We start from the raw sequence: 536,825 nt of genomic DNA on the forward strand, positions 1-536,825 counted from the left end.
CGTTCCCCTCTGGCAGTGAAACTGAGAGCCTAATTTCATTTCACATGCGCCCAGACCCCCATATCAGCACTTTTATAGCAAGTCTGAACTTTCAAAACAGTGTATAAACATTAACATCAAACCCTGCCATAGCCCATTGAGATGTTATCACCACAGTTTTCTAATAGGAAGGGCATGCAAGAGGCTGTGCCTGGTGCCACACAGTGACTTTGGCAGTCACAACTCCCAGACTATATTCTTAATGTATTAACTTTATGGTGGACTGTGACTTTAGAATAATATAAAATACATTTAGCACAAAAAACTCTACAAAACTCATTGAAATGCCTTGCTTTTGCCTGGTGGTCATAATTCTCAAAGAGCTTTCTGATGGAGGTGAGCACTTTTATGCCCATTACAAGAGTGGGTAAAAAGAAGCACTTGAAGGGGAAGGGATTTTCGCACCCACATTCAGTCATTCAATGACCATATGGGACGCATCCATGTCCCCTGGGTCCCTTCCCAGGTCCCGTGTTGCTTTGCACTAGCACTCTCATTAGCTTGCCTCAGTACTGCAAGACCATGACACACTGAGGTGCTTCCTAAGATCCACAACCCCATGGAAGTTTGTGATATTCAGCATCATGAAGAATTAGGTCATTAGTTTTAGATTCAGAGTTTAGTTTATGCTTGCTGTTCAGATTACTGTGTAAGGAGCATGAAAGACTCTCCCTGTATTTCCTACGGAGCTAAGAGCCAGTCCAGGGTTCCTCAGCTGCACAGCCAAAAGTGACTTTTTTCCTGCCCAAAGTACTAGAGGAAAATAACTCCGTGATATTTCCTTTCTCTTCTCATATCTCTCCATTTTCCAAAAGTAGAAGATCCCACTGCTTCTCACCTCCTGAGACACAGCCACCTGTCACCCCCACGCAGCCCAGCCCCATGCCGTCTCACACCAGTTCCTGTGAGAAGCTTCAGCCCTTCCCTCAACAGTAAGTTGTCCCTACTTCCCAGCCAGCATTGCTGTCACACAAGTGAAGAGGAGCAAAGGGAGAAACCCAAGCTCAGGCCAGATCTTGTTCTTGTCTCTGATGTTATCCCATCAGAGAAAGGGAAGCCAGAATAGAGAGCCAGCAGTGGAGGGGTGGAGTCTGCCAATCCTGTTGTCTTGGGGGATGTTAAAGACACAGACATTGTGCATATTGCTCCTAGCCATCCTGGTATGCTCCTTTCAAGCCTCCTCCTTCTCCTCCGGGGATGACAGCCACACAGTAGGAAGGGGGATGTGGAAGCCAGATGCCCGGCTCAGTTCCTCAGCCAGCACAGTACCAGGCAGCTCATTCTGACCTTCCCCAGCACAGGCAGTGGGATGGTGGCTGGTGCCACTGCGGCAGCCAGCTGGCCTTTATTGGGACAAATACTGAAACCTTCATTCTCTGTATTGCTTTCTATTCTTATCTTCCTTTTTGCATTCCGTATTGCTAGTAGACCAGACATGTCAAGTAGAAACTATTTGTAGAAACTATATCTCTTCGTTACCTCAAAGCTCTTGAATAAAATTCATGAAGAAAAATAAAAATCCCATCCCATTTTATACCCATTTTCTATCCTTCACAAGCATGTTTTTCTGTTTTTCATTAACTGTGTTATGACACCACTGCTGATTATTTAACATACAAAGGTTCATGCTAGCTGAAGCAAAGATGTAGTGAGGATACAACAATATGAAAGCACCCACCTTTCTTAATACTGCAACTTTAAAAGCCCCTTGTTTTGCCTGTTGTCAAAAGCCAGTGGTATACTCTCCATGCAGGCCTGAAGAGTGCCAAAACGGAGTGCAAATGTGATGCTTCTGCTTATCAGTTACCTGGCAGGCTTCTGCGGCATTTAGTTGCCAGAATTTGGATTTGGCTGGTCAGCTGCTGCTGTGGTCCCTATCTGTGCAGTATTTCCTATATAAGGAGACAATTTCTTCTGAATCCCAATGGATTTGCAGCTGTGAAGGTCACACTGGTGACAGCATCACTTTTATTTTCTTTTTTTTTTATGACTAGAAATCTCAGAGGATGCCACACCTGACTGAGGACGAGCAGAGTTTTGTGAGCTCAAGACAACTTTCAGATGTTATTTTTCTTGGGTCTCTGCTACAGTATCGCTTACAGAGTGTAGAGGGTCCCTGCCCCAAAGCATCCATATAATGAGATCCAGTGGATGAAGGCACTAGATTGAAGCAACCTAAGGATTCACAGCCATTGTTATGCCTTGTCCTGGCATCACAGCTGAAAGGTGTTGGAAACTGAAATATGATGTGGTTGTTTTCTTAAATATATCTTTTAGATGCTTCTAGATTCTGGGTTAGTTGGGGTTTTTTAATACGAAAGTTGAATCAGGTGAGGGCTACAGATCAAAAGAAGGAAAACATTACAGTCCTAAAATTAAAAATATAAAAAAAAATTCAGGACTAATCTGAAAAGTTGGAGAAAAACTATTTATTTTTAAACCATTGCAACTAAAGCAAGAGCTGCCACAGTAGTCTCACTAATAAATTGGCAGTTGGGTTGCCTCCGTATCTGAGTTACAATTGGGTCACAAAAAAACTGACTTCTTGTCAGCCTTTGGTGCTGACCCAAGGCCTTGACTGTAATACCAGTTCTTCCTACCTCCATACTATTTTTCAGTCCAAAGCAAAGAGTCCTTTGAGTTTTTTTACATTACTGAAAACAGCACATTTTTTAGCAGTAATAGCAACAATAATAAAATCTATTTACACCACTGGAGTGTAAGAACAAGTCCATTGGCTCACAATAAAGATCCAGCTAACTTTTAGAAGTCAGTGTTTAAGGAAGAGTCTAAGAACAGGACATGCATTGTGCCTTCCAAGTTTCAGCAGTCCGGAGAAGCTCCTCATCAAACAGTTGCAGTAGTAATTATTTCTGTTGTCAGTGGTTTTATCTTCTACAAACTCATGGAGTGAACTCATCATTCAGCATCCAAATACTCTGTGGTATGAGTTCCACCATTTGGCTGTGTGCTATATGAAAAGTACATAATTTTGACTGTTTGAAATTGAACAGTGTTGAACATAACAAGTTAATTTTATAGCTATGATTTCTGAATTATGAGAAACAGTGAATAACACTCCCTGCTTACCTGCTTCCTGTCACTCAGACTTTGTAGACCAATATGATATCACCCTCCCTCCCAAAGTTGTCTCTCTTCTACTTTGAAGACACTTGGATAATATACTCATTCCTAATAGAGATGCCTTTCCTTTGATCTCTTCTGCTTCCCTTCTTTGACTTCCATATCCTTGTTGTGACAGAGGGGCTTGAAGAGCCTACAATGTTCAAGGTGTAGGTGCATTGTGGATTTATTTGGCAATGTAATGATGCTTTTTGTGTTGTTTTCTATTTGTTTCCTAAAAATCCCTAATTTTCAATAGTTTCTCTGCCTTCCTGCAAAAGAAAAAAAGGGAGTGTTATGGGAGTCTCCAAGAAATCTGCTACGATGAGCGCTGACACAAACAATACATTACAATAATACCATCTTGATGGATGGTGGGATGATGCGCTGTCTGAACTAATGATTAGAAGAGTTGCATTTCCCAATTTAATGAGACACAATGATGTAAGCAGCTTTGACAGTTCTTTCCTGAGAGGCTGCCTGCCCCTTGTTTAAAGGCTTCCTTGCCAAATGTTTCAGAGAGAGAGAAAGACGTCATTTACGTGGGTGTTTTCTTGCTCTGCAGGCAGCCAATTATTACCTATAACATCTCACATAGCTGCTATTTTGCACACACAAGCCCAGGCAGATGTCACATCCTATTTTCACAACTCCAACCAACCAATCAAGGCAAACATGGAAATGCAATATTCCAGGCCTTGCAGGTGGAGTCTGTGTTACCACCAATTATAATATTCTCCCCTATGTTATGGAGAAATCTAACCATTAACAGTAACGTAGGCGTGTAGCTAATGTCCTACTGAGCAACAAGGTAAGGATTACATTTGCAAATTCTTATCCCTTTGAAGTTCCATAGTGGAGAAATGGGGCTTATTTCCAAATACTGAATGTAAAAATGGGCTCAGAAGAATATTTTAAACTATTCCTAGTGCTTAAAAAGTACCAATTCAGATTTCTGATCTGGGGGTACCTTGGCTTGTAATCACTGCACTGTACTCTGTAATCAAGTGCCTGCCACAGATACTTTCTTAAGGCCTTGATTATATGTCATTGGCTGCTCACCAGCTTTGATTGTGGATGGTGAAGTTCTTCCTGTGCATGCAGTGCCAATAAATAAAGTTTCTGCAATAGTATCTCGCAGTGTTAAAGATATTTTTCTCAAAGTTTGTAGAAATAAAAAAACAGTGGCACTTCTGACAGTCTGCGGTAATTGTCTGATAATTGACAAGGATCTCAAATCCCTTTCTTTTCCATAGTCAGTAGTCCAGCCTGAAATTAATGCCCAAAGCTCAACTTTTATTGCCAGACTTCCTAGGTAGCTCTCTGAGGGTTTTTCTAGCTCAGCATTTGTGTGGCTCTGAGAGAGCTGATCCTACTGTACCTCAAAGACAGCCCCTGCCTCCCTGGACCTGCATTCACACAAGGTTTGCAGGTGTTCCCATGCATAGCATCACTGCTGGGACAGACATTGGCAGGTTCTGTGGAAACAGAAGGCATTGGGGAAATCAAAACAGCAGCCTCCTGCGTGTACCCTGTCCCACATGGTCAGGCGGAGAACACGCTCCCTCGAGTGCAGCACTTGCAGACACAGGGGTTCAGTATCCAAAGGGAGCTGCACAGATCAAGGCCTTACAGACTGAATGCACACACATTGAGAAGCCAGTTTGTCCATGAACACAAACTTCTGACTGTTCCACAGGAACATCAATATAAATAAGAGTGTTTTAAGCTGTTGTAATACATCCCAGCTTGTACGGAATGAAGTACTCTCTCTGGAGGGCAGTGGGATCCATTTAATATACGGAACACCTGCCATACATCAGATGGAGTAGCTAAATCATTTTCTGTTTTGAACCTCAATGGAAGTACAACCACCTGTAGTGAAGAAAATCACTTTATGATTGGATGCATAGGAAAAGTCCATTAATATATTTCCTTAGTGTCATGACTGACTGAGTGGTTTTCCCAGGCAAAACTCAAAATGGTTCTATCAAAGTTTTTACAGACATTTTTATAGGTAATGTTCACATATTCTGATTTGATCAGGAAATGAAAGTTGGCACAGAGATGGATTTTTAGACATTATCAAGATAGCATCAGCGTACAGGGATTTTGTTTCCTTTTTTTTCAACAATATATATTCCTTCTATGCAGGGATTTTGCCAAGTATCACCAATGATTCCCATGGAAAAATTAAATTAAAAGGGAGGCAGATTACTTTGTTGTCTGGCCCCACTAGCTGAGTGGAATAAAGAAGGCATTAGCTTATTTGTTACTACTGATAACAATCATGCATTACATAAAAGCTCTCTCTACTGAGAAAATGTGATTTGAAGCTTGTTTTTAAATACAGCAAAACAGGGAAGATCATTCAGTCTTACCTGTAGTCATGCAGAGAACCAATGTATCTAAGGAAGATGTGTGACTGAATTATATTTGTAGTGCTGTCTACTTAGATTTCATAAACTCCCCTCTCCCCAACTCTAAGGGGAAATATGCATTCATTACTTTTAGATATTTTTGTTCTATGAAAATTTGTATTACAGGATTACAAGACTTAGGGTTGTAAAATACATCCTGTAGAAAGTACAGGGTGAAAGTCTCCACATCTCTGACCTAACTTGTCTTTTTGATTACAAATCTTTTTTTTTTTCTTAAATACTAGTTCATGGCACCTCTAAAAATCAGCTGGAAATCCAGTTGGTTCTCAGGACTTAGGATGGTACCAGCTTTTGAACAGCCTTTTCTCTCTCTTCTGTGGTCAATAGACTACTCAAACCATGCTGGTAATTTTTATAGCTTGTGTCATCATGATCCATTGCTTCTTCATTAAAGCAAGTAATAAGTAGGTCTTTGTAAAACTAGTCGAATCATATTGTCATAACTCTGTAGTAACTCAGTGATGAATCAGGTTACATGTTTGTGTTATACAGGATGAATAACCACACAGCAGTGACTTATAACCATCCTCTGAAGCAGCCATGTGTGGTGGGAATGTGCAGCTCTGATCATTAGGAGCCCTGAGACTAGGACAGGCAGAAGAATCACAGATGTTCTTCTCCCTTTCTGACAACTGACAGACACCTCACGAATTATTATTTTGACTAGATTACTTAGGTCTTACATGGATTACTAGAGGTATACAAGGTAAGACCATATCAGCTGTGGTTATTGTCACAGTTAACTACATGGGACTTGATCTTCAGCTCGTGTCGATCTGCCCAGGCTCATTGGAGAAATTAAGAAACACTCATTGATAAAAGCTGAGGAGCAGAAGTGTGTTGTACAAGATAAATAACTTCTTGTGGAAACTATTACATGGCTATCCCAAGCTATTTCCACGCCATAGGCATGAATGAAGTTGGAAGAAATGAATGTTACAAAATAAAGGCAACGTTGGCATGTTTTGCATTAGGTACGATTTTTTTATATCCAGTGAAACACAGAAATTACTTCGACTCCTTAACCTGTTAACTGGAGATATATTAATCCTGTCTGTTAGACAAAAGCATATAGCTTGGCCCAGGGAGAAGAAAGTGTCCAGAGTTCACCATTCTCAAGGGAAGGGTACACTGCAATGACACATTGCACAGCCAGAGCACTTGAGGAGCTCTAGCTAGAAAAGGGCACCTGGTTCTTCAGGAGTAGTTACAGAACGATGTCCTGGAGCAAGTCATCCCCATTGAAGTGAAGAGTGTGAGGTACATGGCTGAGGGGATAAACACTGTCATTTATAGACATATTGCACGGGTTTTATACCACAGAAAATATCACAGACTGTCAAAACTGGCATCTGGTTTGCATCACGCAGGAGTATTTCCAGGACTGTCCCCTTAACGTGATGGAAAAGAGTAGATAGATTTGCTTCAAATCTCTCTGAAGTGAGAGTGAAATACAATGACATTTGCGAGGATACAGCAAAGTAAGGCAACTGGTTAGGTCAGAACTTGAAGAAGGGCAGGACTTGTCATGCCAAAGCTCAGCAAGCGTATTGACAGTCATGTCAGATAGTAAACCTTGAGAATATGGTCTAGTAATCATATTAAGTTATTATTGCAGAAGGGGACACAGACTCAGTGACAATGCCTCATTTCTTGGCTTTTCTTTCTGCGATAACAGCCTCAATCAAACACACTCTCTCCTGGCATCACTGTGTCTTTTGATAGCTGACACCCTGGTAAGCTATGGGTGAAGCTGCCGGACTCACAGCCAAAGACCTTCGAGCTGGAGTGAAACTGTTGAACATTCATCAGCTGATGAGTATTTCCACTGCAAACTCTCTCTGCTTTTCCTGAGCTTTAAAATGTAGTCTTCACTGGGAGAAATGCTTGCAATACGAATAAACATTTTTATTTAAAAGAAATGATCCTTGAAATGTTCATCGTGTTGGATAATTACATATATGCACATTTACAGGAATATGTTATCTTTTCTTATGGATGAGATGGAACACTGGTTTTCTGAAGATAATAGAGCAACATGATTTTTCTAAAAGTGTGCTTGCATATAATAAGGTGTATTCTGCTCTTGATACCGCTTTCCATTAGGATGAAAGGCAGTCATGCATTCACATTTACTGGAAGGACGCCTGTCATACTTGATGCCTCTGTTAAAAATGATACCTTTAAAAAAATCTGCCTCTTTTTGGAACAAAAGCACGGTTTGAAACAAAAGCCTGTGGACAAAAAAGGCCCTAATCGTGCTTTACTGCTGCCATCTTCTGACATCCAGGTTAAATTGCAGGTTTTTGAAAGAATGAAGGTAGCCTAGACTATTTTTTCCTAATGTGCTTTCCAGTAAATGTCATTACATCGGTGATAAAACGGAGTAGGATTACAGATACGTGCCTTTGACTTGCACAGAATATTTAGCAAAGGGAGCAGTGGCTGCACGAAGTACATTCATATGCTCCAGAGACTCCAAGATGGGAAAGGCAGGACGTGAATTTCATTCTGAATCTTGTTGGTTAGATGCACTCCAATAGGAGCATGAAGTTACAAAGAAAGAGAGAGTCTAATGTCCTCTTTTTTATTCTTTTTATTAATCATTATGACCTAGGGTTGGGCTGTTGAACACATTTCTAAAAGAAACTGTGAATTCTAGTTGCTGATCATCAACCACCCTCAAAAGCTTTTTCTCCATTGGGAGCATAACTACGTGGTAAAACCAGCTCACAAAACAGAGAAGGACTTAAAAGAGGAGAAGAAAAAAAGCAGAAAAACTGAAGCCCTGCTACCACAGGGAGGGGAAAAGTCCATAGATTAACTACACATATTTACTAGTTTCCTAGTAGTATTGACTGTGTAGGGCTCAGATACCATGATAAGGGACGATATGAAATCTTAAAATAGAAATAGTTGGGGTGAACTTCATATAAATGGCATTACATTGAAGCGTCCTTCACAATTAGACACTAGCAATATAGATGCAGGCTTTCACAGTATCCATTTCCCATGTCCTACTCAGACAATTGGATTCCTGGTACTTTGGCTCTAAGAAGATGCTAGGTGATGAATTCAGCAAAAATCTGGGCCAGAGGCTATGGCATGTGTTGTAAACTGCCAGATTTGGGTCATGATCAACTCTCACCTCAGATTATTCACATTGCCCTCCTCAAGTGATGCTTGACTTGCAGCCACTTCATATATGCCTGCCTTGCAGCAAGCTCAATTAATGCAAGGTTCAATGCAGTCTGCACTAACAGTTTCCTTTGAATTCATTTGTGCTGGAGCCTTAGAAGAAAGAATAGCATGGGATTAATCTGTGCCTCTCAGCAAAGCAAAGCCCAAGGCACATTCAACCATAGCTGTGACCGAAAACCAAGAGCAGCTGATCTAATAACCTCTAAAATATGTTTGCCTTTGCAAAGGTGAATGGAGGTAAGTGGGGATGGTTTCGTTTCCATTTTTTAAAAGAATTACTCCCATTCTCAAAAAAGTTATTCCAGCCTTAGCAATGACACAAGGCAGCACATCAGACCTCCAGCAGAGCAGGCTTCAGTCAGCCCTTGCACTGATGTGGAGGGAGACAGTACCGGTCCACTTCTAATTCTCTTCAGTCCTGTTCTCCATGACAAAATCCAGTCCTCCCACTGATTTAATGCTGATGGGGATCATGATGTGTTTACTAGGAGTTTGGCTTGCACAAATTTGTTTCTCAGAGGATGCTGGTAAACATCTGTTGTCATGTGGTACCAGCTATGAGCTGTGGCTGTTTTCTAGGAAGCGGTCCAGCCTGGAGCCTCCCAGGGAATGTGGTTAAAAGGGGATGCTTCATCTGGACACCTGATTACAGCAAGCGCTAGTTCTGTATCAGTCATCATACCCATCAGCCAGGTTATTTTAGGGACTGTTCTGGCACTTCTGCTTCAGTATATTTTTAAGGCTCTCTTTTATATCCTATTTTTTACCATGTGTTCCTTCCTCCTCACCTCTTCTGCCTTTCTCCTCTGACATTCCAAATGCTTGTTCTCCTTTGTGTTCACATTTAGCATCTGTATGAAAAGAAAATGAAATTTTGTAGAGAAGAAATCTATGCACATTTGATTATTTCCCACCCTTTGTATGTCATAGTATAAACTGCATGGAGGAAATAATCCCTTATGGACTGGTGCAGCCCTTGTCAGACTCCAATCCTGTTTGGAAACAGTGGATTTAGAGTTTCATACGTTGTTAATTTTAGGGTTAAGGACTGGGTAGAGATTTTGCTTAGTTTTCCTGAAGAATCCTCAACTCCTTTGTTTAGCAGAAATCAGTTTCTACTTTCTTTTCTTTCCACACCAGTAAAATCTCTAGCGAAGTAATAATCCCACGTGATTTACTGGTACTTTGGACTGACGCCAGCTTTGTTTTAATCCCAGCTGTTGTTTTATCCTCTGGGTATTTCAGTTCGTAGTAAAGTGCACAGCACAGTCCCCAGAATCACGTGTGAGCGCAGATTTCAATATTTGTATTGGGTCCCTTTGTTTTGTCCCTCATGGCAGAGCTCTGCAGGTCCTCAAACTCAACCAATTTGATTACATTTAAACTATCTTTAAACAGATGCATCCCCCGGGTGAAACTTCTTCCCTGATTAGTCTGGATGGGAAGCATCTGTTTTCCCTCTGGTAATGAGAGTTCCTAAAATCAAAGCGCAAAGACAAGCACTGGTCATGTCGCATGGTGTTGGCTGAAGTCCAGCAAGCATGTGGTACAGCAGTAGAACTTGAATTTGGTCAGGTTGACCCAAAGACATTAGCACAACTATCCTAAAAATGCAAAAAAACCCCGTAAAACCACACCTACAAGTACAGTGATCTCAAGATGCAGTAATGCTTTTATCCTTAGTGACGGGGAGTGTATCAACACTGTGGTAAATGTCGCAATCCAAAACACAGAAAATGCCTAAAACCAGCAGTATTAACCGAGAGCTACTGCCACCATATCCACAGCAGCCTTGTGCTCCCTTCTGTTCCCTTCCCTGCCCAGGGTCTGGCCCTGGTCTGTCTTGGGATTCACTCCCTCCCCTTCTAGCGCCGAAATGTGCCCAGCTTCTCTGCATGGCAGTGGGGATGGGGAGGGGATGCAGCCAGGTCCCACTTACCTCTTCCTGCCAACACTGTGCCTTGCAGGACTCTGGCATTCCTTCAAGAAAAGGCTGGAGAAGTAGAGTAGAGGTGACTTGTGTCCTAGAGCCATGAGAAAAGTGGGAAGGGGGGAGCTGGGCGTGTCCTGTCCTCCAAGAGGGGATGTAGAGGAAGAAAAGAGGACCCTGATGCACACTACTGACCTGTGCTAGGTTTACCGCCATGGGATGATATTGCCCAAGAACAGGTCTTCTACCGAGGGAAATGGATGAGTGGAGTGAGAGGAAGGCCAACCCTTGGCTGTGGGTTTCATCTTGGAGGGAACCCGTTGGATTACTCTGGAGTTGCATCCGAGATTAAAATTATATACATGCAATGTGAACTGGGGTCTGTCATGGGGCTATGCAGATGTCCTCTGAACCTACACAATCCAGTGAAGAGAGCACTGGACTGCGTAAGCTTCTCCTTTTGACTCCAACCTGTCCTTTCAAAATCTCTTTTCCCCTTCACCTCTGGAAATAGCCCAGTCTTCTCTCTTGCAGTGATATTGTGACCCACAAAACTGGCTCTTTTCCTCCTCAAACTCTCCTGCTGTCAGGTGTGCACCCTCTCCCAGACCAGACAGGCCAATTACCCCAAATCAGCCCCGTTAACGGATATGCCATTGTGCTGCAAGCACACATGGGGACATGGGGAGGGAGGGAGAGAGGTGGTCCTGCTACTGTGCACCAACAGCTGTGTTGCTTATGGGGTGCATGAGGTAAGCAGGCCATTAGAAGACTAACACCTTGGTGCCCTAGAGCCATCCTGAGGACACGGACCACGTGTGGCCTCACATGCATGGCTCAAGCATCAGGAGGGAAGTTCTGGAGGGGGCAGAGCAGTGTTTTCCAGCCACCAAGATTTATGGATAAAAAAAGCCTTGCAAACCACAGGTTTGATTATAAACCAAATCCCTTGCTGGGTCTCGTAGCTAGGAAACTGTGAGCTGGGGATTCTCCAGGGCAGATGGCTTCAAGGGCTGATTGCTCCCAGGAGGGGTGGGCATCAGGAGAAGAACTCCCAACATGAAATTTCACCTGTTTTTCATTTTCCTAATTGTCAGGTGTGTTTGCTGTTGTTACTTAGTTCATGCAGATCTATACCCACGTCCCTGTGATTCCTCAGAGGCCTTCTTCACTTACAAGCTATTATTTCCTGGTATTTGTCTCCTGTCCTAGTTCTTTTGGTCTCCTCTCACATCCATTTCCCTGCAGTGTTGAAGCAGTCATTGAAGAGACAAGGTTAGCACAGACCGCGATGATGTGCAAACCTGGGAACCAACCAGTAATGCCTGCTGTGGCAGGAGAGTGAGTTGCAAGGAAATTTTCAACACAAAACTGTCATTTCAATAACACGGAACAACTCCAGAGCGACTCCAGAGCAAAGACTTCAAAGCTCTTTTAGTGAGGCAGCATCATGCTCACTTGAGGAGAGGGAAAGCCTGGGGGCAAGGAGGTGAGCTGTTTGCAGGCATTTGGTACAGAGCTCGGCCTCAGAGTCCTCCCCATCCCCTCAAAACACGAGATTGTGAAACTCTGGGTTATGCCTGCCGGCTCAAGCACAGTGCACTGGAGACAAACAATTTTTGGGAAAAAAAGCATGTTTTGTCCTTGCTGGAAGAGTTTTAAAGCAGCAGCAACTGCCATAAAATGGTAATGGGAAGCAAAAATAGTTTTAGTCAACTTATAAGTGAACACATCCTCTCTCTGTCCAGATTGCTTTTTACAGAGTACCTCTGTGGGTTGCATATTAGCAGGGGAAGCTTTAAGCTTGTCCAATAGGCATAATTGCACTGGGCATCTTTGTGCATCTTTCCCTAAGACACAATATGCTGGATGCTCTCATGTTTTGCTACTTGTCCTCAGCCTTGTGTCCTCCTACAGCCATCCCACCTGAATGAACAAATCAGAAAAAAAAGAAAAAAAATTTTGGATTAAAAAAAAATAACCCAGCAGCACCAGGCTCTGAGGAACATGGGGGGAGTTTCCACTGTGCAAACACATCCACAGACACATACACTGTAAGTATCATCTGATTAAACGCCTGCCACAACGAGGCCAGAGCCAAGTGTTGCTGTGGTGGTGACGGGGGATGTCAGTTCCTCTAGCCCATCTGGATCAGATACCACAGATCTTTGCAGATTCTAAATAAATCAAGATTATTTGGGAGAAAAACATAATAAACTGTACATAAAGAAGGCCACATCACAAAGATAATTTTTTCCAGTACTTAAGATGAGGTCTGATGTGGACATCTGCGTGGGGAGTTGGATCCGTGAACCAGAGCAGATCTGCTGGAGACTGCCAGTGCTCTTGTGACCAGGTCACTGAGGGCTGGATCCAGGAAGGCTGCATCGGTGCCAGAGCGCTCAGGCCCATGCCCGCAGCATCCCTGCACACAGGACTGTCTGCCTTGGAGGTCTCCCTGTCTGAGCTGGTGGTTCTCTCTGGTTTAGCTGCTGCTAAAGTCCTCAGGATGCAGAAACCAGGTGGATTGGTATGCATGGACCAGACCCCACCCCATGCTCAGGGGCACAGAGGCACTGCATGTGATTTTGGCCACACCGAGGAACTATCACACTACTTCAGATCAGATCCTGAGATGAATCAAGCACCTGTAACTCCATTTACTGATATCCATCACCTCTCAGAAAGAGGCGCCATGGCTGAGAAGCCATACATTAAACAGACACCCATTACATGACTCACGCACAGAATTACATTAATTCAATTAGATGCTAAGAAAAAAAGTCAGAAATTGTGCAAGGTTATTGTCCATGCCTTTCAGAGCGGCACACTGAGCCCATGCTCCCCGGCACCTAGGGCTGCACACAGCTCTCAGATCGGGGGACAGATGGATTATGTAGATGAGGACAAATCAAACGCCATGTAGCTGCAGGAAGATGCAGACAGAATTTACCCTGGAGCTGCTAGAATTAATGGACCAATGACAACCATCATGGAAAACACACCAAGCAATGTTTCGAACGGAGAGAATCCAAAATGTATAGGGAAAACAGCACAGGGCTGCAGGCATTTAATCTGTTTGCTGGAAAACAGCCCCAGAGTTTGAAATTATTGTGATTCCTTAAAATCCTTTTATGGCACTAAAATATTATTCAGATACTCAGTACAAGATGACTTGTGGAAACCCCTGTTCAGGTGTATGCTTATGTATATGTTTACCTTTATGTGAGAATGAATCAGCAGAGTGTGAGTATCTTCCAGAATGCTCTTCAAGGCAGCTGCCCTGGATCAGACGTTAGGACAGAAGAGGTAGCAGTGCTTATATGAAAGGGAATGTGGATCTCCATCACATCCTGAGAGGAATGAACGTTTACATGTAATCTTTGACAGATGGGGATATTAATGGATAAAGAAGACAGATATTAGATGACTGCTGTGTATTACACAGTAGTAAAAGCTCTGTGATGAGGATAAAATTCTGGTCTTTTAGAGAGGAAATATCTTTTCTCTAGTTCAAGTGGAGGGAGCCTTTGTGAAAGGGACAATTTGCAGAGGGGAGGCGGTAACAAGACTGGCAGCACTCACTTCTGAGGAAGGACCCAGGAGTGAATTACAGGAGAAGCAGTAGAGAGAGCAGGTCATAGGATACTGATATTTTAGTGAGATTCATGATTTTTTTAAAAAAAATAACTCTGGGTTTAGAGACAAGTGTTGGGAAAAGTAATAAAATTTCATCAGTGTCCCAAAACTACTTGAGATGGTTTTTCTGATGCAACAAAATCCTGAAACACATCCACACAAGCACATGCTGTTAAATTAATCACTGTCATGACCTGTGCCTTGATCATCCTTCTTCCTCCTTCCCCATCATTTCCGACTTCCTATCTGAATGCAGCTTGCCTCATGTTTAAATGACAAACTCTGCAGAAAATGGAATAGGTATGTGAAGGGAGTTTATAGCCAGGATGTTTATTACTTTACTCAATGTAAATTTATTTGCCCATTCTGACCTCCTTTCCCAGAGTTATCCATCCTGCCGGAATAACTAACAAAAAGTGGGTCTGGAGCCCTACTGTAACGTGGGAGAAATATGGCAAACTTGCAACCTCTGTAGCAAAAATGGGCTTTTTAAAGAGCTTCAATTCCCCTTGAAATAACAGGCAGGAATGTGCTGAAGAGGAAACAAATACTAGGGAAGGTCAGTGCTGCAGGCACTAAAGGCGCACATGGGTATTGGAAAGAGGAAACTTAAGAAAATGCTAAGAGGGAAAGAGAAGGAGAAAAAGTGCTTCTGGAGGTTAATGTTCATGTACAGCAACTGCTACTGCCATGGCCAACACACCAGCAATCCCAGGAAGTTTATAGGATTTGATGCAGCTGCTCCAGAGTAATAAAGTATTCTTGAAAGCAATGCTCCTAGCTGATCGGTTTGGTGCTGCTTGTCCTGTCCCTGTGGCAGTCACAGTTGAGGTAAATGAAGGCAAACCAGTCTCTGAGCTGAGCTTTGTCAACCTGGTTTTATTTGTGTGCTTTGAAAAGACTCCAAATCAGGTCAGGATTAGTAGCAGTTGCTGGGATTTCAAAAAATGCTCTGTTAGCAGTGACCTACCAAGGAAAACAAAAAAATTGGCTTGTGCTCTTGCTTGTGCTTTTATTTCTATATAAAAACAAGGCATAAGAGGATTGGGACTGCTTCTTATAGCTCTAAAAAAAAAATATATGTAAAATGTCAACTTCGGCTTTCCCTACTTTTGCTGAAGAATTTATGGGATGTCTCAGATAGTGGTTGCCCAACTCTTAGCTAAGATGGCAGAATTATCCAATCATTTAACAAGAGTATATTTTCTCCTACATATTTTTAGGCATTTCAATGAAACAGAATAAAAATCCCCAAAGGACATTAACAGTCTTAATGAAAAATCGTTACTCCTCTCAGCAAAGCAGTTTTCACATATATCTGTATTACACCAGTTATCCAGTGAGTCTATTAGGACATGCCCTGGAGTTATTATAAAAAGAAAGAAAGAGAATATTATTGGATAAAGAGGGGAAAACCTTTTAGACCTGCTCCATGCAGCATAAACAAGGGAAGAAAGCAAAGATAATTCTCTTTTCCCCTTGACAAGACACCTTTAGATGAAGCTCAAGACATTTACTAGAGATGAGATATGGGGGAAAAAATGGGTCAGAGCCTGAGAAAAGAAGGAAAAGAAAAACTGGGTAATTTCCATTATGGTCTGTATTTAGATTTCTGTTGTTTTCACTCTTATACATGACTGACACAGACGGTCTTTTGGCCTCTTTGCAACTATTGATGAAACAAGATGCGGACCCATAACTGATGTACTGAGGCTGCTCCGAGTGAAATTTAACAGGATGTTGATCTTGCTGACTAATGGCAAGTAGGGCTGAATATTAAATGAAACATTCATTAAAAAACTCCCAAAGCAAACAATAAATGCTCTATACATCTAGGCTGAATGTGATCAGAGCACGACAGCTGAAAGGACCACTACACAAAAGACACGCTGTAAAATCCTGTGTCGCAACTGACTAACAAAAGCTCACATGCAGAAGGCACAAAAGAATAAAATTTGGAGGAAATCATACATTTCGGTGTAAAACCTCTCTTCATGCATTTTAACTCTGAGAACTATATCCCAAAACATCAAGTTAATGCATGCACCCTGATGGACCTACTTCTATGGCTTCCCTCTACCTCCAGTGCCAGGACACAGAGGGACAAATTCTGCCTGTGGGCACAGGGCTGGGTTACATCACTGAAATACTGCCATCGTCTATGGTGTTCCTTTATAATGGAAATCAACAGATAATGGCCAGGTTACCCTTATTTCTCCACTGTTGTTTTGTTTCTCGGGCAAGTCTACAGCCCCTGAACCCCACACAGGGCAGCCTGTCCGCAGCAGGCTCTCTCCAGCTCTTCACTGCTCCAAAACCAAATGACCCAGGACATGACGGGCAAAAGAAAAAGCCCAGACAAGTGCAGCACTTCTCAGAAACCTGCAGAGATGATTAAAAAAAAAAAAAAAAAAAAGAAGAGAAGGTGGTCTGGGAAATAATTGGACAAGAATGAGCTAAGTTGAGAGAAGAATTTGGCCCAGCATGGACATTAGGTAAAATCTGTGCTCCTGCAAGCCAAGGCGAGGTAGTGCCTGGGATACCACCACAGAGCTGTATTCTGTTGCATTTGCATTACAATCAATTTCTAAGCATAACCCACTGATTCAAGCAGATTCTTTTTGGAGGGACATAGCACTTGGGTAGACTTACTAGCAGAGAAGAGGTAAATAGTTGTATTTCCCCTACCCAACGGCTTCCCCTTCCCATCCTCCTGCCTCCTGCTTCCTGCATTGCATCCTCGGCAATGCAAACAGCTGCCTGTGGCATGGCAGGGCGGCTTCACTCCAGCGAGATGGGAGAAGCCACAGCTCTGCACAGCAGCCAGGCAGAGAGGTCACCACATCGGGGCCCATCACTTGGCCACCCTTGCAAACCCCCCCAGCAGAGCCTTTCCCACCCATGAGGTGCTCTTACAGGGCGGTGGACATGGAGTGGGAGCTGCCCCTGAGAAGGGGCTCTGTGCACCTGGGCTACCTATTCCTCTGCGTGGCTTGCAAAGTGCAAACAGCCAGGCAGGATCATGGGAAATCATCCCATCCACTTCAAGCCAGACATTGGAAGGGACAACTGGAGAGTATCATAAGTCATTCCAACAGCAGCTGGAAGATAATGGCAGCTGCATTAATTTTTAAAAAAATGAGGGAAGATTCAGCTTGGAAGACTCAGCTTCTTCTCAGGCCTGTGTTCAATACTGGGAGAAAACAGTAATTCCTGATCCTAAACACAGAAGACACTGCGTGGGGCTGCTACCTGCGTACAAACTGCAGGAGTGGGAACTTAGCCACCAAGCAGGCAGAAGAGCTCCAAACTGAGAAGGGTTTAACTAAATGAGCATATATTTTTTCCACATTCAAAAATTCTCTTTCCCCATTGTGAAATCTATTATTAATTCCCCACCACGCTTCTTTTTGCAGCGTCTCCTCAAAAAGCCTTTGAACTCCTCTCCCCACCCTCATGGGGTTTCTTCCCCTGGGTATGCCCCTTGGAGCAGCAGAGGGAACAGAGTGCGTTGGGGTGCAGGATTGGTGCAGGGCTCTGGCAGCAGCAGGAGAAGGCACCGGCATTGCCAGGCCCCCAGGAGCAGCATGCATCAGGGAGCCGACCAGCTTAGCGAGGCGAAGAGACAGCAGCTTGCATGCAGAAGTCCGTCTGCCCACATCTGCCATCCCTCCTGCCGTGCCAGCTGCCGAGGGTCAGCTCCTGGGGTTTGGCTCCTGGGCTCACCGGCTGCAGGGGAGGAAAGAAACACTGCTGAAAGCATTCCCCCGGCACCTCCTCTTGGGTTATGGGTGCAGCCTGCACTCTGCAGGGGCACTTACTAAACAACCCTTTCACTGCTTGAACGTCTTGGGCACATCAGCCACAAGTCAAAACAGTTTTATATGAAAGGATATTTTTCTGCTTTCGACAAGCAGGACACGTGGTGGCTTGTGTGCTCTTCTTCCTCGGCTCAGAGACAGGAGCAGGAGCAGAGCTCAGCTCTCGAGCAGCCAGCCAGTGCCGGCAGTGTAGCAGGGCAGCATGGCAGGGCAGCGGTGTATTTCATCCGCATGGCATCAGTGAGAGGCTGGGTGAACTCTGCCTGCTCCACCAGCAGGAAGAAGGCAGCAAAAGGACGGTGTCGGAGCTGCAACCCCCCCTGCCAACTCCCAAAGGCCCTGGCAAAGCCCCGGCATGGTGGTTTCAGGGGAAACGGAGTGGAGACTACAGACGGCAGTAGAAATCCCCACTGCAGTCCTCTGGGCTATATAAGTTTTCAAGAATAATCAGAAATTCTCTCACAAATGCACTTGAAACGCATCATAAGTTAAAAAGAGGTGGGAGCACCAGGTAGACGTGTGGATGTAGGACAAACTAGAGTTGTGTAGGTGCAGGTCTAAGGGTTACCACTCCAAGCAGTGACACAAGGCACGATTATGCCAGGAGCTATAGAGTCACCTCCCTCGGGTGGTCTGGGCTGGGAGCTCCTGTGCAGCTGCTGTGCCCAGGAGGGATTCTCCACGGGCTACCTCCAGCCAGACTTCTATTGCTGGTAAAGAGGCTTTATCGTACAACAGGGTCCTAATACCTGGGTTTTGTAGCCTTTACATCTAATGCAGTTGCTCTTCAATGACCTGCAAGCTCGGTGAATGGAAGCTTTAAGGGAAAAGGAAAAAACAGTTAGTTTAGTGAAACTGAGAAATTAAAATCATGGCTGGCAAACAAAGCAAGAAGTGGATACCGCAATTCCCTGGATCCCTTGTGGGGCAGGTAGTGTGAAGTTTAATGGGAACATGCATTTTTGCGTGATAATATCATCAGCCCTTTTGATCCAGGGCTTTTTCCCAGATGAGACTTTCAGAGTCTCCTACATATTTTGTGGGGGTTTTCAGGGGTGTTCAAGAGAACGGAGATCTGCTCTAGAAATAACTGTAATGTCTCAGGTGATGTTTGTGATCTCTGACTGGGGTTTGAATTACAGGTGATCAGTCAGTAGATGAGACAGAAAAAATTAGACTGAGTCCTACTACCTTGGATGGTTGCTGGCAGCTACCTTCCAACATGCAGCCCACGTGCTGGGAACTGCTTGGACAGACTGTGTTACCTGTAAAACCAGCAGTAAAACCCTTAATGCAAGCTCCTTTACATCAGGCATAGCCCCGAAGGGAAAACAGGTTTATACAGAAGCCCAAGAATATTGTATGTGGTGGAAGGGTGTTGAAAACCATCCCTTCACCTGACTGAGCAATGTCTTCTCCTATGGTCTTAGGGATGCCAAAGATTGGTGCCAATTTGTCCACAAAGAGGGATTTCTGGAAGTATGGCAATGTTTTACATCATCTACAGCTGGCACTGAAGTTAAGGAAAAGAGCTATCAGAGAAAACTTCCCAAATCTGTGCACTGATTCCTCTTTAGCTACCTCCTATAGAGCGATTACAGAGCTCCCGGGTGCTCGGGAATAGCTCACATCTCTCAAACTGCATCTAATTCAATCACAAACCTAATTTGCAGCAGCAGCAGAAGCTGTCCAGGTTTTCCCTCATTTGTGGGGCTTAGATGTGACTGCCATTAATGTCCATGCACATATTTACCCAAACCACCTGTGAGGAATGAGAGCGAAGTGAGACATCGGAGGAGACACTGGTCAGCGTGGGACGCCTGGCTGCTTCCTCGCGGATGAGTTGGCCTGTGACGGCGGCACAAGCTGACAGGAGAGCACAGCACTGGAGATTAATTGCTTCTAATGAGCAGCACTGCAGCCCTCAGAAAAGGACAGACTCAGGACTGCCTCAGAAATTACAGCACTTTAACCCTCTGTGGTGTGAGTCCCCTCACTGGAAGCTTTTTGGGCACCACATCGCCATGCCTGAAAGGGAGAGAGGATTTCTGCAGAGGTCTGCTGCCCACAGCAAAGTGAGAGGCGGTATCCCAGCCCAGCTCGCTCAGGAGGAACGGCCACGGCACCGTGCAAAACACTGGTCGCGTCACAAACTCCCAAAACCAGTGGGAATTTGTATAAATCTCCCCTTTCAGGACAGGCTTATTTTCTAATCCTGATGCAACCTCCCTGTTCCCGGAGCACTTATCCTGTACTACTGCAGCAGCTCTGCCAGCCAGGGCTGCCCGCACGCCAGTGTAAATCTAGGGTAACTCCACGGACCTTAGGAAGTGCATGCTGGATTTACACCTCTGTGAAGGAGCCTGGGCTTGGGTATCTGCCATCTGGAAGAGCTGTATGAAGTGACTCTTACTCTCTCCCCTCTTCTTTTCTTTTCCCTTTCTGTAGCTCTTCCTTTGTCAGAACATCTTTCATAAAAAAAGAAAAAACCAAAACCCAGAAAGAGAGCGTTCCCACAGCGGGGCAGCTATCTGGGGTAGCCATGAAAATAGCAGCAAATGCTGGGTAGCTCGGGGTTTAGATCAGGTCCGTGGCTCAAGGTCAGCCACCATTTTTTCTTTTAGGCAATTTCTGCAGGGTTCATCAAGTTTGCCATCAGGTCCATCAGAGTTCATCAGGTCAGTGCACAGAATCACAGAATCACAGAATCACTAAGGTTGGAAAAGACCTGTAAGATCATCAAGTCCAACCATAAAAAAAAAAAAAAAAAGAAACCCCCCAAAAAAAAACCCAACCCACCCACAAACCACAAAATACACCACAACCCACACCAAAAGAACCCACCCACACCACACAGCACCATGCCCATCGAGCCACATCCCACAGCACACAAACTATTCCTGTGCCATCGTCCCATTGGAAAATCTCCTCTAAGCTTCCAGGCAAAGTGGGGAGAGGAGGCAGCGCAGCTTCATGCGTGCAGGAGGAAACCTGCCGACCAGCAGGTATCAGATCCATCTGCAGTACCCACATCCCCGGCACGTGTGTTCAGGGTGGGCTTGGCTGCCCGAGAGCTGGTGCCCCGCCACCGTGCCGAGCAAAGCCAGGGGGAGAGCCCTGCTGGGACGGGGGCTCCTGGGCTGGGAGGACCAGTCCTCTCGGTGGCTGTCCGCACTGGGACGAAATGGAGGGAGGGAAGCAAGCGAGCTGGAAGTGTCCACAAAATCAATATTTCTAGTTTCAGGGGGCAGAGGAAGACCCAAGCAACTTGATCATTTGAGTTAACCCAGGGAACTGTCTTAGCTGGAAAAAGAAACTGGGGAAGAAAAGTCAGGCACTGAGTTGTGACAGTTTGTGGAAAATCACTACAGCTTCTCTGGGCTGTTTTCATTTCAGAACTGACCTACTTTTTTAAATGCTAAAGAGGTGGGGGCATTACTGAACTGCGGAAGAACTGAGCTATCCCAGGCTGAGCCGAATTTGGGGGGAATTTTTCTCGTTTAAGTCAACTCAGACTGAGCTGTTGGGAAAGTGTAGTTGGTGGATCTTGCGTTATATTTAGGGATATGGGCAGAGGATCTTTTCTGGAGAGCAGAGCACGAATGGGTGATGAGAGGGAGCCCTGCGGAGGGAGGCTAGGAGCTGCGCGCACCACCTGACAGCTGGTTCTGCGCAGATGTCGGTCACTTAGAGACTGGGGGCAACAGAGCCCACTAGTTAGGGCACCAAATCATGAACCATAGAAAAGAGATCAATTCAAAACTGAAGGTTTGTGCTGTGCTGTTTATTTGGACACATTCACCTTTCTCTCTGATTGAAGACACAAGGCTAAGAAATTCACTTGGCAGTGCTAGGTTAATGGTTGGACTCAATGATCTTAAAAGTCTTTTCCAACCTCAACGATTCTATGATTCTATGATTCTATGTTCGTACATAGATGAGAACAATATTTTAATCAATTTCAATGCTTTGGTGTTGAAGTAATTTGGCTTTAAGCTGTAATATATATTTTTATAAAGCAAAACAATTTCAAATTATTCTTTACTCAAATAAAATTCTTTATAAAACTAATCTTTCAAAATAGTTAAAGTCCTTCCTCTAGTGATAAAAGCTACATATCTTTGACTAGATCAGTTTAGAGGGTGGTGTCTTCTTATGTAAGAAACAGCTGCTCTAGAGCATCCTAAGCTCCTCCTTATTTTACAAGGTGGCAGAAAAAACAAAACAGACAATTGCATACCGTAAGTTTCCTTAAATAATGTATCTTATAATACAGTCTCCAAGAAAAAAACAGGAAAACCTTATGTGCAAGAGGAGCTGTGTAATGAGATTTGCTTGTTTTGTTTTGGTTTTTTTCTCCATGTATTACTGATAAAGAATGTGCTTTTAAGAAACTACAGGCTAATGCGTGGACATGGGAAAATGTCCTCCTACAGTAAATGAGAAGTCTCTCATTAGCAAACTGCTTGAGTGCTACTATAAGGCATTAGTGCAGCTGGCACAGTTCCTGAGAATAGAATTATTCATTGCCATGGTTACTCATGCTAGAAATATTACCCTCTGCAATCATTGTAAACAAAGATCCTTTCACAACAGTGTAAAAATTAGAGTGCTTTAGGCAATTAAAGGAAATTATAAATTGTACAGAAGTTGAAGTTGTGCCTTGTAAGCACTGTAGCTTTTCTAACACTGGAGGGGTTTGAAAACCCTCTGCAAAGATCTGATCCTCTCCCAGCCTAAACGACTTGTGAAGCTCTCATCCACCGTCGAGAGCAGGGTCAGAGCCTAATGAGAGCCAGAGCACCTCGGCAGCATGCAAGCCCTTCCACGGGTGGCAGGTCTTCAGTGGAAGTACACTGTTAAAACCACACAGGAGGGTCTGATAACAGCTGCATAAGAGGTAGGAAGTTATCACGCATGTTGCTGATGGAGCTCTCCCCAAGAAGAGTATCATGGAGCTAATTTGCATCAGCTCTTCCAGACCTTCAAGTCATAGGGGAGGATGGTCCCTGAAGCCAGTGCAGGCTTGGACAAAAAACAGCAGCCACAAACTGGGCTCCTCTCCTGCACCCACGCTTGAACAGCTGGAGCAGAAGATACTCCAGCGAGTGACATTTACGCTGTGCAAACATCCAGCGAGGAGGTGGGCTGGTTCACACACAGGCAGGCAGCAGCTGAGTGGGAGAAGCAGGACTAAAATACAGGTGTCCTTTGGTCCTGCAAGTGCCTTTTCCACTTGAATACATTTCCGTAGGGCAGACTCAGTTTCCCCAGATGCCCATGCCTTCTGTCCGGTCTATTGGTGCGGTAAGGCTGTGGGAGCAGCGGCTCCGGCACAGCACCAGACAGGTGACGCTCTCATCCAGGTGAGGGTCCTCAGCAATGTACAAAGACCTCTTAATTAAATAATTTGCTCTTCATAGTCGAGAGCTTCCTGGGCTGGTGCTTCACCTTTCATAAAGACAATGAGCTCTTCATGGGAGTATCTAACAGGAAGAAGAAGGGTGAACTGGGGCTTGGGGAAAAGCAGCAGCAGCATTCACGTGCACTGCCAGCAGCAGCTGCTTCACTGTACCTGTTGCAAGGAGGTGCATGAAGCTCGTTTGGGCCATTATGCACCAGTTTGTGGCAGAACAAGCTGGTGCTGCTGCTTAGAAAGAAATCTTTCCACCCCTCCCACCACCCCTCCGTCACCTCCCAGCCCTAAGCCACTGTGCACAGAGTGAGGGCTTGTGTGTCCCTTCTCTCCCTGTTGGGACAGCACATGGTCCCAAAAGCTCTCTGGGTTCACCGAGCTCCAGGCAGGCACCCACACATGCCTGCTGTGTGGCAAAGCAGGGTGCGGGGCTGTGCAGGGACAGTCCCTGACCCCGCCACATTTCTCCAACATAGTTCTGGAAGTGCTGTGACCTGTGACACTTCTAGAAAACATCTCTCTTGTTCAGGCTGGAGAAGAGAAGGCTCAGGGGGATCTCATCAATGTATATAAATACCCAGAGGGAAGGTGCAAAGAGGATGGAGTCAGTCTTCCCAGTGGTGCCTAGTGACAGGACCAGAGGCAAATGGGCCCTAACTGAAACACAGGAGGTTGCTCTGAACATCACAAAACATTTTTCTACTGTGAGGGTGAGCAAACACTGGCACAGGTTGACCAAAGAGGTTGTGGAGTTTCCATCCTTGGAGATACTCAGAAGTCAACTGGACATGGTCATGGGCAACCAGCTGTAGGTGGCCCTGCTTGAGCAGGGCGAGGTTGGAGTAGGTGACGTCCAGATGTCCCTTTACACATCAACCCCTCTGCGGTTCTGTGTCTGTGTAAGGGACAGCCCAAGGAGACCCAAGAGGAGGGGGCTTGCCAAGGCAAAAGCCACACTCAGGCAGATACGGGCTGGGCTGGGGAGCCCTCAGGCCACTGCTCTGGGACTGCACTGAAATAGAGCCCACAGTAAAACCTTGTTAAATTAACTAACACGTCTCCCGTAGGATATAACATCTAATGAGCACACCTTGGCCCAGGGCGATTTACTGGAGAACTACGGCAGCAGCTTTCCCCTGCCAAGACGCTGCTGGAGGCGGCTGCTCAATGTCCCAGCCGTGGCAGTGCCAAGCTCTCCAATGCTGGCCCTTGAAACACAGGAGGAGAATAAACCCAGGCAGGAGCTGGTTAAAAACCACCACAGCATGAAGCACCATGTGATTTGGAAACAAACGTATTCGGAATTAGGTTTCCCAGCACCTCCATTTCATAACCCCACGCTCCTGCTGCCTGCCAGGCGGGAAGGGAAGGTGAAAGCCAGGGCAGCATAGCACAGCCATCTCTGCCCAGCGCAGGAGGGAAGCTGTGTTGGGTCAGCATCATCCCCAGTCCTGGCCTGCTGGCTGAAGGCCTGGAGATCCCTTTTGTCTCCAGATCAATATCCCTAAAAAAAATTGACTTTTCCCTTTGTAAATGCATGAGTCATGCATGAGTAACGAGGCCGTTTCAAACAACCTCATAGCAATATAATACACCTCACCAGGATGTTCTCCTTCTCTTACCTTTATTTCTTTTTGAATCTGCCCAATTAAAAATTTATTACCTGGCACCTAAAACTTCCCCAGCATTTTCCTTACATCTCATAAAGTTTTTTTTTTTTCCTTTCTCTTTTTAGTGAAGTGTAATGAATGTGCTCATAGCCACAGGATATTATTGAAGCAAAGAACCTCGAAAAATTCACTAGAAGTGAGTATTTATGCAAGTGGGAATCATTTCCTCTGTGGTAACAAGTGATACAAACAATTTTCATCAAAACAGAGACAAATCACTACCTGAAGTTACAAAGGTACCTCTTCTGCCAAACAGATACTGCATAATTATCCACAGTAGCGTCTTCATGTGTCTTTATAAAATACCTCCTCTGCCGGTATCTGCGGACAGCAGTAGACCGCTTGATCAGGTGGGTCACCAGTTCAACCAATATATCAGTTCCTATGTTGCCCTTTTCCAGAGCTATTGCACCACATCACTCTGCAAGGCTCAACACCCGGCTCATCAAATCCCAAGGATGGCTGCCTTCTGGCTGCATGGTGGGAGCAATGAATAACTACTGCTGCCATCCCTAGTGGAAAACTGGAAGCGAGGGAGGAAGCAGAACACCCCTTTATGACTGGTATTGCTTCCTACTCTGGTGTTTCTTCAATTGGTTTCATGAAAGTGGAGAGTCTGTGGCCATCAGCAGGTCAAAGCTGTGCAGGACACTGCAGAAAGGCCTTCTGGTGGCAAAAGCATCTGTAGCCAGGTCTGAGGACAGATATATCAAGAGACTCAAGACATTTTAGCCCCCACATCTCTCCTTCTCCTGCCCCTGACAGGGGAAGGGTCCCCACTGTGAGGCTTCGGTGCAGTATAACACCCCTCTCCCGCCCCTCCATGATGCTGCTGATTCCCCTGGACACCGTTCCTCTCCAGCTCTTTAATCCCACATTTGCAGAGTCCCAGGGGCACCAGCACCATAGCCAGGGAGATGGGAAGGCAGCTCTATGGCCTCTCTTCAGCCAAATCCTCACCCTGGGAACTTACCACTGCCGTCCCATGTAAAAAATATGGGAAAGCCACTTTTTCCTCCCCTCTTCTCATCCTGGTTATGGCCACATGTGCCCCTGGTGAATCTGGGCAGGATGGGGGAACGAGAGAGTGCTGCTGTTGTACCATGCCCCTACCCACATCTCAAATCGCTTCACAGACAGCAGGGTAAAATGTAAAGGATTTGGCCACATGAAACCTTGCCTGTAGAAGTATCACAATCCCCATTTAGAGGTGGAAAAAGCAAAGAGGTGGAGTTTTGCACTGAAGGTCGCAGAGGACATGTGTGAAAGGATATCACAGCCTGACTCCAATTCCCTGCCCTGTTCTCCAGCCATTCTCCTGCTTCTCGAGACATGTTAAACAGCCCTGTAACAGCGCCGGGGAGCCTTGAGAAGCCCTGGGGAAACGCTCTAGGGAGGAAAAAGTAAGTTCAGTGATGCAGAACAAGACAAGGAAACGAGCAGCCTGCAAACCTCAACAAAGTGGTCCTTACCTCTGCTCGGCAGCTGGGCCAGGGGCTGTCACACCAGAGCATTAGCGATCCTCACGGTATGGGGGCACTTCTGCAGCAGGGAGGTCTGAACCAGCCACGGGAGCTGCAGGTTGGTAACCTCTTGAAGAAGCATTACATCTCGTGCTCCTGCACATCATCTGACTGGAGAAAAACAGATGTGACAAGATAACATTGAAATGAAATCCCAAGGGGGAAAGAGAAATCAGGGAGCTTGTTAAGAAGCCCACTGCCATCTGGAAGGCAGGAAGGGGCACGCATCTGTGAGAAAGTGGCATCTCCAGGGAAAGCCTGGGTGCTTGCAGCTGGCACAGCGAGATGAAAGGATGAAGGGACTAGCTGATGGGCCTGCCCTGCCCTGGAAATCGGATCAGAGGGTGAAGGGAGGGTTGGTTTTCATTTTCACGAGACTTCAGGATATGTAGCAGAATCTAAAATAATCACCTCATGCTGATTGTTGTCCTTGGCAGGAACAGTAACTTTGTGGCCCAAAGGGTTTAATTGAAGATACAAGGGGGGAAATGAGAGCACATTGGGCTCTTGATTTGCTAATAGGAGTCTTTTGTGCTGTTTATTGGTTCAGAGCCATCTCCTAGGTCTTAAACCTTTACTCCTTAGTTGCCATGAAAACATGTAGTCTTCCTTGACTATGCATTTTATTTTTCAGAGGTAAGAACCGTTCTTTTTGAGCTTTCACTAAGCTCCCATCATTGGTGCTAAATCTGGGGCATGGAGAGGGAAGAGGAGACCTATGCCATGGTAACAGATGCCTTTGAATTAGTAACTGGTTTTCTAGTAACTGATAGTTTCTATAATTCAGCCCAGTGAACACCAGCTTCACACTGGCCTTCTCTTATGGAAACAAAGTACAAAAGGCTTTTGCTTTTGGTTAGTCATGTAAATCCTCCGATGAAGCCTATTCTAACAGAAGGGTAGTAAAAAGGCTGTGCTATAAATAGTGCTGCGTGTTTGCCTGCACTGAGGCAGAAATGTAAGGTTTCATAGCTTGGACTGAGGGTCCCGGTCGTTTCAGAGCCAGGGGCTGACATTTGGCTTTATGCTTGTGCTCTGATGTCTGTTTTATTTTCCAATACAGTCATTTATTTTAAATCAGTCTGAATACATGTTACATCTTGAGAGAGAATTAAGATTTGGCATAGACAAGTTAACTTAACCGTGTAATCTGGTCCAACTGTTTTTTCATAAAACTTGCAGATTTATGGGGTTTTCTGTCAGACCCTAGAAAAAAAAATACAGGCAAATTCAACATCATGTAGTGACGACAGACATAAATATTCTTAGCCCCTGAGAAAGCAGCAATAGGGAGCTCTGCGAAGGATGCAAGCACCATTTCTGCAGTTGTTGCATATGAGTATTTTTTACTGATTTGAACGAAGCTGTTCAGACACAGTGGCTGCGTAATCAGCCCCTAAATGTGGCATGATAATGACTTGATATGGTCTAATTGGAATGATCAAAAGATTAATTTGTTAACACAGGGAAAAAAAAAGACATCTATAAGCAAAAGAGTAGCAGGACCAATTTTTTCACTGTAAGTAAGTGCTGCGTTTTTGTACGATTTGTTATCTGTCAGTAAACAAAATCTATTAGTGTAGAATGTGAAGGGTGGAAACTCAGAGAAAAACAGATGTAGATTTAATATATCCCTACTGTAAAGATAGACTGAGACTAGTTGAATTCTTATCTGTCTTTATTTTTCCTTAAGAAATACTCAGAACAATCCATTTGATTTTTCTTACATTTTTCTGATCCTTTACATCATTTTAGTAGAACAGAAGTTTATTTCACGTCCACTTTAGATTGTGGCCAGTATCTTCACAGCCATAATCAAGAACAGGTTTTTCACTACTCATATTTACAAAGACACATTTATGTTCTTTATTCAAACCTATTTTGTTGCAAAATTAGGTTGTGTTTTCATCTTTACAGGTGAACAAATGGAGCTGGGCAGGAATGGAACAGATTTGCTTTACATGACATATGGATTTGGCATGATTTCTGTCCCTAAGATACTGTTTGGTCATAGGACTTTTGTTTACTTTGCAGTTTGCATGTCGCCCTGCATGTTCCCAGCTCCACGCAAGGAGCTCAGCACCATTTGTTCCCACCGTGCGGTAGCCTACAGCTGAATATGTTCTTGAAGCACCTTGAGCCACACAGGTGCCCTGGAGGCAACCATCTCCCTGTGAAGAAGACGACACTGCGGCCCATAAGGCTTCTGACTACCTTAGGTTTAGCTGCCTCAACCTCTCCCACCACCTGTGCGATGCTGCCACACTTCTACCCAGTCAACGTCTGCTCATTCAGGACCTTCACACAGATCATCTTTGTCAAGTCTCTCCTCTGCCCAAGGGACCTATGAATTTCAGCTGATACAAACAAAGAAGGCTGACGCAGGTGGAGGAAGAGCCTGTCCGTGACGCCCTCCATGATGCACAGAAGAGCAGACCCAGCCATGCAACGCTTTTGAGCCTGCCTGGTGCAGGTGCTTAAGTGATAGGGAAATTTTATCATAAAACCTCAGACCACAAGTTCTGAGCAACACCACAGCTTTGTTGGAAGGCACAAGCCCTCCCTTCACTCCGGTGGCAACCCTTGTCTGTAGGTCATCTCACCTGGGATCCATGTGGAAATGCTGCATAGAGCCACTTTGTGAAGGGTCTTTGCATAAGGACACAGCATCAGCATGGGTTGTTCTTTGTGTCTTTGGAGTAGCTGTGGGGAGTTGTACTTCAACAGACTCTTTGCACTTGTCTTGTTCCATTTAGAATAGTAGCTTTGGGACTCCATCTATATCTTTTAAAAAATATTCATTTTTCTTAAGCTGGAAAAAATACACATACTGGTCAAGGACAAGTCTCTTTCATTAGTCAGAAGAAGAGACTTCCTGTTCCCAGTCTAAGCCAAGAGCTAAAGGCCTTTGCAGAGCAAAAGGAGTGATGTGTCACTAGAGATGAAGCAGGTTCTTAGTCCTCAGCTGCCACAGCGGCATCCATGGCTGCTGAAATAACCCTTTGCAGAAACTTTGAGTCTCCTTCCCATCCCCCGCAGGGCACCATGGAATGGTTTTAATTGGAAGCAGATGTGCAACGTGGTAGGTAGGAGCAGGCGTCCGCTCAATGTGAGCTCCTAGTAAATAACTTCTGACGAGCACTTTGAAAGGGAAAAATACCACGATTCAAGGGAAAGGATTTAAAATGAGACTAGTACTCACTCACAGTCAGTTGACTGGTCCATTAGTCTTGCCAATATTCCTTACCATTTATTAGGACTCAAGAATATTCTCTTCTCTTTCTTGCTTGATAGATCTGCAAAATGGATGGAGCATTCATCTTCAGCAAATGGGTCACAGGGAGATTTCCAGGTCATCACTCCCATTGCAAATGCTTTTCCAGTAAGGCGGCCATGAAAATCATACAGATGCACTGTCAGGAATGACTGATCTTGGGTTTAATTGGGAAGGGACTTTTAGCTCAATATTAGAAATTTAGCCTCTTCATCTTGATTTCAAAAAGAATATTTGGGCCAAGTCTCCTGGTTTCAGGAGACTTTTCAATTTTTTCTGTCACAGTGGATCTGCCAGGCTACTGTAGTCTGATTTTGTGGCAGGTATTAACAGCTGCATCACACAGATCTGCAGTTATCAAGATTCATGAGGTTGCTGTACTTTTGCCCCCCAAAATCCCAGTAGCTATACTTGAACACAAGCAAGGTCATCACTAGGCAATCTTCTTCTGCAGCAGCGAATAATTTAAACCACAACTCCTTTACTTCCAGATGCATAGGATAAAAGACATGAACGTGCAATAGAAGACATCGGCTGAGAAAGCCTGAATGTAAAATTGCTTTACATTTAGGCATTTATATACAGTGATTTAATGGGAAATTTAATTTCCCATTAAATCCCTGGGAAAACATTTCTTCAGCCTCATTCCAGCTATTGGAAAGAGGAGTTATGCTTTTGTGAACATAGGATCAATTTATACTGTGTCACCATGTCCTGCTCCGTACTTGCATAACAAGCTTTTCATACCTTTTCCTTTGTTGTTCCTTGAAAACTTTTGAGCATATTTTATTCCAGTTCTTATTCTGGCTGGTTCAGTATCTTCCATGGACAAGTAGTAACATGGGAGGCTTCCTGAATCCTTATCAAGGCAGTGCTACTTAGCTAAGTGAAGTAAACAAACTTAAAGATTAAAACTAAATTGATGCAAATGCTTTATGCATCTTCTAAATGCAAGAAATTTAGAGAAAGTTGCAAACCAGAGGTTCTAATAAATACCACTTCATAGTCATAGCAGTCAAGCCTGAGTTTTAAAGGTGGGAAATGAAGCTTACAGCAGACTGCATTTTCGAGCTGTCACACCAAAACTGCAACTCCAAAGTCAATTTGTGCCAAGAGAACCAGCTTCCCTTTGGCTTCCCGACCAGGAGAACCAAGAAGCAAAGCTGATTTGAAAAAACAAATGAAGCTCAGTCCATTTCCATTGTCTTAAGTGGTTTAAAGGGGGGAAGGAAAAAAAAAAAAAAAAAAGAATATGCTGGTGAAACAAAAGACCAGAAGACCAAAACTCACTCATTTATTAAAGCCCTCCCCTAAGTAACTGATTTAGTCTAGTTATTCTATGATGTTATTAGTAAAACTGCTAAAGGCATTTCTACATAAACATGAAAGTGCACAAATGCCCAAGTATTGTCTTTTATGCTATTTTAGGGACATAATTCCCTAATGTCTTGCTTTCAAAAGCCTACTATTTTCCAGTGCACCGAATAGATTGGCTCTATCTCTAGCTTGAACATCAAAAAGTAACCTCCACATTCACCAGTGAAAAGTGACAACTGATTTTATTAACTGTATTCATTAAAACACATAATATGACAGTGGGAATATTTTTCACTGTAAGATTTTTGAGTGGAAGAAAAGTGCAGTTAGTCTGAGTTCCTTACATTCATTAGAAGCAAGACTATTGAAACCATCAACATTTACAATGACACATAAGCGAACACCAGAATCAGTGCCAATAAATACACAGAGTACCAAAATAAATATTTACAGAATTAAAAATATAATAAACACTGATTAGTATATCCTCATGAACTGCCAGGGAAGAAAGACATCTATTGCTATCAGTTAGGCTGTAAATACGTTAAGAATACAGTGATTCAAGGAGACACATACTCATTGAAGTTTGTAGAGATGGAAAGGAGCAGAGTATGTCTAACAGTCTGTTATAAAAACACCCCCCGGAGTGTTGTGAGCTTTCACTAAGAAAAAGTTGGTGCACACAGACTTGCCAGATTAATAGCAAACCATTTAGATAAGAAGAGCAGGGAGTTCTGGCTTTACTTGCTCATTATCTTGAACAGGTCATATGCTACCTTACTGGAGGTGGCTGACACAAAAAATACAAAGGCAAATTTTAATTAACAGTGATCTCTCAGCTATAACACGTTTTATAGAAACAGGTTAAGTGACTTCTAACAGGACACATCTGTCCCTTTCAGCACGCAGGAAACCCCGAGAGCATCAGTTAGTCAGATGCAGTGTGGAGCAGTTCCTGCTACATTTTCTTCAGGCACACCATGATATTTAAGCAGAGTTGGGCTGTGATAGAAGACTGAAGCCATCCTGTATTTTCTGGACTTACTGAATCTGTATTTTCCACCAACCACATTCATACCTTATCCCCCATTTCAACAGGACCACAAGCCTCAACGCTAGAGCTTTTCTGAGACAGACTCTGCTGACAAACAGCAAGGAAAATTCAGATGGGGCCAAATTATGGGATCTTCATTCAGTCTTAACGAACACAGCTAATAGATCCACTGTTTTCAGAGGGAATACTGGTGGACTGAGATATTGTCCAGCTGTTGCAACCTGTCCCACAGCAGAGGATTTACTTCAATTTTACACAAAGGCAACAGCTTTAGTCTTGCTCCCTCTTTTGAAAAGCAGGATAACATTTCTTTTATCAAGCCACGTGCTGCAGAAAGTCACTTGCACTCTGCCTAGGACTTGGTGGTGCTGCTACATGGTGTGTCTTACACTCCCTCCCCACTTGCCCTTGGGCTGCAAGGGTGCCGCCTGCACTTACCGCCCTGCCAAGCGCTTGGGTCTTCACATCCCGCGGGCAAAATGAGGATGGAAGAGCAGCGAGATGCCATGGGTCGGTGCTGGGCTACAGCGGATTTGTGGAAGTCTCTGTACTAAAACTGCCTTCAGAAACAAAGGCACTGAGCACTGCTCAGGTGTTGATGAGAGCAGTCACACTGCAGTCCACCAGCAGGAGCAATGGCTTCAGCACACCCAGACTCACACAGTCTGACTCTTAACTCAGTGTAACACAGCAATCTGAGCATCAGTGCAAGAAAAAAAGGAGCCAGATTTTACAGGCATATGTTTAACTCTCTTTTTCCACAAGGACCAGAGGTCCAGCCCTTGCTTTCATCCCATCTCCCAGCCACCCTATCAACCCTCCCACCCCAGCACAGCACCACCACCCTGGCTTTTCCTGCTGCTGTCCAATCTGGCAGACACCTCCACATGGTGACACCCTGCACCCCTCTGCTGGGACCACACGGCAGGGTCAGACAGCAAATTATCCCGGTGACAGTGCCTTGCTCCCCCAGTCTGCAGGGTGCAGGCGAGTTGGGGCAGACTTTCCCCTTTGCTGCTGTTAACCAGGAAACATCACCAGATGTGTAGCTTTTACATTTTAAGGTCAGGATTAATTCAAAGCAGATGTAGCCAATTTTCTTTTATGAGCACATTATGTTCAAAGCTTCCAATGCACATGCATAAAAAGCCCATGGAAACAACCTGAAACTGAAATAGCAACTGTTTTATCTACAACATCATCCAACATAATAAAAATTTGTCAAAGTTCCTACCATTCAGTCCCTATATGCTGTTCTCCCCAAAACCAGATTTAAGACATGGCTGTGAAACAATTAAAGGGAGGGATCATTAGTTACCATATCAAAAAACAAGAACAATGACACAATAATCAGGGGTTTTAGCGCTCTGGAAAGGATCTGGTCCTGGTTTTGCCATCACAAGTTAGATTAAAGGCAGCTGTGATTGTGTTAGCTGTAATTTAAAAGTGCTGAGCACTGGAGTTATGTGCAGGAGTGGTTGCTTGTTAAGATGGAAAAACAATGGAAAGACATGTTTTGCATCCAGATCAGTGAAAATACTACAGTAATATAAAAGATGGCATAATCACCTGAATAATGTTACTCTTTAAAAAAAGGGAAGACTTATTTAAGAAACACTTCCTATTTCCTTCAAGATTAAGAGATTAAGGACCTTTGCCAGTTCTTACTGGAGTCCGTGGAAGCTTTGCCACAGCAGAACTGGGCCTTGGAAAGAGATTGTCAGATCATGTTGGCAAATGCCAGTTTTCTAACTTTGTGACCATAGCTGGATTAGCTTCTGTGGCAGAGCATTGCTTGGATGCGATGTTACAGTAGGGAAAGCAATCTTCTTCTTTCAGCCATTGCTACAAGAAGCCTTTCGGTCTAGTAGTTCGAACTCCTTACCCTGTAAAGTACATAACCTTTTCCTCTCTTCACTACAGCTTTGGTTCCATTTATTTAAATATGTACAGAAAGGAAAAAGAGAAGCAGTTCTTACCAAAGATAAAGAAAATCTGGGCACAGTCTCCATAACAAACAGTTTCTGGGCTTTCCTACAAGAGTGACATGCTTCTCTGCTAGATTTGCTAAATTGTCCACAACAGGGAAGTGGAAGGATATATTCCACTCTATGCAAAATATCACACAACATCCTCACCCACGTGTATGAGATCACACAGCAGAGATCTCCATTTTAAGTATCTTTGCCACTTGTTCTGAAGGTGAATAATTTTTTTTCCAGACCGAGAAGTAGGAGCAAAGACCTTGTGAAGAACACTAGGTCAAAAGTCTCAGTTTCCCAAGCTACTGCAGTAAGGCTGAGAGGGAATGAGAGACACAGAGGAGAAAAAAAGGTGGTCCCAGGCAATAGTACTCACTGTTTTGGATGCAGAAGCCCTCTAAGGCAGGGAGAGCTTTAATAACCTGCCTTTGCAGGAGTATAGGCCCCCAGGATGTGGCTTGAGTGGTTATAGCTCTTACTCCTTTGCATATGGCAAGTTCTTACATTTCTCTTTACAAGAAATGGACCTAGGAAACACCAAATCAGCGCTGACCGTTCCTAGCCAAGATGCTCACAGGGAAGACAAGATGTAAGCTAAGGATGAGCTAAAAAATTCCTGTGAGTCAGATCAAAAATAAACTGTCCCCTGAAAACAAACAGTGAGACAGATTCAGATACATCCTGCTCACAGTAAACAGGGCGTGGACTCATGACAAGGGAATCCCATCATCCCATGCCTCCCATTCCTCAATGGAAGGGAGGGATGTTCAGTGGGGACCAGCCCCAGGCCACTGAAGACAACTGACAGTGTATTCTCAGCATTGAATCTCAGAAGAGTCAGCTGTTGTGCAATTCTGCCTGGACACCTGGGGTTATGTCATCATAATGACAACATAAACAAAGCAAAACTAACAACAAAAAAAGGAAAAGTCTAAATAAATAAATAAATAAAATCCTGCAGAAGCTATCACATATAAACTCTGCCAAGACTCATCTCTGCAGAGTCTTTTGAGTCGGTGTCGATTTGTTTTTCCAAGACAGACACCTCAGCCTTTCATATCAATAACTATGAAAATATATTTTCAGGCCACCTTGCTTCGAGTCCCCCATTATGGCTGTTAGATAACCATCTGCCTTGTAAGTGGCTATTGTTATTGTGAACTGTCTCTTTCATACCATTATCTTGCTGAAAAGCCTTTTCTGAAAGTAGTCCATTAGAGCAGGGAAAAAAAAAAACTCTAGGCAGGACCATGTAGCAGAATCAATGGCCCCCTTTGATCTGCAAGCTCAGACAGCGCTACAAATTTAAGAAGCAACTAGGTTTTGCTTTGCTAAGCAAAGCCTGTTAATTTGGCTCATCGGCAGTTATAGCATCTTACTGAAAATGCCATCTGTATCAGACATTTTGAAGACTTTGGTGCAATATTCGCTTAGCTTAGATAAATAATTTAGTAAGATTCATTAAAAAATAATCAGTGAATCAATTTTCATAGTGTACATCTATGCATGGAAGGAATTTTTAAAATTCAGTCCTCTACTACCCTGAATGGCGGTGAGGATATTCACAGTGGATGAAAAAAACGCTGGTGATTGATGGAGTAAGACTGAACATAGATTTTTCTTATTCTAGTCATGGAATTTCTTCTGATACCTACTACGTGTGTTTGAGTCCTATTACTGGCAAGAGCAAGATGTATACACACTACAGGGAAAATAAGACCCTTTATGTCTGTTGCAAGCCACACATATAGTACATAAAACTTAACTCCTATCATGACAAAAGAAGTCCACAAAAACATTTCATGCTACCGAAAGGAAATCTTTTGTGCTGATATATAGGACAGGAATGTATACCACTGAAATCACTGTAGATAGCTATAAAATGCTACACAATATATAGAAATATCCTAAGAACATACAAAATTTACCAGTAGTGACCTGAAAGTGCAAAGAGTACATATAACTAAATGCCAAGTCCCGATCTATAAAATCTTTTATGAATGACATACAAGCTGATAATTACAAAGCATCATTCAGACCACAAAATAACAAATAAAGAAAAGCATTCTTTAAGAAAATCAAAAATGACAACAGCATTGAGAATGTTATCTTTGGGACTCAGAACACAACTTCTACCTTGATACCTACCAAAACCAAGGAAAATATATGCTTGAACAGGGTAACATAAATAAGAACGCAAACCACCACAGAATGCCTCAGGACTATTACCTCTGTATGTCTCAGCCTTTAAATCCAGCAAGCCATTAACTGTTTGTTTTTAGGCATCTCACAGTATTTTACAGGGATCTTTCAGGAATTAAATATATGTCTAAAGAAAGCCTTTGAACCTCCTTCCAGTGATTGTTTTAGGCATTGTGTGGAGTTATACAAATATATTTCTATGAAAACTGAAAGCCCTAGTAAACATTACATTTTCTATTACGTTTCAAAATAAAAAACATAGATGGCTTAGAGACAAAAGTGAGTTTTATAAATACAAAGTTAATTTGAGCATTATATTGATTTTTACTCTCACACAACCATTACCCTGAATCAACGTCAGTATGTCGCAATGATTCAAAATACTGACGCCCTACGACAAGCTACTTTCCCATTTTCCTTTTAAGGATATGATTGTCCTTAAAATATGTACATAGCAAGCAGCCAAACGAACCGCCAAGAGATTTGCAAAATGTACTTACACTGGGTATGCGATAGAAAGCTTGAAAGAGCGACTGGGGAGCACCTGGCCGCCCTCCCACCCCATGCTCGGCTGCCAGCCCAGGGCTCCCCGCTTCGCACCAGGGGTTAGCACCGAGGAGGAAACCGCCTGCCAGCATGCAGAGGACAGAGGAAAAACGGGGCAGAAAACAAAGGAGAGAGAGAGAAAAATGAAGGGAAGCCAAAGCATTTTAATGATGATCCGTGTTAGTCATTACGTGAGAGGGGGTTAGTCTAGTGTCACTCTATCGGTTTCTTGATACAGACATGCCACAATGCAAACAAAATGCATATGATGAGTAATTTGCCACATACGAGTCCTGTAGAGATGGTAGCTGGTATCTTCTAGTGATTTTAAAGGTGCACCACTCCTACTACCTGTACTCACTGCTTCCAGTTTTTATGCTACTACCCCAAGTTCACCACATCCTCCCTCCCTCTCAACTTCCAGCACCCTATAGAAACTCTTTGCACAATTTGTCTTGAAAACAAAATGGGGAATTACGATTTTTCTGCAGAGTTGTCATGCAAGGAAAGACGTGTCCCTTACAGTCAGACGAAAACAAAAGAACAGAAAAAGGAATGTTAGGTTTAGGGCTGAGGACCAGGATACTACTACTCCATGTTCTGTACATTCATCCTTTTGAGGGTATTTCAGCTTGAACTTTCTAAAATGCACAAGCAGAGTCAGGCCAAATGCAAATCCCTTTCTCAGGCAAAGGGAATCACCGCCAGCGTGTCTGGAGACAGATTTACAGCCCATCCCCTCAGTCTGTGCATGGGAGCGTGCACGCGTGGCTGTGTTCGCGTGGGTGCAAGTGTGCATGGGTGTGCATGTTCACCTGTGTGCATGTACTCTAGGAAGAGGTGCGTTCTGACTACACATGCATATGTACAACGCGTCTGTGTGAGTAGGCATGTAGAAAACCACACACATATACGTTAGAAAGAAAACATATAAAATAATCTTCTTTGAAGCTTATTAAGGTTCTTACTCAAACCATGAGAACAGGGACTGATCATGAAAACTAACGCTTTCTCCCTATTCACTGAGGCGTTGCAGTTCAGTATTAAATCCTGCAGTAATTTCAGAACTAGATGCCAATTTTACCCTTGTGACTATAAGGTCATTTCCCCAGTGAATCACACATATACATACATAAAATTCTTATTATTGTGTTTCCTGGCTTTTTATGGTTTATCTATAACCTTAATATCCTTCAAATGTATATTCTGTATATTTATTTTCCTTTTTTTCTTTCAATTTAAGAGACAATAAAACCAACTGCTACGTAAAATCAGACCCATTAGCTTCAGTGATGTGAATTTAGGATTCTCTGCATAATATAGACATGTATATTTTAAAAATGTATATTATTATTCAGATACACTGGAGCATATATTTTATATTAACTGTGGTCTGATGATTAAATACTTATACCAAAATATTTTGTAAATACATAACATTTACCTTTAGACTTCAGTGATTTTTGGAGCTTTTTCAGTGTATCATAAAAATATGTCCTCAGGCACATTAAAACCCTATTAAATTTCTTTGAAATGTTGTCAATGCCCATGTACAGTAGCCACTATTCAAAAATGTCCTGGCCATTAATACATTTCTCATAAGATCCAAGATCATCAGACCATTTTATGTACCACTAGCTTACCATACTTCTTTTTCTCTCTTAAAGTAAAATTATTCTGACATTATTAAGAATGAAAATAAAAAGCAACGAGAACCCAAACTTTCTTTAAATAGTCAAAAACTAATTTTATATATTTTAAAAAATAATAATTAAAAAACATGTTTCTTTCCTGGGTTCCTTCTCTGTAAGGTTTAAGCCCAGAGCAACTTCGTCTAAACCCCTGAAAATAGAGGTTTGCAATGGCAATGCTGTCAGAACCTCAGCTCTGACACACGGAATGTGCCACTGGAATAAAATCAGCACTTCAGACTTACTTATCTGGGGATGCATGAGCCCATACAAAACAGAGTTTTGCTCTAATTTAAGGTACTTACACAAAGTTCTATCATTTCAGAACTGTAAAATCATCTACCTATAAAAACTAACTCTTGCTTAAACTCTAGATAATACAGACGGGTGATTTATTTTTTTTTTATAAAAAATCTGTAGCATTGAGTAAATCTGCTAAAATATGTATATATTTACACATGGTGAGCAAGTTATTGTATAAATGCGAACAGTGTGTATATATTGGCATTTAGTAAAATGTTTCCCTGAACCTGATTGTATGCGTTATCGGACAAGTATTGATGTAAACATCTGAACCTATGTCAGGTGTCTCTGTTACCCATTTACATTAGACCAGATCAAAACCAACGAGACAGACAGACTAACAAAAATATGTTTTCCTGTTAGACAAGTCCACCTAACTCCTTAGTTACCTACTGCACACAAGTCAATCAAGTCTGCTGCTGAGCAGTGCTCTCGTTCCTACAGCAGGTAAAATACCTGTTAGGTTGGTTGTTTTTTGCTTGGCATTTTTGTACATCTTGTAGATCAAACACCATTTCCGGAGCCAGGCAACCACCCTCCACTCCTCCCCCAGAAATGATTAAAAGGTAAGTGTATTGGAGAACCTCTCGTGTCGCTCCTTTTCTAACTCTGTTCCCTTGAAGAACTCATGGCACTGCTCTGCATGAGGAAGGATGCTCATTTAGGTTCATAATCCAAGTCCTGCTTCGAAAAAGGCATGTAAAAATGAACCTCCCCAGTGTTTAGTGCTGCAGAAAAAAGATACAAATGTAAAAAAAAGTGCTCAAAAGAAGTCGACTTTTTATATTCAGCCATACAGTCTAGTAAGAAGGGATTCAGAAATGCAGGCCCATGGAGTACAGTAAAGTAAGCCTTTTAGGTGCCTTTCTTCAGGTGATGCAAAACTAATTCATTATCTATGGTCTCCTATGCAGACTGTCCCACACCAACTTTGTTGTCCGTCTTTGTCTCCACCTCTTATTCAACTACTTTTTGGCACTGTCCTGGTATGTGGCAGCTTTCACTGTTGTCCCTGCTAAGCCCCTGTTACTGACCCGCCGTACCAGTACTTTAGAGACAGGGATTTTTGTTCTGTGCATCTCGCTTTTGGCCAGGTGATGGTATGCGACATGATGGCTGATACTGGCGTCTGCTCCATGGCTGGCAGGATGCGACGAAAGGTGTTTAATGCTGATGGGTATCTTGGAGTCCTTCACTGTGCTTGAGGGTGTTTTCAGTGAGCACGTGGTCGTTACCGGAGACACGGGCTTGGAGCGTGGCACGCAGGTGACCTCTTCATCCGTAGGCCCTGCCGGTGGGTTCTCATCTGGCTCGGTGTAGAGGTCATAGAGAGCATCCCCACTGTAGCTGTCCCTGGGAATGGTCTCCTTCTGGATGCTTGTGGAACCATCTTCCTCAGGACCAGGGGTGGTGGAATCCCAGTAGCCCTCGTCGCTGTTTGGGACGCCTTCGTGCTGCTCCTTCTCCCTGCCCTTCTGATCCTCCTTGTGGCTGAGGTGAATGGGGATCTGGTGGAGGCCACCACGTTTCACTGCCACCCTGTTCTGGGCCCCCTCGGTACCTCGGTTCTCCTTCAACCTCTCCGGCTTCCTTGTCCCTCCTCCACCTCCTCCTCCTTCTGTCTGGACCTCCTCTGTCTGCGACAGCATATCCCAGAACTCCTGCAGGTAGGTGTCATCCACCTGGTCCGGGCTGGCCATCTCCTCCCCTCCTCCCTGGTAGGCCACCATGGTGGGGTGCTTCTTGGAGCCACCCAGCTTGCCAGCCCCGGGGGTGCTCTTCTCGCAGCCGCCACTCCCGCCGCCCACATCCTCCTCATGGTCCGCAATAATATCTCCACAGCCTGTAAGAGAGTCAAAGCTTTTCAGTGAAGTCACGTCAGCAAACATCAAACAAATACGATCAATCGATTGCTCTGAGGGTGGATCAATAGAGGAAGGGTCAGGGGCGGCTGCCGTCTCTTGACCGCTATCACAGTGAGGTTCAACAGGGGGGATAGTCGTTATTGGAATGTCACCTGTTATGGCCGCATCCTTTGCAGTCCCAACCTCTCCGGCGCCCAGGTCCGGTCGCTCGTGGCTGAGCTCCTCGGGTTGCCTTCCAGCGGCGGCAGGGTCCTCCCCGGTGGCGGGGGCTTGCTGTCCTGGGACTCCCCACTTCCCGCTTTGGGCTCCTCGGCCGAGGCGTGGGCCTCGCCGCTGCGCTTCTCCCGCGGTGGTTCCAGCCCAACGCCTCCTGCGCTGTTGGGAGTTTCAGACAAAGGTTTTGGCGTCTCCTCTTTGATGCACTCCAGGCTGGCAGTCAAAGACCCCGGCATAATAAGACCTGACTGGATCTCCGAGGTTTCCCCCCTCTCCTCCTTGCCATTTTTGTCCTTTTTGTGCCATCGCATGCTGCTGAAGATCCCTTTCAGCCCCTTCCTTTTGTCTGCCGCCAGCCCGCTGCTCCGCGCTCTCCGCCTTGCCGTTCTCCGGCCTGCCGTTCTTCCGCAGCAGGGAGAAGAAGCTGTGCGACTTGGCCACCGAGCTGCCGGGGGAGACGCCGAGGCTGCCGGCCGGCCGGGCCCTGCGCCCTCCTTGCTCTGCGGGTCGCCGCCGCCCGGTTCCTCCTTCTTGCTGCTCTCCAGCACGGCGTCGGCCAAGCCGTCGTGCGTCCGGCTCCGCACCATCCCCGCTTTGCTGGCGCCCTTCCCTCCCCGCCTTTGCTCCTCACCCCGAAGATGCTCGGCATGGTGCCCCCGGATTTCCTCCTCTTGAACAGTTTGAAGGCGGTTTTGTTAATCCTCCCCGACGGCTGCTCGGCGGCCGGAGGCTCGGCACAGTCGCAGTGCGAGTCCATGTCTGCCGCTGCCGCTACCCGCCGCCGCCGCCGCCGCGGCCTCCCCTCCGCCGCCGCCGCCGCCGCCCCCGGTGCCCGGTGCGATCGCTCCACTGACAGCCCCGCCGCCGCCGCCCGCCCCGTCTCCATGGCAACCCGGAGGGGGGGATAAGCCGCTTTTCCTCCCGCCGCGGGCCTGCGCCAGGCCCGCCGTCGCCCACTCGGAATCAACCTGAGCCGCCGCAGCTCCGCCGGCAGCGCCCCCTGCCTCCACCCCTCCCCAAAAGGGCTTATATAACTTAACCCCTTTCCTCCTGCGGCCCGCTCCCCCGCGCCCCACGCCGCACGCGCGGGCAGGGCCGCGGCTGGGCGCGCTGCCTGCCGCATGGCGCCGGGGGAGGCGCCCCCGCCTGGGGGGCGAGGGCCACGCCGCCCCGACGCCCAGCGAGCGGCCCCGGGGGGCCGGCGGTGGTGGCAGCGGGGAGCCCGCTCCCCTCGCCAGGCGGCAGCCCAGCCCAGAGCCCCGCACCGCCGCACGCCCGCCTCTCTTCCCCCTTCCCACCCAAAACCGGGCCCTCAGGTCCCCTGGGGGGGGTTGTCGCGGCCCCTCACACGGGCGCCCGGGGCAGGCAGACCTCAGCTCTTCTTTACAAGAGCGTTTTTGCATCGCTTCTGTGTCTTCCCGGCACTGTCAGACGACGCTTTGGACCACGGCCTTCGGGCGACTAAAACCATGCGATGTGAGGCGCCGTGAAGCACCAGCAGCGCTTTTCTCTCACAAGTGGGGGGGGCGGCACAGTCTGCAGGTGACAGTGCACCACACGGCACGGGTGGAAACATGGGACGCCCAGACTGAACCCGGGAGGTACATACCCCCGGGGCAGATGCCAACTTCGTCTCCCCTCCCTTCCTTCCCCCTCTCCCACCTCACCAGGACAACTTGCACCGTCCCCAGTGTCCCCTGTTCCTCCCCAGTGCCCGAGGCCACATGTCCTCCCACTGCCGATGACAAGAGGGGAGCAGTGGCACAAGCTGGGGCACCGTCCAGCCCTCACTCTGATTGCCACCCCCTGCCATGGAGGGGGGAGCACGGCAGCAGCCCCCACACAGGCCTTTTCCCAGACGCCACATCCACTGCCACACAGTCATGGCACCCAAATCATGCCCATGGTGTGTTGCCAGCGGGGGATGATGGCCAGCAGCACAGCCATGTCGGGGTGGCTGGTGGCACCATGGTCACAAAACCCGCTCACTGGCTGCAAATCTATCCCAGATGCAAAGCGAATTGGAAGAGAAGAGAAGAGAAGAAGAAGAGAAGAGAAGAGAAGAGAAGAGAAGAGAAGAGAAGAGAAGAGAAGAGAAGAGAAGAGAGAAGAGAAGAGAAGAGAAGAAGAGAAGAGAAGAGAAGAGAAGAGAAGAGAAGAGAAGAGAAGAGAAGAGAAAGAGAGAAGAGAAGAGAAGAGTCAGAAGGGAGTTTACAACAGTCATGTAGTCCCACTGCCTGACCAGTTCAGGGCTGACCAAAAGTTACAGCACGTTGTTTAAGGGCATTGTCCCAAATGCCTCTTAAACACTGACAGGCTTGGGGCATGAACCACCACTCTAGGAAGCCTGTTCCAGGGTTTGACCACCCTCTTGGTAAAGAAATGCTTCCTAATGTCCAGTCTGAACCTCTCCTTGTGCAGCTTCGAACCATTCCCACGCATCCTGTCACTGGATACCTGGGAGAAGAGCTCAGCACCTCCCTCTCCACTTCCCCTCCTCAGGAAGCAGTGAGGTTCCCCCTCAGCCTCCTTTTCTCCAAACTAGACAAACCTGGCCAAATTAACCTGCTCTGAGCTCCAAACTCGCTAGACAGCACATCTACCTTGGCTTTTTTCTGGAGGCTGAGTTATTTCAGCTTGGGGGCAGTGCTCTGCGCCACGGCTATAGAGCAGACCTGCTTTCAACGGGAGCTGTAATAATGCATGTGCCCTGGCAGCCCGACTGCTATACAGCATTAGTCTGGGCTCCTCAAAATATAAATGCTTGTCTGGGTTTTAGCCCTAAATGCAAGTGAAAACCACTAAAGAGAAGTCATATGTGGGCCCCTGGCTTGGGGCTGGGTTCTGCTCCCTTTGAAGTCAGTAAAAGGTTTTGCCATTGACTTCACTGGTTGGAAGAATTAGTTGTGGGATTTTTTTTAACATCATTAGATATTCATTGCACCTCTCCCACGAGAGCAGGTTGAATTATCTGTTGTGAATAATTTATCCAATGAATTTAGTCCCTTTTTCTGTTCATGTATAAAAAGTGCCATTTGCATTCACAATTACAAGCGGTCCAATAAGAGCAATATGAGCACACCATTCAACTTACAGGTTTCTCCTGCCTTCTGCAAGAGACAGAGGAAAGGACAGATGAGACAGAAGCCAAGATTTTTGGCTGGAGGAGAAGGAGTGAGTTACATTTTACAGAGTGCACTTCAAAAACATTGCCCAGCACCCAGAAAGCCATGGAGACAGAAGGTCAGAGCAGACCCTCAACCCATAGGCATAAGTTGCTTACCTTGACTGTGCCTCCGTCAATTGTGCCACGTCATGAGTTCTCCCATCCCTTGGTAATATTTCTGCTCTTTAGACAGAGGAAGGAAACTTGATAAAAAAGAGAAAATACCAAATGCTCTTGTGCAAATGCACAGAGCCAGGCATCCTTTGGAAATGTGAAAGAACAAAACCTGGTCATATATCTTCAGAAAAAGTGGGCAAAACAGCTAATAAGTAAGACTTGGCCACATGTCTGAACTTAGCAATTTTTGCGCTTTCATATTGCTGCTTTGTTACATTTCACCAATCCTTTATCTTTCACCAATTCTTCTTACAAGCATTGAGTCCAAAGGAAGGAGATACAGAGGTACAAAAGGCAGAGGACAGATGAATTAATGATTGACAGCGGTATGGAAACAGACAATTTATTGTGCCCTCTTTCTTTTTGTGTGAATATCTGCAGCCGTGACAGAAAGGGTGGACTTTCAGCTTGTTTTTTCTGTCAACTTATAATCCAAGTGTTAATGGAAGAAAGTGACTTGAGGTTAACTTGAAATTACTACTTTAGAAATGTTTTTGACAATTGAATTTTTTTTTCTACACATTTGGCTTCAATCCTTTTTGCACATTTTAAAAGATGATTTAAATAACCTTGAAGTACCTCTGGAAATGGATAGTCATTCTAAAATGAAATATTAAAGCATTGAATTTTGAAAGTGACAAATGAAACATTGCCATTTTTTCTTTTCTTTTTTATTTCATTATTTTGTTTTAACCTAAAGACATCGATGGATTCAATATGAACTAATGACATGCTTTGGTCAACCTGCCCTTGCAGGACTCAACAGGAAAAGCTTTGGACAAAACGTTCCCCAACTTCTAACCGAAGAAGAGTAATGCTGAAAGATGGTTATATTCATGCAAAATAGCTCTTACATCTAGGGATGTTTGGACACCTGAGTGCTGTACGATCAAGGAAGTTGGCAGAAAATGTTCTCTGCCGCATCTGTTGTGCTCATGTCCTCATGTGCAATGGGAACTTCACACAGAGAGTTGAGTGGCATTCCCTTGCCCTTTTGGTTCCCTGTGCTTTCGGCTGGGATTTCCCCTGGCAGCAAGTGGCATGGTGTCATTTTTCCAAAACTGTAAAGGGATACAGGATCAGCTGCGTGAACGGCCTTCCAAGGTGAGCGAGGATGGTTTCTGGAAAATGAGGATGAAATGGAGCCAGAGACATTTTCTTCCATGTGGTCCTTTTTTATTCTTTCTGGTTTTACATTCTAGGAAGCTTGCACAAAGCCTATGTAAGCAATACCTACTACTTACTGGTTTTCTCAGAGGTTTAAAACTCAGTCCCCTGAATTATGGTAGGGATTTCTTTATGGCTTCCCTTCATCTCTGTAGGTCTGAAATGGAAGTCTGTATCTGACAGTGAAAAATGTTATAACTCTGTCTTCCTGGCAAGGGGGAAGAAAGACTGACAGGTACCTTGCAAAGTGAAAACAAGTGAGGAGCTGTAATTTAAAAGCAGAGAGACTCCACAGTCAGCTGGGACCTCCTGATGACCTGCAGACAAGGGGCAGCTGAGCAGCTGTGGTGGGAGAACTGTTTTTACTGCATCCGCCTGACCTGGCTTAGTCTGCGGGGCATCTGACACAGTGGAGGAGATCCCATGCAGAGCTGCACACAACAGCCACACCAGCGGGTTTATTCCAGCTGAAGAGGATATCAAAAAGGGTCTGTGGAAGAAATGTTTTCCAAGGTGGATTTTTTTCATCTTTAGAATGAATATGAATGAAGAAAAACAGACAAGAAATGCTACATAACAAAATTATTCAGAAAAGGGTATTTAAAAAACATGTAGCATTTATAGGTATACACTAAGGACTTTGAGGCCTATCCTCTCCTTATTCCATGGACATACCCTACAGCTTTTCTGGGCTGCTTACTGAGGGTTACTGTCACAGACTGCTGATCCAGCTCCCAGCCTTGGGTCCACCACTGATTTGTGCTGTGATCCTCAGGAAGCCACTGCTTTGCTTCGTTTCAGCCAAGGGTGCCTTCTCCAGTGACCCACAGGCACCAGAGTCCTGTCCCAGCCTCCCTCCCTCCCTCCAGAGCGCTGGAGCCACAGGGACACCACCGCAGCTGGAGCCATCAGGTGAAACAGCAGCAGTAGTAATTACAGAGCAGCAGGCAGAGCCTCACCCTGCTTTTCCCCGGTGTTTACACCAAGCAGACGCTCTCAATTCCCCTGGAGACTGCAGTATATGGCACAGAATGAATATTGAATAAAAATCCTAGGATTCACCAACTATGAATCAGTGATGGAAGTGACAGCTAGCAAACCATCTTGTCCCTCGTTTTGACAGAAGCCCCTGAGTTTTATGGTGTTTCAAGGCTGCCTCACATACTGAATGAGAGCACAGAGCACAGGGTGACAGGACAGAGGTGTCTGAAAGTCTCTGTGGGAATTTTTCACTTCATCCTTCATTTCTAAGTAGCTTCAGTGACTCCAGAGAGTCAGGGGCAGCCCTCTCAACATAGTACCCAGGATATGCTCAGTTTTAAGCCGGACCTTACCCATTTTCTACTGAAGTTCTTTAGCTTTTTTCTTTTTTTTTTGGTCAGCATTCTCTACAGCTGTGTTTCTACCATCACATATACTACAGTGTATGTATAATTCATGGGGCTGAAAGACACTACATCAGTTTAAAACTAGTACGTCTTCCTAATGATAAGCAGTGAATCTAAATTGCAGGAGGTGAATTGCAAGACCTCGGCCGGCACAGTGCCTGCATCTAGACCCAGGCTGGTGATGGGAGAAAGTCAGCAGTCTTTAAAAAAGCCATAAATAATTATCATGCCAGGGTCTAGAATTTAAGGGTGAGTACAGGGAGGCCCAGAGCAATAACAGGTTCATATGGAAAACAGGCCTACTACTTGAACGGTTATTTCATACACCACAGTTTCTTCTTACATGCTTAGGTGTGCTACTGCACAGAGACACTCTTCAATGCATTACAGTATCAGGAAATAGAAGAGATACTGTTTGCTGGATTACAAAATCAATGGGCTCATTAAGGAGAACATAAGTAATGTCAGATCTCTGCTGATACCTTAAGATCTGCTTAGGGAACCACTGGGACTAAAAAAAGGGAACTGGTAAAAATGGCAAAAAAAATTTCAGAAAAAGAAATGGGGGACTAAAGAAACTCCCTTATTTTCCATATGAACCTTCATGCTGTAACACATATCAGTTGGAAGTGTCTGCTCATACAGGTACAGTGGAAAAGCATCTGGATTTCTAACATTTGCCACTTGTTTGCGTTTGCCTCCCAACAGATCCATGTCCTCTAATACTGCATATTTCCTTCTTCCTTCTCCAGCCCATGCAGCAGCAACTAGCACCTCCTTGGGGCTCTTTGCTTTATTACTCTCCCTCCGTTTTCCCAGGTCAGACTATTTTCCATATACTTTTCTGCAAACCGAACTCTCCCCAGCTGCAGAGGCATGAAGAGCATAAATGTGCGGTTCAGCGTGTCCAGAGCCTGGCTGACCCTCACTCTCAGGCAGCAGAAAGTTGGGGGATATCTCAGGGAAAAAGTTCTTGAAGGAGTCTAAAAAATGCGGTACATGGAAGGAGCAAAAAAGAGTGGCAAGTAGAAGATGAGGGATAAAGTGAGTTTCCTACACTCGTATCAGACTGTCATCTCTCCACAGGCTTCATGCTCACCAGAAACTGCCTGATTAAGACATGAAAAATTGTCACTGGGAAAATCTGGTATCAGTGTAATGTACAGATAGCAAAGATCATCATGACTGGGAGATGTGCCTGTCCCTGTAAAGTATATCTCCAATCTGCTGGGAGATAATAAACTGTCATTACTTTGTTTTATTGGCTGAAGAGCTGCAGTACTGGGAAGTGTATGCTGAGCAGAACAAGACCTGTTTCTCAACATAGAGACCTGGACTCTCTTTTCAGAAAATTATATCTGAACCCCACAAACTTACGGAATTTGGAAGTGCCCACCGCAGAACTGTGCAATTTAAGTAACAAAAATGTCCTCTAAATCTCCAAGAAATCACACCAAACGAGAGCTGAGGTTCAGATTCTTAAACAGGTAAATGATCATGCCCTTCTGCAGCATAAATGTGGAGGAAAGAAAAAACAGCCACTGCCTTTTCACATATTTAAACACTGGTCCAGTCTAGCCAAAATGGGATGAAGTCCTATTTCATGAGCCTGGAAGACTGTGTATTAGACCAGAGACCTGCTAGTGAGGACTTCACGAGGAGGTTCTGACCGATAAGATGTTTTGTCAGCAACACCGTTGCATGTGAAAAGAATCCTGTGGCCGCTGTGAGGTTTTCTTTTATTACTGTCACTCAGCCCCAGCATCCCTTCCAGGTGCAACTGTATAGAAAAAAATATGTCCAGCAAGAAATGGATGTTTAGGTTGAGCAAACCAGTCGTGGGGTTTCTGAAATCAAGTAAAGAATCTGAGCTGAGAAAGAATGAAGTTATAGTACTTTGTTCAAGATTTTTGTAGGGTTTTCTTGTTGTTGAAACAACTTTTCTGTATAAATGGCTGTTTTAAAGAGCAAAATAGGAAAATAACACCAACCCTCCCAAAATGAAGCAAAGCACGAGTTCCACCCAAAAGAAAATTATTGAATGTTTTCCAGTTCAGCCAACAAACTGAAAAAATCGATTGTCTGCATACGATCTTTGTGTTACCCAACTGTTCTTCCCAATGCAAAACAAAAGGATTACAGAGAAATAAGGAAGAAACTGAGAAACTGAAAGGGGGGGAAATACCCATCATTTGTCTTAAAGCTAAATACGAATTAAAAAAGCAGGCAGTGCATGTAGACCCCCAAGGGACAGATTTACTTCTAATTAATAATATGTTAGTACCCTAGCCCTGTGCATTAAAAAAACCCCTCTAGATTAATCCTGCTGTAACATTGTAGCTAGAACCTCTAAGAATTAACTCAGCCCAATCCCAGATTTACTTGCACTGTAATTACTGGAAATGTGGAGAGTTTATTTTCTTCCATCTACTGAACTGAAAAGAGAAATGTTAAAAAAATCCCCATAAATACGTTTTTTTACTTGGATATACAGCCATTCACTTTCTTCTTTGGATGTTTGCAATGTCCCAGACATATTAAAAACATTTTTTTGCTTGTAATTGTGCTAGTTAAGTTTTTCTACTTCAAAAATAAATGAAAATAAAATCCTGGCTGTGCAGTCCCAGCAGACCTGGCAGACAATAGTAGCACAGGAGGGATGGGTCTTGCCCACTACCTTTAATTAAAAGCCCAAAGAAAAGCGTAAGCAGATTAGGGGGACAATGGGGAATACTGGATCAGAACATGTTTTTCAAACAAATGAGAATGATTTTTGGAGGATGAGGACATTTTTAGTGAGAGGTAAGCATCTAAAAATATTTTCATCTCATTGGGGATGCCTGAGTTTTTTCCTCAGCCTTGTACTATGTCTCGCACCTTTCCATTGACTTCAGCAGAAATACTTCTGATTAGTCTTAGTGGATGTAAAAGTCAGAATCAGGCCCTTAATTAAAGATGCAACCTCCCTAAATAGGATACCTATATAGATGTGATCATATTACTCGTGCTTTTTTTAAAATAAGAAATACTTCTCAAATTCACCATCAAGGCTATTGCTAGATTCAGCTGCTGCAGATTTAAAAAAAAAAAAGTCTTTTTATTATAATTACTGATAGATACATTATTGGTTTGATTTCAGGAGTGCTTTGTCTCATTTTCTTTCTCTCTCCTCATTTTGCCGTAAAGCAACCAGCCCCTGGGCAGAACATCAGTTGGAGCGGTTGGGTGCCAGCACAGCAGTGGCATGTGGCTCAGGTGAAAGGACTCAGAGGCCAAATAAGAAAGAGGGAAAAGAAACCTGAGCATGTGTGAAACATGCCGGCTGCAAGGGAATTACTGAAAAGCTTTGGAAGTAAATCTGGGCCTTGGAACATGGTGGGAGAGGAGAGAAATAATTGTGCTTTTTATTATGACAGGTTTCCAAAACTAATGACAGAATTCACTGTCAGGATTTTTTTCAGGGGCCCCAAAACTGCAACTGGTCCTATATGAGCTGCTCTTAAGCGGATAGATAGACATTATATATTATATATTTGAAACCGGGTATATCTCAGTAGCTTCCAAAAGGGTTGAGTATAAGATGCTATAGAAAACTAGGCCATGCCTTGCAAACCTGTAAGAACCACCGGTTTCCATCTCTTTCAAACCGAAGGGTAGGTTTTGTCTCCCCATGATTTAACCAGCTGCAGGGTAAACAGCCTCATCTCAGCTAGTTAGCTTAAATCCCCTTTCTCTAATGTGGCAAAAGATAGTTATTCTTGGGGTGCAATTTATTTGACCTGTTTTACATGTCAGCTTAAGCATGGATGAGGTAAATCTTAGCCTAAAAGCTCTGAGCCCAAGTTAAACATTCAGAAAAAAACACCTATAGTTGCTCAGATTAGCCCCTCTCCAAATGTTTCAGCATTCATGGATTTTAAGTTGTTTCCTCCCTTTCCCAGGAATATCAACCAACATTTTTCAGCTTTCAATTTTTCCATTTGGAGAAAACATTGTTACACAGAAATAAATCATTTTCCATCGTCTCTAATGCAAGCACGTGCGTTGCTCCATGTATGTGCACATGGCAAAGCCTATTTCTTGCACCAGGGGAGCTACTAAGATGGATGGGAGTTTGCAGGACTGGAACTCTGGTCAAAGTTCCACCATTGGAAAGGCTTGGTGCAGCCTGGATTTTGGTTGTATCAGTCCCTCAGAGCTGTGAGAGTTTCTAAAGAAATCTGACCCCGCTTGGTCTTTCTAAAAATGATGCCTTGATACACATCAGTGAACTTGTTAGTTGGAGACAGTCATAGGGACACTGGTAGCTTGTAGAGAAGCACGTGATTCATATCCCACATGGCACTTTCACTGATCTCTTTTTAATATTGGCCTCTCACACCCTGCTCTCACTAAAGAGCATTGTGTGGTACACGTGATTGATACAAATAACACCAGAGGGTTTTTTCCAAAGGGCTATTTTTGACAAGAGCTGTTGCTCTGACAGCAGATCGCTCGATCAATTCAAGCTGAATGTCAGCTAAAGGACAGCTTTTCAGTTTTCTCTTTTTCCTTTTTTTTCATCACTAAGAAAAACGAAGCAGTGGGTGTTGATTTATGACAGTTTTACTAAAAAATCTAGAGAGTACAGTTCAGTTTAAGAATAGATTAGTATCAAGGGGAATAATCACTGGGGCTTCCACTCCTGCTCTTCTTCTTGCTCGGACAAAACAGGTTTCCAGAGAAGCACCATTTGCACAAAGAGCATATAAGAAATGTAGGATGCCCTTTGAGTTGGCTGGTAGGGTACCCAGGATGGAAAGCAAGAATCTCCCAGCCCCTTGGCACCTGGAGGGCTCTCCTCAGTGGTGTTTCCACACACAATAGCTGGATTCAGCATCCACTGAGGACAACTGCAAAACTCCCGCCAAGCTCCATGATGCTGGATTGGGGCCAGGGCCAAGCAAACTGGAAACCAGCAGCACAGGTTTGCCTGATGTCACTGGCTGGTTGGGGAAAGCCCGTTTCTCTTGACTCCTGGCCAAGCTATACTGTTCCCTGCTTCCAGCAAAACCCAATGGGAAACCCATGCACCAATCCAAAAGATGTCATATGTATCAAATGGGACAGTCAAGATCATCCAGTCCTTTTTGTGGAGTTTTTCCATGGACCTTCACAAAAATACATTGACAGGTGGTCGCAGAGCTTTGCCTGAACTCGTGGATTACCAGGCCAGAAGGAAGCATCCTGTGACTGTCAGATCTGCAGTCTTGGAAGACACAAGCTGGAGGAAATGACCTGATTTTTTTTCAAAAACACGTGCCTATGGCCAGTCTCTCTTTTTACTTGCTCACTTCATGGCACACAGGCACACACATACGTACATATCTAAACACGCAGAAGTCCCAAAACATTTTTTTTCAGAGAGATTCTTCTTTTCACACTCTGGTTTTACTTAAACACGCCTAAGAGTTTACTCTCAAAATAACTCTCTATATTAGTTTTTTGAAATGCAATTGTATCTATGAAATAGTAAAGGGGATAAACGGACAACAAACTGCATCCTTCACTAACACTTATCTCAGATCAATTGATAATCCCTTGTCAGGCTGATTGCTGTCAAAACCAGGACAAGCAAAGGCATTTTTCATTCCCACCATTGCAGCGGTTGTCTTTTTCTGTTAGCCCAATTAAGCAAAGCGAAAAGGAGTAGCACCATATCAAAGCCAGTCTGCCTTAGGATATAAATTGTCGTCTTGTATTTGTCCATAGCCAACACTGCAAGAATAACAAAGCAATGCCATGAAACTAAACCACTGTGCTGAAAACACAAAGGAACCATTTTTTCCCCTCCAACTCAACATGGCATCCAGCCATGATGCCCCATGACAGGCGCCAGCCCTCCGTCAGCTTGGCAGATAGCAGGGCTATGCACAGCCACCCTGTGTCGCCTGTGGTCAGCCCTGTGCCCGTGCTGCGGGGGGACGGGGCTCAGCCTCGCTCAGCCTGAGCCCAGCAGAATCGGACTCCTTCCCCCCACCGCTCCAGAGCTGAGAGGTTTTGCTGGGTGCCACCATGAAAGCTGTTTTCCCTCCTCCACCTCTCCTCCACACTTGGGAGGAGAGAGCCCTACACCTTTCAGCTTGGAAGATGAGAGGGAATCAGTAATTTTCTCTGGCGCCGTTAGCCAAAGCCCTCCTGGAAGTGAGCTGACGCTATCATTGTAGAAGTGTAGCTGACTTCTGGCAATAAATGCCAAAGAAGTGCATCACCCTTGTGGCTTGTTGTCTACATGGCAGGACACCCTGCTGTGTGCTGGATTGTCACATGTAATCCATGCAAATGCAGTCATTAGCTTTAGCAGATGTTTTTTTATCATGCTACTTCAAAACCGAAAAGGGATCAGCTGGGATTTTTGTTTTCCTACCTAGATTTTGAGGAACAGAATAAATTGCAACAACCTCTTGTTAACGTGCATGCACCCTTCCTGGTATATAAGGCTGTGCACCTACTTCCACTCTACATAAGAACTTTTTATTTACTGCTTTTTATTTTCTTGATCTAACTTTTAACAAAAATCCTTGTAACAGCCTTAGGAAAGTAGGTTTGTGTTTATTGTCTGCCTGTGACACATGGAGACAAACAGATACCTTATCGAACTATCAAAGAGGAGAATCAATGTTAGCAGCAGATTTAAGTTCTTCATTCCTGGTCGTTGTTACCGGCCAGTGTCCCTCATTACAAAATGCCCTTTTTGCTCTCCTTAGGCTCATTCATCTCAGTTAGGTGCCTCTGATGATAGATATCAGAGCAGCAGGCAACGTAGTTGGGATGCAGCCACTTGGTTTGGGGGGCAAGGGGGTTTAATGGCACAAATGCAGTCCATTTTGTGCCTGTTGTCCCAACACCAGGCAGGACCCTGTGCAGAGAGCAGATATAACCTCAATGTCCCATCCTTGAGCCGTGGTCGGGCCATGAGAGCTCCAGGGGCACAACCGCCGTCTGACCACGAGAGCTTGCAGTGGGAATTGAGGCTAGAGCAGGGACCAAGGCAAGACCAACATCAAAGAGGCAAGAAAGAGGGTGAAGCTGAACTAAGAGGATTTGCTGGGGGCTGTGCCAGGGAGCCCCTGGAGCAGCCATATGGCTGCAGGCAGTGCCGGGCACCACCAGCCTCTGCTGCCCCTGTGACCGTACGAGCAGCTTCTCAGCAGCACGGCAGTGGCCCTGCTGGGGTGGCAATGGGCTCCCCGCCTGCCTTCCCTACGCTCTGCAGCTGCTCGCCCGGGGCCACCGAGCCTCAGCAAGGTGCAGGGAGAGGGCAAGGAGGGCTCGGGAGCAGCGGATGAGGCGAGAAGGGAGCGGAGGGCTTGAGCAGCCCAGCAGAGCTGTGCACTCCACAGCCCTCCCCATCAGCCCCCGAGCACGAGCCCACCACCCATGGCTGTGGCAGAGGGCATTAGGCTGCACTACGGTAATTAATTGTGGATCGTGCATGCATCTCCCGGATGTTTAAATGTGAACCAGTTTAACTGAGTTTTAATTAAAGCTGTTGTGAATTGGCTTAAATCTGTGTTCCTTCAATTCTCTAGGAACATTTTAACTGCAGAGGTAGGATGCTATCTCATGGAGGCAGGAGGGTTTCAGCTGGTTAATTGTTAGAGGCATGTGAAGACCTAAATATGCTGACCCAAATGCAGCTCTCAGAAAGGGCTCAACTCGGTGTCCGTGGAAATCAGTGAGCCCAATTGTTCCAGGAATGGAGTCCCACAGGGACTGGAGACGTTCAGCCTTACAACTCTGTCCCAAGTGCAAAGTACACTTTCTCTCTCTGTTTTCTCCAATATAAATAAATAGCTTTGTGTATCCTAAAGAAAACCAACCCTACCAAAATACTCCATTGCACAAATAAAAGGGAAAAGGTAAGAAAAAGACCAGATCACATCAATTAGCTCCCTTACTGAACAATTAGAAAGCACTTAGTGATAAGAAGGCATATAAAGTAAGATAGAGCAGAACACAGCAGCACAGAGCACTAATGTAAATTTGGTGCAACTCCAGCATCTGACTTGCCTTTTGCACTGCAAATGTGGTGAAGCATTTTAAGAGAATGATGCTTTTCTATTAATCATTTATAGTATTGGTAGGGTATTTCCTGTAAAAGTTTGTTTTGGGTTTTTTTTGTACACTGAACTTTATGGATGTTCAATTATAATAAAGTATTGCAAACTATTTGCTTCTAGCTAGGGAGAAAGATTTCCAGAGAAGTTTCTCTTAACATCAAAAGTGAAAAAGCATTTACACTAAGGAAATACATTAACCTGCTACCAGTTAAGAGAGTATAGTATTCTCAAGAGCTTTCTGAAAATTTTAAGTATCCTAGCATCAGATGGTAAATTATTATCTTGTAATAAGGTGTTTGTGCGTAGTTTGTCATGTTTCTTTTATACTTACTAAGAATTAAAGAGAACAAGAATGACACAGGATACTCTTAAAATGGCAGGAAGCAATAATCAAACACTTCCATTCGCTTTCATTTCACACTGGTAACATGTTTTTCCCTCTCCTTATTTGAAAGAGAGAAGACTAGAGCATGCCACTATGAACCTCTGTTCAGTGTGTTTCTCTTTATTGAGGGTTTCCTGCTATAAGCCATAGCTGGACAATCATACTACTGGGCTAAATTACAAAAGCAGGGCTTTAAAATGTAGTTATTTTTATACCACATCTGTAACACCAGGATCAAGCAGAACCCTGGGGACCTGGTTGTGTAAGACAGTGCTATCAGAGATGTAGAAAGCTGCACTTGCCAGTAATTTATACCAACATATTTTCAAGTGAGAAGTACAGATCTAGACAATGTATAAACCATAACTTGAGTGCCTACATTTGCATTTAAGCATCTTAATAACAGCTAATGAAAGCACCAAAAATCAAAGTCTTAATACAAAAATACCAGCTGACTTAACTCAGAGCTCAGCCAGACCCTGAAAGCCTGAGCCAAAGGCTGAGTAGAGCAACGAGGCTACACATTTTGGTGTGGGGATGCTGGAGAGGGGGCTGGATGCATTGTGGCCAGCCCTGGGTCGACTCAGGAGATGGTTCCCAAAATCCTGGTTCCCCACTGCTCCCTTTCCCTGTGGCTGCAGACCCCTGAGGAACACCAAGGAGATCCCTCTTGCACAGAGGCAGGGAAATACGGGGTTGGAGGTGCCACAAGGAGCCAGGAGAGGATTTCCCTTTCCTGTAGGTCTCATGAGGACTGCAGGAGAAGCGAACGCCTCTAACCCCAGCCCCTCAGCCCTCTCCAAGGGGAGGCAGGCACCTCCAGGGGAAGCAGCCAAGGGAAAAGGAGAGCTGTGGACAGCATGGAGGGAGATGCCAAACGCATCCTTCCTAGTAAGGCACATTGTGCCCAAGTTACACAGGACGCCTCCGGGAGCCTCCTGGGCCGCGCTTGATAGACCTCACTCTTACCGGTTTGGGGTCTTCGCCCCAGGCTGATACTTTCTGTCAGTAACAAAGAGGAAGAATGGGTTTATCTCATACATAAAAAAGATTGGATATTACTGAATTATAGAAAGTACTGACCTCATATGTATCACATCATTTTTTCCCTTAATGTGTGCAAGGACATTGCTATTAGAGATATACAAGCTCCATATAGTAAAGAGTGATTGTTGAAAAGGTGTTTTTCCTGTCTCTGTGCTCATTTAAGCAGTTTTCTGTAAAAACTCAACTGGGAATTTCCTGAAGAGACTAAAATTACCAGACCAGTTTAATCCCTGCTTGCTTTATCTGCATTTCTAAGTCTCAAAATGATTTAATTAGTAACCAGTATTACAGCACATGTGGATTAGTGTCCTATTAAGACAACAATTTTTTTAGCAGGATTAAAAAACCAAGATTTGCAAAACTCCTTTGCTCTGGCCCAGTCCCCAGCCATTCAGCTGGACAAATGGGGGCTCATGTGTTTGTGAAACAGTTTTATTTCTGAGCACATTTCTTGAGTTTTTGCACCAGGGAACTGCAGACTTTTGAAACTCTTTCTGTTGCTCCCCTAGAACACAAAGTGTATCACGAACTACTCTTATCAAAATAGAAACAGCTGATCCTTTTTTTCTTTTTCCATAAATATACAAATAAATTTATTGAACCCTGGGACAGAAACAGTAATCTGTCCTGACATCTTGCAAAGCACAAGGAGCTGGTGTATGCTGGGGTTGGTCCGTGTGAGTGGATACAGCGCCACACTCCTGGAGGCTCTGCAGGACCCACCTTGCCATCAACATTTTCGCTTTTGCAAATCTTAGCCACTAATTTTATTTGCAGCAAATGACACAAGAGTTAGTCAGTTTTGCTCTGGGGAGAAACAACTCTCACAGACAGGTCTCATATTTAGCATGATATCTTTTCAATTTTTTCCCACGTTCTCCTTGAAAGCTGAACAAAGCTGTAGATTTTAGCATGAAGTATAGCTGCAGTAGCCGTCTTCCCCATTTCAGTAGCAGAACGGTCACTAGTCACCTTGGAGTGGCGACACGTACATTAAGGGCTCTGGTTTATGCCAGTCTTACTGGCATCGCTGCAAAGGAACATTTGTGCCTGATTCTGCAAAACTTTGCTATTCAAATAAAAAATGCACAAACTGTGCTTAAATAGGAAGGTACCTGATCATTGGTGTCATGGAAAGTAGGACCAGAGTGGTGTTGGCTTTGTAGTCCACTGGACATAAACTGGAAAAGAAGCTGGAGGTAGCAAAGAAGGTCCTGTGGAGACAGAGCTCAGTCAATGTCACTCATGAGACCTCCATGGGCTCCGGTGGCTCTGCACCAAACTGAGGTGAGAGAGCAGAGAGCATGTGGGCTAAGAAATGAAGATTTTTTTAAAAAGCAGCAAGGATGAGGACAGGAAAATGAAAAGGCCGTGCCATGCAGAAAATACAGTATGCAGAAGTAGCACCTTGTCTTCTGTCTGTAACATATAACAGACCAGTTCAGCTGGGAAATACCCTGGGCTGCTGTAGCACGACCTGACACAGAGGCTGATACACACACCCCCGATGCTCCAGGAGGCCAGATCATAGGCGCAGGCAGACCCTGCCCAAGCCCCAGCACCTGCACTTTTGTGATAGTGTCAGCATATCGGTTGTACTGAACAGCAATCTGCTGCAAAGCAAAGCTGAGAACATGGCTGGAGCGCAGGCAACACAGACTGGCAGAGAAGCCAGCAGTCCAAAATAAGGTTTCGAAGGCAGGAACAGCCATGGGTGCTGCAACAGAAGGTCAATCCCAAACCTGGCTGCTCCAGAGGTGCCTCACCAGCACTAACACAGGTGTGACCTGGTGGGTCACAGATGTTCACGCAGGCACTTCCCGGCTGCAAACACTGCCCATCTGCTGCTTTCCAGAGAGAGGAGGCACCTTGCTGCCATGGCTGGAGCAGGAGGACAGCAATCCTCGGGCTGCCTTGTCCCATAAGAAGTGACTGAGACCCTCACTCCACACCGGTTTCCATGTGTGGCTGAAAAGCAAGGAAATGAAATATCCCTGAACTTGCAGGTAGTGTTGCATGAACATAAGAGGAAGGGAAAAAAACACTCATGCCTTTCTCTTCTGTCCTTTCAAGGCAAGGGCAAATCTTGGCCTTGGATAGTTGTTTTATAACTGAATTAACCTTGAAAAAAATACCCACCTTTGCATGAACTAAGACTATTTGAGTTCTCTCTAACACCCAAAGGGCTCCTGGGTTTGCCTGTCACCAACCAAACTCCAGCTGGCATCCTTATGGCATGTCTGATTGCAAAGGCATGGTTACTGGTGTGTGAGCTAGTTCAACTCACCAGTTACTGATCTTCTGGCCCTTCCAGATCTTTACCTCATAGTTTCCTCTTGCTGTTAAAAGGCAACACCATCAAGAGAGGAATCTGGCAGCGTGGGAAGTGGCTGAGCTTCACAAGAAGTCCCAGGTAAAACCCCTTCATCGATTTCTGTTTCTGATCACTTCCTTATTTACAGCCATTTCTCAGCTCTGTCCTTTAAAAATTCCTTGAGGGAAAAATATATCCTGTAAAACTAGAGTTATCCTTGATGCTCTTCAAAGGTTGAGTGTAACACAGGTGATTTTTTCACTTCTTTTCTTCCCATACATGCAGATGAGAGGCATGGTGTTCAACATTATTTTCAAACACAGACGCTTCATATTGTTGTCCTCAAAAGTAGCACACACCTTTATTTCTTTGTTTCTTTGAGGGAGTAAAGAAAACACAGGAAAGGACAAAGTTTTTTGAGGACCACCTCCAGGAGCAGAGGATAAAATGCAGTGCCCAAAATGGGCCAGTTAAAAAAAAGGAACAAGAGCAAGAGAAAACCAGGAGCAACAAGCGAAGGGCAGAGGAGAACAACTCGGTGCGCAACAGAAGTCTGACTAATGGCTGGATCTGATGAAAGGCACAGACATTAAACAGATGGGCTGGAAAGCCAAACGAAAGGCCAAAATGGCTGCACTGCAGCGCTGCGTCCTGAGACGATCCCCCAGTCAGTACCTGGGGCAACTCAAAGGAGAGAAGCAGGGGCATCTGTAACCAAAGTCAGCAGCTTCTCCAGCATGCACACTGATGGAAAAGTCATCACCACCATGCCCATACTGCAAAGGCAGCCACACCATTTCTCTCTGGAGCTGAAAAGGACATCAGAAACCCTTTGAAATTAAATAGCTAATGTGTAACACACACACAGATGTATGTGTGTGTTCCTTGCTTGAGGATATGATTGATTCAATGGCCATGTGTGATTTGAGTAACTACAGAATTCAGAGAGCCAAACTGATGTGTCTGTGACAGACAATTTCATTAAAAAATTAAGAAATGCAGAATTGCCCGTTTTTCTAAGTGGCGATGACTCGAAGAGTCAACAAGGGATTCACGAGAGCTCAGTGAAGAATAAAACCTCAAACCCGAGAGCTGCCAGCTGATAAGAGCAGCCTGGAATTATTTGTCTCAATTAGTTAAATTTGTGATTTCACTTCCCCCAGAGTGGTTCTTTGAATGTTTACAAAGTAACTTCCTTAAATCCTTAAATCTTGCCAGAACAGCTGAATGTCAAGACTCTCAATTTATATTACTTCTTCTTCCACCAGTTTTGTGGGAGAACACAGGCACATAATTTCAGTACTCAGATTTCTGTTTCTCCAGCTATTCAACAGATTAGTAATAAAGTTAATTTATGTTTTTATGGTAATTTAGGTTCCTTAAATTGATGATGCTGTGCAAGTGGAAAAATAATTAGTATGAGACCTCCTGGTACCCACAAAACTCACTGCAATTGTGTCTGTAGCAGGTCATTAGTTTTTCATTACTATAGAATTTGTAGGTTAATGTATTGAGACCTTTTTTTCTCGCTGTTATTGGTTTCATCTGTGTGAGAGCTGTAAGAGGCTGTGGCTGTTTCTTGCTTTCTAAGTACAGAAATACAGTCTGTTCCAGCACAACAATTTTTATATTTCTGTTAGTTGGTGTAAGGCTGTGCCTGTTTGCCCTTGATTATGTATTTAATCAGGTCTACAATATTCCATAATTAATCTCTTAAACAAGATCCGAAATGGAGATCAGTTCTTGTTAGGATTCTTAGCTTACTTATCTCTTTTTACTACATAAAAAAGCCAATCCATTTATCTCAGATACTCTGTTAACTGTTTGTGCTGTTACCCCAGTCCAAATAATCCTTCCAACACATCTGATCACGATGCACTAAAAAAGTTTGGCAATCCAAAAACCAAAAAAAGCAGCCAACAGCATTCTGAGATGGGCTGGATTTTCACTCTAGCCAGGCCCACACCTACAAAATTTCCTTTGCCAGCAGGTCTCCTGCATGCCCTTCACTCCCATTGAAGCAAAAAGGAAAAACAGCCTGCATGATCGCTCTGCTGCAAATTTTTCCTCTTTCCACCCCAGCTCCCAGCCTGAATGCGCTTTGTCTGGGCTGCTGCTTTGATGTTGCATCAGGCAGCTTTGAAACAATAACTTGAAGACAGCATTAAAGCCAGCCAAGGGTAAAGCATCCAGCTGCCACTGTGCAATTGTGCAGATACATGCCACGGCTTTGCAGGGAAGCTGGAGATGGCCACATAAGCCCCCAAATTCAAGACCACGGGCTGCCTGGCTGCCTCTCACAAGGAGCTCTGTGAAAGCCAGGCAGGAGCAAAGCTCCATCCTCCCATTTTGAACATTCAGTACTTTGAGTGCAAAGAGGATGGATACAGCCCTGCCAGAGCTGTTGTCATATGTTGGTTTTGAACAATGGAGGATGGGGGGGAAGTTGTTTGTGGATGTGCATCTGTCAATAAGAGAGCTTAAGTTGGGGATGAGAGACAAGTGCTGGAGAGGTACTCAGGGAGATTAAGTGTAGCAGATTTATAGGTGAAATCTGGTTAGTGTTGATGCAAAACATTGCGGGGGAGATTTTCTAAAGCACGTGTGGGAGGAGACTGCTTGCATACTATTGATTTTCTATTTTGGTGTCTAGCTCTCATCACTGTATGACAGTTTTGTGAAGCAGTGGAGCTCCTGGAAGATGCCCATGAAGCAAGGAGGTTGATGAGTCAACACTGACACCATCATCCACTGCAGAAAGGGAGGGGGAGGGAACCATGGGAAAGACACCCCTGTTCTCCCCCTATTGCAAAGTGAATGTAATGCACTGGTCCCTACTCCCCTTGCATTTTCCAAATAACTGGTAGCTCAGGTGGAAGTCAAAGAGGAGGTGTATCATTTAAGAGATGTTCATGTGTTTCCAGCTTTACAAGCAGGAGTCGTCACTGCATCAGGGAGCACTGACAGAGGGGATTGCAGCCCGAGTCCACTTTCCCTGGAATTAACCCATCCTCATGTGCAGGCAATCCCTTCTTCTCCTCTGTTTTGTCCAGACTTGGGTGATGGCACCCAAGCACCATGAGCAGAGATAGGGCTGCAGCAAGTGCCCACATGCACGAAGTAGGGAGAAGGGGATGTAAAAGCAGGAATGGCTTTAGCAAAGCTCTGAAACAGGGTCACTACAGGTCTCCGCTCACTGTCAGGAAAGAGCAGCTGCTGCTCCACCACATGCACTTTGCTTTTTTTCCTGAAGGCAGAAAAATAAAGTAGGTCACTATTTTATTTGCCAGAAGCAGAGATTAAGGATATTAGGAAAGGGCACAATATAGCGTAAGCTGCTGATGAAAACACTACACATCAAACCTGCATGTGTTTGATGAATTCATACATGACATGAATTAAAAACTCAGTTTCTGACATGAAAAACAGAGATCATGTCTAGATACTACATGAAGAAGAGTTGTCAGGTGTGCCACTAATGGAGGAAAATATGCATTAATTAGAGGCTATTAAAACAAAGGTACAAGGTTTCTGGCTCTTGAAAAAACAGTAGACAAAGTAGAAAAAGATTAGCTGTCACATAGGTTGAAGAGTGCTAATCGAGTCCTTGTTTATTTTCCCTAAGAGGTCTCAGTTTCTAAAGCACTGCACACCTACAAAGCCTCTTCAAGTTGGTGAGAGCTGTGGGTAACCAACAGCATTTAAGATGACTAAACCAGTGCAGGGAGCAGCAGGGCATTATCTGTAGGACCACCGCTATAAATCTATAGGCATTAGGCACACCAAGCATCATTGTATGCAAAGGACATGAGTGTTTTGCCATTAAATCTTCATGTAGCAAGGTAATTGTTCACACTCCCTGCGAAAACAGGGGATATTATATCTAAGACAGGCCCAATTACAAACAATTGGCAAATTCCAGGAAAATGAGAGAACAGAAAAACCTTATTCTTTATTTTTTAATAAGAAAACAAGACATTCACTGAGGAACTACAGGAGGTCATATGCACAAATTTTACAATGCAATGAGAATTTGTACACAATTCTCATAAATATGAATTATACCTTTTATTACAGTGTATAATTTGAAACTTTGAAGTTCTCTCTCCCTTGGACTCCTCTCTTGCAACTGTCCACATGAACTTGTCCTTACACAAGCAAGGAGGGAGTAGCAGTTGTTAAAAGCAGTAAAGGTGTTCAGAAAACAACCCACCAGCATTTCAATATTGGAACCTCTCCACGTCAAAGAGGAACAAAAGCTTTTGCGAGTCATCAGAAGGCTGCAAGACCACCACGCTCATTTCCATTGGTGAAAAAGTAAGGATTTTAAGACTTGACACTATTAAAATGTGTAATGCCTTGGACACAGACAACACCCCAAAGGAAGCGAGGGCAGAGACTGGGAAGATTTATCCAGAAGTCATCATTTCAGGGTTTTTCTTTCATTTCTAAATCCCCTTTCACTATTTGAGGAAGGGCTCCTGGGAAACAGCTAATACTGCAGTCTCAGCCTGCATCCCTGTGCATGTTTCTGCCTAAACCCTCCCGCTACAGATACAAGCTTATTTGCGATGTAAACCCAAACCAGGGCTTTCACATTGTCCAGGGCTCACCTACACAGCAGTGAAGATCCAGGCCCAGTTCCCCAAAAGCTGAGAGCCCCCTTGCCCTTCCCCCAGGACATGGCAGTAGGGGCAAAGTTGGGGGATGCCCCTACGTTCTCACAGGCAGCTGCAGGAAGAGGAAAAGCAGAATAACGCACACCTGGATTTACTGAGGGAGCCCGTAAAGGCAGGCACCAACCAAAGACACATCCTGGATATGGGCTTTGTGCTGCCCCCGTATGTCACGGCAGAAAAGCCTGGAGCTGGTTTAGCCCCTGGGAGACCAATAGTTTCACACTTACCCTACAGAAGGGAAGAAAAGATATTTCAGACGTGATTCATCCTTCATAGTCAGTCAAGAAAAATCTGAAGTGAGGTAGAGGTCTAAAATAGGTCACATGGATGGCTACCTAGAAACATGTCTTTCCCTGGATTCCCTTATAGACAATGGAGAGGACTTTCAAATGCTGTCGCTGAACATCTGGACATAAGCACTTAGATATATACTCCACACCCTTGTCCCAGCTACCCTGTGCAGCAGGAGAGAGATGACTAAAGCCATGCTGTGGATGGGCTAGGCAAGCTGGGGGAAGGCTCTGTGGCAGGACGCCAGACCTGAGGATGGTCAACATTACAACCCATCAGGAGGAGCTCACAGCTCCCATGAGCAGGATAATCAGAACCCAGGGTTTTGGTACCTGCTTCACCAAAAGCGGAGAAATCAGGATCTTTGATGTTATTTATCTGATTCTGAACAGCTTTATGGAAGTTTTTTTTATTATTCTCATCCTCATTAACTACTGCTTAATTTTGTACTTTCCAGTTTCTCTGAGGTCTCTAGATACAGTAATTTCAATCCTTCTGTTTACAAAGGAAAGCTAATGTGTTAAAACTATGTATTGACCTTCCATTCACTTCAGAATTTTGTTTTATGTGAAGTTCTTATTCTTCCTTAGTTTTGCCTCACAAGCTAATGGAAGAGAAAGATTTAATATCTTGATTTTCACTGGTACTTATCTTCAGCATTTTTTGTTACCAGTTCCAGCAGATCTATCAGGTAAGAAGGGGGAATGCTACTGTCTAGCTTCTGCAGAACTTTTTCTCCTTTACAAGCTTTTTAAGGCACAATGTTAAGACATAAAAAATACCAGCCATCTTAAAGTAAAAAGAGCACTTTGGCATAAAATATTCAGACTGTTGCTAACATTGGGGACCTTCATCTGCCAGCTGTATGCTGTTGTTCTAATCATCTAGATATAATAGTGCCATTCTGCAGTCTTATAGAAATTTTAAGCAGTTTTGGAAGACTTGTTATTCATTGTGATTCTAGTACCTCTTCATGGATTAATTGTAGATATTTTCCAGATAATTCTATTTTCTAACAGTATTATCTATAGATCAAGCTTCAGGGCCCTCAGTGAAATTGGTCCTTATAAATGCCATATAAAATAAGACTAAGTCTTTGACCTGAATAGATTGCAATCTAAGCAAACCAAAGGGAGAATTAATGAAAACAGGATATTATCTCAGTTTTCCACAGGCAGATAGGAGTAACACGGAGATTAAAAGACTTATCTGAGGTCAGAGGGACCCTGCAGCAGACCCTGCCATCCAACTCACATCTCCCAAAGTTCCAGATTTAAGTATGAAGCCATCTTCCTACTCTCATAATATCATAAGAGATAATTAAAAAAAGCTAGAGGATTAACCCTCACTTTATTACAGTCTGGAAGTTATTACAGTATCTCTTAAAAGAAACCAAATATCTTTCTCTGAATCATGTCTCTCTTAGTAATTTAACAGTTTTTCCAGAGACCTGGAATACAATAAAACTTTTTTCTTGCTCTGCCTAAAGAATCTGGCATATAGGAATATTTACGAACTGCTTAAGAAGCTTCGGTGAAAGCAAGTTGCATAATTCACATCATTTATTTTGTTAGACTGGCCACATCTTTGCTACATAAAAAGGAAATACTGCTCTCTGTACCAATTGCTACATTATTCCACACTTACCTTGAAGTGAATCTCCTTCACAAAGACCAAAATTAATAGATAACAAAATAGTATCTTCAGTGTATAGCACAATTGCTGGCCATCACACAGATGACAATTTATATCTGTGTGTTTCACACTCTGCATTTTGAGAGAGGAGAGGATTTCCTACATGCCTAAGGGAATAAAAGCATTACCTGTACATAGCACATGGGGCTTCATCACCAGTGAGGAGCACCTCAATGTAGTCAGCATTACAGATGCTATGCTTCCCCTTCCCAGTTCAGTGTATTCAACTACAGGCATCGCTTCTTGCCCTCAGACCTTGATATACCTATGGTATTGTGACGCATCTGGAACACGTCTTGGAAATAATGAGAATCCAGCACGAGTTTCACTGAGCCCTTTGGGAAACACAGGTGTATGGGGGAGCAATATTGCCTTGGAGACGTCACAGGTTAAGCACAAAAAGTGCATCTTTTAGCACTGCAAAGCTCTGCAGAAACCTGCTCTTCAGTTCTAGCCTGGCTTTCCCAGCAACATACTCACAGCACAGACCACTTCAGAAACGCTCCCCTTTTCAGAGCTAACTCACACATCCGTTTAGATTAGTCTCCTCTGGTCCATTAGGCTCTACTCTCCCTACTTGTGGTAGGGACTGTGGTTCAAAGGCTTCCCCCCTATCCAAGCTAGTCTCACTGCAGCTGGGAGCCCCAGGCAGTAGTCAGAGCACTTGGCCAGGAAGTTGAAGATCAGGGTTTTATGGTCCTCTTAGCCCAAGTACCCCTCTTATGCATCTTTCCTTCATGTATCTTGATTAGTTATCTGGAGGCCAGCTTTGCTTCCCTGAGGGGTTGGAAAGTATCATGGTGCTCCATGGCAAGCTTTAGTCACCACAGAGAGGCTCAAGGAGAGACTGTAGATGAGAGGGGGATGCTTTCTCATGCTTTCTGCTCCCCTGCAACCCTGCTCAGCCCAGCACGCAGCCCGAGTACCAGGACAGCCCTGCCAGAGAGGTGTCTGCCCAAATCTGCCCAGGTCTGTAATGAAAATGAAACAGCGGCTCCTATTTCACATGCAACTCCTAACCAGTTCATTAATAGCTAAGGCACAGGATTTGGCACCTGACCTTGCATCTTTCACCAAGCACCAGCACGTCTTCCTGGCAGTCTCTAACCAGCTCCCTGCTCAGCACACCAGTTTTTTGAATCCTGTTCTTCACTTTCTCTTGCCAGCCAGGCAAACCCATCTCTGGGCTACAGCTCAAGCGCTGCCACCAGTAGCATGAGACATCAGTCTCTAGTGTTTATTAGCCTCTGGTCCTGTGAGTCCCCTAATTCTCTGTGAACAGCACAGGGTGTCCAGCTGCCTTGCAAGGCTCCCCAGTGCTGCTCTCGAGGCCACTGCCATGAAGTGGTTCCATCAATTAACCACTGCAATGTTGAACATCCAGGCACCTTGCTCCTTCACCAGCCCTTATTTTCCAGGCATGTTTTTAAGCTACTCCAAATTTGACTTTTAACCTGTAAAAGCAGCAGGGACATGACTCAGTGCCTGACTTCACACATGACTGAATGGGTCACCCGAGGCTCCCTCACAGTCAAATGACTGAACCAGGCATTTTTGCCATGTGGTTCGTATGACCTATTTCAGACATGCACCTTAGCCTGAGGGCAGCTGTGCACCAGAAGCAGCTGTTTATCTCTGTGAAGAGCCAAGGGTCACCAGCTCAGAGGTGGATGTCTGCACAAAAGTGGGTACATAAAGCTGGAGATGAATCCCACCAGGTGCCACTGGGACCTGGGTACATGCCAGCAGCTTCCGATTCCTTCTTCGGGTTTGCTGGAAAGAGTGCTCAAGGGTTTTAGTAATTTCCATGTATACTGGCTCAAGCAGGCAGAGTAATTTCATCTCTCTTTCCATTGCTTGTCTATGATTTACAGCTTTGACATGTATTTCTGCATTGCCTCTGTTTTATTAAATTAGTGCTAGGATCTTTTGAGGCAACTTTACAGAATCACAGAATCACTAAGGTTGGAAAAGACCTGTAAGATCATCAAGTCTAACCATTAGAAAAAACCCACACAACCCCCCCCACACACACACACGAAAACCACCACACAGCACCATGCCCATCAAGGCACGTCCCACAATGCCACGTCCACACGTTCCTCAAACACCTCCAGGGAGGGTGACTCCACCACTACCCTGGGCAGCCTGTTCCAATGTTTCACCACTCTCTCAGTAAAGACATTTTTCCTAATATCCAATCTGTATCTCCCCTGGCGCAACTTGAGGCCATTTCCTCTAGTCCTGTCACTAGTCACATCGGAGAAGAGACCAACACCCACCTCTCTGCAACCCCCTTTCAGGTAGTTGTAGAGAGCGATGAGGTCTCCCCTCAGCCTCCTCTTCTCCAGGCTGAACAACCCCAGTTCCCTCAGCCGCTCCTCATAAGACTTGTGCTCCAGACCCCTCACCAGCTTCATCGCCCTTCTCTGGACACGCTCCAGCACCTCAATGTCCTTCTGGTAGTGAGGGGCCCAAAACTGAACACAGTATTCGACGTGCGGCCTCACCAGCGCCGAGTACAGAGGCATGATCACCTCCCTGCTCCTGCTGGCCACACTGTTTCTGATACAGGCCAGGATGCCGTTGGCCTTCTTGGCCACCTGGGCACACTGCTGGCTCATATTCAGCCGGCTGTCCATCAACACCCCCAGGTCCTTTTCTGCGGGGGAGCTTTCCAGCCACTTGTCCCCAAGCCTGTAGCGTTGCATGGGGTTGTTGTGACCCAAGTGTAGGACCCGGCACTTGGCCTTGTTGAACCTCATACAGTTGGCCTTAATAAAAATACCTTGCACAACTAATCTAACATTACTTACTCGCTCACGTTCTCATATGAAATTCACTTGTATTCCACACATCTCTTCTAGCCAGTATAAATCTGTTATTCTGGAAATGACTGAGAATTTCAGGATTGATGAACTGTTCAGTAACCTCATCATTATTCTGCAGGTTTGCAGTCCTATTTGTAGTCTTACAGGACTTGATAAAAAAATAATCAGTGAGCATCTACCCTAAGAAGTTATATAGATGGCTTTCCCTGCCATATTTGTGGCTTTCAGTTTTAAATTAAATCTATTTTTCAGAAATCAATTTATCCAACTAAATGAAGTCTGATAAAACATAACAAACTACATACTAAAGTCTACAAAAACGGCAGAAAGAAGGTAAGAGGGCAGTTGCTATTATCTTTGTACTACAGAAAGGAAAAAAGTAATTTGATTTATTGGTACTTTAAGCATTGCAGCTGAAAATTATAATGTAACAGCAGCATAACTGCATTATGTAAGTAGCCTCAAGCTCTTTCCATAGTTCTAACTCAGTCTAGATGGCACATAAAAGCTCATCTGACAAGGACAACAGTGAGTGCGTGCCCCCAGTTACACTGTCATTTAATTCCTTGTTTTTACTGCCATTCAAACACAGTGCTAAGAGCTGCCTCTCAAACTCAGATTAACAGTAGCTAATATTTCAATTTTCAAGTCACCATAAAGACCAGTTCCAAGTATTTTATGTTTTAGTAACAAGGTATACTTAGCTTTGCTAGAGTTTTTCTGTAGAAGCTCTCTTCTCCCCGACCCCACCCCCCCCATTCTGCTTAGCTTTACATCCAGAGAGCCAGGGTCCCTAAAGAAGAGTAAACAGCTGGATGAGTATGTCATTAATGCATTTCTGTGCTGAGCCCTTAACCCTCAATGAAGGTTTAAAAGTGAAATGAGGCTTCATTTAGTTTGTTAATATGAACCAGAGTATAAAGGCTTGACAGCTCCCTCTTCTAAACTTCAGTATATTTGAAGACTTACACTCCAGAATGGGCAATTAAAGCATTGTAGAGAACATGTCACTATCAGATTACCTTATTTGATGGATATTAATAAAAATATTTCACAACAAAGTAAAAAATAATTGGAAAAAACTAGAGATTGTGAATACATCACTTCCTTCACCCAGAACAAGTCACTGCCTCTGCAGAGCATTTGGGTAGGAACATCTTCAAGACAATGGATCGTTTTGAAACAATCTTTGCATGCAGGAAACCGTCCCATTCCTAACAAGGTAGCAAATGTTGAAGTCACAGTGTTCATTTTATTGTCTTCAGAAAAGCATTACTTACCCATTTCAAGGAGTGTGAATTCACTACAAAGTATTAAAAAATTACACCAAATACCCAGTATTATTTTCAGACTTAAGCCAAAATGTCTTTATTGGTTTTTTTTCCTTTCTTAAAAGTATATGGATTAAAGAGATGTTTTACACAAAGTGCTACCAGTTTTAAATTGCTACATTTAATTAAAAAAACTATTCAACAGACATAGGATCATCTTGGTTTGTTTGGGGTTTTTTCCTCCTATAAAGCATACTGTAATTTGGAGCTGAATACAGAATATTTTTTTATCCAAAGCAGAAAACTCAGTTTAGCCCAACCTCTACCAGAGAGCTGGGAGGAAGCTTTTCCTTAATTTGGAAACTGGAATTAATATGAAAAGTTATGGAAAAGGTGAACATGATTTAATAATGAGCCCAAAAGTCTCTCCGGAGCTGGTAGAGACTCAGTGGTATAGCTGTAGTTCTGTTTAATGGCTCAAACCCTGCTAGAAAACCAAGTTCCCTTGACCTTGTAAGACCAGAGATGCCTTTGCTCTTTCTAGGCTGTGATTACCAATTTCTAAAAAACTCCCCAGGGAAAGAGCATGTCCTCAACACACATGCTGCCTGTTCAACTAACACTAGAGGCACCCCATTATACTAATAAGCCTACAAAGCAACAGACTGAGCATGAGCAGCACAATTTCAGAACACCTTTTAATTGCAGTAAATCGGGGCAGCTCTCCCTAATCCTCCCAATGACAGAGCACCACACTCTCCACATCCTCAAGTGCTGCTCAGAAGTGCTGCTCTTCCAACACTTGCCTAATGGTCCTTTTCAGACCGGGGTCAGGTCATTAAGCTCTTCTGCAGACCTGCCGTAATACCAGTTTCCAAATTACTGCACTGTTCTGCAGCTCAAACCAAGCACGGTGTACTGTTGCTGGTAATCCCAAATGGTGGTTTTCTGCCTTGCTGACTTGGATAGCTGTTACCAAGATGAGCAGCTCAGTAGTAAACCACTGTCCTTTGGCTGACCTCTGCAGCTACATATGAGTAGCTCTTCTCTGCCTCAGTTGCCTGGAAGTCTGACTGAATATACACCGGTAAGAAAGAAAAAGCAAGAAAATAGCAGAAATGCCCAGAAACTGAATAGCCACAAGAGCACTAACCACAACAGAGCATATAGGACTCAATGCAAATCTGAGATAAGAGAGCAGTCTCTGCCAAGTTGTGCTCTTTAAATAAACTTTTGGCAAGACTTTAGGATAGCAAAGCAAAATTTTACATATGGATTCTCATCTTGAAATAGAACAAGCCAAACTGAGACCAGGGATTTGAATTCTTAGGGCTATAGCTCAGTTATAGGGTTATATAAATAGCTCATTTCCTCCATACGTTACAATACCTCAAACAGTACAGTAAGTTAAAGTAGTTCTTACTGCTAACACTAATCCTATCCCCACTGCTGAACTCCAGCTGACCAGTCTCTCCCCTGCAACAGCCTAAGTAGAAATTCATTCTCTTACAGCCTTATGACCCACTCTTGGTATGCGATCTCCTCCATATGATCTCTGCTTGGGAAGCAGCTCTCCTCTCCTTTTCTTGGTTCATATCAGCAAATACCCAGATACCAGTTATCTCTCTTCTCCCAGGCCGTCCTTTGGCACTGTGGATGGACCTGTATGCTACGGGATATAAGCAGCAGCAAAGGAATTAGAGTGCAGTTCAGCCTCAATTTTTTTTGCAGCTACCAAAACCTTAGTGCTCTCCACTGCACCATATTTCACAAAATTCATAGTGATTGTTACATTCAGTTGTGCTCTGTGTTCCCCCTTTACATTTTCCTGCCCCAAAATACATTCACCATCCAAAGTCAACTCACCATAAATTGTTAAAGAGAACTACTAGATTAATATTTACAAAGCTTTGTCTTGATAAAGCACCACACCAGGCACTAAGAGTGCTTACGCTTCTCTTTTGAGGTGCTACTGATTGCACACCTCTATCATTCTAGCTGCATCCACACTGGGATTTAAATAACTTGCGAAGTAGAGTTACAAAACAAAACCCTCCTTAAATGTAGATTTAATGTATGCATTAACATTCATCCTTTTTCTTCCACTAATCCTTCCTTTTCAGTATGCTTAGTAACAGCTGTCAGTAGTGTCCTTTGACATTTCTTCCACCCACAATGAGCATTTAAAAGCCATTCAAATAAATTATATAATAGCAATGGGAACATTTTCCTGCTCATGTGCTGTCCTTACCACATTCAAGAGAAAAAAGTAAACAAAGTTATTATCCTATCATGGTAGTCACGCTTTAACCTCTTGAATATATTGTTGACTAATGGGACACTTGCATGTCACCAGATAACCTACAATATTAGAAAGACAGTGCACATGCAAAGTCCAGCAAGTGAGCAGAAAAGCAAGCATTTGGTTTATTAATAATAATTTTTTCCACCAGCATACTGCTAAGAACAAGTTTACTAAAAGCTTAAAGTGGGATTAGAAAATGAAGGATCCAATCACCGAGAGCTTTTCCCCCACTAAAGAATTCTCACATGAACCTCAAACAGAGCACTAAGCTGCAGCAGTCTCATGCTTTCATAAAGGGACTCAACCAGAGCAGCTACTATCACAGCTGAGGAACATTTCTGAACATCCACACTCCTGAATATTCAGGGAAGACCCCTGTCCTCTGCCAAGCCATATTATTGCAATAACACAGCCACCTTTAGTGTTTTACCCAGGGCAGCTTCAGAGGGTGGAAAACAAACACAAAGCAGACAGCAACATTTTTAGGATCACTCAATCTTGCATCAAATTTTAGAACTAGCTCAGCCAGCGTCAAAGCCATCAAGCCACTGCAATATCAGCCCTTCCTCCCCATGGCCCAGTGTGGCCATCACAAACGTCAAGAACAACATATCCATCTCCATTTTTGGCTTTATATAGTTTTTATGTCCCACTTGCTTTCCTTCAACCATTCTGCACAGTAGCCAGCGAATTCTCACACATGCTGTCTATTCTCAGTTTAAACATGCATACACCAAGTAATACCTAAACTTCGGCAGGTTGTACTTATAGACAAGTGAGGTAGTGAACGCTCCCGGGACTAAGTCAATTAAATAAATTAACCAGCCTCTAGGCAAGAGCTGAAGTTAAACTTCGCTTTTCCTTCCACTTACGCGTGCACGTATGAAACCCTGCACTTTGACTACATCCAATAGCATCCACACACTAGAAGCACATGGGAACAAACATGTTCATGCACCAGCTACTGCTGCCTGATACAGAACCCAACTGACAGGTATTACGATTGTTGTGGCACATGGTTAAACTATACTGCTATAACTTAGCAGGAGTTTTGGCATTTTCCCCTAATGGTGCTAACCAGATTCTCCCACAGGGTAGTTCCAGCATACAGCCTGCCTACCTGAAAGGAAGCCACTTAAAAACCTCCAACAGATTGAAGAGAGCCCTTTAAGCTGTATCTACCTAAAGCAGGAGGGTCCCATTCTGTAATAAAGATCACAACAATGCATAGTCCAGTGCTCCAGTATGTTAGTTTCCATCTGTACTATGAACAGAAACCATATTCTCAGTGCAGATCAAGATGGAGCTGGATGTGGGTGAAATAAGTAAATATGAGCAAAATGCTGCTGGAAGAAGCTTGAGCATTGTGTAACAAATAGTTAGGGAGAGCTTTATTACCATGACAAAAAACAATTGCTCTCTTTACTAAATGAAGAATACAGCCGTAAGTCCTAAGAAGCCTCAGAACTAAGAAAACAGTTCTTAATGGAAAAGTCACTGAGAAGAGAAGCTGGTGTTTTCAGAAAATTATTCCAATTTCCTAACCAGATTTGTTGGAGCTGTTGAAAACACTAGTCTGGATTACCAAGCATAGAGTAATGGTAATGCTAAGTAAACACAGAGCTCTCTTCTCCTGACACTTAACTCTTAAATTAAGCACAGAATAGCGTTTGTAATTAATAGACCAGCAGTGGAGAGTCAATAACACAAAGCTGACCCGGTCTCCCATATCTAAAAGCTACAGGATTGTTCAAGAAACTAATAAACAGGCCAAGTCATTTCTGTACTCTATAGTCTGTACCTGATATGGCTCATCCATAAAATGAAAATTTTATGCAATATGTTTAATGTTCATACACTGCTATTATAAATGGACTATTTAATGCCCAGTTAGATTGGCAATATTCAGGTAATTTTATTTTAAGCTTTATAGATTTTCAAAACATGTACAAATAAAATACTTATTACAAAGTTCGATTTGCTAAAGTTTCTTCAGGAATATACATGAAGCATAATCCCAGCACACAGATAAATGACTTTTACAGAGAGCATTACAGAACAATAAATGCTAGTGAAACAGCCAGTCTTTTCAGATACATTACAACAAAAACAGTTCTCTTTCCCTTTGCCACATCCAACATTTGAATAATTTTTTATTTTTGAATAGCCAGGTCTGAAGTTAAAACATGTAAGTAAACTGACTGTGGAAGTCAACAGGCACTCAGAAGCCCTGAAAGGGAGAATAAGCAATATTCTTCAAGTTCACTAGTTCAGGGGTAAAAATCCCTGAGAGACAGAAAAACAACAAACCCGTTTTCTTTGATGGAAAGATGTTTGTCAAGGGACATTGCCAACAGACAGCCATAAAGATAAACTATAAGATTGAAGAGCAACGGTAAGACAGAGCAAGCTAACCAACCTGTAATGCTAGGTAATGAGGAATGCCTTTGTGGGACAGCATGGGACTTCACCAAGCCTGCCTACTTGCAAGAAAAGCATTCAGCAGAAATAAATGCAGAGATAGAAAGCACAAGATATGTACATGCTAACCTTGTCATTAAGATAGGAAACATTTTTATAGTATGTGTCAAAAACTATAATCCCACTGAATTATAAACAGTATATAGACCTCAAAACTATAAACACAAATAAACAAAATATTGCACCCCAATTTCAGTCACCACCAGGACATGTATTTCTTGAAGCCAGTAGATAAAGAAGCACAGATACGTATCTATTTTCTGTTGCTTGATGCCAGTGCAAAATTGCTCAGCTACAACTGTTTAACAGAGCAGGTCACTGAACTGCCTGGGACCTGGAAACTGATCCTGGAAGCAGCATGCCTCTGACCTTCCACCTCAAGTCCCATGAGCTGCTGCTGGACATCAAAACAGCTCTACTGCTTCTACTTTTTATGAGTCATACCCCAGCAGAGCCCTGTTCCTTGCTACAGGCTGTAACAAGCTCCCCAACTATATCCTTTTCCTTAAGCCTATTGTGCATACAGAAGTTGCACCATTGAATTATGACGCCATGCTGATTTTCAATTCTATTTAACATGTAGGTAGGTCAAGCTAGCTACATCAAACATAAGCTGACCCATACTCTTCACTAAGACTGATCCAAGCCTTCAGAATAGTGGAAGAAAGTTGCAGTACTTCCAGGTTTTTGAAACACCCAAAGCATTAAGAAGCCTGTTACGTCAGACAGATATCAAGCACCACAGTAAACAACACTTGGAGGAAAGTGTGGCATAAATGGTGAAAGCGAGTCAAAGCAGACTTCAGTCTATCCTAAAGATCTAATCCTAAAGGTTAATATAGACTAAGTATACTGGTTGTGAAACCTATGATCAGCTAGAGGTTTAGAACTATTAGCAACTAAACAAGAGTTTTAAGACCAACCTTTAGGCTCTGACCTAAAGATCTATAAATTACCATGGTGGAGGGATGATCTAGTTTGAAATCAGATTATCTTTAAACTAACTAGAAAGCAATTGTCATGCTTATGCGAGGCCCACATACTCACCACACTTGAGCAAGAGCAGGGCAGGACTCTTAAGAACACATGTTGATAGCATGGGCCCTGTGCTATTTTAACATCAGATTTCTTTATATTATTTATGTAACTTTAAGAGGATAGTAGTTATGCCAAGCTACCTCAGCCCCACTTCAGCCCAACCGTGCATCTAGTTACCAGAATGGGAGTAGCAAATTCTCAGAGATTTGCTGATGTGTTACTTTATCACAAGGCCTTAGGAAAACAGCAGCTACAGAGGAAGAACACATCACCTTTCCTAGCAAGGCATACTCCAATGTGCTTATCCTGAGGAAGAGACACATCAAACTGTCACAGCTTGATTTGCAATAGCTTTCCCTCTAAAACAACATTATATTAGGGCATTTGTTCCAAGTAGGGATGTGCGTTTTTATGGAATGACTGCTATTCCAATTCTCTAAATGGACTCTCCAGACTTCAGGCTTTTGCCCTAGATTTAGGTCACTAGTAATTGGACATGTGTGGAAAATGCACAGGCTCAGTTCAATGTTGCTTAATTAATTTCTTAGTCTGTTGATTTGGCAGTCATCCTACAAAACAGAACAGTTGGATATTTAAACTTGTATTGAAGAATACATTATGACAATAGCAAACCTCCCAAAAATAAGCCCAACTCTTTCTGTATGAGCAAAAGAAATCTTTTAAATTGCCTGGAGTACAAAGTTAAATCAGTTTTAGTTGCTCATGTGAGAATTGAAAGGAATTACTCTTCTGTAGCATTCAGATTAGAAAAAAAGATCAAGCACAGCATAAAACGTAGAAACCCAAAGACTTTACTAAGACCTTCTCAAGATGAAGCACAGAATTGACAGGTGCCGAAGTCTTGCAAGCAGTGGAGCAGAATCAAATATAGCAACTTTCTATCTAGGACATTATATTCCCAAGCAACTGGTGAGTGCACCAACTACACGTTACTACCGCAGCTTGGAAGAGAAAGAGTTCTGCGCATTATTTTGAGCTGTACCGTGCACCTTTCAGTATTGTAACTGCTCTTGAAGCAGCATGTTCATAATGAAGAAAAGCTCATCCGCAGAAATAAGAATTAAAATTCTCTCTGCTCCCAGAAGGCTTCTGCCACAGTTTTTTTAGTCAACTTGCTTGATGTTTCTTAAACCCTTCCTGAAGGACACAGAACAGCCCCACTATGCTGAGTCCTGGCGATCCTGCCAAGTTTTCTACTGGAGCTCACTTCGCTACCACCTATTTACTTTACCACAGGTCCCATATGCTTTAGGTAGTTTTGGCTTAAGCCTAAACAGCAAATGAGAAGAGACAGCTGCCTCTCTGCAGGAACTTTTCTCACCGGTGACCCTGGGGGCTGAGCTGGCAGAGCTATCTAGACTTCATAAGAAGGCTGCTCTACAAAACAGCCTTATAAAACTCTGTTCAAATACCAACTGGAGTAAAATACTTACTTCAGATCAGGAAGTATTTTTTTGAAGAAACAGGTTCTGTGCCTGAGCAGATAGTTTTACAGCATTTTAAAGCTGACCTAACATGTCTACCATGATTTAAAATGAAAAGGCATCCCGATTCCTTTCGCTAAGAATTGAACTCTGCCAATAAAACAGGACTGAAGACCGAAACAAACTCACTTTAACAGTACTGAAAGGGAACAGATTTTTCAAAAGCCTTGTACGCAGAGATACTCAGATGGCTGTTAAAGTAAAAATAATACTCAAACAATATTTGCAAAAAAGCTTAATATAATCTTTTGAGTCTGTAAATTCTAAAAAATAAAATATGAAAAGTGTACATTGCACACCAGAGCAGCTAAACAAACAAGTGCAAATTGAGAACGCTTATCTATATTGTCAGTGATAAATTTGTCACTACTGTGATACAACACAAGCTTAATATACAAGATGTTTTTCCAAAGGAAAACCACAGAACCAAGTTGATACAGAAGGTGAGGGAGAAGGAGAGACAATAAATAACAAGGCACAAAAACCTCTCTTGCTGCAACCCTGTAAGGCACCACTGTGCAAACATGAAACTATCAAAACCTGTAGTGGATAAATTCTAAACATGTTTAAATGACTGGATAATGCAATTTAAAGATGACACTATGCCCATATCTTCGGGAGTAAAAATACTTACAAACCTTTATTTACACTTATAGGCTTTTAAAAAAACAAATTAGTGGAACAGGTAAACTAACACTCAAATACAGGAGTCACAGTTAATTTCTCCCAGACAGCTTCACAAGTGCAACTGATCATGACCTATACTGGCCTTCTTAAAGAGAGTCCTGGTTCCAATATGGTGCAGAGGGAAATGCTGCCAATTATCTCAAATCATGTGTGGCACATGAGTAATTTTACCAAAACAGACTTTAGGGATTGGGATGAGAATAAATTCTTTTCACTTGTAACCAAGAATTATTTAAATCCAGAGATAAAAGGTCAGTAGCATTAATCTAACTTCATACCTACAGATCTTAATACACAAATTTATACCTCTATTTAAGAACTGGGCACCAGCATTTTTCCTTCCCGATTCTGTTATCTGCTCAGAAAATCCATCATGAGACAAACTTCAGCAAAAACCTTCTCCCTTACTAGAAGGTTACAAATACATAATTAAGCTTATAAACTGGAAGTTTACCCCTTTTTTTCTTGTCCCATGATCTCTACTGCATCCTGCTAGAAGATGTTTTTGTCCTCTCTCCAATTACATAAGTAATTTCAGTACAATCTGGAAATTTTTAAAATATGCACAGGTTGAGACAAGTTTTTTTGGGTTGGTCTTTTTTGTTGTGTTTTCCCGCCCTCCTCCCCCCCAAGATGAGAAGGGGGTTTCACTAAAAAGTAAAATTTTCTTCTAATGAAAGATTTAGGAGGCACTCAGTTCCTCATGAGCTTCAGACATAAATGAATGACTTTTTTGTACTTGGGAACCGTGTCAATAGACTACACTTCCAAAACTTCTGCTTCCATTCTTGTAACTTCAACAACTGCACAGCACATAATAAACAATCTGAATGAACTTGACAATTCAGTTATTGGCTAAGTTTTGTTTTCTTACATGTTTTCCTCTTTTTATTCTACATTTAAATACCTTGCCACAATTCAAAACACTTAAGGTCAGACGCAACGTGTAGCTTCAGTGATACTCAGTCTACCGAGCTGCCAGAGAACAAAGTCTGGCCAATTATTACATTTTAAACAACAGAGGAACTGGAAGAAAGAACAGTCTTCAGTGATAAGTTAACATTCATATAGCTATTTGCTGAAAGGCTGTGCCAGCTTAGGCATGCTTCATTCCTTAAATTCAGTCCTGTTTTAAGGAAATAACAATTTGAGCAAATGCAATGTAAACAGAGCCAGGTAGACTGCAATAGTAAAAGACAACAATATCATTGATCTGACAGGTTTAAGGCCAACTATTTATGATTTGAAATATATCGTACTTTTCCATGGCACTTAACACACTGAAAGTTAGTACTGGGTGACATTAAACAAGAGTATACATATTCATATCCTATGCAATATATACATGTAGCTTCAGTTCCTAAAATAGAAAGTTCAAGTTTTCTTGCCCAATAAAATCAATCTGTGAAAGATCACCTGTGTTTTCCTGTACTGAATAAAGTAATATTACTGTTTTAATCAATTTAGTGCAAACTGTCCTAAGTCCAAAGACACACCAATCCTTGATTTTTAGTCACTACTTACCAAATGCCCCTATTTCTTTTAAAACACAACTACACTTTTTTTTCTTAAAAGAACAGCAAACACTTGACAACTAGCATGCTGTTCTAGTCTACGTTAACAAAACTTGCCGATATACAAATCGTGTTTTGGTCATGCAGCACGGACCCATCCTCAAAATAATCCATCTCTTAATTCAATCAGTCTAGAAGAGGAGCACAGTGCCGGATTTTAATTAGCAGGTCATCCTGGCTACTCCGTACTCCAAGCTGACAACAGCAGGCTCGGCTTTCGAGAACTCTGCCACAAATTCACTGTAGCGATTGTCTGCTGTGTTGCTGCCCTCTACAGTTCTTACAGCCTCCTTCACAGGGATCAGTGGCTGCTCCTTCTTGAAGCACGGAGGGGTCTTCGGTGCCATGGGTGCAGGGTGAGCAGACTGCTGATGTTCCTTCACAAGGACTGCATCTGACTGCCCATTTCTCCGCTTTATTTTCTGAAATATAGGTAACAGTTACTAATAGTGAGCATGACTGCTTTACTGATAATATTCTGCTTTGCAAGGAAGTGAATCCACTTCTTTTGCTGGCCAACTCAGCGTCTGCAGAACCCTGTATTACATATGCTAGGTTAGATATTTAACAGCATTATTAAGTGTTAGGCCATTGGATAAGACCTTTCCCCTCTCAGTTTACAGCAGATGCTACAAGCACTGTATGCTTAAAATTTGCAGCTGAGAAAGCAGAAAGGTTTCCTGCTAATGTCTGTAGAGAAGGAGATGTTCTTCCAGGCTTGCCCCTTGTTTGGTTGCTATCAAGATAGAATACTTCATGAAGTACAGGCAGAGGAGGCCTTGGTACTATTAGCAAGCAGGGAGCCTGTAGTAGACCACAAGTCTCTTGAAGACAAACAGCAGTTTCATACCCAAGCCCTTATGTCTTTCCCAAAAAGCTAAAGGAAAAGTCTTTTAGAAGATCTTAAAAATGCCAATACAGTTTGTTCAAATGCAGGAATACACTGAAAGATGTCAACTAGAAAGCAGGACTGGAGGAAAGGACCTATCCTGCAAGCACTGAGCAACAGAAGAGGAAAGATTTGGATTAAGGGTTGTGGTTTTTTTTTTTTTTTTAATTCAAACAATCTCACCCAGTAACTGGAAGCTTGAGCTAGTTAACTGAAACACATCAACAAAAAAAATCAGTTGTGTTCTATTAGAGCCGAGACTGAGCCCAGAGATTTTGGTGTCTGTTGACACCAACTTTTTGAAGACGGAAACAGCCATAGGAAAGCCTACATCAAGATTTCAAACAACTATATCTCTTCATCACTCAAGTGAGAAATGTGGGCTCAGGTGAAGTTAACACCTTGGAACAAGGTTCTAGAAAATTTAAAACTGAGACTTCACTTTACATCTTGCTTATTCTTCAGCTTGCTTCATCTTTTCATCTTGCTGCTTCAATTGTATAAAAAAAATTTTCAAATATACAATTAAGATTTGAAACAGTTTAAGATTAAGTGACCCGCATTCATTACATTAAACTGATCCTACTCTAAAATCTTTCCTCATAGAAAAGTTGTACTTGCCCCCTCCTCCCCCCCCCCCCCCCCCCCATAACATACAGGAGTTGTTACCATTTCTAGCCTCACAAAGTAGTAAAACTGATAATTAGAAAACTTTTGCGTTTCTTAAAGGGTATTATTCTGAAGTTTTAGCACCTTAACTGACTATAATGACATATCAATTAAAAGCCACTAATCAAGTCCTACCAGAGTCAAGTGAGATAACACTGTTCAGTCTTTCCTGGCTGTTCACTGTAGCACATAGTAGAAGTAATTTACAGAAATCTGATCTCTGGATTTAGCCCTATCTTCAAATAAGCATTGCAATGTATATGCCCCATAGTTATGGTGACTTAAAACAGCATGCACCTGCATATGAAATTAAAAGAAGAACAATACTTACTGCTTCCATTTTAGTAGCTATAATGGAAATAAAACATTTTCAGTCTCCTTGGTTTAGCAACACAGCTGTAGCTATGATGGGTACCTTGTTATTTAAGATAAGTTTCACATAAATTTCACCTACATTAAGCCATTTTCAGTAATGCTTTGATAGTAGGAGTACTTTTACATAATACAGTTCATCAGTAAAGCAAAATAAGTTGTGTCTAAGAGCAAAGCATCAGCTGCATAGTCTGGCATTCAGCATAGAAGCATACAGTGAAAGCCGAGGTCAACATTACATAAAATAAGTGCTAGGCCATACAGTAGTGACATTCATGTGAAAGCTAGCTGCATTACTGCAGTATAAATGTGAATTTGAAGAACAAGTCACAAGTGCATACACTTATTTTGTAATACTTACAGCTTCCAGTTCTTTAATGTCTTCTTCCAGTTGTTTATTTTGTTCACTCATGTTCATTATAAGATTGAACACAGATTGCCTGGGATGCATACTGCGATCAAACTGATGGTACATATTTCTCCAAAACCTGCATGAAGCAGACAGTTTTAACTACACAGGATAAAGACAAAACTGAAGAGATACTGTATATAATTTAAACTTACTTAAAATTGAATGATACTGTATTAGGCTCCAAAAGAGTTAGTTCTGGAGAAAAGTCTGGATTATACAGAGGATTCTGATATTTCTTTTGCTCATTCAGAAGGAACGGCCACAAGGAATATGTCTTCTCTTTTAATCTTAAAGCAAGAAGAGATCAAGGTCAAAGACACTGACTGCAAGCAAAAAACAGCAGCTGTTCAACTCAACATAATAAATTGATCTTCACTTTTTAAAAAAGTTACCAGAAATACTTATAAATCTTGAATTAAAAGCTCTTAGTAAAATCAGTTTCTTCCTGGCATATGCTTATGTTGGATAGAACTGTCAGTTTTAGAAGTACTACCGCTTATGCTGTGCAAGTTTTGCCTAGTTGCAATAAATGCTTTTAAAATACAGTTTGAGACAAAGATGAACTAATGAAAACTTTACAGAAGTTTTCCAACTGAAAGCATTAGGAGACATCCTATTAATACTTCTAACTGGCAGTAATTAGTCTTGAGCAGGCAAGAATTTTGAGTTTACCTAAAAATAGATTGGGGGAAGGAATGAAGTGATACTTCCAAACTTAAGCCTACCTATTTTTAGGGGAAAAAAAACAAAAAAGGGAGAAAAACACCTTAACTTTCCCTATGAAAAGTGAGCATGGGATTTTTTCCCAGAATTAGAAAGATTGTCTTCAGTGTGCAAAAGCATGAGAAGCACCGCTGTTCCCTGATGCAGTTCAACATCATTTTCAGTACTACCAATCCTGCCTCTAATTCTGTTCAGAGCGTAAAATGAAGAAGGCTCACAGGAGTTCTTGGTCTGCCAGAACAAACACATTACAATAAGCCTGCTTACTTTAGTTCTTCTCGCTCTTTTTGGCAGTTTCCAAGGAAGTTACCAAACTGGCATGAATGGACATGTTCATGGATCTGAAGGAGGAAAGCTTCATTGTACTCAAAGGCTTGTGGAAACTGCTCAGTCAGATTCCACACACTTTCTAAAAACTGGGTGAACACTGGTGAGATCTCTTTTGGATCACCATCCAACTGACAACACCTGAAAAAGATTCCATAAACAGATTGAAACCAGTTTAAGTTAGAATGAAAAGTCTTAGTTGCACTTGTTTTTAAATGACAGCACATTACTTTGCCCCAGTTCTCAAAGTTAAGTGCTTAATCTCCAAACCAAAGCTAGTGTCAATTTTTTAATAGAAATAAGTCTATTATTTAACCTATTTTTCTGACCTCTAAGTAATCCCACATCTGTATTCAGTACAGAAGAGCAACATAAGACCGTTAAGTTCCTTTGTGTCTATTACTTCCATAGTCAACATTTGGAGTGTACCAGCTAAAAGCAAATTAATAAGCAGTAAATAGCAGCAAAGCTATTGTTGTAACTGATGATAGGCAGACCAAGGGAAAAAACAGAGCTATTAACATACAGGACTTCTAAAGGTAGGTGTGACTTCATCATTAAAAGTAAACATAAATGTAAATTTCATTTTTAAAGATATCAAAACTAAGTGGTTTATATTGCCTAAATAGCTGGGACATAGCTTTAGATTGGTTTTTGCAGTCTATGCATATGTGCAGACCTAGCTGCAGCCATCAACATCTGAGAGTGAGGCACCAGTAGCATTAGAAATTTATGTCTATAATATAAATCAATCATCCAATAGATATTTGAATAAATAGCAATACACAAGAGTACATTGTCACAGAAAATAGCTTGCTCATTACAAAATTTCTAGCAACACTGCAGTAATTTAACATCCACAGGTTGTCTTTTGTTTTTAAGAATACTTAGTTCAGTTCACTGTATACATTTTACTATATTGGAAGAGTGAACTACCTGTCAGAAAACTTGTGCCCAAAAGAGATCCAGTCTTTCTCTATCAAGACCTGGAGGGTAAAAAACAAAAACCTCATGTAAAAGTGTTACTCAATCCTACACCTATAGTATTAACCACACAGGTTATAGATAAATTGTATTTTAAATTTGAGTCAAATAAACTACAGTAGGAGCAACTATTTGTCACTTTGTAATTCCTTTATTTTCTTGGAAGTCTTGCACAAGAGATTCTCAAAGCACATTTCTAAAACTAGTAAAAAAGTTGATCACCAGACAACTGCTGTTAAGCCAAGCTCACTTTAAGCATACTAATGTTGTATGACTTCACAAGTAGATTATCAACCAACTTGCAAAAAAATTGCGAAGCATAGGAAAATTTTAGTATTGTATTCCTGCTGTCATGGTTTACCTAAAACCACAAAATATAATCTTTGTAACATTTTATAGCAATAAGTTTGTTAAGCTAATGTTGATATTGTTTTATCACTTCAGTCACATCATCAAGCCCTAAAAATATAATCTTTGTAACATTTTATAGCAATAAGTTTGTTAAGCTAATGTTGATATTGTTTTATCACTTCAGTCACATCATCAAGCCCTAAAAATATAATCTTTGTAACATTTTATAGCAATAAGTTTGTTAAGCTAATGTTGATATTGTTTTATCACTTCAGTCACATCATCAAGCCCTAAAAGGAACACAGGACTGTCTGCCCATTGCAGAAGTTTTCCCAGAATTCTAATTGACAGTAAGCACTAAAAAACCAAAAAGATTAAATGATTTCCCTAAAGATTACACACATTCTCACTACTCACAAGAAATGAATCATCTTCTAATTCCTCCTCAACTTCACTTTTGTTGCTTGTAATATTTATGGCAGTTAGTTCTAACCATTACATGGAACTAGTTTTATATACTATCTTTCAGGAGTTCCCATAACACCTTGTACTGCTACTGCAGAATACCGTTGATTTTCCTACTCTAAAATTTGGAATAATCATACCAAAATTACCCTTCCTCTCTATAGAAAGATGAAGAAATTCAGATTGTTTAAATATCTTCAGGTCTCTGTCACTGAGGGAGTTATCATTTTTAGATTATAATAATGTTGATTTTGGGACAAGTGGTAAAAGCACAGAGCTGCTATAATTTATTACATCTACTATCTCACATATGCACTTTGGAATCCTTGTGTCACTGATAAGGGGCTTTTTTGGATACAATCATCGCAACATTTCTGCGGGGTACCTAAAGCAATCCACTATTTATACTTCAGTTTGTTAGATTTTAAATAAATGGTTCTTCCCAGTAGCAAAGTATTTCTAAAAGAAAGATTTTATCAGTATACAAAATAAGATTTGCAGTAACTTAAAAAAAAAACATCAGCATGTTTACACTGCTCCCTCTTACACTCAAACATTTTACATCCTTTATTTACCAAGGAACAACTCAACAATGCAACAGCTTGCTTACCATGAATCCTTTGATTGTTCTGTAATAGGAATCTAGTAAAAGAGCTCCAAGAGAACAAACTTGGGAAGTCCTATCCCAGCCATCTGAGCAGTGCACTAATACACTCGCGCTCTCAACCGCTATTGCCTGTGAAGCACAGTTGTTTTAGTGAATGTTGTATTCTAGACAGAAGTCAAAGTTTAGTAAATACAAAAGCTACATTTATCCCAAACTCACAGCATAGACTTTTATTTAACAAAGCTAGAAAAATGTTTATTATGAGGAAAGGATTTGATACTATCAGTAAGCTAGGAATTTCTCTCCATGGAAGTATAGAAAATTCCTCATAAAGAAAAGAAATCCCACTACCACCTTTGCACAAGGTAACAAGAACATCTACAGTGGTTCCCAGTTCTCTTTCTACCCCTTATAAAACTAAACTTAGAAAAACCCCTTGCAATGCATATTAAGAAAGAAGTAGACTACACATAACAGACCAAACAGGTTAAAAAAACCAAAACAACATATCATTAAAGATACCAACTTGTTGATCATTATACTACATAGAAATTAAGGATAGGAAGTGCTTATTAGCTTCAGCTAAGAATTCAAATTCTGTTCGCCCAGATATTTTTTGAGGGTCATCTTTAGGAGAATCATCTACTTTTAACTAAAGTAATTCCTTGTTATTTCACCTAGTAAAAACAAAGATCCAAGTTTTTTCTTCACCCAGACCCACCAGGTCAAGGCCTTGGCTTCATAGGTGCCTCGCAAAGGCAATTGCTCCTCTGAATTCTTCATAGAGTCCCGTTTCCTTGCCAAATGAAGTCAGCATAGCCAGTTTGGCTTCTCTGCCATTACTACCCCAGGAGTTCTGTTTTTCAGGGTACACTAAATAACAGTTTGCTCCATCCACCTCCAAACTGGCTACACTTTTCATAAATACTTAAAAGAACCAGGGAGCATAAGAATCCCTTCATCTCCCAATAGGGTGACCAAACTGCATTAAAAAAATCCCAAAACATTAGCTGGCATATTTAACATCTCCAAACAAAGAAATACATAATACTTAAAACATCATATCAGAAGTATCGGTGTATACTAAGTATCTACCTCCACAAAGGTCAACTGCAGAATTTTACACATTACATAATATTAAGTATAATTTTGCCTGGTAGCAAGTCAACTTCCCATCAAATAAAGCAGCAGCATGCAAGTTACCTTGACTAGGAAGACAGCGGCATCCAACACAGCTTTGATGTGACGCAGCCATCCAGAATTCTCCAAACCAGACAAAAAGTCATTGACAGACAAACCCTTTGTGCCACTGACTGAAAGAAACCAAGAGTTAGAAAGCCTTAAGCAGTTGCAGCTACCTATACCCTGCAGTGGAGAAAGAAGAGTAACTGTGTATTGTTTCTAACGCCCTATGTTGTAAGTTGATTAGAAATCTTCCAGGAAACCACCACTCAAATTGTTAAGAAAGGAGTACTACCAAATGTTCTCCACTCAAAATTCAGCTCTGTAGAACTACAGTAACCATGAATGACAAGAGTAAGATCTTTGGGCCTTTTTGACAAAGTAACATTCAAAGTAAATACACTGGTTATCACCAATAGGGAGCCTCACCCTTGCCTTACCAAGGAAGGCAACACAAATGCCAAAACCTTACCAGAAATACTTAAAAATTACAGCTACTAGTAGTAAGTAGCTGCCTCCAGACAATATACACGGTTTAGTCAGACTGCCAGAGTTTCATCATCATCTCCACTCTGCTTAGGAGAATACAGTGAGTGCAGTACAGACATAGTGATGAACTGAAAACCATCAAGATTTTGTCTACCTCCAGACTTGACATACTACAATTCTGACTGATCTCTACCATTCTTCCCTAGTATACTTTGATCCTGTGACAATAATGCCAACTGAGAGGGCAGGGAAGAACTCAAGTTAAAGGAAAGATGCCTTGCAGTGTTGCAGCAAGAGGTGTAGAGGTAGACTGAAAGTTTCTCACATGGACAATTACCAATTCACAAATGAGACAGATAACCTGCTTCTTGTACGATTTTGAGCAGCAACTCACACAGTTACATTACTGTCCGAACATGACAAACTTGTGGCAATAAGAAAAGACATGTTTGCTGGCTAATATAGCTTCAGCTATGTGTGATTCTAAGAGAAGACACTTGAGGTTGCCATCTACAAAATACCTGCCCCTGCCACAGTGGAAGCCTACATTCTACCAAGCTTAATGGTTGGAGTCTATGATCTTAAAAGGTCTTTTCCAACCTAAACGATTCTAAGATTCTAAGCTAGTGGGCCCCAAGTGAAAATAAAAATGCTCTGTAGCCAGAAAACTATCAGAGGGGATATTCATACAGCAGCTGTGAAACAATCTTTATCTCTGACTATGGGAGGAAGCGAGTCAGCAGGGAAATAGAGAACAAAATTCACCAAGTCATTCTGTGACGCAGTTTCATGTTCAGTGAAGTCCCCTCACGTAATGAAGGCTATAAACTCTTAAACCACTGCTTCACAGAGTTTTCCTGTACCTTCACTACATGTTTCTCAGCTATCAGCCATACAAGTTTTGGTATACTCCCCGTTGCTCAGGAAGAGCAATAGTGCCAGTTGCTGCTGAATGCTGTAACAAAGACAGGCTTCCAAGTAAGTATCACAGCACCTTTTCTAAAGCCCATAGATCTTTGTCATCTACAAAACTATCCAGCAAAGCACAGCACAATGAGGTAACAAAACATCAAGAAACCCCTGGATACAAGACCTAATTTTAAAGGTTAGTCTGTAAATACCAGTAAAAGCAGCAAAAACTATGCTGGTTTTCCCTGGTCTTTGAAAGAGATTGCATCGTTAGGCAAGAGTTCTGCTTCTGAAAGGTCTAGAACATAGAAGAAATCAGCTAAGAACTACTTTATCCTTTCAGCTACCTCACACTCGCTCTACACCAGGGGTTCCATACACCTGTTCAATCACAACAGTACACAAACAGGTCCACCACTCTATGGTAAAGGAAAGAAGCTAAAAACATTCAAATATCTGGAAATTCAAACATCTGCAGGGAAGGGATTGGACAGATAAGGCAATGTCTAGGGGCACTATTCATGGCTGCTTACCCCTAACATTCTGTAGCTTATGGCTTAAAGCACAAGCTCTCAGCTAGAAAATAAACAGGCTTCCAGCCCTCAGTTTGTTTTCACCCAGATACTGCTGTCAAAAATCTGCTTTTGATGACAATTTTCAGCTTGGCAGAAATATTTCACCACTAGTATTTCCCCCTTCTAGCTAGATTTCTATATTTTTTATAAACCAAGGCAGAGATAAGAACACATATGTTGAGCCCAAAGAATTACTTTCCATTTCCGTGATTTAACACAGACGTTTTTATACTACTGTGATGAAAATAAAGAAATTGCATTGACACTGTTCTGACACACTCATATGCTGAAAAAAACCCAATAATCTCATTTCCAGTCCCTTACGGTCCCTAAAAAGATCAAAGATGATTTATGGTACCACTAAGATGTTTAGCTACTTCACAATAATTATCATTCAAGATAGTTTTGGCTATATGGATCCATCATAAAAACGCATGTTCTGCACACACGTGAGCCCCAAAACGCCAATGTTCCATTGCTTGATTGTCCTTACACACACTACCAGCAATGCCTCACTCAGGCAGCAGTTCAAGAGGTGACTAGAACCTGCAGACTGGAGCACAGTGGTTTGGGGGCAGAGGTTTTTTTTTTTTTTAAACAAACAAAACCAAACAACCCCATCCCCCATAGGGGCACTCCACAGAACCCACAAAAAGCCCTTAGTTAACAGACTTCCATCATCAAAATATACGCAGCAGACCACAGCAGCTATTATTGAGCCTTTTCCTCAAATATTTCCTACAGAAATGCTCTTGACATACGCAAAACCTTTTTGCTTATCAGAGTTCAATCTTTTCTGACATGTAAGACTGTATTTTTGAATATATTAAAACTGGACTTTATATTTAATACCACAGCCATGAACTTAGTCTGTGTGAAGATTCTTCCACTAGTGTTGTATAGATGGCAGACTGCCCACCAGGGGAGCAGAGAGCAGAGTCCACACTGAAGAAAACTATTTCAGAAAAATTTTGTTTCACTGCATGCAAGTTATTTAAATAACAGCTGAATCTGAGATGAATAATAGACTGTAAATCCCCCCTCACATGCTGCATAGTGTAGTCCCATTACAAAAGGATGTTGGGAAGGATTATGTCTTATATTCTTCTTGCAAATGGAATCGTTAGATTCTGAAGGAAATCAGGCAGATAGAGAGCCTAGGAGCAAGATATATGCTGAAGAATGAGTAACAGTTGTTTGTTATAAAAACTGGAGACCTGTCCCAGTTACAATGGCTCTTGAAAGAATAGGGTCACTGCTATCACATTCCTGATTTGAGAACATTTAGTTCAGCACATCCAGGGGAAGTGGGTACACAGAAGTTAAATGGCATTTTCCTCATTTTAAGCTATGAACCATTTTCATAGCATTTCCTTCCTGATCACCCCACTGACAGCACATTCCTACAGGGGTCTGAAGAGTAAGTTGTTGCATACGTCCCTAAATTTTAAGAGTCCTTCCCACCCCTAAAGATGCTTCTACTTCTAGACTGGCATTCAGCAAAACTCTAATGAATTATACAGACTGAACAGAGGTAGAACAACTGTGTTTATTTACCCCAAAACCTGATCTGGAGCACAGCTATAGACATTACTCATTATTTTGTTTCAGTTGAGTTTAAATAAACCAATCCTCCACGTAAGGAAAAGCTAAAACATATTCCATCCTTAATGAAAGCTACAGAAAGGTATTTGGTTAGTACTGTTGGTGAGATGCTAAGTCAAATGGAAGGAGTATGAAGTCTGTGAAGTTCAACTGTGTGATGCACACACTTCTGCATCAGACATTACCACACAGGAGCAGGCTTCTAAAAAAAAATAAATCAAGATTTATTAGCTAGTTTTCTGGAACTGAAGATATTAGCAAAAGAAAGAGGGATTATGCCCAACTTAAGCAGCGTGAGACTGTACTTCAGTTTATCTTTTCCTTCAAATAAAGTGCATGCAGGAATAACCACAAAAATACATATTACCAAAGCTCAGTAGTATTCCATAGAGAGTGCCTGAAGAATAGGTTAGCAGCAGATACAAGCTCAATGAGAGTGAAGTAAGACTACACCATTAGCCTGTAAGATTTCTTGACCAACGTAGCCAGAATGCCTTCATCAAAATAGGCTTCCATACAAGTGTAAGCCTTCTCTATGACTGGAAATATTTGTGTAATTCTAGAAGGCAAGCACTTACATATGTCTTGTTTGTCAGGTGTGGAAGCCTGACTTCTGCCACTGTACTCTAATCTCAGCATTAATACTTGACCAAGTGTCTTAAATTTGTTTGCAGCTGTTTACCCAAATAAAACATTAATAGAACTATTTAATAGACTTCTGCCTCTCCATTTTCACCACCACATGGCAGGCAGCGGTATGGTGAAGTAGTTCACTCCCCTCCCACCCCAAACACTCCAAGATGTACCTACAAGCATGGAAGTGGCTCACGGGGCCAAAGAGCTCAAGTTTTGTACAGACCATATATGCTTATTGTGAATTCTGTGGAACTAAGTGCTCCTTGAAGAATCAGTATTCTATGTGTGAAAATGTATGTACAGACAGACACTATTTTGTGTATTTATATTACACATGTATACATGCATGTGTACTTAGAAAACACAGAAGTCTTTCCCACAAGCCACTAACATACTAATCAAGTGCACCCAGATATATGTGCCACTCAGTTAATTTTCTTCAAAAATAACTAGATTCATTGGGTTTACTGTTTAAAGGTAAAGGTTTAACGTAATTCATTACCACAGAGCACAGCAAACTGACACTAAACATAGAGCTGGGATAAAATACAGAAATATCAATACAGTTTGTGTAAGTTATTATTAAAGACTTCAGAAAAATATTTATCCTATTTTCCATATACACTATTATAGTACAGTTAGAACATACCTTCCAGAAGTTTTTGTAAGCTGGATCTCATTACATGAATATTTTCAATGCCAACAAACTGGAACCTAATGTTAGAGTAGTTGTCTTCATTTTCATAGCCCTTCCCAGCAGCTCTGTTTGCCATTGCATTAAGCTTAAGAGAGCAAAATAAAAAAAAAATACTGAAAACCAGTACTCGAAATTAAAAAAAACCCTCAAATTAAGAAATTAAAGTCATGCAATTTCGATGGAACACACTGGGGAAAAAAAAACAAGGAAGAGCACATACTATAAACAGATGCTAATGAGTTAATAGTTTGTGGCAAATCAACTTGAATGCTTTCAAGTGTAAGAAAGGCATGGTACATAAAAAGAACAGGTAGTCTATATTTAGAGCTGACATATCCGAATAATGCATTTAATAATTTCCTATTCTCTTCTCCATATTCCCACCAACAAACCTTTACTTATTTCCAAACATTTTGAGCAAAGACACTACAAAGCAATTAACCTAAAAAGGAAAGAGTAAGACCCAGACTTAACCATACATGCACTTTCCAGGCATCCTAAAAATGTCAGTTTTGGGGGGAAGAAGCTAATAAATTGCTGCAACTATAAAATTATGACTATAAAAAAACCCAGCTGGCTCAGTTTTGGTCTGTAAGGCTGACCTACTGCTGAACCCTGCTCAAAATATGTGCATGCCTTACAATGTAGGATTTTCGCTTTACATCCTTGTTTTCCAGCTCCTGCGTTCAGAGATTTGAGTGAATTTAATACCAATTTAAATGCAGATGGTCTAAAGAGTGAAAGTTGCCCCACACATTCTAACACAGGTCAAAAACCCAACATAATTCAATTTAATTAGACAGTGATGAAGTATGCTACAACAAAATTTCTCCTACTTCTTCCTGGCTAAGACAGACAGCAATAGCAGTTTACACAGAACACAGTCCTCCCTCCCATTCTAAAAGAGACCCCAACACAGCTTACCATTTCATTAACTTAGTTTCAAACAGTTACAATGACTTGGATCGCACTCAACTATTCACTTAACTATGTTTTAAGTATATTTTTAAATATAGCTCCCCAAAAGGTCACTAGCTTATTCAGTGAATTCTAGCTGAGTCCTGAGAGGGGTTCAACTTCTTTATTCAGGTTTTTAATCACTTGCTTTCTTAAAGAGGTCTAACATTACCTTTAAAGAACATTTTTGCCCAAGCTGGAGTCATAGTTGACTCCAAATCTTTCAGAGTTACACTGTATTTCTGTACTCTAATGTTCAGGAAGACAGGCTAGTCTGTAGAACCTGAAGTACATACCTTCGGCCTGGTGTCCATGACATACATATAGCGATTTGAAGGATTTGCTTTACTGATTGCTTGCAACATGTGTTCATCTTCCAGGCACCTGGCACTGAAACCTGAGAGAGGTTGACTGCATCTGCAAATTGCAGCCTGCCATAAAAAACAAAGAACATCCATTTAATACCTGTAGTTGAAATGCTTTCTATAATTCTAAAAAGACACTGAAACAAATTGTTTCATTCAGCAGATAACAGAACTAAACTGAAAAAAGTTTAGGTGTTCCAACTTTTTCAGCACATCACTTGCAGACCTTCAAACGCAGTACCCACAACTTAAATCTAAAGGTTTAATCAAAACATTTTTTCAGGCTCATCTACATGGGCAACATACCAGTTTACATAATGTACATTCCCCAAATACAAGAATTCCAAAAAGTGTAAGCTGGAAAAAAATAATATAGTTTAGGAAAGCAAGTTACTTTCTTGGTATGAAATGCATTATGGTTGGTTTTACTACTGCAAGTACAATTTTATCATTGCAAGTACAATATGTTATCATCTGATGAAGTTTTCATCATGTCACTTTCAATGATATATTGTATTTCAGGTGTCAGGTGCATCTTCCAAATACCAATTATCTTCAAATTTATCCAGTAGCTTAACACTCATCCTTCATGAATTCTTCAACTCAGCAAGGTGACAATCCTTCTCTCTCTTCAAGGACACTCCCTAGCCAAGACAAGCAGATGCTACTTCACACCACTCTACCAAATCCTGCAAAATCTTATTTCTCATCCTCTGGTTCTTTAAGGAAGAATTTACAAGGTGAATAGAACTATTTCTATTCTTTTGGTGTTTTCTTTTTTAACCCCCATTTCGACCTAACAGATTTTATTCTTGATATATCAAGGAGGACAGATTACATGACAAAAAAAAAAGCCATCTTTGGTTATCTTAAGGTCAGCTTCTGAAAGCTTTAGGAGATTCAACTGATTACTTAAGGGCTTCTTTTAAACTGGCTTAGCTTAATTCAGCATCCTGTTAGACTCCACTAGTGTCAGCTGTATTTAAGGTTACCACGAGTTATGCCATTCTCATACAAGTCACTGTACTTACCTCCTTACCTACCCTGAACTACTGTCAAGTATTGAGAAATAAATTTTCAGCACATCTGCATTAAGAGGAAGACACACTGTACCTCTTTATCTTTATGATAATACGACAACACTGGGAATCTTCCTTTGCTTCTGAACTTGGAGCTACCAACAATTATGGGCTTGCTTGCCGTTCTGGGAACATAAAGTTCTCTAGGATAGGTTTCACAAATCTGGAAGACACACATACACAAAAGGAATTTTACGTACAAAGCACAAAGCCTATACTAGTTTTATTGCATCCAATTTGAGAGATGTTAGGTCAAATAAGAGACAAAAGATAAACGCTAACATGTTTATATACACATAAATAGCTCAGAAGAGGAGATAAACCATGGATAAAGAAGTACAAATTGGTACCCAAGTTATACAACCAAGCACTGCTATACTAGCGTTCACCTCAAGAATGTGACTCTTCAGTAGAAATGCTAGGAATAATTTCAGTATTTTATCTGAAACACATTTCCCTCATTTTTTGTATCTGCAGACTACAAAGTAATATGAAATCTAATCTGGGAATTAGCTGCATCACTACAGCCACTGTCTCCCACAGCCAACATTGCAAATGCTAAAGTAGAATCCTTCTCAGTTAAAAGAGATAACAAAGCTGCAGAGCACCAGAATTGCTAGGGCTGGCCTTCAAACAGGCAAGTATACTCTAGAAACAATCCCTGCACACATACTCTCTCAGTGTGGCCTTGGAAAAAACTTCAATTAGAAAGTTGTGAGACTGCACACAAATTAAGGAGTTAACTCTCTCCACCTGCAAGTTTTTGCTTATGCTGCAAGCCAAATGATTTCATAGTACTGGACTGTGTTCTATAGGACTGGAGTTAGAGGACAAAGCAGAAACAGATGCAGAGCAAAACATGATTCCATTACAACACTTACCTTATAATCACGATTTGCATCAGACAACTGCCAGTTAGCATTTGGCACTCCCATTCTCTGATATTCTTCCGCTAGATCAATAAGCTGCCAACCTTTGACTTGCTCAGATTCGTTTTGTTTTGGATTATAGGAGAAGGCGTACAGTTCTTCATATTTTGCTAAAAGGTAAAGAATAAGACTCTGTAATGAGTTGTCCTCAAAAATGTCTGAGTGGAGAAAGGTAGCACAGTTGACAAGTCTTGAAATTGCCAAGAAAGTTTCAGGCTTCAGGATTCTCAGAAGCAAGACTAAATAGATACTTGACACTCTTGAAATATTTATTCTGCAACTATCATACACTTAACTGACACAATTATAGATACTTAGTTAAAGGTAGGTCATGAGAGCTTTTTTGAGTGTGCTTGACCTATTTGAGCAAGGACATTTCTAAAGCCATAAGGGCAAAGCAGAGGTCACAAAACGAAGACTGACAAAATTAAACATGGCAAAAGGCAGAATTATTAGAAAACTTCACAAGAGCTAAAAGGACAAACAGTTTTGGGAGGTAAGAACAGAAAATTACATCTATTCACCTTTAAAAGCAGCAAGCTTTAAAGTTTTCTTTAAAGCAAAAAAGTTTTCAAAATATTTTATGTTTTTCCTAATACACTACTCACTTATCGCAGATGACGACATTTTACATTGTTCTAAATACAAAGCAGAAAATGCAAAAGACCATATGAAATGCGAAAGACCAGTCTCTTGTAAAGCTGAATGGTAGTGCTATTTTAGCATCAAAACTTCAGCTTTATTTTTGAAACCGCATGAAATCACTAACAAGTTTGTATTTGCTTAGCCACATTTTATCTATGGAACACACCAATTAAGGGAGACTATACACATTTGTGTTCACAATTTCAGGTATAACGCTAGAAATGCAAAAACATACAGGAATCTCACATTCTGTTAGTGAACAGTGACCTACAAAAGCCAGACAACATATCTTCTGAATTTGTATGCAGATTAATACTTAATCATTAAAATTCTTTTACATACCAAATCCATTTAAAAGAATTTTACATAATACACATTTAAAAAAAAAGCCATGGATTCTCCCCCCTCAACTTATTATACAGGCATATACTGCAAAGTCTTTTACAGTTAGAATTATTACCTGTTCTTGACAGCTGAAGCAAAGAGTTATAGATGTCATGACAATCTCTCTCTCTGGGAACGACAAAGTGAACTATCCTGAAGTTCTTGCACTGGATGACAAGGGGGCAGCCAGAAGTAGTCAAGGGAAGTTTTTCCACTGCAGCTATGTGATGATGTAGTATCTGTGGCATACAAAAACCTCACAGCTTAAGTACGCTGATGAAAATGAGAGCACCATATTATTTACAAGAGCAGATATAAGACACATTAAAAAATGCTGAATATGGATTTTGACTAACTTTGTTACTCATTTTGTTATAAAAGAAATAAAATTAGAAGAAGAAATCCAAGACTGGCATTTTGGTCAGGGTACCATTTCTCAAAATTTAATTTAATTATTCTCTTCCCTCACCTAATGTTTATAAGGAACAGTAAATACCCTTCTAAATGCAAAAGTGAAAAGTAAAACTCCACTGTGGTTGTTCAGTCCTCTTCTATAACTTTGCTAACTGACAAGCTTACATCCAATTCAGCAGGGTCCGACCAGAGTATCTTTTATTTACGGATCTACAGGAACATACTTCAGAGTTTTCAGGCAAAATAAATCAAGTCAAGGAAAGCAACTCAATGTATACAGAAGATGCTGAAGATTTTAGAAATCCAGTATTTAACATCTGCAGAATGAACAAGAGGTAAGAAAAGCATCTCCTATATTACCCATTGTATTATGTAGACATTACAGTCTCTCAGCTAAATACCTTTCAACCACTTTAACTGAAGACTGTGACAGGAACGGATATACAAAAGCCCTCCATAGATTTATCTGCGTGGCAAATCTACACAAGATTTAGGAAAATACATGAGAAAGTAACAGCTGTCCAACCATGGGACGAAAGCCACAGATACATTACCTCAGCCGGACAAGATGTTCTTGACAGAATTTCAATTACCTAACTGAAGCAATCATCTCCTCTTAAATATTGAGGAGAATTAGACAGGCATCTGAAAACTATGCTGCCAAATATGCATTTACAAAGAGACTATATCTTGGAGACACTATCATAATTATACTTGGTACTTGCATTATCATCACAGAAATACAATACTCGGAGTATAGGCTCAATTTCCCCAAAATGAAACCTTTAAACGTAGTGCACAGGGAGATGCAAGTAATGCTTCTGAACCACCTTCTCCCTAATAACCCATTTTGTATGAAAGAGTAACAGTTTGGTTTGTACTAAGTTGTACATTGTATCCAAGAACAAATCACAGAAAAATAACTTTTCTTGAAAGCACCATGAGGCATCTAGTAGGACAACCAGGATACAGGATTAAGGGTAATACCAGAAAAATACCTACAGAAAATTACCTACAGGTACTACACCTACAGAAAAAAAAATTACACGCAGGGAAATGAGATTTCATCCTGGAGGATGGCAGACCTAAGGCATTGATCTCCGTGAAGTAGCTGGGCTACGGTGGAAGCCAGAACTTGAAGTCCATTGTGTGCCACCAGGGCACTGAGCAGAAAAACTAATGGGAATTACTGTACTAGCCAACTTTGACTGTACAACATTGGTACTGGTCACCAAGAAGCTGCAGCCCCTTCTGAACCCTTTCATTACAGAGATGAACACTTGGGAAGAAACAGATGCTTACCACACTATAAAAGGGCACGGGATCTTCAATATTTCACCAAAGCCTAGATCTTTGGATTTTGCTATCTCATTTAACCTAGGCATGATCTAAATACAAGGCAAGTTAACGCAGAAATTTTAAACCTGATGCTTAAACTATCCCGCACTCTCCCACTCCTGCCTCTGAATTGCGGTGCAAGTCAGTTATTTAAAGAAAACCACCACACATTCACTCAAGAATACAAGTGAAGGCTACAGAAGAAATTATAGCAGCTTGAAGTGAACATTTTCAACATTACCCAATTTCAACTGCAGCAGTATCATGCAAGAGTACAATCTGCAAATCATTAACTTATTATGATACCATGAACAAGGAGAGTATAGGGAATAACTTACAACTTAGATGAACATTTCAGTAAACAAATTCAACCTTAGACCAAGAAGAACAAATGCATCTGGACAACCTATGCTTTTGAGCCGCAAGCATTCATTGTCCTTACCCACGTCTCTCTCTGGCTTGAATCTATGAATAACAGATGAGTTGCTGTAAGGTATAGAGTTCCCGTCAGTGACTTATTGCTTGTGCTGAATCTATCTAGTAACTTCACTTGCTCTACCTGTAAGAGAAAAGGGGAGGGGGAACAAAACTTAATTTTTGGTTTTTTTTGCAGAAAGCAAAATTCTAACTTTGCAAAAGCTCTGTCAGTTTGTGCAATAATTCTGAAAATAGTAGAAAGCATAACACAGCACACATAAGACTATTTGGGCCAAACTATTAAGAATCAATAGTGGTCACATAAGCTTTGAGAAGACTGACTGGTTAAAATATCCTGTTTCAATACAGAAGTGCATAATGAAGGCACAATGCTAGCCTCATCAGAATACTTACTCCATATACATAACCACTATGGTTATTTACTAGTAAAGGAGACCAGGATATCAAGTTTTTAAAAAATAATCAAGAATTATTAATTACTAAGCTTTTAGGCTGCTTCCCCAAAATAGAGCAAAAACACACTAAGAATTTCCTGTTATTGAGATGCCAGCACTGAATTAACAACTGATCTCAGCAACATGGTTTGTTGGCTGTCTGCAGACTCAAAGCCATAAAGATTATGTCCTCATGACTTCGATTTTAGTTATCTACTCTCTTTTATATCATCCCCAACTTTAAAAATCTAGATCATCATAACTTTGTCTCATAGTCAAAATAAATTCTAATGAAATGCAAGCATTATATTAATAACTGTAACAATCTCCTAGAAATTCAAGGACTGTGCTGGCATTTGAAGCAGATATTTCAAGCTCGAGTCTTGAAGGGCAAATTTCTCCTCCTGGTATTCCATCAACTTTGTTATCTCAATCCTATGGAAATAATTTCAGAAGAAAGTGATTTCTAGATAGCCTGCATTTTATCTGCTCATAACTTCACAGGCTGCACAGTTTGCTTTATTTGAAGCAAACATTACATGATTCTTTGTGCGCAACAACAGGAAAGGAGTGTGGTGAACGGCTTATCTCCACACATTCCTCTATTTCTTGGCAGCCCTGTCTCATTAATGCCAAGTTAAAGCTCCTATGCTTGAGGCTTGCTGCTACTGCTATTAAATGCATGGCAGAACTCCAAAAACTTCCACACCAGGAAGACCAGTACACCCAGATGAGGTGACTAAGAGAGCCCACATCTACTGTGCTGATATTAAGCCATTTTTAATTCATATGTACAAACTTATTTATCTACCAAAAGTACATATAAAACACTAAAAATTGTCTTTTCAATTCAAGTATTCCTTATAATCTAGCAAGGCCTGATTTTCTTTTTGAAAGTTAGAAAAGCAACTTAATGCACACAAAACAGAATGTAGGAAATACAAATAGGTACTAAAAGCCAGCACTACTATGATATTCTAGATTTTAGTTTAGAAAGCAAAAGAATTGGAAGCTGCATGCATCAGTACCTCAAAATACATTATGCTGTAACCAGCAAGGTATCAGTGCTCAAATACAGAGTAGCATAAATCAATATAGCACAGCCAAAACATAGAATTCATTTTGGGCAGTTCTGCAGCAGTAACTGCTCAAGTACCTGGCACTGCACCTTCCCAGCAAATTGAGAAGTGCACAAGAACTGCTCCAGTTTTGTTCCAGTAACACAACCCACAAAAATCACAGCATGCGAAGTTCCATTCTCCTCCATGTAACAAGACAGCTATTGTCAAAGCTGTACTTCTATGTTAGATGAGGACAGGCATTAGTGCTCCAGCCTCCTCTTACATAGGTAAAGTCTTCATGAATTCTGAAAGCTAAGTTCTATACATACTTTTCTTAAGGACAACCGAAATGTAACTTAGAGTCAGCCTCATAGATGACATGTTCATTTACACATGACCCAAGTCAGCTTTAATGGGTACTCAGCTAGACAGACTTTTTAATTGCAAAGTTTGGCAAATCCTTAGTTATGGAAAACAAGTCAGTTATCAGTTTTGAAGAGAATGGGTTCACAAGATTGAAGACTGCTACTGAGTTTTAGCACATTTGTAAACAAAGATCATGTAGGAGTCAGAAGTGATATTCTGACAGTAGCTAGCACTAAGAAATTAGTGAGTTTTAAGCCAGTAAGAACTTGAACAGCTACCTCAATAATATAGAGTACTTACAGCGAAAGAGTCACCAAATAGTTTATAGGGATTAGGAGTTACAGATTAAAGAAGAAAAACCCAACAAAATATTTCAATATAGTAGACAAGTTGGAACAGAAAGGAAGGCTGAAACTATACCTCTGAAATCTTGCATTAAAAAAGCTGAAGGATTAAATTAGAAAAATTAAACCAAGACAAAAACAGTTATAGTACATCATTCCAAGTTTCTTTTATTACAACTCTGTATGACATTCGCTGAAACTAAAAGGAGTTTTCCCTTTCCCATTTAAGTCTCAGACTTGCAAGCATAAGTTTAGGATTTAGCAGTCACACTAAGCAGAACTTTCCATCTCCAAGTAGATAGCTCATCAGTATTTTCACTAAAACAGATTTGACTTCAAATATACAAACAGATTTGACTGAAGAAATTCCAGTTTTTTCTACTATGTTTTGCTTTAAGATATTTTTAAGGACACTTTAGAACTAAAGCTTCATTGCAAAGCCACAATATTCTTATTTGCAATTTCACCACCACTTACAACATACTGTGAATTGGTTTTCATCATTTGTGCTATTTAAGTATATTATTCTCAGACAGAAGTGATTTTTAAGTTGACCTCACTTCTTTGTTCAACATAAATCTGTTGGACAGTTTAATTTCACTAAAAGCTAAACTTTATTTCAGTTAGTTGTGCTGACAGTTCTAAGACAATTTTCACTTCAACATTTCCAGCAAACTGAAGTTTCAGAAGAAATAAAACCTATTTCACCACATTCTCCTAGGGATGACAGCTTCTCTGCACAGCAGTTAATTTGTGCAAGACTACACTATTATTTCAAGCTTATTTCACTATTATTCTAATAAAATGAACTGAAAATCTGTAAACTGCTGACAGATTAGAGAAAGTACATGTCTCATAACGGACATAAGTCGGAATGAGATCCAGCTTGAGCCGACACATGCACTCAACTTTTAAGGCCCATAGTGCAGGCTGTACTTTAGTCTTCTTGCTTCCTATAACTGTAATACTCATAATTATTACCATCAAGTGTATATGCATTTTAATCCACCTGGATCCACCAACAGCTTACAAAACGTTAAGCTAGCATCATAATTGTAGTTAAAACCTCATACTATTTCTAGCCATGAATCCGATGTTTTTAGAATGGATACTTTTTTTGTACAAATAATAATTACTTCAAGTAGTAAGTCTTGTATCTTATAAATTGCATTGAGAGCTCATTTCTCTCTTCAGTTACATTGCTACATGAAGTATTTTTTCCCCAGCAAGGGCCCAAAATCATGCAGAAACACAATCACTTGCAAATGCAAAGTAGTCAGTGACCTGTAGCCTTTCTAGTCTCAATTTCAAGTTTGAAACTTAAACAGCTACTTATATCATCAAAAGACTTTGGTTTTAGTCTACTTTTTATTTTTATATTAGCTATTGACTATAACAATACAACATTAAGTTCTCAAATAAGGAGTTTCGGGTTTGTAAGTCAACAGGCTGATAAAGAAACCTTATCTCCAATCTGTCAACTTGGTGCAAGATTATTCTATCCAGTAAACTAAAGTGTCACTAGCAGTAGCTTCATCAGAGGCCTTCCTCCTGTTTCATATATACACATACAAATATATACGAAAAATAAAACTAGCTATACACATTTTAAGTAAAATTTAGATAAGCTATTAGTCAAAACAATTAAAAGCCTGTTTCTTTATGTCATTACTGGTTATGAATCTACTATTTCAGCTCCAAATATGAGCACCCCTTTTCTCCACACATCTATAAATCTAGCTTATAGTCAGACTGCCAGGTTAGGGATCTAATCACTTGACAATTTCCAGGACCCAATAGAGAGAGGCAGTCTTTTTAACAGCCTTTGCAGTGAGGGCTGATGAGCAAGATGAGAAAAATACTCTCAGAAAATTAATCCTGTAAGAGCTGTGAGTTAAAAAAAACCTTACTTAAAAATTACTTGGAAAAAAATACAAAAAAAAGGTGTAAGCCTTTCTTACATATTCATTATAGAGGAAAGACAAGCTAATAAACTAAGAATAGAAAAAAATTCAGAAGAGTGTAATAAAACTGCAAGTTAGCTGCTTTTTTTAATAGCCTAACACATCGCACATATACTGATAGTTCACACTCCTAACAACACTAACCAGAATCTTTAAAATGAAGGTGGAAAAAAAGAAAAGTGTTGTTTTCACAAGCGATTTGCCTCCAAAGCTAGAAAAAGCTGCATGGAACCACATCCCGAATACAAAAATCAACTGTAATCCTCTCGAGCTGGCCATCCTTTCATCTTTAGATATTGCTGCTTCTGTTCCCCCCCCCCGCCCATTACAGCCCCTGTTACACCAGGAGCCTTTTTAGCGTGTGCCCCTTATTAACGAGACGGTTGCTTGCAGCGGGGCCCCACCGGGGCAGCACGCACCAAGCTCCCCACGGGAGCTTTTACCCCTTCCAACTCCTCGGCTCGGAGGGCGCCCAGCCGAAAAGCCTCCGAGAAGGGCAGTGCCCGCCGCAGCGGGCCAGGGCAGGCCCCGCACCCCAGGCTGGGCCCCCTGCGGCGGCCGGGACGGGGGGAAGCACCTGAGCCAGACACCCCCGCTGCCGGCTGTCCCCACCGGGGCCCAGGGACACCCCGAGCGCACGGGCCGCCCCAGAGCCCCTGGTGGGAAGGCACCAGTTTCAAAATGGAAAGAGAAGGACAACAACATCCTCCTCCACAGCTGACAGCGGCGGAGCAAGGACTCGCCGAGCCGAACAGGCCTTCCCCGCCCCGCAGTTACCGGTGCAGCACCGGCAACGCCGCCGACCCCCCGAATCGCAATCGCCACCCTCGCCACCCCCACCCGACCCAACAGAGGGAGGCCGGAATACCTTAGTGGTGCGGATGTGCTCCATAGCGGTGCCCGCTCAGCTACGGCCGCCGCCCACCGTGGTGCTGCCGGGCTCGGGCAGCCGTCACCTAGAAACGCTTCCGGGGCGGGGCGGGACCGCCGCGGGGGCGGGGCAACGCCGACGCTGACTCCCTGCAGCCCCGCCTCGCGGCGGGCGGGCGACACTACGTCTCCGCCGCACTACGGGCAACGCGCATGCGCATTCGGGCGCGCACACTCCCTCGCAGTGAGGCGGTGCGATCCCCCGGGCGGGGATGGCTGAGGGGCGGCGTGAAGTGTCGAGCTGCGGCGGTGAGAAGCGGCAGGCAGGGTACGGACAGGGCCACGCTGTGTCCCGCAGTGCCCCAGGGATTCTCTGTGAGATTCGGGGGGCAGGGTGGGGCTGTGGCTGCTGTGCTGGGAGTGACGGAGCTCAGTCCCGGCCGTGAAACTTCACCGGCCAGCTGGCCCTGAGGAGAGAACAGGCCTGGGCCCTGCGGTGGGGTGGCAGTAGGTGTGTGGAAAACAAGAGCCGTTCCCTGGTTACCCAGGCCTCTGTTCATGTCATGGAGGGTTTCAGTCTTTTAGAGTCTCACGAATGAGGAAATTCCTGGAAGATGGTCCTTTTTGTTATGGTATCACAGAATCCCAGAGGGGTTGAGGTGGGAAGGAGCCTCTGGAGGTGTCTGGTCCAACCCCCTTGCTTAAGCAGGGCCACCCAGAGCCAGTTGCCCAGGACCATGTCCAGGTGGCTTTTGAATATCGCCAAGGATGGAGACTTCACCACCTATCTGGGCAACCTGTTAAGTGCTCGGCCCCATCATCCACATTATTAATGAAGATGTTAAACAAGACTGGACCCAGCATTGACCCCTGGGCTACACTGCTAGTCACTGGCCTCCAACTAGACTTTGTGGCACTGATCACCTCCCTGTGGGTCCAGCCATTCAGACAGGTTTCAATCCACCTTCCTGCTCATCCAGCCCGTACATCAACAGCTTCTCTGTGGGGATTTTACGGGAGACAGTGTCAAAGGCCTTACTGAAGTAAGAACTTGCTGGTAAAAGTGTGTTGGGGGGTTTAGAGTTTTAGGCTGTACAAGAACAAAGTAACAAGTTGCATAGTGCAGTGACTCATCCACGTTGTAGTTGTGTGGGTGCCAGCACACAAAAATCTTGCATGTGCTGTACACGTTAAGAGACGTGATAAAACTTAGGTTAAAAGGTGGCAGAATGGGCTATATAAGTCTTGCTGCTTTCATGATTATTATCTAAATTAGAAATGGTTCAGTAAGACAGATTTTATACAAAATTAACCTCTTTTACTAACATACAGACTTCATGGTCTTGAACTTAAGGTTTTTGAGTGGTGGCATTCATAGACTGTCATGAGTTATTAAAATCATGCTATGAAGGCATCACTCTTTCCTTGACAAGTCCCATTTTCCTATTATGCCAATATATCTTGTCACTTCTTGGCCTGTCAGATCAGAAGAACTTGTTGACAAATGACTTTGTAGAAATCACTCTATACATGCCATTTAACATTTTCACAGTTTTGGGGCTTTCCTTTTTTAAGATGTTCAAAGATAGGCATGTGCATGCAATATGTAAGTAGACACGGACTAAACCTCACAAATTGCATTTAACTGTATGCCTGAAACTCTGCCTTGTGTAAAGGACAGCAATCTAGTCACCCATAAATAATCTCAAAGATCTTTTCAGTAAGTAATAGTCTTCAGCTGCCACAGCACTGAGCAGCGGAGCATAGAGGTATTTACATTGTTTGGGATGCTTTGAGAAACTCTGGAGGGAATCATATAAAACCTTTCATAGCACTACAAAAGTGCTGTGATATCTGGATGTATAGACTGTGATATCTGGACTATCAGGTACATTTAAAAGAAAAGTCTAGTAATGCCTTTTCCTGAGCAAATATGGTGTGTAGGCTACTCTAAGAGACAGACAGATTTTGGCAGTGGCTTCTTACAGTTCCCCAGCTTTATATGAAAGATGCATCATGATCCAGTGACCGAACAGGGCAGGGATGGAACCGTTTACACAGCTTCATGCAGTGCCATGTGGCATACGTGTGTGAAGTACCGCCTGGTCAGGAAAACATGAGCAGTAATTTGTGCAGTAAATACAGGCAGTAATTAGTAATTGAGTTTGTGACATTCAGGTGCTGTAGTTTGTATAACAACATTAAAAAACGATGGGTCCCTGGAGAGGCACGTGAGAGCCATCTGCCATTGTGCTGGCTGCGAGCCCAGGTGCAGCCAGAAATAAAGTGGGTTTTGGGGTTTTCATGGAATTTGAGTTGGATTTTGAGCTGTTTTCCTGCTTCCTGGCCAGTCATCTGGAGGTAACCTTAGAGGTATCACAGCCTGTCCTATGTGCCTCTCAAGAGCCGCGGGGAGCCCCAGCAGAGCTGCCGCAGCACGGCAGCGAAGCAGGTGTCGTGACCAACAGGGTGGGCATCACAGAACCTTCAGAAATGTTCCCGGGTCGACACTCGACTAGATGCAGGGCTTTGGGGGAGGGTGGCTCCTGCCGGGTGCCTTGCTCAGAAAGGATCTCCATTATCTTCACCTCCTTTGTGAGGACTGTGCCCGGGCCCACAACCCCCTCCGGCCTTGCCCAGCTGCCGGCAGATGTGACACCGGGCAAGGGCGGTATCCGAAACGCCACCGGGCGTTGTGTGCCCATGGGGGCTGTGGCCTCCCCTGGTCTGCAGCCGCAGGTGCTTCCACCTTTCAAACCGAGGCTCTGGGGTGCCTGGGCCCCTCCAGAGCGGGACATCCTCGGCCGTTTGCACCAACAGCCTCGGGCAAAGGAGGCTGTACCCGCCGGGGACCCGGGGCGAGCGGCCGCCCCGCACGTTACTGTCGCTTTAAGGGTCGGCGGGCGGGGCGGCGCCGCGCCGGCGCCGCCGTCCCGTGGTGCATTGCGGCGGGCGCGCGTAGGGAGCGTGGCTGGCGTCCGGGCGCTTGCTGCCGCCGCTGGGTTCGAAGTTGGCGCCGGCTGCGATGCGGCGCTGAGGAGGCCGCAACCACTGACCCTGAGGAGGCCGCCGGCCCCCGCCGCTGGGACCTGCTGCCGTCTCCCAGCCCCGCTCTCCAGCCGTTCCCGCCGCTGCCGCCATGTCTGCGGCCTTCTCCTTCGGCGCGGGGACCCTCGGCTCCGCGGCGGCCGCCGCCGCCGGGGCGGGAGGAGGAGGAGGGGGCGGGGGCTTTTCCTTCGGAGCCGCCACGCCGAGGTAACGCGGCGCCCCCCACCCCCGCTCGGCTCGGCCCTGCCCGCAGGCTCCCGCGGCTTGGCGCCGCAGAGCCCCGCGGCGTGGCCGGCCACCGAGGCCGCCGTCGCTCCGCGGGCCTGGCCTGGGCCGGGGCGGCACGCGAGTGTGTGTGTGACTGAGTGCTGGGCGGGAAGCGCAGACCCTGGACTGCATGTCTCGGCGTCTTTCTTGCTGCCCTGTGAGGGGCCCGGAGCTCCGGCACTCTTGGTCGAAAGGGCCCTTGGTGCGCGGCTGAGCTGTCTTCACTATGTCTGCCCCGGCGCGTAGGGGGTGGGGGTGCCCTTCCTGCCTCATCTGCTTCACGGCCGGCTTCGTAAGTATAGACGTAGGGAATCAGCAGCTAATAACAAAGGGAGGTGCTCTCCTAATTTTGCTTTATTTTGGCTTTATCGGAGCAGCGTGTCTCCCTTCACGCTTATTTCTAACGTTCTGAACGCAGAGTGTGAATCATACGCGTATCTAGGTTTCAGCAGTCAGCCTGAGCTTATGTGTGCGGCATGGAGCTTGTTGATGTCGAAGCCCAAACGTTTAATGTTCAAATGTGAAATTGAAGGTTTTTTCGAAGTTAGGTGCAACCTTATCCTTTCTGACACAGATAACCTTGCATTTGGTGTATAGAGTCTTGGAGTAAAAGGAGAACTTTGCTGTGCTTTGATGTGCATGTGACATATAGCAGGCTCTGTACTAAAGGCATTATTAGTATTTAGGTTTCTCAGAATAATAGGTAAGTTTTTTCTGACCTGCTTGCTATTATGCCTCCATTGAAGATTAGGGCTGTTGTAGTGGAGCTTTGTATCAGAGTTTTTCCCAAATCTGATCAGGCAACATTGATCACTGGAACATAAACTAAATGGGCAGGGTGGGCTACTCAAGGGAACTTCACCTAAAGCAGATAAATTTGAAAATACTTATCTGTCAGAATTGTCAGGAATTAGCAGTGTGAGGGGAAGGGAACAGAACATGTGGCTCTGAAAGAGTATCTCTGGATTAAATGGCAGTATTGCTTTTTGGAAGCCCATATGAGAGGGAATAAGTTTTTTCAGTCTCTTCTAATACTCTTTAATTTTGTGGTCATAACAGATTGATCATGTGCTTGTGTTTTTGGTGGGGTTTTTTTTTTCCCCCACAGTGGAGCTTATATGGAGTATGTAAAAAACTTAAGTTTCTTTTGCTTCATGCTTGTTTAATGCAGATTTCCTGTGATTAAAATGAGCAAGTTCAAAAATACTTGTTTATTCAAAAACTTTCTTCTAAATGTACTGTCTGAAACAAGGGAAACTTTTTTTGTCATGTTGATCTACACTTGGTAAAAACTGCCTATTGAACTTAACTTTTTTGTTGTTGTTCCACCTGGCTTTTTAATTTATTAAAAATAATATGTCTGAGTTTAACAGGTGCTAATTAATAGCAGTATCGTACTCTGCATTTTTATTCATTTATTTATTCTTACAAGCAGGACAAGTCTTCAGGGCTATTGGTCAAGGAGTGTCACAGAGGAAGAAGCCTCTTTACTGCTGGATGATTGGTGAAAGGATCTTGAGCATCCCTGTGGGATGGTTTGCTTGAGAATATGTTTGAGACTATAAGAAGAAGCTGTTCTTCTGAGCTAGGTCTAAGACAATATTCCCAGGTGTTAGGAGGAAAGGGGCTTTATTGTGTAGTCCAAGCATAAGTATTGTTGATCAGTGTGACCAATCAAAGATTATATTCTGGTGTCCCAAAGCCTAAGGGGTGTGTCAGCCTACCTAATTCCTGCATTGCACCAATAGCTGTTCAGGTACTTGTGCTCCTTCTTTTTGTAAATTTGTGTTCTCTGTAGTATGCTTTAGCCAGGTGCAATGCTTTGTTCTAGTTCTAAAGTTAGAGTTAAGACCTGACTTGAGTGACCTGACCTCATCTTCCTTCCATCTGTGGGGAGTAGATAGTCCTACTGGCACTTGCTTTTTCCTGCTGGTGAGAACACTTCCATTGCTTTATTTCTACATTTCGGTTTCTTTCTGTCTTAAACAAACAAACAAACAAAATGCCACTTCACTTTATTTGGGGTTTTGGGGTTTTTGTCCTGTAGTGCTGAGTTGCATATTTTGTACCTTAGCTTTCTTCTACTGGAATGCTGAAAAAAAAATTTTCACAGAAGAATCATCTTTGTACTGGAAAAAGATGAGAAACATAAACTCTTGACTAGTGAGAGAAGCACCGTGTTATATATTTAAGTTTACAAGCAGTTAGGTCATGGTGCTGTAGTTTGGTATGTTGAAATTTTGGGACTAAAGAAAGCTGAAATGCTTTGGCTTCTGTGGAGTGGGACAATTAGTGGCTCTGTGTCCTTCTAAACTTCTTGGCCACTCTGCTTCCTGAATTAATTCTTTAAGAACAACTCACACCTAGATTTTGAACTTGAACCAACTTTTGCTGTGCTTGTCATGATAAGTTTTTAGATACTTTGAAAACTTTTAAAGCAGAAGCTAATCATAGCCTTTTTTTTAAGGATTTACTTTGTGTTTAATTTGTTATGCCTGGGAGGTGCCTTCATACAAAAAGAGAGAGGAGATGAGGGAACAAGAGAGAATACTGAACACCTGAAATGTGAAATATTTCTTGACAGTTGTTAACCTGAAGTCTAAATTGCATTTCGTTTCAGTGCTACTGTTATACGTATGCAAAATATTGTCTAAGTTAGAGAAGACTTACCTAGGTTCTAAAAAGGCTCACAAATAGAAGCAGGAGGTTACTACAAATAAATGATTCACCTGATCCTTTGTCAGTTTAAGAAGAAAATTTTTAAAATTGTAGACTTATCTGGCTGCTAGTACCTGTAATTTCATTGGTTAGAGATAATCATGATTATTGTATTCCCCCGTGTTTTGTACAATAACTTAATGCGTTCTCTGCTAAATGTAAAGCTTGTTCTATATTTGCCATGAAACTTCTGAAATGTGCAGTTAACCCAAATAAATTATAAAAGGCTTAATTTTTCTGGTGATGACTGATATCTTGATTCTCTCCTTCCCCTCTTCCCCTTCATCTGTGAACATAGCTGTGGAAGTTTATTTCTGTAACTTTCTGACAAGTATACAGTCAGAAAAGAAAGTATGGTGGGCATGGGTCCTCTGTGGTTTACACCTGTGGGGAAGGGTAGCATTTTGTTTAGAGAATGAATTCATGCATGGGTGTGTTTTGGTGGTAAGATAGGGCAGAGTTGTGCTATTGATGTGAATGGTTGTGTGTCTGTGTCTATCACTTCAGAATGAAATAAAATAACATTGGTTAAGGTTTCTGGTCAGAGGTATCTAGCTAGACTTGCAACCTGCTTTGAAAAGATGTCCTTGCAGGTTTGTTGTCATCTTTGTGCTGCCTCTAGTATTTTTCTCCCATTTCAGTAGTTCAGGGAGAATAATTAGGCACAACTAATAAGTTGATCTAGCGGAGAAAAGTTCAAATTTCCCACTGATCTAGCAAGATGTATCAGCTCAGCAAGGAGTAGAACAAATGCTGGAGTCCGTGTCAGGGAAGCGGTGGGAGTTACGAAGCTGTAGAAGGACAGAGGGAGATAGGCTTCCTCTTTCGTGGTAGTGAGCTTGGACTCTTGTCTTGTGTGTGGTTTGGGAAAATGAATGATGGCGTGGGAAAGAAACTGAAATAAGAGGGGTAGATTTTTTATTTTGAAAATTAATTACTGCTAATAGTCTTATTTTGTGTAATAGCTCAACAGGAGGACTTAGTTTTGGAACTCTGGGCTCTTCCACTGCTACAGCAACTACATCAGCTCCTTCAGTGGGCTTTGGGAGTGGACTTTTTGGATCAAAATCAACCACTGGATTTACGCTAGGAGGCACCAGTACAGGTAGAAAAATTCTTGTACAGCAGAAATTTGAATCAACAGTGAAGAAATATATGTACACAAAAACTGGGTAGTCATAATGTGCTTACTTTTTTACAGTAGTTCTGTAGCTCAGAATATTATTTACATAGTTTTGTGAAAAGGCTTCATTGAACAGTTTAAAAGGTCATTCATTGAGAATTAAGCAGTATCAATGCTGCAGAAACACAAATGCAATTACCAGAAGACTGTGCCTAGGCCTATGTGTAAATTGTTCCATAGTTTGAATTCTGATGTTTTCTAGCAATCTAACTCTTCATCCAGGATGCTCAAAATTATGATTTAAGATGGAGGTGTATTTTGATCGGAAAAATATTAAACACATTGTGATATTATTAGTATTTGTAATGTGATATTTGTACTCCAGCAGTAGTAAACATTTCTGGTTTTGTTGTTTAGGTTTTTAATGTTAGCAATACATGTGAAGAAATTACTAATATTTTCTTAGGTGTCTAATTCAGCCTATGAACATACAGATTCTTATAGGAGTATTGGAGTGCACAAGAATAAAACTTTTCTGACTGCAGTTATTTTTTTCCAGCCATCGTGCAGGCATAACAATGAATATTACTTTGACTCCAATATTGCTAGACAAAATGGTCTCTCTTCTTGTACACTTGTATGAGTAGATAGAGGAAGTTCTAAGAACCAATTCACTAGAAATAAATTTAACAGTAGTCTGAAAGCATGTATTACTGTGTTTGGCTACATTGGGGTAATTTTCTTTTAGTTCTCAATGATTCTTTTGATCTTCTAATCAGATGTTTTTTAAAATAAGAAATGGCATGTTCAAAATAATCTCTTTAAATTACCAGTGGGGCAGAAGCCCTAAACCAAGAAACAGGATTTTACAAAGACTTTGGACTCTATAATCCTCTTCATTGTACTGTAAATCTGCTGTTTTACATGCTAATGTTATGTACTGTCATATGGCTGAAAAAAATACTTGATAGAATTACTAGTTTCCATATTTTTGTTTACCTTCATTTATTTGAGATTTCAAACAATTTGCTATACGGCTGTGTTAACATCAGCTTCACTGTCAGCAGATTCTTATAAAGAAAAATGACTTTTTTTAAAGTCAGTTTTCTTTGGTTTGTGCTGCTGGCACTTAACAAATGCTGTTTTATATGTCAATGTTGCTTTGCTTTCAACATACTACAGAAAAAACTTGTATAATAGTCTACATATTGTCTCATGATGTTGCATTATTTCAGAGTTTTGTTTTGTGTGTTTTACTATAACTGCTCTGTGGTCTTCAATTACTATTCATATTGTTTGTTTTTATTCTTAAAGCAGGAACCGCAACAACTATTGCTACAGGACTGACACTAGGTAAGGACCTAATTTGAATTTTACTGTTATACAGGCAAAAAAAATACAGATAGATCTTTCTTGTAATGTAGGAAGTTGGTGGTCATGTGTGAGCTTTTTCCCCATTACTAATTGCAGTCTGTTTTGCAGCCCAAATGTTAAGGCTGCAAACCAGAGTGGAGCCCTGCAGTTCTGGGCACTGATACTTGTTGTTGAAGGATTATTCAATTCCTGTGCAACAGTGACAGTGGTCATAGTGAAAAGTTAGACTTCGTATTTATGTCCCCCTAATGAGTTACATCCTTCAGCAGAGGGGAGGTGGAATACATTATGAAAAAGTTCTACATACAGAATTTCTTGCTGTCATGAACTTTGTATGTACAGGTCTGCTTGGTAATTACCTCTTTTAGAAGAATAGAGGGTTGAACTGGGAAGGGACCTCAGGAATATTTTACTTTTGTTTCTCTGATGCATCTTTAGTGACTATTTTTCAGCTGTCATTAGAAATGTAGGAATATGTGGGTAGTTGTGGTGGGTTTCTTCTTTTTCTTTTTTTTTTTTTGAAACACCAGCAACTGAGATCTGAGGAGAAACTGAGCTTGAGCATCACAAATGGTGGGGATGGTGCTACAAGACAGACAGCTGTCCAAGAACTTAGGAAGCCATGCTGTGAATAAATAGGAAAAAATGGTGTTGGATAAAGAAGCAAATTAAATGGGCAGAGGAAGGGAGGAGCAGCAGCTAAGCCAGAACAGACTGTGATGCATAATCATACATGGCAGTCAGTACTATGCAGGTGAACATTAATTCCTTTCAGTAACTGAATGAAATTATGTCATCCAAAACAGACACACAGCAGTTACTGAGAATACCAAGCATGTGTTTCTTATGCTTGTTGTTGTGGTTTGTGTATGTATATGCACACCCCTCCTTTACTTTGGAGGATGCTAGAATATAAAATGTATTCTTATCATGAAAACAGCAGGAAGTGGAAGCTTTATTTGCTTTACTTTGGAAGTGTTTAAAAACTAAGTTTGAGACAATAACATGTCAACATATTTTTCTCGTTTACAAATTGAAGGGATATGTACATTAATTTTTGTAAGCACATCCAGTTGAGAATTTTTAGTCTGTATTTTGGGCAGTATTGCATATAGCTCCATCTACCAATACTTTGCTTCTGCTATTAGATACTCTTGGTGAAAGCTCTTATTTTTACAGGTTTTTTTTTAATTACCACTAGATATAATCTTCAGTCAATGATTAAAGCCGATTGCATCACTAGGAATTCTGGAGCAAAAATGCCTGTGCAATTAATGTAAACCTTTGAAATTTATCTGAAGGTGCTATGGGGATATTTTACTTGATGCAAGTGATCTTGCATGTTGTGGTGCTCGTGATGGTTAAATGGGAATAGTTGAGAAGATAAATTGAGCATTCAGTCTCAAACAAAATGTTATAAGAGTGATAATTCGTTCTGGGTTTCTTTTAGGCACGCCTGCCACCACATCAGCAGCTACCACAGGCTTTAGCTTAGGTTTCAACAAACCTGCAGGTTCAGCCACGCCATTTGCTTTACCTGTTACTTCTACCTCAGCGGGTGGCCTATCATTATCATCTGCTCTTACATCAACTCCTGCAGCAGGTAGGAAAATGTTTAGGGTTCGGGGTTGTTTGTTTTTTTTTATAACAATAAAACTTTATGTTAAAACAGTTCTACACTTTATAATTTTCTAGTATTGACATTTTGTGGTACTTCAATAAGCAGATTCACTGGACTTCACTAGTTCTAAATTTGGGTACCCTAATGCGTAGATTTATGTTTATATGGAGGGCAGTATACCATGTGATATAGGCAGCATGTAATCGAAGTCATTAGAAGTGTAGCAATAGCTCACTGGTCATGTAAACCCATTATTTTTGTTACTGTTAACCCCACTGAAGGTTGAGAGCTTCCTACTTGCACAGCTGAAAAGTTTGGAAAGTGTCTGCCTTTTGTAAATGGCCTGAAATGGTTAACTAGTAGTGGAAACAAGATTTTTGCAATGTAGTTCTCACACTGGCACACACCTGCCATCATATTTAACTCAGCTAAACTGCACCATGCATGATGATAATTAAAACTGGAATTTATTTTTCTTAACCTTAGGAGTCTGCATTTGAGCTCAGCTATCTGTGCCCTCTGTGCTCTGTCCCTTTATGCCTATGGTCTTTCTCTACTCAGTTCCTCCCTATCCTACCAAAACCTGGGATGCTTAATTCCAGAAGGCGGCTCAAACTACCAGTGAAATTTTCTTGTATTATCTCTCATGTGGAAAATATTTTAATGTTTTATGTTAAACATTAACACTTTAGCATTTTAATACAATACAATAGCACTTGTTAGATCCATTATGCTGTAAAATAAATTCTGTGCCAGGTTCTAGATTCTTCAGTGTTCTCGGGGACTCAAAATTCTTATGTAGTTGCAGGTTAAATGTGGACTGATCAGGACTGATATTGTAGAATAAAATCGCATATAATTCAAAAGTCTCTAGTGGCTTTGTTTGGAAAATCTGTAGGAAATAAAAACGATTAAGTTTATTACCCAGTTACGATAAAGATGCTGTTCAGACCTTTGATTTATTTCAGTTTGTCTATGGATGTATTTGAATGCAGTGTCTGCATGAAGCTGGTTTGCTTTCTCTGCAGGAACTACTGGCTTTACACTAAATTTGGGTGGTACAACTGCTCCGACTACAACTGCCTCCACAGGCCTTTCCTTAGGAGGAGCCTTAGCAGGTTTAGGAGGTTCACTCTTCCAGAATACAAGCACAGCAGCAACAGGTGAAAGTTATTTTAGTTTCTTCCTCCTTCTGTCTCAAAACATCGAAATTGAATGTGTGATTGCATAAATTCATAATGTAAGATTTAGTTTATATAAAATCTTAACACTGTGAAAGTGTAATTTTTAACAGTGTTACAGTTAAGAACAGTGTTGGCTATCCATGGACAATAAAAACGAAATCTGAAGTCATTGGCTTCTTTCTCATTCTTAAATTCACTTGTACTTAACACTTCAAAAAATGAAAACACAAGGCAATCTTTGTCATTAGCATAATTGACTCAAGAAAGTTGATTGTAAATGGGAGAGGGAAATGATAATACAAGTATCTCCTTTAACTGTGGAGAAGTTGAAAGCTCCGTATTTTCTTGGCTTTTGGTCTGAATAAAATCTTTAACTGTTAGTATTGTTTCACAGATTCCTGTCTTTTTCAGCTCTAGTGGAAAAATTTGTTGCACTGTGTTGTAGTGTTGGTAACACTGCTCTTAAACTCTAAATGAAACAGAAAGACACTTAAGATGCTGATAAGTTAACCATCTAATTAGCTACGTAGTTTTGTGAAGAACTACGTAAAACACTTGTGTACAGCTGTATGACACTTCGTGCAGTCTGTTCTCTTCTCTCTTTATTTTGCTTATTTTTTTTAGTCCAAATGTAGTAAATGGACACTGAAACTGCAAGAAAGGTTATGTGCTTTTAGTTTAAAATAAGTTATAATTATCAACATTTTAAATGCAGAAACTCTGTTTGGGTTTCTTCTAGGACTTGGGCAGAATGCTTTGAGTTTGACTCTGGGGACAACTGCGGCTCCTTCAACTACTGCCAATGAAGGTCTTGGTGGCATTGATTTTAGTAGTTCTTCAGACAAAAAGAGTGAGTTTAAGCGTGGAATTAAAGCTGACGACTTGAACCCGCCCCCCCCCCCCCCGGCCCCGGCATTTCAGTTAATTTCGTTCTTAGATATTGTGCTCGTATAGAAGAACAAGATTTTGGTTGCCAATGTAATGTACATTTATTTATTTAAAATAAGTAAAGCCAATACCATACTTGAGAACCAGGATCTAAATCCTGTAGCCTTTTGGGAGCAATGACTCATAGGGCCGTTTGCTGAAAAAACATGGCAGATTTCTGAACAGCTATATGTCAAATAGCCACTAGAGGGGGGGAGCAGAGCTATGTTTAAGTAATGCATTGCAAATATGAAAAGTACTCGTTTGAAACCAGCTTTCTCCAACTGTAACAGATCGTAAACTTGGCTTCTTTTTTTGAAAGCCTGCATGATAAAAATGTCCTATTTCTAGCTGTTATTCTTCAAAGTGCCATTTCTGGTGGTGGGTAGTTCTATCTGATACATTCTATCAGGTTGTTAAAACCAGTTTTAAAACCTTTACCTCTGTGGTAACTTTAAAGTACTTAAGTAAGGGAATATTGAGCATTGACATATGGACACTTACTTGTCTTGTTTTTATACTTCCAGAGTAAGCTTAACTAAAGCTGATTCTAGAATGTGCATTTTCTCTGGGGAATCAATGCTGTTCACTTAATCTCCCGATTCCATTCAGGAGCCAAATTTTAAATTAGGTATACCAATAGCTGGTAGAGGGAAATATAGAGACTCTGTGAAACCATTTTTACAGAGTAACATAGGTTGTGGAGACATAGGTCTTCATACTTGTAGAAGAGATTGCATATTGACTGTCCAAACTAGAGTGCTCTGCATGATGTTGATTGTTTTTGGAGATTGTTGCTGAAACGGGGAGTGATGAAAAAGCTCTCATTCCTAGGTTCTTAGGGGATTTCCATTACTATAATATTAGGATGTCACAACACTTCCATAATACACAAGTATCTTAAAATGAGGACCAGAGAACCGCAGACTCAGAATCTACTTCAGTCTGACATCTCCCAGCATTGTTTTGCCCAGCTCTTAGCGTGGAAAGTTGAATGAGTACCTGAATTCCCCATATGTTGCACAGTAGAACTGGGTGCATGGGACTATCACTGTCAGGATGATAAGTAAATATCTCTTAGCTAAGCAGTGGGAAAGGTCAAAGGAGACTTTTTTGAGTTTTCCTTTTTTGAAATTTAGGTTTTAATTTTGGAGTGTTCCCATAATGGATAGTGCTGGCTTAAGCAGTCCTGATATACCCTTATCTGTGTGCTGCTACTTAGTTCTGTCAGTACAATTGTTTGTACTACTCTATTAGGAACTGTGTTAAGGTTTGAGGGTGGTGGTTTTATGGTTTTGAGGTTTTTATTTCTTTTCCTTCCTGAAGAAAAGGAAGGAGGAGATGTGGCTACCAAAGAAAAGTACCCTAGGAGTCCCAGGACAGATAGGGACTAGCACATTTGTGCTCTCTTCTGGAACTGGTTATAAAAGCTTTTCTTTCTGAAGACTGTCTAGTATTTCTTTAAAATACAGCTGCAGGAAAAGAAGCTGTTCTTGCACATTTTCCTCATTTATTACTAAAAAGAATGTAAAAACTGGAGCACTTGCCTAGAAGGTAGCAAAATCTGATTTCAAATCTGTATCTTCTACTTTGTAAGTATTGTTCTGATGTACAGCACAAAAAAAAGTGGCTGGAGAGAGAAAGCAAAGTATAATTAGTTTTCTGCCTAATTTTTAGGTTAGCAGCAGAGAAAAGAGCCCTAAATTCTGCGGTTTATCCCTTTTTTCTTTCCTTCCAATTTTGTGTAGATTTTTTTCCCTTAGCAAAAGGCATAGGTAATGGTTGTAAGACTCCAGGTTCTCTAAATGTCCTGGTACTGGGTGACAGAGTCTGCAGACAATTTAAGTAGATGTTGCTTTTTAAAGTAGTAGTTTTTCTTGGCAGGGGCACTGGCTTGTGCAGCTTAAAATGTTTGTGGCACTAGTAGCTACATAGCTGCTTTCTGCCTTGGTATCACGGAGAGGGAAGTGAGGATGTGAATTGCATCCAGCTGAAGATGAAGAAGCTCACTTCTTAGGCTTTCTGAGTGAGTGTTCTTCCTAGCAGACTTCTGTGGTGTGGGATGTGATTACTGCCCTGTTATGCATGATATTGTTTTCAGCTCCGTTCTGTTACTGAGAGGCATTTGGCATCTTGATCCACAGATGCATAGCTTGTAGATGGTAGGTAAGCGGTAACATCTTCAGTTCTGTAAAGCCTCATTCATTACTGAATTTAATGCACTAGGAGAATTCTTAGGGAAGTCCAATGGGTAAACCTTCATTACCTTTGTATTTGAGAGGAGACTGCTATTGCTGAATTTAAATACTTGAGTGTTTTGTGGGTGCAGGTCTAAGCGAGTTGTGGTTGCATAAGCAGGAACAGATTTCTTATGCAACTGCAGTTGTTTATGCATTTGTAGTGACTTGTATAGTGATACAAGATGTTTTGCATTACTCTATGTGCCAAGAAATTAGCACCTCAACTGTTGAACCATTGTTCTTTAAAAGATACTTATCTGTGAAGAGAGAGTAAATTAAAACCTTCTTTCTTTTATGGCTAGCCTAGTCTGTTCCTCTTGTCAAGAGAAATCAAGCAGATTGTAGTCATTAGTTCTTCCCTAAAATCTCATTAAGGTTGTTTTGTTTGTTCTTCAAAGTTTTATTTCTGATCTACAGTTTTTATTTTGTAGGTGATAAAACAGGAACAAGACCAGAGTAAGTGTTCAGATTTTCTTTGCTTTCCATGTCTTATTAGAAAACAGCTAAACTAAATATGTTGGCTTTTCTACTATAAATGTACATAACCAACTTTTGCAGTATGGACAATTTAGTAATGGTGGTTCATAATTTTAAACATTGCCATTTTCCCATCAAATGCAATGCCTACAGCTTATCTGGCATCTGCTATAGACTGATCATGTGGTCTGAAAAATGGTTTCTGCAATGCTTAGACCACAGGTTTGGACCCTGTGTGCATTAATCCCAATCATTCCTAGTTGTGCAAAACTGTACAGTCACTTGGACGTTTTCATGATATTTAGTAGTCACACAATAATGTTTGGCAGTAGTAAAGCACCACCTAAACATGCATTGTCTCTTGTAGAGATAGCAAAGCGCTGAAGGATGAAAATCTACCTCCAGTAATCTGTCAAGATGTAGAAAATCTACAGTAAGTAGTGTTTTTTATTTGATAGTTGAATAGCTAAACTATTCTATGCTGTTGATGCTCTGTGACAAAGACCCAACTGCAGGCTGCATGCAGGATAACTTACTAGCCCAAGGCCTTTCAGCAGGTTAACCTTGGGAACAAAGTACGCAGATAGTTCTAGTATCTGAAGTCTTAAGCTTTTTTTTTTCAGCCTAGCTTTTCCGTGCATTTACACAAATAGGTATGCCCAACAAATATGCTCTTAGAATCTGATCCATCTCTCCCTGGGAGTATTGAGCCTGTTGCATATGCATAGTAAGTACTGAACCTTATGTCTATATTGCGTGTGCTTTGTGGATCTCGTATGGAATAGAGAGAACTGCAAAAGAGCCTTCTCTCAGGCAGGAAGGAGGCAGGTTGTAGACTAGTCAAAGAGGCTGTATGTCACTGTATTTGAGTTCAAAGTAGTAATCACTTTTACGTAGATAATATATATAAAATAATTGATATATATCTTAGTTTGTCAGGGTTCAGCACAACATGTTTAAACACTTGCTGTTGAAGTTTAGGGGTGTTTTTTCATGTTTGTTTTACAGTATTAGCATGCTAGGAGTTAAGATAATACTATGCTATACAGTAATTTTACTGTTCAGTACTTGATTTTGGAAAAATTAATTTAATAGATATTTAAATAATGTGACTAAGAGGTAAACACTTGGGTACTTCAGGTTCAATATATTATGTTTCTTTCCTCCCCACCCCCTTCTTTTTCCCTTGCCCAGGAAATTTGTGAAAGAACAAAAACAAGTTCAGGAAGAAATTAGTAGAATGTCCTCTAAAGCAATGCTTAAAGTACAGGAAGACATTAAAGCTTTGAAACAACTTCTGTCTGTAGTTGCCAGTGGATTACAGAGAAACACTCTTAATATTGACAAGCTGAAAGTGGAAACTGCACAGGTATAATTGAATATAATTGTTTTTATGTAGAGTTTGTATGTTGATTATTTCGTATAGGGTAACTAGCCTTCTTTATCAGTCAAGTTAACACATGTATCCAAACTAAAACAGTTGTAAACAAAGTGGAAAATTGAATCCCTTCTAATCTATTTGAAGTTACCGGAGGAGACTGAAATCTATGGTGTCAGTATTTTCAGATAAGTACAACAGCAATAAAATGACTTGTATTCAGGAAAGCACTTCTCCATAGCAAAGGCAACAGAAGGGAATGTGTGCCTACTTTTAGTTCAGTTTCAGTTATATATTCAGCTGCTAGTGAACACCTGTTTGTAACAACATGCTGGACTCTGGAGCAGCAGAAATTCAAGTATGTTTTCTTCTGGTGACTTTAAAAAAAAACAAACAAAACCACCCCATAACATTTAGGGACCAAAATATCTCAACTAGCACTAGTATTCCTTTATTGAACTTGAGTCACAACTCTGTCTACCAGTCTGCATCTTAACTGTGTGACCAGTTTGAGCTCAAGTTTTGAGGCAAGTGCTTTTCAAGTTGTTGCATACTGCTTTTTCTGTCATCTGGCATGTCAAGGCTGCTCATTATATAAATAAGTGTATTTTATTTTCAAGTAAAAATGTTGATGTTTTTTCTATATCTTGTGATACCAAAAGGAAATACTCAGTAGTTGTGCCTTGCCAACAGTTTTCTGTGAAAACAAAAACTTGTTACTGATACTCTCATATTTCTGTAAATGATGCAGTTAAGAATAATCACAGAACCAGGCGCTGAGAAATTCTTAATGGTAGAGTTATTAGAAAGTATTAAACAGAAGTGTATGCTGTAATTATCATGCATAAAAAGATAATTTCCATAGAAAAAGAGGCATTTTTCCACTAGTTAATCTTTTTTTTTAAGAAGGCAAAGTAATCCTTTTTGTTCTATTTCTTCTCTTTTAGGTGTGTTACTTCCTTGCATTTGACTGTTGCTTTTTTCCTCCTAGTCCTTAATAATTGTAACAGGATTTCTGAAGTACAATAGAAGTTAGATCTTATCTCTGACAGTTTAGCACAATATTTTCTCAACTTCAGAGAGCTCAGTGTGCTTTCAGTATGTGCTGTTGTTTGTTCCCTCCCCAGACTTCTATTGGTATTTGCAGTTGTCCAACTTCCTGGCAGTCTATTCTTTGAAGGATTTCTGGTCAGATTCTATCACAGTGTTAGCTTAAATATATGAAGAAAATATTTTATGTGAATGAGCAGTAGCATTGTAGCTATTTTTCTTTTTGAACACTTCATAGAAACCTTATCTTTTATTAATTTTCCATATTTATTTAGGAGCTAAAGAATGCAGAAATAGCGTTACGAACACAGAAAACTCCTCCTGGTCTCCAGCATGAAAATACAGCCCCCGCAGAGTGAGTTACTGTTATTGATAAAAAATAGTCAATATAACTTGGAGAAGAGAAGACTATAGGGAGACATTATTGCAGCCTTTTGATGCTTAAAGGGGGCTTGTAAGAAAGATGGGGACAGACTTTTTAGTAGGGCCTGTAGCGATAGGACAAGGGATAACAATTTTAAACTGAGAGGGTAGATTTAGACTAGGTATAAGGAAGAAATTTTTTTACGATGAGGGTGGTGAAGCACTGCAACAAGTTGCCCAGAGAGGTAGATGCCCCACCCCTGGAAACATTGAAGATCAGATTGGATGGGGCTCTGAGCAACCTGATATAGTTGAGGATGTCTCTGCTCATTGCAGCGGGGTTGGACTAGATGATCTTTAAAGGTCCCTTCCAACCCAAACCATTCTATGATTCTATGAATTTAATAATATGAATTTTTTTCTGCTTCTTGTAATATATGTACTAAATACTTCATAGAATTAGCGTTTTACTTCTACGCTTAATTTATCTTTATCTTGTAGACATGAGAAGTACAGGCTTTACTCTCTTTCCACTAGCAGAGGGATATCAATAATGTCATAGAACATAACTTGCAATTAATGAAATGAAAATTGGCAGCTAATATAGATCAGATTAAAAAAGTAGTGGCAAATTAGCGAAGTTTAATCATACTGTTTCATCGTTTTACTCAGCTACTTCAGAATCTTGGTCGAGCAGTTTGAAGTACAGCTGCAGCAATACAGGCAACAAATAGAAGAACTGGAAAACCATCTTGCTACTCAAGCAAATAATTCACACATAACTCCACAAGGTAAATGTTGCAATTTTAATGTTTCATACACAAAAATTAAGAAATCTTACACCTATAAGAAACTTAGTAATTAGTCTCCTCTTCTGTTATTATTGGCTTTTCTTATTTACTGTACAGAAATAAGTATTCAGATAGATTCTGCAGTTGTTCAATATAAAGATTTAGAATTCAAGTTTAAATTGATAAATGTTCTTGAGCTTTGTTAAGATGGATCCAGTTTCTGAGGTGCAATTCGTAAGCCTGGTTTGTTTTGCATAGAAATCTTGATACCTAGGCACGTAGGAGTAGAAATCACAACTTCTGAAAAATAGGAAATAAGGAGGCATGGTATGTTTTACACTCTTGTTTTGTCTGACTTAGGCACCATTCTTGTAAAAGAACTTGAGCTTTCTCTATATTTAGCTAGGACACTTGCATAGGAGCTGGAAATGGAAGTTTGGGGCTCTTAGTGAGGCCAGGGCACATCTGAGGCATTATTTTGCAAACACTTGAACTCCAGTTTTGCGCTGCTTTTTCTGACAGTGTCTATTCAATCCATTGCTTCTTTACAATTCCTAGTGAACTCATAAACATCAGAGAAAGCTCCCTACTCTTCAGTTTTTCATTAACTCAGCTCAATACTGCTTGGTCTATTGATTCAGTTCTGCTTCCAAACCATTTTTCTTTCTTTTGCCTTTGTCTCTGTCTGTTGTTCTTGTGGTTAACACAACAGTGAGAAAATCTGTTTTCCTTTCACTTTGGTTTCTGTCTGTCTTCCCCCATCCCCTTCCACTAATACAACTTTTCTGTCCTCCTGCTGTTTTAAGATGAGGCCTTTATACAACAGAAGTGCTTATCTATGGAAGATACTGAAATGTCCTCACCATTGTGGATGAGGAATTCCGTACCACCACCACCCTGTAAACTCTGAGAAATTGTGTAGTTCTTTGGGATGTAAGGTTCCTTTCAGAAGACTCTTTTGTCAAAAATGCAGGCATGAGGATGAAGACAGGTTTTCTGGGAAAGGTGTTCTGTAATCTTTCTTCTATAAATCTGAGTTGGATGGATGATCCTGACAAAACATGAGAGTGAGAGCATTGACATCCACTATATCCATCTCTCTCCCTTCAGCATCTAGCTCTTAGAAGGCTGATGTCTGGCACCTTCTGTCTTGCACTGGGCTGTCTGACCAGACAAGTATGGGTGTCTGCTCTGCCAGCTCCAGATCGAAGTGGGAACTTTTCCTTGGTTTGGAGCCTGTTGGCATTGCCTTCAGCTCTGACCAACTGAGAAAACTTAGTCTTGTTTGCTGTCGTGTAATTCAATCTTGGAAGAATCTCTCTGGTCAGAGAATACTGACCTCTGGACAGTCTCCTGGTTGGTTGCCGTTCCTGTGATCATAGAAATTTTTATCATTTGGGCCATTTTAGGTACAGGTCCTCCAATAAGCAGTGATTTAAAGTGCATGTCTTTTTGTACCAAATGATACTTAAACACCTTGTCATCACAGGATGGTACCTAGACCCTGGACTTCATATGTCAAAAACAAGAGAACTGTCTAGACCTAGCTTCCAGAATGGAAGATCTGCTGAATGCTGAGGGTCCTCTGTCTTTCTGTGTGATCTTCTTGTCTGTCCAGAGTATGAGAGGGATGCCTTCACAGATTTTCCTCAGTTTTTTCTGCGGTTTCTGCTATAATCTAAAGGTTTCTTGCTTGTGTGGTCAGGGCTCAATCTATTGTGCCAGCATGCGCAGACTGTCAGCAAATGATCTAGTGATCTAGTCAACACTGTATTGTATATGTAGCCTTTACCATACAGGAAACCTGACCCAGAATGCCTCCACAAACCTGCAGATTGGAGTGAGATTTATTCCCCGGCTTTTCTTTTTCGGAAAGAAATGCAAATTATAATGGAGAAGTTCCCCTAGGGAGAGGCAGAGTTCAAGAGTCATTGCTAGACCTACACATCTTGAAGAACTTGATAGCTACTATTTGTATTTCAATAGGTTATATGCATCCTTCAGAGGAAATGCAGAAGTTGATCTTGTCACAGTGAAAGACTACTTCAGCACTTTTCTGTCCTCCATTTTCCTACATTGTTTCAGTTCTTCTTTTGGAAAAGCATTTTTTGTCAGCAGATCCCTCATTCCTGTGATGCTTGTTAATCATGTCTTTAAAATGTAAATAAAGCTTCCCTTCTACTGCACTCTCTTTGGCAAAGTCAACTGAACACTTAACTGTGCTTTAAGTCAGAAAGAGTGGAAAATGTATACAAATGCAAGAAAATCTGATTTAACTACATTCATGTAAAAACCGATGAGGTAAAATGTGCCTGTGTGATTTGATAAAATTAGGTTAAGTATTTTTTAGCTTTGCTAAATGATAGAATCATAGGAAACAAATTACTATGTATATAAAAATAAATTTGAGAAAACAGTACTTTTCAAAATTTTGAAGCCCTTGCAAAAAGTTGTCCTTGAGTGACTTGTATCACCCAGTTGCTCTCAAATTCTGTATTTCTTCTAGTCATTAACTTGTTCTCATGCAATTGTTTTTGTGCTTTGTGCTGTATGGGTTTTGGGTGGGCTTCTTGCTGTGGTAAAAACACTAAATCTTTTCTCCTGGTAGTAAGATTGTCACTTACCAATATTTTATATGCCTCTTACAGATTTGTCTATGGCTATGCAGAAAATCTATCAAACATTTGTAGCTTTAGCTGCACAACTTCAATCAATACATGAAAACGTAAAGGTATGTTATTTTGATGTGTTCCTGTGTATTTAGTGAAAGAACTACAAAGAGTCACTTATTGAAATTATAATATATCTTTAGGTTTTTTTTTTCTGTTAAATTAACTGCTTTTAAAAATTTTCAAACCGTCCTGGAGAAGTGCTTTGATTAAAAAAAGTAACTTTCATTCAGCTGAAGTCTAATTTGAATTATTTACTTGTAGTGATGATAGCAACTGACCACAGTCATTTAGGTTACTGAATGTTTTTCATTTAACTCCTTTTCCTTTTTAATTGTTGATCAATTTTTGAAATGTCTGTCTTTGAGCTGATGCTTGTATGTTTTTCTTGTTGCTCAATGACCTCTTGATTTCAAGCAAAGATGATCTAAATCTGTTTTTACCCAAATAGGTAACAGAAAAAAAGTAGGTATTCATATGTAAGATTTTTCAAGGTATCAAAGAGTTCTGGTGAAAATTGTGTTCTGGCTTAATTTTTTTTCAACCTGTGTTTCATGGAAAGTCATTACATATAGGAGGGGAAAAAAAGACTACTGTGAAAAAATGCTAATGTATCTATGGTCCTAGCTAGGCTTATTTTTTCCATCATGGACTCCGGCTTGAATTTCCCATTTACAGTTCTGGACATACTGACAAAATGTCAATGTTCTACAATCCATAATTTTTCTTGAAATTATCAGGACCCTTCTTGGTTACAAAAAAACACTTGGAGAAGAGTACAAGTGTTTGGGATTATTTCTGCTAAGTGACTTCCTTAATGGGAGTAGCTCTTGTAAATCTTCTGCTTGTTTCCTTCTCAAAGCTTCTTCTGCACAGTATTGCTGGTTCTTTAAACATCTGAAACTTTCTACTTTTCCTGAATAAAGTCCAGGAATACTGAGGATCTTGTATGAACTGGATTCTTTGCATTGCATTGCTTCTCTCAGCATGGATATTCATTGGATTACAGCTATCTGCCATCAGATATTTGTGCTGCTCTTAGTTAACTTGATTTTGGTACCAGATATAGAATCTATCAGCTCCTTCATAATTTCAGCAGAATTACACAAAAAGGATTCCAAATGTGTTCTGGGCTCTGCATTTCTGAGATCTGAGTGTAGCCCAAACTCATGCAGTCATCTTTGTGATGATACATTTTTGTTCTTCTTCAATATGAAGAGCTGGATTAGTATGCAGTTATAAGCAACAGTATCTTCAGTACCTTGTCAGCGTGACTGAATAGGATAAAGACTTTACTTCAGCTTAAGAAGTATTCTATCACCTGAAACTAAGGGGTTGGTTTGAGGATTTTTCTTTCTTTTTGGGGAATTTTTTTGAGATTTAAATGTAGTGGGTGGGCATGAAGGCTGATGTTTTGGAAGACACAATTATAACTAAAGCTTCAAAAATCAGAAAAATGAGTGTGCTGCTTAAGTGGATCTGTCATTCTGACCATCTGTTTTAGTTTGTCAGCTAGGAGATGCTAAGAGAGGAGAGTAGTTTTGAAACTCCTGTCTCTGCCTTATTTGATGGTTGTGATATGGTTTGTGAAGGCAGAGCTGTGACCACAGTTCATTCCTTTGTCTGAAGTAGGCTTTCTGGTTTGCACGTTCACTTTGATTCAAAGGTCTGAAGTTGTAAAAAGATACGGCCTGAAACATTTTTGCACTGGGCTAGTTGTTAAATACATTTGTGTAATATATGAACGTATAGATACATTCTCTATCCAAGGTCAGTGAAGAGTAAAATGTGCTTAGCCACAGTTCAAGTAGAGAATGTCATTAAATCATTTCTGTCAGCTCCTATGGCAGTCAGTATGACATTGTATTAAATCTCATCATAGTTCTACAAATGTCTTTCCTCTCCAAATGCAGCACTCCTGATGTGATAATGAGGTCATTCTTTCTGTGTGTTTCCTGCTGTTGCTGATAGACATAGACTTACAGCTGTTTAAATCCTGAGTCAGAATTTTTGGACTATAAGCTCTGCTTCTCAGAAACAAGTATATCCTTAGCCAGGAACACAGGACGTAGTATGTCTTCCATAAAATTCAATTGAACCTGTTGTTTTTTGGTTTTAATAAATCTATTACATTTAAAGATTCTCTGTTAGAAGATGGAAATCATTCTATCAGTTCTTTAATTGAAGCCATTTATTCTTTTTGTTACCGAAGATATCCATAGTTCCCTCATCTGTGATGGATAGAAATGTCTCATGACGAACAAGTCAAGTCAGGTGTTGCTACAGAAGGTGGGGTTTTGAGGGGAAAAGGGGCATAGGCAAGGGGAGGGGGGACACAACACAACAGATTTGGACTACTTGTTAGTCTAAAGCAGAATGATCTGTTGCCTTACATGGTTGATGAAATGCTTCAGAAATAAGAGTGAATTATAAAATTCTGGTAGCTTCTTTGGCTTTGTGCTAAGAAAGTAATGTAAGAGTGAAAGGAAGGAAAGAAACGCAGGTGAAGATGATAGGGAAGCAAAAGCAGACTCCATGCAGAAAGGGTAGCACTGAAGAAGAGTGTGTTATTTTATCTTAAAAGCTAGTAATGTGGCCGTATTTTGCCTCTTAGGTCAGACAGTACAGTGATACAAATGGAATTGTGTTGATTTACACCAACTTTGAAAGATTTTGATACCATTCAGTATGTTAGTCTTGACAGCTTTGCAGAATATGAGTAAGGAGCCTGTTCTGGCTGTAGCTGATGTAAAACAGTTCTCTCCAGTTCATAGCCTGACTAGATTCTTTCAGGTTGTGATGTGGGTTTTTTTGGTGGTTGTGTTTTGGGGTTTTTTTTGTTGTTTGTGTGGTGTTTTGGGGTTTTTTTTTTAAGGAAATGTTATTTATAACTCAGTGTCTCTTTACCCTTATTAAGTTAAGGTTTTATGTGAAATACACTGAACTAAATTGGCTTCCCCCCACCCCCTTCAGATGCTCAAAGACCAATACCTTGGCTACAGGAAAACCTTTCTGGGAGATGCCATGGATGTGTTTGAGGCAAGACGAACAGAAGCTAAGAAGTGGCAGAGCGCGCCACGTGTTACCACTGGACCGACCCCTTTCAGCAACATACCAAATGCAGCAGCCGTTGCGATGGCTGCAACACTTACTCAGCAGCAACAGCCTGCTACAGGTCTGAGTGCATTCAAGTTATAGATTATTACTGTTAACAACAATAGTAAATTTGTGTAAAATTTTCTATGAAGTCTTCCTTTGTGTTAGACTAAGAATCTAAACATTGTGATGAGCAAAGTTACTGATGCATAGCCAATAGAAAAATGCAGGGTAGACTTAGCAATAATTATGCAAAGATACTTAATCTTGTGAATTTACTTGTATTAGTGATATTTACTGTATTGTTCTAACTTACCCCTTGGAATGTGAGTCTTCACTCTTAAGTAACATCTCTGAATACACATAGTATAGCCTCTTTCCAGAATTGTGTGGTTATAGTAAATTATTTCAAATCAGTGAGGAGAGAATATCTAAATGCATATTACCTTTTTCTTATGTACAATTAATAATGCATTTTTATATAGCACTTTGGAACTGTAAAATGAAAAATGCTGTAGAACAGGAAGGATAGTGGAGCAAGCATCTGTAGAATAGGAAAACAGGTGCCTGGCTGCTTATTTTATAGCCAACTCCTTTGTTAGAGTGATGTTGGAGCAGTTTTTGTTGGCCATTCTGCTGTTACAAATAAATATTAGAGAAAGTAGAGTGGATTAGTGATTCTGTCTGTGCATGTGTATAAGAGGAAGACCAGAGCAGAGGAAATGCATGACCCACTTCTAATGAAGAATGAATAAGTATGGCAAAGGAAGTAACTTAAGGCACCTTAGTTGACATTGTTATACTAACCAGTGCTTCTCAGAGAGGGATTCCTGAATGTAGAGAATTGAATTAATATTTAATCATTTAACAGAATTAAGATAAATTCCCTGTAATTTTACTTGAACGTGGACATGTCTATGTCAGCAAATTATGAAAAGCATAGTTAACTCAATTCTACCATTTCTTTTCTGAAATGTTTATCATAGGTGTACTGAAAGTTATGTTAGCACCTTTTCCTTCTCTTGTCTTAAATCATTCAAAATATGACTGCTGTTATTAATTGGAGACCTGTGCAGCAACCACCCTAAGCTTGACAAATTATTAGGCTGTCCTTGCCTTCTCCATAATAGGAAAATATGACGTTCTTCTAGCCCTGGCTCTTATAAACAGCAAGGAGATGTGTTTAAAAGACAAATATGCCAAAATAATTTTGAACGCAACAAAAAGGCTGTATGAAATATTTCTCTTCTACATTTTCATTGTAGACCACAGTCTTCCTGTTGCTGCTATGTTAATCCATGGAAATTCTGTTGAAGTGACATCTGCAAAAGAGTCTGGTTTTAAACAGAAAATATGAGATAATGTAATGCCACACTTCAGGGTTTTTAATACAGATAGAAGCGTGGCTTGTGTTAGCCTTAGGTTGCCAAAGTAGTTCTCTCTCCCTTCATCTTTCTCCTTGTCTCATGTTTTTTTTAAAATACTCTCCACGGTCATTACAGGATTAGTTGTGTATGAAAGTCATATACTTGGGATGTCACATTTAAAGTTATACCTGCATTTTCATGAATTGGGGTGAGGGATTTGAACTTCCTCTTCTTAGTCCAGATTCAAGAGAACTACTAATAACTTCAGTAAATTGATGCCACTTATGGCATGACCTCCTGAATATTCTCTTAGGAGTAGGAGTTAAGAGAGAAGAAAAAAAAAAAGGCAGAATAGACCTGTACCAACACAACCTGAGGTAAGGTGACTTTATACCTTGAGGTATTTTGTAACTTTTTGTAGTGAAAGGAGCAAATGGGAGTGTGTGTAGGTTGGTTTTTTGGTTTTTTTTTTTTTTTGTTGGTTGTTTTGGCAGAGTATCTCAAAAGCCAAAAATGTGCCACAAGAGTGATGCAGATAGAACAAAGCCATTAACTTAGATCAAATGTTGCCAACAAAAGTAGACAACAATTTGTTTACTACTTATTCAGTTGGAATATTGTCATCGTCCATGCAATTCACTTCAGGACCTGGAGAAATAGAAGTAGATTGATGTTTTGAGTGGCACTTCAAGAGTACTTAAAACTCTTAGAAAATAGGGTTAGATGGAACTTGGAAGTCATCTTTTCTGTTCCTCTAGCTCAAAAGCAGGATTAGTCGAGCCTGAACTATTCCAGAGAGATCTTAAAGTCTTAAAAGCTTGCTAGAAATAAAAATTTCACAGCTTTCTTAAATTACTGATTTCCATGTGTAACTTTATTCCAACAACTTATCTGAAACTTCTTAGCTTCAGATTAAGGCTGCCACTTTTTGTCTTATTCTTAGTGGAAAAGGAGAAGAATCTATTCTTTCAGTCTTGCAGGAATCTTTAAAGACTTCCTCCTCTTCATTTCCTTGTCCTTGTTTGAGTTTTCAGATGGCTGTTTGCTGCAGTAAAACTGCAAATGTTTGCATGTTTTAACTTTGTGTTACATTATGAATTCGATAAACTATCTGCTATAAGTTAAAGTAATGTATATTTCTCTGCAAGATCTAGATCCTGAAGAGTGGGGTAGATGAGGGATGGTAGAAGGTAATGAGAGAAAAGGTTATGAAATAAGGTGTAGGTAAAGGGGGGAGGGGGTGTCTGTGTAATACCTGACCTGCTGTTGTTCTTGAAGATAAGAATAAACCAAGAAAATTAATCTGGGCTTTAAATTTTTTTTTTACTAAAATCTAATATACGGTACTCTAGTATTGAGGGATCAGGATGGTTAGTGTCTTTTTAAAAAATATTTTATGTTTACATGGTTAAGTCTATTCCACAAGATTAATTTAGAGTTAGTTACTGTTCTTTCTCTGAAAAAGGTAAATAATTTATTTTAAATTTGTGTTCAGAAGTCAAAGGTTTAGTAGCTACATCTAAGCTGTGGGATCAGGGAATGTTTCCCCAGTTTCTGGGTGTAGATATGCACCCTGTTTAAGTTCTCTCTCTATGCCAAGACATGTCTGGCTTCTATTGAAAGAAATAAAGCCAGTGGATCCTGGCCATATGGAAGAAAGGGAGCAAAGATGCGCTCCACTGGTCTCCTGGGATGAATAATCAAGACACCAGGGCTGTGGCGTGCACACTGAAGCACCATTTCTGTGCAGTTTTTTGAAGCTAGAGTTGTTAAAATTATGCTTAAATCTTGTCTGCATACAACCCTCGTCCCTAGTTTAGCACTTTTGCTCTGAGCACAGCTTTATTGGTAGCAGTGAGGCTGGCCATGCTTTTGTGCAGTAGCAGCTAGAGTTTTAACTACTGGCTCACCTGCACCTTTCCTGAGCAATCTTGAACAGCATGGAAGTTAAAATGATGGTGGCTAGTCTGCATATTATTATTGATGGGACTAAAGTAAAAGGTTTTAAAGGAAATTAAAGCCTAGTGAACTAAGAGCTGTAAATGCATGAGGCTGAAACTGATGTTTTTGTGGTAAGGCTAAGTTGTCTTAAAGAAATGCTTTTCTTCAAGCTCACCTTTCCTCCTCTAAAAATAAAGTACCCCCAACAACTTAGTTACTCTCTCCTTAACTGGTGAAGTGCAGAGTTAGTCAAAGCCTTATCAAGCTGTTAGCACACTTTGTTTTGACTTGACTCTGTATGAGATTGAAGTGCTAATGGGAAAGGATACTGAAATCTTTATAGCACTTAAAATTTTTATTGTGTAATTGGATATTAACCTTGGTTAAAATTAGTCAGTGTATTACTTTGTCAGAATCAGGTCTAAGTTGTGACACTAAATTTGTTCACTGTTAGGACCACCTGTGATTTTAAAAATTGCAGAATGTCACTTTAAGAAATCTGGCTGACCTGTCTGGGCTCTTTGTAGTGGGTGCTATTCATTAAACTAAAATGCTCTACAGGGCAAATATATCAAGTTTTAAAATGTTAAAATACTTGTTATAAAGAATTTGCCTCGTACCTATAATAGCCAGAAGTGACAGTCTTTGCTAGTACTTCTGGCATCAAAGAATCTTTAGTACTAGTTTTTTGCTATTGAAAATTACATTTACTTACAAGAACTGAGTAGTGATGATGCCTTCAGAACATGATGGTACAAAATCAACAAATATCATTTGACGTTGCTCAGTGAAAAGCTTGTTAGCCTAAGGCATAAGATCCTGTTTTAAATAATATGAGGTGTTTTAGAGTAATGTTTTTTACTGGCTCTAAAAAGCATGTTGTATTTGGTAAAAAAACTTGGCCTGGAGGACTGTAGTGGTTTGGTTTAAGGTCTTCCACTAACAGTGCCTTCTACTGAGACAGAAACTTGTGCACTTGAGAAGGAACTGGATATGTGGTTTTGGGTGGTTCTTCTAGTTTATTAGATGACTAACTGACTTGTGTAGGGTTTTTTGTTTCTTTTTATTGATAACAATTTTCTTATTTTTAAAGAGCTGCTAGGTAGATGTATCGCTATTTAAACTGGATGTAAACAAGTTTAGTTTGGAACTTACGTGAAAATTTGTAATCACAACATCTGATACACCTTTTTTAGTTGAAAAAATAGCTTGGGTTTCCCAGCTATTCCCTGCTAAGCAGAGACTGAAAGCTAACAGCTTTAGTTGCCCTTAAAATTTAGTTTAACACTACTTTGAGTATACAGATGTCATTCAGCTTGGATCACATAAGAATTGTGTTCCTAGCAAAAATGTTACTTTTCAGTATACAGTGCCTTTCACTTGATTCAAAATTATCTTCCATTTAAATCCTCAAATACTGGAATGATTTTAAAAGCTTGAAATATTTACATTTTGAAACTCTAGAAATAAGTATTAGTAATAGGAAACTTTGTAGTACGAAGGAAGAAATTTTGAATGAAGATAAGTCCAAATGTGATAATGGTTTAGGAAAAAGACTGAAATAATCTGAGCTTTATAGTAATATTTGAATAAATCATCACTTTCACAGATATAGTACATAAAGTATGTTCAAAGATGGAGGAGGCTATCTTGAGGAAAGGTGTGAATGTCTGTGGATTAAGAGTTTGGCACTGTATTTCATCTTCAATGGTTAAACTTTTTAACTAGTGCACTGAAAACTGTTTGAAAAAGACAGGAATATAAGATTGTACTGTGAAAACTGTCAAAATATTTTAATTATTTATCAGAATTAATTATTTTAAAATGTGTTAGTAATGGGCTAGCAAGTTGATTCTTTATTCCCCAAGGTTAAGGAAAAAAAAAGGAACTGAGGCTGTAAATTTCATCTTGGCAGACTGAAAATGTTTTTTGACAGTCCTGCATCTTAGTGTGAATATGCAGGGAAAGTACTGTCACCTTTTTTAATTATGGGACAAACTCTGACTCTGAAATTTTGAATGTATCTAATTAAGGTACACAGAACTGTGCCTTTTGTAAATGTTTATTTAAACAGGTGGTTTGACTAGTTTACCTTATTGAATGGTGTTATGTAGCAGAGCTTAACAGAACTCAGTTATCACTTGTGTGGAAAAGAATTGAATTGTCATGTTACTGTGTAATTGACTTGCTTAAAAATGAACAATAAATTTAATAAAATAAAGTCATTGTCTTGTTTTTTATCTTAGTGTTCTGTTTAAATTTGGATGGAATATTTGAGCAGTTTTGAAGATTCCTGTTTATTAAATAAATTAACTTTTGGTAGTATAGTTTTAGTTACCTTAGTGTCAGTTCTTATGTTTTTAATTTGAAGGGCTTCCCTTATTCTGATTCCATTAGTACAGGTGGCAAAATGTTGTTACCTATGCGTTCTCTCAAGGTTTTGATTAATGTTCTGAACTTTTAAGGTGAGACTGGTTAACTTTTAAAAATACTAAATAATGTTATCATATTATTAGCTTTAACTAGTTTCACCTTATTACAATCAGTGTTTTCTTAGATTTTTAGCAGGTAGACAGAGGTAGACAATTAAGTGAGGAATTTTGAGGTAAAGTTTGGGATCTTAATGGGATTTGTTGAAAGTAATGATGTTCACATTATCAAATACTTGAATAAATAAATAAAGGACTTCTTTACTATGAAAGAGTAAGGCAAGTTTGTTCTCATTTTTTTTATACCAGGGCCACAGCCATCTCTGGGAGTTAGTTTTGGAACGCCATTCGGCTCAGGTATTGGCACTGGCTTGCAATCAAGTGGCTTAGGTTCTTCAAGCCTTGGAGGTACACTTTAACTTTTCTAATCTTTCATTGAATTATTATACCGCACATCTGACTCTCTTGCAAACCTTTAACTCCACTAAGAGGTTGATCTGTTTCAGGGAAAGACCTTACAGTTTGGCAGTCTGTGCTTTCCAAACTTCTTCGTGCCTTGCAGAAGGAGTTGCTAAGGCTAATACTAAGACTAATAAGCCATTGTAATGAAAACCCAGGATGAAGTAATCACATAGAAGTTCTGTTCTTAAAGCTAGGGAAGTACATCCTTTTGTAACTACAATCTGACTTAATTTTACATATATGAAGGTTAGGTACCTGCGACATTGGATCATGCTGTAGCTAATCCATAGAAGTTTTTCACCTGTATCTACAGCTGTTAACTATAGGGACCCATTTCTGTGTGGATTAAGATAAAAATAAATGCTAAAAACTTACTACAGTTCTGGGATCCTGCTTGCTAAAACATACTTGCTTTAGCTGTCACTCTGTCCCTCAGTGCTGAGGTGGGAAAAAGTCCCCCTCAAACTGAAAAAGCAACATTTGAAAGTGAGGGAAAAATATTTATCAAAATGTTAATAGTGCTGGTGGGGAATATATTCCAAGAGGACACATGACTGTGAAACAGTAGGTGGTAATAAATGACAACTTTCATGTAGACTTTTTCATTTAAATGTAATGAATTCTCAGTAGTAGAACTACAAGTAGAACCAAAGTGATTAGTAGAATCTAATCTGCATGTGAAATTCCTATCTGTATAGGTCAGGGGTTCCTACAGTGCAAGTCAAAAGACACTAGTGTCCTCTGAAGCTTTTGTATGAGATCTGAAAAGAAAATGGTTACATCTGCTGAGCACAAACATAATGTCTTGTGGTATTTCTTGTTACATCCTCTCCCCTCTGCAGCCTCAGTCCGCATCCCTACATTTTGCCTCTTTATAAGCTGAACATGTGAATCAGTGTTGTATTTAAAATACTGAAATGTCACTCGGTATTGGCAAGATGGTGTAACTTGAACATTATATCAGTTTTACCTTAAATGATCATCTTGAAATTATCTTTAAATCTACCAGTGTCCCTTCTCATCGGATTTTAAGTTTTTTCAGATAAAAGAAAGTCTGTACACCTAAACAGGAAAAATAACCGAGAACAGTAGGCTAAAAGGGAAGTACTTCTAAATTACCAGATCATTCCCACAATGTTTTAAATGCCTTTTAGAAAAAAACATTAAATTCTTCCTTTTCAACCAAAGAGATTGTAGACTAAAGATTGTTTATATATTTTCACCAGTCCTGACAATGTAAATTAAAGAATATTTTCTTTTAAATTGATGGACAACTGCTTCTAGTTTTGTCTTAGAGGCCTAACTTGTATTCTTTTTTTACTAGTTCTCTGCTTAGGAAGGCATTTGCTTACATTTCATCTCTGTAGTGATTTGCAAAATTTTTGTCTTCTTACAAACCAAGACTATCTGATAGAAGCAAGTGTAGAAGAATAAAGGAGCACATGCAAAATATTCTGCAGGTGTCCTCTTGGAAACAAATTAGCAGAATGAATACTTAAGTTTTTTTATTTTAGGGGTTTTTTTTCAACAGGACAATTCTCAATGTGTTACTCTTGAAACATCATTTTAATTGGGGAAATTTGCTCTTTTTCCATGACAAATATTCTGTGAATTTTGTCAGTGATAAACATAGAGGCTTTTACACTTAAGTATGTGAGACATGTAGCATATAGATCCTATGCTTCATTAAATATTTGCAGACACCTTGCCTGACCATTGGTAATTCATTTCGAACTAGATAGGACCAAAGAGTGTATCATTTAAATAAGCTATCTTACATTCAAATGATTCTTGCCATTATACACCCTTAAGACTTACTTGATTTAAAAATTGCCGAAGACTACAGAACACTGCTTCAGATAGTGTGTTCAATCCTTACTAGTTTTAAAATACAAAAATTATTTCTGTAAAGGAATGGTAAAGGCACAATTTGCAGTAAAATACAAGTATTTTCCCTGACACTTGCAACTTAGGATGGGGGCATAATTTCCTCAAATACAAATACTACTCTCATTTTTGAAAACCTGTTGAGACAGCCACAATCAGAGAATATATTTCTCTTACTGTTCCTTTTGTCTGGCCTCCATCTAAAACTGCAAATATCAACTTACTTTTCCTTTTGAAGTGATCTCATATTAATAACACAATTTGAAATCTTGAAATATTTATATTATGAAATTATAAATGTCAATTACAAAATTAACAGAATGAGTTTTATTATAGGTTTATGGCTGCCCTTTATATGATGATTTTCTCCATTAAATATTGTGAAATTGTGTTTCTGTTCTGTATTTAACCTATTTTATGGTGTCCTAGATAAAGTTGGTTCCCCAGTAACTTCTAAATGCAAATAACCTGCCATATGTAAACTCAAGAAAATGTTTACTCTGTTTTAAGCATGGATGAAGATAGAAGCTTTCTGTAACAGAAGTCATATAACTTGTGTCTGAATTTTCTCAGTTTTGGCCCACTTGGTTACCATTTTCTTGCCAATTTAACAGCAATTCAGTAGCAATTTCAAAACAAGTTTACTTCACCTGTTTTTATAGCTTTTCCTTTACGCAGTTTTGTATTTTGAAGGAAGTATTTTTCTCCAATGCTTCCCTGTTTGCACAGTTTTCTTAACGCAATGCTGTGTTGAGAATAAAATACTCTTGAGGCAATAATCTTAGGAATATTTATTTACCAAATAATGCTTAGAATTATGTTTGGTTTTAGAATACTCACTCAAAACCTATGTGTCTTTAATTGCTGTGTCTGTAATTTTTTGTTGTATGTCTTTACTATTATTCTACTAGGATTTGGAAGTAGCTCTGCCTTTGGAAGTAGTGCCACAGGAGCATCATCATTTGGGTTTGGAACTACAAGTAAACCATCAGGAAGTCTAAGTGCAGGTTGGTTTGTTTCTCTTGAATTCAAGTTTATCTTAAAGCAAAAGTGTTATAATCAAGCTGCTGCACTCGGTCTAAGCAAGCTACAGAAACAAATGTGCTTGAAGTTGCATGTGTGTATAACCATTAAAGTAACTATGTACTTGCTAAATACACATTTTCAGAGAAGTTTTTAGGTTCTGTTAAAGGTCTCTTAGGTAGACAGTATTGAGTGAGCATTCATGTTTTCCATTTGATGGTGTCTATCTAATTAGGAGTGGAAGCAGGAGATCAGATGCATCAGATTGGATCTGATGCAGTCTGAGGCACTGAAATGCAGTTACTTCTTCAATGCATAGGCTATACAGTTACTGAGCTATTGAAAATAGTGTATAAATTTGTGACAAATATACCAGTAATTTGAATTCCTGTATTTAAAAGTAAAGTTAAAATTACTTTATAAGCCCAGAAGGTTTCCTTAAAACTGTTTTATCTGCTTATCCTTTCTATTTGAATAGTAATATATCTGTATATATCCAAAATTCTTTGTGTTAACTACTTTGAAAACATTTCTGTGGCAATTGAACTACTCAGCACTCATTTCACTTTTTTGACTTAATTTTGTTGGTGGTGAGAAAATGAAAATATGGATGCAATTGCTCCTTAACTCAGATGTCTGAAATCTTAGTCACTTCTATAGCTTGCATCTCTATTTACTTTTTAAATAGGAGTTTGTTTTTGAGGCAAATAGACTGTAAGGCAGACTATAGTAAGCTTTCTTCAGTGACAGATTGAAGCAGTATTATGTCCCCTGGGATTGGCTTTTGGTAGCATGTTTCTTTTTTAAAAGCAAAATGTTTCTTTAACTGCTATTAACACAAACATAGCAAGTTGCTGGTATTTATTATTAAGTGCCCAGTACATTAGCTTGGACCAGTGTCTTGTTAGTTGCCATGCTTTTCATTTTGTTTTGTTTTTTCCTTGACAGCATAACCTATCACTAACCAAATTAGGCCTGTAAAGTACCTTAAGCTTTGTATTATAAGGTGGATTAAATGTAATTCCTGTAATTTTGTGTTTATAAAATAAACTGGTCATGAAATCCTGATCTAGACTGGAATTATGGAATAGAAACCTCCATAAAAGTTTAGTAGTCCAGAAGCACATTAACTTTTACTTTTTATACCCAAAATCCTATGCTGTGTAACTTCTGGATTGCGTATGATCTTTATTTGAATTCTTTTGAGGGTGTATAAATGGGTTTGAATGATGCCTCAGACTTCCCTCTGAAACACACACAGATACTGTGGAAAGCTAACTCCAAGTCCCAATTAATTCCTACTCTTATTCATTTGATGGCAACCAAAAAGGCTGATGTGAGTGGGATGTGTAAGGAGCATTAAGACTCCCAAAGTGATGGGAAAAGGAAAAAATCACCATTGAATTTATAGATATAATGTTAAGGGGGGGGGTGTACACACACGCTATTTTTGTGAAAACTGAGATGCTAAATATGCTTTGAAGAGCTGAGTTGAGAACTTGGGTTGGAGACTTACTTTTATTGAAGAATAGCAGTCTCAGTACATGGGATAAAAGATAATCAAGTGGGATCATGGCCAGACATACTCATACAGCTGAAAAATGGACCTGTATATAATCCATGTGTAACTATGAGCAGCTTTTAGCTACAGAGGCTATAGTAAATCAGTCAAAGCTGTGCTGGAAATCCTTTTTGATCTAGAGCACCTATTGTGGTGTGGAGGATGAGGGCAGAAATAGATTGCCTTTGAGATTTGCTGAACCACCGTTTATCCCTGTAGCATTAAAATAAAAAAAAATACTGTTGTGGAAAGGAGTGTTCCTTATGTTTGGCTTACCTATCTAAAGGGCTGGCTGAAGCAGAGATGCAAAAGCCCAATGAAAAAGTGTACTCTGAGGTCCTTCAGGGAGATGCTAAGTCTATGCCCTCAAAGGGCAGGTTGTCATTTACTTTCTGAAAATAATTGTTTACACATAAGTAATACTAATTTCAACAAAGAAATTGTTGATCACCTTGTAGCTATGATTCAAGACTTTGACGCTTCCCTCTAGAACTGAGTTATTCCATGACTGATTCTTTCTCCTTGCACAGGAGTAAGACTGAATGTATACCTTGTTCAAGGGTTTTTCCTGAAGATTTTTCATTTGAGTATTCTGCTTTAGGGTTTGGTTTATTTCTAAGAACAGAACTTCATACCATGGCCTTGTTCTCCTACCATGACAGGACAAAGCCATTTAGATGAATTTCCCTTCTGCCTTTCTACAGTTTCGTGGCTGCCCTAAATGGCATTTCTAACATAACGGCTATTACTTTCCAAGTTATATCTAAATTAACAAGCATGTTCTCAGTCTTCTATCACACAGGTTGTGTATCTCTTTTATTCTAACGTTACTCAAATAAAGCTCAGGCTGCCTTCCCTGCATGCTTCAAAATAATCCCTGCATCGAGAAGCAGCTAGGTGGAGGTAATTCATGAACACTTTACCATTGCTTACTGAACTCCTGACACTATAGATCACATACAGCTTTATTATGAATGGCATTCACGATGTTTTCTAGAGGAGGCAATGCTTACCTGTTATCTCAGATGCATACTTGAAGTAAAAAGGTTATTTTGGTTATTAAAGGTTTTTTTCATCCATGAGACTCTCTGATGAAGAACAGGTTTATTCTGCTGAAAAATCTTACTTGGGATTCAGAGTTAGCAGGGAAATGGAAGAAGAGTTGCATCTGTTTCACCCCTTACATCCTAGGATGTGAGACAAATTAGTCCACAAAATTTAGACGAGACCCGAATGAACAGTATCATTAGTCACATTCTAGATCTGCACACTCATTACATTGACAATGAGTTCTGCACAGGCAACTGCATTTTGAAGGACTGAAGTTACTCAATATAGATAATGGGGGATTTTCTTGACAAGATGATATGTGTAACCTGGGTCCAGATATTGAAAGAGGAAGAGTTTCACGTTATGTTTTGAGGTAGTTCTTGATGCAAAGCATCAGTAACAAGTGAGAGAACAGAAGACATCGGGCTTGTGAGAGCCATTTTGGGATTCTGATGAGACAACCAGTTGGGTTTTTATTTCTGTGCTTTAAAAATATTTAGGCATTGTGTTGAACATATTGATGTGATCAAAGGATTGCTTTAACTGTCTACTGGAAAACTAACGGAACAATGTTAAGTAATATGTATTGAGAATATACCCTTTTTTGCTTGTGAACCAGTCCCATTTTTTCTTAGTATTTTAATTGTTTACAGGTTTCCATGTGCACCTTGTATGAAACGGTTAAGATTTTAACTTGTTCATGTCATACTTGTTATTTTGTATGATTTGATTACCTTATTCGGTTTCTTGAGAGAACAAAAAGCAGAGTTATGAAGTTCTGCTTCTTATTAACTAGTATTTGAGACATTTCTAGTATTCTCTAATAGTTTCAATTATTATCCAAGTTGGTTGTACACAACTGATATAAACTCACAAAAGAAAGTAAAATGACTTGGTGTTACTGACAACTGTAGATTTTCTTCAACTGATCTTGTTTTATAGCTGAACCAAACGTTCAATTTGTTTACCTTGATAGAATAGGGTGGAGGAGTTAAAATAGCACAATTTGCTCACCTAGTCATTCAGTTTTTCCAAAGCTTTGTTGTCAGTGCTGCTTTTTGCTTTAAATCATAAAGGATGTTTTTAAATACCAAGAACTTAACAAGGATTTTGAGACTTTTCTGCCTCTCATTTAAGGCATGGTCTGTGCCATATACATTATAAAGCCAGGCAAAGGTAGCCTAGTCAGGGCACAAGGCTGGGAGCTCCAGCTTTGCCATTTACCTGCTGTGAGTGAAGTGAGAGGGCCATGGTCCAATTGTACTTCACCTTCCCTCCCACTCTAAGTATGCATTATGTATTTAGACTGAGAACTTGAGGAGTTATGGTTCTGCTGTTGTACAATTTCAGTGGGACTTTCGGGTGCTACTGTTGTATGGATAATGGTATAGTAGACTTGTGATTTAGGATATAATTGTTTACAATCGCTGAGGTAGACTGTGTTAGTGCTGTAATATCCAAGTTGTCATAGCAAGTGCAAGTGTGTTAGTGATCTGGCATACTGTTGTAAATCCGTGTTAGTATAAAGTATTACAAATATTAGTAATAAAGTGACTGGTGTTCATAACTCCAAGGAGAACGAAGTTGCAATCCTGATGTAACTTATGTTTTAAAATATTTTTCCCTCCCTCATAAGGCTTTGGCAGCTCGACTACATCTGGGTTTAACTTCAGCAATCCTGGCATCACAGCATCAGCTGGCCTGACGTTCGGGGTGTCTAATCCTGCATCTGCAGGCTTTGGGACAGGAGGGCAACTTCTTCAGCTGAAGAAACCTCCAGCTGGAAACAAGCGAGGGAAAAGATAGGCACCCCTTTTAGGGAAGGGGAAGTGAATCAACTTTGTTCATCTGAAAAGTCTATTTTTCTAGATTGATGCATTAATTAAATTGCATCCCAGGAGATTTATAAAAATTTTGCTACTTTTCCCTAGTCTGAAATACAAAATGAAATCATATTGAACAGCTATTTTCTTGTGAATAGAAACCTGTTTATGTATTTTTATTTTTGGCCCTAGTTTTAGAAATGTTCTATACTGCATTATTATTAAAGACTCTTGTAAAACCATCTATTTAACCTAATGTTAGTAGCAGAATATTTTTTGTTAATAAGCTTTATACCATATGAATATATGCATATTTGTTTTTTTGTACAGATAAAATATATTCTAGTACAAATACTAGAGTTCATATCTTCTGTTCCTGGATATGGCCTTTAAATCTACTTCAGGGTGTTTTTGTGTATATGGATGTAAATATATACAGTACAGTGCACACATCTGTGTGTATGTATGTGTATATATATAATGTATAAAATACAGATGTGCAAACCTTGCCCCATAGACAGGTCTCCTTTTCTTTGTGTGTTCTGTTTCTCCATGTTGCCCTGTGGTCCCATATCTTGATGTTCCTAGGCGTTTCAAATAGTGGGTCCTGGGCTATGTCATCATTGCTTCTTGTGTTTTGTTGTTTAAGACCAGCTGAAATACAATGTTTACTATTTCATAAAGTTTGGTAAATAGTGGTTAGTAGCTGTATTTTTTTTAAACCTTTTTCTTGACCCATTTAGCAGCCAACTCTGAAGAAGAATCTGAGATCTTGACACAGACATTTCATAGGTAATGTTGCCAGACTGTTTGGTTTTTTTTTTCCCTGAGCTGAACAGTAGGGCGTTGCAGGATTTCAGCTGAAAACTCAGGATGCCACAAGGTCTGTGTGCAAGCAGAGAGTTGTCGGGCTGGATGAGCTTTTCCCTGCAATTGGGGGAGGTAGGATATGCTATTCTAATGAAAACCCAAATTAGCTGTTACAAAACAGAGTTGATTCACTAGCTTCTTGTCAGTGCTACTAGCATTGACTCAAAAGCAGTTGCATATCTGCTTTCAATACGAGGTATAGTACAATAAGTTGCTGCTAAAGAATGGAGGATGAAAATGATGTAATTTGAAGGTTAAAGCTATTGCAACAGTAGTTTATGAATCTTGCATATTACAACATCATAGCTTGTGCTGCGTCTCCAATTTGGTGTGCACTAGAAATAGCTGGGAAAACATCTTAAGGAGGAAATAGCTCAATTGAGTATTTGCAAATAAAGATAGAGGTTGAAGTGTGAACATGGAACTTTGGAGCTGAGCTGCTTTTTATGTAGGTGATGTTTTGTATATACCATGCATCAAATGAATATTCACAATCACTTTCACAAAAGCACCTTTTCTTTCTAAAACAGTTACAGTGCATAAGATTTTTCTAGTACCAGGTCATTTGCTTTCTATTGTTAAAGTGTTATTACCATTTTGTATGTTTTGGAAATGATGTCTGCAGTCAGCAGTGATTTGCTCTTTGACAAATGTTCAGTTTGTCACTTGATCTGATAAAATTAAGGGAAACTGAGCACAGAATTCTTCACTTTTGTACTTGTATGTTATTGCATCTTTGTGAGCAGTCTCTTAGGAAGGGATATAATGTGGGGATTTTATGTGTTGGAAAAATAAAGCTTACAGTTTATTTTGATTTCAACCTTTTTTAAACTTTCATTGGGCTGCAGTCAAAACCGTAATGTTTGTATTCCTTTGTTATTGCTTTTTTTAATAGTTAATATGTTAAACCACTGGACTCTCTTGTAATGTATTAATTTGTGAAACTAATTCTAAATGTGTACTGTTTGTCCATATGTGCAACCTACCATTGTGCAAACAATAAAACAATAATGCTGTGATCCTTGTAATACATATGTGCCTATTTGAAAGATCTTTTCCTGTTGTTCTCCTGTGTTACAGGAGAAACAAAAGTGTCATCAGCTAGTGTGTAGAATTGTTTTTCCTAGAATGTATGTAGTGCAAAATTGTTCTTGCTGAAGTTAGGGCCTTAATCTCTGGATTGGAAGTGGGAGGGTGAAGGGAGGTATTATATTACAGGTTTGTCTAGAATCTCTTCATGGTGCGCTATATAAACCTGGATCGTGCTGTAATGTAACACAGCACTAGGTATGGCTTTGTAAATTTGAAAGCAGTCTGAGCCTCCTGGGTACTTGTCTTCTGTTTCTTTTCACATTAAAGCAACAGTTACGTCCTTAATTTAAGCTAAGTGAAAAAGTGATTATGTAATAGAATAATCACATGCTGGAGTACAAAATAAAGTCAAAATGGGATTTGAAATAATTATATTCCCAGAATATTACTTGGGTGGTTGAATTTAGCCATGATTTTCAGGGATCAGCATTGTATACACTGTTTCAAATTATTTTTTTTTCCAATTTAAAGATGCGTAATATAATTAGAGTGCAAAATACAAATACATTCAAGGTGTGGCTTGGTTTTCTACAAGGCAGGTTAAGAAGCTGACCTGTACTTGATTTCATTTCATGGTGTTTAAGTCTGGATTATTTGTTCTGTAAAGAAAGGAAAATATGTACTGGAGGAAGGCTGGAGTCACATGTAGGATGTGGTTCTCCATTAGTTTGTACCTTGTTGTACGGCTGTGGTGTAAACTTACTTATGTGACCTCTAGTAAAAGAAAGAAGTAACTTGTTTTTTCTTCACTGCTCTCCCTACAATGAACATAGCAGGAGGTAGGGTATCGTTATGCCTTAGGCTACTTGCTTCATGAACCTCTTCCTGGTCCAGCATCTCAAAACTTCCTTTACGCTCACATTTGTGTCTGTTCCTGACAAGCTGGCTAGCTAGATACCACCACACTTACTGCTTGCTTGCAGATTGGGAGGGAGGAGGTTGAAATAAGATGGAGTTCAGTAGAGTTATGTATCTTCCTCACCACAGGAAATCCAAATCCAGCTATGCCCCTTCCATCTACATATTCATAACATAATAGCATTTTGAACCGTGATTGTTTTTATAGCAGAATTTTAAAAATTAAAATGAAGTTCAGAAATACAGGTTTAGCGGCCTTTTTTCCCCCTCTTTGACATCAGTGGTTTTTATTTGTTTTTTTCCAGTCTGCTACTCATGTTAATGGTAGAAATAATCCAGAGTCAGTCATGTCAGCTCTTACGTGTTACTGGTTCTAATACCTGGAATGTCTCAGCAGAAGATACGAAAGAAGCACCTTGTAGGTTCTTAGTGAGAAAATAAGAGTAACTGCATAGAAAAATCCATCCATACTGTAAAGCGTAAATGCCTTATACTCTATAAAAGTTTGTTTCCCTAAAACTCTTACTCAAGTTTATAAGAACAAAGAACTGGCTATGTGCAAAGATTTCCAGCAATAAATTAGGCAGGTTTTGGGCTAATTGCTGCGGTTGTGCTGTCAGGCTGTTTCCCTCTTCCCTTTCATTAAGTACCTTTCAACACTGTGGCTAGTATCTCCAGACAATGATGGATGGTTTAGGTATCACAGTAGTAGATTTGAACAACTTCTCGTGAAAATCAGCAGCTGGGCTTGGGGAGGGGAGCGTCACCGAGCTGATGTCCGGAGCTGCTCTGGAAGGCAGCAGTGAGCTGCTGCGACAGTGCCTGTGGAGCTTCAGCCCAGCTATAACATGCAATCTCCACCCAACCGGACAGGTAGGTTGCTTAAAAGGAGGATGGAGGTGGTGAGGAGGAAGGAGAAGTGTGGGGAGAGATTAAGGGATGCAGAGCACAAGGCTTCCGATTGTGAATGGGACAACTTTGTTTTAATTCAGTTTGGGATCATTTCATCCAAACTTAATGTTGAATATTTATATGCTGGTATTTTTGTAGTCCCAATCAACTGAGTTTGCATTTTTTTGTATTGGTTGAATGTTGCATTTATTAGGTAGAAATAGATGATCATAGCAGTTTCATCTTCTACATGGGTGACATTTTTTTAGTTGTAGGGGGAAAAAATTATAAATTAATAACCAAAGGAATTAATAAAAAGAATAAACTTAAGGGAATCGTATCAGGAGTCCAATAGCTCTGTTGGAGAATGCTGCTTTCACCAGGTGGCAGGAGGCTGGCAGTTACATACTGCCACTACAAAGCCCTCGCAAGCATAGCTGTCATGCAGTATGTCACCTGTTGTTTCTGGGTCATTCACATTTTTTTACACTTTTTTTTTAAGGTGGTAGGATTTTGCTGAAGGTCAATATTTGAATGATAATTCTGACCCATTTGACTCCTGTTGTTATGAGGTTTACTACTTAATGCTTTTTTACTCCGCCCCAGGAATTTAATCTTTATAGCCCATCGCTGCAGTTGAAGTGCCACAGCAAGGAGGTGAGTGGACTATGTGTTGCTTTAGCGTTGATAACTTTTCCAAAGAATGGTTTGCTTTCTGTTTTCTCACCTTTTAGAAGTGAGGCAATTCTAGCTTATTATGAACAGGTTATGATTAAGTTTAGAAGCTTCTACAAACCAGAAAAGCTTCTGGGTTGATTTTACTTTTTTTGAGTATAGATCTGCCCCCACCAGGATATCAGGTCAATTCTGTTGAATACTTGCATGGAAAACTTGGAATAAATACTCCTGTCCTAAACAGGTCAATAGCTGAACAGGCGAAAGATACTTTACTTGTTTGTTCAACTAATGTTTCACAAGCTGATGGATTTCCCTCCTTCTTTTCTCTCCAATGCAGGTGTCACTCTACGGCGTGTGCTTGGGCAGCAGCAGGACAGCAGCCTTCTAGAACGTTGTATAATTGCTTCCAAAATCCGTTTCTGATTAGAGGCTGGTGTTTATCTCCTGGGCAAGAAATCCCTTGCTGGCTCTGTGTATTTAATGCGGCACGTTGTGGTAACAGATATGTTTTAGAGGTGATGATCCCAGTAACAAAAGCAAGCTGGGATGATGAGGTTTTGATCAGACACTACAGTGTAGCAAAAAGGGAAGGAAACACAGACTTGACAAATACTCAAAATCAATTATTCAAAATCAAACTATTTATTATATGAAACTTGAAATTCTGAGAAGTATCATGTACTCTTAATAAGGGAAGAAGGGGGTAAGTTCTCATGGGAAGAAAAATTGTGACAGGCAGCTTGAGTAGACTTTCAGCTGGGTGAAACCTTGGGGGAAAAAATATGCACGAACTATGTACAGTTAGGTAGCTAAAGCTAGTCTATTAACTCCTGCATGGTTACATACCCAAGTAGAAGATACTCTAAACCGAAAAAACACCAAAAAACTAATCCTGTTAACAGTGTTAGTATTTCTTGGCTGTTTGAACTACCTTTATTTCTTTATCAATATACACATAAAGGAATCGAACCTTTGAGCATAAACACTTTTGCTGTTGTTCTATCTAGGGATAAGGTAAGGTACATGTGATAAAGGAGTCCTTACTGAAAAAAAGTCCACCTTTCAAAAAAAGGCTTGGAATGGGTGGGCCCAAATGCTAAATGGATACAATGGCAGTGAGCAGTTAGGTCAGCACTGCCCTAGTCCTTAGTAGTCTGGGGACATGTCTCCATCTCTGCTGGAGATGGATGGACGACTGATGGTGAGCATACCTGTATCTTACCAGCATGCTGCCTTTGTTGTTTCGTGCAGCTGTGCTTGGCACAGCTCTCCAGTGTGTCGCCTCCTTTATCCTTAACAGCAAAGCCGAAGGCAGCTATGGCGGTTCTGATTTAGCATTAGGTCGGACAAAGTGAACCAACAGAAATGACAGCAAAAGGTACGTGCTAGCCTTAATGCCACGGAAGTGAGTCTTGGCAATGCACATTGTATCAGTTTCAAAAAGGAACGGTCTTTTTTTCTTTTATTTTGGCTGCTGACTAAGGGAACTGGTGGGTTTCTGAAGGAACTCACTGCAGCTAATGTCGCCATTGCTTACCCCCACAGTAGCAGAGTAATACTTAAACTACAAGAATAGCTTTCAGCGAGCAGGCAGGTGTTCGCATACCTCTGGCAGCCAAACCAGAAGCAAGCCTTATCCCCGGGGAGGGGGAGGCCTGCTTTGGCTCTTAGCTAAGCTTATGCAGTACAGACCACAAGGGCAAAGCTCCTACTTGATCCCATGGTAGCAAAGTGAAGTTGATGCTGAATTCTGCTCCGAGAGTGAAGAGGGAAGGCTTTTAATATTGTTTATGTTGGCTTCAGGCATGGTAATGCTCTGTCAGTGCCAGTAGCAACCTCCTGTTTGTATCAGAGATGTGCAGATGTGGCTGGAACTGCGGGGAGACTGGCAGCTCGTCCAGATTGCCCTGCGCAGGGCAAGAATCACTGTACTGAAGATGTAGGTCTAATGCAAATGCCTATTAGCTTAAATTTATACTTGATTAGTAACACTATTTAGCTAGAAATTATTTTCTGAGTAATTTATCGCTTTACACTTGAGAAGTGTCACCTTCCTTGTCACCTCTCCCCATGCTTTATTTCTAGTGCCGCAGCCGCCGGTACAGCTGTCATTTGTTGCTCTGTCGTGGTGATCCCCGCACTGTGGTGGTAAAGGGGTTTGCCAGGCTTCAGAGCTGCTGAGAAGTACTGGGGCAAAAGGGATACTTGGATAAGATTGTGGGCAAAGGGAGATGGATGGTGATAGCATTCCAGCAGCGACAGAAATAGTAACATTAAAAACCAGACACCGTTGGAGAGCGGTGGATGTATTGTTTAAAGTTAGCCCTGAGACTGGAGGGGGGGCATTGAAATCCAAAGCCTCGTTGCTAGGTTGTATCACCTTGAAGGTAAGTCGTATTTGATCTATGCTATTGATGTCAAGTAAAATAGTAGTGATGCAAGCAGATACAGTCTTTTTACTTCTTTTGTAAGCAGTATAAAAAAGAAGTCCTGATCTAGAAAATATTCTCATAAATATTGTTAATTTTCCGCACCAAGTTGCCGCTTCTTGCTCATCTGCACTAATAATCCCTATGTAAAATCAAAAACTGCAAATTAAGTTGTAGTTTAAGTCCCGTTCAACCATACCAAGAGGAGAAGCACCTTTTTCTTGTCTGGAGCTCATTAACCTTACTGTACAGGCAGCAGTCTGGGCTACAGCTGCATAGTGATGCTGCTTTCACTGTATTGTGCCTAAATCCTTGTCTTCCGCTCTGGCATTAGGAGGTGAGCAACAGTAAAATTCTGTTTCTCTTCCTGCGTTCGATAAAATGCTTATGCTTTATGGTCTGTGCAGTATAAACTGGAGTGTGAATATGGAAAATTCCTGCACTTTGGGGTTTTTCTTTTTTCAATTGAAATAACTTTCTAATAATGATGCCTTGTCAAATTGGCCAGTCTCACTGGGAGAGCGGGCTGTGGAAAGATGGATTTAGTCCATAATAAGTAATTCTTCCTCTCCTCTTGTCTGAGGAGGGGAAAAAAGCTAAAACTCTTTCCTTTTTGCTAGTGGCTCGAGTGGTTGGTTACAGCAGAAATAATAATTCGATTAGGAAACGGCACCCCTTTCAATCTGACGATGTGCACATCAGCTTTGTCTTTTATACTGTAACAGCAATCTGTTGTGTCCGCAGTAAGCAGGAGCTCCAAAAATCAACGTACTAAGACTCCTGGGAGAAGAGCGTGACAGTTGTATTGATCACAGCCGAGTAGTCGGACAATGCTAACAAACTCCCTAAAGCCCCGGTCTGACTGGGCTCAGTGTTGAAACTGTGGGATGTTTTCTGAGAAACAGCCTCCTCCTTAACTTGTTGCGATATTGCCCTCGTGAATTTGGAGGGAGATGTCCCCGAGCACTTACAGATACTCTTACCCGGTCACCCCGCTCCCTTCAGCCTGCATCCCTTAACACAGTTATCAAGACGGCGGTGTGTTTTGGAGCCAGCCATGCGATACTGGAGGTGTCTGCATTGGCTGTGATAATGTGGTGCCAGCGCTGATGTCTGGTGTCATTTCTGTGTAGGCCGAGACAGCGAGCACCGATAGCAGAAGCCAAATCTTTCCATATTGATGTGCTTGGTGCCGGTACAGCCCCTGCAGATTCACCGCCCAGCCCTTGAGGAGTGTGTGAACTTCATATCATTTCATTCAAGGTTATTTTTACAGTCCTTTGACTCTTTCTGTGAGACTATTTTTTTTTTCCTTGGGTCATCTTGTTCTAATTATTTTCCAGGAAATGAGAGCCAATAAAAGAAAGCCCTTCTGCTATGAATACACGTGTATGTTAAAATGTAGATATTAAATACGTTCCCTAAGCAGAAATAAAAACCAGCCCGGCTTATGCAAGTAATACCGCAATCGGAGTAGCAGTTTGGGCCTTTAAATATACTGATGGTGTAAATAATACTTACCACAGGTATAGCTGCACTAGCGTAAAAGGTAACTAATAACCAGCGCAGGAAGGAAAGCCCGCTAATTTAAGTTCATATATTCTGGTAACTATCTTCACCTGGGAAATTACATTAGTATAACCTGTCAGTGAAGACTGCACTCTTGATTACAACAGTTCTTTGTACAAAACCCATAGCGACGGTGTTTTACTAACGCTACCCTTCCCACTAACTTCACATGGGGGCAGCAAGGCATTGCTTTATCAGTGGGAAATACGGTTTTACCTGAGGAGCGACTGTGCCAGCATAAATGTACAAGATACAGGGATTTCTGACTCCAAGGTGATTTGGTTGTAAGTTTAAAAAAACCCCAAACAACAAAACCCCGAGGTTTTTTAAATAACTAAACTCCTCCATACTTAGCTTGGGTTTCAGATGGGAATTGATTCCATTATTTTGTATTACCAGGAGGAGGAATCTCTACTGATGAAGTGTTAAGCTGCAATATGTAAGTGTACAAACTGCAATAAAATCCAGCTCTTGCAGGAAGCATGGCCTGGCTTTTACATGCCAAGTGATCTAAACGATAGTACTGTGATGATGAATTCTAGCTTTTCTCTGGGAGAAGGGAGGGAGAAGACTTCAGGTTATGAGTTTTAATTTATAATCCTGATTTGCAACTTTGTGGACGCAACTGCAGAGCCAAAGTAATTCCCGAATCCAGTTTTTCAAGGTTTCTGATGAGGCTTCAAAATTGTTTGACAGTAATGATTTAATGGCAGATACACTAGCTAAATATAACGAGAAGGATACATAAATGCCTGTTTGTCATCCAGGGCTGGGCGATGAAAAGCAGGAAATCTCACTTGTACCCAAGTGACTAGGCTACCAAGAATGGAACAGAATATCCCAAAGAAGAAGAGAAGAAAGCATCCATCCATCCACCCTCCAAAGTTTGTCTCCAATGGGTTGATAGGAGTTGCTGCCAGTTTTGTGTCTCTTTTACCACCACGAGAATGTGGCAAGTTGCAGAGCATGGGTTGGAAATACGATAGGGAAAACAGAACATCCCTAAGAGCAAGAGCCACTTACACACCCATGGACACTCAATGCCGCTCAGAGAGTCGTGTTGCAGGGTTTTCCTTTTCCCGACTCTAAGAAGGTTCCAACCAAACTAGAGATACAGAATAAGGCAGCAGGTCTGTGTTCCTGCTTTATCTTGGAGAATTTGTAAGATGGACACCCAAGGAGGGGGGAGAGGGACTGTTGTTTCTTTCTTATTATTGTTACACCTTCCTCTAATCTGTCCTTTCTCTTCTTTCCTCCCTGCCCAACGCACGCTGGCACAGCCAGTCCCGACAGATGTCTGCGGTACCTCGCTGTGACCGGTTCAGCAGCTCAGACTCAAGGTGGGGTGTCCATGGTTTTCCCCCTGTTGAACTGGGAGCTCTTAAGGACAGAAGACATGCTTTTGTATTATCCCTCCTTTTGTGCCTTTCCTACTTCTGAGGTCTTGGTTTTTTGGTTTTTTTTTTTTTTTTTTTTTGATTTAACATGGAAGCAGTTGTATTTGCAAGGCGCTTTAGCAAATGAGGCCTGCAAACCTCAGGAAAGCGAAGCACAGTGTTCTGAAGGCATGTAAATACTTCTTAAAAATTCCCACCTGTAGAGGGACTGTAGTAGTAAACCAGCTGAAAGGTTTTTGTTGTAATAAGGACACAATCTGTCAATGCAGTCACTGAATGAATTTACAAGGTAAGAAGATACCGGTCTTACACAGCCACTTAAGCATACGGTGCCGATTATCCAGCGGCAGCTTTGCCTGCAAGGACCAGCATCCCGGGCCAGCCTCTGCGGGCATCGCTCTCCCAGGGCCAGCGCAATGGCTGGGCGCTGGGTCCTGTAAAAGCTGTAACGTGCTGTAGATGTACTTATCCCCTACGCTGCTGCACAGGCAGTTTGCAGTTCAGAGTGTTAAAAAGGATACGGAAAATGCACTTTACCAGTTTCAGACAACTAACGAAAGTAATTTTAACAAATCTTGTTCTCCCTGCTCTAAGTGAGAAGCTTTTGCAGGAAACGCAGAACAGCGTGTGAGTTCTTCAGCTGACTGTGAAATAAAATGTGGTGTTTGCTTTCCTACGATCATGATTTGGGCTTAAGAAGGGCAAAGAACATCTCTACTGAGCCAAAGGCCTCAGACAACTACAACTGGTAGTAGTAGAAGCTTGGATACTTTTAGAAAAAATAAATTTGAAGCAGATAATAGAGATTTATAGACTATGTGATCATTATTGACCATCTCTAGGCTTTAAAAATCTTTGCCCCCTCTATGTTAAGAGCTGCAAGATGCTCAGTTTGATGGGAAATGGAACGTGACGGCCTTAGTGATGGGTTTAGTTTACACTGAAAAGAAAAGGATTGAGTTAATGTTATGAAATTGCTAGACACAGGAAAGTAAGTGAAAAAGTTCCAGAGTAGCTACTTTTTGGGGGGGGGCTGGGGGTGTGTGCTTTAAATTTTAAATAATACAGCTATTAAGTGATCAGCTTGTAAAGTCAGCTAGAAAAAAATATCTTTGCTAATTAGCCTGTCACTAACTACATTCTAAAGCGCTTTGCAAAGTGCCGAATGTTTTAAGTTTTACGAAAGCAGAGTGAGGTGCGCCGTTATCTCTGGTTGTACCCAGACAAGTCGAGACAAATTCTGAGCTTGAACATATAAAGTACTTGTTATGGATAATCTCTGCAAAGGATCTGGTGCTGGTATTTTGCTGTGATCAAGGCTCCTAACTGAGAACACGTATGTGCTTGATAGGTTAAAAAGTAGACTATCTTCTAATAGGCTGTTACTGCTATTGAAAGAGATCAGTGAAAGAGTATCAGTGGAACCACTGACTTGAAGGCTAGGGCTGGGAAAGTATTTTACTTGCCACGTATAAAAGAATAAAGAAGCTGCTTTTCTTATTATGAAAATGTCAGTGCAACCCAGATTTAACGAAAAAGATCTTGCAGGAAGACCTCGGGGAATGTAGGCATTTAACAGCTGCCGTGCTGTCACTTGGGGCTGCCAGACGCCCCGATGGGTCACTGATGGGAGCTTGTGGTTTTAACTCCTTCCCCAGACACCCCCCTTCCCTCGCTGTGCCTCGATGCTGACCCACAGCATGGGGGTGTCTTGGGCAATGGGTGCTCTGGGTGCTGCGGGCTGATTGTATGAAATCTGTCACCGGTCACGACTGTCTGTGGTGTGCTCCTCACCCCAAACCCAACACGCTAGAGCTGACAGCTCTGGGTAACTGCCTATCAGGTTTTGAGATGGAGCATCTCAAACTCCATCATTCAAAACCCCGCAAGTTTCTTCTCGTTTGTCCAGCTGGGTTGATACGGGCGATGCGGAACCTGTCCCACTGCAATCCCGCTTTTCATCTTGATAACAAGCTTTTCCAAAGGTTGGCTGCTCTGGGTTACTAATCCTCTCTGGGGTAAGGCACGAGATGTGTGGAAACCACGGCTGCACCCTGCCCTTGCAGTGGGCTGGCTCTGGCTGTGGGCTGAGCTGGGAAAGGGACACGGCTGGGAAGTAACTTGCTGGGAGCAGCAGCAAAGCCGAGGGGGCAAAATGGAATTACCTGGGCTGTAATTTGACCAGAATCTTCTGGTCCAGACTAAATACCTCTGTGAAAGCCTGCAGCTGTCTAGGAGCGGCTGAAAAGAGAACAAAAGAGGGAGGTGAAAATGGAGGGGGAAGGATTGGTATGTTATTAGCGAAAGACAGGAATTTAATTGAAGAAGAAACACTTGAATGAGACAAACATAATTTTGCAGTCACCTTCCTCATGGTGAAATGACTTAGCAGCAGGACTGAAAAACAGCAACAGTTATCTCAGCCACCCCCTTTTCTGCCTTTTTAATATAAGAAGTTATTTTGTACTCGATCTACTGTCTTGTAAGCAACAGCTGTGGTTGGGAAGACGCGAGTTGTTTTTCATCTCTCCATAAAAGTCAAACTTCAGGGACGCTTCAGCAGCTCGGACCTGTTGGAGAGGCCATCCCCGCCCCGCTCCTTGAGCTGCTGTTAAGTCGGGAGGCAAAACCACCGCGCGCATTCAGAGCGGTGGCGTGTGCCCCTGCAGCCCGCGGCGCGGCGCGGCGGCCGCTCCTCGCGGGGGTCGGATGGCTGCTTTTTTGGGGGGGCGGAGGGGGGACTGGTTTCGGTCGTGCCGGCCGGCGGCGCAGCGGGGGGACGCCCGCCTGCGACGGCCACCGCGGGGCCCAGGGAAGCGGCGGCCCCCCCGCCCCGGGCGGCGGGCAGGGGGCGCGGGGCCGCCCCGTCGGGCGGGGGCGGGGCGGGCGCATGCGCGCTCGGCCGCCGCCGCTGCCTATAAGGGCGGGGCGCGGCTCCCCCCCCGCACCCAGCGGCTGTGCCGGGCGCGGCGCCGGACGGGGCGCACCGCGGCGGCGGCGGCTCAGCGCCCCCCCGGGCGGGCGGAGGAGTACAGCCGCAGCCGCCTACCTTCGCCCATGGGCGCAGCGCAGGGCGCGCGCCGGGCCGTCGCGGCGCGGCGGCGGGGAGGGAGCAGCGAGTAGCGGCGCCGCCCGCCCCCCCGCGCCGCCCGGCCGGTCCTTCCCGGCGGCGGCTCCGCACCCCGCGGGCCAGCCCCGGGCATGCGGCGGCGGCAGGACCCGCGGCGAGACTCCCCGCAGCGCGGCGGCTACATGCCCCGGGGGGCCGAGCGGCGCTGCCCCGGCGCGGGGGGGCTCTGACCGCGCGCCCGCCGCCCCCTCGGCGGCGCCATGCGGGGCGGGCGGTGCTGGCTGCTGCTGGCGGCGCTGGGCTGGCTGCTGCCGGCGGGGGCCGCGGCCAGCGGCGAGTACTGCCACGGCTGGCTGGACGGGCAGGGCGGCTGGCGGGACGGCTTCCAGTGCCCCGAGCGCTTCGACGGCGGCGACGCCACCATCTGCTGCGGCAGCTGCGCCCTCCGCTACTGCTGCTCCAGCGCCGAGGCGCGCCTCGACCAGGGCGCCTGCGACAACGACCGGCGGCAGGGCGGCGGCGAGCCGGGCCGCCCCGGCAAGGACGGCCCCGACGGCGCGGCAGGTGAGGCGGCCCCGGGGGTCCCCCGCGGCTGGGCGGCTCCGGGGGAGCCGGCGCGGCTTTGCGGCAGACTTCTCGCCCGCTCCTTCCCCTTGTCGCCAGTTCCCTCCACCGATGAGTCGTGGGGCGAAATGCACGGAGGCGGGGCAGCCAAGCCCTGCTGCGGGCGTTAACGGGGAGGAGTACCCACGCTCGGATACTTCTTCTTCCCTCCCGGTTATTTGAAAGCCTAGCCCTGTCTTCTCTAAAAGTAGGTGCCACTGCTTCCCGACGGCCTTGGACAAGCTGTTTGTCCCGTGCGGCTCTGCCACTGCTCTGAATTGGCTCCTCGGCCCTGTTTGTGCTCCCAATTAAAAAGGGAAGAAAAAATGAAACGACCCATACGAACGGGAAAAAAAAAAGTAACGTGACTTTTCAAGATGACTTCGGGCTGGTCCCCGCTCTAATTGTGTGTGTTCTTCCAGCTCAGGTACCCCTGCTTAGGACTGTTTTTTACAAGACTGAATTTCAAGGATAAACTCCCAAGTATTTCTACTGCTGTTTAAAAAAAGCCTCGGTGGCTTCCCAGCACCCTTCCTGCCATCCCCACGTGCTGAATGCGCTGGAAGTCGCCTGAAGTGATGTTATAATTAGGACAGATTTACTCTCGGAAAACTTGTGCGTTACAGCCTGTAGCAAGTGTGTGCACCTGCTAAGGAGCTGCTGTAGCACCAAGTGCAGAAGTAGAGGCAATTTTTTGCAAGCCTTTTGTTTAGAGAGTGCAAAAATGACGGAAGAAATGGGAGGAATGTGGCCTTTTGGTTGAAAACTTGCTCCACGTAATCAGCTGTGCAAGGAGGTATTCTGACCTGAGCGGACAGATAACCAACCCCCTTTGCAGTTCTGAGAATAAGGAATTTTTCTTAACTATCGATATTTACTGCTCAGCAGGTTTGGGAGCTGTTGCCCTGTGCTGGCACTGGTTAACTTGCAGGAGGGGCAGCCGCGTCCCCCGCCCCTGTGCCCAGGGCAGGTGGTGAGCAGCGGCCCCGGTCAGGCAGGGGTCCGCAGCCCTGCCTGCGTCTCAGGGCTGCCGGGGTTTGGTGGAAATGATGAAGCCCGGGACTGTTGTCGGGAGTGTTCGCAAGTGCTGAAGGGAGACATCTTCCCCTCGTTATTCCTGGATATATCCGTGCAGATTTCTTGCTGAGGCAGAGAAAACAGCATTTTCCCTGGGAGTGCAGAGCGATCGGAGCCCAGGTCCTTCCAAGGATGGTGTTCACCATCTGCCTCGTCAGGCTCCCGACCCCACCACTGAAGCATTGCCTGTACTTTCTGCTCCAGCCCCTCGCCCGCCCTCACTCCTCCTGCCCCGGTGTCCCTTCTTTAAGCCTCGCAAGGAGGCATGCTGGTAGCGAAGCGTTGGAGCAGGGTGCTGTTGCCCCACCACCCGCCCCGTGGTTTCTCCCCAGACCTAGGGCTGAAGCGCAGAGCAGCCGGACAATCATCCCCAGGCCCGAGGGGTGGCAGAGCCCCTGCGACTGCTGCCCGGGTGGGGTGCTGCCTGGCTGTCCCCCTGCCCTGAGGGGTGGCAGCGGCCAGAGACGGCTGATGATGGGGAGGGATGCGATGCAGCACCGGGGTTTGACTGCTCCATGCTCCCGAGCAGGGATCCTGCTCCCAAAGTATCTCCCTACGGCGCTGTTCAAACCCAGCGTTCTCTTGCCTGATTTTTCTAGTGGGCTGTGTTGGAGACAAGATCTGGTGAGGTGTGGAGTGGTGGTTGATGTGGACTGGACCACCATCAACAGGAGCGAATCGTCCTCCCTTTAGGTGTGAGCTGTGGGCTCTCCTGCCTGCAAATAACTTTAAAGATGCTTTTGGAAACTCCAGCTGTTGGTTAGAGCAGCCCTTTTCATCTTCCCTGTGCAAAAGGCTCGGCTGCACACCACAGCTTTTAGTGCTCACCCTCCATTGACCTGTGCTGGGGGGGAGGTGGGCTTGGCTGGGGAGGGATGGGACCTTCTGCCAGCGCTGCTGAGGTTTGTCCTTTTCCCCCGGTGATGACATTTTCCTTGCTGTTGCAGTGCCCATCTACGTGCCGTTCCTTATTGTTGGATCTGTATTTGTGGCTTTCATCATCTTGGGGTCGCTGGTGGCAGCTTGCTGCTGCAGATGCCTGCGGCCCAAGCAGGAGCCCCAGCAGAGCCGAGCCCCTGGGGGCACCCGCCTGATGGAGACTATCCCCATGATCCCAAGTGCCAGCACCTCCCGGGGCTCCTCCTCCCGCCAGTCAAGCACCGCTGCCAGCTCCAGCTCCAGCGCCAACTCGGGGGCCAGAGCCCCCCCGACCAGGTCCCAGACCAACTGCTGTTTGCCAGAAGGGACCATGAATAACGTCTACGTCAACATGCCGACCAACTTCTCGGTGCTGAACTGCCAGCAGGCCACCCAGATCGTGCCGCACCAGGGGCAGTACCTGCACCCCCAGTACGTGGGCTACGCTGTGCAGCACGACTCGATGCCCCTGACCCCGGTGCCCCCCTTCCTCGACGGTTTGCAGAGCGGCTTCAGGCAGATCCAGTCTCCCTACCCGCACACCAACAGCGAACAAAAGATGTACCCAGCTGTGACTGTGTAGTGCTGACGCCTTCCTCCCCCTCCCCGCTCGGCAGATTTTTAATATCTAAACTGAACGGAGGAGAAATACTTCCTCGGAAGAAAGCTCCCAGAACATCACTTGTAAATAATTTTGAAAGGCTCATGCATGTCAGACAGTGTTTATAAACCATTTATTTTCATCGGGGTCTGTTGCCAGAAACTGTAGGATGATATCTCTGAATTAACGTTGCCAGATACGCTGTCATTCCAGTGCATGATTTACAGCGGCGAAGGATTACGCTGAAAATGCATATGCATTTCAGATCGCTGTACTTGTGAGATAAATGCCAGAGCCATTAAGTGCCCTTCAGGTATGACATGATCAGAAGTATTTGCCTAATTAATTCGTAGAAAGAGTTTTGTTACACTGTACAAGGCCCAGTACTTAAGAAACCTCTTTTTTTTCCTCTTCCAGCTCCTTAATGACATTTCCCGTTGCTTTACAGACAATCACAACTGAGAGCTGAACAGTGCAATCCCTGCGTGCTGGGTGCTGGTACCAGCCCCCACGACTTCTTACGCACCTCCGTTTTGGGGTGAAATGCCACGAAAGGCTTAAGTCTTGCAAAGACGAATTTTCCTTGTCCCGGTATTTATGTAAGAGTGTATGACAAATTATTCGGCTCTTCCTTCCGGTTCACTTGAAACCCTTCTTGATTTGGTTTGCCTCAAGGTCAGGACCCAGTAGAGGATTGCACAGACTTTATCTTTGTGAACTTTTTACTGAAAACAGGGTACGAGGTGCTTGGTCTTCGCGACGCTCAGCGAAGCTTTTGGTACGGCTAGCAGCGTCTGAGCTCGCGCTGCCTTTGCAGAGAAAGGTCGTACTGCGACTCCAAACACGCCTGACTGAACCTCACTTCCCATGAAACAGTAAACCCGTGTGAATGTGCACGAAGTTGTCAGACCCAAACCCTGCTTGCGATCGAGTCTGACGCTATGAAAATGGGCTCCATCCCCCCTGCCAGCCTTCTCCGAGTCCCCAGCCCTGCGCCCCGGGAGTCGCTCGAAGCTGCCCCAGCCTGGGCACAGAGGGGCTGGCGAAGGCTTGAGATCCGTCCCCTTTTCTTCTTTCCGCGTGGGGCAGGGGAGTAGGAAGGCACATCTGTATTTCAAAACAAGGTAGAAGGCCCAACCAAAGGATGAAGGTGCTTGCGGCTCCCGGTGATGCCATGGGGGTCGGGGAGGAGGCACGGTGCGGGGGGGAGGGCGCTTTGCACTGGAGCTGCTGGCTCTGTCTTGCTTTGCTCCGTCTGAGGAAAAATACCTCTCCAGGCTGAAGAGGCAACAGCGTGCTGGGAATAATCTGACCGTGCTAATTGTAATATATCACCCAGGATGCAAGAAACTGTTTAAGGCTGGTTTTGTCTATGAAAAAAACTTAGTCTCTGCATTTCCATCCATTTGTTTTTCAGCCAAAACACTGCAACAGAGGACTGAGGGTATATAGCAAAACCGGGCAATTACTGTAACCAGGCCAGAGCTGATAAAAGGTTTCTTATTGTCTGATACTGTATCAGTATGTAGCAATAACTATAATACTACTATTTTTTGTATGTCTGTTTTTAAATTACGCATACTTGCAGAAGTGTTGCCAAATGCAATCGTTTACTCGTAAACATGCCGCACACAGGCAGTCTGCAGCGGGCAGAAATGGTTTGACCACTGACACAGGAAAATGAATAGGTAATTTATCCCAGAGCCGCTGTTCCTGGCTGCGATCGCCCATTCGGCGTGTAGCACCTGGACAGAAAGATTGGCTTACGAGACCGGGCTTCCCCTCCAGCCAGGCTGGGCAGCTTCAGCACGGCAGCGACCGGCTGCTGGCGGCGTTGGGTGTCTGCTCTGCCCACCCAGCTCGGTGCCCGCGGGGTCTTTAAAGGCAGTGGGCGCACCAGAGCTGGGTGCTGCCAGGCTTTTGAAGGACCCAAGGTGCACGCAGCTTTCGACCTGCCCACGTTGCAGCTTGGTCACGCTGACCTTCCACAGCTGAGTTGGCATGAGGCGCGGGGGCTCGGGTGCCTTCAGCTGCCGGTGGCTTGGGCAGGAGCTGGAGGTGCTTGGCCCCAGGTGAGACCCCGGCTGTAACTGTGTGGCCAGGCAGCAAGCCCAGCCATGCGTTTGTGATCCTTCCCAACTGTGAACCAGGGCAGCTCTCGCCCTCCCCGCCAGCCCGCACTGCCTGCCTTGCACATGCCCTGGCAAGGACACCTCCTCTGACCTATGAAATTCAGGTGAATCTCTTTGTATATTGTTTACTTGTTTAAAAAAAAAGAAAAAAAAAGAATAAGTTAAATTTAAGTCTGTAGAAATTAATTTACAACTGAAGGCAGAGAAACCTGAGTTGTAATAAAAGGAAGTTTGTGAGATGTGGTGGGGTTTTTTTGTTTTTTCTTTTAATGATGTCATGTACAGTAATCTAAAACCAATGTTACCATTTGATATAGCTTTTAAATCTCTGAAAGGGCACTTGCTTTAAAGTATTCCTTACAAATGAAGAAAAAAGCCCCCTTTGTTTCTTAATAAATACTTTATGGTGTGACTTTGGTTTTGTTTGCTTTGTTACTTTTTTTTTTTTTTCCCCTTCAGTTAATGCTTCACTTTCCTCTGTCTACAAGAGCACATCTGACCAGCCCAGTTCTCCAGACCCAGCAAAAAGCAAAGTTAGGATTTTTTGCTGTTTTTTTAAAAAGTAGCAGTAAAATCAACAAGTTACATGGCTGAACGCTGTGCCCTGGTGGGGGGCATGTCTGAAGAGGCTTCCTTGGAGGGAAGGGGAGCAGGGAGAGGCCATCAGGTGAGCTGGGGACACCTCATGTCCCAGCAGCCGCAGGGATGGTTGGGGATCAGCAGTGGGAGCAGGATGGGCAGAGCATATGGCCCCATCAGGCTCCCCTTTCCAAATAATGCCAAATACTCGGCAGCAAATGGCGTTCTCAGAGGATTTTGGTTTCTGTTGGATTCATGATTACCAGTGAAGCATTTCGGTCACATAACTCTCAGTAAGTGGCTGTGCTGTTCCCACCTCCCTCTGCACGGGGACCCTTTTCACTTGAGCAAACTCCATCCTCCTAAGTAAAATGAAAACCAAACCCCTGTTGTTCTGGGGGGCATAACTCAGTCTGGGACAAGCCCACTTTGCTTTCCTGGTGTTTGCTCCCTCCTGCTGATGCCAGCACCAGCGCTGCCGGCGCTGCACTGCAAGGCCAAGCAGGTGGGTAGCTGCGGGGGGGAGTGGAAAGTGGGATTTGTTGGATCTGCATGTTTATGGTTCAAATAAATAAGAAAGAACAGTCTGGGAAAAACCTTGGTCAGTCAGTACATAGCACGTCCCAAAGTGCCACAGCTTCCTGGCGTCCAGGGGAGGCGAAGGAGCAGGCTGGAAGCAGAAAGCTGGCAGGAAAGGAGGGGGTCAGCCACAGCTCAAAGCAGATGTGCTGAGGTGACGAGCACTTTGCAGCAGGAGAGGCCAGCAGTTTGTGTCAGAGCTTTTTCTCGTGTTTTTGTATGTTGCTTTTTTTCCCTTGGCAGTTTTTTCCTTGGTTGAGGGGGGTGGGGTTTGTCTTGCTGCACGTGGTGACTATGGATGGCATGGGGAAAGCGAGCGTGGAAACTGTTGTTGATAAACTCTGAGCAAGCACAAGTGGTGGTTAGGAAAGATGCATTGATTTACTTTTTATAGGCTACAGTGCTAGTTGAGAATAGGGACTAGTAGGTTGCAACTCAGAAGGAAGAGTCTTATGTGTACTACGATAACTGGAAAACCCCGGTGCAGTGCTGCGGCGTAGCACTGTGCCATGGCAGTCCAAGGATGGGCTTGGACCAGGGACTGGGATGGGCGCGGTGGCTCTCAGGTCCCGCCAATGAACATAGGAGAGCTGGTCTCCCCCTTTTCTTTATAATGCAAGAGCCTAAAATCTGAGGATTAAAAAATTGCAGCCACACTTCTGAACCTGCTGTGTGGCCCGTAAATACAGTATTAGTGTTATATGGCTGTAAGAAGTGATGGAAACACTCCTGCAGTCACTTCACCCACCCTGCAGCCCTGGCTGAGTGCTCCCCATAGTGCACCCCTCCCCGTGGTGGGTCATGCAGCTCGTGTGAGATGACACATGGCTGAGGAAACCTGCTCTGAGAGGACGTACACCTTTTGCTTGCTCAGTTTCATCCCATTACTCAGTCCCATCTTCCCAGGCTGCCCTAAACAATGCCTCTTTTTTCCTGCTGCTTACACCCCTTAAATTTATGTTCTCGGTCACTTGCAGTTTAAAGTGTATGGTGTACTTTTTCAGTGCCTGTTTCTGAATGCATTGCTACCTATTATAAGGTACTGAAGTGCTCAGTACTGTGTCGTGCCAGAGACGGCATGCACGGTAAGCAGTAATGATGGTGGGGAGAAGCCAGCAAAATGCATACAGACTGGACTGGCCCTGGTTTGCCCATAGCACACACCAACATGCTGCTGGTGTCCTCGCAAGGGGAACCATGGGCACGGTGGTGCCCCCAAGGCAGCCGTAGGCAATCCCGCCGGGCTCAGACAGCGCTGACCCAAGGCCGTGCCTGCGCCCGCCAGTGCTGGCTCAGACCAAGACGTCCACCCGGCCGACCCACAGTGCCCAAACCACTGAGCCACGTAGGGAACAGCATGAAACCATCACCAGTGACACGATGCTCCCCCCGCCCCGCCCAACATGCACATGGAGAACCACTTTGAAATGTCTTACCTATTAGCGAGGCATGATCAGAGGAGAAAGCCCATTCTTCCCCATTAGCAGGAGGTTTGTGTGCCCCCGTACAGCTGTTATCAGCCATCACCACATTTATTAGGAGAAAGTGGAACTTTCAGTGCAATTAGAGGCCATTGCTTAAATGTGGCCCATAACGCCCACAGGAGAGTGAGCCGGGGTTTGGGTCCCAGCTCAGCACATTAACCTTAGCACCTCCCTTTCTAAATATCTAATTTGCTGTTCACTTTTGGTCTTGCCAGAGCTCTTCTTTCCCCTCCAGATTTTCTGCTTTCCCATTCTTTTCCTCCCACTGAAGTTGTTACTAAATATTATTCCCCACATGTATTCCCTTGTATTTTTCAACGCTGAATCTCATTTTATTGTTTTCTGCTCGTATTTCTTGCTTCTCTGTAGGTCCCTGTGTATTATTTCTCTGTCCTCAGTGGGCTTTGCAATGTTTTCCTGCCCAGGATCATTTACAAATGGACTAAGTCACTTAAGCCTGTGCCATCCTTTATCCCCTTCCCCATCTGCACTGAACCGAGACAGTTCAGTGAGACCCTGCCCTCCCTGGGGGCTTAGTGTCCCCTGTCCTGTAGCAGAGCATTTAATCCCTGTGACAGAATTTCTGTGCAACCTGAACAGCCAGATAACACCCGTCAGTGGTGCTGTAACAGGCTCCTGTGCCTCAGCAGTGGGGAGGTGCCCACCTCGCTGGCCCATGTGGCACAAAATATCAGTGTGGGCTTCACCCGTGGGAAGCCCTCACGTGAACCAACACCACAGCGTGGCTGCTTTGCACCAGCCAAACACTATCACAGCGTTGGCCCATCTGCAGCAATGCCTGGAGAGAAGGTTGGCGTGGGTGATGTCTCACCTCAGCACCCCGGGGTGTGCCAGTGCCCACAGCTCCTGGGCTGGACCCAGCCCCGGGCGCAGCTGCCCCCTCAGGAGCCACTACAGCCCCAGCACAGGGCTAGCGTCCCTCTCCCTGCTGCAGAGGTAGCCCTTCCCATCCCGCTACTTACCCGTCTTGTAATTTGCCCACAGAAATGCTGTCGTATTTGCTTGACTTAATTTGTTCTTTGTATCTGGAAAATCTCAGCACACTGACCCCTGGCTTTCTTCACCTGGCTCGTGACCCCGCACCGCTCACCTTCTCCAGCTTTTCCATGCTGGTTTGTTCACAATGTTTTCCCTGGGCCTCGTGTCTTTTCCATCTCTTGCTTGCCCCCGCACCAGCCCTGCACCCTGTGGGGAGCCAGGCATCGCGCTGCGGTGGCTGCCCAGCCAGACGTCTTGCAGGGGCAGTTGCGCTGGATGGGGGCATCTGGGGCAGCTGGTTAATGAGCAGAGGCACAGCATCCTTTTAGCAGAATTTGTGCCCATTTAAAATCAAAGGTGATGTCTTCCTGGTTTTCCAAATACTGAGAGCAAGAGGGCAAACATTTCACTAGGCATGGCTAAGAAGTTGCTAGGTGTGTCAGAGGCAGAGTGTCTGCCTACTCCCTGATTTTCATGAGAAGACGGGAGAGAAACCTCTCTGGAGCGTAACGTGAATCACAGCTCTCAGACTGCAAGTGCCTCCAGCATTGTAGTGACTGCTGGTTTTGGCAAAAGGAGGTTAATTTACTTTTTCTTAATATTTATCAATTTTGGTGGTTATTTCTGATGAGATGAATCCATGCAGGTAACAACTCCGTCACCCTCTGCACTGGGCAAGGCCCAGTGCGTACATGCAACTTGCCAAGGACAGACGTCCTTTCCTGCTCTCATTTGCATTGTTGATATACGTCAGGAAATACGAAAGAAAACTCACCTTAAACTTCAAAAACAGAATTTTGTCTGCCATCACAGGCTCTTTTCACCCACTTAGTAGGCTTATAATAGCAAAAGTAGAACTTCACTTAAATATTCAAGAAAGAGTAGAAATAACATCCTTTCTCCTAAACATGACAATCCTTCACTTTCAGGTAAGCAATCCCTTATTGGCTGTTATCAGTCCTTCAGAAAACCTCCAGCAAAATCAAGGCAAACAATGACACATCAAACGTTGTTTAAAATGTTGTTTAATTCAAAAGATGAGTTGCTTTCCATCAAGCCTTCCTCATATTTAATGCTGAAGCAGCTGAAGTAAACCCAAAATGATTTGTCTTTGTAGGTTAACTTGAAAACAAAAAAGTAGGAAGGCACCACTTTGGATCCTATCATCAATGCTATTAAGCTGGGGCAAGCGAACATCATGTCAGACAGCAGTAGTAACACAGCAATAAAATAAAGTTACTTATCTGTCTCATCTCCCTTCCAAGATACTGAGCAACTTCCTTCAATCAGATTTGGAAAGTACTTCGAAAGCTGATGGGGAGAGGCTGGCAGAGTGTTGGACGCTGCTGGGCACAGAGCCGAGCCCAGCTGGGCCACAAACTTCTCCGAGCTCGAGCTCGATGGCGTTGCAGCCACTCCCCCGGGGCAAGCCTCACCCATTACAGGACATCACTCCTCTGAGACAAGGATGCCAGCGTGTTGTGCAGTCTCTGCTATGATTTATTACCCGAATGGTAAATATTGGCTTATGCAGCTGCTAATTCCCTCAATATTTACTTTTGAGAGAAAGAATCCTATTGGCCTCACACATCACACAGCCTGCGCGTGATTGTAAATGTTTCATTATGGGGGAAAAAAATGATTCTCAGTTTACATCGGTACAAACCAAAAGCAACTGCTGTAGACCTACTGTGCAGTCAGAAACAGGCTCTCAGTTTAAAAGCTAAAATGCCATTTTCACTATGTACGAGTAAATACGTATAGTCTTTTTAGAGGATTTAATTAAGATGTATGACATACATAGGTACGCAGTTCAAGCTCTGACACCAGGCACATCCAGATGAACTGACACTAGGACCACATTACATTTTTTTCCAGCCAAAAGCCTGTATTAGCATGCTTGCAAGCAGTTCCTTCCACAACGTGGAGAAAGGGCGGGGGGTAGATGGTCCAGCACAGTTACAAAGACAGTGCATTATACAAATCCAACCAATAGTCCCTTTCTTCCAGTCCTCCTTCTCCTGAGGGACTAGGAGGTGCTCCTGCTGTCTGTACTGATTACCAGCAAGTACCACCAGCTCCACAGTATCCATCAAGACCAACGAACCAGTCTTGTTTGTTTTACTGTGACAACTGTGCTGGACGTTTCTGATCAGGCTGTAGGTCAGTGCTAGCCAAGCCCTCAGACACAAGGTGGTGTGAGTGCTGAGGCTCCCAGGCACTTCACTGCAGGATTTAAGTGACAAGATGCCTTGAAAGCTTGCAGCCTCACCACTCAAGGGCCTGCTTCATCTGACCCAGCAAGCTAAGTGTCCCCACCGCTGCGGCAACATGACACTCTCAGGGGCAGCACCTGATACCATGGAAAATGCAGAGGGGAACCCGGACCACCTCTTCCACCATCAGATCAATCATGGCGTGAAAAACGCAGCATGAGCTTCCTCCTATGAAGATTCCTCCTATGAACCTTCCTCATGGTGTGTGTCCTGGCTGAGCGTGGCCACTGCAGAAAGGTCTTGCCAGCATGGTTCACCATTTCCCCACCTTGGACACAGCCCACTCCCCATGTGCCCTAGAGCTTCCTCCTCAGCGCGGACAGGCAAGAACCAGCAGTGGCTTTCAGTGGTGTTTCAAGCCTCATTTCTCTGTAGCCCCATATTTCTGCCGAGGAGGAAGCAGGAGGAAATCCACTGCTCCTTCCAAGTTTCTGGAGACCTGCTGCACCCCAAATTCTGGGGGAGCTCAAAGAGGCTCAGGGCTGTGCTGGAGGGAGGGCCGGTGCTAAGTGGCCAAGTAGTGCCGCAGCAGCACGCAGAAAGGGATTATGTTTCTGAAATCTTCTTGCTTAACATTCCTCAACTGGACCTTTCTCAGTTACACTTTTATTTTTTAATGCTCCCTTTTCAGACTTGAGCATTAATCTACGGGTTTAGGGACTTTGATTCTCCTTTGGTCTGGTATGAGGCACCGAAGACTGCCAGCAACAGACCTAACAGCTGCTCTGGCAAATATTTGGCTCTGGGACATGAGCACTAGACGCTCTCACAGCCTTGCCTGTCAAACTGTTAGAGGGAAAGTCTCTGAGGTGATTAGTCAACTAATATATCTAATAAGGGGTTTAAGCAGCAATCCATTATATTTAACAATTCTGAGAATCATTTCCCTTTCAGTGCACTGTACAAGAGACAACAGCGCAGGGAGCAGTTGGCTAAGCACTGAGTTCTCCCACCACGAACCGAAGCTTATTCAAATTTATCATCAGTGTTACTTTGGCATAATTGATTGCCCAGATGTGCAAGAAGCTTTTACATGCAGTGAAGTTCCTGCTGCTACACGCTTGTGGGCTGGACTGCTGCTATGGAGGCCCAGGGAAGGAGCAGGCGTTTACCGCAGCACAACAGGCATACACAAGGAGTTCATCGCTGGCTTTTTATTTCTCTGCAAAGGAAAAGCAGGTACTAGGTCTGCCTTCTGGGGTAAAAGTGTTTTGAAATGTGCTCAAACAATGACTCGTAAAGGGAAGAGGGGAAATTTGGCTTACACCTCCTTTTTATTTCCTAATTTAAAAAACCCAGAAGTTATTTGTTTTTTTAAAAAAGTCTCTCTATGCTCTTAAAAGTAGTTCTGTCGGCAATCTATAAGGAAAAAAAACATTATCAAGTTATAGCACCCTAAGGAGGAAAAGTTTTAGCCATACTATATATAAATGTGCATTTTGTTCCTGATAAAATCTGTTTAATTCCAGTGTCTAATAATATTTGGACAAAAAGATGTCTTTGTTAAAGCTCATACACTCATACTTTCTATAGGGATCTTATAATGTGTGTTCCCCATGGTCACCAAAACTCAAGTAAGGCCAATCTTTTCTGCAGATTTAACTTCAGCCATGACTTGAGTATCACTCCTGACTCTTGTGCACGCATGAAGATTATGTTCAGGAAGGATGCTGCTGTTGCCTTGAGTTGGCTGCGTCCTGAGGTCTTAACGCCCAGGCTTGCCTGGCTGAGCAGCTGAGGGTCTCCAGTGTGGTATCCCCCAGCTTCCCAGCAGGCCCAGCACAAGGGACAAGGTGGTACACAGCTCACTATGAGAAAAATATTCGTTAAGTGGAAAGAACATATTGTAGCAGAGAAGATCACAGCACGTGTCCCCTGGAGCATATGCACACAGAGCTATTGGGGAAACATGAGCCTTTGTGTGGTGCTTCATGCTGTTGGTCTTGCTTGAGGCAAGTGAGCTTGAGAGGTACTTCTCTGGGCAAGGCAACACGAGCGAACTCGGCAGCATCAGCCGAGGACCATCAGCAGCGACTGATCAGGCAGAAGCAGGAGAGATCCGGCCCCTGCCCTCAGGATGGTTTGGAGAAAGGCATCTCTCATGGTCTTGCATGACCTTGCATCTTGATGCATCATCAGACCACTCTCCCCCCCACAAACACAAGAGTGTGCAGGCCCAGTGTTAAAAAAGCCTCTTGCAAATTTAGCTGCAAAAAGGGAGGAAAGGAGATTTTAGGGCTTAATTTTCCCCTACTGTGTCTACATGACTCAGCTGGGACAAAAGATTTCCAAGGTTTATGTTGGTGAAGCCTTGGCGAGATCAAATGTATCATCTATCCATCTAGTTTATATGAAAAGATGGTTTTCCTCCTGGAGACGCTATTCAAGTATCAGGTACCTGCTGTAAGGTCATCGGTACCATTCTTATTTTGCCATACTAGTCTCATGTTTGGGGCCTGATTCAAGACCCATTAAAGGAACCCAAGCCTTGTCCTTAGCACTAGCAGAAGCAGGCCCTTAAAACTCACCTAAAAGGTCATGAAAAAAATAAAAATAATCCACTCGCCAGCTTTGCAGGCTAAATCTCAAATGCATTTAACATTGAACTCTCACTGCAAAACCCGCGGTGGAGGAATAAAACAAACAAGCCTCCGTCCATTCGGTTGCTTTAATAAAAGGTTTATTGGAAATATTTTTGTGCAGACATACAAGTCAACAATGCTTTTCAAAGCTACAAATTTGCTAAGTTTTCCGAACCTTCTAAAAATACAAGTAAATGACCTTCATTTGTATTCAGTCTGGGAGGGAAACAAACTCCACTGTAATGCGATGCTGTATTTAAACTACCAGAGGACATTAATAGGACGTGAAAATGGAAACACTTCTAGAGGAAAAAAACCCACACACCACTGCTGCTCTGCTGGGAGCCAATTAAACATCCCCCCCAGCATTACTCCTCTCTGCATATTCAGATTAAAACCTCCCCATCTGAAACAATATTTAAGCAATTTGAGTACAGATATGACAGACAAGCAGGCACATGACTTGGCTTGCTGAAGAAAAAGATGCTGTTAAAGATCCTGTCACTCAAGCCACCGAATATTTGACCTCCCAGGGCAATGGGCTGCACTTCGGGGGCAGGAGGAGGGACGGGGGAGGTTTTCAAGTCAGACAACTTTCCAACACACACATGCACACACAGTCCCAGAGGGCTTGGCTGCCTCATTGCTTTATATCTGGAGCCCTCTTTTTTTCTTTAAAAAAAAAAAATTTGATACACAACTTTGAGCAACTTTCCAGTCTATAAGCTCTTGACGGTAAGAACAGCAAGTGCCTGCATTCCCTTCCTGAACCAAAATATCAGTCAGAAGGGCAAAGGAAAGCATATGCACTGTCTGTTAAATTCCATGTTTTCTAAGAAACTTTGCAGATGTTTTGAAATTGATTAATTTATGCCAAGACAACATCTGGAACATCTTCGCAGGGAAGCCACCCAGTAAGGTGGTCAGAATTTAAAACAATCATGTCTTTCTGTTGATGTTGGCTTTTTCCCTTGGCTTCATCACTCCATAGTTACAAGGGTGCTGACCTCTCAGCTACGCACAGTGACAGTTTGGCAATATATTAGTCTTCTCTTCATCGTTAAGACGTCTGCGTGACTGCCCAGAGCCAGGCTTGCCTACACAGAATTTGCCATTTATCCACTTCTATTTCTTTTCAGTAGCTACAGAGATGCTGAGGGAGAACGATCCCCTCACGGCAGACTTCAGGAGAACTCGTCTCACCTTCTTCATACGTAAAGGAAGGCTTTGGAGAAACACCAGCACTCAGCTATTTTACCTTCTGTCCACACCGCAAACGAGCAGGCCACAAATCCAAATGAAACAACCCCTAGGCCTCACGCTCTATCACAAAAAGACCCAGGTCCCCAGAGGAACAAGCCCCTTCCGCTGGCCTGGGGGACAGGAACCCGCCCAGGAGCAACACCTAAGGAGAAGTCCTATTAACTCTCCAGGAAAGATAAACCCTGTCAGGACTGAAATAATTTCAGGGCTCAATTCCTGTGGGTCCATGAGGCAAACAGCAGCCAGTAAACAGTTTAGCCATCTGTCAAAACCCAGAAAACCACCAAGCATGGTTGCCAACCAGGGGAGCTTCTGGCAGGGATGCGTTCCCTTCCTCCAAGCCCAAAACTCCACTTGGGGCCAGAGAAAGCTCAGTTTCAGGAGGTAACTGAGCAAGCTCACAACACAGCTCTCTTACTCTCTTCCCAGAGCCACAGGAAGGAACCAGAGAAGTAAGCTTTATCACAGCTCTTCAGGGAAGCCTGAGGAATCCCTCCCCTCTAACAGCAGCAGTAGTCTTGGCCAAGCTATTTCATTTCCCAGTCCCTTCACCCCTCCAGACAGCCCATCCAAGAGCACATTCCTGGCCAGATAAACCCAGCCAGGCTGTCTGGGCTTTCTGCAGGTCACCAAGAAGGGATCACCTTTGGGATTCACTTGCGTGGCCAAGCAGCACAGGGCACTTTCTGGTTTTCATTTGCCAACAAGGCTCAAAGCCTCCATTAATCTTGCTGCTAGGTATGGAAAAGGTATGGAAAGAGTTATTCTCTGTACTCATATGGATTTATTTTGTTGTCATCTATTGTACTGACCTGTTCTGTGGCCTTCTCCAGACACACAGCTCTGGTGACAAGCGCTGAAGGGTAGTGGAGGCTGTCTTAGGTGTCTGGAAGATAATGAAGCTTTCAGGTAAGAGGATCTGAGCTCTCTCCCTCCTGGAGCTATTCAGTTCTGAGAAGTCAGTGTAAGCAGTATTAGAAGACTAGTGAAAATAAAATGGGAACAGGGCTGTGTTAACTGTGTAATCAAACCGAGGAAACTTGCCCCAACCCCACACAGAAGGAGAAAGCTCTAAGAAGAAAATCAACACGTCTGGTTTCACCAAACAAAGCACTGAGCCTTTCACGTATAGTACAGAAAATGGATAAAAGCATGTTTCACTCTAATGTGAATTGCTTGCAGTCAACCCAGAAAGCTCAGCACCAGGAAGAATAAGCTCCGGAAAAAACTACCTGTCCGAAAGCTCAGGTCATGTCAAAGGCCTGACCTCATCAGCACCAACAGGGCTCTTCAAAGAAGCAGGGGCTGTGCTCCTGGAGAAGCTTGTTTTACCCCTGCTGCTGCTGGCAGAATTCCACCGTCTATGATACAAAGGCAACCATGCCACCATGTTACGGAACGGGCAGCTCCTTGGGGCTGCCTCTCAGCCCTGCTGGGGAGCGGCCCTTCAGAGCGGGATCTGGGACAGAGCTCCTGCACAGAGGGCTTCTGAGGAACTGTGACATGGCTGCAAATAAGAAACATGCTAAAGAGAGTGTCATTGCCCGTTCACTCACTTGCCAAGTGACACAGTTGCTCACACAGGACCTGACCAGTGGGATGGGAATGGGCCATGTACAAGTCCAGTCATCAGGCTGATAACCTGCTGAGTCTGTATCTCTTGTATACCTCTTTACAGTGTCTGCAGTGACAATTATGAGTTATGGCTAGGAACAACACTTGGATTTGAATTCAAAATTCTCCCCATTTGATAGGCACTTCGGCTGCGCCTCTAACAGCTGCCTGCAGGCCAGCCTCAGGGCTGTGCCCAGGGGACCCTGCAGGTACAAGGTAGGGAGGAGGGTCTGGATCTGCTTGGTGCTCAGCATCCTTGAGGAGGTGCGGAGCTGCAGCACAGGCAGACTCTGGAAGAGATGCGTACAAGAGTCCTTCCTGATAGGACAGAAGGAGCCCAACTGTCTGAGGAAGATGCACGGTCAGTGCCATGTTTCAGAAGCAAACTGCTTCCCCAGATGCATCAGGTAGCATAGACACAGCCAAATTACCCTCCAACCCATCAGGTATTTCATATCATCACCATTTATTGTTAGATTCAACAAGACACAAAAGAGCTCTCCCTGCAAACTGACTGAAATTTAAGGCATTGATACCATGTGATGATCCAAAACTAAGGTAAAATACCCTCAGTGCCTTAAAACAAGGGAGAAATGTGACAAATCCAAAGTGTTCCTCAGAGGTGAGCACCCGCTCAAGGGCTGTTCTGCTTCAAACTTGAGCTGTGAGGCATAATGGCAAAAGTGTAGTCCTCAGAGTATTTAAAAATGAAATTAAGTAAGTCATTATTTATAAAACCAAGGGAGAATGTAAATAGGGCATCACTAGTCTGCACTGATGATTGGAGGCAATGCAAAAGAGCAGGTTTGGTGAGTTAGCCCAAAAGGACAAAACAAGTCTGCAGGACAGGGACAGCGACAGCATAAGGACCATGCACCTCTCAAGCTCTTGGGGATGTCCATAGAGGGCCAAGTTGCACCCAGTGTGGCCACTGACCACGTCATAGTCCCTGCATTTCACTTATTCTGGTCCATCTGAGCCTTCTCTTCTTTATTTATGAGCATTGACTGTCTCCCAGCAAACACACTCCAGTACCTGCTGTAAAAATAATGCAATCTTGGTAACAGGAGACTTCCCTGCAGCGTCTGCTATTAGCTGCTCGCTGAGGGAGGGGAAAAGACTGCACATTTTTGGCATGCACTAAGAGGCGTGTGGTCTAGTGAAGTGCAGATTAGCAAAGGTTGACTGTTATCTTAATTTACAGCCCATATAGCTCATGTTAACTCCACACACATTTTTAGATACATTAGCAGCTTAGTTTGACTTAGATACTTTTATTGGTTATTCGCCATTTCTCCTTGACAAGTTATTACTGACTTCCCATGCTAGCTCCCTACAGCAAGACCTGAAGCCCTGTCAAAGAAAAGAAAATGTCAACAGACTTCTCAGCAGTGCTCAGCTCAGGCTCCCGCTCGCCAGCTTTAATTTGCTACTAGGAAATTGTTAAAGGAAGAGCAGCTTCTACACAAGCAGCGATTATGGCGTTACAAAAAGCAGCAACCAGATCCAGGTTTAACTCAGGAAAATCACCACATCCTTCTGAATATTCAAAACCCCCACCACCCCTTTGGTCAGTGCAGAGAGCTACCCAAGAAACCCTTTTCTGATCAGCCCGAGGTGGTTCAGTCTGGACAGTCAAGCAGAAATCTCCCATTCCTTCTGCCCCGATACCCTGTCTAGTTGATAACACTTTCACACAGCGCATTCAAAGGTTGCTGTTACTGCTACATGCATTTACATTAATGAACAAGTAATTCTGTTGATGCAGAGCAGCTGCCGTTCTCCTTTTGCTAACACACCACCCGAACACACCTCATCATTGTTCACCAAGACAAGCAACTCCAGCAGTCAGGCTACAGCATATTACAATATATTAATTCCTGTAATGACTCCAAAGAACAAGAAGAATGACAGGTCTTGACCTGGGTGGGCTCTACAGGCTTAACTCAGCTAGAGATTAAGGCCTTACAGTGATGATAAAGTCTGACCCGCTAGCCCCAGTGTCACATACTGTATAGCCCTGTGACAAACCCCATGTGTAATTCCCATTGAGCTGACATCCAACACACGTACCTCAATCTAAGCCACTATTCACTCTAGGGAGGGTTTGTGTTTGTGACACACACTGACCTCAATTTACAGAGAGGTCAAAATGATACAGCCCATAGTCTGCACTAATAAAATAAATCACATTAGATGACAGCTGCTCTGCCCCAGCATCTCTCATTATGTTCTGTAAAATTTTGTTGCACTAAGTTAAGAACAGAAAAGACCCCAGGATCCTTTCTATTTTCTCCTCAACACATTTACTTGCCCTTCTTCATTATCCAGAGGTTTTAAAAAGTTTTTTTCTGTATCCTCATGAAAAGTCTCCAAATTGTTTACATACCAATGTTTAGTGTGTGGCTTAGAGTACAAAGACTAAGCTGATCTCACTTTGTCTCGGTGAGAAGTTAATTTTCCTTGTGTTGTTACAAAAGGAAGAAACAGTTAGCAGTTTTGAGGGCAGGCTTACACCGCACATTTCCTAAACAGATTTTGTTTCTAAATAAAAGAAAGTGTTTAACAGGTTAGATCAGCATTAACATTTAAAAGCTCCTGGGATCAGGTTTACCCTTCCCTTATTTATTCTCTGCACTAGTATTCATGCCTTTAAACAAAATTAATCTCCCAGAAAATACAAACACCCACACTTGGCCCCTTGACATTCATGCCTATGGCAAAATTATTTGCATGTTTCCCTATTGCATAATTGTCTCATTAGCACTGCAGAAAGAAGGTGATGACTTTTCCCTCTGTGCCATCAGCCTAATCCAAGAGCAATCCTGCCTGGTACTGCAGGAGCAAAATTTGCTTTTTGACATGGAAGGGGACTCCGAGCCTCTGAGGTGGCACTGGGAGTTGAACTAGGACACTTCAGCACTGGCATTTACTCACAACCCTTAAGGAAGATTAAGCCAGTGGGCCAAGCTGGCGTTTTCCTTTTCCTTGCTAAATAAAAATATTCATATTCAAATTGCTTTCAGATATATTTAAATCAACAAAAAGTTCTGGATGACAGTCAATAGGGCAAAAAACAACGCCAACTTTTTAAATGCACAGATGTAGTATATACATTAACCACAAAACCCAGCTAAAACACAGCAGTATTTACTTTATGCTATTCAGAAACGTGGCTTGGCGACTAAAATTAATAGAACTTGTCTGGAGGACAGCATAAACTTTCTAAGAGCTCTTTCAGCTTTAACTTATGCCCCAGTTTTTGCTTTTTTTCAAAATTCCAATCTATGCAGCAGCACGCCTGTTCCACTGGCACAGCAAGGCCGTGAAGCCAGCATTCCTTCCAGGGCTCATGGGTCTGAGTGTGTCAGGAAGCCTGTTGATGGATCAGATCTAGAAGAGGGACTGGTTTGGCTGAACAAACAAACAGCAGGTCTTCTCTTCACAATGACCAGCTCTGTGTGCGTAGACATGTGTGTGCACACGCGTGTGTAAACCCTTCCTAACTTTCCTTTGCAAGCCTATCCTACCTGGTCAGAGGAATGCTTCTTTAGGGTTACAGTATCAGCCTCCTGTGCCGATGCACATCATCTTTCTCAACATCTGACAAAGCTTGTACCTTTTAAGTTCTCACTGTTTTGTTCTATTGTTAAAGTGGGAACAGAATCATGGAGGGAAATCCCAGGCTACATTTGAAGTGCACGTCCAAATACATCATGAAGAGTTACCAGGAGGCACCTATTTGAGTTCATCTTTGTGCGCAATGCCACGCACTCAAGACAGCTGCCCTGCCGAGCTCTCCGAATTCCACATCCTGGCTTTGTGAGTAAGCTATTAATTGGGTTTTAGAAAGCTAAGATAGAGCCCTAATAAATCCTGTAAGAGGGCAAAAAATACTTTAAGTAATTCATTGCTATCTTGTGTTATTCTGTCATAAGAAGGTAAATAAGCATTTTTAGCTACAGACTGCGTTGCAATCAAAAATTCTATGCCAAATTGTCTGTTAAAAACTTCAGCCAAATTAGTAAACAGTGAGTATTAGAGGGAGTAAGGTCTGCATGCAGTCGTGTGCACTTGGCCTGTGTGTAACAAAACAGGAAATCTCAGCACCCCATTCCAATTAAGCAAAGGCTGATGTCTCATGGAACATAAATTTTCTTCTTTTCTCCCAGAACAACCTTATGCTGATGTTTTAAATAGTGGTAAAACATTGTTTTTAATTTCACACCTCACAGAGCACAGTCAAATGCTTCATAACAACATAAACAAAACTTTAGGCAGAGCTTTGCGACTGAATTTAAACAATGATTTCCCCCCACAACACGTGCTCAAGGTTTGCAGGGAGAATACAGAAACTTGTTGGCTAAGGCCACAGAAATGAGTTCTCTGGTGTTTTGGCTGCTGCTGCTGCCAACCCTCGTCAAGAACGTGTTAACAGTGGATGCATTGATCCAAATCCCATTATTCCCACCACACATCAAGTAAAGAACCATTTATTCTATTTCTGCTCTCCTTTTGGTTGTATCGTAGGATCGAACAACTTGCGACTGGGAAACAACACCGTGTTCTTCTTGAGAAAATGCATACCCATCTGGAAAAACAAAGGAAGAAGAAAAATAAATCACTGGAGTCCATCTCAAGGGCACAGCCCGTTTTCAGGAACAGTTTTAGGCATCACTAAAGTTACATGACACACTGCAACAATCTTGATTTCTCTGCTGCGCTTCTGACATTGACAGCTGTGCACTTCATTGCTCACGTGGCACAGAAAGGATGTCTGCTGCCAGCTCTTGTCTTACTGCTCCCCTCCCCAGGCCAGGTTAGTGTACACAGTCAACTTTTCCCTCTGAGTTAACTTGACTAATAAGCTACAGATTGATTTGGACACTATGTGTACTCCCATAGTGGCAGAGCTTCTTTAAAGACTTAACAGACAGGTAGAGATATGCTTTTTGGCTTGACTCCTCTATAGTCTGCTTGATATCAGCAGTTTCCCTGGCGAAACATGGAAACGTTGAGACCACAACTGGATCTGAGTCACATCTTCCTCTTAACTCTATTCAGGATTTTTTTTTTTTTTTTTTAACAAGTTTCCAGGTGGCATCTGACAAATCATACCAAGAAACCCTCGATTCCCTTGGCCAGTCACCCGTATCTTGAATAGAGTAAACTTAAACATATTCTGGAGATCTCTATTTTACACAAGTTAATCCTGCTAGCTAGCACAATCCTTTGGTCTCCCTAGAAATTACGCAGATGAAAATAACCAAGTGCCTGATTTATTTTAAAGTACTGTGGACAAGGCAAGTGACATTTCTGACATCATCTGCAAAACTCCACGTTATTGGTAAAGACGTCACAAGAGCTTATGGGCCAACATGGTGAAACACCAAACGATCTTTAAAGCAGACATGATCCTACAGAAAATTCTGAATGGAAAACTACAGCAAAGTACAACAGACTGTGACACCAAGGAAAGGTGATTTTCAGGTGTAAACGGGCAACCAGAAAGGAAAAGAAGGGCAGATTAGCATAGTTATAAAAATGGAGAAATAGGGAAGTCACAGGCTATACAGAACCAGATAATGCTACGTAGTAGGAAAACAGGCAAGAGTTGACGGATGGGAACACCACCCGGGAGAACCCAAGAATTATACCATGTCTTACTCTCCATGGGCAACTCTGCATCTCCCCCAAGAAGCTCTGGAAGCAGGAGCTTGTGAATTCTGAAATCCTGCCCCAGATTCACCCAGGCTGAAAGACACAGCATCGGATAAGGACGGATGTCCCAATTACTACCCAGAGACCTAGCAAATGTCTTTCAGGAGTCCTCCCTTAACAGGCTCAAGGCATATCCCCCCCCCCCCCCAGATCAGGTACTGAGGTGAGATTAAGACTGGAGGGACAGAGGGACCCTGTGACAGAAAGGCAGATGGGGCTGAACACCCTCTTACGGCAGGAAAGATGTGAGGCCCCTAAGCACCTTGGTGCTGTAGACTGAACTTGCTCCCCATGGGCCTGAAGGCAGCCTGCCTTGAAGCAGGTGACTAATGCTAGTATCCAGAAGGCCAGTGAACTGTATCCCCGGACTGAGGCTTGCTAAACCTTCATGTTGACAACCAAGTTGGGACCATGTGAGCCAAGCACAGATGCTCAAGCACTCCTAGATCTTTTCCTCTGGCTGATGCCTGCATAGGGAGGGTGGTCAGCAACTCCTATACAGCTGTAAGCTGCTGGGAAGAGAGTCCCAACATTAGGGATGACTACTGTTCAATTGAAGTGGAGGGTCTTCTCCTCTCTCACAGAATGCAGGTAGATGTCACCTCTGAAGCCACAGGGACTTCGCTATAGATTCGAGCTCTTAAGGCAGAATGCACACTCCCTTAGCAGGAGAGCACACTACCAGCAGGTTAGCTGACCTGAATCACAAGCGTGGTCGGAATTCTTTGCCAGTAAATGGAGGGGATTCAAACAGAACTAACTCCAGTCACATCTCCCTCTTGGAGTGATTGCAGGAATTTGATTACGTGACCGATCATCCCAGCATCCCATTTTATTTTCCCTGAGCAATTCCATGCCAATATACATACAGCTACAGAGGTAGAGGTTGGTTTTTCCTGCCTTTAGCTGAAGGTTCACAGAATACATTCACAAAATGCAAACAGCCTTTTGGAAAAAAGTATATGCACACTGGATAATTGCAAAGGAAATATAATTTACAAAATAGGCTTTCACTTAAAAAAAGGGTAGATTCACACCTAAACAAATACCTTCAGTGGGTTTGTTCCATGCTAAGGGCCAGCATACTGTTGGCTTTTTTGGCTAAATTCTCAACGGAAAGTCAACTTGGTCAAAGACAGCAACCTTAAGCTGTAAAAGACTGAAGCCCATGCCCCATAACCTGGCCCGCATCAAGATGGCTTTTCTAGATTTACTTATCCAGTAAGATCATTCAGCGGAGTAGATTCTTCAATTGCCATAACTACTACAAATCCAGCACTGACTGCACCAGTGTGTGCCGCCCATCAGCCCCCGGTATCTTCCCGTGACCTGCTTATTTCTAGTGCTAGCACAGGCCTATAAACAGCCAGGTAGCCCAAGCACTCTGCAAAGCCAATGCAAAATGCAATCAAAAGAAATACATTCACCTCTCTCACACCAGTAGAAAACACCTTAACATGGCAAAAAATTTCAGGCTAAGATGATCAATGGTTAAGACTATCAGGGGTATCCTTACATCCTCATGTTCTTGATCCATCCCGAAATATCAGCAATGAGGGTTTTATGCATACATCATGGGAAAGGCTGCAATACCCATGCTTACACACTGCCCTACATAGTTGAAGCTCAACATTTGGCCGTTTATTTAAAACTTTTCCTGTTGATCTCTACACAGGAAGATGAGTTCATACTACATTTTTTTTATTCACATTACAATTAAAATTGAGCTTCAAGCTGTTCAGGCAGCTGACTGCCTTGTGGAGTCAGAACACTGTGAATGCTCCAGTCCCATCCGCACTCCCCAAGCATTTCCACTATTTTCAGACCTCCTCCAAAAACAATGAAAGTTTCCATCTGCCAGTTACTAGGGAACTTTTCGGAAGTTTGAACTTTTCCCCCAACTCCAGTTTTAAAACCACACCTATGAGCTTGCCCTGGGAACAAGGCCCTCATTGTTCAGCTGTCCTGCAGCAGCCCAAGGAAGGAGCACATTTCTTTGGGGCTTTCTAGGCACAACCCACTCACGGCCATCACAGAAGGAAGGACCTTTGTACTCGGAGACTTTCTCTTAATGGAGGAAAGGCACACTTTTGAATATCTGTCAGTGAGGCTCATTTGTTAAGAGGAGATTCACGTTCTCATCAAATCTAAGGTTTCACTCGTACCAGATACTATCAGGCAACCTAATGAATTTTAAAAGCATTGTGTTGGGTTTTTTTTTAAAGCTTTGATATTCTATTAGTAGATCAGGATCTAGTCTCCCATTAGGCTTCTAATTCAACACGCTTTTTCTGTTCACTGCAATGACTATTCTGGTCTGTTCAATGCTCGATTAGAGAAACCGTCTCCATGCATGTGTCTTGAACACAGGCAGTAACGCTACGCAAGCTCAACAGTGCACTCATATGCAACAGCTTCCAAGACCAGAACCAGAAAGGGTCCAGAGCGCTCTTTTTATTCCAGAAAATCTGCTCATAGAAGGACTGCGTACAGTTTTAGTCACTTCAGGGATTTATTTTAGAGGCCTCCTGCTCTTTATGCTCTCCTCTGATACACCTGAATTGTCTGTCCCAGCCAGCAAGGCGGCAGTTCTCACTGGAAGCCTGTCAGAAACACTCTTCCGCAGTATTTCACTATTTCATACATGCAGTGGTATTACGGTTTAGTATACTCCAAAGTATAAAATGCATTTTACCATCATGTTGTTTGCCTTTGGAGAAAAATGTCCAGATTCCAATCCACTAAAATTAATTTTTAGGGTTTGGGGGGATGGGAGGGGCTTTTTTTATTAAAAAAATTTCTATCTTAGGAAATGTTGCTTCTTAGATAGCAAAAATCCCTCTGACATTGTAAAAATCAGCGTTAGGGTATCACTTGGCCCGCCAAATTCTCTTTCAGGCCAAATGTCTGGTTCTGCACAGTTTTTAAGGAGATTTGCTATGATGTTGCAGTTCACATTTACCAATTAAAAAGTAAATGTAACTCAGCTTTGACTTCTCCAGCAACTCTCTTCCACTTATCCTGGGAAAGTGAGAGCTGCTTTAAGTCTTGAACATTCTGACTAATGCTTACAGAATTCATTAATTTCTCTGCTGATAAACTATGCCTGTTTTCTCTAAAGGACCCAAGCGGAATTCCTGACAAATGGTCCCATCTCTTTCGTCCCAGATACTAATCTACCGGTATTTGCATGTAGAAAACAGAGCCAGATGCCACAGCATCAATTCTAAACTAATTATTCTTATTTCTTTTTCTTAAATTGGTTTTAAAAGATGGCAAGTCCACTTGACAGTCAACAAATACGTAGCTTAGAAAAAACCACAGAATGTATATTACATTTCAAAGACATGCAAGGTAAGAGAAAATGGAGTTTAAAAAGCATCTCAAGTAGCTACCCTGTTGTTTTTCAAATGAAAAATGCACCAGCAGAAAAGTGAGAGGAAGAAGGTGTCTGCTAGTGGAGAATAAATGGTGGGATTAGAGCCCTCAGCATGAACACATTATTATTATTTATTATTCACTAGCCCCCATACTGTGAAATGAACCTCAGATGACAGGTGCTTTTTCTCCATTGATTAATAAGGTGCAAACCATATGCTCTGCATTCAGATTTACTCTATGCAATCACCATATTCTGCCAAAGGAAGAGGGATTTTCTTTGCTAGCATAGGAAATCTGGGCCAAGTGCAGTAATCCTCATTCAGGCACAGCTCTCCACATTTCAGGGGGAGTTCTGCCAGAGCAGTGCTTAACGAGAACGGGATTCAGCTGTAAGAGTATGGCTGAGACAAATGACAACTAAACACTGGCAGGGGGTATTCTGAATTACAGGAGGGAAACTGCACTAGAGGGATGGTATGGGACTTTCCTTAAAGATGGTCAGGTCTGAGGGTACTTGAGCAAGTGGGGAGCATCACCCTTCCCATCCTGCCGGTGAGGCTCTGGGGGCACAGGTGATACAGGTCAGTCATGCAGGAAGAAAGGGGAGGTCAAGAACCATCTTTTCTATCTAAAGAGCTTATTTAAAGAAGATGCTACTTTCACAAAGTCACAGGAAAAAAAAAAATATTAACTTGGATGGAGACTTGGAGAAAGCTCAGCTGGAGAAAACCTCATTGCCAGCAAACCCTCTGAGAGGGAGAGCTTTTGGGAGTCATTATTGCTCCTTTCTTTGAGTGTGAACCCCACAGCACACTAAAGGGAAGGGTCCAAAGACACATCTGAGAGGAGCCTGGTGGCACTTCCTGCTCATTCTTAAGAGGCTTTAGAAAGCAGATGGCCACGAGCAATCTCCAATTTCACTAGGCACCTTCACCAGGAGCTACACCAAGCCCGGAGGTCAGCATCACCACTGTTGCCTACAAGATTCCACTGAGATGGTTTTATGTTAGCACATGGGCTCAACAATGATATAAAACTCTTCCACTAAAGTCTCATGACAATGCCATCCAACAGGAACGTTACCTTTTTAAGTTTTCATAAAGCTTCACAGAAGTTATACTGGTAGGAAGGAACCACGTGATCTTTGACAGTACAGTTAGTAGATAGATTTCATGTTTCTGACAGTTCTAGGTGATTCAGGAACACAAAACACAAAGCCAGAGCAAGAAAACCATCCACGAAGGTCTTTCTTACACACTTAAAGAGCATACCCTTCCAGATAGACAGGGGCTGCTCTCCAAGGCAGTCACTCTGAGAGTTTCTTTAGTGGGAGGAGACGTTTAAGAGATTAATCCTGGCTGGCACTCCTGTATGGCACCGACACAGCACTGGCTGTGTGGCTCTGCCCCCCATTTCGGGGGCTGGATCCACCAGAGACTGGTGCTGTATAGGAGCACCCCAGCCATGCGTCCTGCCTGAAGGTCCTGTGCTGTGCTAATGCTTTTGAAGAGGGGCTGGCTCACCAACAAAGAGCAAAGGAAACACACAGAGTGAGCTTCTGCCTTTCAATACAGGGCTCTGCAGACTTAGTCACCTTTCTCCTCCCCCCCCAGACCACTAGGAGTAGCCCTGAAACTCCCCATGAGATTTTTCTCCTTTCCATGTGATTGGAAACAAAGTATTTAGCCATTGTTTACTCTCCAAAAATTTGAAAACAGTTGTTGTCAAAAACAAAGTGACTCTCAAACCAGTACTGCATCTTTACAATCTGTGCTAGGAAATTTAATCCCATTTTCCTTCCTTGTTGGGACCGAGGCAATTGATCTGCTTAAGCCTTTGTCAGCTCTAACTAAAGAAATAATTTTCCTGCTTTATATGCAAGTGTCAGATTCTGAGCTGAAGTCACACAAGCAAATTTTGGAAGAAGTGGCCTTCACAGGCTGGGAACTTGGAGCCTGGTGGAAAAATATGAACAATTCAAGACTTCAATCTGAGCGCTTGTAGTGTGATTTAAGATATCAGCCCAGCATGTCAAGGCTACTGCCCTATTCATCAACTCTTTGCTTTGAAGATTTCTAGCATTTAGTAAACAATGGTACAATTTAGGGTTGTGAAAACAGCACATATGTTTCCTGGATTTCACATAGCCTTGTACACATAGCAGCTATGCAACACTGGAAAATAACATTTGACAAGAGATGACAGAAGTTTTGAAGAGTCGTGGATAGGCTGTAAAAAGGGTCTTGCAATCCTAACAGCTTCACAATCAAAATTTACATTCATGTGAAAAATAGATGGTTGATTGTAACCTGTCCTGCCTGGCTTGACTCATTTAGCACTTAATCATTTGCATTTATAGGGAAGCTGGTTATCCAAATTAGGGTTTTTTTTGATATCTCATTTTTCTTTCCCAATATTGGGAAATAATAGCTATTCATCTACTAATAACCAGACTAAAAGCATGTATTAAGTCTGACTAGTCACCAGTGGTGTATCTCCCTTCTGCACTGTGGTAAGTCTCTACAGCAGACTACTTTGACAGCAGTTTATTTATGCATTTTACGGATTGCTTCTGCCAATCATTGACTTTGGAATCTTCTCAAAGAGTGTGTTTGCATGCCCAAAGCCATGCTGCTGTCAGCATCCCTGGCTCCTTGACACAAAGGATTAAATCCTGGCAGCAGCACATGGTCCACAGGGCTGCTCTGTGCACCGGCCGCTTCTCCCAGGAGCAATAGGATTGATCACTAAAGGCCCTACATCCCTGACAGTGATGGCCTTGCAACAGCTCTATGAAGGACAAAGACTAGCAGATCCGTCACTGTTCCACCCCTTCTAGTCAAATTCCCTGTGGAAAACAGGAATACCTCAGGCATTTGGGTTCTCAGATCCCAGCCCTGCCTCCATGGCCTGAACCACAACAGTTCTGCTACAGAAGAAGTCACAGCCAGCAACGATATTTGACTTCCCTGGGATTCTTAAACAGGCAGGGGTGTCATTTCTCACTGCAACGGCAATATGAAACCCAAATCCTGAGTGCCTGCTCCTTGCCCTGTGCGCAGCACTACTGCACGCTGGGGGGCTATTTTCTTTAGTAATATGAGCATATTTTGACCACCAGTTTAACCACAAGAGAGACTGCATTTTACTACCAGAAGGGGTTGACTGGACTCCCCGGTCCCTCAAGACAGCATGGTCTTTCAGTGTATCTGGCCTATAGAGCTGTTAGATTATTTTTAATGCTGTGGAAGCCTTTCTAACACTGACAAAAAATACATCAGCTCCAGCAGATCAAGGCCTGTCACACATTCCTCTAGGAAGATGAATAAATGGATGACCTCTACACCAACAAGAAATGCAATTTATTCCAAACAGTAGCAGCAGCAAGATGTGATGTTGCATCTCTTCTCCCAGCAGAGGACAAAGAGGGAGAGGAGAGAGACAGCTCTGCACGCCATGGCTTTCCTCATCAGAAACACACAGAAGCCCTAAGTGGCATCCCTGAAACGTTACTGTATTCTCAGCTAACCATGGCTAATACAACTTTTCATAAAGAAACCATTTCTATTTAAGCTAGGCTCTACCACAACATTTATTTTATCCTGCAGAGTTTTTGATTTTACAGTATTCTTGAGACTATCAGGATTTTACATTTAGAGAACCTGCGTATCGGGATTTTGTCATTTAGGCCTGTTGATTGGATCCCAGGGAATTATCCACATTTGAGCTCCACTTGCCTAGGGCCAAATACACTAATTCCACTTCCAAATGTATGTGTCTTGCTTGGCAGCTCAGCCTCTGCACTAGATTATCTCTACCTACAATTTAATTAAAAAATAATCACCCTTCACTTCACACATCTGGGAGTGACTGCTGTGAAACACACATGCATACATGATCCGCTACTTACGTGATACACTTTGCTGGACAGAATGAGCACGGAAAAGGCTCGGAGGAGTTTTCCTGCCGAGCCTTTTTAACAAATGATCACGTTCGTTCACGCTGAGGGAGAGAAAAAAAATATACCAGTAAGTAACCAGATAATTTCAAGGTAAAAGTCACCTGTATTTCAAGTACTTGGCAGCTTTGACTTTGTCAGCATTTAAGATGGTTGTAGCATGAAAAGGAATTTTTCTTTAAACTGCACATTATCAACAGAACTCTCTAAAAATGGAAACGCCTCCTTTCTAAGACTATTTTGTATAAGTTTACATTTAGTTAATCCATCCGTAATATTACCAGCATTTTGATTTCTGAGTGCCTGATGCCTATAAATTATTACAAACCACATCAGAAGTCTGACATCAAGTGATACGGAATATTAAAAAGCAGATTTCTCTTTAGTATTATGTGCATGAATCACGGCATCCACAAACTGCCTCAGAGAGAAGGAGCAAAGCATTGTGGCTTAGCACATGGTAAAAGGCTTCTATCACACCTGCAAAATGGCCTGAAGCAACCAAAGGTGGGACCCATAGTTAATTCTGTCTTCTAAAGACGACTCTCATTTCCACCTCCCATACTGGAAAGAAAACTTTCTATGCAGTTTTTCATTAAACACCTCTTTGGTTTACACAGTTCCTGTCAAAGGTCTGAAAAATTATTACTAATTTACAGAAAGTGAAAATACAAACTTAAGGTGAAAAATACAGTATGCTTACAATCGGTTTAACATATGTACACAAATCATTAGAGACAGTCTGCACTCTGATTTTTATTAAAAACACAACTCATTTCATCAAGAACTTTATGGCCAGAATTAACAAACGATGGCTAAGATCCTGACCTTTCAAAGCACTTAATTACGTGTACAAGTCCCACTAAGTTCAATGGGGTTTTAAAATAACGTAGCTGTCCAAATCTTATTGCACTGGAGCTTCAAATAACTGTTATGTATCAGATTATTTTGAAAAAATATTACAGTCTATTTTAGTTCAAAGCTCCTCTGCGATTACGTTGGTTTTTTCCATCTCACCCTTGTTCCCACCACTGAGATGGAGCCAGTGCACAGAAGGGATCTGTTTGTTAGTGTAGCTCCTTGCAGCGTCTTTATCGCATTTGCACCACATTTTCACAGTCTGCTTGTTCTTTCACGTCTTTATTCACAAGCAGTAATTCCACTGGTTATGCTGCAAACATGGATACACATCTGAAAGCCAACGCTGATATCTTTTTGGATTAGATTACAAATTCACATACATTTAGTATATGGAATGGAAATCCCAGCAAGCACAGCTGCTGCTGTCAACAAGCTTACAATAGCTTTAAACAAACAACTCCCTTTCATTGAAGCAGTTTGCTAACTTCAAACAAGAAAGTAACCAAAGAATCTCTGAGATGCCTATAATAAGTAATCGAGCCACGCAGGCTTATATTCCACTTAATAGTTCATTAGGGTAATATCCAGGCTCACAGTCCTCAGTGCATAATGAGTTGTCCATGAAAGAAAGGGAGCAATCCTACTCTTTTTCGTGTGGTCTCTAAGCTCAGACACCTGAACTAGCAACTTGTACAGCCTATGGACCCCTCCTTAAGAATCTTTACACTTGTCAGCATTTTTAGACACTTGTCTCTTCCCTTCCTTCCCTTGGCACCACAGAATTACACCTGCAACAGATACGCCAGTGTATTGGGTTTGTGTGGCAAGGTTTTGGTAGCAGGGGGGCTACAGGGGTGGCTTCTGTGAGAAGCTGCTAGAAGCTTCCCCTATGTCCAATAGAACCAATGCCAGCCAAGACAGACCCACTGCGGGCCAAGGCTGAGCCCATCAGCGACGATGGTAGCGCCTCTGGGATAACATATTTAAGAAAGGGGAAAAACAACTGTGCAACAGCAGACAGAGAAGAGAGGAGTGAAGATACGTGAGAGAAACAACTCTGCAGACCCCAAGGTCAGTGAAGAAGGAGGGGGAGGAGGTGCTCCAGGCACTGGAGCAGAGATTCCCCTGCAGCCCGTGGTGAAGACCATGGTGAGGCAGGCTGTGCCCCTGCAGCCCATGGAGGTCCACAGTGGAGCAGATATCCACCTGCAGCCTGTGGAGGATGCCATGCTGGAGCAGGGGAAGACTGTGAGGAGGAAGGAACAGCAGAGGCAATGTGTGATGAGCTGACCGCAACCCCCATTCCCCGTCCCCCTGTGCCACTGTGGGGGAAGGAGGTAGAGAAAAATCAGGAGTGAAGTTGAGCCCAGGAAGAAGGGAGGAGTGGTGTGAAGGTGTTTGTAAGATTTGGTTTTATTTCTCATTATCCTACTCTGATTTGATTGGTAATAAATGAAATTGATTTCCCCAAGACGAGTCTGTTTTGCCTGTGACAGTAATTGGTGAGCGATCTCACGGTCCTTATCTTGACCCACAAGCCTTTAGTCATATTCCTGACAGCCTGCAGAATCAATCATTACCAGTGCATGTGCAAACTAGCGATGCTGTATTGTGCAACCTCGTACTGATTGCGGAGGACTGCTGGGTAACTTTAAGTCCGCTGACTGGTAAGTGTAGCAAAACACTACCTGATTCTACTGCTGTCCTGTGAATGACAGAAGTGGAATACTTGTTCATATTCTGCAGGTAAAGAAGAATACATACCATACAGGTAGGGTCTTTCCCATCTCAGTAGAAGAACCAGGAGGTGGTTTTGGATAGATGGCTTAAAAGAGTAATCTTAAGCCAATCGAAAATACTTGTTCTAAGGGACAAATAAGCAACATCTGCCACAAAATCCTTACACTGAGAATGGAGTCAACCACAGCAGCAAAAGGCATGAGGAACAAATTCTTCATCTGCCTGTCTACTACACAGCAACAGATGAAGTGCAGGATGGTATCTACAACAGGACAACAATGGTTAGCTCCTCAGGCTTCTATGTGCAATGTGTGGAGCACAGTGAGCTGTCAAGGGACTTCTGAACATGAGTGACAAATTGCAGCTCTAAGGAAGCTAAAGCCAGACTGTCTTTGATATTGCTAATTATAATCAACAATTTCAAAACTGAAGTCACATCTGATTTTCCCATTTGGAACATTATATTGGATTGTATCTATGCAGAGAAAGAAAAACTCATGGAAGAATTAGACCATTTGTGGTTTAAGTACAAGGGATGATGAAATAGACTGCAAGTCAAGACCAGCCAAGTACTATAAAATGAGCTCTTAATACATAGAGGTAAATGTAACACAGCTCTTCTGAAATGGATGAGTATTTGATTTATTAACAGATATTAGATCTCCCAATACAAGTCCTAAAAGGAAAGAAAAGCGAAGTTAAGTAGGTTTATTAACTAAAGTGTTTGCACTGATACCAACTGAGTTCCTGCTTTCAGAAAAGGTTTTTGTATGCTACAAACAGATAACAAAGTGAGGACTTCTCGGTCTCCCTCACACTTTGATGCAAAACTAACGACGATGTCAAACTCGCAGGTAGCAGGTTAGGCCTTGCTCACAGAAATACTGCTTGTAAATCAATCCTGGGTATTAGCTACGATTTTAAGTGTTAATTCTGCTTTCCAGGGACTCAGGGCCAGTGCCTAAGCCCTCCCACAGGGTCTAAGGATGGCATCTTAAGATGCATCTGCGCCAAAGGGTAAGAGATTATGATATCATACTCTGAATATTGGATATAGTTGTGTTCATACTCAGGACCTCAAAAATGGTGTCAGAAAGGAAGACATCACAAAGCCAGACAGCCTTATGGGAGTCAGTGACCTGGAAAGTGACAGTGAAATATGCTTAAGTTGGCTGGTTAGTGACCTCAGAAGGGGTAAGGCAGAGAACCATCTATCTGTAATTATATGAAGGACAAAGGACACAGACAAAATGCTTTGAACTAAACAAAACAAATAGTAGCTTAGAACAAAAACTATAAAAAAGCCCCAATTTGAAGGGTTACTATGAAAACACAGATTAAAAAAGTCATTACTCAAGTCATCCGAAACCAGGTTCAGTTGCTATCAACAATAAATACCACCTTGTGCCAGGAATACCTTTGCAATGGCTTCCTAAGAGGGTCAAGATGATTTCTGTCTGCCTGGAAGTCTGCGCTAACAACATTACACAAATTCATTAAGTGAATGACAAATCAAAAGGTAAACTAAAGGCAACATTTTATGAAATAGTATTTTTCATCCCATGAATAAAATGAGTCTTCCATTTTCATATCTGAACTGCTCTAAGGTGTCAACAGAGACCTTAATTTTATTTTTCTGTGTTCCCTTCTTCTCATCCCTCACAAAAGCAAACAGCCCTTTAAATCTAGGCAACAAACATCTGGCTTTACACATTCAAATGAGGTGCATCAAAACAAACAGAATAATTCAATGCTGACCACAAGGTCCCACTGGCTCATTTGCTCAAGTAATTAAAAAAAGATGAGCTTCACCACCAATTAACCTACTAAGCACTAATTAGCGTTAATGAGGATTTGTGGTACTTGGTATAGCTTGACCCAGAATGTCCTCCCAAGTCCACTAATTGGCTGGTGACAAAAGCAGGGCTTACAAAGAAGGGAAGGTTAAAGTGGATGCAGGTGTCTCAAAATTGGATCTTCCCTGAGAAAATACACACATACCCCAGTTAAAAAAAAAAATGCAGGGCTCCCCTTCTCTTACAAGAACTGAGCTCTTAAGAAAAGAGTTTGTGTTTTGTTATGATTTACTAGAGGAGATAGAGAGCACAGGCACACCAAATGGGCAAAGGCACTTAGTTACCATTGGTTTTAACTTGCTGCCCTTCTGGATTATTCAGAATTCAGTCAGACAAACACATATTAAATGATTTGGGTTTGTTTCTGCTTTTCCACTTTCTAGAAGGAAGAACTGAGCTACTGGTGAAGCCTTACCAGGTCCGCTAAAGATGACACAAATAAAACACAGAAGCACATATCCCAGCTGCTATCCCTGTACCTTAAAAAGACGCAAAGAATCGGTGGCAGAGGCATGGCTCTTCAGTGGAAAATACCCAGCATCCATGGGTAAGCCCAGAGCGCAAGCAAGATACATATGTCCGTGGGCAAGCCCAGAGGACAAGAAAGCATGCAGCTGTTTTACCTGTCATCTGCATAGCTATGAACCCCCTCACCCTACTGCCTGCAGGTGCAGTGTCACTGTTTCAGCTATCCTACGGTGCTGCCGCAGCATTGAGCAACAGGTAAATCATTGTACAGCTTGGTTTAAAACACAAAACCCTCCAAAGCTTAAGCTGAAATTCTGCTCTGAAGTACACAGCCTCCCTCCTACCCATATACTTTTTCAAACGGAGCAGCAGATAAACCCTCGTTCAGCCTCATTCCTTCCACTGTCACATACTCTGTTAAACACACATTCCTCTCCTGTTGTAAGAAATGTTTTGCAACATGTCCTTGCACTGCAACAGCAGAGGGAGGGAGGGCAGAAGAAGAATTTTTGCAAAATATCCAATGTGGCTAAACATAAGGTAAAGGATCAGGAAGTTTCTGTCCTTGTCATCTTTACCTGTGGATTAGATTTTGAGGGGAGAATACTCTTCTCTCCCTTTTCAAACTTTAGAATTAAAACATAGTAATTGATTTCTTCCATACATTCCAAACAGTAACGTACATAGAATTTTGCTGTTTCTTTGTTGACATGTTTCTGTCACCAAAAGTTACATCAACATAAAATACAAAGAGCAAGAAAAAAGGTCCGAAACTTCTCCACCTTTGATCAACCCTAATCACCAAACCACTTACAAGCAGATTGTTGATTTTCATTTCAGTCTCTTGGTTCTCAAACTCCATTAAGTTTCTTCTAAAGAAGAACCAGAGGTTTGAGCACTATGACTTCACCCGAAGTATGACCTGGCAGAGGGGACTCACAGATCCCTCTCTACGACACACCAAGTATTGCTGAGGATTTATTCACAAGTTCCACCTCCCACCTTTCATGCAGCATAATGCTGCTTAAAGGCTTACAGCATCAGTCGTGGTCCTGGTGGACAAAGAGCAAGTACCATAATCCAGGCAGAGTCTGTGGCCACACCTTTGTAATTGGCCAGAGGAGACCTATTTTTCTTCCTCAGATACTCCCTTTTGGCTGAGTACACTCCCCCAGCACAGTCGCAGGCCTTGGTTTAACTTGTTTTCTTTTAGTTTAGACTCAAGTCCATTACCTGAGTTCACATAAGGGAGTTGTTAGAGTTATGCAGCACGCAGAGAGATGATAACGAACACAGACTTGGTGTAAAGAAAATGTAAAAACAAAATTATTGCAGACCAGTAATTCAAAATTAAAGCATGCAAAGCATCTTAAATGCAAGTGACACTAATGCTGAGGGTTCAGCAAAACCCTGTATGCTCAAATACCCAGAACAACCCCGGGCTGGGGAAGAAAGTCCTGACTGGCTGATTGAGCAAATATACCTCCGTCCTCTGGGTTTCGGAGACACTGTAGAGAGGAATCACGCTCCTACAGAATAGCAAAAGTAGCAAATATAGGCTTCTGCTGGTTTCTCTCTTTTGATCCACAAAGGGGATATGTTATTTTTGGTTATCAAGCATTGGATTGCAGGAATGTTTTACTATGAGGTCAGTCAGGGTAGGGGATCATCTTAATTTAAAAGGCAAACAGGCATTACTGATAATAAAGCTGCAGCGTAATCAAAGGAAATCTCCAGAGCATTTCACAAGGAAGCGTCTGAGGCATATAAACAGTAAAACACAAATCAGCGTTTTCTTTGCAGAGTCAGCGTCTACACACACACTGCTCCTTAATCACTCAGGATCCAGCTGAAATAAAGAGACATCCAAATCCATGTTCCTTTCGCATTTTTCTGTAAATATTCAGCAAGCCATCAAAAAACCCCAGAGCATGGCTAGAAGACCAAAGGGTCACCAGGCACAAAACACAGGGAAATGAAGACAGAAGCACGGCCTGTGCCACTTGCAGGCTGAGAGGTGCAAGAAGTTACATATCAGAAGTGACTCCTGCACCAGGCTTTAGGGAGTACCAAGTCCTTGCTGAGGGTTCAACAACAGCCAACTCTCCCAGGAAGCTGGGGACCTTATGCCCTGCCATGGTGTAACATCTCCAGGCCTTGTTAATCCAGCAGCTCCCCTCCAGCTGCTTCCTAAGTACATGTCACAGGCACAGAGGAGAAACTCCCGTTCCCTAGATAGGAGGCAACTATTTAAGGAACTTTCCCTCTTTCAGAATTATATTTGACATTATCCAGCCAAATGCTTGTCTGTTAAGCATCAAATGTATCTGGATGAGCGGCCCTGCAAGACTGACTCGGAGCATACTTAAGGCAGCCATGCAGTGGTGAGCTCTCCAGGCCTGCAACATGCGGTACGAAGCTCAGCTCACAGATGGCTGCAAGTCATTTATCCCACGTGGATGTGAAAAAGTTGAGCGTCACACAACTTGAGCGGCAGCTCCATTCATGTCCTTTGTGGTGACCGATGGATAAAGCAGTTCCTGCCCTTACCAGTTAGTTGGTCAGAGAATCTGACAGTGTTCCCAACACCATCCCATTTCCTTCAGCTCATTTATCACATGGACCCACAAACAGTTGAGCTTTTCCAACTGAGGAGATAGGGCAAAGATGGGCCAATATGACCACGGCTGGTAAGGAACGGTCTGGGGAATTGTTAAGCCAGCCCTGCAGTCGCATCAACAAAACCCCACGGATCCACAACCCTCGCCAATGCCCTGGAGAAACACTGTTCTTACAGCTTGTGATTTGGCCTGGTAGTGTGCTACTTAACCAAAACAGCAGCTTTCCTTTCCCACTACATCTCAGGGGTTTGAACGCAGGAGCCCAGCAGGAAGGAGAGCCTGCAGCCAGCGTGCAGCAGCAGGCCCCATGGCAGGTGCATGCAAGTCTACCCGTGCTGCCACATCACCTTGTACCAGTGGCAGAACCACCCACCAACAGCAGACAGAGGCCAAGGCGTGCCGCAAGCTTCAGCCAGCCCTGTGTGCAGCACCCCGCCTGTACGTAGAGTTCCGGGACCGAATTCTCCACTCTAAGCCCACAAAATCTTCAAGTTGGTCCTTAAAGTTGTATGGCAAGACAAAGCTTTTCCTTCTGGTGACAAGCAAGGCTGTTTTACGTTTTATTTTGTCATTAAGACGTCCTAAGGCAGAAAAGCCAAACAGACCCCTCCTTTGACTCCCAAAAATCACTTGGACAATCCATTCTAACCTCCATTTTTGAGGCTGTTATTCCTAAACTTTTTTCCAAGACTCCTTCTTTGGACATCATTACCAAGCACTTTTTAAAAATACCATCTAAAAAAAGCAGACACTAAACCATCACATGCCTCTCTGAAAAGCAACAACCCTAAGAAAATAATAAATGAGATCTTTCTCTGCTTAGAGTGCTTTCCATTTCTAAGCACTGCAAGCATTAAGCATATGTTTATGCATTTCATTAAATTGCGGGGGGTGGGTGGGCAGGCATCATTGTCAGCTTTCCTAAAGCCAACTAACTTAACACAAAGTTGAAACCACCCAGTTTTGCCTTCAGCCTTTCAAAAATGTGGGAATTGACTCAATTTAAACGTCCGAGAAGCAGAAAAGGCTAAGTGTGGCTTGCTGCTTTTCAGCTATCCTCCTTTTGGTATCAGTGCTGTTTACTTCTTGTCCATAAGTGCCTCACTTTGCACTTACTCTAACGGGTGCTTGGTAGTATCCTCTGAAGATAAGGTGGCAATAGAGTTGCAATTATAACATTCTTTTCCTACTCACTCATTTTTTCAGAAGTAGTCACCTTGGAGGTTGAAGTTTTCTCTGCTTGGTCTCTATGTAATAGTGGGTTTTTTTTGTTCTGTTTTTGTGATTTTTTTCTTTTTTAATCCAAACTTTCTGGTTTTTAAAAAGTCCACTTACATACTTTGACTAAAGTTAAAATTACTTCTGTGTTCAAAAACTCTTAACTCCTACAAGTTTTTTTTCCCTTTTCTTTAAAACAAAAGAAGCTAAAGAACAGCTCAGGGCAACAACAAAAACTGATGAACTTTAAAAGTGTCTGGATACAATTCAGAGCGAAGTCCAGGACATTTGGTTGATCTGCAAAAAACCAAATTGCTTTTCTTTAAGCTTTTAAGTATTTTGTAATTGTCCACTAAAAATCTAGTATTAGTACAACTTCAGTTTTCTTGTCCTTGCTACACGTAACTTAGTACTTTATTCTTTGCCATGAATCAGAGGCGTGAATGCAGGCTGTCCTGCCTCTCTTCCGAGATGGGTTAGCCATCCAAGGAGCTGAGGCCAGGGCAGACTGCTGAAGCCATTATGCTGGAATAGCTGTTATGGAGCAGTTCTCCTGCTGTGCAGCCTGGAGGGAAGATTTCTTCTCTCCCCTGCAGAGATCCCCTGTGCCCAACCTAGTAACTCAGGATTAGGCATCAGAGAGATTGGCCCCTTAATCAGTTTTAACTCTCGTCTTGTTATGTTCTCTTTTTTCTAATCTTTGCTTTCAATTTACAGCTTCATTTTGGCCTTTGTGCTGATACTGTACCTCTGTCAACTTTGACTTCGCTAGCAGATTTGATCACAGCTGTAAATCCTTCTCCAGGTCACCAGGTTTTAACCCTATTTGTGCACTGGATTTCCCTCAAGGTTACGTGATAGGCACCATCAGGATGTGAAATAATTAATTGCACTGGAGAAGGGGCATGTCAGCTCCAACTGGTTTGTGCTAGCAGCTGGGCACTTACGTCCCCAGTGCCAGTGGGAGCATGACAACTCCCCCTTCATCCCTCTGGCCAGCTTCTGAAACCCTCTCTGCCCTCCGCTCCTTCCCACCTCTGCCCCACGGCCTGCCCACTGCTCAACTTGGAGCAGAATCAAACCTAGTAATTTCAAGTGCCTCACACGCAGGGGTTAGAAATGCCGGAAATTAACAGTACGTATTAAAATGAGGAAATAATGTGATGATTCCTTACTGATATGGGACAGGAGGGAGAGAAAAAGGGACAAGTGTAAAATAAAACAAAATTATGCGTTTTCCACCTACCATACACAAATGTTTACCATATGGAATCAAAGAATTTAAAAAACCCAACTGATATCATTTTATGTGCTTTTTGCTAGTAAAAGGAGTCTAATATCTTTTTACTAGAAAAGCTGCAAGGAAAAATCGTAAATATGCCAGTCACTTTGTTGTATATGCTGGGGGAGAAATCTTGCCTTTCCTTCCCAGAAATGGTGTGAAGAACATCTGGAAAAATTGATAAAAAGACTCTGAAACCTCAAAACCAAAATATATGGCTCCCCTCTTCAACCTCATTTTACGCTCAGCTGCACTGGATGGGCCGGATTCAGATCACAGTCATGCATATCCTGAGTAAATACGCTGAAGTCAACACATTCATGAAACAAGAATTTGGCTCCAGACATGCAATGCCATTTAACCAGTTGAAAATACAAGACAGTTTGTTTCAGATAAGTTTCATTGTACCCACTGATGTGAAGGGGCCTTACTGGCACTGTCTCCCTATTCAGGTGGATGTAATTTGAAATGCACCAAGAAAGAGACAAAGTGCTTTGAAATATAATAAGCCCAAGCCTTGTTTCTCTTGAACTTAATGAAAAAGCTCGCCTCTTCCTTGGGAACCATGAGATCAGGTCCTCAGCTCATTCATGGGTTCGTTAAGAGAAAAGTTGTCTGTTTTCCCATTTCTGCTTCTGCCAGCACGAGGCTAAGGGCTCTGCTGCTCTCGGCTTTATGCCCAGCCGCAAGCCTCAGTCAGGTTTCCCACATTCTCCTCTTGCTCCTCACCAGGGACCTGTGGAGTGGTCAAGTCTCCACGCGTACCTGTGTCAGCTCACAGATTACCCACTGGGTCGTGCAGCTATTGAAATGAGATAGACACCTGCCCCCACCCACCAAATAAAACGGAAGCTAAGATAAATAAGATGGCTTGGTCTCAGCATGAGAGCTGGTCATGTGCATTTCACTGAAGCAACAGAGTTAGATTGGTGAAAAGCACTTAAATGAAAGAGCATCTCCACCAGTGGGTCTCCTTGTTGAAAGCAGCAGTTCCCCACAGTCTCTCCACTCTGTTTCAGGTAGACTGAAAAACAGTATTTGTTTTATGAAATGGAGATGAAAGAAAGAGGTGGCAGCAGGCATCTGAAAGCAGCAAGAGTAAAAACGCATACTGAACAATGCTGCGCAAAAGCACACTGCAGTGCTTCCTTGTTGCTCACAGCTATACCTCGCTAGTTCTGTAGTCACCCCCCTTCCCCTTTGTTAGACACTGCCCCCCAGATTTCTGAATAATTTGAAAAAATTTCTTCCCAATACTTCAGTGATGCAAGCACTTCTCTGCAGCACCCCAGACAGGCCCTTCAACTCCTTGTAAAGTACGTAAATCATGAAAGCTACATTGTTCTTCAGTATCAAATAATTTTCTAATCCCAGTCATCAAGCAATTAAAAACAGAACAGAAAAACAACAAAAAGCTACTTTGAAAGGGAGCGCTCTGGCAATTCCAAGCCAGAGAAACCCTCTGAAGCAGGAAATCCACTGTCACAAAGAGGGTGCTGCACAACTTTGCTTGCTCTCCATTAGTTGGCCAGTGGAGCGATAAAGTGACATGGGTTTCCAAAGTAAAGTTTACTTTGGTCCCTAATCAGGCTTTACTCCACCTGAACTCCTGCTGACTTCAATCAGAGGTTAGATGGAGTGAAAAGTGAATAAGGACTTGAAGATTTGGCCCTTTATGAGCCAAGATTTAGTTGTAAACTTATTTAAAGACACAAAAACCTCTGCAGCTGAACTCAATGCCACTTTTGAACACAAACCTGTAGAAAAACTGTTTGTTTTCTTTGTGTAAATCTTGCATGTTAACATGATTAGGTCTGCTGGGCAGGTGTCTCCACATGTCCATGTTTGCTTTGGCACAGGAGCTGCCCCTCTCACCTCTCCAAATTCATGTAAATTTGGTGTGAAATCCTGCCCTTTGTTACGTGAGAGTGCCAGGGAGCCCCTCTCCCTTCCCGCACCAAGGCTTGCTCACATCACGAGCTGGGCTGGAGTCCAGCCCAGCACCGCCGGGTGCCAGGCTGGGGAGGGCAAGCGCAGGTACTCATCTTCCACAAACAGGCAGGCGAGCATGGCATGGGATCCATCACCAGCCCCTTACCGCGCACTGCTTCCTCTGCTTCTCAAGCTATTTCTGGAGTTGCCAGTTTTCCAGATACTTGTTTCCCCTGATAAAATCCCCCGCTCCTGGAATCATCTGATTTTGCGATCATCCCATCTTCCGTGAAAAATAACTTTTTAGCTGTCCAGATGAGATATACAGAGAAATGAGAACATGACCCTTTACAGCTCAAAACAATACACTTGCTATAATCTCCAAGCATCACTCTAGTGCTATTTGCAAGGTTTTTGGGACCCAGCTGTAGTGCTCAGAGAGCTGACACTCTCCCCCGCACAGACCAGGCACTCCCGGATCTACCACTTGCCTCGCTGTTTGCTCCCTGCCATGGAAAAGTCAAAAATTTGCACCTGCTTTTTTAGATCAGTAGAAGCGAATTCTATTTTAGAAACTGCTCAAAGGGGCTAAGATCCAGAAGGATGTAACTAACACTAGTGAAGACATTTTTTTATTAACCTGGAAAAATGTGTCTAGCAAGAACAGTTGGCAGGGTGAAGATCCTCTAAGACAGAATATGCACATTTAGGTATGAAGTGGCACACGCAGCTCTCCCAGCACTCCTTCCCCAAGTGCAGTGAGGACCCAGGTGCTATCCTGCTCGTGTTTTACAGAAATTCAGCTGAGCCACAGCAAACTGTTGGCACCCTGTTGTGCAAGCCTAGATGCACTCACTGCTTTCTGGGCTTTGTGAATTGCTTTTTGTTTAGCAGATTAATCCTAAACATCCAGCTCTTGCACCTTATTTTTTGTCTAAGGTCTAGGCAATGATAAAAGCAATTAGCTCCCTAAATCCTTCTCTTATCTGTAATTGGGTGTGATTTTTTGTTGTTTGTTTGTGAAAAACACTGAACAAAAATAGCATTCGCTATGTGGGCCAGGAAAATAGACCCTGATGACAGCCAGCTTATCTTCCACAGCTGCCTGAACAAACCAACACCTAATGGATATGTTTTCAGGAACGCTTCCAACCAAAAGCTAACACTGTTACTTGGAGGTGACAGACAGACCCGTGCAGTTTTAAACGCAGCTCTCCACTTCCCATTAGAAATGAGGAGACTCCCGTCACTCTGCCTTCCTGCATAGTGTCACATTGCCAGCAGTATCCCAAGAGCAATGGGGCTGCGGGCAGGAGGGGAGAGCAGTGCACGCAGCTGAGCACTGTTCATTTCCACTGGCTTCAAGGAAATTTTTAAAAAATAAAGAGCGTGAACCAGAGAGGCTCTAACTGCAGAAAGCTCCCACTCTGCCTCTTTCCCACCCTCACCCTTCCCTTTGGACAAGCACACGATTTCTAGCAGGTGTGAAAGAGCCAGGAGACAAACAAAAGAGATAAAAGACAGAACAACTCTGAAGAGCACTCAGGAGGCCACATCACAAACACAGCACACCAGCTCCTAGCAGGCAGAGGCACTCTACCATTATCTAGTTCACAGATGGACCACCCAGAAAATCTGGGAGCAATTAGGAAGGAGAACAAACAAATGCATGGAAAGAAGGGGGAGGGAGAATGGGAAGGAGGGCCAGAAGGGATTCCTTACATCATCTCCATGCAAGCGTTTCGAGAATGAAGTGAAGCTATATGGAGGAGGAATGCAGATGAAAGAGTTTGCAGTGAGAACGCAATAAAATAAAAGGCTATGAAAACATGTAGCATATGAATGAATTACAACATGGCTATTAAATTTACAGAAAGTCAGGACAGTGTGTAAACAGAGAAAAAACCCACCAAGGTCTTGGAGACACATACACACACACATAAACAGATCAAACACTAACTGTCTCTCTCACTATTAACAGCACGTCAACCCGCCTTGCAACCCAGAGATTCATCAGGCAAAAAGCTGACTCACTCTCCTCTCCGGCTGTCAATAACTGGCACTAAATACTGGTAGGAAAACACAAATGCTCCAAACCAACAGCAGTGCGACTTTACATCCTGTGCATGGATAGGAACCACAGCAACAGCCAAGAGGCTCATATAACCAGAGCCGCATACCTGGCAACAGCAGTTTTCTGCTGGCCTGGGTTCCACTCGCCTGGCATCTAATCAGTCCATCAGTCAGTACCTCACAACACCAACTTACACCTTTCTTGCCTGGGAGGCTGACCTGATTTTGGTACCAAGTGCTTTGGCTCCAACTGACTTCAAGATGACTGCTCAGCCTGCTAAAAACAAGGCCCATTTTTAATTAAATGCCTGATTTCAGGCATCTTTGGGGGTTTTTATTGTGGCATAGAAGGTTGCCTTTGTTGACCAGTGCTGCAAAGTTTGCTTTTTCTTTTTAAATTATTTGATGTGCAGTTTGTGACTTTTGCAAGTAAGCACAATTTATAAACTGTGTTTCGTAGGATCTGAAAGTCACAGCAGACAAATGACTCAAAATAAAAACTGAACATACCAAGTGTTTTGAAGTGATCTTAATGAATAACACTGTCTTTACTTTGTCTTGGCCTCTGAGAAGCAAACTCTGGTCACTAAGGACGTCTTATAAACACATTTAAGTTCACACAAGCATTTTTTAAAGCTTTTCAGTCTACTATAATCTTGGTAAACTCACTCCCTGATAATTTTCCCTAAAAATAGTGCTTATTAACTCAGAAGTTCAGCTGAAAAAATCTACTATCTGCTTGTCTTAGCAGCAGCTAAAATATGGCAATTAGTTTACCTTAGAATAGACATCAAAGGCTCAAAGGATGACCCTGCCCCAGAAGAACAAAATCTTTTAAAAGCCCCATTCCACTCAGTTTGCTAGTTTATAAGGTTTGCTAAAATCCAGTTTAATGATCATGTAGTTTCTTAGCAAGTCATGTGGTGCCATATTATGTAAGGAACAGAAGAGTTAGTTCTAAAACCTTTTTAAAATTGGGAAGCTTTTCCGACCAGCTGATGCAGAACCACATTCTGAGATGTTAAATGAAACTGTTGGATGCTATGATTTTCTTTAGCTGCTTTCAGAAGAGACAAAAGTTCCCACACAACACATACTCTCCCCTTACAATGAAAGATAGCAATATGTTCAAGTCCATATGGTGTGGATATAAGGGAGAGGCACAACAAGAAACTGAGAACCCTGAAACCAGGGGCCTGTAAACTGCAGTGGAAAAAAGCAAAAGCATTAAAAAACCCTTAAGGTGAGACTGAATGAAGTTGTAGGGCACACTGGCTTGGCCAGTTTTCCTTTTAGCTGCAGTCTAACTCTCTTCATACCCTGAGTTGCTGACAGTTCCCTCCCCTAACATGGTTATCCGATTTAATTTTTTTTTTTTTTTTTGACATACAACAAAGTCCTTTCAAAAACAGTCTGGTCCAGTGGCCAGGTAATAGCACTATATGTTACCAGGCAGGAGACTGAGCAGCCATTTCTAGTACAGCCTCACAGCAATAATGCAGGAGAAATGCAACTGGAAGGGCTGATTTTGGTGGGGGCAACAGACATATACGAAAAGGAACAACAATAAATGAACAATACAGGAGAGAAGCCTTCTTAGCCTGTCTGAAATCAGATTTCAGGGAGGGGAGAGGACAAGAAGGGTCTGTTTTAAAAATTAGCATAGACTTTCCCCACCTCTTTCCATTACTATCACGAAGCATGGCTTTTCCCAGCTCTCTCGTCTTCGTCTCCAACTCCTGAACTTGCTCCAGCAAAGTTTTATGGTAGGTATGCTTGGCCCTGTACCACAAAAGACAAACAGAGAAACAAAACAAAAAAGCCACATGAACATTTGTTTTGCTACAAACCCCCAATTTTACCTCTCAGATGAGAGACATGGGGCCTTCCCTTGAAGGATGTGGGAAGTACGGCAGTGTATGCATGTCAGTCCAGGTTCACAATACGTGGGAAACATTACATAAGAAATGAGAAATCAGAAGGACTTGCAATTCAGCAGAGCTCAGCTGCTTCAACACAACACTCAAATTCTAACCAAGCAGCAAAGCTGCAGGACTGTGGCGATCTGACACCGCTGCCATGGGACTGCTCAGGACCTGGGCATTGAGACAAAAGAGCTGGGATTCACTGAATATTCATGGCAGTAAAACATGATTCCACTCTGTCTTTTGAGCTATGTGTGGCACTGCTCTGGAAACCTGAGGAGAGTCTCAGATAATAATTGCCATTCCAGCCCCTTTATTTTCATTTATCGAGTCTCACATGACTTGGAAAGGCACTTCTCTCCCCGCTGAGCTTTCAAAGTGACAGTACCAAGACTGACTGTGTCCTGTTTTCTCGGCTTGGGGATTCGAAAAGCAATCCATGTACCACACATGCAACCAAAATTTGGAGAGCCATTTCCCCCATGAAGAGACTTGGGTGGTTTTTTCCTCTCAATTTCACCTCCTGCTTCAGTGCTATTATACCTAAATTACATTGCTATAAAGAGAGAATCTAGTCCCCTCTGTCTTGACATGTACAAAACACTAATACAAAACGCAGGGATTTTTCTCCAACAGGCAGTTTTTGATCAGCTTCCTCTTTTGTGTCACTTAAAGGAGGACAAGTGTCCCATGAGACAATATTGATTTGCATGTGACTGCACAATAAGCCTGAAAACAAGATGGAGCCAAGTCGGCAGAGGTACCACTTGCTTCATAGCATTAAAATCATATTCAACTCTAGAGATGGCAAAAACTTCTTTACAAAATCTTACATGCAGATGCTATAATCTTTAACCAATGATGTAAAACAATGTCAAACTCTGTCTAGCAGACGAATAATAACTGGTGTATACATAATTAAAATATAATGAAGATGCATTCCTTTTTAAAAAGCATGATTCTTATTACTACTTTCATGGGGAATAAGAAACAAAGACCACAAAATCTTTGCTGATACTATTTTAGATGACAGTGCCTTGATACTAATACTAAGTTATCCAAGTCCTCTGACCTTTGCGTTGCTGAATTAGGCCCCAAATGTCTCAAAACAAGAAGCTAAAATGAAAACTACTTTTCAAAACACATCTGCATTTAAGAGGAAAAAAAGAGAACAACAAAAGATGAAGCATAGCAAAATCTGGAGGTAAAGAGGATCAGGACATACTTAGAAGAGCATCTTATTAAAACAAACCACCAAAGATATATGATTTGCAAGGGAACACGAATGTACTGTGATGGAAGGAATCAGTAGCAAAGATATTTTTAAAATGCTTAATGTTTCAGGAATGTGAGATTACCAGTAGCTGCACAGAAATTAATTAGATTCAAGTTCCTATAACTAGTTAGGCTAATGATTAGACTGGTCTCCTCTTTGAGGAAGGGAAATTATAGTGATTAAAATGAGAAAGCTTTGAGCTAGTAATTCTTAGAATCTTTACAGTTGACTTGACTATCACACTCTTTAATTTGAGTAAATACATTGAAATTTTGACCTTGAACTCATCTCTTACCTTTTAAAGAGGCCGTACCTACTATTGCAAACTTGAAGACTGAACATGTTTGGCATTTGCAAAATCCTTTATAACCAGTTTTCCCACAGACAAGAAACAGACATCTACAAGTTATTCAGTCTCTCCCAAGGTTGCATGTTTATATTGCTGTACACCATAAGAGATGAGAGATGTTTCTCTTTTCCCTTAGAGTGAATACTGAATTCAAAATTTAACAGAACAGAGCCTGAGCAACAAAGACCAATTAGTGCAGCACAAGGAGGCATTACACTGATATTTCACAATATGGAAAAAATACTGTTTTCCTGAAGTTGGGAGTACTGAAGTATTTTGTAAGTAGTGTGAAATGATGAAATACACGGGCTCTGCTGTGGCTGGGTATCCATAAAGCAACAATAAATCCGCAGGTAATTGTTATGCATTGAGTCACTCCTTCACTTGGAAGCTAGAGCATCCATGGAAGAGTCAGCAATTAAGTATTTATAAAAAGGGCCTGAGCTAACCTACCCATGTGTTTCTCCAAAAACAAATACTAAAATACGGTATTACAATTGCCTCAGAGTCTGGGCTTGCTCCCATCAAAGTCAACTGCAAATATTCCATGGCAACAGGACTGGATACTTCATGATTTTTTCACAACAGCACATTATTAACTTTTGATACACAAAAATACAGGTAGAAGTCTTAGCTTTTACCTTGTACTTTACAAGTGGCTCTGAACGCATGATCAGCCCTCAACAAATTATGGGCTTTTGTGTTTGATGTTCCTGTCTGGCTGAAATTTGATGCATTACATACATAAAGACAAATTCACCTTTCCCTCACAGACTGGGATATTAAGATCACGGACCATAAGAACAGGTAAAGGGTTATCTTTGTATTTTGGGTGGCCTTTCCCCTTCCAAGCCAGGGAAGTGCATAGCTTCACTTCACTGCCCTAGGAGGATATTTAGGGAGTTCAGGAGACAAGAATCTGCCAGGGAGAAGCATGTTTACATTCATACACTTTTCTCAAACGTGATGACACCTCTACTCTGGCTCATTATTCTCAACACCTTTTTAGGAGTCTTGTGCTCCAGGGACTGCAAGGGTGTGCAAGGATGGGAAGAGCTCCTCATACCTTCTCTCTTACTTACACTGAGGAGCTGGCAAGTGCAACATGCTTCTGCTCCCATGGTAAAAAAAGTACACAAGGGTTTTGGTAATGATTGGAAGGCTCAGGAAATTTTTCACTGTAACACTAAGTATTGAGATACCAATTATTAAAAAATTCTAGCCCTCTTGCCTAATTTTGCTGGAATATACTCTGTGTTTTTACGATTCCCACATAGCTTTGTGGCTCAGCTATTTCCGTATTTCCTAGCACCAGTGACATGTATTCAAGTGACATGTGCCAACCGTGAGGAAGCACTCACCTTATAAAGCTCTGTTCATTTCATTGGTAGCACAACTGGGACTTTTATAAGGCAAAAACCAACTCCAAACCAAGCCACTGAATTCAGGGTAGTGGACCAAAGTTAACAATGTGATATTGCAGCCAAGTACTATTAATAAACTTCCTTCTGTTTTTAAAGAGAGTTTTCCACATTTCCTTGATTCATTTAAAAAGAAAAAAAATTGTAAATAAAACAGCCTGGAGCTGCAAAGAACATGGGAGATAAGAGGTGTATTGATAACTGTAGCCTGTGTAACAAAGGGAACATGTAAAACTAGCTCTTGCTTCCAGCATTACAAGTTTTGATAGTGGATGCAGCACAGCAGTTTAGAAACAAAGATTTGTATGGGTTTGCAACACACTTTCCTGTCCCTTTTAACCTTCTTCCAGACTAAAACTCTGTATCTTATTTATGATTTTCTGGCAGTATTTTGTACTGAAATTAGGCATATACCTTTGGGGTCACATGGATGCTTTTTCTGCGGACATGCGCTTCATGTCCAAAAGAAACTGAAAGGAATAAATTCCATGACCATGAGAAGTCAGAGCTGCTGGAATTTTATGGCCAAAACCAGATTCTGCTGAATTACAGGCAGCAGTGTGGTGTAACCACTGCTGTGGAAATCTGCCGGCTGATTTCCAGAGGCCTTGGACTCCAGTTTTGAAAGGCAAGTCTCTTGGAAAGGAAACAGACCTTTACTCCTTCCATATGGCAGTGCTGATAGCTGTGTCATTTCATTTATCCTAGTTAAAATGTTAATGGTGTTAATTTTTCAGTGATGGGTTAAAAAAAAAAAGAAGTCCTGCTCAGAGAACAGATTTTTTGCTTAATGTTGATAGGGGCCTCCTGTTTAAATCTGTTGGGAAAATATCCAGTATATCAATCATACACGTTTGTCTTGAGAGCTTCACAATCTCTGTACATTCTTGGTCTGAACCACTGAAAGGATTATGTTGCTGAGATTTCTCTAAGAAATATTAAAGAACAGGCTGAGTCAGTAACAGCATTTTAAATGAGTAATAGCTGAGGATGAGCCTGCCTTGGTCTGGCCTCTTTTACAATTCTTCAGTAATTTTTGCCAAGAACTGATAAGAACAGAGGACAACTTTGGGACATTCAACTATCATGAAAACATTTCAAAAATTAAAGTGTAGTCTTGGACACCTAAATATATATTTGATCCCTTATGCTGCAAACAGTTCAGCTCCTATTAGCTTTAATCAGAAAGCAGTCCCCCGACTTCTAAGCAAGTAATTTTAAATAATGCCTGACACAGAGTAGGGCCTGTTATACTAAATGGATTCTAAGATTTTTTTTTCAGAGCTTTAAAAAGCAGGTCATAGACACCGCTAAGTATCTAAATTTAAACATTTTGGCCTCAGCTTTAGAATTTTAAAATAATTTTCAGTTGGAGAAGTTTAATGAGTGTAACAAAAATCCCTCTAGTATGCTTGACTATTAAATCATAGTTTCGCCTGAACAGAAATTTTACATTATGATACCTAGCTTTAATTTTAGCAGCATAGCTCATGAAAATTAAGCTGAAGAAGAAAACAGGAAAACATTTAAGAAGTACTTACTGATTGGTAGGTTTGCCTACTACCAGCTTAATTTAGCTGTGCTATCAACCCCATAAGAAAAAAAAAGGTTTTCAGATATACGCATATGACCTGATTTATCCTTTTATGCCAGTGCTTGAGATGTGCCTGTGTTTGGGAAACTTTCTGGTTTTTTTCATTATTTTCTGCATTTCTCTGTAAAGAAGATTGGTAGACTTGGCAGTGTTAGGTTTACGGTTGGACTCTATCATCTTAAAGGTCTTTTCCAACCTAAATGATTCTATGATTCTAAGAATCTTCCCTGGCTGACCAACAGCTCATTCCTGGAAGAAAGTGTTACGTGTTATGATGCTTTCACTTCGAGCCTTTGTGACAAGTGACAAGCTAACCTATATTCCCTCTTCACTCCAGCTAGGATCTGCCTTTTTGCCCCAGACTTGGAATGCCCTGGGTTTTCCTTGCACAAGGTTATTAGACAGCCATGTAATAAAACCTGCTTGGTTGTAACACAGTTTTCCAAGGCAAAGGATGAAAGCTTTGGTGCTTAAGACACTTAAAAGCAAGCTGAACAAAACACCAGAAATTCTAAATGAAAGCAATACTTCTGCATTTCAAATTGCAATGGTAGAAAATGTAAGTTGCTTCTCTTTAAATAAAAGTTCTTGAAATTGCTTGCCATTTGCAATGCTTTGAAACCACAGAGTTTTGAGAGAAAGGGATTACACAGGCTTCTATTTCACAAGGGTTGTTCCTCCTTTCTGGGCAGGGAAGGAATCATTAAGACTTTACTTCAACCACAGAGTGCAGAGTATTGCTTTTCTCTCAGTTAATCCTTGGAAGACCCACTGTTGAAGGAGAACGTAAAGAGCAGCTGACAAAGAACTGGGAGCTTACTGGATATGGATTAGAGTGCCACATTTTTACCTTCTACCTAACCTTAGGTAAATTGAATGAATTACTTGCTCCTTTTTAGGAATAGGAAATCTCTGATGCCCGATTTAAATTTGCCTTCAACTAAAGGGTAGACAACACAAATAATCATAAGATGACACACCTTCATTACTCACACAAGGCTGCCTCCTTCAGATTCAGGACTAAACTATTCATTCTCTCACATGGCTGGTTGCATTGGCAGGTGAGAAATGACTCACACTTCACTTGGCTCAGAGGTCTTCCAAATGAGTATCCCCATTTTGCATTCACTGAAAGGCTTTGTGGTTCTTTACCGAACAATACTAGATGAGATGTGCATACAGAATAATTTTTATAACACCGAGAGGACTGGTTTGGGACTTACGCTGTCCATGCCACATCTTTAACAAGGCACGCAGTGGGCACGAGAAACAAGCCAAACCAGAAGTATCCACATCTTAACACCATTCCAGCCTGTGAAGAAAACAAACAAATAAATCATGAGTATTTTCAAGCCATTACATGTTAAGTGGTTGTTTACAAGGAAAAAGTAGAGTGATGGCATCAAAACAGGTACTGCATCCATGATCTGGGTGATGTTGAAATTTGGTGGTAGGGGCAAGTGTCATGAACTCTTAACAGAAGTTAGGCCTGTGATGAACAAACAGGAATGGCATTTCTCATTGCGATCATTGCTTATGATCTCAAATTCCTTAGAAATTTAAAAAAAAAATAAATCAAGCATTTTGACCCAATCCTCCACCGATATGAATTTGTGGGTCCAGGCAGACACATTTTCACTCATGGAGAAGTGCACTGTAAATATATTTAGCTTGCACTTTTGACTATCTTTTGTGCCCTTTGCTTACTCTCTTTCTACCCACTGTTCTAGCTCTCTGAGCAGCATCAAACAGACATAAAAAAATACATTTCTCACTAAAATGTTTACGTCATATTCCACTTAAATACAGCACTTCCTGTTCAAACTACTGCTGCCTGAAACCCAGGGTGGGAAAGATTCACTCCTGTCCCGCAAATGGCTTTTTTTACAAACAAAGATCTCAAAGTTTATATTTGCGTTCTTCTCATTGTTGCAATGCTTGAAGAAAAAGCTCAGTAGGATTTTAGAAGGAAGGTATCTGGAAACCCTGCAAGTCCCAGCATACGCACATAGTTATGGAACAAAGTTGAACTATAGCACTGTTTACAGAAATGCTATTTTAGGTCATTAGAATCTTTTACAGATAAATTAATGGTAAGGCCCAGGTTTGCTACACGGAAGACTTGAGACGACCTCACCACCTCTTGCATGTACACACATAGTTCCCATAAGATTCATTTAAGTTCTCTAGTATATTCAAAACAGAAAATGTTTTTGTTTTTTTCCTGTAATGACTCGTGTGCAGCACACAACTAAAACAGGGGCTGAAAGGCGTCAACAGCATTGCCAGTGGCTAGCCACATTTTGCACTCTTGCCAGTTATGGACACTGCCATATCCCTTCCCCAAAACCTTTACTTCTCAATATTTTGTATGTCACATACAATACACACACACATCACCGATATCACTGAAGAAAGGGAGGCCTATACCCATGGACACCGAACTAAAGCAGCTGTCTCGCCAGTGTAACACAGGCTTGACTGGCTCAGCTGTGCCTCACTGTTGTAGCACATAACAGAGCAGCAGCCCGCCATGCTGAAGTGTCAGGGCATTCTACAAACACAAAGCTGAGCTACAGAACACTGAACCAAACAAAATGTCTACTAGCCCTTGAAACACATTGTAAGAAGACAAAATTTGTAATTATACCCTTTGTAAGACAAACGTGGTTGATCACAACAGAAGGAACTCCCACCACTCACTACAGCAGAGCTTTAAAACTGAGAAAAGCCATCACATCGCATTGCCAGGATGTCCACCAGTAGCACTCAGCATCTTCTGGTTTGCTCTCTGTTTAAAGTTCTCCACCTCACAATTCAGTCATATTTAGCAGCAACTTGCCCTTGGATTGCCAAGTAGCAAGTACTTCCAAAAGCGTTTTTCACTTTTGAATGTTAAATCCTCTGTGCCATTGCCGGACTGACAGATCAGTGGTAAATCTTGTACTGAAACCAAGAGCAAGCTAGACTGTGCTAAAACATTTATGGACACTTTGCCACCCACACAGACAGTAAGCAAACACATTCCAGTCCCAGAATCAGCTCTCAGTTATTTGCAAGCCCTCATACCTACTTTTGCATGAGAATGCCAGAAGCATACAGGCAGTTTTAATCTATGCTTGTTTAAGGAAAAGGATGTGCAGGAATAAGACGGAAATCTTAACTTTATTGTTAGCCAGAAAGCTGAACTGTAATAACACAGTGGCAAAACGTAATGAGATTTATCCTCATGCTTCGCTTTTCTTTGGCTATGACCCTGCAAGTGCTAGCAGTCTAGTAACATCAGCATTTCCACTGACCATCTTTCCCTTGCCTGTGCTAATAAAGGCTAAAAAAGGGCCACAATATTCCATATGCATTTTCTGCTATTTTTACTTCAAATATTTTATGTTCCAGTTTTTGCTTTTCTAGCTGAAAGCAACTCAATACACTTTCAAAGTGCAGAACAATTTGAGTATGTATTCAGCAGAAGTTTAAGTGCTATTACTGTTGTTATAGATGTTGACATCTCAATCAATGGCTATGAATTTGGACATCTCACATGTTAAGCTCAACACCAAAAAAGTGTCAAGCCAAATACTTTTTGCCTGCAATTATGCATTTTACTCTGTCCAAAAAACTGCACCATAACAGTAAAACTATTCATTGCATCTGGACCCTGTCAGACACTCACTTTACTACTGGCAAGCCTTTTTCTATACATCCCTCTCCAAGATTTTACTCCATTCCTAGGCTCATCTGGAAGGTTTCTTCACTGCTCATCTCTATTTTCCCCTTGGAGTTATATGACTGCTGTGCTGCATGACAGTGAACTGGTTTGTCTTGCACGCACAGCTCTGCCTCTGAACTCTGCCTCCTTTCCAGCAGGTTACACCACCTGCTCACAGGACGGGAGGTCCTCAGCAGAGGATTCCCTGGAAACCATGTAACATGTTCTGGGGATATCCATAGACAGCATTTTTAGGATATTCTCCGACTTTTGGGATAGAGGGCTGGGGCTATGAACAGTAAGAACACCTATATATCGCAACAAAGCATTCCTCAGGCTTCACAGCTGTTGCTGTTCTCCATTCCAGTTGTTCAGCTATTCATGACAGCAGCGAAGACAGTACTGCAATACATCTTCAGTGAAACATGGCATTTCCATACCCAGTCCCAATGAATAACACCCTTCAGCTATCAGTTATCTCCCCCAGATAAGAAAAGCAGAGCTACTAAACAGGAATCACTTTTTTTTTTTTTTTCTTTTTTAGAAGGTCACAGGGAGAAAGAAAAGAAAGTTTGTTTTTTAAACAAATTCAGAATTTGACCAGCTCTGTCATCACACAGGCCCCATGATATGCAACTAAGTCATTTTTATTCTGTCTACTGATGTAAACATTAGTGACTAGCACATCCAAAGCCAACTACCAGAAACCATTAATCACATGGCACCCCAAAACCACTTGAGACTAATGTAAGTCCTCCTGCTGAAGACATTGCAGCCTAAACTGCTACCATCAGTAGACTGCCTTCCAAGCACTGACAAGGCTGCCACAGTAAAATCACTGAGGAGCGATGACATTTGTTAAAATGAAAGAACGGGAACAAGAAAGGAAAGAAAAAAAACCTTAGCTCCAGTTATTTCAACTGAGAAGCAGACAATTTAGGTCCCAATACCTTTAACCTCTTGTAAACTGGTTTTGTAAGGGTCAGTAACCTCCTTTTTTTCTTTTAAACACAGCAAAAAAAAAGTGACAGTACTGGCCAGTCAGAATGACAGGAAGATCTGCTCTCTACTATTATTTTAGAAAGCATAGGTTAAGGTTTTTTCTGTTTTGTTTGCAGGTTTTTTTGTTTGTTGGTTTTGGGTTTTTTTATTTGTTTGTTTGAAGTCAAAGACATGCTCTGCACAAACATATCAAACAGGGAATAGGTTGTTTCAAAAAAACACCACCTTATTTTGCAATATGGAATACATTGCAAATTCTTTTCTCCATTTTACTGTTCGTTCTTAGTATGCAAACAAGCATCATTCATAGTTGTAATTCTCCACCAATAGGTGGTGCCACTATTTTCAACAACAACTTCCAAGGAGAACAACAAGGCCAGAAGTGCCCAGGGGTGGGAAGTCAGATATCCAGACCGCTATTCTTATCACAGCATGGTTAGACAACAACTGGGGACCAGTAAATAATACGGACAAACCAAACAAGGGTGTCGATCATCTTAGATTGTTCAAGAAAAGTGAGAAAAAATTTTAATTCATATTTTGAATAATAAAAGCTTTTTATTACTTCATTTCCTTATATACCCATGCATCCTAACTCTGATAAAAAACAGACAGCAAAAGCATAAGATCACAATGGAAACAAGTCGCTTTGTATTTACAGTGCGACAAAAATTATTACTGGAAGCGTGCCTGGATCCTGATCATAGCTCTCTCCACGAGGCATGGAGAAGGACCCAATAAGCTGCTCAATTATGGTTTCATACTCATTCAAATTCGAGCTTTATACACTAGGGATCCAAGTCCAACCTGCAGTCAGATGATCAGTCAGATCACTTTGGTCCCCACTAGTCAAACATGGATGATAGCATGGCACTGCCTTTGGCAACACTTGGGAAAAGGGGAGAGAGGGCGATGATGATTGTTGTGAGGGATTCATATAAGAGCACAAGAAATGTTCACTGCCATCACTGAGATACTATTGATACAGAGATCTATGACACTGAAGGGTCCAGCTGACAAGAGAGATGTGGCTGGAGCAGCTCTAGAAGCCTTGGCCCTGCTGCTCCATCTGCATTGCCTCAATAACCAAAGCAGAAAGCAGTGTATCACCAGCAGGCAGTTAACCCCACCTTAAGGTAGTCAACTGAGATGCACTAAGTAGACATCTCTGCCAGTACCTCTCCTCCATCAATTCTAGACTAGTGGCTTGGTCTGAGCACACCACTTGAGAAGGGCTAAAGCTGGGGCAGGGAAATCCCAGTTGGTCACTCTGCTCCCATTCCACATTAGGCAAGTCACTTGGAAGCACATTTGTTATTCAGCCGATGAGGACAGTCTTCTTCAAAGCCTGCCTCAGCCCACCACTCTGAGGTGCTACTCCTGGGGTCTTAGTCTCAGCCATTTTCCCACCAATGACAGGGCGCTGCTAGTTTGGGCAAACTATTGCATCCCATTTGTCTTAAGTCCCAGTGCCTCACCTGATGGCATGGTGTGTGTACAAATATATTATTCTTCATGAGAAGCTCAGGCATTAACACTGGGACACATCACAGCAATGCTCCTACTTTACACTGGGAACTCCCAGGTTCCTGGGAAAGATTGCCTTTAATTTGCTTTGCAGCAATAGGGCTGATTCAGAAACTGCTTTCAAGGTCCAGGAAATCTTTTCAGTAGAAAGTTCAACACACTCTTGAAATTGCTGCACTTTTAGCAATAATACAACTTGGACATCTTTGCTGCAGTTTTTTCTTTTTTTAAATGCTTTTCATGAGTAAATTTGAAGCCTAGCTTCAGTAGGAAGAGAAACAGATTCCATGCATGAAAAAACTATCAAAGATTATGAAAAACATCGCTGTGCAAACTCTCCTGCAAATATCGGATGCATTTATACAGTTTGCAGACCATTACCGAGCCCTGTTTTCCTTTAGAGAACTGCACCGTACACCCTCTGTGTGAGTCCTCTTAAGACTGAATGTTTCAGTGCCAACACTGGGTAGCTTTCCTCATTTCAAAAGACCTGGAAGTTTAAACTTGAAAGGGCAAAAATATTAAATCCTTATCAACGAAGTGGCTGAATAGATCTTAAGGTGACATAGGACTTGCCACATACTAAAACTGTAAGCCATGCCATGCAACAACTGGGAGATACTGCGTCATACAGCAATCTGTTTTTCATAAATTATTCTGAAGGCATCAAATAGCGATGGCTTTCTCCCACTTCAAACAATAAAACAGCATTTGTTAGATTCAGTCAAAACCTCCCAGTATTTCTATAAGCTTATATGGAATAATCAGTACTCCACCCCATACTGTTATATTGCACAAAATACACAAATTCTAATTACTGTATTATACAAGATCCTTACAGTGCTACAAATATTAGACCTACCTTAAAGACCAAATATATTAAAACCCAAGTGCAGAGAGATGACAGAGTTTGCTCATGGTCACACAAATCAATTGCAGAGCTGGGCAGACTGCCCAAGTCCCTCAATTAAATCATACTACACAGCAACTGAGCCTACTGGAGGCCGAGTATGAAATATAATCAATACCCAAGAATGCAGTCTCGAGGATTTTCCCTGTGCACGTTGGAACATAATCTAGCCTCAACATGAGTCGGTGCTTAAGAACTTCCCCCCCCCCAATATAACTGTAGCCAGCTCCAGGCTGGACAGATTTACTAGATTCAGGGCTGACAGGTGTGATCAACAGATTTACCAGCTCCCTCTTCAACAAGCATCTTGGCTGGAAATGTGCCTAAAGAATAAACCCTTTGGGTTAGCGGCAAAGTGTTAAAAACTAAGGCAAAAGAATTTGATTTCCCCTCCTGCTTACACCACTGGGAGTCAGGAGTACCACAAACGAAATCAGGGGAGCTCTGCCACTAAAAGGTTGGCTGGATATTTCCATGTCTGAAATAAAGATGTGCAATGTTTTCCATAATGTAAGAGTTTTCATTCTAAAATGACTCAGATGAAAACAATGACCTCACTGGCTGGCTGGATTTAACACAATGACATATTGGTCCAGTCTCAAACCTATTTCCTCCCTCTCCCAGTCTCCACTCATACAGCCGTATCCCCTTGAGAGCAGTAAAAGGAGGAAAGAAAAAAATCAGATACCTCACTCAGATATTTTACCCCTTTTGCTTAATTTTGCCAGTCATACTTAAAACCATATGGAAGTCTAAAGTAAGAAATCTATCCACTGTTTAGCTTCCACAACATAGTTATCAAGCTTTTGGTAACGTTAACATAATACCTGGATATAAGTGTAGGGAGGGACGACAGGACCAGTATTTTGAGCAAAAAGAAAAATGTCAACAGAACATCACAAAGGCATATATTTGGCATTCCTAGTAAAGCTCAAGATATTTTGAAATATAGGTCTCGGGCAAGAAGTTTTTCATTAAAGAAGTTGCTAGTTACGATGGTTAAAAGAAAGCATGAAAATACAAACTAAAGTACAGAAAACCCAGAAAAATATAATGGCAACTCAAAAAAGACAAGTCACTTGCCTGAAGTTCTTCAGTGATCCGAATATTCCAGGAACTGGGAATACAAAGCTACAAAACCCAAAATTAGTATCTTCAAGGTGGAGGGCGTGGAGGGCGTGGAGGGAGTTGGGGGGGAACAAACCAAAACCAACTTCATATACACTGCCATGATTTTGGAGAAACTAGTTAGAGCTGTAACACCATCGGAGCATAGTGAAATCCTCAGATCTTCTACTCCCTTTTATTTCCTTGTTAGGAACTATTTTTCCAGAATGGAGGAACACAGCAAGTTAGCAACATATTTTTACTCTATTTCTTAATGTCATTTACAGAAATTAATATTTGATAGATAAATGAATATAACATTGGCCAAGTGTGTCCCAAAGGGTGTTAATAATCTGTTTTGTGTTAACTAAAAATATATTCTACATATGCAGCCTTGCCTGAGAAAAAATTACTATATCTCATTACTTAATTAGTATACAACACTACCAATTAAACAAGGAGCCTGCCCATGTTATTCTCCATTATCACTCTGATAGCAGAGAATTAAGAAAATTAATCAGATAGTGGTTTAATTCGATTTTATGGTTCACTGGCAGTGTAAACTCTGATGCAATTTCATGCAATCTATAATTTCTTTTTCATTATTGGTTACATTAAACTCAAAAAAAGTAAATGAGTGTTTCTTCAAAGTCATTTAGAGAACACTGTTGGTTAAAAATTACTGGTAAAATCATGCTCCATGTAAATGGACAAGTGGATTCCTGAAATTTTGTTAGAAAGCACAGATCTCATTAACCAAAGAACCACCTTCTTAAAGTGAATGAAATATCTCAGTAAATCTTTACATAAATTACACTAGGCACTAATTATTCTTCCTGGTTTAAAAAAAAAAATCATTCTGTATTAGTCTGAGCTCCCCCAGCACAAATTACAAATTACTGAATAAAGGCAATTCCTTCATTTTCACATATTCTTGTGGACCATGAACACTTTGAAAGAAAACTAATGCAGAGGACACTGTTGATGGCATCCAAGATTTATTTTTCCTCACCTGAGTCAGGCTTGGTACTACTCCGAATCATAAGATAGTTTGAGTTTTCTGAGACATCTCTAATTAGACAGTTGTGTAACACAATATAATTTTCTTTTATACTGCAGTTTAAGATGAACCCACACTTGAAGATGTAGAAGAGTAGGCCCATGGGCAGGTAGCTACCTGCTGATGGGTGATGACCTGCCATGGTGCTGTAACTTCACTGAGCCCAAGTAAAATCTGTATGAAAATGTGCTTCCCAGTATGAAAGCAAAGTCACTCCTATAGACCTTTTTTTAGAATCTTTGCAGTTTTTCTCTCCTTCCCCCTCAAATTAAATCAACACAGGCACGACTAGAAAGAACAAAGTAAATCTGAAACAGTAACTTTGATAGACCTGACAATGAAAGTTTGTCGTGTTCACTGTTTCATGCACTTCAGTATAAACTTCTACTCTGCATATAAAAAGAAATTTATACTTTACATTATGTTTCTCCTTTTGAAGTCATGTTCAGCACGTAACCACTCTAGTTTGGTGCCTATAACTTTTTCTGTGCAGGTTTTAATAGTAACCACTCTTGTATAGTAGCTGCCCTTATTTAATAACTGTGCCTTTATCATGAAAGCTGCAGGGGAAAAAAATTAAATTTTACAGAACCCACCTTTGAATTGAAAACTCCAAGGGAGTGATTAAGTTTAGCAGAAGCCATTCCCTGCCCGTGAAGATATAAGATATTTGTACAACCTGCCAAGTTACACCTACAAAAAGAGTCAGAACCTTTGAATTTCCTGGCTTTGTGTGTTGAAATTTTCCAACTGTGCTACTGTAACAGCACTGGCTTCCTCACATAAAACACATTTGTTTCAAGATACTCCCTCCTCCTCACTATTAGCAAAGTAGCATCTCTGAGTGAAAAGGTGGTCTACCAAGAGCAGAAAGACCACTTTCAGGAACCCTGGTCTTATTCCACCTCTGCCATGGTTTCATGGTATGAATTTGGGCATGTGTCCTAACCTCAAAGAAAACACAGAAAATACAGTCAACCTCACTGGAGTGTTTTGAAAATAATTTTTTAAACAACCGTTTAAGTACTTTATTGAAAAATAGCTTTTTTATATTAGTATCAAATAACACTTCCCTCATCTCGCATGATTGTTTTACTAACTTTTTTAAAAAATCATATTTGAAGTCTGCTTTTATTCCTTTTCTATTTGTTTTGCCACTGAGTGTACCTTTCTGCTAAACATTTTTGTGCTTTTATAGACCATCTGAAGAGAGCGGATTAAAAAAGAAAACATAAACCACATCATTAACTGAGCTACACTATTAAATATTTCAGGTAAGTAAAATTAGGTATCTATCCACTCGCCTCAGCCATTTAAACAATTTTGTCTTCTGATTGAAGCTGTTGACCAAAACTCAAGTTCTACAGCTCATATAAAGATCTGGAAGGGCCAGTGGCAAAACTTTCATCAAGGTTAGTTCAAATTAGATTCTGCATGTTGTTCCCACATTTAGCAAATAACTTGACTTTAGCAAGACTGCTGCTCTCCAGAGCCCAGATCTAGCAATTTAGATGCGAACACTATGCTTGCAGGCAGCTTGTCAGAAAGTACTGCGGCTCCACACATGGTTTGCTGCCTGCAGTGAGCTACAGCACTGAAACCCACAAATGGAAAGCACTGTGGTTTTTGATATTTTGTTTTTAACTTATTTCCTGATACGATTTGAGATTAAGTTTACCAGGATAACACTATCCCCTGTGTCTTACATCTTGTAGATTCCTTAATAGCTCAAGAGTTCCAGAAAATGGCTGATAACCATATAGCATGAATTAGTTCTAGTAACTGCAAGGTTCGGAGAAGCAGATCTTTTCCAGTTTTTCAAATTGGGGTATAGGCTTATAAATCAGTGAGCGAGTTGAATTCTTACCGAAGTCAATAGCAGCTGAAAGTACATCACTTCCATAAAGAGGGCTCTGCATTCTGGAAAACTACATCCTGTAAACTCAATTTTATAGATCTTCATCTGTTCTTAATCGGTTATAGCAATGGTTGACTTGCATCAGATAACAGCCATTACTTCCCCATGCTATATTTCTTCACAAAGAGTACTTTACTAGTTCAGTCATTACATATGCACCTAGGATTTTATCTTCACTCAATGGTTATGTTCTTAAAGCATATTCTGAATGCAGTTAGCTCAAAGATTTCTTTACTGTCATACTGTCTCTCTTGAAGACCCTAAAGACTTTGGGTTATTTTAGCATGAATGCAGCTCAACTCAGATCAATGAAGTCTTACCACAAATAGGTACTTTTTGCCATAAAACCTTGGTTCTTTCCTTCATTTTAATTCCCAGAGCAGTTTATTTCATTGCTGGAGCACATATGACCTGGATATTAGAAAAAATTTCTTTACTGAGAGAGTGGTGAGACACTGGAATAAGCTGCCCAGGGAAGTGGTGGAGTCACCATCACTGGAGGCGTTCAAGGAACGTGTGGACGAGGCATTGCAGGACATGGTTTAGTGGGCATGGTGGTGGTAGTTGATGGTTGGACTTGATCTTAAAAAGGTCTTTTCAACCTTAATGATTCTGTGATTCATACAGCCGCCATGTCTCTGTGCCTTGTATTATCATGTACAAAGTACATCTGCAGCGATTCCCACCACACCCTCTTGCCAAACCCTGGAAATGCACCCCGTCTCTCCCTTCACTGAAAGCTTCATAACACCAGCACAATATAGTAGCGATCTACATGAATTCTCTTTTCCACATCACATAGCAAATCACAGCTACAGATGCCTGGTCTGAATCTATAAATAAATGAATTGCAGCCAAAAGTTAACTTCCTGGCCCACACTGATGCTTGATGAGCCTCATGGGTATGTGGTGCAGCATTTGATGTCTGCAGGGGACAACTAGTGCCATGGCAGACTTCTGCACCGCTCAGTCTTGGTCACCTTGTGCCACCCCTGTTCTTCCATAGATAGCTGATTTCTGAGCACGACACTGAAAACACAAGAGCCAGAGACAAACCTAACAGCTGAAGACAGACAGTCCCACAGGAAACGTTCTGCTAATCATAAAACACTGACAAAATGACAAGATGACCACAAGCGCTAGACCAAGGTGAAGAGGCTCCCCTGGACTCCCAGTCCCAGGGCAGGCAGCACAGCTGTCTCCTGCCTCCACACCCCTTCCAGCAAGGTAGACCAGGTGGCCTTTTGTGAGCAGTGCGCGACGTAGCACTATTTTAAGAGACCGATATTGCCAGCTTCTTTGTTGGGAAGAACACTGTAAAAGTATGACACCGTTTGGTGCACTAACTTCATTTTATTATATTGATTCATGCTTTCCCTTTAATTAAAAGGTACCAGGAAAACATTTGTTTTTGATTCGGATACTCAAACCCGCTGAGACCCATTTCAGCCCACTCCTCAGCACAGGTCCAGCCAGCCCTGTCTGTGTCTCCACAATGAATTACTTCCGCAAAGGCGCAGGCCAAAAGCCTCCCCGAATCCTTCCCCCTAATCCCCGACATCTGTTCTGCGTCCAGGCCGGGCCGCGGCGGGGACCCGCCAGCGCCTGCTGTCAGCGTGGCCGCAGATGAGTAAACACACCAGCGCCTGTGTCAGGCTGCCGTGTGATTTCAGCTGAGAACTCCGGACATGGAGCACGTTTCTCATTTAAAGCATTCGTAACGTCGAGGAAACACCTGTTAAGAAACTATCCAAAACAAATTTACCATGAGTCTTTTAAGAAAGAGAAAAAACATGATTGACAGCAGCAGTACAAGATCCAACAGCAGCAGAATTCAAAGCCCCATTACAAGCCCTGACCAATTAAATACATAAACAGCACCATTTTTCATTTCAGGGTAACAGTTACTATTTCATTTCTCATCTTCCACTTAAAATAGTTGCTCTTCACACTGGAAGACTGAAGTTTGACCTATTTTGACCCAGTTTATTTTCTTCTGTGTGCAAAAATCCTACAATGCCATGCTGTGTGTAGTTTTAAAAGAAACACTCCCATACAGTTACTCTTTAAAATCATGTCAGCAGCATATCATCATGAACGGTTTTAAGATAGTTTCAGCACGGCTAGTGAAAAAGGTGGATGGTGATATTCTGCTTAAAGCCTGCAAGGCACAGTAAATGAAAATCAGTAATTTTGGAATTAACTTTACAATAGTAGAAGTATTGAGATTTTCCAAAGCCATATCAGTGACATCGGAAACAAAGCCAAAGTCTGTCAAGTCTTTGAGTACCAGACAACTGGCATTTTAAAAAAGCTTGCCAGCAGTCTTTTCATTTAAACCATTGTTTTACCCTTTAGAGACTCTGGAGGTTTACCTAGGCTGATGGTGCAGACCTCCCCCTCCTCCCAGTGTACACATTTGACCAGCAATCACACTGCAGGCCTCTTACTAATGATTGTGGTATTTTTCAAGAACACTTAAGTGGCTTTGGAGCACAGGTCGCACTGATGTTCAAGTAGAACTAGATCAAATATTTGCAATATTTTGCATTTTCCAGTTTCTTTCTATCCAGGGCTCTCCAGCAAGAACTATGCTGCTTACTAATTTGAGCACTACACCATGCCTGTGAGGTAGAAAGTTTTATTTCTCATACTGTAGGTATGGAAAACCAACATTCATAGTAATTAAGGCAGTTCTCCCTACATCACACAGCAGTTCTGGGCCAAAGGTAGGCGAAGCCAGCTCCACCAGCAATTTCCTTGGGAGGCAGAATGCCAGGGGCACAAAGTACCTGCAAGGGGGCACCCACCACCCTGTTGCTGTGCCTATACCAGAGGAGAACAAGAAAAACTCTGGCCATGGCACAGTGGACTGCACAACCAATCTCTGTGGCCAAGTCAAAAAGAATTCCTCACCAGATAACCTCTGTTTATCCAGATTTCCAAATTCTGCTTGGTCCAGCTTGATCAAGTCCTTTATCAGAGCTTCAGAAAAATAAGGTACCACAGGATAAGTGGGAAAGGTCCTTGCACAGGAGAGTAACCAGTTAGATAACACAAAGCCAACAAGCAGGACTACAAATGCAGCGTTCTTAATGGAGAGAGATCATCAGGGGAGTTCTACAGATATCTGTGCTCTGATTTGTGCCAACTAAGATATTCATAGATGGTCTAGGAAAGGGGTGAATAGCAAGGCAACAGTTTGAGAGGATACCATCTCCCTCGGAGAGCATATAAAATAATAAAAACTAACCAGAAAGAATGGCAAAAGGACTTTTTGTGCAATAGAATAAAATTCAGTGTCTTTAAGTGAAAAGTGATAGACATGGGGAAAAAGTAACAGTAGTAGTCAGCTGAAGGCCTAAGGAGCTTTGGGGGTTATTAGGAATGGGATAGGAGAAACCTGAACATCTTGCTGTTATAAAAAACACCTGTGCTTCATCTACATGCTCCCTACATTCCAAAAAGGACACTGGAGAATTAGAAAAGGTCAAGAGGAAAGGCAACAAAAATAATCAGGGTGTGGCATGGCTTCACTATGAGTAACGACCACTGCGATGACTTTCCTTTTTAGCAACATGGAGAAGAGAGAGACTATATAAAGGCCTGTAAAGACAAAAATGGCAGAAAGCAGGTTAACAGGATAACTGCTCCTTTCTTCTTCCACTACAAGGTCTGCGGACACCAGATCAGACAGTCAGGGGCAGGTTCAAAACCAGTTAGAGGTAATATGCTTTCACATATATAGCATAGGATACCTATGGGTTGTTGTGGACCAGAGAGTGATCACATAAGTTGAAAAGCTTAACTTGAACTTAAAATTGCACTGTTTCCTGGAAGAAAAACCCACTAATAAATACAAAGGTATTGCTTCTGGGTGTTGAAATCCCTGAGCTGCTTAGAGCTAGGAGACTATACCACAGAAGTATCATTATATCCTTTTCTATTCTTACACTCTTCCTAATCATCTGCCACTGTGCGTGGTCACAGCCAGGACAGTAGGTTAGATACCTATATTGAGACCAAATACACATTACTTAGATTGCATTGGCTGGAGGCTGTAGGTAAAGAAGATGTTGAGAGCACCAGGGAGAAAACATTTTTCTATCATGAAATGAAATCAACTGGGCAAGACTGAGAGGATACATAACAGTGAGGGGCCCAATCCCCTTGACACTGCACTGACCCCTACCTATCTTCTTACTCTTACATCTCTCAGATCCTCCCCATTTCTTCTACCTTCTAGAACCCACACCTCCAGTGCTGTCACATTACATTTTGTAGTCTCGTAATTTGTGTTCATCCCTCAGGTGGTGACAGTCAGCGAGATCCAGCCTGCTGGAAAGCCTGACTTGAGAAGACGAACAGAGCTGATAGTTCTCTGGGCCAGTCACCAGCCATTATCGGGGATTCTGGTTTCCAAAGACAAATGCTGTTAAAAAGCATCTGATCCATTTCTTCTAACCCACCGAGCATGCATAAGGTCTTCTGCATGGGTACCTAACAGACATTCTAGTGAATAACCCCGTTGTCTCAAAAAGGTGATCATGCGGCATAATTACACACACCTCCTTTCTCCTTCACTCTCAGATAGAGGAAACTAAGGACCTATGCACATAAGAGCTGGGATTTGACTAACTCCTCTCACAGCAGGGCAAGGTAGCCACCGGTCTCAGCGATACGTAAATCCATTACAGGAGTTCTTCAAAGCTTTTCGTTTTGCTTAACAGACAAGTAAAGTAAACTGATGATAAAGCAATGTGCACTTCAATCAAGAAGTGAAAGGGAGAAAGGTAACTCAACGCAGACATGCGTTATGTAGAGCTCCTTAAAGAACATTTTAGCAGAGGAAAACCAACACCAGAGTGCCAGGCTCTGGCATTTGGCTCCTTCAAAAGTGACAAGCTTTCAGCCCACAAAACCACACGTTGTGGCCAGTTTGTGCCTTCCTATCGAACTTCAACCGCAAAGTGAAGCTTCATAATCCCTTCCAGGGAACTATTCCCTTTTCCAAGGCATAGAAGTGAGCACAGCTGCAGAGATAAAGTCTGGGGTAAATATTCAAGAGAGCATCGTTGTATCACCTCCTCCTTACAAACACATTTTCGAGCATGTCAAGGGCCAGCCTGATGTGAAAAGGGGTGACTTGGAGCACATTCTGAGACCCCAAATCAAAACCTGAAGTCCCTTCCTCTCCTCCTTTGGGAACAGCCACACACACACATGGGGGAAGAGAAGGATGCTGAGAATCTGGACTGCGCAGGAAAATGCTCACAAAACAAATCCCACAACCATACATAATTGAGTAATCCAGATTTTGCCTTACTCAGGTTTATGAGAACCAAACCAGCATTTTAAATGCTTGTTTTTGCTCTCCTTTAAGTTTAATTAAGCTTGCCTTAGGCTCACAAGTCTATCGAATTTGAGACTTATTTATAAGATAACTGACCCGGAGAGTTTTCCTACCTGTTCTGCCCTTAAAGCATGCCCCAAGTTCATTCACTCTCTTTTCTTGTTTTACCAACAACAACATGACAGCAACATGGAAATCACACAGGAAAAGACTTTTTTTTTTTCCCCCAACTAGCTGATAAACATTAGCCACACCAAATAGTTTCAACCTCACTCGTAGACTCAAGGGGTCCTCCTGTGAGGCTCAAGATTAGGTGAGATAGGAATCTTGTCTTATAGGTTGTGCTCTCCTGTTTCTCTCTCACCCCTGAAACTGGGGCTTTCCGAAAGGGCTCCTGGCTCCTACAATAAGCCCACGTGCTACAGGCAGCAGAAGCATTATCAAAGACCTCATTACAGTTGTCAAAAGCTGGAGCTATTCTGCAACTGACAGGAAAAATGTAGGTTTGTAACACCAACAAATGCATCCGATAGCTTTGAGTCTCCAAACAGACCAGGAATTTGCCAGGAAAAGATAATCCATAATATTTATGTTAAAGCTCCCCCCTCCCCCTTCCAAAAACCCCTTAAGTCAGGAGGGAAGTATTGTTGAAGCAGAAAATATTGCTAAACTCAGAATAGCAACAAGGTAGCACCACACTAATGAAAAAATTCTGCTTTTGGACAAACAAAAAAGATTATAAGCCTGTGCAGCAGGAAAAAAAAGAAGACAAACATAGCTCTGAAGCCAAATATTTCAAAGCGGGAAGAATCTAAAACTTTTTTTGTGTGCTGTTATTACATTCTAGATCATTAACAAAACAATCCAAGAGAAAAAAAATAAATATAAAGGCAGTGCCATGTGGAAAGGAGGATATAACTAGAGGAAGATTTAGAGCACCAATTCCCTGTTAATGGTTCAGATTAATTCAGATGGGATACAGTCATAAAGCTCTAGGGATTCACACATCCCTGTCTCAATTCAAGGCATTAATAACCAATCCGTAGTTTAGATAAGACTCTATAAATATTTAAGATTTTTAATCTTTTGAGTGCCAAGAATAACATTTCCCATCATGTCCTTGCCTTTCCCACAGCAACAATGATGAGATTTCTCATCTGGCATTGCTGGCACCAGCAGACGTCAGGTGGTTTCAGTAGTGGCAGTCAATTAACTTAAAAAGTTACATCTAATTGATCCATTTCCTGCTCTGATAAACAATTGTAAACAAATACTTCTCTTCAAAGCAGGAGCTTTGTTCACAAATTAAAAAAGGAAAGGGGCCATCTGAATCATGCTAGTCATGGCTGTGTCAGGGGTTTTATTATAAACACTATTTTTAGGGCTCTAAATGAGTGATGTGACATTAAATATAATGAGCCAAATTCTTCCCCAGTTTAACATGACAGTGGCACTTCCTCACACAACAGTCTTTGCTTTTCCTTTTTTAACCTATTCTATGTTACTGACAGCAGAGTGTGTATATTTACATTGTTTTGATCTTCTTAACCCACATTTAGCCTTTCTACTTTATGCTCATTTTTGGCACAGGAAGCTCACTACCCCCCTTCACTTACACTTTAGTCAGGTTCAGTGTCTGTGTTTCAGCAGAACAACAGCCCAAGTAGAAAAACAAGCGCCAAATCACTTCTGTTTCTGTTTGCAATTCCCATTACAGACAGACACACCACCCACCTGCCCACCCCCATTTTGATAAGCATGTGTTTTGTGGTCCTTTTCCAAACCTTTCAAAATGTAGCCAGGAAAAAATTTCAGTGTAAACTTTAGGCTTTTATGCTGATTTGAACGAAGCCACAACACACACAGTTACTTGCTGTATGTCAACTCCTCCACAACCTTTACTGAAAAGCCATGCTACTAGCTATACTTCACCCTGCCCATTCCCCGCATCTGTAATTCTGTTTCCTTATCCACAGAATGGAAATTGTAATACAATGATCACAAAGATATTCACTTGCCTCTGAATGATTTCAGATCCAATGATAAAGCATGCTACAGAAATGCCTAATTATTTTTGCTACTACTATATTCTCCTCTGGCAGAGAGCCATAAATTCTTAAATTTAGGGGATTAAAATCTCCACTGTCACTTCTTTAGCAAAAGCATTAGGAAAGGGCAGTCTGTTGTATTTTTAATTTTGATATGGTCACATAGTTTAGGAGTTCAAGCTTACCTTCATTAAAATGCACAATTCACACATCACTTGAAAAAAGAGATCAAGTGATTGATTTCTACACCCTGTCAGCTGCTATGTCTGTTTTGACAGATTCAGGGTGCTTCTACATCCAATTGCCCTGACTAATGTGGTTACAGTGTAAGACAGCTATTATCATGCCAATAAAGTTTCTGAAAATGATCCTAGCACCATATATTGATGATGCATTTTCAGGAGTTAGGAGTCTTCTGTTAATTTTCCAGTCCAGACATCCTGTGTCTTACCTGACACAGCTTTAAAGACAGGAAATCAAGCCCAAATACAAATTGACAAACTAAACAATAGAACCCAACCCTGTGTGCCATTTGGCAATCAAGTTTCAGGGCATGCTCATAGGAACAAGGTGTTTCCTGTAAGCCTGAAAAGACCATATCCAAGTTATTTTACTAAGCATCAAAAAGCTGCATCTTATTTACTAACCCAAGAGCTTAAGTATGATAGTCCAGGACTAACAGTATCTGAAACTGCAAGTTCTAGACATTCAATACTCTTACATCTGGAGAACCAAAACAAAAGAGCTACTTACAAAAAAGTGATTCTCTGCAAAGTGGATTCAAAACAGCAGAATAAAGATAAAGGCATACCTATATATATACACACACACACACTCCCACAGAAGCAATTATGAAGCATAACTGGTCATCAGAAGAGAAAGCACTGAAAATAAGCAAAAAAGAAACATTACAATGATTAGCACACATGAATCAACTCCAGAAAAATAATCTAGTAACATGACTCAGTGCCTTTCACTCGACTGACAGTGTTAGTCAAGTGCGAACGAGAGGACTCACTGTCAGGCCAGAAGAAGGTAGGATAATATCATCATGTCATTACTATTACAATAGTAATGTTCCTTAGAGAACAAACGGGAAGTGTAACATAGGGGAGCTCACATACTGAAAGGAAGTGGCAAATGAAAGGGAAGTGAAGCTGGAGCTCTCCAAGACTAAAACAAATACTAAATGTCCAGAAGACAGCTGCCTTAACCTCCTTCGGAGACATCACTGCTCTCAATCCCTGGCAAAGCTTCTGTTGTTGAAAACTTAAGTCTTGAGTTCAGTCCCACTGACAGAATCCAGGTTTTCTTAACTTTTCCTTGCTTGAGGCAGACTCTATTGCTTGCTTAGATGTCAGCTTGACCCTGGTAGGTTTCCTGGTTAGGCCTGTCTACAACACAACTATTAGTGTTGCATGGAAAGCCTCTAGCAAGATCTAAATTAGCACATTCCAGCAGTAGAAGCTGATCAATTAAGAGTTCATGTGTTCAGCAAGTTTGATGTACCTGAAAGTTGGAGAAGTCTCAAGAAACTGTTGCCTAGGGAAGCCAGACTGCCTAGGCTCTTTTCTGCTATATTCACAGTTGAGCAATCTAGAAGCAAATTCCCCCTCTGACAGGCCTTCCTCCAGAGTGCCTCTCTTCACTGATGTCATATGTGTCATTATTCCCCCAGGACCATTTTAACTCTCAGAGCATTCAGAGAACAACAACTTCATACATGTATGGGAATTAAAAGATAAACATATTTCCACCTTTTTTTATTAAGTTATAAAAGGAAAAACAAATACCAAACAGAATAGCCCTATTTTCAGCTAAAAGAGCATTATCCACTTCTGACTCAAGACATCACAAGAACTTGTAGATCTCTTTCATCAAACCCACAAAGAGTCCAGACCAAGAGATAAGACAGCCCAGCAATATCACTGTCAACATATGAACATTTCAGAGAAATAAACAGAATATCTGAACCACTGTAGGTTTTCATATCCTTTGAAATCTTACCGACCCTGGTAGTCTCAAGCCACCAGAGTTCACAGAACAGTAAGTACTATCCTCAATTCTTAGAAAGAGGTAATGCAGATATCAATGAGGGCTTTTAATGGATTATCCTTTAAATACATCAGGTCCAAACGAGGTAGACATATAGGAAAATTAGGTCTGGAAATTGGGATTTAATAGAAAGAGGTAGACCTCTACAAATAAAAACCCAAGTGAGAATCAGTGCATGCATCTGAATGCTGATGCAAGGGTACCATTAGGTTTGAAGGTGTGCCTGGGCCATGTTCCAAGTCCATACAGGGACAAGATATGAATGTGCCAATGACATTTCCTACATTCCAGTTTTCATGGAAAAGAAATGCTGGTGCATGGGCTGGAACAGAGCCATAGTTAATTTCAACATGTTCCGGACCTGGACAGTCAGGGTTCCGCACAGAGCCCTCCCAAGAGGCCGTTTAGACACAGTCAGTGAAATCAAAGAACAGTGGAAAGTCATGCAGCTGTGTTCTGTTCAAATTGGGGTACCTCTTGCTGTTCTAATTTGTGGATCACCACTTTGGATTTTACGTAACAGATACAGTGAGACTGAAAAATTTCCTAATGTAGGATTAAAGTTAATTTGAAGGCTGCTAAGGCAGAAAATATATTCTATTTTGACTGTCATGATAAAGACTGCCTAGGATACATAGAAGAATTACAGTATGGAAAAGTAATTAATCTTAGTAACCCAGAGGGAAAAAAATAAAAAGGAAACAATAAAAGAAATTAACACAGGCAATCAAATAACTGGAAATGCTGCATAAAAGAACTGGTCTAGAAGGATATTTATAAATTGCTCCCCATTCTCAGAGGGCAACTAAATACCACGCTTCTGAAAGAAATGAAAAAGCAGTCAGATGCTGCAACAGATGTATTATGAAGAGAGCTAAAACTAATAAACTCCTCATCTACAGCTTAACAGAACAGAAGGAAGTGAATTACAGGTATTAAAAATGCAAAACCACCAGTTCAGTATAAAGGCCAGATAAACTGCTGGATAGCTGGACAGCAGGGCTGGGGGAGTTCCAGGCAAGCCTGGATGCTTCCTGGTACAACGATCCTGTGGAGAGATATCAGTAAGGCTAAGAGCTCACAGAGCTTGAAAGGCTAACAGAGGAAAAGGGGTCAGAGAGGCAATTAAACTAATGCAAACACAAAAAGCCCCAAGACCACACAGGTTTTCAGTAGAGCTTTATAGTAGAAGTCCTGGCGTACAAGGTACACAATCTCTACCCACTCTATCTGAAATATCTAGAAAGTGCAGAGGTCCCCAAAACCAAAAGTGAGGTCAGTCTAGCAGCGCAAAAATAAACAGACTTATGAGTCTCGCATAGGCCAATCTTGTCTCTGAGGAAAAAAAACCTCTATAAAAACCAAAGTCCTCCCCAGAAGAATAATAACCGTCCCTCCTCAGTCTATATGGTCTAAGTAAAGAGGCTTCCTATGGAACAAACCATTGAGGCTCAAGCATGGACAGCCAGGAGCTACTTAAGCACAGACACAAACTGGTAGCAAGGCACATGTAGTATGGAACTAAATACACTAACATAACTTGTCTACTTCCAGACTGGTGCTGGCTTCTAACCCTACGTTTAGCTGCTGAACCCACAGCTGCTCTACCCAACCATACATACATACGGGAAATGAGGACATTGCACAAACCACAGTAATGACAACATGTGGTTGCTATCTGTCAAAGGCTTCTTGATGCTTACAGAGTGACCTTTTCTGAAAAACTCTGTTCTTGAAGATGGGGTTTGAAAGCAACGTAAAGATTTATGTAACCATACTAGACACCCACCACCTCCACTCTGCTAATTTTAGGGGATGAACTCCGCAACAGTTCAACTACAAAGAGGAAGACATAGGTGTCCCTGATTTCCTCTTTTGTTATTCATCTTAAATGAATTCCTGTTCAAAAAACCCCAAAACAAGAATCCACCCCCCAAAAAAAATCCAGTTCCAGTGTAACAGAATGTACACCTAATGAAACAGAACATAAGCTTGTGCTCTCTTCACATAATCCACTACTCATGTTAAGCACCTTCTCTGACCTGTATTATGAAAAATGTGGATGAATTTCAGTAATACATTAAGTTGTAAGGTTTCCAGTTTTACTGTAATTTTAAATACAAGGCTGAAAGAATCTGTAATTAAACAGCTCCAAGACAGACTAGAGTTTGTGTGGTCTGAACTAATCAAGTATGTACTGCTCCTAACCTCAGTCAGCTATATGAAATTAGGTTTCCTCTTATTATTTTGAGAAGATTTGCAGGATAAAAAAAGCCTACATTTTTCTTGGCTATGCACTACAGTAGTGGTTAAAGCAAAAGGATTGCTAAAAACTGCTCTTCTGATTTGTTATATAGCAACACAGTTACCAAAAAGCATTCTAGACATCACTCAAAATGGAATAATCAGATTCTGCTCTAACAGCAAATAAACTCCTAACAACAATTAAGGCTCCTGATAGCTTCCTTTGGAAAGACAGGATAATGATACCTACCAAAAGGCAACTGGCTGGCACAATCCTGATTACCACCTCCTGGGAATCTTACTGACCATGAGTTTTGAAACAGAGGTTGAACAATAGGACATAATATACATATGTATTTCATTGTTTATTCCATCCCCAAGTATCTCAGTTGATGCAAAAAGAGAATTACCAGGGAAATACACATCCTTCACATGTGGATTTGTTATAAAGAAGAGATGTGTCTTGGGTCTACTAAATCCAGGAGACCTCACTCTTGCCATCACACTACTTGGGCATATAATGCACAGAAGAAAGAGTGTAGAACCCTAAGCCAACTCCTCTGAAGTGATAAAACATTAAAAATGAATACCAAAGATACCGTAATATTAAAATGCCAAATTGGCTTATCTATAACTGAAAATTTATGACAGACTAATGGGAATTTCCAACTGGAAGCTATCTTGCCGGTCACTGAACTCACATTGTCAGCAAAGTGTCATTTCAAGTACACATTTAGAAAGCTTTCTTTAAGAGCTGCAAAGTGCTCTGCTCTGACTCCTGTGGCTCCTGGTCTGCACTTCAAGTGCAGACATTTTTTGGTTTTGTCAATATGAAATTACTGTGAGTTTGTCACCTCATGACAATATTCGTCTCCTCCTTCCAAAGCAATTTGTTTTTTCCTCTCTTGCTCTACTACTGCTACTATTACTGCAAAGCTGTCCTGGAATTTTCTCACCCTAAAAAGCAGCTTTTCACAAGTACTCTTCAGCTGAGGTTTATAGAGGGCTTGTTTAGATCCCTTTAGATCCCCGTCCTTTAGCATTAATAACATGTTTCCTTATCTGGTTCCCCATCTCCAGATATATATATTGTAAGTAGAACTAATAATGGTAGAACTATATTTTAAGGAGTATTTCCCCCCCATGTTTGCTCTCTTGCAATGTACAAGGCAAATTCTTCATCTCTTCTGCCTTCCCTAAGCATTTGAGTAGTAACCCTCCGCAGCCTTTGAATTAATTTTTCTTTCATGAGACTGCCCAGAACCATGAACAGTATTATAAACCAAAAACGTCAATACTTTCTTCTAGAAAACTTTTTCCTCTGGTTTTCCAAACTTAGAGTTAATTGGATGACATCATCAGATGTGACATTTTCATTCAAAGGCGAGAGGCTTATTGGACAGTTTGTTTTATCATAAAGAAATAAATCTGTAGCAAAAGCAATTATGTCCTTTGGTGGAAATCTACAGTTCCAAAAGCAGCTTTACTCCCTGTATTTCCCTTGTCATCTTGATTGAAAGCCACCAAGAGCACCACTTCCACAGAAAGGTTGAGGAGAAAGCAAGTGGTGATGTTCAGAAGATCAGTACATCAGGGATATGAGCACTGGGTTAAGATCTCACAGAGAACAAGTAAAGAGGAAACATTTATGGGCTCAGTAAACATCAACCTGGCAGAAAACCAAGACCCTCCTCTCTGTGGATGCAATGCAGAGCCACTAGCTGCACTCTTAGCTTAACTGAGAAACAAAATCTCTAACTGCAGTGAAGGGTGTTAAATAAAAGGCAGTTTGAAAATCCAGCCCACTCAGCTGCATAAGCGTACCCAGTAGAGTCCTTTTGGCTACTAATTGGAATATTCTTGATTGACAAAAATCCTGGAACTTTCCATCTTGACAGCCATATAGCTGTCAACTGTATCACGAAGCAAATTGAGATGAGGCTCAAGCAACGAGCCTGGATGTGAGTTCATCATCATAAGAGCGTATGAGAACACAACCAGTATCCTTGTACTTTGCAAACACTTCAAGGGTATCTGAAACCAGAACAAGCTCATCACCAGCCAGCAAGATCACCAGCCTGACTTGTGCTTCTCATTGGTAATCACCCTTGGCAGGAGGAAGAAAAGGACAAGGGGATATTCCAAGTCAAGGAGGGAGCAGGTTTAAAAGTGGAAATGCCTGCCACAGAGCCTGAAGAACGCATTGTAATAAGATCTCTCTGAAGCCAACAACGTACTGAACAGTGGAGGAACCCTCCTCCCCCCACTGGCTCTTCCGGTATGAGACGGCGTAAGCAAGAGCGAACCCTCAGATTTCCTACTGGAATGCACTGTGTAATTAGAGGGACTGCTTAAAGGGGGCAGCTCCTCCCATTTGCAACTCCGTGATGACTTTCTGCAACTACCCAGTTGCTTTCATGGCAGCATAGTATTCGGAAAATATTTGATGTATTTTTAGCTTTCTTTTATTGTAGCTTAGCTGGATTCAAAGAGAGCCAACACTGTGTGATTGAGCTGACCTGTGTATGGATCAGTAACATATGCTCTACCAACCAGCCATGAGCCCTCTAAGACATGACAGAAGAGGCCATTCAGGGATTACAGTTTTTAGGGTATAAAACCTCATGGATCAGGGCATAAAGGTGCTCCCCACTGCCATCCAGATTACTATGGTTAATCAGCAACTTTTCATGTTTCAGTCAATCCTTGATGGTCCCATTTCTGTTTTCTGAAAAATACTACTACTACGTGTAACCTGAGAGAAGACAGAGAACTAACTGGATTAGTGACCTGATACAGCAACAATTTGCATGGCTTGGCTTGCCATAAATCCTGCTTAAACACTATCCTCTTGCTTAAACCTGGACAGTCAGTGACCCTCAGTCCGCTTGGCCTGTTATGGAAGTGACCAGAGCAAACCACTTCTGAGTAAACCAAATCCCTTCCTGCTGAAGAGACATGCCTTCTCTTGGCAAGGTTGAGAAGGGCAGTGAAGAACATGGCTGTGCTTTGGGTAGAAATTTAATCCGTGCTGGGGATATTACAAACTGTGGAAACATTTGACTTAAAGAGTTATGCGTTTCCATATATTAACATACTTCCCACACTTGCTCACATCTGCCCAAATAAACTATGAAATAAATATTTTCCACACTGTAAATATAGCACATATTTCTAATGCTCAAGTGATACATCACTTAATCAACCCAGAACAGTGTAAGCCAGCTTTTGCAACTAAGCCTTTCATGGTACAGCTCAGCAGGCAAGTACACAAGTTTAAAAAAAATTTTGCAGACAGTTTACTTACCTCTCAGTTTCCACTTCTCTTGTACATAGAGTTTGTTTCATTTAAAAAAAATAACTAGTCCCAACAGCTTAACAGAGGAACAAGCAGTGCACTCCTCTTCCAAAGGATTACCTGTGACAAGAAGGGCAACTTCCTTATGCTCATCTGCTTTCTCAATATCAGCCGAACATCTGATGCACAGAATTAGTGAGATGGAGTATTAGTATAAAAGGTAACTTGCAAAGCAACTGGCCTCTTCATTTCATTACATTGTATTTTAAAGATCTTGATTTATGCCATTAATTAATGCCTTTCTGTCATCCTAGGAATCCAATCATCGCTATGTGCAGCCTCCTTTACTTTTGATAAATGATTGAGTATCTCCAAGATATTTTGTTCAGTGAATTTTTAACAAAGATATCCTTTCTCCAAAGTGTTTAGTTAAATTTTAATCAAACCCTTAAATTCGTGGATTTTCTTTTTTTGAGTTTTACCTTTTTTTAAACCTGAGAAATACTAGGTGTATCACATGCACATTCCCCTACTTCTAGAAATTAATTGGGTATCTCCAGAACATTAAATATTCAGTGAATGAAAAGACACCCCTTCTCCAAAAGGTTTAGTCGGGCAACATAATAAAATAGGTGTTAATAAATGCTGATTAAAAAGTTAAAACCAGTATGATTAAGAAAACCCTATCCATTCCTACTTTCAAAGCTCTCCTGTATTGCCAGGACTTCACAAGCCAACATGCCTACCAAGGTAGTCAAGTAACGAAATTAGCATTTGAAGAAAAAAAAAAATACAGAAAACCTTCAAACCTTGTTACCTGGCAGAAAACTTGAATGGTACATTGTAAAGACATAGTATGGAAAACCCCCCAAAATAATAAAGACGTCAACCAAATGATATCTATAAGACAACCATAATAAGGAACAATTTATTCTCAGTAATTTTCTGGCATTTTCAGCTATATACAATATTAAATTGAAAAATGTATTTGCTAGAAAAGTACTCTTGGAAAGCTGAAGCAACATCTCCCACACTTTGCAAAGTTGTGATTGAATGAGAACTACTTGACCTATGTTTAAAACAAATTCTAGTCATACTTTTCTGAAGACAGCTATCACAAAAATTGCTGAAGTTTGAAGTCTGAAATACATTCTTGAAAGTTCTTTTTTTTTTTTATAGACAAATATTCATCTTAGCATGGTCAGTCTGTAAATCCTTGCGTTCTCAGCCAGGGTTAGTAAATACACCATTTTACTAAGTTAATAACAATTCACCAGAAATTTCACTGCAGTATAATTAAATTCTAATAAACCAGTCTCCAAAAAAACAACAAAAATTATGTTTCCTCAGCAGTAAGTGGTGACAACTGTAGAGCTACTGCCTAGCATCCATGCTAATTAGAAATCTAAGGAGCAGCAAGAACTGTGTGTTCTGATAGTATCGCTTTTAACGTCTGATGAGGCAATGCTCCATTTGGGCCACCCATCCTGGTAGATAGCTCTCAGTGATGGCCAGCATTAGGCCTCGCTGCGGCAGAAGTCCAGTGGCCCAGATACAGTGGAGCTGCCATTGGCACTGTGCAAGACTTGCAAGAGGAGGCACACTGGTAATTCTTGCAGAAGTAGTCTGAAGGGAACCGAAACATTACTGTAAGCAGGCATGAACTACATGTATTTTCAGTTTACGCTGCAGTACTGCTTAGATGCACTATTATTGAAGGCTGGTTTATTTTATTTATTTATAACATCTCTCAGTGCAGCACATGACTTGGGGTGGTTTCAGCACTCCACAGGAAAGGGATCTTTTATTAGCATTTTAATCTCACCAAACACCCCCATGTTTTTGCAGGGTAAGCTAGGCAGAAGACTGGTCAGTCTTCCTCACGCTACACAAAGTGTGGTATTTATTTGCCAAATGCTCTTAAAAGCTTTCTTCTAGGTCAAATCATCTTAATCCTCCCAGCAACTTCCGATTCCTTGATTCAGATACCATTTTATGCTTCAATATTCAAGCTAAATCTACCTGGAACCTGCCTGCTTCTTCTAACCGCACATCACTGTCTGCTAGTCTGATAGTTGCTCTGGAGTGCTCCTTGACAAATTGCTGCTCACTCTTCTTTCCCATTCTTCAGTTTCTCTGTCATAGAGGCTCATAAGGCCTCTGAAATCTGTTTCCCCCCCCTCCACACAAGTCAATCCCTCACTAAATTTTTCTTCCTCTGCACCAGTCTCAAGAACAGGTGATTTCTATTCTAGGATCTCCTTCATCAGCCTCCCCTCTGGGTAAACTTGACAGAAGCTTCCTCCCCTCTTTTTCTACATCCTCCATCATCTTTGCCTTAAAGTACCACTGTGTTTAGGTCACTTCACTGACCTTGTCTCAATCCTGCTTCCTATGTACACACCTGTCTGAACAGTTTTTAATCCACACTAGCACTTTGCCCTGGATTACACGGCTATTTATTTGCAATAGAATCTTAGGAGGGGCACTTTGGAAAGCTTTTAGGAAAGTAATTTGTCTCATCCAGGTTGCCTTTATCTTCCATCAACTTCTTCAATAATGCCGATAATTTCAAGAACTACAATTTCCTTACGAAAGCCATATCATTTTGACTTAAGTTACATTAACCTAATTTTTCCTTTATGCTCTTCACATATGAAATCTCTGTGGGCCAAACTCCATATTCACTTAAATAAAACCGTATCAGGAAAAAATTAAGACATAATTGATGGAGTTATCCATGGCTATTGCTGTCCTAATAGGAAAATTCATTCCTCAATTTCATTTCCAAGACCTGAAGTAAAATTAAGTTATATCTAATTCTTAGGCTCTCCCTTGAAGACAGACTTCATTTGCATACCTTTAAGGTTTTCAGGAGCACTTGTTAAAAAAGAACAGGAAGGGATTTTAAAAGTGCATACTATGTTCCATTCATACAGTAACTGTTTTATCAAGGAATTTACAGGGTACAGATTTATTGTTCTATCTTGTCATTATCTCTACCATAGTATTTGAGTGATTTACTGCACTTAAACTTTCAATAGATCTAACTTTCTCCTAAAAAATTAAGATTTGCTAAGGTCACACACTGATTTCCATAAAAAAATGCCCTTGGAATAATAATTTCCCCTTCATCTTCTATAATGAAAATAGATGTAAAATAATTCATAACTTCCCTGCCACCTCATCATCTACTTTAGCTATCACTCAAGTCTCTGTGCTTTAGAGCAACTAGCCCTACAGTCACAGATAAAAGGAGGACAATGATCAGCTGATATTTCTGCCTAAGAGCATAGAGGAAGGAAGATAAAGCTTTATAATACTGATCTCCTTAACTCATCATGAGTGCCACCTCTTTCAGACATCAGAGTGGGCACATGCCAATCTCCCTCACTGCTTCAAGCCCCACTGAACAAAAAAAAAAAAGAGCTTGAGAGAGGTGGGAAGGACACACAAATCAAGGAAGCAAAGAAATCATGGTAGAAAAGGGCGAAAATTAAGGCTTATCTTCAAACAAAGATTTCTACAATATCTGAAGCTGTTGTCCATTACAGACTTACCACTTTCAGCCAAACATCTTCAATTTCTTTGAAGCTGCTCCTTGGAAAACAGTGTCAAAGCTATTTCACTCTCTCCCATCACTATCCCACCTCAGAACTCCCCCTTCCTGCCAGATCTGTATACTCACCTCAGTAATGCATAGATGCCTCTCATGCTGTGCAATACTGTGCTTTGGCTTTGATTCTCCCTTTTTCTCTGGTGCTGAATATACACAGCACACTGTAGGGATAGAGATTTTTCCATAAAAAGCCTAATGGCAGGACCACGAAGGCTCTCAGGAGTTCCAGCAGTACGATTAAGTGCTTAGTTCAGAGAGGAAACAAAAGGGTGAAAGGGCCAGGATGCTCTCAAAATTTCTCAGGTGTACTATATCAGCTCAAACTCTCGATTGAGAGAACACGCACAGCCTCAGTAGGAGTTTGATACATCCTCAAAGTACAGCTTAAATTTGGTTCAGAATTCAAAAAATATTTACATCTGGTGATCACGTGATGGGAAGTACAACTAGCTCTCAATACCACTACCACTGCTGTGCTGCCAGCCCATCTTGATCTGAATGCCTCTTCAGAGGAGACCAAGCTCTTCAGAAGGATATTGTTCGGTTTACTGGACAAAATTTATCCTCTGGCCTCCTCCTCTCTCCTGCTCTGGCAATCTGAAAATATTGAGTCTGAGTGACACAGGACAGATTAGAAGGAACAGAGAAGAGCATATTTAAATGGAAAGAGCTTAAGATGACTTATGTGTAATTAATCTACAACATTCATTTTCCATTCACACTCAGCTTATCAGCCTTCGACTGAAATATTTCTTCTGTTATGCTAAACCTCTGCTGGATGTCCATGTTGTTAGTTAAGGAGCATGCAAAGCAAGACGTGTCTACTTAAAGGAGCACTATGTTGGTAAAATCTTTGAACTACAATATTTTTTTTTCAGAATACTGATGTACTGTACATCACAAAAATATTCACAAAAGAGAGAACAGTGGATAAGCTGAAATCAAATTCAGCACAAGGAGGCAATCCCATCAGATCTTTCTGGTGACCTTACAAACACAACAAAAAGTGCTATTCATATATCACCTAGCCAAGTCAATATTTATTTTCTTGCTTTATGCATGCTTTGCAGGAGTGACCTTCATCATAAAAGTAAGGCACTAAAAAGCATGGTTTGGTCCAAAACTTATTTTGGCAGGCACTACGCAGATTTCCCCAAGTAGCTCTGCCAACATATCTCAAGCCAAACTTGAAATAGTCTGACCTAAATGGACAAGAGCCCTGTCATAAATGAGACTACAAACATTTCCCCCAGGAGCATGCTGTGTGCACAGCCTCTTTCCATGTTTGCAAGGGGGAGGGGAAGGGATTTTCCACGTCTGTATGTGTTTTCCATACATATTTGCCAACAGTTGCTAGATTATCCTCAGAGCCTACTTTGAACACTGGGATAACTGCTCTACTGTAGACTGTATTTTCTTTATTAACATGGAGACTTCAGAATAGAAGGCCGGATCTTGATTTCTGAGTTATTCTGGGCACACCAACAAAATAAATGAACCCTGGTTGTACTTCAGTGTCATTGAGAACACATCTAACCCCTCCAGTCTGCAGCACCTCCTGGGATTTAGTTGAAATGGAAGGCGAGGATAAGAACAGGAGAGCAGACAAAACCAGGCTGGATTTGTTTCTTCACATAAAAACCATTAGATATTTTACAAGTATCAATTGCTTGTTTCTAATAATGTTGCATTTCATTCCTCTGCAAGCACAGTGAATATATGTAATGCTGAGACACAGAGATATAAATTCGGAACAGACAGTAAAACCCCTCTCATTATGTCCGATGAAAACATGCTCTTAAAACCCCTATAGACTAGAAGTAGCTGCAACGACACTTGACTGTCTGCCTCATCAATGATAGATTCTCTCGGTGTCAGCTGCCAAACTACCAACCCAAACCTTTTTATTTCTTCCTTTGTCATCGTGAGGATAAGTCTAAAAGCTTTCAGTGCATTTCCTCTCAGTTAAACTCAAATTAGTCCCCTCTGCTGGACTCCTACTGGGTTGCCTTGGTCTACCCCAGAGCCCTTGCTGAGAAAAGCTCTTTTCAGTCCAGCAAATCACCTCCGTACCTGCTACTCTGACAAGGCCGATGCCATTATTTATTACATAATAAGCTCTCGCTGTTGAGGGTCAATTATTCCATTGACTGGGCATTACAATAATTCTTGGTAATTAAAAGAGGTACTTATGTGAATCTGGCCGCATATTGAAAGAAACATTAGTCCTTTTGTTATCTTGGCAAGCCCTTGTTCCTAGCCCAGCCCAAACAATTAGCATCTTTTGGCAATCCCTGTCAGCTGGGGTTTGGAAAGCCTGGAAAGAGGGTCACTCAGATGCTAATTTAGATACAATTGTGACAGCAGAGTTTAGAAGGAGCTGCTCCAAAGGCGCCATCAGGGTTTAATAAAGCAAACAGCTTGGGTCCCAGTGACCCTGCAGGGGTAATTAAAAAGACTGTTCTATGTTGCTGTGCCAAATGGGAGAGTGGCATCATGAAGCCGGTCCACAAAAACCATTTTAGAAAGACATATAATCACCCATTTAATCTGCTCATTAAACAAGTCTCTCATGCGGACTTAACAAGAATTAGTACTTTCTAAAAGGCAAAAATTGACAGAAAGCAGACGGTTCAAATGATTTTAAAGGTTGTGATTGCTAGAGGTTTTCCCATTATTATTATAAGCTCATTTAATGCTAATGTATAATATTTGGGGATATTGGTGTTTAAGACAATCCTTTTTATGATGCCTTTACAGGAGAAATATGAACATCCACTTCTCAAAAGGTAACATGGGGTACTGACATCAGCTTTAACAACAGTAGAAACCCCAGTTCTACAAACTTTGTGTAAATAACCCCACACTCAACCCACACCAAGCTCTGCCGGAGTACTGCTGGCACTTTGTTTCCCAGGATGCATCCCAGTAAGAGAGCTCTTGCACACAACTGCAGGCTCAACCTCTAACACACAAGTAATATTATGTACCTTATTATATCCACCTCTTGTGTTCCCCAAGGCTGTTAAGAGTTAGAACTGTCACTATTGACAGAGGAGCAAATGACCTCCCACTGCTTCAGAAAAAAAAAAAGAATAAAATGAAAAAAAGTTCCCCATCTTTCAGTCTGGAAACCAAAACTACAGAGGTTGTAGGGCACAGGGTAGAGAGTAAATAAAACACGTACTTTGGCTTGACAGTGACCTAATGTATATCACAGGCAAGCTATTCACCTCCATGTAGAATGCAAGATTTTTATTTTTGGAAAACTATCCTGCTTTGGGTTGGGATAACCCTGCAAGAGCAAAGGAGGAGGAAAACAATAGGGGAAAAGACAGAGGGTAATGCCAACTAATCTTTTTTCAGTTTTAATTCAGTATTGAAAAAACTAATCTCTGTACAAGGTCTGGGAGAGGATGCAGCTGGTAAGTCATCACAGAGGTTAAGCAATTATATTGTTCCCTGGATATTTCATATTTCACTATACCGCATTCAAATACCGCCTCCCAAACACCAGTCCTCTTCAACTGCCTACTAATGAGAGAATAAAACATCAGGGAGGCCAACTTGGCCCCAGAAAAAAAAAAAAAAATCATTAGGCATTGTAGCACACTCAGCCCAGCTACTGAACTTTTTCTCAGGCTTGTGAGGCTCAATACTAGATCTGAGCTCATCATCGACAAACTGATGTTCTACTGGAAGCTGTTAATTACAGACTCTAGAGTTGGTGCCAGCACACTTTATACCTCTAGATGCAACTGATGCACTCACACCTTTCACAAGGCAGACTGCTGAGCTGGAATGACCACCTCAATTACACGCAAGCTAAAACCAGTAGGATCTACTTGGCATGTCAACCTCATTTGGAAATGAAAGGGCTTCAGACTGACTTTGGCCTATGTGCAGGTCGTTTGCTACATCAGTGTTTCTCATTTTGTGGTCTGTGGACTGGTGAACCATGAGACAACTGTGTAATTTCTTTTACCTCTTGCTTAGCACATCACAAACAAGATCCTTGTTGTAGAGAGAGACACTAATTCATGACTTCCTCTGTGGTGACTACAGAACTGAGACTGACAAACAAGGCCCTTGCCTCAGCCATCAATGGTTGTTCTCAGAGAGCTGGCTCAGTTGAACTGCACAATTATGAACACAAATTGCTCTAAATTCTCAACATCACCAACACACTGCAGTCACATGTCTGGCCACTGTTATTGACCTGACAGTACTTAAGTGCACTATCTTTTTCCTTCCCCATTCCTCAGCCCTAAAACATAACAAAGCAGGAAAGGGAAAAAAAAAAATTAATACATATAGAAATATCCTCCTCAGCATCATTAAGTGTCAGAGAATCTCTGTATCATAGATCAGTAGAGCTATGGTCCAAAAACTTCTCCAGTTCTGCTTAAGACAGGTGAAGCAACATTCCACCTTGGGAAGATTACCTCTGTACAGAAATTCTAATGCCACAGGGGGACGTATTTTCATATGCCCTCCAAGAGGCAGCATATAGTATGGAATAGGACATGTTAGAAATTCTGAAAGACAGACCAGCCACCACCTACAGTTTGCAGGACTTGTTGCAGTACAGTGGGAAAGACCATAATCTGGGAAAGGGAACTCTGGTATCTTATTCGAATAACTGCTCAAGTCCATTACCTCCCAGGGAGTCACCTCAGGAAAACCAGCACATATTCTATAGGACTACGCCCAAGTTAGTTATACAACAACGATATAGGTGATGATTTTCATGCACATTCCACCTAGATCTATGCTACTTACTTGCCTTAGGTTGTTCCTAAAACAAACCATCGATACCAAGAACAAAGCTCCTAGAAGCGAAAAGAACTTGTGCACCAGAAAACAAAGCTTACATGGGTAGGGGAAGAAACGCACTTTCCCACTACGAAACAAAAACTGAAACGGGTGTGGGATGGGGTGCTTGGAAATAAATCAAGAACTATTGGTTTTCGGAACAAAATGAACACTACTTTAGACTCAAGTTCTTTTTTCTTAACTCAATATGAGAAAGAAGGGGGTGAGGAAGTTGACGACGATGCTAGAAGGATGAGAGAACGTAAGGAACAGCAGGAGAAGAAAGAGGGAGAAGGAAATAAACCATCAAAACATTTATAACCCTAGACTGCCTCACAGGGGAGCAGAGAAAGAAGATTAGACCATTCATCTACAGCATGTTTGCTTATTATCTCTTGGGAGAGCTTCGGATATAATAGTTGACACCATTATATGTATGTGCAGTTAACCTTGACATATACTATTTCTTTGTACCTTTGCAGCCTTAAGCATGCACACAAGTACCTTCTTGTAATGATAAACCATGCCGAGTTTCCCTTAGTACTGTATAAAGAGCAATTCCTATACAAAATGCTTACAACTCTTCACATTAAAGCATGCTTTGGTACTGACATTTGGAAATAGCTCTGTCTAGCTCCAATAACTAGACTACACACTCCCTCTGTATTCTCTACCATGAAGTGTATCTCCTAGCACACTTGAGAAAGTTATTAAATAGCCAAGCTAACTACAACTACACTTTCAGGTCTATTTAAAAACTGCAAAAACAATGTGTTCGTTCTCGTGGGAGAGCTACACTACCATTTGGTCAGACAGCAACACATTTTGGACTCACTTCTAAAGTAGCTGTATGCATCGTGAAGATTTATGGTTGGAGAGGGATTGAGACAGGGGTGCAACTCCCTGAAAAACACTGAAATCCATCCACAGATGACCTATCATGGACAAAGTCACGGATGCAGTTTTCTGACCAGTTCTGCTGTGCAGAGAGACGAGGAAATTCATGCAACTACTATGTTTTCTCTTAAAATTAATCTTCATGTCACAAATGAACATGTTGCTTTGCTGCAATATATAATACCCCTGGTAGTGTTTACCACTGCTTCTCCACCAGCATGTGTGACAGTCATTCCAGACATTCCTTCTGCAGCGTTTTGTTTTCTTGGGGGACATTTAGAAGGCTTTTGTATTAGTCGTAAAAAAAAAAAAAAAAAATCCTATCTTAAAAAAGCCCCCACAACTGTGGACGAATCATCTATACAAGAGCTTCTAAAAGAATAAATACATCTGCATAACAGAGTAAGAAGTTACAGGAAAAAGCACTAGTATGTGCCAGTCAATTTTTTCTGATCAATCTTAAGGCTGAGGCTGTCCTTTGATTCTTTGTAGTTGTATTATTTTATCTAAACTGTATAGTTGTTTCTTTTTTCCCCAAACAAGTTCTTTTAAATAATGATGAAAAGCCCACATTCCACTAGCAGTTATTTGTAGTAATAACCATATAAACTACTAATATGAGCAAAAGCTGACTTATTAAAAGCATAATTCAGAAAAGCAGCATTAGTTACACTTAGAGCTCTCGAATGGAATTGAGAGATTGAAGACAATTTAGGAAGAAAAGCATACAGGTCAATTTATCCTCAACAATGAATATTCATTTATTTCTGGTCACTGGGTAAATCTGCTTTTCTAATTCCTTTATTTAACTGTCAGAGGTTATAAAGATATAAAGCAAGATCTTCATATTATTAGGCACACAGTTAAAACACAAACCAAACGCAACAGGGATATGACTAGTTTAAAAACCTACGCTCTCAATGTTTATTTCTCTCTGGTTAAACAGCAGTGTCAACGGGAATTTGAAATGTTTTCTTTATTTAGATCTTGTAGGCTGAACAATAAGCCCCAACAGCTCCGTCTCAGCCCTCTTGAGGCCTGTACCAAATGAAGCCTAAACTCACCATTCAGCAACTGCACCGGCCATGGGATGTCTGGAATTTGTTGTGTGCACTCATCCTTAAAATGGAACAGCTGTTGTGAAAGGCTGTTACAAGACACCTAAAGGGGCAAAAGGCTCCAGTGACACCCTTATCTACAACCTGATATGAACAGCATTTGCTGCTACCCTGCTCCCATCTCTAGGTGTAAAGTTACATGATATAAGGGTCCAGAATACTCCACTCAGTAAAGTGGAAATCTGTAGGGCCTCTGATCCTTTTCATGCCATTAATTGTGCATAGGATTAAATCATCTATAAAATGTACTTATTTAGTGTAACACATCTCTACGCCCATTTTAAAAACATGCATTTTAGAAATCTACATTTCCACCCTCTCCCCTCACACTTTAATAGAAGCAGTACGACAGTCTTTGGGCCAAGCTGTGCTTCCCTTACTCTCTGATTGACTATACAGCCTATAAGCCTGTAGACTAGTTTTATGAGGGGCTCAACCAGGATTCAGCCGTTAAGGATCAGAAAGCAATAGCAATATAGCAAAAATATCTCTCAGGGGAAATGTATCTTATTACTGCCAGAAAGAATATTTTTCTAAGAGAAGTATTTGTGTAATTCTTATTAGCTAAATAAAAGAGTGGAAATAACCAGAAGCATGAAGAGCCAAGGGTCTGAGCTCCCATCAGAATAAATGGCAGATTTCCCACTGATTCCACTGGATACACAATCAAGACCAAATGTGGAATACAAAGAGGAAATGATCAGAAGAAAGACTCTTATTCACAAATGCATTCTGCATCTGCAAAGTTTGTACCTGTTTTTATGAATTGTGTTCATAAATCAGACTAGTGTCTACCCACCATACAACTGTGATGAGTTCTACTTCTGGTGGGAAAAATCGTAAGAACTACTTCTATTTAAAAAAACCAAACAAGCAAACAACCCAGCTTCATTTTTACAGATGCACAGCCCAGTGTCATCAGAAGGTGCACTTTTCCACGGACACTGCCCGCCCCCCCCGCAGCCTCTGCTCCCTCCTGTGCTCTCCCAGGTGACCCAGAGACCTGCCAGCCTCTGCAACCAAGCTCTTCCTTCCACCAAAGACGGGTACTATTTCTTGCTAAAGTTTCTTTGATACATCAAATCCTCTCTCTAAACTCTATATTGCAGAGATTGAAGAAGCCTGTAACCAGACAGGAAATGCTTGCTGCTGAACACTTTTATGCCTACGTAAACATTGTTATAACTGCAACAGATCATCAGCCCCACTTCAACCAAAGCTTGTAGTTGCTTCTCTTAACCAAACCACAACTTGTTATTTGGCTGTATGGAAGAAATCCCATTCCCTACCTCTCACACCTACCTTTGGGATTTTGGTTGACCAAATTTCCTGCCACTACTCCTACTATGAGATACGATTCTCAGCAGCATACAATCCCACCCTCTACCAATATTCTGGCCCGGGGTTTATACCCTGAGACATGCTTTCTAGTGAGACACTATGGGTTAGCAGCCCTATTTTCCCAAGCTTATGAATAACCTACTCTTTCAAGGTGTAGTAAGAAATTGGAGTCCCAGAACAATAAGAATATTTAAGGGAGCAAGGAAGAAAGAAGCAGGGGAAGATGAGACTAATGGACTAATATGGGGTAAAACACAGCCAGGAAGATATAACAGTAGTATCTCCTACAACAGGGTTGAGGATAAAGTGATCCTAATTTGGATGCGTCAAGACACAGATATGTGCAAGCCACAGAGTTTAGTTCTGCTCCAGAGCAAAAGACAAAGCAAAATCCCAACACAAAAATCTCTCCCCCTCTTGGAGAGTCCCCTCAAGAACCATCACACTTGCCTCAGTTCTGAGGCAGGTAGGTCATCTCAGAGCGAAGCGGGAATGAATCAAAAACCCTTTTTCATCAACTACTACAGTATATATTGGTCATTACCATCCAAAGAAACACTGCCTGCTTTGGACACATCTGGAAACAGATGGCTCTGCTTCTAAGATGGCTGAGCCCACTGTATCTTCCTTCCCCATCACAGACCACTGTAGTTGTACATTAGATACTCATTCAGTATTAATAAACACATTTTAGATGTCCAAAAACCAGTCTTCCATCTTAGGTTCACCATATTAAAACTATCTTAGACTAGGTTCCTTCTTACAGATTAGTCCAATTGTGTATTTGATTCCCACTTTCAGGTCTTGTTCCTTGATGCTCGTGATGCTGTCTGAACTTCCAATTCTTTAGGGCAAAGTGTTGTAGTTGGAAACCATAAAAAAACCCCAAAATGCTAAAAAATTATCACAGTGAAGAGCAGCTCTTTGAACCTTCCTGTTTGCCCCACAACACACTTGAGTGTGAATCACCTCTTTTAGCCCCTATTACTGAGTTTTGATTGCCTTGGTTATTTCTGCTGCTTCCATTGCTGTTCTAAGCTTTTTTCTAGATTCACTGTATTTCAGTTACCCTTTCACCTTGAGGAAACATCCATTGGTATCCAGACATTTCATCCTCTCACTTTTAGACGTCTTCCTGGAGTTGTTTTCACGGTTCAGAATTGCTAAATCAAAGGTTCAAAACAGGGGAGAGAAAAAAAACAAACCCACCACCACAAAAAAACGCCAAACCCAACTGCCAAGAGCTCCACCCCTCTTGTTAACAAAAATGGATGACTGCTTCCAGCTGTTCCTTCTGCCCTACCACACTGCAATCTCTACTGAAAAAAAGCCCTGGAGACAAATCCTGTGAGCTCACTACTCTGTAACTGGAGTTTTTTTAGTTTCGTTGGTGTCATCTGACTGATATCTGTCCCGTGGAACCCCCACAGCCAGTCTCACCCCTTTCTGTGATCCAGCAATGCACTGCACAATCATGACACTCCTCTTCGGATTTGTACTGCGTTTTCCTCTTTCTCATTCTTAATATTAATCCCCCCTCCTACTTTGTCCTGCACAGCTAGACTGGACTTCTATTTCCAGCTACATAGTGGTATGGTAAACCTCAATTTCACGTCTGGTCAGTGAACTTCATGACTGTTCTGTTTAATATATACTCTGTTTTTTGTGGTTACCACTAGACCCATTGTTTTACATGTTTGCATTAAAGCGCATTTTCCACTGAATGACTCAGACACTTAAAAGATCCCAAATCCCTTTGTATAGGGTTGCATAAATTCTGAAGTGTTTGCTACTCCCTTCCTCTAACTTTAGTATCATCAGCTAACATTTAATATGATCTTATATCTGATATTCTCATTCAAATTATTTATATATGTATTATTAAAAAGATCAGTCCCCTGGAGTATGCCACTAGTAACCTATTTCCAGCTAGAGAAATTATCATTTGCAGACACTATGAAAAAAATGTGTCAAAACAGGTTACAAGCCAACAGGCTATTTTTGCTCCTCGGACCGTGGCTCCGAGGTTTAACCAGTAAGATCCTTTATAAACCTTATAATTTGTTAAAGTGTCATTAACTCACACAGTTTCAATTTTCACAGTATTATTTTCTTCATAATATGGAAAAACAGAACATTATCATGATGCATCTGGAAAGCCAGAATTCAGAGCACAGAATATGTGCTTATTTCTCAAGATACCTGATTTTCTGACAAGCAATAGCAAATATAGAAATAAGGTATTGAAGGGAATTTGAAACGCACAAACATTACAGTGTTAAATTTAGTTCTCCAGCCCTTTTTGCTCTATTTGTACCGAGGTAGGGTCTTACTCATTTTTCCTTTAAAATCATGAACATTTCTGTATCTGACAGTTGGCAAGTAGGAAGGGAAATGGTTTTAAAGATCAAATTAAGCAAACCTGATTGAACAATTCAGATTTGCCATGGGACTCAATTATTTCTATTAAAACCCCTTATTTTTCACAGGAATAAGAGGTTATTTTCTTTGGCATCCCAATAATTATTTCTTTTACTTCTGGAAATGTTGAAGTAGTTGCTTCCTGAGGTTTTACCTGTTAACTCTTTCCTGTTTTTCCTGAGGTTTTACCTGTTAACTCTAGCCAGAAACGATGACATACACTCCAATAACATACAGTAAACCAGAGAAGAGATGTTTTCCTCTTTGCTACGAAAAGCACAATATAAGTAGATTTGCAAAATAAAAACACTACAGTATTTAAATAAGCCTGTCAAAAAACTGGATGGGCTATCTTACAATAGAGATATTTCTCCTACTTAGTGTAAGTGCATTTATGGATACAATTAGCCCTGCTGCAGAAGGCCTGCACACCCGTATGTAACATCAATGTGTCAACTAGCTGGATGTCACCACTGTCCCCATGTCTCTCTGGTGCAGAAAAATCAAGGTTAACAGCGACAATGTCAATAAAGTGAGGTGAGGCAGCATCACACCTAACCACACAGATCCCTGGGCTACAGTAGCACAGAACCACCCCCAGACGATGGGTGCACTCATCCACCACTGCACCACTGAGGAACTGCTCAGCCCTGCACAAAGGGCTGAAATTCCCCAATCCTAGGCAGCCTGCAGGATCAAGTCCATCAGGCACTGGGACTACGCTGCCTTTTTCAGCTCCCGACTAAATACAGTAGCCCAGGAAAAGAAAGAGCAAAGCTGTATTGTCGAAGTCCAGGGCCTTATGCTGATGGGGGACATACAATTAGAGAGGATGTCACTTGAAGGGCCTTGTGAATACCTGGAAGTTTCTTACAAACCACAATCAACACTACACAGTGTGCAAACTGTTTGGAAGAGGGTTCCCTGTATCAAAGTTCATTGTAAACCAACTGTATTAGACTTGATAGTTAGTTTCCCAAGTAAAAAAAAAAACCACCACCACACACAAAACCCAAATAACAAAAGACCTTCTATTTAAAGCCACCCCTGAGGGAAGGTTCAGGAAACTTTCTGTGCAGAAGCCTGCTTGCGATGGCTGAGACACTGGGCTATCATGTGCCTTCCTCACCCCACCTCTGATCTTGTTCTATTCCCCTCCTCTTCCAGGGCAAGATGTCAGCTAGATGATACGGAGTCTCTAAGAAGTTACATAAAGCATAGAGTACAGAGATGAAAGGGTTACTGACTTTGCACTCAACAGGTCTATGTCCTTTCACAATAAGCCAGTTAAATCCTTTCATTCTCAGTTCCTTGCATTTATCAGAGGATTCTTTTTTTTAAAGAAGAATCTTTAGATGACTTATAATTATATCTTGCCTGCAGAAGCATCAGGCAGAAATAAGGCCCTGAGAGTTTTAATTTTTGAAGCAGAAATGTTATCACTTAAGTACATTTGAAAGTATTCCCAGATTTTAAAAGGAATGATTAAATTACGCATAAGATGCTTTTTCCAAAGAAGATCTTCAAAATTAACGTAGACTATCTTATAGTTAAATATAACTCAAAAAATACAGCTGCATCTCGAGCAAAGACTCTTGAAGAAACAGTGCCATTAAATCGCTACATCTAACAACTGTCAGTGAAAAACTTACATGAAAAAAATCAAATGGCAAGATAGGATTCAAGATCAAGATAAATACCAGTAATTATCAAAAAGACATACTGCTCTGTATAGAGTGGTGCAGGAGGCATGTTCCTCAAGCAAACTGATCTTGTTGCTACTGGACTAAGATCCTACTTACTGTGATTGTAGAAGTGCTCCAGAGATCTGGTTGCAAGTATTACATGCTCCTCTGTACTGTACTGCTGTTACAACTATTGAGAAAGAAGCGCTTCCCCAACTTGGGGCACTATTAGCACATTCAATAACTAAATTCTGTTACACCACTCTTAGTCTGCAATATAGAGGAATGAACACCTCTACTTGAGGAGCAACTGAATTAAGTGAAATATATGGCAGGGAAAAGGTAGAATTACTCCGTCAAACTGAAAATGCAGTATCACTCAAAGACACCCTGTGACTTTCAAGAGAACCCCCTATTTAGAGGTAATGGCTGTGTATAAGCTGTACAGGAAGAACAAGGCTCAGAGCAATTTGTGTAGGTTTGATAAATCTGATGACCTGCTTGTTCTCCTTCTGCACAACAGGCTACTGACCTGTCTTTAAGCTTCTCCTCTGGATCACGCTGGAACTCACGGATTTCATGCACCTCCCAGGAGTCTGGGCTACAATACATTCAGCCAGAGTCCATGCAACAGTGAAAGCTCATGCTCACGTAGTGACTGTCCCTCTTTGGCAGAAGATCCCGTCTCAGTAGTAGTTTAAGTTCACTCAAATTTCACTGAACTAAGAAGGTGGATAGTACAGTGATGTTCTAAGTGCCCCTTGAAGTGCTCTGAGAAGGGAAAAGCTGCAGGGTAGATTCATGTGTTGGACAAACAACCCACAGGAGAGTGACCCAGGTACAAACCAGGGGTTTGACCACAGCTGAAATTATACTGCAGCAGATGGCTGGCTCTCATCTGATCTCTGCTAAAGCTCCTGTTCAACCAAAGTAATAGCTCCAGTAACCTTTGTATGTGAACAGTCTACTGCCTTTCTACCTTTGGCCAACAGCTGGCCTGCGCTGGGCATTTTCTCCTCCTACTCTGACTTGGTGCCTTTACAAAACCAGTCGTGCTGGGAGCTTCTGCTGGTCTTTGCAAAATGATGATTTGGGCTTAGAGAAAGGCTTCTTGCATCCTCTCAGCTCCATTATCTGCTCACTCAAGATAAGGTATCATGTTCTCTGTGGCAAATTCAAGAAAAAATGTTTAAAAATCTCATTTAAAAAAAACAGGAAAAGGAGTCCCATTCCATAAATAAATTGCTTCAGGACATTACTATTTCACACCACCTGATGCATATTCTGTACAATAGCATACAGCTTGACTACTAGAGTTTCCTCTGCCTCCCAAAATAGCCATTTGAAAATAAAATCTTTGTAGTGCAGATTATGTGTCTTTAAAACATTTAAGAACTGGCAACATGTTGATAACATGCACTAGCCTTTTATTCTTGCAAATAAAAGGTCAGATCTCACATTGGTTTGACTTCACAGGAGCTGACTCCTGATTATTGACGCTCAAAGGTGCTTCTTTCTGAATTAAAATTGTCCCTGATGCAACATAATTTCAGTTACAGTCAGACTTTCAACTGCCTTGTGCAAATTTACACCGAACATCTGATCATGAAAAAAGACGAAGGAAAAAACCTAACCAGTCAGAAGAGGTCAAAGATTGAAGAACACGCAATATTATTTGGGGTCAAGACAGAACTATGACTGAGCAGAAGAGGAGCTTACCTGATGCCTGCATACACTGAAATTGCAACACACTTTAGGAGCATAGACAAAAGTAGAAATCCACATTCATGGCTGTATTTTATTAAAATGTGTTTCAATTGGAAAGCTGGAAAGGTCTAGGGTGATATTAAAGAAAGAAATCAGTAGTCTAATGAGACACTTCTGGACTATTCACAAAGCCTCATTTCCCCTGAACACAGAAGGAATAGAGCACCACAAGTCTGCTTTGATGCTTCCCTTTCCAACAAATTTTTAGTGCAGCATTTAGCAAACAAAAGCTTCCACAAAACAATGCAGGAGGTTGTCTTATATAGATGGGCATGCACAACCACCACAATTTCTTCAGCCAGGCAGGGGCCACCAAATGTTCAACTGTTCATTACAACCATCTTGAAAGAAAGGAATGGCAGATTCTATGGCATACATTCCACACAATATATTCTTTTCCTTCTTACAAAATTACTCTTAATACAAAATTAAGCCCCAGAAAGGTTAGGGAGAAATACGATGAACTGACTATTCGGCTTCAGAAGATACAAAACTGAATATAAAATACTGATGACCTTTGTGGTGACCAGTAAGAAATAAAAGGGTAGCAATACTGAAAGATCAGTTATAAAATCATGAATCACTTCAAAGGCAAATAAAATTTAAGTAAAGTCTGTGTTCTCATTTCAGACTCTCTCCTGGAGAAGCACAAACAACAATGACAATATTTATCACATACAGTGACCTGCTGTGCCCCGCTGCAGAACCGCTTAGGAGAAGACCTAACCAAAGCCAGGACTCCAAAGTGCCAGAAGGTTAACACCAAACATCTATGCTTTGAAGAACTGTCAGCCTTCTGCAACGCAAAAGGAAGATTAAGAAGCTGGAACCAGGACCTAACATGCTAATGGGCCTGCCATAGAAGGTGGGAGCAGATGGGAAAGTTTCATCTGTGTTGCTAAATTAAGATGCCAGTAAGCTTGAAGTACCTTCCTCCACCGTTTCAGTTGCTTAATCTCACATCTCAGGTATACTAGCATCAATTAACTCAGGGGGCACCAGCAAGGTATTCTGTACTAACATTACCAAGGAGTGAAACGAAACACAATAGCACTTGATGTGTGATATTAGAGAGGTGAAAGTGGGCTTCTATACTAGCACAGAGACATTAGCACTAATTTTAAATCATCTTATGTGTTGGGTGAATGCAAAACATTATGACACCAGTATGGGCTAACTAAGCCTACAGTACAGGCTGTTTCTTCATTAGGCAGTATGGCAGAGAACGTTTTTTCTCTATCTCTATTTATACAAACAGGTTTTATTCCTAGCATGGCTTGAAGCCACCCTTAAAAGCTTTATCGTCTCCTGTGTTAAATCGGTTACCTGCCCCAAGTAACACCAAATAATAGAAAAGGTTGAGAGAGGTACATATATTCAATGTCTGTCACTAACAACTGTGACAGTACGGGATCGTTGCCTGAAGAACAAAGCAATTTCCTTCATGCTATAGTACATCAGGTGGAGATTTACTCGATTTCCAAAGCATGTGAAAGCAGAAGGGGTATACTGCAAATTTTCTCCCGTTCCTACGGCCTCCTGAGTGAAGCCCAGGCTAACATTGCTTGTAATAAATTGGCAAGAGTTGGCAACACTAGAAAGAGCATATGAGGAGCTTGAGGAGGGAAATAATGCAGGGTCTGATTAATGGGCTAGAAAAAATTTTAGCTGCTGAAGCTGGGGAAGATTGAAAGCATGATTTGGGAATTAGGGATATCTAAACAGAGGAGTTTGGAGTAATCAAGGAAGGAGATAATTAGCACAGAAGGAGCACAGCTTTTAGCAAGAGACACAAGGGCATACAAAAACGCTTGTTAACTCTAAGATGCATTTGCAAGTCTGAGTTAAAACCCTATTTTTCCTCAGGGAATAATGCCCCGAATCTCCTTTTAAAATTAATCCCTTCCATTCTACTATTTAAAAAGAATAGATGTGGGCAGTTATTTAGAGTGGACAGGGGCAGCCAGATGCTAGACTACATCCTTGGTCTTGATTGATTGCGAATCAGAATAAGAGAAATTTTGGCACACAGGATGCTGGCAGAGTTCAGCCCCATGCATGTGGGCACCCAGGATGGCTCCAGTCAGACCAGAAAGTTGCTTTTGTACCTATACTGGAAAGGAAAGGGGACTCTTTGTCAGGGCAAGAAACACTTCAGGAGGAGGCTGGCACGTTCAGACTGAGGCAGAGATTATGATTTTACAGGAGAGGAGGATGGTGTAAGTGCCAGATTCCCCTTTTGCAGCTCTGTGGAAGGCCCCTCAACTTGCTAGCAGTTCCCAACACAGACGCTTAGTGCCACACTGGAATTAAAGGATTCAGCATCAATAAAAAAAATCTGTTATTGACTCTTCTTGGAAAAGTGACTTGGTCTAGCCAGTGTTACAGCCTGATCTCTAACATAGACTGGTGCAGTTTCAGTAAAACCGTTAGGGCCTGCCTAAAAGTATGAGCCTTTTCTTAAATTCTTTACTCCACACTACTGCTTCCCACATTACACTTTGCTGCACTAAGAGATGGACAATGATCCCTATGGAAGTTCAGGTGGGGCCTGCAAGCTTGAATAATGGGCTGGCCTCTGTCTTGTATTTCTTAAACCATCTACTGTAATTCAAGTTTGATGGGAAACGGCAACCTGTTTCCTGATCTCTTCTGAGCAAAGGAATGCAGGCACCAAAAGATGCAGATAGTTACTAGGATGGACAGAGGGAAGATGAGGGGTGGAGAAGGGAAAAAAAATCAAGTGGGGGAGAGTGATTTTCAAAAAGAGTCAACCCTTCAGGTGTTCACATTCACCTACTTCTGTCACTACCTACACCTCTCAGTTTAGCCCAGTACAACAGTGAGAAGACCAACAACTGTATGAACGTCATATTCTGCACCTACTGCTATTGCGCTGAGTTCGCATGCCATCTCTAAGAGGCGTAAGTCCAGATGTCTGCTTGGTACAAGCCATGCAAAGGGAGATCCAGTGACATGGTATTTAAGAGATTAGCTTCCAAAAAAAAGGCAAAGTGCTTAGTCAGAGCAGAAGTATCTCCTCCAAACTTATTTACTGTCTTCTGGACTGGAATCTTACTCATAAAATCCACAGTGTTCACCCTCCCCTACCCTTTCTCTACTCTTGTTAATCCTGTGGTTTGTAACAGTTTGGAAAACTTTAGGGGCATTCCTAAGTGGTTACAGATGTGTAAGGATGCACACTACAGGCCACTTCATCAAGAGGATGACATAACCCTGCATGCCAGCTTCAAAAGTAGCTCATTTAATACTGAAACTTGGAGACATGGTTGTCCCAGACTCACTGTGTGCCTGTTGAGAGTGATGGGATTGTAACAGCAGCTGGCAGTGTTCTGTTCCAAGAAAGCTCACAGCATTATTCAGCCTTCAGTTCTCTCTTCCTCTGTGGAGCCATTTGATCCTTAATCTCTTCTATGGATTCTTAACCCTTTTGATGTACTTCTCCCCTCGACAAAGTTTTACACACATATCTTTATACCAAAATATGGGTGAATACTATTAGTAAGATGTCACAGTTGCCCATTTACTTCGAACGCTACTTATAAGTACTTGTGAACCACGCATTTGCATGAAGAACTGTCTAGCATCTATTTTACAAAATTAAGTACAGAGAAATAATATTTCAAAATCCATCGCACTGCTTTTCCTGAATCAGACTGTGTTACTGGACCACGTTAGCATGATGCTGCAGGGTACCTGTGACCATAGACTACTAATACAACTAGTTCCCTGTATCGCGGTAGTATCAGCCACATGCTTTCCACACAGAACAGAACACCACTACTGCTTAAAAAGATGCAGCAAACAATGCACTTTTTGGGGGGGCAGGACTGCTGGAAGAAGCAGAAGAGAACAATCCTGAATGCTGCTGATGGCAGAAAAAAAGACAGAGTGGCTACATCAGGTCTTGATTTCTCCTTCCCTTAAAGATCTTGCATAAAGTGGCAGGGAATACATGGAAATCAACACTGACACATGGGTAGACAACAGATGGATGGGAAAATAACTGGGAATTGAAGCAGTGGTTCAAGTATTTCAAGGCTGAGAAATGGCACAGCCAGGGAAAAAAAATGACCTTGAACTAGCACTGGTGAAGTTCCTCTACAGGAAGAGTATTATACAGCTGAAGTACAGTATTTCAATACTGTCATTAAAACATTGCATACATATTTCTTAAATAGAAACCTTATTTGTCACAAGGGTTTCTTTTTAACCACCTGATCATTGGTATATAGCCCCTTGTAATTTCCCACCCCACCCTGTTCTTGTCTATTTACTCAGTTCCCACTATCAGAACATCCAATCAATCTTTATTGAGTTAGACTTATATATGAACATATCTCTTCTCCAAGGAATGCATTTTAATAATTTAGATGGCAGCTCTGTACTGCATCTTTTCTTTGATTTCAGGGGATGATGCAGTGGGCTAGAAAGCTAATTTAGATGGGCTTAAAATTACCACATCTCCACAATTATTCTATGTTCTAGTATTCAGCGTGGCATCCTTGGTGTATGAATTGTTACTGTATTTTTCCCCCAAAAAAAGATTTCAAGGAATAGATCATCTTGCACACAGTACAGTAAGTACCACTATCAAACATGACACATGTACTCAAGTCATGAGTGAAATTACACAGCACTGCAAGCTATTGTTTGAAGGCAAACATGCAATTATAGTAGCGGTCATATTGTAAAGCACACATACAACAGCACAATTAAAGTCACATTAAAACCCGCCCAAGCCTTACAGGGACACTGCTCAAGCCCACAGCAAGATTCTCCAGGAAAGCTGACAGCCATTTGGGATCTTTTCACCGTAAGAATTCAACAATAGGAGATTTAGATTACCACAGAGGGGGAAATCCCCAGCTTTCCAGTGAGAGGCAGAGAAAGGTCACAACCTATTAGTCTATAAAAATCACAGCAATAATTACTTTAACATACGAACATTCCCATCCTCTCAGCCTTCCAGCCTCAGGCTCTAACAACAAAAGCATCCACCTTCCCTGGCAGATATGAAAACTATTAATGGAATTAATTTGATTAGAAACACCCCTATCAAGTATTTTGAACAGTGTATCTGATAACAGTACATGGCAGAAAGCATGTATTGGCACCTGCATAAGATAAGAATCTCTTCCTTCTCCACTGCTGTAAACTTCAGCTTCTTGCTTTATGACCTTAAGACAGATTTCAAACCCATCACTGGCTCAAGGCTAAAGAAAAAAAATCACTTAATTTGAGATGCTGGCCAGTACAGATTGGAGAGAGGAAGTTCCACATTTGGAAAAATAATTGCACAGAGGAAACCTCTTTGGATGTCTGATTTAATAAATAAAATCCCCCAAACAGGCAGACCATAGGAGGCTGATTGGGCTTTGGAATGCTAAATCCTAACAGCAGAGTGCAGGTGTGGCAAAGAAGGGCTCTGCAAGTCACTGTGATGACCACAGCACAGCAATGCAGCCACACTTTAGACTATCAAATTGATTTTTCAGCTTAAGACAGCACTAGCTGCTTTTTATGCTTCATAGCTGAGTTCTGGCACAGATGTTTAAAACTTTCCAACCTGTTTAACAGATTACACGAATGGCCAGCAGTAGCTAAGCAGGGAGAAAGGGCTCTACCTCAGTAATGTATTCTACTGTGATAAATTCCCTTTCAGTGAGGCCGTGACTCCTGTCCTAGCTGAGTCCCTTTGGAAGAAAAAGGAAAATGGAAGGGATCAAATACAAAGCAAAGAACTCACAGAAATGACTTTTCAGGGCCTTCCCTGCAGTGTTGGCACTCAAAGCTGTACCTGGGCTCCAGTAAGTCTTCAGTCACATCAATACTAATTAATTGAGGACACTTTGGGAAATGCCTTTCAATCCCCTGCTGTGACTGCCGGACTGCTCACAAAATCTCTCCCTCAAGTCCTTTCTGCTCTTTTGAAGCCCTACTGGAATATGCACTGCACAGCCTGGGACAAGGGAGCAGCTTCCACTGGATGGGACCTTCCTTGAGGCAGTTAATTAACAGGTGCAGGGGGCCCAGGGAACGAGTGGGAAGCAGGACTGCGGCTTCTGGCCCCGCATAGCTCAGGGGCCCTGCCAGGAGCCAGCTGAAGAGAAAAGGAGTCAAACTTGAAGCTGCAAAAGCTGCTCGTCAGCTGTCTCTGAGCAGCCAAAGAGGAAATGGTGTAAATCCAAGACATACGAGAAATAAACAGAAAATCTTAACTACAAAGAGATGCACATGCATTAATAGAAATGATGTTTTGAAGCACTGCATGCCTCTGAGCATATACAAAAAGCCAGGTGGTGTGGGCAGCAGCAGTTGTGAATCGGAATAAATGCGGCTGCACTCAAGTACGCTTATGCAGGGATATATGTCAGGGTTCTGGCTGTACATATCTGGGCAGCAATGGGTAGAGAAGCTGGAGGGAAGCAACCATGCCAGTGAGGGTGTGCTGTGTGCACATTTTAAACACCTCTCTGTATACCACCACGGAGGCCTACAAGAGGCAGAATACAAATCACAACTGATTTTTTTCCAGCCAAAGCTAGCAGCAAGCAGAGACTTCCAAGGGACTTCCACACATATGTTCAGGCTCACTGTACTGAGACCGAAGAAAGAGTGTTCCTTACGCTGCTCTTGACAGGAGCAAACGATTAAAATTCAAGTTTCGCAAGAACAGCAAAGCCAGCCAGAGGCTACTGACCCAGAGGCAGCTATTGAAAAGACAGCAGGTGGGAGCACATCTTGCTGCTCTTCTATTGTTAAATCTCACATTAGATGATGTTTGAAGCTAGCAGTGTTGAGGGTGAGCTGGGTGAAAAGGGGCAAAAATAACATTCTATGTAAACAATAGCTTAAGAAAAGGGTTAGCATAAAATAACGTACTAGAAGTCTCAGCAGTTTACCCTGAGTTTTGACCACCACTGCTCAGGCAGATACTTTGCATACTAAAAGAAACAGATTTATGACAAGCTTGTAATTAAACTGTCTGAAGGACCAGTAAACTTCTGCGCACTGTTGTTTTTATGCCACTCTCAACAAAATTAATGCAAGTGTTATGTGTGACTGGGCATATCGTTGTTTGACTGCCGGGCTGCCTTTTCCCAGTTCCCTGTCTTTATGACCTGAATTTCCAAATGTCCATGAGTGCTCCAAATTCAATGGCACAAAAGTCTCTGGTCTGTTTATGCGTTCTTCTCTCAGAGTAATAAGAAAAACTTATGACATGTTGGTCAACGTATTTAATGCAGCTCTGCTTCTGCTACTGAGAGACAGCTATTTAACAAAATAGCGGCCAGTTCAGAATTTGAACAATTAATCTGCTTGTTCGTGAAACTCCCTGAGTGCCTCCTGGTTTATCATCAGCCATACATAGTTGCCTGTACTACATCCAACAGAAAAAGAGAGTGGTAAAGTCAGAGTACACACATATATTTCAAAGTGCTATTTAAGCTTTAAAATTTGGAAGTGCTATTGACAAACTTTGTAACATTTATAAAGTTACAATTAAATACATATGTGTGTTTGTATGCACTAATTTATCTCATGTGCAAAGCAAAGAAGCTACTCCAAAACCCAAGGAACATCCAAATACTAAGCATTATTATTACTGCTAATGTCAAGTTCTTCCATTTGCAGCTTTTTCTCTATGGCTTTGACCTTCCTAGATCTCATTTTCACACATGCTCCCTTGCCAGCACACTTAAGAATTTTTCAGATATGCAAATATTTGAAGACAAAGGAATTGAGATAAAAACCAAAATCTGTACAACAGGCTGAAGTTGGTTTTCATCTGAGGAAAGAAAAAACTTGCTTTTCCATATATCAGTGAAGTAACTCAGATTTCAAGTGTTTGGTAGAATATAATCAATTAAAAGTTACCTCAAATACCGTTATTAAAATATTTGTCTGGCTGCCTTGAAAATTCAGACTGCTTTAGCTCTAGGTGACATTCTTATTTGAAATCCTAGATTAAAGCCAGCAAAACCAAGGATTCTTCTTTAGTCAGGGACGGTTAACTTAGTTTTGATTTATTTTTTATATAACATTGATACATCAAGCTCAGATTCAAATCAGTTTCAAACAAATAGCAACTGCTACTACTAAAAAAAACACAACTGCAAAATCCATTCATCTGAGAATCTATCTGTCACTTGTTAACTGTTGCACAACTGCCCCTCTCCCACCCTCAGCTCTGCAGCACCCATTGAGATATCTGTCCTCTGAATATTTGGGAAGGGGAGGGGGGGCAAGTTCTAGGACCATAGCTCTTATAGGCACTCATGGGGATCCAATATCAGGAAGAGGACCAAAGACTAAACTTCTCAGGACACAAACCGGCTTACTTCAAGCGGCCAGAATGTCTGACTTGCTGTACATAGCACAAACAGTTACACTACCTATAGACAATTGCTTGTGAAAACCCAGCCTCAGGTTACTCTGAAGACACTGAACGGTACAGCTACAATTCTCATGCTCCATTTTGAGGCTGGACATTTGGAACGTGAATAATTCCATTAACCCAGGAGAATTAGGTAAGCCCCATGGTTTTTCAATTACTTAGTTTTTGTCTGCACTACTTTTACCTCCAAATCTGCATGTCTGAAACTCCACACTCTTCAAGTCTGCTTAAAGCGATTACGTCTTTTCAGTAAATCTTGGATTGTTCTTTCTCCCGGCTGCAGAGCTGTCTGCCTGCAATTTCTCAAAAGAGTGCCAGGATTTCATGTCCATTGGCCCCTGCATTCCTGCCAAAGCCCTGCAGAAATGAGAGCTGCTGCAGCTGCCAGGGTTTATTTACACACATTCCTGCCTCAAATTGAATTAATGAGCATAATTTAACTCAGGCAATGTCCTCCACAGCTCTTGTTTCTCTTTGCCCCTCTTGACATTTCTTTCTCTCACACAACCCCTCTTGTAGTCTGTCTTAAAGCAGTATCTAAAGTGATTCTGGTGTAAAAAGTAATTGCAGACGCATTGTATCTCCCATTTGAGCTGATAAACTTGTACATATCTGCTTACAGCCTACTTTATGGAAAGCACAGGATCCCCTTACTGAGTATCTAGAAGGTTAACTTGAACTTATTTGTTCTGTCCAGTCCAAGTTTGTCAGTTTAGCAATGAGCTTCCAGTTTAATCACTTACAAAAGACCCAACCTTGGAAAGACCTCCGATGCAACAGATGAGAGCAGCTGATGCTACAACATACATACAGTTGTTAATGTTCACATGCTGTTTAGTAAATCTTTTCTACATAGGTCTCCAGTCCATTTCTGCTCTCAGAAAGCTGAAGTTCTGCATCCACAGCATAAGGGGTCTCAACATTAAGAAGCCCTGCAGGCCCTGGATGGACACGACACGTTCAGGTAGCTCCTGCTACGCCACTAACCAGATCAGTGCAGCATTTCCCACGTGTTATTGTCAGAGATAGAGCACAATAATGTTTCTCCAAATATTCTCACCCATGTAACTAACAAAGCCCATTCTCCCCTCTATTATCACTCTGTACAGTGTGTGTATCTCACACACTGTGTATATTACATGTGGCTTGAAGGCCTTAGAACAAAAGCCATATACTTCCAGAAAAGTGTGGGAGAGAAGGAACTAAACCTTTAACGATAAATACATTTGCTACATCAGCACTTCACAAGCATCATGGACAAGAACATTTCAGCAACACTTTAAACCCCTAGATCTACAGGAAGAAAACAGAGTGCTTGGCACACAGCAGTTTGGCTTTCTCGGAAGAGTAAAGTTCCCACAAGACCGTATCTATCCAGTTAGGCTGACTCATGGAGAGGATTTCCCTTCCCCTAAATAAGACTAACAAGATCCTTAAGAATATTTCAACAAGAAATCGATGTATTCCAGGACTTGTGATTGAAACCACAACAAATTTTACGGACCTGAGTTTGCAGCCCCCACAAACAGAAACTATTCAAGTAGTTCCAGTAAAATCAGGATTGACTGTGTAAGACAGAGCTACTCATCACCACCATAGGACAGACAGGCAGTCTGGGATGGGAGGAGTTCAAAGGATCATCCCAAGATGAGCCTCTCCTGGAAAAGTTACTCTTGATGGAGAACATAATAATACTGATTTTGAAGCACATGTCAATTCTCTTCTGCATATACAACATCACAAGCCAATACATACGAAACTGCTTGACACTCCACACTCCATTGCAGAAAGTAGCTTGAAGTGTGAAGGCAGCAAACACTGGAGGAGGGTGTGTGTGCATCTTTGAAGGTCCAAAATTGAAATTTTGAACTCTCGAGCAGAAGCCTGCTCTAGCTGCAACTGGTACAGGCTGGTTGCAAATTTTGATAACATTTAGACTAAACAGAAGTGGTATGTCCTGAATCCTCTGACTAATAAAGAGATACGAGACACTGCCCCCAATTACAAGGCTGATTATGTGTTGTGTTTCCCCATATAGACTATTTAGATTAGGAAAACCATGGGCTTGAGGGTCCATGCCAAAAACAACAGTCCATGAAAAGAAGTGACTGTCTTGGAAAAAAATACGGGAGAGGGTTTGGAAAGAAGGTGGTGAAGATGCTGACTGCAGGAAAGATCCTGGAGTGGCAGAAGATCCCAGAGAACAGGAACATGCATAGAGAATGCTGGGGAATGGCTAGGGACCTTGACCAGTAACACTTGTGGGTGGTCAACACTGACAGCAGTGGCACAGCAGGAATCAACCCAGCTTTCTGCCCAGCCTTCCCAGGCCAGCAGTCACCTGTAGGGTGGGGAAGAGAAGAGAAGTCAAGACCTAGGGAACATGATGCCGTGGTAGGAGAAAGCAAATGAGAATAATCAAATAGGCTAAGAGTGCTTATCTCTCTGGTTCTGAAATAAACCCCAGTATCCAGATCCACTACAGCACGTCATTTACTTTGTCTTGCCTGTGACAGCCAGCACTTGGATAAATTTGAGTCCTTGCAGGCCACTTCCACTGGAAGCTGACGCAGACTACATAAAGCTTTAAAACAATTCTGCTTGCTTGCACAGGAAAAGCATGATAAACACTTATTTTTCTGACTTCTAACATCAAAAGACCAGAACACACCTACTCTTCACAGTCCCAGCTCTAAATCCAGCCAGTATTTTCACTTAAAATCTCCCCCTCAGTCCCCCCTCTCGCTATTTCCAACTTTTCAATATAATCCCATGCCCCTCAGCAATATTTTCTCCCTTACACACAGTTGAAATAAAATACACTTGTCACTAAATGTTTATTGGGTCCTTGGAAAACATTCTGGATTTTGTGGCTGCCTTTCATACATCTTTTGGTCTCTGTGAAGATGCCAGTGATTCAGGAGTTCAACTGCTCTTCACGTATATTCTGAATGAACAGTAGTGGTGAGACCCATGAGCTCAATGAGATTTTGCCTAACCCCAAATGACAACAGCACCCAAGGAGAACTGTTTGACAGAGCCTTATTTTTTGTTGTTACGCTCCCCACCAGATACCTGCCTTGTTACTCCACACGCTCACTTCTCCCTCCTCCATTTTTAAAAATTTCTTTTTATATTGGCATCCAATTTTATAAAAGCACAATGAAAGTCAACGGTGTAACACTACCAAGAAATTCACCATCACTTCCTCTGACTTCTGTATCACTAGAGTGGCGAAACTTCACTTGAATTTGGAAAGGCCTTCCCTGAACGCAGCTTCTGTTGAAGCAAAGCTTGAAGTAGTTACTTTTCATGCTTCTCCGAAATAGAAATAGCCTAAAAATATCCCTTTTTGGTACATCTCTCAAAAATTAACTCAGAACCCCGTAACAAGAATATTTCTTTCACATGTGAACCCGTGCTGGCTGGGCCTGATCCCTTGGTTGTCCTGCACATGCCCTATCAGCTCCCTCAAGATGAACCTCTCCATAATCTTCCCCCGGCATCCTCCAAAAAATCACTCCATGCTACAGAGAAAGGATGTTTAGACTTACGTGTCTTTTTTTGTGTGCGACAACATTACTGTCCAAGCTTTCTCTGCATTGGCCTGCTGACTCTACAGTAAGCACCAAATTGCCTTCAGTCATATTACCAGAAAAGGGAGATGTGTCCAGAGCTGGAAGATGGAGCCCTGCAAGATGCGTGGCAAAAGACTGCAGCTCTTAGTGATGGATGAAACTTGCTTCCCAACATCAAGCTACCAAGAGATGCCATTTTTGCATTTTATGCTACACAGACCAATGGTGGCACATGTAATCATGAGTGGCTCCTTCACGCTTTAGGCATTATGTTATGGACAACACCTGTATTATTCTCCATCCTTGTTTCCTGTCAATCCTATTGAATCACGTACTATTCTAAAGAAAATACAGCACTCTGGAAGCGTAAGCGTGCATCTGCTTAGCACCACTGTTTTAACACTGTTACTCTTTTCCACAGTCTCCTTCCTATGCCTTTTGACAAGGTTACTGGTATAGAAATACTAGCTCAAGTGATACACATACTTGAATGAGACATTACCCTCTGCAAGCAAATAGGTGCAGTTTGACTTCCCGCACAGACACCCAAAGGCAATCCCCAAAACTTATGGCATTCGGATTAGAACTGCTTTTTGTTGGCCACGTCCACTAACAGAGAAGCAGCGCAAGATACCACCGCTGCCACCAGCTGTGGAGTTAACAGGAAAGCTGTAGGGGACAGGCTGCGCTGGTTGACCCATGGCAGCGGGCAGAGTACTTGGGAGGGCTGTGCTCCTTCTAGCCTCACTACTCCTGAAGCCTGGGTACCCATGTTTGCCTTAGAACAATACAAGGGAGATCATTTCTACCCCTCAGGGCTTTTTGGATCAAATTTTGACATGATACAATTGGGAAAAAATGATTCCATGAAACGTATACTGTAGGGAGGAAAGGGAATAAAGTTATGCTTCAAACTGATCTGGAAATATTTTCCCATAGGAAATAGTTATACTTGTCTCTTACAAAACGCAATCCAACCAGCAAAGGAAAGAAACAGTGGCATGGAACACACATTCAGCTAAACAAACAAAAAAATCCCCCACAAGCAAAACCCCTTTACAAGAAGTAAATTCAAATAAAAACATAACATGACCCTCCTCTTCCCAAGGAATGAAGGAAAAAACAACATCCCAACCAAATCCCAAATATCTGCTATCTGGGCTTTCCTGCATCCATCAGAAAACAAAGCGACTTACGTGTGACCAAATCAAGCTATAAAACCACTAATTCCAACTCACAGACAGTCACCTCCTGCCCTCTGGAATAGATCCCATCTGCTGCTCCTCTTATTTTCTAAAGGAGCCACAGCTTCATTGCTATGAGCTTAAATGCTCATTTAAAAACCATCTTACATACACAATTACCCTACCACCTTCCTTTCTTTGTGTTGTAGAGATTACAGAAACAACAGCGTATTGATCTCTCTACTTTCAGATCCTCTCTCTCCTGCCCATCCTCATCATGCCAGACCATTTAGGAACAGGATATCGCTCGATGCCTTCACACTGCCTGGAAACATGGCTGGTTCCCATGTATGACAACCACAGACAGGAGTGCCGAAGAGTGAACGCATGCAGAGGCAGACCCAAATCTCTTGGCTATGAAGCCTCTCGCATTGCCCTCCAGCCCACCCTACCCATCCTCCATGTAGCACACTTAGCCTACACAGTTGATTTGCAAAAGATGCCACAGAGGCTGAGCACTTCACAAGAGGCATAAAAACTGTTTGGCTCCTCTCCAGTTACACTATCCAACAGAAAAAAGTTTTTTCTTTTACTCAGATGCATACAAACCCTTGTCATATACCACAAACCCACACTGCAGAGCTGTCTAGTTTTCCTCCTTCAGTTTCTAATGCAGAACGCAGCCTAAATCAGAAATGCTCTGATCCAGTATGGCAAGTCATACGTTCTTAGTTTGTCCTTGCTCATCAACAGGGCTCAAAACACAGACTTTTTTTGTAGACATGAGTATTAGTACACACTGCCTCTGGTACAACACAGTAGCTGCTTTTCCACATTTAAAAGCCAGCTATTTCTAATTAAGAAAATACTGAATAGGATATCTTCCAAACATCTTTCCACGAGCATGCAACAAGGCTTCGCTACTTGTAAATATACAAAAAAGTTATCTGGGGAAATTTTGAAGGACATTGAGCAACCCTGGATGCCAAATTGAGAAAAGATGCAATTTTTGAAGCACACTCCATTACCATGCAACGATAATTCTATCCTGAGTGAAGGAGCTTGTTCCTGGACACTGCTGTACTCCACTCCAAAACCAATATATCTGGATAATCTGCCAATTATGGAGAAGCGTAAATGTTCTGTGTGCACACTGTATTTCTATTTAAGCTACTGAGCAGCATTTAAACTTGTTAAGGCTACCTGATCTCCAAACAGATGTTGGCCAGACAGTGTGAGTAGCATCTGGGTTACACCGCAACACCGAAAGGAAACCAGCTGACACCCTGCGCACCATCTGTACAACCTGCAGGTAACCATTTATCTCCACTCGCTTTCCTATTGCTCCCCCATCTAACACACTAGCCTGCTAGCCACAGTTCTTCTGCATAGCAGGAATAAATACCAAAGCGAAGGTGGGTACACGAAAACTCTGAAGTTTGAAGGCCAGCTGACTGCCTCGCTCTGCACTGCCAGTTCCCAAACCAGAATGAGTTTTTATGCTCACGGCTTAACCCTATTTTCACACAGCTCTGGATATGAAACGGCAGCACAGTGCTGGGCAGAGCTGCATATACAGCCCTGCTTTAAAGCTATCATGGAATACTTCCAAAGGAGAAATAAGTCTGGGACATCTTTTAGAAATATTTAGGATAGGTTTGCTGCAGAGTTGTCAAATAGGTAAAGTGGCATGTTTTAGGGGGTTAGCCTCCAGAAAATAAGCATGTTTAGTCTATTAGTTTCACATTCAGGAGTTATTAAAACATTTATTTTCATTTACCTCAATTTTTTCATCTTTCTGGTGTACGACATAGAACAACACAACACCAGGCATCTAGAAGTGAGATTCATTTCTGAAAGCCATGTGTGGCTCAAAAACAACCAACCCACTCCTTCAACAGATGCTTGAAAATATATGCATGCTTCATTAGACTAATTTGTCTGCTCAGAACCTAGTCCAAAACTGCAGAAAAAGTTCCAAACCCACATCAAATGCCATGGAGACCGCTGTGCATAATAATAAAAACAAACACGATCAGCAGGCATTAAGGACCTCAATCTGCAGGCTAAGTCTGATTTCTGCCTAACAGCTGGATGAAGCATTTCCACCGACCAAAACACTGACAACCACAATGTAATGTGCAACCAACTGCAGACAAACAAACCACAATCAGAACAGCCAATTTTCTAACTAGCACCCAACTGTGGAAATATGAGAAGCCAGAAAGAAGAACAACAACTGAGACCTCTGGAAAAAAGATTCAAATGTAAAAAGAAAGGCAAAAATATTCTGGAAAACACAGAAATGTACATTAAGCTGTCAGCATTTCACTGTGGATTTGCAAGAGCAGTAATGTGAAATCTGTTTCTTCTGTTACAATAATACTTACCTTGCCTCCAGGATTTTTTGGTTTTGTTTTGTGTTGTTTCCAAGTCTTCCAAGCCAGGCAGGTTTCTCACACACTTTGGCAGTAACCAAATCAGCAAGATTTAAGAGAGCTTCAGACCAAAGGCCAGCCACTAAACTGGCCATGCAACCGGAGTCCATCAGACCCTCTAGGTCACCTCCTGCCCTCAAAAGCCAATGACCTAGTGCAATAGTGCAATAGCTAAGGTGAATCTGTCTTGCTAATGGTATACACAGAAGAATGGGAAGCTTTACTAAAAGAAGGATAGATGTTTTCTTGGCAAACCATTAACATGAATAAGCCCTGCTACTGTCACATTACATGGGATCAGAGATCTTGATTACTGGGATCTTTTTAAAAGCACCCTTAATCCAGGTAAAGCTGATGCGCAGCTTCCTTAAAGTCTTTATGTAAGTAGGCAAATAACCTAGCAAGAATTTGACAGTTTAGCTGGAAAAAAAGAAATATCTTCTGTCAAGGATATGGGCAGCACTAGGAAACAAAAAGCAAGCCTGCCATTAGAGCTGTGAAAGCATGAGGCTGGCTGTTACATGTAGCTGTTTCCACTATGCAGAAGCAGAAGTGGTGGTACAGCAATTATTTGGATTGCGATTTTGATTAATCTCCTCTCAACTGTAGTTGTCCAAAAGTAACTGGGAAGTGCAGCAGTTTCAACTTGAATACCTCCAGCCATGAGGAAACTGCAGGCCTCAGATAAGAAAAGGCTTCCTAATGCCATCCTGAGATCAAAATAATAGGTTCCAAACTCAAAATGGTTGTTAAAACCCCAGTTCTGAGATACGAACACACACAGCACAAAGCAAAGATGTAAAAACCTAGAAATTACTAACCTACACTTTGGATTAACCACACCTCTCAAAACCAGATTAAAACCACCACTTTTACCCCCTCTCCTCCAAGCTGAAAAAAAGGAGACTGATGCTAATCTTCCTAAAAACATTTCCTTAATGGTAACAACAACTAAGGAGGCAGAGACAAAACACAACACTTGTATTAAGGGAAATAGATTGAAAAAAAAAATAAAATCACAGCTCAGTAACAGTCCTTTCTTCATCCACAAGCAATAACAAATGCTTCAGAAGGGTGATGGGAACACACCTTCCCTGCTACCCCCACTCTCACTTAAAACACTAAAAACCCTAGTATTTTAGCTTGGGGTGGGGAAGGAAGATATCTGGTGTTCTTCATCTTGGATAAGGTCTGGATCAAGACTCAAAGCATGATCACTTTCATACACATATATAATATCCTCTTGTATACATACGCATGCTTTCAGGTACAGGTATCTAGGTATGCGCATGGGTAAGAGTACCTGCACACAGACTTTGATCCCATAGAGTGTAAATTCCTATAAAGTATGCTACTATTCCTATGAAGAAATCCATACAAGAAAAGAATACGACCAGCATTTCACTCACACCACCTGTATGACATAGGCAAGAAATGAGCACAAATGTTACTGCTCACTGTTCCCTTTGGGGCACCAAACCCCCATCCCACAGGCAAACAGAATACCCAAGACTGCATAAGGGCAGGACTATGGCTAATGGGCTGGTCAACAAAATGCCACTGGGTTATGAGCCACAAGGCTCAAAAGTTCTGAAAAAGGATAATTAAAAAGGCACTCACATCCTTAGAGCAGCACATTTCTGTACCACCTATTAATTAGTGAGTATCAAAGTGGGTAGCACTTTTTAAAAACGTAGGTATCTACTCGTTTCCAACAATCTGTAGTAGTAAGGCATAACTACTGGAAGGTGGGAAAGGATTTACATATTGTACAAAATGCTGTCATCTGGAAGTGCTCATTCAAAACCAGTCAGCTCCTCCCATCCAAGTATCCTGGCTCCAAAGGCAAGACAAAAAAATAGGTACTGACTTTTCTCAGTGTCACTGTTCTCTACAAATACAAAAAGAATTACTCAAAAATACAAATATTCAGGAAAGCCAGGAGAGCTATCAGAGGGCTTCCTTGGTCTTACATTATTGCTTCTGATACTATTAAAGGAAAATATTATTTGTGCATCTGAAAAGGTTCCCCCAAAACAGCCAGAGCATTTACTTTCAGAGTAGCAGATGTCATACTGTTGGAAAACTTCCATTAAGTACTATTGAGATTTTTATCACAGCTTTGTCTTACTATGTTACATTTATTCTATTATGAATACTGTATTGGAAACAGAAGAAATGTGTTGACCCTCTGACAGCAGAGAATAACTAAGTTGCTTCCCTTTGCCCTCAAGGAGGGAGAAAAAAAAGGATATTATTTTCCCTGTGAGAATGCTCAAGGTATAATGGGCAGGATAAAGAAACACTTAGTGAAAATTATTTAATAAATCCCAGCAGAAACAAAGCATTTTTTCATATACTTAAAAGTCTGCAGGGCTCCATGCTGCCCCCAATGCCTTCTACTGATGGCACAAAGTCCTGGCTGGCACAGATGCTAGATGAGCATTACAGCTAAAAACAGCTCCCCTCAAGTGCTATTCGATTTGCATAGTATGAGGATCTAAAATATTCTGGAGTTCAGTTTATTTGAAGATAAACATACTACCAAGATTTAAAAACAAAACAAAGTAGGCTTTTTGCTGTCTTATTTTGATTTTAAGATACCTTGATTTCTTGTAAATGCAGAAAAAAAGATAGCAGGAATAAAGGAATAGCTTCAGTCTGGGAAGCAGCAAGGCAATTAATTTTACTGACTAGAGCCTAGCAAAATCCCAACTCATTTCACCATGAGCTGGTTTTATAAGAGCAATTGATTACTCAAGAGACTTTGTGTAAGTTAGTGCAAGTGGTAAGGACGTTTCCTTTACCTTGGGAGCTTTCCTTGATTTTACAAAAGGATAAAGGAAACAGAAAATCCACTCTCTTCCACTACTGCTCCTTCTTTCAAAAGTATAAGAAAACTGTGATAAAATGGTATTGTTCCCCCTGCCCCTCCCACCCGAAAGCCATACAACAGATTATTTCTGACTGCCTGTGTTCAAAAAATGTCTTTCTAGAATGATGAATAATCCTTAATGTCTTTGATTGATGATTACTGACCCAGGGACACAACTCCACAAGTAGTGGACTAGACACTCAAAGTAAATGTGTTCTCCATTAAAAAAGTACATTAGATTATTTTCATCTCAGCAAGGTATTAGTACCACTTCTCAAGTCATAATGTCAGAAAACCAGAGCATAAAACCAAAGTTTAAATAGAAACACTTTGTAAAAACATATTCAAGCAAAACCAAAATCTGATTAGCATGAAACTTTTGTTCTGAGACCTGTGGTTTATGTCAGCGCAAATCTTGATGACCACAGAATACTAATTTTGTTGCAGCTGCAATTAAAAAAATGGGAGCTACTTTTGAAAAAAACACCACCAAGCTAAAGCTGATAGTCTGACCATTCTTGTATGAAGGAACAGCTCACCTTACTGTTTGTGTTTTAGAAGGCTGACATGGTAATGGCAGCACTACAAGTCTGCTGTGGAGGACAAGTAGTTCATGGCGCTGCATGATACTCAAATCAAATTTCTGCTTGATATATGAAAATGTGAATTAGAGCTACTGATGCTGTATGTGCTGTGAAACACACAAAGATCACCATGAAATACTATTATAGGACTGAGGCTTTGTCTGTCAGTCGCTTACTTGCTGATCCCAGCCTGTCAGCTGTCACTCTCTGCTGTAAAAAGCTGTCCAGGAAAATCCATCATAGCCTCCATTATCCCCAGTGTTTTAGTGCAAGATAATAAAACATCTATTAGGCCAGAATCACGACCGACTGCTCTTGTTGAGTACAAACATGAGAGTAACCTCGAAAATATCTAATTGGCTTGCCAACGCTAGGCTTTTTTTATTATTATTTTCTAGTACATAAAGGTGAGATGAATTAAATATGCTTAGATTCTTCGCTAAAATTATTAGTTTGCTTTTCTTTTTGTATCACAAACAGCATCTTTGCATCAAAGAAAAACTCTGAACTTGCTACGAAATACCTTTTTCTGGTCATTTTGACAGCAGTTCCACTTCTGCAGAATAAATTTTTACCATACCTTTATTAAGTCTTACATTGTTCACGGTAACCCCTTATTTCAAATATGCACAAGGCTCTTGAGTGATTTTGACAGGCTTGTGATTCAGTCTTCTCACCACTGGTTGAAATAATGACACCGAAGGGAAAATTTCACCACCTGGAACTCAGCTGACACTAAGGAACAAATCCAAAATTCTTCTAGAATTGTAAAGGGACCAGTAATATATCAGCTTCCCTTCTGCTTCTGACCATCTCATCCTATTCTCAAGTAAATTCTGGTTTATTTTAAACTAATGCAGGAAAAAAGGAACAATACGAAAGCAAAATATATGGAAGAGAAAGAACACATCATAAAAAGACAAAATCCCAAAACAAATAAACTAAATTTCTGCCTGGCATTTTGTCAAACACACAAAGTCTTACTAGGAAAGCACTAATGAAAGACCTAGTCTCGCTGCTACCCGAGTGAGCTGAGAATTGTCATACAGTATCCACAGTGCATATAATCACGTATGACGTCACTTTTGGGGAGAAAAAGAGCTCTTCTAATGAGGAGATTAAGCTAAATGAATGCAGGGATTAAAAAAAAGGTTAAAATGAAGCACAAGCGCTCTTACTAGAGCGCAATTCCTTTCCAAGCATTGTGTAAGTGTTCAGGAAGCAGCAAGCAGCAGTGCTGGTGACAGCAGGGCGCTGTGCTGAGCAGCTTACCGTGCAGCCAAGCGTTCATACTGACCTGCCCCAGCATGTCTGGTGCTATGGGAAACGTGGGCCAGATGGCCGAGTAGACACCGAAGAACACCAGCCAGAGCAGCATGCTTCCCCAGACGGCCAGGTGACTGAACTGTCAAGGAGCAGGTAAAGAAGGAGAGTCAACACAGAGCGCTTCCTCCATCCACTTAATCGATGATATTTCCCTGTTCAGGTCTCTGTCGGTCTCACTCTGGCCTGTATATCGCACTTGGGTTTCAGGCCAGTAGCACAGGTTGTTTAAACAGCATAAACCAGTTCTCTTTAATCTTTGCCTCACGACAGGGCAGACAGATAGTTTTCTCAGCCAATCTGTCTTACTTGGAACTCCAAAAACTCATCAGATTTTCCTTGGAACTCTGATTTCTCTCATCTAGCTCCTGCTTCCTGTTGTGCACATGCCAGGTTCAACACATAGATCAAGGTAGAAATTTTCAAAGGCTGATGTTAAAGTTCACAGGGACAAATCCCTTATGGCAAAGTGTATGCATACAAGCCATGCACACCACTCACATACCTTTCACGGAGGAGGATTCAGTGCTGTGTAATACACTACCACAATCAACATCTACTCATCAGCTTTACTTTTTTTTGTTTTAAAGGTGTCCTAAGTGATGTACAAATATGCAATGACGTTTACATCTTTACAGGTTCTTTAGTCTGCAGACTCACTAAGAGTAACTAAAAGTAGTATTAAAGTGACCAAGAACCTGTCCAGCACAGACTTTGTTTCAGTTGCATTAACGAAAGTAATTTTTCCTACACACACAAACTATTTTGCTGTTCAGGATGATTTAAGCTGTTTTACTTTTACACTGCAGTGGATGGAATCAGTAATTTCAGATGTAACAAGCAACTGAGCTTATTACTGGCTCCAGCTTTTTTGGATGCCAACAACTCCTGTGGCTGATGACTTTGGCTCCAATTTAGATAAGTACCTGCATAAATCTTCATTACTAATTACATATGGGTTTAGGAACATGGGAATGAATTCACACACTGGTTGCTGTGGTGGGCACAGTGTGTTTGTTGAGTTCTCAGCTTTATACTTTGTATTTGATGATTGTGTTTGTTGACTTTTTGAACAGTATGTCCGAGAACCAAAGAAATGTCTAACTGAGTATTGTGTTCTGCCCGCTGTGGGACAGACACAAACTTCTGGAAGGAGAAGATTGCTCCTCCTCTGGAAGCACGGAGCATCCTCGGATAGGAGAGCTTTCTCCAGCACAGGCAGTGAAAACAACCAACCACCGAGTCTGCAGCACCAGTGCAGACTGGCAGATAGCTGGGAGCAACTGGAGGCTGCCTTACAGCAGAAGCATTCATACAGCACAACATCAGAGGCAATGGCAAGAACACTGTTCTATGCACTCTCAGAAAGCCGGAATTTTGTTCAACCCTAAAAGTTGCTGGGCTAAGGAGCAGAACATAGGATAGGCCCCTTTCTGGAGTGACACAGGAATATTTGTTTTCAAATTTTGCTATTTACTCTTATTTAAAAAAACCCACACATTTTTTGTTTCAGTTTTAATGTAAATAAAACTAAGAGACTGGAAGGATTTTTTTTTTTAACACTTGGAGGAAGGGACGGATTTTATCCTTTCAGTCACTTGCTCTTCTGAAAACTAGGACAATCCATGTCAAGATTCTGACTAAAATAAAGCCCTGCCACAGCGAGCAACTGTAGTGCTCAGCTCTCCAAAGAACAAGTACTGCAAGGCTGCTGCAAGAATTCGTCTTGAAGAAAAGCCAGCCCTATCCAATGGCAGAACAGCACCAGCACTGCTTTCCCAAAAGGACATGACACCTCTTGAGCTACAGCCTTCCCTCCAAACAAGTGGACAGAGGGCTCAGGATAGCTTGGACTGATGCTTCCAAGCTTCAAACTCCTATAGACTTTATGATTAAAAACAGTAGAGATAGACTGGTTTCCCTGCTTGCTTTTAAGGCATACTCTTATTTTGTAGGTGTATTTATGCTAGTGAAATGACGTAATCTGTTTTTTGTGTCTCCCTCCTGTTTTTCTTTCCAGTCTGGTGGTAGGACAGTTTTCAGGTTTTGCAGCTCTTCATCTTGCCCTTGCAAAGCTCAGCAAAGGCTCTGCTCATTTTATGTTGTCTTTATCTTCTTCTCATGGTTGTCCCAATCATTTCTTCATCTCAGGCTTGTACCTGCCTGAATTGCTTCTCTACCTTTAAAAGAACTTCTGCTTTCAGGAACAGCCCTCCTTGCCTTGCTTGGAAATGTTCCTTATACACTCACCCCATCAACCTTTGCATTGTTGATTCTCCAATGATCTCTGTCATTAACCCCTGGAGAACTCATGTGCAAAGCAGAAGCGAGTCCATCAGATGTGTTAAGTGACTGACAGTCAGAAAAAAGAAATCAAGGCTCTCTCACATAAAAACTAGGCACACTGTATAGCTATCCTGTAAGTCCTATTTAACTGAAATGTTTCATATAGTGTGGTAAAACAGTGAAGAAAGCTGTAACTGTTTGGGAAAAAGCCTACTGCAGTGTTCCAGATAGGTAACACGTAACATGAAGCTGCTCCACGCAGCTCAAATATGCAGATTTTATTCTGCATCATGTTACCACTTTTACCAAAGCCTTTCTTTCCACACTACCTCCTGGCTACGAGGCTCCCAACCACTTTGAACCTGCATCATTTACTTAAAGCTTTCAGCTGAACCCATCATGTTCTCCCAAGCGGCAGTGTCCCTCTCACTCTCAAGAACAAATTGCATGTAACCAATCCACTTGATGATGGAGAACAGGCTTAACTCAATGTTGTACATTTAACACTTTTCAAGTAACCTAAAGATTCTGTGTGTTGATTCACTCACAGCTGAAACAATAATTGTAACCAACATCAGATTCCAAGATGATGAGAGTCACTGGTCCAAGCAATAGGACAGGAATTAGATGTGTGTATAGAAGAAAGTTAATTCTAAACACAACAACTTTTCGGTGAATAACAATAATTTCTCTATAAAATGCCAGTGTTAAAGAACACTGCTATCTACTAAACATTATGGTATCTTTTAAAACAAAATCTAGAAAAAAGGGGATCATGATTATCCCCAAGTGACTGAAAAGACAGCAATTACCCATGGAAGGGGAGAGAAGAGGAAGCATCAAATAATTCACAACATAACAGGACCTAAACAGGCTCACATGCCTCCAGTACAGACTTGGATATATCCTCTTCTAGTGCATGAGGGATTAATTTAAGTATTTTTGCATTTTAAAATGTTGGTACATGACATAGAACTTATGCATAAGCAACAGCAAAAAAAGATCAGATTTTATTTTCAGATGAGAGGATGAGGCAGAGAGTATTAGCATCTCCCTAATAATTAAATTACCCATACAGATAGCATTTCATCTTTAAAATTCAGAACAGACATCAGCTCATTAATTTTAACAATTCCTCTGTGAGGAAGAAAACATTTTACAACTAACAGAAGCAATGAGGTTACAAGTTTTAAGCCAAGCCCCACCAAGAAACTGGTAAAATAAGAATATGAGAGTCCTCAAAACAGCTTGGTCTTGAGGGCAGAGTGTCTTACATGCCATGAAAACTAAACTCCCATAAGGTATCTCATAGGTGTGAAGAAACAAAGATTAGTGTTTCAGAGCAGCTGGGGGAAAGAAGGGGAGAAAGATGCTGAAGGTTCATCAACACAGGAGCCCTCCTACCCCCCAATATCCTTTGGAGGTCACTGTCCTGCCAGATTCTGACATCTACCAGTAACAGAGCACTCAATCATTGCAAGTAAATGACTCAAATCTAGGAATCAACATAACCATTTGACTAACATCCTTGCTACTGTAAGTTTCCAAACAAAAAAAATCTCATTCAATGGGAAATCACTAGTGCTTTTTACAGGCTACAAAGACATTTTTCAAAGCCCAGTTGTTTATCTGTGGGCAGACACCTTTCGTTCCCTATTGCATTAATTTTTAAAGGAGCCACAGAGTACAAAGATTATGTTCTCCATCTATTTCCTTCAGCAATTACAGTAGTACATTGATTTAATACAAAATTTTCTGAATTTTAAATATTTAAAGATGTTGACAATATACTTTTAGTGTTCTCTTCCCACTTCTGACAGGCTGCCCTTTTTCAAACATATCGTGTGATCATTGAGTTCATTCCTCTCTCACATCCTGTACTTATAGAGCTTAGCAGTTTATCCTTAAATGAAAGATCCAATTAAAACACTGAAGCCTCAAATACTTTTTAGTACTTCTTTTCTATATTAATACTCATTAGGGAGAAAGGTGTGCTAATAAAAGATACTGAGGAGTACTTACTCTAGTCCACGCAGTTGTTTCCAAGCCAGCTTTCAGACAAACAGTGACTACAACATACTGCAAGGAAAAAAAAAAAAGACAACTTCAGCATTAACACTGTCAAATGCAAAGGTGTTCATGGCCCAATCTCCCCTTTACACCTAAAAGGTTACTACCATTTAGGTACCAACCCAGGGCCTTGGTGGTGTGGAACGGGGGAAGGACAGAGCAGAAGATACTGTTGGTGCATGACTGGAAAAAAAAAGGGGGGAGGGCGCAAATCATGCACACTTATGTTAAGTGATTTTATTTTACTTGTACACTTTCTTCTGGTTTACACCATTTTCTGATGGTATAAAAGAACTGTAAAGAAATTCTACCATTCGAAAAATTATTAGGATATACAAACTTACAGTGTAAACTATGTTTCCAACAAATAAATAGTCAATTCCCTGGCCATTTGTGAATACTGCATCTGAAAATGAAGAAAAATTATCACATTTGTTAATCAGTTTATCAACAGAATGGATGAAACAACAAGGATATTTTCAGGAGAAAATAATTGGTCCCAACCTTGCCTTTTAGAATGTCTAAAAGCACTTTTAAAAGCTGTGAGATAATGGTAATGCAGAAGTTGTGCTAAATCAGGCCTCAGACACGGTGCTCAGCTAGAGCATGTATCCATAGTCCTGGTTGCCAGAAGCCGTCCTAGCAAAAGGGGAAGTGCTTGCCAGACCCTAACGTGTAATTTGACTGTAAGAGCTGAGGTATGTCAGTGTCACTTTTTCTCTTGCTAGCTGTTCTGTACTACGTATTGACACCTTTAACAGATCAAATTATTTGCTGTGCCTGTGAAGAAAAAGCCAGTAAAACACCAGTTGATTTGTGGTGAAATAGAGTTGAATTAAGAAAAGGCACCAAAGATTCAACTATAAAAGACATATGTAACATCTCAAATACCTTACTAGAGGTTAATTCAGTAACTGAGAAGCATTCAGTCTCCACGCACCCTTTCTCTAGTCAAGTGTGCACAAGGGTAAGCACATGTTAATCTATCATTTGAAAGTGCCAACCTTGGCAATACTTCAAATGTCTGTTTAGTCTTTCTTAGCCCTTGTTGAATAAAACTGGAACACCATGAAAGCACATTCGACAGCCACGCTAATGCCAAATGAACTCGTACTCACAGGAGCTTTCAAGCATTACTCAAGCATGGTAAGTATTGCTATTTTCACAGGTTTTAAGACAACTGCTAGACAAATACACAAACAGCAGGGATCAAAAAGGCTTAAGATAAAACCTTGGACCTGTTCCTAAACACATACTGCCTAGCACACTGCTTCTACTATGAGGGTACCACTTTGCTAGACTTATTTGCAAAACTCAATCTGACATTCTTAAACAAGGGTCATCCACTTAGTTAACTATGTTCCTATAACACAGGTCTCCAGGATCAGTAAATTTTTGAAGTAAATTTTGAAGTGTATAGAGAAGAGTCCCTAACACCGTGACCTCTGTGGTGAATACTCTGCCCATCTTACAGGTAAAAAGACTATTTAGTCAGTGCAGTTACCCCAAGCTACTTGTTATGGTTTTCTTCTACAATGACTGCATGTGGTTGTCTCCAAAGAACTGACAGGTTGTGAATATCTTCCACAAGTTGCTAGTTCTATATCCCTGCTTGCTTTTCTTTTTTGAATCCCAACTACTAAGAAACAGCAGTAGATAAACTAGTCGTTAACATTGCAACAGGAGCTAAAGCCTGAGACAGCTTGGTTAGGAATTGGTTTGGTTTCCAGCCACTGGCATCTCTTTCAGCCCAACTCCTCCCCCTGGTACTCTGTGGCTTCAGGTGTTTACCACATCATTCATAAATACACATCAAGTTTTAACAGTCACTTTGCTCTTTCCTCTAGTGTCAATGAAAAAAAATCAAGAGCACTAGAAAACTGAGCCTTCCATGTCCAGTGAACCCTGCTGATGCCAGAAGTCTCAGTTTATTAAGAAAAAGGCATGCCTAAATACATATTGGTTTTAATAGATTTAGAATAAACTGACCTAGTGACTCTGCCAGTATATCGCTCTAGTGCAACATCACAGTGCACATTTAAGTAATTCAATAATTTTTGGTGTAAGTCTCAATTTTTTTAAAGTTACATTTTAATGCAATAAGTTAATGCCTTTTTTTTCCCCAGTGATTTCCACGCCCTTCCACTTTAGGAGGCTAAGTGGTCCTGAAAGGAATGATTTCTGTTAATGAGAACAGCAGGACGCCCAGTGAACATTCATTTCTAAAGCTATACAAATGCCCATCCATGGACTATACATGCACTTCACATTCTAAGGAACTCGAGAGGTTAAAAAACATCCCAGTGCAAATGGCACATTTTTGTCTCTGGCACTGAAATCCCATTTTCACTTGGAAACACAAAGAAACTTGAAAATTCAATATTCATTTCTCTTTGGAAAGCAAACTAAGCAACCTATTCAAAGGAACTTAGAAAGTTAACATTTGAGCACGTGAGCCTTCCAGTCATTGAAATTAAAAGTACATTGTCTATTTAGGAATTAGTTAGAAATCATTTATGGAAGACTAAAACCACTACAAACATCAACCTAAAATTTCTGAAGTTGGATTTAGAGAAGAGCTATTAGAGATTTAACATTTCATATAAAAATAGTGAAACAGAACAACAAAACCCCTCAAATCAAAACCAAACCAAATCAATCATAAAAACCCCTGTCCCCCAAAACAGAACTGAGCTCCCAGCCCACATACGGAAGAAAGGGAAGTCCCTTTCTTGTATGGTCCATCAGACAGTGTGTGAAGCTGCCACTAAGGATACGATACTGACATTTTACTCAGCCAGGTAGAGAATCATGAACCTGCCTCCCACAAGTATCTTTACCATCATGCCTTTGATGAGAGCATTCATCTCCCTCCCTTGCCATTTTCTTTCCCCTTCTCTCCAAGTAATCCATCCTAGGGCTGAGAAGGTTTTCTTGAAACTAGTGTTTTCCAGGAAGGAGTTTCAGTTTTGAAAAATACATGGTTTTAGATAAATACTATTCCCCGCCACTGCCCTAAAATTCTTCATCTGATCTATTTCTTACGATGGTAAAAGAACAGATTTCCCATGGGTTTTCCTGACCACACAACTGTAGTGTAAAGCTAGGTAGGAACCATATGGGATTTACTGTTCCCTGAAATACCCTGTAGTTGCATTATCTTCCACGGAAAGCAAGACTCAACAAGCCTAATTTGTTCAACAAAAAGTCTCATTTCCCCAATATCTCTGACTCTTGATCTGGCCTACTTGCATTCCAGCCAATTCATTTTTTCAAAGACTTCAACAGTAGTGAAATCTCTCTATTTTATCCTACATTTTACAGTACTGTGTTGGATCTTTCCCATTCCATAACAAGATATAAAGCAAATGGTTGTAATACAGCTGCTGTAAGAACATTATGCAGGAAAAGTGGAGGTCTCAATGCACTACCAAAAAAAAATAAGGCATTGTATAAAACATTATTCAGTATTTGAGTAAGACTTTTTGGCAAAGCAGCAGTTGAATTTTTCACATATTAAAGTCACTATATGAACAATAATTATATTAAATTAGCGTAAGTTCTGAAAGCCACTAGATAACTAGCCAAGTTCAGCAGCTATAGCCTATTGAACTGTCTGTCAGCATTATTTTCTTGGGACTTGTCATGACCTCCCGTTCTGCAAACACACCGAGCTCTGTAAGACTGAACACCAGTTACTGACGTAAGAAATAATGAAGCCCTTACCATGCTCCAGCACTTTCAGTGGAAACCAGAAAAGAATGATGGAATGGATCAGGGCATTGATGCAGTGACCCCAGAAAACCTGAGGGAAAACAAACCAAATCATCAGGAAAGTCCAAAACTCTTGACCTCTCTCTAACTCCTAACAAACACTTCATTGTGTAGTTTAGAGTCAGACAATGTTTGTCCTGAATTGAAATACCTAAATTTCTGCAGGATCTGTTTCCTGCTACAACTTCTGCTCTTCCGTAAGAAAACACTGGTCCAGTTGGATGGTTTTATTCTAACAACTTATAATAAATTGCAAGCATGCCTGCCTATTATAAGATCTTTATTAAAATACAGCAAATAGATGGAGTCACCCTTGTTTAATTACCTCAAGGAATGATTTTAAAAGACTGATTCAGTACTATGAAATGTTCCATTTCTTTTAATGAGCAAATACTTTGTGCCCCACAATTTTTAACATTTTGCACAAACTAGAGCTTTAAGTACTCTACAATTTCCTCTCTAAACAAAGCAATTATACAGCTTGCTTGATTCAGAAGTACATTTAGATGTGCCTGTTACGGAATAAAGGCAGAATTCCAAATGCTGGCATTTTCCAGCATTTAAATAGCAAAATGAAGTAAAATGTGTTCTTCAAAACTCTAAGTCCAAATAAACAAATTCAAATTTCATTTTCCAAAAGAAATATGGGAATAGAGCTATATTAACTGTGAAACTAGTCCCCGAGTAGAAAGCATGATGACAACTTGTGTATTAATTAAAATCCAGGCGATGTTATCCTGGTTCCTATGAAAGTGGTAAACTCACCATTTATCAGTAGTTGTGAATTGAAAAAAATCATGCTCAGTTACAAATCTTACTTTGAATCAAAGTTAACAGATATTTCAGGAGCAGTTTCAGTGGAAGCCATACCAGAAAATCCTTATTTAAAAAGTAGGACTTTTTTTTTAATAAAAAGTATAATCCCTTGAAAAGAACTGGGAGGCAGAACAATCTTAACCTCAGTGGCTAGCATAAAGCAGAAGTAACAGGGGGGAATAAGTTATTTTCTGATTAAAAAGACCTGGAAAGTAAGAATGCTCGTGGTTATTCTTAAAGAGACAGACATTCCCTTACCCTTGTGTTGAACCCATCTGCATTTTGAGTAATTTTGTATAGCTGTGGAAATCTAAGCATGCTATCTTGAGTACACGATCGTTCAAAAATTCCCAGAGTAAAGGGTGGCAGCGCTGTGAAAATCTGCAAGGAGAGCAAATACTAATTAAAAGCAGCTATTAGTTTTAAGTGGATCTCAGATAATATTTCAGTATCTCGACAACAGCAAAATTCCCAGACTTCAGTGAAGACTTATTACCAATTAATGTGTTATTTAACATAATTTTTCAAATGTCCAAATAAGTCCAAACACGAATTTCAGCAATTCGTAACTCTCAAATATTGACTTACGAACAAAAGCATGAAAGAAAATTCTTATTATTAACCAATTAGCTTAAACACAAGAAGTTAAGCATCAGTAGTTTCTGATGTACCAGCTAATCTAGCGAGGGTAAAACACATCAGACTGCAAAGGAAAGACAACATGTACTTTTTCAAAAAAAGCCTTGTGGGAGTGGGTTCAAATATAGCTGCAATTGTAGCCATAATTAAATATGTAACATACTTAACCAAAGCTAAGTTTACAGACAAAGCAAATGTGGAAATCACATTAAAAAAACCTTACTGACAAACAAAGGCCATTCTGTATTATGGTACTTTGGGGATTCTCCAGGCAGGCAGGAACTGATAGGAACAAATTAACTGCAGTGTGTGTCTGTGCTATGGGCAGATGCTTAGATGACCAAGCCTGAGAAGCTTTCCAGGAGAGGCAGCAGGACACTTTGCCAGAAGCAGAGTAAATTAGCCTCTGCTGAGTCCCACATTGCTGCCCTTAAAGTGTTTCCAGGATCTGAGGCAGCTCATTTAAAACCAGCTTGGGTATCCACATTTCTTGCAGTCTGCAGTGCAGGCACAGAGTGAAATAATACTAGTGTGCACATCCGAATACTAAACTTCATTCGGTTCCTTTTACATTAACAGCTTCTGTTGGAAAAATAATTTCTAATCCTATACATACATGTATTTTTAACAGTTTGAGAAGTGTTCTTGAAGTTAAGAAGCAGCTTGAAGTTACGAACTGTTGCTAGTGCATGTGCACGCTTACGAAAGTTGGGCTGTGGTTCCCACCGGCAGCGACTTGGCAGTCAAGGAGTAGACAAAGAGCAACACAGAGGACAAGAGACTAGTAAGAATCAATAATTACATCCTTAGATCCAACTGGGAACATGCTGCTTTTGCTCAGTGATAAACCAGATGGTTAAAATGGCAGCAGACTGGGGGTGGGGAACTGAAACTAAGACCACTGGTCCAATATATTCCAGAAAAAGGCATGTGCTCTTACAGCTTTAAGCTATTTCCCCAGGTTTCCTGTGTTTATTGGGGCATTTACGTTCTCACTTGAAGTCAAATCTTGTTTATGAAGGTAAACCAGTGCAAAAGCAGGAATTACAATGCTACTGTGATTTCCTACACTTAATATTTTAATGAGACTACAAATGAAATAAAGGGTTAATCTGCACAGAAGGGAACCACAGAGCTAAACCCACTTTAAAGTCTAACCCCTTCAAATTGTGGAAGTCCCTAATATCCTACCAGCACTTGATTCTTCACGAGTCTATGGGACCAGCTTGAATTTTAGCAAATAGTGACCTTACAAAACAAGGGCTAATTTCTACTTCACTGATTCTAGAAGATGAGTTTCATCCATGAGCTTTATGTAGGGTAGGTAGATCCATCAAATCAGGTTTAAAGATAATAGATGCAAATATCTAAACATGAATGACAGAGACTGAGTAACAGTCAAGAAATTAGGGTGAAGAAAATCAAGGTAGTGGAAAATCCCTGAGTAAATATCTTCCACGAAGAACATGAAATGTTAAGGAATATGAGGGTTTGTGCTATCATTTAAGATTAATGTGACAGAAGTTAAGTGCTTCCATTAATACTACTCAGATAATTTGCTGGCTTTTTCTGTATTACCATATATTTGGAATGAGCCTGCTTAAAGAAAAAAAATTAAATCTCCTCTCTCCAAAGAGAAATGCAAAGGATTTTTCAGCACTGACAAAGTGTCCTAATGACTTCTAAATCCAGACACCAGGCCACTCATCAGTAACATTACAAAGGTAACACTGTTGAAAACATCAGCACAGGTCTATGGTATGCTATGGAACTTGGTCCCAGAGATCCTCCAGACTTTAATCAATGCTATTGATTAAATAATATTATTGATTAAAGTGATAAAGCCATGTGGCAGTGTGGCACTCTGCAGAGCATGGCGAAAATCAGAAATCACTCCTGGACTGGCACATCCTGCTCTTGGTTCAAGCGAAAAATGCTGGTGACACAGTGATGCTACTTCCCGTTCTGTAGCTGATGTAGCATGAGTCAACCCATAGCACCTGTATGACACTCCTAAGCATCTAACTGTTACCGGGTTTTGAGAAAAAAGAAATATCAGAACTCCAAGATTAAGTCTCTGTATCTACGTTGAACATGAACACTCCGGAAAATATTCAGTACAGAAGACTGCAGATGCTTTCAAAGAAGAAATTAAATTCCATCTAAAAGCTGCTGAGTTTTATGGAGGTTGTATTAGGCCAAATACGTATTTTCAAGGCATTTTCCCAAATTTATTTTCACGATAAAAACATCATCCATAATGAACTTTTTATCTACCTCAGGGTGTATTCAGAATGACTTTTACAGGTGAACTCACCTTTCCTGATACACATCCAAGACAGTTACCTGTGAGAAATGGGACACAACAAAATAACATACAAGTCCTGAGCACTATCAAGTCAAAATATGTAGCACTTACCACATTATACAGACCAATGCACCATCGTTCAAATAAGATCTGCCCAGAAAATCCATTAACGAAAGCAAACCAAAGCTGAAACACAGATAAGTTACAAGAAGCTTTAAATTACTACTGCAGTACATGTTTTCCATTTACAGTAGAGAAGGATGTGGAACACAAGCCACCATCTGGAGACGGCTGCTTGTCATGCTCTGAAAATGATTATCTGCAGTGCCAGGCAGTTATTCTCTTCTAAAGCCTTACATTTTAAATGCTGCCAGAGTACCGCTCATTTAAAATAAAATACTCAGGTGATGGAGCAGTTTGCTGTATTTGCATCATTACTCTAAAAAAATAAAAGGCCTCAAACTATTTCAAAATCCTTATTGTTGGCAAATTAACATGCATGAAGCCAGAAGTCAACCCAGTTTCCATCATGGTCAAAGACCAGATTTTTCAAAGTAAGTGTGTTTTGATGGATGCTCTGCATGACTACTGTTCTATTTTTACTGTCATACCAACTTATCAGTTACATAATCATAACTACACTACAGTTTTATTGTCTACATGTTGTAAACATTACTATTTAATAAGCTATCAATTTAATATTTAAACATTGGAAGAGGTTGCCCAAAGAGGCTGTGGAGTCTCCATCCTTTTACAAGTATACAAAACCCAACTGGGCAAGCCTTGAGGAACCGTGTTTGAATTTAGTGTTCACCCTACTTTAAGGAAGAGGTTGGACTAAACGGCCTCCAAGTTGCCTTCCAACTGAGGGGATTCTGTAATGCCATGATCCCAGCAGACTGTTGTAAGCAGCAGTACATAGGTAAACTCTTTTCAGTATCTCCTTGGACCTAGCTTCCTTAAGCCTACTTCTTATCTTGTCTAAGCAGCTTTTGGAAACAAGAACTACTTTACTGGGTTGGAACAAAGTTTTTCTCAGTCAGTGGGCATTGAAAGAAGCTTAGGAAAGAATATGAGTAAGAAAGAGAAGAATTATCTTTTCCCAAGTAAATTTTAAACTTTAAGGGCATCCTGTAACTGTCTGCATGTGAATCAGTGCACTTAATAGATACCAATAGATACCAAAGATTTTCTGTGAATTTGTGGCTGTAGTCCTTTTTAACATCCACACTGCACCATGGCACTTTGTTCCAAATTAATTCAACATTGTGTGTGTGAACACCCCCCCTCCCCAGCCCCTTTCAACATATTGTCTTGCATTTACTTTACAAGTTCACATTGCACTGGATACAATAGGTACTGCAGAGCAGTCAAGCCATGCCCGTGACTATTCCCTTCTCACTGCCTAAGAGCCCATGGCACTCACTGCCAGGCATCTTTTCTGATACTATTCTGTCACTCCTATATAGTGGCACTCTCCTACTGGCATCATTTATTCTCTGGCTCACTTGCGCCATATTAGTGTCCTAGCAAAACACCTCAGATGGCAATTCATTAACTGCATGTCATCTGATCTCTTCTCTGCGCCCACCCAAAATGGACATAGAATAATTCGGAAAGACAACAAGAGAAGGTAACAAGACTGCATGAAGACCTACAACTGTTTTCATAGATGCAGTATCTAAAAAGACTAGGACTCTTCAGTAGAAGACAGAGGCAACTTAAAGGAAGATTAAAATATTTACAAGATTGACAACTATAACAAATAGCTGTTCAAATAGGCACTGCTGCAAGACTTTAGATTAGCAGGCGATGCAAAAAGAAAGAGTGAAATGTTTTCACACAATACACGGCTGATCTATGGAACTGCCTGCTAGGCGACGCTGTGGATGCAAAATGCAATTAGAAAAAAAACATGGAAGGGAAGCTGAAGACCAGATGAGTCTGCCAGAGAACCACCACTGTTCACAGAATATCAGACACCAGGTTAGTTGAACTCTTATTCTGACCCTCTACAGCTGTTATTACATCTATTTCTTGTTTAAAATTAATCATCATCATTCTAATGCACTCTCACTGTTTAAGTGAGAAGCAATGACACTATCTCAACTCATTTGCTTATGGACATGCCTTGCACGGTAGGCCAGCTATTTAAACTTACTTCCCGCAACTTTTTAAACCTTCAGCTGCTTTTTCTAGCAGGGAGTATCTATTGATTTTACCCTACATTATTCTGAAGTTTGTGTTTTTCTATACCTGCTGCCCTTCTTGCAGCCTGCCGTTTGGAAATGCCCTTGTAAGCTTTCTCAAGGGTCAGCAGTTTCATTCCATTTCCATTTAGCTGAAAGGCATCAACCTAGTATAAACTGCAAAATATTTCTACAGTTTCCTAAAAAAAAAAAATCCTCTTTCTTTCACATTGTCAATTATGCATTAATTTAATTTAAATAAGCATTTAAGTGTTCACCTCTCCATCTCTGTCCAGAGAAAGGACAGAAGGAAGACACATTCTACATCCCAATTTTATCATCACTTCTACTGTATTGATACCTTGAAGGATCACTGCTCTCTAAATCTCACTCTAAGGACTCAATTAATGGCCCAAAGTAGCATACTGACTAGTCTCACTCTCACACTTGGAGTGTTTCAACCTCAGCTCTTCAAATGAATGATATTAAACATCTTGGGCACAAAGCCTGAGGTCCCCAAAAGAAATCACAGTTAATTAGGAGCTGTCAGGTAAGGAACTTGAGGGTTTCTTCTCCTAGGAAGAAACAGAGCTTTAAACAAGCATACTCCTAGATACTTAGCTATGATGATCTAGGCGTTTATCATCTCCAGGCTTCTTGCAATTAATTGCAACTATGAATGAGGGCAGCAATCCTAGAAAACATAAATAGCTCACAAATCAGAAGCCTGCCTGCCTAGCTGGCAACCTCAGCCTGTGCTCTGCTCAGTTTTCTAGATCCCACTGGGCAAAGCAAACTTCAAATGTTTGGTAGCAAGCATTGAGACCTTTTATGACATTGGCTCATGCTACTTAGGAAACCATTGCTTTCTGAAACCATAGCCTCCCAAAACTGGTCATCCAGCAAAGACATTTCTGATTTTCCATCAAGAGGGTAAAACACAGCAGCCAGACTTTCTGTAGCTGGCCCATGGCTAGAAGAAAAGCCCCAAACCAGGCAAAGCTAGCAGCTTAGATTCACATTTCCCAACAAAAAGATTAGCAATAATGAAGATACGATCATATAAAACTTGGAAAAAGCAAAGCTGTTAAGATGCATTACAAAGCAGCAGACAGACTGTTGAAGTACAAGTGAAAAATACCCTCTCAACAACGCAATTCTTTCTACTCAGAGTTCCTAGCCTACCATAACTGGGTGATGCAGAATTCATTAAAGACCCTGCTAAAACCACCTTGAGATTAGTCCATCACTACAGGAGAATATTGAGATGGATGTGTCTGACCGTGGTAAATAGATGCTGAAGTGTCATCATCTTCAGTCTTCTGCAGTGTCTTTCAACATAGAAACAATGTTCTACAGAAAGGTTTTCTCCTTATTTCAAGGCTGCTACGATTTAGGTGGGCAAGAACTAACATTCAGCAAGTTCAATGTTCTGCTATTTCAAAAGCCTAATTTGAACTATTTTTCTTTTGGCAGGATCCATACAGGTGAAAATTAGAAGTGAGCACATACCCAATGCTTACACAAGGCTGCGTGCATCACATGCTCCAAACTGAGGGCAAAAGCTGTTACAGTTATAACACACTGAAAAATAATGGCTATGCTTGTCTTTTCAGATATTCACATTATCAAATGCTAATTGACAGCAAGAATGTCATATATTTCCTCAATATCTTAATGTCTAGAGTAAATCAGATACCCTGCGTAAAATACACATTTATTTCATATTTAACACAAGCCATAAATTGTCATGCATGGTTTAAGGACCAGCTGTTTGTAGAGAGAGTATGGTATTCTTTAAGGTCAGCAAAGAAAAAAAAAAACAACCAACCTTCCACCTCAACGTTCCTGTTAACAAAGTGTACTAAATATATTTGAAGTTGCAACAACCCATGCTTGACTCAGGCTTAGTAAGCTGGTAGGAAAACTTGCCAAGTCTGCCTGGCTTGCCAAGCTCCAGGGGTTTGCAGGGCTCAACTCCAGTACTGCTATGAACAAATGGACCCAAAGTTATTAAACCGCTTTTCTGGCTGGAAAAGAGAAACCTTTTCACTTTAACTACTATCTGGCAGCCAAAAAGCTGGGAAAGCTTATTTGTAACTCAGCTACAAGATACATATTTTTCTCCCAAGGAAGAAGAGGTCCAATTTAAATGTAAAGAAATTTCAGACCTAAGGCTGAGATCTGGGTTGATATATTGCTGCGCTTTATTATAGCAGATATTGCAAAGATCTGAAACCAGTAGTTACTGTGCACAAAGAAAGTGGAACATGTCGCAAACTGAAAACCAGCCCATGTTTCCTGCCTTGAAGTGTGGCCGCACTCTTTAAATAAGAAACCCCACTGCTGAAGCACTTGATGCCAGCTGTGATGTGGGCACTTCGCCACTAGAGAAGGGGGAAAAAGGGGGGGTTAAAAAAAAAAAAAAAGACCCCTGCCTCCTTCCAGAGGTCAACAAAAGCCAACAGATGGTAATACTCAGTTAATATTGACTTGAGCTGGAGGCAAACTGAGGATCGCAAGGTAAAACAGTCCCGTACTGCTGTTTTGAGCCACACAGCCCATCCACCTGCTCCAGAGTATATTCTGAGAAAAGATCAAGTATTATTTTCAAAAAATATTCCCACTTGAGCAAGTTGGAAGGCAATTTTAATTGCATTATTGCTTCATGCATGATTACTGCAACATTAACGCCTGAAATAGCAGGAACTAATTTATTTAAGTGCTCTAAGGCACTGAGATAGCAAATCATCTATTCTAAACGTGTATATTTACGATGTCTTGATAATAGACAGCTTAACGAGTACTAGAAATGTTTTCCCAATTCTGCTAAAGGGCACAGAAAGCTAATGTAGTCAGGGTATCAACAATTGCCACAGGCACCAATTATAGCCAGAGTGGATGCCTTTACTATTCAGAAATTAGTTAAATTCTCAAAATATCCTCTCTCAGCACACACACATTTTGCACGTTCTTACCAAATAGGCTCATTTACAGTTTGCCTAATAAAGCAGGTTTGTGTGTCTCCTGTGCAGTTCATTAATAATGCATCCTGATTAAAAACCTCTCATTACAGATGTCTCTCTCAATGCCAGGCTCTTATTCCTGCCCAAATGCACACAGCCTTAAAATAATCCCTTCATTAGAGAATGTACACCACCAATTTTATAATATAGGTAAAGAGCTTTATTAATAGAAGATTTGACAGGGTAGGCATGGCTGCCTGAGACTCACTTGATTTGCCAAGGAATATTTCCCTTGCTCTGTTTATTCCCCTCCCACTGTTTATTAACTCTTTGCTGAAAACAGATCAATATTTTTCAATTGAAAAGCATTTGCTCTGGGCCTGAGTACCCCAAACAACTGCCCATTTAAGGTTAAAAATTGTCTCCAATCTTCTCTACCAGTGTTAATTATTTTTAAAGTTTCATGCTGCTTTTGTCTCATTAAAAAACCCCTATGCATTTACTGCAAAGCTTGGTCAGATAAATAGATATCAAAACAACAGATAAAATAGAGATTTCCTGGCTTTACATGCTAATTTATTTAATCAGCCTGAACAGCTGTTTTTTCTTCTATTGCTGACTACAGATACACAGTTTATATTTCAGCATACTAAAAAGCACAGTATTATCAACTTCATCTTTCTCTGCTTACAGAAGAGGCACATGCAGAAAATTTGATTTCTTCCTTATACATGTTGTTTCCATGCTCCTCTTCTCTAACCGATCAAGAACAGAAGGGAGAGGGGCGTGAGGGGCAAGAGGAGCATCATCCTGCAGTTACACTGACTAGCAATCCTCAGAATAATTCAGAAGACTTCAAAATAAAATAAAAATTAGCAAACCTGTTTTTTCTCAGTGGTTACTATTAGGTAACAATCATGTTTCTTGCCCCAGGAGTTTTAAGCATTGTGGAAAGATGCCACATCTGCAGATGACTATGCAGTATACATCAAAGGACCTAGCCATTAAGACACGAGAAGACTGCTTCTTCCAGCAACATTTGGCCCTGATTGACTGATTAATCTGTTTAAAAAACCTACAAAACATAGCAGGCAATGCAAACTCCTTTTCTTCACAGTGGGGTAGTGTTTTTCTTTTTTGTGTTCCTGGAGTTACATGAACATCTAATCAGTATGCCAAATTATGCATTTAATATTTACGTCACTGGTAAAATGAACACGTAGCCCATTAGAACAAATGTAGCAGAGCCCTGTAATCTGGCACTTTTTTTAACCTTATGAAACCAAGTAGAGAAAGGGCAGGATATTCCCCCAGCTCTTTTGGTGTTAAGTATTCCAGGGACTTAATATTTCTCCAGCACACTAATTGCTGCAGAAGCAAGCCTACAATAATGTGATTAGAAATGGCCTGTGTTGCCAAAGGGCAGATGTGCTTGCCAAAAGATGTGGTTAAACTTAGCAGTTCCTCACAACATTTCCCTTCTACAAATGGAGCCAGCTCTGTTCTGAATTTGTTTTTCATCCTTTAAGTTTTCTGGAGTATCAAGAAAGCTGACACTGCTACACTAGGATTGTCTCATTATGTAGACATGTAACACCCTAGAGGTGACAAGACTCACATACTGACTTTTTTTAAAAACCAGATGAGTAAACAACGTGGCTCAGGACAGTTCACTCAAGCCCCATCAGGATGCAGAGTTTCAGCACTCCTGCAAAGTCAAGGGGGTCTGAAACCACAGCTAGAACAAGACTATCAAGACTGATGACTCTGGGAAGTCACCCATCATTATCCTACAAAGCTACCACAGGGTCCTGCTCTGGCTGGAAGGCAAACTGAGATGGCTGGAAGATGCCAGCTGAGAGGAAACAAGGCAGGAGCTTGTTGGCTCCATCCTCCTCCCATCCCTGCTTGGGGAGCAAGGTGGGCTCAGCTGCTTGGTTGGCAAGCTGGAAACATCAGGCCAGGCCATTGTCTGCTGCTGAGCAATGGAAACTCATGCTATCAACTCCCAGTACCATCAGCCTTCTTTTACAAAATGAACACTATCCATAACACTCCTTTCTTCAGCAAAAAGGGAACAGCTGTAAAGAAAGGTTTCCATCGACATGGAAGACATGGTTATCCACATGGCAGCAGTGACTGTAGTGTTGGAGCCAATTCACGAATGTTAACATTTTTTGGGGAGGTTTTTGTTTGCCTCCCAGATTTGCTTAATCAACTTCTTTAACGGCCCTTGAGTACTAGCACATCACTGTGTAACTGAGAATTACAATATGACTATTAATAGCTTGGCATGTATTAATGAGAATGTACAGTATCTCCTCAGCATGTAATCACTCCACACTGGTCTTGATACAACTTTCACAACTGTGTAATTGACCCACATCTTGCATAAAAAGATAAGGACATGCTATTACATGGTTTTAAATGACCTGCTGGCTTTTCTGCAGTTAAGCGGTATCTTTAACCAATGATAAAGTAATAAAAGTGCTTTGGGTTTGTTATTCTTAATTTGTTCTCTAGTGCTGAAATGAATGGATAAAAAAGACACAAGTTTAACTATTTATATTAGTAAGTAAGGAAACATCAACAGTCTCAGGTAACTCATCCACCTGAAGTTTTGCTAAGCGCTTAGAATCCAGTAACAAAAATGATGTCAGAAAGCAAGAAAAGCAGCATTTGAAACAGAAGATTAGGGAACTGTGGAAGAAAGGATGCTACTACTATTACTCAAGTAAGGGCAATGAAAGGGAAGGAAAGCACAGAAAGGGCTACAGAATAAATCAACAGGCCAGCAAGTCTGGTATTGAATGTACAAACAGAAGGAAAGGCAATAAAACACACACGGTTCCATGTGTGAAGCCTGATAATGCCATGAGTCAAAAGTGAGGCTAAACCCACCAAGGCTTTTCACACTTGGGATGTGCAGTAGGGCTTACTGCAGCCTGAATAAAGCACATCACTGCAGACCTGTAACAACAAGATATTTCAACACCTCTCATACCAAAACAAGAATGTACAGAGACCAGAAGCTTTAACACAAATCTGGCCGCAGAAATTAGTACACAAAATGCAAAAAAACCCCCAACATTGAGTGCATTTGGGAAAGGGAGAGTGGAAATGTCAAAAACCAATATCTGAATACCCACATGGGACCCTCTACCCTTGTGAAGCTGCATCTGTGGGACACTGGTGGAATACACCTGATCCCACTCAAACTGGAGCTGGCCTTACTGTAACACACATTTTCTATCACGTATATGTATGTACATACCCTGAAGTGACTAAGAAGCAATCTGCTTCTGTAAAGTCATAGTATCCTGTATTCACATCCAGTTATCTGAAAGAAAACAAAACCCCAAACCCAGACCTCATTCATGCAGTACTCTGGGACGGCATCGCAAGAACACAGGAACACGAAGTAAAGATTTCTTTGAATCTAGGAGGTAGAGGTTATCAGGGTGGAAGAAGATAGAATTGAATTAGAAAAAGGACTGTAGAGAATGTTGTAATTCACTAAGAAAATGGTACTACTTTTGCTCTTAGTTTGCTTCTTCCCATAGCATTGTGAAGTTGGTGGTTTCCATTTAGCCTACATGTAGCTTAATGAAGCAGAGTTCCAACCCACAGACAAATGCATTCACTTTTACCTGCATATGGTATAGAGGGCACTAGCATAACAAGTGATATGGAGATCAATATTCATTTAATGTTGCTAAAATACGGTTGTGCATTCTTATTTCTTGGATATGAACACAGGCAATATCTTATAGCAATCAAAAATATTTTAAGATTTCCAAGGACCAAATGCATTTCCACTACTGACCAAATAAAGCTGATGGTGACAGAGACCCTCACTGTTGCTATTCAGCTCCTATTTTACCGGACATTTCACTTCAATCCTTTCCCTTTTTGCTTTTATTTGCAGAAGTCCCTTATGTTACACTTATAAACGTAGGGTCACAGATTTTGCTTTTGTCACGACAAAGGAATCCTTCTGCAGAGCCGCTGAATTAAGTGTAATAGGAGCAGTTCTGTAGTAAGGTCATTTTAGGTCTGGAACCACAGTCCCCTCAAGATTCCCTATTACAGGTACATGAACTGCTGGGTTCCCCTTGCAAGTCTGTTTTCTCCCCTTCCTCCCTATGAAATTAAATTCAGTTTCTGTAAGCCTTTGCATTAAGCTACTTTTATCCAGGAAGTTTATATGAAGTTTTACTGACAGCTTGGAACCCAAAGAAAATTGCAAAATTAGCAACAGAAAAGCCAGACCACTAAAGAAACTGCAGCTCATCTTGTCATAATGACAAGAGTAAACCTTTACAGCAGTAATCCCAGGAGCAGCCCATGTTTCTCATTACCCACAGGTCTATTAGCATTGCAGCACAGAGAGAACATTCTAGCCCAAAACTACCAGGACATGCGATGCAATCTAAAAAGCTCCCTAGTACTCATCTTACACCTGTTCCATTTTTATGTAATACAACCATTTTCTTGGTCAGCGGGACAATCTAAAAATAGACAGGACTTACCATTTTCTTTATAAACAACTGCTTTTAAACATGGTACCCTGTCCCTAAAGGCTCCAAGACTTGCTCACAAAAGGTCTCTCCCCTGCTCTCCCTGCCTCTCCTCTCATATGGAAAATACATACAATATTGCTAATTTAAGTCTAAATTTATTTATTTACATGCTGGCAGAAGCGAAAAGACTTAGAATCTAAACATCTTTTGCCAAAATACGCAGCACTTTGTAAGCACATGCAATCATTTCACTGGTAAATTACTTCATTAATGTACTTCTCACTAAAGAAATTATGTTTTAACTTCTTTCAGAAAGCGATTAGCTTGCTTTCGATGTACTACATACAAAGAAATTCTTGGTGTGTCTTTAAAGCATTCGTTGTATCTTCTGATAGAGCTGTGTACAAAGAAAAATTAAAGTAGCTAGGAAAAATACCTTAGACAAGAAAAACCTAGAAGTTCATACACAAGGAGCAATGCATTCACCTGATTCCTGAACTCCGTCCAAGATTTCACTCCATGGCTTTGGGAGGGTATTGTACATTCACACCCACTACACCAAGCAAGCAGCAGAGACTGCTGCTTTTTATGAATGACTCTCCTTAAAGGGCTGGGCAGTAAAGGCGAGACTATGGAAGACTGACTATGTTTGCTACAAACTAGTTCTTAGTTTCACAGCATTTTGCAAACGAATTCTTAACCAGAGCAAGCTAACTCACACCATCACCTGCCTGCTGGGAAAACCCGTCATGACACATGACCAGCAAACTGGCCTCTGAATGCAGGCCAGGGATATACCTTTGGTTTCGGTAGCTTTTTACCAAGTTCCACAAAAACACTAAGACAGTGGTTACACGCAATGGAAATCTCAGATGGCACCCGAGGCAACACTCACAGGAATAAGGTCTACAAATGAGGTTTGACCTTAGGCAACGCCGTAAGTAGTAACTCTGAGAATGAAGATGTATTTGTCATCTTTTAAGCAGCGTGGAACAAAAAATTATGAAGAAAAACTAACCACAAGGTTACCTGAAAATTAGGCAAATACATATAAACTGTGAAAACGCTATTTGTACAAGACCCCAAAGCTATTTCAGAAACAAACTGAATTTATATTAAGTGGAATTTCCACAAACTAACTCAGTAAAGGGCGTTTTAATACAGCAAAGGGTGGAAAGCAGGGAAATACCCACAGAAAGTATCCACACCACGACTCACTTGATCTACACAGAACAGCATGACTCTAGCTGCTGTACAAGTCCCTTCTAATCCTCCAACAGTAGTCCTAAAAAGTGCAAGAGGGGATAAATAGAAGTTTTCCATTTGCAAGCCAAATGAATGAAATGCAGATAAGATGCATGTTTACTACCTCTTAATGAATTCTTGGGACAGTGAGCTCTTCACAACACAGCAGAGGCTCTAAAAGACATTCTTCTCTAAGGAAACCATGTAGTATATGAAACTTTGTCCAACTAAATCATAGTTATGGTTTTCCCCCTAATGCATTCTCCCCTCACTTCTAGATAAGAACAGCATACATCTTGAGAAAAGTAGTTCTCCTTGGTGCAGAATGTAGCAATTGAACACACTAAGACCTTTTAAAAAAAGCAAAACAAAACCAAAACAACAGCACAGCACATCATGTAAATTGAAGGCAACCAGCCATAGATATGTAAGGAAATAAAAGCAGCAATCAGCTGCATGGGGAGACTTCTGTTCAAGTCATACGTTATCATTTCTTTTCTCCATCGAAGCATGAAGCAGCCCTCACAAGATCTTGGTTACTGGAGAAAGTGCTGAGCTTATTGAAGGAGCATCTCAATTCCAGAAACCTTCAAAAAGAAGAAATGTAGATGCTAATTCCGCATAAGAGTATCAGGACAGTCGTCTCCATTCAAGCCAATAGCTCATCCCACCTAGTAGCCTGCCTTTAACAACGTGTGCGTGCCAACACCTAGGGAAGAGTATGAACCAGGCAATTTCCAGGTACTTGCCTAGTTTTCTCAAATATCCAGCTTTGTGGATTTTCCAAGTCTCCTGTGTCTTGCCTACGTAGTAACTTGCAACAGCTCTATCTCTTGGTGCTTTTCCTGTTTCTTAAGCCCCTGTGAACATCCTGCAACACGACATCCTTTGACAAGGATTTTTACGTAAGTTTGAAACCACCAAGCTAAGCCTTTACATGAGGTAGAAAGCTGGTGCAGCAGTTGACAGCCTTTACAGTTGGAGCTTGGTTTATTCTTCAGGACCTACCTGACTAGCAAGGGGAAGGAGCATTATGAACAGGACCCCGGTGAGTTAGTAAGGTTGAAGGAATGCCTCTCCTCAAATTTCAGCAACTTGACCAGCAATTAATAGCTGGTTAATAAGCAATCTAGGACATTTTGCTTACAACAGATTTTTATCAGCTCTACCCAGAGAATGGGGCTGGTGATCAATATATTTGAAACAAAGTGGCCCCCCAGATCACCTACAGATGTTTTCAGGCCAGGATGGGAAAAAAATACTTCTTCTAAACCATGCTGCTAAGAGGTAAGAGAAGAAGTCTTTTAATCTGCTGGGCATCAAAAGACTTCTCCAGTGGCAAAAGCATTTGAGCCATGAAATGTCTTTCACTGCATATGGCCCACAGCTAGTCTGAAATCTGGCACCCTCACCCCATACAGTCCTTTAAACTATCTTGGCAGGCTTAGTACCCTCAAATATCCTCTTATCTTGCCCTGTATCCACAACATGAGACCTCACTAATGCTATAAACACAGACCACATTCTTTCCAGCACTTCAAAGTTTTAAAAAACCCCACACAGTTGGTCTACTCAGACCAAGTACAAAGGGCCACAAGACACTCAACCTCCTATTCCTCCAGGTGCTAACACTGAGCAATATGGACACAAGCCAGTCCACATCTATAAGCTTGGTAGTCAGCTCTCTGGAAGAACTGAAAAACACAGCATAGCTACAGCTCCCTCAAAACCCATCTGGAATTAAACAAGGCAAACAACCCTCATAACACATGTGGCTCTCCCAGCTCCAGTCACTCAGGAGCACTTTCTCAGAAAGAGTAATTTCAACTCCAAATAGGATATCGCAACAGACAGTGACTTAATGTTCCATTTAAAACTACATCTTCCATAGTGCAGCACAACAATCAACTTAATTAATTTAAAATGCAGGTTTCAAGTCTGCAGAACAAACTATCCAGACTATCATTTCAGTTTAAATCAGGCTTAGAGTGCTCACAAAACATTTGGAACCAATTTAAGTGGATTTACAGTCACATCAGTTAAACCACTGTAACTTCCTTGTGTAGGCAAGCCTGTATGGCAGGCAAGAGAACTTTTGTTCGTAGTTTGGATGACTATGAGGAGAAAGAGAATGTCAGAAATAGCCTTCGCTTCACTGCTTGAGGGATTTCAGCACTGAAGGTTAAAAGGTGGGGGAAAAAGCTTATTATTTTGCTTGCACGACTCAAATATTAGAAGAAACCTTAAACCACTTTACACTGCGATCTGTCTCAGTAGCTCAATTCTAACAACAGAGAAGGTATCACTACATACAGCCACGTCCAACCACTTCTGGGGAAATATGTCCAGTATTTACATGTCGGATCTTCTACTCTTAGTAACCTCGGTATTTTTCAGGTAAGTTATTAAATATAATTAATTCTTTTAACACCAAGCTTTTCTTTAAATCTTGCTTAATCCCCAGAAACTCTATCAAATCCATTTTCACTGCCATAGTGTTAGCTCTTCAGATCATTTTAAGATGGCAAACGGTTACTTGCATCAGTCACCTTGCCATTCAAAGATTTTTTTCCCCTGCCAGCACTGAAACTAACACACAGGAAAAGCCCCAGCCTCAGAACTGCCATATGTACGATACAGCTAATTTCTGGGCTGCACTAGGCTGAAGTCCCTTGTAAGGGGCTGACTTGCAAAGGTTTGGTCCTCAGCACCTTCAGTCATTCCCAGGGAGCTATTCTCTACCTTGTTTGTCTTATTAGTATGATGTTCTAGCATGAACACATATGCCTTTTGCTGAGACACTACAATGTCCTATTTGAAGACAACTGAATATTTTCTTCTTGAAGGGAAGAGGATTTGACAAGTTAGGAAATATTTTCTAAAGTAAAAGCTACAACAGCTGGATTTTAATCATCTCAATTACCCCACAATCAACACGGCCTCTTTGGGATCAAAATATTTTTCATGCTGCTGAAACAGAGCACAAGTTATTTCAGCTTTCAGCTGAAATCATCCCCCCACCCCTGGAACTACAGTGCAACTGTTTCACATGTTTCCAGACTTCAAGCTCAGATACCAAGAAACAGACCGCACATGAAAAAACAGGTTATATTCTATTTTACCACCTGCCCAGTGTTAGAGATGCAACCAGAGATTTAAGGAAGTGAGGAGCTGCCAGGGCTACTGTTGGGTAATTTTTCACAAAACAAGGCAATTCTCTGAAGAAATCAATTTATATGAGCACTTTTGAGCATTGGGAACTCTGAGTTTCCTATGATTAAAAAAAGGAAGAACAAAGCACCTGGCACAGCAAATAAACTAAAAAAAAGTTTTAATTACATTCAATGTCAAGGTCTCTCAGATAACATATAACATACAGCCCATGGAGAAGTTGTTTTGCTTTGTATGGAAATTTTAAAACCTTTCAAGGTTATTTCTAATGCAGGACAATTCTTCTCAACACAGCACTGGATTCAGAGTCATAACCAACAACTCCAATGTCTTACAAAGACGAACTGTATGTCTTGAAGTAAATCCAGTGCTGCAAAATAATACCTTAGCTAGTTTAAAAAACAAGAACACCTAAGTATGTCACAAAAGCATATTCCAAACCATTTCTCACAGCTGAGAGTGTTCCTACTTGCCCACAGCCATCACAGAGGTATATTTCTTAGCTTGCTCTGTATGCATTGCCATCAGCTTGCCAAAACTACAGATATTACAGGTGCATTATTAGATTCCAGTGTTCCAAAAAGCCACAGAAGACAGTTGTGTAAAAGCAGAACGAGTAGCTCATCCTTTCACTATTACATTTTTAGTAATTCCTCCCACACTTATACAAGATTAAGGCAAAACAGAACCCTTGTCAGACTGATAACAGTTATGAAATGGTAACATACTTGAGACTACAGTATAGTAATGACTAAGTTACTCACATTTCTGGAATTCTAAAAATAACCCATTAACTACACACAGCTTAGTTTGAAGGCAAAAACAAACCTCACTCATGAAGGCCTTCAGGTATACAAGTAGTTAATTAGATCATATTCCTCACTATTAAGAATTTTTTAACGTTAAACTTCTAAAGAGTTACTAACATCACTACCTTCCTGTCAGCATCAAAAGACAAGGAACGAGCAAAGCACCTTCACCTTGGAAAAGGTGTGTTTTTCCCATCCTGGCACCTGTAATGTATAGAACTTCACCTGAGATAAAGGAACCACCAAAGAGAAGACAACTTTCTCTCTACTATGAAAAATTAGAAGCAGAACATGGACTTCAGATGGGTACCTTGTGAGAATTTTGGGGAAAAAGTAAAAAAGACAATGGAAAATATGAAGGGGAAAAAAAAGTTTAACACGCCTCAAAAGGAAAAGGGCCTTGTACTTAGCAACAGCTGCTGAAGAGTGCACTGAAGTTTCTGGCTTTTTTGTTGTTGTGGGTTTTTTTTGTTTTGGGTTTGTTGGTTTTTTTTTTTTTTGCTTTGTTTTTTAAGTAAAACTGACTTACAAGCCTTCTGCAAAGAGTTCTATAGTTTAATAATTTAGCCCATGGATGATGCTTTATTAACGGCATGCATCAGAAGTTATCACCGGAAAACTGGATAGAAGCCCAGATGTCTCGTTTAAGACCATTTTTATTTCCTACGTTTTCAAAACATTGCATGGGGATTTAGCTGCACGACTCAAATGAACTTAATGAGAGTCATGCAGCTATGCCTACATACGCCACTTTGAAAATAGAGAAGTACTGGTTTGGGTTCTGTTTTTCTGAAGCTCTCCCTGGAGTGATTTAAAGCTGGTTTTTCCTCTCAGTCTTTTCTCTAAAGGTCTTCTACACTTCACATCACCATGTCTGACACAGATAAATAGCTGAAAACTTTGGACACCTCATTTTTCAAAGACTCCAGTACTCAAAGCTTGTGTGGTACCATGAAAACAAACAGTAAACAGCCAAGCAATTAAATTCAGCCAATTGTGCATATGTGCTCAATGTAACTGCAATAGGTTACTTCAAATCAGAACACTACTGTGGACACTGAATGGAGTTACAACTTGGTATCAACAGATGTCATTTATTATGATTGATTACTACTTACTGTAAACCATTTTAACACCCGCACACGATCAAGCCTAATATAGGTTATTCAGGTTCAAATCAAAACTTCAGTATATACAGTGTATTTCACACCCCACAAACCTCTACAGGAAAGTCATGCTGTAAAGTATAGATTAAGGAAAAAGAACTGTATGATATGTATCATTTACAGCCTATTAAAAAATTCATTTTGCTGTATTTGTTGTAAGCTGTACGAGTAATTTTACTGTATTCTCATCTTTTAAAACATAGATCTCCTTAATTTCTTTCAGTTTCTTTAATCAAGGAGTGCTAATCTTTACCTTTCTAAGCTTATGAATTGCCTGTTTAAACAAGAGCCCCCCCAATCAGCTGGCAGCTTGTAAATCTGTCTCCAGGTCCAAACGGACAAAGCCTGAGAAAGAACCAGGACTTTGCTCTAACTTTTCAATTCTGCAGTGACATTGCAGCAGAAGACTAAAGGGGAATATAAAGATTATTTAAAGATTGTTACTTTTTCATTTTCAGTGCTCATATTTTATAGAAATAAATGATACAAGACACCATGAAAATCCTTAACAATTTTATAACAAGTTCTGAGAGAAAGCAAGCAACAAAGGCAGGATCACTTCAGGGAAGCCTGTCTGTATCAGAAAACACATAAATAATGTGAAGAAAAAAGGATCATCTGTGGTAGGCCAGTAAGAATAACTTCAGAGAAAAATCAACTGCAGCACAAGGATGTCTTTCCTTCATATAGGAAAGACAGACATAGAGCATGTGTACAGCAACACTACTGATGTAGAAGCTACACTTGTGAATTGTGATCATAATCATAACACAAGCCACGACCTCCTGGAAAACACCCTCCTGATGTTTAGAGATCCTCCTGATCCTAACTAGGAGTAACACAATAGAGATTATCACAAACCAGACAATGTGCTTGCCTTCCCGTAGGATTTAGCCAGGATGACAGTTTCTTCTCAAGTTTCCTGCATTTCTTAAGACCCCTGGGCTCTAGAGAGACTCATTCTAACTAAAAATACACACACAGCGCATCCTGTGTCACGCCGGTGACAATCTGTCATCCTCCAGGCATTCCTCAGCTGTCAATTTTGAACAGTATTGGTTAAATGCTTTAGTGCACTGAAACACATTATGGAATAAGATCTTCTTATATACAGGTGCATTAGGTTTTTATATTCTTTGCTGAAGAGATTAGGTTTAGGTAAACATTTAAAAATAGGGCAGAAAGACAGACAGGCAGCTCTAAGACAGAACATGTCACCAGTGCAAAGCAATTTGGAATAAGTAGGGAACTGCCCCGATCCTCCCTCAAACAATAAATACAGTATTTTCCTCCCAGATTCAGCTTGCTCTCTTTCCTAACTTGGCAATTGCACTTCTGGGTAGAGTATGAGCTGTGCTCAAAGCAGCATCCTGCAGGTGTTTGTTGTAGCCCCCGTAATTTTTTATTTTATCTAGAATGCAGATGGGTCTGACTGTCATATAAAGGAGTATTCTTCTAAATTTGGAATTCAAGTTTATGGCTTTGGGGCCAGATCAGAGCTGGAAAAGAAGTTTCCACACATTACTGGTGGCCACGTACATCTCATGTTCCAAGCTATTGACCTGAGAATGTAAGAGAGTGGTATCGGAAGTTAAGAAGCTTAGTAATTTCTGATAAATTCCTGTCAAAGCAACCTGAGCACTCAGAGCTGTATAACATTGCCAGCTGTATCCCAGTAAGCAAAGAGACTGACACCTAGCTTGCATTCCAGAGGCAACCATCCATCCAAAAAGAATCCCTGTAAGACCTTCCAAGAATATACTATTACCCCTGTGTGGATGCTGGGTCACATACACAGCAGGTCATCTCCAGGACGTCAGAGCAAATACATTTTGTTAATGCACAGGGACAGGACTAGTGAGCTGAATACATTCTGGGGCAAAACAGACACCATTCAGGATTTCTTTAGGGAGCCAAAGCACACATTGGGAGGCCACCATACAGTCTAATTGCCACGACCAGAGCATAAGCAGCGTTGTACATGGTGGATATGCCTGGGTAAAATGTGCAAGGGCGAAGTCCAAACTGTCAAATCTCAGCTCCCTAGTCCAAACTCAGCCTTTCTTTTGGAAAGAAGTATTTGTTCCCTTTACCAGAAAAGGCAGGTATCACTTCTGCAGACAGCTTGTTTCAGGTATTGCTCTTTACAGATAATGCAGGAAAAAAGCATGCCAAGTTCAGTTCCCTCCAACACTGACCCAGCAATAGTGGCACCATACACCTCATCTCACCCTCTGCATGCAGCACATACCTACCGCCAGGCTAAAAATCACTATGCTGACAGCAGTGACACAGCCATCAGGTTATTCCATACATTTTTATGTTAAAAATACTCTGAAAATAATTTGTCAGACTTGCTAGATGCCTATAAGAGATGTAAGCACAGAACTACACACTGTGGATACAGCTGGTCTCTCCTAAAGAGCACTTATGAGTAATGTGACAAACCATGCTGCATCTTGTGCCTGGGATCCAAGCGTTGCTTTTCATGGCAAAAACTTTTAAGAACACAGATATAATCAAAGTCTAGGAGTAAATCATAGCTGTGTCTTCAGTAAATTCAGCAGGAAGGGCCAAAGTGTGATTAATGCCACCTAACAAAGAGCATCAGCAATACAGCTAGAATCACTGCCCATGCAGGATGAATGTACTTTAGGAGAGCCATAGGAGTTCATTAACTGTTTGCTGTTTTTATGGAGCTGCTTCTTAAATTGGGAAAAGTGAGACAGAACTAAGATCACTCCAACCATACTGCCAGCTCTTCTGCTCTGGCTTGTGAGGGGTAAGAAAGGATTGTCATTATAAAGCTGAAGTTTTCCTACTATATCTGGAACTGGACTGATGCCTAAAGCCACATAAAGCAGATATCAATACATTAGAGAAGTGACCACAAGTGACTTGTTGCTGCAAGAGAACCTGTCATTCTAGGGAAACAGGAAACAGCAGTTTCCTGTTTCCCTAGATTTTTTTTCACCCTTTAATTTTTTACCCTTTCTTTTCAGTGGCACCAAGTGAGAACATTTTACATTCATACCACAAAGGCAATTGATTTGGCTTCATCAGATTAATTTTCCTAAGGCCACAGATATTCTTTCAGAATATTTTATTCGTATCACAAAGTTCAGTGAAGAATTAAGTTCTTGTTTCAGATTTTGGGAAACAGCCACCATGAATTCGAATACTGAAAATATTAATTGCAATACCCATGTCCTACTCTATTCCTTTTAAATTTTTATTAGCAACTGGTTTCTTTTAAACATGAGGGATATTGGGAATTACCAAGTCTGACACACTGCAACTATATAGCCTCCTGCTGTACGTACAATGGGGATTTCAAAATAGTTTGGGGAACAGGTTTAGGCAAGAGTAATACAAACACAGAAATAGCTCCTCTTTGAGAAATACGTCAAGGATACAACGGGACGTGCATATCCAAGTGAGTCAGTTCAAAATGCTTGTCAGGAAATAGCTGAAACTCACTGATCATTAATAGAATATGTTAAGCTATTAATTCTCAAATGGAACTATGCTGGACTTCCAGCTGTTTGAAATACTAAAAAGAAACCTGGAAGTCTGTTTTCATTTTGGTACTACTACAATTTTTTATCCTTTTTTTCCTTCCGTACTCCTCTTCCCCAACATAGTGGAACAGCTGTGACTGACAACTTCTATAAAGGCACCCTTTCTGCTTTACAGCAGACAGTAAACATTTTTATGGATGGTAAAGCAAAACACCATCAGGTGGTGCATACACAAACATGCACATTCGATTTAGAGGGAAGCCTTACATGGACCGGAAAGAAAAAACCTACAAATGCTACAGAACATGTGCATTTCTAAGAAAATGCCTTAAAACCTCTAATTCTTCTCTGATTTAGTTGCAATTAGTCTCAGATGATGCAGTTGGGAGCACCTGAACAACGCTGATATTACCCCAAATGATTTTTCGTGGATGGAACTTCCTAGAACAGTTTGGCAAAACCAGATAATTAATGGTTTTCGAGAATATATTCAAACAAAAACTCAGAATGTAAAGAGATGCTTTTACTTTCTATACTAGTGGTTTTCTGCTGATGTAACTGATCACTTAAAATATTTTTTGTCTATTGCTACAAACAAACCCAATGAATTGAAGATTAAATCCTGTAAGAAGATCATTACCACTCCCCTTAGTGATATCAAAGTACAATTGCAACCAAAACAGCTTTTCTAAAACAAACATGTGATTTCACATAGTTTCTACAACATGCAAAAACTTCCTTTTTCTTCTGCTGCTATTTTTCAAAGCTGAAAGACTCAGTAGCGAGACATAGCTGTGGAATAAAAAGGGATTCTGTATTTTACTGTCTAAGCAGTGATTTGAGGAAAAAAGATTTAAGGAAGACTAACCCCAGTATGGTGTTGCAGCTCCCAGCACAGGAGCCACACACGTAACAGTGATGGCTTGGAATGAGCCTACGTTTTCCAGAAGATGACACTGCTGCAGGACCCAGGCACCCAGTGGAGGAAATGGACAACCCTCAATATTTACACCACCTCCAGAAGTGCTGACAAGAGTTGACAATATTTTTTAAATTTTGTTTTTACAATGATACCTGAAAAGATTGTTCTCAGTACCAAACTCCACAAGACAAGGCCAGGAGAACTTTGTATTTGCAATGGAAGCAAGAGCTATTTAAATGCAATACAAAAGCCATTTTTTTAGGGTATCATTCTTCGTATACCATTAAGCAGGCAGTCATCTGCCAAAATTACTTTTTGGAACAGGATACATAGTCACTGCAGGAGTTTACTGTGACTGATGCTAGCAGGGGGGGAAATAACTGAAGCAACTGAAGCCAGGCAGGTAAAGGTCTGTTTCTCCCCATTTACTAGAATTATATAGTAATTACTTCTGTTTGAACAGAAGAAAGCAGACATTTCCTGCCCACCAGAGTGGCTTCCAGATATACCTCCAAATGGAGAAATATGACAATTACAGTTTCATCGATCTTCATTATTTTTAATGTGACCGTAGATGTGGGAGTATTGCTAGATTTTATATTATCGAAGTGTATGCAGCAGCAGCAACCTTCCTTGCAAATGAGAAGTTTAACCAAGTGCCTGAGCACAACCCCAAGTGCCTGAGCACAACCCTAAGTTAAGTTTATTGTACCCAGCATTTGTATCATTTACTGCTGCTTTGGGGCTGCAATAAAAACCTGTAGATTTGCTTCTTTGTAAGAAAGGAATAACAAATATAGTGACGAATCTCAAGTGAGTATCAGTGTGGTTAAAGGGAGCACTGGAAACTTCTGATGAGCACGAATCCCTACCAACACACCAGTAAAATAAGTAGTAAGACAGACTCAGTCAACACAACAAAAAAACCCACCCCAAATAACCCCAGTCAGTCACCAACACTCAGGTTACAATGCAGTCAGCTATGTGAAGAGCGACAGGCAATGACCAGAGGAATTCTATTGAGTTTCTGAAAAGCAGAGCTCTCAGGAGAACAACATTTACTGATCTGACAACCTGCTCTACAGGCAACGAAGCCTGCAGAGACAGAAAAACCCCCCAAAACACCCACTCCTAGATCCATGTAAAAATCAAACTTCCAGGCAGATAAACCTTCATGCTCGTGAGTAGTTCTCATTGAGTGTAGCTCTCCTGACAGTAAGCAGATGAAAGCCATAGAAGGAAGTGTCATTCATTAGAAACCAAGTTCGTACCAGCAATATATGTGAGTATTAAAACCAGCATGCTAGAAGTTGCATTATTTTGTGGGTTACCCTTTTTAAAATGCAAACAAGGTAATGACTTCATTGCTGAAAAGACAGATTTCCAATCCTAACCCGTATTTTAAATGTTCTAGCTTTTCTCTCATGCCTTCCCTAGAATGCTTTCTCAGCAATATCAGTCAACTAAAAGAGAATGGTAATTCTCACATGACACATCCCTTGAAGCACTATCCTGTTTTCAGGTAACATAGTCCTGCTTCTTCCCCTAGAAATAAGAAGGTGGGAGCAATAAATCAACTCAGCATAAATTAGGAACTGCTTGAAAAATAGTAGGAACTGCTTCCAGATAAACAAAGTCTACCAGGACTTTCACTGCCATCATTTTATCACTCCTCCGTTGCAGGAATACCTTGTATTTTAGCACAAGCCAGCTCCTCCTTGCTGCCCAGATGGCTTAATGCACATTCTTAAAGATTCCCCCCCTCACATACCACAAATCACACACCATAAAATCCAGTAATTGTTCATACATTCTGTTAAAATTATGGTCTCCAATGTATTCTCAGTTTTTGAGAGATCATAGCTTCTTTGCACACATGAACAACACGTGACAGACATAAGGAAAGGGTTTTTTGTTCAAGCTGTGCCTTTGGGATCAACTACCACTTCTCAACTTCCTTCCTTCTTCCCCAGCTCTACATTTGGGATGCCTTTGAGTAACAGATACCCAGACAGCCCCAAAGGGAAAAAATGGTTAATTATAAGTCCCCAAGCAGGTATGCCATGAGATTACTAAGGATATCTGAACACCAATTCACACTCTTCACCTGGTCTACCTCCAAAATTTTTTGTCTTTTCTGCAGATACACAAGCAAAAGCTCTCACCTTAGCTTACTAAAATAACATGTACATGTAGGTCTGACAAAAGTCTGCTATCAGAAGAGCTGGTCCTACCTCTTGTCCAAGAACTCCTGTGTACATCAGGAACGTGATCTGGCTGAACTCGAACCTTAAAAAGCTCATCCTGCAGCTGTGCAAACACTAGTGCCTTGGAAAGGAAGGAGGAAAGAACACACTCCTAGGGAGAAAGGAAGATCAGACTGCCCTTTTTAATGGCAGTGTGCATTTATGTCAGATTAGAGCATAGCCCAGTTGTGGATATAAATAACAGTAAAAGCACAGCCCAGTGATGGGTATAGCAACATGCATGACACAGTTCGAGGGACTTAGACTTTCTAAGGGAAGTGGCACCATGAAGGCAAGCACTGCACAAAGCTCCCAGTGCAGAAAGCTGCTGGACCCACCGCCACAGTATGGTGTGGTGCCACTGAGACAGACTGCAGCAGGCAAACAAGGATTAATGATGTCACTATGGAAGTCACATCTTGAAATTTCCTAGATTTCATGCATTTACATATTCAATCACAACACTAAAAAAAGAAAAACAGAAGTAAAGCAACTCAGTAGTCTGCCCCTATCTTGTTCATGAAGCAGGATGTATTACTAGGCATAAACACACTTCTGAGTAGTACGAAACCACAAGTCATTTTTAATGCTAATGAATGCCAGCTGACACAAAGCACGAGCTGACTGTCATATTGCTTAGCTGCTCCGGACACCTGTCATTCCTTGGCCACAGAAGGGAGAAAAGGTCAAAGCACTGTTAGTAAACCCAAAGGGGAGACTCACTTTTCTACCAAAATTGACTTGACAGGAACCATCATCACAAATAATACTGAGAGGTTCAGGTGTTACTGGTTACTGATGGCTTATGCTTCCTGCTGCTACCAAGCCATCTACATATTTTAGTCAGTTAGCATTAATAAAAATTAACTTGCACTATCATTTATTAATAAAGAGAGCATTATTTGGTTTTGGATGAGAGCATACAGTAGTAGATTTCTTTTCTTACACATGTAAGATTTATATAGTTTATATGAAAATATATATACTTTCACTGAATCCCTGCAGAACTTAGATACAGCTAAGGCTTATGTATTTCATCTTCTTGCTTTCCAAATCCTTAATTGCTTTTGCATGAATGCACAGAAATCCAGCAAGAATAAAGTAAAATAACTGTCATGTTAGCAACGTAACAACTTAGCAACAAAAGGAGGGCTACGGAGAATCTTCATCCTTTACTGGACGCAGGGGGAAACAGTGACAAAGGATGAGGAAAAGGATGAAGTATTTAATGCCTTCTTTGCCTCAGCCTGTAATAGTAAGACCAGTTCTCCAGGTACCCAGCCCCATGAGCTGGAAGATACGGACAGGGAGCACAATGAAGCCCCCACAATCCAAGGCGAAATGGTTAGCGACCTGCTACACCACTCAGACACACACAAGTCTATGGGGCCAGATGGGATCCACCCAAGGGATCCCTGAGGGAGCTGGTGGAAGCGCTCACCAAGACACTTCCCATCACATACCAGCAGTCCTGGCTGACCAGGGAGGTCCCAGTTGACTGGAGGTTAGCAAATGTGACACCCATCTACAAGAAGGGCCGGAAGGAGGATCCAGGGAACTACAGGCCTGTCAGTCTGACCTGGGTGCCGGGGAAGATTATGGAGCAGATCATCCTGAGTGCCATCATGTGACATGTACACAACAACCAGGTGATCAGGCCCAGTCAGCATGGGTTTATGAAAGGCAGGTCCTGCTTGACTAACCTGATCTTCTATGACAAGGTGACCTGCTTAGTGGATGAGGGAAAGGCTGTGGATGTTGTCTACCCAGAATTCAGTAAAGCCTTTGACACCATTTCCCACAGAATTCTCCTGGAAAAACTGGCTGCTTACGGCTTGGACGGGCACACTCTTCGCTGGGTAAAACCCTGGCTGGATGGCCAGGCCCAAAGGGTTGTGGTGAATGGAGTTAAATCCAGTTGGTGGCCGGTCACAAGTGGTGTTCCCCAGGGCTCAGCATTGGGGCCAGTTCTGTTTAATATCTTTGTCAATGATCTGGATGAGGGGATCGAGTGCTCCCTCAGTAAAGTTTGCAGACGACACCAAGTTGGGCAGGAGTGTTGATGTGCTTGAGGGTAGGAAGGCTCTGCAGAGGGATCTGGACAGGCTGGATCGATGGGCCCAGGCCAATTGTATGAGGTTCAACAAGGCCAAGTGCCGGATCCTGCACTTTGGCCACAACAACCCCATGCAATGCTACAGGCTTGGGGACGAGTGGCTGGAAAGCTGCCTGGTGGAAAAGGACCTGGGGGTGCTGGTTGACAGCCAGCTGAATATGAGCCAGCAGTGTGCCCAGGTGGCCAAGAAGGCCAACGGCATCCTGGCCTGTATCAGAAACAGTGTGGCCAGCAGGAGCAGGGAGGTGATCATGCCTCTGTACTCGGCACTGGTGAGGCCGCACCTCAAATCCTGTGTTCAGTTTTGGGCCCCTCACTACAAGAAGGACATTGAGGTGCTGGAGCGTGTCCAGAGAAGGGCGACGAAGCTGGTGAGGGTTCTGGAGCACAAGCCTGATGAGGAGCAGCTGAGGGAACTGGGGTTGTTCAGTCTGGAGAAGAGGAGGCTCAGAGGAGACCTTATCACTCTCTACAACTACCTGAAAGGAGGTTATAGTGAGGTGGGTGTCGGTCTCTTCTCCCAAGTGACAAGTGATAGGACAAGAGGAAATGGCCTCAAGTTGTGCCAGGAGAGGTTTAGATTGGATATTAGGAAAACCTCCTTCACTGAAAGGGTTGTCAGACACTGGAACAGGCTTCCCAGGGAGATGGTGGAGTCACCATCCCTGGAGGTTTTTAAAAGACATGTGGATGAGGCACTTAAGGACATGGTTTAGTGGTAGACTTAGCAGGGTTAGGTTTACGGTTGGGCTTGATGATCTTAAAGGTCTTTTCCAACCTAAACAATTCCATGATTCTATGTTTAAAAAGTGGCAGACCAAGTTTTGACCTCCTTCACTCTTCTGACAGCATGAAGTCAAGTGGTTATCCACGTCTTTGTCTTTATGGGGCAGAACCGGATTGTAACAGACACAAACATGCATCAAGAGCACTTAGCCCTCGCTTTTCCACAGAATGGGTCCCTGTGCCTTTTGGGGTGTAGTTCTGGGGTTTTAGCTTTAGCCCATGATTACTGACTATATTGATGTTTATATTCAACATACAAGTATACTCACAAACATGTTAGGATTATAGTGATCTCAGCCTTTAAGTATTGGTCCTGATTCTCCTCTCCCTTGTCTGACACAGGCCCAGTTACAGTGAACTGTTAATCTTGGTTCAGAAATACCAAAAGAACATTGGTCCAAGATGCCCTTACTTCCAAGCAGTTGCATTCAAATTGCAATGGTTCAAGAAAAGAATCAGGCTCAAAGTAGTGAGGAAGAGGAGAACTAATTGAAAACATTATGGAATGGCAATAGAATATGTGGGGGGAGAAAAAGCTGAAACTGACTCATTTTTAATGTCTTTTCAGAAAAACAGACTGTATAACTCAGATGTAATACTATCACTAGGTAGCAAGATTTGCTATTTCTAGTGCATTTTAATATGTTCTAAATTATTTCATTGAAAAGAACAGGGAGATGGAAAAGCCATGACATGCTTTCTAGAGCATATAAATAACCAAAAGCTTATAAATAGTCATAGCTATCTGCATTGTGCTCAGCATCTCAATACAGAGCAAGAAAATAACCTGTTTTGGACAGGTTACTCACAGCTGTTACCCTTGTGTGCTATCACACAGTCCAATGCATCCTAATGCTGGCTCAATTAAGTGATGCAGGATTCCTTCACAGGAAGGGAGCCTCTCAGGGGCACTGAGTGACAACAACTCCTTTTCTCCTGTCCACAGCCACAGAGCTCTAGTTCCATACAGGGCTCCCTTGGGTCAAATACAGTCAAACCACTGAAGTGGTTTTACAGCAGAAGAGGCTGTAAAAGCACATTTGAAAGCAACACCTATGGTGCTCCAGATTTGCACTGGAGACCGGACTGATCATGGAGGATATGGTGTATTTTTCTACCCCTGTCCCTGCTGTGCTAAAAAAAAGAATTGGTTCATGGCCTTGAAATTGGGCAAACAAAAACTCAAAACCTATATTCTAGATTCTTTCCTTGACAAAAATAGGATACATTTTAAATCCTGTACATGCATTTAAACCAGCTTACAGGTGCCTCTTATGAATCCCAAAATAAAACAATCTCTAGTGGTTAATTAGTGAAAATAGACAGAGGTATTTTTATCATTAGTGTTCATCCAAGTGAAATGGCAAAATTATTTTCTAGCAGCATTTAAAAATGGAGTTGGTATTCAGTTAAATTTTTTCTCTGCTCTAGCTTCTTTGGGTCATGATCCTAAAAAAACCAAGAAACCTCAAAGTAATCAGGACCAGCTCAGTTTATGATGCAGATACTGGAAAGAAAGAAATTTTATATTCAATAAGTCTGCTAACACCACATTTCTGAGCTAGTGTTCAGAAGGTTTTTGTAGTTGTCTGTGAAGCAGTATTAAGACAGTAAGAGTTATGAACTCATGAATTGCATGCATCTGTACTACAGGATGCACTAGAAAACGTGTCCGTTTGAAACATACTCCCATGGTGCCTCCAAACATGCCAGAGAAATGCCCTTAACAACTAGAAGGGAGAGTTGATGACAAGACTGCTGTTGGACAGCAGCTCAGGTACGGATATCTTTTTTGCTCAACTTCCCAAGAACGAAGAGGCAAAGTACTAGTAAAACGTTTCAAGATGATAAAACTGAACACCAAACCAAATGTTTCAGTTTTATGATCATAAGTTACTCACACTCAAGAAATAGCAAGCCGTATAGCCTGACCTTATTCCTGGGCAAGCAGTTGGCAGCCAGGCAGACTTGTATTCAGTTTAGACAAGTGAAATGCAGCCCACGCAGACCAGCACGCTTTTTGTTCACAAGCACACAACAAACAACAGTATCCTAGCACATGGCTTGGAACAAATAAACTAATTTTATTCCAAAGAACTGCCAGGAAAGTAGAAAATGCAATTACTATTCCGTAACTTCAGTGGGACTGCTCACAGGCAAGCCACCACACATTTCCAAAAGTGGGCTCCAAGTTCAATTTTGGAGTACTTGAGGCTTAAATAAAAAGTTAAAGGTTTTTGTGAAATTGCACTAAAGCATGACTTGTGAATCAATACTATACCTTATCTGCAACACTTCCAAACTCTCTGGCACTACCTAAAAATGCTTTATAAAGAGCTGTGCGATAAGAACTGCAAACCCCTCCTCACACCTAGGCTACATAGTGTTTTTAAATACCAAGATAACATCAGAGTTCAACTGCAGCAGATACAGCTAATTGAGTAAAAGTAATTCTGCTTTTCTCTCCCCTAGAAGACTAAAGTCTTCCAAGTTGCATTAAATTACAGAATATGCATGCTTACAGGGCCATTTTAACACAAGTGCCTGAAAGCTTCTAAACCAGAGAATTAAACTCACGGTTCCGATTTGCCAGCAGTCACCGGGGCCAAGGTCTACCACCAAGTCCTCTTTGGCGAAACATAAACTCATTTGCAAGCATTTGTATTACCATTCCTAAAAGTAAGTAAATTGCTGTAGAAATACATTTTTAACATAGCTATTTAGAGCAATGAGGTATAGGTGAAAAAGAAGAAACCCTCACATCTTCAACATGCCAGCCCCATGGCTTCTGTCTAGTAGAAAGCAAAACAGACAAAAACCCCTTCTTCATACATCCAATATGCATAGGACCTTACTCTACTATCAATTATTCTCATGTATATCAGGAATGTCTCTAGTAAAGGAAGTCTATTTATAGGGGTTATAGGCCAGATATAAAGAAAACCAGTACAGACCCAAAGGATATATTTGTAGAGAGCGGTATTACCATATACACATCAATGTATACATGGTGTTGGATTTGTAAAAAGCTCTCTCAAAATTACCCCCTTCAGTGCAGTTCAGCATACATTGCTAAATTCAGCATGAGTGTGCTAAGCACAAGTTATTCCCTGATAAGGTTTATTTGCACTCTTAACATTGATACAAATTTGAAATTTGGCCTTCTCTGTACCCACAAGTAATGCCATATGCACGGAATAGGCCTAGATGGATGGGAAAGTAAGATCCATTCCCCTTTATGTTTATTAAAACAACAGGTTATCCAATATTACTGAGTCAGAGCACTCAATGTTTTTCAAGTCAATATTCAAAGCCATAAAAAGAGTTACATTTGATATGAAAACCTCTAGCTTTTGGAAAGAAAGTGGGGTTGAAATCAAGAACAATAAACTCTTGAATTTCAAAGCTGGTTTTGTTTTATGGAAAAACCCCTAGGTTAGAGTTTTCCTAACTTTCAGAATACAGGTTTAGCTTCCCTCTTAAAAGCTTCTTCACATTAGGTTATCTCTAAACATCAACTTCCATTTTCACTGGTGACATGTTTAAACTGAAAAAACATTTACCGATGACAGAATTCTGGCTTTGATGAACACATTGCTCAGGAGATGGCTAATGTTTCACACTTAACAGCCTCAAATTTAGAGAACAGCATTATTATTGCTTTGTTATAAGCCCTCCAAATATGAAATTGAGATTTTTCACACCAAATTAAGCATGTATTTTACAGGAAAAAAAATCACTGTGCCTGTCATACACCCCTTTATATATATGAATACACACAAAAAATGGATCCAGGCACTCTCAACATACTATCTGCCCAGTAAGATACTACAGCAGATCTCTTCTGGAAGTAGTCTATTGCAGCACATGTTGAACCTGGTAGGTGTTTCACCTAGAGATTTTGAGACCACGCTAAGGAATCTAATTTATCATTTATAATATTTGGAATCTTGAAAAATTACAAGCTGTGTTGGTTGTAGGGTGTAATCAAGGCAGTGTTCATAAAAGTCAGAACCATGTTGGCATTCATTCCATCACTTCTGAAAATGGCTGGGAAAAAATTCAAAATCAGACGTTTAATAGTTGAGTCAATTTGGCTTTCAGGGAAGATGGACTGCTCTCTAATGATTCACTATGCAGTGCATAGCACTAAAAAAGAAAGGAAAATTAGCATGGATTTGTCTTTGTGACTGATTCCTTGGAAACTCTTGGGCTTAACATGCTCAATTAGGAATCCAAAAAACAAGTAGTCAATCATGGATTAAAGTTGGTGAAACCAGCCTATACACAATTCTGAATTTCTTCAGACAACAGGGGGGGTTGAAATATGGAATAAATTGTCAGTGGTAGAAATATATACTAGACACTGTAAATCAGCCAAGAAAGAATTAGGATACATTTTTAAGAACGAAAAGCAAAGCACTATCTGGACAATTTTGGATTAGGTTGGCCAACGATATTTTATGATATTCCAAGTCTGGCAGGCTATCTGCAGGAACTGTTTTCTGTAACTATTGCTACTAAAGAATGTTTTCTTGAATTGGAGCCTACGATTAGCTTTTCTGGTGGGCGGGAAGTGGATAACATTCTGTCCTGCACATTCTGTGCTTCTAATTCTGCATGTTAAACCTGTGTACAAAGCTGATAAGAAACAGTGCAAGAGAAAAATAAGCACATCTAAGACCTGTTTTTCCAAAAATTATCAACAGACACAGTGCTGAGTCTCACATGCTTTGCTCCTCACACTGTGTCCATTACTGTGCTTTCCAGGTTTGCAAGTTCTGTACTATAACTTACCTAAATGTTCTGAAATATTCCACATTTTTTGAACTGATTAACATAACTGAAGTTGGGGGGTTTGGATTCCTTTCTTTTTACATGTTTCAGAAACAAATGAACAAGAATTAAAAAAAGGATTCCTTTGCTTTCTGGATAGGATTTAGTCACCTCAACATAGACCTCTTAGTACTAATAATGCTGCTGCTACTTCAGACAGGTGAAGGTCTTTGGCAGGTCCTGTGGCACACCTGCCAGTCCCATACTGCTCTCTGTGACCCCAGAGCATCCATAAAGGCTATCTACATGGGCACTACACAGCTTTCTCTCAGGCACCTAAATTTACACCTGATACCAATCTTAAAGACACCAAATCCCACCTTTTGCCTATCTGAAAGCACCTGTCCACAGAGACTAAGTTACTTGTTCAGGATATGCATGCATTTTTAAGAATTCTAAAGCCAGATTTCTGAATTATACAAAATTGAAATCACACACACATTCTATTTTCCTTCAACATGATACATCATTATTATAAACTTACCACACCAACTGAGTATATGCACACACAGAAGTAACGACTATTACATGCCTACTGCCATTTGAAGTATTTGAACAGGCAACTGAATAATTTGCATACATAAGCATGACAAGACAGTTATCTGTTATCCCTGTTCAAGAATTTTACAACCAGATGTTCTTATACTTAATTTAACACTAGGGTAAAATACTACTCGTATCTTTTAACAAAGTTGCTTTTTATAACAACACTTACTGCACTTCAGTCCTCATCTCACTGCAAAAATCCCCACGCTTAAGGTGTTCTATTGCCTGGCTGTACCCTCAGAGTTGCAAAGTCAATTGGAAACAGAAGGCACAGGGATGTAGGTAAAAGTCAGATTACATAAATCAGGGATAGACACACAGAAGCATTAGAGCTGTATATTTTTTAGTATTATATCAGATACACTCAATTCTGCATGCCATTTGGATAAGAGGGCTAAAATTCCCATGTCTGCTTCCCATATTTTTAAAAATAGCTGTTGTGTTTAACAGGAAAGCATGAAAACAGGAAAAACAAAGGTCTCATGCAGCAAGATTTCATGTGTGCTTGCACAGCTTGTGCTACCAGCTAGTCTGAAGTGGCGACCACAAAGAGCGTGTGGAGCACTTCACGGCTCTCATTGTCAGACCTTGCCAGACTCACAAAACCACCACTTATTTAAAAGTATGTTTATCTAGGCATTGTGTTTACGTGGAGCTTTTAAGACTTGAAAATTCAGCTCTAAAAGAGAAACTATGATCCTAGTGTTTTGTTCTTTATTACATTTATCTTGTTTGCTTAACACTGCTCACATGTAAGACTTCCCTCTCAGCCTCCAGAAAGAAACAGCTTTCCAGTCTGGGCTTACGACTTATCTCTGGATTCTTAAGGCAGAAGAGAAAATAATGCAGCGTCAGGGTATGTACATTATACTCTTCCCTCCCCACTTGTCATTTATTTCTCTGTCATGGCCCTGTACTGCCAGACCTTGACACAGGGACCATCTATTTCCACCACACCCCCACGCCCGCTTCTGCAATATATAATACAAGAGTGTTTCATATTAAGTACATTTCAGATAAACAACATGCTCCAGTGAAGTATTGAGCACATTTTTCCTGCACACTGTATTGGCCTGAAAGCTACCTTCCATGCTACTGTTTCCACAGAACCATTTCCAAATGCCTTCAACTCTTACCCGATATTTCTGATATTACCTTTGATCTTGCTGTGTTTCTACTTCTCCAAGCATGACATGAAAGCAACATCCCTATATTCTTTTACATTTGAAATCAGCTACCTTTTAAAGCTCTGATGTCATCAGGACAACTTTATATCATCTCCAGTGAAATATATCTGCTCAACAGACACGAAACAGATCTTTTGTTTGACTACTCAGTTTAAAGCCAGCTACATAAATAATTGAATGAGATGGTGTTTTGTAATGATGCCCAGGTGTTTGTCTGTCAAATCTTTAAAAGCCAAAACCCTGTCACTGACCTTCTGCTTCAGGATGGTCCTGAATGATTGGCTTTCCTCAGTAATGGCTTTAGTGCACGCTACTACTGCAGCCAGACATGGGAAATACAGGAATGGACACCAAAGAGTGAGCTTTATATTCACATTTCATCCCTGCAGCCACCTTGGTAGCTTTCTATGCAGATTCCCTTGCTGCTGTTACGGCAGACCCAGCAGGGCCAGTCAGAGTGGGGAAGTGGCAGCAATTCGTCTATCAACCAGCGCTGTGGATGAAAAGGCTTGATTCTGCACCCCTCTGCCAGTAAGTGAGGCCCTAAGCCAGGGAACCCCAACTTTACGCCCTGAAGCACCTTGGTAGCAGTGATACGCAAGGGGTCAAGGATCAGGCTAAGAACCACGCCAAAAGGACTTGAATTTCCAGGACCCGCTTCTCTTTCTGCTTTTGATTTATATTTCATTGAGTTCTGCATTTTCAAAAATCAAGGGGGGAAATCAAGAGAATGGCAGGAGGACATGATGAAATGCAAAGGGAAAGAGAGATCAGGTCAGAGAAAGGAGAGCAACATCAAGTTTCCGACTCTTAAAACAAACCAAAATCTTCTCAGACTTCACTGAGCTTTATCACTTTGATGACTTAAAATTCACCTCTTAAATTAGGAAGACCTAATCAAGGACAAGGGAAAAATACACTCTTATCTCCATTCCCCCTGCAAATCACTAGACTACAAGGTTTGCCTTCTGCTATAGTAGCTCTCTAGCTGCATGAAATTGTCCCAATATGAGCGCACATTTTAGTCGCCAAAGCAGCTGAAAACAGTTCCTGGGGCCCCTGTCCCTCCACAAAGAATCAGCGATTGCAGGAAGGTTGAGCATCAGACTTAACCCAGCAGCATCTCTTCGGAGGAAAGCCCATGACGCCAGTCACCTGAGTACACTTCCCACCACATCCCAAATTCGGTATTTTTAATTACCACTTATCCCAGAAGCTGAAGGAAAGCTGATGAAATTTGATGTTTCAGAGGTGCCACAGTTTGGATCCTCCTGGTATAAGAGTGACTGGTACCAAGATGAACTTCTAAGTGTATTAGGGGTCTAATATACCAATGTTGGGATGCTAGGAGACAGCAATATGTACTCGTCAAGCATTTATCATTGTTTAATTAAATTAACTTAAGTTTAATCTTAATGTATGCCTCTGCCAGTTGTGCCCGTACGTTCTGCATGCTAAGCCTGAGTACCATCTCTTATTTCTCTCTGATATTTGGAAAGTATCGGGAAATAAAAGTTATAAGCCCCACAGCTTCACTGCTGCAAAACTCATTTACATAAGGTTTACTGTAGTTATTCCTCAGGTGTTAAAGCTTCATTGAAATACAACAGATACAATAACAAAGGTACAACTGACAGTCATATTGACCGATGTGCTTTTTGATTCAACTCTATAAATATTTACTCAGCACAATCCTTTAGAAGATTAACTTAGAAAGCATTTCAAGTTGAAATCCCTGTTTCATTACAATGCTAAAAGAGTATTCCCAATACACCACACATCCAAGCAGGAAGTACAGGTAAATATTAAACTTCTCCAGAGCATTGGGGAAAAAAAAAAATCAGGAACATACCATATACACAAGCAACAGTGGGGGTGCTGGGCATTCAACTATCATTCTCTCAAGTTGAAAGACTTATTCCCTTGTGGAGCTTCTCTTTCATGAGCATCACTCCATACCAAAAACTGATCAGCGCTCCCAAGCCTCACAGCAGAAATACAAAACAACTCAGCTTCCTTCATGTAAAGCTAAGAAGGGAATTAGAGACCTCTTCTCTCTCCCTTGCATCCCTAGGATACCAAAATTGGTGTCTTTTTGGGTTTCCAGGCAATTAGGCAAGTTTTATACAGTTTTGGAGGGTAAGTTCCTTAAGGTCACTAGTAAAGCAAACTCACCAGGGGAACTAAAACCAAACTGAGCTCTTCCCATTGCTGCACGTCTACAAGATTTCTCTGTAACTTCACCTCCCTTAAGCCTTAAACTTGCTCCCAACTTCTATGCAGCGTGAGCAAAGAGGGGTAACCAAGGCACAGGGCTGAACCTTGTTACACTTTTTTCAGTGCTCAGGTGTTAGATGGAACTCACTCCCACCCTTAGTCATGGACATCAAGAGACACAAAAGCTCATTTGGTCAGCACAGTATGCAGAAAGAACTTAACACAGACTAATACAGTGAAGAGAACATCTGACCTCACATCCTCGGAGCAGACTTGCATTTTATGTATCATATAACGATCTCCGGCTAATAAAATTCTTCCCTATGGTAAGATGATTAAGCTACCTCAGGCTGGAGGTCCCAGAGGCCTTCATCTGTCTTCAACCCCTTCCACAGCTGCTCACATGGGAAGGCATAATTTAGCCATATGACATTTGATGCAGTACTTAATTTACTTGTCAGACTACAGTAAATGAAGCAAAGACACATACTGCTACAATGGGCAAGAAGTGGGACTTTCAAATCTAATTTTCAAATGGAGAAAAGAATCCTAGAAGACAATCATGAAGCTGCTAAGCATTTTCTGAACAATTCAGGGAAAACCTCAGCAATTCTCATGCTCAGTAAAAAACCCACTAGAAAAGTTCTTTTAAAAATTATTTCTATTTCTTTTTTTTCAAAATAATGAATATTATCATCATTCTCCAACAACACTTAAAAACCCTTAATAAAAACAGGAGTTATGATTAGCCCAATTCAAGTTAACAACTATTTCAGAAAGTAAGACATGAACCAAGTCTTAATTATCTAACTGTGCTAAATTCATCTCAGAGATATTAAAGTGGCTTCTACACTAGGACAAGAACACACCTGTGAAATCTCAGGAACATGGATTTAAATTTGGCAGAGAATCTGGCTGAAGAGTTGGAACACAGTCAGGATTTGGATGCTTAAAATTTAGAAAAAAAGAAACTCCTCATATGATTTCACAAATCTAGTATACTGTATATCACTCAACAACCCTGCTCTCACCCACTACTGCAAAACACTGCCATTATTTTGATGGCATAGCGTATCTCTCTTGCAGTAAACAGACTAATCTGTGTTGAAATTGTAACAGCCAACAGCTAATTCAGAAATAGCATAGGAAAAATGGAGCAAGTTAGCAGAGAATATTTGTTCTCTAAGAGCCTAACATCATGCATAAAAGATGATCAGACCCTGAGGGAGTCAGGTGTACACACACTGATCATATGATTTACTGAATAGTGAAACATTACTTACCCACTATCTCCTGTAATCAATATAACTAGCTGCCTAATTATAAATGTTCTAATTTTCTTATCTGTTAACCTCATTCATGTCTGCTTAATTGTTGAAAGACATGGTAAACCTAATATATACACATAGATTGGTGTGAAATAAAACTGATTAACAATGTGGAAATTGTTGCACCAAGTGACCACTTGATACTCAAGTGACCAATCCACTGAGCTCAAGTTCCTCATGCGTTTCTAACTAGGCAACAGCACACGATAAACATCCCTTTCTGATCCTTCTTAAATTCAAGACTATATCCCAAAACATAAGAATTACACTCCTATCTAAGCAGGATGAAATGCAACATATTAGAGTTCATAACAGTATCCAGCCCTCTAAAATCCAGTTTCACTACTTGACATCTTCAGGCAATTAATTTTCAAAACACAGTTACATTTTAAGCGTTATTAATTCAATTAACCTGATTAATTTTATAATTTCCCTGGCATTGTAGGGCAAAATTATGTCCTCTCTTTCAAAAAAAAAAAAGGCAAACTAATTTCAGTTCCAGCTAAGCTATGGTCTATAATTTGGAAGGAACAGCTATAGCTTAGGCAAACTAATTTCAGTTCCAGCTAAGCTATGGTCTATAATTTGGAAGGAACAGCTATAGCTTTTGCCTAGTTTATTATTTGCTTATAGAGTTCTTCCTGATTCTACTAAATGAACTTTTGATTTAATTTTAGCCCCAAATTCAAGTTTTATAAATATGAGCTCTAATTGAAATGTTTCCATGAATACAAAGCTTTCAATAAGAACATTTGCACAGAAGGAGTGAACTTTGTCCTTGACATCTCATATCCAAGGCTTCACTGTACTGAAACCTTCAGTTTTCCTTTTGCAAACATTAAAAGATGCAAGTGAACTAACTTAATCTGAGAAAGGAAACAGAATTTTAAGTCGTTAAACATGGAAAAAAGTGTCAGCCCTTTTAGTTCAATCCATTTGGATGAGTTTTTCTTTTTACAAGAGATGATTTCAGGAGTAAGACCCACTCATTTAGATACTCTTACCTCGATAATATACAAAACCACATTCTTGTAGAAGCAATATAGTATGCACTTGGTAACTCGATTGTAACTCCAAGCTCCATGGACCAACAACAGCTTCTCCAAGTAGGAAAACTGAAAACAAGAAAACAAGTTTTTACATATATGAAGAACTCTTCAAAGAAAATGGTTAAAGTAAACCCCTGCCCTCAGATATGAAAGCTGTTCTTGAAGCACAATATTTGAATAGCTTAGCAGAACATACATGCAAAAAACAACACTTAAAGTATTTACAGGAAAAGCCTTTTTTGTAGCAAAACCTCTGAATGTTTTTAAGTGGACTTCACTGGCTTTAAACAGCAAGAAGTCTTCGATTAGTATTACTATCCTAATAGCAAAAATCAAGCAAGCTTAACAAAATATAGCCTTATGGATTGAATATAAATGTGAACCCTTCATTTCATGGTCAAAGAAGATTCCTGTGTTTGAGGGCTTACAAGGTTCAGAATCTCCCTTCTCTGTGTTAAACAAACAGTCTGTTAATTAGAACTGTCTTGAGCTGAAATAAAATGCACAAGGGGGAACACAAGTGGAAAAATAGATGCATAGAGTCTTTATTATAGAGAATCAATACTTACACTAACATATTCAGCCCACAAAATGCATGCAATCGTGTGTTATACAAAGCACCTAAAATATTGTAGAAAGGAAGGAGGAGCATTTGCCAAAAAGGGCAAGTAAATGAATCTGGTAAAAATGGATACCTTTTAATGCTAGTTTGAACCACAGACAGAGCTCAAATTCAGCAGTTTTGAAAAATGGACTTTTATAAAAGTAGTCTCACAATGCAACCTAGGAAATGCGTAATTTTCTAGTCTTGGCTTTATCAGTGAGCCTTTTTATGACCTGCAGCATTCCTCTTTCGTCTAGTTACAGAAAACTCCAACTGGTGCCTAGATTTACCATTCAGCACGTGTGTACCTGAAGGGTTCTTGGACATTAAGGTGGGACCATTATTTGCTTTGCTTCCTTTTCCATGAAGTGGCTTGATAGGAAGAGCTTGGCTTCCTAAGTTTAAGTTCTACAAAAACTTGTTTGAAATGGAAAGCTACAATAATGAATTAGGACTGTCACGAGATAGCTCTGCTCCCATGATGTCCATCACTGAAATCACTGAACCACAAATCCTGTAAGAACAGCCTCTCTCCCATGCATCAGCAACTCAGATTTGTTAGGATATGCCAGCAAGAAAGAAGGAAAGAAAATAAAAGCAAGCCAAACTTCACGGTTCAGTCTCTGCCCAACTTGAGTCAGGATTTAATGTGGGACACTCACAAGGGAGTAGTTGACCTACTAGACACCTAATGTCTCAGTTAATATGCAGCACAGCTACAACTTCTCATCAAAATTCACTGACAAAACACATCAGTGGTGATAGGAAACTTGCCACTACGTCCTGACAAGTCACCCCAAACACCTCTTGCAGAGAATAGTTAGACACACCCTAAAAACTTCTCACTCTGCTGAGTCTAACGAGTGGCCATCTCAGATGTAGTCTTCTCTGGAGCTCAAGGCAAGGAAAAATCCTACCATTAACTGCTCTTGTCTGTACTCTCATGGAAATGAGTGCACTGCATAGCGCAACAAGGAAGATACTAATAACCTAAACAATGCAGTTCTGAGCCTGTTCACACTGGTGAAGAGTCCCATTAAGAAGTGGCAAGGAATTAAATTTGTTTTGATGCTGGTCACTGAAATTACGCAAATGCACAGCTACTGGCATACTCGAGCAACTGTAGGAATAGAGCTCTACTAAGGCACTGGCCTTGTTTGAACACTACTGTATTTATGGACTTTTAAATCAGAAGGGAATATTATGACTATCTGGCTGGTCTACCCGCAAAACAGTTTCTAAGTTTTCACAGACATCTCTGTATCAACCCTAGCATAACTTTTTTATACAGAGATTATCTCTTAGAAAGATACCCCTCACCTTGATTAAAGGATGAGGTGATGCCATGTTGGGGGGGGCAGCACAGGTCTAAGACAGTGAAAATGCATCCAAAATGCAAGCCAAATTTTCCAAAGAAAACAAATGAAACATGAATGTTTAAGAAGTTTCCCTAGTTAAGAAAAGGAAACAGTCCCTAGACACCAGATGCTCTTGGGATTAAGATGCTAAGCCTTTTACTAAGGAAAAAAGTTATTAAATTCTACTACTGTCTCTCTAAACAGTTAAGTCATTTGATTTGGGAATTCTCCAAATATGGATCACTGGTGCAATATCATTTCAAGAGAAAAGGATGATTCAAACAGATGCTCCTTGCACCTGTGGAAACTATTTGGGGTAGAGTCAGACACAAGTTGCCTTCTTATTTTTGTTTGGTTTATGCTTTGATTCCCCCCGGAATCCTGAACAAGCCTATATAGAGACTTTCTCTTCCCTAAGAGCCTACTTCTGGCACCACTGCATTTGAAATACCATTTGAACATGAGATGCTACACTGTAGTTGTTGTCTTAAATTACTCAATAAGAACATGCCTTCAAGGCATGCACATAGAGTAATGTTTTAGTGGGAGTTATATGTCTTCACTGAAAGAATTATACCGCATGGAGATCAAGCTTTTCTTTTGAATGCTTTTTTTTGAAACACACATTACCATACACTATTAGCCTTCTTCACAAGGGGGATTCCTTTATGTGTTTTCTAATCAGCACAAAGCTCTTCTACACAATCACAAAAAACACAGTTTCACAGTGTTTTACTGATTTTTGAAAGTTAAAATTCTGTGCGACCAGCTTTTATTTCCTATTGAACTAAGAAGATTCATTGCTATTGTCAGTAACTCCCTGACTGGAATTTAAACCTAGAGCAACTTATTTCCACATTCCAACACCAAATCCAAAGACAGGGTTTTTGTTAACGCAGAAGCAACACATTAACATGGGATTACTTCTTCAGATTTAACATTACTGCAATTAACGCAAAAGGAATTAAGTGTGTAGGGCCCTCTACGGACAAAACTCTAACTACTTATGCTTACTTATTAAAATGGAAATAATAAATGATCTGAGGAAGTTTAAGTAAAGAGCATTCAATTAAGTTATACAGCAGAAGCAATATATACTCTACAGAAGTTAAAAATGAGAAAGTCATTACAAGATAGCACAGACTTTACAATTATGGCAGTTCCTACGTTACATATTTGGAATATGCTACTGTTTATGACAGAATAAGACCATGAATGATAGAACAGCCTAAAATTTTCAAGTCAATTTTGGTGAAAGGTCTCAGTTATTCAAGCCTGAAACCCAGGGTGCTTCATCAGATCGCAGAACAGAGCAGCGATAAACAACTGCCACTTTGCTTCACAGCAGGTTTAACACAATAAACAGTTACCTCTGCAAACAGCAGCATTATCCATGCCTTTTCAAAACCTCATCTTCTACTGAAACTATCAAAAGATGATAGTATTTCATATCACTTGGTAGAGCAAACCTTCCTACACCCTGCCAGAAGGGAACATCAGCTGATGCTCACGGATCGCTGAAGAGACAGGGGATCATCTCTACTTCCTGTCAGCTCCATCTGTTCTTGCCCTGCAATCAGTCTCGAACACATACACAGAGCACCTCAGCTGTAAAGAGTATTCGGAGGATGTCCAGCAACTGAAGCACCTCCTTCCTTTCTTATGCTTCTTTTTAAGTCTTTATTCTACATTTGGTTTCTTCAGTAAAACAAAAAAGGCTTTTTACTCTCCTCTTTAGCTGAAGTAACCAGTGCTGAATTTGATGGGATAGTTTGGGAGCACTCACCCAAACAACATTCAAAATAACATACCTAAAATGAAAACACTGGCCAGCTCTCTAGAACTGTGACCAATTCTTGGATATGCCAGGGGGGTGGGTGGGATAAAAAAAAAGAAGAAGAGACACCTCAAAATAAGAATTTCCAAACAGCCAAACTCTTACTATGAGTAGGGATTGCAAGCAGGTATGTAAGAGAAAAGAGCTTGTACCAAGAGAAATAAGTTACACTTAAAAGCATGTTAACATAAGCATCACAGAAAGTGCTTCTCCCCGATTAGTGAAGAGCCAAGACATTGCACAACTGCCAGGACAAAACTGAAACATTAAGGGAGGGTGGAGCTGAGGAATACAAAAACATAATAATGAATCCCCAAAACACATTTAAGATATCTGTTTTATACAGCTGCCTTGAAAAGGAAACAAGCAGAGATGCTCCTAGCTTGAAGGCTAGGAGAAGCCATCAAGCACTACATGGCCACACAGCGCATCTCTCACAACAGGCTACGGCAGTTGCTATTTTTGCCTCTGACCTGTGCAATAGCATAATCTGAGCAATTAGTTGCCTGCATGCCCTCATTGCCACTGATTCCCACTCCAACGTGAGCTGTCTGGATCATTCCTACGTCGTTGGCACCATCCCCAATGGCAAGTGTTATGGCATTGACGTGTTTCTTGACCATGTCTACTATTTCAGACTTCTGTAGAGGAGACACCCTGAAAAGGAGAGAAAAAGGTGTCAGTTTCTCACATGCTGAGCTATATGTCTTTCCCAAAAGGACAGCTGTAATCTACATTTAGAAGTAATCACAGGGCAGTTGCTGGGAAGTTTCTTTATTCAACAACTAAGCTTCAGAACCTGTGCCAAACCATTTCAGAAGGAAAAAGTAACTTTAAAAATAATTTCATATTTATCATTACTGGCTCATATTTTGTGAAAAAGGTATTAAAGCTTTGCTTTCCTCCCCAGCCCCAACCTGATACACTTTGGCATACAACAGCGATGTTACATCGGGAACACTGGAGAAGGGAGTTTCCTCTTCAACTACCATGGCTTACACATTAACAGCACAGGCTTCCCTAATTGCTGTCAACAGTGCATCTCCAGCAGGGAGGTGGAAGACCACTAACGCATTCAGAGAATAAATCAGAGACATTTTCAGTGTTTGGCAAAAAGTACTGCAGGTTTACCTTATTTCCTCCTCCAGGTTACTTCCCCACCTACCAGACCTTTTTCAAACCTCAGACTACACAGTTAGGATCAGAAAGAGTAAGGCCTCTCCCCGAGTTGACCAGTGCCTTGCGTGCAACTCTGACTTCAGTGATGATGTTACTGAATTCCAATTCAAAAACAAAAGGCTGACTCTGTAACACCTGAACATTCTTATCAGTTTTATTGGTAGTTACTTCAACTTGATCCTTCTCTCATTTTACATCAGTTCCAATTCAATAAAAATTCATGGAATTCAATAGAGTTAAACTAGTCTAAACCAGGAAGAAGTGGAAAAATATTCAGGACTAGGTTACTAAATTGGATAAGACACCCAAAATGCCCTTTTTTCATAGAAAAGGTGGATCAGGTTACCAAATCATATGAGGTATTCTGGAAATACCTATGTGTAGATTAAATATTTCCATTCTAACCCCATCTGTACAAACAACTCTAATTCCTTTCCCCATCAGTTTTAGTTAAAGTTCCAAATTATTTTATATTCCCTTAAATAAAGCTTTAGACAAAACTTTTCCACATCTCAAGTCAGCCACATAACACTCAACAAAAAGAATGTAACTGATATCTAAAAACTTTACTATTAAAATAGGGGGAGAATGGGGAGCTTGGGGAATGGGGGAGACAGTTTTTTTACATGGCATGTTTTCCAGAGTCTACATCCTGTGGGAGCAACTTACACTGCCTTTTTTTAATACACCCGGCTGGATTACTGCTGATCAAAAAAAGCAGAGTTATCTTGTTCAGCATTTTGCTTTATGGCCCTGATTTCGTTCAGTGCTGACCACCTCTTAAAATAACTTAATGAGTAATTTGGGGAGAAAGTTCCTAAGAAAAAATTGCTGGGCTTAAAATTCACATGTGAACTAAACCACCTGAAAAGTCTAGCAGCTGTCCTGTTCCTAAAAGCTGAAAACAGGAAAAAGTTGACTGGGCCATAAAATTTACTTAATACCATTGGATAGATTTATTAAGCACTCAACTACCTGGCAATGGAAACAGCACTTGGCACTGTAGGGGCCCAGTTAAACTACTAACACAAAACGCTAACACACTAACCAACCTATGGTGCATGAAAGGTGTCAGTTTATAGTTATAAAGCAGCTCCGAATATAGCCTGCATTAAATTTTAACTTCTCTCATACATACACACTCCCCTCTTCCCCACTCCCCCTATCTTCAAAAGATAAAATACTAAAGCAAGGAGCAAGCAGGCAACAAAGGACTTCAAGCCATAAAATGGGAGCTCCAGAGGGACTTGGAGCCAGTTCTGGAGGAATGGGATTGAGAAGTGCACAGACCCCCATTACCAGCCCCAGGGGCACCTCTAGAGCACAGGAACATATACTTTTGGCAGTCCGCTCATGCAATGATTTCGCTGCAGCTGAGCACTGTGCGTATCTGCTAACATTCTCCTCAGACAGACACATCTCAGATGTCCAGTTTGCATTCATTTAGTTTTCAGTTGTGCGGCAATAGAAATAGCCAAAAAGTTTCCTGGTTTTAAATATGCTTCAAATAACAGGGGAATGAAAAAAGACAGACTGTGAACAGCATCTCTGATTCTGTAGTTTAAGCTAGCAGCTTGTCTACAGACACTTCAGACATGACCAGAATGCGGCAGAGATGCTTGAGCTTGTTCTAGTGCAGTTTAGCTGCAACATGCCAGGCAAGCTAATATAGCCCATATTCACTTCTGTGCCTCCAGCGTAGATGTGGCTTCAGATTTTAAGTCGACTTTGACATTAATGACCTATTATTTGTCAAATCAATGGAATGCCCCAATATAAACGCATTTATCAACTATATGATGTATACAGAGTAGCTTTTCCTGTCTTGACCCAATAAAGTTAATTATACCCACAGTTATATAACACCCAGTTAAAGACTAACATCCTTATATGCCTAATAAGACTAAACAAGATACAGGGAACACCAGCAATATGCTTTGAACATCAAAAATATTTCTGCACTTGATTTAAGATTAAATCTAAGACAAGATTTCAGCACAAAGTGTTACATTATAGTTGTTTATTCTAAACAGAAGCTTTATAGCAAGCATCCTCTTTGACACCTGCCCATCAAGTACAGCCCCAAACTTCAGAGAATGCATTTTGCTGCACACAGTATATTAACTATAAAAGTTGCAAGTTGAGATGGCTACTGATTTCCTGAGAGGTTTTACACCCCTCCCCTCCCAACTCACACACTCAGCCTCCAAAGCTTTTCTGCTCCCTGTAATCTATTTGGTACCAACACACTGCATTAGATGACAGCAATCCCCTTCACGAGATGATCAGAGCTGCGGTCCATTTCTGCACATTTGATAGGTTGTCTACATGAATAACTAGAAGATCATAGCACAGGACACTATTAACCTGCACCTTCCCCCAGGTGATATCTTGGAAGGGGAGGAGGAACAGCCAAGTTCACAAATTAGTGAGTTCAAAGTAAAAAGTGCTAGTAAGAACTAACTACTTCGGAGAAAAATTCTGCAGCAACAGGCAGCTATTGGTAATTATCATTTAGTGGAATATCCCTGGCTTTCACTGCAGAGCTCACTGCAGCAATATCAGGATGTAAGCCTTGCCTTGCTATACACCCAAATAAGAATTAAGATGTGAGCAAAACATCAGTTGCATCAAAAAATCTTCTGCTTACTCATGTATGCATTCACTGGTCAGACAGCAATGCTTTTACAATGGTTCTTTGAGTGCCACTCCAGAGTTCACTGGAAATGTTTGTTTACACCTAAGTTATTTCTATTGTCTCTGCTCAAAAGCATCTTTGATAACAGGTACAATCAACCTAGCCTAGACTGAGTCTCTTTCTTTTTTCCAGGAGTATGTGTAAAAGAGTCAGGTTTCAAATACCACCATTAAAGCTACAGGATCAAGTCTTTAGATTCCTGCTCAAACTGCTTCCCTGAGAATCTGGATTTAACCTACTCAGGCTACAGAGAGCCTGGGGTCAGGACTGCGCTTTATCAAGTGTTTAGTGTTCAGCGTTCGGCTGTGCAATATGAAAGTGTTCATGGATGATGAAAGGGATGCATAAAGTTAGGTGTCAGCCATACAGCAAACCTGCTACTTGCCCATCTCTGGGACTTCATTCCTGTAGCCTTGCTCTTGGGAGGGTAAAAGCTGATACGGGAAAAAATGGAAGGTTCTCTTCAGTCTCAAACCTGCTTATTCTTTGTCAGCATCTTTAACAAATTAATACAAAAAGCAGTTTCCATCCTGAATGAGATGACTGGTGCCTTGATATCGTATTGCTTCCTCTGTAACGGGATGGGTGGAAGCAAGAGAGGGCACAAAGCATGATACCTTGGGAAGAAGCTGCAAGAGAAATGCAGCCCAGAGCCAGGGACCCTCAGAAAGACATGGACCTAATTATCCTCAGGTCACTTAAATACATAAGGCAACTGTGGAAGGAGGCAGTGGTAAGTAGTTTTCAGATAATGCAGTACTACATTGTTACTATAAAATACTTTAAGGTTCCTCTTCTACCTAGAGGAAGCTCATGAAAAGAACAGCACAGGGGACAGCATGGAACAGTAACACAGCTGGTTTCCACAGAGGATATTTTAAGTGGCTTCCCACAGACTTCTGCAGATCAGCTCACAATGGCTTTAAACCTTCAGTTTGCATTTACTTCTTTAGCCTGGGTACACACATTTATGAGCAAACTTCCTACCTGATATGTTTTGCCTGTTCAGAGAAGTTCTACTCATATGGTTTAGTCTTAGGTAGTCATGGGAAGAGCAGGGATTCGGACTCGATGATCCTTATGGGTTCCTTCCAATTAGAAATATTCTATGATTCTACTATGATTCTACTCAGCATTTTGCTGGATGGTTTGCTCAGGCATACTTTACTTCTTCAATAAGAGAATTCAAGCACAGATGGAGAGTCTTCCAGTTCAATTTTTTTCATCAGGAGTACTTACTAATTTGTGAATTGCTCTGGTTGTCCCATATCAGCTCTGCCATCTTTCAGTGAAAGATTTCACAAAAAAACCCTAGTGAAGTGGTGATATTCTTAAAAGTAAATACCAAACATTTTATTTAGAAACCCACTTTGGTAGCAAAACTTCTAAAACCTCAGGAGTAATAGAAGTAAAACATTAATATATCCATTTTAACCAAGCAAATCAATGCAATAGAACTTTAACATCAATTTTTAATGTACTGCAACTGATTTATATCAATCAATTCTTCTACTGCACTTCTTGCAATCTGGCAAGGCAGCTATCTTACTCCCATACTCCATCTAATACATCAAGACGGATGCAGTCACAAATGAGTTGGAAAGGACACAGTCAGCACCACCAGTCCTCACATAGGTCAGCTACACTCCACAAGATACCATCAGTGGGAAGTGAGAAACAGTTTCTTAATTCTGTTCCTATGCATATCTGTATTTATTGCACAGCTACAGATGCATGAGAGCAACTGATGGCAACTGTAAATAATACTTCTCACATAGGCCCTTAAAGTACAGCTGCATCATTGCAGATGCTTTAAAGTATACAGACGTAAACCACAGATGGGAAATAAAACCACAGTATTTCAGAAAATGATCAGTTTCATTTATCTCATTCAAGTCTAAAAGACCCAATAAAAAGAGGGTTCTGCTAAAGTAGACACTGAGGCTATCAATTGTATATAAAGAGACATGATTAATAAAGAACAAGGTAAGTAAACTTCATTGGAATTCTTTTATCTATAAGACATAGGCAGAACAAGATTAGGTAATTGATAAACGATCAGTTTATATCCAGACCATCTTACAAGGCCATGAAGGGAAGGCAGCCCCACAAGCTGTTCCACACCTAAGCAAGGCACAGCTTGATACTGAATCTCAGCACTCTCCTCTGTTCCCTCTACATGTGTTGGGTTTTGTGGGGATTTTCTTGTTTGTGGGTCCCCTCCCCCAAAACAAGGAGACTAGAGCATTTCTGTTGAAGACTGCATACTTCTCCCACCCCCAATTCGATACAAAATACTCTCTTAAGACATTCTTACCCCCACTTTTAAATTTTCAATGTTGATTTGTGAAAAGAGGAAGGCAAGGAAGGAAGCTGTTTCAAATATTACCTCCTTGTGCTTCCATGCTGTAACAGGGATTAAACACAAAGACATTAATGTCTTCAACATGAAACATTAATTTGATATTCTACTTCCTTGAAATGCCTTGTTAATGCAACACAAGAGGCCCTTAAGAGCCTACCTTTATTGCAGTGAACATGATTTTACCCTGTTCTATTGTAAAATACACTAGTACTTCAAAATGCTGAGTGACCTCATCTTCAGAAAAGGCAGAGATGGGAGACAGCCCAGAAAGAGCTGAGAGCTATCAATAATATTGACATTTAAGTGTATGCCTTGGTCCCCAGAAAAACCAGCAAGATAAATTAACACACCACTAAAAGTAACGCTCAGAAAGCAAGGAATGTTACCATGACATCATATTTAGCAGTTTTTAATTATACATTGATTTCTCCTGACACACACCATGGTGCCGATTTCAACTATGTGTCATTCAAACAAGGGCTAGTCTTGAATTACAGTCATGAGGCTCTGAGATACCTTGGACAGCCTTACAATGATGCAGTAACCCACACAGAAAAAGAGTGAACAGAAGCGCACACACACACACCATATCGACTCAAAATGTGCATTACATTGAATACTTCTCATTTACCAAGCACTCCAAATCTCCTTCACCTGCTGACAACCATGATTTCACAGGGACAGCACCAAAGGAATTCATCCAACTAAACAGAAGTGCCTCCAATGGAGACATCTCTATCTGCACTAATCACACCACACTCCTTTTATAGTCAATGGAGAGGAACAGGCACTTCTGGAGTGCAATTCATCTGTACTTTAAGGGTATAGTTCATCTCCTTATACAAGCGCCCTTTTCTCTCCACCAAGGTAAAGGGGGCTGAAGGTAACTAGTTCACATGAAAAAGCCTACTATTGACATGTAAACTTAAACAGGATGAAACCCATCTTGCATTATTGCAGTGTAAAAACCTTCAAATTAATCAGGTGCACAAGCTTTTCCTCTCTTGCTTTCTGGGAAGGCGGAATGCCTGCTTCCTCCTAACACAGGCACCAAATGCTGAACTGATTGATACAAGACATCCTCCTTCCCTTCTCTTAAAATTCTCACTTCTTGACTGTGCTTCCAGCTCTTGCTAGTTCTTTTCTACAGTAATTTCCCAGTCCATCTCTTCTGAAAACAGACAACTGGAAGACTTACCAAACCTCTACTGGCTTCTGTAAAAACAACCACAGCTTCGTCACCCTTTGTCATTTCAGCTGCAATCTCACTTCTCCATACTTTCTTCATTTTCTTCCTGAGCAGACCATCCTCCAAACTGCCTCACTCGTCCAAATTTATCAGACTGGTTTCAAGTCTATGTTTTAAATTTAAAAGAGGTTTACATCCTATTTCACATATCAGGAGCCTCATTTCATCTTGTTATAACTAAAAAAATTAATCTTCCCTCAGTTTTTCAGCATCACTGATGTGCTAGTCACACACTTGACTTTCTGAGCAACATGTATTACCTCTACATTTCAGGTTAACCAGGACAGGGTATTTTTGATACCTAGCATGGCTCTAAGTCAAAACACCTGCACACACCCCTACATACATGCTCACAGAACATGTGATTACCAAAATGGTTCCTTCTGCATCACTTTAGGAATACTAGAAATGCCCTCTTAATAGAAAGCTCTCTTTGTAGTTATGAAGCCACTGAATCTTACACAGTCTTCTGAAGAGGAAGAACCCAAGTTCATTTACTACCTTTTTATCATAAAAAGGTATGATTTTTTTTCTAATTATATATATTACTTTTTTTAAATATATGTATCACTAGAGAATTTCTTCCTTGCATTCCGTATTTCGGCAACTCATTTGCCATTCACAGTTGCCACTGAAATGATCTCCAGAGGACAAGGACTATGAAATAATCTCTTCATAAGATGGATTCAGTGTATTAAGCAGTGTGATATAATACACAGCGCTCCAGTGAACACAGGGTTAAGTTTCAACTCAGCATCTTACTCTTTGATATCCCTCCCTGCATGTTTCTGTCTTGATTGCCCTTCCCCCAGCTTGCTTTATGGGGCAAAGACTAAATAGGGAAAATCTAGTTTGGAAAATGCATTATTTGAAAGTGATGAGTTGGCATAAACATGGTGTTGAATAGGAGACTATTTTGCATTTTTAACTGTAATGGTCACTAGTGGCAACAGCTATAATACATTTTTAGAGTGAAACTAATGTATCAAATTAATTTTGAGCTTCCCTCACCCAAAGCTGATTAAGGCACATTCATTTCCATGCTAATCAGCCTGAGCAGCTCTCATGCAACACAGGAATCTGCCTTTTTCTAAAGACACAGCAAAAAATTTCAGTCTGTAAAACTTACAGATTAGTGTCTTCATAACCTTGAGCACACGCATAGACAACGAACATCCGTGTGTTTCACACAACGGAGTTGTTCATAGACTTTTGCAACACACAGTGAAATTAAGTGACAATTCAAACTATGGCCATTAATAAGCATATCAGCCCATTCAGCAAGGCTCTGCCCTGCTGTGAAGACCACAGATCAACCAGGACAGTCAGGGTGAGCATCTGCCTCTAGAAGCAGAACAGCAACACTGTGATAGCATCAACCATGCCACGTGGGCAGCGTTGCCACCTGACAGGCGCTCTGCTCCTCCACAGTAACTACAGCTCAGAAATACAAAATACAGCAGCTTCAGACAGCATTACTATAGTAAACTACTGCTTCTTTCAGGATCATATACCTAAGAAACAAATCACAAACACTGACATGGAAGGAAGATGAAGGGAAATGTAGCGAATAGATCACAGAATCATTAAGGTGCAAAAAGTCCTTTAAGATCATCAAGTCAAATCATCAACCCAACACCACCATGCCCGCTAAACTATGTCCCAAGCTAAGATAATTTGCCATTTCAGCAGCACTACAAGCACTGACACAGTTTTATTTCTTCATTCTGAGTTCTAATAATGTCACATGTTTTATTTTTCTCCCTCTCTATGAAAAAAGTCTCCTGGAATTTAAAACGAAAAAGCTTATAAGTGATCAACTTGCAACAATATGTTATTGTTCAAAAGCCTAGCATCTCCGAATTACATGCTCCTGGAACAGGCAGACACAATCCCAAGCAGGGTACCTTACCCAGTAATTATCATCAGAGGGCTGCAATGTACCATTATATCATGTTGAGGACTCACTACCCAAAAAGGAAGTACCACCTATTTGTTAAAAGTGAGATTTTTCATTTCAGAATTATCAGCATACCTCAAAAGTCAGGGTCATGTTATATCAGGGAAAAAAAGGTGAGCTCCCAAAAACTTTTTTTCATGACAACACTAAAGAAATGCAAGTTATTTCCCACCCTTCTCTGAAGTCCAGTCTCTATTTAATAAGAACAAAATGCTTGTGGTAAAGTCCCTAAACCCTTAGACATTTAGAAAAAAAGAACAGAATTTCTGGTTTTCACAAGCTCTCCACAGCTAGGGAAGCTGAGCACCAGGGTGTTCCCACCAAGATTAAAAAATTTCAGACCAGTTTTAGACAGAAAAGACATTGACAACTGGAAGTCTGACTGGGACCGGCTCAGTTTTGGTGAACCATTAAGTCTGCACTCTGTTCAAAGCCAGGTTAAGTATTAACTTACAGAATAATATTCACAGCATATTCACTACTCCCAAACACAAGCTGCAAGAACAATCTTCACATCAACCTCTAAACCTCAGACTCAATACAAGCAACGCTGCTAAGAAAAGAGTGAGGAAGTGAAGGAGGAAAAAAAGAAGGGAGTAATAATCTACAGTACAGTCAGTTTACACTAAGTTCATGATTAAATTGAAGCATTATAATATGGCATCTGGGGTAAAGGAGTGCTTTTGTCATGTTCAGTCACCACGAATACTAGAAGTTAATATGACCAAATTTACATCAAGAAGGTTTAGTAATAGCATCTCTGCCCATGGCCAGCCACTAACACAGTCATATTGCTAGGGTACCTGTAACCCTTGAACACATGGTTCATCTCGGTGAATGTTTCCATACTCAGATTTAAGACACAGAAATGCCCTGTGGTTTGTGAAAACAATGGTGATTAATAGCAGCTGCTTCTGTAACAACAAAATAGAAAAGAAGCCAGCAGAGTGAACGCAACATATATTGATCCCCTGCACCCCTGATTTTCAAGCACCTTCCAAGTGTGAGGACCCAGTCACAGAGGAGAGCATGTGAAACCAAAGCTGCACATCACAGGCTGTCACACAGGGCATGAGCACACCACCTGCTCTAATAGCATTGGCAGTTGTTGGGCAAGAGGAGATCAGCCTGGTCCAGTCTCACCCTGACACACTTGGGGAGCAATTGCTTGAGCTGACTGTCTCCAGAAACTTGTCCAGGCATTTTTGAGCAGTCCAGGCAGAGTACAGGATGGACAATCACAGTCTAGTGTCCATGCTTGCTCCCTAGTGCTCTTATTAACAGTGTATGCACATGCACAGCCTGAAGTGCTTAACACACAAGGACAAGCCTCACAAAACTCAACTCCCTCTGTCTTTTCCAAACTTGCATTGACTTATGCCTCTTTTGAAAGCTCCAAGCTGGCCACCTTGCTATTACTGAAAGGACTCTTCAGGAGTTTTGAAAAAAATGCATCAAAGAAATTGCAGTTTTCATTTCCTTCAGTTCTCAGAGCTGATTTTCTTTTGCACATGTGATTTTTAGTCTCATCCATATTTCTGACCAAAGGATCAGTCATGCCAGTACAGACAGAGCTTTGCACAGGACAGCACTCCATGGAGTACTGAAAGTCAAAAAAAAGGACAAATATTTTGCTTAATAGTTCAAACTAGGCCAACAATTTTGCTTCCTGAATTAGACTAAGAATACAGAACTAGGAGCCAAGTCTTCACAACATCAAACCACTGCATCTTTCTAGAAAGGACACAAAAAATGCTGCAGTTCCAGTTTGGTAACATACATGCCCATGTTTCACAGGACATGCTTAGTTACATGCTTAGTTAGTGCTAAGTAATAGATGCCAGGACAGATCGTCCCTTCTACCACCTCTTTTATTAAGGAGAATAAAAAGAGACACTTGAACAATTATACATAAGGAGCTTGAGGACAGCAAAGAGAAGATAAGTGCATTTAAGTTAACCTTTTCCTGAAAGCGAGCAGAAGGACCTCCTTTCCTGGAGAGAAAAACTAGCTTTGAAATATTTCAGACATTATAATGAGCCCTTTTCTCTTAGAAGACCTGTGGTCTTCTAAGGTGAACTGCTGGTCAACTGAGAGGCAGCATACAGTATCAGCCCATTTCTAGGGGCAGAGAAGAGCAGATTTCTTCCATACTCATTTTTATACCAGATTAGTCTTAGAATAAGAGAGGAATCCTTTCACTGCTACAGTGATTTTAAGCTCTGGGCTGCTTCAGACCGTTAGTGCCACAGTAACATTGAATTTGAGCATGTCCAAGTCATTAGTGCCAATGGAATTTGAAATATCAGACAGAGCTACCTTATTATTGTTAAGGTAACTTAAATCACCCATAGCCTACGCTACAACTGGAAGAGCTAAATGAGCCAGACCACATGAAACATCTCCTTGAAAAGATACCATGGAAATTGAGGAAAAAAGGAATTGCTAGGAGTTGAACTATATTCACTGGCACTCTTCATGACTCAAGCAAGATTAAAAGGAAGAAACCTGGGAGGAAAAATGATGACTTGCTGCATGCTGAAAAATTCATGTACTCTACAGGAAGCATGAAAGGGGCTTTTGTGAGTTAGATAGCATACTCCCTACATGTACCTGAGTATATCAGCATGGCTAAGTTGATGCTTCCTTTTTTAAATCCAGCAAGTTAGCTTACAGTGCTTTCTGTCTAGAGAAAGGCCTGGAACCTATGCATGCTCACCTGACTTAAAATGTTTTTTTGTAGCAGCATGTGGTCTACTCTCAATTTACACAGTAAATTTTATTTTATTTTTTAGTTACAAGCTAAGACTTGGAAGCCTAAGTTCACATAAACCTGTTTACTATATGTAAGAAGTTTATAAGTTTATATATTTAACACACTGGCACAAATCAAGTAACAGCAATTAATTTCCAAATACAATGCACTGAAAAATCCCATAGCCAAACAGGCTATCAATGTAAAAAGTGAGCCTCACTTTCAAATATGACCTGGCAACTGGAAAGCTCTTAAGACATATTGCAGAAGCTGCACATAGATGTGATAATCTGAAAAGCTGTAATGTTCAAAAGACTCAGCAGACATACAGTGCCTTCTACAAGCTCCTACTAGCTCTACACAAGCTAGTCTACACAGCAGGATACAAGGGCATACTAACGTACATACTATCTTTAAATAAACTGTGCCCAAGAGAGCCTGGAGAAGCAGGGAGAGGGCAGGGCAATGGGGACAATAGGCAAGAGGCTAATCACAAGCCTCCTAAAATCAGTTGTGCCAATTGTTTTGGTGATGACAATTGTGTATGGGAATTCACTGACAGAGTTCACATGGCACAGCTTGTACTCTAACCGCCAAAGCAGCTGGCTGCCTTGTTGGGCTGCCAGCATGCATCTTCCAGGCACTACACTTTCTTAAAGTAAGTTCTGAAAAGCCACTTTACTTTGTATACATCTATACAATTCTCTATATCCTATTTCTCCAAATAGAGTAGCCTTGCCAGAAGTTTGCTGGCAGTGATGCACAAGGCATAGTCAAAGGTTACCACCGCAAAATTCTAGGAAGACTCAGCAACTCTAATCTAACATGGAAGTGGTCAAAACACTTGGTTCATGAAGATGGAGAGATAGTACATAAGCAGCTCTGCCATGAGTATAATGAAAAATCATAAAGCCTGTGGACTACTAATAGCCTTACACTCACACTTGATTATGACTTAAAAAAAAATCAAAGCTAACACTTTGGACTAAAAAAGACTCTGTAAAAACAGATTCAATGCCAAAGAAGTAAATTACTAGATCTTCTGGATGTAAAAATCCCAAACAATTTACATAGAACAGAAAATCTTCTCTAAATGCACGTAGCTATAATAGTACTGTAGATGCCCTGCTGTTTAATTTTTAGGAATACAGATTCCATTCTCATTCACGTTCTTCATATCCAGTACAAATAACCCCCCAAATGCAAGCCAACATGTTGGAACAAGGCAGAGTGATTAGCCAAAGTGAGGATCCAACTCTTTTAATGTATTTGAGACATAACTAATACATTATTATTTTTATAAAATATAGTTCACAGGAATAAGGTCAAACATTCAGCATCCAGCTGGCAATGGCCAGAGTACCATGAGGGTCTGTCCTGCTCAACATCATCAGTAACCCAGATGCTGACAAAAAGGATACCCTCAGCAAGTCTGCAGATGACACTGAACTAGAGGGCTTTTATTCAAAGGAACCTTGCGAAATTTGGGGACTGAGCCAACAAACCTCATGGAGTTCAGATGGAGAAAGGCAAAGCTCCACACCTGGGACAGAATAACCCCATGTCCTACTGCAGGCTGGGAAATGACTGAGTAGCAGCCCTGAAGAAGACCTGGTTGTTATGGTGGGCATCAGGTTCAACGTGAGCCAAAGTGCACTGTGAGTGTGATCAAGGAACATTGTGTACTGGGAGACTACCCAGGACAAAGACAGAAGTTTTTATCATCCCTCTCCTCAGTGCAGGTGAGGCAACATCTGTAATATGTCCAGGTTTAGTGCCCAAGTTGAAACGAGAAGGAGAGAAACTGGGAAGAGTCCAGCAGAGAATTACTAATATAGTCAGGGGTCTAAAATACATAACCTGTAAGAAGTGGTTGTTTCAGCCGGGCTTGTGCAGGTAAGGGGGAGTTAAACAGCAACAGTGTACTACTGCTTAACATGGAGTTACTCAAACTCTCCTGTCACATCAAACAATCTAACAAGAGCCAATGGCCAGACTGCAAACTGGGAGGTTCAGGTTAGATACCACGAATTTTTTCATGAAGGTGTTACGCAATGGAAAAGATTTGCCAGAGAGGTTGTAGAATCTCTGCCCATAAGCGTTTTCCATGGCTCAACTACAGAAAGCCACGGCTGACATGATCTACTGTGGATGACAACCCTGCCTTGAGCAAGAGGTTGGACTAGGCCTCCAGAAGTCCCTTCCATCTAGACTGTTCTACATCTGAAGTCTCAATTTAGTGACAATGGAGGCACTTCCCTACTAAAGGACTGATCCCCCCTGAAGAGGGTTCCCATGTGGTTTGTCACACAGCGAGGCCTGGATTTCAAACAAGGATGCTTAATAGACATGCTGCCTTGTGCGCTAAAGGTCTTCAGTGAGACACAGCGTAATGGGCGCTGCAGTAGAGAAGTGACCTCAGCTCCTTCCCCTGCATGTAGTCATCATCCCATGTTATTGGAGCACCTTCCCCAAGTAAAGAGTCTTCTCCTTCCAGCCCTGCCTCTTCCTCATCCATCAGCATTTCAGACTCTTCCCACCATCACATCATCCCCCTTTTGCCTGAATAACCCACTGGTGTTGAAGCTATATAAACAACTTTGTGCATTATTTCCTTAACTTGAGATTTTTGTATTTTAACAGTGGAGACATTAGACTTGGCAACTTTAAGTTAACGACACTTTGGGTAGACACTATAAAATTTCATGGTTATTTTAATGCCACAGACTCTTCAGAAAAAAACCTACATCTGGCATAAAAGCCAATCCATCAAAAGAAATAAACAGATCTCTCAAGAAAGCTAGACAGCCAGTGTAGACTCAACAGAAACTGCTCTGATCCAGCAAGGAAGTTCCACATGGGAAAGATTCCTTCCAAAAGGGTCAGCTCTCAAAGACTTACATTTTTTAGAAGCACTGTCCACATGAATATTTCCAAATGAATATTTCCAAATACAGCAAAAATTAACATTTTAATCTCATTAGTGCATAATGTCTGATCATAACCCAGTTTTCAGAGAAAGTCTAGTTTCTAGTTCTAGTTTCTTTTCCTCACTTTTGCTAGATAAAAGGAAACTGAGAACTAGATCTTATTCTCTTAATTTAAGAAAACTGATCAGGAGTCAGTAGTAGAACTGAAAACTGACCATTCACCTCATTTCTGTGTAACAGTTGCTATGAAACTTTAGCATATGTATTAGAAGTGGAATCTTCCTAAAGGTTATGTCACACATATTTGTGTTTTACTGTGAAGAGGAGGTTTGACTGAAGACACAGAGGTTCTAAAAAAAACAAAACCCTTTTCAGTTGCATTGTGCTATAATTATGGTCAATGCTAACTTGTACATTAATATTTCCCAGCCTTTTATATCTAAGCCACACTTTTATTCCTCTCTATCCCTTCCTATGTTTGACTACATATATGTGACATCTATAAAACAACATAAATAAGACTATTATTAGGAAAGCCACAAATGCATTTTAAGCGGCTCTTCACTCAATTTAATAGCTGACAGTAATCACTATGAGCCCAGTCTAAAACTAACCCTTCCACAGATTTTGACGAGGATTGAACAAGGTCCAGATGATCAGTCAGTCCTCTGTAGACCCGGATTCTCCCAGTAAGTTCACCTTAAAAAGTTTCCAAAGGAAGTTACATCCATGAGTTACACAGAAATTCTGAATATTTAGCAACTCTCTTTGTATTACTATTCCCAGTACGTCATGCAGCAGTAGATAAAGAAGTCACATCAGTTGTGCATGCTAATCAACGAATGAAGCAAACCATCACAAGAGCCACTGAGAGTCCTCTCCCCATCTGTAGCATTTGCCTAGTTGCTAGAGAGACTAAAAGAATTAAAATTAAAAAAAAGAGGAGGGGGAGGAGGGAACCTTTTACAACCATGTAACCCGAACTGGAATTATTGCTAGTACAAACAGGCTCATTTTCAAATATATGTGGGTCAGAAATAACACCACAGCTCAAAGCAGCTGCGGTCATACTGTTTACTCTCCTTTTTGACATAAAAGCCTTTTCCTCTGTGAACAGTTCTTAATGCAGAAACATCTAAATGTATGCTAATGCCCAGCAGAGCAATAACTTCCTTTGATTGATTCAACAGTACTGAAAGTACCAGGAAAAAAGATCAAACCAAGTATTATACAAACAACCAATGTCTTCAATATGGTATGTGTCAGCATGAAAGCTAAAAGGAGTTGAACAAGCCAGCTACTAATGTCTTACATGGTTCTGAAAGTGGCAGCGTTCTTAAGTGCTTGCAGATAAAAGTGTTTTTCTTAAGTTGTGACATCAATTTATAGAGCTCTGTAATATAATGAAAGTGCTTTGATTTAACATGATTTATGAAGCAAAAGCACTTCTGGTGTCTTCAGAAAAAGCATAGGAGTTTACAATAAACACAAGATAATTAAGTAATTTTGCAGCCAGTTACTCTTCTGAAATCATAATTAGGAAAAACAAACATGACCTCCCTCTTCTCCTTTTTATGCTGCTTAACATTCCCTCTTCTGTCTTCCATTTCACCAACTCACCTTTCTTACAACATCCTTTCAGTGGAGAGCTTCCAGTGACAAACTTCTCTGGCATTATTTTAGTGAGGACATTTTCAGCTTTCAACTAGTCCCAATACCTTGTTTTTCTATAAAGCTGCTATAGTGTTTACAGAAGAATACTAAGACATACACAAAAAAATAAACCTGAACAAATGGTCTATGACTTTTTCAAGTGGGTCACAAGCAGTACAAGCTCTGGCTGCAGTGCGTTACATTTTACCCTCCCGGGGTTCAAGACATTTTTTTGTTTTTTGATGTGTAGTCTATAATTGAAAGTTACTTAACTGCTAGGAAAACAAATCTCTGGTTAGATTTAACTGACCATGTCCCAGACGCACAAAACACATAAAGATAACTGAATTGTTCTTTTAGGTACAGGCAGATGACTAATTCCACTTCAGGGGACAGGGATAAAGCTAGAGAAGATGCAGGCATTTTGCCCTCTGGATAACTGGTGGAAGCAGCAACAGGAATAGGGTTTAGAAATCAGGATCCACTGTCCTGTCCTCTTCAAGTAGCCCAGCAGGAGATGGGTAGCACACCTTACCTAAACCTGATCTCCAAAAAAAAAGGTAGCTGTGGTTTTAAACTCCCACAGTCTAAAGAGAAAACTTAGCTTAAGCCTGCTTCATGGGGTACCTTCAGTACATACAGAGAGCAAAGCCAGACCTTAAAAGCATTTACACATATGGAGGCCTATTTCATGCATCTCAGACAAATTCAGGCATGATAGCTACTTGTCAGCTCTACCAACAGCCCTTTGTCTCAGTCCTTCTGGCCTTGTCTGGGACATGACTAGCTAGAAGCCAGATGTTTACAGACCTTCAGCACATCAGTCGTTAGGCAAAATTTTGGAGTAAATAGTATTTCTGGACCGAGGAATCTCAGCTCCATGTAAGGAAATGGCTCAGCTATGTCCAAACAGGAAACGACTTTATAAAGACACAAAATGTATGTGAGAAAACCCTTTATTGTACTTTATTGTACTAGCACATAAATCCACACTCATACTGGGCAGATCTTCTAGTTCTTTTTAATCAGTTTGAGAGAGAAGAGGTCAAAAAAAGGGAGGCAGGGAAGATCAAATATGTGGAAGTGCTTTCGAACAAGGACCCTTTATCTAAAAAAGGCAACTAGAAGTCAATATATTAGAAATTCATTTGATGAGGTGGGGGGAGGAAAAGCAGCCAGGGAACGATTATTCATCATTTCTAACATGCAAGAGCTTGATGGCATCCAATGAAACTACCAGGCAGATTTAAAAGCAAAAAGAAATACTTCTCTACACAGTACATAACACCTTCTGCCCAAGGTGACATTATAAACTAATCTCTAATTGAGATTAAACACATTCAGGAAAAAAGACCTAAAATTTATGAAAGAAAAAAATAATCAAGGATTATGAAAACAAGATGCAGATAAAGTTGCTCGCAAAAGAGGTCTCACATTCACTAATCACATACACATTCCCAAGGCAGCTACTACTGGTCACTTTGAAACAGAGAAGTGGGTTAAACTGGGTCTGGTCCAACACAGACATTCATATATGAAACCAGGCTTAAGATCATAAGTTGACAACTACAGCAAACATGAGTTTCTATACAGATTTAGCACTACTCAAACAGCTATACTGAGGTATTATCCACTACATTTGGACATATCCTACTGAAAACCTCTTGGAAGAGAAAAGCTAGAATCTAGCTCACATTCTCATTCTAGAACTGCAGTGAACTGGACAGCAATTTGTGCAGGAAAACGTGACGCACTGTCATGCCAGCTAATTGATCTCCTATTGCTTTCAACTGAAATCCTGACAGTTGTACACCTACTTTTCTACAAGTTCATTTCTAGGCAGAAAGAAATCAGTTATAACTGATTAACAGTGTATGATAACAGCTTGAAAAATTTGTAAGACAGCTTAAATGTACAAAAGATTTTAAAAAACTAAAATATGTATGAACATTGAAAAGTCAAGTTTCTTTTTCTACTTACAGTGCCTATTTCTTTCTGGGGAAGGGGGGGTTTCACAGAAGAGGAAAAAGTGAGCCTTTTCATGAGCATTATGGATTAGTCTGCTCTGTCTGCTGTCATCTCCTTGCCTCAGATTTGGCCTTTTCCACATCAGACAGGAGCACAGATCAGATGCTATGCTCCTGTGTTACAGGTTCCCTTTTGCTCTTGTTCTGTTCTAGGCATAACTCTTCAATTTTTGTAAAAATCACATATCTGAAGATTGCAGTAACCTTTAAGAATCAAATCTTATGACAAGATAATCTAGATCTTCAATAAAATATCGCAAGCTAATGACTTCTAATAGAAAACTAACTGCAAAGAAGGGAAATTAAAGAATCCAACTTCATTTCATGGCATGTGTACCACAGCTTCTCCTTTTCTTCAATGCTAACAGACAAAAATAAAGAGAACATGCAACAGTCATGGAAAATTTTAAGGAGAATATTGAGGCTTTGACAGACTTGAACCATTATTAATAAGAAAATCCTCTCAAGAATGAGAAGCACAGGAAAAAAATAAGAAAGCACAACTACCACTATCTCTAAACTAAGCCAGCTAACAAGGAGAATTAAATTTGTCATCCACATAATTTGGCATTTACTGATATTTTTGTTCCTTACTTTCTTTGGTGGCAGTTTTCCTACATACCTAATTCAGCTAACACCCTTCCAGAAGGCAAAGCAAATGGGAAAGACAAAACGATGGAGAGGAAAACCCCGAGGAGCTCTCACCAGGAGAAGATCACAAAGTAGAAGATTTTATTGCACCAAAATTTTTACCCCTAAGGACTCAATCAGCCATCATGTATATGCAAGAACACACCAAATGTTTCCCCTTAACTATTCTCAAATCATCCAATAACATAGAAAACTATGTCAAAATCAACCAAAATATTAAACCAGTATTTTGCCAAAATACATTTACCTCAGGTAATGTCCTTATTTTTACTTCAAGTGAACATGAAAAGCAAATGCACTGTGTAACCTGAATACAGGTGCTCACCTCATCAGATGGGGGAAGAGTCACCACTTACAGGACAGGAAGGCAGTGGTTTTATTACACGGCAGAGGATACTCAGAACAAATGGCCTGCAAGAGTCTCAATATGTGAGACTCCTGTCTCACATGTCACCTGTCTGTGACAAAATGTTGGGCACCACTATATAACTGAAAGACTTCTAGAGTTCAGTCTAGCTATTTTGGTTTGGATAATCACATCCACTCATTACTCCATTTAAATAAGTGTCAAAGGGCTCCTCAGTCCACACATGGTACAACAAAGCTTGCATCAGGCAATGAAATATTTCCTAAGTCTCCTTTGCTAGTGTTTAGCTTGACAGAAGTTCTTCAACTTAACTACCAACATACCTTCTAAACAGAGAACACTTGGTGGAAACAACCAGTTAATCCACTGAAGGATATTATTCCTCCTGCTGTACAGATTTGCCAAAAGGCAAAAGAACCTGTGTGAAGCTTTGCTTTCAACACAGAACTATGGAAAGCAGACAAAAAGCTTACTGCTTCCTGAACATACGAAATAAACACTCCTCTCAGTGCCCCAGAATCCCAAGGAAGCTTCCAGCTGTGAAATAAGGCAACTTGATGACTTCTGCAAGAAATGCACCAACTAACACCGTATTTTTAAGAATTAGATTGTAAAATGCTGAGGATCAGTTTTGTCCAAGCAATTTTTCTCCTGTACCTGAAAGAGAACTGTGAAGTTTCCTCAATCCAACTTGTTGACACAAATGAAGACTTTATAAAAGGGCAATATATCTAATGCCACAGTGAGCCTGGAAACTGCTGTGGCACACCTAGGTACCAGTCATATTTGCTGTATCTGCTGAAATCTCATTCTACTCCCAGTAAAAGTCTTTGCTTTTGAAAACAAAGAAATTGATAGAAATCAAAGTTTCTCTGAACAGTTTAAGTAAAGGAAACCACACCAGTCCCAAAGGGATTAAAATTTGGAGAGAGCAGTTTGATCCAGAGAACTGAATGATCACAAAAGAAAGTGATTATTCCCATTGTAGTATGTTTACACCAGATTTTGGCCAGGTTCCCACTCATATTTCTTTAATTATGTCTGTATAAACAGAACTATTACACATCCGTTTAGATATCTTCTACAGTTAGGGAGACATGTCTGTAAAAAAAATATTTCTCATTAATGAAACAGTATTTTACAAAGGGTCACTGAAAGAATGCAAAGTCATCTCTACAAAGCAGCTGAACCTCACAGAGCTGCAGGGTTCGGTGAGAATGACCTAAGCTGCAAGCACGTTAATACACAGTCAGCTTCCTTCTCAGCATCCTGTCAATACCACCAGGGGCTGGTCTTATTTCATTTACATATGCTATAAAAATCTTTCCCGGAGAAGAATATTGCATTACCGTATGCAGATTTTCAACCAGGAAACTGAACTTGAGCACAGCACTCATGAGACTCGGCTCTTTAAAAAAAGAAATCTTACAGACAAGGAAAAAGGAATAAAGCAGCCAGTAAGCCAGCATACATTTCTTCTGCACTTTTTTTTAAAAAAACTTTTCTGTTCATAAAGACACTAGATCTGCACCAAAATGAAAGAAAACATGTAGAAGTCTAATGGTGCCATCTGTTTATTCCAGTACATGAATGGATAAGTTAACACCAGCATTCCTCACTGCACCGGCGTCCTGTCAGACAGCTGCCCTGCCAGGAGCCTTCACTTTCAACGTCTGCAAAAGTTAAGCATGATATCCTGCCCAGTTTAGTCCTGGGGCCCCTCCTAGAAGATCCTGTTAATTATGCCAAGGTCTGTTAAAATTATGTACAGGGTTCTTTCAATACGTGTCTGCTCAGCTAAGACTAATAACCCTCCAATACTTTTGGTTTGTCAGGTCTCCAAATGAAACAAACGAAGACCAATGGAGAGACACTAAGTGTCCCCATACCCCTTCAGGAACGGATTTAACACTATTGAATTACCGAACAGAATGCCACAAAGAAATATAGGCTTTCCATTTCCTAATGCACAGTATCATTGGATGCCCATACTCCCGTTTGGCCAGCAGGATTAGCCTCCCATATGCTCCTACTTGGCACTACCATCTACAACAGTGATTTATACAGCTGGTGTCAGGAAGTTCATTATCTCCGCAGATGAAACAGAGGGTTTTCAGACTACTAGAAGCCTACACCCCAGGGCTGAAGTGGGTGCAAGAAGCTAAAGAGTTGGGAAAAATACAGCATGATATGGAAGGGAAAGGAAAGTGAAGGGAACAGCCAAAGAAGGTGAGAAAGTCGGTGCTGGAAGCCTGTAAGACGAATATACCAAAGCAGGAACTGAAATAACTGCAGCTCCAACTGTTCAAGAAAAAGTTCAGGAAAACCCCAAGTCAGGCTGAGGGGCCTTTGTGAGAAGGAAAATAAGGGAAAACAGGAGAAAGGGGGAGAAAAGGAACAAACTACTAAAAGGTCATGACATGAGACACTGCAGGGTTTAAACACAGACTGAAGCTATTTCCTGTTTTAAAACTGAGAGAAAGTATTGATTAATATCAAGGAGACTGATTTAGGATAATGTAAATCAAACTTTTCAAGAGTTGAAATGCCAAGAATGTTCTAGCTTTTAGAAAAGGTTGGGGTTTTTACTCCCCCTTGCCCCACCACACCCCCCCCCCCCAGCTTTGTGTAAACACATTTAGCCTAATGCATAAGTAGGAAACAGTGTGAGGTTTCCTTCCCCTGAGGGGAAAGAAGGGATCTTGGTAGCAAAGACAAAATTAAGACAGACTTCTGGATTGCACTGAGCTCAAAGAGAGTTTCCAGTGAAATGAAAAAAAACCCAACAAAGCACACACCTTTTCCAGGCAAGCAGTGCTCTGTTTTCATGTTAGGTCTTGTTCCATTTTTTATTTATGTCCATTTGTATACAAAGAAATTAAACACAAACAAATAGCTTTGCACTGGAAGTTTTTTGAATGCTTTTTTCAACACTGAATTAACACAGTTGTTTGCTTTGCATCCCACCCACTAAGAGTTTTTAAAAGAATGTGCTGTCTATTGTCCACCTTTCATCTCATGCCAGTCCTCTCCATAAAACAATGCTAGTGCCCATCAGTGATTTCCTCCGAGTGAGGTGCACTGTAGTACTTAATTTTCCTCAATCATTAGAAGTCACCACTACACACTCAACAGCAGCATCCTTTTAGCCCCATGCATTTGACAGAATCAGAATCACAGAATCACTAAGGTTGGAAAAGACCTGTAAGATCATCAAGTCCAACCATTGCAAAAAAACCCCACACACCACACAAACAAAAAAACCACACCACACACCACCATGCCCATCAAGGCACGTCCCACAATGTCATGTCCACACGCTCCTTCAATACCTCCAGGGAGGGTGACTCCACCACCTCCCTGGGAAGCCTGTTCCATTGTGTTACCACTCTCTCAGTAAAGAAATTTTTCCTAATATCGAGTTTGAACCTCCCCGGCACAACTTGAGGCCATTTCCTCTTGTCCTGTCGCTAGTCACTTGGGAGAAGAGACCAACACCCACCTCTCTGCAACCTCCTTTCAGGTAGTTGTAGAGAGCGATGAGGTCTCCCCTCAGTCTCCTCTTCTCCAGGCTAAACAACCCCAGCTCCCTCAGCCGCCCCTCATAAGACTTGTGCTCCAGACCCCTCACCAGCTTCGTCGCCCTTCTCTGGACACGCTCCAGCACCTCAATGTCCTTCTTGTAGTGAGGGGCCCAAAACTGAACACAGGATTCGAGGTGTGGCCTCACCAGAGCCGAGTACAGAGGCACGATCACCTCCCTGCTCCTGCTGGCCACACCATTTCTGATACAGGCCAGGATGCCGTTGGCCTTCTTGGCCACCTGGGCACACTGCTGGCTCATATTCAGCCGGCTGTCAATCAACATCCCCAGGTCCTTTTCTGTGGGGGAGCTTTCCAGCCACTCGTCCCCAAGCCTGTAGCGTTGCATGGGGTTGTTGTGACCCAAGTGTAGAACCCGGCACTTGGCCTTGTTGAACTTCATCCGGTTGGCCTCAGCCCATCGATCCAGCCTGTCCAGATCCCTCTGCAGAGCCTTCCTACCCTCAAGCAGATCAACACTCCCTCCCAACTTGGTGTCGTCTGCAAACTTGCTGAGGGAGCACTCTATCCCCTCATCCAGATCATCGATAAAGACATTAAACAAGACCGGTCCCAAAACTGAGCCCTGGGGGACTCAGCTTGTGACCGGCCGCCAGCTGGATTTCACCCCATTCACCACGACTCTCTGGGCTCGGCCATCCAGCCAGTTTTTTACCCAGCGAAGAGTGCACCTGTCTAAGCCATGAGTCGCCAGCTTCTCCAGGAGAATACTGTGGGGAACGGTGTCGAAGGCTTTACTAAAGTCCAGGTAGACAACAGCCACAGCCTTTCCCTCATCCACTAGGCGGGTCACCTTGCTGTATCACCCCGCCAAGCACCCACTGAACAAGAGAGTTTTTGTCTACTATGACTGCTCCTGTTCAGTTTAAGAATGTGATCACATTAACTCTCAAATTCTGACATATCCTAACTCCAGAAGGAGCTCAGAGTCTTGCTACATGACCTGCTAATATGAAGTTAAAGAAACATACAATTGAAATGTCCCAAAGTAATCTCAGGTTTGAGCAATAGCTAGTGCTGCAAGAGAATAAAACAAAACTCTACTTTCACACTCTAGCTTGGTCTCCCGTCTGATACGTCAGAGCAGTTAACTCCCCTCAGAGAAGCCCTTCCCCTGTTATTTGCACAGTGTACAACACCGGCCTTGGGGCAAATTACCTCAGTGTGTTCACAGGCCTCCTTGCAGCTGATTGAAGTGTCTTCTCTTGTTAGCTGCAGCTCATGGCCTGCCACACAGTTTCATCAATGCATCTGTGACTATCTCAGTCTTTTTATCTTTCAGTGCTTTAACATCACACACCTTATTAAGCTGTTACCTGCTACCACTCAATACAGACTATCAGATTATACTCGGGCTAATGGGGGTTTAACTCAGCCTGTATGAACTCCCCAAGTCTCACAAATGGAGGCAACTTCCTAAAGGAGTTCTGCTTTCCCTTGACGCTACCTCATTTAGATAAACAAAGTGACATTTATGAACGTACTTGACAAGAACCCTCCTCTCACACACAGAGTTCTGTGGGCTCTTCCCTTTAATCCCTGTCACGCATTCAACCCACTCGCATTGCCTTCTGATCTACAGCACCTATAAGCACATTTTGTCTTATCTTTGTAGCAGAAGTGAGATGTGTTGGGGAGATGTAGTTGTAGAAGCATGTGCCTGTGTTGTGCTGTGCACTTACCCCTACACTATATACCCCACACCTAGGAAACGTAGATGCCTGACCTGCACATCACCTCTTCAGTCCTGTGGTGGGCTTTCCCTCTCATTTGCCTCTAAGACTACTTGCCCTAAAAGCTTGAGCTCAGCAACTTTGTCAGACCCAAATCAAGCCATAGGCAAACACTCATAACTTATGGACACCATGGATCCACACATCTTACATGTGTGGAGAGAAATCTGTTCTTCAGGGATTTGCAGATTTGGGGGAGTTGGGGAAAGGGCAGGAATGCTGTCCAACTTATATCTCCCTTGGCTAATATAAATTCTCTTAGAACAGAAACATTACAAGTACTGGAGACCTAAAAAGGGCAAGTTTCCAATCCCTTAAGTACTTCGGTTTCAGAAGACTTCACACCTTCCCTTTCCATCCCAGAAAGCAACAAGTTCTGGTAAAGCAATGTTTGTTCCTTGCAAGATTAAATACCTGCTTCTTAAAAAAATGCTAACAAAAGCCCCACAGGCATTTATGATCCCTGCCTCCCCTACCGAAATACCCTTCCTACATTTTTTATAAAAACTAATTACAACCCTTAAAACACATGCTCTTTGTTCTTCATTTCCCAGGCAGATATTTTTCACACTCGTCTGAATGTATTCAGATCTCTTAATGTTTCAACCAGGCTTTCTGTTCTCTTGACTAAAGGAGTTCTGTTTGCAAAAAATTTGAAACCTCTATTAGAAATATTTAGAGTTACACACAGATTTCAAGGTCATGGAAGTGACTTGAGGCAAGCCATCTTCCAGCTTGATGTCCAGCTTTCATTTTTACACAAATACAACAGGTGTCCAAAGCAACTGCTCCACTGAAACACTGCTTGGTTCAGCAAAACCTGATGTTTCATCCAGCCCACCACTCAGGCTCGATGTCCTTAGACTGCGGCATACCAAATACACTTTTTTCCCTGACTTGCTGAGATCCTTTTGTTTTAATTTATTTCTTTTATTGACTAGGCTGCTTCACAACTCTTCATCTCCATCTTTGTGAAAGGCTTCAAAGCACCAGTTACAAGGGACACTGCCCTAGTGGTCTGAAATTTATCTCTTCATTTGCAGTATTTCTGCACAGTTGCATGAATTCTTACCAGCAGCATTTAACCCTTCAGTACAGCTCGAAAGAGCCATCCGATTGTATCTACCTGTAGCTTTCATGAAACAGTCCCTCAAGAAGCATGTTGCATGACTACCCAGTCCACGCTTACATTATCCCAAAACACCAAAGATAACAGCAGAATCATCTGGTGAAGCCAAATCTATCTTAAGACTTACCTGAGTTGGATACAAGCAAGAAATGGTGAACATTTGGTAGGGGCCCATTTCATGACCTGCACACACACCCTCACCCAAACCCCACCTCTTACATGTGATATGAAGAAAAACTCACAAGCTAGAAACTGGTGGTAAATGTATCCTAAGAGAGCGGTTTCTAGTTCTATGCTGTAAAACTTAGACCAAGGCTAGGTTCATGGGCCCCCTGCCATGCTTCCTTCCTTCTCCAGGGAGTTTCTCACACAGGGTGGTAGACCAGGCTTGGCTCTTTGGCCATAAAGAAGGTGATTTGAAAATTCATAGGACCAACACTTCTCAGTGCACTAGAAGATGCACTGGATTTCTCCTCCACACTGCCTCCTGGTTTAACATTTTTCTCTAGCATTTTACAATTTAAGTCTTCACTTTTGACAAGGAGAACCAAGTCATTCCATTCTTCTTTGCAACAGCTTTTACATCCCTGAACTCTTTTCCAGACTGAACAATCTCACAAGTTGTCCTTACTACTCCTCTTTTTTCTATTGTCCATACTATCTGCATGCACCAATTCCATGAGCATATCCCCGTTTCCGCAAAAGCGGAATCAGTGACTGTTGTTATAATGCAAAATTTATTATTTTTTTAAATGGAAAAGTATTAAGTGTCTTTTTAATATTGCACACTATTCAAATCTGTTATTCACTCTCAAGGAATACAACTGGTTAGAATACGGCAGACAGTATGTTTGAAGTATTTTTTTTCAACGTAACAGGTAGAGAATTGGTAGAATGTTTCAGCACAAAGCAAGAATATGCTAAAACATTACATGACAAGATATTTAGACTAATCTATAATGCCTTCCCAGCTCAGAAGCATATTATCTTTTAACTTGTTACATCCCTTGTCTTGATCTTCATTAACTCAATCTAATTATCACAGCATAAAGAAAAATAGGAACTTTTTTTTTTAACCTAGAGGGAAACAAAAAGACACAAAAGTTATTCCAAAAGCTGGTGAAGATTCAGGCTGGAAGGGGAAGAAATGGTGGGGGCTGGGACAGATACTTTTAATGAACCAAGAGCAAAAATTGCAGAAGTCAAACAGTGTGAATATATACCAGACAGTGTGAATATATACCAGAAATATATTTGTTTATCTAAATACACAGTTTCTTAGAAAAGTATTAGGAAGAGAACAGTAGCTAGCTTAGCAAGTACATATTGAACATATTCTTTCCCTTCCCTGTTTTAACCTAGGCACAGGCTTTCTTTTGTTTGTGTTTTCAGGTTTGCTATCCATATTTGTAGCCAGCTGTTACTATATCATCACACATTCCCTCTGCTAAATCCCACAGAGCAGTGCTCTGTGTGTTGCAGTGTTTGAGAAGAATTGTCTCAGACAGATGTCAGTTCTCACATTTCTCAGTATCTGAAGCTGGCACTGAGCATCCCTCCCCTTGCCTGGCTCCCTTGTCTCCCCGCGCTGGTGGGGACCCTCTGTGTCTGAGAATGCAAGTGTCATGGCAAGGGCAAAATACACATTAAAATGCTTTGTGTAAATTGGTCAAATTAGGAAGCAAAACATTTCTGCTGAGGGTTATTTCCCTCAAGGTAACAGAACAATGTTAGCTCTCTAGTAATAGTTTAATTCCATCTTGGCCATCTCTCAAGCACAGATGCTGTTTCGTTTCTGCTATCTAACTCAGACCACGATGCTTGGGGAGGGGGGCTTGAGCTGTGAACTGCAATTTCCAGATGAAAGAGAAACAAACTCCCCACTATTCCTTCTCACTGCTGCAATAAAATACAAGTGCTCTGCATTTCATTCTGTAGCATACAGCTGCCCCTATTGCATATAAACAGGATTCACTGTCTTCCTTCCCAAAAAAGCCAGACACTTCATGAATGACAATCTGTCTCCTCATGGGTACAAGCGGAGCTGTAAGCTTTTCCATTATACCAGAAGCAAAGATATTTTCATCACCCTGGAGGGACAGGTAAAAGCATGATTGCTTACATTTAACCACAAATAACTTCTAACAAAATTTTCTATTACGCTCCCGTAACTTAATACAACAAGACAGCCAATTCTAATAACAAGCTACTAATAGTAGGAAGGCTGGAATTTGATGTTACATTCTACCTTATTAACAGGTTTTCATAACTATGTTATTATTTTTGCTACAAATAAAGCTGCAGCAACAAAATTATTCCAGTATTGGAACTCATGAAGCAAAATCACCTTTGATGGCTCTCAAACCACTTTTACACAAACAATTTCAGGAACTCAGCCAATCTTACAACAGAACATGCTTAATTTGTCATCACTCATTGGAAGAGAAAAATACGAAGTCCTGAAGGTCCATTTACAGTGAAAAAAAATAACTAGATCCATCTATTTTAATTCCCAGACATAACAAAATAGTAGTATAGTTAAATCCAGAAAATACACAATGCAAGTAATTTTACAAATAAATATAATCTAAACAGCAAGTACTCTCAAAAAAGACAACTGGAGTTTATACAATACTGACTACAACAGGATGCTGAAAAGACCTCACCATAAAAGCAATGCAAATATTTGATACTTGTGTAACAACAAAGTTTTTGCTTTGGAAAACAGATAAGATACTACTAAAACCCACCTTTATATTACAATTCAGTAATGAAATATTTTACTGAAGTTTTCCATATCATTAAAAAATCTGATGACCAGATATACAGAAGGAATTTACAATAATAAATGGTGAATATCAGTATTCCCTGGCAATTTCTTCATTAACAGATGATAGAAGGGGGTTTTTTTCCTACTAAAGTTACGTTCTATTCTGAAGTACAAAACACTGATGTACAAAATAAAGGATTTATGTCAAAATCATTTAAACATAAGGAAAAACTGTTAAGCAGTACCTAAAGGCAGCTCTTGTTGTTGAATGGTTAGTGTATCTGCATTAGCCTGGTCCTGTACTTTATAGGGCCTGTGCTACTACTGTCAAGAACGCAGTATGAAATAGTTACATTAAAAGCTATTACATGAGCTATCAGCTTTCAAATGAATGAGCATTAGTCTTTAAGGTTATTTCAGATGTCTGAAGTAGCCAACTGCCCAAAGACTGCAGTTATGTCCAATCTATAACGAAGAAACAGGTCCAAGCCTGCAAATAACAAGCATCCCAAATCCAAGTTCCCTTGCTTCTAGTGGAATATTCAGTTTTATTCTGAAGGCACTCAGTACCATGCTGAATCTGACCTTAAATAAAGTTTTATCACCATGTGAAGGTATTCCTTCTTTTTACACTTATTTTTAAATTGGTGCCTGGAATTTTCGTCAGTAAAACGTATTTTGATTGCTCTTAAACATTTATCCAGAGATCTATTATTTCATTGCTTTGACAATTCAATCCAGTGTGGCTCATTATCTTAAAGTTTAGTATACAATATGTTTGCAAAACCATCCCAAAATCAGAACCATGCCCTCCCCTACACATACTTCTGCCTTTAGGGAGAAAGGCAGTATGAGAAGTTACATGAATCTCTTGGCCAGTTTAATGCTTACCCTCATTCTGACTTTTTTTTTTTTAAGATGGTGAATAACCTTTTACAATACCTTCACAGACTTGAAGTCAAAGTCAAATCTCATTTTTACCATTGTAAACACCCTTGAAATTGCTCCCAAATTTCAGTAGTTTGTCCCTTAAATACCATCTTTTTACCACTTCAAACATTCTACAGAGCCTTTTACCATTATTTGTTATTAATGAAAGCATCACAGGACCATCACTGCATAAACTTGATTTAAAATCCTAATCCTACATTGTGTCAAGCACTTAGCATCTAACAGGAGGCATTTAGCACCTCACAGAACCAAGTTGTAAAGAGAATTTTATTAGAGTCTTTAAACCACATCTAATCTACGGCCAAACTTATACCCCCAGAAGACACAATTTGGCACCTGGTAGAAAAAGGAGAATGAAATGGAAAATACTGAAAATAACTGGGGAGAACATGGAAGGGCAAAGGCATCATACACACAACACACCAGGCAGTTTCTGCTTTTTGCTTCCTTCTTCTGTTGACTTCATTTGAAACAGGAAGGTGTTTTACTGCTCTATAATAGCCCAGGTCCCTTGCTAGACCACCACTAACATAGCCTTTTCCCCAACATACTACCACCCAAACGGAGCACTAGCCCCATGTCATCCAGCAGAAACATGTGAAGGGCAGAGCCTCAGGTATTTTTGAGAGCTTCATTATTCCAAAGATCAAGGAAGTTTGAAACATTCACAGAAAGGACATTAACTGCCCTTCCCCATGCAGACAATTCACTCTGCTTTGTAGCACAAGAGCAAAAAACAGTTGCTCACCTACTCCTCATATTTATATGTGTTTATCAGTTACCTTTAGGGAATCACCTTGCTCAACAACCTGTAGACCCCAGCAGCTGTAGGTAGTATCTACAAATCCATGTCTGATTTACATATCAGTGGCTGCATTCACACTAGAGTGCAGACTAGTTCTCTTGAGTTTATGAAAAACCGCCCCACCTCCACAAAATCTTAAAGCTACTCCTGGCAAAGACATACCTTAATAAAGCAACAATTCCTTTACAGCCTTTCAAATCACAGCATTCTGACATCAAACCTCTTGGGAAATAGCTTTGTGAAACTTCCAAAATTGAGTAGTTGCTCTTGGTCAAGTGTTTGGAAAAAACAGTTAGATTTTCGGGTTAAACAACAAGAACATGGATAAGCAACTTGATGTTTTATGTGATTATTCATTAAGGTTGATTTCAAGATAGATTTGAATTTGTTTCTTCTACAAAGAAGATATTTAGTACATAAATATTCTAAGAGACACAGTACTTGAGAAAAAAACTGATGAGTTGAGCTCCCAAGAAAACAAAAGAACTAAAAACCAGGTCAGCAGGAGGGGAAAGATTAATTTTCACCTGTAAAACCATTTTCAGATAAATACTATGTCTGGCAATTCAAGTATATGTGACAAGGCTGCCATCCTCAGGGGACTGGGGAGCTATTGCAGCTGACTTCCAGAGAGGATTTATGCCTCAACCTCCACAGGATAACTCCTTTAAATTAATTCCTCAACAATTGGCTAAGAAGCCAAATATTAGGATACCTTAAATTGTGTTCAATGTCATCTTCCTCAATTACAGTCATTTTCAAATGTTAGACTAAATCTAGTCTAACAGTAAAAGCAGTAAAATCAAGAGGAGAAAATGGAAGCTTCTTACTTTTTAAAGGTATACTTAATTATTTCTTTTTCAACAGTCACAAATAGCACTAGCATAATTTTATTGAATCAGGGTATAAATGTTACATATAAGTTGGGAGACAGGACCCAAGAAGTAAGACCACTGCAACCATTTTTGATACTTTGTCATGGTTTGGGATCAGCCTTCTGGGAAGAACCACCCCTCCCCTCTTGACTTTCAGCCATTCATCCAGCTTCTTGCACAATAGAGCTTCCTTCCCCAAAGGCACTGTGGTGCCAGCTGTGAACAGCACTTCTGATCTTCTAATAGCAGACAATTTCATGCCCAGTTCCTACATTTACTGTCTTACACACAAGCCATTAGTATCTTTTCTAAACCGACTACTCCACACGTAGTATATCCTTTGTCCTAAAGATTCTTTGAATTAGTTTTAAAAGGAACTTTTATAGTTTTCCTATTTCAGTATACAGAGACAGCCTCTATACCACTTCAGTTATTGCTTCTTTTGGTGCAGGAGAGGGAAATGAGAGACCCCATGAATTTGATTTAAAAGCTCTGTTATGCTACTTTTCTTCATGCTACCTGTGTAGCAATGAAGTCTGAAAAACACAGAAAGAAAGCAAAATCCCTTAAATAAACCCATTACAAGAAAAGAAGATGTGCTCACACACATAGCAGTAGACTGGCTGTTCAAGAGTATTCAACTTCCTGAACTCCAGACAGTGAAACCATTTGTTAGAGAGAAATGGTTAGTGAAATCAAGTTAAAAAAGACATTTCACCATGGGATTGTTGCCAAATACCCATCAAAAGCTAATCAGTTTAATCAAAGAAAGATAGGCATGGGGTAAAATAAATTTGGAAGTTAGTTCAGATTACAAGCTTAAGAGAAAGGTTACTCTAAACAAGCATTTTTCCCACCATCTCCTGTAGTAAGTTCTGAAGCTATTGATATTCACAATTATCTGCTGACACACCAACACCCCAACCATCACCAAAACAAACACGAACCCCAATTTACAACTTCTGATTTACTAGCCAGCAAAAACCAGCCAACAGATCTGAATGTAATCACAAAACTGATAATCCATTTACTGCAGACAAAATATTTACTCTACATCAAGCCTTCCAAAGGTATCTGTTGTTGAGCTAAAAGGAGTTAACAATAGAGGAGAAAATGCAAAAGTCACAGTAAGAGGTGACAGTCTACCAAGAACTTTCCTTACAGTGAGATACCTCAGGAGCTCAGTAATTTTAATGCATTAAGGTTCCTTCAGTTACAGTCTTTATACAGTGGGACAAGTTCTCTTACTACTGTGTAAGGTGACCACTTTTTTATCTAGGCAGGCAAAGGTCACAGGAGAATCACTGTCTAGTTGGGGAAGTTGGATAAGATTTCTTCCTTCTAGGAACAGTAAGCATAAGAAGCCACTAGAAAGACTTGTTTAAGGTAGATCCACTATTTCAAACTAACCTTTCTCCAAGAGGTTTTCCAACTCAGTTACCCGATTTGATAATTACTCATCACCTGGATATTGTTGCATGAAGAGAACGGACAACATTTTGACAATAAATAAGTGTTTAAACCTCCAATTTTTTTTCCTTCCAACTTAACAGGAACACTTTTATTGGGCCAAAAATCTCATTCTACAAGTCAAGAAAAGGGTATTGTCGCTTCTCCATATGTCTTGACAAAAAAGCTATGACTACTGTACAACTCGCACTTCATGTTCCCCCATTGATTCCTGTGACTGATGGTCAAATACATCTATGACAGTCCACAGATTGTAGAAATTGGACCTCGCCTACAGATCCCAGGCACCAGAAATACTCCACACCACTGTATGAGATTCTTCCAATCTTTAAGCCCCTGCCCACTGTAAGAGTGTACAAGTTACACACAGAACTGTGGAAGCTTATTCAAGAAATGTTTGTTCATCGTGAAGAGGTTATTAAGCAGTAGCATGGGATTCTTCAGTTCAAATCTATTCTAGATTCACAAACAGGAGCCACATCTAACACCTTCAGGTCTGAAAACAAAACAGGAACCCCTGTTCCAATCCTCATCATCTTCCATCACCTACTGCAATCCTTTTCACTTCAACAAATCCTGCCTTCCCACACAACAATATAAAATGCTGCTTTTAAGAGATCACTATTCACAATCAAACCCTGATCTCAATTAAGTCTCATTTCATTTTCAATATCCTTCCTGGCTTGTTTGTTTTACCTTACCTACAAACTAAGTGGCCTTTACTTCAGCTGTTAATCACTAATCTCTCAAGTTCCCCAAAAATCACTTTCCCTGAGCTTATTCCCTTTTTACTCTCTGTACTTCCCCTAAGCATCTCTGCAGGCACTCTACTTCATCCTCCAGGTTTTTTCTCTCAGTGCAGCAACCGCTCTGTGGCAATATGCACAGAAAATTTTGGTCATTAAGCATCCAGTAACTAGGGCTCACAATGACATTCAGAGTCATCCTCTAACAACTGCAAGCAGCACAAAAGCCGTCATATACACTGGCTATCTCTTTTCAAGGACCAGCTTCTTGGCAGAAGTTTATGAACTGCCCGATGCAAAGTTTCCTGCTGGAGCCCACCCAGGTTCTGTCCTTTGTTAACTAAAGGGTTTTTCCCCTTCTTCAGTACTGGTGAAACTCAGAGCATCACAGTACTGTTATGAAAATTATTTGACAGTTTTTCAAATGCAAGACATGAAGAAATATTCTGAACCAATGGTAAGGTAAACTGATGATATTAGGACTTATCTCAAACCAGGAATTTGAAATGTTTAATAGAAGTAAGTCCCCAAAATACTTGAATGATTTAATAGGAAGAGTGGAAGGCTTTGAAAAAAATGTATATAAAGTCATTTTTCAAAAGAGTAAAGACAAAAAGTAATTTGTTTCATGTTTGTCTGTCTTGATTATTTACATTAAATCAAGCAGAATATATCAGTGGACTTTTTAGAGAAAATTGTCCAATGTTTTCCATTAGGGAGCTTAAACTTTTCTTTATAATGAGCATGACCAATTTAAAAATTGCTAACATTGGATTTTCTCAGTATTACATGTTTTATTGATGTCATTTATAAAACAATGCATTCCCCAAGTTATAATAACATCAAGCATCAGTTACAACAGCATGTAGTAAAATGTTTTTGGCAAGACTGACAAGTATAGCACTATCAGATCCAGAATTGCTCTGTTCCCTAAAAGCTAATCAAGTTCTGAATAGGGGATCTATTGAAAGTATATCCGTGTTCTTGACACACAGCCTAACACAGAAAAGGACATTGATATCACCTACTTCTTGCCTACAAAGCTGAAGTGTGTGGTAATGCAAAAATACACTGAAGAGCACACAGAATCACTAAGGTTGGAAAAGATCTGTAAGATCATCAAGTCCAACCATCAACCCAACACCACCATGCCCATTAAAACATGTCCCACCATGCCATGTCCACACATTCCTTGAACACCTCCAGGGATGGTGACTCCACCACCTCCCTGGGCAGCCTGTTCCAGTGTTTCACCACTCTCTCAGTAAAGAAATTTTTCCTAATATCCAGCCTGAACCTCCCCTGGCGCAACTTGAGGCCATTTCCTCTCCTTCTATCACTAGTTACCTGGGAGAAGAGACCAACACCCACCTCTCTGCAACTCCCTTTCAGGTAGTTGTAAAGATCATTCACTTGCTTCTCTGAAATGCCCCACAGGCACCATACATGTACACCCACACACAGGGATTTGGGGGGGAGGGAGGGGAACAACTGGCCTCTCCCTCTTCCACTGAGTGCCGTACAGACAGAATAGGAGAAAACTTTTTTCATTGAGCCACTTACTATTGAATATATTGGAAGAGAGCAGTTTGCATAAACATCAAGTAATAACAGGCTGAACTGCAGCTTAGCTCAGGGTATAAACTGTGATAGCTACCTCTTCATGAGAAAAACTTTAAAAATTAGTTTGATTTATAAAGTATTAAATGCCCTCATTTGTTATAAGTCCTAAGGGATATGGTCCCTCAGCATCTTTGCAGAATCAGACTGCTGTTTAGAAAAGCATGGTCTTACAAACAATAGCCTCCGATTTGTTACAATATTTATGACCCAATTTTAATTCTTACCCATAGTCTTCAGCATGAATAAGAATTCAACACTAATTACAGTTGCCAAAGCACATCCTTGAACTAGTACAGCAGACGCATACATACAGCCAGGTAAAATATGCTGAACAAACTTCTCCCAATTAAAAATATGCCAGTTCTCTCTCTTCACTAACACCCACCCCCCCCCTTTTTTAGCTTGTTTTTATACTGTCTCCTAAGATCTAACCACTCCATACTTTGTACTCCATGTTTTCTTTCCATCTGAGCTTGCAAAAAATCACCATTTAGTATCAAGTTGTGAATTTAACTGATGAGCTGTTTAACCTCCTCCTTTAAGTCATTAATAAGACATTCAATGTAACTGAGCCTGATAGTCACCCTACAAGCACTGCTCCCTGCCCTGCAACTCAAATTACTGCCACATCTACTATTTTTGCTTAAGGTCCTTCAGCAAGTTTCCAGTTCACACAATATTTAGGCCAATAAAGTTTTTTTCCAAGTTTTATGTGGAATTTCTTCCAAATGGCTTGCTGAAGTGTTTGCTGCATAAAGTATTCCTGTATCTGCTAAATACTGTAATTTGATTTTTTAGAAAGAATATGCTTTTTGATTTACACATACCAGCAGTTTATCAGTCGCAGCTCTATTTTTTCAAGTCTATTAGAGATGTACCTTCCAATGTTGGTGTTAATATTTTATGTAACAATAGATGCGGAATTAACATTGAGGGCTCTTGCTGTTAACATACATGTACAGAGCCAATTTCTTCGCAGCAGACGCTCTGGCAAGCGGATACACACAGCCTGGCTACAGAAGCCTAGACTTCACACTATGCATTTTATCTTGTTGAAGAAGCTGGTGACAGCTGTAACAGAACTACTTTCAGCACCTAAGGCAGCTAGATATTTAATTAATTCCACAACCAAACAGCAGTTTGTTCTTGTACTTTAAGATATTGGTGCTGCATTTCTTTTACCTATCTGTTACTATCATGAGGCTTTCAAAACCCACTTCCTAATTTTGTAAATTGAGTAGCTAATCCCTAATCCCTTTATGTTTAAAAATAAAGCTACTCTTCATTTACAGATTTCCTTTCACTATTATTGTGAAACAAATTCCCACACACGTATCTGCAGAACCACTCCATTGTCTGAAGCCACCCTGGAACAAACAAGATGTTAATACAGCCTCTCACAGTGCAAAGCCTGCAAGAACAGACATCATCACATACATAACACTGATCTTACAGAGAGCTGAACTACAGGAAGGTCAGGTGTCTCATGTCTCCGTAGCAAATTGAGAGCACAAATCAGGTATTCAGACTTCCAAAACAAGCACCACAGATGCAAAGCCATCCAGTTACTTCTACTGCTCCTTGAAAAGTCTTCAGAATGTGAAAGGCAAGAACCTGAAATAGATTTACAGCCTGTCTCCTTCCAGAGAAGGCATCTGTGCTCCTGCAGCATACCAACTTCAGCATTACAATTTGACTTTCACATCATTGCTGAGATTCATTTTTTTAATTAAGGTGTAAGTGACTAAGCCAGATACAGACTCCACCTTCACAAGTTTGCATTAAATTGGAAGAGACATGCCAACTGGCATTGACTTAAGAGTCAAATACATATGATTCACAAGCCTATATAACGCATTACACTCAGAAATACTGCCTTCATGCTGCTAGCACTTAATGTTCAACATTCCAACAGGATCTTCTCATAATGCCAGGAGATACGATCCCAGATCTCCGATTTCATTGCTAGAGAGTCCGAGGCAGAATATTCATTCATGTCACTGGCACCACTGCATGAATGGTAAGACAAAGCTCATAGTATAGAAAGTCCTAACAAACCATACTACAGACCATCTCTGAAAGATTTATTTTGCCCTCATACTTCCCACCCCCCTCTATTTTTTTTTAAGCAGGTGAAAGAATGAATTATAAACAGTTTGTAGGCAAACCCTGGGTTCACACTTGGACATCAAAATGGATCAAGGTATGTAAGAGCTTAAGTAAACAAGTTAAATGACAAAAAAAACCCTGATCTCTGTATGATGCTATCCTAGCTATAATTCTAAGAGACAGAAGGTCAGAAAGCTCATTTCTTTAAAACCACTAAAATGTACAGGAACAGAAGTCCTCTTCTGTTCAACAGCTTTACATTTAATGAAATCCTCCATTTGTCTTTCCTTTCCTAGACTTCTTTCCTCTTGCTAATCAGTGCCAGCCGCCAATTAGGACTGACAATAGAAGAAAGACTTTTTATGATCTTCAGTCATCACTACATAAAACACCATACTGTACTCCATTCTGCACTCAGTTCTTTCTTTTTCCTCAAAAAGAAAAAGTAAGTTTACTGGTGTTTTAATCCTTTTCTTGTTCTCAGGCCAAAACCAAAATTCTTTCCAATCCTCCCATTCTGGACTTGGACTGTGAATACTGAGCGTGCACACCGGGCTTGTTGGCTGCAACTGCAGCTAAATTGCTGCTGCCGCCACTGCTCCTGCTCTCTACTATCTCATAAAATATTGATTTCTGCAGTACATACCCAGTAAAGAAAAAAATAATCAATTTTCCCCTCGACACAGCAAATTGGCAATAACATAACAGATCAGCCTGTTGGTATGCAAGACTAGCATCCAAAAACAAACTGAAGAGACAATGTGAAGAAGGTGGGAGGGTGTATGGGGAAAAGGGGAATGCAAACAGTGGTTGTACCAGAGGAGAGTCAGACAAGAAAAGGAGATTATGATTGTGAAAGATGCAGTTTATTACATCTTTGAAATTCTTATTACAACAGTGTTATAAGAAACCAGTATCCTGTATCAGCTTTTCTACAGGACAGCCAGTGATGGTCTGTATGATTATCACACTCATCTATCCTGAGAAATTTTGGCATACACACTGAAACAGTTTAGTACTTACAAATACAACCAAAGTAATTAGCAAGCAACAAAAAATGGGATGAGAAAGCAGACAAGTATTTGTATAAAATGGATGCACATCTTAAAGCATCAGCGTAAATTTGGAGAACTCGGAACAGAATCCCACAATAAAAATGCTCATGTTTCTTAAACACAAAGCCACAGGCCAAGTTTGATGAGGGGCAGAGAGAAATAAGATGTTGCATGTTACCCAAATCCATTTGAAACAGTATAACACCTGAGCAAAACAAATCTCCCAGGTAGGCTGAAGGAATCTCTTTCCCTTTGCATTCTCCACTCTAAGCTCCCTGCTGTGACTCCAGCAACTTGCATTTTCAGCAAAGCTCTCCAGGCTCCCTGCAACCCCCTGTACATGAAGAGTGCCCAGGAAAACCCACACTGCTGTAGAGCACATGCTGAAATGACAGATCTGCCTCCATCACACCATGGGACACCTAGGACCAAGAAGAAATGCTCAGCCTCTTCCCTGCCTGTACAGATCAACTTTATCTGACCCTTGCATGTCAAGGTACAGAAAATGTTGCTGTGCTTTACATACTTCAAAATAGGCCTCTTCCAAGACGCCAACCACTGAAAGAGCAACAAGTCTGACCCCTTGTACCGCTTGGGGTACTTGATCTAACTCTTCCTTTAAGCAGGGGACTGAAGAGACCAAGCACTGGCTTCACCCCAAGAGGCATCTGTGAAAAAGCCAGAGCTGCTCCTGGAATGCTTCGTCCCCTTTCAGCACAACCATGAGCTGCACATCAGAAGCCAACCTTTGATAATAGGCACAAATACACATTAAAACAGAGCTCCAAATCAGTGGAGCTTTTTATATACTGTAATAGATCCCAACTGTATCAAAACATTAATATTGAGCTCTCAGGACGAAGGATATGGTATTGGGTCCAGGATACATGTGTTTAAAAGGTCCCTAAATGCTTATTCATGTAATAAACCACAAAAGCTCTAAAGAAGCTGTTGCCATCTGTTTTCTGGACTCTGACATTTCTGTATGATCTTCTCCCTACCCCCACCAACTGCTATTTTATAGAATACCATAAAAAGGAGACAAAAGAGGAAACTAAAACCAGAAAAATTAAAGCTAGGACTGCATCCTTTAGTCACAACTCTTTTCCTGAGTACTGTAAGGATCTCCAAAACTTTGCAACATGTGGTATGGTAAGAAGTTGTGTTGTGGGCAGAGATCAAACTTAAACTCTACATTTCCGTACTTCTGTTATGTAAAGCAGACTCAATTTCTTTTGCATGTGGTTACTTTCCAGTTTAACGTGAATTCATTTACTACTTGCAATTTGAAGTAGACATATTTCTCTTTTGAACCGACAATTCAGAGGTGGTGGTTGAGAACAAGAGAACGGTCAAGCGCTAGGTTTCCTTTGATACTTAGGTCTTCACTTGGGACATTTGGGATGGGCAGGGACCCCACTAACCACACCATAGATTAGGTACTGAACACGTTTTGTCCACAACATGTAAAACATTAGTCTCTTTTGAGCAAAACAAATAATTCAAAGATACCAGCAGTAATTATACAGAACAAGTTTATAAAAACTGAATAATTGTTTAAGCAGCTCTTGGCTTTCCTATTTTAAATTGAAACCACATGCAGTGCTTGGCTTTGGGGAGGGGTACAACTACTATGTTATACTTAAGGGGCCCCCAACCACTGGCTATTGTTTACAAAAATGTCCTCCATCTCCCCCACCCACCCACACTTCAGATTATCAGCTCTGACAGAGGTAGGTTACACTCTCCAATCCCATCAGGACATCATGTTAAGTGCTTTAAAAGCCCAGGTAAAGACCTAATAAGTGACAGTAGGCACTGATGTGGAAGGAGCACACACAGCACTTGAAGGCCAGTTCTTCCCCCAGCCAAGGACAAGAATTAAGCAGTCTTGTCTCCGCAGGGAATATCCTGAGGGCTGACCAGAATCTATAACACTAAAGATTCATACACTTTCTCAAAACAACTGGTTAAGTGTTAGCAACTGTGCAAAGAAAGGCAGAGATAGGATTCAATTTTTTAAAGCATACAGTTTCTTGCAGCCCAGGACGTCCACAAGCACAGCACACTCACTGTCACAGCACTGCACTGGAGAGCAGCTGCTGGGTACACCAGCCTCCGCTGGGACACGCCCTGCTTTTCCAAGGTGTGCCAACCCAAATGGAATGCTCATGTCTTGTCCATATTGATCTCCAGGTTAGCCACAGCATTTCAAAAAACATTAAGTGGTCACAGGAAGAAAAAAATCTGCAGCTTCTTATCCATATGACCTGCATGAACCTTGTACATACTTGTATACACACACCAGGTTCTTATAAACCGGAGAATCATGTGTAGTCATCTTTTAAAAATAGCTATGCAATATTGAACTTCTAAATGTGAAGGTACTTGAGATTTTAAAACTCTAAAAACTGAAGATCAAAGTGTGAATAATAGTCACCTTGTCATGGGGAGAAGGAAAACTGTCAAAGTTTCTAAGCGTTGCCATACAATGAGGTACTGAACCTTTCACAAAAGCAGTGCACAGTTTTCAAAATAGCTATTCAGTAGTTTGAAATTACTTCACCATATCTTTGACTTACCAAAATGAAAAAAGTTACTGGCAGTAGCAGACAATTAAATGACAGCAAGTCACCAGATATCACCCGAAGTCCATTATTAGAAGTAGACATGGCCAAAACCATTGAATAGGGTTCTAGCTGACCAGGTACAGCAGGACAGTCTCCCAGAACAGCTCTGTTGTTGTAAATAAGCATGAAGTGAGCTACATAGCCACTTTTTCTTAAATCATCGCTATTTACTTCATCCATTCAACAAGCTGGACAAAACCAACAAATCCCATGAATGTGCTAAGAACTCCAGAACTCAGCAATTAAAGTAAAAACTTTCAATAGATTCTTACACTCGGGTAGGATAAAACTTAGTTCTATGCTGCCTTTAAAAGCCTACCCTAACAAAATATCCCTGATCAGCTTAGATTTCCAGCCCACACAAGTTGGTTATGAAAAGAAACAGACATGAGAAACGATGAGAGAGACAGCTTGCACACGTTTCTTCCTTAGACTCCTAAAACCAGTTGTACTGAAAAAACAAAGCAAAGTCAGCCACCCAGCACCAGTGCAGGGACAGTCACAAGCACCAGGGGTTAACAGCAATTGGGTCAGATACCTTGAAGGGAACTGCTTACAAGTGTTGTCCTATTTTTTCCTTCTGAGATGCAATTGGGACTTTTTAGCCAACAGTAATCACAGAATAATTAAGGTTGGAAAAGACCTGTAAGTTCATCAAGTCCAACCATCAACTCAACACCACTAAACCATGTCCTACCATGCCACATCCACACACATTCCTTCAACACCTCCAGTGATGGTGACTCCACCACCTCCCTGGGCAGCCTGTTCAATGCTTCACCACTCTCTCAGTAAAGCTACAAACAACATCTTGCAGAGAATCAAAAAAACCAAGCAGCTGCTTGTTGCTCTGGAGGTTGTCCCCAACTCTAAGTTTAACTTAGTCACATTCTGGCTCTTGCTATACCAACCAGTATTCAGTCTATAAAGACCTGATCTGAAGAGCAGAAGATCCAATAATACAGCTGCTTTCTATTTATAAAAAAATTATAGAGCCAAATTTTGTCACAAAACATGTCCACACCAACTCTGATGATTTTATGAACTGGATGCTACTTTTGCCAGTTTTAAGGAAACTTGTTGGGGGATGTGAGGGAGGAGAAAAAACACAAAAAGGTCCCACAAATATCCCTCAGAGTCAAGACATGCACTCATTTAATCTTTGGGCAGTGATCTCAATGTCATCACAGTTCAGCCTTGCCTCATCACTAAGGCAGCATTCAGAGTCATTCCATCTCCTGGACAAAATCACTGACCCGCAGTTCTGAGAGACCCATCACACAACTCAGACTGGATTTGAATGGTCTGTTCATACAACCCAATGCCAAGGCATATAGAAGTACCTCACTTGCAGGATGAGGAATGTAGAGATAGAAAGTTTTTAGAGGTAGAAAAACTTTGACAGCACTGACTTTGACACTGAATATACCATATGCAAAAATGATCCTCCACCTCTGAGTACAGACAGTTCGAGCTTAACACTTCATCAGATGAAAGACTAAAGCTTAGTGACAGACCATAGAGAAGTGAACTACAGCAAGTGGTTCTACATACATACTAGAGCAGCCTTTCTTGAACTGTAAAAACATTCTTTTGACCTTCCAGCCTCCACAGAGGCTGCCAAATCCTGCCTCTCTGTTCAGGATGATCAGCTCTTCAGCCAGCAACCTCTGAATGATCAGCACATGCTTCTGAAGAATAAGATGCTGTTTTGCAGAAAGATGATAGGCATTTGAGTTCTCAAACAGATGTCTTCATCCCACCTGCCCCCAGTTAGTAGCTTGTCTTCATTTTGAGAGTCTAACACACTTATGTCACAGGGGGTTTTTTTATTATTTGTTTTTAAGACTTTTTGGGTCTTCCTTACTAGGGTCCACAAATAATAGCTCTTTCAGAATGACATTTAGGCAAATAACCACGGGTAACATCCCACACAGGTTTAGAAGCTCTGATCAAAGAGCTCCCTGTAGGAACTTGAGATTCTGTATGTTGTATACAAAAAGTACATGCAGGGCATAAATAAAACAATACTAGAAATGCACAAAGACAGCATATTTTATGAAGTGAGACACTTCACAGAAGACCTGTGAGATGCAGCAATTTAAAGTCTAAATATGTGCCATGACATGGAAAACAGTAAGAGAAGGGGGATATAAAGGAGCAAGATTAGAAAAGGTTATCATTTTCAATGCCCATCACTGTATCATCTATTCTAGACACTGTGGGAGAAGCAAGTTTAAAAGAGTAGAAGAAAACTTAAGGCAACACAGATGCCAAAAGGAGCTAGCAAAGCAGCCTTTCCAGTATAGCGTAGAGGTATCTAAACCTGATTTTTTAGAGGAAGCACGAGAGAAGGCTAATACAGAATTCAACAGACCGCCACCAAGTTTTTACAATTTTAACCCTGCTGTTGTTTTTCAGAACACTGACTTCTCTTAAGCAGAATGGTAGTTCAAACACAGCAGAAAATAATGTTTTTGCCAATTTTTGGAGTATATTTTTGCAAGTCCCGGTATTCCTCACACATTTGTTAGCTTGTCTTTTCTTGAAAGTACTAGGGAGAATTACTGGCATGGAGAAAAAGATTTCTTTTTTGAAAGATGAGTTGAGTATTGCTCTGCATAAGCAGGTAAGCATCACTTACAGAGGACTGTTAACAAATAGTAGACTGCAATACACAGGAGATCCTGCAAAGAATTATTTCTGCTGTCCTTGGGCAACTGTGCAAAGGGAAGTCTAAATCCCCCAAAAGCTATCACACCATCAACTACAGATAGCTATCTTGCTAAATCATTTCCAACTGAGCAGCCCTCATCGCCTTGCAGAATACGGTAGGATTTACTCACACAGCTACAAGGCATTTCTATAGATCTTGCCACATTTCAAGCACATCAAGTATGCCAAAAACTGCATAGCCCACAGAAGCCAGTACTTCTCCAGCTTTCTGTACACATGAATAAGGAGTTGACTTGTATTCTAGCCCATTGAATCAAATCAGATTTACTACATTCCCTCAAGCACAGGTTTTTAATTACCATGATTTCAGAGATATCAACAGCAGGGAAATAAGTTTAAGCCTAGCCATTCAACTCAGTGCAAGGTCAGATTTTTCAAAGTATCCAGTATGAATTCAGCTATACTCCTACTGAACTTAGTCATACTCTAGTCAGCTTCCACCAACACTAAGCACTTTTGGAAACCAGAGCCACTTCACTAGTTCAGTGTCCCACATATTACTACAGTGCACTAAAGCCCAAAGTTCTCATCAAGTTAACTCCCTGCGGTACTAAGAAGCTTGTAGAACAGGCTGTTCCTGCCGCTGTAATTTTATATCTAGTACTTTTAACAATAGAAAATACAATATTTAAGCTGGTCCTGTGGGACAGAGACTTTACTAGATCTTATGAAAGGAGTGACATCACAGTTTGAGTGTCTTGTTTCTGAATGCAGTGCAGCACCACATTCTTTAGAGGCCCTCATGCATCTGGCTATTGGTGAAACACAAATATTATATTTGGAAAAGAAAAATAAGTATTTCAATAAAAGCAATGAATATCCTCAAATCCTCTGCTCCTAGGAAAAGTCTTGAGATCTTTTATAACTACTCAGTGTTCAGATAAGGAAATCCAGAATAGTAAGCAATAATGAAGATGAGGAGAGTTACCTATTCCTTCGTAATGTTCTCAAACCACTAGAAGAACACAGGGAAGGAAAAGTACTTCCTTGTAGTTGCAACTTGGTGAGCAAGAAATTAGAAGATCTTTTCTATGCAGTCAGAAGCCTTTACAAAGCAAGGTTGCAAGGTTGTAGAAAGGCACCAGACCCTGGGCCTCCATCCAGCCTGATGGAGCAGCCGGGAACTTCTTAAGAAGAAACATTCAGTCACTCCCTGGCAGGCGACATACAGTTCCAGGAACTGGAAAGGGGTATACAGTGCAACAAGCAGGAAGCAGTAAGAAACAAGAGGACTATGTCAAGAGTCTAATCCTGCCAGAATGCCCGAAGAGGAAAAATTCTGCATTACTGAGATCTAATGGAGAATTATCGAGTGTCTGACACAAACTCTGGTGTCTGGGGAAGCTTCAGTTGAGACAGGACAGTTAGCTGCAGTTAGCCTACACGCTTCATCATATTAAGAAACTGTTCTTACCAGATACATAAGTATATATACCAAATAATGGTTTTGTACACTCTGTCAGAGACCACACATTACATGTGACATAAGCCATGCTGATAGAGTTTAAACTATTTTTTGACAGCTAAGTTACAAAGTTAATTTACAACTGCATTGGCAAACTGGAGGAACTTGGCTAAGCCCAGTGTCAATACGTACCATCTCCCAACTGTATAAAAAACCCCACAAACCAATGACCAAAAAAACAACCCCCGCCCCCCAACCCAACCCATTTTGTTTAAAGTGATAACATTTATACTCCCAAAACTATTTTGACAAGCCAGAAGGCTAAAGCCAAGGCTCACCAATAGTTAGAGCTGAGTTTCACAAGCAGGACCTTGCTGTAGTAACTCGGGGTTAAAACCTGGCAAGCTTTAGCATTCACAGACACCCTCAAAGCAGCTTTGAATACTAAGTGAAGAATATCATACTCAACAGAGAAGACAGGGGGAATTTCAGTGAGTAAAAAAGTAATTGTTCAAGTTGGAACTTGGCCAGAATATAGGGGCTAACACACTAACACTTGTGGAAAGAAAAATATACCAGTACTATGAAGTTCACATGGAACAGAAGGTATTCCAAACCGCAGTTTTATCTTTCTTCTAAAACAGCATACGTTCCAGCAGCATAGTGTTTTCTCATGTGCAGTTCCTACGGAATGTTTATTTTCCGATTTGGAAAGTGTAGCACTAAACACAGCATTGCTGGCTGCTCCTGCTCAGAAACTGAAAAGACTGGTAGCAATGTGAACAAGGTACTGTAGTATGGTGAAGAAACTGATACCAATACCATTTGGAACTGTTTGCAAGAGTTATCACAGCATTGCCCAAGACAGACATTCCACTTGCATTTTATGAAATACATCAATTGAAATACTAAGATTTTTGTCACCTAAATACCAGACTCACAATGCAAAAAGGCAACAAATAAAATTAAAAAAATAGCTAGAGTAAACAGTACTTGGAGAAAATTCTTCTGGTTTTTTTTTGGGACATACAGTATTTTTCCTACAAAATTGTTTCCAAAGAAAAATAAACAAGTCAGTTGCTTTTAGCTGTATTCATGCCTGTCCTCCAACTTTTTCCAAATACATGCTGGTAAGGTAGCTAGTAATAATGGTTACAGAAATAAAAAGTTCATGTGAATGTAGTAGAACATTTCAGGAACAAATATTTCATTCATAATCAGTTACAGGCGTGAGAAGTCAGTCAATTGGTCAACCAGTATGAAAACAAGCCCAGCCCTGAAACAAGTAACCAATCTGAACTGAAGCATACAAGTTTCAAAAACACAATACAAATTTACTCAATTAACTAAGTATTTTTCATCAATAACTTCAAAAAAGCAAGCATTTTGCCAAATTGTGAATAACAATGGAAACTAGAATAGTGGTTCAACTTAGAGATTACTTTGTCTGAATTATTTCCTCATCTCAAATACACAACAAGAAAAGGAAAATAATTTTAAGTATAGTCATGGTCACAATAATGGGATGAAGTTAAGCAAAAGAAATGTTTGGCCATATAGCAGGAATCATTTAAGTTCAGGCTGCCAGGCAACTGACTAGTTAGTTACCCAGGAGTGAAACATGCTTTACCTGTGTCATTTAAAAACCAAACAATATCAGTCAAAACAGTATCTATAAGTACTTTTTTGGTGTAAATAAAAAAATTCCTAGGAAAGTGAATAAGCATTATAACAAGTGAGTAACAGATGTTTCTGACTTGATAAGCACATATTTCCTTATAAGAGGACTACTGAGTCTGGGATGTTTACCTTGGTTTATGCATCTAATTGATACAGCAACCTTTTGGAGAAATGTTAATGCACTTCGGATTAGAGTCAAGTCTTTGCTTTTTGGGTTCTTAGTTGACCAGACAAGTGACTGGAATTAGCAGTAATTTTCTTCCCCTTTAAATACTAGCTATGTGTTTGAATGATTTAAACTATGAGAGTCGGGCTCAGGAACTGTCATAGCTCAGTACACTGATTAACAAGAACAAACAGAAGCCAGAACATTCAGCAGAAACTCACTCTGTCACTCGAAGGGCAAGATAATTACCAAAATTTATAAGACCAGCCTTCTCCTAAAGTTTGCCCGTACTGGCCTTACAACACAGAATTGGTGCCATTTTGCAAGTTTACTTAGCTCTTGCAAAGCAGCCAATAAGCTTTTAAAAGAAGTAATCAATCACATTGCTTTACACGTACCTACATATGCACTGGACAATTTAGGCAATAATTTCTAATAATCTGTGAGTATTCTTTATTCAAGAGTGCAGAGAGCACCACATCATGCTGCAACCCCAAACATTCCTCCCACTTCAATTATCTACAAGCATTAAAGCTGCCAGAATGGTTCTTCCCTCATGGTTTTCAAAGTCATGAGATGAATACTGCTGTCGTGAGTCATCAGAAATAGAACAAGAGAATAAACATTGATGATTTAGTAGGTGATAGATGAGGGAAACATAAGATGTACATACAGGAAGATGTACACATCCATAATTTTCTATGGGACCAATTAATGTTAGAATTGGTTTGCATACTCCTAATCAGAATTGTGTTGCCATTTTCTGTGGCAAGAATGGGGATATTTTCTAATGAAAGCCAACAACACCTTTTTTTATTTCATAAATACATTCTGAATCACAGGACAAAATAATCACTTTGTCAAATAGTAACACCAGCAACAATATGAGACCTAGGGGCATAAATATTTAAGTGTTATTCCAGATGTTCTTTTTGGGAGCTATATTATTGATGTCCCCTCCAAATGAGGATGGAAGACCAGAAGCATCCAAGCTATAGCGTTACAACTCAGAATGCCAAGACAACTTTTCTCATCTCCCCATCTCTCTTCTCATTACCTAGCTAACAAAGTGACACTAACAATTAGCAACAGGTACTCTCTACAGGATGCTTTTTTCCTTCCCTTCTCCCACCACCTGCTTTCAGTTTGTTAAATCCCTTCCCTTTCAACACCCGAGCAGACACACTCTGGTCAAAGGGTATGCTCATTTCAGAACATTTAGCATCTGTTCTCAGAGTGATGTTTGTGGGCTCATGGTCCTCACCCCACCCATTCTGCGTACTGTTTGAAATAGCAATACAGTGGGAAAACTGTCAGGGTTGTTTGCTTTTGTTGGAGGGTTGTCTGAAGAACATGCATTTTTCTGACCTTGTTTACTTCATTCTTCAGTTCCTAACCATTATTACTACAGCTCCACCATTGCTCAAGATACTTAAAGCAAATGTTTGTGCCACTATCACCTAACAAACTTAGTTGGTGAGTTTGGGCAGAAGTCCTGCAGTCAATGCTCAGATACTGAGCAACAACTGCACACCTTTCATACCTAAAAGCCAACAAAATCATGCAGATGTAGTAGCCATGAGGAGCCAAGTGACCCTGTGGAAACAGCAGATAGTTCATAGAAATTGCTGTTGCTGGATTTCCTCAATTTCTGTTCATGCTGTGTCAACTTTATAGATCTCTGCAGAACAGGAGATCTGATAAAAGTTGGGCAGAAAAGTTGACAGATTGTACAGCAATTGAAACATTTTTCTTGGTGTTCCTGTTGCCTGAACTTTGTCACAAATCAAAACCCAGCAACAAGATAAAACCTCAGGAGAAATTAGTTGCTCAAAACAGACATTGCGATGTATTTTACTAGTAGAGCAGGCTGATGAAGTCATCGTAGCTTCATCGAATTCCCCACAGCTATATTGGTTTCCACCAGCACAACATGAACACTGCATTGGAAAACACACATCAGGAAGGGGAGGTGTTGCTCTAATAGAGATGGTCTTACGCAATAACTGTAGGAAAAAAAGAGGCTGGTCGAAGCAACTTCATACCTTTAAGCAGAATGTAAGCCATCAGATCCAGTGAAGCATCGGTGTCTTTTTAAGAGGGACACGATAGAGCAACAGAATTCCCCTGCACAAGCAACTTTTCACAACTTGCTATGAAATGGCTAAAAAAAACTTCGGCTGGCCTCTGCTCCAAGTTATACACAGTGGATGTTTGAGGTGAGTGATTACCATCCAAACACTGTATGCCAGCTGATCTTCTCCATTTAGGAATACAGAATTTCTGAACAGCAGTTCTGAAAAGCCAGAGGGGGGTTGGGGGAGTGTGCGTGTTTCTTTTGCTACAAAGTCCCAAACCCTCTCCTATAAGGGCATCAACTCACTGTTCACTCAGTTGAAAAGGGCTGCAAGATCCAAATACAAAAGCTTAGTTTAACATTCTTGCTCTGTAGATGTATGTGTGGAAAAGAGTAATACTCTGCTCAAACAACATCCCAGCACCATCACCTCAAGCAGTATTGCAGAAATCTCCAGTAATATAAGCAAAAGAGCAAAAAACACCCTGAGGCAGCCCAGCAAGGATGTGGTCCAGTCTCATGCCACACATCTCTCTGGAGATGCTTGCTTCATTGTGCTTACATCTGTTAGAGAAATTAAGGGAAGGACCACTGCTGTCCAACCATTATTTACAAATACTGAAGTACTTTATGAACTGCTTGGAACAATTTAATCTGTAAAATGACAGTGAATTGCTTCTTCCTGATGCAAGTCTTGTTAATATGGCATTAAACCCATACAAAGATAGAGTCACTGTCACCTGCAGAAAAGTTCCATTCAACAATAACAACAAACCATTCCCAAAGCACACAATGTCATAAAGAAGTATTTCTGAAACACCACATATTTCAATTCCAAATATTTCAATTCAAGGCAGGCTCTTCAGTAGAGAATTAAACATTCTGCTGTAACATGCAAGTTACATACTTCTCTGCTACTTTTATATTCAAAGCCAAACACAGCGATCTACTGTACAAACTAGCTTTTTAAGAGGTATAAACACTAGATTAATGATGAAACTCCTTTTTGTTATAAAAATCTCACTTCCACCCAAGCCTTAACATTTTGCTGCTCTCACAAAACATCAATAAAAACAGGTCCTTTAAAGGAACATTTGAAAACCAGAGACAGGCAATCTACAGCTCAGATCACATAAATGGAGTCATGAGTTTAACTGCCTTCCAAACAACATTTACTTCCACTGAAAAGTAAGTTTTGCTTGCTCTGGACTGGCTGCATACTGACAGCCCACTCAGTGTGAGTGGAGATAATAAGATCTGTCACTTCCTGGAAAAACTTTTAACAAACAAGGCTTTTTCTTAAAGAATTGTTTGGTTTGATTTTGCAAGCTTTACCAAGTCTCCTGAGGGGTATATTTTCTTCCACTGTGCCAGTGGTCTGTTAAGAGACACTGTAACAGTGGAAGACTTAACCCCATCAGAAGATATCATCTCTCCCTCTTAATGCAAAATGGGGCCAGGTTTACTACAGTTTCATTTTAAGATATTATCCCTGAAAATCAAGTTCAACTACAGTTTGTGTCTAAAGCCCAGCAAATGAATATACATTAAGTATATTTTAACAAAATCTTTGAAAAGCAAATGCAGCTGAAACTCCCCAGAAGAGATGAAAATGTTGCAGTAAATTTATGAAATATTAAGTACCACGAATTTATGCTACGTTGAGAATAGCAACACAACTCCTCCTAGAACGGTTAAACATCATACCACTAAGTTTAAAGACCCAGATCCCCCTCCCAATTAACATTTTTGTTTGAAGACTAACTCTACTTAATTTGAAATTTCCTCTTGCTATTCCAATTACATTAAAACTTTTTCCTGTGAAGTTTGAGTACACTATCTTATTTGACAGACAAAGTATTATTAAAAACAGCCCAGAGTAGAAAAAAAGCATTTTAATTTCTTCAGTATCAAGCACCTGGCAAGTAAATGGAAGGTTCCTGCAAAGCCTTAAAGGCTATTAAAGGCATTCCTCTTCTTCCTTGGGGATTTAAAAGTCAGTTATTTTTATTCCTCTCTTTAAGCCTACAAAATTACATCATCTTTCCCCCTTTGATTTACACTTTACAGTATTTTTTCCCTGTGTTGTTCCTCATATTTTGCTAATTCATTCATAATTAAAACTGCTGTTGGGTCGGTCATAAAATAACAGGAAAGGAAATGTCTAGTATTACACGTCTCTCTGCAAAACAGGACCATTCATTATCTTCAGTTAATTACATATATTAATGTAGTATAATTTTCATAATTTGCAATTTATGATTTGTTTCAGCTACATAGGTCTTCGACCTAGCTTGTTAAATCTTAGAGAAATAAACTAACAAACTGCCTTGGAAGGATCTCTACCAAAGTATTGTGATAGAGTATGAAAGTAAGAGCTTTATTTGCCCAATGTTTGTTAACTTCCCCATAAATACAACAGAGTAAGTCTACAACATAGGGCCTGTTCCCTTCCTGGGCACTTGATGCTCTCTAAGCCTAAAGTAACTTTGCTCTACCCGCCCGCCCTCCCCCCCCCACCCCCAAAAAAAAAAGAAATCAATCAGCAGTAGCAAAAAAATTGCTGTTAGAGAACCGATTTATGAAAGTCATTGCAGTTGACAACTATTTAGAACAGGATTTGAGAAGGACAAAGAGCACTGGCTGGAAAAAACGAGACATTTGTGCCCAGTCACAGAATCCTAGAATCGCCCATTTTGGAAAAGACTGCTGGAAACACCTAGTCCAACACCCCTGGCCAAAGCAGGGTCAGCTGCAGCAGGTTGTCCAGCGCCATGTCATCGAGTTGAGTGTTCCATGTCTCTAACAACATAGACTCCACAACCTCTCTGGGAAACCCATTCCAGTGTTGGACCACCCTCACAGTAAAATAGTGTGGGGTTTTGTGTTCAGATGGGCATTCATGTGTTTTAATTGGTCTGTTGCATCTTGTCCTGTCATTGAGCACTACGAAGAGCCTGGCTCCCTCATCTTCATTCACTCCTATTGCATATTTATACAAATTGCTAAGAACCCCTCTGAGCCTTTTCTTCCCTAAGCTGAACAGTCACAGCTCTCTCAGCTTCTCCTCCTATGAAAGATGCTCCAGTCCCTTAATCATCTTCGTGGCCCTGCACTGGACTCTCTCCATTAAACCTGTTAGTATCTTATACTGAGGATCCCAGAACTGGACACAATACTCCAGATGTGACCTGACATAGAGAAGAAGGATCACCTCCTTTGAACTGCTGGCAGTGCTCTTCGCACTGTAGCCCAGGATACCGTTAGCCTTTTTTTTTGCCACTGGGGCGCACTGCTGGCTCATGGTCAGCTTGTCCACCAGGACCCCAAGGTCCTTCTGGACAAAGCTGCTTCCTAGCCTGGCAATTCTGCTGGTCATTCTGCTGTGACCTAGTAAAACAAGTCATAGTCGTGGTAGTCTACCATTTAAAATAGGGCAAATTGCACTGTTACACACACTCTTGCATAGCATACGTAATTGAAAAAAATCAAGACAACTTAAATTGATCCAGAGACCTTCTCTAGAGCTGAATTGAACAGTCACAAAAACTTCTTGATAGCCAATTCCTATTGCTTACAACTGACCACATCCATACCACTCCTCCTCCTCCTCAGTGTCTACCATAATCAGGCAATCAAGGCTAATGTTTTCTCATGATCTTTCATCATTTTATAGAAGAGATTGGACTCCGCTGGGACTGACTGTGGCAAGAGGGAATGCATTATTAGGTGGCACTTAATTTTAGTGAAGGACTTGCTTCCTCTTCCATAGGAGCAGGAAAGAAACTATCATGCGAGTTGCTTTCCAGCATACTTACAAAACTGCTTCCAAGAGCTAGCAGAGTTCTGTCACCAGGAGGGAACATGCCGCTGATTGAATGCTCACCTTGAAGGTGTACAAGCTCTACTGCTGCACTGTAGAGCATCCTGTAGGACAGGAAGAACTGAAATCTTAAACTTGGTTGGCCTGTCAGTCAACCTTACGAACACTTTCACAGACCTGTCTGTGGTATAAGAGGAGTACCTCTCTACAGTCCTCCTTTACTCCTCCGAGCACAGCCTCGTTTCATAATAGTTCCACAGCAGAGAAATCAATTCTATTGTCAAGTGGCTCACCCTGCAGCTTGCTTACTCTTGAATATCACACTATTTCCCCTACTTCTATATTTCCTGTAAGCACTGTAAGTGTGAAAGGGAAGTTAACATACTAGGTAAAGTTTCACAGGCTTTGTGCCCGTTTTGTTATCAGAAAGAGTCCCAGAATTGCTTACCTGCAACAGATGACCGCTTTACAGGAGAGTGCCAAGTCCAGAAAGCTCTGCCGGACTTCAAATGAAAGGGCATACTTCAGTGTGTGGCCATCGATAATCAGAGCAATATCGTTTTCCTTGCCCAGTGACTCCCCTAAACTGGTACAATGTTGAGTCAGAGAGGCTCTTGTTGCCTGAATAATAAACAGAAAGAAATCATGTTTCTTCTGAACATAAGTACATCCAAACTGCAGCAAGGCATTTCTGAACTATGCAATGGAGCACAGTATACATGCACCTAAACTAGCACTGACATGAGTTAGTGTTTTAACAGGACCTTGTGCAGACTTATTAATTTGGGTCACAAATCAGCAGAAACTACATCCACTTGCCTAGGAACCCATGTCTTGTTTCAGTGCTGACTCTGGCATCTCCACTACACATCTCTGCATGACCCATGTGCCCAGTTGTGCTACATCCTCTTCAACTGTAGGGCATGTATAACCTAATGCTTTTCATGGCTTTTGATACCGTTCAAAGTATTACTATTTATTCAAACAGCATTCCCTACCCCAAAAACATTTTCACTGACAGCTGCTGCTGGGAAAAAATAAATAAATCAAGTGTTCATGTTCCACTGTCAGCCCAAATATTTCAACTATCCTACTGCAGAGAAATTCATGCTGAAAACAGTCTGTTCCATTCTTATTCAGGTTAGTTTAACCATCAGTTCCAGCTGAGTTAACCACTGCTAAATAGTTGAAGTTGCTCATGATCTGAAGCGGAAATGCACTTTTTGGACAGAGAAGGTCTTGACACACATAGGATGGCATAACATGAAAAGCAAAGACTTCACTACCAGTCAAACAAACACTGCTTTTAGACAACAAAGTATCACTAACTGCTAGATTATACAATTTTTCAGTTTTTCCTCCTTGTTCAAACAATAGTATCAGTCACATACACAAAAACAAGTGGTTTCTGCTTTAACAAATCCTCACCCAGTTTCCAGTTTAGTGTTCTCTCCACTCTTAAACCAACCAAAAAAGAGAAAATGCACTCCTGCTCATTTTAACTGCGCAACTTGGAATAATTGTGCTAAACAAAGTGTTACGCATGCTTCTGTCTGTGTTGGTCTAAGCAAAAAATATATTTTTTTCTTTATATAACAGAAAAAACACTAGAATAGAGTTATAACCATCAGAAATGAAAATGTGGTATTTATGCCTCATTGCAACCCATTCATCGTTTTATAGATCCAGTTTTCTCCAGATGATTGCAAAGCCACAAACTGTTGCCAAGTGCTGCATTTGCTATTTGCACTTCCAGTTTACCAGACGGATGTTAAAAAAAAGGAAAAACTCAGATAGCTAAACTAGTTACTCTAGACTACACACCTGCTGTTCTTGAGAAACAAATGATCTCAATGATGGCCAGCACTGATGTGGAGTCTGGATTTCTCTCTCTACATTCAACTGAGAACAGGAGTTGGGGGTTTTGCACATAGTTGAGCAAACCATTAAAGATGTATGGAAACCTGCATATGTGAACGCCTTTATGAAGATGGTAAAAGTATTTAGAGTTGCATCTCTTTCACATCAAAGACATCTGAGCCAAAAAGCTCCAATTTCATATCGCACTACTAAAATAGTGGGAAACAAGTTGACATGCCTAAAACACTTCCTTCAGTGATCTCTCCAGCATCTATCCATGAAGGGAAGAGATGGGAAAAAAGAACACAAAGAGCTTCCTAATACCACAGCTTAATTTTTTGATCCAAGCTTTCACAAGCTGTTTCTGTGCACTCTAACGAACAGAAATGTCATACCGAGGTATTTTTTTTTTTCTGTGAATAAAGTGATGGGAAACTCCTCTGACCTGGGTGCTGGCAGGGATGCTTCTTACTTTTTCCCCCTCACTCCTCACCATCTGTGCAACGCTTTGTCCTTTCTTAAATATGCTTTCCCAGAGGTGCCAACATCTTGGCTGAGGGGCTCAGTGTGCCCTGCAGAACCAGCTGTGTCTGGCATGGGGCAGCCCCGACCTCTCCTCATGGAGGCCCCTGCAGCCCCCAACACCTTGCCATGGACACCCAGAACAGCCGACCAGCTACAGTGCTCAGAGAAGCTCAGGTAAATCAACTCAGTATGTCAAACTACTGGAGACTGAGAGCTACTCTGCACCCTCCAGGAGAAAAGAACCACAGGCAGTGCTTCTGGCTTACGGCAGAAGACCTCTCTCACCCTACCCCTTTTTTTTCTTATTGCTACACTTCCATAAGACCACACTAACTCAAGTTCTCATGCTTGCTAGAGGCCAAGCGCCCAGTAAAATTATGGCTGCTCAGATGTTATACATCCTGTCGGTGCTTCCCAGTCTCCCAACAGCCACAGTCCCATCGCGGACCACCATCGCGGCTCTGGACCCTGCAGCCCACAGGAGGGCCAGGTTCTGCGCACCACAATGCTGTCGTCTGTTCCTCTCACTTTTCCCCCTGCTCCCATTTTGATGGCAAAAGTTTTATTGAGGTTGTAATTGTAATATTCACCCTGGCTAGAGGTATCCTGACCACAGCCATCAGCAGCCACAACCAGCCCAAACTTCACTTCCGTCACAATAATAGCAGGATCATCCCAAATACTTTGGACTTTGACCATTCCAATAATGTTTTACTGAAACAACCAGCAACAAAAGTGTTCCCTTTCTGTTAAGTTTTTTTACAAAGATTTCTGCTACAGGATTACATCAATGATCTTTAAATTCCCATGTTCATAAGGTCATGGTAAAGGACTTTTTGCTTTACCTTTTTATTTCCAGCTCAAAGAATCATGCTGTTTTGGAAAAATACACTAGCTTCCCAGATTAAATAATTATTCATTTTTAAAAATGTTTTCCATGCATAATACTGAGTGAAATTGCTCTGACTTCTGTCAAGACAGCCAGCACAGTACACCAAGCAGCAAGATTGAGTGTACTGTGATGGTTAGAGGCTACATATTTTTGTTTGCCTTGAAACATGTTTCTTATACAGAACTTGATAAATATGTTCAAGTCTGAAATGTATCACAAAACTGCTAAACATGGCAGCACTTCCAGCCACCTGCTGCGTAAAGTTCTGAAGTTCGACTAGATCAGTTTTAAACAAATAAAGCCAGTAAAATAAAAGACAAGAATAGCCACACTCAATCCAGACCATGACAGTGGCCAAAAGCAACCAGCTGGGAATAAGCGCAAAAATACAGCAAGCATATACCAGCTTGCTCAGAAAAGCCTGTGGGCCCCCACAGTTGGCAGATCAGGGGCCTCCTGAGCCAGGTGCAGGGTCTGTCATGGGAGAGCCCTCCATCCCCAGTTACCATCCCCAACAGTGCAAAGTAAATCAAAAAGTTAGCAAGGGGAGAGAGGTCACCTCTTCTCTAGAGTAAAGCAGGCTGCAGGACAGCATGTAGGCAAGGAGGAAACCCCAAGAAACACTGGAGATGAAATGAATTTTGGGTGGTGAAGTTGAGGACATGACAGCAGTCAAGCCAGCATTCGTGAGACAAGAAGGAGGATCAGGCAGCCAGAATGAATGAGCTTTCCTGGGCCAAACAGGTGGGAAGAGAATCAGGCCACTTTCACACAAAGGGAAGGAAAAAAAAAAAAGGAGGGGAAGTTGCTTTGCAATTTATTCTCTCTCACCCCACTCATTGGTATGATAGTCAAAACAAACTCACTCTGATTCACTAAAAAACTAGCCCCAAACTGGTAGCAAATATACAGATCAATTTAATGAGTCTGACAGAGCGCATAATTCAGCAATTTCAGATGGAAGATTACATTTTGCATCTTCTTCATTACAAGAATGATTATGTCATTCCCTGTTTTCTCGTTAAGCTGTAAGGGATCAGATTTATGACTTCATAGCATGCTTTATTTACACTGTACCTGAAAATTTAACACGAAGTAGATGACTGTGCCTAAACAGTTACAGACTGGTGTAGAGAAAACATGAGTATGTCTTGGGGGAAGAAAGCTGTTTTATCTACTTCAGCAATGTAGTGACAACATTCACAGAAATCCCAAGGATGGACTAAAGGATACAGTTTGGGTCATGTCATCAATAACAGAATTTTAACCCAAGAACCCTTGCCCCTGGGATCTTGGAGTGTCATTTGTTTTTCTTCACTGCTTCCTCTCAGTCTTGCTCAAACCTTCTTCTTGCTCTCAAATGCAGAATTAGCCCCCATCCTTCTCCCAAATCCACCCATGGGATTAAAAACTTCGACTATTTGAAACCAAGCGAGACAGTCCCTGTATAGCCCTCTGGCACTTCAAAGGAAACACCCTCATTGTCCTGTTGCTTCTTCACCTGACCCAAAGGAAGGTGAAGGGCCAGCACCCTTCCACCGCCTCCTGCAGAGGCAAAGGAGAACCTGAGGGCAAGTTCAGGAGAGTTATTCAATATCATCATCTGATGCCCAAAAGAAAGTCACATGGCAACACGAAGACTTACAAAAGGTGACAGTTCTCATCAGATGAGATTATTAGTCTCTCCATAGCTTGCTATCATGGCTATGCATAAGCCTCATCCAATTCATGCCCTGGTCACTGAACTTAAGTCATCTTACATACAAGACGTCACAGAATTACTAACAGGGTTATTTAATACCCCAAAAAAGCTATAAATCAAGGATTACAAATCAGGCACCTCATTTAAACATTTTGTAAAGCTCTCAATATACTCTTCCATGCATGTGGCTAAATTACAGCCTAATAGGTTATACAGTAAAAAAGCACTAATTATTATTTTGGTTTCTTCCAATTACTTACAAATTCTATGTTTTAAAAAAGAAAACAAACTACTGCTTAATTGCACTTGCCTACAGGAGCAAAAGAAACTAGCTCACTGTATATATAATAAAGACTTCCTAAGGAAGCAAGTGTACAAACATTTGGAAAACATGGGGAACTATATTCTTCTGTGGGCAACTCACTACTGATAACTAGAGTAGAAATCTCAACTTTGATACCTAGCTTATTCCTTGATGTCAAACACAGAGTAAAAGTTTATTCTTTGAGCCATATCAAGCAAGAATAAATCAATCCTTTACTAGAACAAGCATGATGGAGCAGAAATCAATAATAGTCCTAAGAAAATATCCAGATAAACTCAGACTTGTGAAATATCCCTGCCATTTTTACTGAGTACCCATCAGGAGTAAGTGGAAAAATTGTCAGGAGTTCTGACAAAAATACAATATTAGAGGAGAATATTTCAAGCACTTCACTTATCCATAATAAGCTTGGGTTTTCCTCCCTCAAGATTTCCTTTAGACACACAAGAGCATCCAGCTGCTCTTGGGAAACCTGGAGAGGTGCCTGCCAATCAGACCTTATCGTAATGGCATGTCAGATAAATTTCCACCAAATATTACACATACAGATACAGTTTTACCTAAAGGTCAGAAGGTGCATCAACTGAAAAGTCCATCAAGTTTAGTAGCTCTTATTCAGTAGGCTATTCAAATAAACAAGGACACTTCATTAGCCAGTAGAGGACATGTGCGAATGCTTAAACTGCCTGTTGAATCACAGCAACTTTATCAGTTTAATTAGAGCTTCACAAGGGCTTAAGAATCCATTCATACAAGACCACTAAGTAAATCAAAGCACAAACATTAAAAGGATCAATTAGATTGCTAAGAGTCAACCGCAGAGCTCAAACTGAGGAAGCTAAGGAAATTAGATTTTCATTTATTTTTTACGCTACTTTTGCACATTTGACATGGTTGGGTGAGTTGATTCTAAAAATACCAACAATTCCGATTCACATAAATGCATTTAAGGGTTAATGTTGTTATAGTCTCTATACTTGAGCTAAATTGAAGACATGGTGGTATATTCCATAACAAGCCTACCCCACCTGCTTCTCCTGTTTGTTTTCCCATTTCCATTTTAACAAGTTACATCCCAAATACAAACCCTGAGGAGAGCATTTACTTGCATTACTGTCTTAAAACAAACAACACTGTTCTCCTCACACTAATAGCAGGATTAGGTTTATTACATGACTTTCATTTACTCCAGAAATGTTCTACATAGGACAATCTCTCTTGCTTTCAATACATATTAGATGTTTGACCACAGAACAGTTGATGGTACACTTAAGATAATATCTCATACTACAGAAAGGGTAAGAAAGAAATGCTTGTTCTGGACACTAACACATCTGTGTAATTATTAAAAGCAACTGTACTCTGCAAAGAGGAAGCAGTCTATTAGCTTTGCTAACAAGCTAGAATGCCTCAGTGTCTTTATATTTTGATATTTTAGCTTTATTAAAGTCACTCAGAATAGGCTCTTTGTTTTATTTCCTTCTACTTTTGTCCAACAAGTCCCAATTGCTTTTTCTCTTTCTAGTATAACAGTCCAGCTTTTCCAGAGCAAGAACAAGCTCTTTAGATCTCCAAGGAAATCATGGTTCTGCTAAGTAATTTCCAAAGATAAAAGCCAACCTTTCAGCTCACTGGGTAAATCTTTATATCAAGAAAGTACCACAACCTTCTGCTTTAGATCGTGAAGATATAGGATTCTGCGTTACAGTGTCTTAGCCACATGCTTCTGTGGTTTAAGTTCTAAGTACACTCAGATGCCCACAAACTGCTAAGGAGAATTCAGCCAAGAAAATGACACTGGTGTGTGGATATACTAGTCAGCCTGTAATTTAGTCCCAGAAAAAAATAGTGGTATTTTCTTGTTACATGTATGTAGGGTGCTTTAAAGACCCAGATGTCAGCTAGAGATCCTGACTTTTTCATATGTGTATACGAAAAAACATATAAAGTAATATGTATGTATATTATCAATATTATAATACCATGGTTGGTAAGTATAAAATATAACCATCCTGATTCAATGAGAGATCAGCACAACTTTTCCTGAAAGGAAGACAGAACAGCCAACAATGTAGCCAAGACTACACTGAAGGAGTTTTATCATTCCCAGCAAGTAAGGAATCCATGTTTATTAATGTATAAAAGACTGAACACTAGTCACAATGTAATATAGACGGGATGATGGAACCCATCTTTTCTCCAGAAGAATGCTATACACAGGAAACATTGCATTGAGTAGATTGATTTGTACAAGAACTGATTTGACAGGATTGCCTCAACTTGATTTTCTCACACTGCAGTATCTTGTCAGTACAGACACAAGCACGTTCCAAAAGTAGTATTCACTATGAAAAAGTCATTTAGCATTTTTGAGTCATGTTGCATTGGTAGCCTGAAAAGTAAAAAGTTTTGGTTTTACCTTTTCATAAGGTAACGTCAATCTGTAAGACATCAAAATAAAGTTGGAAGAACAGAATTTTCCTCTCTACAGACTAATAAAATTTAAAAAGGGCTAGGGAAAGCCAGAGCTTCAATTATTTTTAGTCTTCCACTCTCAGTTTCCTCTCCAAAATCCCCTTTGAAAAAAAATCACTATTAGCATCTGTGTAGTTAATAGCTCAGTTACATGCTAGTGTAAGTAACAGAGGCCATACTGCTGTCAGAGTTCATAGCCAAAGTTATTCTAGTACTTAAGTAAAAGGAAACGGCTTTGAGCATTAAGCCAAACAGCAAACTATAAACTCAAAGCTACTCAAGACAGTCACACACATGCAACAAGCCAACCTGTCATATTAGTCTTCCTTTCAAATGCTTGTGTACTATCAAATCTGTTTCTCCAAGTGAAGCCAAGAAAGTTCCAGAGCGGCTGATTAGCACAGGCAAGCTCTGTAATAAAACTGGCTTTTAAGAAGCAGATTGCTTTTAACCCAAGTTGTTTTCTTAAAGCCCTGGTTTTGATTTAGACACAATACAGGTATTGAACAGAAATATGAGAGAACTTACAGTTCTTGAAATACCCTTTGAGATTTTACTTTTACCTTTAAAGCATGACAAGCATCAGAAGTTACTCACGCTCCTTGGACTATGTATTTTTTCCTTTTTACTCATGGCTGACTAGGCAATAAAGCAACATGCAAAGGTGTTTTCAGAAGGATCTGATACAAGCCATACTCCCATGACCTTACCTCTTTTCCAACAGCCTCTTGGAAACGAGGAACATGCACATTTGTTGACTGTTCCCATCCAACTGGGATTGCTGTAAGGACTCCTCCTTACAGTCCCAGCACATTACTTGTGACTCATTAAAGAATTAGTTCAGGCTTCCTGCCCTTACGGGGCTCCCCAAAAGAGTAGGCAGGGTGTAACAAGCTATCTTGGCCCCTTTGTTCCCGGCCTCAGGCATATCTGTGCCCTCTCAGGACTTCTAATAAAACAGAGCCTAGGAAGCAGACAGTGAGGCAGCATTCTCCTGCCTGAGCTAGCCCCTTCAGCAAGCAACTGGAAAGATGGCACTCAAGTCTTGACAACGCTTGTGTTCAAGACAAAACCGTGCCCAAATTGCTTAAGAGCTGCCACACTGGCAGGTGAAGGCTTAGGAACACACTGAGCAAAGAAAACACTACACATGCCCTGAAGGACAAGAGTCTGGACACTCCTGCACCTGGGAAACACTGACTGTCAGAGGAAGAAGTGGAAATGGGAAAGCTGGAACAGCAAAGATGTGGGAAACTGGATTTTCCCTTACACCCCAAAACAAAGTAAGAGCTTTATATAGCTCAGCACTCGAGGAGAGTAGCAGGACTAAAAAGTTTACCCTGGGTTACAGTGTTTGAAACCCAATTACAGCGCTAAAGTAAAGGCATACACTAGGGAAAGAGGGAAACACTATCAGGTTAAACAAGCAGGATGGTAGGAAACATACCTGCTACATCAGCAGAGATCTTTACTATCTGAACACTTGCTACATCCATAGGATCAAAATAACTCTCATTCAGTAATTTAAGGAAAAGTGACAGGAGAGCTATCCAAAACACTGACATTGGCAGAGCATATAAAAAAATAGAAAACCTGAAGAAGTTAGTGATACACTCAAATACCAGAAATCCAAATAGCTATATACTTGTTCAGCTGATACAGGACCCATAGCTGAACTATCTGCAAAGCATTAGATCATGACATGAAAGAAGCATGGCAAAATTATCCAACTGGTTTTATGCAAGCCAGCCTGTTGAATCAACTTGCTGGTTTTCCTCAAATAAGATTTGGTCACTATGCCAACTCTTCTGCTGCAATTTGATTACAAAATTAGTACTACACAACAATAACATCAGGTAAATACCTTAAGATTGTCCAGCTTTAAACACCCTTTGTCAGAGGAAGTCTGAAGAGTGACTTTTCTAATAGAGTTCTACCAAGATCAACTCATGCTTGATGCTATTGCTTATCTTCAAAGTACCAAAACAAATGCAACCTTTTGTCTTGCAATTCAAGTACAGCAGATTAATGAGCAAGAAGGGGATAAAAATAGAAAGCTCTGAAAAAAAGCAACTACAAGCAAGCTTTCTTAGAGCAACTGATTTCACTTCAACTGGCAGCACATGTGTAAGCAACAGCAAACAGGATGTGGCACAGATCCTAATCCCCCCTCCTGCCCCCAGTTCCACTCTTGAAAGCAAGCACAAGGCAGCCAGTTCCTCCAGCCCATCCCTCGCCACGTCGCACATGAAGAACCTGCAGCAGGGTACAGCCACTGCTCACTTCCTAAAGTTCGTTGTCTCAGGAGAAGTTGGACCTGGGTGTACAGGCTAGCTCACCACAGCTAGTCTAGAAGTTGCAATAAAATTGTCACTGGTTACGCTTTAATTTTATTTCAGTTCTAAGTCAAATTCAATTAATATTTGTGCATATTAAAAAAATGCTTGGTATTACACCACAGCTTTAACTGCTCAGAAGAGACTGGGTTTAATGATAAAAGAGCATGGCTGGAGGCTCCTAAGGGGCCTAAAGCCTTGTCTAGAGGGATTTAAAACAAGAAAAACATAGAAAACTTAGGGTTTCTAAAAGATTATACAGGGCACCAAGATTTTCCTGAACATCAGTCAGTAGCCCGAAATTATTTCACGTTACTTAAATAGCATTGACTACTTGACACAGGCTGTATCCTTGGGGAAGGGCAATGTACATGAACAAGCATAGGTGTCCCGACAGCTGCTTCAGAGGCACTGCCTGCGGATGGTCTGGCCTTGCAACATCCTTTCGTAGTGGAAACATCCTTTCCTGTGGAAAAGGATACAAGCAGGAACGAGGGCTGCTTGGCTACTGGCCTTCTTGCAGATCAAAAAAGTGAGTGCCTCCACTCAGCTGTTCCCTAGACAGCATTTCTAGTTATTTTCTTAACTAATATTGTTTTAAAAAATATAAAGTCTTCAGCATTCCAAGCACCTCCAAGCTGCACAGAAATAGAAAAGTGGCCTTTGCTAAACACAGTCCTATTTAATACTACCTAAGATGACATTAGGAGGACATTAAAATGACATTTGCCCTTGCCATCACATCCTACAATGGTTAAGCAGTTTCTTCACCAGTCATGGTACACAGTCAGCACTCATATTTCAGACGAGCTGCAAATTTGAAAGTTTACATGTGATCAGTTGACAATTTAGTGTCTTCATATTTTCATAGCTATACAAGAGACAACAATCCCAGGTACTGTGTTTAAGGGGGATGGAGGTGAGAGACATTTGCTTGATTCAGTGACTGAACAGTTCATTCAAGGACTATTTAAGAGCTGTCCTGATGCCAGACCCTAATGTTAAGTTTCAAATCACTTCACAACTATTTTAATAATCCTCAAGTTCTAGTACTGATGAGAATCTATGGAGAGCTCCCAAACAGATAATTACTCACTGAAACAGTGTTAAAATTATATAGTCTTAACATCATGTAACAAACAGTTTCAGCAATTTAGTACTTCAGATATAAAGCAAAATCTACCAAAAGTCTTCTCCCAGCTGGAGTCAATAAATGCTTTACCTGGGGCAATTAATTCTAATAAGAACCAGAAATACCCAAAAAAATGAAGCAATCATCACAAGCAAAATCACAGCCATTTTTCAGACTGTATGCAAGACCCCTGAAACTCACAGGGATGCTGAGCCTTCATTTATCCCAGCCTCCCAATGCTCCAGGTACCACATTCCTCCCAAAGCTTATTCCACTATCTGACTAGATGATTACGTTTACCTATTAAAAAAATTCTATACAAATGCACAATTTCAAAAGGCAGCACCATAAAGATTTTCAGAGCTCTAATTCTAGTATAGGGTAACACACAGTTAAGGTAACAATATTGATAACTAAGAACAAAATATTCATTCTTGTATCATACAGGCTACCTTTCTGACTACATGAACTGAATTCCTGTGGTAATTAGGGATTTAGCCACAATTACTTTGGACACTGCAATTAATTAGGACAGAACACCATGTTTTGGAAGACACTGGCAGAGTTGAACAACAGAGATTCTACTTGTAAATAATATGTAGCAGTAATAATCCTGAACTTGGCCAGTGCTCTTCATTGCTACAGATAACACTGTACTTGCCTGCTCAAGCTTCCCCCCAGTTAACCTTTGCTTATAAAGCATGATGTGTTCCAAAAAATGCTTAAAGAAAAGAATATTGTAACCAGCCATTCATACATGCAAATCCAAACTCAGGGCTATTGAAACTGCATTTATGAGGCAGTAGACATGGTCTTAAAACCACACTGCCAGTTTTTCCAGCAGAATGTATTTCTATTTGATGTCTTATTGGAATATTAAAATAATGTGGGTTTTTTTCTTATTTCAGTCCATGTTATTCAGTCTATTGAGTCCTTAAAATATGCAGTCTATTTTAGTTCATATAAGCACCAGGCTTCTGTTAAGCACACATGTAACAAGCTTTCGTCCATTTTAAAAGAAGTAATTCTAGAATACTGATGACAGCAGTAATGACACTACCTATATTACTAGGAAAAATCCCAGTAAGGAACCAGGCCATTTTTTGATAGATGCTGCTATGATTGGAAAGTAAAGGCACTCCAGGACTTTATGTTCACTGAGTAGGCAATACGCAGCAGCTTGTTACCTTACTTGTCCAGTGATCTAAGTTCACAGTGCAGAGATTAAGGCAGTAGGAGTGCTTCATCTCTTATAAGGGTAAGAAAGAGATGTGCTAGATGCATGCTTGGTCCTACCTGTCTCTATAATTCAACTTTAAGATGCATTTTGATCATTATTTAGTTTGAGAATTTCCTGTAGGTGACCACCACAAAAAGTTATATTGAAGATCTATATTGCTCTTGGGAGATTAGTAATTCTGCTATGCTTCTGTACAACAGCAACAACTTTTTATTTCCTTGAGCACAGCACTCTCCTAGTATATTGACAAATAGGAATGACTTATTCTTGGCAAACATACTTTCTAACTTTTTTTTGCCAGAATAATCCCTCTGATTTGCAGATTTCCTTATTGAAGGTTCATGTGGCTTCTGGCTGCTGGACAAACCATGAGTCAAGTAATCTGTCACAAGGTCTATTTTATTTGCAACCTCAAGTAGCAAAATCATTTCCATTTCTTAGCTTCACATACTTCCATCATACAAAAAGCAATACCAAACAAATTAATCAACTACCTACTGCCTTTTCTCCCTCCAAAACCAGCACACTGGATTTCTCTACTGTCCTTACTTGACTTCTCCAAAACACTCTGTCCACCTACAATACAGATTCCAATAAAACTGCTAATGGCAGGTAATGAACCACAGAGGAAAAGCATCTTCTTCCAGATACTCTATGCCCTGCCAGAATCCCACAAGTAACTCATTCTATCCCCTTCCTCTATTGCAGATTTATTTGTTTATTCCTTGAAGATTCAAAAGCAACAAAAAACATTAAAATTGACATATATTTGTTGGCAATTGCCACCACTCGGAATGACTACATTGCATAATGCATATAGAGGTCATAAGGCAGCCTTTATGTAGATGCTGTTCTTGTTTGACTAACTACTCTATAATGCATTATAAACTAGTGATTTACAACAGCATTTCAGATAACTTGGAAGCATCTCTGCATCCAAAACCAGCAAAGTTTTAATAATGCCGATCCCTAGTCCTAACAACTTAATCAAACCTTCTATTCCCATACACATTTGGTACAAATTGACATTTCCCTGACATCCACAGGTAGCTCAGGAAGCAAGAATAGCTCTGCTGCTGCACTGCTCACCGTCTGACTGCTTTTGTCTAATTCTAGAAAGAACTGGAAAAAAAATCTTATTGACACTGCCTAACTGTTGCTCAGCAGAGACACTGGTACCCACTCAGCTGAGAAGCTGGGCACACCACTCAATTTTCTTTCATCCTAATGGTTTCCTGTATTTTTACTTTTTTTTAAGCCAAGAATATAAAGGTGCTATGTAAGAAAGCCCCAGGCAAACTTCTCTTTTCTAGTCAAATAAACACCATTCCCTGAAGTGAATGCTAACTTTCAAACACTTTTTTTCCCAGAGTTTTAAAAACACACCACTTAGTTCCCTATCAGTTTACCCCATGTGTACATCTGAAGTTTTTATTAAAGTTTATCTAATAAATATGATACCCACCTTCAATTACTAAAAATAATTTTAATAAGAAAACTCCACAAAATCATCAAGATCATGTTTCTTTTTTAAAATTAAACCACCAGAGTAATTTCCCTAAAGATTTAGTTGTACAATGGATTTATTTTATTAATATTTACTAAACCCATTAACTCTGTCTACTGAACTGTAGAGTTTGTCTGTCAAGCTCTGGATAGAATGATAAACCCCTTAAGAACTTGATAATATTAAACCTAATATAGACAAAGCAATTAAGTTTCAATAACTTGAAAAGAAAATAGAAGTTACCAAAAAAATCAGCTAGGTAATTTTTGAACTTATCTCCCCTTTCCTTATGTTATTTACAGATAAATTGGGAAATATTAATTCTATGTCAAGACACAAATATTACCATACCAACCTAGATCTTACAAAGCCCCTTAACTATTAATTGGTTTTATTCACCCACATTTTCCCAGACTTCTACAAGACTACTAAACTCCACACCCAAAAGCACATGCTCTGCTGACCTTTTTCCTTACCGAGAAGACAGAATTCTTGAAGCCAGACAACTATGGTCACCATTAGCCACACAAATGGTCCCCAGTTGTACTGTAGAATTTGATACCTTGTCTTTCCACAAATAGCCGTATCCTATTATTTCAGTAAATTCTATACTTCTGCTACAAAAAACTACAAGAACTTGAATTAGTAGCAGACACTAAATTCCTCCAACTTTGAAAACAGAGCAAAGCTTCTTGTGATGTGTCAGTTTTGCTTGACACAGAAAATGGACAAAGATTATGTCCAGCTTTCCACTAAGCACTCACCCTCGTTTCTCAGTCTGTTGGTGCAATTTGGATATAGTCAATCCATTACTGATACGATCCCAGGCTGAAAAAACATTTCAGCCTTCAGTTGTCTCAGGGGTCACTTTCTCTTTTCTGGAGTGTCACAGCAGATCAAAGTTGAGTACTGAATACAGGCTGTACATATTAGCCTAAAGCTTACATCTAGAAGGTCTGTATGAGCATTAATTTCTACCCTACAGTCACTGCTACATGAGCCAGCAAAGGCCCCAAATTAGAATATTCCACAGCTAAACAGTTCTTGCCTCAGAGACCATATTTGCTCCCAAGGATTTATCTAAGGGATGTCAATTCCCTATGGCATTCAAACGAGAGGGACATGCAGGTAGCCTGAACTAACATCCAGGTTACCCTTCTAGCATCAAGTTACTCATTTTTAATATTTCAGGTAAGAAAGAGTAAAACCATGTAGTATTGAACAATTCTCTTAACCTCACCAGAAAGGAGCACAAAAAGATCCAAAAACACATGCATTGAATGAACACATTAGAAAAAAGATGGACTAGATAACTAGGCTTTCACCTTTGATTTTTGAGGGCTTTGTTATGTGAATTGCCATACTGGATTGCTTAAACTATTTTTCCGTAAAGCCTTTCAAAGAAGTGTCAGGTTATATACTCCCTTCATACCAGATCAGCAACTAGTTCCACGTGCAAGAGCATATTTAACACTGAAATTATATCATCATCAGCCCTAATAAAAAAAAATCCATTAATTAGAAGAAAGCTATAGCTTGCAAACTTAAATTCAAGGAGAGATAAAGTGACAAAGGTGCTTGCTATGAAGCACTGCATGACAAGAAAGGCCGTTTCGTTGATAAAGACGTGAAGTTCACAGCACCTAGAAAATAATTCTGGTTTAGTTACTTCAGAACCTCTGTGGATACAACTAGGCAGACACCCAACTGGCCATTCCATGCACTTGCCCCCTTCCCAGCTCTAATATTATCACTTGAATATATAACTCAGCTTCTAAGTGCACACAGTGATCCCAAATACTAATCTACTCACTAGGGAGTATTCATTTAAACTCAGTTTATTAGATATGGAACTGCAAACCCCTAATTACAAAACAAAGTTTGACTCTCGGAGACATTGCCATAAATAGAGAGCATATCAGAAGATGAAAAGTGAAGAATAAATCAGGCTTACAGGGCTGGCAAAACTGAGGCTTCACAGCCATTTTGACAGAACTGCTTCCCAAAACAGGTTTTCAAGAAAGGCAAGAGACCTGCATGAAATTAACCCCCAATGGAATGGAAATGCATAGGGCAAAATAGCTGCACATGCTAGAAGCACCTTGCATTCCTCATCTCAGCCAGAAGCTATCAATGGTTAATAATTACAGTGACCTAAAATGTTAGTCCTTTAAGAGGTTGTCACATGTTTGTGGCACACATTACCATTTGACCAGTATCTACTACCAGCACTGTTCTGGGAAGCGAGAGCAAGGTCTGAGCAATTTTTTTAAAAAATATTTAAATAATTCAGGGCTGTGACTGAAGAATTCCCCATCAATTTAACAGCATTATCCTGGAGGATGTGATCCATTTTCTCTCAAGTCCTGAAATGAAGAGCTGCTACCCATAATGATTAAGTGCTATTAGAACTGAGCTTACAATTGACAATTTCTGGAGCACAAGTCTTATGAGGAGCAGCTGAGGGAACTGGGGTTGTTCAGTCTGGAGAAGAGGAGGCTGAGGGGAGACCTCATCGCTCTCTACAATTACCTGAAAGGGGGTGGCACAGAGGTGGGTGTTGGTCTCTTCTCCCAAGTGACTAGTGACAGGAGAAGAGGAAATGGCCTCAAGTTGCGCCAGGGGAGGTTCAGACTGGATATTAGGAAAAATTTCTTTACTGAGAGAGTGGTGAAACACTGGAACAGGCTGCCCAGGGAGGTGGTGGAGTCACCATCACTGGAGGCATTCAAGGAATGTGTGGACATGGCATTGTGGGACATGGTTTAGTGGGCATGGTGGTACTGGGTTGATGGCTGGACTTGATGATCTTACAGGTCTTTTCCAACCTTAATGATTCTGTGATTTTATTCTGAACTACTAGGATGCAGTAACAAACTGTTATGAAAGACTGTGCAGAACAGGTTGTCTGTGGGTATATGCCACCCTAAAGACAGATTAATCATTATACATTGCATTTTTTTCTTCAGACTTCTCAGTGGCTCAATGTCACAGCACATACCATAAGTACTACTCCAGCCACAGCTTACAGCAGTCCTACTTGCAAAGAACTCATCTGTCATCTAGTTTATGGACCTTATTGTGGTTGTACTTAGGTCAACAGCAAAACATTTACCCACAGAATTCTTTAAGTAACTCTGCAAGCTGTTACATTTCTTTTTAATTAATTTTTAATTAATTAGCAGCAAACAAAAAGAACAAAGTTATTTATGCAATATTTTGTATTTATAAACAATTTAAGGAGTCTTGTTTAAGGAGAGCCTATTCAAAATTAAAAATAGATTTCTCCCAATGACACAGCTTGTTCATGACAAGCTATAATAGATTCCTTGACAAAGGATAATCAAGGTGGTCTACTCTGCCATGGAAAGACATCACAACATGACTATAACCATAGTCTTTTTGGTTTAAAGTTTGACTGGGTTTAAAATAAAGATTTAACCTTGCTCCCATAAGACTAACAGGGTCAAATAAACAGAATACTTACATTGCTTATTTGAGCAAATAGCAAGGATGCATGAGAGTTGCCTTGACATATGGAAACACTCTGCTTTTGCAAGAATATACTTTTCTTCAATCAAATCAAAGACACCTGCAAACCCTAAACTCTGCGACAGCTCTCATATATGCACAAATTGGAGATTTCTGAAGGGGACAGGAAGGGAAGGAAGTGAAAAGGTTGGAAAAGTACCCATTCAGAAAACAAATTGATTATGTTCTCCACGGCCAGTTTTGCCAAGTAAATAATCTGTTATAAGATGTTTATAATGCTGCATTTAGAAAAACACTAGCAAAAGAGTTCATGATCTAGAAAAAAAAATGAAGCACTCCCAGGGTAAGCACATATCACACTAGCAAAAGACTTCATGATATAGAAAGAAAAAAAAAATGAAGCACTCCCAGGGTAAGCACATATCACAGCAGAACAAGAGACACATAGTTGAACAGGAGCCTTTGCCACAGCTTGAGGAGCATGCTTCAGCGACTAAGCTAAATGTATTTTGTGACATACATTTTACTTCAGTGAGGCATACCATGAAACACAGCCAGCCTACCAAGAAACATGCTCATAGAACTTCTTACCATTGCTCAACTGGGAAACTTTCTATCTACTTTTATCATGGTGGGGTAGGAGGGAGAACACAGCAGTACAAGTGAATAGTTAAGTTTTCCATGGATTTTGATTCTCTTCCTAAATTAGACTATTTCTGGGTAGAAGGAAAAAGGACTACCCGAGAGGAGCACAAGACTCAAGTTTGCAAGAACTAAAGAGATTACACCAATTCTAAACTTGAGACAATTTCCCTAAAAGTCTTCCCACCACCACAGCCCTGGTGTCCATCAGGGCTGTCAAGAGCTTCCGAAGTGCACTCTTCCCTTGCCTAGCTAGGTTGAAAAAACAGAGTATATGACAAGCATACATACCACCACAACCCAGCATAATCGAAGCATCAGGAGGACATATCAATCACCTCAGCTCTGATTAACGCTCATATTCCCAAAGCTCCCCAAAAAACCATTACGTTCTGACAGTTCAGAACTGTGATTTTAGGCCTGCTTAGAACAATGGTTATGATAATTTTAGGATTTGGGAATTATTTGAAAATGCAAGCTATCCAAATGAGTTTTGTCTTGAAACTATGAAGAGGAGATTGCACTCACCACCTAGCTTCAATCAGCTTACCTTCTTCTAACAAATCGCATTCTAAACATGAAACAGAGCACAACTGACCCTCTAGCATCACCACCTCAGTTAAATGATGGAGTTACACACGTGAAAACACACCTCAACACGTTTTTCAGTAAAAAATAAGCATACATCATTGTGACAAAGGCACATAAAAATGCTAGAAATTTCTAAAAGATTTCTCTGATCAGTTCTACTCTATGCAGAAAGTTAAAAGGCAGAAGGAACACATATGTAGGCAGGTATTAACTTCATACAGCTGGAGAATCGCCTAATTCTAGTTTCTGACAGACCAATCAGCCCAGAAAAATTCAGTGGGACTTTTTCTAGCTTCATCCAAACATAAATTATCTTTTTGTCTTAGTTCTCACATGAAGGAAATTTATTCCTTTAATGTAATTGATGAGCAGGCTTGGAGTAATCAAGCTTCAGCTACAAGAATGATTCTCTAATTCTTAAGAAAAAAGGAAATAATCTTCAGAAAATGTTTTAACAGAGTAGTAAGTCAGTATTATGGGAACCACAAAAATAAGACCAGATACCTGTATCTCTCTTTTCATTTTCTGAAGATGTGATCAAAACATACCCTAATTATTACCCTGAAGCAGTAGTTCCCCACTATCTTCACGAAGTTAGCAGTGCAGGTGAATAAATCCTATTGCTTTAGGCTGGCCCCACACCAAGAAAAGACGACTGCTTATGCTTAAAAAACCCCCACAAACCTGCATGAACAAAAACTCCCCCTCCCCTTCAATGAAAGGAGAGGATCAGATATGAAATTAAGTCTCTTGAAAGAAGAAAGGACTATTTAGTTCTTACCCTTCAATACAAAAGACAAATCTGAATTGTTTCCACACATGTAATATTAGCCATGTCAATAAAGAGGATCAGTATCTTTAACTCATTTACCTACAGATCAGACACCTGGTTAGCCTTATTCCCCTGAAAAAACACACCATCATGCTTTAACATAAGCAAAAACTCCATCTCATGGGTAGCTTCTCATTTAACAAAATCCTGCTTTCACTTCATTATGCATTCTTATGTTTCCATGGTCTCTCACACTTATTAGGAAGAAGTGTATCAGTATGGCTGCAGAGAACCCCATCTTCAAAGCGAACAGATACTTCCTTCACCATCCGGCTGAAGCCATTATTATATTTTTATTTACACAACAGAAAACAGATTTGGATATCTCTCAATAGATGATCCCTGAGTGTTAAGCCTTCACATACGTGGAGATCAATAGCAGTTTGAAGAGAAATAGTGTTTGTTCCCAGTCATTTTCCTCTAACATATGAGAACTCTTACACACAAGACAACAAATTTTAGATGGAATTCAGGGAACACACACTCTTCCTTTCCATTTTTATGAAATATGATCTTTTCTGCCCTATAGTGTGGACAAGGGATTAGCAGGATGATCCCTGAGCTGCTAAAATACCTGCAGCCTAAAGCTGCAAGATCTTTTCTGGGTCTTGTCAAATGTGATCACTATTAGAACTTAAGAAATTAAGGGAAAAGGAACTTCAAAAAGAGTGTGGGTTTTGGTTTTGTGGGGTTTTTTTTTGTTTGGGGGGGGGTTGTTTGGTTTTGTTTGGTTGGTTTTTTTTAACAGCCCTCCCCAACCTCCCCCAATTTCCAGCTATGGAAAGAAGAGTTATTTTTTAGAAACCTGGTCTTCACACTCCTAAAGGTCCTTGCATTCCTTCGGGTCCAAGTGCCCCCACTTCATCTAAACCAACTATCACCGTGCCAGAAAACGCTAACAGAAAAAACAGCACCACAGATAAGGGAAAACAGTCATTAATGTATGCTGAAAAAGGAAAGCAGGATGAAACAAAAACACCAGCCTGACTCATTCACCACTCACAGCTCAAGCCTATTAGTATTACTTCCTGAAAAAATGGTAATCTAATACTTAAGTTACACAGTCCTGTGTGTACTTAAACCTACAGGTCCAGGTAACACCTATATTCTTTCATTTGTAATTCTATGAAGTAGGCTCAAATCAAAGCAGCTTTTCACATGAAGAGCTGTATATTTTCCACATCCATACAAGTAACTTTCTATGCAGATTATCAAATACCTGGAGTGATGAAAGATTCTATTTGTTCCTCAAAAAACAAATAAGAAAAAACCACTAAATCTCTTCTATCTAATATTTTTGAAGATTTATCTGATTACTAGACACTATTCCTTATGTAACTATTTATTAGCCTGATGTCTGTTTCTCGATTAAGAAAAACAGAAATTTAAGCAATAAAAGGAATTTAGTACAATAGATAGATGTATACTTTCCCTAGTTTTCATAATTAGCTTCCTTTGCAACTTCTCAGTACTACACAGAAGAGCTGATTACAGTTCCAGGCTGACTGGTAATTGAAATAACTTATTAGCCACGAGACACTAGAGGAGCATCCCAGATGCCTCCCTGAAGGACAACTGATAGTTGGCTAAAACTGAGGTTGTCCACATTGATCAGTTTTCCAGAATACTGACTTAGTATGAAAGCATTTGGGCAGTGATAGCAGGGGAGAAAAAAATCCCAGTTTCCCCTCTTGTGCAACACACAAGATGTACTCTTCAAAGCATCTAAAAGGCATTAGCAGTACAGGACTTTTTCTCATCTTCCCAGCAGTTATCTGTACACCTTACTTTTTAGTAGGACTGAAGTACACAATACCAATGATTTGGAGCTCCTAGTAGTAGGTAACTTCGTCAGCTTTTCCGACTAAAACCAATGACCTTACCCCCATTCCTTGGGAGTAATGAGCATGACATTGCTAACAAAGTGCAGATGTCCTTTCTCCCAACAGCAGGAGCATTGGTATGCAAAAAGCAACACCTTCAAAGTTTCTCAGAGCTTCACAGGCACTGTCTCCTCTAGCTGTGCTCAAGAATTTGAAATACAGATTTATATAAAACAACTCACCTATCATGTAGGCTAAAGAAATACCTGTAGAGAAGCTAATACCTTTCCTATGGAAACCATAATGTTAAACAAATCTTTTTCATAAGTATAGCACAGAATACTATTAGAACCATATCCCTTGCTTGAAGACAGACATGCTGATAGACAATTTATTTTTAATGGCCTGCTCCTCAGGTTTTCCTACTTTTCATAGACAGTGAGTTTTCCCAATGGTTATTAGAAAAAGTTTTAGGCAGCAACCCAGCAAGACCTGCTTATTTCTAGCATATGGATAAATCCAGTGACCAGATCACAATTCTACTTCTTAAGAGATCCAGAGCAGTTTAGATGCATGATTCCCAGTATAGATCTATCAGTATTTAAATACAATGAATAATGGTGCCTGTTAAAGATTTCCTTAATCGGTTTTTTTTTAGACTCTGTTCAGAAGTGTGGGAAGGAAATGTGCCCATAACAATGAAGGTCATGAAAGTCACTGGATAAATCCAACAATATTCTCATGCTTAAGATATTTTCCTACTAGGTTATAGCACCTTCATACTAATGCTACGCCCAGCACAGCAAAAATAAGATAACAACAAAATAATCAAGTTCTCCAGGTCCTAACTCTTCACCACTAGAATACAAAACATAACTGCATGTAAAGCTTCCCTGCAGATATCAAGACCCAGTTTGGGAAGTCAAGACACTGACTGCAGACAACAAATTACACTGTGAAGTTTTGTTTTTTAAGAATACTACACAAAACCATGGTAGCACAAACAGGTTTATCCATGCTCGTGTTCAATAGCTCATCCAAACAGTAAAGCATGCAAAAGATGCAGCTGAGCAAGCAGAGAAGCAAGGCCGGCCAACCGCTGCTTCCATGCTTATACTTCTAGTCAGATTATGATCAATAGACACTGGCATTGAGGGTTCTTCTAGTGGAGTATCAGTTTGTTGTTACTTACACATCTAGGTATAACACAGGACGATGACTGTCAGTCCAGGCACATGAGTTCTGCAGGACACGTTCACTGTGTAGCTCCATTTATAGCAACAGAATTACTTTACAGCAAAATACTGTTCATAGGTTCAGAATCATGTCCCTCCAATTTTGCCCTTCTACTAGCATTAAATACAACCCAATGTGATAACCAAGTGATACAATTCCCAGCTCTCCTTTCTACAGCATTAAGGCGGGGGGAAGACACCCAACATTCCTCAGCTGTAATATCCACTACTCATATCTCAGGCTTTCCAGGGTGTCTCTGGGTCATCCAATTTCCCTTCTTCAGCTTTCCCTCTCACTGCTCTCACAACTCAACCTCTATGAGATGCCAATGAAAAATTTGTCCAGCTTAAGAGCAGCACAATAAGACTTTGTGGTGTTTCCAGTTTAATTAAACAGAAACTGAATCCAAGAATTACACTCAAAGTAAATCTTGTGCTCAAAATATTTTCACTTTAAAAAGCTTTATTAAGAGAAGGAAAGAAAAACCAAGCGAGCATATGTATGCATGTAGTTAAGTCTAAGGGATAAACATTTGCAGATTATTATGCTAAGTTTCTAGAATTCAGCTGAATCAAGCTAGGGATTAGTCTTTTCTACTCCCAGTAGTTCTCTGAAGAGAACAGAAATAATTGATTTTTCCCTCAAGTGCATGTTCTACAAAAAAATTAGCTCTCAAAAACAAGCCAAGGCAGTTGTTCGATCACATCTCACCGGCTGCTGCATGCCAAGGAGCAGCAGTGGGGGGAAAAAGTCACACAGGGACTGCACAAAGGGGAATGTGTATCAATATTTAAAGGCTCTAACCTCAACTTGTATCTTGTAAAAATTCATTTTTAGCATTAGTAGATTTCAGAGGTGGAATATATTAAATATAATGCTACAGAATTTCAGTGTGAGAATCTTCTGTTGATAGATTTTAGGCTAAGTTGAACAGAAGTTGTAATTTCTGTTACAGGTGCAACAAAGTAAGTATTACCATGGAGATCCGACACTGAAAAACTGGCGGTAAGTAGCTAAAGGCACTTATCTTAGAATTAAAAAAAAACAGTGGCAATTATTAACAAAACGTGTAAGAGCTTTACATTTAGACCTATGCAAAATTCAGTTCTACATTACAAATGGTGATAAAAGTACTTGAAAAGAACAGAATTACTTCAGTTTGAAATCAAGACGGATGTAGTAGAAAGCATTTTGGATGTACCACCTCAGAAGCTCCGCAAGTTTGTGCTCCTGTTTTGGATAAAACACATGTTATTGAGCTAAAGCATCAGAGTCACCTTCAATATTAGATATGTCTTCATGATGTACCATTTAATCACCCATTTTCTTCACTTAAAAGACCAGCAACTATAAATCAATGAGGTTTTTTAGCTTGTCTGACATGCAATGATTCTCCATTTCTCTGGGTTTTTTTATATGTTCTGAAAGGTTCTATTAGTTTTTACATTTACTGAAAAACTTCTAATACTGTTGTCTTAGTTTACTGCTGGATTCTATAGCCAAAGTCTTCCACACATGAAATTATTGGAACATCTACTAGATGAGGGGGAAGCAGAGGAAAATTAGGACATGCAATACTCATTTTCCACAAAGCTTTTTTTCATGTACAAGTGTCTAACTAGAATTTGACTAAACTAAGAATACATAATATTTTACCTGCTGTTTTGCTAAAACCTATCCACTTCCTAGTGGGTTGTTAAGGACTCTGCATTACTCAACATGAATCAACCATGGCTATATTTTACAGGCTATTACAAGCATAAAATCTGCACTTAATGCTGAAATGCTCCAAGAATACCAACGCACAGTATGTCTGAAGTAAACTCTCAACTTTGCACCGGGAATGTTGTTTAACAACTATCACTTTTCAAACTCAGATCACTCCAACAGCAGCCATGACCCTTTCCTTAGAACCTCTGCCAGAAACATGTACAGCTGAGATGAAGTTTGTCATCTCCAACTCTGACTTAAAGTTATATAACCAGAAAAGGAGATACTCAACTTCTTATAATTGCAAAATTTAGGTAATGTTATTTCAAGAAGTAAAGCTACACAAATGAAAAGCGTAAAAAAGCCACCAATCTTATGGTTTTTAGAACTGTTACAGTATTAGCTCCCATTTTCGGCTTATGAAAGGGAAAACAGAAGGAATCAGCTAGAATTAGAACATGTGGAAGATATATTGCTATGCACAGGTGGAACCTCTCTATTGTTTCTTCCCACTCCCCGTTCTCCCACCACTACCTGGTCACATGCACCAAGCACCACATAACATTAATTCACCAAGGTTAAGTGTTTAGCATCGAGCTCTGCAAAGTATCTTCAGCTATCTGCAAAAGTGAATCTTTAAGTGTACTGTGATACTAGTGATCAACACAGTCGAGGCCAAAACCAAGGTGTAAGGCATTCAATTCAACATGAGCCATTGGCAACACTACAATTCCAACTCAAAAAATCAGGAGCAGCTGCTGTGCTCTCTGTATTCCACAGAACTCCTCATTCAGCTACATAACTGGAGGTAGCAGGTGGGAAAAGATGATGATAGAGTTTTCTTTTTTATCTAGGGATTTTCAAGTATGCCTGATAGAAGGTTGATTGCATATTTCTTTTCTATGGTGGCAGAGGTCAGGCAAAAAGAGGCAAGGGAGGCATTTCATTCTATGTCAACCCATGCTTGATCAGGGCTTCTTGTTCTAGCGTGTCCTTAGACTGAGCCGTGTGGCAAGATGCATATGAAATGGCTCACATTACTGATGGTGTCATCCTTTACCTCTCATACTCTGAGTATGACTGTTCTTATTTGACGAACAGATCCATCTTAATGGCCAGTATTCTATGCAGTCAGAAAGTCTCCCATACCCACACACTCTTTAAAGACAAATACAGAGTCCTCAAGGGTCTTAAAATAGGCTCCACCCCCATCTATCCAACTAAAGTGCTTTTTGGCATTGAGACAGTAGGAGACTACAGTAATATTTTCATATGTTTTACATGTGACCAATGATCCCCTCTACCATCATGACCTCTATCTGTCAATATACCTTTGATTGATGTTCATAGTGGAGACTGCTGATTAATCTGCCAATACTTCAACATAGTAAGAGGACAGTGTCAATAAAAAGTTGTAACAGTAGTTTATAATTTCTCTTTATCTTAATCCATATCATGAAGACTAATACAACCCCAAATCTTCCTAGACTACTCAATCCATTCAGCTTCTCAGTTCATTACCCTGTCTTTTTTTAATCTGTACCATTTTCTTGTTTGTAGTACAGCTGCTTAAGTCTAGTTTCTCTAGAAATTGAAAGTTAACTCTCTGGAGTTAAGACCTAGAGATTAACTTTTATTTTTTGGGTATCACTGCAAAAACATACAGTTCTGTATTCTGTATTTTCCAGACTTCCAGTTTCCGCTTCTCAAGTAGTTACCAGAATACCTCAAAACAGGAGCACCACGTTTATTTATGAGAAAGCTTAAACATTATGAAAATAATTGCTTGCCCTACTATTCCTCACTTGATTCTAATCTCCATCTCCTAAACAGCAAAGATGGCTGGTCATTCCTGTCCTCCCCCCACTACCTCAGAAGACTTCAATCTGAAACTGGGCAATGGATTCAAGATTCAGCATGTGTGTGGGTATATCTGTCACCTTTTCCCTTTCATACCCTCTCTTTGATGGAGAAAGGAGTATTTAGCCTCTTTTAACTTAACAAATTTCTTTCCACAGGGGTCCTGTCTCTCACTCCAAGTGAAGCTTTGGCACTCTACAGTATTTGCAAAGCTGGCATGTGGGAAAGTGAGAGAGATGCTTTGGTCAGTAACATTTTCTCCCAGTTCAGTTCCCACATTACATGACCTTTCCTTCATACCTCTTGGCTAAAGTTTGGGAAAAAGTTGAACATATGAAAACCTCAAAGCGCATATGCTGAGTACAGAAAGGAATTAAAATAAGCCTTCAGGTACTTTAAAATAGGAGATTCCCTCTATACTTTCTTGGAATACACCAGTTCTTATCTGTCAAGATTTTCTGTACCCTATATTCTTTACCTCTTATTTCTTTCTCCAGTTTTATTTTTTCTCTGGTAGCCATTTTTGCTTCTGTAGATCTGTGCCAAGGTAAGAATAAGAAGGACAGCTTTCACTTTGTTACAATTAGTTTGCCATTTAGTGTATATACTGAGGCAGTTGACCCTCTGAAAGGGACTCAAAATGGGGGAATAAGGAAACTGTCAGCATGCCTTCCGCAAAACCCACATATCCAGTGCATCAACTGCAAGAGATCAAGCTGAAGAGATATGGTCTCACAATGAGTTCTTGCTAAAGCTGCACTTTTAACATCACATAGGATGTACTGAATCAAAACCAGCTGTCACAGGCCTCCATTTTCTCATGTTTCAAGAGAAGAATCAGATTTTTCTCCTTTTTAGACAAGAATAGGACTTCAAGAATGTCAAGTGCATAGATAAAATTAGGTAAAATCCCTGCTTTCCTAAAGCAATGGGAAACATAACAAGTTTCAAAAATAAAATACAGAAGCCTTTTCGGAGTCTAAAAATCCTACAGTAATATATGTCAGTGTATTCCTTTGTACAGCTACATGATACACATTTCAGTAAGTCTGTCAGTTTTGTAAACGAGATAGGACTGCAATCACACCAGTTACCCAGAGCTGGTTCTACACATCGGCCAGGTCCAAGCTGTTCCTCTTGCTGAAGAGAGAAGGGAGGAAAAAGCTGAGATCTAGGCATGTTTTTCCTCACTACTTATTGCTTACGTCCAGCCTTTCATCCCAGAAAAAGGAAGTTCATTTTTGCCTCTTACTGAAAGTCCTTGAATCATTCTACTTACACTGCTGTTTGACATTTAAAAGAAAACCCCATGGTTGAAGAGCTTGCCATTAGAGCATACATAGTAAGCCATTTCATTATTCATCCTGCTCTCTCATGGTCCTTTCAGCCACTTAACTGAAGTCACAATTTAAAAGCAGGTGCTGAAGCTGTTAGGTACTACTCAGAACTTTCTACCTTCTGTATTGTATTCACTAACATAGGTACCCAAAAATATATATATCTCTCTCTCACTGTATCACTGTATTCAAAACTAGTAGTAGTAAAAAAAGTCAAGTTAACATGGCTTGAGGACTATCTTGTCCAACTTCCAGATGTTTCTAAATACTAAGCAAATTTAGCATCATTTTCTTCCTCTGATCTAGCAAGAACTTCTGTCCAGTCTTCAGTTTGCACCCCTTGCAAAAGAAGTCTTCTTATCCCACTAGAATTATCTGAACAAGTCTCTATGCAGAAACACAGAAAACTTAACTTCTGCAAGAGACCTAACATGGTCTTTGTTGCTAGAACTCAGCAGTGAGACAGCTCCCATCAGGGTGCGTTGTGCTGCACAGAAACTAGCAGTCCAGCCTCTGGAGGCAGATGATCTGCCCTTGGATTCACCGGTATCTCCTCAGTTCTGGTGAGCTAGAACACTAGGCCTTGAGATGCCACAACTTCACACAAAGAATTTGAGTCTGATCTGAAAACACTGTCAAGGCTGCTGTTAACTAAATCACAGATGCAACTGGAAAATAACACTTATCAGGTGATTACTTAGCCACAACAATATTCCATTCTTCCACCAGATTTCTAGATATCCAGTAACTCCTTTGATACTCAAAGATACAGGCTTTGCATCTCCCATCCAGTCAAGCAGGATGAATTGCCAACTCTAAAACACAAATATCAGATACCATCTATTACAGATCTTCTCATCTGTCCTACAAATCCTCTAATATCAGATATTCAAGTGATTCAAGATATCTGATTCAATCAGATATTCAAGTGATCTCAAATGCTGATGGTGATGCTAAAACAGGCGACCTGGAAAAAAGATCTTCTGGGAAGATTCATGTACAAGCGTATGGTTTTTTTAGTTAATTTTTGCACATACCTGAGGAGCACAGCAACCACTTGCAGGCAATTTTTCATCCAATTTTTAGGTCTCAAAAGCTGTACATAGGCAAGCTCACAATGCAGTTTGCTCAGGCATAGGTTTGGTTATAGCTGTTCCATGCAATGCTGAAGATAGCTTATTATGTTGAAATGAGTCTTTTCAGTTGGTTTCTTTCTTTCTTCAAAGGTATTACTCCTATATCTATACCGATGAGCCTAACTATATTCCCGATGAGCCTAACTATATTCCCGATGAGCCTAACTATATTCCCGATGAGCCTAACTATATTCCCGATGACATACTGCAGGTTTCACCAGTTTGCAACAGAATGAAACCCATGGACCTAATCAATTTCTTGTTCTGAGACTTTAGTTTGATCTGTACAGCTTGTGACTGGAGACCTCAGTAGTACACTTTGCACAATGCACCCCTGTTTCAGCATGACTTGTTTATCTTGCTACCCCCAAAAGGCAAATGAGAGAAATAAAATGAGAAAGCTCAACAACTTCCCCTTTTGTTAGCAACACCTCCTTCTGTCAAGAATTACACCAAAATTTGCTTACTTACATCTAGCGAATCCTCATTGACCAGGATGAGAGACATACTCTGTGAAATCAGTTTGCAAGAGTATCCTGCAAGAGGAAAAAACATAAGGACTTAACTTTTTGGAAAAATATTTAAGGCTTAGCTAAACCTTAAAAGGAGCATCTATAGCTCAGATTATAGCTTACTTTTTGAGCAGTTACTCTTATCAGGCAGGCTACGGGAAGCACTAGTGTATAGGATACACTCCAACTTCTGCATTTTACTAGCAACAGAGGCTGCATTTTATCTGCATTTCCAAATACATCACTTGATGTTTTAACTAAAAAAACACTATTAACTAGATGCAGTAAATATAGGCTATATCTCCTACAGCAAAATTAAATATTTCTATACCTAAACTTTTTTATCTACATGGAGACAGAATTGTGTTCAACATGCTACAGGAACAGATCTGAACGCACAGTTGCAGCTATGCCACGTGTCTGGAAGCACACGCATTGAATCAGTTGGTGCTACCCAGTCCCCTTAGCCCACACTTGGGTTACATGACCATTTTTAACTCCTGAGAGTTTAGCGTGGAAGGTCCTGGGCTTCATCAAAAACTACAGACCAATGACACACCCAGAGCCCCTACCAACTGCTATAGGCATCAGGTAATTGTACTAGATTATTCTTAGTGTAGGATTGGGGCATGAAAGAACAAGAGCAAGTTGCCATCATCTGGAGCAGCACTTGGAAGGCAGTTCTGTACCAAAACTCAAAGCAAAAATTCTCAAGACAGAAAAAAGCCTCTTAGTTTTGTAATAGTAAAAGGCAGTGACTGCAGTACCACTCAATGCCACTGAAGTGGTGGTTCCTCGGCTACATGATTGTCGCTGACATGAGACAAAGTCATAGCCAAGATACATATACTTGGCATTTACAGGATAAACAGTTTAATTCCAGATCATATTAGTGGCAAGAGACAAATACAAACTCACAGCAGACTGACCCCATTGCATGATCCTAAAAGCTCACGCAAGTTCTCCTGGGATTGGCACAGTCATGTAGCTTCATAAAACAGAATTCATTTATTTGAAGCACATGTCTTTTATTACTGATCTAAGTTACATAGGAAAAGGAAATACAATAGAATTATTTTGTATTTCTACTGTGCTTTGTGTAGAAATGAATCACGGCAAGTTTAAGAAATTACAGTCGTAACATGAGGTCTCAGGAAGTCTTTCACTTTTCTTAAATGGAGACTTGAGACTACTGCAGTTCATCCCAGTGATGAACCACTGCAAGGCCAACAGGTTCAAAAGCAGAAGAGCGTAGTCAATGTAAAAACATTAAGTGTCTCTCTCCATATCTCACAACAGCAAGAGAACAACTAAGGCATTAATTTATTTTCTGTGGGATTCTTGGTTCCTTAGGGAAACCACACTGACTCATCAACTGCAATACAGATCATTTCCTCAGGCTACAGAATTTTTATAATTGAGCTAGTTTTGTAGGTATAATCCAGGGTTAACATGCCTGCATGAACTGCTTCTGTCAAGAAAGCAAATCCCTCACCTTCCTTTGCAAAAGGCATGCTTGTATCACATAGCCAGGCACTTTCAGGCAGCAGGTTTGATGACCTGCAGCAGTTTTGTTTCTTTTCTATTTTTGCAGCTGTGTGGAATATGAATATCAGATGCAACCTTGCAGATACATTTTCATCTTATTTCTGTTAACAAGCTAAGGTTTACTTTCTGCTTTAGAGAACAATATAGAATGACATTGAATTCACACACCCCTGTTAGGAAAGGGATGAAATATATTCTAAACAAATGCAACCTACAACATGAAAGCTTTACAGATAGTCTCCAATTCTGTCTGTGAACAAGTCCTAGGCAGTAGTACAGAACCAAATAATAAAACTTCAACAGGTATAGACAAAACACTAACTTCGGGGAAAAAAGTCAGTTTGCCATTTTTAAAAGTTAGTCCCAGGCTGAAGAACCACTTCCTTATTTTTACTGAGGAGAAAACGAATATTACAAACCTCAGCACTTCCCTTCACATCAGGGTTATTCATTCCCCAGGGAATGGCAACAACCTTGTGCAGTAGGCTGTTACAAATTCAGTATAACTAATACAAAAGGATTTTCTAGTAGCATTTGATTGGAACAGCAGCTGCAATAGCAAGCTGTAATTTCTAAACCACTGCTCACAGTTTCATTTTACCCTTTTCAAAACAAGCAAGATGCCACTCGGCAAGTGGAGCTGGAAAAAACCCCAAACAACTGTGGGAAACAGAGTTACTCTGCTGTGCATCTTGGAAGTCATGAGTCAGAAGAACTAACCCTGCAATTGAGGTCATTTTGCTTCTTGTCATCACAAGAGGAAGGAGATCAAGATTGGAACGGAGAATACAAGTCAAGCCTAACAACAGTTTACAGAAGAGCTATACATCATGTACAATTTCAGGACTGCAAAGATCTTAAAATCTAGCACTAGTATAAAGCAAAGTAACTGGCAACTGTAAGATTACAAGTGACATCTGTAGTAATATTTTAAAGTTTATAATAGTTTTACTGTTAAGGCAAAGGCCATCCAGAGTCTGCAGAGTGTTTTAAAAGAAGTATGAAGGTACAAGAACACTGTTAAGCCTTCTAGAGTCATTTGCAGACACAGGCTAAGGACAGTTTCAGCTGCTAAAAACTAAAGACCCTATGACATGCTCGAAGATGTTTCTGAACCTGGAACTCCTATTTTCTACAGGTAAAGTAGTTCAAATGGTTGATCAGTATTAAAGCTTATCATTAATACACTCCTCACCTGCAGGAATATTGGCTGTTACATGGCTGGGTGGAAGGCATACAGCCACCTCACAGCAAGGTGGATCATTACTCCTCAGAGAAGTCAAAAAGGCCATCAGAGAAGTCAAAAAGGCCATCAGAGAAGTCAAAAAGGCCATCAGAGAAGTCAAAAAGGCCATCAGAGAAGTCAAAAAGGCCATCAGAGAAGTCAAAAAGGCCATCAGAGAAGTCAAAAAGGCCATCAGAGAAGTCAAAAAGGCCATCAGAGAAGTCAAAAAGGCCATCAGAGAAGTCAAAAAGGCCATCAGAGAAGTCAAAAAGGCCATCAGAGAAGTCAAAAAGGCCATCAGAGAAGTCAAAAAGGCCATCAGAGAAGTCAAAAAGGCCATCAGAGAAGTCAAAAAGGCCATCAAGAGACAGAGACACAAACAAATTCTGAAGGCCAAGGAATCAAGAAGAAGCTGGAGGAACAAAGTATTCCAAACTCCTTGGGGCAGCTGCCAAGAGCTCCAATATCCCTCAATACATATGCATGTCCATACAGCAAGCAATAATCCATAAGCGTAGCCTCCACACACAATGAGAAAGTGAAAATAATTTTTATTCCCCAGATAGTATATTTACACCTGAAGCGTGAAGTGTACACGTGGATTGGGTTTTAAATTGAATGTTTATTACTGTTTTAGCGGGTTACATACAAAAACTGGAAGGGTGCCACATGTTTGTACTTTCAAGCGAACTTGAACACGAAGCTAATTATGTTTCCAGAGTTGGACTACCAAACTGTACACTAAACAAAGTGATAATTTAGAAGTTTTAAGGGACATGCTTATTCTTTTCAAGCTGCTATCATATAAAAAGCAGTTTTAGAGACAAGTTGGAAGTTAGCCTCCTTCAGAATAAGCAATTGCTGTAAAGGTCATGTATCTGTGTTCAGGCTAGCTGCTGTCAGTTGATGTATCAACTTATTTCAGACATTTATGACAAAATCTATAGCTACTTTTTTTTTCATTTGCCAAAAGGTGATGCTTACCTCCTCTCAAGTTGACTACTACTTTTAAAGAAAGCAAAATCTGCAGATAGTGATTCAAACCAGATAACTGGCATTTAAATCAACTGTGTACTTAAGCCATCCACCTTATTTCTACTTCAACTGTATCTGTTCAGCAAGTTATTTCATATTTTGGTACCAACTTTAACATACAATGACACATGAAACTTCATTCAGTTTTGTAAGTGAACAAAAATTCTTGTCAGTCAAGCAGACTACATTCTGAAATTCCACTAAACCAACCAAAAGCAGAAAAAACTAAAAAGCTGACAAAAAATAGCAAATGCCCAAAGTTTTGCTAGGGTACTGTAAGTTCAGTTACACAGCCTCACAGTTCTGCTAGGAGGAGCCTGAAATACACCCGGACTCATCGACATGCAGTTCTATGTATAGAAAGCTTCACTGGTCACATTCTTCATACAGTTAGAGAATCTTTAAGTCAATGTGAGCTTGAAAAGGCTAAATAAATATCTCCAACAACCTATGCTGTTAAGGATCCCCTTAACCTACGCCTGTACATCTAAACAGACTAACCTGCAAATCTGAATGCAATTGTGGATGGCACTTCACATGAGCACACTAGAGACAGTGGGAATAAGCAGAGTGTTCTAGACTTAAGAAACAAGGTGAAAGTATCAGTCAGTTCTGTGAGATGTCAGATCACCAGAGTGCCACTCCGCCTCTTCCTATCTCTGGGCAGATTTACAAAGTTACAGGAAGAAAAACAACAAAAAAATACAAGAGCATCACAGCATGTCATGGTTTAACCTCAGCTGGCAACTAAGCACTGCACAGCTGCTCACTCACTCCCTCCCCGCCCCAGCAGAATGGGGGAGAGAATCAGAAAAGTAAAAGTGAGAAAGCTCATGGGTTGAGAAAAGACCAGTTTAATAAATGAAATTAAATAATAACAATAATAATAAAAATTGTAATGAAAAGGAAAATAACAACAACAAAAAACAAACAAGACAGACAAGTGATGCAAATGAAAACAATTGCTCACCACCCTCCAACCGATGCCCAGGCTGTCCCCAGGCAGTGGTGTCCTGGCCAGCTTTCCCCCTATTTTATATACTGAGCATGACATCATATGGTATGGAATATCCCTTTGGTCAGTTGGGATCAGCTGTCCTGGCTCTGTCCCCTCCCAGCTTCTTGAGCACCCCCAGCCCACTCGTTGGTGGGGCGCTGTGAGAAGCAGAAAAGGCCTTGACTCTGTGTAAGTACTGCTCAGCGGTAACTAAAACATCCCTGTGCTATCAACACCATTTTCAGCACAAACCCAAAACATAGCCCCATACTAGCTACTCTGAAGAACATTAACTCTACCCCAGCCAAAACCAGCACACAGCACTATATTGTCAAGGATGATATATTTGGAAGATAAGTCATGTCATGGGGCAGGGGCGCTTATATCAGGATCTATTCCTTTACTCAGTCTTTACTACTCAGTAATACCTGGATAGTCCCTCTCCTAGGAGGCTATTAGTCTTGTGTGAAGGGCTAAAGCATGATGGCAACATAGGCGTAGCTCACAAATCAGCATTTCAAGCACAGCAGCATTCTGTGAGAGCGCAAGGTATTGCTACCCAGGCTGCCCACCTTGCACACATCCAGAGTGACAAAAAGGCCAAAGGATTTTACTTTCAAGTACTTAATAGACCTAGTCATGTGGCATATCCAATGCAAGACTAACACAATAGCAGAAGTGCTATACAGCACAACAGCTACTTGTTAGAGGATTGAAATTACAATGTGCACCTCCAGCTCAGCCCAGCCTTACTGTAAAATCTTTGTATTTGTCAAATTACAAGTGGAGTTGGGTATATAGATATATCTGATTTTATCAGATACATGTATGACCTAAAAGGAAACCTAATGTTTAAGGGCTGCTTCTAATAATGAACCTAAACTTCTAATGCTGAAAACTCTCCAGTTTTATGCTGCAAAAGCAGGCAGTCAAACACCTATGTCTTAAGTAGGTTACCATTCAATTATATCAGTACCCAAGCACACCTGTCTGATGTATTTTAATTTGTAGTTTTTGTTCATATCATTGTAAGATTTTTTGCATAACTTAAAAACTACGTTCTTAATAAAGATGCATCAACAAGTTTGAGACAAGGATATTCATATTGTGCCTTGATAAAACAATGTATATTAAACTATCCATGCACTCAATAGCAGCAACACACTTCCGCTAACAATCACGACATACTTGACTAACTATGTGCCATCAGGTGATAGCAGGAGCAGCATCAGGTGATAGCAGATTCAAGCATCCACCTACTTTCACAGACAAGGTTTGCCAGAAGTTGTAAGCTATACGCTTTGTATTACCATATTTCCCATCACATCCTAAACTGCATTAAAGTCTAGAAAAGGCAGTAAGAAAATAAAAAAGCTGTAAAACCATTTGATATAATACACAGTGTAACTGAAACATTAGTTTGGTTGAGCTCTCCATTTTCCATCAGAACAGAGTTACCTATATTCATTCCATACAAGAACTGCACTTAACCAAAAGCAGAAGTATCCCTTTTGCCTTAAAAAAAGCTGAACATAGCCTGACACTCAGAGCAAAAACTTCCCTCTAAAGTCCCCCCTTCTCCAAAGTGAAGGCTACCACATGCTTGTCTGCTACCAAGGAAGCATTCTATAAAAAGCAGGCCTCTTTTTGTTTAAAACCCCCACACAGCATTTCTAGTATGTAACCTGCCACATACCAGACAAATTCAGAGTAACCAGAAAGATGGATACCTATGTTGAGAGCTGTTTCCTGTTTGTCCCCTGTCAGAATCCATATCTTAATTTCTGCCTTCATTAGTGTGGCTATTGTTTCTGGAACACCTGCTTGCAGGCGGTCTTCAATGGCTGTAGCTCCAAGAAGCAGTAAATCCTGGAAAAAAGAATTTGAGGGATTGTTTTCGTAAGATAAACCTGTTTGGAACACACTCAAAAAAGAATTAAAGACAGCTTGTTGCGCCTCATTGCTAATACAGCATTTTGACAAGCAATATACACTACAGTAAGTTTCTGGTGTCGCTATTCTACTTCCTCTGCATACAATTTTCATTTCGAGAGGTACAGAATGAAACCCAGTGTTTCTGATCAGAAAGATGGCGCTGTTTCAAGAGCAATTAATTGAAGTTATACAACTCCAAATCTAGCCTATGGATGAACGTATGTACTAGAGCATTCACTAATCACCATAGGAAGATGATGAGTGGTCATAGTTTATATATTTAAGCTGACAAAACAAAAGTCACCTGGCATCATATCATTTAAACTAATTTCCCTCCCATAAAATGGACATACAAACTGGATACAATCAAAGCAAAAATTATTGTAACTATTTATGGATATAATCACTACATTTATGTAATACAAGTGGTATGAACATGAAATCAATCCAAGTATCTCTAGGTCTACATGCAGATGTCTGCCAGAAAAACATGTCTCATAATAAATTCAATAATACCAAAGTTAGCCATAGTCTTATGCAATTCTAAAGCAATTGCTTGAAGAGATTTGGCCATGTTACAGAAAAAAGTCATGCAGACAAAATTCCTAAAAAATAAACCTTGTCAAAAAGCACAGTCTATTGAGCAGATTTTAACTTAAAAAGCATTTTAATGATTCCTTAGACATGTAAAGATGTTCATTTTAAAAGACTGATACAAATTGAGTTTAGTTATATGGTATCATTTCAGGAATGGCACAGAAAAATTAACAGCTTCTATTCTTTCTAGGGACTATAAATATTCAGAACAAGTGAAAACAGATGAAGTGAACATTAGTAGTTAGGAGAGTTGGTGTTATGCAGCCTGGAGAAGACAAGGCTCCAGGGAGACTTTATTGTGGCCTTTCTATATATAAGGGGGCATATAAGGAACATTGAGAAAGACTGTTTACCAAGGCCTGCAGTGGCAGAACAAGGGGCAATGGCTTTAAACTGAAAGAGGGTAGACTTAGATTGGACATAAAGAAGGAATCTTTGGGGTTTTGGGGTTTTTTTTTTGGGGGGTGGGGTGGGTTGAGTGGGGAGGGTGGTGTTTGTTTTTTGTTTTTTCTCTTTACCATGAGGGTGGTGGGACTCTGGAGAAGTTGTAGATGCCCCATCCCTGGAAGTGTTCAAGGTCAGGCTGGATGGAGCTTTGAGCAACCTGATCCAGTGAAAGATGTCCCTGCCCATGGCAAGAGGGCTGGACTGTGATCTTTAAAGGTCCCTTCCAACCCAAACCATTCTATGATTCTATGAAGAAGGCATTAGAGCAGCTCCTGCTCGTATGCATCTATACATGCATAAAGAACAAAAGAGGAAGTTGTTATTCATACAGGTGTGTAGGCTGACATTAGTTCCAGGTCTTGACAAAGCTTAAGTTTTGTCATGAGATATTCACCTGGTAAACACAGTAGAATCAATTCCTGTAAGTCATTTGCTTTAATAACCTATTAGCCTCCTGAAGAAACATTAGCCCTATCGATGCTAACAACACTTGAAGGTTACAAATGCAATCCAAGTGCACAACTGCAGGTTGTCTTTTATTCCTGAAATCACCTGTTAAGCAGTTACACATGACAGCACAGGGATTGGCATGGCTGAGCTACCCAAGCAGGGGAGTTACTATTGCATCTGCTGAAGCCCTCTCAGCCAGTATACAGGTGGGGAAGAAAGCCAGGTCAAGTTTGTCTCTGTGTGTGCACCTGTACTATGACCCAGTGACCTCAACACTCAGACTGACAAATTACCTCTCCCACTCGCATCTGAGCCCTTAGGTGAAAAATCTGCCTGTTAAAATATAATGTATTTTATATTACAGACACAAGCCAGTTTATCTAAAAATAAATGCCTGCAGACCAGAGAATTTAACCTGGGAAATACCAGCTCTAAGAAAAAAAAAATTAAGTTTCAAGTGCAATTCCCTGCTCCTTGGTATGACCAACAAGCAACCATTAACATGAAAGGAATACAGTGGATAGTGCCATACTGGTAGGAAATAAGTCCAAAACTCCAATTCTACAACCCACTCATGGGACCCCTTTTTTCAAGGCATAAAAATGTGAAAAGAGGCAGAAGGTAGATGGCCAAAAGTGATCTAAGGTTTGAGAAGACATTTTAAAGAGAATGAACCCATGTTCGTTTTTCACCTCAGTGAAAACAGAGGAGTACAAGAGCACAATGCAGGAAGCAGAAAGCTGAAAGGTGCTAGGCAAACTTATAGAATCAAGGATTAGATAACCATGCTGCTACTGACCCACCAACACAAAAGACGACTTTAGGTGTTAGTTTGAAAAGCAATACCCAATCTTCAGCTATTTAAGTTCTTGGATTTTTCTGTTAGCCTTTGAAAATTAGCTCCCATCCTAGTCTCAACCTCCTTCCCTCTTCTGCCCCAACTTAAACAACCAAGAGTGCTCCAGAACTTAAGTTGCATTGTTAGTATTAATTAAAAAATAAATTGAAGTTCAAAGTGTTTTAAAAGAAACCACTACATAAAATGAGAGAGAAATAACTGGAGCCAGGGGAAAGAGCATGACAAACTGTAGGTGAGAAGTGGGACTACCAGCACTTCAGAAAGCAGTAAGACCAACAAGTATCAAAGAAACACTGGCCCCTAGTGTTGCCGTTTTAACATTACACTCAGTGTGGGATTAGAGAGTTTCAAACTGGTTCTCCGATACCTACTTTCCCCTTCCAGAATTAGGAGTTCTGCAATGTGCACAGAGAGCAGTTTTTCATCTTTTTTCAGTCCATGCAATACAGGCCTTGGTGAGCACTTTGTTTTGTTTATAGCATCTACAACAGCCTTCAGAAAACCTGAACTCTGACTGCGGTATGAAAAAGGAACAAGTTTCTCCTCTTATACTAGTACATGTGAACTTGGTGCAACACAACAATTTTATACATTATCCTTATCAAGTTACATCAACCTTACACAATACAGCAAGATAAAAACAATATGAGAAAAGAGTTTATAAGTAGCAATGACCTTTATACATAGGTTAGCCTCAGATTTACGAACTAAAACTTGAGAGGTCTATGGACTGAAGAGGTTGCCAACTAAGAACACCTTTTCAGTTTCTCATGAATGATATTAACAGTTTGTTTTATTGTATAAAACCTAAATTCCATGGGAAGAGACACATGTAAGGGAATCTGTATCTGATCAAAGTAGTATGCATCTTTCTTACTTTTTCAATGATCTCATAGCATTCCTCCAGCTTTTGAGTTCTGTCTTTCAGAACTGTACTGGTTTCATTGTAGACATTCAACCACTCTCTATAAGAGTTTTCTGACAGGTCTGCATAAGCAATGCACAAAGTCCTCAGACCTACAAAACAGAAGACAGCTATTACACAAGGTAAAATTACACCAAGTATCAGCAAATCATTGATGCCCTAATGAATGCAAAATTCTAACCCTCTCATTAGAGGCAACAGGAGTTTTTAACGCACACTTAAACACTGGATTCCAGAAAATCTCCCTGTACTTTAAAGCATTTGGGTTTTCACATATGTAAAACAAGAGTGACTCATTTAGGTTACTAATGTTCGTGCAAATCAACAGAGTACCTGTTGGGCTCAAACTTCTCCCTGATTTTCAGTATTGCAATCTAGCCATACTGAAGCAACAAAATGGTCATCTTTAAAATTTTAGTTTAAGTATGAAAGCAAGCTTGGCTTTCACGTATTTTTAAAAAGATCAAATTAAACAAAAAACTGGCTACATATTGTGATTGGAGATATTAGTCAAACATACTGCACAGGCCATGTTTCCTTTTAGAAAGACTGTTTTCTCCTTCAGTGTATGCCCACATTAATATACTCACATTAATAGTGGGAGTTACACATTCACAAAAGAATAGCAAATAGGGCCCATGAAGTATGAAAACTATTTTATAAGACAACTGACAAAAATTAACATACAGAAGTAATGATTATTTTTTTTCCGGCATGAGTCAAGCAGAAAGAAGTGCATGCCATAAAACACAAAAGTTTACTTACTGAGAACGTAAAGAAGGTTTTTTTTTTTTAAAAGCTGAATAAATAATGTTTTCAGTTTTACCAAGAAAACCACTGGTTCATGGTTTTACTATAATGCAAGTATTTTCTGCTACTGCAGAAGAGGGGACAAAGCCAAGTAGTTCCCTATAAATGGAGATGTTACATCAGTCATGAAGGCCTTAAAGACCATTTCAGATCATCTTTGATGTCTTGGTCTTCCAGGCTTCTCAGCATATTCGGGTTATCTTTCTGCTACATAAAGCCAGGGACTTTGTCATTTGACTTTTACATTGGCAAAACCACCCCTAACTCCAATGTAATTGAGGTGTTCTGGGCAATAGAACTTATGCCCTTTCCCTTCATCGTGGCCATGCTTTCTTTCCAAATTCCACTTCCCTACTGAAAGCACACAGAAGCAGGGCAAACACTGCCTTAGGATTAAAGTTATTCGACAGTTGTTAATTTGCTGATTACACACCACTTAATTTATCTTCATAACTATCTTATTTGGCACTGCAAAACTTAAACAATGAAGAACATGCTGGAAGTAATTTGATAAACTGAATTCTCATGACATGCTGTTTCTCTTACCTTCTGTTGCGAAGTATTCAAGATGGCACAGTGTTTGCTCCATATACTGAGAATCTTTTGAAAGCCTCTCAAAAATTACATTATCCTATTAAAACCAAATTCATTACAGAGTAAGTCTACATGTGAAGTTCCCATTTGTTTATTTACAAGCTCAAGTGAAGTAACCTGAGTGGACTTGCTAAACCCAGAACCTAAGACTATATTTACAAGTAATGCATTTGTGGTTTAGAGGCTCTGGTTTGAGTAAGTAATCTGGATTGTGCCCAGTGGCAGACATACTGCATCCACTTTAAATAATGGAGACAGAAGCACACTCTGCCCTCCTCCCCTCTTCCCATAAAAGGGTCCTCATTATTGGGCAGTACAGAACACTCCTTTTGAATTATTAAGTGGATATATTGATTTTCAGATAATATAAGTGTCTAGTCTTATTCAGTACACATTGTAGTCCCATATAGAAGAGCTTCTTGCAGTATTTTCTAGAAAATGTTCACACTGATGTTAAAAAATAGAAGGCAGAAACACTGAACAGGTTCTACCACAAAATTCTCTCAGAAATAACCTTCCTCCTACAGCAACTTTCTTCCTCCTGCAGCAACCTTCTTCATCACTAAATCAAAGTGCAATTGAAAAGGCACAGATAACAGCTAAAAATCAGAATGTAGCATCATCACCTACATATCTAGAGTCTCTGGATTTTATTCTGCAACTACCAGAACAAGTTGCTATATACATTTAAAATGCACAAGCCCTGCTTTGGCTCAGATATGTACTCTTAAGTAAACAGGCCTATATCTATTACTGATTAGAGACAGGCATACAAAACAAGCAATTTATGATGGATGTGACAGGATGCAAGATGACTATCAGAAAGTGGAAGAGTTCACATAGAATAGGCAGTTAACTTACAGTTTAGATGAGTGGTGGATGCAGCAGAACATACAAGAAAAACACCAGATTACACTAATTACAACCCTTTTGCTCTGTTAGACATCTGAGTCTGCTCATACGGAAGATGGCATGAAATTTTTTATTACAAGCTCTCCTGTTCTCCATCCCTTCTAGTGCCACACTCCAAGAAACAGGGTGAACACAGGCATGGTATGACCAACAAGCAGTTGCAGATCTGTGCAATCCTACTAGGCATACAACTTCAAAATGCTGCACAATGACAGTGGACTTAATTCACTCCCACCACACCAGCATGAAGCTGGCACATCTTTACCAAATTAGGGAAGTTAAACTGAAGCAAGAGCAGTGCACCCAGACCTTTATGTCAGGACAAATTCAAGTAAACCAGATCCTTACAGAAGTCAAAAGTAGTTTTCCCTGTTGCAAAAAGCCACCTGCATGGTTTTCCATTGAAATTAGAACCACTCTCTGGCTGTGGCCAATGCTAGTTTTGCAGCCTTTGTACTTTGGTTAAGTTATTGCTCCTGTCAGCAAAAACAGAAGCACAACATGGTGCAAGTCATGATGACAAATAACAGCAGGTGCATAGATGCAAGAGCCAGATCAAGAGCCAACCACCTGAGAACAGATTTTAGTATTATAGATTCAGACAACAGCATTTAGTCTAGCTCCTCAACTGCTGCTGCACAGCTGGGTGAAATCCTGCCTTCACATAGGTAAAGGGTATTGCTCCCATTACTTTCAGGATTTCAACTGGGTAGTAGAAAGCCTTGCAATCTTCCTGCCTGCAAAAATATTCAGAGGAGGAATGACATATCTCCTAAATCACTTGGCCCTAAACAGAAAGCCAACAGGTATTATGTATGAGACATGAAATGCCAGCATCAGCCACAGCTGTTGAAACAGTAACTTGTAGTGTTAGTTCTCCATTAGGTAGCATAATTACTTACAGCCCCTTTGCAGTAGAGACGTAGCTGTCCTGCTGGAGTTCGAACAATCACTGACATTCTCTTCCTGTTGCTATTGGAAGAAAAATATTTGCTTTCATTAGTCATGGTAATGACGAGCAAGTCCTGTTCTAGCCAGTGAGTTTTCTCAGATATCAGGTGAGATTAACAGTAGTAACTTAAGACCCCACAATCCTTGACAGCAAGGAGAAATACTAAATTGTCCACTTCCAGCTTTAGCCTGATGGCTCCCATTGGTGAGCATTCAACCATAACAGACTTGCACCTAAAATGTGAGCAAGAATTTTGAGAAGAGCAAGATGGCACAGAAAACCTCTTGAAAGAGCGGGAGTCACATTTGTTATCAGTTTTTCATTATTCCTCAAGCAAAATTATTCTGGGGACTTGGGCTAGAAATGAATCATTAAGGCTGAATGTGTATTTATTATAGGCATAACAGACATTGACATAACCACCTACTGACAAGGGCAGTCATTTGACTTAACTCAAAAGAACACAGAAATGACATAGAAAGGAATCATGGTATAGACCAGCTCTTGGCCTCCCTATAGGTTCTTTATATTGGTCTAATCAGACCTACCTAGTTGGGATTATGTCGAACAAAGTCAGACCCTCTGAGCACGGCTACATATCAAGACAGTCAAGTTCAGGATATGTTTTTAAAATAAAAGTAAACAGTAGCATAATGTACACAAACATTTAACAAAGGAAGGTAGGCAAGGATTTTTTTTAAATATCAATTTTGGCATTTCACTTCTCAGGCTCTCCCTTAGAAGAGCCACTGGAAAAAAGCAGCTTGAAAGAGGCAGGGGCAAGCAAATCAACTCTCATCAAGAGAACCCTAAGAACATGTGGTTTCATATTCAAAACAAGTTATCTGTAACTATAATTCTTTTCCTTAGCGAAAGGGGAACTCAGAAGCATTCTCCTTCCTCATTCCCTTTTGCCAATATGTACAAACAGATCAGAGTGTAGAGCAATCTTACTCCTCTTCTGAAGTTGCTATGGCAAATCTAGATCCTTTTCAGGGCTCAAGAGCCACTTGTAATAAAGTAAGCTCTTGGCATGTATGATTAGACAAAACCATCCTTTTTGAGACTTCCTAAAGTAGGTCTGGAAGGACAGCAGTTAGCTGTGCCCAGAGTTTCTGCAGCAAGCTAATGACACTGGGAAGCTTCTTGTGCTTTTTGAAATCTAATTATAGAACTCCCTCACTGGTCAAGTGGGAAGTTGCTACACACAGGGAAGAAATAAGACAGCTTTTTTCTGCTGCAAGCAGGCTACAGCTACTCCTGTCTACAGACACCAGGGTAACTGGTTGATTTGTCAGAAACCCTAAAAGACTCTTCTAGTACCTTTTTAGATATTCCTACAAGTAGCTTAAGTATCTACATTCTGAATGAAAAGGGCAAGTAGTCAAAAGTAATCTTCAAAGCAAGCCAGGATGCAAGGAAAGCTGCCTACACAAACCTTTCCTGACTTTAGTTTTACATACTCCTTTAGAGCAGAACCAGCCAACTCAGAGGGCAGGGAACAAGACTTCAAGGCTTTAAGCCACAGTAGAGTAGAAAAAACAGCAGAAAAGCCTGCTGACTACCACCATCCAAACTAACAAAAACTTGATCAGCTAACAAAGAGAAAGCACCTTTTGTTATCTCCAGTGATTTAGGGGCCTGATTCAACACACAAAGCTTCTTGCTACCCAAGCAGTGCCCATCCTAAGTAGCCTGACAAGTTAGAAGTGCTTGCAAGGTTTAGTTTTTCACAGCTGGAGTGGTTCTTAAGAAGGGGCACCAAAAAGCCCTCCAGTTGTACATTCCACCTACTCAAAAAACAAGTAATTTACAGAAGCACTATAGAAGTGCAATCTCAAAGCACATTCTTCAAGTAGGCAAGTGACACATCAGGAAATCAATGAGGCACAGAATGACACTTTCAGGGCAGCAACTTCTCAATAAGCCAACAGAGCTAGAGTGGCAGGGGAGAGCTCCATACTCACATGCCAACAGCCACCAGTTTGTAAGAAGCTTAGCCCTATACTAGAAACGAGGAGATGGAGGGGTAGGGCAAAATTAAGGAAATTCAGCTTTTCTACTGCATCAGTTCACTCTTATTCTCAATAATATATTTACAAAAATGGTTTTCTGGTTACTCTGCATTTAGTATATTAGAGAAAAACTTACCTGGAAAATTCCAGCACATTAAGAATTTCAAAGGTTTTTTCTTTTCCCAGCTACAAAAGAAAGCATGTACTGTTATAAGTATAATTTGCAGTATATTCTTACATGTGTAAACATTCAAGTTGCTTAAACACCTTTGTTTACACATCCCAGTGTAACTAAAACGTGGTAATAGCTCCCTCTCCTGGTAAAAGTCATGTAGAGCCCTATTTAATGGAGACATCCTAATCTTACTTGAATGTCTAATTATGTGGGATCATCCTCCATTTACTATTTCACACCATTTCAAGGAACTAATATTTTACTCTAGAAGGATAAGCACGTTCTTAAAGTTAAGCTGCATATTTACTTAACTGCTACCGACTAAGAGACATATTACAGACTGTGAGCATTATTCCATTTTAAAATAAACATGCCATCCAGATTTGGTATTACAATAACCTTGTCTGACCTGCCTTAGTATTTCTTCTACTTGAATTTACAAGCATATTAGATAATATTTTTTGTGGCAAAAAATGGTTAACTGAGGAGTAATTCCTGTTATCCCTAACAACTGTTTGCTGGGGTTGAGCATGAACAACCTGGGGAAGGAAAAGGATTTAGAAATGCCTTGCCTGTTATACAACAGGAATAGCAAAGACAGCAGGAGCAGTGGGAGTTACTGGTGTCTCAGAACTCCATTAGTATTTGTAGCACGTGGTTAAAGAAAGGGCTGCAGCAAAATCTAATTGCAGTTCAGAATTACGTCCTGTGAGGCACGTATCAATTCAGCAATATCCCCAAGGCCAAAAGCCATCTCCAACAAACATTACATGTACTGACACAGATGTAGGCAATGAGGAGAGACAGGAATCTCTGGGAGTGACAGCTTTTATTGCTGGCTATAGACTGACCATGCTCCCAGCTTGGCATGTATGAGGAATATAAAACCAGGTCAGGTGGGCCTGGGTCTTCCTGCAGAGGAGAAAAGAGCCTAGATAGCTCTAGATGACACTGCTCATCCTAAGCTCTTCCCCTTAAACTAAGCAGTAGTTTTCTGAGTAGTTGTAAAAAGTTTTTGACAAGTCCTAGGAAGATATGTTTTGAGTGCTTAGCTTGGCAGTGTACCAAGAAACTTGAAAGTGAATGCACCTGAGAGGAAGAGCAAAAATACATCCATTATTCTTAATAAGCACCCTACTGTGTACCCCAGAGACAAAGTTCTCATCGTAGTTGCACCTATGTAAATCTGGAGCCACTAGCTTAGACTGCAACTTAAGTCAGAATGTGGCCCCATGAGTTTGAAACTGCCTGTGTCAACTCTAAACCGTTAACTACATTCCCCTGCGTACCAAAGCTTGTTAAGCAGATAGATCTTCTGTAGATGATGTTACTCAAAAGAAAAATTCCATTTTAATACAAGAAATCAAACATTTTTAGTACAGTAACCATTAAGCATAATAGTTATAAAATCTCCCAGACACATGAACTTCCTTCTGATGTGAGTGTGCCCATCTGTGCTTCCCAAACAAGGGAAATATTCTTCAGGCACAACTGCTGTCATTTTACATGTAAGCTTACAACTTCTTATTGCCCATGCCACACAAAAGGACGGAGGACTTAGCATCTGAAAACAGAGTAAGAGGACTTTGCCCAGTCTGCCACAGCCTTTTGCATGTAGCATCCTAAAGGCCCTGTAAAGGGGAACTCAAGAACCACTCAGGAGACATTTATGCTCTGCATGAGCTTGGCAGTCTGCGCCATACACATCTAGTACTTACCGCATCAATGATAACTGAATGTGGAGTCCGTCCTGTGAAGACATAACCAAGTTTTTTTGCTCCTTTCACTAATGCCCCTTCATCTGCCAATAAAAGAAAAGCTTAAATTTAATCTGGTATGTAGAAGAGGCCTGCAAAGGCCATACTTAAACATACCACACTGATGAAACACAGAAGCCCCCTTTCCCCATGTACTTGCAGATCTGTAGGGCTGCTAGAGTAGCTCTGCACACAATTCCGTAAGAACATTCAGATTTTAGTCCTACAAGGACGATGTAATAGCCACTACACAAACTTCATACTCAATCTGTAACTATTGAAGCATTAAACTCTATTGTTGTGGAGAAGTCATGCTTTTCTACATAAAAAGGGGAAATACCTGTTCTGAAAGCAAGATCAAAGCTCTGTTACTTTAAATTCCTACAACATGCTTTTAATCCTTTTCCTGCTGTAAAGGCACTAAGTTCAGGTGCTATAGAAATAAGTACGGCATTGTCTTCTGGAGAATGAACTGGGCAGTGTCATTAAGAGTTCAAATAACTGAGCTGAAGTCAGAGCCGACACATCTACCTCTAGTATGTAGTTATACAGCCTTGTTAAGGAGCAAGTGGTATTAAGCACAACCACTGTACAAGTGAATTTAGTACCCAGCTCAAGCAACCCTAACGGCTCCACAGTTGCCTTGGTCTCCTCACGGTTCATCAACACTGTGACTAGAGCTGCCTTACATGGGCTGTTCACCTGACTCTTCAGACACTTTATTAAGACAAATAAAAACGCTGCTGCTTTCTCACTCAATACATGACTACAATTCTAGAAACATCCTCAGAAATGGAGATAAATTTGATGGGGAGCAGGGCCCTACTGTTCTGCATTTTGGCCCTGCTTACTTCTTTCAGTACCGCTGTGCTGCCTGAAAGAAGGAAGAACTGGGTTAAGGGTAGACCTGAATATGGTCAAGACTCTGGTCTTTGTTGTATCATGTTACATATCAGCATCTCATATCTGCATAGAGCAACATGGGAAGCTACTAGATCAAGGCAAAACAGTTTGCACTCATGACAAATAGAGCAAGTAACTGTTAATGCAGAAACAAATCAGTACTTCCATAGGTCAGCTCTATGTAGGGAAGACAAGTCACTGAAAGTTTTACTTTTGCTTTTCACCCCTGCAGAAAGAGGCCTAAGCAGGTAGTCTCATGAGAGCAGAAGGGATCGTAAGCCTAGCCTAGCTCTACAGAAACATCAGGGACTTGGCAGTTTTACATGAGGCATTCAAAAGCAGCGTGCACTGGTGACAGAAGATGCCAGATCTACTGTTAGCATCATGGAAGACATCTTGCTTTTAAAATCAATGACCTTTTCAGAAATTTTGGGACTTTCCTTTCATCCCCATCCATCCACTTCTACTCCCTCACCCCTTCCCTCCCCAAATAGACAGCAATAACCAACCTGGAGAGGAGGCCTGGTAGATTATTGTATTTCCTTGTCTCTCAGGAACAACAGTATGACACACAGCCAGCAAAGTAAGGAACTCCTGTATGTGCACAGCTGTGGGCTAGACAGGACATCAGGAGAGTCAGGTTTAGTATTACACACAGACTGAGAGGCAGTGAGAAGACCTTGTAGGTACCACAGAGAAAATACTATTTGTCCTCTATTTACACTAGTTGTCTTGGTCCCAAAACATCAATACAGCAGAGTTAAGGGCCAGCATTAATGAACTAGAGTGCTAATGATGAAGACCTCACTTAAGTTGCAGCGAGCTGGGAAGCCAGAGTATTCCCCTACACCCCCCAAGTATAAAGGCATTAGTTTTGTAGCACCCCAAGCTTCATGTAGGCAAAGATGTCTGCCACAAGATGCTAATAATCAAGCAACAGAAAATACTACTTTGGGAGCTTCCACAGCAGCTTTCAATAGCTTGACAGTAACCACAGCAGAATTAAACTCATTGCAACTGCACCCTTAGTAATGAACATCCAGAGGCAACAGCAGCTGATTAGCCAGTAGAAGGCAATGTCATGTGCTCATCCACAGAAATACATCCAGCCAAGCAGAAATTTGATCAATGGTCCCTACACCAGCATCATGAGAAGACACAATATAAAGCATTGTTCACAGACTGCATAGTCACCATCCATCCCAAAGTGCTTAAAGAGACACCAGGTCTACAAGTCAGTAAAGACGCTATGGCACTTTAATCACAGGCCTCTGATCAGCAACTTCTGGCGACTGTAGCTGCAGTAACTTGAAATTGAGTCCCCCATCCCATTCTCCCCTCCTTTCCACCCCTGCCTCTGGCACAGCATTTCCAGTCTCATAGCAGTCAGGAATGGTACTCAGCTGCCCAGCTCAACCTGCCATACTAACTTCACCCACAGTTCACACAGATCTTGAACACGCTTGACTGAAACAGCTGAAGTGAACACATGTTCCCCTTCAACTATGCTATATCCATAACATCCACAGTTGGTAGCATCAAAATCTTACGTCACAGCAGCCGTTTGCTCAGTGACTGAGTCAGACATGCACTTAGCAGTTCTACCTCTGCCGAAAGCCTTAGTTGACTTCGCAAACTCACAGAATTTTTGCGTATGAAAATACCGTCTAGTTTCCAAAGTTTTCATTAGCATAGCATATTTTATATACACTCTGTCTTAATAGAGGCATCAAGAGCATTACAAGAGCTGTTAGCACAAGGTCGGACCAAAAGCCCACTATTGTAATATTAAAACCAAGATCAGATTGAGAAGAATCCTACAAGATTCTAGTACAACAGGATCCAAGTTTTTTTTAAACAGTTAAGATGCTTCTACGCAATTTGTTATGCTAGTGTACACCAGAATGTTTCACAACAGAAGAAAGGCCACTATGATCAAATGAAACTTTTTCAAGTGAAAACTATATGACAATAATCCTTTAATGTGAGAGACTTATTACATGTATTTTTCTAAGAGTATATGCAGTACTACTATCTGAAATGCAGCACACAGTCATTTTATAAACCCTTTAATCACATAGAAATACTGAGACATTAAAGACTCCTTCATTCCCCACTTGAAGGGACACTTAAAAATGCAATTTCTCACAATTAGGCCAGCAACACTCACAACTGGCTCTCAGACATGTTAATGCTTCTCTCCCCAAGCCAAGCTATGTGACAAAAATAAAAATAAGTTTTATTCTATCTCAGGTCCTATATCAGGGACAAGACCAAGAATAGGGAAAAAATGGTGAGGTTTTTTTGGTTTTCAATACGGTGCACATAGCCTACATACTTGCACAACAGAAAGATGCACTGTCAATAGCAAAGTTTAATTAGTAGCAAGTAAATTACTAAGATGACTCAAAATGTCAGCTGGCAAATGTTTTGTTAACCACAAAAAGTAAGCATATCAGAAGAAGTTAAAAGACAGCAGATTTAATACTTATATTCTTCTTTTACTTTATGTACTTTGTCATGTATATTTTCACAAGTAACTGTTTCACACAGGACCTTTATCTTTGCATACTGAAACTTCTGAACTGTATGGTCACAAGCCACTAAAATAACAACAGTTGTAGGTTTCGACATGCTGGACTACAGAGGCTGTGTTCAAGAAAACAAACAAATGGAATATAATCAGAGAGCAGTGTGTGAAATGTTAAGTCCCCAGCAAATTACTGGTCAGGAGGTTACTGCTGCTCTATTATTTCCAGTAAAAGCAATGAAAGTTTTATCTCAAAATGCATAGCCTGCCAGATTCTCATTTCAGCATCCACTGCTGCAGACCTTTGATGTCCTTCTTACATGTATATCACCCAGCCCCTTACACACTTTCATACTATGTGTTTTATCAGCTGGAAACAACCTGTCTCCGGTAATGTCACAGATTTTAATCCTTCCTATATGTATATTACTGCCTTCAAGCCAGCAATATAATTTGTTGCTGTCTTGGTATTTTCACAGCTCACAATGTATTACATGGCAATCTTCCAATTCTGTAGCAACAGATCACCAGAGGCCCAGCTTATCATGTCAGCTCCTCCAGATAGCTGTCATTTGTTTCCTTTCTATATTGTTCCAGCAGTAACACAATATTTGTTGCACTGGCATGAATCAAGATAGAGCATTCAAATTCCTTCTTCAGAGCTGTGAACAGAAAACACATTAATAGCTTCTGTGGTGATACATCTCTTGCACCATGCCAAGTTTAACCCCAGCATAAGACAGAAGTCCCACAGGTTAACTGATTCTGCTTTATTACTTATTTTCCGCTACTAAAGCAACTCTTTGCCATTTTAGTACTCAAATTCTTACTGATGGTCTCTGAGACATTCCTTGCCTGCTCATTTGTTAAGCTCAGCTCTATTTCTTTCCACCCCATTTTTTCCCCCTCTCTATTCATCTGCAGCAGGAACAAAGTTTCCATATTTTAGTCTCTTGTTCATCTGTCCACAGGCAGCTCTCATTCTGAGTGCCTTCTCCCCCCATTTTTCTCCTTGTGCGCCAACAGCTCTGGGTGAGAGTGGTTGCTTCTCTTTCTTTATGTCTTTTCCCAAAGATCCATGGAACAGCTGGTGTACAACCACCTATGCCAGCAATATACCCACTGGCTGAACTTACTTTGCACTCTACCCCTACAAGCTGAGAACTACAGACACATTGAGACAGTCTCATGTTTCTGGAAGCAGTCTCTGGATTGTGGTCAAAGCATTATCTACACTGAAAGCAAAGTTTCCCTATCTAGAAGGCACAGCATTATCCATTACCAAGCACAGCATAGACCACTGGTCAGAAAGCTGTATCAAAAATTTTCACCCCTTCATGTTCTCCCTTATCCAGAGGGAACAAAACACTGAGTCAGAACTCTGTCTTTTGAGGAGCAAGCTGCACTCTGCAGAGCTACATATCTGTACGTTTGTCACATGTGTCCTTATCTGGGCCTCTCCACTCTGAAGACAGAAACTGCGTTATTCTAGCCAGCTGTTCACAGCCTGATACAGTTACAAGGAAGTTGCACATGAAGTTAAAGATATTTATTCATCTCTCCTTTTACTTGTAGCAGTATCAAATCAGTGCCTCCATTTACAGTATTTCCAGATGAGCAGGACTGATGGTGTTTTGAGCAAATGGCCTAGAAATGGCCAGTGGGATATTAAGGCACAGTGTAACAACTTGAGCTTACTACTTTGTGTAAGTATGGCACATTCTGCCAGGGACAGCTAGGAAAATACTTATCCATTTCATTACCAGGGAGAATTACAACTTACTGTCTTAAAAAGTTGTGAACTTCCTACCATTCATTAAAAGACCTAAAGAACAGTGTGAGGATCCAGCTATGTTGGGCATCTCTATAACAGTGAAGCTGGTAAGGCTGGAGGGGGTCAGGATATTTCAGACACAAACTCAAAGAACACGTTAAGTCTATTGATAGCCAAATGCTGGTTAAATGCAAGTTTCTTGTCCAAATCCACCAAAATATGACCTATAATTAAAGATACTGCCTTATATTCGAGCAAAAGAAAAGTACTTAATTCCCATGCACAATAAGGGCAAAAGCAAAAGACGAAAAATATTTCTCACCAAGCTATAACAATATAATTGTCAGCTGTAAAATGATACATTTGGACAGTTTTCAGGCAACAGTTACTTTCTGAACTGAAGCCTCCCAGATGTTCTCACCACCTGAATGTATTTTCCCCTACTGTATTTTAAATTCCAGTTTTTCATTCCAGTAGTGATACACTTTTCTTGTTCTGCTTTCCTAAGGAATTAAGAATCAGCTGATGATAGTGGTCATTTCAACAAAGCCTGATGGGATAAAAGGCTCAGTTCCCACACACTTCATTAAAATAAGCAGAGATGTTAGAGAGATCTAAATGAACACTTTCACCGAGATAAAAGCTCAACATGAGCACAACAGTTACCCGTTCTGCATAGCCAGCTGCTTAACTACTCATCACACATACTCACTGAATCAACTCATGCATCTGCAGCTATACCATGTGCTTGCTACTTCTTGCCTAAGCGGTAATTCACAGGCCACAGAAGAGAGTTTATATGCAGACTGGAATTAGTAAAGGGAGTTTGGAGAGAATCCAGGGAGATAGAGAAGGCTAGGATGAGATCCAAGTTTACTAGCTCTTTCACTTCTTGACCTCCTTCCCTGCACTCTATCAGGGTAAAAAATAACCCCACACCATAACATGCTTGCATATCCATGATGAGTTTATTCACAGCACATGTGCAACTCACAAGCACCAAGATAAAGACTATCTAGCATATTCACCAAACTAAGTTTTCAAAAAACAACTGGTATTTTCTTATTCTCGTAAGAGTTTATGCTGTTTTCCCTACAGAAACAAGCCAGCATCATACTCTTGTCACTGTTGCAAAGTTCATCCAACAGAAGCTGTTACAAAGAAAAAGCATAGGCAGACAAACCTAGGTACTTTCTTCCACATTAAAATCCCAGAGAAGCCAAGAGAAACCTCCACATGTTTTCAAGACAAGTTATTTTTCCTTGGAACATTTCCTGCAGGACAATAATTCTTCGACTGTTACTCAACAGTGGACTTGGCCATCAGTCAGTCCGTACACACCAGTGGCCCAGAAGAGCTATGAAATTTAGAGGTGATGCAGGATGCTAAAATCCTTCCTAGCAGATGGAAGACAGTCTCATGAGGACAACTACATTACTTTTTATTTTCAACCTGGAAAGAAAATTACTTGGCACTGAGACAGCTCTAAACTAATACTTGTGACTGGATTGAAAAAATCTTCAACACCAGAACAATGAGCACTTATTGAGTGTTTGTGAGAGAGAGCACACTGACAGCTTCAGCTGAAAAAGGGCAAATGTTTAAAAGGAATTTGTTGCCCAGCTGAGTATGGCACCATCTGACTCCACAAGGCAGCTTGTGCCAGAACACTTAAGTTTTATCACCTCAGTTCACTACATGAGTAGAGATTGTCAGACATCTGTAAATGGCATCTGCAGCTATCTACTAGCTAGGAAAACTAAGACACTAAGGAGTTTTAGGTAGAAGGAAGTAGTTTATGCACCTTAACAGCTGACCTAATGCAAAAAGCTAATGGGCTAGAAACACATGACTCTTCCTTCTCCCACTATCCTGTAATCCAGCCCTCATCTCACTGATGCAGTTTGACAAATGGATCTGAACTTCCTAAGCAAACTGTCGCATGTAGTCCTTGCATTCTCAAGTCTTGGGCTAAATCACCACTTGTCAGTGGGTGGTACCCATCCCTCCAGTACAGTCAGGCTCCAAAAGGTATCTTTGACCTACACAAGGTATACCTCAAGTCAGAATTTTCGCCACTGATTGTGGGAGGGCTGAGCTCACACAGTGTGCTCAGGCCAATAGTCAGCTGTGCTATGACAACAGTATTTATCTGTTCAAGTTGCCAGCCAAAAGGAAACTTGATGCATAAGGGTTCAGCATGTAAAGAACAAAGACATCTGAGCTGCCTAGACTAAGTGACACCTAAGGAAGCTATTAAAACCCTTTATTTGCCTGCTACAACAGTAATTATTCCATCTACCTCCCAAAGTAGAAGCTGTACCCAGAAAAGATCAAAGAATTAGAGATAGCCCAAAGTTAAGGAGCCATCTCAAGGCTAGATGAGAAAGTCCATCTCGCAGCCCATTTGATATATGTCCCTTCTGCTGAGTCTATTAAAATGTACCAAAGCACTTTTCTGTGTAGATGCCTAAAGCAACAGCCAGGGAGGAAGAGCTCAAACACACTTCATCTGTAACCTGCACCTAAACCAGTAGCCTTCCATTCAGAAGGAGTACCTGGAGTCAGCAACTGCCATAAACCATAACTGTAGCCATATATAAACAAACAGAACACAAAAGAACAGGAAGCAACCCAAATCTTGGCTGCAAGTGATGTATAGTGGGAAGTCCTTCCAGTGCAGATGACTACAACAGCCACACAGGAAACCAGTACGTTGTCCTGGCAGGGCCACCATCCTGAAGGTTAGAGCACAGGAGCCATCTCCAGGCTCTATCACCCTGAGGAATATGTTAAGACATACAAAGTAGTTAGATATTCCTTCAGGCATTTACACCATGGTGTATTTCTTTTTTAAAGAAACACAATTTCTACCATCATTTGCTACAAGACACTATCTTCCATACACACTAGCATATATGAAGCTGTTGTGTAGCTAGCTGGTACCCATATCGATGTCATTGTTTCTTTAATTCAGTAGTAAGACAAGTGGGCAGAAAGGGGTTGGGGAGATATTTAGTTTCCTTTTTCCCCACTCTGTGCTTGCATGACACACCCATAGAACAGACTTGACCGCACAAGTAGCTTTCTTTAGCATCCAATTCCAGAGAGGCCTAGGATAGGGTATTTGAGACATGATATTCAAAGAGTAGACTTACATGGTCATTTTCGATGTTTTGCAGCAGTCTTGGGTCATCAAATTCACATGACTCACTGGTGGAAGGAGGTAGCTGGCTGGAGAGCAAGACAAGCACATTCAAACATAACAGTGGCAACATTTCCAATCTTACTACTTCATCTATTTTATTGGGAAGCAAAGGAAAACCAAAGTAAGATTCCACTGTCCTTGAAAGTACTGTGAAAAGATCATGTGAGTAATGCACAAAAGTGCTGAAAATGAGCAATAATTTCTTCCGAACACCAGCAAGAAAGCCAAAATGGTTATGCTTGAAAGTATTTGAGAAGATTCAAGTGTCACACTTACTTGGACAAACGTAACAGAAGCAGCTTTTAAGTGTACTTGAAATACATTGATTTCAAGGTGACTTGCTTTTAAAATAGGTAAAAAAATCAATATCCCTAAGTTCCCTCTCTAGTCAGTCAGTTCTGCTTCAAGTTGATCACTGGAAAATTCTAAGCTTGAGTACGCCAAATTAGTACCTGGAAGAAACTCTTCCACAGAACTGAGTAGAGAAGAAGCATACAAGGAAAGAAAAGATGACAATGAAGGAAACAGCAACATATTGGAAGAAAAAGAAGCATCCATAGAAATCACACCTCAGCCAAAGTAGCAACATACCATCATACCATATCTTTCCTAAAAGGTGATCGTAGAAATGAGATGGACCAGTAGAGAATCCTAACTTGGTTCATTAGAAAGTGGCTAACAGCATTCAGTGTCTACCTGTTCCTTTGAACTCACTTCCTACCTATATTTGCCATGGCCACATCAGCCCTCTCTGGCTCTTCCCCCCTTCCTGTTAATCTGAATATGCTACAGTGACACCTGCATAACACTTTAAGTCTTCACTCCTTTCTGTAGAATGGGACAGATGTATCACCTCCATTCATTACGTCTCTGAATAAAGAGGAGTGGTTCTTTTGACATGAGACACCTCCATATCAAGCTCTTTCCCAGTTTAATTATTAAAACATAGCATTTTAATAAAAAAGTTCCTTTTCTTCTCCTTGTCAGGTTTGAACTTAGTGATTGCAAAGAGTAACATTCAGTCTCTAGCTAGAGGTAAGGTTACTGTAAAGAAGGTTACTCTTAGCTTGTAACTTGGTTGTCTGCAATTAGAAATAAGCACTGCATTAGCATGCATCCAAGCCACCCCAGCCACTGCCTATCCCTCATTCCCCTTCACCCCCTATCTCCCTATGCAGAAGATCCGATCCATCACTACCCACCAGCTCTGCATTAGGCTCCTGCTAGAAGAGCATTTTACTCCAACACATTGCTCCCTTCGGCTTCTTCCAGTCCCAAATTGGAAAGCAGTCTTTATATAGATCATCCCCACTCTGCTATACAGAACACCAACATCTTAGAATATATTTACCTGAAGTCTTCTGATGAACGTTCTCTTTCCAGCTCAGGAAAGTGACTGAGGGGTAGAAAAAGGAAAAAACATTTATTCCACTTCGCAAACCAAAAAATAGGTAGAAAGTGAAGCTCAAGGAGTCATCACACATACAAACATATGCTAGAACCATGGGTTCAGCTGTTCATATATTTGAACCAAGTTTTCTGCCTTTTGAGGTATCTAATATAGCTACCATGAAACTCAAAGGCTAACTTGCATAGAGATCTTAAAACTACCCATTTAAAACTATGCAAAGAGATCTAGTATTCAAGACTCAAAAGGCCAAGTGCTATGAAATACTGGCATGACTCAGAGATCCTTTTGACAGAAACAGAACAAAACCATTAAGAGGGTATCCCTCCTGTGCAAGGCATATTTAAGTCTACAGCTACAATTATAGCTACATGGTTGTACTGGTTCATCTGAAGTCACACAAACATGACTTACAATTGCTACCCTTGTGCTGCATCTTCTCCCCTCTGGAAAGGCCAGAGGTTATTTAGCACTTCTGGTTTAGTTTAAATCATGATCAGATAAGTTAGGAACCAAGTAATTATTTCTCTTTAATGTAAAGTACTTGCCAGGTTTGCATTTCATAATTTGTGTTTCAGGATATGAAAGTGAAAGCTATTAACCGAGACAACAAAACATACTAAAATACAAACTGAAGAACAGAATGTTCTGATATAAAAGTATGTACCACTAGTAAGAACATATTAAGCTACGGAGTTTCTAAAGAAGTCATACCTACCCATATGTCACTCCAGCAATACTACATTTCTTAAAGTTCATGATATTGCATGTTAGAGTACCTGTTTTATCAGAAAACAGGTATTTCACCTGGAAGAAAAAAGTCAAATTTTCAACTTGAAAAGTCACAAAACTCAAAGTGGAAAACAGATTAAGTATCAGGAAAAATTCTGGGAGACATATGGCTCAAATGTCACAGCATTGGCCAATGCAGGCTTATTACAGCTTGGTTTGTCTTACCAAAGCTACAGGAACATAATCAGGAAAGTTATTTAATGGCATTATTTCTTCTTTATCTCTAAATGCAGTAAGGCCCAAATAGTAGGTATCAATTGCCAAAGCTCCAGTGCGGTCAATACAGATGCACTTGCTTGTGCTAGTTGAACATTCACCATAACTTTCAACTGTACTAACGTCAAACAGCAAGACTAGAAATTAAAACGAAGATTAAGGTTGTTGAAGAATTACTAGAATTTAACACACTGAAGAAATTCAGTGTTCCAAAGATCACCAGGAATTTGCCTGGGTTTTTCCCTCCCCCCACAAACAGTACCATGCAAGGACTAACCCAGAGTAAGTCCAAGTGGTATTCTGCAGGCAAACAAACTGCTTTTTCTGGTATCCAGTCATGAGCAGTCCTGAAGTGCAAGACGCACAGCCACAGTCAGCACTGCCCAAGCTAATAAACCCTTAATGGAAACCAGTGACTTCCAGCTAGAACTTGGAGACAAAACCAACACAGCAACACGACTTCTTGGAGCATTAGCAGATTCAAGATTCCCACCTTCAGTAGGCCACAGACCAAAATCAATTGCAAGCTGAATTCCACACTGTTTTACCTCTGTACCAGGTCAGATTTTACACCAGCAACAGGCAGGAAGGGATGGCACTAACATAGGAGTTAACCAATTTAAAGACCAGAATACTTTGCCTGAAGTTGCAAAACACTTTTCCTCAATATTTGCAATTCAGCTACAAGGCAGTGCACTATGCTACTAGTTAAGTGATCCTTTAGCTGTGCACTACACTGCTTCTGCATACAGCATGGACTTCTAACTTGCTCAGGCTCCATTTCCAAAGTGGGCACTCAAACATCTGAGGAACTTCCAAGTCATTAATAATTCTAGAACATAACAAAATTTTAAAATGCACCTGTGAACAGTTCAATTAATGAATCCAAAAATTCAGTCTAGTTACATGGAATCACTAGTAAGCCATTTCTGAAAGCAACATATGGGTCAACAATATACATTATGCCACATAATATAGTTTATTTTGGACAAAAACACTACCATAATTTGGAGGTTGATAACTTCACATCAAAGCAATCTAAATACAAATCAGATTTTAACAACCCTAAGAAAAAGGCCGATTGGATTAAGCAGGAAAAATATTGACTACCACCCTGCTAAGCAGCACACAATAATTATGTATTTTACATACATAACATTGTCTCCAACACTAAATTCACAAGAATTCTGAAGTTCATGTGATTCAGTTACACACCTATGACTTCGCTGGTCAAGGAAAAAACCTAGGATTTCTCAATGGTACTACAAAATTCTAATGACAAAGTTTCCAGTAACCTTATTTTGGGAAGCCCTTCCATTTTCAAAAAATCTCATTTGCAGAATTTATAACAAACCTCTTACAACAAGTTAATATACAGTTATCTTTATCTGAAAGGAAAATGGAAATGCTTGAAGGAAGACAATCTAAATTAGGAATAGAACTGCTTTTTTTTTGACTTGCATTTCCTGTGAGGTGGTCAGAAACACAAAGAACTAAGAACACAAGCTGAGGCTATTGGCCTGCTCTTCAGCCAAGCTTAATCCTGTACATTCTGTTCTGGTATAGACAGTCACAACCACAGAGCATCTCTTCAAACATCCTTGAGGAAAAAAGTCAGTTTAGAGTGAACATAAGAAATAATGATTCAATTCCCTGGCTTAAAACTGCCTATATAACCTCAAATTTAATCCTGTGGTATCTAATTATTTTACTTGTAAGACTTGGACTAATAAAAGTAAGATGTCCCATTAACCAGAGCCACAGCGCAACAGAATAAAGCAGATTTGTACAGCATGCTCTCGTACCTTCTATCTTCCCAGAACATATCACAAACATGACACTCAAAGTAGTGTCTTACCTGCCCAAGTTCCTCATTAAGGTTTGAGGTTCTGGCCATTGCAGGTGTATCTGTTTCAGGATAATACATATCTATGTCCTGAAACAAGAGCAAAATTAGACCTATGCTATGCAAATTAAACACTGACGTCTCCAGCCTTCTTTTAGTCAGCTCCAACTTGGCTTGACTGAACTCCACTGGTGAAGGTTCTGAAGGCTTGAGAGACAAACAGCATCCCAGGCTGAACAGGGGTGCCTCCTTTCCAAGGTATACCTCCATACTACATGTACATGAGAAAAGCCACATTCAATTACAGGTAATTATTATTTTCTTCACTGCATCTCTAGTTTAAGAGTTCAGTACAGTAGGAAGAAGTTCTAACAGACATTAGCCATGCTAATCATAGGTCTTCAATTACAACAATGCAATTTACTCTAGCCACATCCATGATTGAAGAAACAATTTAAGTGACTGAAATCAACTCCTCCTATTACTATATTTAATTGGGACAGTAAACAAAGCAGCTGCTACAGGAACCAAAGCCATTTGTCAGATAAGTAGTCAAGCATCTCCAATACATTATAAGCAGCTCAAAGAACAAACACATGTCATACCTTATGTACTTGTATTTTAGAGACACCACTACAATCCTTGGACTTTCAGTAAAGTTAATGCATGCCAAGACAAGGTATTCCTCTTATTTTTGTTCAGCTTAAGAGACATGACTATAGTATTTTTGGTCCACAAGCAAAGCTTGCCTGAACAGAGGGATCACTGCTTTGTTGCATGAGGCACCACCAACTCATCTCCTTACATAAATACTATGATTCATACCAGAGGTGACCTTAAGGCCAGCCTCAGGATTTAAAAACAAAAACCACACACAAAACCCAAACTACCCCCCCACCATGTCTGGTCTTTCCCTCTGCTGTGGCTGAGAGAAGCTATACAGTACTGAAGAGTTTTCAAAAGATATCTATTAAACATGAGTGAGCCGAGAGACCTCCTTCAACAAAAAGAGCTGAGCCTTCCTTCTCATCCCAAAAGCCTAAAATATACAAGAGTGATCATTTGCACGGGGGATCTTCCTACAACTAAATCTAATTTCCTGTGGAACACAGAACTAATACAGAATAAATCCTCTGAACTTCTCCCTTCCTTTCCCATCAGGAAAGTCAACAGAAAATCTGGTAAAGATTTCACAGTGGAGGGTTTTTTTAAAGTCACTTTCCAAAACTGATGTTAATACATTTATTCTTGTTACTTACCCAATTTATAAAAAGAGCCTGAGTAAACTTGACAACTTCCAATGTCACCAAAAGACTGATTGGAATAAGGTTGTTGTACAAGATTATAAATGTCAGTAGATTGTATCCAAAGTTGACAGACAGCATTTCTGTGGATCAAAAAACATAAGACATCAACAGACAGAAGGCAGAAGCCTGAAAGGTACAGTATAGGGGTAGTCATCTTTCTGCAGTTGGCCTGATCAGATTTAGTACCTGATCAGATTTAGTAGCACTAAAATAATAAGCAAGTGTTGAGGCCTAGTATAAGGGCTTTAAATACTGATTTCAATAGTATATATATAAAACACCCACAGAACACATGCCTGGATACACAGCATATTATACCAGGTGAAGAAAGGCAAGATTGGTGAGGCTATATATTAGAGAACAGATCACTTGCTGAACAATTTTTGTTAAACAGATGGTAGGAAGTATGATATTCCACATTATAACCCAAATTTAGAGATTAATCTGATGTGTCAACTGCCCCAATTAAGAGCTACCAATATCACCAGTAACATAACTTTACCCTTCAGAAAGTGCCTACTTGTCTCAGTAGAGTTAGAAAACAAAAAGTAAAGACTAAAATTTGCTCTAATACCTGCTAGCATTAGCAGAATTGAGAAGTTACTCACACTAAAGGAACCTAAGACAACAAGTTGACTGTTAAACAGACACTTAGTAAATCAACTAAGGCATCCTGCCTAGGCAGAAGAGCTGTTATTAAATGGTGACAATGTTGGGCAAGTTGCCCAAATAAATCTGCCAGCACAACTGGTCCTAAAGGAAAGAGGAAGCATTTATAGACAGCAGGCAGGAATGGACAAGGCTCAGCAAAGACACAGGATGAAGGCTCCTGTTCATGGAGCCATCCACAGCCTCTCTTTACATCTAAAGTCTCTGCATTTGTCTGTTCTTCACTTTCCTTGAAGTTTTGGGAGGCACTTCAGTCAGCATGCAGAGCACCCAGCACAATGGGGTCACAGCCCACAACTATGGGGGTTTCAGTGTTATAAATAAGTTAGTAAGAAGGTAGGGGAGCAAACTAGAAGGAAATAGAAGCCACAGAAAGTTGCTGAAGCCTAACAAAGATCAGAGCAAGACTTGAAGTTTGGACCCAGGCACCTGCAAGTGTGAGCACACATGAGTTCCACATCTTTAATCAGTTTACAGAAAGAGTAATGATATTGGAAGAGGTTTTTCCAATACAATCTTTATAGAAATTAGACATTTAATAAAAATTCAACATCTACCTGCCTAGCCTGAAAAAGTATCTTGTGTGGCAGCTACAGAAGTGATAGAAAATGGGCGTTCAATTTACAAAAAAAGCATCTATACAGACTACTATGTCATCCTAGTGTATTACAGGTTGCACCTATTTTATATTAGCATAAGTTCAAGAGTTTGTTCCATTCATCTTTTCAGTATTACTTCCATCATTGGAAGGCACAAATTTAAACTACCTCAATAAAAAGCAAGAGGGAGAGTAAGGAAGAAACTTCGAAAGTTGCCGATACTGCTACTAGAAGATATTACAACTACCAAAACCCAGAGTCAAATACGACGCACTTCCATGCTCCTCCTATATTAATTTTTTTTCATTACTATCACAATTGCAGTTCTTAAACTGCAGAAGACACCCTTTGCCATCTGTTTTGCAATCATCAGCAGAAAAACCATTTGCAGTTTGTGAGAATTGTTTTCAGATCTGCATCTCAAGATGTTTGTAACAACACATTTTATAGCTAGCTAACGTAACCCCCTCAAGTCAGATGGCTACTGTAGAGCAATTTATTTCATCCTTATGTGTTTGCGTAAGGCCCATCTTTATCTTCACTAATAAATTGAAGTAGTATGAATGAAATAAAATCCCTTAATAAGCATGCTAAGAGATCAGTTTTCTCATTACGAAGTAATAGTCAGAAGCCAAAATGACTCTGAAGTATTATCCAATAAATACAAAATCATTACATTTAGCATTTAACAGTTTTCTCTACAACAAGAGCAAATCAGCATTTCTGACTGAAATAACAGCTAGAGAAATCCTTTGCTTCTGTATATAAGCATAAAGTTGAAGTCAATATCATCAGACTGATACTTGCTATCCTGCAGTCACGTACGCTCAGACACAATACGTAAGGCAGCAATATGCGACCTGATCTAAAAACAAATTTGTGCATGGCATCTCCACAGAGCTGAAAGAACCTGAATACCAAATATCCAAGAATAACTCTTGCCCCTGTTAAGTTTCTTCCCTGCTCCCTGGGTGGTAGCCCAGTGATATTTACCTAACCTTTAGAAGGTTTTATTAACGGAAGCCTCACCAGCAAGTTCACTTATGCCAGCCCATTCTCAAAAAAACGATACTGGGCCATTGAAAGTTAGCAACAGGCTGTTTCTTGTGTTTCTTTCTTTGTTTCTTCTTTTATACATTCATTTAGCAAAGTTAAGAGCCTGGCTAGCCCTACAGACTGATACACCCCTACCACACTGCCTGCATACTCACTGTTGGAGCCAAGGTACCAGACGACTTCGCCATGTGTTCTGTTCCATAATAAGGCACCTACAGAACTCACAAGGGCCATCACCAGGAGAATACAGAACAAAACCAGGATCTGCATGTTGGTCACTTTCTCCACATTTGATCTCTTCAGAGGTGCTTTGGTTGAATTCTGAACAGCAGCAGAAAAAAAGAAGTCTGGCAACAGCTTATACAAGTGAGAACTGCAGAGGCAAACTCAGTCTTTATTTTTAGAGTCCACTATAAAACTTGCTACTTCAACTCCATTTAGCTCAATATTGTATGCAAAGCTCAACAAGGTAGTAATAGAAGCCAATACTCCTAATGACTCCAAAACTGACAGGAGATTGGAGTAAGAGAACCATTCAGCTCTAAAAACCTAGTACGGTCATGTCCTGTCTGTCCATCCCGCTGACAGTCAGAGGTGAGCAACACATACATGTTGCTGGCCTCTCCAGGCACTCCCTGCCATTAAGGCAATACAGAGACTGTAGTGTTAACCTAATTATCTTTAAGTGCTAAAATTGTAGGTCGGCATTACCATCTCCTCAGCTGTTAAGCCTCAGCTTTAAATGTTGTCCAGCTACCAGATAAATTAAGATAAAATACAGTTAGTTTTGTTACATATTGAAGTGTTTTGAGACAAAATACCTCAATAAGTTTTTACAGATGTGCACATGCAATGTCAAGGAAAACAGCATCCTTTTATTTCTCAATGCCTCCAGGTCTTAAACAGCTACAATGAGCCAAATAATTTCATAAACTCAAGTCCAAAAGACAAATAGAATACAGGAAAGATGTCCAGCTTCTATCCGAACATGCTCTAGATCTCCTTAAAAACTTTACCTGCATGAGCTTTGTATCATGTCCTGTATACACAACAATACCCAAGACCCACTGAGTGTTTCTCAGTTGTGCACCTCTTAACAGGATCTGGTCTGGACCAACAGGAACTGGGCTGCAAAGCAAGAAGTATGTATATCTTTCAATTCTTGATAACACTTCAGGAAAGTAATTCTCCTTTCAGCCTTACTCCCCCCCTCAAAAAAACCAAAAAACAAACCACAAAAGGAGGCAAGTAATATAATGAACTTATATTGCCCACACAATTCAAGAGGGCACTGAAACGTGTTTAAGTCTAATCCCTGCTAAAGCACAGTAGGGTTAAGGTGATACAAAGGAGCTGTTTAGTTACTCGAAACTTGAGAACTTATGCAGCAGCCATAAGCCTACTCTACACGTGACCTTGGCTAATCTGTTCTCTCACATGAAGGACAGAGAAGCATCACACTTGCAAACAGACCATCCATTCAACCACACTATAACCTCACATATGCCATTAAACAAACATTTTGGGAAAACCATATTACCCGTGTGATTTTCAAGTGGTGTGGAAGTGATCTTCTATTTTTGCACCTCTCACTATTCCCAAGGAATACAGTTTTTGTGCAGGACAACAGGTACAGCAAGATGAAACCTGCATGTTCTTACTGACCTTTCAAATTCTATGAATTCAAGTACTAAAACTAAGGTTTTTTTTCTTCCAAGAGTTGCAACAGATTAAAGTCACACTGATAAAGACTCCAGATTCTGAAATCATTTTTCTCTATAGATCTGATCTTGGTGCAGCCTTTGGCTCTAGTTGTCCCATTTCCTCTGAGTATCCCCAACCATTTCCCCCACTCTTCCTTCTCTTTAGATGTTATTTTTGATATAAACCCACTACGGTTACAAAAAAACAACTCATCCATAACAAGCAGAAGACTCCATAGGAAGACAGAACTATGTTATCTTACACTGGCAGATGCTCCAATTGACAACTGTTAATTATTACCCTCCTCTTCCCCAGCAAAAACACGCATATGCTCAATGTTGCAGACTAAAAGTACACAGGAAGCATTTTTCCTAACCAAATGAATTTATGGCTTTGCTGTCAAGTCAATACCTTTGACCATCTAAGCGCAAGTTTCCAGTGAAGTCGTAAAGATGACGGTTGGGACCTTCACATTCTATCCTTCCAGATACTTTCATCAATTCTTCTCTGGACTGGAGACTAGCAGTTTGAGACAATCCCTGCAGAGACCAATCCAAAGTAGATTCTCGTCAAAAATTATTAGAAGGCAACCTAGGAAAATGGTGCTTTCTTCCAACATCTAAGGTATCAAAAGTAATTAAATGTGTGGAGGTTTTCTGTCAAGTTTGTTGGTGGGGTTTTTTTGTTTTGGTTCGGGTTTTTCTGTTTGTTTTTTTTAATGAGTATTCAGTAACTCTTTCCTGTAAGGAAGATTCATTTTGGACAGATATGGTCCTGCTTATATAGCATTAGTTTAAATCCCTCTACACAAGAGAGTTGTATTACCTACATGATCTCTCTGTGACCAAAAGGAAAGTCCCAGCCACAAAGCACGAAGTTGCACATATGCAGGAAGAAGTAGGAGACAAGCAATATAAACAGATCTGGCTTTACAAGTTTAGCTCTGCTGATGTGTTACTTCTGCTAAATATAGTCACTCCTAAGTGTAGTCTCTCTTCACTGCAGCCATTATGCTGTGATCCTACTCAAGGTTAATTATCAACCCGTCATGCAACTATACCCTAACGTATTGCTACTCCATCTCAGACTGCTCATACAACACTCCATTGATTTTCATCTATGAACACCTCCACTTGGTTAGGAGCAATCCATTTAGTGTTTCTTTTGCCAGATTTTGACTGCAGCACTGCAAGCTAGAACAAGACCGTAAAAGGTCCCACAACCTTTTTTTTGTTTTGAGCATGTGTTCTGGAGCAAATAAAATCTGACAGGACCTCAACATCTGATCTATTGGACTGAGCCAGAACAGTCAGTCACATTTCTATGAAGGTAGTAAACAAGCAGCAAGTGTACAGCTTTTTAAAAACAAATAATCTGTATTTCAAAATCCTAATCCAAATTTTTTTTATAATGAAAGAGGGCAAAGATTCTTAACTATTTCTAAACACCATGATCAACAGTATTTCTTTAACACTAGAAATAGCCGAATAAATTCTACTACTTACCACAAAGAGAGAACAAGTTAACTTAAACATATAAAAGGTTCTTTTGAGCATTCCACAGAAGCAGAAGCAACAGACAGATTGGCACTTGTGACAGCAGAAACTGCAGCTCTCATCACAAGCACAGCTGCTTTTTTTTCAATACAGCACTTGAATTCCACTTACTGAACCTTCAGCAAAACACAACCAACGTCTACTTGATTTGCTTTTGTGGGCTTATACTAATTCTTCCAGATTAGTTCCTTCACTTGCACATGAAGCATTTTTGCTTGGGTTTGTATCTGTTGAAAAGAAGGCTACAGCCACCTGGAAGGAGATATGCTTTTTTTTTTTAAATAGAGTATTGTATTGTAGTCATGCAAACTAGACTCTGCTTTGTAGCCAATATTAGATACCGAAATGGAAAATAAACGGTGAAATTCAGCTTGTTTTACCTGTCGTATTTTAAGATTTGTCTCCCCATCGAGATTAGCCGTTTCAATATAGCACATGGCTTGTGGTTCACTGTAAGAAGCATAAGATTTTCAATATTAAAACTCAGTACTTTTTGTATACTACTTTTAAGCTAAAATGGTCCATAATACACTTCTTCAATACACTGCAGAAGACAAAAATCCATATTGGTGGTATACGACCATGAAAGAGCCACCTGAAAGTACATACTCTACAGAGATGTCTTTGAACACTCTCATACGACGATACAATAGAGAAAGACAAGTCTAAATCAGAAGTTTAATAAGAATTTAGGCATCCAAGTTTATAATGACTTATTAAAGTGGACTATTTTACATTGCAATCCATAAAATTGCTTCAGATTGCAAGAGCTATATATAAAATAACAAGCACTGAACCGTGTTAAAAAAGGAATGTGCTTGGATGAAGAGTGTAGTGCTTTGTGCTATTGACTTCCATCTGTGAACTATGCACACAAAAGGTCACGGCCACAAGATCACCTTAAAGTTGAGGACTTGTGGAGGTACATCTGAAGTCACTACTAATCAGCTTTTTTTTGAGAATCAGAAAAAGGTAGAAGATTGAAGTTGAGGGCTGTAATCTGCATCTTTGAGAGATGCTTCTACCCTTACCACTAGGGGGAAAAGAAAAAAATTCCTCACATAACTGAATTTTCCATTAATCAAGGTCTTGCCTATACCTAACATGGAGGAGCTCTGCATAGGTAGCACCTGTGATAAGGAAGGGTACTACTCTCATGGATCTTCTCCTGACATGCCCCTTAAGATTTAAGACCTCTGTATGGCACCACCAAAACTGGTTTTCCCTGACTGTCTTCTCAGGCTGCTAAGGAATATCAGTTTCCCACCTGGACCCAAACATGTGCTTCTTCAGCATATCACTTTTCATACTCTTGAGATGCTGCTATTTCTTTTCTAAAGTAACCAATTGCTTTAACAGCAAGTGTACTTGATCAGCAGAAGAGTCAGTAATAAAGGTTCCTTAGGACAAAAATTGTTAAGAAACAGACAGGTACATTTGTAACTCAGTAAGAAGCTACATTTTTTCTCTCAGGACAATTTTTCTTAAAAAAGTTCAGAGTCTGTTCTTTATCTCCTCCTACACAGGCAACCTGAATCTGAACCCAAAAAAATCCACAGATTAAGTCCAGCTTGATTCCAATTTTACTCCAGTCACAAACACCTTATCTACTACAACTGAAGTGGTTAACTCACGAAGGAGACCTCTTGCAATGTAACTCCTTCCATTTCCACAGAAATGTGGAAGTGTTTCCATACAAAGTTGTGTTTGGATTCAAACCTTTTTTTCCTTCATGTAAATTTATCTTCCATGTATAATTAATCTGATGTCACCTTTATTCTATGTGGGAAAGAAGAGTCAAGGTAAAAACAACTGTTTATTTTGCCTCTGACCATCAGCTCAGCCACAGAAAATTAGCACATACAAGCGAAAGACCCCACCCCTTCAGAGCATGCAAAGTCTTCTGGTGAACTGAGGACACTTAGTATTGTCATTTAATCATGGGAATAACACCAATTGTAAAGCAGAACTGCCTCAGAAATTGCTATTTACTTCAAGTAAAGCTTCTCCCAAATCAACATACTTTAGGTTAAGTACTCCAGTTATGTGATTATCAATAACAGCAGGTTAGTAGAATAATGTAGAACAAAAAGCTGACTCATGCAAGTTAAGAAATATATCAGAAGGTTTTGTAGTACAATACATTAGAGGAGAAGTTCAAGTAGAACAAGTGTTCCTCAATGCTGAAACAGCAAGTTATTGATGTCTAAGTGTAGCCTAACTAACTGCATATTAAGGTTGACAACTGCTTATTTAAAATTTAGTGCTTGTTTTAAAAAATACAATATTGTACACCATGGAATGAAGATACCTCTATCCTTCATCATGTGACAGTTCAAAGAGACTGAGCTTCCCCATACAGCTTTCAAGAAAATGAAACCTCCCAGGAATGGCACAGACAAGGATGGAGCAGGAAATGCAGTGGCTTAGAAAACAAGTTCCCTTAGAAGTTGGGTCATCTAAGAGAACTGTAACCTGGAGACCAGAGCAACCTGCAATCACTGCTGAAAAGCATGCAGATAGAAGAAAATTATGAAGAGCAAGGCGTCCTAAGGTTTGACTATCAGAAAAAAGCATTTTCAAGAACAATAACTGTACTATTGTCTCTTGTTTAAATCTCATCTAAGTGGACAGTGGTCTTGATTTGGCCTCAGGTTGTTCAATATAGCACAGGATCTAGATTAGCAGCCAAGTACCACCCAAATGCTTTTAAGGAACTAGCAACCAAGCTTTGTTTGCCAGTACATCCGTATAAACAAGTTGTCCCCTATTTCACATAGGAAAGTGAGCAGTACTCAACATTTACTGTTGCTACAATGCTAGGAATGGGCTATGTGTGCTGTATCAAAGACAAGGAGTAAACAAGTGAAGCCCAAAAGCTATTTTGCAGGCTAGTTACTAGATACCTGCTGCACTAGCCTTTTAGAATTACTGTTTGAAAAATAAATCTTTCCTGATGGGCAGGAAAATATGCTGGAAACTCAGTGGAATTAATTGGAAGAAAACTCAAGCTTCCTTAATTAAATGGAGGGATCCTCAGAAGGCCATAGAGCAACTGACTACATGAAGCTTGCGTAACAGACCTTCACAATCTTCCAACAAACTTGATACACTTCATGAATTGCAGGTACATAATACTATGCAGTCCTAAAGAAACATTCTTTAAGAACTTATCTACAATGATACATGAATCATTGCCTAGTAAAGCACTGTTTTTGACACTGAAATTTAGATGTGGAGAACAATTAGTGCCAGAGTTTAGAGTCCTCTGCTCCTCAGTTCATCAGACACATCATTTCCACACCCGTTCAGGATACCTGGAAGATATAATGATCATGTCTGCTGGAAGATGTTGCCCGTTGGTGACCTTCACAATATCTCCTACTGCTACCTGTTGAGTCAGGAGCAGGAATACAGTAGCATGGAAGAGAAAAACAAACAGTTCGCTTGTCTAGAATGTTAGTTTGTTATTTTCTTTCACCCAGTCAAAAGAACAGCATCATGCACAGAACAGCTAGAGACAGTGCTTCGGAAAGTCAGAGTACTTTTCACTGCAAGTTTGGAAGTATCAAAGCCTTGCCTTTTCTGAACGCAAAGTAAACAATTCTCCATAGAAAAAATAGATATACTCAATTGGAAAGTGTGAACTTCTGTGGCTTATATTTAGGAAAAATTATTTTTCGATAATCCTGCCATTATCCAAATTTGAATTATTTTTTCCTTTAGTCTTATTTAGCCTACAGAAAGATTTTTTCCTAGTAAAAAGTTGTTTTTTAACTTCACCTTCCTCAAGTATCAAGAGTTTCTCCTATTCCTTCTCCATATTACTTACCTACCCAGTCATCACTATCATTTTCCCTTAGCCCTCTTTAGATGCACTACTTGTACTAGTCACTAGCAAGGAGTATTGTCTGTACAGATAGACAATATCAACCAGTTCTTCCCTGACCTATAGTCACTTCAGATGTGCGAAGTCCTAATTTCTGGAATACGGAAGACTTAAGTTTCCAGCACCTTTAATGGGAGTCACACATACATGGGACTTTCATTCTAAGAAGGACCAAGTAGCACTCAAAACAGTAAGCCAGACTTGACTGATGAGTATCAGGCTGCTTAGCACCAATGCACTCCTGAGAGTCTGAAATAGGCTTAAAATATTTTTAACACATGGATTTATAAAAATTGAAACAGATGGCATGTTTTAACAGGCAGATTCATTAGTCTTACTCTGATCCCACTAAAAACAAATTCCCTGCCAATTTCAGCACAAAAAAGATCAGAAGTTAGCCTTAAAGTAGAAAAGGTAGGTAATACAGAACTGTTATTCCCTAACAATAAATGCAAGTGTGGACAATATGCAGATGCAAACACAGGCCAATTCAGGAAGTGCTTAAGGGTATAAGAAAACCAGATTCCAGGCTGAGCTTTAAATAGCTTTCAATTCAGTGTCCTCACTACAAATAGGACATGGAACAGCATAAAGAGGCAACAGCCATCAGAATCCCTGGCAATCTTTAGTTTCTACTATAATCTAACACTTCAGCAGGATTGCTTTTAGGTCTCTTGAGGTGGGTCTCATTTCCCAGAGGTTTTAAAAGGGGTGTACTTTTTCCTCATTTATTAGTTAACAGGGCTAATTTTGTCCTTAAAAAGGCATTAAGAGCCATGATTAGATCAATACATCCTGAGGGATTTCAGCAAGTTCTAGAAATAAAGCTCACCAGGTCCTGGCACAGGGCTTCACAGAACACGGGTCCTGAGTGCCTGAGGTTGCAGCATGGCTTGTGTACCTTACTTGAGCAAACAGATTACTAATTAGCCTCAAAACCTAAGAGCTTTTTAGCACAGGTAGCAAAGTAAGTCTCTGTTCGACTTTCAGGAGAGGTACAGCATTGCAGTGAAAGTTACTCTTCTAGATGCGGAATGAAAAGAAAATACTGTTTACACCCTGGAACATTTTAACTGTCCAAGCAAGAACACTTAAAACAGTTCATTAGCATTTGCCAGAAACATAGTACTAGGATTTAAAGATGGGTACCCAGGTGCCTTGCTCAGGGCAATGTTCACTATTGCAACAGAAAGGATCCCTCCCACCCCAATTCACAGGGAATTCTCACATAGTGTGCATTAACTCTAGGCCCCCAAATTTATTCCAGCAGAAGTAATTCTTTAATACCTTCTTCCATTCCCTCCCATCCCCAATTTTATTTACCTCTTTCCACATAATGTTTTGCCACATCCCATTTCTTAGAACTGGAAAGAAAGTTTAAAGTTAGATTAGAATAAATACCCAAGATTTAGACAAATCTCAAAACAACTACAACAGCAGTAGTGAACATTGAATAGAATGGGAACTAACACGTCCATCAGACAAGTACTTTTCAGAAGCTGGGACGACACCTTTGTCCACAGCTGTAGGCATGTGCATCCAAGAAACAATCTGCCCTTAGTATTTATATTATATCATTTTTATCACCTGCTAGACAACAGTTGGTGGCCTGATTTCTTCTTGGCACCATTTCATACTAACATGCAGATGGGCAGTGTTGTTACTTGTTTGGGAAGTGACCTTCCTTAAAACAAAGGGCATTATTGCCCGCTACCAAATCAATACCAGGAAGCATCTTTATGTACAACTTAACCACAGAAATTTCACTTCTCACACTTCTCACCCTTTTCCTTGCATTTTATTCATTAAGTTTTGACTCTGACACATCCAACCTCACTACCATGTAAATTGCTCTTATAGGGCTGAGTCTTAATTGTCAAGCAGGCTCAAAGTCCTACTGAAAAGCAAAGATCAGCTTTGGCATAAGGAGAATCCTAAATGCTGAAGCTCACATTGAAATAAAAAAGGAAACAAGGTACTGAAACAGGCCTTGGCTTCTGTAGTGCCCAAGTCCTATACTGCTGTCTTAACACACTCATTCGTCATCTACTCTGGAACATGCTTTTTCACCCAAGTAGTTCCTCTAGATGCTTCTAGACGTATTAATACTACCCTAGTCTAAACAGCAAGGTCAAAAATATATGCCCAGTCATTGCTGAGCAAGCGAATCCAGTCCAGGTCTGACCACACCAAGTACACCTAAACAAACTCAAACCCTTCACTGAAAGCAGCTATAGCCAGTTTTCAAAGATGTTCAAAAAGTGTAGTGGGCAACAGATGAAAGCTGAAGAGGCCAGCCCCTTACTTTGAATAAATTTTCTTCCCCAGTTCTATGCAATTCACATACATAGCTCATTTGAAAATCATACCAAATTCCCAGAAGATACAATCCTGCTGAATACAGTCTAAGCTGTCCTAATCAGGTTAGGGCACTCCCCAAACAGGAATGCAAGATATTTAAGACCAGATTGAGTACAAGAAATCCACCTCTGACTCCTGTCCCCAGGCCACACACTTTGGACCACTGAATCCTGAGATTTCATGTTACAGAAGGAGGCCTGAGCCCAGAATCTAAAGTGAAAAAAGCTACATACCTGCAACCTTGACTCAAACCCCACACCCTCAGAGAGGTTTTGGCATGGCTACAGCCAGTTAATTGCTGATTTCTCATGACTAATAAATACAGTGTTCTTGCACTTGAAACACCTTCCCAGACTCTTGTAGAGAAATTACCTTGAAGAACTGGTAAAGCAATGCTTTTTGATGTTCATTAATATACAATCTCAATGATCAATTTAACTTCTCATGCACAAAGGAAAAACAACTCACTGAAAACAGTCCTGCAAATGTTTTGCCTGTTAACTGAAGCATGGACCTAGCAGGTTGTTCAGTTCCCCATGTTCCTTTAAGTGTTTCTCTAGCTTCCTGACACTTAAGCTACATGTGTTTGGGAGGAAGGGGCTCTACTCAAAGGTCAAGTCCCTGTGTTTTCCATTTCATCTGCCGATCAACACAGAGGAGCAGCGAAGGAGCTGTCCAACACGGGAACACAGAGATCCTGTGACTGAAGCACGGACTGACCACAGGATAGCCATCAATAAACTCTTCATATTATCTGCACAGGTTTTCAGTTAAAGGAGATGAAGAAGAAGGAAATTATGTCTTCAGGTATTCAGTGCCAAGTAGCATCAATACTTTAGGGATACATGCAGGCATTTAGAGGATAGTATTAAATTCTCTTTCAGTGACACTTCAGGAAAGCAAATCCCAGAGCTCTTCCTATATTTAATGACTTAAAATTTCTTTGACACCAACTTTTAGCGTTTCAAGGGTTTGTTGGGGTTTTTTGTTTGCTTGGTTTGGTATTTTTGGGGGAGGGATGTTTTGTGGGGTTTTTGTTGTGAGTAGGCTTTTTTTGAGAATAATCAGGACAGAGTTTGGCAGGGGAGAAGATTGCTCGGTTTTCTTGGAGGAGCTGAGAACTGTATAACTTTGGACAACCTTGAAATTACATGAACTTAAAAATTCTGGTAATCCCCCCCATGCCTCACCCCCAAGTGTCGCACTATCAGCATCAGTCTGAAGAAATTTCAAGTAAAATCCTAACATATCAGTAACTACCTAATCCAAAAAGACATGCATTCCCCACTGTCACGACTGTTTAAGCAATAGAATTGTTCAAAAGTAAGTGTTCTGGTATTCACTATTTGTACTTTAAATATTTAACTTAAAGACTGTTTAGTCTTACCTATTGTTTTCTTTTTGTTCACTGCACTGTCTGCCTTATGCCTCTTCTGCAAGGAAACAAAGCATTTCATTACACCTCATTGCACTTCTTTACAGATTCCCAAACCACTAGAGCTAGAAACATGACAAACTGCAAGATGATAACATAAAGGCAAAAATGACCTAATGTATATTTTTTTAAAAGTCATACAGATCATCTAAATCCAAATTGTTTGTAAAAGAATATAATTTAACTTTAAAGTGAGAGTCCCAATGTTGGAAGTCAGATTCAAGCCTGGATCAACAGCAAAAAACGAAAAGTCTCCAAAACTGTTTTTTGGAAGAAAAACAAGAGGAACAATAAGGAACACTATATTTAGATGACAGCTGAACTATACATTTTATGTGCTGTTTGTTTAGACTGATTTTTAAATTATTTTATTCATCAGAACTTTGCAAAGCAGAAAGACCTCTTTGTTATAAATAGTAGACCCCTTTATTATAAATAGTATCCAAGTAAGTTAGTGCAGATTTTCTCCAAAACAGTTTGCTCTATGCTAACGTTGCTTTCCCCCCACCCGTCTTCAAGACCAACTAAAAAAGCCACATATGAATCAGGATGCTACAATGCCTTTCTAGCCAGGCCTTTCTATAAAAAGCATGAATAAGCAAGTTTAAAAAGGTAGAAAGAACTGTCCTGACTTCTATTGTTTCATTGTTCACCATCTATAATGAAAATGATAAAATTATCTCAGTGTGCTACAGAAATTCTAGTCAAGTTCAGAGCTTTGAAAGTCAAAAGGATATTTTGCTGCTATTAAGCAATGACTCAGTAGACTTCAGATGTGTAGCTTTGAGGCATTTTGTGGCTTTTTGAAACACTGTCTTTAGCCCAGCCTTCCCCATAATCATACTCACATAGTCTTCTATGATTTCTTTGATGCCAGCAACTGTTAAAATAAATAGCAATGGCACCAAGGTGGTATATCTTCCTGTTGGAGAGACATCCGGAATTTGCTGTGAACAGAAGGAGAATAGATCCCCATTTCATATTTGTATTTAAAATTAGTTTCTAGAAAATTTAGAACTTAATGCAAAGCTCTCAGAAGAGAGAACACAGAGCTTTCTGATTTGTGCCTGATGACGTCCAATTTCAGTGGGCAAACTAGCCTAAGCTCTCAGCAGATTTGAAGAAACTACTACCATAAAGTTAGGAAATAAATTTGTTGTACATGCCTTTTATTCTATTTCTCCTCTCTTCACAAGAGCAGCATTCGACTGATGTAATTCAACTGGACACAGTGATAATCTGGACTGTGTAAACAGTCAGCAGTTTCACAAGAATCCACAAATGCTTACAATACTACTCCTTGGTTTTACTTAAGAATAAAAGTAGCTTGATTTTACTAACTACATTGGAAAAAGGCTCTAAGTTGCCTTCTAATTTCAATTATAAAGTACACATCTCATTATTATTACTATTAAAACATGTCTAAGAATTTCTTTGCAGTTAAGCGTAACAACTGAAACAACTTCACTGCATTACAATTTCATTTTATAATCAAGGCAAGCCAGTAAAACAATACCTGCAATAAGGCAATGAAGAGGAAGAAAGCATTTGCAGCTTTTCTTATCTGCTCATACAGGAATCGAGGTAGAAATGTCACCACGCTGTACTTGGCTGTGCTGCAGGTTAGAAGGTTTATTTTAGTACTTAAATGGAAAGTCATAAGGATAATGAACAGAAAGTTTCAGGTAGGCTTCTAAAAGCTGGTGTTAGAAAGATCACACAGTAAAGACAAAGACAGGCAACTTAGTTCCTCCATGTTCTGTGTTACAAGGAAGAGCTGTACAGAACAAAAGAGGTATCACACAGACCCAGAAGGCTGACAGTCCCACGTTAGTCACTGGTACCTTTATTTTTGGATAAACCACCAGATAATTTACTATCTGTCTAAACTTCAGCACCATGAACAAGCAACCTTTTACCTCAGTTCCAAGCCCTTAATCAAGTGCTTACTCCTTATCAAAGCATGGATTTAAGTGCTAGGGGGAGGCAGAGCTGAACAAGTTAGAAATTCTGTAGCGCTACTTTTAAAATGCCTTATTTCCCACTCTATACTGAGTTATGAATAATCCTCCAGAACAACAATACACACTTTTTCAGATGAATCTTTCCTGGCTATTTTCCCTGAGTAGTTTATTACATTTCTTTTACATGAAAACAAAAGTATACTGCACTAATCTCAATCTGTGTATTGTCTTCCTCGCATCAAACCCATGATGGGCATGGGTACAATTTCAGGAAAAAAGCATCCAAGATGACAAGATTTAACCATTCAATTTTCTAATGAGTTCTACAAGTCACCCGTGTGTTGTCAAGTTACCAAAAACAACCTAAAAGACATTAAGACTCTTATGTGCAAGTCCTCGCTCTCTGAACACATTAGTTACAACCCAGTCATCTACATGTCTTCTTGAGATAGGTTCTGCAGCACAATGAGTTTCCTTGCACTGTCTGAGCTGTATGACAGACTGAGTCTATCTAGGAGCGTGTAGTGTTCCATTATACAAGGAAAAAGTATTTTTAGATTAAGAAGAGCAACTCTGCCTTACCTTCCCCCACCAAATTAGCACAGCACCTTCCCCCACTGTTAACTACTGGGCATCAGCATGAGTTGGAGTTTTAAGAGCCAAGTGCTTGCAGCTATAGTTCAGGTGTCTTCACCCAGACAGAGTGCAAGCTCTGCAAGAGCCAGACAACCCGCAACGGAGTTTGTGTTTTGGGGTATCATTTTGTATGGAAATACAAGCCTTCTTAAAAAACTCAAGGAACTGAGAACCCTAAGATACTCCTTTCAAAAAAGAAAAATTGTTTCCTGAAGCACTAACAACATAACTCCTAAAACACAGGCAAGATGCTGTTTTATTGAAGTTTCCTAGAAGTGTCAAAAGTACCTTTCCATTAAGGCTGGTCCTCTATGTGAAATGCTTTTCTTGTTCTCTCCCACCAATAAGCCTTCCAGGTCAATTGAAATCCATGGCAATGCTACTCACAAATCATGAAGGGCTAGTATAATCAAATGCTTTATCTACATGATCTGCTTTTCACAATTGACTGCTATGGACAAAACTTACTACAACCCACAAGCAATTAAGTTCAGTAGGGTTCTCTTACACTTATCTTTGTATGTACAAGGTTAGAGAACTGCATTCTCCAAGACCATTTGTTTGCTTTAATCATTTTCTCCTCCATCTTTTCTTCCCCATCCCCACTTAATAATATATGGCTGCATCTTCCAGAATCAACCAGTAACAAAGGACAACATAGCACAACTTGTTACACAAAGCTTTATTTTGGACACTAGAGTAGAATCAGTGGGGCAACAAAATGATCAATTAAAAACCGGTTAAGATCCCACCTTATCAGACTATGGTAGTTATATCAACTTCACCTAGTTTCCTACTTAAGCAATTACAGACCCTTACTAAGTTTGATGCAAATCAGTTATTACTTTAACTGGATCTCTAAAAAAAGCAACATGACAGCATTTCTAGCACTACAGCCTATATAATTCCTATTGTACTACTGCTCAGCAGAATCATGTATTACAATACCCAAAGTGGTATTTTACAGAAGTTGCAGGTGGTCATACTTTAACATAAATTACACTAAGCCAACTGAGTTAAAACATGCATCGGGGTTTACAGCATGTAATACAGTATACTTATTGTATAAATGAAGAGAAATTATTTCTTTGAAATGCTATTAGTTTCTTCCAGTTGTAAGCATTTTTTTGTTTTAAGCCACACTTGCTTGGTCCCACACGTAATAATCTTCCTAAAGTACAGAACATAATTAAACATACATGTCTCAGAAGTACCTTGTGACTTTAAAAATATGGGTTATTCAAGTTAATGGGTTAGACCTACCCTACAAGTGAATTCCCCAAGCAATACTAATTAGAAATCAAGAGTTGGCAGATTTTTATATCTAAACAGTATTCCCCCGGATATTTCATTGCTGTGACTGTATTAGAGCAAGAATTTGTCTGATGACAACCAAGCTTAAACATTTATTAAACAACATTCTACCATTTACCAACTTTACAGCTAACTGGTGCTAACAATGTTCTTACTCTAATGATCATGTTAATGCCAACACAGTAAGGCTCTTTTGAATGAGCTTTATACATATTAAGTCACTCCATTCATTGGTTAAGCAACATGACAGCTGTCTACAGAAAACAGGTACAGTTCTAATTAGAAAGGGGCACATTCAGCTGTTACCATGCAAACCCAGAACAGTAATCATGTGTATGTATAAAAAGAAGGTGCATGTTACTATTCAAAAAGAAAGCTTGTTATGAAAAGCTAACTAATACTGTAAGCTGAGGAGGAGTATTGATTAGTTTGGCTCTGAAGAATAGCTGTAAAGGACAAATACAGTAGTTATAAATAAAAAAAGCTTTGTGGTCCCTTCCAACAGTTAGATGCATTGTAGATGACTTCAGGATACTCAAAGCTCAGACAGAAGTTAAAATCTACAGGTGAACAGGTAGAAAATTCAGGCACTAAAGATGAATATCTGCAAAGATTTGTCCTCTGACCAGCCCAAATCAGAGCCATCTTATCTTCAAAGTGCCTGGTACCTAACTCCAAGAACACCAGGTCTGCAGCTCACAGAACAGGTTGTGGCAGGGGGAAGAGGGGAGCACATGCAGGAAACCAAACAAACTGTTTTTTCCTAAAGCAACAGTGTTAACTATGCAAGCCTTGCTTAACTACACAAGTTTGATGTTTAAACAGGTGTGCAAACACTAGAAGAGATCTGTCTCCTCTATCTGCAACTTAATTCATTTAAGTCATGTTTCAAGTTACACTACTGTGCAAGTCAGGAGGAACAGTACAAAACCCTGTTAAATAAATGAGTTTGGATACATATCAGTACACCTGAAAGAGCCTGGCCCCACTGTTTTTAGGGCCATACAGAGACTTTTCTGAATGCAACCATGTGAAAATGATGCAACCATCATTCACATACCTTAACTCTTTACCATGCTACTAAAGAGTACCAAGGATTAGTTATTTTGATAATAGTCATGAAAAGTAGCAAACAGTAAGCCAGGAAACTAATAGGAGTTTTCCAGTATAGTCCCCCATTTGTTAATGTGGAATTTTTGCATTATAATTCCCATAGTTGCTGTTTCCCCTGTTTCTCCAAAACTTTTCATAAAGTCAAGTTTTACTCTATTGAATCTTTATTGAATCATCCGTGAAGAGGCAAAGGCTGCTAGTAATAGAAGCAGAAAAGTTACTTCCTTGAGAAGTGTATGTGTGCTGGCAATTTTCAGCTGAATACAGTTCTACATTTTCCTAGTCAGCTATTTAAGCACTTCCACACCTTCTTTGACAATTTAGATTGACAACTCAGATGAACTTAACCTTCAGACTATATAACGATAAAGAAAACAAGACCTCCTTCAGACACATGCAGTCTCATTTCCAGGGTGTTAAGTACAAACTGTCCTTTCCTAGGCAGCTATCCTACAGCTACCCATTCCTCAGTTCACATACTTCAAATACTCTCAAATCTGAGAGCTGAAGAATAAGAGTTGCCTGATGTTAGTGCTTTTAACACACATCAGTTCCCAGGAAGAATTACTAAGAAAGCCAGGCACAGACATCTGAACCACAGCAGAGGGGCTGCGTAATTGAACATTAAGGACCTGAACTCTTCTCTCACCAAGCAGGCTTTATTTCCATTAACATGTACAGAAGGTCAGATCACAGAATCACTAAGGTTGGAAAAGACCTGTAAGATCATCAAGTCCAACCATCAACACCACCATGCCCATTAAACCATGTCCCACAATGCCTCGTCCACACATTCCTTGAACACCTAACATGCCCTCTAACAGAGAAGGAAAAAGAAATAATAAAAAAATCACAAGATTATCTGCTTCAATTAAGGGCTCAAATATTGTCTTCAGCAGAACTGTGTGCATGCTAAGGTCCTGCAGGCACATGACACTTTTGATGGCAAGATTTGCATCAGCTTCAGAAGTTCTGCAGTAGCTCTCAAGTACAGAAGTAGTATGAACACAAGCTACCCTCATACAGTCACCATTGCTGCAGGAGGCACAGCAGCAAGCTTTACATATTTCAAGTGATAATGAACTCCATTAACACAAAAAACAACTGGCAATTATTACACTGAGTACAGAGAAGGCTCATTCGTAAGAACATCTCACCAACAAACAACTCTGCTACACAGAATACTGGCTAGGATGTTACAAATCCAGGTGTCATGAACAACCTTTTGGGCACTTGCATGCTTGTGACAGAGAAAGGTCATGAAACTTGCTCAAGAGACAAAAATGAACTGTTTACAAATTCCCCAAAAGAACTATCATGAAGGCTTATAAGGAACAGTTACTTATATGCTTAAGTAATGATTATTGGTTGACTGAAAAGTAGGTCCTGAACAACCAGTGTTGGTTTACTCTAGCAGGCAGCAGTTTCTATCTCAACTAGTGCACCCCCCAATATAATCCAAGAGCTCTGCTCTGTCAGATGAATTGTTGAGACTACAGTTCCTGCAGAAGACAACTTTAGCTGGTAAGGTTCTCATGACTCTCTATAGGGCCTGTATGCTTACATCAGCTAAGAAAAGGGCATGTGATGGCTAAATACTCCAGTTTGAGATGGAGTCTGAGCTCAGGTCAGAATAGAGGAGTGCAAAAGGAGCTAGACTTGCTCTTGCACTGTAAAAAGTATATGACTTGCATCCTACAAGATATTATTGCTTAAAGCTGAAATGCCTGACCAGAGCAAGACAAAGAATCAAGAGCCATCATATTAGAATATCTGTCACCTGGCTCTGGAGCAACCACTGTCCATAGTCCCAGTGCCTGTTTTGTTTCAATCTTTTCCTGCACTCCCCTACAGCTTCTCTATAGTTACAATGACATTTTGCACATACAAGTTCATATAGTGTCAAAAGATGAAACAGGCCATAACTTTAAAGGACAGTTTTCTGCCTAGCCACTGAAACAAACCCCAAAGATTTTTTCCAACAAAAATGCAGCACAGGCTGGGATCTACCTGGCTGGGGAGCAGCTCTGTGGAAAGGGACCTGGGGGTCCTGGTGGACAACAAGCTCAGTATCAGTGAACAGTGTGCTGCTGCGGCAAAGAAAGCCAACAGGATGCTGGATTGTGTCAACAAGGGCATCACCATCAGAGATAAATTATTATCCCACTCTACTCAGCACTTGACAGGCCACACCCAGAATACTGTATTCAGTTTTGGTCCCTGCTATGCAAAAAAAGATGTGGACAAGCTGGAGAAGGTCCCGAGAAGGGCCACAAAGATGCTCAAAGGACTGGGAAGCCTGCCATATGAGGAAAGGCTAAAAGAACTAGGTTTGTTCAGCCTTGAGAAAAGGCAGCTTAGGAGAGACCTTATCACCATGTTCCAGTACCTAAAGGGTGACTACAAAGATGAAGACTCCCTTTTGACAAGGAGTCACATGGAAAAGACAGGGGTAATGGGTACAAGTTACTCCTGGGGAGATTCCAATTGGACACAAGCGGAAAATTTTTCACAATTAGAACAGTCAGCCATGGGAATAATCTCCCCAAGTAGTGGATTCCCCAACATTGGACACTTCTAAGATTCAGCTGGACAGAGTGCTGAGCCATCTTGTCTAGACCGTGCTTTTGCCAAGAAAGGTTGGACCAGATGATCCTTGAGGTCCCTTCCAAGCTGGTATTCTACAATGATTCTATGAAAGTTGTTGCAATACTGTAAGAGAGGGATAAATCTGTTGTCCTAAGTTATCCACACAGACAGTAAAACTGATTGGGAGTATTCAGATGTAGTAATCATCTGAACTTTGGCAGTGTACAGAAAACACAGCAGCTTCAAATTGCAGTGCCCAGTAACTAGTGAAACTCTTACCAGTGGGACAGTTTTCATTTCAAGGACCTCATCACTTCCCCTCATCTCCATTAGTGCAAAGATTCCCTCCTTTACAGGATGGACTCCCACCAGAAGCAACTAAAGGCACCACTGTGTGTTTGGAAGACTTGTTCTTCCCCTCCTTTGTAACAGGAGGAACTGATCACATCTTAGTATCTCTGAGCCCTCTCTTCTCAAATCACATGATTTGGGGAGAAAAAGATTTTTTCCTACAGGCTTAAAAAAGTCAGGACACATCAAGCCAGCCCACAAACTTCCCTGCAGGTCAAAGTTCCACCAGAACTTGGGTTTTGTGGGCCACAATGGTTTGGGTCTGCTGTAATAAGACACTGAAGCTCTTCTGAGGAAGAGTTTATTTCAAGTTAAACTCAAGACCTCATGCATAACCAAATAAAAAAGAAAAAAGAGAAGCAGACAAGCTATCAGATAGACAACCAACCACTGAGGTTTAAGAGTGTTTTACAGAAGGGGAAATCTAAATTAGCACAGACATCTCAAATATATTCTTACATCATTATTTTATAGTAATGCACATTAGTGTTATGCCCTACACCAAAGCTTAACAAAAAGGCAGGGTGATAAAGTGCAATGTTCATTGATTACTGTTGCTTCTGCTGGCAAGTAGTATTATCTACTTTAATGCACAAGTTCCATTTCAGGAGCAAGACGTTCAGGCTGACAAACCCAACTTGGCTGAGCTATCTGCACTTCTAAGAACCTGCATTAGCAACAAGCTTATCTTCAAGTGTTTCATTTTGGTTGTTGTCTTCATATAGACCACTGTTGTTAGAAGTACATGAAAATGCATTATGAACTGTTGTCCACTGAAGCATGACAGTCTTATTACTCTAGTTGAATAAGATCAACTCCTAACCATGGAAGGTTTTTTCAGAATTTCTAGCCTATAGCATCTTGTGCCAAATTGCCCCAGTATCAGCAGGACTTCTGCCATAGGTAGGCAGTGAAAGAGTACAAAAGCTAGTGTAATTGATGTTGCCAAAGCAAGTATTACTTCCACTAGAAAGGCCTCCTACAGTAGTGCTCATGGCAGTCTTAATACAGAGTAGGCATTAGCACAACTGCTTACGCTCAGTTTAACCTAAAAACAAGGCCTCGTGATTACATTTAACAGTGATAGCATTTTTGCTTCCAAATCCTGTATCCTGGAGGCTTTTCCTAAAGCATGCAAACAGAAGAGGCCTTTCCATTTGTTCTCTATTCATGCAATCCCTACAGAAAGGGAAACAGACTCCTGGCTATTTTTCAGTAACAAATACATTAGACAAAGACTGTTTAGAAACAGCACTAAAAGCTCTGTAGGCATGATATTGTTTCAGCATGCTCTGATATTGTCAGGTCATCACTATAGGAATATGCCCTTGCTTTTCAGTAGCCCTGCTGGAAAGTGCAACTCAATAAAATAGAGCTGACTGAACAGTTAGCCTAGAAATACTGCTGTCTAATAAAGGAAGTTTAATACCACATTTAGTTACTGTGTAAACCCAAAATAGGCTTCACAGTAAACACACAGCATTGGTATGAAGATGACTGAAAAAATATCAAAACAAGTCACTTAAGTTAGCTAGCTGTCTGAAAGCCAGATTGCTAACTTCAGTTTTAAAGCCATTATTTAATTCCAAGTGTCACCATAACTTAAGCAGCTATTGTTCTAGTGACAAACAGGGGACTGGTAGAAGAAATGAATACTTACATTTCTCTCAAAACTCAAATATCTTCACAGTCCACAGAAACTATATGGAAAGCAGTTATTACAGCTCTTGAGCTCTACTTAGGTCAACTTAAGGTAATTTCTTACTCTTCTACCCTTTTCTACAGACCACCAGCAGTTGGCCAGTGAGGTCTGTAGCACTGAGCAGAAGGCTATACACACAACTGTGAACAGCAAGAGTCTTCAGAAAGTGTGATTTACTGTACATGCAACCTCTAAGTCCTGAAAGACACCTGCTTTGACTCCACCCTCACTCAAACTACACAAAGAATCACCAAAACCATTTAGTCTCTTCCTGTTCACACATATCTCTGTACAGAGAACGCCAACAGTGGAGGAATTAGTAGAAGTGCAGAGCCACAAAGGGATACACAGTGCTGAGTATGGGCCAATATTTATTGAAGAAGTATGTGGGAAAGCAGCCTTGTTTGCATGAAGTCAGACTGCATTTAAGCTTTGGATCCAGTGTCTGAAAGTCACTTAAATAGTGACTTAATCTAAAAAGAGCAAAAAGACCCAGTTTAATTCCCCTGCTGTGTTGCTACTGCTGATGTATGAAATCAATCATGATGCCAAAAAAACCCCACCAATTTCAGGATGCCAAAGTACTCAGCATGCAGCAGGTGGAAGGGCACTAGAACTCTCTCACATCTGTTTTTTTTTTATCCTGGCATTTCATCTAGGCAAAATTCAACAGTTGAACTGTCCAGAGGCTCTGGTCCTAGGAGCAGCCCACTAAAACCAAAGATGCAGCAGTTTCAAATACGTTGGCGTGATCTGGAAACACAACATCAACACCAGGCATTCAATAGTAGTTACTTGTATTGAGTTTTAATGGCTAAAACAATCCTTCTACAGCTGTACCCAAGCCTTTTTCGTTGTGATAGTTTACAGTATCAGCAACAGCTGCACTGCAGGAAAATTAAGTATTTGCTGATTTACGAGAAGTATGTAACATTGAGTATTTCTTTTCAGTTAATAACGGTATCTACCTAGAACTGAAAAGAGTTAGCAGAGGATTAGTTTAATACATGATTACACTTGCACCATTCAGAATATAATAATACATCCCTTCTTTGAAGAATTCCAAAATGCTTTTCTGCAGTCAGACAAGTAATCTGTTCACATGACAACAGAAGATACTTCCAAACACAACACAAACACTAGTACAAGTGGCCACTGTGTCTGAACTCTACCAAGAATAGAACTGAACACCAGTAGAGGCAGTTTTACCTAAAGAGCAAAAGGTACCTTTTAGTGCAAGAGGAATGCCGGTCTACAGCATAAGTGCAGACAAATGCACTTGCACATAGCAGACTACTATGCACATTTTCAACTGCAGATCATAGCAAACAGTACTCGGGATGTTCATGTTACGAGGGTCAATACTCATTGGCTATTGATACTAGCAACTCCTATTTCAGCAGCAGGGACTCATCAAGCATCAGTGAGAACCTCCCCACACATTCAAGAAGCACTAACTGCTCTAAATCACAAGTGGCTTCTACAGTACCTATTTACAAGCCAAGAAAGCAATGCGCTTTGCGTTCATTTGCAACATACAGCTGAAATTAAAGAAGAATCCAAACTGCGCCTACAACTTTGTCACCAGCAAGCATCCTGCAGATACTGATGGGACAGTCTGGGACTACAGATAGACAAGAGCCTGTTCAAACACAGGACTTGTGGTGCTACTCACTTGCTTACGTATATTAGAGTTTCTCTTGAGGAACTGCAGTTCTGTATTATCCCTGGACTTGTACTGTGTCCAGCTTCTGGATTTCTCAGTGCCATTGGATTTGAAGACTTTTTGTCTCTATAGGAAGCATCAGTGTACTACAGCACAAGGCACTTTGTAAGCAGATAATCACCTGTACATAAGGTCTTATGGAAAATTAAACTGAAGGAGATAAAACAATTTGTTGTAAATCATGTGACTTCTGTCATTTTTTTGCTAGTCATCAAGGATTCTCTGAACAACAGTGGGAATTTGTGGATGTTCATAGGAAATTTTCCAAATTAAGGGGTAGTATGGAATAGCTTGCTCAAAACTAAGCAAAATACAGCAGGAAATGGAGATGCAGGGGGTGGGGGAAGATAGGTCAGTGGTATGACTTATTTAAGATGTTCTAAGCATCTTGAGCTTTAACTTTTTTGGGGGGAGAGTTACTGTTGAAAGTGAATTCCTATGTTTGTGGGAGCAAAAGGAAAAAGTGATAAGTAACAATGGTTTTTAATTTTGGGTAAGTTAAGCAGGAACAGGTTGCCCAGAGAAGTGTTGGATGCCTCACCCCTGGAGGTGTTCGAGGCCAGGTTGGACGGGTCTTTGAGCAACCAGATCTAGAGAAATATGTCCCTGCCCATGGCAGGGGGATTGGAACAAGGTGATCTTTAAGGTCCCTTCAACTGAAACCATTCTATGATTCTATGAAATAAACCACCACTCCTACTCCAACTCTGCACAAGGCACCCTTACTCAGATATTATGAGATCAAGTCACCTTTGCCTTCATTCCCACTGGACTGGAAGCAAGCTAATCCAGCAGACAGAAATCACAGCCAAAGCTTGTCACCCTTTTGAAAGTCAAAGGGATCAAAGCTTTCTTACTGAGCAGGAGCAAGTTATTATAAAGTGAACTTAATCTCTAAATGACACTAAAGAGCTAAGATTCCTAATCAGGTAATGTAAACACCTCTACTTTCCCACCACACTACCTGCATTTTGTCCTGTCCCTCACACACCAATATTCCTCGTGACCCAAATTGCCCTTGTCAGGGCGCAAAGCTGCAAAAAACTATTGAAAAATCTTTTACAGCTACCAGGAAATGGTTTTCAGACAGTAAGTTGGACACAACAGTTTGCTCAGGTGTTGTTAATAAGGCTATCAGGAACAAGTTCCTGGTGGCAGAGTCACACACTACTTTCTCATAAGATTAAGCCAGGTGAGAACAGGATCCCTTCAGGAAAACCTAGACTACAGATTCTGCTAACCCTCCATTCCCTGCTTTTCTTTCTGTAAAGCAGGAAAAGCACAAGGAGTCTATCCTTAGAAAACAGTCAAACTCAGCTCATAATTAGTCAAGGAAAAATAAAAATAAAGTGAGAAAAACAGGCAATGTTGCTGCCCACGTACAAAAAACAAGACACTAAAAAAAAATGTCATTTTAACTGCTCCTAAACCATAGGCTTCCCCAGACAAGTGTATAATAAGTCAAGTCGAAGAGAAAATCCTGTATAAATAAGTTGCTACACTACCCAGAACACCAGCATCCTTCCAGAGGATATTCTTAGAATTGCCCTTGATAATACACACAACAAACCAGCTAATGGAAATCATCATTTCAGCAGGATATTAAGTTCCTCTCTTTTCATAAAGCACTCATTGTGTAAACCGTTCTTTGAACAATAACCCAAACATCTGCACTAACAAACAGAAGCCTGCTAAATAACACTCCTCCCTAGTCATGACAGGAGCCATCTGTTCACCTAGCTAACCTAAGGCAAGCATGGCAAGCACTGCCACAACTTGCTTATGTTACACATCCTCATATTCCATGTTTCAGCACACATTATTTCTGTTTCTAAACTGCAATAACAGCATTAATTATACCAACAGAAGTCTTAAACACACATGCCTACAATGAAAGGTTCCAAATGTCAGAGAAAATTCCCTTTGGTCCTCAATTAAAGAAGAAAAGTGGACCATAGCCTTGTATGGATGGGGATGTGAGTTTGTAAACTCTGTAGTTATTTCTGTACTGTTAGACTTTTCCTTCCTTCCTATTTTTATGTATTTTATTTACACGTAGTCTAGTTATTCTTACAACTGGATGCTGCTACTTTTCAAAAGAACACTCCACGGAGTTTACGGTAGAGCTAGTTTACAGTAGTCTCACAGTAGATTTTCATGGGTTAACCCTTGTATCCAAGGCTACTGGATTAGGTCCTGCTATTCCAAAATTCAGTGGCCCCGGTAGAGCTGGCTCCCTGTTCTCACTACTGTTGATACAAGAAGCTTACCCCTCACTGCTGCTGAACCCCTCCTTGCTGCCTCTCCCCTGTACTGCTCTTCAGACCCTGGCACCCACTCTGGCCAAAGAACCTCACTACCTCGGCAGAAGCAGAACTTACTGTGTTGAAACCAGGTCTGGGCAAGGACAGGAGACAGGGAGAGGGACCAGAGCCCTCCCTTCCCTCAGCTACGGGGGGTGCAGGCTGCCGCCTTGAAGGGGAGAGCTGGAGATGGCTCCGTACCTGACCCAGTTGTCACGGAACTTGCTCTGCTGGGGCTGGTTCAAGTAAATGGTGCGGGCTGGTGCCTCGTCCAGATCTGCCGAGGACGTGGCTCCGGACATCTCATCATCCGCCTTCTTATAGCCCGAGGGGGAACAGACAGGTCCTGCAGGGAGAGCGAAGAGGGGAGGCGGTCAGTGAGGGGCTGCACCCGCCGCAGCCAGGCCGGCAGCTGCCGGGGCCGCGCCGCGGGGAAGGACCGGGGGCGGTCGGCGAGCGGCAGCTGCGGGCGCGCCCTTCCCCGTGTTTACCACGGCGGAGGCTGATAAATAATGGATGGCCGGGGAGGGGGCGGCGGAGCCCGCCCGGAGCCAGCTGGCAGCGGGGAGAGCGCCGAGGCCCGCGCCCTCCGCCCCACCCCGGGGCCGCGGGGAGGGGCGCAGACCCCGCACCGCCCCCGGGAGCGCCGCGCCCACCCCGGGCCCCGCGGCGGCGGCAGCGCTAACGCATGTGCCGGACCGGCCGGCACCGGCGCAGAACAGCCCCCGCCGAGAGCCGGCTGGCGGGAGCCGAGGGGCCGGCCGCCGGTGCCCCCCGCGCCGGGGATCCCCCGCCTCAAGCTTCGCAGGCTCCGGTGCGGGACAGCCCACGAGGTGAAGGAGGGGCTGCGGGCAGCCAGCGGGAGGAACACCCACCGCACCGCCGCGGGGCTCCAGGTCCGGTCAGCTCCCCGGTGCTACCTACCCGCAGGCACCGCATCCCGTCCGTCCGAGCCTAAATCCACATGCACGGAGCAACGCATCCCTGCCTGACCTCGCCGAGGCCCCCAGGGGCACGGCAGGTTACATGCATGTCTGCTCAGCAAGTGCTGATGGGGCGCTCTCCACCGAGCATCCTGTACAGCGTGGCCATGGCTGGGGCTGGCTGGAGAAGAGTCTGTACTCACGGAGAAGACTGTCAGACTGAAAAGAGCAAAAACCTTCTTCCCTTCCACCTACAAAGCTGAAATCTTTGACCTAAAGTAATTTTCACCTCCAGCTGGTCTGGAGTGACTTGAGTCCTATGAAGCATTGTTTAGCTTTGCATTAAGAGAAACGCAACACACAAGGGAACAGAGCTAGTTATTTCCCCTGCCAAGCCTTAAAATGTTACCAAAGTTATTGGAGACAGATTTATTGCTTTGCTCTTCCGTTCTGAGCCATGGAGATACTTTACATTACTTGAACTGTAAACATACTAGACAAGAATATCAGTTTGTTAAATAAGCCATGGATTTACAAGCTAGCACAGGTGGCTCTAGACAAGATTAAGACAACTTGTTTCATAATAATCTAGTAAAAGTGTTATGTTAGGATTATTTGAAAAGTCCATTCAAAGACAACATTGAGAAGCAACTACTATAAAGCCAAATCCAACAGCCATTTCTGATTTCTCCTCATAGCTAAGATCATGCTGCAACAAACAGATCTGATCAGACAGTGGCAAAAGAGCATTCTTTCAGTGAACAGAAGAGCCCCCCGAAGTTATGTCTTTCTTAACTACAGCTTGAGGGGAAAACTTCAATATATTAAGGTTGTATTAGGACTGAACACTTAAGTTCTCACACATTACAGGTACTTGTCTTTTTTTAAAAAAGACTATGGGTCTAAGCTAACATCCTACTCCTACATCCCAGACTTGCCAAATGATTGATTCTTCATTGCTAGTGCAAGCAGGCTCTGTATCCTTTAGACGTTAGCCACTGGAGGGCAACATTACCCATTCATCTTACAGTATAGTCCAGTACACAAAAAAACCCCACCTTTGCAATGCTAGTAGCTGGCCAATAAAGCTAATCCAACATGCTTTCAACAGCACCCACTCCTGCCCGAGGCAAGTGTTACACATAGTGAATTCCTACTTTGGAGACATGAAGCTGAACTTGTGAGTGTAATTGATTTTTCTTTCATTTCAGTTGACACCAGACAGCAAAAATATGCCAACTTGTATTACTTCGTGAAAAAGGACATAAAAATTTAGGAAGTGAAATATGTAAGACTATACATTACGCAAGACTATGCCATTATAATACTATATATTAGGTTACTCAGCCTCAAGAAGCTTGCCACAACACAGAGGACCATTCAGCCTTGCTGAGTGGGTATTTTCCCCTTCAGAAAAACAGAGCTAAGAGCACTACTGGATGCTTGCTGTTCTTTCCCATTGATTTAATGTTGTGTAACTGCAAGGGAGATCAAACAACAGTACTCTGAAGAACATTAAGTGCAAGGAAGCAGCTTTCATCTGTTTTCCTAGTCAAGCTCCAGAACAGAAGTGCAATTATTCTAGAACCACCATGCTGCAAAAACTGTGTTTTTTCAAAGACCTTATTTGTTTCACTTTTTCATGACTCCCTCTGATGCTTGAAATCCTCTGCTTACTAGTTCTCTTCTCTGCCAAGTACCATGAAGCTGTCCCACAACTTTAAGGATTAACTGAGTCAATACAGCTGATAAAGTTCAGAGGTATTTAGGTTTACTTAATGCACTACACTCTTGGCTGCTCTCTCCAAGATAGGTGCCCCAAGGACAGCAGCATTTGCCTTATTCTTTAGATGCACTGAAATTTTTTCTATGCAGACTTGCGAGTGTGTAGAAACAGCTGTACTAAGAAGGTTTTCATTTTTGAAAGTGGCTCAAGTCAGCTGCTTCAACTCTCAGTGGAATAAGCCTCATTTTGGAAGATTATCCACTAATCCTGCCCTTCCACCTCCCTCCCCTGTTACTAAGCAGATCACACCCAGAAGCCTGCAGACCATGACCTATGCTGTAGATGGTCTCCTTCCCCATATTTAGAAAGGTTAAGGAGCCTTGAGCTTCTGAGGGGCTCCTGGCAGGCAGCAGTCCCAGAGGCTACACCACCTTCAGAAGGCATCCCCCTCAAGGAGATCTGACCACATGCAGACCATCACTTCAGCCACATGAAAGCAACTTCACCTCTGCTCATTTGAGAAAGGTTATAGATAAAGACAGCACAAATTTGATGGTTTCCAGCACTGGTAGAACTTAAAACTGAAGTCTGAGCAGCTCTTATTCAGCAGTGTTCACTTCCCTGTACCCAAAGTAATAAGACTCTGACTTCACTTTAGGACAGACCAGCTTTTCACTCTGGGAAGGTGTCTCTCCCACAAGATCTGCATCTTCTCTGTTATTTGCCCAAGGACTTGCAACACTGCTACACAACTTATTTTGGATAAAACTGTTCACGCTTCAAGGAGCATATTAATGGTAGACTGTTGTACCTCATAGCCTGTTCATCTAGTATGTTTAGCTACATCAGATTTTGGATCTTCTAACTACATCAATCTTAAGGCTGTATCATCTCACACTTACATCCTGTATATACATGAATATAAATTCATTGTGTGATATTTGTAAGTCAAGATAATTTGATAAAAGGAAGCTGAGTCTACAAGAATAACCTAGCTTGGTTTTGGTGTGCTAGTAGGGCAGCTCTCTTCACTTACTGAAGATGTTATTTGGCTCAGCTCGTATCTCCTGAGCTCTGCTGTTGGTCTTCCTAGTCCACTTTTAATATTCCACCCCCCTGAAAAAAATGAGAAGCCACTGCCAGTGTCACCACCTACTCTGCTCTCAGCTTGGTAACTTGTGCTTCAGGGAGAAGGGAAAGCAGAATTTTTGTACTGGCCAAAAGTTGTCAGGAACAGAATCAAAATATGCCATTACGTGATTATACCCACTTGTCTTCAGGAAAGAAACCTTGAAAAGTCTCAATCTACTTGATTAAAGCAGAAAACACCAAAAAGTAAACAGAAGAGCCTGACATAAGAAAACCACTCAGGGGATACTTGCAAGCTAGTCTACCCGTAAGTATTCTGTGAAAGTACTAAAGAGCTAGTAGAACAGTATAATTATTAGAGTAAAATACTATAATTACTACCTGTTTCAATGGAACTTAGATCCTTACAGAATTTAAACAGTGTCCAATACATCTGGCTTCAACTTTGAGGCATGAGACACTTACTGCAGGAGTCTAATACTGTTTCCCACTGTGCTTTACAAGTTCTGTGAGTCAGACTTGAGTTACAAATTCCCTTCTATAAAGACCATTCGTTTCCTCAAGGCTCTTACTTCACACTATTTAACAAGTTTATTTTCTAAAAAAAGATAGGATTGAAGCTTGACAAAAATATCAAGAGATTTTATAGTTTTCTCTCATCGTTAAGAGAAACCAGGCTTGATGCCCTGACAAATTCACATTGCATTTGTTATCACTTGAAAAGCAACATATTATAATTTAATACTCTTACTTCACTGGGCCTGCAAAGATGACATTTTCCATGTATATCTGTCTCCTTAATGTCTGCTCAGTAATAATCATAGCTTCTCTACGATTGAGTAAATAAAGTGTCATGAATTCTGCAGTGTTTTTAAAGATGAGTCACTTCTGACAGCTGGCAAGCATCCCAAGAGAACTCTTACTGAAATTTTATCACTTCTCTCTAGGTAGATTAGCCAGCTAGTTACTACTTCTGTCTTCTACCCTGGTGAGGTGCTTGATTGCTCTAACAGGTGTTCCATTTTTAAGAACAAGTCATAATAGAGCAATTAAGCACCTCATCAAGACAGCAGAGCCACAAGCTATGAGAAACAGCAGGTTTGTAATGGAGAAGTTCACCGGACAGGCTTCATCATGTCAAGTTTACAACCTAAAGCAATACTAAGGGTCACAGCCAAGAATCATGCTATTGATTTTGCACACTGTTTGCAGGACTAGGATCTAGTAGAAGAAAGGACACTGAGCTAAAGAAGCTGACCCCACTTGAGCAGAGTTGGACTATGGTCTCTAAAGGCCCTTTCTAACCTCAACTACTCCATGATTCTAAGCTTAGACGGACACAAGTCAAAGTTTAAGTAGCCATACAGAGTTCCTTGTGTCCCCCCAACTGTATTAAGTCACAGTGTTCACATAAGAGACATTTGAAAGACAGCCTTTCTCAGAGCGAAAGAGAGCCTCACCAAAAGCCTCTAAACTTTGTCATTTACAGAACATGTGGTGTTATTGTTACAGACTTAACCTCAAAGAAAGGAGTTAGCGAACTGAACATCTGAGAAGTTAAGACCCATATTTAGCGAGGTAGCAGACAAGTTTGACTTTTGCCTGTACTGAAATAAAAACTTTGATCTTAGCAAGCCACCCCAGATTCAGTGACTCACCACCACCTTCTTGGGATAACATCCTTTTCACAGGATTATCTTCGCAAACGAAGTACCAAAGATGACATCAAATGAGAAACTCTGCAGTTGAGAATTGTTAACAAGTTCATATATGAACAGTGACTCTGAAGCTTGGCTAAGTGAGTTGTTTTTTCCTGAAATACATTCTTTCTTGTACTATTTCATTAGCTGCCTTTACCATTCAACAAAAAAGCATTTGAAAGTTAATTTAAAAGTGTGTAAAGATATGAGTTCAAACAGGCAGAGCACAGCATGCTCTCACAGGAGATGCAGGGCATGAACTCGGCTACCATGGTGGTCTTCCAAGAAAGCTTTGTTCCCACCAGGACTGGGATACCTTAACCTTGAGTTTTAACCAGCTCATGTGAAAACTTGATGAACAGCATTAAGTTTTTATTTTTTCAGAATTTAGAAAACTTCTATAGTGTTCAACAGTGTAAGGTTGTAGACAAATATTCAGAGATACTCAAGTCTGAAGAAAGGAAGTTCTGGAATAATTCACAGCAGAGCTTTTATTTTTCTAGCTCTTCTATTATCAAAAGTAATTTTAAACATGCTTCCTTCTTTGTAGATGCATGTCCTGCAAAGCAAGATGTCCTTAAATCATCTGCATGCAAGTACCAGGGTTCGTAATAGCAACAGCCTTGAATACTGCAGTTGCCAAACAGCTTTCACTTATCTCAAGAATTATGCAAGATTTGCTCTGCCTGAAGTTATTGGAGATATAATGGCTCCTTCATTTGATAAAGGAGAAGCAAACATGGCACAGTATTCATGCTCAGATGACATATACCCTATATCTTAGGAGTAAAGCAAGTTGCATCAAGAAAATTTAAATTTTTTTTTAGAAAATAGCTTAAGTAATATATATTTATGTTTGGGGTTTTTTTTTTTTAGATCTGCTTTACTTCAAGCTGTTTTCAAATTCTGTAAACATCACTGTGGATGTTACCAACATGCATCTTTCAGGAACTTAAAACTTTCAGCAGGTCCAGTTAAGTCTGATATTCAATTAACTCTGATCATGGAAACATGAACAATCTCATCAATTTTAACAGGCAGTTATAAAGCAGAGGCAAAGAGGATCACTTTCTTCAGCTTTCCCAAGGGAATTCCTTCAGATTTGAGGCCAACCACAACTCCTGCAGAGGGCATTTACTAAAAGCAATCTTTTTTATGTGATAGTAACAAGCATAAGATTTCCATAAGAATGCAAGTCATGAGTAGGAAAGGAGCAGAAAGTAAAGTACTGTACATTTTAGTCTAGGACTTCACAAGCACTGAGCTTCTGCTCTACTACTCTAGTCTAACCAGGTTAGATGGCAAAGATTTACCTAAAAAGGGAACGGTGTCAGCTCTGCTAACATGCAGGCTAAGCATAAGCGATTAAAATCTTTTTAGACTAGAATACTAACATTCAGTGCATCAGTCTAGGATAACAAGGAGGCCATGACAAAATCTAGTGACAGAAGATGGTTGCTAGCTACAACATATACAATACCTGAAAGAACACGTGTACACAACCTTCCTTCATCAGGAAATGCTTGTGATGCTGGAAGCAAAAGCTATCACTCATCTCCATTATTCCAGCCAGTAGGAACCCCACGACAGGCCTTTTACACTAAAAGGATGAAATACTTGCCACCGTGCAACACTAACAAAGTGGACAACAAATTAGTACAGTTAGATGACTGCAGTAGCATTTCAGTAATTGGGTGACTAGTCAGTCAGATCAAGCCCCCAGTTACCAGCTTGTGCATTAAGACACACAAGCAGCATTATATGCAGTCCCAGGGAAGGTACTGCATTTCTTACAGGCTAGAGACAATATAAAACCAAAGTTGAAATGAACTCAGTGCTCACATTATAACTGGTAGGTACATTTTCCAAATGCCTGTAATTGTTGTTTTGGTTTTTGGGGTGGTTTTTTTTTTTTTTAAGTAGTTGCATGTTCCAGCAGAACTTCCAGGATACTCAGTGAGCAACATATCAGATTAGAGTTCTTGCACAGTATCTTATTCTTCAAAGTTAAACTGAATTTATGTCTGTCAACAGCTAAAGTTATAGTGGAAAAACCTTGTGCTCACATCAAGCAACTTGAGATTGCTATGGAACAGTCCTACTATAAGTCAAACTTGGGACACTGGGACTTAAAGCTCTCAGATAACCCTTCTGTTCGGGTCAGAACACAGTAAGACATCCATACCTTTGTAGCAGATGTTTTAGAGATGCACAGCAAGGAAGAAAAACTATTTTATGCAAAGCAGAAAATCAGGTTTGAAGATAGAAATTTTTCTGTGCTACATACAGACCAATAAAGAAATCGACTCAGGTGAAGACAGTAGCCCCCAACAGGATATTAATAAAGCTTCAGAAGCATGACAAGAGAGGACTGAGCAAAGGAAGCTTATTTTCTGAACTCAAGATGCAAGGAGAAAGTTGTCGTCAATCAAACTAACCCAGATATCACAAAGGAAATTAAACAGACACAGATCTGTAACTTCTCTCCTTTTTTCTTCATAGCTATGCAATGTGTATAGATAATCAAAATTAAGATGACTAAGAAGGGTATTGTTGGGCAGGGAAGTTAACCAATGTGATAATGCTCATGAATTTCAGAAGTTGCTTAAAACTCAAGAGTAGTTGCCTGTAAGTGTAAACAGTGAATTGTAGTGCAAGAGAAGCTGCCATGCAGGAGGAGCTTCTACCAAGCTTCTCTCACAGAGAGAAGCTGTCATGCTGGAAAGTCATCACTTGTCAACCTACTCAGACCAATTTTGGGGATAATTTCATTTAATCAGTCAAAAACACAAGACAAGACAAGTAGGTGGCCACTAGTTTGGGCTTACTTTCCAGACTGAAGAGCTACAGGCAGCTCACAACAGGTGTCAGTCTTAAAAAGATGCATTAATCCAGTCTTCAGGAATGTATAAATGTTAAAAATCCTACAATACAAACACCTAACAGTGCACTTCAGGTATCAGTGTAAAAAGCACTGCTATAAATTGGGAGCTCAGCTAACCAAAAGCAAAGCTTGGATATACTGGTCAATCCAAGGAGGACTGATTTGCCAGCGAGATGTAGCTACAGAAGAACTGCAGTGTTACAATAGATGCAGAGATACTCATAGTGTAGGTGAATCAGTAGTTAATAGGTGATTGATCAATCATGTTAATAGACACACAGCATCAGTAGCTCTCGCTTATAGTAGGTGACTAGAACTGTACACATTCATGAAAGCCTTAGCTGGAGCCTTAGCTGATACAAAAGCAACTGCTGGGATTACAGAAACAAGGAGAACAAGAACTCCATTTGCTTGGCCCTGTTAATGTAAGCCTGAATGGGAATAGTATATGCCTTGTGACATTAACCAACTTCTTAGTTGTGTTTATCCCTGATTTAAGCTAAATTTGACAACACTGAAAAAGGTCTTTCTGAATAATCTTAAATTACAAACTAGAAGGTTCTTAACTCCAAGTTGTTCATGGCACAAAACACAGCTTGTTTTGAAGAACAGCCTTGATCAGATTGCGAATGGAACTGCACACTGCAGAGACAGCTAGAGCCTGGGTTTTGATGCATATGCCCAAATTCATTTGGATGAAGCAGCTAAATGTTGTCACTAACAAACAGAACAGATTCCTAGCAGAACGCTTGAGACACTTCAGAGAACTAAAAAAGCAGCAACCAGGATTATGCTACTGCAGGAATAGCATATACAGTTTAGCAGAAACTATATACAATGAAGATCCAGATGCATGATCATGCACAAATACTGTATTTCAAGAGACAAAAAAGAACTCTTGCTGAGGCAAGAGGTAAGAAGCAGGTCCACCCAATAAAATTTACTGCCCTCTGTATGAATAGCAGACACCCACATTATTCAAAGCAACAATTAGTTGGCAGAATACTCAGGTATGGGAGAGCAAAGGTGCCTACGGTTGCCTGTGGTCTGAGTTAAGGTGTCCTTGGTGCATTTCTTATTGCTTCTTTGAACAGCAAAATAAAGACCTGATGTTTCTATTCCCTCTAACAATCTTCATATGCAGCCTTGGTGAGACCATGAGAGGAACAGCACTTGGCCTGAAATAGCTCTTCTCCATCTCCAAAGTCATTTTGTACCTGCTCACTTAATGTCAAAACCAAGCAGCCTCTGCAGATAATGCTGAACTAATAAAGCTGCATGAGGCAAACATAATCTATTCTTATTCGGCCTCATGCTTCATAACCACAACTGTCAGCTAAATTCTAAGGCTGAACCTGTATCAGTGGTAAGTAAAAAGTAGTTTGTCCCTTCTTCCCCTGCCCCAACTTCCACACTGAATTTACAAAAATGTTAGGAGCACTAGTAATTGACACCAGTTAAAACAAGTGGTTTGTTGTTGAAGTTCCCATACTGCATTGGACAAAAATGGCCTTTCTAGAAGCTTTACTCCTATTCTACTCTTTCCTTAGTTGATCTTCAAAACTCACTTGTATATTTGCTAGCAGCTTGTCACCATAACCTGGACTTCAAGCAGTTTTTTTCTGGTATACAACATTGTGTCTGATTTATGAGAATCAACGAGACATCCGGGGCCTGAAAAAAATAAGTTTCAGGCAGCAGATAAATTAGACCTAATAGCCTGACACAAAGTTGAATACTCAGCTTCAGCAGTTACTGTTCAACACCAGAATTTTAAACAGGCAAGAAGTACTGCAGCTCCAGCAAGCCAGAGGAGTCTCCCAAGCTGTCCCTGAAAGCCCTTAAGTCCAAATTCAAACACTTTATGTGCAATAGGTTTTCTAAGAGCTAGTTCAAACAATTGGCATTTCTCAATCTCAGATCAAGTCTGAAAACGACTTAAGTTCCATATGCTCCAGGTTTCCAACAACTTCTCAAATACTATAAAGGCACCAAGTTATCCTACAAGAAATTTGTCATCAATTGTTTCCAACTAACAGCATGTAACTTTAACAAGCCTCATAGAAGCAGCAGTAGGGCAGGTCTGAAGGTGGTAATGGAGGCATTGGTTCTGTGAGAACTTGATATACCAAACACTAGTGTTCCCTGTTTGGGGTTACACAGTTTTGAGACTTGGGGGAACTATGCTTCTGCTCACCTACTGGCAATGTCACATATTAACATTTCTCAGCTCTTTTCAATTTTTTTTTTTTAAACTCCTGGATTTGCATGGCCTACCAACAGTCAGTCAAACTCAAAACACATTTGCACACATTAGAATGCACTGAACAAGTCTTCAGCATTTCACACTGTTTGGAGGACACTGGATTTAGACCTCCTTATTTAACATAACTTGGAAGCATTTTACATACAAGGCAACAGTGCAAATGCAGATTCCACTGTGCAAACACCTGAGTACATGGGTCCATTCTGGATGCACTTTCAGCCTCTGAGATGAAGACCATTTTACTAAGAAGCTCCTTTTGAATTTTCAGCTTGAGAAATCTTCCTATACAAAGGAAAAAAACCTTAGTTTAACACTAAAGCCATTGCATTTGACACAGCACAAGGGCAATTTTGCTCCCTTCTTCCAGTATCATTATTTGCAGCTCCTGGAATTTATCAGAGATTTGATTTTTTAAAGCAATTTTTAAAAGTGAACATGAGGTGGCAGAAGTTACAGCTAAACTGGATTCTTACACTTTGAACAAGAGTAAGCACCTATCCTCTGAATAATCCCACTGCTCAAGGTAGATCCTGGAATTCTACCACTTTTGTCAGATACACCTTGGATAACTGTGATTAGTAATCCTATTTGTGGACCACGTACATAACTACCAAGCACAGTGGGTCTGTTAGGTGATTAGTGGAGTATTTCAAAACCAACCATCAGAAATCTCCTTTGCACAACTGACAGTCACAGCTAATCCTTAGAACAGAGCACTTACAGCCTTCCCTCCTCCCACCTTTGAGGCTTGTTTCCCTGTATTAATATTGGTTGAAGCTAAAAATATCTTTGGCATATCATAATTGTATTAGTATTCTGGCACACAAGTGCTTTTTTCCTTTCTGTAATGCATCTGTTCCTGTAACAATTTACTAACAGCTTTAAGCATATCAGCTGCAAGCACAGCTGATCTTGATTTCCAAGAGAACAATTTAAACAAGAACAAGAAATGTTTTCCCATTTATATGCTCATGATGTAAAGCTATCTGTATTCTTCTACTTAAAGCCTGGAGGCCTGTAACGCTGGCTTCTAGCCAAGGCTAGATTAGAAAGATTTACTGAATACACGCTGACCTTTTGCTCCAAAGTATTCCCAAAGCTGTTGTTCTTATTTCTGTCCACCCACAGTTCAGCATAACACACAACAACAGCAGCTGCCCATTGTACAGTTACCTAGAGAGAAGCATCTCTTCCAGCGACGGCACAGAGACATCATGTTCATTCCTTCTCGCACTGGCTGCCTGAAGATGAACAGCAGTAGTCCTTCAAAGATCTCTACAGCATTAGCAGGTCTCAAAGCTGATTAAAGTGATCCCCATGGTGATCTGTGAAATATATGTTTTGCACTTTCAAACTGCTCCGCATTGGATTCACAGAAGGAAAGTGTGCAGTAGATGCCTGTGTATACCCATGCACAAAGAGACAGCTGTGGCTTTTGCTGGAACATTCTAATACATTTCAGCAAAAAAGGGAATTCAGCATCATCCTCTATTTCAGCACTTGAAACAACCATCTGCCCAGTTCCTGGACTCTGACACCCACCCCACCACCCCCCATACCAGGTTTCAAAGCACAATTTCTCAAGTGAAATCCTAATAGAAAGATACAGTAGAACTCAAGTTCTGTTCCCGCTGGAGATGCTATCTGTGATGTTACAGGCCATGAGATCCATTCATCTTTGCAGATATAAAGGATTATTTTTTTAAACTTACTTTTCCTTGCCTCTGTACAGGTTTAATGGCAAAGTATTTTGGGTCTCAAGTGAAAAGGTTAAAAACAAATTCAGCTATCACTTCAGCTAATAAAAATCCTTTTCCTTTAAGAAAGGAAAGTAGTTTTCATTTTCTTTTCACCTGTAGTAGCCCCATTAGTATGGGCCCCTCTTTAGAGTCACATCTACTTATATGGCCCTTATAGCACCTTTTCAGGGTCCTTCCTCCCTGACAGTCTTATCTCCCCTCTTTCCTATTGACCCTCTCCAGACTATTCACTTGCTTTTTGCATGGGGAATAGAAAAGGACACATCAGCAGCATGCTTAAAGACCCAGAAGACAGCCATAGGAGGAGGCAAGGATTTGGTTTTTGGCCTGTATCTAAAGTTACCATCCCAATGAAGTACTGGATCTGCAGAACATTTCCCTGTGGCCATCAGGCCCACTTCAGTAATACATTAGCTATTTTTAGCAAGTGAGTACAGTTATGCTAGGACAGCTGTGTGCTCTGAGAAAGCAAGACCTCATTAGCAGAGAAAGACAAGAACCACCACTGGCTGTTAACCACCAACCACAGCTTGGTCAAGTCAGTCTTTCTGAAGCTACAAGGTCACTAACATTACACCATCAACTTCAGAGTTTAGTTCTGTTTATGCCTATGCAAAGCCAGGCTCCAGATGTGAGGGGTATATCAAGCCCATCTCTTACCATGGACTGGAAGCTGGGTGGAGGAGAAAGTCAGAACATCACCTGGCAATTGGCACAACTACAGCTGGTAAGAGATAATCACATAAAGGGTATCAAATATTTATGAGCAAGGCAATGACAGGAAACCATGGAAGACACTGCTAGCTGCAAGTAAGTGCTTTTTCCTCAGGAGAGGAAGGTAACTCAAAATTTTAGTTGCTCTTACCCAGCTTTCATTAGGGAAGAGTGTTGCATAATGCATGAGAAAAACATCCGAGAACAATGTTTGAGAACATTATCTGTTCCCTACACAGATGAATCCATGAGCAGACAGTATTGTATCCATTTGTCCTCTGCATATAGCTGTACTCTTTCTTACTAGAAATGGTGAAAGCTCACCAGATGACTAAGGTAACTGCTAATCTAGGCTAGCCATTATAGAGCATATGAATGACTTATCTTGAACCAGAAGTGCTTATCTCACCTTCTCCAGGCCAGTGAGATCTGACAGCAGAGGCACCTTTATCACACCTCGAGGTGACTAAGCCAACAGCACCAGACTGGCCAGGCCCAGAATCAGCCTGGCAAAGTGTCAACTGCTTTCTGTCCTGGGCTCCACTTACTCTCTACCACCTCACCACAGCCACCCCAAATCCACCTTATGTCAAAGGCTCAGCTGCTGCTGAAATGTATGGTCTTGGTAACACCTGCCTAACATCGTTCTAGATGAAAGCACAACACAAGCTAGCCACAGTACTTTTCATGTAAAGATTTGTACTGCACACTCCCTAACAAAGCCCCACTCAGATCTTCCCAAACTTGGTAGCTTATACTCACACACACCAGACAAGAAGTCCACCTTTGGATCAGTAAACCTCAGCTATGTATTTGGGACAGAAATCTGCTATAAAGAGTCCATGATCAAAATAAGGGATTATCTAGTGTACAATCAGATCACGCTCCACTTAATGTTATTTCTTTTCAAAGACAAAAAGCCTCATCTAAACACTTACACTACACTGGTACTACACCTTCAAATTTCTCAAGATAGCTTATTTTTTCCTTGACAGATGTAATAGACAGACATCACAAGTATTCAGCAGAGAGAGACTGACTTAGCCATGCTATCATCATGTTTTTATATTGATAGTTTTATTTTGTTGTCCTGAAGCGAAGTATGAAGTTGTTACACATTATTTATAAAAACACCTCACAGATACTTAGCATTAACCTCCAAGATTTTATGACTATTCCAAAATTGTACAAGATAAAAACTATGTTCCTACACCCAAATTGCATGGTACTTCTCATCAAGCAGAATGATCCAGTTCAAATTCCCTCCACACTTGTCTGTCCCTACAGCTTCATACCTCCTCCCATGGCTTGTGCAGACCCCTCTGAGCATTTCTCGGAATGAGTAAAACATATATCAGCCATGTTCACAGCATACTTAAGAACCTGCAGGAGGCATTTCAGGCCAGCACTGTTGGCACATTTACCATCAACTATGTACTGCTTTGTATCAGTACTGCTTTTTAGTATTGGAAATCCTTTCACACATAATGCTGAGTAGCAGCAACTCAGTACTGGCAGCTCCAGGCATTGACAAAAATGAGTCAGACATCAAAACACTACAAAACCTTTTTTTAGGTATCACGATGGTTAGAGTCTTGGGGTTTGAGGCTTGGTTTTGTTCTTTTGATAAATTTATCTTCTCACCCCTGACCCTTTACAGTAACGTCTCATATTTTCAAGATTGCCTGCAATCACAGCTTGATTGTTCTGCAATGCAGGTTCATCCCCCCACATGCTACCTTGAAAGTGAGCTGGAAGCTCAACATAAGGCTGATCAGAAGTATCATGAAATCTGGAAGTACTTGGAACTTGCTTTAATGCTGAAGTTAGAGTTCAGCCCTGGTGTAATAGATGTTTTTGCATCAAGTTTAGTGAGAATATTCGAAGTACAAGTCCTTTTGAGTCCAACATTCATTCTGGTATAATAGCAGACTTGAAAATAAGTTTCTTTTTTGTGTACACTTCTCTAACATTTTTCTGCCAGTTTAGTATTCACCAAGTATCCCACTTAGTGTGCATATAAAGGACTAGAAGGACTTGACTAAAAACAAAAACTTACAAACAGAACAGAAAGACAGGCAATTCCTTATCCCATTCCTTCCCTAGGGAAACCGCTCACACTTGAACAAGCTTATTAACTACCATGGAGAGTGACTAAATGCCAGACCAGTTGTAGTATTATATACACTTACATCTGCTTCTAAAGTCACCTTGTGATTTTTATTATCTTGTTTATCCTGATAATCAGAACTACATACTAGGATATGCCAGGAAGGCACAGCTAAATTATTTACTAAAGAAGTACCAGCTAACAGCAAATATTTTTCCAGTCACCAACATAAACACATCACAAGAAAATCTCTAACCACCTAATTCAGAAGTGTTCATTCAGTCTCAGCACACCCAGCCACCACCAGAGGTTTCCTTTCCTTTCCGTACAGCTAAGGTAGAACTTCAGGAGAACTTCTTCATTTAACAGGGACCAGGCCCTTCCCACTTATTTCCAGCATTCCTGCCTCTGCGATCAGTACATCACAGGGATGGGTACCAAGACATACCATTCATAAAATTGAGCTATTCTTTGAGTCACAGATGCCATTAAGTATTTTATTACTGAATGGGCCTTTAAGTAACAGATTTCACCAGCAGCACTTAACAACTCTTCTCTGAACTCTATGGTTCCCAGGAATCCAGCCCCAAGAATTCATGCAAGTCTTAATCCTTCCCTGGCCCTTGTTCCCTACAAACCCAATCATATCCCTTAGTAATTATTCCATCACCTTTTGGTATACACCTTTTTTTAATACATCTTTTGCCATTAGATTAGGGACCACAACAGACAAACTTTTAAAGGATGGTTCTTCATCAGGAGAACACAAGCCTCTTCCTCTCCCCATTCTCCATCTCCCAGATTTTGCTCATTAAGGTAGTCTACACACCTCAAAAGAGCCTGCATCAGCTCCTTTTTGGCCCTTGTGGGCCAAACCTGCTTGAGCAGACATCACTGCACCTCACAGCAGTACTGCTACCACTAGTTCTGCATTCAGACTTCCACTCCTGTTGCACTCATCTAGCTGTGCTGACAGCTGACTCCATCAAAAACATGAAACAGAGTAGGCACTGCTCCCATTCTCTAATAGTAACTGCACAGTTACTACACATTTCTAACGTAACCTCACATTGTACAGAGGTGTAAACTACCGGTGATCAGACTTTTCAACAGTACTAAACAGAATGATTTTCAAAGCTTTGCAGCTGTCCTTATTATAAAATTATTATAAAATAATTTGAAGTTTAATATGGGATTTCTGTCAGTCTTCCATACATTCCGGATTTTCAAGTCTACATCTACTTTGGTCCTACAGTTCCAAGTCTCCAAAGGAGAAAAAGATTTGTTAAGAAATGCAGTCCAACTGCAAATGTGTATAGCCAGAGTTAACAACAATGTTTTAGAAACTTGAAAGTAATTGTTTCTACTTGCTCAATTTAAGTTTCTGTTGAAGGGTATTACAGTTACCAGTTATTACAGTTCAGTGTCTTACCGTGCCGAAATTAATCTTCAAGGGCATTGCACGTTAGCAAGGTATCTAAACACGCTGGCCCAACAGTGAAATAGGGGCCTGAATTACTACTACTGCTGGTCAAAGCACATAAGCAAAAACGAGGCTGTCAGGGACCCCTGAATGGGAGCTCATCTAGACAGGGTACCCCTGCCCTAGTAATTAGCCCTGGCCATTCCCCAGCACACGCACTACTCAGGAATAAAAGTGGATGAATGATTTTTAGTGGAGCACTGTGGAAAATCTTCAGCTGGAAGATAAGGCTTAGGTCTTAATCTCTCAAGTTCTGACAGGTCCCTATATATCTAGCAACAGCATAGGCCACAGCTGAACAGAATTGTTTCAATTTAGTTTTATGCAAGCCTCTTTCAGAGCATATTGTTCAACCACCAAATACTCTCTCTTTAGCAGTCTTCTTTCAATATAGTACAGTTTTACTATGATTAAGTTGAAGTTTCCTTCTTAGCAACTAATCAAGCTAACTAAGTCCAGGACCAGAAGTGGTGAGCATACCCTAGGGACCAATGGCTGCAGAGACAGATCTGAAGACACAGGCTGAGCATCAAGATGTCACCTTTTTTAAAAAAGCATTCTACTGCATCTTCATGCTTTCATTTTTATTTGTGAAATGCAAATACTTCTGGAGGCCAGAAATGTATTTTTGACACAGTTCAACATCACATTCACTGTTGGAAGTCCTAGTAAAAAGAGCTTTTCCTTCTGCAGGCAGCAAGAGATTTGTGCTCCTCAAGGAAGAAGACTCTGTAGAGAAGTTTAAACTGCTTAACACTATTCAAGTTCAGATTTTAAGCCACTCCTGTGGATATGCCCTCAAATACATGATGACTTCATTGTGTGCTAAGCACCTATAGCACCTTCATTCCATGCAAAGTGTCTGCTTAAATGTGTATCTACCAGTTGGCAACCAGTGAGGCATCTTGCCTTCACAGTGGTACAGGCAAAGAGAAACGTGGCTTAGCGCTGGAAGCCAGCACAGTGCCCACAGCCACAAGCATAACTCAGAATGCTGCAAGTTGTTAAAAACTTGAGAGTTCCACCAAATGAATAATTAGCAATAAAGCAAATATCTCCTCATTCTTCAGACTTCAATGTGGAAAGTGAGTAAATACATAGGCCAGGTTTCTGGCAAGCCAATGAGAAGGACTACAAGCCAGAAACCAAATACCACAACCGGCTTAAGTGCATTTGTTCCTGCTCTGATGCCTTCATGAGTACTGGCCACAAACCACACCAATTAGCAATTACTCAAGTCTTGTAGCAGCTAGTGATTTCTAAAGTCTTGAATGTAGTCCTTTGCAGCTATATTTAGACAGAAATTGTATTTGTTACATAACATTTTGGATTCTTAGTACCTTACAACAGAACATGACATTTTGTTTAAACACTAAATTAGAAAGCCTGTGTTTGAGTTATTTCAAGATAGGTTCAGTATCACTGAAGCTCACAGGAGTTTTGCTGGGATCAACTGACAAGTTTTCCACCCTTTACACCATGCTGTCCCACCCAATATTAGTTTACCTGCTACTTCATTCTAAATTGTTAAAAAGCTTTAGCATGTTGACTCAAAACACAACAGATTGGTGGGGGTTACATCTAATTAAAAACATTAATCCCTTCTCCCTGAGGCTGCTGTTCAGAGAACAGATTGGTTGAGCATTGGAAACACATCTCTTGTACTGTCAGTTTGTCACACAGTATATTCCAGTGATTTAAGATCATTTTACTGGTGTATTAAACTACAGTAGTTGAAGTTCAGTTTTCCCCAATCATGAGATAAACTTTTCAAATGCAGGTAATGAGCAGGGTAATAACTGCTACAGCCACTTGCATTTGAGAGTATTTTCCAGCCAAAAGTTCAGACACTACCAATTTCTGTTTCTTTGTTCTTAGCTGGATGTTGTTCAAGTTCAGAAACCTGCTCTTTGCCCTCCTCCAGGATTTATCCCTTCAAGATTTATATAAAGCACCTGTTCAAAAGACTCCTGAGATAAAACTGGTACTCAATGCAAGTGTTATGTTTTCATGACAGCAAACATTGACAGATGTGCATAGAAGAATTATCTTCCTCACCCTGCAGGCAGTTCTAACAGGCATTTGTTAATAATGAAACAGTACCTATAGGTTCTCTTTTAAATATATTTCCCTAGCTTGTATAATCAAAGATTCATGTTCTCTACCATAGACTGGGAAGGGAATTAATTCTCAGAGCCACTCAGCAGCTAGGGAGAACATAGTGTAACCTCTAATAACTTCGTAAGAGAATTTTCAGTTTCCAGTTAATTTTTATCAGATCATCTCCAAGCTACTGACAGCATGCCTCCAAGTCAGGAAACAGTAAGCACATGCAGTACAAACAAGAAAAATCAATTTCCAGCCTCTTACTCTATTTTCTAATGTTATTTGAGTAAGATTAAGGTCTCCAGTGATGAGTCAGTCAATTCATGTTTATGGAACTTTAATGAGAAAATGTAAGTATAACTAACAATTTTGATTCCATAATTGTGCACCAAAAATCATATTGCCACAACATCTACAGAGGACTCTGCTTTTAACATTATATATGCATATATTAAAATCAGTACATGTGAGAGTTATCACCATCTAGTAACCCTCTAAAGGAAGCCTTCCTCTATTCCCCTTCTCCGCAAAGTCTGACCTGCAAAAGTTACTTCAACTATTGCTTTCTTTTCAAAAGGTGTGAGGGACAAATTAAATAGCAAGTGTTTTTTCCAGTGCAAAATAGGAGCCCCTTTAAAGACAGACAGGTTGAGCTACCTCCTGTTTTGCAAGGCATCCCTCTACTAGCATTAAGGTACTTGGTCCCATCTGCTAACAACCCTTGTTTCAAGTCTTACAGCAGACCTGACTGAAGTAATTTTTTCTGCTCCCCTGCAACCATTTCAGCTCCACCCCACAGGAGAAAGATGCTTGCAAATTATTTTTGTTCAAGGTTGTCACAAAACATAGTATCAAAATTTTTGAAAATAAAGGGTTTTAAAACAAATAGGCACAATAGAAACCAGCTCCTGTATCAGAGGCTTCTCTTTACTGGTCACAACCAGCTATACTTTTAGAGTCACATTTAAACCTCACCTTTTTCTACACACCACTTTTGTCCCTATGAGAGTGATGATTCTGATTGTACCCTAAAGTGTCAAGTTGCTGCTGGAAGGAAACCTGGATTGTCTCATTTCTCACAATTTGTAACACCTGCTGTAGTCTTACACCATCCTCTTCCCTCATTTCAGCTCCACTCATCTTTCTGCATGAGGTTTTCCCTTCAGCCTACCTCAGGCTCTTTGCTATCTAAACAAAGCAGTCAAATCTGATAACCAAAAGCTATAGCTGTGATAAAACTACGGAAACCATGTCTTTGTTTATGTAATAGCTACAACTTCCCAGGGCAAGATATCATTTCTCTCATCTCCTTTTGTTCCAGAGACCAATACTCAGTTCATTGACCCAGATACCAGTACACATAGCCCAGGAGAAGAAACCTGATGCTGTTGCAAGTTCTGCCTATAAGAAGGCAGAGGTAGCCCAAAAGCATAAAATGCAGCCTCACTGACTTAACATATGGCAAGAACTGCAGTTGCTCCTCCAGTACACTCACTTCAGCCAGTAAGTTTCATATTAAAAAACACAAAAAATGACCAAAGCTTGGAGAAATTTTCTAGTTTCAAGAACTTAGTTCTCCAAGCTGATGACATCTCTGACCAGAAATCCAACAAGGTACTAAAACATGAATTCATCTCAAGAATTTTACTTCAGGCCTCGATCTTAAGGTTCATAGCAAAGGAGCACACCAAGTCCCACAACAGAGAAAATACTTTGACCTTAAGCCCCCACAACTTGTCTGAAAGAAGGGCAGCTTGCTGAAGTATGATTTTTCACAATTATTCCCAGTTAAACAGAAGTGCACAATAAAATTAAGCAAACTCTGAAGATAGCAACAAGAATAATCTTTTCCACATATTACCAAATTCATGCTGCTTGCTTACCACTCACTGTGTAAGTATGCATCCCTAGAGGTGTCCCATGGTACAGCTCTAGATACTGTCCCATCTACACATACTCAAGTGCGGATATCATCTTAAAAAAGTCATTTTCTAAGACATCTGGCATGCCAAGGAAGAGAGAACAAGCTTTCCATAAAGCTACATTTCTTCCTAAATTATGTTGGTACTACCTACCACAAATGCCCTTGACATTTACAAAGTGCTTTCCTTTCCAGAAAGAATTATTCATCAAGCAACTGCAGTCAAAGTTAAAGCACAAACCATTAATTTTATCTTTAAGGAAAATCTGAAAGAGGATAACAGTCACTTATATTCCTATACTAGTGGCTGGAAAAACTCTGAGGCGGACACTAACAGTTATCACAGAGTGAACCACTGTTCTCCAAGTACTCCAGAACAGTCTTCCAGTCTTTAAATGGAGGAGATGCAGGATCACACCTATTCTCACTATAAACACGTCCACATCCACAGCATTGCCAACATACGATATGATGAAACACAGAAGCTAGCTGCACCTCCAAAGTTGCTTTTGTACTTGTACAGCAAGACCACCCCTGCCATGTATACTAGAAATACAGCTTTGTCAGTTGAAGTCGACTATGACTTCCATAAAAACAACCAGGACTACCAGAAGACAGTTCTTCAAATACTGATTTAGAAACACTCCTAGAGAAAAAAGCTTGTAGCAGGACAAATTAGGTCTTAGATTTCACTAGCAGGACAACCAGCTTATCACTCACCTTCATCCCAACTGGAACTGCCCTCCAGTTAACACAAAACTAATGCACAGAAACTAAGCCTTTAAGTAAACAAAAGCAATACTTACATACATCTATTATATGAAGATAATAATGAATAATTATAGTGAACTATCTTCAATTTTTGTGAACTACTGTCCTAACACCTAGCTTGTGCTCTACTACTAACTTGGGCCACCAAAGCGTAAGCCAAAGAAGCATGACTATTAATAGATAATCCTTGCAATCCAGTTATCAATGCTTCTGTCTCAATGTTATCAATGCACCTGCTTCCATATTAAATAGGCTCTCTACTTTAGAAAGCTAAAATATTGATATAAAGAAGATGAAGTACTTGCTAACAATGAAATACTATCAATAAAAAGAACATGCATTTTTCTTCCATCCTTTTAATATCCTCTTGAGTAAATACCAAAAGTCAAGTATCCACTATGTGAAGTTAATTCTAGTTTGCTTTAAGTAGCCTAAAGCCACTACAGCTTCTTGCTTTTATTTGCACTTATATTAACCCAGCATTAACAATGCTATAGAGTTGATTTAGTTATTTTTATTTCTAGAGGCAAGAACACTAGATTGCTGTAAAGGGGGGACGGACGGACGACACCAAACATTTAACAAAATCTTCTTAGAGTCACAGGATAAACTTAGGAAATGCATTCCTCATACCCTGTGGCAGTAGCACTTTGCAGCGCTTGGCCTATGCCTGAGACCACTGCCTTTTAACAGGCCAGGAGAGAACTCCTTTACCAGCTGAAACACTGTACAATAATGCCTTTTAAAACTAAAGGCCACACATGCACTAATCCAACAGGGAACTGCATAACTTGACAATTCTGGCCTAACAAAGCCCTATGGCCCAACTTACGGCCTTTGGCCGAAGTCTAACTGAGAAATTAAGGATTCAAAGATGATGTGCTATAATTCTAAGCACAAAGACCAAACGCAGCCTTTTCCCCACAGGTTCTCAAGACAGGTTTAATGCAGCCCTGAGACTCTTCTCATAAAAGAAGTTCTAATGATTAGTGGATCCATAGGAACTCCTTTGTAAGCAATCCTCATTACACATCACAAACAGTTGTTTTTAGACATCAAAGGAATCTGCAGATAATCAGTTTGACTAAGTCTAGGGGAAAGCTGTCTTCAGCCACCACAGGGGAGATCTAGAATAACTCTAGCAAAATCCAGTTTTGCATTAAATGAAAATCCAGTACTATGTATCTTCTACTGTCCTTCAACTTCACTTTCCCTCACCAAGCCTAACTAGACTTGCTTGAAACATGTAAGCCCTATTATTTAGACAGCACACCTCCCCTAGTCATGCAGGGCATTAGCAGGTACACTCATAACTTAAGTACTGACCAAGAGGGGAAGATGAAAGACATCACACAAGATACACCACTAGCAATACTAATAGCACAATTATCACTGTTCAGACTTGGCTAATGAACTAGGCTGCAGATAATTCACTGGATTTGTCAAAGCCAGCTTAGACCAGCCATTTGCTCACTAGGCAGCGCTGTGCAGCAGCTGTGAGATACAGGGGCAGAATTGCTCCTACACTTAATGGGCTGAGGTGGGGGTCCTGTAGCTAAAAGGAACAAGCATCATAGCAGAGTTGCTGAACTTCCATCAGCCAACAGCAATCAGATTACAAAGACAAGCCCACTGCTTTAATAAATTTTAAGAGTACTAGGAAAACAGCAATTAGTTCAGGAGCTTAGGTTTGGACTCTTCTTGTGTGCACACATGTGTGTACAGGTCTTGTGCAAGAGCTCAGCAGAAGGAGAACACACATTAGAAAAGCACTGTTTCTTCAGAGCATTAATCTAGTATGCAGACACAGGGATGCATGTCTTGTCCTGACCAGCCATAGCTGATAACTGTATTGGGGTGAATTTTAACAGTTAAGAATAAATCACAGCAGACTACAGCCCTAATGCCAACCAAACCAAGCCTGAGCAGGTCCCTCTGCATCTTGTGATGGATCATATTGCAAAAGCACAACAAATCCAACACTGTCTTCATCTCACCACTACAGCTGCTGTGACTGGAAAGGGCTCAACCAGCAGAAATCTAGCCATGTCCTACTGAACCCAGTTTCCTGACTAGTGCAACTGACAGCTGAGAAAGAGCCACACCTTGAATGCTGTCCTGAGCTATGGCATGGTAAGGGGACAGCCCTGCATGAAGTGGAACCAGCTTTGAAAGACAGTGGGGCTCCCTCAGCACTCTGGAGGGTAACTCCCAACTCACCCCTGTGAAATCCCCCAGATGTCTCATATTTTACCCCCACATTTGTCCAAAACAGCAACATAACATCCCAAATCCCATCAGTCCATGCTCTAGAGGATGTCAGCAGAACACCAATCTTGAGGAAAACATATTTAAATAGCATGACCTTGTGGGCATACCCTGAGCATGTAGTATGTCACACAACACAGCTAAGACAGCCTTTTCAAGGAGAAATCTGACTACAAAGTAGGAAATTAAGGTTTAAACAACCTCCCTTGAACCCTGGGGTTTCAAATCCATAGATCCCTTATTTTGTAAGGGGGAGGAAGAAAGACCACCAAGACTGATCCAGAAGTAGTCAGGACAAACTCTGATCATCAAGGACTGACTGATGGGTACTGATTAAGCAGTCAGCCACAATCTTCCCTCTCAGCACTTCTTCAAACCACTTCTCTCTGCTTGGCAGCTGTGTCACATATAATGCAGAAGACAACAGCGAAGGGTTGCTTGCAGGAAGAAGAGACTAGGACCTTCTAAAGTTCATTTTGACTCAGCTATTGCAGAAGCAAGGCTTAATTTCACCTCGTCCTTCTTCTGTTAGATGAAGGAGCTGCTGTTCAGTACAAGCTTATGCTTCCAAGTACTCAGATATGCCTTTGAACAGGCATGGAGCAGATCCTGCCTGCAATGCTGAGGGGTTTCACCGCTTGCACAAGCCACCAAAATGCCTCTGTATGGCACTGATCCTACCCAAGGCAGTACTCTAGGATCACACTACAAGTTCTGAGGGTTGAGCGTTAAACTAAGAACAACACATTATTAATCCACTATATCCTTAGTACTCTGCTACTTTTGCCTTTCTTCAAGTGAATAAAGCAGGCATGAAAGAAATAATGGGGATAAATAAAGTTATAGTCTATTCTCCTCACTGAGGCAACATTTTTAAAATAAAAATCATACCAAGTTGTTGATGAAGCACTTAGTAAATCAGACTGGAAACCTGACTGCATGGTACCATTACAGAACGCACCATGTACCAAGCCACACAGGCTTGTGTGGGTTATGCGGCTTATTGTATTCATTAAAGGTTCACTACAACTGTTAGTGGGACTGTTAATGGAACCATTCAAGAGAGGAAATTGGCAACCAATTCATTCTCACTAATTACAATATACTTTCAGCTATCTTGCGCAGTGGCAAATGCCTTCCAGAAAACAGCATCTTTGTAACTGCCTAGTGTAATAACTAATAAAATTGGGCTATCATGTTCTTATTTAACTCTTATACTATTTTTTCTAATGTAATACCTACTAACTACATTGAAGTTTGGCATAATGCAGGAACAAGATTAATACTGTCTTGTTAATCAGACAGACTATTTTAGCCCTCCACCTTCAGACCAAGAACTGTTCAGCAATCCCAACACAGTGGAGGAGACACACCACATGCATATAGAGGACTGCATTGAATTCCAAAGCTATGAGCATAACCCATATAGACCCATCACCCTGCTTCAGCGAGAAACAAGAAATGGCATCCTCAGTGAAGAGTGGACAACATGGAGTTGACTATTAACAGCAGGAAGAAAAAATAAACCTCAGGCTAACTATGCCAGAGCTCTAGAAGTAACAGATACATTGTAAAGTTACTCTGCTATCCTACATCACCATCACAACACAGATAGGGTATGCAGAGAGGTAGCATATTCCTTAGAGATTCATTTTCTGGCACTAGCACACATTTGCTTCCTTTTAGGTCACCTTAAAGCAGGAGTATCTATGCTGATGTGAGAATTAACAACCCCCCCTACCACCTGGCAGCTTCTAGAGGACTTGGGGAGGTGGTGGTTTCAATTTTGCCTCCAAGAGAAGAGTTACAGCAAGGTGGTGGAGTGGGGGTCTGCATTTCAGGTTTCTTATATTTGGACCTAGAAGAGTAGTTCCTGTACTCGCAGTCTTGTGCGCCAAATGAAGAATCCAGTGCAGAACCTCTCACATTGCTCTGTATCACCAAGGACTAACAAAAACAGAACACAGATAATAATGTTAAGGGCAGCTTAAAGAAGACATACATCTGCACAAAGCTCAGGACAGACTTGTGAACTTAATAGAAATCTTCAGCGTAGGACAAATTTATTTTTAGTTTAATGGATGTATAAGACAGACTTCCAAAACAGAAAATTCAACAACAGTTCTATGTTTAATCAAGGCCAAGAGAAAAGCTGCCATCACACGCCTCTGCCTGTCCCCTGCAGGAAAACAACACTACTAACAGATAAGAGAGGCCTACAGGTTTTGCAGTATCAGCCAGTCTTAGCTTTGCTCTACAACCTCAGTCAGAAGATCAGATCAGGGATGAGAAGAAAGCTTACTGACCTAGAACCTCATGTGGATCTTTCCTTTTAAAACACATTATATGAAAAAAATATAATTATCAGTTATTTTAACACTGTAGTGATAAGTAGTATTTATCCACCTGCTACTGTTACACTGAAGTCCTATAGTATACGTATAGCTGGAGATGTTTTCCCCAAAAAAGTATTTTTATTAGAAAAACCCAACCTAATAAGTCTTCTTATGCTAGTTGTTCTTCCTGGAACAGCTATCTTGTCTGCAGCATCTTTACCAGATGCATTTTAGAAGTATTCCTTCCTCTTTTCTCCCCACCATTTTTTTCCCCTCCTAAAGAGAGATAATAGTCTCAGTGGCTTATTCTCGAAAAGATATCTTATGGTGCTTCTACAGATTTTTCTGGGAAGCCTATAGATCAGACCCTGAACTGCTGCAGACTGGTGACAGTGAATTTGATTTAGGCAGAGTTACGCTGACTGGACCAGCTGGGGCTATAACCATACAGGTCTCCTGCTAGGGTTCACACAAGGCTTGTCATTGCCAAAACATTAAGTGTTTGTTTTATATCAGATCAGGATTCAGCTTGACCTATTCCATCATTGCTTGAGGGTTAAGTATATTTGTACTGTATCCGTCTGTCACTTTTGAGACATTCCAGTACCTGTCTGCAATAGGCAGAGTTTTATTGCAACTGCTACCAAAATAAGCAAAGACAAGAATCACAAACCTTTTCAATATTTAATTATCTAGTATTGCACAGGCTGCTATGGATTTAGAGGAAATTATGCTTATGACTCATATGCTAGTACTGGAGGAGTTTTTCATAACAAAGTAGCCCTAGGGAAGAGAGGAAAAAAGCCCAAACCAACCACCCACTGCTGAAAGCTGAGCATCATCACCTAGCTGACTCCATTTCTAATGACAGCACATCCACCCAGGTACCGGGAGCACTGCTGTTTCATTCTTAAGAAAGTCTTATCAGCTAGACTTCAGTCACTCTTCTCTTTCCTTCTGTTCAGTTCAGGCAACAGTTTAAGATGCAGCATCCAAAAGTGGTTCTAAACTCTTCAGGACAGAGTTTCAGATAGTCTTCAGACAGTGCTGAGCTGTATCCATTCCTGGATTAGATACAGGTTGCTTAAGTTTCTGATTCCTTCATGAACGAAGAGACACCTTTTGAAAGGGAAATAATCATTCCCACCCCCAGTATAAGCTTCACCTATTTTTTTAAATACAAGATGAAAGCCAGCAGCCAGTTCTCTCAACTAAGTACTAGGGACACATTTAATACAGCAATTTTTTCTGAAAGCCTAAAAGCCTTCTTTCTCTTCCCTCCACTGACTATTACAGAAGCTATTCACTTACATATAAGCATAAGTTCCTAACTAGTAAGCATCTGTTTGCTATACCATGTTTAGAGATCTTCAGAAATGCTACTACCATATTATTTCCAGATAGCTGTTCTACTTTGCTGTGAATAGCAGAGCTACTGAATGGAGAGAAGTTACATTCATTCAGTTACTATCTTATTCTTGGGCTCATTGTTAAAACAGCAGTTCCTCACCACTAGTTAGCCTTACACCCTAAGAAATTTGAAGGAGTCTTTCACATTAAGTATACCTTTCATCTTGAACGTAACTCCTACTATGCAGCTATTGAGGACCACCACTGTAATGCTAGTGTCATGCAGTTTAAGTACATATGTACTTAACATATGAACATAGGATTACCCATAGGAAGGAATTATTCTGATACAGAGTTACAATTATTTGTTCTCAAGGTTTACAGTTTAGTAATACTTTTACCAAGCAGTATCTAATCACAGATTAAAAAAACAAAACTATTATACTAAAGGCAGACATAGGCTTTGCTTACTACAAGACTCTTTCTGTACTTCTGAATAAGCCTTCCTATCAGAAAAAATAGGCTTTCAGTTTTTCCACATAGGAAAATGAAGAAAAGGTAAGTATAGTCAGTCTCTACCTCAGAGCACCAGATTTGAAGCCTATCAAACACATGAAAAAACACATTTTTTTCATAAGTGCAATCTTCCCTCCCCTCAAACTCTGAAGTAAACTTACCCGACTGAAATTCAAAGCTTTAAAAAAAAAAAAACCAAACACAAGCCTCCTATGTGCAACAGCTTATCCTACCAAAACCTCTACAGCCATGACCTTCTACTTCCTCTCTCCTCTTTTAAAGTCTTCTTATCTGTGTGCATTAGCTTCTCTCACCCACAAATTAGGGGGCTGGGGCTCATTAGTGTAACCAGAACTGTAATAATTAGCATCAGATAGAATCTGTAGCTAGTTAAGCCTACTTCCTGATGAGTAGTTAAAGTACAACCTATTCAGCTTGAATAGTCACTATGCTGCCCTACCTGAATGAGATTTTTCAGACAACTTACTTTTACTGTTTCTTTGATTTCATAAATGTTGGTATAATTGTAGCTGATTTTTACAGCTTATTTTTTAATTTATTTGTAATAGTATAAATGTTAAAACCTGTATAAACAATCAGAAAAGGTTACTGTAATTTTTTTTCTCATATTTTAAAGCTTAGTTCTTGATCTCTTAATTGACTTTGTATTATTTGAGTCTTCTTTCACAGTTCTTTTAGTGTGACCTGATTTTCCTTTTTACAGGTATATGTAATAGGAAAGCTCCTTAAATATTTCTTCTTATCTTTTGGTGTATGAGACAATTCTAAAGCATCTATTTCTGCTTTGACCTTAGTTTTACCTACTTGCTTTTCTTCTGTTAATCTAATTTCTATTTTTGGCTATAGTCTCAGTCACAGCATAGTCTTCTAGTTGAAGCACTGCCAATCTTCTTACTGCAGGACATCCCTTCCCCCTTCTTCAGGTTGTTAATCACTCTTCTCAAATTTTAGTCTATAAAAACTGAAATATCAATTTTCTTATTAGAATTGTTTATGTATGACTAGAATAATTGTTAATAAGCTATTTAAACAACACAAAATAATGCCAAAAAACTACAGAAATATAGCTTATAAAATGCCCTTGTAAAAATAAATCTTTACAAGAAATAAAGGATTAAATAAAAGGTCATGCTTTGTTTGTCTTTTCCAGAATATCCACGTGGACTTGGTTTCATGAGGTCACCACCAAAGCCAGACGGCAACTATGAAAAAAATATAACCCTAATGGCTGCAAACTTACCTGACTAAAGAAACCTTTTCATATACCATCTTCTATTTCCTAGCACCATACAAATACTGCGTAGCTGCCTGTAATCTTCGTATTGACCCTATGAAGTAGATAAGTAAAAATTATTCCCTTGCTCAGGAGACACTGATGACAAAATACTTGCAACTGAAGTGAAACAGCTTTAGCTCCCTGTTAGGATAGGAGCCACTACATCACTGTTGTCCTTCTCCACCTCAGTAAATTTTGTGGCTTCTGCTTAGAGTACTAATATTTTATTACTGAATGCTAGTTCATGTACTAATTCTGATGAAAATAAAAAATATGGTGTTTACAGTTGCTGAGTCTCAAATTAATGATGGTGTACACTCCAATAGTACCATCTGCCCTGTCTAGACATGAACTGGGCCATAGAAGTATAAATCCTGTATCATCTCATCAGTGGGCAAAACTGATGTCCTGATTTGATTTGTAGCCTGTAACAGAATGAGGCAGAAATTCAGCAAGATGTCTGTGTATGAAATGTGGGTGTCTTACAAGGGACTTTAATTAAAAAAAAAAAAAAAGGGTTCCAGTAGGAAGAAGGTGTAAGATTAACTCTTGCCTCTGGTTGTCAAGGATCTCTCTACATAGGAGATGGCTGTGATACAGCCTGATAAAAGTTTAATGTCTCTTTAAACAACAATCATCATAGCAGGAATGGCCAGCGCACAGAGCCTGGGAACCTGGCTGTGTAATGAACCAAAAAGTACCAAAAGGAGTAGTAAATTATTTAAATCCCATGCTAAACGCACTAACACAAAATTGCATTGTCTCAACAAAATCATACCAGACCTATTATTGCAGCTATTTTATTCCCATTCTTCTCTCTTTGGGGTTTTGGCAAAAAGCCCTCAAAGAAAATGATTTAGGTAATCAGCAGACAAGCCAAAACTTCAACAAAACCATCCAGTGTTAGGACTGCAGAATCTTCTTGTTCTTTAAAGCCCTGGATGAACAGTCTTTCTTGATGGTGAAAGTTTAGCATTGTTGAGGTGTCTCCTGCATTTCAGGCTTGGAACACTTACTGCTTTCTCCCATGCCATGCCACATGCAGTCCTTTGCATCTAACTCGAACTCCTACCAGAACCAATGTAGGTAAGCACACTTAAGGAAGATGGCATGGAGTCAGTGATGGAAATGGATAGCAATTTAAATGGCAGGTGTGTCTACTGTGGGATGAAATAAACTTTCTTGTCAGCTGCTTTCAATGGACATCCTGCAACTAGCGACCTTCTTGGAGCTACTGTAGGATCCGGGATTTTGCAGATCTCCTGTGAGGTACTCTGTCAGAAGAGAGGGAATGGTATTGGGGAGATCCTGTGCATGGAAGATACTGTGTACACAGTCCCAACTAACAGAGACCCGTGATAGAAGGGCTCCCTGGCATGCATTTAAGAAAAGCATCACCTGTGTTATTGGGCAATTTTAGGCTGACAGCATACATTACAACTCACAGTAGGAAGCTCTTGATAAACTGGCATTAGGAAGGTTGGGAGACATGTGCCATCCTACCTCCTGAGTAGGTAGTGTATAAAACTCCCTTGTGGTTTGGTTGCCAGCTATATCCAAAGGCTGTCCATATTCCAGAGCCAAAAAAACACACTGACTGGAATTCAAGATGTCAGAAAATATAGTCCAGGTGGCAGGACACTCTCAGAGTTTATATCTCTTTCTGCACACAGTTACACTAAAAAAATCGAAAGGCAGAGGCTTTCTACTTATGTATGGCTTGCAGGGACGTACGCGTTTTCTTTTATCAATTCAAACTACTCCCTCGGACAGTCATGGTTGCGCTACTTGTAGTGACTTCATGTTGTCCTCTTTTGACTTCCAGAGAAGCTGATTTATTTTGTTCCTGTCAGCAGGACATTTAGGGGTACTGACTCCCTCCTTCCCGCTCTACCACCCTGCTCTTCCATTGTTTTACAGTTCTCATGTTACTGCCTTTATGCACTTTTTGCTGTTTTCCAAAACAATTATTGGTCATTGCTGAGTAAGAAATTAATCGGAAACTCAAACGACAGCAGACATCACAGATCATCCCAATCCTAGCATGGTAAAAAGGAAGTACTGGAATATACTGCATTTGGCGGTTGGTACCATTCAATCAAAATCAGATATTAAGTGCGGGTCCTATTTTACAACCTGCTCCTGGAAAGATCAGTATATACAATCTATTTTCTGCCCATGAAGCTCCTGGTTCTACTTGGTGTTTAAAAACACAGACCTAGTAGCAAAAAAGCCTGTTTCAAAGTTCAGATTCTCCTATTCCAGATGATTATTTTATAGTTCTTTACATATACCCATCAAATTCAGTTATGAGATGAAGCTAGGTTGCTTTCACACCACTCCTTCTGCAAAGCTATTCTGAACAGTTGTCTGGTATTTAGAAATATACTTATTACTTTCAGACTAAATGTCTCTGAAAGTTTGTTCTTGCACCAGCACTATCCTTTAGCTGAAATAATTTTTCTCTCTCTTGAATATGTGTACAGAAACTTAACTGTTTAGATGATAGCTAGGCTGACAGACACTTGCATTTGGTAGCTGGTAAGTAAAATACCAAAATATTGTGAAGCTCACAGTAAGTACAGAAGTGTTGGCCAAACTGAAATGACATATTCTGTCCTGAAAAGCTTCATCACAAAAACATCAGCTATAGTGGCCCACTTAGTAATATGGATCTATATGGTATGTCACGAGATTACACTGCCCTTACCCTCTCCAGAAAATATATTTTGAATTCTTCTTATTATAGGGGCTCAATGCTATACATAAAGACCTGAAATGATATCCAACTCCAATTTCTCAAGATGGAACATATCTAAAATAACTCTAAAATAGTGAGTTAATTTGCAGATTTGCATGTTAATAAATTTACCAGTAATTGCACTTTCCTGAAGTGTCTTAATTTGGGACCTCAACCTCCAACATCTTCTTGCTTTTTTCTGTAAGCAATCAACTCTTTCTCCTCAAATCTTTCAGATCTTTGTAACCACTCATTTCTTTGTCTGGAGACTGATCACCCCTTTTGCTATCCTAGTAAAGATTTCTAGGGTTTAAAATCTTTTGAAAGAACAGATAAGCAAATTTCAGATTTGTAAATAAAATTACTTTCATCAAAAACAGAGGCTAAGAACCTTTTTGCTTACTGAAGATTGTGAGAAAACTTCAGCAAGGGTCAGGATTTTAGTTAAGGAGTGAAGAGTGAATAGTCACCACGCTTCAGGCAGCGCAAGATTAGGATGAATTTGATTGGGGACAGGGAGGGAGAAGGATAGCATTCTCTCCTCCTGTCTAGTCTGGTAAGCTCTTACAAAAGCTCTTTTTTGCCCCTACCAGGTAGACAAAAGGCACAAGGATGGCTTCCAGGTGCAGACTTGCATTAGTGAAACTGTGGGAACAAGATTTGATTGTTAATCTGTAAAGCAGAACTGGTTCTCTCCTCAGTCTGGGACTGGTCAGTAAGCACCCGCACACCTTAATTCCCCCGTCTTTCTATCCCTCTTCAAAACAAGGCACCCGGATTGAGGTCAGTGTGTTTCAGTTCAGTAGCCATGGGACCACTGAAGCAGGAACTATGCTGAGCCTTCCCAGTGATGCAGAAATGTTGAGTAAATGACCACTGGCTTTCAGTTTAAAGCTTTCAGGTCAAGTCTTGATTCCCATCTGTGTCACTGATATGACAAATGCAGATGCAGCCTCTGTACCTGTTTCAGAGTTATGATGGCTGCTGTTGACTTTGCACATATTTTTTCAGCATCTTTTGTCTCCCATTTACAAATAAACTGCATCTATTAAATTAAGGTGACGTCTGCTTAGAGTATTTAAAGGTACACAAAAGCCTGGGATATTTGTTTCATATATCCTTTTCATAAGCATCGGGTTGAACATTCCTAGATCTCACAGGCACAGGATGTTAGATTGCCTTCACTGTGCTTTGTATGAATACGCAGAACAGTGCTGAGTCAGCAGGAGATAACACCTGAGCCCTCCTTCTATTCAAAGTAGTAAATGAGTCAGGGTGGTGTTATTGTAAGGAGATAAACACTTGCTTTCACTCTTTACAACTACCTACCTATTTAATGAAATCAAATAAATGAGTTTGGTCATCTGCATTCGAGAGATTAGGAATTAAAAATCAAGACCTTCCAGACAGTTTTAAACAAGATGTAAGGCTGCCTTCTCTCCCTAGTAGAACCTGTACACTAATTTCAGTTGTGTTAATACGATTTACAACACTCTAAAAGAAACTAGGTTCATCAGACCAACCCTTGGCTAAAATAAACTGACGTACTTTGTTGGATCTATTATGAATTACAAGTCTGACCCAATCATGGCTCTTCCATTTTGGTCAAGTAGAAGACAAGTTCTCGTTCATTTGCACTTTGCACTGATGCCCCAGTGCAACAATTTCCAAGTTGTTAATTAAAACTAAAAATAACAAAAATATCCTATGTGAGGTTGGAAAGCAGTGGAAATGTATTAAAAAATCTACAGTATGTCTTGTGATTCTTCATCACAACATGAAGGTATTGAGACTAATTTACTGACACCTCATGTTCTTTCCAATTTAAACTGGTTTTACTGCTTACTGCAAGGACAACTACATTGTCAAGAAACATCTCTAGCTGTCTGAAAAACCTCTGCTGAATGTCATATACATGTATGTGACATTCTATCTATATGGATTATGTTACTTCTCTGACTGCAAACAGGTAGTTTGATTGGGTCACTCATTAAAAACTGTATCATGTCAGCTTTGCCTTACCATGCCTTGGCTCAAAATACAAAACTTAGCATCTTCTGTTTTCAGCTGTGCTTGCTCCATTCTAGCTTCCAGTACTCAAATTAAAAATGTCCAGAATCAAGAATTACTGCCATGGTAAGACATGGGTCTCAACCAGTGCTCTGAGAGCCAGGAGCTTCCAAACAGGCAGGCAGCTATCCATTCCTTAGACTGGAAAGAAACTGCCCAGGAACTTTTCTAGTAGACAGAATTCCTTATGAAAAGGTTGCAATAATGGTAATCAAAAATCTGAAAGCTTTCCAAACAAATACTGGAATAACTGTTCGAATAAGAAGTGTTCAATACTGATACTTCATTTTTTATTTTGCATTTTAAAAAAAAAAAAACAAAACCCTTTATACAACTTTACTTTTTTTCCCTCTATCTTCCACCATGTCAACAATCTTTCACACAAGTTATTCTTTGAGTGTACCAGCTGATAATCAGTTATCTCAAGCGCTCAGATGTCATGTCTCATATACCTGCAACTACTCCAAAAGGCTTAGCTAGAAAAGAAAGGAGACTGAAAGGAAAACATTTATGTTTATAAAAAGGCCAAGCCAAACTTAATTAATGGCTGTCCCAGAAGGAGAAAGCTGTTGCTGCAGACATGTTCAACCACCTTTTCAAAGTCTTATATATTGCTCTGCTCCACCAGCTACACATATAAGAGAGATTTTGTGATTAACTATCCCTTAAAAGAACCTTTGGCAATCAGGCTCTACAGATACTGTCTGTAGCATATATTCTGATATTTGTACTACTACAAACTAATTAAAACATGCCACAGTGCAACACAGTGCAGGAAAACAAATATGAAACAGTAATCTATTATAGTAATAAAGCTAACATAGGCGTTTAGAATATTACTTCACAGGTAGCACATCAGTCCTCTCAGATTCAAAGATTATTTACAGGGTATACTTGACAGCTCAGAGAAGAATGGTCAAAGGGAAATGAACCAACTAAGAGTGCCATCATGTAGCAAGTCTAAGGAGTATCACTTGACAACCTTCCAGAAGAGCAGAAATTAATGACATGGTTGTTTATAAGGCCCTCAGCAAGTCTTCACTACAATAAAAATGCCTTGTGAATTGGTAACTAATTGGAAAGTGATCAGTTTGAGATGCCGCCATCAATTTTGAGATGATCATCCAAAACATCATGTAGAGTCAATGGGAGCTGTCAGCTTGGAACTTCTTGGGGAGGGAAGAAGAGTTAATTATCCAAAAAAAAAAAAAAAAAAAAAAACCCACAACCTTTTAATCAGCATCATTTCTGAAAGCATAGATTTACACATAAAAACTCCTTACAGAGTTGGCAGAGATCGAGACTGTACTCAAACCTTGTGGCAATGAAAATGAAATTCTGAACAACTATTCTTTCTGTACCCAGTTAAAGGCAGTTTCATTGTCTTGGAGATATTCTAGGACCCTGAACAGACAAGCAGGTTTCCTTGCAATCATTTTACTGTCAGATGTTTTAATCCTGCATGGAATTACAACAGCATTACTGCCAAATCACACTAGCAGGGCAGTACTTTTAGATCTACACAGAAAATAAGAAGGATACTGACTCACCCAGCACGGGGAAGTACACTAAAAGCAGATACTGCTAGGGAGCTAAAATCTGAAACAAAAGTCCTGTGGAGAGAGAGTGGAGCAGAGAAGGAATAAAATAGATCCTATAAATAGACAGTACATGTGTCTGTTTTCAATGGAGTTACGAATATAGTCAAATAACATAACGTAAGAGAGTTCATATATTGGCTATATCGCAGGGTGGAAATGTTTATTTTTATTAAATATATTTCATTTAAGTTAAGCTTAAAAACTGAAGGTTAGTTAAATCTCTTCAACTAACTCCTAAATAACTGTGTTCCCCATCATCTGAGTGGTTTGATCTTTAATGGATTTATTCATGATCTCACCTTCCCTGCCACAGTAAGGCAAAAAAGGGTTTCTTCTGCCACACTACTTCGGACCTTGTTTATATATGAAATTATTCCCCAGTAACTGTGTATACAACATCTTTTTCTAATTCAGTGTCATAAGCAGATGTAGTTTAAATTTCCTCCTATCCTAATGCAAACTAACTCTCACAGCCAGATAAGCTTTAAGTGAGTTACCCAAGACAGCAGCAGTTCAGGCTGGCCTCCAGTTAGCCCCATCACTGTCACCACCTCACTTTACAGTTGAGCAAGATCTCGCACTGCTTGAGAAGACTCCGCTTAGTGCTACTATAAAAACATAGTAACGTAAAACATTGGGTTTATTGTGATGAGGTCTTGCTGAAAAGACATAATTGTCACCGGTGTTTATGGAAATAGGATTGGGCCTTTGATGTAATTGAATAAGCTGCACATTATACTATGCTATGTGCCAGTTAAACATGGATGAAAACAAAGAGGAGCTCCGTAACACTTACACGTAATTACCACCACACAGTTTGAGTGTGTGCATAAACACACCCGTACTTTAATCTTCACCTGGAAAAATCTCTCATCGTAGCATGGAATTCCTATGCGTCAACACTACGCTTGCAATTGTCTTGCTACATGTTTCTGTAACTCATGGTAATGTTAATGGGCATTACATGCCTTTGCTGAGGAAGTACACCCTTCTGCTTAGGGCCCAGTGTCACTACACCTGCCAGGTACATTTCTCACAGCAGAGCAGGGCTTTTGCTCTTAGTTAAACATTTACATGTTAATATTTTAGGAATCTGTTAGCTCAGCACTGTGCTGACCCCTTTCACAGGGTTTGTTTGCTTAAAAATGCATTCAGGAGAACTGCTGATCTGCCTACAAAATATGATGTAGACATCCCCTGAGTACAGGTGACTTGAGTGAGCTTCACGGTGAAAGCTTTAACATTCACTGGGCTTCTTACACTGCCTGAACCTGACCTCTGCAATACCAAAAGACACCTTTGGAGCAGCAACAGCGATACGTAAATAGTGCAAAGTTGACTAAGTATTTCACCTATAGCTACTGTGCATTTTACATCTATCTATAGGAATTAAGTCTAACCTGTACATGACTACAGATGAAAGCTTTGAGCAAAATACAAGTGCTTGTATGCAATTATAACTGCTCCGTATGACAGTTCCCAACAGTTGCAATCACGGTAATGTACTACCACAGCACAAAAACAGGATCTAGCACAAAGAGGCTCTTACACAAACATTCCTCTGAAAAAGAGGGAGACAGATCCTTTACAGTTAGAAGGGACTAAGACTCTAAGAGACAGATGCTGTTCTTAAGACCAAATACAGCATAAAAATATAAGCAAATATTTCAGGGGAAATGTAGGTGGAAAATATATAAAAAGAGTATGGTTTCATACCATGAAATTATGTTTATATTTCAGCTCCTCGTGTCCTGGGAGAAGATTCTGTCACTACTTTTACACCAAAAATATTTCTTCTTGCTGATGTGCACCACTGAGCAGTTGAAAAAGACCACAGTAAATGACATCAAGATCATTTGTACCTTTAATCCATTCTAAAGTTGGAATTTGGAATTTTTTGCCCTAAAAATAAAAATGCTATCGTGTAATCATCCAATGTGTTATTGACAGTTGCTTATTTTTAGTGACTTTAAGGAGGCAGGAAGGAGAAGAACAAGTTAGTCTTTGATGTCTGTGGTCCCAACAGTACAGGGCTGGAGACTTCTTTGAGAATAATTTAAATCTAATCAATTTAGCTCAGCTGGTACAACATTACAGCAATAAAAAAGATTTAGTTGTACAAAGCAAAAAAAAAAATCGATTAATGAGCAAATGCATAAAAAAGAAGAGGACTGGTCATCTGAGTGGCAGGAGGTGACTCGCCATCTCTAAATTCTCCTTTTCACATCATCTGCTTTTCTGTGAAGTCCTTTGTACTAGTGCTAAGCAGGTTTAAAACTCTACCAAATATACCAATTCCATTTTATACTGTATTAGCACATGTGGCAGCCACACTACAAACTGCAGGAGGGTAGAAAATCACAGTTGGTTCTGATGTGAAAAGACATTAGACCATCACAGAGGTACTGTTCTTCCTGACTAAAGAAGAACATCTACAAGCTACTGAAATACTTTACATAGTATGAAAATAAATCTCTGTGACCCAAATTAAAAGCTAATACTTTAAGATTACCAAAACTCCCCCAAAAGTAAACAGGACTAGCAGACAAACTACAAGTATTTAAAACAGGAAACATCTTCTCTTCTAAAAAGGGAAGAAGGTAGAATATTCTGACACACAGGTGCCAAGGAAACCAGAGCAGATGAAGATAGGGTTACCTGACCCTAACTAAGGATGACAAAAGGGTGTCCAATGCCCCCTCCACGCCATTCAGCTCAGCAAAGGTCTTCAGATTTTGCAATGCCACCACACAACCACATCTGAACTAATTTTCAGCTGACAGTGGCTCTCCAAACACGTGCTTTTACAGTTGGGCTCACACAGCCCAGAGCCCCTTGTAAGAACCTGGGCGGTCTACACAGACAGCAGGTCTGCACACCAAGCCACAGCATGCTGTGAAAAACAGAGCACTCCTGCCTTTCTGTGGCTGTTCCCTGCTGCCATTTGAGATCCTGCAGGCTGGTAGTGAGCCACATCAGCACTGATCCAGGAGACCATGTAACCATCTGATATCTAATGTTGATGCAAGCAAGACAATGGGAATATGCAGGAAGGGGGAAGGCAGGACCTTCTCTCTGGGTGGCAGAGAAATTGGCTCTGGTTGTCCTAAGCCAACTACAATCATATCCTTTAATAAGTCTATGCAATAAGTTACATAAACCTCTATTATGTAATTTTATAGGCATTATGTACACCTATACTAGATATTACTCTGTTACCCTTCAGAAAAATATTCTAAATAGGAAATATATTGTCCAACAACTGAAAAGCCATGATCTTAATGCTAACCAGCAACCCGCATCTTTCTGCAAAGTACCATCTAACTTGGATTTCATTTACGTGAAATGAAAGGAACATGTAAAAGTCTAAAGCTGTGTGCAGATAAATCCCAGCTAGATCTGAGTGCCTCAGGCACCCACAGCATGACTGAGGTGCAACTTAACCACCTAGATCCACAAGTATGATTTACAAAAGCTGAAGCTTAAACTCCTTATGTATTCCATGTTCAAGCTAAACATTCTCCAAGTGCCAAGCATTCAGCATCTGAAGGGCTGGTTATGGGTAAGGGCACCTCAGTTTGGATTCCAAACATTAGGTCGCAAACAGATCTGCCAGACTACAGCTCTGGGAAAGGAGCATCCCTGCCACAGGACAGGATTTCGGATAGGACTGCAGAAGGGGACACAACCCCAAACACTGGAGAGTGGAATCTGCTTAACTGCGACTGTTTCATCTGAATGGCTTACACTGAAGATAAGTAAAGCTGGTAATGTGCTAAATCCTAGTCTGAAGCCTTACCGTTTCCTGTGAGCTAGCATTACACACCTCTTTGCTTAGCATCCTGCTTACTTCAGCAGCTATGCAGAGGTCCCTGAGGTTCTGTCCTTATTAGCAAGCAGTGTGGCTAAACAGGGGAATATTAGTAGAGTGACCAGGTTGTGCAGAGGAGCCAAAGGGAAGGTGGCTTATGCTTCAAGCTATCTCTAACCTGGTTCCATGGGCTAAAGAGCCATGAGTGGCTGGAAGACATCTTCCAGTTCAGCATCATCCAAAAGCAATCCAGCAAATGCTCTCCAAGGTGCTCTGAGATTACCCTAACTAGAGCTGATCAGGAAATGTGCTTCAAAAGCACATTCTTCAGTCAAATAAAAAGTGCTGAAAGAGCACCATACTGCACTCTTACTCGCCACAGAGATTGTACTAGGCACCTAAATATTTTGCACAGGAACGAGTGTCTCATCCTTTTACTGGACCTGTCCGTAAGTCACAGGCAATGTCACTGAGGCTTCAGCTATCCCTAAGTAAAACAGACACCACAAGCGCATTCTGAATGCACCTTGGTCCTACAGAAGTCAGTGGAAGTCCACCGGGACCAGAATTACACCTTCAAAGTATTCCATTTTTGTCCATTTTCTTACGAACGTGTTGGAAAGCATTTTCCTAAATGAACCTCTTGAGAAACCTTACAATTTACCTCTCTGCAGGCTCACAGCAGTGCCACTCCTAACCACGGGATGGAGGATGGAGGGATGGAGGCCCCTGACCAGCCCGGTGGGGTGCGGGGCACCCCCGCCTCCCCCCCTCTGCCGGCAGTATTACCCTGTGACCAGCTGCGCACCAAGGAATCTTCCTGTCAGAAACCACCAGAACCAAGAGAACGAAGGGGACAACGCCTTGCCCCCTCCGCGGTGCTATCACGAGAAGGCAGCAGGCAGGCTGTCCCTTGGGGGTTGTCCACCGCCTGCCCCGACCCCGGCGGCTCAGGGAAAGGGCTGGCAGTACCTGTGCAGCAGCGGGCCAGGGCGGCCCGACCCGTGGCGCGCGGGGCCCTGCTGGCTGGGTGCCCTGCGGGGTGTGGGTGCTGGGGGGGGCAGCGGGCCCCGTGGGGCGGGGGCCCAGTGGGACGCAGGGGCCCCGGGGGGTGCAGTGCTGGGGCCGGGGTGCGGAGGCGGGGGCAGGGTGCCCGCTGACCACGGGGCGCGGGGGCCGGGCGGGCAGCGCTGCGCTGCCCCGTAGCGGCCCGGCGAGCCCCGGGGCCCGCGGCACCTCCTTCCGCGCAGAGAGCTCGAGGGCGGGAGCGGCACTGCGGGCTTCCCGCCGCCGCCGCTGCAGCCGCCGAGCACCCCGGCGAGGGCGGCGGAGGAGGAGGAGGAGGGGGCGCGGGCGGTGCGGCGGCAGGGCCGGGCGGCGGGGCCGTGGAGGCGCCGTCTCCCTTCCCCTGGCGCTCCTTCCTCCGCCGCGGCGCCTCCTCCCCCCGCCGCTCCCTCCCGCCTCGCCTCGCCTCGCCCTTTCCTCACCAGCCGAGGAGTGGATCTTGGAGGATTTCCGCTGCAGGGACATCCTCAGCGCCGAGTCCAGGCCGGCCCTGTTCGGCATGCTGCGGCCGGGGCGGCAGGCGAAGCCCGCGGCCGGCTAGGGCGGCGGCGGCGGCGGGCTGGCCATGGGCCCCCCCTCACGCAGACGCCGCGCTGCGGCGGCGGCGGCCGCTGGCACCGCCACGGCCCGGCTGCGGGGGCGGGCGAGGCGCTAAGCCCTCGGCGGCCTCGGCTCGCCGCCGCGGGGCCGGGGAGGTGCCCTGTGAGGAGGGGGCCAGGCGCCGCGGCGGCTGCCGCGTCCTCCGCCACCCCTTCCCTCAGGGCCGGGGCCAAAGGCGAACCTCCGGGAGCGGGGGCTGCCTCTCCTTTCCCTCCCGGCACGGGGGAAGGCCGGCCCCGGCGCGGGCCCGCGGCTTGCCGCCGCAGGCCCCGCCGCAGCCTCCGCCGACCCCACGCCCCGGGGGACACCGGCCTCCGCGGCCGCTGCGGCCCGACGGCTTCGGACGCCTACCGGAGTCCCCCGCCAACGGCACCGGGGACAAGGCGGGGTGCAGAGCTGGGTGCGCACCGTCTCCTCACCGCCGCTTACGGAGACAACGGCTTCCCGGGGGCAGAATGAACGGCCCGGGCCGGCACGGCGTTGTGGTCCGTTTTTGTAGGTGATAAACGGACTTGCTCTGGTTCCCCACTGCCTCACATCCTGCAGCCATCTGTGCCTCAGCAAAGCACTACTTCTCTGGTAACACAGCTTCTCACAACTCCATGTACCCGGTGTGAATCATTACGTAAGATACGATGAAGTCAGGGCCTAGGGGTTTGGGTTTTTTTGAGGTGTCTGTCTGACACTAGTAATTTACTGACAGTTTAGGCACATAAAGCATCCCAAGAAAGCCCCGCTGGGTTCAGGATCCCTAACCGGGCTTCTTTGTTCCAGTTACAAGGGCATCTTTCATCACTGTGGCATGCTGCCAGCCTCTTCACGAAAGACATTGTTCCTTCTCAACTTAAAATATCTGGTAAATCACGGATAAAAAAAGAAATAGAGGAAATATTAATCAATATACCACTTAACTCATAAAGCGCGTCACCTTTCTGAGCAAAACCTTTGCAACCATGAGAATTTACCTACCAAGGACAGGCAAAGAAGGAATGAAATTGAAGGGCAAAAACTTAACTAAAAGGAAGCCTCTCGATCTTTGCAGATGCTGGTCTCAATCAGGCATAGCTAGCAGTGGTTGCCACATCTTAAGGGGTTGCCTTCTCTACTAGGCGAACTTCGAGGTAGGACAGTTTAAATGAGGCAGAAGCTCCCACGGGATGAGGATGTATTGAGTTTTGAGATGACCTACTGCATAAGAAATGGTCCCCAGTACCTTGAAGGTCTGTGAAAAATGGCCCTAAAGCTCTAGCTAAAGCACTCTACCATAAGGAGTTGGCTAGCATACAAGATGGGGAATTTGGGTGTTATTTCAAAGACCGTAAACAATGCTAAACCACTGAATCTTGCTGTACTTTGGTGCCTTCACATAAATACGGAAACTGATACTCTCCAGCTACAACTTCACAAAAAGTTGCAAATAGAAATTTTCTTGACAAATCACTTTGTGTTTCGTAAATGCAAAGCAGCATAGAACGGCGGCATTTTACGCTGACTTCACTGAGTGCATCAGAGTCTACCTGGAGATGTTCGCTTTCGGACAGGACTGCTGCAGATAGATATTTCTTGACCTGTGAGAAGCTTTTACTCTTGTGGATTTTATCACTCTGGGATAGATAGAAGGCTGGCCCAAGAGCTTTTGCAAATGAAATCATCTGGTAAGGGCAAGGCCGAATGCTGGTGTTCCTGCATGCCTTTCCCATTTTAAGCCCATGACATGGAGCTGTTTGTTTTCATGAGCGTGGTTTTCTCCATCAGCTTACTCTTTTGCCTTTCCACAAATTATTTTCTGTTGTAGTCAGTGTTTTTGTACCAGTAGGAATTGCCTGGAGAACAGATAATCAATTCACATATGTTGTTAGCTAGTAGACAAAATAAAGTGAAGTTTGCTTTAGGATCAAGCTGTCAGATCAAAGTAAAGAAAAGTGCTCCAAAACAGGACCAAGAAAGAATGGCATCTCCCAGTTTCATGTTTACTTTTTCTTCAGAAGTCAACCCTCAGGTGAACTGTGTTTACAGTACACTAAAAGTACTGTTGACCACAAGCCGTTAGCCCTGTCAGCCTGCAAGCCCAAGTAGCAGCTAAATGCATTTGTTCCTTCTCATGCACTGCCCTTGCTTTGACCTCTGTGCCCTCAATGTTCTCGAAGAGTGCTCCAGCTAACACGCCATCTGGCTTGCATCTACGCAGGGCTACTCAGTCGCGTAAACTTGACTACTCAAGCTCCTCAAAGAGATTTAGTTACCCAACTCGCACTTATCTCAACAAGCATGAGATGTATCCTTGTGGAAGGCAGATCCCTGAGTGTTAGCGACCAGGCATTTCAGTGATGCTTAATGGCATGGAAGAAAGAAAAAACATCTTTGCCCCTGCATAGACTGTGAGCATCAGCGGATCTGCCTGCAATATCTGCCTCCAGTCACAAGTTGATATAATTGTACACTGCAGTCTAACGGGAAGTCAAGGGGAGAAAGTGGACTGCAAAAGTGTCTAAGGAAACTGAGTGTGCAGGATAATCTCAGCAACTAAGGAAGAACCTGAGTCCTGCTCAGTAGGCTTAAGAGTAAAACCCGCAGGAAAGCTAAATGTGCAGTCCGGAGGTGAATGTGAGTCGGCTGAGTTTCTGAAAGCTCACGTTCATTAGTAACCAGCTGGCAAGTAGCAGGCTAGCCCTGAGTTTTGAGAAAAGAAACAGATTGTTCAGCTGTGCAGGACTCACCTTTGTCATTTTGTTATGAAACTCCTGTCTTTGTCATAGCGCTGATGTGTGCTAAATTGTATATTATCGGACCATGAGTCATGGCAGTGTGATTCCCTGAGGTCTGTCATAATGGCTCCATGGTTTGAATGATGTACCAAAAAACAGGAGTTGGTATTTTTCAAATTACAATGTGCTCATTTTTCTAGTATTTATAGCAATGTACTTTCAAAGAGCTCAGTATGCATGATAATTATTTCAATGCAATAAATAAAGCAAAGGCAGGAAGAATGGTCCTGTGGTTAATGTGCCAGGCTGGGAGACAGGATATCTTTATTCTATTTCTGACTGTGCCAGATACCGTCTGGGACCTTGGAGAGATTGTTAAGCCCAAATTTCCAAAAGATGCATCCTTTGCTCCAATTACTGATGTTATGCACAGAGTTTGGTTCTGAAAAAAAAAAAAAGAAACACACCTTACTCAGAATTTATTAGTAGTATCGTGGAAAACTTAGCAGTCTAATCAAAGAACTGTTTGTTAGGTGAGAGCTGATTATTACAGAAAAAGAAAGAAAAAAAGAGATTAAAGAATGCTACTACAAAAAAAATATCCGAAATAGTAATGCAGTTCATTTTTTTGTAGACACATTCTTCCTGTCTGTCCTTTTTTTGGTGTTGTGCTTACCCCTCCGCTGCCCCTCTGGGACCTGGGGTTGACAGTGCAAGCCTTCCTCAAGCAGTGGGTGTTGGGACTGCAGCTGGTCATCGGTGTCTTCCCAACAAGCTCTTTGCTGAGAAAAGCAAAGAACTATTATGGGGCTATTTTTATATATTTTTATCACACGCCTTTACACCTTGCTCTTTCTTAATTTGTCTACAGCTCCACATTACATCCAATTTGACTATATGTGATGTCATTTATGTATGTTACATACTTGTTCTTTGTTCTTTTTGTTATCCTTAAACCAGCTTTGCCCAGCTCCCAGGTCTGCACTGCGTTAGCTGACTACTGGAGAGCTCTTTATAGCCCTGAGTTCTCCAGTGCCAAGGCTGTGCCCCATATCATCCTGTGCGTCCTCTACAGTGTCCTGTGTCCCCAGTTTCAGGGGACTCTGCTGTCATACCAGGCCTGTATTCCTCTACACTACATCATTATGTTAGTTATAAATATCTCATTCTACACAGTGTAACTTCTTGTTACTATCCATATAAAAGCTACAGTTGTACCATACAGAGTTAAGCAAAAGTAAAACAGTTAGACATAGCCATTAGAGATACTGCTGTTACAGCTAAAGAAAGTAAAAAGCCGCGGACAGGTCAAGAAAAGCTTAGACAAAACAAGTCTCAGTCCTGAGGCCTTGCAAAGTCAGTACAAAGCCTGTGGCCTCCTACCAGCAACGGTGTTATTGGGCTACAGGACTAGAGTAATTGCCTGCATGTTAAGAAAAAAAAACACAACAGACTGCCTTGGTCTTAAAACAAATCTTTGTGCTGTGGTTCTTTGCCCTTGTTTACATGCATAGGATCAAAACCAGCATGATGCAAATTATATGCTGAGATACATGGGATGTGTCTGTCATTCATCATAACAATTTAAAAAAGGTCAAAAAGCCAGTGTTTGCTGTGTCTAGATTCATAGAGGAAGATACTTCCAGATCCAGAAAGTGTGCTTAGCATCACTCAACTTAAGGAAATATATGAAATCACTTATGGATCTTCTTCACAGAGACACTGTGTCTCTAAAGACTGATATGGGACGTGACCATTAATGCATGAACATGTATTAATGCATGCATGGCCCACCTGAAACCTCTTAAAAGATCTGGTAGTCTCCTATACTTTCTAGTGCAGAAGGGGCTTCACTCAACAATACACTGCTCTTACAGTTAACCATAGCCCACAGATTTAACCTGAAGGTGGAAAAACAATTATGATGAGTTGCACATGCAGTGGGTGGGGGGGGCAGGTGGCAGGTTGGAGGAAGTGTAAACCATTACCTATCAGTGCAACGGTGGAAAAAAAGGTCAGAGATTTGGAAATGTAGGCATCTTCATTTTTCAAGTCGCATTCAAAGCTCATACAAGGCTATACAGTTCTTTATTTCCAGTGGAAATTTTCCATCGGAAATTTTCCATCCAATGGAAAATAATCAGCGCCAGGCACATCAAGGTTTTCCAGATGACTTTTGAATAATGGCACATGTAAATAAAATTATAGTGAGTACAATAATCACATTGATATGTTGGAAACTGAAATTGGTGCTCATTTTGTAGCAGGAGGTGATCTGTGATTTGCCTGAAAAATACTGAAAAACTGAAAAATACCGAGCCCTTTCTATATTAACACTAACAAAAACAGTGAAAGTAAATAAAGAAAAATAATGTATTTTTTTCTAGTATAGTCAAGAGTAAGTACTTATTATAACAACTGTTGGGGCTTCTTCATACCTGCAAGTTAATTCAGGAAACAAACATCAGTGTTAATACTTTACGAGAATAACTCCAAGTTTATATGCTTTTAGACACACATTCAAAATAAAGTAAGCGAAATTGGAACAAGACACTTTTGTTCCAGGGTAACAATGTCCACAGAAGGAATTCATCAGGCTGACAATTGATGGAAAACTGTGTGTAGAACAACCCTTTTGCACAGAGAGGACTTGTGGTACAGTAGACCGTAGTTTAGACATTCCCTCAGCTTATACTGAGCCAAGTTAATAATTAAGTAGTAATGAAGAAAAAAATTTTTTCTTAATCAAAGAAGAATAATACTGAGACAATTAAAAGCTTAATGATGAAGTGTTTAAGATGAGATTAATTTCCAGGACGTAAAAAGTTCTCAAATCGCATGAGGTGTATTTCAATTATTTTCACTCACTTCCGTGTCCCACAGCTAGGTTGCTAGCTAACGTAAGCCCAATATTCTCTGGCTGTGTAATCAATGACATTGGTGCAAAGGGGATCCCAGGCATGCAGGTAATACTGCCATACTGATTTGATGGCACTCACTTTGTACTGTTGTAAAAAAATGCAGAAAAGCAAAAGTTCATTCCAATCAGATGAGTTCAGACAGACTAAAAAGAAGCTTGAGAGAACTGACACACTTGTTAAGATGAAACCATACTCTGCAGCAAGTGTGTAAATGTTCCAAAATATGTTTTGAACTATCTGTTATGGCCAGGCCATCATTTGATTGGAAATAGAGTTCAATATATAGTATATGTGTGACTTACACATTATTTAAAATATTTAGACACCTGAAAAATGAAAATGTCATGTGCAACATAGAATAAGTAAAAAATAATTTTAAAACGGCTGCAATGTAGTTGAAGATAGCAGAGAGGCATTTTGCTTACTGTAGGAACCAGAACTCATGGCACTCCGTGTTTGCAGTGTTTTGGCTGACTAGGATAAAAGGCACGTTGCTCTCTGCCTTTCAGCTATTCAGGAAACACATCCAACTCATGCCCTGCAAACTGAATCTTCTTCCATTGCTGAGAGCCGTTTCTGCAGGCTGGAACCCTGCTTCTTAGACACCGGTCTCCAAGCAGCTTATGGAGAGGCAATATCATCATCCCCATTTCCCCAGGGCAGAGGAGGCAGAGAGAGAGACGGTGATTCGCTGGAAAAACAAAGCCCTAACAGGGAACCCAGATGTCCTGAGCACTGGGCCACGGTGTGCGCCCTGGGGAGCGCCTTGTTACCACCGCTGGCAAAGCCGCCACAGGCCCCGTGCGAGCTGGCGGGCGGCGGCGGCGGCGGGCAGAGGCGGCGGAACGCCGGCGCCGCTCCAGCACCTCGGAGAGCTCCCGCCGGCAGGGGCGGGGCGGGGCCGGGACCGGGCCGGGGCTCCGCGTCTCGACACGCGGCCTCCTCCCGCCGAGGGGCCGTGGAGGACGCGCAAGCTGCGGTGGGGGTTTTAGCCCTACTCGCGCGTGTGGTTTGCAGGGGAAGGACGGCGAAACGCTCCCGTCGGGCCACCGGGACTCTGCCCGCTGGGCAGCGGGAAGCGCTCGGCAGCTGCCGGCGTTTGGCCGCTTTGTTCCGCGCAATATCGCTGGTTGTCCGGTGTGCGGAATGTGCTAAAGGGCACAAGGAACCATGTAGCAGCCTGAAAGCTGTGCCAGTAAAAACTCTGTCCATTAATTTTGCAGTTGGCTTTGCTTAGTCTTATTTACAATTGAGTTATTTAGCGTTAAGTTTATTTCAGAATTAGCATTAATTTAAGGTGCTGATCATCAAATTAGTATTTCCACGCCCAGCGAAACAAAGGGTGCCGTGTAATGTCAAAGTAACTCTCTGCTTTCCCTTCCTTCACACGGCAGCGCTGGCCCTGCCCTGCAACGTGCAGGAAGCGGCAGAGCAGGAAAGGAAATTCTTTTTCCCAAACCTTAGTTTTTCCCCTCCCTGTTGGAGGAAGTTGGGGCTCGGAGGGAGGAGCAGCGTGTCTCCCCTCTCTCCCCGGGGCTCACGGTGCACCCCGCACCCCCAGTGCCGTATTCCCGGGTCACCTTCCCCCGTTGGGAGAGGTCTGTGCCCCAGGATGCGCCGCCGAGTCAGCGCCTGCTCCCTGTTGTCTGGCGCCCTCTCCCGCTGTGCCACACGGCCTCAGCTCGGGAGCTGAAGGTGTACTCTTAATTAAGCAAGCCCAGGCAGTGCACAGGGCTAAACCCTGGGCTCCTGCGGGCCCCTGTGCTCTGGGGCTCCGGCCAGGCTTTTGCTCTCAGCAAGCTCTGCCCCAAACAGTCCAAACATTGCCCTGCCTCCCCCACACCTACCACCATCAAAGTTAGAATGAATCACAACACAGTATTTTCTGGGCATTTGGGTGTCTCAAATTGCATTACTCTCAGGGGTATCTCACAACCTGGTTCATATAGTGAGGCGGGAAAGGAGCTATAACTTGATTCATGTGATGGGCCAGAGCACAGTATGGACACACGGGAATAATGTGAACCGAGTGAGTGAGACCAGCTGGGAGGCTAGAATCATTGTTTGAGATCCAGGTACAAGAGAAAAAAAAAAAAAAAAAAAGAGTCTCTGGACTTGGAGATGCCCTAAAAAAATAAGGGGCTAAATTTTAGAAACCTTTTGCTGAAATAACCCCAAACTTAGGTTTTTACTTCAATGCCACATCCAACAAAAAAATCCAAGAAAAACAACCTAAGCAAACAGAATTTAAACAATCTAAATAGGAAGAAGGTCTCAGCTGTAATGATATTGGGGCTAGCCCCCAACTGTAGTGTCTATACAATGATAAAATAGCCCAACAAAAGGACCTGAATCCAGACATGGAATAATTCTAACTTAATCATTACACTATGATGCTTATATTTTTCCTTATGATTACATGATTTTTTCTGCAGAATTCAATTTATGTATGTGTATATACACAGACACAAACACACACAGAGGCATAACCTACAGTGTTAGACAAGGAATAATACGATTCTTTATTCTCACTGTATGCATATTGACGTTAACTGCTGCACACTAACTGTATGCTCATACACATATTGGCATTTCCAATTCTTTCAGTGTTCCTATGTACGCTGTTAACATTGAACGAATGGAATAAACTGCATGCAAAATGTGTTAAGGAATAGCACCGGCAGCTGAAGTACTCCATTCATGCACCGCTCACTCAGATAAGGGCAAGACCTCTGTATTAAGATAGCATGCCTTCCTGAACATGCATGCTTGAAGGTAAGGGTATGAGCCGTTATTAACGTAGCTCTAACCTGTGTGAATTGCAAAAATAGCTTACAGGCTGTGTAAGGTATGTCAAATGTTTAGTGGGGTAGAACTAATGTTGCATAAGGAAAGACATTATAATGGAACTGGCCTAGATGAAGGCTTAATACTAAAGATGAGACAGAAATGTTCAAGATAAAAAATAAAGTGCTTTTCTTGGAAGTAGGAGTAAGCGACATACTGTCTGTCCCACTTTGCTCAGGACAAGAACCCCAACTGTTTGTTACAAATGCCTGAAGTTAGGCCGTTATAAAGGGCTGCTTAAAATAATGGGACAAAGTGATCCCGCATATGCCATTATAGCTGTTCAACCTGTAGAAGAAAATCAAAGCTGTGTTTGTTTTGTTTTATTGTGTATATGTTTCATTCTTGCACTTCAGGCAATTTACATTACACTAAAGGTAAATTTAGTGGTGGGATAAACACCTTCTGGAATAAGTGTGAATGCCAAGGAGCAACTTGCACCGAGCTGGTATTTGGTGAACCTGCTCCAGGTCTCATTTAGATTAGTCAAAGTCCAGTGTAAGCCCAGAGAAAGAAAGGAAACGGGAGAAATTTTGCCTGGAGGTACCCTGTGCCACCAAAAGGTGGGCTAACCCCATTCCTACTGTAAACAAGAGCAGGCTGAGGGAAGGCTGCAGGATGCTGTGCATTGCTTGTCTGTTGTTGACAGTTTCTGTGTATAGGCTGAATTCAGATTAGCTGCATGCATCTCAGGAGAGCAAATGATACATTTAATTTTAAAGACTCATCTCTGAGTGCTTCACTGTGAGTGTGCCCCTTTCTTTTGTTGTGTATGCTGCTCTGATCAAAGCTGGCTATGCACAGCTCCATAGTTATAGCCACATTATATGACCGGATAACGTCAATGCAGAGCTTTCTGCCATTTGACCCTTCTTTCCCTTAAAATCCTGCAGACTGCACTGATGTACGGTGAGTGGACTCAAAAGGAGAGTCAGGTCTCAAAGCCTCTTCAAGAACTGGTAAATCCTACAAACCCTTACTCAACTTAGTGTCAAAGTCTCTTTTCAGGGGTGTATGTTGAAAGAAATAGTCCTTAAATTTTGATGGGATGAGGAAACTGGCAAGAATACTTGCTAATATTTGTGAAATGATAATCCAAAAATCTCCTGGACTGTTCATGTCCTGCTGCATGGCTCTTCCACTAGATGTCAAGATGGTTAAAGTCCCCCATGGGACCCAGGGCCTGTGAACATGAGGCTTCTTCCAGCTGTCTGAAGAAGGTCCCATCTACTTCTCTTTCCTGATCAGGCGGTCTATAGCAGGCACCTAGCAACATTGCTCATGTTGGTCTGCCCACTAGTCCTGACTCGTAGGCTCTGAGCTGGCTCCTCATCCATCCCAAGGCAGAGCTCATGCACATGAAGCACAGCTCCTTCCCATCACCTTCCTGGTCTGTCCTTCCTAAAGAGCCTGTACCCATCCATTGCAGCACTCCAGTTGTGTGAGCTATCCCACCATGTCTCTGTGACGCTGATGAGGTCATAGCCCTGTAACTGCACACAGACTAATTCCTCTTGCTTGTTCCCCATGCTGTGTGAACTGGTCTACAGGCACTTGAATTGTAGATTTCCCAGAGAAGGTATGACAGCTGTCCCCACCATGCTGGCCCGTAGGCCCTTCCTTATTTGTGTGCACACACTTGAAGTTATCCCACATCAACTCTCTTCTGTTTATTAAGAGGTTTCTCCTGTCTACATCACCCTGCACACTCTGCTTCTCAACCAGGTCCACCACTCACTCCCTCACTTGGTTGTGGGTTGTCATGTCCCTCCCCGCATCCTTCCTAATTGGCCTGGTGGCCAGCTTGGTTTCCTCACCAGGTTGGTTGGGCTCTGATCAATCACTTGGTAGGTACTACAAGACTGCACAGGCTTACTTCAGCAGCAGCTTGGGCATGGGGAAGCAGCATCTGCTTTTAAAAACAGAATAGTTATTTCCCGTCAAGGCAAAAGTGGGAAGTGGCCGGACATAACCTGCCATCATTTACCATCTCCTTTCATACTTCCAAATTTGCACATTGCTAATTGTCATGTCAGTAACTCCAGAAAACTGTCCTCTCACACATGCCTCTGGTTCCTTTCTTTAAGTACTTACATATTTATTTTTCATACTGATTAACAGTCTGCCTAACATTAATAGAACTAGGCTGTGCAACTCTGCTTGGCTATACAAGTTCATCCATGTTTATGCCAGATCTAAGCCAAACCTTATTGTCATATTAACATAATTTAACCATGCCTGTGGCTTAGCAAGATGCTTGATGCAAAAGCCAGGCTGACAACCTATCCTGTATGTTCCAGTCAAACTATTATATTTCGTGTTCTGTTTTCCATTTAGCTATTGTTTTTAGATGAAAAGGCTACATTTATAATTCAGTTGTATATCAGACAACATAACACTTAATTATTAACTAATTCCCTCCTTGTATTTCTAAAAATCTAAAAACATGAAAGACATTGAGGTGCCTGAGCATGTACAAAGAAGGGCAATGAAGCTGGTGAAGGGTCTGGAGCACAAGTCTTATGAGGAGCAGCTGAGGGAACTGGGGTTGTTCAGTCTGCAGAAGAGGAGGCTCAGGGGAGACCTTATTGCTCTCTATAGCTACCTGAAAGGAGGTTGTAGCGTGGTGGGTGCTGGTCTCTTCTCTGAAGTGATAGGACGAGAGAAAATGGCCTCAAGTTGCGCCAAGGGAGGTTTAGATTGGATATTAGGAAAAACTTCTTCACTGAAAGGGTTGTCAGACATTGGAACAGGCCACCCAGGGAGGTGCTTGACTCACCATCCCTGGAGGTATTTAAAAGATGTGTGGATGAGGCACTTAGGGACATGGTTTAGTGGTGGACTTGGCAGTGTTAGGTTTACGGTTGGACTCGTTGACCTTAAAGGTCTTTTCCAACCTGAACGATTCTATGATTCTATGAACTGAATGACCACTTGGCACTGAGTCAAGGTAAGAGAGGTTGTACAACCTATCATGGCAGTGCCACTGCACAAGCCATAACTTCTTGCGTTATTTTGGTTAATTCAGATTAGAGTGTCTGACAAACCTCTTGGGTCACAGCACTACAAATATATGTTGTACATCTTGATTCACAGTTCTCTGGTGTTGCTCTTCTGGTTTATGGTGCAGTATAAAGCAAATATGGCTGTTATGGTACAAAAGTGTCACCAAACCCCTATGATGCCCTTGTATTAGTTTTGGAGCTATTCTGGGACGCACTGTGTTCAATAATCTCTGAAAGGGAAGCTATGAAAACCAGGAGCGATGCCCCTATTATCCCAAATCTCTCCCACTTTCTAGACATGTACATGACTTACATGAAAATTTCAGTAGTGCCAGATGAAAGTACTTTGCGGAAATAATCTGTTCGTAAGACGAAAGAGTAAAAAAAAGCTTGGAAATGGTTACAGCTGTACAAAAAGATCTAATGAAGACAGAAGGGAAGGAAAAGGAAGTTGAAAAGAGTCTGAGGAATGTGATGAAATTAAAACACTTCTGCCCAGTCTGCAGTTATTTGGTAACACAGGAATCCATTTCTGCATCATACATTATTAAAGAAGAGACTATTAGAGAGGCATACAGGGCTGTAATATCAGCTAGAAAGTCACTGATAGCATCACACATGTAAGAAATGGAATAACCTGTTAAAGCAGTCTGACAGTTCTCTGCGTCTTTCCAAGGGCCCTGTCCAATCCAGGTCTCTGGGTTATTTTCACCATTAAGGCTTTCTAGAGAGGTTTTGGGTTAGTGCTACCAGTTGACCTGAATTTAATATTTCAATTGAAATTAATTGTTATTTTTAAAACATCTACCCACATTTTTCTATTCATTACCAAAGAAATAGATTACTTTTCTTAATGGCACCAATAAAAGTAATTTAACATGTCACTTCTTCCAGAGGTAAAGCTAGCCTGATGCCAGTACCAATAGCTGCGCACCCTGGAGCAGGAGATGACCAATAGAAAATGTTTATTGGAGATCAACCAAAGATGGCTTAGAGGACATTTCCTCTAGCTTGAGGATATAATGCTGTTCTTCAACATTTCTTTATTTTTAGCTGTCTTTCATGCCATACAATTATGTTTATGTAAGCTACATCCTATTAAATACCCAAATAGAAGACAGTCAGATGGAGAAATAGATGCTCATTCCAAAAAAAAGAAAAGATAGATGAGAAGTAACATTCCTAAGTATACAGCAGATCCTTCTCTCACAAAAGTATTGAGAAAATTACCATGAACAATAAGCATCATGAAATAACTCATGAAGAAGTAGATACTTCCTTTAAAGACAGGAATTTAAAAGCATGGAGTAAAAAAGCATGGAGTAAAAAAGACTCCAAGGCATAACAAAAGACAAAGAAAGATTTGCTAGCAGCTCAGCAAGTGAACCTGGCCCACTCGGTGCTGTGCGAGAGGCCACATTTGCAGGGAGAGAGAACATCAGCATGGAGAGGCACTAGAAGGTGACCTCAGGTGGCATAGGCAACCTTCATTCTCGTATTTCCCAGCTTTGTTGTACTCAACTTCACAACTGCAGTAACATTTTGTTTCCGCAGAGGTGTGAGAGTGCTCAGCTGTCTTTCCCTTTACACTATGCACCAGTGCCGGTCTGGCTCTGTTTGAAGAGGTTCATTACCCCAGCCTAAGAGCACCCCATTCCCTTGACTGTAGTTAACTATAAAGCTTCAAGTCTTTTATATCCAGCAAATGTCAAGTCACTACTTATTTTATGTAGTCTTTTATAAGATCTTCCCTGTATTTTAACCTTCACAATAAGATGAATCAACAGACTGCAGAAAAACCCCGGCCACCCAGAGTTTCATAGAATTGGATGCAACCTCCCTTTGACTGCTATGACAGACACAAAAGCTCCAGACTTGCTCCACGTAAGGCTGCAACCTGACAACTGAGCATTTGCAGTCCATGCCAGAAGGGGATTATTGTCACTTTGGCTAGATAGACACCTGTCCGTGCTGCTGACGAAAATCGTCTTCCACCTTCTGCACTGCTGGGAGCTGGCACCCCCACACTGCCACAGCTCCCACTGCTCCTGCTGACAAGTGCTGCTTCATTTTAAACCGGTAGCACTCAACCTGTCTGCTCAGCAAATTAAACAGCTACTATCACATGCAGAGATGTACCTCCCTTCCCCTGCTCTAATCATGCTGACACTGGGTACAGCGAAAACACAGCACCATGGACGAGTGGCACACCCACTATCATCACCTATTCATCATTGGGAACTATGAGGACCTGCTACTCCCCCACACTGCTGCCATGATCTTGCTGCTGCTGTAACCTGAACTTGCTGGAGGAAAGCCACCATAAAATTATCCATCTATACTATGTTTATGCCTTCTGTTATGCAAACTCTGGGCAGTAGGGGCTTGAGCTGAACAGACGATGAATCCCAAAAGCTTCTTGTAGCCAAAGTAGGTTCTGGCTCTTCCAGATCAAAGGGGACTATGAAAAATAAAACTCTGACTACCCCATCTGGCCATTTACTCAGCTGCAACTAGAGAGCATACAACCAAATTTTCACATGTTTAATATCTGAGTCTAAACTGAAACCAGGCACTAATGTTGCATTGGGTTTCTAGGCAAGTGATGAGGAAATAGAGCCCAAGAGCTAGACCAACTGGCCAGCCAACTGGGCCCAGTACCTGGTGCTAGCTTCTCTGACCCCTCTATCAACCTCACAGATTAAACAACAGTCTCTGCCTTTATTCTTAGGACACATGTAATAAATGAGTGGACACGCTCATCCTGTTGCTATTTACTTCAGCAGAACAGAAGCCTCCAGAACTCTCCTGAGAGCATCCCAGCGCACTTCTGCAGGTGTCAGCCTGCCCTGCATCTCACACTCCCACTGCTTCTGCACGTCAATTCGGGCCCCAAAGCTGCTGAAGATAATCCCTCTCCTCCACCCTCCTGCCCAGTACCTCCTGTGAGTTGCTCGCAGCTGCCTTCAGAAGGCCTTTTAAGTTCCACTCTGTCACAGTTTTCTCATTATCCCTGGTTTCTCACAATCTTCTTGCCTTCCTATCACATGAATGGGGTGGAGGGTTTGATCCAGGCTAGGCCACCTTCTCAGCACACCTGGGAATAGCCAGAAGTCAGCACCATGAAGCACTTTCTCTAGGCAGGCAGCTTTCCACTGCAGGCCAGATAAACAAATATATGGTAACACATACTTTCCAGTATACATTTTTATAGCAATAAGAGCTAGTTTCACATTAATTGACAGTCAGAAATTGCACAGATGACCAAATCATCACACACACTTAAAATCAGAAGCCTTAGAAGTACAGAATCAGTCCGACAGGTGAATCTCTCATGCAACAGCTGATGCTGGAAATTGTGCAAGAAAAGTGAGTATGTGGACCTATTAAAACATCTAAGTTAAATCTTCCACATTAGACACATCAAGACAATAAATACAGGAGAGCTCAAATTTATTTTTGAGGTTTCTTGTACAGGGTATGGTGTTAAGATTGCACAGCTTAACTTGAGCAGTGTTCCTGTGACACAGAAACCTGGCTGGAAAGTACCTAGCTCCTGCTGCTTTCAGCACAAACCATAGTTAGCCAGGAACAGATACGATACACTCGCGAAGCTGAGCTCAGCAAGGGTGACAAATACAGTTCCGCAGTAGTTGAAGTGTTTCTTTGGAAAGGGAGAAAATTGTGCTTAATGGGAGCTGTTAGAACAAGCTGAGAATTTCACTGGGGGAAAACTTCTAACTGGGAGCTGAAAATCAACTAAATTAAATTAAAATATCCATGAAAAAAGATGTAGATTATGCTGAAATTTCAAGAGGAGGAAGGAACACAGTGGATTATTAGATCGTTTGCGTCTTAGTGAGAGAGAGGATCGTGAAGATTTACAAGGGGGGAAGAAAAAAAAAAGAACAGAACAAACCTGTGGCATTCCAGAATTTAAGCATTAGGCTTTGGTATTTCTGTGGAAAAGGACTAAATAGAACTCAGCTACAAATATTGAAATCCCCAAACTCCAGTAACATGTCAAGAACTGAAATTTTCGAAAACACATTTTGCATAGTACAGGAAATGTAGACTTTCTTCATTCCAAGTAACAAATGGGATTTCAAATACTTTCGTATTCAATCCATTTTCCAGACATCTGTATCTTTAAAACATTTGTTAACAAAAACTTTTTAAAAACAAACCTATCATGTACCACTTTGAAATGTTAAGTGTTTAAACTTACTCAAAGATTGACCGATACTGCAAAAATGAAGCTAAGCAAATGATCCCAATGTTACTCGTACGCACTTGCTTTAGTGTATGCCCTCAGGTTATTCCAGGGATAGCAGACTGCAACACAGACTGCATCTCGCTCTTGAAAATTAATGGGATGCACAAATATACTTCAACGCCTTTATAATTTGAGAGACAAACCTGAGTAGACAAAGTGTCTTACCATTGTGCTAATTTACATACCAGAGGTTCTCTTTTTCTTTTAATGACATGTAGTAACATTATAAAGCTGTCCTGTGAAGGAGAATATAGGCAAAGGCTATTGCACCTTTACATGAAGTATATGAATAGTAAGCACATATTCTTCCTCTCCTCAGCCCTTTTACAAGCAAAGGGTAAAACATGTTATTAGCTTACCTAATCAGATGGAATTCAGGGATAACTAAAGGGATTTAATAATTAACAAATAAGCTTCGTTCTGTCAGTGCTTTACTTGGATTTCAAGCTCTCCTCAACAAGCATCAGTTTAAGGACAATTACCGTATTTATTTTCTGAAATTCTTCATATTTACCTCTAGTCCCTTTTATTAAAAAAAATTCTCACAAATTTACTGATTAAATAGCTAAAAATAAATGGTTAAACTTTGATTTACAAGACATTGCTAGTAAAATACCTGTGCTATGTGACATAGTTATAAATGATCAGAAAAAGAAAAAAATAACAATTATAAAAATCTGCAGAAGGTACAGAATTATTGGGGTATTAGAAGCAAAGAAAAATCACAGGAAGCAGGGTGCCCAGGATGATAAAAGGGCAGAGAAAAATTGACTTGTACAAGATACAAAATAATCCAAGAGAAAAAAAAAATGTACACAATAGTACACAAAAACCCCATGTAATAATAAGTTCTAAATTGGCAATTAACATTCAGGAAAGTGACTGTGAAATCTTTTTGCAAAAATTGTTAAGATATCAGCTCAGTGTTGAGCAGCAATCAAAAGCAAAACCAGAACATTAGGAATTATTTGGAAGATCAGAGAGAGGAAAAAAAGCAGTTGTTGTATCACCATATAATGCCTAGTGCATCCACATCTTGAATTCTGCATGAGTACTAGTTCTCCCATTTTAGAAGAGCAACAAGAATAGTTACAAAAGAATAGCTTCTCTATAAAAAGAGATTATTTAGGGCTGCTCAGTTATTTAAAAAAAAAAAAAAAAAAAAGAACCCACCAGCAAGGCAACACTGAGCCAAAGGCAGGTTTCTACAAATGCAGCACTTGAGTCAGGCAGCTTTCAAATATAAAGGAACACCATAAGGAGACAAGGAAGTAGCAGAGGGCACCCATGTATTTAGATACTGTAAACATCTGAAGCTAACAGAAAAAAAAAAAAGTCAAAAATAAGCTAGTTCTGATAATCATGTTTAAATCTCCTCATTTTTTAATATGGCTGAGGAGGCACTCAAGAAAGGTGTCAACAGTGTTTGCAATAATTAGCAGTCCAAATCACATCAGAAGAGAGATCATATCCTTAAACTCATCTAAATCTCATAAGAGAACTTCTTTTAGGAATAAAGAGAAGCACTTTTGTGGAACTTCTGACACAAGTTTTTTCACTTGCAAAACTGAAGCAGACATCTGATAGCTTAACACAAGATTTTCTAGCTTCCCTTCAAGGATGTCATGAGCATATGTTTTAACCAAAGCACCTGCCACAAAAGTGCATTTGTCAAGGCCATCTGTAGGCAGAGAAAGTCAGCAGGACTTCTTCGCTTTAAGTATTTTTTCTACCACTCAGAATGCACACACGTAAGAGTATTGCACAATTCTGCCTTTCTCTAAGGATTGAGATGCACATTGCTCAGATGATGAGCTTGGTAACATTCAGCTTACTTCCAGAAGCCTCAAGAGTGCTTTGCCTTGCATTTTTATCTACCATAACAGCCAACATGCACATTGTGGAAACACACATACACAGCTGGGGAAAACCAGGGAAGAGAACAAAGTGAAAAGCAAAACTGCACATCAAGAATGATAAATCTTCTTACCAATCTACAGGATATGGCTCAACAGTAATTCACACAAAGCCTCAATTATTTAGTTTGCAACTTTATTTCTTTATAAGTTATTGGTATAAAGTTTAATATCGAATTATACAGTAATCTGGGGACTTTAAGGGAAGCTTATTTTGTCCTTTTTAGTGTCTTTTGCCATTTGGTCCTCAGACATGTTTTAAGAGGACTAATACGTGTTCCTTAAATTTCTGTACAAAACCACTTCAAGCCTTTGTTTTGTTTTTCCGAGTAGGATGCACAAATCATGCATATTGTAGACAATATAATGGTCAAGGAAATATTTCCCTCTTTAAACTAAGGCAGTTAAAAACCCATGAATATCAACTGAGTAATCTGAAGAGTAAAAAGGCTTCCTCAGTGCTCCTGTATTCTCTGAGCAGATACCATGTTCAGTAAGACACGCCCTCTTAGAATTATTATTGATCTGATTGCTGTCTGCATTTAAAAGACAGCGATTGTCAAAGACAGCATTTAATTATGTACATTTTATCATGTCACTAACCCATCCACTTCTGAATATGAACTCATCAGCGTTAAGCATTGTGTAAAACCACATGCAAAAATTGCCATAAAATTTTTTAAATAGAACCAAATTGGCAAGTTTTTGGAAAGGATATTTCAATGTTAAAAAAAATATACTGTCTATTAAAATGAGCACTTCAAGTAACTTAAATATCTTTAGCAAACATGTCCAGCAAGAGACTCTCTGTAAAAGAAATTGTTCTTAGAACAAAAAGCTAATGAATGGCTATTTAGACACTAATTTTTCAACACAGTGGTGGGTCTGTGTGAAACAATTTGTAATCTAAATAAAGTGAGTCCATTACACTGTTAAAAAAACATACATTAAGCAGGACTGATTAACTATTGCATTTCTGTATTTACAAAAGTGCTTAGCATAACAAAATTACCTAAAAAAATATAAACTTTACCAGTATCATTTGGTTCTATGTGTACTGCTAGATCTGCACTTGCAGAAAAATAGTATTTACATTGCTAGATTTAGACAAGTTTGCTATTATTTTTAAAGAAGTTTAACAAAAGTCCCCACACAAATGGACCCCTATGTAAGTCAATTAATTCCATCTGGCTCATCATAAATAGAGCAGAAGCAAATCCTTGAGTACTGAGCAGCATAAATAATTCTAGCCATTGTCTGTGGCGTTAGACCCCAATACAGGCTGCCGACAAATTGGGCAAGTGGAGTTTTCCGAAAGCCAGCGATCAATACAATGAATATGAAACTCATGCATACAAGGTAACTGCCTTAGCTTATTCCCTGTTACATACTCATTAATGCAAACACTACACGTTTTACTTATTTCATTTTCAGTGTGAATATCCCCATAGTTCCGGGTAGAAAGATTGTCAATCTGCTCTTTGGTTAAACCTCTTAAACGATCGTCATCCTCATCTTCATTCAGCAGGAAGAAGTGGGCAAGTCGAAGTATGGGCAGCGTTCCATTTTCCACTAGGTTGTTAGCGTCCTGAGACTGCCTGTTGTCTGGGTTTTCATTATTGCGACCATAGCGTCGAATATCATCACTCTGTCCACTTGTTTCCCTGCTACCTTCTACTGCATGCCCATTTCCAGATGAAACCTCACTTGCATCACTGCTATTGTTTGCTGAACTTGAGTTATTCTGCTCTGACTGTACATCCGGTAAGCGATGACCACCTCTTTGCACTTCTGAGTTAGATTCAGTCTCCATCAAAGAACTGAGTTCTCCAAAGCCTGTCATAATTTGTCTAAGGATTGATCGAAGAGCCACCGATGAAGGTTCACCAAGCCCAGTTTCTGAAATCCGACGAAGAGGTATCCGGATAGTGCTAACGTATGTTCGAATACCCGCACGTTCTGATCGTGATATCGTACGCCGAAATCCCCCACTGTCACTTTCAAAGGTAACTGTGTTTTCTGCCATTCCTACTCTAGAACGAGTTCTACTGGCAATACTGTCCCGATCTCTGTTTTCTCCAGGACGAATTCTTCTCACCTGAAGATCTAACGTAATTGTTGGATGCCTTCTAACAGCAGCTACTGGCCTACTAGATTCCTCCTCTTCCAAAGTTATTCCCAAGGATGGGGCTACACTGGAAAGCTGAGGAGTCTGAGTGTTAACTCTTGCTTGTTCTTCAGCAGGCTGTGGAGAAGGCGGAGCTGTTTGTCTTCTACTTCTGTTGACTTGCTGTGCACTTCTATCCTGCCTCTGCCCATGTTCCTCAGAATGAGCAGCATCGCCTTGCCTTTGCAGCGGAGAGCGGCTTCGACTACTTAAAGTAGACCTCAGCCGCAGAATTTCTAGTCTTTGGTTTGTACTCATCCGAACACTAGTTCTAGCTCTACCTCTTGTGACTCCTGTAGAAGTACCTCTTCCTGGCATTTCTCTTTGTTCACCAGTAGCTGCAGAATTATTATGTGTAGTATTTGTTTGGGAAAGGCCTGACAACTCCCTTGTTCTACTCCTGAGCCTCCCTGAGACCGAATAAGAGGCTGCTTCAGAGCTTTGTGACACAGAACCTCTTACAGACCTTGTCCTTGCAGTACTTGAAGCCTCACCATTTGCCTCTCTTGCAGTCCTGCTCCTCGTTCGTGGGGTTACTGGACTGACAGCTCTTTGATGTCTTCTTTCTAAATACATTCTGCTACTATCTATACCCACATATTCGTCACCAGCAGTTTCAAAACTGTTATGCTCATGATTTATGTTGATTTCAAGACTAAACCTAAATTCCCCACTGTTTGGATTTGTTCGACTCACGGCTCTCCAGGTTTGGTTCCCACTCTGTCCACTGCGAGTGGCATTTCCTGTGCGACGAAATGTGTTCAGCCATTCAAGCAAAGAGTCACCATTTGAGTTCTCTCCAAGAACATCAGAATCTGAGAGAAACAAAGAATTGCGAACATTCATACAACTGCACGTTCCGCATACCACGATGCACTCAAAATCCTCTCTGCTTGCTAGGCCTTGACTTCAGAAATGTTACAGTAGCAGGACAGCTACCTTGCTATGCCAACGTAATTTTGCTGAAAATATGCTGTATGTAAAAATGTCAGCAAAACTCATCAGTTCAACCTAGAATTTTTGTCTCACCAGCAGATACACAGAGAAATTAGTATGTCCAGATGGCCTCTTCTGAGAAAGTGTTCAGATTTAGGTAGTCTAAAGTTAATTGTATTTGTCCAATATCTGTCCCTCACTTTTTGAAGGTATCCTAGTCAACTAATTTTAATAAAGCAAGGAAAAGTATGACAGATTGTGTCTTCTTTTGGAAAATATTTTAAAAAATTGTCTTCTGTAAGCAGTGGAATAAATGATGTATGGTTTCAACAGATTTGCTCCTTTTGTGCAAATATGCTCTTTTCCTGCTTATGCTAGTTTTGGCTAGGATAGAGTTAATTTTCTTCATAAGTAGGTATTATGGGGCTGTTTTGAATTTGTGCTGAAAACAGTATTGATAACACAGGGATGTTTTCATTATTGCTGAGCAGGGCTTACACAGAGTCAAGGCTTTTTCTGCTTCTCACACTGCCCCACCAATGAGTGGGCTGGGGATGCACAAGAAGTTGGGAGGGGACACAGCTGGGACAGCTGACCCCAGCTGACCAAAGGGATATTCCATACCATATGATGTCATGCTCAGTATATAAAGCTGGGGGAAGGAGGAGGAAGGGGAGACGTTCAGAGTGACAGCATTTGTCTTCCCAAGTAACCGTTACATGCGATGGACCTCTGCTTTCCTGGACATGGCTGAACACCTGCCTGCTGATGGGAAGTAGTGAATTAACTCCTTGTTTTGTTTTGCTTGCGTGTGCGGCTTTTGCTTTACCTGTTAAACTGTCTTTATCTCAACCCATGAGTTATCTCATTTTCACTCTTCTTATTCTCTCCCCCATCCCACCAGGGGGGAGTGAGTGAGCAGCTGTGTGGGACTTAGTTGCCAGCTGGGGTTAAACCATGACACTACTACAGTATCCACAGCTCCATTCCCAAATATCCTCCAACTACCAGCTCAAGAACAGATACAATTGTTGTGGTTAGTGATAACTATGTGTATAAAGCAAGCCAATAGTCACGATCACAGTGAAGGTTTTCCCTTGAAGGGATCAGATTAAGCTCTCCCTACACCATCATCTCCCTACTTTCATGAAACCTGCAAGAACTTCAGTACCTTCGTGTCTGAGCTGCCCGTTCCTCTCCTAAATCTGACTAGAATTGGCCAAATGATTAAGCCAATACTGCTGGGGAAATGAAGACAGACAGTGCACATAATACAAGCCTCACTCCATTAAAACAAATGGAAATGAAACAACATAAACAACAAACAGGGGAGAGGTTAACTGTTTCCCAATTAACTGCTTTTCTGTTCAACTTCTCCAATACATGATAAAACCTTTTAAGAATTAGAAGAATGAAAATTATTTTTGTGCTATTAAGTTTACTAGCAAAGGGAAAACAGGAGAAAGTAATTTGTGGGTGAGATAAATCAGTTTTCATGAAGTATTTCAAGTTTGGTTTCGTATCATTAGGAAATCTCTCTTACTTTCAAAACAATCCACAGAGGCACAATGAAAAAACAAGACTTGAAATGGCTGATACTGAAATCCATCAGCATTTCTTACATAAATATTGTTCTATACAAACATTTATCACATAAAATGTGTATCTATATACATGAATGAAGAATGTTTACCTCCAACAGTTCTACCTTCACCTTCTCTGTTATCTAGATCAGTCTGTGATGCCAGACGCTCCTTAGCCCCCTCCAAGCGTTGCTGCAACTCTTCTGCTGTTATTTCCCCTGAAATAATTTACATTTTGATAATGCTGTTAGATAAGACATTATTATTGGCTCAACACAGCCATGCAGAAATAACAACGTTTTCTATCTTGAAGGAAAGTCTTCAGAAATAAGGTAAAATTAATGAAACCAAAAAGTAAACGGCACTTCTGTGAGATCATAACACAGGTACACAGATAACAGATGGGGTGCAGGCAAAAAAGATGCTGAATGTGTGTCACGAGCATGCCAACTTCCAGTAACAACTCAGAGGCCTCCAAATTTGCCACGTACCAACGGATATACTTTAGTGTACCAGATGTTAATTATTTGGTTTTGGATATTATCTATATACAAAGATGTTGCATTTGAAAGAGTTACATTTTTTTATTCCAGCTTTGGTATCTATTTAAGTTAATTTTTACTGAATATCATAAACTTTGAAAGGAAATGGAGGGTTTTTTTCCTTTGTACAAAGCCACAGATATCAGGCTACTTGAGTCATACAACCACATGCAATGCCTGACAGCAGGAGTGTTACTTCACATTACGTCTTTTCTATTGAAGGTATCCACATCTCACCAGGAGTGCCAAGCAGGTTTCGGTCCCTCATTAACCTGTAGTCTTCTTCATTGAGTTCATTAATGAACTGATAATAGGCCTCCTCCCTGCTGAGGCGCTCCAGCTGCCGCTGTCTCTCATCTTCACCATGACTATGCTCTCGTGAAGATGCCTGCTCATTGCCATTTCCTGCACGGTGCCGGGAGTGATCCATAATGATAATGCCAGGCTGTCCTGAACAAAACCAGGAGGTTAGATGGAACAGTCATTACAGTAATAATTTACCTAATTTACAGTAAGAAGTTCTCAGCATTTTCAATGAAATTAGTTTATTAACAACTAAAGATGATTAAGATGAACCAAGCTCTATGTTATTCGCCAAGTCAACAGCGTAGTTTATTATGCAAGTATTTTGCTTCTAGCTTGCTAGAAGTCCCCCTTGCTCACTGAAAGGTCATACCAGGTGGTACAGCAACCTTAAAATTAAAGAGCAACAACAGGTTTTGGGGTTTTTTTTAGCTTAATAAGGATGTTCTAGAAAGTTTAAGGACTAACATAAAATCTATTGCCCTTCTCCCAATAGTAAAATACAACAGCAGCACAGAGTCTTTTAAAAGCTAAAATGTCAGTAACAACATTGTTCTCTAATTACTGGACTGTAATTACCCAGTGTAGACTTCTGACAACCACAGCTACTGCTTTAGAGAAGACCATCATCCACTTGAAACATTCACAGATAAGCAGGTAAGACTACATTAATATCTCAGTCAATACCACCCCTCACACAGCACAAAGCCTACAGATACATTTTTGGCAAACTGACTCTTTTGACATTCTGACATTACTGGTATATTTTCCTTGTGATCTCTAATCCAAGGATACCCATCTCCAGGAAACTGGCGTAAAAGAGAAAGGGCTATACTTCACCCACAGTTCTTCAATACTTTCCAAGTATTTAACCAGTGGGACCACATTACTAGAAGGTGTGAATAACCTTCCAGTACCAGAAAGAAGCATCATCTCTGTTGATTTCTGTGCCATTACCAGCTCTCTCTGGCCCAGGATTGAGTCCTAACCAATCAGCTCTCAGACCACTCCCCAACTTCTTTATTTCCTAAAGAAAACCTGTTCTTCAACATTCAATTTGGAAGAAGAGAAAGTGAAGTGTCATCCTTTCAATGGGGCTGACCATTTAGCAAAAGCCATCTGTAATACCTGCCGAGGCAGACATCTGACACAAGAGATAACTTTTCTAGAGGAGACGACCAGGCCAAAAAAGCCAACGATATGGCACCATTCTGCTTACTTGTGAAGAAAGAAGAAGAAAGTTATTGGGTAAACGCTTTTTTTTTTTTTTTATCAACTCACCAACATATCAAAGTCACTTTAAGTATTAATTATGGGGAAAACACAGAACAGCATTCTCAGCACACTCCCAATCAGTAATTAGTCTTCACAGGAAAGGCGAAGAGACAACAAACAGACCAAACCAACTATTAGACATGCATTGAATAAAGAGTAAATCTTTATCAGTGCTGCCAACAGGTATGAAGAATAGAAAATGTATTTGCCAACAGCAGAAGCTGGCATACATTTAATATACCTTTCTTATGTTGTTTGTGGGATCCATTCTGATGCATCCTTGGTCTCCTCATTTTCCACCCCATATGCTACTTCTTCCCCTCCCCATAGGTAACTGCACTTCCAAACAGCCCTTTCCAATCTTACTACTCATCTGTCTCCTGTGTCCAATATTGCATTTCAATGTATTTAACACTTCTCCCCCAGCTCTTTAACTCATTTAACTGAAATCAAATCTGAATATTTTCCCTGCAAGACATTTCCTATTCCTGTATTTTTGGGGGTTTTAAATTTACTATCGCCCTCTTGGCACAGCCTCACAAGCTGCAAGTAATCACTGACTTCCATTTCCCACAAGGGCTATGTTCAAATCAGGTCAGTTCTCATATCACATTTCTAAACACAAATTTCTCAGCCGGCTCTTTTACTACACTGGTTTCCTCCAAACAAATGCAATGCCTCCCCCCTCAACACACAGTTAGCACTATTATTACCCTGATGACACCCATCACTTGATTACTGTCATGAAAACACCCGATCCATACTGCACTGAATATTAGAGCGCCTCTGTTCCAGTTGACTTACAATTGAGACAAATAAAGCAGGGAGAGGAAATAGGGCAGAAAAAAATCATTTAGTCTCCTATAAGGTTGCTGTTTAGGTGGAAGACCTAAAACAATTAACACATTACTGTTTGCCCGACGACGACCAGAGTAAGTTAACCGACTTTCTGGATATATCACCATATTGCTGCAGAGAAGAAAATGACATATAAATTCTTAAGATGAGAAGTCCATCACATGTAGTCCCCCTCAATCTAAATTTAAACTTTTGTTCAAAAGAGAGGTTCTTCACTTTTCACTTCTCATCCACAGAAAATCTGGAAATCTCTTCTTCAGATTTTGTGGGTGGTAGAAAAAAATTAGTGTTTTGTTGATTACTGTATGGTAGGATGATTAGTCACACTCTTTAAATGACTCACTTAGAAACAGAATAAGTGAGAAGTGTTCGTTTGTTCCATCTGTTTAACATAACCACATGGATGACAACTACTATCCATATTTTATCAAACCCCATCTAAACTAAGTACTTTGGCACTTAAAATGTTTCAGAGTAGTGGAAGTTGAAGGGTATTAACTGCATCAGAATGAAGTACTTTGGCACATAAAATATTTCAGAGTATTGAAAAGTTGAAGAATATTAACTACTAAGATGTACAAAACTGAAGCGGAAAGCCAGTTATGACTCAGGATTACTCTTCCTTTGCAAAGAAACAGGTGCCACATGCCAACAGTTTTATCTACGTTTTCTAGAATTTTCAACCTAAGACTAACTCCTTTAGTTCTTAATTCATAATTACTCTGGCCTGTTCTGTAAGATTTACATTCATTTTTATCTAAGCGATATATACCTTATGCTTTTAGGTTTTGGCCTCTTTCCATGAATTACTACCCCCCAATTCAATTAGGTATTAATTTTCCAAAAGACTACCACCTGATTGCAAGCAAGATGACTATGGAGTTTAGATGAGGAAGTCTCCCCAGGCGACAGGGCTATTTAGCATTTCTGTCATATTGCAGCCTCCAGGAGAGATGATCTCACCGAATTTAAAAAAAAAAAAAAAAAAAAAAGAAAAAAACCCAAACCCAGAAAACCCCACCGAGCCTGGGGAAGGAGGGGACGGGGAAGGAAAGGCAGATAAAGGAAGAATCAGAAGGTAATTAAGAAACAGGCCGCAGGACACCCAAAGCAATCCAAGCCCAGGGCCTAAGGGCCGCCCGCCTCCCCCCTGCCCCCAGGCCGGCAGCAGGGCCTGCAGATTCCAGCCCCGCGCCGGGCTTACGCTCTCCGGCCCTTCTCCAAGGACGGCCAGGGGCCGGGCTGTGCGCCCACGGGGCAGGGGAGCCGCGGGGCACCCCGGGGGGAGCAGGGAGCTCCCCGGCCCGGCCGCCCCCGCCGCCCCGGCCAGCGCCTGTTGCCAGACGCCTGGGGGAGGGGAGGATGAGGCGAGTGACTGACACGGCTCCCGTCCAATCACCTGGCCAGCTCCAGGCCACCGACCAATCACAACAGGGCAGGGCAGCCCACGTCCTCCCGCTTCTCTCCTCCCCAGACTCCCCAGTCGGGCCCCGCCACTAACCGCCACCGGTCGGATCGACTCCCTCCAGCGCTGCCCGCACCCCCGTCTCCCCTGCCCGCCGGGGAGCGGCATCACCCGCTGCGACAAACCGGGGAGGCGCTCATGCCGCCGCCTGCCCCGGCGGAGTCTGCCGAGAGCGCAGCCGGGGAGACCCGAGAGCCCGTCCCTGCCTGCTGTCCGCGGCGCCGACCGGGGCGGCCCGGCTCAGCCCCACTCCGCGCTCCCCTGCCCAGCCGGCGGCAGGAGCAACCACCGCCTACGCCGGAACGAAACCGACCCCTGGGTGTGCGAGCGGCGCGCTCCAGCCCCGATTGAGGTCCGGGCGGCTGCCGGCAGCCGCCGGCGCAGGTTCCGTGCGCACGAGGGCGGCCCCGCCGGCAGGTACCGCCCCTCCCGCACATGCGCGCCGCTGCAGCGCGGACGGCCGTTGGGCGGTGCGGGTGCCGTGGGGCCAACGGTCGTGGCGCGCGCAGGCCCGCGGATGTGCGCCGGGGCGGGAGCACTCGCGCTCCGCGCTGAGGCGGCTGACTGCTCCCCGCCGTCCCTATCGCTGGCCCTGCCTGCGCGCTGGGCAGCGGGCCGCTGCCCCATCACGGCCCATGCCGTCCTCCTGCCTATCACCCCATCGAGCAGGCCCGAGCCACTCGCGGCCTTGCGCCGAGACCCGTGGGTTGCGGCCCAGGTCTCTGAAGCGGCCGAGGGTTAACGAGGGCAAACACCTTGAGGAAAACGGAAAGCACCAGCGTTCCCCCGGCCCGTCCTCGTCTCCAGCTGCTCCTCTAGCTTATCCTGCCGGGCGGAGCCCGCCGTCCTCAGCTGGACCCGCCGCGGTCCCCAGGCAGCCGCTCGGTCCCCACTCGGTGCTGCGCGGGCTCTCCCTTTGTGTGTTCTCACTAAAGCTTTGGATGTTTTTGTTTTGCCTAACTTACCTTTAAACACGTGAAGGAAGTCGTTTCGGGTACGGCATTTTGTTAGCAAACCCATTGGTCAGAACTTGCATGGTTATCCCTGCTCTGGTGGGCGTGAGCCTTAACTATAATGGTAGATAGACAAAGAGGATTTCACAATGCATCACTTCTCAACTGTAGAACAACCTCCACATCTTTAACCTCATAATATCAATGACCATTATCATATTTTACCACATCAGCATAAGACTGCGGCTTCAGTTACTCATTTGGTACTTCATAATAAATTACATAAAGAATAAGATGATAATTTTTGTTTCCCTGCTCTCTCTTTAGGCCTGCATTTTTGCATGGGGCGCTTCTCCCATTTTCCATGACTCTGCCTTTCCTTCCTTTCTATTTACCTTTCCCTCTGCAGGAATCTCCCTTCACCTGCTCCATTTTCTAAAATTAACTATTAATTGCTCAGTGCTGTCACAGAAACTGTAGTCTGATTTTAGTAATTTCGATTTGCAGAGCCTTAGAAGTTGCGAGCCCTTTTACAAACTTCACATATGCTGATACATTAATACGCAACTTTCTTTTCTGAGTTGCTTCTGCAGATTGTTTGAACACATGGCGGAAGCTGGCAGGCTGTGACAGAGGAGTGGTTTGCATCTTTACGTAAACTACTTGAATCAGCAAAATGAGAGGATTTTGTGAGAAGGATGCTTTAATCACGTAAAAGCACCTCATCCCCAGCATATCCAAACTGCTCATACTTCTGTTCAAACTCACAGAAATAAACAAAGTTTGGGTTTTTTTTGTGCAACTGGTCTCAATGCAAAGGCAAGCCCTTGCTAATGAGTGAGGCGATAGGAAAGGCTCGGGCCGGTGTCCAAGGACATACCTCTACTCCCCACTTCAACTATGCACCCCAGAAAGAGTTTACACAAGTGTTTCATTTAGGTTTCTTGTTAGTTTTTGCTCCTTTTGTGCCAGTACATGGTGTCCATGAGACAAATGGACAGTAGGGACACACACAACGCTGAGGCCATGCTGGGGGCTACTCCTTCCTGCTCGCTGTATTCAAAAAACGGAACCCTTGTTGTTATTCATGTTCCTCGCCACACTACGAATAATTAGTACTGTATTATGATTTCCTTTGCCCGGAGCAATTAAAATATGTCCTTCCTCAAGATCAATTTTACTTTCTTAATAAAAGTCAAGAGTGTATAAAGTAGTGCCTAAATCCTTTGAAAAGCCAGTTTCTTCCCACCATTATCTTTTGTCCTATTTTTGAAATCTTTTATAGTCTGTTTTTAGTAATCATTATTCCGCAGTCAAACACAACAACTTCTCTGTTATCAAGCCCACATGTGCGCTGCTCATCCAGAAGAAGGTTGTAATATGTTTTGGATAAATAAATGAACCTGTATTTCCTTACTCAAAGCTTATACTGAATTAGTTTATTTTCCACTGACCTGTCCTCCAATGCAGAATTTTGTCTTCGTGTCCTGTTCATACTGATGTTTCACAACAGTACACTATATTTATTTTATGCTGTGTCATTAATACAAAATAACAATAGTAGATCTTTCCTGGAATATTATTATTGCACTGTAGCAATGCTTTCCACAATAATGTACTATCTTTGGAACTATAATAAAAATAGCCTATGGAGGGCAGCAAACCTCAAGCAATTACTAAGTTTTGTAATAACAGAAAATCTGTATCCCTGGTTTTAATTTGATTGTTCAGTCATTTAAGTTCTTTAGAAAGTAACTTTATTCTATTATATTTCATTACTTGATATTACTTAAGTAAGGCAGAACCTCATAATCAGTTTTTTAAACTGGATCTGAGTATGTGCCGATGACAGCAAAGTGGTGACATTAAGTTGATGTGCTTGAGAGGAGCCTGGACAGGCTGGAGGAAGGGGCCATCCGGAACTTCATGAAGTTCAGTGAGAACAAATGCAAAGTCCTCCATCTAGGAGTGACCAGCCCTCTGGGAGAGTACTGAATGGGGGCTTGCTGCCTGTCTCTGCTGGAAAGGATGGGGGGTCGTGGTGGGGCAGTGGCTGAGCATGAGCCAAGAGTGCAGCCTGCCAGCCACGAAGGCTAACGGCATTCTGGGCTGTATCAAGAGGAACACAGACAATGGATTGTCGGGAAGTGATTGGGAAGTGATTATTTCCCTTTACATGGCTGTTGTTTGCCTGCATGTGGAATACAATGCGGGGTATTTGGGGGTCTCCAGTGGAACAATACTGATATGGAAAATTACTGATAAACTGGACTGAGTTCAGCTGAGAGCACCAAGACGGTCATGGGCTGGAGCACTTGCCGTGTGAGAGAGGCTGCGGGCACCAGGGCTTCTTCAGCTGGGAGAAGGTGCAGCCTGCCAGTACCAACAAGGAGGTTACTGAGAGGACAGAGCCAGGATTTCTATCAAAGTGCACAGTGGGAGAAGAGACAGTGATCATAAATTTGAAAGAAGGAAGGTTCAGAGTAGATAGAAGGATAAAAAATTTCACCCTGAGGAGAGTCAAGTCCAGAGAGACTGTGGGATCTCCCTCCATAGAGGTTTTCAAGACCCATGTGGACAATGCCTCAAGCAACCTGAATTTAATAGTAGCCCTACTTTGAGCAGGATATTAAACTAGATAACTCCAGAGGTCCCTTCCAACCTGTGTATTTCTATGATTCTCTGTATTGAAATAATATAAAATAATATAATAATATTCAATATTAGGGTTTATTTCCCCTCAGGTAGGGCTCTTTTCAGTAACAAAAGTAACCACTACTTCATAGGCTGAATTGTCAAGGTCCGTTGAGACTCTTGAGAACTGATTCTCTGGCTTCTTCGGGAGCATAAAACAGTCAGGCTGATAGTTTCTGAAGGTGGTCCTGTGTCTGGCAACCAGATGTTTCACTGAATGTGAGCACGACTCTCCTGTACAGGATCTGCATCCAAAGAACTGACTTAGGTTTATTAATAACTTGCACTCCTGCCAGAATCTAGAACACCTTGTTAGATCGAGTGCATCACTAGTCTGATCAACTTTATAGTAACTGATCAACTTTATAGTAAAGTACAGTTAAGTGCAAAATAAAAAAACCCTGTTGCTTTACATACAAAACTATTTGTAGCACCAGCACTTTACTTACCTGCTTTAAGTAAATTGCATTCTTAAATACTGCCAGTATTCAGCTAATTCACTCATCTGCACATTAACAACTGCAGGGTTTCTGGAAAATACTCAAACTGTATGAGTATGATCATTTGTTTTTCTTTACACACAAAAAAAGAAACAGACCCCACATTATTCTCTTGCCTTCAGCTTTCCCTGGTCTATGCTATGCAGAAGTGGAAGATGTATAGAGCACTTAGCAGGACTGGCCCTTTTTCACTCGATACCAAGCTGGGAACACCTTAGTCATGCTGCTAAAGAATCTCCCTTCGGCGATATTGAAAACTTTTAGTAGGTAGCTACTCTTACATGAAAAATTCTCTGAAAAGCAAAAGCATGTTCAAATTTGCAAATTAGTAAATGGAGCAAGTGGTATTCTAATGGTGTGGGGATGTGGTTTTGAGCATTGTAGGTTATCCACTTACAAAATACAAAGATGAGAAAGCCAAACCATTAAAGATCTAATTTTCTCTATTTTTTTCTCTAGTAATGAAGAATGCAAAACACAGAGCAAGTAGCTTGTTGTACATTCCCCAGCTGTAAGCTTTGCTTCACAAACTCTGATCCTAGCACCAATGCTGTGGCCGTTAGCATGCAAACACGCACGCAGCAAAACCAGCTTTGCTTTTGGTACTGTTGCTCCAGCTCGGGTACAGAAGTCACTTTATCTGGTGCCCTACCTCAACAGACAGCGTTTGCTTATACCACAACCCAGCCAGTTCCCAGACAATCCAGGGCTTTCACCTGAAATACAATTCCCTGCATTCAGAGACGTTTAATGATGTGAACCTTCCTTGACTACTTTTCTCTCAGGCCACGGCTCACTTTGGTAACTGTCTCCAACCCTCTGCACATTATCGGTGCTAACACGGTAACAGTTGCTTTCCTATGGAGAACTCGTATTTTCTTGACAGGTGTGGTGATTTAAAACAAAAAATGTCAAAAGTATGTGTGTACAGGAAACATTAGAAACAACACAGACTCGGAAGAGAAGGATATTATAAAGTGAGCCATGAATGTTAGAGTAAAAAAGAGAAAGAGGAAATTCAGCAGGACATGTTAAGCATATATTTTCAAATTGATTTCTGAGACAGCACAAAAGGAAGGAATACAAAACAAGCAGTAAGCGATAAGAAATCCTGTCAATTAAAGGGCCACTGTGGGGACCTGAGAGTCAAGAATAGCAGATCATGGCCTGGTTGTGTCTTTCTTTTTAAGAATGGACACCAAAATTAAGCTTTTTCTTGAAATTATATTATACTGTGACAGATTTTTAAAATAAAGCACAAAAAGTATACAACTTTCCATGAAACAGAATTAAAAATTGACCTTGAAATGTCAATATTAATTTTTCATCTTTAAAAAGATTACGATGTGCTTTCTGATTTGGGGACCATCCATCTGAACTGGTAAAATTGAACATTGCCTGCAATACAAGTATCTGAAGTGAAAACACAGTGAAGAAGCAGCAAATGTACAGCTACACTCGATCTGGAAGGCATATAATCCGAATGTGATGAAGAAGTAATGAAAGAAACAGTTGTAGAAAGGCAGACTTCTAAACGTTCATACAAAAGGACCAGGATCTGAAAGAGAAGAAAAGTTCTTTCTATTGTAGTTTTGCCTTCTCAGACTGTATTTGTCAAAGTATGGAATTCTTGCCAAGCAGTTTATGTAAACATGTAAAACATAGCACAGGTCCTTAGAAAAATAGTCTGAATTCTGTATTCTTGTTTTTATTCATGCCCTCTTTTCTTTCTAAGCAGACATTGTTCTTCCTCCACACCCTGCAGTGTTTCAGGTCAGGACAGACTAAACTCACCCATTAATTACCATGCAATAATTGGATCTGTGTGAAGGAGTTTGGATATTTATTGCCTCCATGAAAGAGTGATTAATAACACAAAGAAGAGGACGAAGTTACAGAAAAGTGGTTATTTCTACTTCCCCCCTCCTTGCTGACAGGACTGAGGGTTGTCAGCAGCCAGGAGGTACTGAACGTGATGGTTTGGCCATGCAAGCCTGGTCTCTGGTGTCCCTGGAAGTCCCCAAAGCCAGGTGTCCCTGAAGGCAGAGTCGTGCTGCTCTGCCCTGGGCTGAGGTGGATGAATTTTATGAGGTGGATGGCATCTTCCAGACTGTTTGATCTTTACGGGCTGCTGGGCTGCCCTGAGCTGTTTCTGGTTGATTGGCGTAGTGAGTTGCCGGGCAGTGTTCTTGTATAATTTAGTTGGGTTGCTGGGCAAATAAAATTTAGTTTTGCTGCTTCTACTAATTGCATGTATTTCTCCTAACACCTACCTAATTGCTTTATCTAATATACGTTATATCTCTCACAATTACATAGCAACATACCATAGCAAGGTCAAACTGTGGGCATCCGACATCAGTCTGATTGAGTGATGCCAGCTCAGGAGGCTGGCACACCCCTATCCCCAATTTTCAGGAATCAACCTTAATGTGTAAATGAAAATGGGGATTTGTAAATTAAAATGGAGATGATTTCAGAATGTTCCAGAAAATGCTGTTTCTTTTTTTGAAGCCCCCACATTGTATGATCTTTTTTCTCTAAGTTAGGGATTTGCATGCCCACTTACCCACATTGCTTTCTTGAGATGAAATGTGAAGCGTATGTGCATGATTACTAAAAATGCCAAAGCTGGGCTATAATTAGAAAGATTGCTGTAGCTTTAGTTTAGTTACAAGCTCTCTGTTCTATAAAATGACCAGCTGGCTTTGTGTTGAGTCTGTCAGCCAAGGAGAAGAACTGCAAAGAGCCCGGTTGCTGGTCACATGCAAGGGCCTCGCTAAACGTAATGCTTTTGCATTAAATACCAGGCGCAGCGATCCTGGTTTGTCTCTGAAGCCACGCTGAGAAGGTTCGCCAGCACTGTAGTTATTTGTCTGCATCTACGCCCAAAGTCATGGAATCATCTTAATCAGAAAGATGTTAACAGGCCGTCTGGCAGGTAGAGCAGGCAAGGGCCAACTGTGTCGTCCCTCACCAGTCGCGAGTAAGTTGGGGACTCAGATATGCACCGTAACCAACCCCCGTAATGACGACAACAGCGGCTCGTGGGGACTGCCGATGGCAGGCCCCGTGGAGCTGGGGCTCCAGCCGCCCAGCCCCGGGGGGCTCAGCCAGGGCAGCCCACGGCTGGGGGCCCTGCGCTGCACCTGGTGCCGGCAGCCCAGTGAAGGAAGCCTGGTCCTGGGACAGGGAATAACCACACATAAGGCCTCTGCCAGTCCTGCTACCCCAGGCCGGGCCCTGCAGCCGCAGCTGCCCCGGGCGCTGCCCTGCCCAGCCCTGCCGCGGCCTGCTCCCCGCCCTGCCCAGGGACTACAGCTCCCGGCAGGCAGCGCGCCACCTCGCCGGTTGAAGACTACACCTCCCAGTGTGCCTCGCGCGGGCAAGACTACAGCTCCCGGCATGCAAGGCGGCGTGCTGCGCCCCCCCACGCCTCCATCCCGTC

At 41.1% G+C, this 536,825-nt stretch overlaps 6 protein-coding genes across 12 annotated transcripts; 2 read left to right on the forward strand and 4 right to left on the reverse strand.

The window, feature by feature from the left end:
- Nucleotides 1-40,137: 40,137 nt before the first annotated feature.
- AMER2 (APC membrane recruitment protein 2) lies at nt 40,138-42,010 on the reverse strand. The gene is given in 6 exon segments (XM_059826211.1): nt 40,138-41,015; nt 41,190-41,295; nt 41,298-41,591; nt 41,593-41,736; nt 41,739-41,866; nt 41,869-42,010. Coding segments are annotated over 6 exon segments (1,692 nt in total).
- Nucleotides 42,011-77,665: 35,655 nt separating this feature from the next.
- MTMR6 (myotubularin related protein 6) lies at nt 77,666-102,861 on the reverse strand. Of its 6 annotated transcripts, none has more exons than XM_059829302.1 (14): nt 102,835-102,861; nt 97,802-97,918; nt 95,684-95,846; nt 94,531-94,688; nt 93,684-93,812; nt 92,502-92,636; nt 91,201-91,333; nt 86,359-86,468; nt 85,159-85,284; nt 83,685-83,734; nt 82,689-82,889; nt 81,851-81,985; nt 81,648-81,774; nt 77,666-79,778 (listed from the first exon to the last, which is right to left on the reverse strand). In XM_059829302.1, exons 1-14 carry the CDS (start codon nt 102,856-102,858, stop codon nt 79,518-79,520), a joined length of 1,869 nt encoding a protein of 622 aa, XP_059685285.1. In that variant the 5' UTR covers nt 102,859-102,861; the 3' UTR covers nt 77,666-79,517. The 6 variants fall into 6 exon arrangements, with proteins under 6 accessions (XP_059685285.1, XP_059684926.1, XP_059685052.1 ...); XM_059828943.1 differs by having other exon boundaries at nt 94,531-94,640; nt 95,690-95,846; nt 102,835-102,858; XM_059829069.1 differs by lacking the exon at nt 93,684-93,812 and having other exon boundaries at nt 102,835-102,858.
- A 3,114-nt stretch (nt 102,862-105,975) lies between these two features.
- Nucleotides 105,976-140,730, forward strand: NUP58 (nucleoporin 58). Its single transcript, XM_059817866.1, has 16 exons — nt 105,976-106,091; nt 109,835-109,974; nt 111,310-111,345; nt 112,817-112,969; nt 114,016-114,150; nt 114,911-115,021; nt 117,770-117,794; nt 118,183-118,248; nt 119,010-119,184; nt 120,519-120,598; nt 121,279-121,397; nt 124,046-124,128; nt 127,040-127,241; nt 133,209-133,307; nt 136,160-136,255; nt 140,519-140,730. The coding sequence occupies exons 1-16, from the start codon at nt 105,976-105,978 to the stop codon at nt 140,686-140,688; spliced, it is 1,806 nt and encodes a 601-aa protein (XP_059673849.1). The 3' UTR covers nt 140,689-140,730.
- A 13,089-nt stretch (nt 140,731-153,819) lies between these two features.
- Nucleotides 153,820-157,161, forward strand: SHISA2 (shisa family member 2). Its single transcript, XM_059823016.1, has 2 exons — nt 153,820-154,123; nt 156,187-157,161. Exons 1-2 carry the CDS (start codon nt 153,820-153,822, stop codon nt 156,738-156,740), a joined length of 858 nt encoding a protein of 285 aa, XP_059678999.1. The 3' UTR covers nt 156,741-157,161.
- Nucleotides 157,162-174,759: 17,598 nt separating this feature from the next.
- Nucleotides 174,760-461,662, reverse strand: ATP8A2 (ATPase phospholipid transporting 8A2). Its single transcript, XM_059825756.1, has 33 exons — nt 461,526-461,662; nt 449,143-449,242; nt 448,475-448,573; nt 447,579-447,624; nt 445,154-445,194; nt 443,259-443,332; nt 440,322-440,391; nt 438,797-438,924; nt 437,698-437,809; nt 436,837-437,002; nt 434,310-434,437; nt 433,063-433,140; nt 430,915-431,003; nt 430,140-430,184; nt 428,739-428,814; nt 421,786-421,891; nt 420,335-420,417; nt 418,578-418,627; nt 416,377-416,446; nt 414,515-414,599; nt 413,111-413,250; nt 409,676-409,814; nt 403,100-403,164; nt 374,424-374,596; nt 321,229-321,412; nt 316,912-317,022; nt 280,245-280,319; nt 277,445-277,567; nt 276,323-276,401; nt 272,941-273,002; nt 272,549-272,605; nt 268,190-268,322; nt 174,760-174,857 (listed from the first exon to the last, which is right to left on the reverse strand). The coding sequence occupies exons 1-33, from the start codon at nt 461,624-461,626 to the stop codon at nt 174,760-174,762; spliced, it is 3,186 nt and encodes a 1,061-aa protein (XP_059681739.1). The 5' UTR covers nt 461,627-461,662.
- A 59,685-nt stretch (nt 461,663-521,347) lies between these two features.
- Nucleotides 521,348-525,774, reverse strand: RNF6 (ring finger protein 6). Of its 2 annotated transcripts, none has more exons than XM_059818598.1 (3): nt 525,567-525,774; nt 524,898-525,005; nt 521,348-523,083 (listed from the first exon to the last, which is right to left on the reverse strand). In XM_059818598.1, exons 1-3 carry the CDS (start codon nt 525,757-525,759, stop codon nt 521,348-521,350), a joined length of 2,037 nt encoding a protein of 678 aa, XP_059674581.1. In that variant the 5' UTR covers nt 525,760-525,774. The 2 variants fall into 2 exon arrangements, with proteins under 2 accessions (XP_059674581.1, XP_009819903.2); XM_009821601.2 differs by having other exon boundaries at nt 524,913-525,005; nt 525,567-525,759.
- Between the last annotated feature and the right edge of the window lie 11,051 nt (nt 525,775-536,825).

This window comes from Gavia stellata, chromosome 1, assembly GCF_030936135.1.
Source record: "Gavia stellata isolate bGavSte3 chromosome 1, bGavSte3.hap2, whole genome shotgun sequence".
In the NCBI taxonomy this organism is placed as follows: Eukaryota; Metazoa; Chordata; class Aves; order Gaviiformes; family Gaviidae; genus Gavia; species Gavia stellata.

Bases quoted from the DNA above. Each gene is read 5' to 3' on its own strand.
- NUP58 (XM_059817866.1), top strand. From the start codon at position 105,976: ATGTCTGCGGCCTTCTCCTTCGGCGCGGGGACCCTCGGCTCCGCGGCG. The intron at 115,022-117,769 runs GTGAGTTTAAGC...TTTATTTTGTAG, and splicing joins TAGTTCTTCAGACAAAAAGA to GTGATAAAACAGGAACAAGA. The intron at 119,185-120,518 runs GTATAATTGAAT...ATATTTATTTAG, and splicing joins TGAAAGTGGAAACTGCACAG to GAGCTAAAGAATGCAGAAAT.
- RNF6 (XM_059818598.1), bottom strand. From the start codon at position 525,759: ATGGATCACTCCCGGCACCGTGCAGGAAATGGCAATGAGCAGGCATCT. The intron at 525,006-525,566 runs GTGAGATGTGGA...AAATTATTTCAG, and splicing joins AAACCTGCTTGGCACTCCTG to GGGAAATAACAGCAGAAGAG. The intron at 523,084-524,897 runs GTAAACATTCTT...TGTTTCTCTCAG, and splicing joins TGAAGGTAGAACTGTTGGAG to ATTCTGATGTTCTTGGAGAG.
- ATP8A2 (XM_059825756.1), bottom strand. From the start codon at position 461,626: ATGTCCGGAGCCACGTCCTCGGCAGATCTGGACGAGGCACCAGCCCGC. The intron at 448,574-449,142 runs GTATTGTTTTAC...TTCTGTTCACAG, and splicing joins TCTTCATTGCCTTATTGCAG to CAAATTCCGGATGTCTCTCC. The intron at 420,418-421,785 runs GTTGGTTATTGC...TTTTATTGGCAG, and splicing joins CTACCAGGCCTCCTCTCCAG to ATGAAGGGGCATTAGTGAAA.
- MTMR6 (XM_059829302.1), bottom strand. From the start codon at position 102,858: ATGGAGCACATCCGCACCACTAAG. The intron at 94,689-95,683 runs GTAATAATTCTA...TTTACCTTTTAG, and splicing joins GCTTCAGCTGTCAAGAACAG to CAAAATATGAAGAACTGTAC. The intron at 91,334-92,501 runs GTATGTACTTCA...TGCTCTCTTAAG, and splicing joins TCATGGACACCAGGCCGAAG to CTTAATGCAATGGCAAACAG.
- SHISA2 (XM_059823016.1), top strand. From the start codon at position 153,820: ATGCGGGGCGGGCGGTGCTGGCTGCTGCTGGCGGCGCTGGGCTGGCTG. The intron at 154,124-156,186 runs GTGAGGCGGCCC...TTGCTGTTGCAG, and splicing joins CGGCCCCGACGGCGCGGCAG to TGCCCATCTACGTGCCGTTC.